Consider the following 493237-nt stretch of genomic DNA (forward strand, 5'->3'; position numbering starts at 1 on the left):
AAAATTATACTATTATAATCCAAATAAAATGTGAGAGGGTGAACAATGATGTGACTATAGTAAAAACACCACATCATTTAGCTTTATAGATAATTTTTCTTTATAATTTCTTAAAGTTATTCACCGTTTTATGAGGTGTTTAAGATTGTGATGCATGATACTTTTCAAAATAGTATTTCGCTTGAAAATGCTTTAAAATGATTTTATTTTATTTTTAACATCAGCACATCATAACTTTCAGGTAACACAAAAAAATCATCAATTTAATACATTTTCAAGTTAAAAGCAGTTTGAAAAGCATCTAAAAGCAAAAGGTGTGTCAAACACCCCTTTAGGCGCCATTTGGAATGTAGTTCCAAACGACATTTCATGAAAGTTCAAATTTTTTTACTTGAAATTATTTTTTTAATGTTTTTGGATCGTTTAGATGTGTTAATGTTAAAAATATTTTTTTTAAATAAAAAATTTGTTTTAATGCATTTCTAAAAAAAAAACATTTTAAAAAACAACCACTACTACACTCCTAAATTAATCTACTGTGTTTCACAACTTTCCTTCCAAACTTTCAAATGATAATATCCCATAAGAATCCTTAATAATAAATGATATGAAATAGAAATTTCCAAGAAAGTACCCACCTTTTTAGTTTTCCTAAGCAATTTAATTATAATTATCAAATCCAATTTAGGGATTAATTAAAAAAGGGTTTGAGTTATTGAGTTAGTTAACCCAAGCCAATTATTTTTATTAAATTAATGTAGTTTCACTTGTTTTCTTAAATCTTCTTGGTGTTGAAATGACTAGGTAAACTAGATTTTAATTTTTTAATTTCATAATTAAAATTTACATTGAAAATCTCAAATCTCAGGGTCACAATTTAACAAATAAAAACTATAAGAATCGAACTGAAACGTTTCTTGATATACGAGGACTGAAACGTAGTTTACCCTGAACAAGCATTCATGCAATATCCACAAATCCTCAGTGTCATTTGGTAAATTCAACCACAAACTCTAAGTATAAATACACCACACACAAATCTCACGCTATCTCAAGCTGTCATATATATATAATTATTCCACTCTTTCCATGCTGCTTCGCTCTTGCCGTGTAATCCCTCGAGAAACTCATCGCATTTTCATTTCCAGGTACTTCATTTCACTGTTATCGAGAATTAGATTCCAATTCCTCTTTTGCTTCTGTATTTGAATTCTCTTTCACGGAATCCGAAGATCGATCAGTTCGAGAAAGTTCGAAATGGCGCCTCCGATCTTGTCCTTGGCTCTTCCTTCAGAGACCGGTCGCGTTCTCAGCATTCAATCGCATACTGTTCAGGTATTCGTTTTCTATCTCTGTAGAGAATCTGAGGTTTTGATTTTCGTTTCCTGTTTGGTTCTCGAGAAAAGTGATTGCGAAAGTGAAGGGAGGCGAAGTGAGAGTTGAGACTTTCATGGTCAAAGTGTTGACTTTTGTGTTAATCTAAGCTTATACAGAGTTGAGACTTTCTATGGATAGTTGTGTTTGGTTGTGATTTGTGAAAATTTTAATTATTTGAGTGATTATGATAAGAAGTTTGAAAATTTATGTGAAATGTGGTTTTATAGGAAGTCGTGATAATAATTTGTAAATGTTGGAGGTGTTATTGGTTTTGGACTCATGTGTTGTGTGTTTTGCGAATTGTTGCATTTGCTTTTTGCTGTAAATATTGGATGGTGATAAAAAGGGACGAGTTAGGTGATCGGTGAAACCAGGAAGGTGGAGTGATGATTTAATTAATGAATGATTGGTTTAGATTGGTTATAAATGGATCTAATTTTCAAATGTTCTATCTTTGTCGTGATTTTAACATTTGTGGGTTTGTCACTTTGGGTGCGTGTGGAGCGGGGTTGACTGCGGTGTGTGCTTGCCTATGATGGTGACGTGGCAGATGTTTGTGTGTCTTTTATAGCATGTTGGCGTGCTGCTAAATTTGTGAACTGAATCTTCTTAAATTATTAAGAGAATAATATAAATGTAAATGAATTTCAGTGTGTACTCAGTTCATCTTAATCATGTCAAGATTAAGTTTAATCATCGTAATCCATGGACAAAAAGGGATATATAGTGCCTTATTGTCTAGTGATGTTCTTTATGAAAGAACATATTTTGCAAACAGATGAAAAAGGCAATCTTAGTGGGAGGGTTGGACATTATACTTTTAGTTCGCATGTCTGAGTACAGTCCAAACGTTCCTGATATATGTTCAAGCTGAATCTATCATATAGAACCTAATGTATCATTCCATTGAGGTTACAATGTAGTGGTTCCTATGGCTTATGTAGGTCAGGGATATCATGTTGTTCATCCAGGTAGTTATACATGCCATGGTGTCTGTAGTTTTCAAATGCATTCTTAATGTGCACTGTTGGCATGATTTTAGATTTGGTAGATTCTATTCCCATATTAACATTTGTATTGTCTATTTCCATTTAGGGATATGTTGGAAATAAATCAGCTGTCTTTCCTCTCCAACTATTGGGCTATGATGTTGATCCAGTCAATTCAGTACAGTTCTCAAATCACACAGGCAAGCTGCTTATACTACTTCACTCAATCAGTCTCAGATATACGGTGCGATGCTTGTCAATCTGTATAATTCAGGCATGGTCCCCTAGCCAAATTACAGGTCAGTTAATGTTTAATGGATCTGAAAATTGAACAGGATATCCAACCTTTAAAGGACAAGTTTTAAATGGACAGCAACTATGGGAGCTAATGGAAGGCCTCAAAGCAAATGACTTGCTGTATTATACTCATTTATTAACAGGCATGCCAAATGAATTGCTGTGTTATTTTATTTATTTAATTAATGAGAAAATTCTTCTTCTATTTATTTGGATTAGTTTTTGCTGTTATTTTGCAGGCTATATTGGTTCTGTTTCATTCTTGAACACCGTATTGGAAGTTGTCAAGAAGCTTCGTTCTATAAATCCAAAACTTACATATGGTGAGTGGATTATTCCAGCATGTTTGCTCTTTGCTTCCTCCTACCTCCAGAATAAACCCGCGGATTTTCAACTACCTGAATTGACTTTGACTACAGTGTGTGCTTCTTACTATGTTCATTAGACAACTTACCTGTTTGTTTTAAAGAATCATCATCTTTATACCACATGTGCATGTGAGCTCAAAGGTTATGTGATATGCATATCCATGACTAGTAAAGCTGAGTGAAGATACCTTTGAATTGGCCAGAAATATTGTTGTATTTGTTAACAACTTTGTCTATATATAGATCCTTGTCTGCATGTGAGTGATCATGGTGAAACTAAAGCCAGTCATAATATCAACAGAAGAGTTGTAATGGCTATAATTTCTTTTCTATCCATGGTAAGTTTAAAAGAAACTGGTCCAATGAACTTTGTGGACTTCAAGCTGGTATTTGTAGTGCTAGTAAGGCCTCTAATAAAGTCCTGTCTTGTCTATACAGATAGATTCCCTACTCTGTGTTTTTCACTTTAGCTCTGCTGTAAAAATAGAAAGGAGGTCATTGTTACACCATACATATTTTCCATTTTTTGTCTTCTTTATTCAAATGAAATATAGAATGTCTGTCCATGATGTTATTTTTCTTTTTAGTTTGTGATCCTGTTCTGGGTGATGAAGGGAAGCTTTATGTTCCACCAGAGTTGGTTGAAGTATATCGTGAGAAGGTGAGCAGTCCAAGTGTTACACCTGTTGGCATGCCTATGTTTTATTCTATACTAGAATCTTGGGCAAAGTTTGAAATCTCTGGGTTATGTGGAAGCAATATGCAAAACTTTACCCTCAATTGAGTTGGGTGGATCATTTTGATTAAACAAGTTGAGGAGAAAATAATTCTTCATTTGATCTAGATAATGGTTTGATTTGCTTAATAAATTTTTGATGCGAAGGTAAGTGATAAAGTTGATGTAATGGTGACAAAGTGGGTGACCTTCATGTTGCAGGTTGTTCCAGTGGCTTCAATGCTGACCCCTAACCAATTTGAAGCAGAACAATTGACTGGATTCAGGTATTTGTCGATGACATACAATAGAATGGTGAAGTGAAAATTTTGATTCTATATGATTCTGTGAATTTCTTACTAGCATTCCTAGTTTTATGTTGAACAATCTGTGAAACTGAGACTAGGGAATATATAACAAATTAGTCCATGACTGGTATATGTTAAATGTGAGATAATGGAATTACAATTATCCTGTCTACATTTGGAAATTTTAGCAGTTAAACCTCACATGGTTTCTTAACTAAAACATTTCCAGAAGCTTCTAAAATTTATACACAGCCAACTCCAAAGTCCCAAGTCCTTAAATATGATGAAATCTAAAGATTTCAATCATAAAAGGGGCTTCACATCTTAATAAGGCACCAGGACTCAGATTCATTCATCCATTTTGCAGTCTTTAAAAACTCTAATTTGTGATGGGGGCGTTATTCTTATTAGTTCAAGCTACTTACATCTAGGCATTCTGTTCATGTATCCTTCAATTGAATATTGCTAAAACTTTTATGTTGCACCTCTTCGTTTTCTGGCTCCCATATATTAGTGCTTTTATTCTACTTTCTTGCAGGGTTTCACCTTTTGAGGGGTGAATTTCTCAAAAGATGTAGTAGTTCATATAAGATTGTAACATATGAGAATGACCTTGCTTGTGCTATTGACTATGGTAGGAAGCTTTAGTTGTGGACATGTGCAATCCCTACTCTTTATGGATGAGAAATTAAAAGTAGCATGCTTTGTATCTCTTGGAGGAACATGCTTCATAAGTAGTTAATATGTACAATGACTTCAACCATGCAAATTGACTTGATATCTGCATATCAACTGGTTTTACCTCACGAAGATAAGATTTTCAATATCTTCATTCTGCCTAGGTTTCATCTTTATTCAATATGAAACTTTTGATAATTGACAAGTTTTTATCTGGGTCTTGCAATAATAGGGAATGGCTAGTATGTTGTTTCTCTTTGTTATAGCTTCTTCTTTCGTTCAATCTTTTGCCTTCTGATGAGATTCTCTATACAGGATTGTATCTGAACATGATGGCCGGGAAGCTTGTAACAAGCTTCATGCTGCTGGACCTGCAAAGGTTTTGCTAAACTACTGTATCTTGATCTTATTTTGAAACCTATTCATCTTCAATGGATTGTGAAATTGGAACTCTCCTTGGATTCCTGTTTCGGTGAATTGTATGTCCAATTATTGGGTAGCTTGATAACACAAGATTTATGATTTGTATGCAATATTTCTCATTTTCATGGCATGATTGTCATCCTAAGTTAGATTTTTCATTGAGATTGCAATTTCTTGTCAATTGCCTCACTTATCTACAAACATAGGATTTTTTGTAGGAAAAAAGGGTTATCTTAGAAAAGATCTTTTGTTGCAAAAATCAACCACATGGTCTTTAACTGCCTTGTGTACGCATTTATATAAACAAAATGGTTATAAAATGCATGTAATGTTGTTTGATGTTGCTATTGCTTTAACAATATGGTGTAATGCATGAATTTTGATGATTCACAGGTTGTGATAACAAGCATCAATATAGATGGTCACCTTCTTCTTATTGGCAGTCATGAAAAGGAAAAGGTGGGCACCATGATATGTGATGTAATATGTCAAGGGTTTACATTTCGATTTTGGTTCCAGTTTCATTTCTCCAGAATCCAAGGACTTGTGATAGTGTAGAAGCATCACATTTCATGCCATCACATGCTGTTATTTAGATGCTATTTTTTGGATATATATGTCATGAATTGATGAAAACAACTGCTTTTTTTTTTTGTGTGTGTACTTCTCCGTGGTTCCCTAAAATGCTTAATTGGATGAGTCAACTTCTTCTTTTTTTTGGCATAAACACTTCAGTTTCTAGTATCACTAATATCTTATTTGACACACACAAATGAAAACCAATATCAGATATAAAGGGAAGGTTGCTATATCTTCACAGTTGGTGTAAAGTCACATCTTTGATGACATAGATTCAAAGAGGCATGGCAATTTCTCCCGATCTATCGGATATCTGGTGTTACTTAATCAGATTGGATTGGATTTTTTTTCCAGTTTGATCAAGGTCAAATGGAGTTGGATAAAATCCAACCCAGTTTGACTGGAGTTGGAGTCAGAGTTAGGTGTGGGTAAGTGCATCACTTGACCGAGGCCTCGACTTGGCCCCCCCAATTTGTTTACTATTTTTAAAAAATATGTATAGATTTTTAGTAAAACATTTTAATTTTCAATGTGAAGCATGGAATGCAATTTTTTTGTTTATAGAGTATTTTAATGATTTTACACACAGATTTGAAGTTTAAACTATATTTGATGGTTTTATGATCCATAGATTTTATCTTTGAAATTTTGATTAAAAAAAAGGTTCCGGTCACTCTAGGGTGGAAAATTTCCTCTACTCAACCCTATCTGATTGGGTTGGAGTTAAAGTCTGGTGATGGTGATGGGTGCGGATGTTCCAGATCGGAGTCGGGCGGAGCAAAATCCGACTCCAATCTGATCCGTTGCCATTCCTAGATCCAAATGATATTTATCTAAGAGCATGTTCGCACTGTGTTCCCAAAAAATTTGAATTTTTTTTTTGCTTAAAATGAATTTTTTTTTTATGTTTTCAGATCGTTTTGATGTGCTGATGTCAAAAATAATTTTTAAAAAATGAAAAAAATTTCATTTTGATGCATTTCTAAGTGAAAAGCCTTTTGAACCGCTACCGCTAACGCTATCGCTACCACAATCCCAAACAAGCCCTAATCCTTCCACTTTCCACCTCCTTGCCTTAATTTAATCCCATTCATGTAATTTTTATATTCAAGTTTTCTATGTTTTTCAAGCGATGCATGCATATTCAATTGTATCCAACAAGTTTAGGAGACATACACTGAGGCGACAATTTCCTGTCATTTTACATGCCTTTTGATTGTAACCAACACATACCATTTCATTCATGGCCAAGAAAATAACCACGTTGATCGATATGCTGAATTGTGTGTTCAGATATTTTCATGATGCTTATTGCACAAGGTGGTTGAATAAGCCAAGATGATATACAATTATATCTTTATAGAGGAAAGTTCTAATTTCTTCTTATTGGTCTCTCTTAAAACTTGGCATCAGTCAATTTTTTGATAGCTATCTTGAATTTGGCACCAATCCTTTGTGTTTTTCAGCTTTAGGTCATTTTGGTTCTTGGCTGTTTTAGAGCATTGCTTCTATCCAGTATACTCAATATTATTGTCAGCAAAACATGCATCACCAGTTGAAAATTGTGTGTATATTTGTGCAACGGAAATTTTCTAGTTCAATAGTGAAACTTTGGGGCTTGATGTATGCTTGTGTAATTCCCAATATTTCTTAAATGTTATTCTTCCCCTGGTATTTTGCAGCATTTAGAATTACAAATAAGGTTTCTGTTCACAGTTGTAATGCTTCTGCCGGTGGTTTTTTTATAGGGCCAGTCTCCTGATCAATTCAAGATTGTGATACCCAAAATTCCTGCATATTTTACAGTAAGAATTCTTTAATTGTGAGCTTATTTGATATTTTGACTTGTAATGAACCAAACACAAACACTTTTTTGGTAATGATTTATTATTTTAATTTAACACAATGTGCTTGAAGCACAACCTTTTTCATGTTAGTATTTGGCATTTTTATCCTTTTTTCAGCTTCAACTTTTAAGTAGTATTATCTAGGGTTGCTTGTGCATGGTACTAAATATTTTCTAGTGTTATATGCTTGAAGCACAACCTTTTTCATGTTAGTATTTGGCATTTTTATCCTATTTTCAGCTTCGACTTTTAAGTAGTATTATCTAGGTTTGCTTGTGCTAAATATTTTCTAGTGTTATTTTTGTGAAGGATCGCGTCAGATCATCTGTATGTTATTAGCTTGCTAGTCAACACTATTAGAACATTGTCTTGTTAGTTAAGTGAAAGTTAGCTTTCTCTTCTTACTATTTTGGTGATTGTTTTGCATTTCTCTGAGAGTTTGAGACATTATTACATTTGGTAATTTCATGATGGAATTGTAGCATCTTAATGAAATAAAAATGAAAGTACAGTAATCAATTTTGGAAATATACAGTGCATGATTAAAATTGTAAAAGAAATCAGCAAGCTTTGTCTAGCCCTCAGGGGCAAGATGGCCAAGTGAGTTGCTATCATTAGATTGCTGGAATTCATTTTTCATGCTGCTTTTTTCTTCTTTTCTTCTTTCCTGTTGCCTTAATTGCATAGATGAATATTGGAAGCGTGGTAAGATGTGCAACCACATTCAAGGTAAATGATAGACACTCTTAAACATTAAGTTTCTTTAGTGCAAACTAACTCCATAAAGTGCAAACTACCTATCTGTGAGTGCTGTGTGTTGGGATTAATGCTTGATTAGTCCTTGATATGTCTCAGTGCAAGCTTCATCCTTATATTTTAGCTGCTTTATTGCCTAACATCCCCTGCCTTGGATACTCCAAATCAGAGCTATTTCTTCCTTTGTTTTCAAATCTCAGCTGAAAGCAAATGCAAAGCTTTTAAACTCAATTTAAACAATCACTGATTAATATAATTCATGTTTTATTCGTAACCACATTGCATTTACGGTCATAATTCCCTGGGATCTCTGAAGTAGACGAAGTGCAACTGAGTTGATGCTATTGTGAATTGTCTTATTTTTTGTGGGGTTTGATATTCATATGTCAAAATTTTGTATTCTTGTAATTTCATGTAGAACATTAGGAAGATGAGATGCATTCTCTTCTTCACTAAATAAAGACTTCATAACTTTTTTAAAACAAAGGTTAAAAGAGCAATAACAGAGATCAAGATTTGGTAATATAGTTCTATCCACAAAAAATAAGAAGGCTTCTTTAGTGAAGCTAACTCTGTTGTGAAACTTAATCGATCAGGACAGATGTAAGCCATAACTAGTTTGGACTTTGGAATTCAAACATTGCATCTTAACCCATATCGTATCAAACCTTAAGCTGTGATTTAAATCCACCTTTTTTGCCCTTCTGGTTGGAATATTTTGAATTATCGAGAAAGAAGTCTTTGACTCTTTAGCATAAATGTGCTCATAAGAAATTGAATACCATTTTTTCTTTGCAAGAATGCCCTAAGATGCTCCATAATAAAATATGATTTTTGCAAATGTTAACCCTTACGTTGTTGAGTTTCTTGCAATTCTCATTCGATTTAGCGAACTATGCTGGCATTCCTTACAAGATGCTCATCAATGTATGTGTCTTCTTGTGCTTGTAGGGAACAGGGGATCTAATGACTGCGCTCCTGCTTGGATGGAGTAATGTAATATCTTTGTTCTTGTCCAATTTTGAGTCTGTCATTTTCCTTTTCCATGTAGTGTTTTATTGCGTATCATTTTTTCTCTTCATGCAATCCAGAAACACCCAGATGATCTTGCAAAGGCAGCAGAGCTCGCAGTATCAAGCTTGCAGGTATGTCTCTTGCTGATATGTGATTTATACCATGTTTGTATGTTATGTCCCTCATGCATGGAAAAAGAGTTCCCATTTGAAATACTTGCCATATCGCGGGTAAATTGTGGTTGGGTAATTCTTTTGATGTTTCGACTACTTGCAGGCAGTTCTGCAGAGGACGTTGGATGATTATAAAACAGCTGGGTATGATCCCCAGTCAAGCAGTTTGGAAATTAGATTGATCCAAAGCCAGGATGACATTCGCCACCCACAAATTAAATTTAAAGCTGAAAACTACTCCTAAAATGGGTGGAATTTCTGTGTTGGAAATGTATTTTATTCTCGTAGCAAATAATTGGACACTCGTGGTTTTGTCCCACAAGCTATTCCGTTGAAGGCAGTAAAATTTTGCATATGGCAACGGTAGGAAATATTATGTTTTTTTTATATTTAATTTAGAAATAGGAAAAAGGAAGGAAAGGAATATTTTATATGCAAATGGATGAACGATGAAGGATAAAGCCTTTTTCTTCTTCTTTTTTCTTCGTGAAAGTGCAACGTAAATAATATTCTGTCATATTGTATGCCACACTTGAATTCATATCACATAATAAGTCGATCTATCTTTTCATATTGCTTGACAAGCCAATCTGCCTACTGAAATCGAAAAGGTTCATTCATGTTCACGGAAGTTTTTCCCTCGGGTGGTGGATCCAGGGTACCAATTAGGAGAGGTTTTTACAGCACTTAAGACTCAAAACCTAGTTATTATGTCGATTATGTACAGACACGAGGTTCTGAGAGAAACCCCAATGGATCATGGCTGATAGATGAACTGGGATGTTGAAGATGAATAAACAACCCCCTTGTCCTGCCACATCCATTTTCTCCAATTGCAATGCAGCAACTACCAGAGCACAGGTTTTTCTATCCATGACTTGTAAACTCAAGCAAGCAATTAAAATGAAGGTGGATCAGATGAGAAAACTACAAGCAATTTGGCATCTTCTGGTCTCTGTTTATATTTATACTTTTCAGCGGCACCATAGCTGCCGACAGAACCAGAGAAGTCGCTGGAGGTCATCCCAAATTGTTTGGTTGGGACCGACTTGCATCCAGATCATGGAAACGCAGAATGCTAATGAAGTCGATGGTTATGCTGACGTAGATGGTTTCATTTTTCCTGATAGTCTCTGTGTTTGAATATGGACAGTTTGAATATGGACTTGCCCAGATCATGGAAATGTCATGTGGGCACCATAGTTTTGTGGAGTGTTCCCAGAACAGATATGTCTGAGAATTATGTAACAAAATTGGTTCATCCCATTAATTTAATTATTGATGAAGCTTCTTATTCAGTGTGGTGTTCTAGCGCTGCTGCGATGTTCACGTTATTATTCTAACAGAACCCAAATCCAAGGAATGAATCAAGACCAGACAGCATAACCCTAACTTGCCAAGCTCAATTCAAATGCCTCCTGTTATGAAGGTAGTTGGTTTTTTCGTTTGGTTGCCATTGCGAGAGAAGCATGCTGAGTTTGCAGTCATCCACTTTGAATTACCTCTCTGTATTGCCTCCTTTTTCTAAAGAAGATTCTCCGAGTGCCATTTTTTTTTTCGTTTGGTTGCCATAGTAACGTTTGTTTAAGGTTTTAAGATAGAAGAAACTTATTTATTTTATGTTTTTATTTATATTTTTATAACTAGACACGGTTTTGTGTTAATATTTTATTTTCGTTTCTTCTATCTCGTGAAATACAAATACTGATAAGATTTTTCTAGGGAAGGACAGGCGTGCGTGTTGATCTTATCTGAAAATGGATAGGTATTGTTGTAATGTGGCAGAATAGTAATCAGCAAGGCAATAAAACCAAGTGGTAAAATCAACAGGTATGGTACTAAATGCCAACATGGCCAAATCAATGATCCCTGTTGAGTGACAAGGCAAGTCTAAACCATCGCCATTAAACTATTGCCATTGTAACCTACTACTCGCTCTTGGAAGTGGATAGGAACCCCTGAGGTCCCCATAGCCACCATCAAAATAAATAAATTATGGTTTACTAGTGTTGGCCTTTATGGACCACAGGTTTTTCTTGTGGATGCAATTTGTGCTTCCAGGCTTTCTCTAACTCCATCTACAGTCCATTTATAACCAACTTTCACTCCAGCTTCTCCATTCTCACTTCTCACCCTCTATACATGCCATTGCCCTCTCTCTTCAGGTTAGTTCCACTCGGTTTCTCTTACTTTTCTTGCTTTCAAGACTCCAGCTTTGAGTTGCCTTTTGCTTATGTTATTTAATAGTGTTTCACACTGTTCAGCATCTGGGTTTCTTTTATTTCTTCTCTGGAATTTGCCATTTAAGTTTATACAATTGAAGATATCACTTGTCACCATGTTTCATGTTATGGGATTGGGAATGCTTTTCAAGCTCTGAACTTAAAGCCCTTGGTAAGAAATTGTAAAGCTACATTCCTAAAGAAAAAATTGCATGCCTAAATGAATTAACCAAGTAGCTTTGTTGCAAAATAAGATGAATGGCATGTGTGTAACTACGATGAGAACTGAATTGTGGCTTTCTAATCTTAGTTCTGGTGCAAAAGTTTACTGTAATATCCTAAACTTTTTAATCCAAGTTTTAGGAACAATCAGTTCTTAAAGTTGAACCAAAATAAAAGGTGGTAGTTCCTCAGAAGTTATGGATTTGAGATTATGGGATTTGTGAGATGTGTTCAATTACTCATGTTTGGAGATCCAAGGTATCAATCATTTGACACTTTGAATGTTTTAAGATTTTAATAATGCATTTGGTAATCCTGTTGGTAAAATGTGGAGAAGACATTCGCCCAGACATGTCCATTGATTTAAATTTTGTGCTGGAAATTGCATTTTTATTATCTATCAGATCATAAACACATATGATTTGTTGGATCGATGCAGACTGAATTCATTGTTTTGTATGTTCATGATTTTGACCATGTGTCTATTAAGCAATTTGAAATGACGGGGATCATAATGTTTTGATATCTCATGATTCACATCTATTTGATATGAATTTTGACAGTTATGAAGAATAATCCCTTTTTAAGATTGTTCTAATAGTGTTCTTGTTCTCACTTAAGCATTGAGCTGTTGTGAGGGAAATTCTGGCTGGTATCATTTTATTCTTGTCTTGATCTTTCCCATGGCACTTAATGCAAGCAAGGTTTCGAGCAGCCCTTTTGTGACTCAAAGGAAACTTACCTCTACATCTCATGGAATCATATGTTCCTTTTCCAAGTCATTCCAAAAAAATAAACTACACCCTACTCATCAAGGAATTGAGCTTCAACAACTGAGCAGTAAGCATCTCTTGACAGCAAAATTGGCCTTCTCTGGTGAGAGTTTGCAGGGCATACATGGAAAACCAGTTAGTCTCATCATCTCTCGCAGATCTTCCACATTATGCCAGTCAACAAGAACTCATAGAACTGAAGAAAAAGAATGTACTAGACCATACAGTGACAGTTCTGATTCATCCAGGTCTGATTACATAATTACTTGTGTTTCACCACTTGAAATCTACCAGACATGTCATAGACATCCTTACTTTTATCATTGGACTTTGTCTTTCTGCCATTATCATTTCGGTTAATGGCTTCAATTTCACTGTGGCACTAAGTAATTTAATCCTCCTTGCAACGTTGCTTACAGTGCTAATCAGTAGCTCTTACAATGCATATTTCGTATGATTTAAGGTGAATAACAACCCATGCTTCTAACATGGAATGTCGGTGTTAGAAGTACAAATCTTAGCATCTAGGCTTGCGGAATCTGATTATTTATGTCAATGTTTATGTGAAGATATTGTATTGTCAGCATGGTCTGATGTACATCGCAGGTTTGATCTTACCAGTCATCAAAAAGATAAATGCTGAAGAATACATGATTTCACTGCACTTCCTTTAAAAGGAATTTCGTATTGTAGCTCGGCCGTATCTTTTTCCTGATTCATGTTCCACATGTTCTATCACTCTGAAAGAAAATTCTCTTTGTTAAGTTAGCAAACCAGGGTCACTTGTCAGTGTTTCTTTTGTTCTTTGGATCAACTTTCCAGTTTTGTGTAATTTGAGTGTAATAGATCGCCCTATTATTTTTCTATTTGAATCTATTTAGCCTTTGGATTATTGCAACTTTGAATTTACAGTACAAATAAATTGTTGGGTATCAGGGCACAAGTTGGAGAAAAGGAAGATGAGCATCAACTCATGTCTGGGAGAACTATTCACTCATGTCATGCTTTAGCTGAAGCATGTAGATTTGTATATAATGATGCCAAGTTTGTAAATGAAAGGGCTCGCAACGACATTATTTTACTTTCACGGTAACATACTGTACCATATATATGAGCGCCATTTCATGGGAAACTTTGCTTGTAGAGTTGGAATACTTCCTGGTTTTGATGATTGACAATGAATGCATATTGTGGGAAACTTCTGGGCAAACTAAACAAAATGAGCTATAACTTAAGTTTTTCTGAGAGAAAATATGATGTGCTGAAATGTTTCAATTTAGTTATGTTTAAAGTATTGGATGGACAGTTTTAAAGCTGTTCATTCTGATGCAAATGTTTTGATTTCATGTCCTTAATTAGTTTTATAGACCTTTGCTCATTATTTTCTTATTTTCTTCAGTGGGATATCAAGGCTGGATGCTCGTGCACGTAAAGGTGTTGCGATTCTTGGGTCTGGGTTTCTTAAACTCGATGGTAAATTCTCTGATCTTTCTGGCCAACATTTCTCAAAAACTATTAACCAATCAATTTCATACCACCACTAAAAATGCCATGCTTTGTCAATGTTGAAAACTAGATCAGATCAATTAATTTCATACCATTGAACATGTAGACAAATCCATTATATTGCATTTATGTTTATCTTTGTTCATGGCAATAGCTTTACTTTTTGTATTTTCAGATGGTTCCTTTTTATCATATTTTAAGGCAATGGCTTTTTTCTTTCTTTTCATATTTTAGGTGGGGGTTGAATAAATGTGATACGAAGCAACAATGAAATCATATACTTTCTGTGTGATGACTTTAAAGTCTCTTATTTAAGATTCCCCAGATTCTACTGTTTCATGTGTTGATCTTCTACCTTGCAGCTCGAGCAAGAGAGGACACTGAGAAAATTGACCGTGATGTGAAGGAAAAAGCTGAGCGTCTTCATCACATTGCTACTGTATGTCAATCTAGAAGTTAAATTTCTGGATTTCTGAAAGACAAATGATATTTCTTTCTCTTGGGTCTAAATATTTGTTTGAATACTTTACTTTGCTGCAGATCATAAAGGACAGAGCTCAAACCAAATTGAAAACTGCTGCTGACAAGCATTGGAGTGATGGAGCCTTGGAGGTACCTGCCTCCTGTTCTACTTCAGTGACTTCATTTATTCTTTATACAATGAATGCAACACTAAAAGTATAAATGCATCTTTCCTAGTGATGCATATCTGATATGTTTCTCCTTGATGGAATCTTTGGACACTTTTCCAGGCTGATTTGCGCCTTGCTGACTTCCGCGCCAAGCAACGTGCAATGGAAGATGCTCTAATGGCGTTGGAGGTGAGCTGACTGCCAATTCTTTTTTAATACGTAGTACTGATGTTTTGCAGATAAGGTTGTGAGATAACTTGTAAGATTATCTCATCATCATAGTTTTTCATGCCCAGCACCACATTACTTGCTTTGTTTTTGTAGTTAATGTAACTATCCAAATATAACTGAGTGTAAGATTTTATTATCCTGTGCCCTTTGGAAAGAATGATGAATTTATCTGTGTGGTCACAGTTTGTCAAAAATATCCATGAATTGATGGTGAGCAAGATGTACAAATTGTGAGTTCTTTTGTTGATGGCTTGTCTCCTTTGTATATTGATTTCCATCTTTCCCATCATTATACAAAACCACTCATCCCTGAATCGCTATTTCCTGACGTGCTTTTGGCTATCAGCCCGCTGCGTAAGGAGGAAGGTTCACTAACTGCTAATGGCATACTGGGAAATATAATGCTTGAGAAAAATGGTAGGACACTGGACTTCTTCCCTGGAGAAGTATCAACAGATCGCATTACTGCTATTCAGGTCCTTTTTAATTGTCATCTTATTATTTTGATGCAACAATCCTCGTCAATTGTTTCAGTAATTGTAAATCTAATATCATTTCATCTGATAATAAACAGGAAGCTTACTGGAGTATGGCATCTGCGCTCTCTGAAGCTGATGGAATTGACTATACAGATCCTGAAGAGGTCTGAAACTGCACTGATGTTTCTTTATGATGAGGCAATAAATATGATTCTGGTTTCAATGTGTTCTTATTCACATGTTTTTTCCTGTCTGGAGCAGCTCGAGTTGTTGGTTACAACTCTTATAGATCTTGATGCAATGGATGGTAAGGGCAGTGTATCGTTATTGGCAGAATGTTCAAATTCTCCAGATGTCAACACAAGGTAAGCTTCTTGAGATGCAACAACCCAATAAATACACTTTTTTCCTACTCTCCAACTACATTTTATACGAAGAAGTTTGTGTTTTTCTCTAGAAGAGGAATTTATTACCCTCCTTTATTTTATGAATTCCCGACACTTGGATTCTTTTACTAATATAGTTCTCAACGATTTCATCTTTGCCTGTAAGCTTTGAAATGTTTGATCACTGTCAGTAGTTGCAATTGCTGTGTGATCATTTTCAGTAATGTAACCCTAGTTACTTGTCTTACTGGACTAATTTATGACCTCAGCGCATAAGAATGTTCTACTTGCATCTTCCCGTGGACACCGTTACAGTGTTCTAAACATTTATCTGTGTTCCTTAATGTCATAAGCAACAGTTATAATAGGTATTAGTTATACATATATTGAGAGCCCTGGGTTACCGATCATGCTTCACAGAATTTTGAAGGGAGTGGACACTGTTGACAGAGCATCAACATTGAAAACCTCTAAGACTTTGAGACCAATAACTTCCATAACAATTATCATTCCTGCATCTTCTTGCTTCCCTTTTCTCGTTTATAGTTCAATTAATTTTGTGGTGCAGACAAGCACTGGCCAATGCGTTGGCAGCAGCCCCATCCATGTGGACTCTTGGAAATGCAGGCATGGGAGCCTTACAGGTACTTCAATTTTCTTTAAAAAAAAAGCTAATTCTTTTCTTAATGGCATTAATTTTCACTTACCATTCTCCTCGCAGAGACTGGCAGAAGATAAAAACCCAGCCATTGCCAATGCAGCATCCAAAACTATCCATGAGCTGAAGAAACAGTGGGAAATACAGGAAGGAGATAGTTGGAGGTTTATGATGAATCAAAAACCAGTTGAAGAAGTAGATAGCCAAGAAGACAATAACGACGCAGATACAGGTTGACAAGTACTCAGACACATATACTGTAGATATCTACATGTAGGCTTAAATAGTTGCAGGCTAACCCTTGTCACCAGAAAGTGACGGGTGCTATTGCAATGTAGAAGGCTGTCTTGTTCTAACTGTGCCTTGTTTTTATCATGTCTAAGCTGTGCTTAACTTTTCATATTTCATATGAGTGATCTATGAGAATTCAAAGACAAAGTTGGTCTTAATCTGTAAAAGCAGTGCATGCTAACATGGAAAAATATGTATGGCCTCTGCCTAATATGATACGAATAATGCTAGAGATACTTGAATTGTTACTAACATAAAGTACTGAGCTACTTAAATTGTTCTTAATCAGTTGTCCAATGTTACTGCAGCAAGAAATTAGTTATCCTTTCAATCTCTTTCTATATTGAAGTTATGTCAGAGGTACACCATTGATCTCTCATGACATGAACTTGCGTGTAAGCATCCAAGGCGACGAGTCTTGGTTTCGAGACTCCCCCGAGTAATAAAAAACAAAAATGCATGTATAGGTATCAAAAAGGTCCCACGACTTTTCGTTGGTTTTGTTAGTAAGTTTCTTAATTTTGAGTTTTTTTAAATTAATTTTTTTAAGTATTTTTAGATTGTTTTAATGTTTTAATATTAAAAATAAATTTTAAAAAATAAAAAAATATTTTAATATATTTTCAATAAAAAATTATTCTGAAAAGCAACATTTACCCGAAATAAGCTTTATTAAAATTAAAAAAAGAATTTTTTTTTAAAAGTCGGCATTTTATTTTTATTGTTCAAGAGGTGTGGAAAACTCTAGTTACATCCTTGAAGTTTTAAATTTTTATATATTTGGTACTTATTATTTGAGAAATTTATGTTTAGGTTTCAAAATTTATTTTGTTTGTATTTATTTGGTCCTTGTGAAAGTCATTGAAAAAATACTTATAAATTGTGATATTAATTATAATCATATAGTGCAATATTATTATATTTCAAAATTGTTATAAAATTATAATTAATATCATGGTTCATAACAATAATATTTAAAAAAATATTATGGTTCTAATTAAAATGTGATATTATTAAAATGTTGGACTTATTATCAAACTGTGTTATTTTATTAAAAAAAATTCATTCTGTGTTACTTAGTTTTTTATTTATTTTATGTGTTAATTACACAATGTATCCCTATAAGAGGGTTTTATTTTCAATTACAAGTGGTTTGATTCCTGAATTGCTCCTCTACTTACCCTTTAAACAGACAAGATTAAGTTAATTTTTATAGAGTTTTTAAGCATTCGTGGATACCTTGTATTGAAATTTCTTTCTCACCACCTAAAATTTCATATCATGAATAATAATCAACTTCTTTACCATATATCATCTAGACGAAAGCTTGAAAAAGGACTTTGGAACCTGTTTCCTGTATGAACAATGAAGCTCATGCAACATCAAAGTGCTAGGATTCGAGCATGCAAACTTGACAATCAAATTCGTATAAACATACAAGAAGCTCTATTGTGAAAGCAGCAAAAACTATACTGCTGCAAAAACTGAACTGCTGCAGATCTGGTGCATTCAAGTTCTAAATGCCAAGCAAACTATGAACATCCCGCATGCCAGTACCTTGCAAGATCCAAATGGATTGAAGTTAGGTAGAGGATCACCATTGGACCTTAATCATCTTACGGGCCTACTTGATTAATTACATCACAAATTCACATGACAACAGCTGATCTTCATCCATATCCCATAAGGGGTAAATCAAGGCACCACTAAGCAGGGTACAAGAGGTCCATCACTGGACCTAAATTCCTTCAAGAAATGGCAAAAACACATACAGGACCCTTCCCCCTTGTTAATAATAATAATCTCTCTGCACTAATCGACTTCTGGACCTGGTGCAATAAGGTTTGTGAACACAAGAAAAAGAAAAGAAATCTTCAAGGTCAAGTGTGATTAGATTCCTTGATTAACAGTGCTTATGCTACTTAATTCCAGGAATCAACTTTTCAAAAAGTAAAGGAAAACAAAGGCACCAAAAAGCAAAAGCAAGGAAAGAGAGGGGCCAGATCCTACCATACCAAATACAGCTTTATTCACACAGAGGCTCTTTGGTCACCATCATAATGCCCTAATTTGATCCACTCCCCCTCTCTTTTTCCACTCCCTTTTTCTTTCCTCCCATGATGTCTGCCACTGTTTGACACCAATGTTTCATCATTCCGATTCCTCCTTTCACTTTTACTTAAAAATAGTATCCCAAGTTTTTCTTCTCTCTTTTTTTTCCCACTTTCTGTAGAGTGCATGAACCTGAAATGTTCATTGATTTTGAAGTTGTAACTAGAACATCCCAGTTATAGTTGACATCACAGCAGAGAATCTCATGCATGCTTATGAAAACATGGCAACCTTATCTACATGCAAAATTGTGAAGTTGTTTGATGTTGAGGTTTTTTGAGGTTAAATTTAGTTGCAATTTCAGTTTATTTTTATTTTTATTTTGGAAAAGATATAACATAGAATGAGAGATGCCTTTCTTTTTGTCAATCTTATAATTTATGTATAAGAAATGATATTTAACCCAAAAAACAATATGAATAATTTTAAAGATATTCTTAGTGAATTGTAATATTAATGTGGGATCCAAATTCCAATGATGGATTTTTTTAAAAAAAAATTTCTTAGGAAATAGCATTATTTTAATTTTTATATATAAAATAAATTTAATCTCAAATCATTTGGTTAAACACTAAAGAAAAAAAGCTATGCGGGTTGAATTCTCAGTGTTGTTTGCCCAGTTTTCCATTCACATTTAAAATACAATAAAATATTCAATTACTAAAATAATAATAATAATATCAAATGCTAGAGAGAGCGCCTGTCTAACTGCGTCGTAGCAGGTGGGCCAATCCATTTACAAAAACTCTGGCCCACCAGCTCAATTCATGAGGAGGAATGTGGGCCACACCTTCCGCATGGTGTAATCAAAATCAATTCAAGTGGGCCCCCCATGGCCAATTTACAAGTGTTTGTTTATCCTAATTTATACTTTCTGAAAATGCGATTTACATGATTATGCCAAAAATGAAGAATGTATTTGTACACGTTACCTTCCTGGTTTATATAGATATTAGGGTTAATACTGAAGTAATTATGTGAGTCTATATCATAATTGTCAAATCCAATCTGGCTTGATGGCCGACTCACTGATTTAGAGTTTTATCTTAGCAGAATTTATTTTTGAACAACATGAAAAAATAAAATTTAAATAACTCGAAAAGTTAATTAATGACTCAGGTTAGATCCGTCCAATAATTTTTTTATTTTTATTTAAAATAATATTGTTTTATTAAAAAAAAACTCAATAAATTCAAATGAATTCATCGACCTATAACTTGAAAACCCAACTCACAACCCAAGTTTTAAACTGAGTTTTGGGTTAAATCAGATCTTATAATTATGATTTATATCATACTTGTGTTGTTATCGATTTATATTTTGATATACATTTCACATGCTAATCTAAATAAGCTCGAGTTTTTTTTTTTTTTTACATTGTTAGTTTATTTATTATTGTTATATTTTTTAATTTGTATTATTTAAATTAACTAAAATTATTAAACCCAGTCAAATTATTAAATGTATATCAAATTGTTTTTGCTTTTTTATGAGCACTCGCCTTATATCTTTTTTTGCATTTGAAAAAAAACTTTAGCCGACCTTAGCATAACGTGTGAGCTTATCTAGTTAATATACAAATGTAATGCAAGAGATTCATGAGTCTGAGATTTGATGTCAAGATTTTTTAAAAACAATTGTGATAAATTAAAATGATTGTTTTGGTAGATTATAAAAAATATATGGCAAGATTTTATCCAAGAGTTGAGTGCCATAAACGTGACCTATGCTATTATTAGCTTTACAATTCATCACTGTTACTATAAGCAAAAAATAAATCATTCTGAAAAAGCATCATTGCTTCTCTTCTCTGCACAGCTCAGCCTTTGTTGCCGTGTCTGATCAACAGAAACATTCTTCATCCCCTCCCTTTTTTAACGTCTCTCTCTCTCTCTCTCGCCACTGAGTGTAACAAAAGACAAGAGCAGGAAACCATGGCAGGCAACAAGTTTGCAACCATGCTACAAAGAAACACACACAAACTCACTGTAATTCTAGTGTATGCAGTTCTTGAATGGATTTTGATCTTTCTCCTACTCCTCAACTCTTTATTCACTTATATGATAACCAGATTTGCCAAGTACTTTGGCCTTAAAAAGCCTTGCCCTTGGTGTTCCAGGATTGATCATGTGTTGGAGCCTGGAAAGAACACCAACTCTTGTAGAGATCTTGTGTGTGAGACTCATGCATCTGAGATTTCCAAACTGAGTTATTGTTCAAATCATCAAAAACTAGCTGAGACACAGAATATGTGCATGGACTGCTTGGCTTCTCGGCCAAATCACAGTGATCAGTCTGCTGGAATGACAAGGAGGATTGCTTTCTTTACTTGGGTAAGCAAGGATGCAATTGAAAATGGTGAAAATATTGTCTTGTGTTCTTGCTGCAATGAGAACATAAACAGCAATGTCTACCCTCCTTATTTGCTGTTCAAGCCTTCCTGGGATTCTTTGAATTACAGCAAGAAAGGAGATTTGATCGTAGGAGAGATGGATGATGAAAAAATTGGAATTGACTGCAAGGAAAAAAGCAAACCTGATATCTTGGCACATTATACTGACCATGAAGACAACAATGAGATTGAAAGAGATGATGGAGAAGGACAACAGGATCATGAAGAGGCTGCTGATGAACATCAAATGCTATCTGATGGTGGAAGTTTTGGCCTCAAAGATGCAGTGGAGCACTGTTCACGGTCTGAAACAAACTTGCAATGTGATGAAAAGGAAGCTTATATTATGGAGCGTGACTCGTACGGTATGAATTCTATTCATCAAGGTTTTGATGACAGTATGATTGAATATTGTTTTGGAAAAGACAATTCCATTGAAACCATCCATCTGCATTTGGAGAGAAATCTTGGCTGTGACTTTAATCGTTTAATCCCTGTTGAACTGATTGATTCATCAACCACCGCAATTTACGAATCCTGCAACTTAAAGGAAGAACTTGCCGAGGAAATTCATCAAAATGGAACAACTGATTCTGCATCGCATATCGAAATGAATAATGAAGAAAACACAAGTTACGCAGAAGTTGAAAGCGTGAATATAGCAATGGATTGCTGCGACAAATCTTTAGACTCGAATTGCACAGAGATGAAAAAAGATCCGGACAGCAAGGAACGCAAACAAGTCATGTCTCTAGAAGAAGCTCAAACATTATCCCTTAGTGGAAACAATGTGGATATGGTGGAAACCAAAGAGCCGGATGAGTTTCCAGGTATAGCATAACTATTCATTTATGGAAATCTCAGTCATTGCATTTCTTTTTTCCTTGCTTGTCTGATCTACTTTTTTCTTGAACATTATTTGCTTAACCAACATTGTGCAATTATCTAATTTAAAAGCAGCTCATGAGGAAGAAAATAATGACTGCAACTTGTTGACTGGGCAAAGCAAATCCAAGGACTTCGTAGAGCTCTCTGATTTTGCAATCAATCAACCACAAGATCAAGAATCAACAATATCGCCGTGCGTGCAAGAAGATCACTCTTCTGTAAATGGCAATGAAGCAGAAATTCTCAATGCCCCTGAAAGTAATGAATGTGGTAAGCAGAACTCGATTTCTTACCTACTCTAATAATGCTTGCTCAATTTAATTACAATGGTCGGCCAAATAAGGGGTACATCTATTGTGATTTTGCTACACTAGGTCCAAACAACAGAGAAACGACTACCATAGAAGAAAAAATGATGTCAGCAGATAATAACCAAGAGAGTATAAATCATCATTTATCTTCGCATTTGGAGTCTACTGAAGCTGAGGAGGAAAAGTTTCCCGAGACACCTACTTCTGTTGACAGCGCTCACTACTTGCATAAGAAGCTTTTGATATTTGAGAAACGAGAGTCAGGGACCGAGGAATCTTTAGATGGAAGTGTGGTAAGTGAGATGGATTCCGGTGATCCAGTTCTTACGATTGAACAGCTGAAAACAGCACTTAAATCTGAAAGAAAAGCTTTTGGAGCATTGTATACAGAACTAGAGGAAGAGAGGAGTGCCTCTGCAATAGCTGCAAACCAGACAATGGCTATGATAAACAGGCTTCAAGAAGAGAAAGCAGCAATGCAAATGGAAGCATTGCAATACCAGAGGATGATGGAAGAACAGTCTGAATATGACCAGGAAGCCTTACAACTTCTAAACGAGCTCATGGTCAAGAGAGAAAAGGAGAAGCAAGAGCTTGAGAAAGAGTTGGAAGTGTATCGCAAGAAGGTTTTGGACTATGAAGCTAAAGAAAAACTGAGAATGATGAGAAGAACAAAAAATGGAAGTATAAGAAGTAGAGCTTCTTCTGCTACATGCAGCAGTGCTGAGGATCTTGATGAGCTATCTATTGATCTCAATCGTGAAGCGAAGGATGAAGATGGTAGCAGCAGTATCGAAAACCAGGAAATTGGTAGCAATAATACTTCTAGTGATGAAGTCGTAAATTTGCAGGAAATAGCACTGGATTATGTGAAGCAGATAAGTGCTCTTGATGATCCCCTGGCTGAATTTGAGGAAGAGAGGCTGTCTATTTTAGATCAGCTCAAGGCATTGGAGGAGAAGCTACGAAATTTGGATGCTAATGAATACAATGACGATATGCCTTCGGAAGAGCAATCCTCTAAGTATACTGTCAGAGGATTCGATGAGATCTATGAAATAAGCACTCCAGAAGAAAATGGGATTTCAAATGAATTGTCAAAGAATGGAGATTATCCTGAGAAGAAAACAGTGAGTTCCATGGCAAAGAACCTCCTCCCTCTTCTGGATGCTGCTGATAATGAAACTGAAGAAGGGTTTATATTCAACGAAAATGTTGAATCTGAATTTGTCAGAATGGAAAACTCTTTGGTTCCCAAATTTGATTTAGACAGAAAAAAACTAGTAATTGAAGAGGAGGTAGATCATGTTTATGAGAGACTACAAGCTCTTGAAGCAGACAGGGAATTTCTGAAGCATTGTATGAGTTCAATACAGATGGGAGACAAGGGGACGGATCTTCTCCAAGAGATCTTGAAACATCTGCGTGATCTTAGAGCGGTGGAACTACGGGTAAGTAACATGAGTGAGGAACCTCTGGAGTGAAGTTACGCCTACCAGCCATGAAAGAGGAGATGAGGTAAATTTTCTTTTCTTTTCTTGCTAATCATTCCAAGTTCCAAATTAAAATCTCAGTTAACAAAATATCATAATACAATAGGATTTCAAATATCAACACAGCTAATTTGTTTGACAATCCAGATCCCTTTCTCATGGATGAGAAGGAAAGCTTGCTCCGCATCAAGAACAGGTCAGAAAGTTTGAGGAACTGTGTTTTCTGCAAAATACCAGGAAATCTCCTGATGGAGCAGGGGATTCCTGGTCTTTAGTTTGTTTCCGTCGGTGAATGATATCCACACGCACAAAGAAAAAAATTAAGTCTCCCCCACCTTCTAAATGTTCTCTTTTGGGTTTTACTGAAAAGGTGTAAAACCCAAAATTTTGCAGCATCTCCTCCTAGCAGCCTTTTCCCAGGCAAAGGAGAAGGACGAAAAGGATTGCACAAGTAACCTGGTTTGATGGTTTTGGCTAGGTTACTTGCAAGTAGACTAAGCTTTGTATTTACCTTTTCCATATCACACTCTTTTGTTTTAGACAGGAAAGGGGAAGGAGGATTAAGCCTTCCTTCTAGTTTTTTGCATTGGTTAAGTCATCTGGGTTGAAATACTGTGTCAAAATTGTGAGTGATGGTTGTCATTAATTTTATTTTATTTTATTTTTTTGCTTTTATACACTTCCCTTTCACGACAATATTGTAATTTGGACAGATTGCCATACTGAAAGAAGAATTGCTACCATGTTCTGTTCATTTCATCAATGGTGAAAATTATTGGTAACAAACTCCTATAATAGAATTTTCCCATGCTGAGTGAAGGAGTATCAGTCCTGGATTTAGAAGAAAAAAAAAATTAAGATGGTAACTGGGAAATGAAAAGATTTGCAGAAAACTCATCCATAATGGAATCTATTTTCTCAGGCATATTAGCCACCTATCAAACTGAGTTTTCTCAACTCAGGTTTTAGTTCTTCCAAAGAAAACTTGCATGATATAAAGATCGCATTCTATGTGAAGGCATTGTTCTGGAGAGGTCATGTGATCCTATCGGCAGACAACCTTGGGATAGGAAAGATTAGCAAAGAATAGACGCTCAACATAGATGCACAGCAAATATAAAAGCAGCGAAATAAGAATCCATGGAATTGATTGAATCCGAACATACTTGCAAGAAGAATGTTGATAAAGCTGGCAAATCCATCTGTCATGCAATGTGTTCTGCTGTACTAGATTTAGTTATCTCATAAGAATTTTCAAGGTTTTCACAACCAAATATATCATAACCATAAACCAGCTCGCCAAACAATTTGGGTGTGGCTGTGTTTTAGGAAGGGAGACAGTGAATTTATCCGCAGTCTGAGAGTCAATAAATTATGAAATTTCACTTATTTTTTTAAGAATTCTGTCATAAAAACCCAAAAAACTCAATCAATTAATACAAAAAGTACCTGGCAGCTCCTTGGTACAGGTTAATAAATTACTCCTCTGAAAACTCAAACAACATTGAGTGCTTGTACTTGTCTCCAGGTACAACAACAATAGAAGGGAAGTTTGGTTGGTTAATGGCATTTGGAAATCCTTGGGTCTCCAAGCATAATCCTGAATGCTTTTCATAAACAGCCCCACCTTTCCCAGGAACACCATTCACATAGTTAGCAGTGTAGAACTGCACACCAGGAGCATCTGTCCACAAGTTCAGCACCCTGGAGCTTGAAGGGTCCTTCACTTTGGCTACGTGTTTTAATCCTTCCTTCTTTTCCCCATAGTCAAGGACATAGTTATGGTCATACCCTAGGCCAGGGACTTCCCTAATCGAGCTTCCAACTTTCTTCTCTGAAGTGAAGTCAAAAGCAGTGCCTTTAACTGGCAAGAGTTCACCTGTTGGGATTGAATTCTTGTCCACAGGGGTAATCTGAGATCCTGATATCTGAACTAAATGCTCGAGCACATTCCCAGAGCTGTGACCTGCTAAATTCCAGTAGGTATGATGTGCTAGGTTAATTGGAGTGGTCTTATTCTTAGGCACTGCTTCCATATCCAACCTCAAGGTTTTGCTCGAAGTAAGCGTGTAAGTAGCGGTCACAATAACATCCCCTGGGTATCCTGATCACAGAAAAAATCAGTAAATTGATCTGTATATGATAGAAATGCAAGGGAAATCATTAGAACAGAAAATGAGCTGACCTTCCTCCCCATCATGACTTTCATACTTGAAGGTAATCGATGGTTGCTCACCATCTTTCTGCTCCACAACATCCCAAACCACTTTGTCAAAGCCCTTATTCCCACCTGTAAAGTATGCCAACAAGGTATTCATCATAACTTGAAACACTTAATCCATAAAATTTGTGCAACAATAAATTCCACACATTAAGAATCACAACTTCAGCAATTCAAGGACTGAAGTTCATCAAATTACAGAGGGATGGATTAGGAAGCAGCTCTTAAATTTACTAACCAAACTACTATTAATACAAAATGTTCAAGCCACTGCTTCTTCTTTTTTGGCTCAAAGCAACGATAAGCAACCTTTTCTTCAATTTATCCCTTTTCAACACCTATGAAGAACTGCAGCTAGATGTTTTGGGTCAAGTGAAATTTTAACACGAAAGTGTCATGAAGTGAACAGTAATTTGAACTGCAAAATTGAGATTCCTACGCTTGTTGCTGGATTTCAAATCTTCTCGTCTTACTTGTAGGCATTATCAAGGGGGGAAATTTTGTCACTAAGCCACAGTCAGCAGAACTAAAAATCTTAATCAAAGGAAAACACGATTGTTCCATATCACTGCATAACTGATTGGCACTGATTCATGCATGATTGAAATATTAGGAATTTAATTCTAGCATACCATGAAGACTGTTTGGCCCATTATTTTTAGGCAAAGAGTAATCCACCCCATTGAGATGGAATTTCCCCTCTTTAATCCTGTTTGCAACTCGACCCACAATGCAACCAAAATAAGACGCATTGTCTTTCTGCTGAAACACCAACCAAGAGAAGGAAAAAAATCACATCATCAGTAACCCTAATATGCTAGAACACAGCAAATTTCAACTTCATCTTTCAGAAATTAATCCTCGTAGAGGAATCAAGATCAAGCAAACCCCACCAAAAAAAGAAAGAGAATAATGGGAAATCAAAATCAGTCCTCAAGTTCACCAAACTTCTGTATTTTCCCAGGAGCCAGACAAAACTTTCCATGAAAACCGTGTCAAAACCACAACTTTTTGCAGCCGAAGCAACCGAAAAGGACAATCTCACTGTAAAACAAAAGGAGCCACTGAAACTCACCACATATGCTTCAATCGAGTCAAAACCAAGGACAACATCAGCAACTTTCCCTACAAACCAGACAAAAACACAATCATTACATCAACCACCCCTCAAACACATAACAAAGAATCCAACAAACTAACTACAAAATATACTGAAACATATGCTGAGAAAGAGAAAGGAAAAGAACCATGCTTGTCAGGGACATAGAGAGAAGTGATGGTGGCACCGTAGTTGGTGACAGTTACACGTATGGTTCCATTGTTGAGTTCAAAGTGTTCAGCTTTTGCATCAGCAGCAGTAGTACTCATGGCTGGTTGTTTAGTCTCCTCTGCAGTGTCAGAGGACAAAATCATCAAAACAGATTTGATACGGAGGAAACAGAAGAGGGCTTTTGCTGTTACGTGGCTTCTCTTCTTGTTGCAGAGAATCTGAAAGTTTGATGATTAGCAGATTTTTCGGATTTGGATAAAATATTTCTTTTTGGAGACCTGATCAGTCTGTAGATAAGGTCATTGGGTGTGATTGCTTGTGGAAATGGAATTGACTTCAACCAAGGATTCCTGTACGACGTTGTATATTCCATGGTTATATAATCTGATCCAGGTCATCCCGAAGCAAGCTTATAACTAGCAAGCCTGATTTAGAGATCAACATGGATTAATTTTTATAAAAAAAAAAAAAAAAATCAACAACTTTTGGAACCGTGTTTTGACTATATTTTTATACTAGGTTTTTTTATCATTCAAATCCTAAATAAATTAAATTTGGGTTAGTCCAAAACCCGGGTATAATCTTGGCTATTAGTTTACTAATAAGTTCTTTACCCACTCATATGAAAAGATAAGATTGTGCTATAATTTTTTTCAAAAAAGTAGTTTTTTCAATGAAATCTAATATATTGAAACCACGTACCTAGTTTTATTTTTTCAAAAAAAAATAATAATTTATTTTTACGTTTTAAAAGTACTTTTAAAAAAATTAAAAAAAAATTTATTTTTTTATTTACTTTAAATTAATATTTTTTGGTATTTTAGATCATTTTAATGCGTTAATATCAAAAATAATTTTTAAAAAACTAAAAACATATTATTTTAATATATTTCTTAATGAAAAACATTTTAAAAAACAACTGCAAACACACTTTCAAACAAACTCTTAGAAATATAATGATAGTTTGAGTTTCAGTTTGAGTTTTAAAATATAATTGAAGTTTATTGACAACAATCATCGGAACATTCATAATCTAACTAGAAAAATTGGAAGGATTGAAGTTTTTAACTTGATGGATATAAGATTGGTGCCTTTTATGCTTGAAAGATATTTATATTGAAACAAGTAAATTTCTAAAATAAATAAAGAAATAAATCTTCCCATTATTTATAAAGCATGTACTAAAAAAATCAACCCAACCCACTTCTTCGAGTGGAGGTTCATGGCCATGAGATTTGAAACTAGCTCCTTAACCCGAGCTAGGTCAGATAGTTTTTTCTAGTTATAAAAAATTAAAAATAAAATGTTAGGAAATATAAAACTTAATGCATACTAAACAACACACTTTTAAATGATTAAAATCATGCATAATGATATATTTTTATTTAAAAAAATTAAGACGGTGATATAATGAATCGATCAAGAGGATTAATTCGGAAAACCTATAACTTGAGTTATATGACCATAATAACCCTATAGAATTTAAATAAAAATAAATTAGGAAATTCAATTCTAACAAACCAAGTATTGAAGAACAAAAAAGAAAAGAAAGTATTCAATTTTACAAAAGATAAAAAAAAAAAACCAATTTGAGTAAACCTATAATAGCCCAAATCCACAACTCAATCCATGAAAATAGGATTACCCTACAGAAGAAAACAAAATACAAAGGTCAGTTCCTAACCAACTCATTACCAAAGTACAAAAATAAAATAAAAATTAATTTTAAAAAAGTAACAAAAAAAAACTCAATAAAAAACCTAGGTAATTTTCTTGAAATGATAAAACTTTTAGCATCCCAAGTAGGTGTTCTAGTTTTCGGTAATGCTCCACAAAATATTAAGTACACTTCACATGAAATTCAAAAGGAAAATTTGAATGTCTTTACTAGAAATGTTCAGTCTTTAATTCGTCGTGAGATTGGTGATGAAAAAATTTGTTTAATTGTTGATGAAGCTAGAGATGAAACTAGAAGAGAGCAAATAACCTTTGTTATTAGGTTTGTTGCTAAAATAGATTTATACGAGAATATTTTTAGGATATAGTGCATGTTAAAGATACAATTGCTTTAACTCTTAAGGAAAAGATTTCATCTATTTTATCTCATCATAATCTTAATATTCAAGGTATTATAGGTCAATGGTATGATGATGCTAGTAATATGCATGGGGAGTGGAATGGTTTGCAAGCTTTATTCATTAAAGATTGTCCTTATGTATATTATGTACATTATTTAGCCCATCAATTGCAACTAGCTCTTATTGTTGTAGCTAGAGAATTATCTGATATTCATATGTTCTTTTAGAATTTGATTTCATTGTCTACATTGTTAGTGCTTCTTTCAAGCACAATGATGAATTGTGGGTTTTTCAAGCAGTTGAAATTGAATATTTAATTGCTATTGGTGAGATTGAAATGGGTAAAGGAGCTAATCAAGTACTTCTCAATGTGGTGATGTAGCTTTTGCAGTTAAGTTTCTAATGTCATTTGATTTTGTATTTATCTTTCATATAATAAAGAATGTTATGAGAATTACTGATATATTTTATTAAGCCTTGCAACAAAAATCTTAAGACAATTTAAATGTTATGCATTTGATGTCTACCACAAAGACTTTAATTCCAAAGTTAAGAGAAGGTAGTTAAGAAACTCTTTTAGAAAAAGTGATATCATTTTGTAAATATCAAGACATTCACATTCCTAATATGGATGCTTCTTTTTCAAATGTGAGACAATCTCGCTGTAAAAAAATTTAGTATTAGTTGAGCATCATCACCATGTTGATATATTTACGGTTACCATTGATTAGCAATTGCAAGAGCTAAATGATAAATTCAGTAAGTAGGGGACCAAGCTTCTTGTGTTAAACGCAACTTTGGGTCCTAAAAATACTTATAAATCATTCAGTGTTGAAAATATATGCAAACTTGTTGATAAGTTCTATCTTAAAGATTTTTCTGACCAAGAAAAAATTCAGTTGAGATTCCAGTTACAACATTATGAGCTTGATGTACCTAATCATCCAGAGTTTAAAAATTTATCATCGATTGCAGATTTATGCCAAGGATTGGTAGAAAACTGGAAAATCAACAATTTATCATCTAATTTACAGATTGATTCAGTTTATTTTGACTCTTCTTATTTTGACGACAACTACTGAATGAGATTTTTCAGCAATGAAGATTGTTAAAACAAGATTTTACAATGGGATGGAGGATGATTTTCTTACAGATTATTTGATTGTTTATATAGAAAAAGAGATTGCTGAAAGATTCTCAATAGATATGATAATCGATAATTTTTATTCCATGAAAGAACGACGAGCACAATTAAAATAAATATGTATTAATTTTTCTTTATTATTTTTATTATCATTTTATTTTAATTCAAAAAAATTACAAACATAAATAATGCTTCGTTTTAGTTAAAATTTCTTATAAATTTTGTATGTTTATATTTGATAGGTATAAAAACCAATAAAATTAAAGTGATGGATTCTTTATAAAAATCATTATATATTTGTAGTAAGTTCTTGTCTTACTTATCTTGTTTATAATAAACTTTATATAATAAACTTTGTATCATTTTATATTTTTCTTTACATAAAACTGGATCATGTAGTAAATTTTTGTCGGTAACTCATACATGATAAATTAAAAGAAAAAAAAAGAAGCAAATATCTTGTTATATTAGGTTTCACCCCTAAAAAAAATCCTAGCCCTGCCCATGCTCTCCTTGAGCTTGAAGGGAGATCATACCTCCGATCACGAACATGGTGGTCCTTGTAGCCATTTCCAAACCAAAAGGACTGGTAACAAGGTCTTCCAAGGCTCTGCATAAACCATTTCGCAGGGTATATGGGCAATGTCTCCTGTTGTGACACCTGGTATTGTTTCTATCTGCCTCATGACTTAACATTCATGAGTATTTTATTAGAGACACATGATTTATCCCTCGGCAGATGGGTCTGGTTAACCTCCATTGACTCTCTCCCTTCTCGCAGACGTCCGGTCCTTTATTCAGGCGAGTCTTCCAATGTTCGTTCCTGTGGTAAGTATCCGGTGGGTTATCTAAGTTAACGTGTTTTCTTCTGCTTTTTCATGTTTTTTTTTATATAATTATAAATATTCGGATTAGTTTATATGTATTTTAATTAATTTTTTAAGATTTTAAAATTAATAATAAAATAAATATCCAATAGTCCTGAAATTTATAACACTTGAATTAATAATCTTTAAAAAATAAATTCAGAATCTGACTAATTAAAAATATTTAAAAAATAAACTCAAAATCTTAAAATTAACAATCACTATAATAATTTTTTTCCTCGTAGTTTATATATGTCCTCCAAAAAAATATTGTAGCAAAGGGATCCTTTCCATCCAAACTCAGATGATGGAGTTGCCAACAAATTTTGGCACACAAACATGTAACTTTACCCTTTTTTCTTTCAATTTATGGTGTTAATTTCAACAAATTCTATCTTTTTAAAGACAATTATGGTAGTAAAGTATAAGGAAATCAAGTGAATCTTTTTGATAATTTATATATTTAATAGGCCAAAAAAGAATGAAAAAGTAGTGTTTCATAAAAAATATTATAGTAAAATTCATAATCTCAAAAAATCGAATTAAAATGAAATGTAAATATTATATATAACCCTCTTCATTGTAAAACTTGTAGATCACTCCTAAGCCTTGGAGAAACTACAGGGGCTAAAATGCAAGTTTTCAAAACACACATGACTAAAGTTTAATTCATTTGAACTCTCATGAACTAAAGTTGAGATTTTTTTTTTAAAAAGGGATTAAAGTGTGGTTTGGAGAAAATCTTTAAAGATTTATTCATATTAGTTTATTAAAAAGAAAAAAACTTTGAGCAAAACATTATATAAATGATAAGATTCTCACCATTGTTTTTTGGGAAGGTAGGGGAGGGGGACCATGCCATAACCCATATTTCTTTAGTGCAAGAGGGTTATTATCCATGTCAAGGTGATGATGATGATAACAAAATAAAAATAAATCTCAAATAATGAATAATAAAAAAAAGTAAATTTAAAAAAATAAAAAAAGGAAAAATATTCACAACATGCCACGTCATCAATCCAAGTCACATCCTTATGGCACGCTCTCATTCATTAGATAATCATCCAACAAACAATCCTAGCCATCCATCGATTTTCTCTCCAAAAATAAAAAATAAAAAGTTAAAAACCCTTGTTGCATATCCTTTTTCAACAGAATAGATCAAGAAACAGTGATTCCTTGCAAGATTTTGAAACAAAGCAGTTGTTGTTGTTAGAGCTTCTTTTGTGGGACTCACTCAGTTCACTTCGGTGAAGAGTTTGGACATTAAAGTTTCAAACTTTCTCTCTCTTATTTTGTTGGAAATTTAATGGCAGCTGAGGAGATTAATAAGCCCCCATCACTCCCTCCTTACCCTGAGGTACTTAACTTGAACAACTATTTTCCTTTCCTCTGCAAGAAAAAAGAAAAAAAAAGAAGGAAAAGTTACTGTCTTTTATTGTTGTAGTTGATCTATAGTTCCTCATATTTCATTGCTTAGCTTTACATCACTGAGTTTTTTTTTTTTAGAATTTGTTGGGGTTGGTGCTTGAAATGGAAAAGATGGTCTCTGGGGAAGATGTTGCTTGAAAGGGAAAAGATGGGCTCCGGGGAAGATGTTAAAGACTCGTTTTTTTATTTGATTTAGTTTTGTTAATTGAGATTGAGTTTGAATTTTTTTAAGCTTGGTTTTTATTTTTTTTATTTTTTGGTGCTATTTCTGCTTGAATTTTCGTATTAAAGGGGAAAAAAATGGAATTTTATGGGGGATTCAATTTTCTTTAAATCATTCTTCACATTCTGTAATGCAAAAAGATTTTTTTTTCCACTGATTTGGTTTATGCTTGTTAAAAATCAAAGCTTAAATTGGGTTTTCCCCATTTTAGGCTTGTTTTGGTTTTTGTTGACTCAGTTTATGCTATTTATGCTTAATTTTGGGTTATTGAAATAGAGAGCTGGACTTATTTTGAAGAAAAGAAATCCATCAAGAAACCTATTTTCTTGAAATCCTCCGTTATAAAAAAAAAATTAAAAAAAATGACTGCATTTCGCATGTTTTTTTTTTTCATATTCAGAAACTCTGACAGTACCTTTTCCTCTTGTTAAAAAACTGTTTCAGTTTGGTGTTCCTGAGATTAGTTTTAACAGCCACTGGGGCATCCTGGTTGAATCTCCAGCAGATATGTGCTTAGCTATTTATTAAGAAAATTGGGAACTTTGGACAAATTTAAGATAAAGCCATGTTCAATCCTCATCTTGCATTTTCCTTGCCAGAGTTGAGATTTAATGCATTTGAATTTCTTAAATTCTATACCTTCATTTTCCCAAGAAAATAGAGAAGGGATGTTCCGAGTCCTTGTTTTACATTTTTCTTCATTGATTGTATTTCTCTAAAAAAACAAAAGCTTTCCAATTTCATCATATTGGTAGCATTTATACTTTTTTACCGTTGTTTTTGCAAGGAATTTCTTTTTGTAATCTTGACTGATCTTTCCTGCTGTTATCAGATGATTTTGTCAGCCATTGAAGCATTGAATGAGGCCAATGGCTGTAACAAGACGTCAATATCGAAATACATCGAATCAAAATATGGGGACTTGCCAGCTGGCCACACTGCACTCCTCTCACACCACCTCAATCGAATGAAGGATACCGGAGAGTTAGTATTTTGGAAAAACAACTACATGAAGCCAGATCCCAATGCTCCTCCTAGGCGTGGTCGTGGTAGGCCCCCTAAGCCGAAAGACCCATTGTCACCGGGCTCAGACCTGCCCCCTGCCAGACCGAGGGGTCGTCCACCAAAGGATCCCAATGCACCCCCAAAGCCAGTGAAGCCAAAGGCTGCGACTGGAAGAAGTGGAAAGCCAAGAGGGAGGCCACGCAAGATGGCACGACCTACAGGAGGAATAACCACTGGAACTGCTACCACAACCTCAGCAGTTCCAATGACGGCAGGTAGTGGAAGGCCAAGGGGTCGGCCTCCAAAGGTGAAGGCCGCAACTATGCCTGAAGTGAGTGTTCAGAATTAATAATCTCCTCCCATTAGTGGTAGTAGCAGTCGACGGACTGTTGTCTCAACATGTCTGTAGAAGTGGTCAGTTGTGTGTGTTAGTTGTTAACAGTGGTGTGTGTTATTAGTATGGCAACATCGTGTGTATTTTTGTGCATGCAACTGTGTCGTGTCTTCTTGTATAATTGGATGATTGTATTTGTTATAATTGAGCTTTCTTGCTTTCGTGTAGTTTTCGTAGAGAAAGATGTTTATAATTGCATGTTTTTTGTTGAGCGGGCGGTTGATAGTGTAGGGTGTTGGGAATGGTTAAATTTTAAAGTGTTTTTATTAGAAAATATATTAAAATAATATATATTTTTTTAAAAAAATATTTTTTAAGTAAAAAAGTTAATTTTAATAAAAAATAAAATTTAAATTTTCATGTTCCAGACGGCGCCTGATGTTACCCTTGATTGAGAAAATGAGAAAAGGCATTACTCAGTCTTCTGAAATTTGGTACCATGATGCACTTTCATTGTAGCTATATTTTCTCTGTTTTGAAATAGTCGAATGATGTACAAAATTATGTCAGCATAGACTGACTGTGACTCCGACAATGTACTGAAATTTCAAAGCCATAGACAACATGGTGTGACATCAATAACTGTTCGTGCAAGAAAGCAGCATGTTCCTATGGTATGCGATATTTCTTCTAGAGCTGTGGAAATTGGGTGTTCTTGAACTTGGTTTTACGAGACTAACACCTAGCACCCTGAAGGATTTATAGTTAAAACTCATAACATGGACAAAGCGGTTTGATCTTTCCTCCAACCGAGTATTCTGGACTAAACAGGAACTGTGGAGAATAGGCAACTCTAATGGATTCTGACAAGAGGAGATGAATGTTGTCTCCTGGAATGGCTGGGACCTCGTACGGGGTTCTAGGTGATTTCTTTCGACAAGACTTGTCAGTACAAACCAAGTGGCCTTTGTTTCATGGTTTCTAATCTCTTGGTCTGTTTGTTTGTCTTTGTTTGGTGAACATTTTGTCGCCCTCCTCCATTAACGATATCTGACTGGCGACTTCATGTGGGTCAGTGATCACACACAGTAGTGAGAGAAGGGAGGGGGGTGGGGGATAGCAATCAGTTTTGAAGTTGGGCCAAGAGAGTTGAATGTGATTTCTTGCTGACAGTGATAAATCTTGAGCTTGGAGACAGGGAGACAGCGGTTTCAATTCATGTGGAGATCTGATGTAGGCTTGTTGGGTTTTGGCACGTCCGAGGGAACTGAGAATTTCGATCCTATTTTCAAGTCTTTGATCTATGCAGGAGGCAATGGATTTTTATTTATATATTAATATCGGTATTCGAGTTAACTTGCACATATCTCGTTTAATTTCATAATTTTAAAATTAATAACTATATAAATTTTTAATAATTCTCAAATTTATAATTATCAAAAAAATAAATTTAAAATCTAATTAATTGATGAATTTCTTTTTTATTACAAGGATGAGGTTACCATGGCTAATTGACCATAGGACCAGTACTTGGTTTCCTGTGAAACGCCCCGCTTACAATACTGCAGCCAAATTTCAAAAATATTTGGAGCCAATCAGAGTTGGACCATGACCTAATTTATATCTCTTGTTGATTGGTCAAAAAATCTCTTAGAGCTTGTTGGTTTGTGAGGTATGTCGGGATATTTTTATGAGCATAAACTCTTAAATAAATATATTTTTAATTTAAGATAATTTTTTATATTATGATCTAATTATATTTTAAAAAAATTGATTTTTTTTAGATTTAAATTCTATATGGTGCCTACATGACTGGGTGAGAGGTTACATATGAAATTCTATATCCTACATCATCATCATCATGGTTTTGTGTATAGTTGGTAGATCTAATCTAAGAATTACTAATATTTTTATTAAATTACTTGCTCACCTGACTAATTTGAATCGGGTTTAACAAAATCAAAAGATTTGATCGAATTAATATCTTATTTATTCGTATTCCTTCTTTTTTATACCAATATGAAAAGTCAAATCAGTATTAACGACTATGATTTTGTGAGAGATGACAGGTATTGACTCATGAGCAAGAAAAACAAAAAACAAGATGGAGAAGAAGAAGATAATGCTATCCCTTTGTGTCTCTGTCGAAAGTATCAGGCTACTGTATGTGGGACTGAGGCAGCAAGGACGGCAACAGCCAGAAATGCTTTCAGGTGTAAGTCTGAAGTAGACATCTTATTCAGTCATGAATCTATCTTTGCCACATTAGATTGACATTCACTCTTCCACTCCCTAAACCTTCCATGGCCGCCTCCTCTCCTCGGGGAAATGACTTTTCTTTACAAGGTCAACCACTTGTACTAATTTCCACTGCCAAGAAAGTCAAACCCTTTCCAATTCATATCTGTCCAGAAAAATATATGGATCTGGCCTTATCTTGAAGCGTGATAAGATCACTCCTACCTTTTGCAAGTCAATTTTGGCTACTGCTTAAGTGGTCAGTAATAAGTCAATTTTAGCCACTGCTTTTAAGTGATCAATAATATTTCACAGAAGTTTTAGAAAAAAAAGAAAAGAAAGGAGGTTCCTTTTCAAAACACGAGCCATGACAAGAGGGGATGCTCATGTCTTTGTCGAGAAATAGTTGGGAGAGTTGGTCAGCTATAGAAAGTGATGGTGTAAGAGGGTTTTCATAATACATTGAACGAGACCCCAGCAGTAATCCCACGGCCATGATAAATGGGTTGTCCTAAAAGAAAATTGAGAGCAGTCCAAGAAAATAACATGATTCACCATGTGATAATAGCTGAAGTTTGTATAGTTTCAAATATTATAATGCTAAAAAAATTTAGAGTGCGGGACTTTGTCAAATATACTGGACTAGAATGTTCATATATCCATCTCTAAGTATTAGCTTCAACTTGAAAAAGAAAAAAAAAAAAAAGGTCATTGAGCATGAATCCGTCTTAATTACTAGGGTGTATAAAGTTTGCTTGCTTTAGAATGAGGTAAAAATTATTTTTCAAAGTGGTTTTTTGCTAGAAAATATATCTAAGTAATTTTTTATATTAAAAAATATTAATTTGAAGTTAAAAAAAATAAATTTTTTATAAGTATGATTGAAGTGCAGTATCTAACAATATTAAAAAAAAAATCTTGTTTTGGTAACGTAAAACCTAGCTTGAATTCTTCGCTGGTTGTGAAACAATGGATGCCAGATAATTCATTCAATTAGGTGGTCCAACTCATGTAGTTGTTTGGTCCACTTAACGTGATTGTTTCGATCTAAATTAGTCAGTTCGTGAGTGAAAATATTTTTGTTGTGATGATTAGCAGATGGTTAAGTTTAAGGACTTGACTCATGAGAATCAATGTTCTCACCATCCATGATGCCACTCCCTCGAAAAGAACAACTCAATCTTAAACCCTCCAAAAATCAGAAACTGAAGCATTCTTGCGTCTAAACCTGCCCCTCACAGGGATGAATTCTCGACACAAAAACCACTGACAGCATTCAGAGTTCGGAACATGACAATTATTTGACTCAAAAGGCCATATAAGAGATGAAATGATCTACTTCAGAGCAGCTATTGGAAACGTGAAAAAGGCCATATAAGAGAAAAAAAGGAGGAGAATCCAAGAAAGAAAGCATAAATTAGATTATACATCATAGCACACAGAATTCGCAAAGCCCTAGCAGATATAGCGTCAAGAAACATGGAGAATTCACTCTAAGCAACTTCATCTCCTTTTAACTAAACCCAAACTCCCTACCAAAGGCACATCAGCTGGAGTTGTTTCTTTGGCCAGCTCACCAAATCCCATGACGTTAGCCTGGATCATATCATTTATCCTTCCGTAGCCATCCAATGAAGCATCACATCTCTCTTGACCCCCTTCTCCTAGCTTCAAGATGTTGCTCATCGAGCTTGATGATTGTGATTGAACATTAAAGTCTATCAAATCCTTCAACTGATCAGCATACACCTGCGACTTCCCTACCTTATGACTACTTACATCAGAATCCATCAAGGATAACAAATCCTTGTTTAAAACCTTAGAACCTACAGTGTTGATCCTAAACATGAGTGAAAGATGAGACAGGCTCAGGCATAAGAGCTTCTCTGAAAGCACGTAAAGCCTACTACTAGCAATTGCGTTTCTGACGTCGAAGCAACTCCTCGGTATTAGACTCGCCAGATTGATTAGGCAATGCTTCCATGTCTTGCTGAAATGAAGGGGTCTGACGCCTTCCTGTCTACAAAATTGGGTTAGCAACAGTGTCCAAGGAGATTGATCTTGTGGAAGACAATATGAATATTATTAACACTTACATGGGGGATAACATAAGGGCGAATTGCAAACCCCGTGGCTAAGCCAAACAAACATGAAAGCACCAGTCCAAGGACCCAAAATTTAACTGCTCCAAGCGCTGTAAATTTAAAAACACAAGCCTCGATGATAAATTGGGCCTACCATTTCCATTTAGCTCTAACAGAACCTAAAGTAAAAGATTGTACAATGTTTCCGAGTCTCACCAGATTGAGAACCTATTATACAATCCTCTTGCTTAAGGTCAACCTGGCGAAGCAGTTGATTGCCATGATCTGAAATTAGTAAAGCGCATATTTGAGGAACAAAAAGCACCTCAAAATCAGTGGAGAATGTTGCAGTTTTCCCTGGACCATCCTGCCGACCTATCTGGGAGTAATTACCAGCAATGGTGGTGGTCATGCCTAAAAAAACAGAAAAAGAAAATAAGCACCTATAATTTACTTTTCTTCCAATGTACAAGCAAATAGAATCCAAAATTTGATGAAATATTTGCAATTAAAAGCACCTGAGCTGCTTATCTTTCTCACAGCATGGTTTAGTTGATCAGCTACATAAACATTCCCTCTAAGATCAACTGTGAAACTCTTTGGTTTATTGAACCGAGCCAAGCCTGGTTCTCCATCTATGTACCCTTTATCCCAACTTCCAGATAACCGTTTTACCATTACACCATCTGCAATTTTGATAATATAAATAATCAAGTCAATGAATCAGGTGCTATCACTAACAACCTTCTCCGAATCCACTGATTTGGTAAGAAAGCGCTCAATTCAACTATAAAGTTTAATTCTTGTATTGAGAAAGCTAAGACATTAGTCAACAAGTTCAATTCAGACTCTCATTTCCATTAAAAAACAAATCCAACCTCAAGGGGTCAGAATTTCACATGAACAAGAATAATAATTAACATTCAAACTTTAACCTTTGCAAAGATGGACACTACCATAAAAAAGGTTGCATCCACTTCCCAATTTACAACTTTTATCCATGGCATTCATCACTATAAGCCCGGAAAAAAATGATAAAAGGGAAACCACGCTTCAATATAAAGGAACAGAAGAGAAAAAAACACGAAGATGATGATGCAATAGAACACAAATGTTTTTACATGAAACAACACGAACAAAAACAATAGCAGAAGTTGTAATTACTTTCATTCAACTTTTTGACATTTTTTGTTTCTAACCGCCCATTCCAAACCAATCTATCCCCTTGCACGAGTTTGTGGCACCAATCATAACACAAAATTGTGTCCACCATTGATATGATGAGGCCCACAAACCCAGTTCAAGTCAGTTTTTTTAGCACAACCCAATTAAACACCCTTGTTCCCAAACAAGCTACAAACTTTTTTTTTAAAAAAAAATTCCACACTTAGGATTCAACATTTATGAAAAGTAATGAACTTTACTTCTAGCTCCAAATGAAATTTATTACCCTGAGAAATGGGAAATGGTAGAGTGTAAAAAACACTCTTAGAAGAATCAAGGACTACAAGATCAGATGATCTGAGTTGAACTGCGTGTGGGTTTACATTTAATTTGTGGCCATCCATCACTGTAGTTACCATGTACCCATCTTCTAACATGATCTGCTCCCCTGTCATTGAAAAATGGTACACTGTATCACACAACTTTCTTTAAAAAACAAAATAAATGCTAGAACCCATGTGGTAAAAAATGAAAATTTACCATGAATTGAAGCTAGCTTGAAGAGGAAGAAGATGAGCAGAAAGAATTGAGAAGCCATGGTGAGATTTTGATGGTTGTTTTGATGAAATCGCGGAGAGTGCTTACAAGCTAAGAATTGAAGTGGTCTTGGTTCTTTATGGTGTTGTAACCTAGTACAAAGATAAAGTGGCGTACGATGAGAATAAAATGTTCAAAATATTCGGTGAGTCCAACAGAGAGTTTGCTCGTAAGATGTCGCGAGATCATTTTTTATATTTATTTTTATTTAGTTTTATGATGATTAAAATAAAAATATATAAGAATTTTAACCATTTAAGTTTAGGAAAAAAAATATCTTTTAAGTCAAAATCTACTTTCTTATATATATATATATTCATAAAACTATATTTTTTTATTAGTAAAAAAACCTAAGATAATTAAAATAATTTTCATAAGAATTCCAATGATTTAAATTAAAAAGGAAATTTTTTTTTATTTTTTAATCATAATATTCTTTCTTTATTCATGTATTTAATTTTTTATTTTGATGAAAAACATGTTCTTTTTATTAGGAATATGATTTTTCAAACTAAAACTTATTATGATATAGAACAAGTTTCAATAAAAAATCATGTCTTGATAATTTATCCACTATTATATATATAATAATTAATTTGATAAAATTATATAAAAAATTGACCAAAAAAAATAAAATAGATATTTGATTTTTATTGAAAACTTATAAACATTTTTTTTAAAAAGACTTTGTATATCAGGTTTAGATATAATAATTCATAAAATGATTTTTAATATTAAAATAAAATACTTTAATTTAATTTAAAAATAATGGCATAACTAATGTTTTTTTAAAGATCACTACAATAATTTTACTTAAAAAAAACATTCCAAAAAAAAAAAAAAAACAATATAGTGGACCAAAAGAATCAAACTCAAACGCACATGGATGCTTAGGCTTGCAAGGCCAGCCCTACTAGGCCTAGACTACCAAGCAAGGCCTTGGCTCATGAAAAAAAGCCCTCCCCCGTGCAATTGTTTTCTTTTTTAAAAACAAATAAAACTAAAGCAGACGACATGGTCAAAATTTAAAAATTTAGTGACCACAGTGTTTTTTTCTATGCTACAGCACAATTTCAAAAAAAAAAAAACTTAAATCCTTTAGTGTTTCATTATACACCTCGACACAAATTATTATGAATTAAAATAATAAAATAATTATTTTATTTTTTCCAAACAAAATTATTTAACTAACTATTAGGGATAAAACAGTCTCTTTAACAAGATATATTTATTATTATCATATTGATCGGAGACAAATCAATCCTTTCACATTTTACTTCACATTTTAAATGCATAGTGAAATTATTTAAATACTCTAAAAAAAAACTATGATCAAGGGCTTTTCTATTTTTTAATGCTTTGGTTACACAATAAAATAACTTAGAGAATGGTGTATTTAGGATAATAGTTGGATTCAGGTGCATCTTAGTGTAATAGAAGTTAATTTCAAACTTGATTCCTAATATAAGACAAATAAATGTTAACTATTTGGATTAGATTTACGATAGTGGTGGATAATCGATTATAAGGAATCTAATCTACCTAATTGCCTGAATTAATGAAGGAAAATCCAACGCAATTTCTTTGGCCAATGGAGTCTGGGATGGATGGATTCTTATCATAAATGTTGACGTGATGAATTGTGATTTTCTAATCTGATTAATTATACAAACTAGATTAAATATTATTTTATAATTTGATTATTCTCTATTCAAATCAAATCTTATATAAACAATAACTATATCAATCTGATTAATTACAGGAGTCATATCAAATCTTGTATAAAATTACTACACTTCTTTAAAATAAGATTGTTATCTATTCAGAGCACTATTCAATGTTTTGCCTTTATATTTCCTCCTAAAAAAAAAATACTAATGAAAAATTCGGCTTGTAGACACTATTTTTTTCTATAATAAAAAGGAAAAAACTCTTAACTTTTTAGACAAACTCAATGACTTGATTTAGAAATTTAACCAAATTATAGCATGGCATTGTTAGATTGACTGTAGAATTCTTATTTTCGAAAGAATCATAGATGACATAGGGAACCGACGTATGATGTAAATATATATATAGAGAGATTCCTGACCTAAGCCGCCATTATTTGCTCTAATACTCTCCTCAGAATTCAGTGGTTTTGCCTGTTCTACTGCTTGGAGAAATTCCTGACGTGGTAACAGGCAAGATTTACTTGTTGAATAAGATGGAAGACAGCCTATACGATGCTCCCATTGACCTCATGAACAGCCAGTGTGGTAGCCTACACAATCTTGTCGTTGACCTCATGTACAGCGATTATGGTATGTATATATTCTCTTTTCTTTTCTTTTTCTGATGCATGAGATCAAATTTATTATCAACAAGATGAATGAAGCTTATGAATATTGTTACAATGTTAGTATATAGTGATGATCATGGTGGGGGGATTGTTGTGGCTACTGTTTTCGTTGTGGCAGGGCCAATCTTGTTGCTTAGAGTGATTCCCATGGTGATATATTTTCTGCTAGCAATGGTAACCTTCTCAATATGTCGTATCGCGTTCGATATTATAGTAAATGGAATATATGGTGGCTCAGAAGGAGGTAAATATTTACTTTATCCCTTTTATTTTATTTATTAAAGAGTTAATATAAAATTATTTCTTAGGTTGAAGATGCTTTCAATCTTTTTTATTCTAACTTGATATACCGAGTGATTTGTTATTTATTGTCTTAAAATATTGCTTTTTTCTTTGAATTTTTACGTTGGCATGCTCTAATACTTCTCTTCTAGACATTGCAGAAAAGCAAGAATTTAGAAAACTCCCACCATCTCATTATTTGTCTAAAATTGAGTCCTTCTCCACACTTTGAGAGAGTACAGAAATAGAACAATACGTAACAAATGCCTTTGAAGCAGGTGGCTATAAATGGTTAGTTCTACGTACCCAAACGTACCATATATCCTATACCCTCCATCATCATCTTCTTCCTGTAGATAAGGAAACTGATGTTATTGTTTTCTTTTTTTACAGGCAATTGGTTCTCTATCCCCACGGAGAAGGAGGTGATAATGACAGCATATCTCTTCGCTTGGCAATGGTAGAAAGAGATGATATGCCTCTAGGCTGTGATGTCAACGTTAAGGCTAGCTTTTTCCTGTATGATCAAATCCGAGATAGATATTTGGTCATTGAAGGTACCTTGAAATCATTCAGCCATGTTTCACCATTCTCCAAGCATGTTTTCCGCTTTCTTTTGCTTTATTAATTAGCATGACAAAAACATATTAATTTGGCCCCAGATTCTCTTGTTGAAAGGCGTTATCATAACATGATGAGCGAGTGGAGTTTCACTGACATAGTATCACATGATGACCTGAAAGAAATTTCCAATGGATACCTTGTCAATGACTGCATCATACTTGGAGTGGAGGTTTTTGTTCTCAACAATACACATAAAGGGGAGAGTCTTTCGTTCGTGAAAGAACCTGAAAACAGTCTGTTTACATGGAAGATCGACAACTTTTCATTATATAATACTGAATATGTCTCTGATGTTTTTGATGTTAAAGGAATTAAATGGTACATACGTTTATTATTATTATTATTATTATTATTTTCATAGTTATATATCCTTTGTCTTTGATTAAATTCTTGACTAGCTATTTTTTGCACAATCTTTTTTTAATTTAGGAAATTAAGACTCAGTTCCAAGGAGGGTTCAAACAAAGAAGAGAACCTATTTCTTTATTTAAGCTTAGATGATTCAAAAACAAATCCACAGTCAACTTATGTAGAGTTTACACTCAGAATAATGGATCAAATCAAAGACAACCATATTGAGAAGAAAGGTTAGTAAATCAGCTCCATCATTCATTTTAGAAGCAGAAACATTATTCTTTCTGCTGGGAAATGACTAGAAATTATCTCTTTTGTAGGTGATGGATGGTTTGAAGATGCAAGTGATTGGATGAAAAGTCCTGAATCTTTGTCACTTGAGTGGTCTCAAGAACAGATCAAATGATTATCTTGTGGACAATAAGCTAATCATTCAAGCAAAAATCAGCTGCATGTGTGTGGTTAAAACCTTTTAAAGGAACAAGTACTCTATCTTTAGATTATGTTTATTAATTCTGAAGTATTTTAATTAGCTTTTTTACATTTTAAGCCAAATTCTTTGGTTAATTTGTTATGGATGCATAAACGGCTATTAATTTACATTTTGTTATTATTATTATTATTATTTTCATTTAATTGCTTCAATGGTTTGTGTTATGGGATATGAACTTCTCCATGATTCTTGTGAAGTCGTTTGTAGTACTTTGTCCCTCCTCCCGTTGTGGAGATTAATTATTCTACTACTTTAGCAATATCTAACAAACAACTGCAGAATTTAATTTTAATTGATATACTAGTTGATTGATATCTTTTAATGTAAATTTTTTTCTAAAAATTACTAGGTGTTTTGAGTAAAAAATAAATTAAAAAAAAAATCTTATTTTTTCAGGCCACCCGTTGTTTTTTTTTTTTATTAAAGAATGGAGCGAACAATAACTCAATTGTCTTCATTAACTTAAAATAAAAGCTTATTCGCAGTATTTTCTTAATGGGTCAAGCACTTGGCCTATTTTACTAGGCCTACACATCTGATTTTATTCTTTTTATTTTTTTATTTTTTTATTAATAACTTTTTTTATGTTTTTTTTAAAATAATCTTTAAATTTATTTTTTTAATTAATACCTCATATTTTGTTTTTTTTTTTTGCTTATTTTGGATTTAATCTTTATTTTTTTATTGCTATTTATTTTGTTTATAATCATTTTTTATTGGAACTTTCTTTTTAATTTTTATCCCTCAATATCTTATTTATCATGATTATCTTAGCCTTTTGGGTTGTATATTTGAACATGGAATCGGGTTCACATGGATTTTTTTTTTAAAAAATTTATAATTGAATTTTTTATTTTATTTTTTTATAAGATTATTCTGATTTTAAATATCATATCAGAGGTTTTATGAGTTGACTCAACTTAACTAGATCAATATTATCTTTTTATTACTTAATTTTTTTTTATATTATAAAATTAATCAAAATTTAACTCAACACTCAATTTTTTTTTTTGGTTCTTTAAAAACACTTACGTGATCTTAATACTTTTTTTAACATTTGTTGACTAAAGTTTTAGGATAGTAAATGTAATTTCTCTCTTTTCATAGTAATGATAAACAATAGAATAGACTACTAGACTAAAGGACAGAAAACCAATTCAGCTCAAGGATACAAAAACATGGCCACAAAAGACATTATCTCTGCCTTTCCTTTGCTCACTCTTCCTCTCTTCTTCAAAATCTGAACTGGATAACGTTTTAGCAACACTAAGAAGAGAAGCGACTACACTTGCCAGTTTCCATCAGTTTCTAGTCTCATCTCAGTTTAGCCAACTAATGAAGCAATGATAGAACTGTTCATCCATCCTTTCTTTAGCCTTGTCAGCTGAGCCCTAACCTTTTGATGCATAAACCAACAGATGGTCTTATAGATGTTGAAAGGATCAAGGATGGCATTAAGATCATTAGTCTCAGTACAAAATGTAACCCACAATCCCCCAATATTCACTTGGTGCCTAAAACCTACCTTTCAGTCCAAGGGTCATATGCCCCACAAGGTCCTGAGGTCTAATATAAGTAGAAGAATAGGAGCAATAGCAGCAGTGGCAACAATTGTATTGGTAAAGGAAGCAATGTTTAGTCAAGATATTGCAAATGGACTAGAATTCAAGTTTGCAACTCCTGATCGAAGATCAGTTGAAGAAGCTGAGAGCGGAGTCAGAGACTACGAACAATCTTTGTTGCAACTGAAAGATCTGTTAGGGTCACAATCTTGGAAAGAAGCACAGAAAGTGCTTAGAAGGCGCTCTTCAAACTTGAAGCTGGATCTTTATGCTGTAATTGAAAGCAAACCTGGAAAGGACAGGACTCAACTGAGGACCCTATATGCCAATCTCTTCAACAATGTAACCAAAGTAAGTACTTTTAACGCCCTTTTTTTCATGTATTGAGGATCTTTTCTAGAATGAATTTTTTGGCACTGTTATTAGATTTTCATGAACTTAATGGTGACAATTGGTTTATTCAGTTGGACGCCTTGAACATTGGTTACTAGAACTTTTTTAGCTAATTTGTTACTCATGATTTAAATTCGTCTTATACCCTTTTGTTATTAGAAACAATACTGCTCCTGGAGCTGACAATGTTGAATTTATGGAAATTTTGCAGCTAGACTATGCAGTAAGAGAGAAAGATGTTTCACTTGTGTGGCAATGCTACGAAAATATTGTTGCGTCCTATGATCATATCTTGTCTAGGATATGATCTCCAAATGGTGCTTGCCCCACCTCCCTGTTGATCAAAGAAGCTGAGATCATACCTTATGACCGGAACTCGGTGTATGATGTCGTAGCCCTTTTACTTTTTACTTTGATAAGAACTTCAGCCATTTTTCAGTGCATGATTTCATTTGCTGGTTTGCAACTATCATTTAATAAAAAAATTTGATTCAGATTACCGCGATAGACACAACTGAAACATCAGGAGCATGGAAGATCTGAGAACGTTCACTCGTCTAGATTTCTGGAAGTTTATTGAATTTTTATTCGCCCCACATACAAGCGCTTTAAAAAGTAGCAATGGTATTCTAGGGTGGTTTATTTTACAAGATCTTTCCAAAACCTTTCCAAATTTTAAAGCAAAACTATGCCCTATCTGATAAAAATTCAAGAAGTGGTGATTATACAAAATTTGAACACTTCCAGAATATCACTTGCAGAAACTCTAGAAGGAAATTGCCTCTATTGGCCGTACGGAAAATCCACCAATTTGTCTTTCCCAGGAAACCATGGTTGTTCCAAGAATGATGAGATTAAGGTCTGCTGGTCATCCCAATATTTCTGATATTTTGTTGAAGACATCCATAACCTGCATGGAGAAGAAAACATCCCAAGTTCTCCAGTTCAGATATTTCAGAGAGCTATTCAATTGATACAACTTAAAACCTATAAGCCCGAGGTGTTTCTTTGAGTAACAAATGAATACGCACTGTGAAAGAATAGGAGAACACAGCTAAAGTATGTTTGGAGTTGTGGTTGACTTGGTTATAAAAAAGGGAGGAAGTTATCAATCAAAGGTGAGGAAAACCATTTTACAGGAGAATGTTGTTTGCAGTTATTTTGGAAAACTATCTGAGGTCTTCAAGTAAATTAACCTTGAAATAATTCACGCCGATGAGGTACTTGCTGGACACAAATACAATACAACACATAATAATAGACCAAAAGGCAATGTAGTCCTCCAGGTAGAAAGTTGACATTTCAAAAGACCAAAACTAGTAGATTAATAATGTAATTACAGCGACAAACAATTTTCTATAATTGATGAAGCATGTATGAGATAAGAAGAGGAAGGTTATACCTCCTTGTCATTCTGATATTTGGCAATGCTTAGTGGGTTCTGTGAACACTGCAAAATGGCCAAAATATTACAAAGATGGTTAGATTTCATAAAATTAATTGTAAGTCAGTTGCAATATACCTCCATAATGGCTTGTTGAACTCTAGGATTTTGAAATGCCAGGGCAACATCAGGATTGGCCATGATTTTTGAGATGACTTCTTCAGGTGTAAGGCCAATCTGATCTGCAAAACACAAATGACCAGAAAACCACACAATAAGAAAACGAAAGGTGATTTTCATATTATCGGTATCAAATGTAAAATTAGAATCTGAAAACAAAAGTTGAACAAGTTCCAAGTACATCCAGCATAAATCATGCAGCAGTTTAGGGCAAGCTGAGTCCTGAACATAGGTGGATTTATAAACCTTCGCATCTTAACCATTGATTAACTAACAAGAGGCACTCCCAGAAATCATAACCCAGCTATTTTACCAGTGCACAAAAACTTCATGCTATTAGAGCCAAAACTCTTGTTAATCATGAAATGTTCTTTCATCATTATTTATTTATTCCTAATCCATGCGTTTCATTATGCAATCAATTCAGTCTGGCACCTCTGTTAAATGCAAATTTGGAGATAACCTGTTGCGTCCACTGAAATGAACAATCAAGTTCAGGACAATACTGGTAATGCATGTCAAGCTCGAGTAGGGAAAGAGCAGATACAATGATGAGATGAAAAAAGAAAATGAGTAATAAAAATTCCTGGAAAAATTTATGATATCATTTATGAAATTATTGGAGAACATCAAAATTCATTAAATCACTCTTCATTGAGCAGATCAAGCTAAGAGAATGTACTGGGGCCAAATTGAGCAGATCAAGCCTAAATATGCCAGCATAGCAGCCAAAAGATTTTAACAACCAAGTTCATAAAATCCCTTATAAAAAAAAAAGAAATATAAGAATGGTAGCAAGAAGGCAAACAACAATCCAATAAATTAATGTTCTCAAATTATAATCATAAACATTTGAAAGATGAAACATATAGCAGAAACAATCAATGCCAAACTCACCAAATTGCTGCTTAACCTCAGGACTGCTGAGATCAAAATTTTTTAAAGAATCCACCATCCGGCTGTCCCATTCACTGCTTCCACTCATATTATTTCTGGAAAAAAAATACAGCAAATGAAGTTGGATCCATGAAAAACTGGCTCTTCATTGGGCTATGCTTATAATAAAACTTCAGTAGAAAAGCACCTTGCTGAACATTAAGAAAAAAAGAATAAAAAATTATAATAACAGAACATCCAATACAACTGGAAAAATAACTCCACACAAACTATTGACACATATCTGATGTGAAGGGACTGCATGCAGAAATTTCTGAAATCAAAGCGTAAAGCAAACGGGTTTAAAATATCATTCAGAAACCTGAATGTAAATGCCTTGAAATCCCCAATCCAGATAGATTTGAAATATCAGTGAGAAAAATAGAAATTAGCACAATAGCATCTCATAATGGTTAATGATATATTCATAAATTTCCTCGGCACACCACGCTTTCATATACTATGAAAGAATTAAAACATAAGGCGCAAATATCATCAAGGTCAAAACACGCTGTCAACATTAAGCATCATCAAACAAAATTAACTGTAAAAGAGCTGGAACAAGTGCTTACAGCATTTCTTCCAATTGTTGTCGGTATTGTGGATTTTGCAGCATCCCTATTACATAGTCATAGTGCACAGCACAGAAAACCAAAATGTGTCAAAAGATATTCACACTTAATCTAGAGTTGCTAAAATTAATGAATTTTGCATTTGGATAGGAAAAACAAAGCCAGGCTATTGGCTGCATCAACAAAAGTAATACAAAATAGCAGTGAACCATGAAGAAAGACAACCAACTCAAGATCCCCACCCCACCCCCCTCAGAAAAACAAAAGCTATGCAAACATCTAAATTGAAAATACATTACATGCGAAATGATTGACCTGATAATGATAGCAAATCACATCCACAAAGAAAGGACATGCAATGAACTTGAATTCCCACTACCTACACAAATTGTGCACTACATATTTAAGCATTCACTTAAACACTGATGATTTTGATACCATGTTAAACAACAAAAAACTATGGTCTATAATGCAATATATTTACAAGATTCTCAAATACTACATCCAAAGTAAGCCTTCTCAAGAGAATATACATCAATGAAGGTTTGACTTACATTTGAAGGTGGTAGGGTTCCTCATTTCCTCGGGTAAATACCTGCAAGGATATGAGAAGAATCAAACTATAAAAAGAAAACATGAAATGGACCATCTAATTTTACAGGGTAATTAACCATAAGTAATTCAGACAAACAAAAAAGTAAGGCCCACCATATGTTTATATGAAAGAAGAGCAAGAAGAGAACTAACATGGTCACTGAAGTTAATTGCAAATAAAGAAATTCCAGGAGAATGGAACAGCAGCACAATGAATTTACAACACTAAGGAAAGCACAAAATGATTTTGTTTTGAGGAAAAGAAGCTATATTACGGATAAACCATCTTTTGCACTGTTGGATCGTCCATCATTTTCTCCAAAGCTTCCACGGATAAAGATCCTGCCTTTTCTGTCCATGAATAAATATCAACTCAGAAAGCTTTTTTTTTTTTTAATATCAGAGAATACTGAATGGGAATTAAGGCCATAAATAGCAATCAAGCACACAGTGTCATGTGAGAAAAGTCAAAGGCTACAGAACATCAAATTAGAACATGCTTCCATGTTCCCGCCTGAAATCATCCTTAAACTACAACTCCATACAGCTCTGAGTGAGAAATTGCTTCATTCATATCACTTATCAAGAGCAGTGTGACATGATGAGCTAATACAGTTGGATGTAAATGGATGATTCTCTACACAACAATTATATCACTTATCAAGAGCAGCGTGACATGATGAGCTAATACAGTTGGACATAAATGGATGATTCTCTACACAACAATTATATCACTTATCAAGAACAGGACATGATGAGCTAATACAGTTGGTGTAAATGGATGATTCTCTACACAACTATTGGATCTGAATGGACGATTCCCTATACACATGCATATAGCAATACCATGGAAATGCAAGCAATTACATTATATGCAACTGAAAATCATTAGCGCACTAAAACAAACAATGAAATTCCTAAGAGGTTAATCTTGAATAGTCACACTACATGTTCAAACAGGCTTTAAAATCATACCAACACCTGCTAAGGATTTTTATTAATTGCATATTTCCTTTTAAAAATGGATATTGATCTTTGCATCATAAACGCTTTTAAGTTTTGTATCTTCTGCTAGCCTCTTATCCAACCCAGTCTCCTATTTTCTTCTAACAAACATTTCTGAAGACCCTCAAGTGAAAGCCCTTTGGGCTTGAAACTTGCACATGCCCACACTACCTTGTGTTTAATTTTTTTTATCAAATAAATGAGGATGGTGAGATTCGAACTCGTAATCGCTTGGTTATCAAAGCTCTGATACCATGTCATAGAACCAATTTAACCCAAAATCTTAAGCTATTAGGTGAGGTCTCAAGATATGATTTATTATTCTCTAATAGAACCAGAATACCAAAACACTAATAGATATTACAAGTTGACTTCATAAGTCCATGAATTCCTGGTTTCATGATTAGAAAAAAATAGTAAGAATACATAAAAGTAACATATGTGAACTGCAAAGAAGAAATGGCAAGATAAGTTGTGTATCTCAATGCACGGGACAATGAGTAGTTTTAGTTGTCTTTTTTACTTACGACTAGATTGAGAACCCTCGGAAGGCTCGGAAGCACTTGGGCCCTGCTTAAAAGCAGCTCCATTTTGAGAGGCCTGCATACAGTATTGAAATAATTACATCTGAAAAAGTTTAATATAGAATAGAGACATTAAGTTTCAACAATAAAGACTTACTTCCTTCGCAAACTGAACATCCTTGGATGAGCTTGTATCGATGACATCTTCAACACTTGAAAAAGGAGTGTTCAGCGAGGTTTCTTCAGGAGAAACATCCACAAAAGCTGCAAGTAGGAGCTGCATTACACTTTCTTATGGAGAACATTTCTAAAAATCTTATAAGCAAGTGCCCAGTACTAAATTGAGCAATAGAAGTTTAGCATTTCTTAAGGTATGTTCAGTTTTGAAGTTATAGTTGTGCATGAGTGGAGCAAACAGAGAAGGGAATAGAGGAACATGAACAGGGAAAAAGGAAGGAAAGGAAATAGAAATAGTAGGGAAATTCAATATTTCTCAGTAGCCAATTATCAGTCGTCAATCAGCCAAATAGCAACCCCTAAACAGCATAAGGACTCACAACCAAAGATTCTGTCATACCGAATTTCCTTGGCTCCTCCTTTATCTCTCTTTCCTCTAGAGTATCAGTTTCCTTTTCCTTCCTAGCATCAGTTTCTGGAGCTGCTTCTACTTTTGTGGCAGGAATATCTACTGTGACTGCAGGTTGAGAAGCAGTTTGAAAAGGTGAGGTTGCAGGCTGTGATGCTGGTGGTGGAGAAAATGGAAAAGGTGACCTTGCAGAAAATGCGGGATTGAATTGGTTATTTTGTGCATTCATCTGCTCTGTCAAAGATTTGAAAGCTTGTTGCATGGCATAATTCTGAAAGAAAAGATGAGCATAAAGAAATAACTTAAGTTAAATATGGAATGTTTATAGCTATCTCTAAACAAAGAGGTGAAACTTGGACTGATAAAGATGCATGCAAAATAGATTAGAATGACTAGTTAAATTATTTGCAAAGTTAATTGATTGAGTTGCAAAGATGATACTGTTTGCCTGGAAATGATATATGCTAAGCCAAAATGTTGTGTATACAGGGAAGGAGCAGTTGTCTTGAAATAAGCCAAAGAAGTTTAGAAAGGAACAAGTGAAGGTAGAATGTAAAGCATGCCACTAGTAGAATTGAGGTCGAAGGTAGAATGTGAAGGTCCTCTAACTGAGGTCAAAGTGTACCACCAGTTTCAATGGAAATGCCCGCATTGAGGTCAAAGGTCCTCTAGTTTTTGAAAAGGAGATCCCGTAAGATGCAGTTATTTTTATAACATCTCTCCTCTAGGAACTGAGACACATGATTTCTATAGCGGGCAGTAGGTACTAGAAAAAAACTAACTCACCAGAAGCTTCACTTATCCATGAAAATTGAATCAAGTCAAATTTAATTACTCAAAAATTTGAAACTACAAATTAGAGCAAATCATTGACAAAGACAAGTTAGAAGAAAACACTGGGTTGAGAAACTAGAACAAATCTGAAGTACTAATTATCCACCTACAAAAGAAAGCACCAACCCCCATCATTCCATTGCATAGTTGCTCAGCAAGAAGACCAGAAAATTCAGCAAAACACACAGACATTTGTACCTTGCAGGAGATAAGAACTCACCTTTAACCGTGTAGCCACCTGTACATTTAATAAAACACAATGTTAATACAACAAAGAACAAAAAATAAATAACAAACGGATAAAAGTACATATAAAACAGTGATTCTCACCCATGAAAAAATTGCTGACAACGCAACACCAACTCCAACCCAAAACAGTGGCGATCCTCTACAAACACACAATCAAGAAACAAAATAAACATCCATCCACACATAAAAACAAAGAACACCCATATAACTAGGGTAAGCCAATGCAAAGCTAGCTAAAAATCTGAGATGCTAAATGCTAGAAAGAGAATTCATTACATTTGTGAAGGCGGTGGCGACACTGACTGTGGATTAACTCCAACAGAAGCCGTCTGTTGTCCACTTGATGACGAAATGCTAGCAAAATATTCACTCCCTAATTTCCGTATCACATTACAGCACAAACTTAGCAAAACCCAACAGCCAAAATCATTAAAAGAAACAAACTTTAACACAAGATAAAAATAACCCTACAGGTAAAATCACAAAAGGAAGAGACTTTGATGTTAATTAGTAATTGAGGGGCTGAAAGTTACCATTTTTTGAGGTTCTACGGGGACCATGAGATTGGGAAAGGGCAGAAATGGAAATTCTTGAAGTATGAGTGACAGTTTTGGAAGTTCTGTGAGGGAACGGAAGTGAGGGTCTGGTTGTGGATATGGAGAATTTAGGGGTGGTAGGGTTTTTGAGTGAAGTTGGGTATCCCATAACTAATTTAGGTGAAGAAGAAGAGAGTAGAGACAATCTAGGGTTTTCCATGTTTCGGGGTTTGGATTTTGATTTCTAAAACCCTAAACCAGAGAATTAGAGCATGAAGAAGTGGCAGAAGTGATTTCACTCTGGTCTGTGTGGTTTCAACGACGAGAGGAAGAGACAAGAGTGGAAGGGAAAATGAAGCTAATTTTGTCAAACCCGGCACGGTTTGGGTTGAGCCCAGGCCAGTTAAATTGGTTTGATCCAAAACCGAGACCTACAAACCTGTTTAAAAGTGCGTCAGCTTCCATTTTTTAATGATTTTTATAATGTTAATGAGTGGATATCATAAATAATAATAATAAAATAATTAATTTTCAAGTAAAATATATTTTTAAAAAATATTATGTATTAAACACATTATAAATACAAATTGTGGAATTATCTCGACTGTGTATGATTAATGTCATGGCTCTTGGGATAAGAGAAGATATAGCAGAAATTGAGATGAATATGTTTTTGGTTGAAAAGATTTAAAAAAAAAGATATAAGATAGATTTATTTCTATAATAGGAAGGATAAATGGACCTAAGATTGTATTTGATTAATATTAATACAAAAAAAATAAAAAAAATATATTTATACAATAACTTGAATTTTTATTATTTTAAATAAAAAACAAAAAACACATAACTTTTTGTTTTCATTGCAGTTTGTTTTTGGGTGTGTTTTGTTAAATTGATATTTTTTAATAATTTTAATATAATGATATTAAAAAATATTTTTATATATTTTTAAATAAAAACATTTTTTTAAAAAAATTATTCGTATACTAGTAACAAACGCTACCTAGCATTGCTAGGACTTCAAAAAAAAGATTCAAGCCTATTCCTCGTCCATTGTACCAGGCACAGATTCTAGGCCCATGGCCCATATAAAACAATATAAACAAGGGACTAAGGCAACAAACCATGAAACAAAGCAAAGCCCCCCCATCGCCTTAAACGCGTAAACTTGCTCTCCAATCTCTTCCCCTCTCTCTCCTCTATAAATACCCCCGCCTTCCTCGATACACATCCCTCAATCCCTCAAAAATAAATCCCTAGAAAAAAGCCCTGGATCTCACCCTCGATAAAAATCCCCCGTCTAAACCCTGAATCCCCAGTTTATCTCCCTCCCTCTCTCCAGATCTCACCCCGATCTTTGATTCTCTACAGGTACTCACCCTCTCCTCCTCTCTCGGTGTTGTGTTTTTAGGGTTTCGAATATTCCAGGGATCTTGACTTGTGTTTGTTGGCTGAGTTATTGACTTCTGTAGCTTTTTGCTTTAAGGGACTTAGAAGTTTTCTTTTATTTTCTGCTTTTTTGGGGGTTTTTTGTTATTTTTCATTTCAGAGGCTCTGTTTGTTTGTTTAGGGATTTGAAGCTGTGGGATTTTGTGAATTTTTTTTGAAAATCTTAGATCCGTAATAGCACCAATTGAGGTTTATTTTGTTGCTTCACGCATGATTCGGATCTAATATTTCTCGACGAGGAATCTTTGTATAGTGACGAGAAATTGGAGTGAACAACAAAAAACCATAATTTAAGGGTTTCTTGTTTGTTCTTGAATGGTCAATGTTTTAGTCCGAGTGTTTGAACTTCTGAAATTCATTTTAAAACTATTTAAAGTTGTTTTTCTTGTTTTTTTGTTGTTGTAAAGTTATTTTTTCTGTCTCTTTTCCTATTAGAAATTGGAGTTTCAGCATGCTAGTTAGATTTGTTTGTTTTATGTTGTTGACTGAGCATTTTGGTAAATTGTTGGGTTTTTTGTGACTTTTTTCAGAGATCGAGACTGAATTCTATTACTCTGAGTGTTAAAGTTACAATACTTAGTATCTGGCACACCATTGCTTGCCTATATATAGTTTCTGTTGAAAATCTTATTGGTGTGGTGGAGACATTAACAATATCTATTGTTAATATGTGCTCTCTAAGGGTTGTGTTGTAAGGGACTGTTGGTGAATGTTGACTAAGCATGTATTATTTCTTATGCCAATGTTTTGATACTGATCATTGCATTGTTTTTTCCTTTGTATCTTCACATAGCAGGTTTACCTACTGCTCATTTTCTCAAAAACGTTTGTGCTGCTTCTGCAATTTCAATGGCTGCAACTGTGGATATGTCTCTTGATGACATTATAAAGAAAAACAGGGAGAGAGGTAGAGGACGAGGTAGGGCCAGCCGTGGACGTGGCCGTGGACGTGGACCTGTTAGGTCCTTTAATAATGGAAGGATGTCAGGGGCTGTTCGTAGAGGCCCTCTCTCAGTGAATACTTGGCCATCAAAATACTCCATTGCTAAGGCAAGCTCAAAACTGTGGATGGTATATGCATATGATTCAGAACCTTCTAGGATTATGAAATCCAAATGGAAGGGATCTCTATTATGCTAAAAGTCAAAATACAGTGGATCTTAATATTAATTTGTTCATGGCGAAGCTCACTTGACCTCATCCACTAAAGCATTACTGTTCGTTGCATTTATATCATTATCTTGGGATTTAGCTGTACTTTTGGGTTATTGGGTGTATATACTGGGGATTTTCCACAGATCTGATTTGACGTGGGTCTGTGCAGAAGTTTTTCTGGTCCTCATCCAGTTATCATGCTACTTCCTAGCATTTTATCCTGGGCTTCATAGGTGAATATTTGGGAATGGAGTTCGCACCAGTAGCATAATGTCAGTTAACAATTAGTCCTCTATATAATCCATATTATACAGTTCTAGCTTTTGACTTGTTTAGACGGAAAGATTATGATGGATCCTCCTGTTATGTGCGGAATTTCTTCGGTGCAAGAACTCATCTCTCCTAGTTCATGGTGTTTTTGCAAAGGAGTTCCTTCGCTTAACTTCAGAACTGGAGCTCCCACCTATATCATAGCACTGGTTTTCACATGCAGTGGGTCGAATCCTTTACTCCTATCTGCCATCTATTAATTCAACCTCCTGAAGTTTGGAGACATGGTTACTTGATCTTTTTACTAAACTGCAGTTGCTTTTTATCTTTTGGGAAATTCCTCAACTGAGATTGATATTGGAGATGGTGAACTTGTTATGGAAATAAGCTGACATGTTCTATTTGATGTCATCAGCCTTCTCGCAGAGTCAGGAGTTTGCCTTGGCAGCATGATCTGCTTGAGGATAGCATTAGAGCTGCAGGAATAACAGGAGTAGAAGTTGGAACCAAGTTATATGTTTCAAACTTGGATTATGGGGTGACCAACGAAGACATAAGGGTACAACTTAAGCTGTATGTTTTCATCATAGATCCTCTGTGTGCTGTTTTGCCTTTCTAAAATAAGTTTTCTGGGAAACTCAGGAGCTCTTCGCAGAGGTTGGAGATCTGAAACGATATGCTGTTCACTATGACAAAGATGGTCGCTCTAGTGTAAGCTCAATTTCTTAATAACTGAACTTATTTATGTTAGTACTGCTACCAGGTGGTTGGATCTTGAATATCATTTGATTCTCTCTCTGGAAGTTTGGTTTTATATCATTTAATAATTATGAGTTGCATGTTAAAGGCTGGGAGGTTTCATTAATCATGTGCTAACCACAAGGAAGAGTAATTGCCTGCATTTGCCTGCATTTACAAGGACATGTGATATATCTAGTGAAATCATGAAATCTCAAATCTGGATGTGTTTGCTATGAGATGAAAAATAGGGGTGAATCATTTTATTGTCAATGGCAAGAAGGAGAAAAGAATATCTATAAGGAAAAACGAGAAAAAATTATTAACTAGAGAAAAAGTAGTAATGTCCTGGGCAGGTCTGTTAGTTGGACTTGCAAACTGTCAGATCTGCAGAATTAAAGTTTTAGTTCTTAAACACAGACTTGGCAAAGAGAAGGAAAAAAATTCCTATCTGCTTATCGTTATTAAGTTTTTGGTTAGATGCTAACTATAAATTATCTCCTTTGATGTATATGCCTTTCACCTCAGCCCATTGGTTCCTCACTCACACTTTTGCATGCACCTATGACACTGGTCCAGTGAAGAGCCTGCTTTTCATGGTCCTTTTTGTTTCCTTTGTTGTGCTATTAGTGCCTCTCATGAGTTATTTGCATAGATATTTTGTTGGAATGGTTTTTGAACATGTACTAAAAATTAGATGAATACCCAACATGCTACAGGAAAACATCCGCTGTTTTCATAAATAAATAGATATTTACAGCTCTCTTGTGGTTCATGTGTCTTAAGCTTGTTAGTCGTAGCTTTTTCCTCAGTACATTGATTGGCTTTGTTTAAACTTGCCATTTACTGTTTTGGTTTCTAAGTGTTCTCCCCGGATAGGAAACTTCTAATGTTTATAGCTTGGTAACAGGGCTCAGCTGAAGTTATGTATACAAGAAGAAGCGATGCATTTGCTGCTCTTAAGAAGTATAACAATGTTCTGTTAGATGGAAAGCCCATGAAGATTGAGATTGTGGGTCCCAATCCAGTGGTGCCTATTTCAGCTCGAATGAATGTTACTGGAGCAAATGGAAAGAAGAAGAGAACTGTTGTTACGACGTATGTGGTTTTTTTGCTTGTCTTTGTTCTCATGATTTGATTTGATGTTGCATTCTTCATCTGAATCTGTCAATCTATTAGGACCTTTTCTGGTGAACTATCAAATGTTCTGCATTTGCTATAGAACTTTTTAACTTTTTCATGGGGAGCTCGCTTCCCTTGTGTGCTTGAAGCTGGAATCCAAGCTTGCAAGAGTTTGTAGACTGTATGAGGTCACAGTGCTTGTTGTCTGGGCTGTAGTTTGATTTCCTTTGACAATTTAGTTGTGGCTGATTTTGTTGTTCAATAAGAAGGGATCAATAGCTTCGGTCTTATAATGAGAAAATTAGCTTTTTATTCATGCATGTTACTGGTTGTTTGGCTGGAGTCCTGGGTAACATGAAGATTGCATCTTTCACATTATGTCACTCTCTTGAACACCGTTATCTGTTTGAGGGTGTGATGTAAAGCATTACTTAGAAGCTTTTTCCTGAAGATGATATTTGTATTTTCAGAACACTTCCATTGATAGTTTGAAAATTATGCAGACCTGGACTAGGTGGTGGAAGAGGTGCTGGCGCAAATAATCGTGGTTCTGGGTAAGCTTTTTCTCCTTCATATGTGGCTGTTTTGCTTGTTGGTTTAATTCCTTGAACAGTCTTGTTTCTGCCTGTTCTTTGTTTAGTAGTATTAATGTTAGGTTGAACAAAATTCCTTTGTTTCCCTTATTCTTCTCATGTCAAAGAGGTTTTATTTTTTATTTTACGTCTTTTTTTAAAAAAAAAATCTGTGCTGTCTGTGTGCACAGTCAGAGTCGTCGTGGAGGTGGGGATCTAAGGAATGGTACGAGGAATGGCCGTGGTCAAGCTCCTGGCCGTGGTCAAGCTCCTGGACGTGGTCAGGCTCCTGGCCGAGGACGTGGCCGTGGGAAGAAGCAACCTGTTGAAAAGTCAGTAGATGAGCTGGACAAGGAATTGGAAAGTTACCATGCTGAAGCCATGCAAACTTAATTTCGAAAGTTGTTCCCAACTAGACATAGCATTAGTTTGTGTTCATCTTAGCCCCACAAACTTGTTACTTGCAGTGATGTCTGTTGTTCCTTTTTTTGCTAACTTTTAACACTAGCCTGGAAGCTTTTTGTAACAGAGAATGTTGGTTGTCTTTCCAACTCATAATCGCCTTCATATTTTCTTGATTCTCTATATATTTTAGTTGTATATATTGTTATGAAGAGGCTAATATGACCGTGCTCCACGCATCCTTGTTTAACATGGTATCATTATATATCCAATACTTTTAGAATGATTGTAAATCGAAACAAGGAAATGACTTTTCATTCCTAGTTTGATCTCTTTGGAATTGGTGTGCTCGGTATTAAACATGATATAATATTCAATCAAGAATCATCATCCAAAAACTTGCTTATTTTTAAGAATTTGGTATTTCTGTTTGTTTTGTATTTCAAAAAATTGAAAGCAAAATATGAAATTCTGGTCTTCGTTTTCAGTAGACAAAATGATAACGTGTTCCCAAAAGCTCTCGTAACTGTTTTTGCACTCTAGGCAAGATTTTGCATCTGAGAATGACAAATAGCATGAACAAATCCAATAAAAAACCCCTTCCGAGCGAGAGAAGCACCCAAAGAACAAAAGTGATTATAAAGACGAAGGGCGGGGGTGCATTTCTGCGCCGGTTCCCCATCTTCTCCCATTGCTGCAAACCAGGGGTTGTATGGCATCTTAGCAGGAGTTGTACACAAGATATACACACACTTTCAGCTTACTAAAAGGTCGGATGAAAGAATAAATTGTATTCATGAAGGTTGGCCAACAGAAATGTTGTGAGTTGGAGCAGATACTTCTTTGTTTAAAACAAGGTGTCCTGACTCGCCCTTCTTGAAAAGATTTTTAACCACTTCATCCCAGTTAGTCTTTCTGCCAGTGGACGTCGATTTGAATTGTGAGGCTTGGACGCCTTCGGACAGGGAAGGCTCTGTCCTGTTATCCTTCAAGAGTTCTACATCTGGGGTGGTCACAGCATGAGGAATATTTAAACTGACAGCTCTTTCCAATGCATCCCTGTGTTCTTGCTCCACTGTCTGCATCCTTTCCAATTTCTGTACTTTTGGAGGAGTTGTAATGGTTCCAGAATCAATTTCCTTCATTATCTGTGGAAAATCAATACCATTAACCGTCAGTAAACTGTTCAACAAATAAAGAAGTTGAGCCCTGGAATTTAAAGGGCAAGAAAAAAAATCTCTCCCTCTGGTGTTACTTGTTTTGATACAATTACCCTTATCAATCTTAAGGGAAGCAATTTTATGTAAAGAACTACTATAGAATAGCAGTATTTAAATTGGACTGATGAAACAGGGATTAGAAATGTCAATGCCCTGTGGGGTAAGAAGCATATATGCCTGACTTGTGTACATGAGGAGAATGGGGGGGGACGCCTGTCCCCAAGGAGAAAAACGTATCAAAATATCAGATTTGAATAAATCAAGCAGAAACACATTATATGCAGTTAATACAAAGTTGCACGCATAATCCGTGGGCTGGCATGTGTATCTGTAGGGAGGAAGGAAGAAAGACAAAACACATCACCAAATCCAAATGCTTCAAATGCTTGATCCAAATGACCTTCTTTGAATGGGAAAAATGAGGGCATGTACTCAGATAAATGGCTAATTCCAGGTAGAAAAACTTTTGCAGTATGATACTAAAAGGCAAAACTATTTATTTTCTATTGTTCTATAAAACGCTAGTGAAGAGACCAAGCTTTTACTGCTCTAACTTGCTAGATGATTATAAATGAAATGGAACATAAACATACTATCAAAAGGAAAAGACTTACCTGCAAGGCTTTCTCTGATTCCCTTTCTATCCAAATAATTCCATGATCAGATGTGGCATTACATGATAAGACAATGTGTTCAAACCTTCCATCTACAGGAATGGCAGTTCTGACCTCTGGAGGAAACCTCCCACATCTGTGGCAACAAGAATAAGGAAAAATTTTCAGGACATGCACGAGTGTTTTCAGTGAGAATTATACCATCAATGTTCTCAAGGGAGAGAGGAAATTACTATGAATCAAACACCAAATTAAGGAGAATATAGTTATTTTCAAACCCAATTTTAACACAAGGATGGTAAAAGTTTCTCTTTATTAAAAAAAAGGTGCTAGTTAGCTGAATGATTAAACTGCATTCTTATCCTTTTACAATCAATAATTGGGCAACTGAATGGATTATAAGTTAATGAAAGAGCATCTTGATGCAGACCGTCTAATGGTTGGTTTGTGTGATTGTTATTGAGAGAGACAGAATAAGGAGGGTTGAGCAATAATAGAAGATCATAGATTATAAAGGTAAGACCTATTTTAGCAACAAGAGGATGTCAAAAGCAAACTATGGTCTATAAATTTGATCAAAATTGCAAATTATGCATGTGAATGCTTTGCAATAAAAAATTTGCTAGTTTTGTATACTGCTTAGGGCCATGGTAGGCTAATGCATTTTGTTAACAGAGCCGATAAATTGAACATGTTACCTGCAAAATCTTCTCTCTACAATATGATACATTCGTCCAGGGGCATAAAATCTTCTTGAATCTCTAAGCTTTCTACCTTCTGGAATGAAGGTATCTCTCAAACAAACCAAAAGCAACAAGCAGGGCAAGCTGTACAAAGGATCAACACCTCGTTTAAGAGATAATAATAGGAACTCACTCCACTAAGTTTACGAGGATGAGGATTTGTATCCAAAATGAAAGGCACAGATAGCCTCTACAATGACATGGACATAAGAATACCAACCAGAAGATTGACTTAAAGATGTCTTCCAATGGAGTAGCTGTTCTTGGTAAGAAATCATCCTGGATAAGAGCAATATGTTTACATCAAGGTAGTGCCTTTAACACTGAAATAGAGTGATCTAAGTAAATTACAACATTATTACAACGCAGATTCAAAGAATAACATCAAACATCTAGTACTGGCATCCTAATTACTTTCACAAAAATATGGTTGATTATGGCACACACTCAAAGAATGCTGATTTGTTTCATTTTATTTAGCTGGGAGGCAAGGTACTAACTGCACCATTCATCAACTTATTACGTCCTAAATTCTGCCCATCATACAACACGAAACACAGATCAATTAGATTCTGCAGCAACCAGGCATTTAAACTATGAAAGCACCAGTTAAAGTGAAATATCCAACACCTTTTTAAATGACAGTTAACTGCAAAGTCCTACAATTGCCTTAAAAAAAAATTCAAACCCGAAAGATCTTATCAGAAAATTCAACATAAATCAAACTCTTGACCAATCAGCATAGAGAAAAATACACAAGACAGTTAAAACTAGTAGAGCCTTCATTGGCATCACAGATCAAACAAAATCACAGAACCAAATAAATCAATAAATACCAAACAACACAATCCATCGACAAAACTAACCTGCAAGATAACAGAGTGAATAACATCAGCATACTTAACAGCCAAATTAAGAGACATGCACCTTGCCGGAGCCATAGCATAACACCTAATCTTCTCTCTCGGAATCCCACCTAACTTATCTCTATGATTAACCGCTATAACAGTTAACAAAGCCACTACACCAGACCCTAAAGAATGCCCAGCGAAAACCATATCATACTCTTTCCCACTCTCCTCCCACAACCTCTTCAATGTCTCCCCTTCTTCATTCAATAACCAAACAGCAGACTTCATCAACCCATGATGCACAAAACCTCCATCAAACATCTGCATTCCTAATCTATTATCTAACAACGTTTTATAATCACTTTCTTTGTATAAATTCAATCCCCTAACCGCCAAAACAATCTCTTTATTTTCATGGTCTGTGTAAATTACGTAAGGAGGGGCCCGCCCTTGTGTTTGTTCATAAGTTACACGTTTGATAACCCAATCAGGGTTTATTCGGAAACCATGTTGAGGAATGAATTGAGGGTTGTGAAGGTCTGGTTCGTAGACAGCAAGGACTAAACGGCACATACGAGGGATTGGTTCAAACTCTTCTGGTGATGCTAATGTCCAGTTTGCACTGTCATTACCACTAATGTATGTGCAACGTTTCCAAACCCAGCGCGCAAAGCCTAATATAACTACACATTCTACTCCACAACAGAGAGACATCTTTTCCGAATGGTTTTAGGTTTGGAGAGGGATTTGTGAAGTGGGATTTCTACAGATTTGGAAAAGACTGGAGCTTTCAAGAGAAAGGTGTGATCTTGGAACAGGAAAAAAAAAAAAAAAACAGAGATAGAGGTTTTGAAGAGAAAGGAAAGAGCTTTTTGAAGGTAAATAGCTGCAACTTACAGAGACACTCACAGAGAGAGAGAGAGGGAGGGAGGGAGGGAGGGATATTTTGGGGGAAAAGAATATAAACTTGAGAGAGGTAAATAATTGGGTGTGTGCAGAGAGGGAGGGAGGGAGGGAGGGAGAGGGGCTGGTAATTGCTTGGAATTTATGAGAAGATTTTGGAGAGAGAGGGAGGAGGAATGGGGAGGAAAGTGGTGTTTGAGAGGGGAAAGTTTCAAGAAGAAGAGAGAGTGAGAAGGTGGGAAAGGCTTAGAATCATTGGAAAGAATGTTTATCATATAAGCTCGCATGAAAAGGAAGCTCAGTGTTAGCCATTGACGACAGTGAAAACAGTAGGATACCAATTTATAGAGAGAGAAGAGAGTGGAGGAAGGAAGGGATGCTAGAAGGAAGAGGATGGTGGAGTGGGAAGCTCAAGTGGGTGGAGGAGGATGGGTGTGAATTGTGTATTGTCTTTTGTGTTATCTTTTGAAAATTTCATATATTATTTGCTTAAATGCGAAGGATGATGAAATACTGTGAACTGTGAAGATGCTAGGTGCTTGTCTTGAGGCTTTGGCACAACAACAGGAAGGATGTAGAGATTAATTTATTAGATTTTCTATAAAGCTTCATTGCATGTTAGGATAGGTGTAAAAATGGGGAATATAATGCCTTTTGGATACACTTTTGTCATTAAATTGGTGTTTTTTATAGTGTTTTTTAATGGTTGTAATGTGTTATTATTAAAAAAATAAAAATATTATAATATATTTTTAAATAAAAATATTTTAAAAAGCATATCACCATAATTAAGGAAATTTAAGAAAAAGACAGTATATAATGTTTGACCATCTTCTTTGATTAGGTGAGCACATATTCTCTTGATTGTCTCATCGTGTTGATTACTTGATTTTCTCTTCTTTTTTTTTTAATATTAATCTTGATTAAAGTGAGTGATCTGAGATTGTTATTTTGTTCTTGTTGGTATGGGAAGTAAGAGAGATTTTCAAGATGAATTTAATTTTGTAAAATAGTATTAATATTGCTTTCGACTTAGAAGACAAAATTCAAGATTTTAGACCTTATTCTTCTTAATTTGAATGGATTCATGATGTTGATCAAACACAAGAGCCAGTATATATGCTGAGTTGACTTGATGAAATAATATATAGTTTAAACATAAATTCGAGTGATTAATTATCTTCATGAACTAGAAATTAATTCAATAACCAGTAATTAATTCTTCATTGTGTGGACATATATATACTTGACAGGGTTTAAATCCCACAAGAAATCAACAGTAATTAAATGATGGGAAATTCTGTAATCAATTAAATTCTTATATATTTGGTATAAATTAAAACAATATATGTGACAAGCTGACCATGAGAGTTTAATCAAAATCAAGAGCAATGGCCTCGTTTCCTTGTTGGTGAGAACAATGATCTCTTCATTGGATTGACCTATGAGGCTACGAGGAGAGTCTTAAATTATGATTTTTCCTCTTCCCCTCCAAAATTAAATATTAGCCTACCAAAGCCATTCAGCATGCAGATTGTCGATCACAACATTTCTTCGCCCTTGAAGAAGGAATATGCTCCAATTCCAGAAAATTTGGAAAATTCATGCAACTTCCCTTCTAGGGTTTGCCCATGCACATGTTTTTCTTCCAAACCTTATTGACATGCCACACATTCTATCTATGTAGAGCACAATTATTAAATTCGGTTTAGTCTCTACTTAAGACCTAGTTGAACCGCAATTAGTTTAAGTTGGGTAAAAAAAAGAATTGATTTGATTAAATTTAGATAACATGATTAGTCAACTCACAATTCAATCAAAATCTAATTTGATTTTTTAAAAATAAAAATATATTATTTTAATCCGGATTAATACACTCAATCTATAATCTAAGTCTTGAATGGGGTTTAATTACTTTGGTGTAAGGAACAAGAATCTGTCATCATATTGTCCCAAAGTAAAATAACATAGATAGATGCAAAGATATGGAAAAGACAAAAGGCTCAAGATGCCATCCCTTGAAGATTTGCAATTGTCCAGCTGTAACTCTCTCACCGTCTACTGATTTTTTAACCAATATTTTACATGACACATGTGAAATTTAGAACTTGTTTATTTATTTTTATTGTGGTATGTATTTAAAAAATAAATAATTTTTTTATATTTTTAAATTTTTTTGAAATGGGTGTTAAAAATAAATTTAAAAAATATTATTTTAATATATTTCCTAAAAAAAAAACATTTTAGCTACTATAACAATAGTTTATTAGCCCAAAAACAAACAAGCAAATAAAAACAGGAAATGAATGAACAAACAAGAGAAGGTAGAAGAAGGGGGGACAGTTCAACAACTACCGTATCCAAACCGTTAAAAGACACCTATGAATTCATTCCCATTAAAGTTGGGTTTCTTACAATTGAGTTTCTAGAACCCATTGTTGTTTTACAAAAATAACATGTCGACTTGTTAACTATGTGTGTAGTGTAGCCTTGTAGGGCATGTGTGGGTTTGTAAATACATGTAATTCTTTTCGTTTTATATTCATACCTAGTAGATCTGTGTTTTTTCATCAGCTGCCATTTAATTTGTAAGTGGAGAAATCCATTCGAGAATTTAAAACATAAGTTATGATGATGATTATGATGATTCAAGCTTCATAGATTGAAAATTGTTATTCTAGTATATGCATAATTTAAAATTGTTATTGATATATAGTAAAAGTGAATTTCATACTACATATTAAAAAATCATCTCAGCCTAATAGTTTAAGTTATAGGTAAAAGTTCGGGATATGATTTATATTATTTTCTAACATACCCTCTCAAGTGAAAGTTCTTTGATCTTGAAATTTACACAGGTTCACATTACCATGTGCTTAATTTTTATCAAATAAATGTGGATAGTAAAATTCGAATTCGTAATCGCTCGATCATCAAGACTCTGATACTATGTCAAATAATCTATTCAACCCAATAACTTAAATTGTTAGGTGAGGTCTCAAGATATAATTTATATTATTCGTTAACACTACTTTTAACTTAAAAATTTCCCATTATAAATTTGGAATAATACATGGTTTTGTATTTTTTTTTCCTACTAGGGAGTCTCGATCACATCTCTCTTTGGAATTCTATATTTACAACAACGCAAGGCTAAAAAGTTCAGAAAATAATAATTTATGTAGCTAACTTGATGTACAAGAATGAGAACATAAATGGAAAGTAGCAAAGTTTAAGAATAATATTATGTTTAAGTTATTAAATCTAAAAACTAATGATTAAAAACCATATATGAATGTGAGAACGTGCTTGTTTAACACATCATTGGAGATTTAAATAATTTTAAAATATTCCATTCTTTATACTAACAACGAATGTCCCAAGAAACCATAGAGCTTAGCTTTCACATCCAAGGCCAAGGAAGCAGTTGTCAAGGCCAATCTAGCAGGAAAAAAGAGCAACTTTTTCAATAACTATTTTCAACTACTTAAAACAATGGGGCTATTCTAGTTTTGCCCATTTAAGCTGAACATCACCTTGGGTAGACAGTACTCTGAGAATTATTTGACAACTTTTAACCCACAGACACTATTTTGTGAAGATTTGGTCAGCTACTGCTAAGACCAACTCACTCTACTTGACATCCCATTTCAATGTTCTGGTCATAATTTCATTCAAGAGGGCAAAAACGTATTCCCAAGTTTTCTATAAAGTCCACTGTATTTTGCATGAAAAGGGGAGGGAATCATGCCTGTGATGTTTCTGTAAGTGTTTAGTCGAGTAAATCATTGAACAACGCCATTAATGTTACCTAGAGCAAACACCTAACCAAACTAATATTGCTGACAGTAAGACGAGTTGGCCAACTGCTAGAAGAGGCCGCCAACCTCCCAAAACTTGAAAAGTTGCACTCACTAAAATGAGACCCTCTATGCACAGAGTATCACCTATGATTTTGAAATTAATCACCTAATACCTGAAAACTTGAGGAGCTAGGCATGACTAAACATGCAGTGGATATGGCACTGAACTTAGTATAAATCCATGCCAATGATTCTCCACTCCTGAAGCAAGCACAAGCGAGTGAAGATTGGCAGACAATGGCAATACTAGGACTGGCTTTGGCTGCTTTCATTCTTGCAGCAAAGGCAACAACATTGGCATCAGCTGCTTCACTTGTCACATTTATTTTTGGTGACTCATTGACAGAAGTTGGAAACAACAAGTATCTTCAATATTCTCTTGCAAGGTCTGATTATCCGTGGTATGGGATCGATTTTCCTGGTGGAAGGGCAACAGGAAGGTTCACAAATGGGAGGACTATTGGTGATATAATTTGTAATGCTGCTACTAATTATCTTACAAATCAAATGTAAAACTTAGAGTTCCAAGAATTAGTGCTTGTTGGACTAACTTTTTTTTCTTGCTGTTTTTTTGTGGAATTTGAAGCTGCAAAACTTGGAATTCCCTCACCACCACCTTTCCTTTCTTTGTCAAAGAATGATGATGCATTACTTACGGGGGTTAATTATGCATCTGGTGGAGCAGGAATTCTTAATGACACAGGATTATATTTTGTATGTTTGTTTTCTCTGCAGAAGAATCTATTTTGCTTAGAAGTTCTTGACAGCTTGCTCTAAGTGCAACATAACCACACTTGTATAGTATTTAACCCCCTTTTTTTTTGTTTTGTTAATTTTCTGTATTGCAGATTCAGAAATTATCCTTTTACGATCAGATAGAGTGCTTTAAGAAGACTAAGGAATCAATCAGGGCTAAAATAGGAGAAGATGCTGCCAACAAACTTTGCAATGAGGCCATGTACTTCATTGGACTTGGTAGGCATGCTTTGACAATTGAATGTACTGGTGATTCAGCTCCTTTTGCTAGGACAAAAGAGCAGGAATGACGATTTATCTTTGGGGTATCTTTGCAGGCAGTAATGACTATGTCAACAATTATTTGCAGCCCTTTTTAGCAGATGGTCAGCAGTACACACCTGATGAGTTTGTGGAACTCCTGATATCTACACTGGACAAACAGCTTTCTGTAAAGAATACCTTCTCTAACTCTCTTTTCTTAAAATGTCTGCTGTGTTTATGGTAGGTTTTGAAAACAATTCTCTAAGCAATAAGCCATACATCATGAAACTTGATTATGCCAGATGCTATACCAACTGGGTGCCAGAAAGGTTGTCTTTCATGGGCTTGGCCCTCTTGGCTGCATTCCTTCTCAGAGGGTGAAATCAAAGACAGGTCGATGCTTAAAGAGAGTAAATGAGTATGTGTTAGAATTCAACTCCAGAGTTAAGAAGCTGATCGCCACTCTAAACCGACGATTCCCAAATGCAAAACTAACATTTGCAGATGCGTACGGAGATGTTTTGGACTTGATTGATAATCCCACTGCTTATGGCAAGTTCAACCATCTTTTAATCATTTTATCCTACAGATACTTGAACTAGCCCTTTTCCCTGAGCAATTTTTGTTTTATTTTTCAGGCCTCAAGATCTCCAACACTTCATGCTGCAACGTGGATACCACCATAGGTGGTTTATGCTTGCCTAACTCAAAACTATGCAGCAACCGGAAGGACTACGTGTTCTGGGATGCATTCCATCCTTCTGATGCAGCAAATGCAATACTAGCAGAAAAGTTATTTTCCACCCTGTTCTCAGGCCCGCCATCTGTGGCACCAACACCTTCTCATTGATTAATACCTCTGAGAACACCAAAGTTGAATCCATGGAGCTGCGGCAATCCCTGTAAAGCGAACAAGGGCTCACACATCTATCAATATTACGTTTTTTTATGAAGAGACAAACATTATATTCCATACAAATGCTTGTACGAATGATTTCCATTGTGAGAAAATGTACTTCTGAGAACTAATTCCAATTAAAAATTTGTTTGAATATTAATATAATGTATGATATTTTTTATAAAAATATTTTTAAATTAAAAATATATCAATTTTTTTTTATTTTTTATATTAGCATAACAAAATTATATACTGTCTATTTATAAATAAAACCTCAACATACCCAAGAAATAATTTGATGCTTGGAGATGGTTACTTAGTTTTGCAAAATAAAATTTAATATTATTAGTTTATAATAATTAAAGTTGTGAGATCAAATTCAAGACATTGAAAATTGGATTGTGCGGCCAAGACAAAAATATTTGTCCTTTTTTTTTCCAGTATTTATCTTCTCTTCTTCTTCTTGTTTTTTTTTTTTAATTTAGCCCTCCCAGTTTCTTTAATAATAGACTTAATAATTTATTTTGAGTGGCAAAATATAAGAATCTCGCGCAATGTGAGGGAAAAACTCTGGTATTCAGTTGACACTAGTTCGTGAAAAATATGTTCGAATTATGTTAATTTAGAGCATTTAGAAATTTAAGGACCAAATTAGATTCCAAATCAAATATGAGGGGATATAGCTAACAAGTAGTGTAAGTTTGGCTGGCAAATGCAGCGGCATAGTTTTTATATTAAAATTAAATCCATGCACATGAAAATAAATTCCAAAAAAATAAATTCCAAAACTCACATTTCAACATTTACAGTAGTTTATTTTTTAAAGCATTTATTCGTTTAAAAAATATATAAAAAAGTATTTTTTTTATTTTTTAAAATTTATTTTTAATATCTACTACACATCAAATTAATCTCAAAACATAAAATAAAAAAATAATTTTAAAAACTAAAAAATAATATTCAAAAATTCGTTGGTTGAGGAACAAAAAAAACATCACAAGAATCGATTGCTCTCAGTTAAAGGCCAAAGGTGTCCACATGAGAGAACTCAAGAGAAAGGGCAATCCTATCTTTGTTTAAACCAAAGAGAAACTTGTTTGTAATCCTTGACAGAAGCCTTCTTCTTTCCTCTATGGAAGAGAGATCGCAAGACAACCTCCATTCTCATAGAAAAGAGAATCACTAAGCACCCATCAAAGAGAACAAGCAGTATACTTCTTTGGGTTAAACAAAAGGAAATTATTTAGAATCCCCAAATCTCTCAAGTCTCTTTCTTTCAGTGTGGTTAAAGCAAAATCAATCATCATTGAGCAATCTTCAAATATCATACCACAAAAATGATAAAATCAATCAAATTAAACAAAAGGGTATTTGATATAAAAAAAAAAAAAGATCTTCAATGCCCAAGTCTCCATCTTTCCCTCATTAGACAGCAAAAAGCATAAAAACAACGAAAGTAAATAAAAGGGTACTGGGAAATGTGGTGAAAAACAGAACCATTAAACCCAAAAACCTCTAACTTCTCAATCTTTCACATATTGTGTAAGAAAAATGGTAAAAAATCATATTAAGAAAAAGGGTAGGCAGGGGATTCAAAAATAAAAAGCGGGACTCGCGAGAAAAAGCCAGGATTCATACGAGGATTTTGAGATCTGCTTGTCCAATAAGTACCATTTGGCATTCTATGAGATATAATGTGAGTTAAATCACATAGAATCATAGTTAAGATGCTTTAGTAAATTGAAAATGAACAAAGAGCTTAGAGAGATTAGACAAAGGATAGAGGAAAAAAGATTATATTTACGCTTGCAGGGAAAGATGAGGAATTAGGATTTCGGTGGCTGCGGAGAGATTACAGTGTATTTATAGTGAAAGCAATTAGGGATTAGTCTTCTACCGAACGCACCGTTTTTCTTTTTTATTCATTAAGGGTGTTTTTGACAGTGTATTCATGCTTTTTAAAGTAATTTTTATTTATAAATATATTAAAATCATATTTATTTTTATTTTTAAAAAATTATTTTTAATATTTGAAAAAAATCATATTTGTTCTTTTTCCAGTGAAGTTAAATTATCTCAAGCACACAATTAATCATAAAAGGGTAAATTACTCATTCATAATTTTACTGATAATGAAGTTTTCATTATATGCTAATTTTTTAACGGTATTTTCTAAACTAATATTAAATACTTGATAAAGGAGAATATTTGTAATTAAATTTTCACCTTTCCTTTGGTTTGATTTTTTTTTTAAAATTCAAATTTTCTTTTTTTTCTTTGTTTTTCAAACAATGATTTTATCAATCAATGGTGGTCGACATGTATAAAGGCACTAAGAATGAATATTTTGATTTTAATTTTTATTTGAAATATATCAAAATTAATTTTTTAAATTAAAAATAAAAATTAAATTGAAACCAATTAATTTTAGTTCGGTTTGGTTAATTAAAATAAAAAACTTGAAAAAACCAAATCAGCGCAGGCCATCATTTTTGTCTCCAACAAACCAAAGAAACACAAACCCATCATCTTCCAAAAGACCAGCCAAGGATTTCGAACAGCTGTTGACGGTCAGGGGTTTGGAACCTTCTCTTGTCTCAGGTTGATAAATCTTCTCAATTGAAAGATCCCGGATAATATACACATTTTAATTGAACATAACATCTAGTGCCAAAGTCACTAAATCCATTTTATTTTGGGAACATCAGATCTAGTGCCAAAGTCACTAGATGGGAAGTCTTTAGTGTCTGATTCAAGACTGCCTTGGGAAGCCGATCAGTGAATGCCGAGTCCATGGCGAATGGTGTTTATGCGAATGGTGTTTATACCCGCAAAGTGAAAGTGAAAGAATTGGAGACATTTGTGGCTAGGTGGCATAGAAGATCAGTTTGATATTGGGATTCATTGATTCTCTGATTCACAAATCCTTGCCAAATTGTCCATGCATCTAATTTCCCACAAGTCGAAGCTTAAGTTGGGAGATCCAATCTCGAATGGAGGTTTTCGGGTCTGGGACTTTCCCTTCTGACAAGAAAAGTTTGGAGTTGCAGATCAATTAACTACATTCTGCCATATCAACTAGAATTTCCACCGAAAACAGGTTTGCTAACAAGAGCTGGTGGTTAATTATACTCGGAAGGATATCACATCTTTGCATTATAAAGGATAATAATCCAGTTGATGCCAAACTAAATTCTGTTCTCTTCTCCGGTTTCTTTTGTACAAAAATTCAATGCCCCAATTCCCCTACGCCTAAACCTCCTCCAAGAGAAAGGAAAACACTTCCACCTAGTAGAACAAACACTTCCACCTAGTAGAATAAACTGTCACAAAATTTTTAGGGTTGCAAAAGATTTCAGCACATACCAGTTTACAAGAAAACTATGCTACAGATGAGAACTCTGAGAAGCAAGAAGCTCATAGAACCGAGGTTATACAGATTTTGGGCAGGAGGAGCTGAGCTCGTGGAATTCATTGATGGGGCTGTAATGTTTCCAAAACCGTTTATCTTGCCGGTGCTGCAAGCAAGGATTAATTAAACATATTAGAAATAAGGGCTTTTCATCATAGAAACTGACTTACAAGCATCGCTAATTGATTATCTCATGCTTGTAAACGAAGAAAAAGGGTATTCAAATGTTAGTGACTGAAACAAAGGCAGGACTGGTTATTTAGCATACCTTCCTGGGAATAAACAGGTACCATGACCTGCCATTGAATCAAATAGTGCATTAGAACTTCAGAAATGGTTTTTTCGTGCCGTGTGACACAGCCAATAAATAAAATAGAAACAGAAACAAACACACATAAAAGAACAAATGTTGAATATTAAAGGAAGCAGAATCTTACTCGGGTTTGTAGTGGTGATAGCAGCCACGCCATTGAAGTCACATGTCCCAGGAGCCTTCCCCATCCGACTATAGTAACTGTTAAATGCGTAAGTTGCATGTGCAATCACATTGTCTGGTTCGTAACATGGCTCACCCTGCAATATAGCACTGCAATTAACCTTGCCAGGTCCACAAGCCCAATCCAAAGCAGCTTGCAGCATCTTTGGATCAGCGCCTTCCTTTGCAGTGCAGTAAGTTTGGTTCGTAGTGTCATTAGCTAGCACTAAGCCAGCCCCAGTCAGATGCAATATGTAAATAGGCTCCCCATTTGCGTTAAACAATCCCCAGTTCTTCTCTGAGACTGGCCCGGGTTTCAAATCTTCATTATACAGCTCATAAATGTATGTACTAACAGCAATTCCAGGGTGATTGGGGGTTCCAGTTTTGTTCAGCACATGCCTAATCAAATTACTGTTGTAAGTGTTGGCATTATCTAGAGTTGCATCCGGCTCATTAGTATCACCTTTAGATGGCCAGCCAGATTCAGTTACCATGACAGGGATGTTAGTGAAGTTCAGAAAATTCATGGCGAAGTATGCAGCATCAACCATGGCATCAAAGACATTAGAATAGTGAACAAGTGTGTTAGCATCAACAGCTTCCTTGGTTGGAGCAAGAGGCTTCATGAGTGCATAATCTAATGGAATCACACCATTTGATTGCATATAGTCATAGTAAGGGTATATATTGAGCATCAAGTGTGACCCTGTAGACTGCAAGAAATTGAGCATGGGAATCAAAACAGGATTCCATGAGCGGTTAAAGAAGGCTTGGGATGGTGGGAAGGAATCGAGGATAATAGATGAAGAAAGGGGTGTTGAAACTTTGATTTGGCGATCTAGATTGGATGCAACAAGGGCTGATTGAATGTACTTCATGGCATTGACAAGGACTGGCGCTGCATTGGGTATGGTGGTGAAAACCTCAGAACCTACACAAATGGCTGTGATGTTTGTAGCTGGGTAATGAGCTACAATATTATGCGAAACCCAATTAGCAGCAGTTGAATTCGACTGACCAATTCCTAGAAGCTGGTCATTGGGAACAGAGACCATGACCTGAATGCCTGTATTTGCAAGTGCAACTAGCATGCCACGGTCAGCATCATAGAGCCGGACATGCCAGATTTGCTGAGCCTTGAGGAGGGCTACTACTTGAGTTGGGTGAGGCATGTCAGAAAGGTCTGTTCCTATGTTAACACCAATGAATGCTTCTGCAATAAACACAAAGCAAACATTGTAATATTGCATCTGTGTCAGAAATGTATCACCAACATGTGGAAAAATGCCATTATGCAAATGCAAGTGCCACTTGAGGGAATAACCGTGCAATAAAAGTTCACAAACCACTAGTTCAGATGATTCAGTAAAGAAAACACAAGCTATCGAGAAGGGGACAGATAAAATACAATTCAATTAACTACCCCGTGCTTAGCTTTTTTCCAAGGAAAGAGGATCATGATCACCTAAGACACGCGAGAACAACGAGTCCATTGTCGCCTATAAGGGCAGCAGCTTCCTCTAACCAGGAAGGAAAGGCATCTCGTGAAGAGCATTCTTTTGATTTGGAGGGTCTGAAGTTGGATCAACTCATAATAGGAGATATTTCCTAACCATGCCAAGTCAGCTAACTCTTCAATCTCAGTATGGGTGAACAAATATACAACTACTTGATTTAAGGTATGCCACAAATTTCATTAGAATAAGAGAAAAATAAAAGAAAAACTTCTAAAGATGGGCCCAGAACAAAGTTAGATTGACAACATATAAATTAAAATGCACCTTGTGATTTGGCCATTTTGAACTTTTAGTGATAGTTGTTCGTTACTTCATGCTCAAGTGAATTTTTTTTTTCTCAATAAGTAATGTCCTTTAATTCTGTTCGCAACATGAACATGGCAAAACCTTTTCCCTTGTGGTGTTAGAAAGACGTTGAAAATTGCATCGCACCAACTGTTGTTCGTTTCTTGATGCTCAAGTGGATTGTGTTTTTCTCAATCAGTAATGTCCTTTAACTCTGTTTTCAACATGAACATGGCAATCCCTTTTTCCTTGTGTTGGTAGAAAGACATTGAAAATTGTATCCTTATCACTAAGAGGAAACAGTATAAAGACAATAGTTGGCGCTTTTTAGGATCACCAATTTTTCCTCGACCTTATAGAAATATATGTAGTGCCCAGACATAATCATACCCTATCAGACGACCCTATTAGACAATGTTCAAGGAGCAAAACACAAGTCACTCAAGTATAATACTAAACTTCTATAACTGAAATGAAGTGATCAAATACTGGGGTATCATCAGTTTCCTCGTATTTTTCCTCTATGACAAGCATGATGCTATGAACCTCTAAACTACACATAATATAAAGTCTGAAAAAAAGGCTAGGGTGACTTTGTTGAAAAGCTCGTAGTGCTAAGGAAGAACACATCAAAACCAAGACAGATTCACCAAAACTGTGTCTTTTTATAATTATGTGGTCTGATCCTACACGAGGACCTTGCAACTTCAAGTAACCTCAGTAGCAATCTTAAATGGTTTTTTATAATGAAGTAAGGTCCTACTTTATTAGAGTAATGGAATGGTGTCCTGCCTATGTTTATTTAAAATGTCCATGCAAGTGAATGGCTTCCCTCCTAATTTGTGAGATGAGACTTTAGCAGTGAACCATGAAGCGGCTCAAGGGAGAAAACTTAGTTTTCCTTCCATAAATCGGGCTGAAAATCAGATGGTCTTTCAAGCTTAAGACTTTGTAAAATTTCATGTTTTTACTTGAATTACCTCCATTAGCTGCCACCTCTTCACTAGTCTCACTTTTTTTTTTGTCGAGCATAAGTTGTCTCTCTTTATTCTTGTGTTATGCAAACAAAGTAAGAACTGGCTTCTCAAAAGACTAGTTCCTTGATCAGCCATGTCCTAATAAATTATTGGTTGGATGGTCCTATGGACAATTTAGATGGCTCAACTCATAAGTTTGTGACAAATTAACTTTCACGGACCAGCTATGAATAGCACACCCTAACCAAGTGTTTTGCTTCAGTAATTTTATGGTGCTAAGCTATAACTAGTGACCAGTTACAGCATGGGCCCACCTACCACCTAGTTTTGCTGGCAAGAGTTCAGCTCTTGCTAACAAAAGTAATGTTGACAAGAATGGTGGGTGAACTCACACTTTAACTAGTGGAATATACACCAATCAAAACTTAAGTACGATAGTAGGCAATACTCTCTCCAACTCGAATGTGAGAAACTCAACACCACGAGAGACTATTGTATAGGACTGCCTCAAGAACATCATGATTTACCCAATTTACTCTGTTGAATCAGACTAAATTGTGGAAACATGATGCCCGACAAAGATAATTTGTTGAATCAAATTAATTGAACTAACCATGTGGTCCTTAAAATCATAGTAGGCAATACTATCTCCAAACGAAACCATCATAAAACCGGTGCATAATAACTTATTTGAAATGATTAAGGTGACAAAAATCTACAACTTGTTAACATTGACACTCAAAGGCTCCGAGGCATCCTCATTTCTAGCATGGTTTGTTAAATTAGCCCATTGTCCATAATTTTCTCTTAGACCCTCAAGAGAAGAAGAGAGAAAATGAGAACGAAAGCAATGTGCTAGGATAATGCATCTATTTTTAAGCTAACTCCGCTATCTTCTTATTCTCAATGGGATTTGAAGCCATACCATTTGCAAAAACACTTATAGATATTTAAAAACCACAGTAAACCTTAATTGTCTTGGTAATTACTTAAATACAGGAAGAAACTACACAGTAGACAACACCCCAAGAAAGAATCATTTGTAGGTATTTGAACTTTTGTTTTGCTTGCATTGCTTCATTCAAAAGGTTTGATATCTAATTTTGCACAAAACCTTCTAATTATTTGACCCTGCTAGTTTGATCCATTGCTACCTAGTTTTTGATCTCATGGTCTAATACTTACCTTCATTACTAGCGTGTTTAGTAAAAAAAAGCGGATAATTTTCAGGCAATAAAAAACGTCCAACATATAATGATCTCTTGAAGGCCCATATGTCGTTGTAGTGGAGATGCTTCCCACCACACGGACAAACAGGTATACAGCATAGGAATGGGATTGGTTCTTTTCTTTTTGAGTTCTTTTATACTTGCTGTGACAAGAAAGAGAACTGGAGTGCTATATATAAATTGATACACACACGCGCACACATATCATGTTGATGCTATCAATGTAATGGTTTAATAGGCCAAAAAGAAAAGAAAAACAAACATAAATTTATTTACAAATGCATGCACAAATCCTTGGTAGAGTGATGGGGATGGACTATTGCAATTTAAAAGGCTAGAATGAAGCATAGGTGACAGAGTAAGGATACTTGCAAATGGATAAAGGGATAAAACAAACAAAATAAAAAAGAAAGTAGCATTGATGGTTCCCAACCATGCCGGGCCCAGGTTTCGAGTCCTAGAAGAGGGGCTTTAATTCTCTAAACTTTGACCGTTTGCACTACCCAAGGCAGAACCATATCCCTTTACGAAGGAACAAGAGGGTAAAAAAATGAAATAAACTATGAGCTGTAGGACAATATAGTAGCCTGTTAGAAACTAGGAGGTTACAAAATTCCCTTTCCTATTTATTCAATCGTGAAGAAGGAAGTGGGCATTTAAGGGATTTGCATAAAGTGAGGGCCAAGTTTTCAACAAGGTCATGTTCAGATACAGTAGCCAGGAGGACCCAGAGGAAAACAAAATCTAGAACCAGCTGGCCTTCACGATAGACAAACATTTCTCACAGAATGTTAAAAGAACAGAAATGAAACCTTTTCTTCCCTTCACGCTTCAGTTACAGAACATTCAGCATAGATTGAGGGACATTAAATTAAAGCCCCCAGGTCCCAACTTCCCCTCTGTCATTCCTTTATGTCCTAATTTAATATCTAACCAGCTAAACCTCACACACAAGCAAGCACAGATGCACAAAAACAGACACTGCCTACAATCTTGACAGCTTTTTTTCACAAAACCACTAAACGTTCTGCTTTACCTTCAGCTGCTACACAAAATTTTACTTCAAGATCAAATCATTTCAAAGCTTTTAATGCAGGGAAGAACAGGTAGACAATCTGATACCATTAGAGAATCCATAATATAGAAGCCGTTGAAAAAAAAGGGGAGAGAGTGAAAGCAAAACAAGAAGTGGAAGACATAAAAAAAGAATGCAGGAAATCCTTACCATCATCAGCAGCAACAAAAGAAACTTCCGCTACTAAGACCAGAAGTGTAAGAACAAACAGAGACTCCATCTTCCAGAACATTATCTATAGAAACTAAAATTTGAGACCCCAGGAAAGTGTAGAGAGAAAGAGAGTGAGTGTGAAAATGGTGCTAACAAGGAAGACTAATGAAAGGAAGTGGGTCGAAAAACAAGAAAATAAGGAAAGTAGAGAGAGAAGGTCAGAGAATGAACGGTGAAGATATCATCTGCAACTGTTTACACTTTACACAGTGGACAAACAAAGCAGTGTTAAGTGTAACGCAAAAGACGTTGTTGTGTAATAAGAACCCCAAAGCCTGGGCAAACTTTAGTTGTTTGGTCTTGTTCTGTTTCGCTGTTGGTAAAATTGCTAGAAACCATTTTATCTGATCCCTCTGTTGTTATATAATTGATGAAATGACCCTTTTACTTTAAATTTGATCAAATCAACTTTCTTTGTTTTTGTAATCCTACACAATTACACATAACATTTATCTGCCTATTTTATAGGTGAAATTAGAAAGATTTTACACTTATTTTGGCTTTACAACTCAATGCAAAGACCAACTAATTAAAGAAATCTACAATCATTTCAATTGAATTATTATTTGTATTTTTTAACCTCACAAATAAAATCAAGCTTTCGTAAAAATAAACGATGTTGTTTTAAAAATTATTTTAAAACAAAAAAACAAATTAGGTGTTGTTTAGGTTTTGAATAGCTCGAAGTTGCGGAATAAATTGAATATGATATATTTAACTTCCATGTAATTTAATATAAAATTTGACTCAAATCATGTTATAAATCGAAGATTTACTAGATCGATAGATTTAATAACACCAGATTGGGAAGCTTTTAAATACATCTATGATGAGTTAACAAGTCAGGACTAGTGTAGGGAAACTCGTAAAATTTTTGGATAAAGGGGTTAAGGTCATCTTCTTTACTTGATTGTAAGAGGCGTAAAAGTGAGAATCGAGGATGTTGAGCCCCGTAAATTTTGTTACCGTTAGGAGTTTCTTCCTATAAATCAGAGGTCTTTTTTTTTTATTTTAAATTTAACCTGTGTGTCCGAGCTAGTTTACGCGCACCTTGACTAATCTCACGGGCTCTGAAGTTAACGACCATGTAAGCCTCTACCAGTAGCCATCATATAAGCAACTACAAGGTTCGAACCTGAAACTATAGAGAAAATAAATTTCTTGATCCAAAGTTTTTATGACTGTTTACCACCTCTAGATGGTTAAATCAGATGTCGTTTTACACTTTGGTTGGATGTGATGGTATTTGGGACCAAGTGTCTTGAATGCTGTGAAATTTGATGCTGTCATTTCTGTGTTGGTGACTAGGATAGGCAACGTGGGACCTAATTTTTTACAAGCAAACAAACAAGATTTCTTTGGAGGGATACCCAACGGTCCATTTTGTTGTCTTTTCTAATTATTAAAATGTTCCCTTTTTTTTTATTTGGATTCCTTGCTTTTTCTGTTAATAATTGGGAATATCATTCCGAGTTGTCAAGCTTTTTGTTAAAGAAAAGGAGATAGAATTAGCATTTCAAGAATTCTTTAAACTCAAGCATTTTAAGAACAATGATACTGATCTAACTAATAGATTCTTTCCCAAATTGGTTTGTAAAGGTTTTGAATCATTAGATTGATAATTTCTGTTAAACTAACCCATGCAAAAAATAAAAAAATAAAAGATTATCACATCACAAAAAATATTTAGCGAAATAACAGAACACCACAACACATAAGATAAAACTATATTATTGAGATATGAATATCCAAATATATTTATGAAGGTTGCGATGAGCCCATAACCTTCACAATTTTTTTATATGTTTTTAATAAGTTATGTTATTGGAAAATAAATAGAAAAATACATGTTTTGCGCAGCTTTAATGCAGATTCAATATTTCTTAGACCATTTCAAACACTTGTTAAAATTAATATCGCAAGAGAGAATTGTCTTCCAGGTGCTATTAGAGATACTACTTTAAGAGCGCTAGAACATATAAAGTCAATATCTTTGCTAAAGAATACAAATTAGCATGGCTAACATGAAAAAAAAAAACTGCAAAATAAACTTCATCTTGAATATTAGAGGAAACGTTAAGCTCTTTTAGAGAATGCATGAATTTTTTAGAAAAGGGTGCGAGATTCGTCAATAAAGCCTGATGAATAAGTAATCTTGTTAGAATTATCTGACTTATCACTCCAATTCGTAAAGGAAGACATCATGTATCATATGTAATCACGAAACTAGAAATCCACCAATCTTAAAGAGTAATCACATGATCGCTATTAACAGTCTCACATCCCTCATGGAAGATAATAAATAGATACTTGCAGCTCTAAAAAAAAACCCTTCATTCTTATCAACTTCATTAAGTTCGTTAGTAGAAGAAACAACTTCATCATAAAAGGAGTCAAGAATAGAAGGGTCACTAGAAGCTTTTAATTTCCATAATGAGATAGTAAAGGATTCAATGGTTATTGGAAGATTATATAACATTCATCTTCAGTGATGTATAAAAAGAACTGTGAAAACAACACTTCAAATATGTATCTTCTCTAGGGTCGATTCATAATGCTTTAAAATATTCTCTGTCTATTTCCGATATTTTAGAGTGTACTCAGGTGTATAAAATATTAGAAAATAATTCTTGCAAGTAGCATTATCAACACATTTGCAGTTAGTCTAATGGCAACAAATCAACAAAAATAAAAAAGAATCAGAGTTATAAAACTTGTTGATGTGAACTATTATAGTTATAAAGTTCACAAAATATCTCCATTGATCAAGAGGTCAAATGTGTGATGCCTTTGAAAAATCACTACTTAATAAATGAATTAATTGTGGGTTAATGCAAACCCGTATAATGATACTCGTTTTCAATTGCAAAACCTGATTGAAAACATCATTTTATTTTTATCAGTATTTACTGAATCTTAGATATTCAAATTTATGTTTACATAGAGACATATAAACTAACATGAAAAATATTAATGCATCTGAAAAACATAAGATTAGGTGCAAGATAAAAAAAAAAAAAACAATCTTTAGTTTCTCTAAATGAAACAATTGAAGTTTTCTTTTTCCCCTAACACACTGCTTTGGAAGTTTATCCTGTTTACAACTTGAATTTCGTATGTTCTAATTTTATATCAACACTTTTTTTTTTAATTTTGTAGTTTTGATCTCCAAACTAAAATACCAAGTTAAATTCAGTTTTTTTTCAAAATTATTAATTCGTGTGATTGGCTGTTGGGCATTATGAGTTACTCCCGGTTAAAATTATTTTTTTCAAAATACTTTTGATGTAAAAAATCATTAAACCAGTGTTATTTTAGATTCTTTTGGATGATTTTGACATTTATAAAATGTTTATTTAATTCTTAAAAATGAAATTTCAAATAAATTTAGGAAGCAGTCCAATCATAATCCGAAACCGTCCCGACATCTCTTGCATAAGAGATTAACCACATAAAATGAATTTGTCTAATTGTCTTGGACTCGCTCGAATCAGGGCCCCCAGTGAGTTGATCTCTTGTCATCTTTCTTCCATCCATGGCACTCTGCCATTGCCAGGTCCCAGAGGGCTCTAGTGGACTGTAAAACTACAGGCAGACACCAGATAGGATTGAAGCAGTTTTGGGTTGACAACTGGAAATTGATGATTGGTTCGCTTTGATCATCTTATGGGAGATTCAGAACAGAGTATGATTTTTAGGCTCTACATGATTATATCCTCTCGGCCAAACCAGTTCTAGGAGTTAAATGATGAACAATTGCTAGTGCTTTGATGGACCTCGGGTTGGGTAGCTTGAACATCATCATCATCATCATGAATGATGAACAATTGCTATTTAGATTTTTTTTTTAAAAAAAATAACATAAAAGTTTTGATAAAATAATATAGTTTTAAAAAATAATACAATTTAAACATAATCATATTTTTTAATATTGGTTTGGTACATGACCACTATTGAAAATAATTATTGTTTTAAAATTCATATCCTATACAAACTAATTAACATACATAAAAATCAATCAAATTATTTATGAAAATTCAAGAGAAAGAAATAATAAGTTACAAGGAACATACTGGAACTTGATTTTTAACCCACTCAATATTATTAAAAAAATCTCGATAAGACAATTCTAATAATAAATTAAAATATCACTAAACAACATCGTAATTAACATTATTCATAACATCATTACTACTTCAAGTATAATAGAAATATTTAAAAATGGAATTTTTTTGTTCAACTATAAGTGATATCCTCCAGCCAGCTTATACGTCAACTTAATAAATTTTCATGGATACTTACCTCAAGTTCTGAACAAAAAGATTAAGAAAACAAGTATACACCTAGTGGGCTGGGGAGATGGTGACATTAGAGACTTTGCACAGATCATTAGCATTTCACAAGGCCCAGCCGTTGTCTTTGAGCCTCAGTTGGCTAGTGGGCTTGTTGCATTTAGCCTTACTTCTAATGGCTGCCTAGTCGAGCCTTCATCGGATAATTATAGTGGCTGTCCCGGACTTCACCGGCCCAATTACAGGCCGGTGGAAGATGGAAAAGTTGTGATGACGGCAGGAGCACAGCACAAATTCTTCCATTGCAAAAATTGATGTAAATGCTTCCAGCACTTTGAAAATACCATATTGTGAAATTGATGCTAACACCCACCGAGCACTCTTGCTTGGGAGGAAGAATCGCATTTCTCACTACTTAATTGCTACGCTCATTAATTGGTTTAATCTTTCCTTCCATGGTGTTTTTAATTAGCTCAATGATTGTTGATAAGGGATAACTAATTAAGCTTTTTGTTTGTTTAATCACGATCACTAATTCTTCGGCAAGAGGCCCACAACCTCCATTAGTGGAAGCATATATAGATATATAATTGCTAAGTTAACGTTTAGTTGCCGTTTCGGAATAGAGAAGATAAAACAGCTGGAATAAAAAGAACATGTTTTGTTTATACGTCTTGTATTACAGGATGATAATTCACTAAAAAGCTGTCTTATAAATAAATTTATGTATTTTTTGTATTTTGTTTTTACCACGAAACATTATTCAAGAACACAACAAAAAAAATTCCCTTTTATTACAAAGAATTTCTATCATAATTATTAGCCTCCATCACCTGTGTTTTGCTTTATTGTTCCCAAGACCCCCCCAGCCAGCAGCCATGGCTCCTAAGCTTGAAATATAAAGTAGAATCACAATCATCTCTCGCCATGCACACGTTAGAATGACATCAATTCTAGAAAAATAAGAATAATGCTAGTATTTAATTAAGATTCAAAATCCAGGGCAAGTCATATCCTCGACCCACGGTGCCATTCTTCTGTCTCTAGAAGTAGCAATATTTGCCAAAATTGTTGATAAGTAGACTTGGAAAGTGGATGGTATTAGCTGTTTGAGTTGAGAAAACAAGCGAAGACTGAGAGACTTTGTTTAACAACAGTTTAAAGTTATGAATGTGCCAAAAAACTCTACTGTCCTTCGCTGTCGAAGTCCAAACAAAGTTGCAAAAATAGAGTCTTGAGAGTTGAGAGAGACATAGTGAGTAACCCCACCACGCCATGCGACCTACAATAAAGATGCAGATGCATGCAGCGGCCTAGGGGTTGAAAGACGCGGTTTTCGGATGTGAAAGGAAAAAGATTCCTGCATGATAGACAAATCCACTGAGAGCATGCAATTACAGTCCAGATTTTTGTAGATTAACGTGTCGTTTGAATTGAATCTGTATATATTTAAATTGAATTTATACGAATTACCCAAATCATAGATCTTGTTAGGTCAATGAAATCTGACTGAATTAATACCTTTCCTAGTTCAAATTAAGATTTATATAGAATAATAGCTATTTTTAATGCACATAATTTAAAAAAATGAGAGCTTTTACGTAGATTTGATGAGCAAAAACTTGGACATGGATAAAACTAAAACAATAAAAATAAATGGGCTCATGATCTCTCTTGGAGGGAGATCTGAGCTACTGTTACCGGCCTACGATCCACAAGGTATAATGGCTAGGAGCATATTATCCATGGTATAATAAAAAACTAGCCACCTCACTATTTTTTTTTCAATTTGCCCATAATTAATTATTCAACTAGACTAACTTAGACAGCTATAATTTATAAAGATATAGTAAACAATATTTAACCCTAATTAATCAACTTGTTTCAGAAAAAGGATAGGGAAGGATACAAAAAACCAAAAAGAAAAAAAAAAGCCAGAAAGAATGACCAGAGAGGGAGAGAAAACAATGGATAAAAGACAAACGATGGAGCTCAGTGCGCATCTTAGACTGAAAATAAAAATTAATAATTAATGTCCCTAATATTTGAAAATATAAATATTGCATGGTCAGGCCAACAATTCAACAATTCGACATTTTGTTTGTAATTCTTGACTGAACATATATGGAGCTGACTTTGAATGCAATCTTATCGTAGTTGACCTGTTTTATCATGAAAATGATTTGAAATATATATATGTGGAGTTTTAACTCCCCAAATTATATATATATTGTTTAATTAGGATGGTGTAAGAGAAGGGTGATTATCGACTCAAACAGTTAATTTGGTGTAAATAAAATATATCCAATATATCAAATTAATTCCTTTTCAATATCATAAACCATACTAAAATAAAAATAAAAATAAAAATGACGGGTTCATTTTGTTTCGGATTGGTTTTACTTTTATTAAAACCAAATAAGTCCGAATGAGATAAAAAATAAAATAAAAATAATTAGGCTGTATTTTTTATATAAATTGGGTTGCGTTGCTTCAAAAGAAACAAAAGGTAATAATTAATCAAGTAAATTGTGGACTTGTACCGATGATAATCACTATATATAATCTATATTTAATTTGTGCATCAATCAACATCCATCCATGCATGTCTAATCATGTTTATGACATATGTAATGAATAATCAACTTAGTTAATTTTCGTGTAAAAAATTAAGAATATTCAACTTGGTTTGACAATGTGATTTATAAACAAATATTTAAAGCGTGGAACATTTTAATTCAGCTTGACTATTAATAAAGAGTTGTAGTTTTATTTCGTTTTTCCCAAGAAGGGCTGTACAAGTTGGACTGCATACAAGATTTGGTGAGAGCAAAGAGTAGTGGAGGGCCATTTATCCAGATGTGGCTGTATTTTGTTTGATTTTTCTTTAATTTACTAGCAATTAAGAGGTATATCTTCTCCTGAAAGAGGATGTACCTCCTTTCAGGATGTACCTCCCCATCTCTTTGTACGAGAGTCTACAGAATATATATATATATATTATAGAACTAAAAAGGTTATATCTTTATAAATTGATATTCTTGGAATTATGAAAGCTTATTAATTTATTAATTATTATTTAATTGATAAACTAGCAAGTTTAAAACACATGTAAAATATCTTAGTAACCATGATAAACTTATCAATAACCTAAAAAAATAAAAATCATCCCAAAAACCAAAATTAACCCAAAACCAAAAATCTATCCAAGCTCGAATATGTTTTTTTCACAAACTTTAAAGGTAAAAAACCTAATATGAACTACCCTCACTAAATAAAATCATTTAATATAAATATTGATTGTTTTGATAGTCTAAATCAATGTCAACGATATTTTTTTTACTCTACCACTAAAATCTAGAGACATCTCTCTCTCTCTCCTCTCTAAATAAGGAACTAAAAAATGATGAAAATGAACTTTTGTTTCAAAATTAAATTGGAAAAATATTGAGGTATCGAAATTGTATAATATATGTTATATTTAAAATTATAGGATCAAAGTGTATCTTTCTCAAAACTTCTGGCCATGTTTGTAGCCTTTTTAATTCCAATCCATATTCTTCTAATTCCACTCTTGAATAAGAAATTTAAACTAATTAACCTTCAATTAGAATCAAATCGTATAAAATAAAACTTTGAGGATTAAAATAAATTATAAAAAAAATACACCATGCCATCCACGGTACTCAGTGCACCCGATTTAGATTTTTTATTTAATTTTTTAAAAAATATCTTTAATCTTTCATTGAAATAATAAATAATAGCAATACTAATAATTATATGTCTCTGTGTGTGTGTGTATTCCGATTCATTAAATATTAATTATTTATTATTTATTATTTACTTTAACTGGTGTCAAAAGTGCATGGATATATATACCCCGACCATGTTTTATTAAAAGGTCAGGTGAGAGGTTAGCGTAACCTTGTATATTTAATATTATTTTTATCTTTTGTTAATATACATAATTCTAGAAAGTAATTTTATCTAATTTATAATAATGAATTTATAAAGGTTTGGTAACTTTGGTTCGGTAGAACAAGTCTTCCATCCAGCCTAACTCAACTAGATCAAAAGAATGAACAAGTAAAGTTATGATTAATTTAGGTTAGAAAGAAGTACACATTTATCCTAATCCAATCCATTGCCGCCCTATATTTACCAAGGTATTACTGTTAATTTGATTTTTTTTTTCAACCTTTACTCTTGGCTTGGAGGTGGGAAAACAAATCAGGATAAAGCTTAGGTTACCGAGTTAAAAAATCAAGCCGGGTTGATTCATATTTTTTATAAAAAAATAATTAAAATAATATTATTTTAATAAAAAAATTATAAAAATATTAAAACAGAGAATTTTAACACGATCAATCTCAAATTAACCAGATAATCTAGTCAACTTGGTTGTTATTTAACCAGGACTACAAGTTATACACCTTTGTGTGAAAGTGGGGTGAAGTAGGTAGTTTTTGTTTTACTCATGCTTCAAACACAAGGTAAGAAAGGTTTGATGAGGCAGAGCTATCTAACTATGACAATCGCACGTGTGCTACGCGTTGTCTTGAGCATTAACACGTGTACACCATCCTGCCAATGAAAAATGAAGCCCAGGATATTAAATTAAATTAAAAAACTAACTTCTAAAAAAAATCCATGTTGCCAAGGTCTATTTGGGGGTTGAGTTGTTCTATAAATAAGTAGGTAGTTCCCATAATAATTTTGCCTTGTTATTTGGGTATCTTTCGAAGAGGAAGAGTCTCTCGTTGCAAGCTTACTTTCTTTGTCTTCGATCAGTTGTTTGTTAATTTATACATCTTGGTGTTCGTGAAAGATGGGAAGGCAACCATGTTGTGACAAAGTTGGGTTGAAGAAAGGGCCATGGACTTCTGATGAGGATAAGAAACTCATTACCTTCATCCTCGCTAATGGTCAATGTTGCTGGAGAGCTGTTCCTAAGCTTGCAGGTCTCTCCCCGTCATTCATATGCCTAAATATTTTCAGTTTTACCTGCTCTCTCTTCTTTTCTTTGGAGAGTGGCTGCTATGGTTTCTTGAGTTTAGAAAGAGAGATATCTTGATGGTTTTTTAATCCTTGAAGAAATGAAAATGAACCTTTATAAATATTCTTCTTTAACTTACCACTGCTATGGTTGATGTCATTGCAGGATTGTTAAGGTGTGGGAAGAGTTGCAGGCTGAGATGGACAAACTATCTCAGGCCAGATTTGAAGAGAGGTCTTTTATCAGAATACGAAGAGAAGATGGTGATTGATCTCCACGCTCAACTTGGCAACAGGTTGTCTATCTTTTTCAGTCTTCTCTAACTCTTCAGATACAATCTCCTGCTCCAGCTAACTTCGATCATTCTTACGCATCAGGCTTTCTTGAATACCCTTTTTGGTAGAGTCTTGTTCAGTACTATCCATGAAAGCTTTGAGCCAACTCCGAGTTAAAAAGACCTCCCCATCATTTACCTCAAGAATAATTAGTAGCATCCCATGAGCCAGGATTAATATTCAACTTCTGCTGTTATTTTGGACTGCAAAACTGTCAAAATGTTGGACTAGCTAGGTTCCATTTGCATTATTTAATGAATTCTCAGACTCTGCAGGCTGTTAATGGAGATTGTCAACCACAAGTACCGCTCGAATCTTTTTATATATAAGAACTGGAAAACATTTCAAGAAGCATGATGTTCTTATGTAATTATTGTGCAAGCTATGTGCTTGCTGCTCGGACCATTCATTTGTAGTTGGTGTTTGGTGGTCATAAGGAGTCACCATGCTTTGAAGTGGTCCCTAATACAACCTCATCATAAAACTTAATGCCACCACACTTCCCCTTTCTTTACCTTTTCTTTTTAAATTAATCTTTTGATCATTTGATATATTCTGAAACTTATCTTATTGCTGCTTAACAGATGGTCTAAGATTGCATCACATCTACCCGGCAGAACTGATAATGAAATCAAGAACCATTGGAATACTCACATCAAGAAAAAGTTAAGGAAAATGGGAATTGATCCTCTCACTCACAAGCCACTCTCTACCATTGAAACACCGCCGTCACCACCACCACAGCAAGAAGTTCAAGTGCAGGAGAAAATACAAGAAATAGAGCAGCAAGCTGTACAACAGTCTTGTTCCCCTAATATCGTATCTGAACTGGACCAAAATAAGGAACCTGAGACATCATTACGATCAACAGTAACTCAAGAGGAAGAGATCAATAACATGGCCGCAAGCACATATGGCACAATGGAGCAAACGGATGGTTTTTGCATAGATGAAGTTCCGCTAATTGAACCCCATGAAATCTTAGTCCCTTGTGGACTTTCTCCTTCATCAACCCCAGCCCCAACCTCTTCATCATCGTCATCGACATCATCTTCTTCTTCTTCATATGGTTCAAACAATATCCTTGAAGACTTGCTACTGCCAGATTTTGAATGGCCTATTAATAATGTCGACATTGGCTTGTGGGGTGATTACCTGAACAGTTGGGATGTGCTAATCAGTGATGCTGTCGGTGATTGGAAGCAAACAACAATGTTTGATCCTCCTCTCAATCAGTGCTCAAGAATGATATTGGATCAAGATTCTTGGACAAATGGGCTCTTGTGATCATTTGGAAAAGAAAAAAAAATAATTCATGTGGGGCTTGTTCGTAGTTTGGTCATTAGTTGCGACAGAGAAAATAAATAAGTCAAGAATCCAGGGAAACCCCATCTTTGATTTAGGCTTATTTATTTTATTTAATCTTTTAGTACAAAAATATTAATAATTACAAAATCAATATTGAACTTTTGTATGCGAATGATATATTTTGGGTTGTCATTCCTTTTCCCCTTGTGTACTATATATATATATATATGTGGGCTTCATCGTGCCTTTATTAATATTAAAAAACTTCAAGAAATTATCTATTGCTGAGATGCTGTTTGCAATGCTAATTAATTAATTGAGTGGAAGAATTTCAGTGAGCATTTGGTGGATTTAGTAACTATAATATATTTTATTTTAAAAATACAAAAATTTATTTCAAAATCATCCCGGTTTATTTTATGTTTTGATTCATAATTATTTAACAAAATACGTGTATATTTTTATATTATGAAACATTAACTAAATGCAACTAAATGAAATGCAATTAGATGAGCACTCGAACATACCAGCTGGTCCATTTTTTATACTTAATCCTATTAATTTGTCATTAAGTTCTTTGTAATCATCCGTTCCCTCTTACTTCTCACCATCCATTACTTGACCACAAATTATTCTCGCCAATTTTATGCAAATGTGTCACCAAATGACTCTCTCAAATGGTGTTAGACTAGGTTTTGTTTTACTATTTCCTTCTCGTCGGACAAAGTGACACACACCATTTAAGTACGGACTGCATATCACATGCCTGCATTAAAATATCATGCTTTCATGGGGAAGGAGTGGTGGATTTCGTCAAGGAATTAAGCAGGCGGTGGTGGCAAGATTTTACATTTGAATGAGCCTGTGGAGGCCTTGTCCACTTGGAGATTCTCACTTTAATTTAATCTCATGACAACCATTGAAATTCTAAGAAAATCATTCATGACAGTGTTTTTATCATTAATTATTGAGTTTATAAACAACGTAATTATGTCATGTCCGGAAGGATATGTACTTGATAGAAGAAGAAATCACGTCTCACTTTCCTCGCAAATTTTAAAATCAATCTCTAACACAAGAATCTGTCAAACTATTAGGGTTTTATCTTCAGTTTTCCTTGGCTAATGTTGCTTAATTAAGGCCAAGCAAATCTGCCACCATTACGTTCATCAGTTTGCCTCCCCAATCAATCAATTATATATTTTCTATAATTTTTTTATGAATGTCAACTCTCGTACCAATTCTGAGGAAAGGTTCGTACATGCTGTGCCATACCATTGACTGTTTAAACTGTAATTTAATTGTCTTAATAAGTGATTATATATGTTACTCTCAGAATTACTTGCCTTTACTTAATAAAAAAACAACAATAATTAGCCTTTACTTGGCAAGGATTCTAAAGATTGCTTCGTCGTGTAAGCTAAAATCGTATGGTACGAGCAACAATGACAATGGTCCAACCGTATGTGATTTGATAAAATAATTTAACTGCTGGATAGGCACAAGACCATATGAATTAAACCATATCTTCCCTGCATAGATAGAAAGAAAGAAAGAAAGAAGAGATCGGAGGACTTGTGTTGAAGTATTCGACAATAAGTATTATATATAAATCAAATTATACGCACGTATCTTCGAAACTCCATGAAATATATACAGAAAATGAAATAAAATGTCAACTAATATTTTGAAGGTATTGAATCAATCAATGAGTGTTTTTATTTCTCACCATTATCATCATATATTCGAATCTAGAAATATATGGTAGAATAAAAATTTATTCCCAATACATGCTGTTAGGTGAGATTCTAAGATATGATTTATATTATTCTCTACCACACCACCTTAAGTGAAAGCCTTTTGAACTTGAAACTTATACAGACTCACATTACCTTGTGATTAATTTTTATCAAATAAATGAGGTGGTGAGATTCAAACTCGTGACCGCTTGATTATCAAAACTCTAATACCATGTTAAATAATCAATTTAACCCAATAGCTTAAACTGTTAGGTGAAATTCTAAGATATGATTTATATTATTTTTTAACAAGGATTTATTAGATTAAAAAAAAAACTATAACAACATGGTTCTGAATAAAAATTAAAAAAAAATCTAATTAAATTTCACTTGAATTTTAATTAAATTATCTAGATCACGGTAATTTGGATATGAATGATATCCATCTTTGAATAAATCAACTCGTGTAATTCAAAATCAAGCTAGGTAGAGCCAAGTCTTAATCTGCTGACCAGCCGGTTTGATAAATAACTTTAATAAGGTTAGTATATAGAAAAAAAGGAATTAAACCTGTAATATGCATATTCAGCAGAATTATCCACTCTGTTATGGCAAAACAACCTAGTTATGTCCGTATATCAGGTTGTTATGACCGTAGAGTTGTTTTATTGCAGAGGGTCATCCCTAGAGTACAGCAGCTGTGTCAGACAGATAGAAGATTCAATGATTTTTTTTTTCTTTTTTGCATTTGACCGACAAAATATGCAACTTGATTTTAAGATAACAATAATTTGATTGAAAATTTGGTTCATCGTCTTGGGAGATGTGCAGTAAATAATCTTGTTTTTTAATCAATTGATGTGCAAAGTTACCGCATTTTGGTAATTTTCTTGGCTGGAAAGGGATAAGATTTTGCTCCCCACCCTTCATTTGGAATAAGTTTTTTTTTTAATGAATCTAATGAAAGAAGATTACATTAGGGAATTTAAATTGAATCAAAATCCTATTTCCAATGAATTTTAATTAGTGAGACCGAGGTTCTGATCCATTATTTCTTGGTTTAGCCAAGCATCAAGCTCATGTGTTTTTAAATTTAGCGAGCTATCATATGTATCATTTATAGATTTAGCCAAATATCAAGTTCAAGTGAATATGAATCTAGTAATTTACCTAACCCACCAGTGCTAAGCCCGTGTTTTTTTCGAACTCCAAAAAAATCTTGGACTCTCTAATAAAACTATGAGTCAAAAATATTTTATCTAGATAAAACATATATTTTATTCTAATAGGTTAAATATATTTTATTATGATAAAACAATGATATTTTATCCTGATAAATCAAATATATTTCATTCTAATAATATAAAGATATTTTGCTGATACTTGTTCCCCTCTAAAATAGAGAGACCTCAAGAGCTATAAAAAGAACTCATGTAACCTTCATTGAAAGGGTTCAATTTTTCTCCAAAATATATATATATATATAAACTAAGACTACTTTTTCTCTCAAATAATACTGCTTTAATATTAAAGAGTTTTTATACTCAAATGAATGAATTTTTTACAGTATCGAATATGATTCACCAATCACTTTTATTAGATTGTCAGAATCAGGTAATTAACTATATATCTCAGATATTGGCTTGACCCACAAGTTCATGAGATAAAATTAGACCTATCAATTAATAATATTGATCCTCTACTCATTTTACTTGCATAATTTCTTCCTATCAAATTTTTTTATATTGTCCTCTTACTTAATGAAATGAGAGTGAATAAACGTTCACAATATTAAGCAATTATGGATGTAATTGATCTAAATTAAAATACATGTTGCATATTGACTTCTTTATACCACATGGATGAATTTTTTTCTTATTTTTTTTTCATTAAACTGAAATAAACAAGCCTTTTACATCTATATTTGAAATCAGTTAAGATATAACAGCGTTCTCTTTATAGAGAATGAAAAAGGCTTCCATGAAAAATACTAAAAAAAAACACGTTGAAAAATTCATGGAGAAACAAAGTTGATGGACAGTCAACACACTCGGTTTTTCTCTGTATAAATCCAAATAAGAATTTCACTACAATACACCTTTATAAAAGTATAATAGCACCTTTCAATTAAAAAAATACTAAATAAATTGAACAAACATATATATATAAAAACATTAAATCTAATGGAAAGAGTTCTAGATCTTGAATTATTGTGCAAGGAGGAAAAGAGGTGAGAAGAAAAAACGTATGATTTATTGGCTAAAAAAAACAATAAAAATGTTTTTTTTTTCCATTTCTTTTTCGGGAAGACAATATATAATTTGCAACATTCTCCAAAATGATATTTTGATAATATATTAAATTATTTCTGTATCTGGTCCATTCACCTAAAACTTACCTTTAAAAATTAACCTATCTTTCGGACTCATTAATTAGTGCAATAAATTAAAATATTTCAATTAGATTTCCTTGAGATGATTAAGATCATATCCTCGATCGATTGTCATATCCATTTTTATTTCATTAAACTCAAATTAAAAAAGTTTTCTATGTATTTATTCTGATTTTCTTACACATTGATTTTCTTTTGATTTTCATAGACATGAATTAATCAAGATAAATTATTTGTTAGTCAAATAGCCACACATCACAGTCATTGGATGACTTGATCATCACAGACAAAAAAAAGAAAAAAAGAAAAAAAAAAAGCAACTTTCCACGTGAAATTGACAATGAAAACGCGGTTAGACCAATCTTCATCTGCAAATATTATCCAATTAAATCCTCAAAATATATTTTAAATAAAGTTGCTCAGATATAGCTCAAACCATTCAAATAAAAGTCAGTGGAAATGGAATCACAACTTTGACTTCAAATCCCTTACATGATGTGAAACCGTGTTAGAAGGACGTATCTTTTATGAGACCAACAGTTTTCCTAGTGAACCTTTCTGCTTGATGAAAGTATATATTCACACGCACACACTGTATAATATCTCTGTTTGATGTTTCATGTTCCTGCCTGGACACAACTTCCATGCCCGCTATAAAGAGTTAACTTTTTGAGATTTGTATCTTGATTAGATTTTAAAAATTGATTTTTAGAAGTTATTAGTTTGAGTTCCATAAACTTTATAGTTACTAGAGGCTTACATGGTTGTTAACTTCATGGTCCGTGAAATTAATCGAGATGCACACAAGCTGGTCCGAACACCCACGTCAATCTAAAAAAAAAATTATGATGTATTATGTCTCAAATTCTCATGAGTGTTGATGATTTTGAATAAAATATAAAAAATAGTTTGTAGAATTATGTTTAATAAATAATTATCTTTATGGTAAGAACTATATTGCTCAATTTCCTTCTCCAAGCTTGAGAATTGACAAAAATAAAAATATATCCAATAAGATACTACAATTGTATAAATATCATGCATAAGGGAGCTTCTTAAAACTATGCTTTATTTTTTTTACTTGTTTTATCAATATCATGCATAGGGAAAATTGAGTTGTTTTATTGTGTTTAATTAATTTTTTTTGTATTTATTTCAATTATTTATAAAAGGAAGATACATATAATACACTTTATTTCGACATTTATTCTAACTATTAATTTTCAATAATTGTAATTCTGAGAGGTAATTTAATTGGTCAGACATTGAGTTTGTTTTCTAATAATCACGAGTTCAAATCCCCTCAGGGTCATTGAAGACTTACATAGTCGTTAACTTCAGGACCCGTGAGATTAGTCGAGGTGCGCACAATCTGACCCGGACACCCACGTTAATAATAATAAAAAAAATTACAGATGCAAATATTGAATTTTAATTAAAAAAATTTATTGGTTAGAGTTGATCATATATAATTATCTATCCTAAGTCACTGTTTTCATCTTCGACTTTTGTATATGCATATTGAATGTTGCTTCACATCCTCGTTTGTCAAACCTGAATGCAGTTTTAAATCTCTTCAAGAATTAATTGCATTTGCAAATAAGTCTGATCTCTTTTTTCCCAAAACCATCTAATATCTATTTTGAACTAGTCCAAAACTAGGGAAATGCAGCAAATTGATCATTAATGTTCGTGATCAATTGCATGCAAAGTCTTCTGCACACTTGCGTTCTCACATATATATGGTTGCATGATTCAAAGGCAGAGCTGCCTAGATCGGAAAAACATGGAAGTAAAGATCAGAAACCTGGTGATCTTTTGTAGTCAAGTTAATAATTATAAAGAAGAAAAAGAAAACGAAGAAGAAGAAGAAGAAGAAAAAGAAGAACTCAAAAGCATTTTCGACCCTTTTTATCAAGCTTTTTCAACCCAAGAGATAATTATAACTTGTACTGCATGCTTCACAGATAAAAAAACGAGGCATGAGTACTTCTTTCGATTTCAAATCAAATCAACTCAATATAAAGTTTGAAGGAATCATGTGTGTTGCATGTACTAGTTGATTTCCTGTACTCATTCGATTTAGTCCTTAGCCTGGAAAAAATGGGGATTTGGTTGAGTTTCAAATCCAATCCCTGAAACTTTAATTACTTAAAATTAATAAAAGTGAATTTTATTTTGTAAAAATAATCATTAACTAACTAAATTTTAAATGAATTTAATATAAAATGATTAATTTTTCTTAAAGGAGTTTAATAAAAAAAATCAAGCAAAAAAAATCACTATACAGAACTATTACAACCGCCATATTAGATTGTGTTGCTGTGCACGGTGAAATCAAGGGAAATTGAGTTTTTATTTAATTTAATGAATCAATGTGCTCTTTTCTTTTTTTTTCTTCTCTTTTTTTTTTTTTATAAAAAAAAAGAAGAAGATTCTCGTACAATAAAAGTGTAAATGTAGATTAAAATGGTTACATTTAATTGTTGACTATCGGTTTCAAAAGCCAATCATTTTAAGGATGGTGGCGTATGTGGCACTGTTAATTGGCAAATCAAAAGGGTTGCATTTCATTTAGATTATATTTGGTAGTGTAATTGCGGTTGTTTTTTAAATAATTATATCAGCATATCAAAACGATATAAAATATATAAATTATATTAAATTTTAGAAAAAAAAAATTTTAATTTTTAAAAAATATAAATTGAACCGCGTTTCTTAACACAATCTTTGATTGGATTAGTACGTTTGAATAGAGACAAATGTAGCCCTATGCATGCTCATCGTTCTCCATGTCTGAAATCTACAACCTTAAAGACACAGAAATCTCAGAAGTCGCCACATTTCCACTAATGAAAGAGACAATGACAAGTCAAATCAGTCACTTCGTGCGCCATTTCGTTTTTAATGGGCAATTTTCGTTTGCGTATGAGTGTGTGTTTGATTTCCTCGAGAGTATATGATTCTTTACCAACTATATTATTTTTTCAAAACTTTTTTCAAAGTTGTATTTTTTTCTATTAACTCTTTTGAAATTAACTTAGTTTTCTTAAAAAAATTATGTATTTTGCCAATATGGACGGTGCTCCTTGTACTGTCCATTAATTTAATTAACTTCTTTTTTTTTAATTTATAACCCAAATATCTACGCTGTCGGGCCATACTTTAACAAAAATAAATAATGAGTTTTCTTAAATTAATTTTTTAATATTTTGGATCATTTTGATCTATTTATATAAAAATTATTTTTTTAAAAAAATATATTATTTTAATACATTTCCAAACAAAAATAAAATTTTTTTTTATTTTATTAGGTTTTGGTCACTTTTAGCAACAAAAGATCACAATGATCTAAAAAGTTTCATTATTTAAGGTGACTTTTTAGAAAGTATTTTTCAAATTAGTTTTTATTTGCAAATGTATTAAATTAATTTTGTATATAAAATAAAATTTAAAAAAATATTATTTTCATATAATTTTAATTAAAAAATATTTTTAAAAAACAATTTGCATCACAATATCAAACACACACTTAGAATTTGTTCATGCTAATTATCATAAAGTTTGGATGTTTTAATACTTAAATATTTCAAGATATCAAACCTAAAAAACCTCAATTCCGGTGGTTCAATAGGACCGAACACCTTCGATTGGTTGATAAAATAGGAGTTGGTAATGTTTTGAGCAAGAATTTCCAATCTAATTGTAGTGTCGCAATTCAATTTCTCTTTCGTTTTCCAGATTGATTTTTATCTATTGATATCATATAGTGGTAGCATTTTTGTTATTACATAAAATTAAGAACATGCTAGCTTTTTTTTTCTTTCTCTCTCTCTTTTTTTTTTTTTTTTTTGGTGATGGGAGGTCAAGTGTTGGAGGGGATTTGAGGTGATTGTTTTCTAGTAGGCACGCTTCATCTTTTTTTTTACTAAATGATTTGTCTTTTGAAAAATAATTACAAAGAAAATTAATCATGCATGAACAAGAAGTCTTCTTCCAGGAGGATTGATAAATTTTTTAGAATTTTTTTTATTGAAAATTTGGCATCTTTCTTTTAAGCTACATCATAAGCTACATCATTTAGTCTAGAAAGATATTATATTAATTTTTTTTCTTCTGGAAATCACTAAATTTGATTTTCTATTAAGATAAACTAATGCCTTAATTTTTATGCTTCTTCTGGTATTTTTCCTAGCAAACTTTAGTAGGGAAAGACTGCAGAGGTTTGCATTTCTTACTAAATATATATTCATCCAATCATATTTTTGTTCTTGTTATAAGCAATTACTAAACATCAATCTAAACTTCTTGGCATTGCAATCATGTTAGTCATATATTTTCTCACTATATTTTAAATATTTATATAAAAAAAGAACTTCATTATATTTCTACTTAACATCAATCCAAACTTATTGGCATCAATGAAGTTATTAAATAATTAATTTTCATTATAAATAAATAAAAAAGGTAGATTATATTAACTAAATCTGGAGCAAGTTAAGTATTTGTCTCTTATATTTCATCATATATCGAGTCCAACTTATGAATATTTATAATATTTATAAAAAAATCAGTCTAATCCAACACATTCAAACCTCTTGAATAAAAAAAAAAAACTAAATAGATTGAGTTTAAAATTTATAAAATATCAAAAATTACATTAAATATAATTATAAAATTAAACCCAATCTTATTATACACATGAACACCACTAGTCAAGACCCGAACGGATTGAATTTTGTTGGATATCCAACGAGTCGGGTGATTTTGCCATCCTCGTAACCATAGTTTTGAAAGCCAGCCCAGCTCGGCTGGTCGATCCTGGGCTGGAACCAGGCCGGGTTTAAGAAAAAATAGGAAAATTTAAAACCCGGGGTAACCCGATTGAACCGACAAGACCCGGTAAAAAACCCGTTGACTTTTATTTTTTTTACTAAAACGATGTTGTTTTGATTTTTTTAAAAAAATAAAATTCACCCAGGCGGCCCAATGATCCAATCAAAACTCAAAACACGAGCTTTGAATCAGTCCGACTACTAGACCGGGTTTAAAAACTATGCTAGTACTCATGACAAAAGAAAAAAGAAAAAAAGGAAGAAAAAAGAATTGATTGGTTGACTGTAACAAATGAAGTGTAGAAGTGGGTCCCAACGAGATGAGTCCCTTTTTCATATTTCCCAATAGTCAACACACGCGTAGGAGAACGCGGAGAGAATGATAGGAGTGCAATGCAGCGTACAAAATCCATTTTGACGAAGTCAATTGAGTCCCATTATCCATTACCACTCTCCATTTCAGTCCTTTGGAGTCAAAGAAACTTGTTATTTACTCAACTAGGCCGCAATGATTGATTTCTTGCTACCCATCTTGTCACCATCACAAAATTGGAATATATACCTCACGGCTCACGCCCACATTTCTATAAACAAGCTAGTTCTTAAAAACTGTAATTAAATTCATTTCTTTAGTTTAATCAAAGCATATCGGTCCATTTCACCCTTAGAAAATTCTTATTTTTTTTTTTAATTTAGTTTGAGAATTGAGTATTGGCAGCCAAAAGAAAAGCACAGCCTCTTCTTACATAAACACAGTGAATTTTCACGTGCAAGATTTGGTTCACTTATTCCAATTGATGCTAATACTTTTCTCGCGGCACAATTTTAGGTCAAATTTGTACTACTAAATAAGAAAAATGTGTTTTTTATTATATTTTCATGCATTGACTCAATAAATATCTTTCCCCTTTTGGTTCTTCTAGATGAGCATTGGGATTTCCCGATTGGAGTTAGTTTTTGATAATTAAATCTTAATTTTCAAGTAATTATCAAAACACACTGAAAGTTTAATTATTAATTTGTTTAAATTATTAACGTGTATAAAAACAACATTAAAAAACAGTAGGGGTGAGCAAAAAAACCGAAAAACTGAAAAACCGAGAAAACCGGAAAAAAAATAATTGAAAAAACCGAACCGTGAAAAAAAACCGATTAAAATTTTGAAAAAACCGAACTGAACCCAAACCAAAAAAAACCGAGCCAAAATAAAAAAAAAAAAAGCCAAACCGGTTTGAACTGGTTTCGGTTTTTTTAAAAAAATAAATTCGGTTTGGTTACTTTTTTTGATAAAAACCGAACCGAACCGAAAATGATCACCCCTAAAAAACAGAATTGTATTGGAAAATATTATTAAACAAAAACCTTATTTTTTTATAAAAAAAAAAACCTGACTTCATTCTATTTTCATATACTTAATTAAGATTTCTCTTATTCTTTTTGTTTGGACTTAGTTTTTTTATATATATAATCTGATCTTTACTTTTCTTTTTTCTTTTTTCATAATGATGATTTAATATGAACTGTTCTTAAAATCTTGGTTTTCAAGTAAGTATCTTAATGGGCTAAATTAACTTTGAATTATCTTCTTAAATTACATCTCCCACTAGCTCCTGCTTAAACAATATCACATGATGTGGGGGTTCATCTGGGCTTCTGTAGAGCTCCATCGCACCACAAATAGAGTTTACACGTAAATTATCAATGCGTGTGTCGGCATTATTACCAGCAGTGATTAAGTGGGAGATGTACATAATTTAATTTGATTTAGACAAATAACCTGTTTAGTAATGCGGTTTCTTTAAATTTTAATTTTTAAAATACTAAAAAAAATTTATGTATATTTTTAAATTGTATTGATATGCTAATATAAAAATAAAATTTTAAAAATAAAAAAAATTAATTTTATATATTTTTAAATAAAAAAATATTTTTAATCATCATCACTATTATAATATCAAATATATTAGTGAAAAAGACATGCACTCAATTAACGAGCCCAGGTAAAGCATCCTGCGCGAGACACGTACCTTCAGTTTGTAAGCTCCTTTTTACATAAAAAAATTAAAAAAAAAAAAACCTAATATATGGTGCTCAATTAGATCCCACCAAGCTTTAGATTTCTCCGGGAAAAAAAGAGAGCTTAGGACACAAATATTTTCTACTATATGGATTATTAAAGAATTTACTCTTTAATGTATCTGTAATTTAGTTTTTATTTAAATATATATATATATATATATATATATATATATATATATATATTTGGTTGGAATGATAGAAATAAATATGTTTTCGATATAATTTAAAAAACAAATTCTATCTTTTCAAAACAAAAAAATATAAAGGAATATGTATACTTTATCTTCGTTACTTCAAAACAAAAAAGTATAATTTTTTTATCTTAAATATAAATTTTTATTTAATTATATCACAATAAATTACATAATAATTTTTCTGTATCAAATATTTATTTTGAAAGTAAATAAACCATGATAGACACATGGTGCAGAGATAGTAAAAGTACATCATTGATAATAAAGAATAAACTTCTATTTTAAAAAAACATTAAGGGGCAAAAACAACAAATAATAGTCTAGATGGTGCGAATTAACTCGTTAAAGCTGTAACCCAGTTCATCAACTCAATTGGGTTCAATGAATTTTTTTTAATCTATTTTTAACCAAAAAAACCCTAAAAGAAGCCCGGCCTACACGCCTGAGCCCGTCTTTATATTTTTTTTTTAATTTCTTAAAGAGACGGACGATGCTAGAGGTCACTGAGAATGGGCCTTTAGTTTTTTTGTTTGTTTAAAAACTCATCTTCAACTCAATTTTTTTTTTTTTACCCAAAACACCTTAATAAACCTATCATTGGCCTAAAAAACCAAAAGCAACCCCAAACCAAAAATATTCTCATGGTCAGATCTATCTTCTCAGGCAAGGAGAAGGAAATAAAACACCTAGGTAAAACTATTCTTATTAAATGGAACTCATTGATATCGATTTCAATTTTTTTGGTGTCTGAAATCATTATCTATGATTATTTTCTCTTTCTATGCTAAAATCTGACATCCTCTCTCTCTCTCCTCTAACAAAAATAAATGACTAAAAAATGAGAGAAATGAGCTTTGGTTCCAAAATTAAAATTTTGATAACTAAAGAGGCCGATCACCTATAATTAAACTGAAAAAGATGGTGGATGAAAATAATTTTTTTGGTATTAAGTTTGAAGCCACCACCAATTTTACCTGCTATTTTCACCTTGATCCTCTTACTTTCAATCGAATCCTTCATTCCAATAAATAAAAAAAATACGGAATTGGGTGCTAATTTGGATTCTAAAAGGCTCAATTGTGGGAAACAATTTGACAACCAAATTGATAAATTTTAAAAATTTAAATATTATAATCCACAATAATTTGTGAGATGATGAACAATGTGTGTTGCTCTAGTGTTTTTGCCACAAGACTTAGTTTTTATTAATAATAAAAAATGTTTGGAAAGTGGAGGGTTTGGAAACAAAAAAATATTATATAAAATAATTAGAAGATAAGGCCTCTTTTGGTTTGGTAGGATTGTTCATCAACTATAAACTAAAAGAGGATACTGTTTTAGTGTACCTCTCCTTACAAACTACTATTTATTGGAAGAAAGTGCTTTGCTTTGCTCTTTTTTTTTTCAATAATTTTTTTTTTAATTTCATCCTTTAATATTATATTTTTTTTTATTTAGTTATCACACTCTCATGACATGGACCCAAAGTTTAACGGGTTAAGTTGGTTTGACAGGTTAACCCGGTTGACTCAGATTTTTTTTTCTTAATTATTTTTCTTTCAATTTCATCCTTTAAATATTGATTTGATTGAGAATTAAACTTCATGATTTATTTTATTTGTTTTCTATTATGTTATCTTGGTCTCATGACCCGAGAATAATGCTTAATAGATTAACCCGAGTTCACTTCAGTTGTTTTTTGTGTCTTTTATTTCATTGATTTTTTCAATTTTATCATTTAACATTGGGTCAGCTGGGACTTAAGCTTCATAATCTATTTTCATTTGCTTTTTATGAGAGTATATTGGTCTCACGATCAAGGTCATGAGTGTTGGCATTTTAACCCTAGTTAAATTAGGTTGCTTTTTTTAAATTTTCTTTCTAAAAGCTTATATCAGTCTCATGACCTTGGACACGATCCTTCAACATTGGACTTGCTTTTTATTGGTTGTTCATATCTCATGACCCAAGTCGCGAGTTTGACGGGTTAACCCAATTGACTTATTTTTTCTCTCTTTTTTTATTTGACTTTTTTTTTCAAGTTTCATCAATTAATATTGTGTTTGATTGAGAATTAGACTTCATGATTTGTTTCGGTTGTTTTTTATTAGATTATCCTGGTCTCATGACCCGAGAATAATGCTTAATGGTTAAGTCAGGTTAACTTGACTTATGTTTTTATGTCATTTTCTTAATTAAGATTTTTACAAATTTCATCGTTTAACATTAGGTTCGACAAGGGCAATTGAAAATCGAGATTTATTATTTATTTTAACTTTTTCTATATGGGATTAGTTTAGTCTCAAAATCAAAGTTACGGATTTGACAGGTTAACCCAGGTTAAATCAAGTCATTTGTTTATAAGGTTATCTTTGTCTGATGACCCTGGTCATGGGTTTGGTGGATTGATGCCAGTTGTTTTTTATGTTTTTTTAATTAATTTCTTTTTTAATCTCATCATTCAATATTGGATTGATTTGGGATTGAAATTCATAATTTGTTTTGATTTACTTTTCATGAGGTTATCTCGGTCCTATGACCCGAGTTGCAAGTTTGACATGTTAACTCGAATTATTTTTTAGGTCTTTTTTTTAATTGATTTTTTTCAGTTTCATTCTTCAATATTGGGTTGATTGAGAATTAGACTTCATAATTTATTTTGATTTGCTTTCTATAAAGTTATTATAGTCTTATAACTCAGGCCATGAATTTGACACGTTAACCCGAGTTGTCTCAAATCAATCCAATATGTTGTTATTTTAATATTAAAAAAAATCATCTTGAAATTTTGTTTAGTCAAATATTGTTATACGAGTTGCATTTAATTTTTTTTCTGCCAAGAAAAAAAAACATTAGCAATATTTAAATATATTTTTCATATTAAAAAAAAATTTAACTTGACCCGCAGCACCGCGCGGGTCAAACATCTCATCATAACTATGAGACATTGCATGCTGGTAGATAAAGGAGTTGGAAAATAAGCTATTTGGGTATGGTAAGGCATGCATGATTTGTCAGCCACTTTTTTTTCCTCCTGAGATAAGGAATGTGGCAGTTAATAAGGACACCACGTCCCATACATGAAATGAAGCATTCTATATATAATATGTGACAAAGGTAAGGTGATACTGGGGCGGTTGCCGGATCATAGGCCGGTGTCTCCCCATGCTCACCTCCTCTTTTGGGGCATTTTAGTGGACTTCGGGACCCTCTTGAGTATTGAGTATGTTGAGGTATATAGCAATGTTTTTGTTTTTCATGATGAACCATGCGAATCAATGCTCCAATGAGTGCCTTTTCTTCATCCTTGTTCAAAGTCTGAAAGATTTAACATGATATCCTTTCATAGATTCTGTTATGTCTGTATTACTCTGATCCAATTTAACGAATGTTAACTCCACACCTCATTGTATTCGCAATGCTTTTGTCATCAGTTCATCTTACATGGTGCTGAAAAGTTCTAAAGCTAGAGCGAGTTTATATAATATTTTAAATCTAGGATCAATTACTTACAATTTTATTAATAATCCTACATTAAATTCAAGTACATTTCCTTTTCTCAATAAATATTGACTTCGAACATCTCTTTGGTAAAAAAAAAAAAACTTACTAACACCGATCTTAAATAAAAATTGAAACAATTAATCGAAATTTTAATAAAAATCAAATAACTTAACCAGTGTAAAACATATAATCAATAAATGATCAAGTTGATGTAACAATTACTCCTACTTCTATTGCTATGTACTTGTGGAGGGCATGTTTGCTATTACATTAGATTGCGACAACAAAAATAAGTACGGAGTTATGAAAGATAATGTTGTGAAAGCTAATTCCTTGTAATTTCATTATACTGATCTCTCAATAGAATGACCTAAGCAACTCATAGTGATGACGTGATTGAATTTTTCTAACAGTAGCTCTTTATTAGGAGATTTGGCGATGAAGGTGCACTAATGTTGATTGCATCTTTTTTTTTTTAATATTCAGATCAGTTTATACTTATCTCGACTAATCATATAAATTTTAAAATTAATAATCTGAGTAAGTTTCTGGTAACTTTTGAAGAGACTGTTAGAAAATAATATAAATCATATTCTGTGACCTCACCTAACCGTTTAAGTTTTTAGATTGAAATGATTCTTTGACATGATATCAAAATTTTAATGATTAAAACTTCACCTAACAACTTAAGATTTTAGATCGAGATGCTTCCTAGAAACTCCTACTAATTTCAATTAAAAAACAAATTCAAGAACTGAAAAACTCAGCTGTACGTACCTACGGGTCGCAACTTCTTGACAAAGAAAAAGTTCAAATGGTTTGCTTCTATGCATATTTTGAGATAAAAGTGCTTTAAAATATTCAGGCCGAGCTCGAAGTCTCTATACTCGCAAAGGCATACACGAGTATCTCCTTGAGTGGAGCAAGGAGTTGTCCAATGCTCATGGGTCCAAAAGGTGGGGGATAATAACTGGAGTTCATATTATTGGCCATGTTCTGTGCCAACTTCGAAGCTCTGCTTGCCACCATAGCAAAAGAAAAGGGAAGGATAGGAATTAGGTTTACCGTCTTTTCAACAAAACCCAACTAGGGCACCAGATACAGTAGCCATTTTGAAATACCATCTCTCCTGTTTTTTATATGCATCACTTTCTCTCATGATGATGAAAGGTATCTGATGATTAATTTTGAAAAAAGGTTTCATATTCTATTTTCTTTCCCATAGAAATGGCATGTCTGTTGTTTTTTTAGAAACCTTATCTTCTGCAACAAATATGCTCTCGACATTGTTCTTGGAGTGTGTAAAAAGGTAGTGTGTGCCAGTGACTCCGGGGCCATGGAAGGGAGACAATATGTTATGGAGGGTACATAGATCGATCATTTGCTCCATTTAACAAAATATTTACTAATTGAATGAATAGCGAAAATACATTTATAATATAATAAACTAGTCCAAAAAAAAAATGTATTTGGTTGGAAAGTTAGAAATAAGAAGTTAAATAATTTTCTGTTTTCTCAAAATAAAAATAAACATAAAGATATTTTCTTTTTGTTTCAATTATTTTCAATCTTTTTTTTTCCAAAACATTATTATTATTATTATTACTATTATTATTTATTATTTATTTTTGGAGGTGGTTAGCAGTGAAGCACTTAGGTGCATGTGTACCACACTCTTACAAAAATTTCAAAAGTCAATAATTTGAAAATAAAAGATGGTCACTTAATAATTGGTGGATGTGGTTGGAAGCCTTTGATAGATTATTTAATTATTGTGATGCTACCCTTCACACACGTAATTATGAGTACATATGTTGTCATCACAAATAATTAATCTCTTGTTCACTTAATTTTTGTAAGTGATTTTGTGATTAATTATTTAAATACATCATTTTTCATTTATTTATTCTCTTATCATTCCTTTCTCATTAATTTAGTTACTAAGTTTTAAAGAATGATTAAAGCATTAGTAGGGAAAAATAAGCCCTCAAATCTATGGCTACGAGGGTTAAACTTAAAGCGTAAATTCAAATTACCATTCCCTAATAATAATAAAAAGAAAACCCTATGTATTTCTTGTGTTTAAATTAGAAAAATGCGAATCTCCAAGTATTAATTAACATTTAGCAAGCAATTTACGAATCCATATGATATCCTTATAAACAACATTAGCAAAATTAATTTCACAAATCTAAGATTAAATTGTGAAAAATACATGCAATTCTCATGAATCCACCATCTAATATATATAGATATTACACATTGGATCGTAAAAGATAAATGAAACTAATTATTATACAGAAGTTATATCAAGAATATCTTTAACTACATAATCAAATAATATTCTGATAATAATTTCACAAACCATGCATGAGCTTTTAAAACATTATTGGAGTCATATTTACCTTAGTCGACGTCATCCATATATATATAACGTTTTCAAGACACGTATAATTTGTTATTATTGGGTTTCAATCTTTTTTGGGACCATGTTGTCGACAAATTATTGGATTAATGGGGTGCTCTTTTAAGGGAGAAAGTGGAGGCTTCGATTTAGTTACATGTCAAAGAAAACATCCTTGTAGTGAATGAAACATCAGATTCGAGAAACTTCGAGGTTCAAATCAATCAAATAAAAAGTGGGGAAAAAGAAGAAGAAGGAACACCATTGATGTCTGTAAACTACTGGAAGGCAATAACATGTAAAGATTCCTTGAACGAAAACAAAAAACAAATAATGGTAACAGATGTGCAAATTAGTGGAAAGGGAGAGATGCGAGGGTGCATGCGGTGCTCTTTCTAAAATCATATTCCAATTTGTCACTATCTAATCTTTCTTAAGATCAATTTGAATGTTCTTAATTCTTTTTTTCTCATTTTGTGTTTGATTTCCAGTTAATTTCATAATTTGATGTAATAGTTGTTAGATTTAATTCGTTAGATTGTTAGGTTAATTTATATATAGATCGCTAGGTGAATTGTTTTTATTAAAATAACACTATCTTTCACGTCAATAAAATTACAGGTCAAGTTAAATAAATTTAGTCAGAATAATATCTTATTTAGTTTAATTAAAAACTCAATCTAGATAAAATTTTATATTTTATATTTTTTAAATTAATTTATCAATTAAATTGAATTTAATAACTATGATGGATGTGGCTAGCTATAAAATAATTAACGAAATAAACTCCATGTACGTTATCTATATTTAATTGACGACTATAAATTAATTTTGAGATTTGAAAATTAAATCATCTAGCTAAACATAATAATTGTAATTGAAAAATGATTAATTAGTCTTTATTTCATTATTTCAATTTTATTTATTCTTATCATCTCAGTTTCAACTCAATACTTTGCATGAAAAAGAATTTCAAACCTAAAAATCATGATATCGAGTAACTTCTTAAAATTATTTGTTTTAAGAAGATCCATATATGAGAATGTGGCCTTTTTTAGGAAGAATCTGGCCATTGACAAACAAGAATACCTCTCAAGATAAAAGAAAATATTACACATTAATTAAAAATATTGAAGTAAAGGTTTTGAATTTAGGAATACATCAATCAATTATAGTTTTTGAAGTATTTAAGAATTAATACCCATATTTGAGAAGACGACCTTTTTTTAGGAAGAATCTAACCATATAATACCCTTAAGATAAAAGAAATCATCACTCATTTTTTTTACTCCCGTTTTTCAATATATTTTCAAAAAAAAAATTCAAAAAATACAAAAATTCTCAAAATGCATTTTTAATGCAATTCAGCTAATTTCTTGTCCTTTTATGGTTTTTTACCCTTTTCTCTTATTTTTTTATATATTTTCAATTTAAAAAAAATCTAAAAAAATCAGGAAAAAAAAAGAAAAAGAAAACAAATTATTAGTGAGTATAGTGTAATTAAGAAAGGGATGGGGACTAATTTGAACATTGAAAACCCCATCCCCAAACAACTCAAAAAATAGAAAATAACTAGTATATTGACCCGTTTTGGACTAATTATAGTTTATGAATTTAGGAATAAATCAACATATTGAATCTAGTAATATATCAATTATTTTCTACATCCTTATGTATCCTATCTTCTATCGCACCGCGTTTGGAATATATATCAATTTCTGATATAAATCCCTCACAATCGGGCTTTCTAGTTGGAAACACTGTAAAGTTTGGCCCAGGGGACTAAAATAGAATTTTGGGCTGGTAGCAGTCTGCTTTTTCTTTTTCGTTGGACTAAAAGCTATTATTTACACACCATTGAAGCGCCTTGAAGATGGATATGTGTTTTGACCCTTCGAAGATTGATGTGTGCTTAAGCCTCTGTTTCCAAGATGGCATCTTGGGCCTAAATCATTTGTTCAACCTTTTACTTTCTACGACTTTTGAGACGGTCCTGTGTTTCACTTCACGTTTATATGTTCAATAAACTTCGGATATGTGTTTCCTTTTAGGTTAATAAGTTAAATATGAATGTCAGTTATAATATGTTGTTTAGTATTATGTTTGAGGATGGACAAGGCAGTTCTCATTCAAGTTATGCGGAGATAAATCACAATTTGCTGCATTTTCGCAAGGTAACACCGAGATAGGAAAGAAAGAAAAGCAAACTTCGGTTATGAGTAACAACACTACATCACAACAATCAGTATTCTAGGGTTCTTTGATTTGTATGTAGTTAGCTGCACAAAAGCCTGTCGACAGGTTTCATCTATCTAAATATTTATACGTTTAGGATACGGCAAGAGACTGAAGGGAGTAATTGGGACTTTGGAAGCAAGGGAACACCACAGTCTTGGTGCATTTCTGTGTAAATTGCAGTGCAGACCCGCATAAGGCACAACATAGGATGACACGACTAAAGCTCCATCTTAATTTGTGGGCTCTCAGCACTGGTATGCTGTATAAGCTCTGTCTCGATATTGTTTGAAACAATACTTCCACCATTATAACCATTCATCAACAATTTCCCTATTTTTGATCTCCACTCTGAGCTATCCTTCTCATTCTTCCTGTCATGAAAAACTCTGTCACAGTAGTTTAGCATGGTTCCTAAACCACTATTAGGTGTCCACCCATACTGCATCAACACCTGAGCCTCGCCTTCAGTTATGTCTTCACCAACCTTAATCAAAGATTTGAACGCATTAGACATAGACGATTCAATTTGATGGAAGCCTTCAAAACAAATAAATTATCAAATTCAGCACACTAGTCTCCTGAAGGGGGTGGGGTAATCTGCCTAACCACTACCCTTAGAAATAAGTGCAAAAATGACTTACATCAGGTCAGATGGTAATTTTACCCCCACAAACAAACCTAGCTCGACCTAGAGCATTGCTGTTCCAGGTCATGCACTGCCCAATTTACATGGACTAATACAAAAACTCTCCTGCCAACTCTGTGAGCCAATCAGCAGACTAACATGTGGTGATTTCAAGCCCATTTAGCAACTGATCAAATGATGTCAATACAAGTACCAGTAGTCAGCCAAGGAAAACAGATTTAAGTTCTTACCGATAATGGTCTGTTCTCAACCACACTAACCCTGCCACAGTTGGTAAGTTTCATGGCAGTCACCAGACGCTTAATCTGCCAATCAATGGATATGGAATCTACCAGCTCAAAGAAATATGTTGCATAGCCATATTCAGGGCGTTCCAGCACTATTCTGTATTCAAGTGAAACTGAACACCATCACTTTCCAGTACAATATGTAGAGAATACTAACTTGAAGAATAATTTCTCTTGCAGAAATACCTGTTATGCTTTTTAAAGACAAATACAAATGACTGAAGATCTCGGCACCAACCCCATTCAGCAGGCCAATTACGAAACCGAAGATGCCGTGTCTAAAGAAGACAAGTCATAAATATTATTTTTAAAGTGTTTGATAAAAGAAGGTACAACTCTATCAACAACCACAAGTCCCCTGTTCCCCATAATTTTTACAGTAAACTTGTTACCTGCTCTACAAGGGAGAAGAGACATTCCAAACAATAACTAGGTCTTGAGGCCTTCGCACATTGTATGGGAGCGAGCTTTAGTAAGGAGCTACGCTGGAAAAGTAGCTGTACCACAGACAAAGAAAGAGGCTAGCATCAGAACAGATGAATTTGCAAAGCACAACATGACTTAATTAGGAAACATATAAAGTACATTTCTAATTCTACTTTTTCCTAGTTAATTAGAAGGCCAGAAGACGATGATGACTTGTTAAAAAATGGAACCAAAGGCCAATAGGAAGAAAAATTGAATCCCTAAATTTTGTATTAGTCACAAATATCTAGAAATTATAGATATCACAATCTCAGAAAATCACGGTCGACCTTTGACATAACAGCTTCAAGCTCTCCAAATCCATCTTCAATAAATGATTCGTCTATGGCCTCATCATTATCTGCCTCTCCATAAAGCTTGATTTCTTCAAGAGATACCCCTTGTTCAACTAACACCTGCCAATTGACATTTTCAGCGAAAACTAAATCTGAATTTCATGGAAAAGGGACGAGAAAGTTGCATGCATTACCTGCAGAAGTCCAGGAGCATCTTCCTCCAGTGCTGTTTCAGCAGAATCCCTGCAATTCAACAATCAATAGATCCAAAAATTGAGGGTTTACAGAATAGGGGGTGAATCACAGACACAAGTCCAGCTTTAGGGAGGGCAAGACATACGTGGCGGTTTTCTTCCTTTTCCGTGGTTGGATGAACCTTATTGGGTCTGGAACAGTCGAGCCATACTCAACATCAGAAGGGATGGCTTTACGCAAACATTCAGAATTCCCTGAAATCTTTGATTTAGAACTCTTCCATTTGGTCGGCATTTTGATGCGATCTTGCAATTGCATATGATCCAACTTGTCTTTGTACAGTTTATTGGGGATTTCAAGTTCAGTCTTCACTGGCACCTTGTTAATGGAGAAATTAGAGACACTGATTCTGTCCGAGTTGTGCAATTCATTGTTATCCAATGGTTCAGCCTTGACATTGATCATGGTTGATAAACTTGAGCTAGCCATACTATCAGCTGTTGCAGGCATGAAATGCAGTTTCTGGCATGAATTTGACTCCATGTTCAATCCCTGAAGTTAGCATATTCAGTCACTTTCTTTCAGAAGAAAGGCAACAAGATGTCATGTCTCTGACAAAGAATAAATTTCATATTGACCTCATAGTATAAAATACATAAAATCCCTTATTTTTCCTTTCAATGTTGCCATAGAGCATATGCTCTATATTCTCCACATACACGCAGAAAGAGTCGAGAACAATTTATCCACCAGCCAAAAATAATCATGTGGAATGTTAACTTACATTTCATAATCCAATCTGAACTCAGTTAACCATGCACAGGAAATATATTGTTCGTGCCACATGTATCATTGAGCACAAAAAGAGAAAACAAGGAGAATTAAATACAAAGTAATCACTCTAAACTAGGCTTCACATACACACACAAAATAAAAAGCATAAACAAGTGTTGACAGAGTTACAAAAATGTCAACACATAGATTGCTGGGAGGGGAAAAAATCCATAGCATTGCTTTATCAATTATCTATCAAAAGTCATACCATTTTATGACTTGAGTTTTAAACACCACAGAAAGCCATGAAAGCATATAGAGCAAAAGGTTTCTCAGGGAGCCACTCAGGCCAATGTACATGTCATACACCAAAATGCTCAATCAAAAAATAATAATATAATAATAAAATAAACTATAGTCAAGTCTAAAAATCTAAGGAAGAGCAGTAAATGAACAGTAGATAAATGCTCCAAGAAATTCAACTACAAGAAGAGAAGAGTAAAAGGTCATTGCAAAACAAAATTTGCACAAGGGAAGTATAACAAGGTTAATGATTTTTCAATGTGAACGGCTGCATGATGTAAATGCCTACACCTCAAATATCCTAGCAGTCTTCAACAATTGACACGATATTACACATCAGCAATCAGATTAAAAGGACAACAAATTACCTCCAAATTTGTCTTTTCCAACCTCAACATTTTCCTGGAAAGTAACATGAAAAAAGAAGAGTTGATTGTTGTAGGAAAAAAGGGGCACAGAGGCACAAGGGCAGTGCTACAACTTGTGGTGAGGGGGGCCATGGCCCCTCAAAAAATTTTATAAGGTTAAGTTTAACCCTGACTTTTGAGGGTTCATTCATTTAGACCCTGCCAAAAGTTTGCATATTTTATTTATGAACAAGTTATTTTAGATTAATTTTATGTCCATCCTTATATTTTTTTCCCCATATTGGCTCCCATTTACTTTACTCTAGCTCTACCACTGCAGAGAAATGAGTGCAAGGACACCAAAACTTTAAACAGTTAACTCCACCAAAAGACATAAAAACCACACCTTGATAGCAGCATCCCTTGCCGCACTCTCAATACAACATGATCAAGGTCATCTGCACAGTCAACAGAACTATTACTCTTGACCTTAATTGTTTGCAAATCAGCACCCGCAGAACCAGTCATGCTATCTCCTAATGTGCTCTGAACATTATTATACGAACACTCGAACTTCGCTTCAGCAGGTTGACTCTGCACCATTGAATTCTGGGTTAAAGTGCAAACAACTGTCTCAACTCTCAACTTTCTCAATTCCAAAACCATTACCAGCAACTTCTGAACACATTACCTGATCCAAACAAACATATGCATTTACTTTAGTCCCCTGAATACTGCAATCTCCCGACTTAACCAAGTCTTGCCCACCAATGCCATTCTGCAAACACTGATTTACTGCAACTTTGCAACCTTCTCTCACATTAGCAGAAGAGGCACTCACAGAAACTTCCTGTAGACCCCACATAAATGCGAGAAGAAAGAATATTGTATCATATCATATGTATAGGCATTCGCATGAATTTAATTCAAGAAAAGTAATAATTCAAGCAACAATTTACCCAAAATAACACTAAATAAAAAGACCCACAACACCATATTTCACACAATTGCCAAAAAAAAAATTAAAGAAATTAAATTACACCGGGCGCCTGGTTACCTGGGAATCCTCGTACTCCTTTCTAACAACAACATCAACATTGGACCTATACAAGAAATCAATCATAAAAAAAATAAAAACCCACGAATACAATCACACAAGGAATTTCCCCTTAAAAGAAAGGAAAAAAAAACGAAACTTAAAATTAAAAAAAGAAAAAACATAAACATAATCACATAAAAAATGAAAACTTCATGAAAAAAATTGACTCACTCACGTTGTATTTGGTTTCCCTGACAGTAATAATTTACGACGTTGTAGTAAAGGAAGATGGTCAAGCTCGTTGGACCAATCACCAATGTCATTGAATTCTTGCTCGGATTTTATGGGAATTACTTTTGAACCATTCAATTGCGCCATTTTTTCTTCTTTTTCGAGCTTCTCATTCACTCACATAATCCACTTCCATGAAGCCAAGACTGCCTCTTTATCTACGAAATTTAAATAAAATGGATAACAAGAGAAATGATTTCATTTCTTAATTAGCGTTTTGTGTTTCGATTTCGATTTGGGAAATTAGGGGTTTTGTATTCTAGGGTTTTTGAAATATTGAAATGGGGGGGGTGTTTGGGGGAGCTAAATGGCGCGAGGGAAGAAAAAAGACTAGGGGGAAAAATGGAAAAAATGTGGGACTGGAATTGAATTGAATTCCACGATTTGACACGCTTCTAAACAATTCTTTTCTTTTATTTTCTAGGTTTAAAAGAAGGAGAGGATAAGAGGTAAAAAGGTTAAATTATTTTTTATCCCTCTAACATTTTGATTTTGTTAATTCCATCTCTTAACAATTTAATTTGTTAATATGACCCTTGTATTTCATGATTGTTGTTAATATGAACTTTTCATCTCCGTGTTATATATATATATATATATATATATATATATATATATTCTGGTATGCCCAAATCATCCTTTGAATTTGGAAATTTAATGTTAGGGTTAGGATTTAGAAAATAAAGGAGAAAAGGTCGATCGTGGTGGCTAGGTTTTTTGTTTTTTAATGGTAAAATTGTAATATTTTTAATATAAGGGCTCTTTTAATCATTAAATAAAAAATAATGATATTTTTGTAAATAATTAGATTTTGTATTGACTTTTTTTTAAAGATAATGTTAAGTGATAGAGTATATATAAAATTCAAAATATAAATTGTTATTATTTTTAATTACAGTGGTTTATTACAATTTGGTTTTTTTTTAATATATCTTTTGATTTTTCTTTACATGGGGTAAAACATTGGCTCCATGACTCATATTTGTTTCGGTTCGGGTGTGTTGGGAAATGTGATATAAATTATATTTTTTAAATTTTTTTGTTTAAAATATTTTTTATATTTTTAAATCGTTTAGATGTGATGAAGTTAAAAATAAATTTTTAAAAATAAAATTATTTTTATTTTAATATATTTTTAAATAAAAAATATTTTTAATCAATATCATTATTACAATCTCAAACATAATTTACGATGAACGAAGCTATTAGATATACAATCGAACTATGGCTGCTTGTTTAACCCCAATTAATTGCTACAGGCGACAATTTAACTTTACTTTAAAGTTGATTCCAAGATATTTTAGGGTATGATTGGAATAATTTCTCATAATATAAAAGAAAGAGAAACGAGACAGAAGTAATATGTCTATATATAAAAAATATCCCAAAAATATATTTATTTAATATCATCATCTTTATCTTTTTAAACAAATACATTCCTATTTTTTTTTGTATCTAGTAATTCTATTTTAAAACACAAACCTCACTCGACCTAAGAGATTCCATCTAATTTTATTGATTTCTTAATGAAAATTCTATCTTTTTTTGTTAAAAAAACAAATTCAGATATAAGAGAAGAAAAAAATGTTTGACTAGATTTTTTTTATTTAATTTCCTTTAAATTCTATTTACTTAGATGGAAATAACAACAAAAACATTTTTTTTTTTGGGTTTTTGCAAAATAAAATAAAACAAAATAAAAATAATCCAATAAAAAAAACACATAAATTATCTTCCCCTGCAACAACAAAATCAACGAAGTAGTTCTTTACTCCAGCAAGCTGACAGATACGAGATACAGTCGGCGAAGGTTCCTTTATCCTCTCTCTCACTTTACTTCCCTTCGTTCTCCCATTTCCTTCCCTTCCCCTCCCCCTCAAGAGACAAAGGATTTATAGTCTAAAAATCTCTCCTTTCAAGATAAAATCTCTACTTTTCTCCAAATGGGTCTCTTTGATTCCCTTCTAAACTGGCTCAGGAGGTAAATTTCCCTCACTTTTTTTTTTTAATTTTTTGGTATTTCTTTTTTATTTTGTTGGTTGTGTTTGCTCTTTTAGTTTTGATTGGATGATGAGAATGTTTTGGAAAAGATGTGATGTTATTTATCATATATGCTGATTAATTGAACTAGATTTAATTTGTTAAGTTGCTGCTCGGGTGTTGCTAAATTAGTATGTTCGATATCAATTTGTTTTTCTAATGATTTTGAGGTGATAAAGTTTAAATATTGATAGTCGAAAAGTATACTAGGTTAAGAAATAATGTAAGCAACATAAAATTATTCAAAGGGAAAAGAAAATTGTGGACATAATTTGTATGTTTGTGATGGGATGATATGTGGATTGTAAACTTGACTATATTCGTTTTAGCTCTCCCAAGATTAATATTCGAGAGACATGAATTAGTCATGAGGAGTATTTCGTTGCATATTTTCTTTTACGCGTTTCGTTTAGTTCTTGTATGCAAGATTTTCATGATAAAAGAGGAGCTTTTGGAAATGGGTTATCCTTAAGCAGTGCCTAGATGTTGATAGAGAATACACATGAATAAAACGAGAAAAGTAATGTTGTTGTGGAAAAGTGGATTAATATAAACGAATAAAGGATTTGAGCTTTGTGCTTAAGCATATAAAAGGGAATTATATATATATAAACCAGATGCCATATAATGGGAATAATTTCGCATAAATTGCTGAATATGAAGGAAAGAGACGTACCCTTTCACATTGTATTACTTCATGAATTAGGAGTAGAAAGTCATCGCATCATAGAGTTTCGGCTGTTGTTCAAACGGTAGGTGTTGTTGCTCTGTGGTTAATGATCTTGGACTTATCAAGACAATAAAGAGTAGCTGCTCTGAAGATTAAACATATGCATAAAAATACTGCACGGCTGTGGTGGAGTTAAAATCTGTATAATTTTCTGTGAGAATGTCATTGCTTGTCTTGCACATGATTAGATTACCGTCTCATGAACCTGACCAAAACTGGAAGCCATTGTATGAAGAGGATGGTGGGGGGTTCATTTCTGTTCGTTTCTGGTTCTATGATACTTATTCTGTAGGCAATAGTAGTAGAAATGATCTTTTTGATTGATGTCATAGAACATTTTTGGTTTAGAAAGAGCCGAACAGCTTCCCTAGTATGAGAAAGCAACTGTGGTCAAATGGTTATTTGATGAACTTCTGGAAAGGTGGTTCACATTCTCTTGGAATGTTGTTGACTTATCCAAGCGTGCACAACTTTTTTTTATTCTTAATGTTATTTTAATCTGTTTGTCTAATAACTGTAATAACCAATGCACATTACTTCTTTCCATTGATTTTGCCTTCTGCTTCTGACATTTTATCAGCTTATTCTTTAAACAAGAAATGGAGCTATCCCTTGTAGGCCTTCAGAATGCTGGAAAGACATCTCTTGTTAATTCCATTGCTGTAAGTTGACACATACCAGGCACATATTTACGGGTTTTAGTGAGTGGCTCCCTTTTAACATTTTTCCATTTATGTTTACCAGACAGGTGGCTACAGTGAGGACATGATTCCAACTGTAGGTATCTTTTCCTTGAACAAATTCCAAATAAAGCATTTGGTGATGTTTAAAAGATATAGACTTTTCATACTATGAAAACCAGGTTGGATTCAACATGCGAAAAGTTACAAAAGGCAATGTGACGATAAAGCTTTGGGATCTTGGAGGGCAGCGGAGGTTTCGTACAATGTGGGAGCGTTATTGTCGTGGAGTCTCTGCGATTCTGTAATGCCACCCATTCTCTTATTCATCTTTGTTATGCCATTATCACTTCTCTTTATTTTTATTTTATTAGAATGCACTACCTATTAGGAACAAGCAAGAAACACTATCTTTTAGTTCCAGGATGATAAGTCAGAGTCATACCAGACCTTGTAATCCGCATCTATCATCGAATTTTTCCATGAAAACCCTGATTAACTCTTCTCTTGATCTTTGAACTGGTTTTTTTTAAGGCTACTGAATCTTTTGCCCCAATAGAGCTTTGGCTTTTGTTAGCTCAATCGATGACGTTGTTTGAAATAGGTATGGGTGCAGGCTACATTTGGCTTTTCTCAATGTCTATAGTAACGTACCCATAAAGCCAAAACTTTTATTTTTCTTTGTTGACTGTGCAGCGCCCACACACATCCACATATTTAACTGCATGTGAAGGAGGTCTTTTACACTTCTCTTTTCCCACAGGAAAAAAAAAGTACTGATAATAGAACACATACCTTGTCACATCCGAAATGCCCTCTCCTGCTGCATAGGAAAGCATCAATCGCCAAAAGAGAGAAGAAATGCTAACATACTGAATGAATACCTAGTCATACAGTTTATTGTTATGCAAGAAATTTCATTTTCTCAAATTAAATAATGCATTAAGAAGCCATGTTACTTTTGGTAATGGAAAATATAGGAAGATGACAATAAATTTTTTAACTTGGAATAGTTGTCCCAATCCTTATTCTTGCAGATTCCATGTTTTCTTTTTATATTGCCTTCACTCTAGTTAGCTAGAGCATTAGTGGATGATATCCGCGGTTGTTTTCTCCTTGGTATCTGTTTAATGAACTAACTCTTTTGTTTTCCATCTTGATTGATGCAAAGACAGATATGTAGTTGATGCAGCTGACAGGGACAGCGTTCCCCTATCTAGAAGTGAGTTACATGACCTCCTAACCAAACCTTCCTTAAGCGGAATCCCTTTGCTTGTCGTTGGCAACAAAATTGACAAGCCAGAAGCTTTTTCCAAGCAAGCTTTGGTGGATCAGCTGTGAGTTTAGTCCTACTATATGATGTAGATTTTGTTTCAAATTTTTCCCTCAAGAATTAAAGGTAGACATTTTTTTCTTATTTGTATTTTGTTGGACGGTTTCAGAGGTCTTGAATCAATCACAGATAGAGAGGTTTGCTGCTACATGATCTCATGCAAGGACTCCACAAACATAGACATTGTCATTGATTGGCTTATCAAGCACTCAAAAACAGCAACAGGATCTGTAGCTTGACTTTCTCCTAGTTGATGGTTTCTTTTACAATAAAAAAGGTGAAGAACTAAGCCTAGAAGCACAGAGTAGGCAATACAAATTCTTCCTGGTGGAATTTGTTTGTTGGTTTTTAGATCCCGGTTTCATTCCAAATGTTTTGTTTTTTACACTGTACAGTACCATAATGCTTTGCAGCGAGTTGTTTGTGCATTTTCTATTAACCTATTTCCTCGTGTATTTTTATCTTAGGAATTTGAGCCTGTCTGCTTATTTTGCAAGTTTTCTTGTATTTGTAATGTTTACTACTGTGCTTATATTGATAAAAGTTGCGATGATCAATTTCCAAATGAAACTAAAGCAGCATTTTTACTGGGAGGACAAAGGGATTGTGTCATTTAAGCTTCTGTATTTCATGTTTTATTGGAGGTTTGCAGAAAGGTGCAATTATAATAATTTCCAACACTCTTTTTGGAGGTAGGGGCGTGGAATTCCTTTTCCTTTCTGCTTTTCTTCTAGCCTCAAGGAAATGCCTAGCTGATAACTGTCGTGATCTCCAACTCCCCGGACAGCTAAGAACACCCTCAATAATTGCAACTCAATGTCTTAATTTATGTCTGTAAACCTAGATGCTGAATGGTGACCTGGATTGCAGAAAGCAGAAAGATCTTTCCAGGGATAAACAGGCAATGGTGTCAGCTAATGTGCAGACAGCAGAAAACTTAGCTGGATTGAAAAAGTCTAGTAGCTAGAGGGCATTGTTCTAGAGTCAGTAATGGGGCTGTCATTGACCAAATAGGGTTTCTTTTTTTCTTATATTGGTTAATAGTTTATTAATAATTGCAAATAATGCAGCCCAGAGGACAGTCGGATGTGCCAACGACATCCTACTACCCTCTATCAAATTGCCGACTAGATTAGCACTCTAATAATCGAACTGCCACCACATTAGGACATGTACAAATCATGGCTGCCACTCTGCATTGAAGACCTTGGTGCCTGCGGATGGTAGACAAGAGCAGTGGGAGTTACGTTAATGGTAAGCATCAAAGATTTTCTCTTCTTCGAGATTTGTCAACGAATAATTACAACAATATTGAAAGATCCCATGCCATTTCACCATGCAATACTAGCTCCTTGTGGCTATTCCAATTTCCACTCGATTCCCATTAAAACAAAGGGAGAAGATACTAAACTAACATTGAAAGTTAATATTGCTGTGTCGTATAGATTGTTTCCACGTTAATTCTAGTTCATATAGGACATGTAAGGTAGGATCACTTTCTTGAGTGATCTCTAAGGTTGAATGATTGGTTTCGGTGGTGTGTATCTCAGACAAGACAATTTTAGAGAGAATCAACAAAGATCTCGAGTTAGCATCAACAAAAATATGTTAGTCCTAGGTCAAGTCTTTTCCCTTACATGCCTATACGGATTTGGTTCATCCTTTCTTTTGTTGGGTCATTTTCTGCTTTATAGCACTGGATTTCATTTTCTAAAGAACTTTCTTGACAGAAATACTGGATTTCATTTTCAAATCAACAACCTTAACTATTGTTACTTTAGATAGACAACAAGGCAATGATTAATTTTCATGGACAACACTTAGATTCAAAGAATGATGCCAAGGATAATTGTGTTTACGGCAACCGCTCTGCAAATTTATGAATCTCTGCAATGCATGTGAACATATATGACTGAAATGTGAAAAACTCATATTTATAGCTATTAAACCCACATGAGTCAACTTGGCACAAGTCCGAAGTGATGGGTTTAACTCAAGTTAATATATATATATATATATATATATTTTAAAATCAAAATAATATTATTTTAATTTTTTTTAATCAATTAAGTTTTCATTAGGTTGATAGAAGGATATAATAGGACAAATTAAAAATGAGAGTTTTGAATAGTCAAGGGATTTACAACTAGACGAGGATATGTCATAAATAGACTATATATATATAGATGACCTAATAGATATTTTTGTGAACTAGAGAAAAGGAGCTAGGTCTAAGATAGGGCTGAGCATTTTCGGTCCCGTCCGGTTTTGGACCAAAATAAACAACCAAATCGATTTTTTTTTTGTTTTGGAACCGAACCGAAATTTTTCAGTTTGGTTCGGTTCGGTTTTTTCCCTTTCCAAACCGGTTCAAACCGAAATTACTCCGGTTGAGTTTTTTCTAGGCTTTTTATCGACCACATTTTTCAGCACTTTTGTTTTTTTACTTGCTTCCATTTTTCAGAAAATTAACTCCAATTTTTGTTTTGATAGATCCTTACCCAAAAGTTAAACCTAGCAAAAAAAATACACAAAACAAAACAAAAAAGATATCCCCAGCTGTGACTGCTTTCTTTGCAGTTAGGTTAGCTAGTCCGCTCTTTCCTGTTCTTCAAGCCCAATGAGCTTAGGGTGCCGTTGCACCCCTTCAATTAGAATATATCTTGATTTAGTGTCCTTTCTTCCCAGGGTTTTGGAATTTTCTGAAAAGTGTGAAATAAGAGTGGTTAGAACTAGGAATCGTTAGAACTAGATGAAAGCCAATGCCAGTTCCCGAATATCTAACGAAGCGATTTCAAATACTACTTACAAAATTTTGTAATAGGATAGCCTCAAGACTAGAATTCTTAAACCTTTATTTGCATATTCCCGCCATCTGAGATGAGAGATGAGAGACAGAGAGCATGGAGAAGAAAAAGACATATTTGAGAGATGAGAGATGAGATGCAGAGAGCATGGAGAAGAAGACAGATTTGAGAGATGAGAGACAGAGAGCAGGGAGAGGAGGCGACTGAGAAAATGAGAATAGTGATTTAAGTTTAGGGTTAGAAAATATGTTATTTATACTTGTTTTTTTTTTCAAGAGCTAGCTTAGTTGAACTGGGCTGGTTTGGTTCGGTTTAATCGGTTTCAAACTTTGAAAACTGAAACCGAACCGAACTGAAAATATTTTATGATTTTCTAATTGGTTTAATCGGGTTTTTTCACGGTTTAGTTTTTTCGATTATTTTTTTTTTGGTTTTCTTGGTTTAATTGGTTTTTCGGTTTTTTTTTTCACCTCTAGTCTAAGAGGAGGTCTGGTCATGTCAAATCAACATAATAACTAAAATAGACTATAACTTTTGATATGATCGTTGAATCAAGTTTAAAAGATTTTCAAGGTCTAATTCTATAAAAGATTGTTTTTTCGGTCCATCTATTATATGGAACTCCTTAAATTAGGTTACGAAGATCATGTTTGATTTTGTTTTGTTATTTTTCCTGATTTTTTTTATTTTATGATTTTTAGTTGCAAAGGTTTAACTCATGGTGCTTATCTTTTCTTATACTAGAATCTAAAATTTAACAAAAATCATTTTCAAACATTGTAAAAGCTATTAGTTTCTTAGTATCAAAGCAACGACATCTGACCTAACATACTAACTCAACCATGGATATCATATTGTCTTAACTTAGCATTTAATGGTACCAGAAAGAGAAGGGTGATATGGATCTGAGCTAAATCACAAACCCCACATGGTCCCACTCTTGAACAAAATTAGATCTGAGCTCATACAACTCAGTTTGAACAAATTAGATTTGTGCCCGAAGCAATAGTGCAGTTTCAAAGGGGACTTTATTAGGTTAAGCAACGTCATACAACTCAGTTTCAACAAATTATACCTGATCCACTAGAAGCAAAGAAACTGGATTATTTAAATTTGTTTGAAGACAATATATAGCTGTAGCGCTGTCCGTTTGCTGGAAAAGAATAGGAAATGCTTGAGTCTCCCGATGTATGTTTCTCAAAAAGGTAAAAAAGAAGCAGCCAATTCTCTGTGAAAGTACTCGAGAAAGAGTAAAGAAAAGGAGCATGCATCTTTGAATTTTGAAAGAAAGTTGAAGAACTCCAGGAGTAAGTGGCCTCTTTTAGTCAAATCATTGGTTCAATGTTATAAAACCTTTTCCAACTAATAATGGATTGGGAGATGCAAAAGCATGGAGAACAGAAGAAGATAAAATCATATCCCATGAGGAAGCATGCCATATTGTTGATTGCCAAGAAATAATTATAGAAAGTGACCGTTATCCTAAGCATGAACCGAGTAAGTGTCATACTGAATTATGAAGAGATTTTGTTGGAACTAGTCACCGTAGAGAGAGAGAGAGAGAGAGAGAGAGAGAGAGAGGCAAAAGCCACATCTTCCGAATGTAGTCAAGGGCTGTTTCGCATTTACATCAGTGGCAAGAAATCTCTGTAACCTCAAGTAGGATGTTTCTGTCTTGATCGATATGTCACAATGAGAAAGGCAAGACCAAGTCTTTGTCCAAATCAAACCATGAATGGACATGACCCTTAATTGATGATCAGATTGACATAGCACCTGCCTCTCAAATCATGATTGTTTATTGCATAATAATACCTTGATTATTCATCTCCTCTGAAAAGTGCCTATAAAAAACAAATAAGGCCGACATTCATGCTTGTAAATCTAACAGAATCTCACGTACCAAAAGCTTAACATTCATGACCAAAAGCTTACAAAGGAAAAGCACCAAAGTAAAAGATGCTAAAAGAATTACAGGATCATGTACTCAACTGAAATAACTTGCTAGTTATTCACACTTACACACAGCCAAGTACAAATATTAATAATGTTGGAGTTCTCCTATGAAATACGACATGAAAGGTAAAACAAAATGCAGAAGTAAACTGCAGCTACGAAAACAGGCAAGGGAAAATGGACAGAAGGAATGGAAAAGGAAGAGTTCATAAATGAAATGAACCCGAGAATAAACAAACAAATGAAGTGCTACATTAAACAATGTATGGAACACCAGGAAACATTGACAGATTGCTGATGTTTCTTTGTCCTTTGAGAAGATGGTGGTGCATCCGAATCAACTCAACAAGTATGTTAAGAGGGCTTGTCATCTACAATGTCATGTTCTTGAGAGCTAGAGCGGCAAAGGTCCTCAATCTGGCTTCTCACCTTGGACATTGAAGGGCGGTTATCAGGATATTGGGCAGTGCAATCGATTGCGAGCTGTAAGAGCTGAACCATATCTTCCTCTACAGTCTGATATCGAAGAAGCTCTAGATCAAACACCTCAGCAGTCCATTCTTCTTTGACAACAGATTGGACCCATCTTGGAAGGTCTACACCCTCATCATTCAATTGTGAATGTGTTGGAGCCTTTCCAGTGAGCAATTCCAACAGCAATATACCGAAGCTGTAGACATCAGCTTTTTGGGATACTTTACGAGCATCTGTCACTTCTGGTGCACGATAGCCATCGATACGGTTGGGAGTGGGTGTAAGACCTGCAAGGTGTGCAAGGCCGAAGTCGGAGACGCGGGCTTCAAGTGAAGTAGTAAGGAGGATATTTGACGACTTGATGTTTCCATGAGAGCTTGCAGGGCCTTGAGAGTGGATGTATGCAATTCCTCTGGCAGCTCCAAGGGCAATGCCAGACCTTGTCTCCCAATTCAATGGAGTCCTGCCAGACCCTTTATTTCCTGCAGTTGAAACCAAGTGTAATAAGAAACAAAACCAACGTTCCAAAAGTTATCTTAATCTTCTGTGCTCAATGAATCTCAACATAATCCAATGATTCATCCAAATCATGCCAACGCTAATATTTAGACACAAAACCATGATTGAATACTTTCAAAAGACCAGTATGCAACTGCAAACTGCAGTTGTCTAGATATAAGTATTCCCTCAAGGCAGTTTGAGAGGACTTTAATTGTTAGCTATCCAATGAGACATGATTTCTACCAAATAAAGGCAGCTTAATAGTGAAAAATATGATCTATTTCAGGTGAGGCAAAAACGGAAGTTCAAAACCATGTGTTCAGGATTTTAAATTACATGTGGTAAATCTCTGCAAAAGTTTTGAGGTTTCCAGTAGTATGCCGAATTATCAACAAAATTATTACATTACATGAAACAAGCATGTCAGAAAACCCAAATCAAGTAATTAATTTAGAAAGATAACAGAATCATCTACTAGACATAAGAAAAATCCAACAATAAAGGTGATTAGGAAAGAAAGAACAACAATTATAACAAAAGAACCAAAAGGAATAAATCATGATGCAAAAGAAGGAAATGCTCACCATGCAAAAGCGCAGATAAACTTCCCATGGGCATGTAATCATGAACAAGAAGCTTTTCATCCTGGCTGTAATAATAAGCCCTCAATGGAACCAAATTCTCATGATTCATCTTTCCAGCCCCTTCAATCTTCTCTCTAAATTCCTTCTCCGGTACCGTTACTTCCTTCAGCCTCTTCACAGCCACCACCAATCCCACATCCAGAGTGGCCTTATAGGCAGTGCCAAAAGTCCCCTTTCCCAGAACCTCTGCAGAAGCTTTCAACAAGTCCTCCAAACCAAATGCCCTCGCCGTGTTCCCAAAGAACACCAAATTCTTAGTCCCACTACTCTTAGCTTCACTTTTCACCACCGCCACAGCATGCCCTGCGCTTACATTACCACCTTCCCCAGCCGCCTTCCCACTGGGGATCTCAACTGCTATCTCCTTTGGCAGCTCAACATCTTTAGACCCTACTGTTTTGTCTCTCTTTCTTCGACACAAGAAGATCAAGATCATTAAAAGTAACAAAAATCCAATCACACATCCAACAGCAATACCAGCAATTGCTCCACCAGACAACTTATCATCATTACCATTCCCATTTGAAGCACCATTGCAAGAAACCAAAGGCTTCCCACAAAGCAAGGTCCCTTGAAAAGAACTCAAGGGCTTGTTAGACAACTTCTGAGGAACAGGACCAGTCAAATTGTTAAAAGAAACATTGAACTGATCAAGTGGCAAATTCAAGTCAGGAATAGAACCAGTAAACTGATTCTCCTCCAAATACAAAGTATCCAGCCTAGTCAAATTATTAAAACTTGGAGAGATCACACCTGAGAAGTTATTATTAGCCAAGTTTAACCTTACCAAGTTCTGCAACCTGAACAAGAATTCAGGAATCTCCCCAGAAAAGAAGTTCCCTTGCAAATAAAGATTACGTAGAGAAACAATATTGCCTATATCAGCAGGAATTGGCCCTGAAAGTGCATTGAACCTTACAGACAGCGATTGCAAACTTGTTAAATTTCCAAGTGCAACCGGCAACCGCCCTGAAAGTCCCATGCCAGGTAACCTTAACTCAACAACTGTGCTTCCCTTTTGATCACAAAACACTCCCACCCATTGACATGGATTATCTGAAAGATTCCACAAGAGTGATCTGCCTCCAACTGCATCACGCAGAGTAACCAGAGCTGCCCTCTCTGAAGCTAGATCTGACTCCACAGTAGAAAAAGAATTCAGTGAAAGAAACACAAAGAAGGTTATCAAAAGCAAAAGGCTTGGTTTCGGCTTCATTTTTCGTGGCAAAACCAAAAATGCACCAAAAATGAAAACCAACCCAGTAGAGTTAACTAGCTGTTATTAAGGTTGTCTTTGGTTTCTTCAAGTTTAGGACAGAATCAAGAAAGTTTATATTGGGACTTGAGGGTCCTCAAAAATGGAAATGGGGTGGTATGGATTCTTGAATTTTGTTGTTGTAGCAGATGTGAATGTGTTTATGACTTCTTTTAACTATCAGATGGTTGTGACCCCAGTGGGGGCGAGAGAGAGAGCCGCAGAGACAGAGACAGACAGAACTTGTTGTTGCTGTTTACTGTTAAAAGCCAGGCCAGTGGAGGGTAGAACTCACTTCCTTTGCTGAGTTGGCTATTGTTCTAGTTTAATAAAGAGTTTCCAACAATGATACAGTGATTCTGGAATAGAGATGACGATTTGGGAGAGGAAAGTTGCCATACATGTTTCACCTCAGAGCCATAGTTGTTAAACTAAGTTTAACTCGTCAGGTTGGAAAATTTACGATCTGGAGCTTAATTCAATTTAGAAAAAGACTAGTATGCTGCCCACGATGCCGCGGGACAAACAAAAATTGTTTTTTAGTGTATAAAAAATAATAGGTTAAAAAAATTCAAGCTCAAGGTATGGCAATTTAAATATTTATATATATAAAAAATAATAGTAAATAAATAGTTAAAAGAAACTACATCTGAGCCTATTCAGATTATTAAAAACAACCCAATGCTAACTTAACTAAAAAAAAACCGGGAAATAAAAATCAAACTTAAAAAAAAAAAACATTAGCTTAAAATAAACAGAAAAAAAACAAACAAACTTAGATAAATCTCATAAATATAGTTCAATCAAAAAAATTACAACTTGTTAAATTAATGATCCGAGTTCAATCGAGAACTTAAATGTCATTCAATTTAATTTTGAATGATGAAATTGTTAAAAAAAACTATTAATAAAAAAAACTTACAAAAGAAAACGAATAGCAAACAGACAATGGGGCTAAAATCTGACATAAAAAAAACCTAATAAGAATGAAATTAAAAAAAAATATCACAAACAAAAAAAAAATACAATTAAAAGAATTATGACCAAACTTGAAAGATTAAAAATTGATAAGGGGTGAATTTGAAAATTATTTCTAATATGATAGATTATTTATAAATTAAAAAAAGATGAAGGTGAAGTAAAAAAAATTGTGGAGGGTTAACCCAATAGAATCAAACCAGAAAAAAAAGTTTAAAAAAATAATTAAACAAAAAAACTAAAAAAACAAAAGTAAAAAAAAGATAAAAAAAAATAAGACATCATCAATTCAGAAAAAGAGAAACAAACAGGGCAAACCTCTTCAATCTGGTTTAATCTCTAAAAGTCACATTCCGTAAATTTTTTTACCTAGATTCAATCAAAAAGCATAATTCTCAACCAATTTAATTTTGAAAGATGAGATTGGTAGAAAAGTATTGATAAAAAACCTACAAAAGCAACAAAATAATAAAAATAAAATTTGATATGAAAATCTCAATGAGGATGCAATTTAATGAAAAAATAAAAAACAATCTCAAATAAAATAAATATCAATTAAAAGAAATATGACCAAGTTTTAAAGATTAAAAAAAAATATAGGGGTGATATTGAAAATATCTGTAAAAACCAATTAAACCCAGACAAACATCCTAAATATGGCTAAATCTTAAAAAGCCCGCAACCTATGAAACCCTGGATCTGAGTCCTATCAAGAAGTCTATTATAAGCCAATTTAAAAAACTTGTAAAAGCAAAAAAGATAACAAAAAAAAGTCCTGAGTGAACTTGATAGACAACTCGGGTTAACATATCAAACACATGACATACAACATGAAATTGGAATGTCCTTATAGATAGAAAAGCAAAAAAAAAAAAAAAACTAGCAAAAAAATTAAAAAAAAATGAAAGTCAATTTGGGCTAATCCTTCAAATCTATTACCTGGGTTATGAGACTGGAGTGACCCTATTAAAGACAAACCCAAAAAACAAAGAAGCAAGATTCTTAATCAAACAAACATTAAGAGATGAAATTGAAAAAAAAATCAATTAAAAAAAGTAGGACTGAACTCGACATAAAAATTAAATGAAATTAAATGTCTAGGAAAAAAAATCGAATAAAATTAAATGTTCATGGATGGAATTGTACAAAACAAATCCATTAAGAAAATTATTTAAAAAATAGCAAATAAAAGAATTACGACTAGATTTGACATAAAAATTAAATGAAAATAAATGCTTAGGGGTGGAATTGAAACAGAAACAAATCAATTAAGAAAATGATTCAAAACAAAACAAATAAAAAATAAAAGAATAAGGACCAAATTTTAAAACAAATTAAAAAAAATGAAATGATCAAGGATGAAATCGAAAATAAAATCTAATTAGAAACAATCAATGTAAAGAAAACAATTGCAAATAGGATAAGAGGGACTAAATCAAAATAAAAAATAAATTGAAGGGATGGTATAAATTTTTGCATGGCCGGCACAAAAATCAAGGAAGAAAGAGAATGAAAAGAATGAAAGAAAAGCAATTCCGGGCCAAACCACGTCGACCCACCATACACGTGCCACTCATAGAGAAAGAGGACGCCAAGATGAATCAAATAATGCAGCAGAATCACGGTTACAACTACTTAAGCTAGCTGCACAGGCCACCAGGAGGCGATGTAGCGAGTGATGTGTGCGAGACACGTGTTGACAACTTTTTTGTTTTATTTTGTGCAAAAATAAAAATATCATTAAGACTAAACAATATTAACATACAAACTATTATGAAATGATAACCAAATCCCAAAAAATCAAGGTTAAAAAATTTGAATTGTAAAAATAATGTAGTAATTCAATTGTTTTATAAAATTTAAAAATATAAAAACATCCTTGAACAGAAAACATTAAATTATTTTATTAAAGGGTTACATTAGTGATTTTATATTAAAGGGTTAACTAGGTTTTGTTTTTTTTAAAAAATAAAAACTATGTTAAATAATTGTAGATGATAAGTTGGTAAGAAAATTTTGAGATGGGTCCCACTAGCTAGTAACTAATGAAAGTAGTTAAGCTAATTTGGGAGCTTGCTTAGTTGGTACGTGGGATTTGGATGTGACTAATATGTAGATATATTTAATTAAGGGAAGGTTTAAAAATAGTTTAGGGAAATTCTTCCCTCATTTTAAGTAAATCCTAATAAAATTATATATTGTGAAGCAAGGATTAATAATTTGTTGTTAAGAAAGAAGTTGTACTTCACATTTGTATCTCTACAGTTACTACACCGACAAATCAAATACAAGGAAATGACCTATTCCTTATTTATACAATGAATAAGTTTTTAATCTATTTTTAATTGTTTTAATTTAATCTTTTAATAAAATATTCCTCCCAATATATAATTTTATCTATTTTTTTCAGCCAAGTTAATAACATGATTTATACATGATTTTATTTCTTTTTAATTATATCCGAATTATTTCTTTCATCATCAAATTAAATGAGTATGAGATGTCTTTAATGATTCCTTAAATATATAATGTTAAATTTATGCATATTGACTATATCTTAAATTTAAATATGAAAATCAAAAGATTCTCCTCTAATTAACAACTCAAAAAATGCAAGGCAAATGCATAAATTATTTGTTTTTTGTATGTTTAATTAATACATGACAAAAAATATATTTAAAACTAATATTAAAATCTTAATTAATATATGTTTGTCTCTTGTTTTTAAGATATCCCATGTGTTTTTTTTTTTTAAATAGCTGAGATTAATATGATATATTATTCAGATTAACTAAATTTTTTCAAGAGAATTTCATACGACTATTAAGTGTAGTTTTCATATGAACTACCCTCCCTTTGATATCTTACATAAAATCAAGGATATAATTGATAAAATTATACATATGAAAACACAATGAAGAAAGCAAAACAAATAATAATAATAATAATAATAATAATAATAAATCTCTCTAAAGATTTCAATTCTATAATTGCAAAGATTGATTATTCTCAATCAAGCATCTTTTGATTCAATTATTATTAAAAAAATGAATAGAAAATCTCGACCAAGCTGTCTTCTTTTAGTTTAATAAGTTCAGAAACCAGCTCGTATTTAATAATTTATTGGGCAGTTCATGAAATTAAAGCAGCAAGAAGTACTCCTTGTATGGTTGTCTATCATCAAATTGTCGCAGCAATATTATTGTTTTTTCTTTTTTTCTTTGAGCACCGATCGATTCCAAGTGGGCTTCTGACCTTTTCATATCAAGATCCCTTAACAAACTCCAATAAATTACTTGGGAGTTTTATAATAAGTTAATGAATACACGTTAGCATGCAATTAATTATGTTTGCGTTGAACATTATTAATTAATCTAGCTCATTCTTGGAGATATTAAACAAATTGGAGATGATTCTCTTACTTTCACACCATTAATTTAAGAGCAGATGGTATTGATTCTCGAGGAAAAAAAAAAAAGGATTGATGATTATAAAGTTCGGTGCTTAAACTGATTCAAAATTATTTCAGTTCAGGGATATATTTTGCTCACAGTTTCACTCTGATGACTTATTTTCATGAATTGTAAAATTACTGATCATAAGATTATGGATTGTTCTTGGCAGTTCATCGTGCTGCTGGTGTGTTGATTCTGCTCGGGAGTGGCAGTTTCCCTCCCTAATCTCCATGTTTCAGAATGTTAATGAACCTTTACTCCTCGATGGTGATTTCGATACTCTTAATTTTGAGTCAACATGAAAAAATGGGAGGCAATCTTTGTGACTCTACATGAGCAATGTTTATATATTTTTGTGTTTGAAATTATATTTAAATTTATTTAAAATATATATTTGATTTGAAAAGGTATTAAATTGATATTTTGAAATGTTTTTTTTTTTATGATTTTGACATGGTAACATAAAAAAAATCTAAAAAAATAACATTTCAATACATTTTTGAACAAAAATTATTTTAAAAAAATATTATACATTATAATACCAAACACAAACTAATATCACATGCTTTCATGATTCCATCGACCTTATAAATATGGGCTATGATAATTATGCTTTCACTTATAATAATATAGGAGTGTTTAGAAGTATGGTATCAGTTGTTTTTTAAAGTGTTTTTTACTTGAAAATTTATTAAATAATATATTTTTATTTTTAAACAACTTAAGAATTGTCCAAGAACATCTTGATTCATTTTCACTCTCTCATACACGCTTTCAAATAAAAATTATTTAAATTTAAAACATGTATAATTCTGTCGATTTGACCATTAAAGTCTTAACATTATTTCTACAAATTATACCAAATTAAAAGCTTAAAACTATTGAATGAGGGAATGATGAACATGGACTTATTTTACTAGGTACTTATTCATTTTCACAGTATTTTTTTTATGTTGTTCAATAATTTTGATATATTAATATTAATAATAAAAAAATTAAAAAAAATATTTCAATACATTTTCTAGCAAAAATTACTTTAAAAAATATTAAAAATCACAATACCACACACTAATATCACATTCTTTTATGATTCTATCAGCCTTATGAATATGTACTATGATAATTATGCTTTCACTTAGAATAATACAGGATCAGGCATGGTTTGGTTTGGTAGAACGGGCGTTTACTAGCAATTTGATTCTCTCTCTAAACTCCAGCAATTTTCTTTGAAATAAGTAATAATGAATGAAGAATTGGAGGGAGATTATTCCTTGACAACTGTTAATGATCGTATACCCAGAACAGATTCGCCAGCACTTCTTCGTTGTTAAGAATTCACAGTCAAAAAGCTACCATTGGTCGGTCACAATACAAAAACACTACTTTAGGGACCCTATAATACATTGCTTTTTATTTATTTATTTTTTACTTTTTTGTGTCATGACAGGTTGGCGATTTGACGTGGCAACAGCTGGCTTGACAAATGTCACGGTACTGTAGTGATTATGATTTTGATTGGGCCGTCGATAGCGGTTCAAACTTCAAAACTAGTATATCAGAGTCAAATTATTTATTTTTACTTAAAAATATATTAAAATAATATATTTTTAAAAAAATTATTTTTTATATTAGAACATCAAAATAATTTAAAAATTCCAAAAATAATTAATTTAAATAAAAATATATATATTTTTTAAAAAAATATTTTTAAAATACAAAAACAAATAAAAATACCTTCGAGATCACTTGGTCCACAGGAGAGTCATGCAATGATCAGAGTGTAGCTTTCTTCCAGAGATCACTTGGTCCACAGGATAGTCATGCAATGATGGGAGTGTAGCTTTAAGGGTGCGTTTGTATATTCTTAATTTTTATGTTTGTGGTGTAAAAAACAAAGTTAAATATTTAATAATATATCAAATTACGAGTTTATCAAAATATTGAGTTTGCAACGTAATTTTTATGAAGTAGTTTTTACATGTTTTTTTAACTGAGTTTCGTAAATTTTTGTTTGTTTTTGCGTTTCAAAAGTATTTTTTTTAAAATTTAAAATTTTTTTATTTTTTTCTTTACTTCAAATTATTTTTTTATATATTTTCAGATTATTTTGATGTGGTGATATCAAAAATAATTTTTAAAAAATAAAAAAATTATTTTAATATATTTTCAAGTAAAAATCACTTTTGAAAAGCAACCACAACTAAATATTTTATACATGTTTTTTGTTGGATATAAACTTCAACCATAATTTTTACCAAACATGTATTTAAATCCAACTAATCACACCTAATTATATTTTTTAAAAATTTATTTTTTAAAAACTATAACCACAAAAATTACCTTAAAAACAAACACACTCCGCATTGGTGCACCCTCACCCTATTATTCGTGCTCTCCTTCACCTTTCTTATTTTATTTTTTAATTGTGAGTGATGGTGCCCTTTGTGAAATCAACGGTTTATTTTTGAATCTTTGGCAAACGAAGTCTTTTTTCAATAATTATTCTGCTCACTCGCGCTACGTCGTGTTGTAGAAAAAAAATCTGAATATTGAAAAAAATTTCAACAAACTATAAGTGTATTTTTGTAAAAACAATAAAAATCATGATTGACTCGACCTAATTGAGTTGAATTAGCTTCTCATATATAACGATATTAGATGCATCAAACTAAGAAAAAATAAGTGATTATATAAAAAAAAATATTAAAAAAATCAATAAAAATACATTTCAATCTAATCGGAATCGTCACAAAGAAATTCAAAAAAAAAAAAAAAAAAGACCCAAGAAACCTAAGTACGCTTGCCAACACGCAACCCATGCACGAGACCATGATAATTTTTTAAGAAACCATGAAAAATATAAAATGTGAAGTGTTGGAGTTTAAAATCAAAAACTAAAATCAATTAAAAAAAAAGTTAATATCACCTAAGTTAACCTTTCAAACCCGTTACCTCGGTCATGAGTCCGATGTAATCCAACAAAAAAAAACCACAACTCTTAATTCTCAACCAATCCAATATTAGAGGACAAAATTGAGAAAAATAAAACTAAATTTAACAAAAGGCCAAAAGAAAAAATGTAAAAGAATGGGGACCAAATGTCAAACAAAAAAAAAGGGGAGGCAAATAACATTATTTGATTTAAGGGTGAAATTAAAAAAAAAACAAAGAAAAAAAGAATTTCAATAAAGGTGAAATAAAAAACAAATTTAAAGTTTAACCAATATGAAAATCATACAAAAACAAAAAAGAGGACTAAATCAGATATTCCAAAACAATAAGAGGACAACAATTTTTTTTTTTGCTTGGGCAATGCCTTTTTCAAGGCAAAGAGATTGAAAAGAAGAAGAAAAAAAGAAAGCCAAACTGTCGCATGAAACACAACACGCGCCATTGAATATGAACGAGGATGTCATGAGCTTTCAAACGCCATCGCGATCACAGAATGTCCACCTCCTAACACCACTACACGCGCTGCTGTAATCGTGCGAAGGGGTTCCAAGCATTGGCTTGTGCTATACAGTGCTAACAAGTTTTTTTTTGTTAAAAAAATCAGTTATTTATTTTTAAATATACAATTTACCCTGTCATAATCTCAGAATTACAAATAAAACACAATGAAAAGACAAATAAGCCATTTTCAAGTTTTAAAATTTATGATTTTAGGGGTAACCAAGTAAATTCACATGTAATTATCCCTGAAATATTAATCTCTCTTTTTTAAAATATAAAAGTGCTCTTGTATTTATACCATAAATATAAAATGACCACATTGAAAAGGCGAACAAGCCTTTAGATCAAAGTTTAAAAATTTATGATTCAAATGGTAATAAGTAAATTGATTATGTATTTTTAAACAAAAAGATGAATTCACCCCTTAAGAAAAGGTAGATTTATTTTGATTTGAAAGGTAACATGGACAGTAAACTGTCCAATTTAAAAATAAAAAGTTTTTTTTTACCTCAATAAATATCATAATAATTAATGGGTCCTTAGTGACGGTGTTATTTCTACACATTACAATAAAACAGTTATATATACATACAATTTTTAGAGACGGTGTTATTTCTACTCTATAATTTATTATTCTCATTAATTTCATGATTATTACCAAAATATCTCTAATTACATCTTTTCTATAAATAATGACATTAAATATTGGCTTTATATTTACATCTATAAAATAGTAAAAATAAAAACTCTTCCTCGAGATAATCAAAATTTACCCTTTTTCTATCATCACTTGTCAAAAAGATTAATTTCTCAAAAACATATTTTTAATTATACAATATTGGTTTCCTTCCAAATATTATCCACCAATAAAAATATTTATCTCAAATGATATAATAGAGTACTTAAAATTAAGAACTTCAATTTAATGTACTTGGATCCATTAAAGGAAGTGAAAAAATATTTCCGAGCTAGTTCCTTAATTAAAGGATTTCTCCTTTCCTTTTATAGAAAGGTAATTAATAGAAGATCTTATATTAGAGCCGGCTATATTTATAGTCCACCTAAAATTATTTTATTTTGTTAACTCATAATGTTGGGAGTCGACACGTGTTAATTAGGAAGATATTTTTTTTTCTAAGATTCTAATTATTATTTTTTTACTTAATTTAAGGATTTCCTCCTTTCCTTTTATATAAAGATTAATTAATAGGAAATCTTATATTAGGGCCGTACATATTTAAGATTTAGCTAAAGTTATATTATTTTCTTTATTCTTCGAAATCACGTTTTAAACTTTCTCATATTTGCTTATTACTATAAAAATTGATCAATCAAATCTGGAGCTTGAATCCAAACTCTTCTTTGTGTTATATTACTCGGATTGATATTGTTATTTGTTTTTGAATTATAGCTCTTAGCATAGCTTGGGGATTGGCTTGAAAAAAACCTAGATTATTGAGTTATTAAATAAATTTACGGGTTATCATGTCAACTTGAGTCAATTATTTTTATTAAAATAATATTATTTTATTTTTTTTTAAATCTTGATATTGACCCAACCGGGTTTGATCGGGTCGGAGATCAACTCGGTTAGACCAACTTGTTCTTACTTGGTTAATTTTTTTTTTTATTTCAACATGAAATCCTTCGTACGTTGCTAATTTTCTAGTCATATTTATGATGTGTTTGAGATTGCAATAAAATTTATTTTTTAAAGTGTTATTTGTTTGGAAATATATTGAAAAAATATTTTTATTTTTAAAAATTATTTTTAATATTAACAATTTAAAATAATAAAAAAATCAAAACTAAAAAAAAAATTCAAAATATAATCCAATTACAATCCCAAACACCATCTTAGCCTGCCCGACTCAGTTTAACTACTATTTCTTCTTGGAGTTATTTTCTTTAATAAAAGAACCTCAAATAATTTGGATTGGCTTATGTACAGTTTTTTCAATCCATTATACGCAAAATATTCCCTTCTTCCACTCAAACACCTCATGTTCTCTTTGCTAAATCCACTGGACACCTCATGTCCTCGAGAGCCACTCAAGAAAGAAGAAAACCCTCTCAGCTTCTCAACCTGACAAACCGAATGAAGCATATATGTCCGAGTTGGAGTTTTCTTTCTTCGGACATCGAAATAATGTTAATGTTGATTGTTGAAAGCCAAAAGGATGCGGTTCAAGAGAAATTTATTCGGGTTTGGGAAGGAGCAGAGTAGCTCTCAACCTCTTACATCTTCAGAATTCCTAATCCTTTATGCAGAAACGGGAGATATTCCTTATCAAGGTTCTATAGTTGTTTGATGGTGCTGAGCTGATGCAAGGTAGTATTCCATGAGTTCGTTTGTGGACTCTTCTTCAGGATCTATTTGTTTCACTATGTATGCCATCAAGATAAGTGCTGTTAAGCAGATAGTTTTTGTGCATCAGATGCATTGCAAAGACAGCACCGCTGCAATATCATATGGATTCAGCCACTGTCATTTTATATGTTTGTGCTGCTTCAATTTGTGTTGATTTTATAATGGAGTTCCATGCATGTTCAGCTGCAATAGGAGGCAGGAAATGGACTCAAACTAGTAGCAGTAAATGAAGACAATGCCTTAATACAGAAAAAAGAGAGTATGATTAGCACATCACAAAGCACAACAGAGGAAAGTCCAGCAAGCTTCCGATTATTTATTCATACAGAACGTTGGGCCAATTCCAGAACAGATTAAACTCTAGATTTATTCATTTCAAAGCTTGCTAGTGATATTGATGTTCCTAACTTTAGATTGCTTTGGATTGGTATCCTTTGGAGCAACAATGGTGAGAACACCATTTTCAACTTGAGCTTTGATTTGATCCAGCTTCACGTCTTCTGGTAGCTCAATTTCTCTAGAAAAGCCCCTCTTTCTTGTCCCTCTCTCAGCTACATGCCAAACTGTGTCTTTCTCATGGGTTTCCTCTTTGCCACCCTCACCTTTTATGTGCAAAATATTCCCATCTCCCACTTGAACCTTTATGTCCTCTTTGTTAAACCCTACTCACAAACAAGAATCAGTCACAAATCAAGAAAGGGAAAAATCCATCACAGTTCAAATCTCAAAAAGTCAAAATCTTTGAACTGACATAAATTACTTAATTAACTAAAATTAATCAATTAATTTCAACTCAAGAAAACTCCAGAGAAGTTTAAATGTAATAGCAAAAAGATTCAATCTTTCAATACAATTACCCTTGAACTAAAACAACCCATCAAATTTTACCTCTTAAAGATTCAAACTTCAAAAAGAAAAGACTAATTCAAGAAAATTTCAAGCATCAAATATCATGATTGCCTAATTCAAGAAAGTTTATTTACCTGGTACATTGACTTTAAAAATATGGGCAGTTGGGGATTCAAGCCAGTCCATGAGAGCAGTTGATCCAGACCATTCATGGTATGCTGGAGGGCTCAAGAACAAGCGCCTAAAAGGGTACCCAAAGAAGCCATCAGCCATTGTTGACGACTCATGAAAGAAGAAAGTGAGCTTTGTTATGGATTTTTCTGGTGGGTTGTGGTGTAAGATAAAGGAAGGGGTTTGGCTTGGCTTTATACGTCAGTTTGTTGTGTAAGAAAGTCTAGAAGGCTCTGTAGTGTTCTTTAGCTATGTATCCATATGCAGTTATGCTCTAACTACTAGTCTAGGACCTTGGAGACGATGAGATATGGCATTTATTGCTCACAAAATGTTATCTTATGATCTCCATTTGAGAGAGAATTTTTTTGTGAAAAAGCTTGGAAGGAAAAAAAAAAAAAAAGTAGTGGCATATAAGACATAGCATTCGAAAAATAAAATGAGAGCATCCAAAATTCAGTTTATATATTTGTTTTATGTAATTTCTAAATTATTTACTAGTTTCTCGGGATCATCAGTTTTATGGGGGGGGGGGGGGGGGGGAATTAGCCATGCAATTTGTTGTTATGAAGAGAATTTCATGATTAAATTGCTCCTTATTATTTAGTTATATGATGGTCATTGATCCGTACATTGAAAGGCATATATTAAGAATTTAATTTTTTTATAAGAAGACTTCGAGCAAGTAATATATATATATATATATTGAGAATTATTGGATTTTTTTATATATATTTTTAGATAAGGCTACGAGAGAAGTTTTTATTGGGTTTTGGTTGGAAGACTATAGTATAGTTACAAGCACATCGTATGAATAATTTACTATTTTTTATTTGATGATAAAAAAATGTTTTTAAATTAGTTTATATATTAATCGAGATTAAAATTTTATTTTTAAGGGTTATTTTATATAAAATAATTCAATAAATTTTTATTGTAATTCTATAAAATAAAAAAAAGAATATTTTTTTTAATTTTTTGGTTAATTTTTAATAAAATTCACAGTTACTCTACTAATTTTTTAAAACCAAAAAATTCTAAAAATAAAAAATATCATCCATGTCCGATTGAAGATGAATGTTTATTATTACTCTACTAATTCAAAATTCAAATTTGTTTTTACTTCTGAGCTTAATCAGATACTGTTTCGAAGAAAAAGTAAAAACAGAAAATCCTTAATCGTGTGGAAGATTCTGGTCTATCCAACAAGAGTCCATAAGCTTCCATAGTTGCCAGCAGGGCCTCTCTTAGAACACGACTGGCTCTTCAAGGCCTGGCCTTAGCCCGACAATGCGAACCCTCTTCCTTCCAAAGGTTTTGGATGTCGGATTTTGATGATAGATGGGCTTCATTCTAGACTTTTGTGGAACACGTGTCCATATGTTACATGCCAAGCCTGGAAAACCATGCAACTTTTTTGCTGGACTAGTTTGAGAGTGTGGTTTAATATTATTTTAATTGTTTTTTGATTTTTTTTTGTTTTAAATTTTTTCAATGTTTTTGGATTGTTTTGATATGCTGGTATCATGAATAAGTTTTAAAAAATAATATTTTAATGTATTTTCAAGTAAAAAGTACTTTGATAAGTAATATTTATTATTATTCTAAATACCCCTAAAATACAAAATTAAATTACCATAAAAATAAAGATAATGTTAAAAACCTAGAATCAAAACTTCCTAAAAAGGATTCAAACATTTTATCCGTATGATTGGTGCATGAGATATATCAATTGATTTTTAGGATCCTAATGAACAAAACTCCATCATATCAATATCTTGAGAACCTAAAAAAAAATGCTTTGGTAGTTAGAGAGATTTGTTTTTTTTATTTCTTGAGTTCAAATATCATGGATGAATATTAAAAAAAACAAATATTCCTATATGAGACTAAAATGAGAGGTATCCTTATAAATTTGTTTGGAGAAGAAATTTAATTTCAATTAACACATAAATTCAAAGACATCCTTAATTAAAGAATTAAAAAAAATAACAATAATGAGTAGATAGATGGATTGGAGATTCATTAAACATCCAATCAAAATAATTATGAACATCTAAATGAGATCAAGTAGGCTGGCAATGCTAAAATTAACCATTAAATAGAACTGATTTTTAGTATCCCTTTTCACCTTGTGAACTATCAAGTTTGGAATGACACCAAAAGATAAAAAAGAAGTAGAATGATTGAGCATGACTCCAATTTCTAACAATCATGGATAAGAGATTCTTGAGAAACAAAATGATGTTGATGTACAACATTTAATATGAAATGATGACCAAGAAATAAAAGTTGATTCATATTATATTGGTGATTATCCATTAACCAGTTCCCTATGTGGTTTCTTTTCGGTCCTAATGCTTGAGAGATCATCATGTTTAGCTTTTTCTAGTTGAAAATGAAAGAAAAAAACAATTAAAAAAAACAATTAAAATAAAAAATTCGATTCAACTCAGGTTAACTCATTGACCTTGTGACCATGAGCATATTATTAGGATAACATATAGAAAGAAAAGTTGAAAAAAAAAACACGAAGAACAATTCCCAATAAATCAAAAGTTGAAAGATGAGATAGGAAAAAAATAAATTTAATAAAGAACCTGGAAAAAACTCAAAGTCAACCCATGTTAATATTCAAAACTTATGACCTTGATCATAAACCTGGAACTAACCCTATAAAAGGCAAACCCTAAAAAATAACAAAGTAACATTCTCAATCACAAAATAATAAGGGTTGATGAAATTGAAAAAAAAGACAATAAAAAAGGATAAAAAATAAAAAAAATAGAAATAAAAAGAAAGGGGACCAAATATGACATAAAAATAAATCAAATCTTGAGGGATGAAATTGAAAATAAAATTCAATTAAAAAAGGATAAAAAAGAAATAAATAGCAATTAAAAAAATAATGACCAAATTTGATATAAAAATTAAATGAAATCAAATGGTGAGAAATGAAATTGAAGAAAAATTAATAATCTACAAAAGATAAGTAGAAATTAAAAGAATGAGAACTCAATTGTATAAAAAATAAATGAAAGGAAACTTTTGTATTTTAGAAAAGAGAAAAGAGTGAAGAGGGGGGAGAATAAAAAAGTCCATCATAGCCACACCATCGATACGTCGTTGACATACGCCCCACCATTGCAAAAAGATGGTGTTTGACCACTAGAAAGACGCAAGCTCTTTCCACTTGTCAGCACTTGTGTTGCATGTGATAACCTGGTTGACTGGTAAAAAAAGTATGAAAAAGAAATTGACAAAAAAAACGAACAAAATTGATATAAAAAAAACTCTTGACAACTTATTGCTTAGTCCAAGTTTCAAATTAAACCATATAAGAGTTGTCACAAACATGATCCTGATTAGTCTCAAGGTATCTCAGCTGATTAGTAAAAAACATTTAAGGATAAAATTGAGAAAAAAATAATAGGAAAAAAAATTTTTGACCCCATTTTTTGTTTAATTCGGGTTTAAAATTAAACTATATAAGAGTTTTATTGATATAATCCATTCGATTTAGTTGGTTAAAAAACAATTCAAATAATCATTAAAAAAAAGTTTGAGAATGTAATCAAGAGGAAAAAAAAATATAGAAATCGAATAGAGAGAGAGAGAGAGATGTTGATAAAAGAGGGTGTTAAAGTGAAAAGAAAAGGAAAAAGAAAGCTTCACTGTTCATTGCACAAAGCAGGCAAGTTTTTACGGTAGAGAAAGGTAATACAAAACTAGTCGTACTTGTGAATACAAAACTTCCAACCATTCATTCCCTTCTTTCTTTCTTTATATATATATTCTTTCTTTATATATATATATATATATATATATATATATATATATATATATATATATATATATATATATTTGGGCTAACTTCACTTCTGTTTCTTCACCTGTAAGTTCCCATCACCTTATGGGTCCAATGTTAGATTCAAAACAATTGCATAATTGCCCATTTGGATCATAAAGCTATGACTATGAAACCCATTATCGCATAAAGAATATAAAGTTTGTCTGAAGGTTTTCCTACCTTACAGTATCTCAATCCTTACTTTTTACTATAACACTAATTTAAGTCCCATCTAAATGAAAGCTACCTCTTAGAATTATTTCATGTTTATTAGGGTAATAAAGATTGTTTTTTGAAATATTTTTTATTTAAAAATATATTAAAATAATATTTTTTTTGTTTTTATAAATTATTCTTAATATCAGCAGCACCGATAAACGATTAAAAAATACAAAAAAATAATTTAAAACTAAAAACATTACTTAAAATTTCTCAAAAATATGATGATTGCAGTACCAAACACTATTTTAGAACCTTTTTGTTTTTGCATTTAAAGCCTGGCTAAAAGCACTGGATGATGGATCTCAGTATATACTGCATGGTTCTTGCTTTTGTCGGTCTCCAAGTTATGCCAACATGTAATCCACGACAATGCAAGCTAGCTCGCTACCATACATTACAAAGCTAAAGAAGAAAAGTTTGTGATTGAAGTTCTCCCTACGATATGGCATCAATTAATCCCTCAGTACTATAGTTTATATTAAAATAATATAAAACTATTTTTAAAGCTTCATCAAACAATACAATTTTTTGAAGTTTAGATGGTTATTAATATGGTACAAGGTATGTTGAAAGCTTTTCTTACGAGTACAAAAGAATGATTTAAGATATTCTTTTTCGCCTTTTCTTATGAGTTCTTTAAAGTTGCTTGAGTTTAAAGAAAGAGGTGACAGCTTTAAGCTCCAGATCCAATTTCCCCAAGATCCCACAGCAAAATTCTCCTTTCCATGGCATGATCACTAGTGTAAATCACTTGAAAAGTAAAGAGACAATGATTTGAAAAGAAGAGCCAGGTCTACAGAAGTACAAAAGAATGATGCACACACCATGACTTGCCACAAGTTATGGCAAGTCATGGTGTGTGCATCATTCATTTGTCTATGGCATCCAACAAGCACTTCTGCAACATGTACAGCACGGAGAAAAAAAACGCAGGGAACAAATTGCTTAGGAGCTGGGACAGAGAGAAAACAAGAATGATTTCTGGGTACATGTCAGTAGCTCTGATAGATTCATATGAAATACATCTGGGTTTTATTCTGTTAGATTGCCCTCAAACTTCAAGCCGCGCCTACTGGATATATAATTCGAATTAGACAGCATTGCCCCTTCGTGAGAGTACCGTTGGTGTGTTGATGCATTTTGGGTCTGTTTGGATTAAAAGCTGATATAAAAATGATTTTTAAAAAATTTAAAAATATTTTTGATGTATTTCAAAGCGAAAAACACTTTAAAAAGCAATCGCTACCACGCTTCCAAATATATTCTATGTCCATGGAAGGGTGACGTTGTTTAATCTCTAATGAGTTTGGGATGAGATTGAGAATTGATCATTATAGGATGAAAATGAGAAGATGATAATGGGGTTTTGCCTATTTTCTTAGAATAGTTCTGGTTTAGGAATGAACAGAATCAACAGGTTTGGGTTCTCAAGCACCTCAGTTTGTTAATATTCAAAGCTGCTGTTAACTCCAATCTCGAGAAGGATCATACGACTTTTTTGTTTTTTTGATGATTAAGTTAAGAAGCATCTTAACTGCAGCACGACATTGCTTTGAACTTAATCTAATCGTTACTTCAGTCTTTAAAACAGGGCTAAAACTTTCTATCCCACTACATGAACATAGTTTTCTTTCTCATGCATGAAATCCCAAGTAGAGCAAATGAAGGGGACTTGCCCTTCATTGATAGAAAGTCGCAGAGAAATCAAGAAAAAGACTTGGTCAAAGTACTAAAGAAGACTGTCACCTCAGAAAAGAAACATACTTTGCAGCTTACTAAAAGAATATGCCAATTTTTTCAAATTTGGACAATACAACTTTATCAAGTGGGAGAGGACTGAGGAGAGTGGAATCTTAGCTTCCCTTTTACTCTGTTTCCTAACTTTGTTTTATGAGATCCATGCCCCCACCCACCCACCACCACCACCACCACCACCACCACCTTCTTTCTTTCCATTTCTTGATTAATCCTTCCTTTTGAGAGTAAAACTAGAGAAAATCTTAAAGCGGGAACAGAAAGAGAAACAGAGGAAAGTTGGCATCATGAAGAAAGGAAAAGGGAAGCAAAAGAACCACCAAAAGCAAATCACTTTAGCAGGCTGAGATTTGAGTTGGAATGGTTTATTTTCCTGCATGCATGAGAAACAATATTGGCAGTCAGAGATCATGATAACCAGATATGAAAGAAGATTAATCAAGGCAAGAAAACTTGGGATTTTACCATTTCCTCCAAACACCTTTCCCAGGAAAGCAAGAAAAATGATGACCAATGCCACTCCAGCCAATATTCCAACAATAATTGCAAATGTCTTCTCACCATCATTGGTATATTTATCTGCTTTTGGAGAGAGAGAGTTAGCAAGAACAACTTATCATGAAATGGCAACCCAATTATTTCTCTTGTTTCAAAACATTCTAATATTAAAACTTTTTACTATTTTAAGATAAGTTTTTGTACCCTTTCCTCCAAATCCTATGTACATCATTGGCAAAAAAAAAAAAAAAAAAAAATTAAAAAATCAATATTTTATAATAAATTGGTGAAGATAAATTATGTTTGGTGAGTGTTTTATGCAGAAAAATTAATAAAAAAGAATTAACATGTTTGATTAAAAATATATTAACTCTAAAATAAATTTGAAATAATTTTTTATAATTTTAAAATAAAAAAGATATATAATCTCTACTCCGATTATCTTTTCCTCTTCTATTCCAAAATAATAACCATACGTGATCATTATTTAGTTCTTGATCTAATGATATTTACTTGAGAGGGGAGGATTTAATGTAAATTTCCATCACACCAGCATTTGAGGCATAGAAAAAATGATTAACACTTTTTGGGAGAATTCTTGTACTAATTTACATGAAAATAATTATCAACAAAAATTAAGTACTATAAACAAATCCATCACTCTAATTAGGAAAAAAAAAAAAAACTAACAAATTCATCACAATTTGAAAGCATGGATTACCACTATGAGCCTTGGAATAAGCATGAGGCCCACCGGTGGTGTACCTAGCATAGCACTTAGCCAAGAACATATCACCGTAATCCGCAGTGCCGCAGTCTGATTTCAGCCGTCCGATCGCCTCCGACAAACAATCCTGGCATTCTTCGACGCTCAGGTCACCGACACATTGAGCCACCCCCTGGACATTACCCGACCCACCAACCCGGTAAAGCCCACTTGTCCCAGCCAAGCTCCCTAACACTGCATCCCTAAGGTTCATAGCATCCGTATCGTACCCAACCGAAGGTCCACATTTCTTCAACACCACGGTCTTATCTTCCACACCCAAAAACGTCGTGTTATCATACTTCACATAACATCCTTGTAGCTGCAGTGCTCCACCACAGGTCTGAGCACATAGGACACCGAGTTGACTCACTGCTCGAGCGACACACGTGGCACAATCCGGCATTGACAGGTCACCGCGGCACTGGTAAAGACCATAAACAACATCTTGTGTGCTTGAGCCCATGATGGTATAGTTGTTGTAAGAAGAGTAAGTGGCTGAGTTGACAAGAGAAGTAAGGAGAGAATTAAGGTTGGACTCATAAGGTGAGTCTTGTACATATTTTTCTTGAGTACAGCCTCCAATGACAAATGCGTCTGTTGAATCTGAAAGTGAAGGGCTAGGGAGAGATGACAAAGAGAAGAGGAACGTCAAGGTTAAGAGAAGTGTTGAACTTGTTGTTCTTCCCATGTCTAGACAAGTTTCAGAGAGAGAGAGAGAGAGAGAGAGAGAGAGAGAGAGAGGATATAGAGGCAAATCCAAGCCGTTGGTTATGAAATTAACGCGAGCTTAATACAAGACTCTTGTTTCTCTCATCTCCACCAGTCTTTTTGTGTGGCTCCTTCTTTCCATGTACGTGGGAGAACAGGCCTTTATATATTAATCAACACAAAAAAAAACAAAAAAAATTAGTGGGATCATTCGTTATATATGAAGTAACATGATTAAAAAACAATTATTTGGATAATTTTTTTTATTGATGTTGTAATTAACGAAGAGTTATTAAATAGACCAAAACGGTTAAGAGTTAAATTCCTACATTCGCTTGGGATTTATATGAACTCATGTAAGAGTTAATTAATTTTCAAATTAATCCAATATTTTTCTGTTGCGATAGCCATATTAATTATTTGTCATAATTAATGGGTATTAAGTTTGGTTTCTTTTCTTAATTAACTTCTAGCATATAATTAGTTTATTTATTTGGAGCAATGATGGGTAATTTCATGGCATTTGGAGAACTATATATCACTCTTGACAAGTATATTTATGATTAGAATAAAAATTGCCGATAAAATCATAATTCAGTTTTCCTTTCGACATTAAAAAAGTATAGTAAAAGTAATAGTAACATTAAAGAAGGTTCTGGCAATTAATATATAGTGTAGACCCGAGAGGAAGAAAATATTTCTTTCCCTTGTAAAGGCATGAATGTACATGAACGAAAAGCTACTGGTTTGACATTCAAGAATCTTACAATGATGTCAGAATATACACTACATATAAAATGGAACTTTGCTATGAACCAAAAAAATCCTGCTTAGGAGAGGCGATAACTCGTTGCTAGTGACAGGGTTTAAACTTGGCTTGGTATAACGAATTGATTTGATGATCTGCTAACTTAAGAGTCTAGTTTCACTTGGATTAGTTTTCTTTTCTTTTCTTTTCGAGCTGTTTTGAATTTTAATAGTATTTTTTAAAATTTTATAAAAACTATGTTATTTAAGATTTTTTAAATATATTTTTTTCAAATTATTTTTCACTTGAAAACAATATTTAAAAAATATTTTTTATGTACTTTTAAAACATCATTTTAATATATTTTTAAGTGAAAAATATCTTGTATCACATTACCAAACATGCAACTTGTACAAAATATTGTGACGAATATATATATAAGATACAAATACAATTTATTTAATATGTAATACAACTGTAAAATATAGTTTATCTTTGTCTTCGAAACAAAGATTATAAAATTTATGTTTTTTTTTCAAGGGAATATAAAAACATTATTATAAAACTCATATCAGCTCTGTAGGTAAATTTGAGATCTGGCCGATTAGGGGTCTGACTGGTCTAAATTGAAAAAAAATAAAAGAAAAATAAAATTGTTTGACTTGGTCGACTCAGACTTGATCCAGTCAAAACTCGACCGTTAACCTGTTATTTTTTTTTTCATAAAAATCATATATTTTAATTTTAAAAAAATTAAGATTAACCCTCCCAACCCATAACTGGAGCTTCAACCCAAGTTAACTCCAGGTTAGGCCTTACACGTAGTTAATATGAGACTTAGCTAATTCGGAGCCTGAATTATTAAATGGATAAAATCTAACTTATTAGGTTGATCCAACCCTAACTTGATCAAAATCTAATCCTCGATATATTCAATGATTTTTTGTTGTCAAAATAATATTCTTTAGATTTTTCTTTAAAAACATTCAAGGGAGAACTCTTCCAACTAATAACCCAAACCTTATCTCTAGATCATCCAAATCAAGTTTTAAAGCTTTGTACTATAGAGATTTTCTGATTCTTTTTTTCACAATTATTCTTTGAACATTTTAGAATTTCAAAATCGCCCAATCTTTATCTCTTCAATATTGTTCCATCTCATCCTAGCGTCCTAGTTCAGCTCCTGTGAATCTACTACTGAATTAACGTGGGTATTAATTAATTAGATAGGTTGTTCATAATAAATAATGGAGAATCATCTTCATCTTCATCTTCATATATCTTTCTTTCTTAATCTTAGAGACTCTTATCTATATTGTGCCCTATATATTGCCTCTCAATTAAGAAAAATAATTTAGTAGTTAGTTAGTTTATATATATATACTGGGTGTCTTTTCATGCAGAGCTGTAGCTAAACAATTTGCACTGGCATTTGCGACTAGAACAACTCAACAAAAGGGTGTTTTTGCTCCTTTTTCATCTTTTTATCCCATAATGCATGCACATAGCTTTTTCAAGTGAAGACACACAAACCTCTGTACTAGCTAGTTGCACTGCATCACCCACACTCTACTTTAAGGCACTTTGGCAGGAGGGAAAGCAACCTATATATATATATATATAATTTCCTTAACGAAAAGGGAACTTAGTAAACAAGGAAAAGAAAATGAAATGGAAAAGATGAAGAACCTATCTCCTGTAATCAATCGGTTTTTTTTATCGAAGAGATTTCCATTTATCAAAACAACAAGATACGAAAAGAAAAACCCCTTTGAAATATTACGTACTAAACTTTTGAGGGCTAACTCGAATGATCATAAGAATTTTTGTACTTGTTTGCCATACAAAACAGAGAAATGTTCAGACTGCTTGCTCACTGTAGATTTAACTCAGTATAAAGGCAACTATGGTGTATTAATTTGTTCCAAGATTTCTTAGCTGACATTGCGCCCACAGATGCGTGTGGGGCATTTAAGAATTAATGTTCCAGCTGAGTTTTTGTTCTCACTTCCAAACAGAACACTTCAACGGTATGGTCTCTCTCTCTCTCCCAGACACACATGTACAATCACATGCAGCTTTTGATGGTTGCATCGAAATTTAGCCACCATGAACTAGGTTTTGGCTGTTTCTCTCGAGGATAAAGAAGGTAGGTAGATGGAAGATGTCATATTCAATAATGTCGTGTAAGATTTATGGTAGTTTGTCTTGGTATCTCAATTTGCCAACACTACTGAGTTGTGGTGTCACACTTTACCACTGATGTCTGGTCATTACAATAGAAGGGTATGAGAGTGTAATAATATTTGTTTTTTAAAGTATTTTTTATTTAGAAATATATTAAAATAATTTTTTTAAAAAAAAATTATTTTTAATATCAGCACATCAAAAACAATTTAAAAATATCAAAAAAAATTAATTTAAAGTAAAGAAAAAAATAAAAAATTTAATATATATCTATTTTAAATCCTTGTTCATATATAAAGTTAATTGCTATATTTTCCAATTTTTATTAATGTAATGATTACAATATAAAATTTAATACCTATCTGTTTTAATTTTTTTTATCAACTTAATGATTACAATAGGAATTTTAATATATATGTTCCTATTTTAAATAAAAAGATTTAATTTTTAAAGTTAACTAAGTATATTCTCTTACTATTATTAGATTACTAGAGTTTAATTAAATTAATATCCAAATTGGTTTGAAAAACAAATTCTAGATCAAGCTCCAAATAAATTAATCACCAGGTGAGTTTACGAGTTACTAAGTGTTTTAAAGTGTTGTAACATCTGTTTTTTAAAATATTTTTTTATTAAGAATATATTAAAATAATATTTTTTAAATGTTTTTAAAATATATAGTAGAGGACAAGTATTCTCGTCTCTGATATTTAAATGGATCTGCACCTCTCTTGGGCTCAGGTTCCATATATCTCAACTTATAACTTAGGTTTTATACAGCGAGTTGGGCTTTCTATTTCTATTAAGTCTCGAGATTCCGCAGGCATCAAATAGCAAACCAACAACTTACAAGGCAAGAGGAGTGCGAGAAAGGAAAAGCAAAAAGAAAAGGCTGGGCCTCCGCTGTTGGGTTAGATTCCGGCGCCTATGAGCGAAGCAAGCTGGTCTTCTTTTCTTTCAGGTTAATGCTCTTACTTTTTCTCATCTTCCATACACTTAAAGAATATTTAAATTTCAGTAACTCGAAACTTATATATTCATTAATTTTAGGATACGTAAAATTAGTTGATTTATATGCAAGCTGATATTTATATTAATAATAATAAAAAAAGTATTTAAGCTTCATTTAATGTTGATATTATTACCCTAAGATTGCTTTTTCCTCTGTTTTTGTGATCTGGGAAAGACTGTATTGGTAAAAGGAATTGTTAGGCTGGGAGATGGATGCATGACATTTGCATTTCACCAAACATTTAGTAGGCAACTCAAGTACTTCCATGACTGCTTAATTCTGGGATTTTACTTTCACAGTTTGCACCATGAGTATTGTACAAGCTATGCTCCTGCATGGATCACATTTCACTGCCTTTTCCAACAAAAGCCGACTTCCTAGTTCTTCTTTCTGAGGGCAACTTCTTCTTACTCTATACCTGGCTTCATTCTATTGATTACATGATGAGTGCAGTGTAAGATATGCTATCACATTTCATCATTCTTCTAGTCCTCGTTTTCTCAAGGCTATCATTTTCTTCCAAGTCCAACATTCTTTCCTATCCTTTACCGAGCCTCGTCCTTCTTTCCATTGGTTTGCTCTCTTCTTTATAAAGAAAACCCTTTTTATTCTTGAACCAAGGAAGATAATGGCAGAAGCTGTTATCTCCAATATTGTTGGTACAATCACCAAAGAGTTGGCACCCCTGATTCAGCAACAAATTGAACTAGCATGTGGAGTTGAAGAACAGCTTGAAAAGCTTAAAAACACATTATCTACAATTAACTCTGTACTTCATGCTGCAGAGGAGGAACATGACAAAAACGAGGAGGTTAGGGATTGGTTGGGAAAGCTTAAAGAAGCAGTCTACGATGCGGATGACGTGATTGATGAATACCAGACTGACAATGTGCAAAGGCAGGTCCTGGTGTATAGGAGCTTGATAAAGAAGGTGTGCAACTTTTGTTCGCTTTCAAACCCTATCTTGTTTCGTTTTCAATTGGGTCAAAAGTTAAAGAAAATTAGAGAGAACATGGATGAAATTGCAGAAGATAGGTCTAAGTTCCACTTTACGGTACAAAGTGGGAGAGATGGCAAAGCTGTGCCATTAAAAAGGGAACAAACTGGCTCAGTTGTTTCATCAGAGGTTATAGGAAGGGAAGTTGATAAGGAGGCGATAATCAAATTGTTGCTGTCTTCTAATGAGAAAGAAAATGTTACCATAATTCCTATCGTTGGAATGGGTGGTTTAGGAAAGACTACACTTGCTCAGTTGGTCTTCAATGACGATAGAGTTGCATCCCATTTTGGATATCGTAAAATATGGATGTGTGTCTCTGATGACTTTCATGTGCGACAGATTTCACAAAGAATTGCTGAAAAATTGGATCATAGAAAATATGGCCACTTGGATTTTGATTTGTTGCAAATCATACTTAAGCAACAAATGAGCACTAGCAAGTATTTACTAGTCCTAGATGATGTTTGGAATGAGGATAGAGTAAAATGGTTTCGCTTAAAAGATTTGTTAATGAATGGTGCCAGGGGGAGTAAAGTTTTAGTAACCACACGTGGTAGGATGATTGCATCAATGATGGCCACTGACACACGCTATGTATATAATTTGAGTGGTCTTCCATATGATAAGTGTTTGGATTTGTTTCTGTCATGGACATTTGATAGAATTCAAGATCGACCTCAAAACCTAGTAGCAATTGGAAAGGATATAGTTAGGAAATGTGGAGGGCTTCCTCTAGCTGCAAGAACGTTGGGTTGCTTCTTATACCGGAAGGGTGAAGATGAATGGTTGTTAGTGAAGAATAGTGAGATATGGGAACTAGCTCAGAAGGAAGATGATGTTCTTCCTGTTTTAAGATTGACGTATGATCAAATGCCACAATACTTGAAGCCATGCTTTGCGTTTTGCTCTTTGTTTCCCAAAGATCATTCAATCGATAAGGAAACACTAATCCACATGTGGATGGCTCAAGGTTTCCTTCAATCATCTGATGGAAGTCCAATTGAGAAGATTGGCCACAGGTATTTATTGTTAAAGAATCTCGAGCTAAAGAAAATTATATGATTGATTATCTTAGTCAGTGGGATTTGTTTTGATTGTTTGAAAGAATGAATAAACGATTTTTTCAATTATATCAACTAATATACCATATGTATATTAATCTCCCATAAAAAAATATGCATTTAGTGGGGTTAATTAATATAAACACTCATCAAGTGAATGAGAAAATGTTGCTATTTGAACATTAACAAATAATTATCCTACTCATCCTCAAACCATGCAATCATATCCAATCTTTTTATATGTTCATCTTTTACTGTTTTGGTGTTTCATTTTTATTTTTTTGACAGGTATGTTAATGAACTCTTGTCAATGTCTCTCCTGGAAGATGAACATAAATATCCTGATGATGAAGCAAGACACTGCAAAATGCATGATCTTATTCATGATCTTGCACGGCTGGTTGCTGGAACAGAGTGCTCAATCATCACTGCTCATCCTAAAATCCCTAGCAAAAAAGTTAGACATGTTTCTGTTTTTGGATCTGGTTTGCCTGAAAACTCTTCATCGAAAGTCAAGGATTCAATTTCAGAATTTTTATGCAATGCAAAAAAGTTGCGAACTCTTTACTATCATCTACTAGTGGAGCAAAACAAGACAGTAATTAATCTCCTTGCAAATCTCAAGTACCTGCGCATCCTTATTCTAACTGAATCAGAATTTGATGGTTTGCCAAGTTCCATCGGTACCTTGCTGCATTTAAGATATCTTGATCTCTCTAAGAACTATCACATTAGAAGACTTCCACATTCTATATGCAAATTGCAAAATTTGCAGAAGTTGAAACTATATTCTTGCAAGCAGCTTGAGGAGTTGCCAAAAGGTACTTGGAAGATTGCTACCCTACGACATTTGGAAATAACTTCGAAGCAAGAGTTCTTGCCAAACAAAGGGATAGAGTGCTTGACTTCGCTTCGTTCATTGTCCATCCACAATTGTTATCGTCTTTCAACTCTGGTTCGAGGAATGCAGCACTTGACTGCTCTTCAAAAATTATGTTTGATTGATTGCCCCAATCTCACTTCTTTAGAGTTCAGTTTGAATTCCCTCATTTCCCTTGAAAGTCTGGAGATTCGTAACTGCAGTGGTCTTGATTTGAGTGGACAACTGAAGAAGAAAGAGGAAGATAGCTTGGAAGGGCGCTGGCGCCTTCCATCATTGCTCAATATTGTAGGTCTTAATTACAAAAAAGAGCAAATTGAGGATGAGGAGAAAAAAGAAGAGGGCCACCAAGGCCTTCAAAAGCTTCGGTCTCTGACTTTTGTTCAGCTTCCCAAGTTGATAGAACTCCCAAACGAGCTTAAATATGCTGCTAGCAGCCTGCAATATCTTTCTATTTCCTATTGCGACAGGCTTTCTTCTCTGCCAGATTGGTTGCCACGGTGCATGGCACTGAAGAGGTTAGAGATTGAGAGGTGCCCAATTCTCCCATCTCCACCAGGAAGCCAGAATGGTAGTTATACCATCATCTCACCTTCTCAAGGTCCATTTTTTCCATGCATTATATTTGCATCCTTTTATATTGGTTCATCATTAATATTTATTTATTTGTTCTTAAAATTTTAGCTTCTCTCTTTTATTGCTTCTCAATGCCTTCATTATCATGTTATATTTTTGTAATCAATCGAAAGTTTAGCAGATGAATTGAAGGAGCTAATACCAAAACCAAGAAACAAAGAGTAAACCTTTGAAGAAGCAAATACTATTGAGTTGTACGAGCTTACCGAAGAACGTTCGAACCTGGATGAGTTCTAGAAGAACAATTCAAAGCTGCTGCAAATATGACCAAGTTTCACCAAAAGAGATCCCTCGTGAACATTGTGTATAGTTTAACTTTATTGTTTTTAAGGCATGAAAATTTAGTTGTGATGGCATTTTTCTTTATTTTTTTATCACTCTATTCATGAATCTGGGCAAGAAACGTACCCCTTATTTGATTAATTATCTATTCTTCATCCTCATTTTATCTTGTTATATGACATCCTACTCATCTTGTCCTTCGGGCAAGAAAACTTATTTTTGCTACTTCTGATACGCACTTTTCCCTCTGGTTCCTAGCTCTCTTTAAGAACTTCAAGTTTAAGAAAACATGGTGAGACTGGACAACAGCCTGATGTGAAGCTTTCCAAGGGAAAATATGAAGACAAGCATGGATTCAGATTTTTTACCCCCGTCAAAAGTTGGAAGAAGAAGAAGAAGAGCATAAATAGATAGAGATGAGATGTGCTATTACTTCAATGTGACTGGGCAATAGGCAGAGAGGAGACGGGGAAGCAAAAGGGTTTCCCCTGCATCTATCTCGCTCAGGTCTCCTCGAATGATCAATTATTATGAAGCAAAGAGGAAGTAGAGATCGTGTAAAATATGAAACGTAAGAATCCAACTAATCCCCAGTAATCTCAATTAACCTAACATAATTACAACTTACTATCATCTCCAAAACCTTAAATAAAAAGGGAAAACATTTGAGAAGAAGCAAAAACCCACGATCTTAAACTAAAAACACAAAAACCCTTCAAAGATCAAACTCAAAAAATCACTTTAACTTGAAAGATTTGTAACTTAGAATCAGAAAGACAGCAATGAGAACTAAACTAAACAAGACTTTATTGTTTCATCCTCTCAACAGCTTTTCTAAGAGGTGACTTGCTGCGACCTTAACCTACCCTCTCTGCTATCTAATAGAAACGATGCCGAGCTAACCATAGAGCCACCGTTGCTACCTGTCCATAATCACAGAAGCTACCTACAAAGATAAAGAAAGAACACAATAAATTAGAAACAGTTTGTAAGAACAACAAAATGGGTGGAGGATGAGGAAGATGGATATTTTAAGAGTAAATGATTTGAGTAAATATTTTTGTGCACCTTTTTCAATATTCTGTGCACATTTAATGTTTAGTTTCCTCCGATATTTTAACATATTTCAAATCTAAAAATGATAGATTTATATGAACTGCAGAGGGTATGTTATTAATGTTTTGTAATATTAGTATAAAAACTCCTTATAAAAGCTGTATATATAATTAAAAAAAATGCCATGCACGTCCCGCGCGTGTTGCAATAACATGTGAATGAATTGGACATCATGCGAAAATTATGCCTTCTAATAACTTAAATAAGTCATCGTTACCAGAATGGAATTGTTTTAATTTTTACTTAATTATATAAAAAACAAATTTGGATAATGTGAGATGGAAATCATAGCTTCATGGATCACAAGCTTTGAACTTTACCCACAAGATCATTTTTTATGAATCCTTTCGTTGGAGTTATAAAGGAGGTGTTTGGTTGGACGGTATAAATGTTAAGAAATATATATTTTATTTTATTTTAGTAGAATATTATTTTCACTTTAGTTTGTATATAATTATTTTGTATTTAGATTAAAACATGCTAAATTAAAGAAAATTATAGCCTCTTTTTTATTCATGTTTGTATTTATTTTATATTAATTGAATTATTTTAACAATAATTACCGTTTCGCCAAATAAACCGCATAGTTTTTATATCTTTGAATTATTTTAATTTGTTGTTAACAAAATTAATTTTTTTAAAAAATAATTATTACTGTATGTTCAAACACCCGCGGAGCATATAATATTTTCTTACTTTTCAATCTATAATACCCAATGCTTCAAAGTCATTTCAAGATTCAAGAAGGATAATAATTAACGAAAATCAAAGTCAAAACCTAGAGCCGACATCGCTTATATGAAGAAACTAGAGCTTGATGGAGGAGGAAAGTCCACCCCATTTTGCAGGTTAAATTAGAAACAAAAGAAGAACAAAATAAGAAACTTTCCCAATTTTCTTCTTTGACAACTACAGATTACTACTTTCAAAGCCCTTAAATTAATTGCAAATAATCAAAATTTCCAGAAGTAAAAAAAGCTGTCATTATCTGCAATCCTGATGAAGTCCAATGACAGTTAGCCGACTATGGAAATAAAGACAACTGACAATTTTGTTTCCTTCCCAAAACATAATTTTTTATTAATTCCTCTCCAGTTAGAAACCATCTTGCGTCTTCCTCGTAAAACTCTCTGATGTTCCCACTAACATATTCCTAACAAGAAAGTGATCAGAATTGAAAATTCAAGAAAGGGACAACAAAATAAACACAAAATCGCCTAATTATTGCTTCCTGCCACTCCTTTTCTTGCTTGTTCAATTCCTGTTAATTATGGCCCTCGCTGTATTTCTCCACAATTTGTCTATTTACAAGTTGGATTTGGCCTGGTAGCTTAAAGAACAAGATCCCATTTCTTCTTCACCAAGTTGTTGCCGACCTGCGAGACGGTCAACTAATACATCCAAGGCTTCCTTCATCCACCAACGCTGACAGCATTCTCTTGCTTCTTCCACACTCATCTATACATAGCACAAAGGTAACTTAATATCAGCAATTGCACCGACAGTTCCAATAATACAGATAAAAATGTTAGAAAGGTAGCATGTGCATACCCATTTTCTCTGGCGATTGTTTTTCTCTGGCCAGAAATCTAATACCTCCTTAACATGTAAAGGGAACAAGTATCCATCATAATCAGTGCCATGAGTTCTGCTCTGGAAGGTCCAGTGACCTAATTGGTGCTGCAAAAAAAGGTCAAACATCAATAAACTGCGTGATTAAATTTGGGAAAAATGAACTTAAATTGAACTGCAATCACACCATTAAAGAAGATAAGACAACTACCTCAACATTGCCTTTCACCCCGGCTTCCTCGTATGTCTCTCGAGAAGCGGCTTGTTTTATGGTTTCATCCAATTCCCAGCCTCCCTGGTAATCAATGAAGCATATTGGTTAGGTTATGTGACAGAGCAATGGTCTATACTCTACGCTCTACATTGAGTTAATCAAGTGCTAATTTCATTTTGAAATTAGTTACCTTAGGAAACAACATCCCCTTTCCTTTCTGTGAACTGATGACAAGTACTTCTAACTCATCTTCAACCTCCGAAGTATTTGAGCTCCCGTTCTTGTATCTGTATGGTATGCATCTGCAATATGTGAAACAAGAATACAGAAAATTTAGCAACCAAGAAACTTAAAAGTAATCAAATCGGGCACAAACTGGACTACTTGGAATCAAATCATCAATTGAATTATTGCTTCCATGTTTTCAGTTCCAACAAAGATGGCCAATCAATCAGAGAGCAGGACAGAAACTGTATTTTCCCTGCTCCACAAGAAGATTTAGGAAAAGATATGGACAATTATCCATGCACGTGGGCCAATCCTGTCCACCCATCATGGATAAGCCCACCATGATGGACTAGCAAGTGGCCTCAAGCGCCCGTAAGCAACCATTCATCACATTCATTAAAGATTTTGTACTAGACCAACCTCGCAAACCAGAATCAAGTTCTGCTTTTCTAACATGTCAAGAAATCATTTATGACGAATCCTGTTTTATTAAAAGACAAAGCAAAACTTAACAAAACCTCAATCAACTAATGATTATTTAGTCCATCAAATCTGCAGGCCTAATAAGAAAAACAATCATGCCCCACTAGGCAAAATCAAGAAAACGCAGCTAGTTAACTAATGAGAAAAAAAAATCAGTAGAGAGAAGGATAAGGGAAAACCAACCCACCCTACAACTTGACGACGACCTTTATCATAACGCTGCAAATGCCTCCCTGTACGAGACACCAAAGAAGCTACAACATTTTCTTGAGATACCAAAGCAGTAGCCATTTCTTTTCTTTCTTAGCAAAAACAATTTTCTCAAGAAAACTTTAATGGGGTTTCTTGAAACAAGAAACTGGTTCTTTCTATTACAAGAAACTAACTAACAAGCTAGCTAGATAGCTAGAGAAGGCAGGAAATATTAGGTAGATGGTGCAAAATCTGTGATGATATGGGAACTGACAGATCCTCTAAGGTATCTATTTCTATTAGTAGTTATGACGAGTAGAGACGGGCTATCTTCTCGTATAAATAATGGCAGGAAAGAGAGAGGAGGAGAGGGAGAGGGAGGGGGAAGGCTTTGATGGCAGGGCCCCCGTTTATTGGACTTTGGCCATTTTGCCTGCTTCCAGACGACGTGTTGGTGACGCGTCAATGATTTTTTCTTTTTCTTCATGAGTGGAATCACCGATTATTTTTTAAAATATCTTTTCTTTAAAAATATATTTAAAAATATTAATTTATAATTTTTTTATTTTTTTCAAAAATATTTTGAAACATAAAAATAAACAGTCATTTTATCTTCTTTTTTTTTTGTTTTTTTCTCAGAAAATTTTTTAATTATTATTGTAGACTCCAACCATTGCATTCCACGCCGCTAAATGGAGGGAAATTTGTGTGTTTTTTTTCTTTCTAAATAAGAAAAATTCATTAAAATTTAGAAATCTACATGTTTGTATGCTTCTTTCAAACATGTGCCCCCACGACAACTTTAATACAAGTTTTGAAGTTTTAAAATCTTAAATATTTTTTTTATAAAAATAAAACTATAAATTGTAATACTATTAATCCTTTTCCATTGTAATACTAATTATAATAAATAAAGTGACGGTGACTATAATTTGTTGCGAGTGAACAACCGTTTATAATACAAAATTTGGATTAATAAATTCTTATCCCCTTGTAACGAGTTTGTAAACCTTATACAATGATTCAACTCGGTTCAAGATTCGTACTATAGGTTTTGACTAAGTAATCAAATCATCTAGAACTGATTTTAATTTTTTTTATATGTAAATCAAAATGTTTGTATTAAAAAAAGTAATCAGTGAATTGCAACCAGGTTTTTCCAAGTCAACCTGAATTTTTACTTTTTATTATTTTTTATTGAACCCGATCTGATTTCGGTCTCGGGTCGACCTGTCAAGCCTAACTAGATCTTTCTAGGTCAATCCGGGTTTTTGCCCTCTATTATTTTTTTTAATCCTGACACGATTCCAGTTTTAAGTCGGTTTGTTAGGCTGACCGGGTTTTAAAACTATGCTTATAACAGTTGATAGTGATAAAAAATGCGGAAAGAAAAGAGTATTATAAAATTATTTCCTAAAAAAAATCATATATTAAAAATGGTATAGCCAATTATTGTGTGTGTTTATATAATTTTTGTCGTTATAATTAATTTGCTGCTAACAACGAGTTGATTCGGTCGTTAAGATACCTAAGGATTATATATACTTGGATTCAAATTGTGTCACCATCATAGCTCAATGAAAACGGCATGCCTTGTGAGAACATGTGACTTACTCATGATTTTATTAAAATTAGTTTTGAATTTAATAATTTATGTTAGATGGAGGAAATAAAATAAAATAATAAATTAATTCATTTTTATTTTATAATCACGTTTGTTGAATTTGAATCTAATGATTATAGCAGAATATAACATAAAAAAACTTGAGAATATCTCAATTCAAATGCATTGCCTCCCATTAGTACATCAAAATACAATATATAAATAATTAATAGCTAATTAGTGTGAGGTTCTCTACAATTTTTTAATTTCCATAGATAATAATTCACTGATATTTAAAACCTTTTTTTGATGAAGACAGAGAGAGATGACTTCGTGTTGTTAAATAATGGAACATTTACTTCCATGGAATCTTTCAATGTTCTTTTTTTTTTTTAGTTTTTTTTTTAATGTTCTTTCAATCTTTCAATGTTCTTGACTTTATAAGAGATGGAATGATGGGCCCTTCCCATTAATATTTTTTTTGTGGAAAAAATCAAAATAATGAGATTTCGGGTACAATATCCCCTCTTTGTTAATTCATGCTCTCAATTAACAACTTTAGGTTTAGTTTGATAATATTGTTGACTTTTACTATTATGGTAACTGTTGCTTGGTTGTGGTTATGGATGCAATTGTTGTTTTTAATTAACATGTAGTTGGTAAAAGTCATGATAAAAAAACATCCCACAATAAAAATTAGTTGTGATTATTGGCTATAATAAAAAAACTCATCAAATTAATTAATTTTAGGGTTGATATATAATATGTAATCAACTATTCATTTACTAAACAATTCTTGGTATCGGCACCGTTTGCGTTCCATAAAAATTTTAATTTTTTTTTGTTAAAAATTAATTTTTTATATTTTGAATCATTTTGATGCGCTGATCTTAAAAATAATTTTTAAAAAATAAAAAAATATCATTTTGATGTATTTCAGCATAAAAAACACTTTGAATAGCAACCACAACCACAATTAACGTAATAAATTAACATGAAAACTGAATAAAAAAAACCTACAATATTTATATAATTTCTTTTCCTCTTTCTTTTTCATTCTTGCGAATCATCGTTTCAATCGATAATCACAATGAATTAAATGCAGGTAGGATATCAATTCAAGAATTAACAATACCCAACTCAATAAATGACATGCTGCGTTATCTTAATTTCCACTAATTAATTAAAAAAGAAAGCCGCAGGTAGGCTCACATAAATTGCCGTGGAGACCATCCCGACCCACTCTGTCGTCGTCTTTACACTGTTTTAGGTTGTGTGGACAACTCCATTAAAGTAAATGCATTTCTTCGTGGGATCTTACGTTAGCCATGGGATCATGTCTGCACAATATATCGGGCTTTTGATTTTCCTTTTTATCAAACATGGAAAGTTAAGTTGTCGTTAATATTGCTTTAAATTTTGCTCGTACTTCTTTCACATTTATGTTAAAATCAAATGCTAAAGTATTTATTAAGAGATTATTACATGAACATATCTCATTATTTAAGGTTATGGATCAAGCCGATAAATTCTCATTAATATGAATATGCTCTGAGTGCTATTAACTGAATTAACTATTTGTATGGATCTAATAATGTTTCAACTAATAATTTCTCATGTTTATGAGGATAGATATATATGATAATTTAAAAGCATGTAAGAACTAAGTCTTAAGATGATTATTCCCATCCCAATTGATACATTTATTTTTATTTTATTTTTTTTACAATTTCTCTTAGGGTTCAAATCCTAAAACAGAAACAAAAATTACTTGGAGCCTGGTTGAATCTCCAACAAATCAAGCAATTGTTAGTATGCATAATACACCTATTTCTGGAGATTCTTTACTTAGCGAAGGGTGAAATATCAGACTCAACTAGCTGTAATTAACCTCTCATTCTTCGTTAAGAAGCATACTTGAATTGCACGTACCTTGGGTCATTTTTTCCTTTCTGTCAACGAAAAAACCCCTTCAAGTGGGGTGCAAAAAGAAAAATGCTATACGTATCACGTTTATCTTGTCTTCCCGTATATATACTGTTACTCTTAATACTTGTTTGGAAAAAAAAGAAGAAGAAGTTTGAATTGGAATATCAACACGGTGCATTAAGAAAAACTCTTATTTGGCCTGAAGGATTTTCCATGTGAGTTGTGTTAGATTCGTATATTCATGCATGTAATTCTGTGTAAGTTCTTTGTGATTGATCATTGCCTTGCTAGAATCTACACTGCTTTGAATTATCAGCACAATGATTTTCAGGCTTCTCATATGACCTTCGCAGCTGATCCATGTGTTGTCGGATAGATTTCTTGTTGATCTAATATCCCTCATATAGGAGGTATAGTTGTTAAATTAGGTTGGATTTGATTAGTTATTTTAAAAAAAATCAGGATTTAAAACTAGATTTTAAACGAATTTTAAGTTGAATTAAAAAATATTAACATGATAAAATTCAATTTATCCAATTAAATAGTTGACTCAATTAAATCCGATATAGATTAAAACGGGCAAATATTAAAGATTTTTTTTTTAAAAAAAATTGTTATAATATAGATTGTCTTGATAATTAGCAACTAAAAAAACTTCTTGGGATAAGTTTTCGAGCTGATTATAATGACTGCAAAACTGAATGAAGAAGTAACAAGTTGGAAATGGCCCATTTGTTGATGATATAGTTTATTTTAGGGTTTATTTTAACTTACCCTTTGAAGTTTATGGATCATTCTCTGTTGATTGAAGTGGTGGAAAGGGTTTCATGACTTCTTTTTTTGTCTCAATTAAGCCCTAAAGGATCATTATGGATCATTCTCTTTTTTCTCATAAAAATTAAAGGGATGTTTTGAATCATTGAACAATATTTTGGAGGAAAAATGAGAGAACCTATAAATAATCTAAAAATTAGCCCTTCACCGTCGTAATAAGATCTATATTGGTCACTTTCAAGGGTTATTTTTTACTTCTTAGCCGATAGTAGATAGTTAAAGGGTCTGAAATACAATAAAAATTATTTTTAAAATATTTTTTTCCTGAAAACAACGACATGTAAATCATTATTCTCCACCGTATTATTTTTTTAAAAACATTTGGTTCCTCCTATGCATATAACAGTTGAGGAAAGTGCAAGGAACGGATGTCTCGTTCACATCCCAATCTTTGAAATTAGACTTTGCTATGATGAGCTTGTAAGACTCCTTCGGCTATATATGACTGCCCATTGCTCAAATAAAGCTTGCAACCATTTGACCTCACTTGTGCTCGCTAGCTAGCTATCATGGGTCATCAATTTGAGCTCCTACTAGTCTTGATCGCCTAACAAGTTCAAAGCTTTCATTATCAAATTGGAAATGAGGTGTACATGAGATTTACAAAGTAACATGCACATTTGGATAAAATCAATCCAACTTTTAGAAAGGTTTGATTCACTCCATATATATATATAGCGGCTACTGCATTTAAATACATTACTTTTTACTAAAACTCGATCTACCAATCATTGAGACAAAAAGTATATGAATAAATTGAAGGCACACCTCTTGAATTTGTGCCCTCCAAATATTAATTATACAGACTCGTAAATATTTTATTTTCTATTTAAATTGACTTAGATATTAGAGTGTCCCCAATCCTTCCAAAATAATAATAATATATAGTAAAAGAGTGGTGTTATTATGCCAATTTATCTAAAAAGATTGTAAGTGATTGTCGTGATTTTTTTTCTCGAGCTGAGTATCAATTCAAATGGTTTAGTTTTTACCAAAGACTTCAAGTGAATCAATTTTTTTAAAAAACAATTTAAACATAATTAAATCAAATAAAAAAACTAAACTGATATATTTGATTTGCTTTAGTTTTACATGTGGTAAAATCAAATAAATCTAATTTTAATTAATAGTTCTTTAGTTAGTCTATTGATTTTCGAAATGCTTTGATTAATGAATCTTTTGTTGGGCTATTTTTACTGGTTTTAATAACTTATATAATCAGTTCAATTAAATTTGATTTATTTTTCTCGGTTTTAAAAATATAAAACCAAATCAAATTGTTTTTTTTTTTTAATTTTCTAACCAAGATTATCCAATAAATTTTGAAAAACATTAGGTTTGGTTAATTTCATATCTATTTTTTTACGAATATTCTGAATAATTAAATTAATTTGTCAACCCTTATTTTTCACTTTTTTAGTATGCGCGCATGGATATTTTATTTTTGGACAAGAAAATACACATGAACATTAGAAGAAATTCCCCCTTCCTTGTACGTTTATTTCTCCAAAATCGATTATGAATAAAACCCACTTAAATTATTCATAAATATGCTAATATTATCCACTGATTTTAATTAAAATGAGTGATTTCATTTTTCTTACTTAAAAAAAATAATAAGATGAGTAATCAAATACGAATCAACTCCTAAATTCCTGCCCACAACTCAAAATCATCCAACTTAACTCTCAATAACCCAACCCGTAAATAGTACTCCCAACTCCCATTTATTATAATTCTTTTGATACATAATTAAATGCAAAATTGAAAAAAATGAAGAAGGGCTGAATTTAATCCATGAAGTCCCAACCACATATCTATTTATTTCAATCTATTCAAGTACATAATGATTTAACTTAATTTTTCTTTTTACTTTAGGGTTTCAAACCAAAATTTATGCATATTAAGACGACTAATTAATGGATTACTTTTATGATTTAGTGAATTAGATATATAATCAATTCACTTTAAGATTTTTTTTTAAAAAAAAAAAACTAGTACGAGGCAATTGCTTCCTCGTAACCTTAATTACTTCATAGATAAAATATGAATCTAAATCATGCACCTAATTAATGATCACACGACATGTGCTTTACTAACTCCCAAAAATCTTTTTTTCTCTTCATATTTTAGGTTGTACCAAACGTTTTATCTTCTTATTATTCCTTTTTTTTGGTGCATACCAAACATTTTCTTAATCGGTTCCTAAAATCGATTTTCCTTTATCACACAGCGACACGGCATGTTCTCACCTAATTCAAGACGTCGATCGTTAGGAGCATAAAAAAAAAAAAAACCCATTCTGGTCGACAACGAAGTGTATGAACACATGCATGTTCGTGAGAACCGAACCTTCCGAAATCTAAAAAAATGATTCCAATTATTATTTTGTCTTTTCAATAGATAAGATGGTCTAACAAAGTTAATGCCTTCGGTGGAAAATTAAGCAAAACCCTAAATATATATTGCATGTCCAGCCGTAGACTATAGTTTTTATATAAGTTTTAGTCCAAAGTCTCCGGCTCCTTCATGGCTTTGCATAGCCTATATATATTCAACTCTGATCAGTATATACTAAAGATAATACATTATATGTGGCAGTAGAGGAGGAGTCTCACATCGTTAACTTTGCCCTCTTTTCCAGAAGTTGACAATTTTTTGTCCGAATAAGAAATAATTAAGCTCGTGCTTCACAAATGGTCGGTCACCTGTCGGTTATGAGTTATTTTGAAATTTGTAGCTACACTTGCATGGTTGCTATCAATTTAATCTAGAAAAGTGGAAAAACTTTCCATACCTACATGTATTTGAATATAAATTTGTTTATTTATCTTGAAAAGATATTAAAATAATATTTTTTTATTTTTTTAATAATTTTATATAATTTTTAAATCAAAAAAATATTCTTAAGAAATACACCATAACATGTACTAAACCTTCAACTTAGATATTCGAGCATTGATCTTCTACTTGTTCATGGCTTCAGGAGTAGCCTTTGATGAGTAATGGTAAGCTAGGATCTCCCCAAAACATTTTGAAATCGTTTATGTTTTGGTCAATGAACTTACATGATGCCCTAATATAATTCATTTTTTTTCTTAAAAAAATATATATCATCTCATACATTAAATTATAGGTATATTTTATTAATGAAGCTCATTAAACCAATAATTGATATTTCTTTTTATAAATGAATTTTATAAAACTATTATGTAAGATTAACAAAACTTTTTAATTTATATAATTCGTATGTAGGCCAGTCGAATAGAACCCTCTTAAAATCAATGAATAATGAAATTCTACAGTGGAAATAACAAATTAAGCTATCATTATATTCTCAATATTTGAAAAATAAAGTCTTATATTACTGTAGATGAATGATTTCATAAGCAATTTGTACTATTTTCATTCGTTAATTATATGTTTTCTCAACAATGCACCAGCTGTTGAGCATCCACTGCTGCTAATTAAGAGAGTGGAAACCGGTGATGATTCAACGAGTTGGCATGTGAAAACATGTGAACATGTTTCTGAATCATAAACTGGCTGATGTTGATTCCAATCTGTGGTATGAAACCCACAAAGCTCTTATCTTGTTTCATGTGGTTTCTGACATCAAAATAATTTCATGTTGAAAAAAGAATAGGAAGATTTTCACACACAGAGATATATAAAAGAATAGGGTTTGCTGGGTCAGATGTGGTGGTTTTTTTTAATGAATTACAGTCATGTCATATATGTCATCTATGACACCAACACTTGAAGATCTGATTTCATTTCAATGTCTAGCCTTAGCTTGTGCACAGTGCATGCTGATCACCAAGCGAGGTAATTACATGGCCAAAACCATTGGCAACTTAACCATCAAAGCTTTGATTCCGAGCTGGATACCATGATAAGATGATGCTCAGATACGATGATGGATAGTATCTCTGCCTAGCTAGTTGAGCACTACCATGAAAGACCCAACTGTCTTTAGGAATAGAAAGAAACTAGCCTTAGGCTTCCACGTTTCGCTGTGAGGAAAATAATAATAAGAAATCAAAAGAAAAAAATTAAACTAAATCATTATTGTTATCATTTAAAAAATTAAAATCATTAATTTGATTTGAAAGATAAAATTGAAAGTTGTAAAATATTTATCAAAAGGATAAAGGGGCAAAAATATAAAATTAAAAATAGAAGTACCGAATCCAAAATTATTATATATACAAATTAGAAACTAATGATTAAATTGAAAATACATAAAACTTTAACAAAATAAAAAATAACAAAAATATAAAAATAAAACTAAAAGGACTAAATCTGAAATCCAATAATACTAAAGACCATAATATATTTATCTTATGATTAAAAAAAAATCCTCACATTAAGTGAATGCTTGAATTTACAAAATAGAATTTAGTTTTATTGGTTTTTTAAAAAAACAATAAATGCAGGGACCAAATTTGAATTTACAAAATATACGACACTATCCCCATGCAAACCAACAATTAACAAAAAAAATCCAAACTAAAAGACTCTACTATCCCTGACCCTAATGCATTAAATTTCTTGGATATAAGGGTGTATTTATAATTCAATTGTATATAGAAACCAAAAATACATATATATCCCTACCTGAAATAATTGTTTTTTAAAATTTTTCTTGGAGGTATTTTTGTTATTTTACTTTTCATAAGAATATTATATAGATAAAAATATTCTTACACAAATTAATACCGACGAATAGCTCGTTTGAAAATATCAAAATACCCCTTAATAAAAAAATACACAATATTTTTTGCCAAGATCATGGACTTAACTCAATTATTATAGTGAATATTGAAGTAAGTTTATGACAACAATGATTCTCCAATGCATTTTAGTATATTTATTATAACTTTTATTTTGCCCCTTGTGTTTGTAATGAAATGTCAGAGGAATCCTCCCATGTAAGGCAGTTTCCCAACTCTTAGAGTACAAGGGTTAAATCATGGATGTTCCGAAGTGTAATTTCAATTACTTTTTAAAATATTTTTTATTTAAAAAAATATTAAAAAAATATTTTTTTTATTTTTTAAAAATTATTTTTAATATCAGTATATCAATATAATCTAAAAATATTAAAAATATATTAATTTAAAATAAAATAAAATAAAATTTTTAAAATATATTTTTAAAATATAAAAATAAACGGTCGACATAAAAAATAAAGATAAAGTTGTCATAATTTTGGCTTTCTTTTTTTTTTTTAATGGTAGACTGCTTTAAGGCTAGTGATGACCATGGTGCTGTCGACATCAAATGCATGTGTTTGAGACTGCCCTTGAGCACGCTCCAATGACAGCTTGCACCAATTTCAGTATAAGGAAGGAATAGATTTGCATTATTATTATTATTATTATTAAAAAAACTATTCATCCTCACCCGTGAATTACAATGTTTTTTATTTTCTATAAACTTAGTGTGATTTACAAATTTATTAGGGTAACCTAAGTGTTTATAGGTTTAGTGGAGTTTTTTTTTTTATATACTAAACTTAATTTTTTTATAGTCTATTTCTTTTATTTAGTTAAAAAAAAACTAGTTAAGAGAAAAATCATCTTATTAAACTTTATAAGATAAAAAAAAATAAAGGGTATGGAGAAACCATTATTCACCAACACTCATTGCTTGGTGGATTATAATGTTTTGCTCCGAGAAAGTGTTATTTTTTATTATTATTCTTGAAGCATTTTTTGATCTAGTTATCAAACTTTTTTTTTTAATTTTGTCTTGATATATTTGGTTGACTAAGAATTGATGATTTGTATTGATTTATTTTCCATGAAACTCTTATGATTAAAAAACAAATTCCTCACATTAAGTGAATGCTTGAATTTATAAAATAGAATTTAGTTTTATTGTTAAAAAAAACAATAAATACAGGGATCAAATTTGATCCTGGAGAAAAAAAATGTAGGTTTTTTTTCTTTTTTCCTGTACTTTTTTTTATTGAATTCGTGTTATAATTTTTTTTTATTTTTTTATTTTATCTTTTAATATTGGGTGGTTTAGAATTTGACCTTGTAATTTATTTCCTTTTACTTTGCCTTCTATAAGGTTAGTGTGATTTACAGTTTTGTCAGAGTAATCTTGGTTGCCCCGGTTTAGTTGCCCCGGTTTATGAGTTTGGCGGGTGTCTTATTTTTTAATTGAACTTAAATTTTTTATCGTCTATTTTTCCCCATATAGTTAAAAAATAATTTTAAAGATAAATCATGTTAATAAATTTTATAAATCCATGGACATGTTCACAGGTTTAGATGATTGATGTGGTTCATTGGTCTTTTATATATATATATATATATATATATATATATATATATATATATATATATATATATATATATATATCCTTTTTTTACTTCATCCTTAAATATTGGGTTATATATGAAACCAATTATAAAATTAAGTTTTCAATTAACCCAATATTTAAGGATGAAGTAAAATTAACCCACGGGTTTAGATGGTTGATATGGTTGATGCGGTGCAAACCGTGTTCTATGAAAATTTAAATTTTTTTTAATTAAAAATTAAATTTTTGTATATGTTTTGGATCGTTTTAATGCGCTGATCTCAAAAATAATTTTTAAAAATAAAAAAAATATTATTTTAATATATTTTAACATAAAAAATATTTTAAAAAATAACCCCAAATAAACAAACATAATAATACTATCAAAAAATTATTCACGCTGTTAACATTTGTTTTTAAATTAAAACAATATGACCTATCAGCAAGCCCGTACCGATATACTGTTGTCGGCTAATTTTCAAGACCATTCGATCCACAAAGGCTCTGACGTACGAGCCGAAAGGTCATTGTTCAAATTTGAAAGACTAGACAGATGACCACTGAACATGCTTGGCATGGAGTGCAAGCCCCACAAGTCTTAACAACTGGGGATCACACACAAGAAGGCAGCTCTGAAGGTCAAGAGAATGCCTTAATTAGATGAATGGGCAGAAAACATGAGAAGACAAGAGAAGATTGTGGGGTTGGGTTGCATTTCTGTACACATCATGAAGCCTACGACAGCCAAGAGCGTGCTTGTCGTCCTTTCAGTGGGTCTCCACAAAGAAATTTTGGAACCAAGAGTCGACATGCCCTTCCTTCACTTTCATATTCATTGATGGCGAAGGATATGATCAAAATTGGGATGCAGTTTTTTACGACTCCTTCGTTCTTTCAGACCTTCACATACTTGAAAGGTTGGATTTTCTTCTTTGTTTTCTCCCATGGATGGATGGTCCCAATTGGCATTTTGTTTTCAATAAATTGTGAGGGAGGAGGGTTCTTAAGAGAGTTGTTGCCAGCACAAAAAGGCTTGTTTTCATTGCTTTATAGGAACTTTGCGGCTTTTCTGCTAAATCTATCTACCTTTAACTTGTTCTTATGGGTGTGAGCCGTGACTTCTGCTTGCTGCATATGATTGTGAGTTCAGATTTCTCTTTGTTCTCTCTGTTGGACCATCGAAGGAAAAATTCAAAGTGATGATAATGCAACATCCAAAAGTCTGGCCACGATCCCCTGCGCTAATCTGACCCTTAATTTGTACTGAGAAATATAACGAGCTTATGATTAAATTGAAATTAAATTCAGAAATGAGAAGCTTTGGCAAAAGTATAACCCTGGAAAACTCAGGAGAATTTAAGTCAATCTCATAGATGAATTAGGATTCATACAAGTTTAGAGCTGATTCTACTTGCAGGATGTCCAACGCCCTTAGAGTAAAATGCACGATACAAAAAAGAACTGACGAACCTATATAATATCTATACAAAACCCCAGGATTTCCAAAGACAAGAAGCATACAACAGATTTGCTGAGAAAGCACAATATTTTCGGGGACAATCTGAGGAAGAAGACTGAAAATAATTGGTTATTATGCTCCAGGAAATTTTAATGGGAACACAGTATTGGTTAAGGAAATGAGAAATGCTGAATGACTTTAAAAGGGAGCAGGAAATTTCAATGGAAACACAAGATTCATTATTGAAAGAGAAATGCAGAAGGACCGAACAATTTCTCATTCCTTGGAATAAAGAATATTATGGACTTGAAGTGAAGAACATTAAAAAGAAGAAAAGAACACAACATGACTTCGAACAGAGAACGCGAGAATTTGTTCCTGGCTCATTCTCTTTAAAATTCTAGCTGTACAGCATTTGGATAAATCAGAGCCTTGTAATATTGTTCTTGGGTTCTTACCTTTTTATTTAAAACAAATTGTGAAATAGTTGGACCATAAGGCAAGTTCGAGCACCGATTCCCTCTCCTTTTTTTCCCACAGAATAACTAAAGGAGGATGAAGTTTAAAACGGCAAGGCAAAGTGTTCCATAGTGGGCTTCTCTTTAGCCATTGATCACTCCTTTCTTGCCCCTGGATTCCATCAACTTCAATCCTTTCAGTGATCAGTTGGTTACTTAAGACTTGAAGCATTGATTATTATGGAATCAAGCATGCAATTTCTTCATTTTTGTCTGGTGTTTAACCATGATTCAATTATACTAGCCCACAATACCATTGCCATTAACCTGCAGCTACTGTCTCCGTCCTCATGAGAATTTGGGTCTTCCTAACAAAAAAAAATAAAAATGAAGGAAGCACATGCAAGATTAGTATTATTAGATTATGAATTTAATAAAAATATACTTATGCTGATTTCTTAAACATAGTGTCTTCTAGCTAGGGGTGTATATGTCGATGGATGGCCTATGTTCAAATTATGGAAGAAGCTGAAAATACTCAAGATGCCATCAAAGCAGCTCGATAGAAGTTTCTATGGTGGTGAAGGTTAAACAGACAAGTGAGGCTTTGGAAAAACTACAACCTTCTATGTTTTGAATGATCAGAAAGTAGATGAGGAAAGAGGCTGCTATCTCTTCTTTCTGCATATATGACTGCTGAAGAATCTTTTTTTTCGGCGAAAGTCTAGGGCGGCATGCATGGGTACAAGAAGGAGATCGGAACACAGGCAAGAATACCATGGACTTGAAGCGAAGAGCCCTAAACGAAGAAAAGAACATAACATGAGTTTGAACAGAAGGCGAGAATTTGTTCCTGCCCCATTCTCTTTAAAATTTCTAGCTGTACAGCATTTGGAGTTTCACAAGGCAAAAGATTCTTATTAAAGCAAATCACAAGGCAAGTTCAAGCATTGCTTCCCTCCATAGACAAGAATCTTGCTCCATTCTCTTTATTATATGCTTTCCCTGTTGCGAGCATTCGAACGTGGTGCTGCAAAACATCTGATACAGTTCAGGCGTCGTATTATACAAGAAACAAGGAAGTCACCCCCTTCCCACATGAGAAAAGATCTAAAAACATTTCCCCTTCAATAAAGAGCTGAAAGGGTATGGTAGAAATTATTAAAGAAACTAGTAATGCCAAACAATCTAAACTGACAGAAGAAAAACAGAAGGTAACCTCGGAAAATTAAAAAATTAAAAAATAAACGGAAAGGCGGGAATGAAGATCAGCGGGAAAGGTAGTTATAGTTGGGCTGGGCCAGGAAGTTCAAAGTAAAGCGTGAGGTCCGGTAAAGAAGGCGAGGCCCGCCCGAGCACCAAATTGATTGGGAATTTAATTTTGTTTTATTTTAGGGCAACCTTAACATAAGGCCCTCAACTATGATTTTAAGTATAATATGGTACTCAAACTAAACTTTATTTCACATGGATCTCCAAATTATCACGAAACTTTCAATTACATCTCACGGATAAAGCTAAACTCTTCTCATTTCTTCTTTGGGGAGAACATAAGAAACTAAAGATATTCAAATATTGAGAAAATCTATAGAATTATATAATATTTGTAATATAAGATTTATGAAATTAAAGGTTTTGGAGAGAGAATGTTTTATCAAATTGAGTTATATAATTATATATTAACTAATTTTTTAGGCAATAATGCTAAAAAAAAAACCAGCAATAATCTTCTTCTCAACAATAATCTTGTTTCTTATATAATATCAAATCATGTACATTGTCCAATTTACCCCTCAATCATTAATACCTGTAATTACTCATTAAAGGGTATTGTTGTCATTTCAACTCCTTGTTATAGGGGGTATTGCAGTTATCCTCAAGCATAAAGAATTATTGGTGCACAATTTTTTGGCTTCCTGCTAGCGATACTAAGATTTTGGAGCATTTGTTAGATTTAATTTTAACTTATTTAAATTTTGAATGGATAAAAAATTCAACACATTTTTTGATAGGCCCGTGGTACTGCTTGGTGTGTTTTTTTTATATGGTCCAATTATGGTTTTTTTTTTAATTATATTTTTTTAAAATATTTATATGCATACATGCGATGCCAAAAAATCAAATTGCCGTAATCTACCACAATTTATAGGCTCACTCTTCCACTGCTTTTCCTCTGCATCTTGCAGCACAGCTTGGATAGTTCTTAACATGTTGTTAAGATTTTCAAGCTCAGTCTTTAAGCCCCCAGCAAGTCCAAGCTCTTGAAGAATCGGGGAATTCAAATTCCCCATGATTTTACTTGCTAGAGCAGAAAGAATTGCATCTCCCATAGCTTGTTTTAGAATGGAAATGAATTTGATGTTGACAAGAAGAAGTAGAAAAGCTCCAAGGATAACTAAAACCAGGGGATGCGAGCAAGAAATGGTATATATTGAGAAGAAAGTGCAGTATGGGATATGAAATGGAAAAGGTGAGAGTGTTTGATGACGGGCTTTTGCCTTTTCTGTTCTCTGACAATGTTGATTAGGCTCCACAAGTTGTAAACTTGACTATCTATGCCTATAATAAAGCAACTGAAGTTTCAGAGAAGGAACATGGCTGTGATTTGAAGACAAAATTTCTCAACTCAAAACGCAAGATTGGTTATGGAAGTGAGAAAGGACTACTCACTTTTTTAAAGCGAGCAGGAAATTTTAATGGAAACACAAGATTGGTTATGGAAAACAGAAATGCAGAAGGTCCAAACAATTTCTCATTCTTTGGAATAAAGAATATTATGGACTTGAAGTGAAGAACATTAAACAAAGAAAAGAACATGATATGAGTTTGAACAGAGAAGGCAAGAATTTGTTCCTGGTCCATTCTCTGTAAAATTCAAGCAGTACAGCATTGGAAGTCTCACCAGGCAAAAGATTCTTATCTTGTGATGTTTTCCTTTAAACGATGACTTCTCAATGCAAAAAGAAGTATGAACACAAGGCAAGTTCAAGCATCATCTCTCTCTCTCTACACTGTCATCAGAATCTCCTTTTCGTGGTGACTTTTACCTCTATCAGAATTGCTTTATCTCCACTTCCCTCCATAGACAAGAATCGTGACCCATTCTCCTTATTACACGCTTTCCCTATTGCGAGCATTTGATCGTGGCGCTGCAAACATCCAATATAGTTCACGCGTCATATTATACAAGAAACAAGGAAGTCATCAATGGGAAAGATCTGAATATATTTCTCTTTAATAATGAGCTGAAAGGGAATGATAGAAATTGCCTCAACCTCAATGCTTCCTTTTGGAAGATAGCGCATAACCTAATGTACTGGGTTTAGTTTCGAACTACCAATAAAATGGGTTTTATGCAGAATTTTCATAAATACAGACTTCTTTTTTACAGGGACTTCCATTGACAACATCAACATAAATGAACTTTTAAACATAGTTTAAGGAACAGAATCTGACCTGGGAAAATTGAATAGAATGCGATCCATAATTTCACAAACGAATCCAGTAACTTAGCTGAGCCTTGAAAAAATTATTAAAGAAACTAGTGTTAAAAGGAGGAATTTCTACGAATAGATAAACTACATTACCAACCAAGCAATTCCATCAACAAGATCCTGATTACTTGTTGGTTATCTTTCACATTTAACGAATCTCAAATACTCATTTAGGGTAACACTAAAGCAGGCAACAAAAAAAAAGCCCCAGAAGGTAACCTCGGAAAGTTAAAAAAATGGAAAGGCGGGAACTGAACATCGGCGGGAAAGTTAGTTATATAATGTTCGTTATAGGTGGGTTGGGCCAACAAGTTCAAAGTAAAGCGTGAGGTCCTGTAGGGAAAGGAGAGGCCAACCCTATTTTCAAAGCGTGAGGTCCTGTCTTATATTTTAAAAAAATATTAAATTGAAATTATTTATTTTTTTTAATTTTTAACAAACCATTTATCTAGCTAGAATCACAGATAAAGCTAGAATCTTCTCGTTTCATTTTCTAAGGGAGGACATAAAAATCTAACAATTTGAATATTCATTTGAGAAGATTTATTGATCGAGTACCTGATTTGAGATTGGTGGATAGTTATGGGGCTAATTTGAGGTTTTCTTTATTTTATTTTTAGATGGGTGGAAAATTTGATCTCAGATTATTCCATGTAGAATCTTTAGATGTATCTGTAATCTTTTTCTCAAAGCTGGATCCTTGTGGGCTGCCTGGATTCTACCTCATAGACTGAAGGGTAATAGTCTTTGGAGCCTGAAATGTATTAGTGATTGTGTATGGTATTGGAAAAGGCTCCCAAGGTTGAGAGAGAGAGAGAGAGAGAGAATCTGGGATCAAATCCACTATATTCACTTAAGGTGAGATCATCGCTAGCACTTTGCTGGTGTTCTTGTAAAGACTTACAGATCTAGACTGCTCTACAAATCTGGCATTCCTTCCACTGCAAAATTGGAAACTGTTACAAGGAATGGAGAGTGGGTTAGTCCTGGAGCTAGATCAGATGATTTGGTGGCTATTCAAGGTGCTACTTGCAGTACAATTCAGCTAGGGAGGACAGTGCAGCATGGCTTGATAGTTCTAATGGAATCTATTCAACTAAAAGTGCTTGGAAGTTATCGAGGAGCAAATAAGTGAGAGTAGACTGGTATGAACTGATCTGGGCTCCCTCACAGATTCTCAGGCACAGTTTTGATTTCATTGCATGCTGTATTAAACAGATTGTGCCTTTTAGTGGATGAAATTGAATAAAAAATTGAATAAAAAATATAAAAGATGGAATTAAAAAAGACAGAAAGAAAAAAAGCAGCCTTGGCCAAATGACGCCCATTTATATATTTATTAGTAAGTTTTCATTGATTAATTAATGAATTGAAACTTGTCAGCTCAAAAAAGAGAAGATCTAACTAATTGATAGTAATCTCAAATGAGTTTCAGACAACTAAGTAAATTGCAACTGAGACACCAAGAAATTATTTTTAATTTGGTCCTCAAAAAGCTGTTAATCAAAAAATTAAGAAATGAAACTACATCTAATTAATCAACTATATTAATCATATGTTATTAAGTCTTAATTTTTTTAAAAAAAACAAGAAATGAAACTAAAGATTTGGCATGTTGTGTTCACTGCAAAATGGAGAACAATTAAAAGGCATAACTTGAGGGTCCATGGCCTATAAAATCAAGAGAAGAGAAGCATAACCTAACCATTCACATTTCAGGCTATTATGGAAGGGCATTGATCTAGGAGAAATCTAAAGCTTTATAAATCAATAAGTAGTTTATTTTAGACCAAGATAAAATCTTGTTCTACATTACATCAAAGCAAAATCTTTTCAACCCATTTCCAGGCACTGGAAATCTGGGCATCCATGAAAGTGATTGAAACCAAGCATTACATTATTCAACAGAAAATGCAGAATCATAAGCAATAACATCGCTTGCTACCTGAAATACAAAGGGAAACAAATTGAAAGACATCCATCCTACTGACTCAAATCCTTCCGTGATTCCTTGAAAGGACTACTACGAACAACAGTATTTCGTATGAGAGATTGGTTAAGGTTTTCATGGCTTCCACAGGATGGTGGTTTCTGCAATCATGGAAGTCACGACATATGGATCCATGTTTGAAGCAGGCCTTCGGTCCTCAAAATACCCCTTTCCTTCTTTCTCCGTGTCGCGGCCAACACGAATGGAAGCCCCACGATTAGCAACACCCTGTCAATCGAACAAGATGTAAAGAAACTAATGTAAGACATCTTGTAATAAGAGAACTCGAGCAGCAAGGAAATTGTTTCCTTTCCCTCTTACCCATTTGAAAGTGTTAATGTCAGCTGTTTCGTGCCTTCCGGTGAGTCTCCGCTCATTCCCTTCTCCATAGGCTGCAATGTGTTCTTTATGCCTCAGACCAAGCTTTTCAATTGCTTTCTTGATGACTTCATAGCCTCCTTCATTTCTCATGGACTTAGTACTGCAAATGTGAAGAATTTTCAATTACGAGACAGGAAAAAAATATTAAGAGTGCGGAATAAAGAAGCAAATAAATTAAGCTTCAATCAATGATGCAACTTATACCTGTAATTTGTGTGCGCCCCTGCTCCATTCCAATCTCCCTGGCAAAACAGAAGTCCAAATTCTTGAGAGCTTAAACGATAAAGGTGCTGAAAACATGCACACTTGCAGCATCCAAATTGAATAGTAAAAAGGGTACAATGAAATGAGAATTGACCTGAATGGGCTTAGGATCAAATGAAAGCACAACTCCTGCAACCTCAGTGATCCTCTGTTAACATAAATACAGACATTTGAGAAAACAATAGATATTGGAATGGTTGTACCATCTTCTATAATCAAGTACATTAAAACTACCTCCAAAATGTACCGAGCTGCCCATAATTCATCTCCGGAAGAGATACCGACTGAAGGTCCAACTTGAAATTCCCACTACATGAAAATGAAAACGGTTTAATGTTGGGAAACAAAACAAGATCAGAATGGTTCTAAACTAAAACTGTAAGATCAAACTGGGAGAAGAGAAATGCTAGTTCTTTTATTTTACCTGGCCTGGCATCACTTCTCCGTTGATACCACTAATGTTGATGCCTGCATACAGGCAGGCCTTGTAATGTGCATCAACAATGTCGCGGCCAAATGCTTTGTCAACACCAGCACCACAGTAGTAAGGTCCCTGGGGGCCAGGGTAACCACCGATAGGCCAGCCAAGTGGCCATTTAACATCTTTCTGCAACAACGTGTATTCTTGCTCAAGGCCATACCTGGGTATTTTTTTTTATATCAGATTTCTCGTTAATCAAAATTGCAAAATCACTTTGAAAATAGAGTGAAGCTGGGGAAAAACAAATACCAGGGAACCTCAGCAACAACATCAGGATGGCTGAATATCTTAGCAGCCTTGCATCTCTTGTTTGTTGGAATAGGCTCGCCAGCAGGAGTGTAAGTATCGCAAATGACCTATCCAATCAACATCAATGTTAAAGAGAATGACTTGGCTACATCAAGTGGCGAGATACAGGGGGGAAAAAATGAACTCACAAGGATATTATTGCCCCTCCTGAATGGATCCTTGAAAATAGCTTGTGGACTGTTTCATTGCACAAAGGAGAGTGAGTTCAGAAATATTTGAAAATTAAAAAAAAAATTAACATTGCAAAGAACATGGTGGTCCAACAATATTAGAACCACGCAAGAAAGAAAACAAAACGGAAGCTTACTATAGAATCACTTCACTGTCTTCTCCAGGAGCCTGGCCTGTGCTGGAACCATCATAGTTCCACTTGGGAAGTTTTGAAGGATCACTAACCGGACCGGGAAGAGTCTTTACATAAAATTTAAGAAGAAAAAGGACATTTTTTTACATTAGAATTACTAAATAGAAAGCTTAGACAAGAACAACGACGACGACAAAACCTTAAAAGCATAAAATTATATACCCTTCCTTTGCTCCTTATATCCATTCCAGACCCTCCAACCCTGTTCAGAATTAAACAAAAGCATAGATTACTTGCTTGCTTGGTTATAAAACAAGGCAAACCAAACCATATCCATTAGCAAAAAGCAACAAGAACAGAGCTGTGCCATGTTTAACTACAATAAAAACAAGAACAGAGCTATGCCATGTTTAACTGCAATAAAAACTTGACACGACCCCAGCCTCCAAGGAAAAATCAAGAACACAGGATCATTTCAGGAACTACATTAGTCCCTTTTGTTTTTAATCGACAAATCAAAGATAAATTTACTGACTAGAAACAAACAGAGTTCAATTAAATATCAAGCTTGGCTTTCATTGTTAATGACCAGAAAAAACTGAAACTATTTAAAGCAATTTGCCTCGAACTATGAAAGTTCCTCCATTAGAAAATATTTGCTTAAGCTAACCGTAAGATTGAAGATCTTATTGTGTCGGTCATCCATCACGACATGAAAAACTGGAGCAGGGCATAGTCTTGTGCTCTGTTTTTTTTTTAAATGATCTAGTGAGCTACGTGTGGATGACACACAAGTGTTGGTTCATGTCAGATGGCTGAATTAGTGACCTTACTTGTAAGGGTAATAGTTCAATATTACAATCAAAAAACACAAGAATAAAGCAAAACCATCCAAGACTATAAAACTATGGGCAGCAGCAGAAGCAGGGGAATGGCAGTAAGTGCAGAAGGAAAAGTGAATTAAGCTTCTCAGGAGGGTTCTTCTAAACTTGAGAACCAAAAAAATGACTCTTTAAGTAACAAAATAATATCTTTGATCATTCATGGTAAAAAAGTTACAAGAACAAGAAAACAGAGAAATCCTGTAGCCCCAGAAGGGATAGATTTCAAGACAGCATCAAAGAAGTAAACCATAAAAAAGCAAACCCTCTAACAAAAACGTGTAACTACACATATATGCATACAAATATCTATACATTCATGTTCAGATGAAGAAGAAGTGTGTAAGAAAGTAAAGAAGGCAGTACCATATGTACTCAGCAATAATTTTCTCAGTAGAGTCGGAAAGGTTAAGGTTGATAAGGTCTGAAAGCAACGACATGCTAAAAAAATATCAATGAAGCTTCTCTTCTCTGTTTTCTGAAAGTTTAATGTCTGTAGATGTGAGCATGGAGGAGCTTCGCTTGTGCTGCTTTTAAAGGGCGGATTATTGTTGAAGATATAAAAGAATTCTTAAAAAAATATGGACTTTTTTTACTGGATATGAATTTAAAAATATCTGATAATTAAGAACTAATTTATTTGATTAAATATTGAAAAAATATCTTTTCTCTAAAATAAAATAAATGGATTGGCCGTGTCAGCAGCAAGTTGGATTAGGGGGGGTTACAGCGAAGTTAATGTTTGAAGGGAATCTTCAGACTGGTCCATGTTTTACTTCGCTGGCTAACTGCTCTGCCGGTTGCAATTTTCTTTAGTTTTTTCAAAAGTTTTTCTTTCTTTTTTTTATTGATGAAATTTGTCAAAAGATTGAAAATTATAATGACGCGCGTTTACACCCATATTGTTATAATATTGATAAAATTCTTATTAGATTTTTTTATATAATTTGATTAATAAAGAGATCTGTATTAAGTTAAAACCATGTAAATTCAAATTTTATTTAGATAAAAAGTTAAAACTAGTTTTGGAAAAATAAAGAGTAAAGAGTTAAACGGAATTTGAATTAAGTCGCATGGATTTTACAAGGTTAATTTTTATCTAATTTTTTTAGAACTACACTTGAACCGAATCTCAAATTAACACATTAGATTAAATCGAGTTTAATAAAACTTCTAACTATTCGTTTATGAAAAACTTATGTGATTAAAAATCTCATGTTTTTATAATATAATAAAGAGATTGTCATCTGGAATAATAAACATTAACGTTTAAATAAAGATGATTTGATGTTATAATTAGTGTTACGAGGTATTTAAGAGTATAGTAATAATTGTTTTTTAAAATATTTTTTTGCTCAAAAATATATTAAAATAATTTTTTAATTTTTAAAAAATTATTTTTAATAATATATTAAAACAATTTAAAAATATAAAAAAATTATTTTAAAATTAAAAAATTTAATTTTAACCAATTTCTGTTTGAGACGCAACCCCAAATGGTGCTGCGTCAAGCTAAAGAACATCGATTTGAAAATATATTGATTTGGCAAAAGACACAGATGGACAAAGGCAAAGGTAATGTAATATCGATGGCCACATCCACCAAATGAACAAAAAGCAGAAATAAATGGAAGTGGTGGAGATGATAAATTTGGATAAAAAGTAGTGTCGTATTGGTTTGTAATTGTTGAAAGTTGGTCGTCGTTTAATATGAATGATGGTGGAATATCATATTTTGCAGAAGGGAAAGGGAGGCTGAGCTCACACCGCACGAGGGGAAGCGATAGCGGTGCTAATGCATGCATGTACTAGCTTTGATGGCTACGGTAGCCCGAATTCCAAAGATATCTTGTGCCGATTGAAGAAAAATAAATTTAGTTTTATGGATGCTTTTAAATTAATTGAAAATGAATAAAAAAAATACAATTTTAAATTTACATAGGACAATAAGTAAAAAAATATATATAAATAGTTTATTATTAACATAAAAAATCCCAAAATCCCTGTTTTTTATTTTTACTATTATTATCCTTGCAATTCTTTTTTTTTTCTAGCTATCAAAAAGGGGAGAGAGCTCGCGTGGTGCTTTATTTGAGAAAAAGTCGCTACCTTTGTTTTTTTTGCAAAAGTGCTTCTGGAAAAAAGTTGATTTTTTTAAATTATTTTTTTATATATTTTTAGGTTATTTTGATACTTTAATATTAAAAATAAATTTTAAAAAATTAAAAATATTATTTTAATATATTTTTAAATAAAAAATATTTTTAAAAAAACGGCTCCTAGAATATCAAACCAGCTCACAGCTGTTAGACGGTGAAACCAGGAACGTGGATGAAATTCACCGCCACGTGTATGAAAGTCAACGAGTCTTCTATTGGTTTGAGGCCGCATGCTCTCAAACTTCCTAGGCACCTCCCATTTTCATCTCGTAACTTGAACTGGATTTTAAAAAATAAAAATAAATATAAATAACTCGGGCTTGTTTTGTTTTTTTAAATAAAACAATATTATTTTAAATCCACTCGAAATTAATCTAGATTAATTACTACAAAGACGAGGCAAAGTTGAATATATATATGCGCAAAAATATTAATTATTCTTGGAATTATTTTTGACAAAACCCTTTGAGGGGATGAAACGTACTACCCCCAACTATTTGACATTTGAAATGCCAGTCGTCTGCAAATCGAAAGAAAATATCAACCGCTCGAAATTATTCAATTGCTTGAAGTCCAATCTTTGGTGACAGAAGTTCCGCTGCTGATCTCTGCAAATGGATAACATTATTGACTTTCTGTCAAAACCAGAGGCTGAAAACCCAGAATTACCCAACAAGTAATTAAGGCAGTTGTTTGTCACCACAAAGTCTAAGTTCTTAAAAAATAAACACCAAATTATTTAAATGCATGAACTCATTGTCTTGGTATGTTCACATGCACCAGATTCCATGAAGGATGTTTCTGTCCATCACTTTTTATTTTTTTTAGATTCAAAATATTTTTTTAGTATTTTTTATTTTTTTTATACGATGATATTAAAAAAATAAAAATAAATTATTTTGATCTTAATTTAGTAGGCGATATAATTCCTAGTACTATTATTAACAATTTTACAAAAAGTACGCATATTTAAATTATTGACATGTTTTATCCCTTAATTATTATAGTCGTGACAAAATAAGAAATGAAATGCCAAATTTGATCTATTACATCCTCAAACTGTTGTTTTTTAGCAAATTAAAGAAGGTCTATTGCAAAATTCACCGTTAAATCTAACTACCAAACTTTGATTTTTAATTTATATGCTATTAACGACTTTGTTTCAAGCAATTCAAAATTTTTTAATAGATGAAAATACTTGATTTCAGATTATATATTAATTCATATATCTTGAAAAAACCAAGTACTAAACAACACCTCGTTTTTAAATACTGTTTGAAATTATAATAATATTTATTTTTAAAATAATTTTTTTTAAATACATCAAAATATTATTATTATTTAGAGCGTTTAAACTAATACTTTTGTTGACATATCTTGATTTATTCAAATAATAATAATTTGATGATACAATAGATCAAATTTGTACTTCAATCCTTATTTTGCCACAACCCCTAAGGATAAAACATATGTCATCTAGGTGATGACCCAGTGGTAAAAGCTTGGGATCAAGAGGTTTGCTCCCTCTGTGGTCTCATGTTCGAGCCCTGTGGCTGCTCATATGATGGCCACTGGAGGCTTACATGATCGTTAACTTCAGGGCCCGTGAGATTAGTCGAGGTGCGCGCAAGCTGGCCCGGACACCCACGTTAAACTAATATATATATATATATATATATATATATATATATATATATATATATATATATATATATATATATATCATTTTATCCACGGGATAAAATATATCATGTAATTTCAGTTTCGAGTCTTGTAGTTACTAATATAATAATCACTAGAAGCTTATATAATTATTACTTGGCCGGACACCCGAGAGAGATATTATTAAACCTAAATCATTCCAAAACAACTCAATGTATATTCCAATTATCAAAGCCGGTACGTCAACGGTCCTCTAAGACATAGAATCAGGAACGTTTTTGATCCGCTCCCAACTTAAGTAGAATAATTAATTTGTATAATATTCTCAATTCAATCAAAATACATATCGAGGTTCTTGATTGCCTGAGGAACAGCTTGAATAATTAAAGTCAACCATCTTCATTGGACATGAGAGGGCACGGATGCAATTGACTTTACTCCTTGATTATAACCCTTCAGCCTTTTTTTAATCCTAAGTTGTATCCTCAGCCCTCCCTTTGACTCCTTAGGGGGCACGATATATGTAAAGATTCAGTTTACTAATCATATGTTTATGTGATTAAGATATTATATTAGGGATTTTCATTTTAATAATGCTAATCGGTCTGTCATGTCCTTCGTAGGTGATAATTTTTGTTGGCCTGAAGAAGTCAGGATAATTAGATTATCATGAAGGGACAAATCTGAAATTGCGTTAGTAACATAGTTTTTAAACTCAGTGTGTTTGAAATTGTGATAATAATTATGGTTTAAAATATTTGTTATTTAGAAATATATTAAAATAATATTTTTTTTAATATTTTAAAAATTATTTTTGATATCAACACATCAAAAAAAATTAATTTTTAATAAAAAATTAAAAATTTAAAGGAATATAGTTTGCACCGCATTTCCAAACAGATCTTTAATGGCTCAATCATGGATTTCGATTGAATTATTAGGAGATTGACTCTAATTGTTTTTAGATATGAATCAAAACGATGTCTTTTTTGTTATAAGAAAATAGTTAATGAATTGCAATTGAATCACCAAGTTAACCCGAGTTTTTACCTTTCCTTGTATTTTTCTTAAATTCAACTCGTTTTTGGTTTCGGTTGATTTTAAAACTATGATTCATGCATGCTGTGTATTTTCTGATAAATTTGATTGTTCGTCACAAATATTGCAAGCTTACAATATTTTTTAAGCAGCCATGTTGTAATTGGCTCAATTACCAGTAGTTTAATGAAGGACAATTTACCATGAATTAATAGTCTTCAAGTAGTATTATGAATTAAATATGTCATTTTATTTCATAATCTCAACTCAAATCCAAGCTTCTTAACTAATAGACGCTCAATTTTCCATGCCTAATCTTGACTCTGTGTGCTATGTTGGAAACTTGGAAGTTTTTCTCAGGTTTCGTTTGCCGAAGCTGACAACGACGATAACAGCAACCAACAATAACAATTATATATTAATTATTACATTATATTTAGATATATTTGCAGTCTTAAAATATTGATTTGATATTTAAAAATGCATGTTTCGTTTATTAATTTTTAAAATTTAAATCTTGGGATTAAAAAATTCATTAAAATTCATTAGAAATAGGTAATGATGGAGGTTGAAAAACCCATCCTCCTCGAAGAAAAAAAAACAAAATTCTTTTTTGATGCTTTATAAAAGTTATTATTTTTTGATGGCATAGAAAGTAATATCATCCCCCGTCCGTCTGAGTAGGCAGATTCCATAGATCCGAATTATTGTTTTATTTAATCATAAAAAAAATACACTAAAGAGTCGTCTCTCAGCCATTTATTTATCACAGTATATTGTGCTAAATATCATATGTGGTCCTTCAACTTTAAACTGAGCCAATATTAACCTCTCTATTTCCTCCTTTTAATTGTTCTTTCATTGATTGTGCAACCTGGCCAAACATAATTGGATGAAGAATCTCAAAAGGGGAATCAAATCATCTTCTCTGCTTCTAACTAGAGATGATCCGAGTCTCTTAATCCAACTTCAGTTCTATCTAATTAGCCCGATAAAACCACAATGCATGGTGTAATTGGAAGAGATCAGGGGTTGGTTTGATCAAATTCAAAGTATAAGGTTTAATTGAGTAAAATTAGAAAAGTAGAGGGATCACATATGATTTTGTTTTTGTTTTTTGAATGTACAATGTCTAATCTTGGCATCACATCTCTGAATTCTTGATTAAAGCTAGAAACTGCGTACAATGTCTAATCAAATAATGTTGGCATCAGGTGCCAAAACGGCAAGGCTTTATGATTCTGTAAACCTTATCTCCAATGTTGGATTGATGATGGTGACAAGAAACCCATTGGATGGTCATTGATCGGAATATTAGAGAGAACATATTCTACGCACGAATTTTGAAAGTACCTTTATCCAAATCCAATGCTATAAGATGGGAAGTTTTTTATAAAAAATAAATCACATTTTTTTTTAAATAGCAAACTAACACAACAGAATTTTTTTTTAAGAAAAATAACCTAATTTGATATAAGTAGCACTTTCCACTTGTGATTTTTTAAAATTCTCATAGTATATATATATATATATATATATATATATATATATATATAATACACTTAAAATAGTAGCTTTTAAATCATATTTTGTTTTTTTTTTATGCACAAGGATAGGGGGTGAGCATAAACGTAAGATCTTTGAATATGATCGATTAGATTTTGCTGTAATGTATAATATGCTTTATGCTTCGGTTTTAACCTTCATAATTGAGATCTTGAATGATCTTTTCTAGTGCTCAGCTTGTCAGTTTCTTTGTTGTAATTCAAATCTATCACGCTAAAGCTTTCATGGAAGATTTTATTCTCCACCTACAAAACCATGCATGGATGCTCATCTAGAACAAAGCAAAGCGACTCTTTTTTTATACATCCTTAATAAAGAATTTCCTAAATAGGCAAAAGAAAGAAAATTCTCAGAAACTTTACATTCTTTTTAGCACATATTTTAATAATAAATAAAAAAGTGATGAAATTCAAAAGGGATTGCAATGATAGAGTTTGAAGATTTATGCAGATGTTGTCCCAAAGATCCATGATTTCTCTTCCGTAAATATGCTTCTAGTGAAAACATAGCAAAGAGAACAGAATGGTTAAGGCTTCAATGAAATTGAAGTTGGGACGAGAGTTCATTGTTTCCTGCTGTATGTGACACTTGAATGCGTTTTTGGGCCTCTGCCGGGGGGTTTTGGGATCTGATGCAACTCTGAGAATATTCGTCATGACTGTGCTAATACCTCATCGACGTTTTAGATACACGATTGTTAACCATCAAACTTATCTGGCTTGGAATGAAGCATTTTTATATGCAAATGATCTCATCTGAGATTTTCAATATGTTATCATGACGAGCATCAAACTTGTCTGGTCTGGATGATTTCAGGACTGAACTCTGCCGGTTCAGTGGGGCGAAGATATTTCCTGGCAAGGGCATCAGATTCGTTCGCTCAGATTCCCAGGTAATTTGCAGTTCGGTGTCGAAGGCATATTGTGTTTTGTTTTTATTTATTATCTTCTGCAATACAATCTATGAAACTAATAAGTGGTGCTTTTTCAATCAATTCATTCTAAATGCTTTTTTTTTTTTAATTTTTTTCCTAAAATTATAATCAATATGAATTTGGCATATCTCCCAATATTTTTTAAAAATGAAAATTAGTGAAATATTGAGTTGACCATGAATGAAGTATGAATAGCAAGCAGACAATGTAAATGGTAACTTCAAGGGGCTGGTCTAGTGAAACTTAATTATGGGCTTGGAGGTTTACTCACTTCAGATCTTCAGTTTGAATTTTTCTAGCATCAAATCTTTTAGGGCCGCCAGCTGTGGGGCTTAACACTGTGTAAAGATCGGTTCCAGGCTGTAAAGACTTGGTTTAGTACGTGAAAGCTGGGACAAGATATTCTGTGATTCAGAAAAAAAAAAAAAAAAACAATGTTAATGGTTTGAGTTGAATGTTAATTTTGTTATAAAAAAAAATACTAAGTGTTGAATGTTACTAAAAGTTTCTCTTTCTCTCTGTTTCTTTTCTTCTGTTGTTCTTCTTGTTATTCAAGAACCCTTCTTTCTTCTTTAATTACCAGATTAATTGGATGGCAACACATTGATTTGAATTAAATCCGGGAAAAAAAAGTTCACTGTGCACTGTTCTTCGATCTTGGAGTCCCTAAAAATAGAACATCAGGTTCCTAAGCATTCTGTTAAATTTTCAATTGCAACTGTCAATTATTAATAAGGTGAAACTATTAATAGCATTTACATTGTTTTCCAGATTATGAAGGGCTGTTCACTAGTGCATTGTAAATTAAAGTTTGCGGTCTAGATTTTCCATTTGAGTTCAAAGCATTGAAAAAAAACCAGGTATGACCATGACCACCTTGCTGCATACAGAAAGATGTTAAATAGCTTCATGGATGCCGTATTCTCTGGGGTAATCTAGTTTTTTTGTTCCAAGGACTGTTGTGCCTTCGAAGTATACTAATTCCTTACACTTCTAATTTTAGAACCCTTTTGATCTTGTCCATTTTGCGGCATTAAATCATTCTTCATCTTATCTCCTTGTCATATAATAAAAGAAGAGGAACCTTAGTCGGAAAATATTTATCTTACCCGTGTCAGTTCCCATTTTCACTTCAGAATGTTAGAGAAAAACTAGATGCCACTGCCAAGGAGAGACACAATTTCCATCTAAGTGAAGGGGCTTTGGAGATAGAAGCAGGTAGTTTTGATTGGCGTCAGACTTGGTCATGGGTGAATGAATCAGAAATTTATGGAAGGGGCAAGGAGAAACAAGATCTGGTCAACATGCCGCTCACCAGTTCAGATGATTTCTCTATTTATGCTATTTGTGGAATATTGGGGGGCTGGGTAAGACAACACTTGCTCAGTTAGTCTACAACGACGGAAGAATAGAAGGGCATTTTGATTTGCGGATTTGGGTGTGCGTATCTGTTGATTTCAACATAAAAAGATTGATAACAGCCATCATCGAGTCCATTCAACGCACTTCTCCAAATATTCAACAGTTGGATGCTCTTCTACGATGCCTCCAAGAAAAGTTAGGTTGTAAGAAGTTTTTGCTCCTATTGGATGATGTGTGGGAAGATGACCATGATAACTGGAGCAAATTGAAAGATGCATTGAGTTGTGGAGCTAAAGGAAGTGCAGTTATTGTCACTACTCGTTTGGGAACTATGGCTGAAAAAATGGCCACAAATCCTGTTCAACACATGGAAACATTGTCGGAGGAGAAGAAGTTTGTATTGATGGTCAAAGATGAGAGGAGAAGAAGTTGTCGTGACTGTCGTGGGTTAGAGGAGCTACCACCGTGGGAGCTGCTGGTTGTGGGTGTCACGTCTGTCGGAGAAGTTTGTTAGCCTGTTACTAGTGCTTCGGGTGGTGGCCGACAGTGATGTTCTTCTTCCTCCATGGTTCTCAGGTTCTCTTAGGTCTGAACAGTGAGTTGAGATGGGGTTTTTTTTAGTGAAGGTGCAAGGGAGAGAGGAGCTATTGGTTTTGAGAGTGAGAAGGTCTGATAGAGGATTAGTTGCTGGAACTGTCGTTGCATGTTGTTGGTCGAGAGGATGAAGAGGAGTTGTGGTGTTGAAAAAAAATTCAATCGGTCTCCTGCTCTGATCTTGGGAAAGGTTGAAGATGATGAGGGTGATGCTCTTTGAGTCAGAGAGATCGTGAGTTGTGTTTTAGATCTTACAGTGAACAGGGAAGAGATTCTTGGCTAGATAGTTGTTTGTCCAGGTGTGGTGATTTTTTTGTGTGTATTAATGCTGAGTGTAAGATTGGGATAGGGGAAATGAGTACTTCATTTTTTATTTTATTTTTTGGTGAGGGTGCTTAGGATTTTTTTTGTGTTGCGTGGATCTTTGTTATATTAACATTTATTACCTCTACAAAATAATTTTTTTTTTGTTGATTTATATCATTCATTTACTAAAAATCAAAAGTAATAAGTACTAATATAAAGAAAATCTTGGATACTTTAAAATAAAGATAAGAAAGATATTTGTTTAATTAAAACCTTTTCATCTCAATTAATAGTGTGGGTCAACTTAAAATTCCTCCACCCGACTTTTTATTTGGTATGAGTTTTGATTAGGTTAATCAAATCATGGTTGAATCATCTAAAAATTATAGACGTTATTATTTTATTTAAAAGAAAAATAAAATAACATTGATTTAATGTTTTCTTTGTAAAAAAAATACTGAAATAATAAAATTTTAAATAAATTCAAGTTAAACCGAGTTAACTCATTCAACATATGATCTAGGTCATAGCCCATATCAAGTTTAATAACCTTATCTTTACTTATTTATTTTTTATTTAATTGAATGATTAACGATCTAAAAAGTAAAAATGAGTATCTTAATCAAAATTTAAATAAAAATAATTAACACAAACTAAAAAAGAAAAAAAGAAAGAGGGTTTTAATAAAAATGGAAAGAAAAAAAAAAAAAGGCTAACCTGTAGCTTGCCAAACCCAAGCATTTAGAAGAAAAAAAAAACCCAAGCTCGGTGTGCTTGTGTGTTTTTTTTTACTATGTAGGGTTGGTTGACATGTTATCTCATACTTTTTATTTAAAAACAAATAAATAACATGTTATCTGCTACAGTAAGTGACATATCATTCAAGAACTCAGATTCTGACCATCACAATAGTGGATGGAAAATTAGGGTTTAACTTTTTAGACCTTAAAAACCTGTTTTTTCAATCATTTTCTCACCTAAAAAAACTTTAAAGCCCTTTGACACCCATTTGTGGTACAAAAGTTGGAAAACAGGGTTCTAAAATGACAAATCAGGTCAATTTTAAAATTATTTTAAGACCCGGTCTACTTTTTAGGCAAGATGAAGGCCAAAGAATGCATCAATAGAACTCTTCTAGTCAAAAGAAACCCGTTGACTTCAAGAATGATCTTTTCCATAACCAAAATCATTATCATTTGATAACTTTATTTTTTTTCTTGTTGCTTTTTAATGACTTTCTCTCTTCTTTCTAAAACCAAAGCCAAAATGAAAAGAAAATAAAATTTTAAAAGAAAACATTTGATCCCCAGACTAAAAGACACCGTTTGGGAAAGCAGTGCAAACCGCGTTCCTAAAAAAATCATTTTTGTTTTGCTAAAATTTAATATGTTTTATATGTTTTGGATCGTTTTAATGTGTTGATGTCAAAAATAATTTTTAAAAAATAAAAAAACATTATTGACATGTATTTCGGTACTAAAAGTTATTTGAAAAGCAACCGCAACCACACTACCAAATAAGAGACAAGAAAGGAACTTTGCCAAAACTCATAGGCAAAATTGAGCAAAAAAGCGTAGTGACTAATTTGTTTTTAGAATAGGGCTGTCTTTTTCATTGACATTCAAATTTAATCCTTTAATTTTTAATATCATGTAAATAATAAAAATAAATAGATTCTTGTAAAATTAAAAACCAATCTAACAATGGGATGTTTAGTTAAGATTATAGTAGTTTTATGGAAATCAAAAAATAACAATTACAAAAATTAATTTCAAATTAACACAATGTAAAATGACTAAATAAAAAAATTGAAGGACCAAAAATAAATCACAGCACTAATTCATAAACAGTAATTTCTGAGGGAATCCATGAATTTAGCAAAACTTCTAGTGTTTTTTTTTTAATGTAATGTAATTGTTATTATTTCGTAATGTAATGGGTGCCCAAGACTCCTTGATGTTACATGGAGTTTCATGGCAATACATGGGCCTCAAATTCATCGTAAGAAAATGTTGATGGCCATGACAAGGTTCAAGTATAATAAACACTTGATCATACGTAGACAAGTGAGAATGGTACACGTTCACGACATGACAGCAAACTAGTCCTCCGAGGGCCCCCAAGTTCCACCTAATTCAAGGCTTCTAGTAGGGATAATGCCTTCTTCTAGTAGGGAAATACCAACTTTTTATCTATCTATAGATATTTCCACATATTCTTCCAATACAAATCCTCTATGCCTTTTATAACTCCCTTCAAGGTTTTCATGGAGAAAAAGAAACCTAAAGGTGGTGACAGCACTGGTGATTTAACCCTAGTAAAGGCGGCTGCATGGGCATGGTACCAACATGGATCAGGGTCAGAAGGAAAGCCTATGTGTGAATCTTATGTTACAAGTACTCGTCAAGCTCCAAGACCGTCAAGATACAAGCTAGAAGATATGAGGTTGAGAGTGAAGGAAGATACCATGGATGGCTCAGGAGCACCTAGTCCAATCGGTGCAGATAATTCTCTACTTGATAACTATGAGGTAGAGAGCATTTCAAAGCACCTTGACTATCTTATGGAGTCAAGCAGCAAGAGATCTTATGGCGTCGAGATCTTTGATAGAGATGATCATCTTCATCGCGGAAAAAGTATTTCATTATTGCATGGTGATCAAACTTGTGGAATGAAGCAGAAGAAGAACAAGTCGAAATTTTTCTTACAAGGTTGGTGGCTAAGACATTCGGTTGTTTGTGGCACAAGGGAAGATGTGGTGAACATACAAGAGCTTTAGAGCGCTGCGGCAGCAGCCGGAAAGGCATATTCCGGTAGTTGGGTTGTTGCCAGTCGAGCCACAAGAACTGCCAATGGTGGGTGAATGTACAGCAGCTTCTTAAATTGTTACCTACACTAACTTTTATCTCTTCTATGACTTTTTTCCCTTCTTTTCTTTTTTTCAATGGAAACACTTAAATATTACACTACGAAACATAGATAACTTTCCCTTTCTATCATCTCAAAGTAGGAAAGATTTGATCTCGTATAAGCATATAAAAATTACACATGTTTAATATTTTGATTTTTAATTAGTTATTTTTTTCTTTTTTTAACTCAATTAAAATAGGTGAGTTTAATAATTAAATTCATTTACACTAATTTACTATCATATATATATATATATATATATATATATATATATATATATATATATATATATATATATGTTACAAGTTTGTGTTATAAGATCTTATGAAGGTGCCTCGAAGGAAAGGACAAAAACAGTAGTTGGAGAGATCAATTATAAGATTTGATTTCGACTAGGTACTTGATGATGAACTTGTACAAACATCAATCAGCATCACTGTTCTTCTTCTGATGCCACAATTAGACAAAACAAAACCACTAGCACCGACTGGTCCTGTGTTGAAATTGCTCTTTGATGCTGCTTGTTTAGGACGAAGTATGGTTCAAGCTAAGCTGCATTATTGGGTGAGGAAATTAAGATAAGATAGGATAAAACAAGGTGAAATCGTAGTTATTAATCAATAATATATTTTAAAAAAAATTAATCCCCAAATGGACATGATAACTATGGTAAAAACCACGGTAGACTGAAAAACTTTCTTCTGAATTAACCTAATGGTCAAGGAGTTGATTCGAAGAAATTCCTCCTCTCAATTCTAAAAATGAAGAATGGTTGGACAACAATTTGAGAGGCTTCTCATGCTTGATGACATCCGGTCCACACCTACCAAAAGTGACCCCATGTCGGTCACATGTGATTCTATATGTGCGTGTGAGTTCTATTTTCACTACGTAGGTAAATTTGGTCATAAAATTATTGTTTTTTAAGAATGAAATGGAAAAGTGCAAGACTGCTCTGAAATTACAAAGAAAAAGAAAATAATGACAGTGTCGTTCCCTGTGAGAAAGGCATTGTGCAATTGGGGCATTTTGCTCCAGAAACGAGAGCAGGAAAAAAAGGGGTAATGTCCATCAAATTTCACTTCAACTCGTATCTTAACTTTTAATCTATCAAAAAAGAAAAAGAAAATTAATTATCTCTAATTTAACTCAAGATTTCAATAGCTTCTGACTATTACAACATCTAATGGAGGATCTCCTTGTGAATTTATTTTAATTAAGAACTTCTTTTTGAAATCTTATTACCATATGAATTTTGTAAAGAAAATAAGGGAGGAGAAGAGGATGGAGTGAAACAAAAGAATGGAAAGGCGCCCCTTTTGTTTGTGTTTTTAATTTGATCCTTATTGGATTTTTTCGGTTTAGCTTTCAACTCGTCTATGATTATCAAATGAATGCAGCAACAAACCAAGAAACAAATGAAATGGCTACTTTCAAACTCCCTAAAACCCACCTCTCTCCTCCAAAAACCCTCTGCGCCTTCTCCACTTGGTACTCACCACCCCCACAACCCCCACCAAGACAGTCGCCGCCGCCTTCACGCCATGAATCTCCAATTCTCACAACGATCTCTGAAGCAATAAAAAACATTGAAACAAAACCACTTCACATTTCTCTCAAAAACATCCTACCTTCATTCAAAGCCCATCACTTTATTAGCCTCGTTAACCAAAATCCTTACTTTCTACCTCCAAAATCCCTCCTTTCTTTCTTTGACTTTCTATCTTCATACCCTACGTTTAGCCACACAGTTCAGTCTTATTGCAGTATGGTTCATTTCCTCATTGCACATCGAATGAACCAACAAGCTGAGTCTTTGCTTCATTTTGTTGTTTCACGTAAAGGGAAAGGATCAGCTTCTTCAGTTTTTGCTTCAATTCTTGAAACTAAAGGTACCCTTTCGTCAAGTTTTGTTTTTGATGCTTTAATGAGTGTGTATACTGAATTTGGTTACGTGTCTGATGCTATTCAGTGTTTTAGATTGACAAAGAAGCATAATTTGAAAATCCCGTTTAATGGTTGCAAGTGTTTGCTTGAAAGAATGATTAAAATGAGCTCTCCTATGGTAGCTTTGGAGTTTTATCTGGAGATCTTGGATTCTGGGTATCCACCAAATGTGTATACTTTTAATGTTTTAATGAATAGATTGTGTAAAGAAGGTAAAGTTAAGGATGCTCAATTGATTTTTGATGAAATTCGGAAGACAGGTCTGCAGCCCACTGCTGTTAGTTTTAATACTTTGATTAATGGTTATTGTAAATCAGGAAATTTAGAGGAGGGTTTTAGGTTGAAGATGGTAATGGAGGAGTTTAGGGTTTTCCCTGATGTTTTTACTTATAGTGCTTTGATTGATGGGTTGTGTAAGGAGTGTCAGTTGGATGATGCGAATCATTTGTTTAAGGAAATGTGTGATAGAGGGCTGGTTCCTAATGATGTTACTTTTACCACATTGATTAATGGGCAGTGCAAGAATGGGAGAGTTGATTTGGCCTTGGAAATTTATCAGCAAATGTTTACTAAAGGTTTGAAAGCTGATTTGGTCTTGTACAATACACTCATCGATGGCCTTTGTAAGGGTGGATATTTTAGGGAAGCAAGGAAGTTTGTTGGCGAGATGACTAAGAGAGGTTTGATACCTGATAAATTTACGTACACTACACTTCTAGATGGTAGTTGCAAGGAAGGAGATTTAGAATTGGCTTTGGAGATGAGGAAGGAAATGGTAAAAGAAGGTATTCAGCTGGATAATGTAGCCTTCACAGCCATTATTTCTGGATTGTGTAGAGATGGAAAGATTGTAGATGCAGAGAGAACATTGAGGGAGATGTTGAGAGCGGGTTTGAAACCAGATGATGGTACATATACCATGGTCATGGATGGGTTCTGTAAGAAGGGTGATGTGAAGATGGGATTTAAGTTGCTCAAAGAGATGCAGAGCGATGGACATATACCAGGAGTGATCACTTACAATGTGCTTATGAATGGACTCTGCAAGCAAGGCCAGGTGAAAAATGCTGATATGCTTTTGAATGCAATGCTCAATGTGGGTGTAGTTCCAGATGACATTACTTACAACATTTTATTACAAGGGCATTGCAAACATGGGAAACTAGGAGACTTCCAAAATGTCAAGACTGAAATGGGGCTTGTTTCTGACTATGCATCTTATAGATCACTACTGAATGAGTTGAGCAAAGCTTCTAAAGATCGTCAAAAGAGATGATTTCTGACGGTTGCATATTTCATGTACAGACCTTTGATAGTTGACAAACTTAGATTTGATCTCTCAGTTGATCAGAGCGAAGGTAAGATCTTTTAGCAAACTGGCTAATTGATTTACTTGACTTTAGATTTCTGGACGCAAAACACAGAGTTTATAGCACTTGTAACCTACTGTCATATGTCAAGGATTGAACTGTATAAATACATACCTTGTAACAAGTAGAACGATTCTTTTATCCAAAAATAAAATAAATAATTAGAAAAACAAGATCTTTAAAGTTTTCTTGTCAGCAAGAGTAGCATAGCTTTTAATGGGGGTATCTGCCATGTACTGTTTGTTCACTTCTTTCTGTCCTCCCTTGCTCTGTCTTTAATTTCAATTTATGACCATTTTTTAATGAAGGGAATGCAATGTCTAGTGGATTATGCTATATACTGCATCAATTCTTCACCATACCATAACCATCTTTTGAGACCGTAGTTCTTGTTGCAGTTACTGCATGCTATAAACTTTTAATAAGCTTATCCTTGACTCTACTAACCCAACTCATCTGGTTTAAGTCCATAAATAGTAGAGTCAGCTGATCATCTTAGTTGCTACAATTAATAAAAAAACTTACTGCTGGTCTATGAGCTGATCGTTTAAGTTTTGTTGATTCATTTATTTATTGTGTCATGCCTCTCACAAAGTACTGCTCTTTGTAGCCATCATAGTTTCATCTACTCTTACTTGAAACATCTCTTAAACATTGTTTTTGCAAATGCAACAATTACTTGCTACTATAAGAATGCCATTTGTTTTCAGGAAACATTATCTTTGACGCCATATCTTTACTGTTATCCTATTGCCATATTTGTGTAATGCGCAGACATTTCAAAGCATTATTGAAGAGCTCATTCTGTGAGCATAGGTGTAAACTTGATCTTGGGCTTAAGTTGGTTTTATGAATGAAATCACTTATATGTCCTTGATCCTTGTGAAGTGTTTGAAATCCTTAGCTTCAAGATACTTTTTAAACTTTTTGCTAAATGTTCTGTATTTTGCCGGTTGGATTCACTTAGATTGTCGCCTGAAGGCATATAATATGATTGAACTTCAAATCTCTACTACACGAACAAAATTTAGTTTCGAAATTTTAGTAATGATTTATTGGTGAATTGTTCTTTATTTTTTGGTATAATAGGATAAGAAGCTAGACTGGCTCCTCAAGAAACCAACACCACAGAATCACCATGTAATGCTTGCAGAACTCGCAAATAAGAGAAGACTTTAGGGAGAGAGACTACTAGCTCATTAATATCAGAATCAGAGGACCTAAATTTGAAGTTCAGACCATTCAACAAAGGAATCAGAACCAGAGGCACCCAACTTTGCCATGATGTCACCACAGCTTTTACCCTCTCCAAGAACGAGTAATTTTGCAGGACCAGGTGCTGTTAAGCAGCTCATTAATATCAGCAACTAGAGCATTGTATGGATGAAATAAAGAATTGCCCTCCCTGACCATAAGAAAGGCTTCCTGAGAGTCAACTTTAAGAATCATATTTCTAAATCCCAAGCTCCCAAGCATGATGTAAAATTGTAAACCTTGCCGCATAGCTTGAAGTTCAGTTCAGTTCAGCCACCAAAACCTGAATAAATTATTCATACAAGAATATTTTGTATCAGAGAATTATATTATTTTTTTAATAATTAGCCCATAAGTAGAAAATTTCCAAAAAAAATTGAAAGGTGACAGTAGATATATACATGTTGTTTTTCAACTATATTCATATCATATTTCATAAGTTTTTAACAATAAATTTAAATATTTATATTATATTTATCGGATATCTATTATTTAAAAATTATTTATTATTCTATATATATAATTTCATCATATGTTTTTTTATCCTATTTATATGTGCACAACATTAATATTATATATAATTTTTATAATTTAATCATGGACTGATTTGGATTGGATTGTAGGTCGGATAATATTTATATCGTAGTAATGATATTTATCGGATTTGAAAGGAACAGCGTCGTTTCTTGTTATAGAGCATGGGTAGGTAGTTTTTGAACAGTGAAAAGCAACCACGAATCAGTTTCAGTCGACCAAGACAAGGCAAGAAGCCAAAAACGAGAAGAACCAAAGAGACAAGGGAGAAGAGAATGCAAGAAATGGGGAAGCAGCAAGCTCTAATTTTGATCCAGAAAATGGTGAAAATCCCTCCTCTTCAAGCCTTATCACTCTTCAACTCCTCGATTCAACAAGGCTTCCAACACACTCACCACTCCATTTCTTTCCTTCTTCAACACCTTCTTGACCATCACAAACTACCCCATGCACAATCTCTCATCCTCCAAATACTTTCCAACAAAATCTCCTCTCCCTTTTTCACTGTCCCATCTCTTCTCCACCATTTAACACAAAACCAAAACCCATCAATGACTACTGCTCTTCTCTATGAATCAATCATCAATGCCCATCTTAAATCTCAATTACTAGATAAGGCTCTCATCTTTTTCAATGAAATGGTTGATAAAGGCCTTGTCTTTCGACCTAACATTTTTAATAGTCTCTTGGGTTCTCTTGTGAGATCAAATTGTTTTGAGAAAGCTTGGTTGTTTTTTAATGAATTGAAAGAGAGGGTTAAGTTTGATGTCTATAGTTTTGGAATAATGATCAAGGGTTGTTGTGAAAATGGTAATTTGGATAAAAGTTTTCAACTTTTGGGTCTATTACAGGACATGGGTCTTTCTCCTAATGTTGTCATATACACTACTTTGATTGATGGTTGTTGTAAGAATGGTGATATTGAAAGAGCTAGGTTGTTTTTTGATAAGATGGGAGAGATGGGTTTGGTTGCTAATCAGTATACTTTTACGGTATTGATTAATGGGTTGTTTAAGAAAGGACTTAAGAAAGATGGTTTTGATTTGTTTGAGAAGATGAAGATTAATGGGCTGTTTCCCAATTTGTATACGTATAATTGTTTGATGAATGAGTATTGCGGTGAAGGAAAAATATGCAGAGCTTTTGACTTGTTTGATGAAATGCGTGAGAGAGGTGTAGAAGCAAATGTTGTCACGTATAATACTTTGATCGGTGGCATGTGTAGAGAGGAGAGGGTTTGGGAGGCTGAGAAGTTGGTGGATCAAATGAAGAAAGCTGCTGTTAGTCCTAATTTAATCACATATAACACATTAATAGGTGGATTTTGTGATGTTGGGAATTTGGATAAGGCTTCAAGTTTACTAGATCAATTAAAGTCAAATGGTCTGTCTCCATCTTTGGTGACCTACAATATTCTCATTGAAGGATATTCCAAGGCTGGAAATTGGAAAGGAGTTGCTGATTTAGCAAGGGAGATGGAGGGGAGAGGCATTTCTCCTTCTAAAGTGACATGTACAGTTTTAATTGATGCTTATGTTCGATTGCAAGAAATGGAGAAAGCATTTCAAATTTATTCCTCTATGGAGAAGTTTGGTTTGGTTCCTGATGTCTACGTCTATGGTGTGCTAATACATGGTTTGTGCATGAAAGGTAACATGAAAGAATCATCAAAACTGTTTAGATCAATGGGTGAAATGCACGTGGAACCAAGTGACGTGATATACAATACAATGATCCATGGTTACTGCAAAGAGGATAACTCCTATAGGGCTTTGAGGTTGCTTAGAGAAATGGAAGCTAAGGGGTTGGTTCCAAATGTGGCTAGCTACAGTTCTATCATCGGAGTTCTATGCAAGGATGGGAAGTGGGAAGAAGCTGAGGTTTTATTAGACAAGATGATAGAATTGCAACTAAAACCGTCAGCTTCCATCTTAAACATGATCTCCAAAGCCAAAAATTTTACAGAATTGAAGATTTAAAGGACTCTTGGCATGAAGTGGCAAAGCAGAATTCCATGAAAGATGGAGCCTTTGAGATAATGGTAATATTGGTAAAAGAATCCGCAAAGATTTGAAACACACACCCACATTTTGGGACAGACTAACAGAGACTGCAAGACACTCAGTGTGGGAGAGGGCACTGAAAACGATCCAATCCTGTTGTATAGAAACTAATATCAGCAGTTCCGTATGAATGAACCAAGATTTTTAGCATGGTAAGGCATCTAATATTTTACTTATTTGATCATTTCAATTTCACACAGAAATTTGTTAAAAAAAAATCACACACATGTTTTGAGTATCCTTGTTCTTCATTGCAACACATTACTTTTTATGGAAATATATAGTTATGTCCAAAGCATGTACCTTAACAACTAGTTTCAGTATAATGTTAGGACAAACAATAAAAAGAAGAAGAATAAATAAACATACAGTTGTTGCAAGTTCTTGATCCGATCCAACTTTGGGGCAAGGAATCCCCTTAAAAAAATACCTGGATACGTTTCTGCAAAAATATAACTCCAACAAAAAAATGGTTATAACTTGATTCACTGATAAATGCACCTCATATGTACCATGTGCTAGGATCTAATTAGAGAAAGACTAGCATATATAATACGGAGTTTTGATAGAAAATTTTGATGTATCATATCTTACATCTTTAATACATGGTCTCGAGCAAAGGAGCTGGAAATGCCAGACCAACTGCAAGGATCTTCATCTGAGGCATCCCAACAAAACGATACCTGGGCCGTCGTACAAAGCTTTCTTTGAATTTTGTAAGCACCCTAACTTTTCAGAAGTCTATAAATTCCATTTTGTGAAAAGTACAAGACTGCCAAAAGTTTCCAGGTCACTAAATTTCATTGAGTACATTACTTTTAACACTGGAATTCAGATCACATAACTTCCAATCCTACTCGTGCTATTTGGTCACCATGTAACTGTAGGAAGGATAGCAGATTGAACCTACTTGGAATCTTGAATTTTTTAAATTGAGTACACAATAAATAACACCACTCAATGTAGCCTAATGACACTAGTTAGCTCAGCTTAGAACTATAATAACAAAGTGATAAAGCAAATACCTTCATCTTTAGCTAAGGATCAGTCACAGGTCGCAAAAAGAATTAGAGAAACAACACAAACAAGTTGCAGTGCTGCATATGGTTTTTATTTCCTCTGATTTTCTTCTCTATTGTCTCTACCAGCTGCTATCTGCAACCAGATTCTGCAATATGGGTGCAAAAATGAGCCTGCTAGCATCACAGGTATGATCATGAACTCAATCCACTATTTTCTCTTTTGCACAGGATTCTATATACATCATGCTTACTTCTTTGTTTTCATATCTATTTGTTACATAATCAGGGGTTCACCCTGTCCCTTGTCGTGTTTATGCAATTCATTTAATGTAATTACATGTGCAGATTTTGCTTGCAGCTCTTATTAAACGGAAATTTGGAACATCTGGAGACGTGACTTAAATGTCACATTGGTATGCAGGTATAGTTGTGGCATGTATCTGCTTCTTTGTTCCTGCTTTCTCAATGCCAAGTGAAATCCGGTCAGCCGAGCAAAGCATTGCACTCTCGGTTAACATGTTTTTCGCCTTCTCTATTGCTCAATTGTTTCTTCCTGTGCTTTCCCCCATGAAATGTGGCTTGTTCATCTTCTTTGCGAGTTTTGTGGCAATTATGACTTCTTTATTTATTCCTTTCTTGCCTGAAAGAAAGCACGTACCAATTGAAGAGATGTATAAAGTGTGGAAAGAACATTTGTTTTGGAGGAAATTCATGCCTGTAGATGATCACCGAGCAAATGTCACCTCCAATGGAGAACCTTATTTCAGGCATCCAACCGGGAGGCATTTTGTGCTAAAGCTTCAGAGTATCGTTTCTCCAACTCGAAACATGTAAACTGCCGTGGAGAGTAATTTTTTTTAAAAAAAATGTCTTATTAATTTGTTCATGTCATTTTTGTAATATAATTGACGTGTTGTTAAATTTTCATGTCATATTAAAAGTGAAAAGATTCATATTATGATTATAATTCATTAAATTGATTATTTGGAAGAAAAAAAATTAATAATTTATAATAAATTCATTGATTGGTCCATGATTTTTAATATAATTTATTAAATTGATGATTTATATAAATTTAATAATAATAAATTCATAGGTTTTGCTGTTAAAAGTTATTGAAAAATACTTAAAAAGTCATTGATTTGGTTTATTTAGACAAAACAAAATTGAAAATACTTTATATTTTTGACATCCTCTGTCACCGGCTCTGGTTCCCATCTTGAGCACCGCACCCAGCCACCCACCACCAGCAATGGTATTGCATCGGATTCAGTTATAACTTCCAGTAGAGCCAAAGTTACAGCAAAACGCACGGCCTCCCATTGCCCTCCTTGAGTAGGAGAGCTTCATATACCTGCCACCCACAACCAAACCTGCCCAATTCCTACAGTGCCGGAAAAAGCTCTCCCCCTCCTCAAGGGAGCTTCCAGGAAAGGACCGCTGCTCCTCTGTATACAAGGTTAATATAATTCCCAACAAATAGAGATACAGCCGCCTTCCTATCTACTGCTCTTTATATGGTATGCACAAAATAAATACGAAGCCTACAAATAAACCAATATTTTAATTTTGACTATATCATAGAGAGACATTATTCTAAATTACTAGATTTGCACATAAATGCATGTTCGAAGACCCGACTCGGCCTCAGACATAGCCCAATCAACCCACAAGTTGGCTAGTTGAACATGAAACTCTACCTGACTCGGGTAAAGTTTCGAATCGATAAATTGCTGGTTCGTTTTATGGTAGAACACAAATGGTCTACCATTCTCTAAAAAAATAAATCCAATGACGTACCATAGCCAGCCAGGAAATGATCTACCGTTCACTTTCTACAATTTTATGTCGCCATTTCCGAAGAAACGGATTGATTTTGAAACACATGATATTCCTTTCTAGTTTTAGCATTAACAGACCATAGCGTATAGGATGAAAGTCAGTATCTGTAACCAAATTTATTATTGTTCAATTTCCCTTTTACGAATATCCTGTTAATATCCTATTTGAGGTTGCGGATCAATTTATTTTTCAATAAAATTTGAGATTTTTTTTGTTTTAATTTTATTATTAATATTTTTGAATTTGCTGATATTTACATTTTAAAAAATTTATTTTAATATATTTTTAAATAAAAATAATGTGAAAATCAATTATTTAGCTAGAAAATGAAGTATAGAAAGAATGAGACAGGGATAAAAGAAAAGCTGGAATGGGCTGCATTGCATCCCTGTAACAAGGAAAAGTTAGGGGAGGAAGGGGGACCATGCTGAGCAGTTGTAAGAGTTTAGCATACAAAATGGGTAGCAGCCTGCCATGGCCAGCCAGGAAAGCAGATCTCTTTCCTCTGGTTGCTTTCTTTTCATTTATTGATTCAAGGAAAACTACATAATGGCAATTTGCCATCATAGCTAGCTTGGCCTAGGGTTTGGTCATCCTCTGCAGAAAGTGAGTGAGATTCTACGGGCGTGCGTGCACTGGATGCTAGTAATTTTTTTGTGGTTAGTTTCTCAAGAAATGGCTGGTTCACACCCTTTAAGCCAGCTGTTCTCTCGTCTCTTCCCTTCCAAAGTCGTCTTCTTTCATCACCCTTTTCTGCTACCTTCCAAGACGTAGATAACGATGTTTTCTTCGTCTTAATTAAGACGAACCACTTTTCAGATCTCCTCAAATGGCTGCCATTAGTTTGGACTTTAAACCATGTCTTAGTTTTCGAATTCTTGGTGAGAAATGATTAAAAGCATGGGTGGCCACTACGTAAGTCTGTGATTTCGTGGATTAGGGTGTCCATTGCGATGAGACAAGACAGGTTCAGTCCCACGGGCTTAGCATTGTTTAAGAGTTGGTGCTCATATTAATGGTGGTTTAAGTTAAAAACAATGGGATTTATGGTTAATGTGATTTGTCTCTATGTCATTGATTTTTTTGCTCGAATCTTGGAATCAATATATACAAATAATTCAATCCTCTAGGTACATGATGGCAACAATTGAAAGATGTGTTTTTAAAACATCTAAAGATAAATTCAAGATATATTAGATTTTATTGTATTTATAAAATATTAAAGATAGATTTAAGATATAAATTCTTTACTAAACACGTTTACTTATAAGAGATTGGAAAAAAATGCTTAAATTATAAGCATAACATGTTTAAAAACAGTCTTAATCTCTGCAAAACAATTTGAAAATACTTATAATCATAAAAAAAAATATTATATAAAATAGTGTTCAAATCTTCAAATATGTGCACCTATTAGGCAAAATCTGTATTTATCCTCAAGAGGCCTGCGTAGAAAATAAATCCTTAAAATATTCGAGGAAAACTCAAATTAATTTCCATCTGGATTCTAGTTAATTACTCTCTTGATGGCTTAAATTTGAGGGTCCCTTCAATCCAATTGATGACTCCTATCAGTTTCTATCAATCAAATAGGTCATGTGTTCGCTTAGACATCTGTTACGCAATTAATTTAATTGGTGGAAACTGAAGCATTATCAAATTGAATTGAATTCTTCTATATTTTAAATGCAGTAGACTAGAATGAATGCATGAAAGTCTAGTTGATATTGGAAATATACTCACGAAGGATAAAAAAAAAATGTTTTTATTCTCTTTAAAATGTTTTTTTTTTATCTCATAAAGTACAGAAAAAACCTAGAAATTGTTCGCATCTTTTGCTATGAAATCTTATATTGCTCAAAAAACTGTAAGCTCTAGACACTTGCCATAAAAAACAAAATTAAAAAGAAGAAGAAGAGAGAAATAGAAGAGAAAATCTTATAAAAAGGAAATTCTTATGATTTTTTTACGGGATCGGATCTCTTTACTATGTTGTAAATATCAAGTAAGTTACCGTTTGAGTTTTTTCCCATGATTGTGCTACAAAATAGTGTAAAAAATTCAATTTCCATTTAATGAGTTGCTTTTAAAATGGCTTAGATGTGAAGCTAGTTGTCTATTAATCTAGTGGTTAAGATATTGTTATATTCGTGTAAATATAAGAATACAAGTTTTGATTCTTAAAAAGCGTATTTATTGAGAGTGACAGTCACGAATCCTGAACGAGACTAATCTTATCCTTTAAAAATTTACAAGAATACCCAAGTAAAAACTAAAGAACAAATATAGAGCTAGTTGACTTGACAAATAATTTTTATTAGTTTTATGCCAATGAAATTAATTATGTGGGGTTTTGTTATAACATCATTTAATTAAGATTTAAATTACTTGAATTGCTTCATGTTAACTCGATTTGAATGCATTTCATCCTCTCTTTTTTATCTTTTAATTAAAGAATGCAATTAACACAAAATAAAAATAAAGAAGCATGAATTGATTTTCGAAAACAAACACAAGATTGAAAAGAAAGCAGTGTCACAGGCAGTTGTCACGCTCCCGTGCATGGATATTCTACGAGCTCATCATGATTAACAACATCTTGCAAGAGTGATTGACTGAATCTATTTATTTATTCATTCATGACATGTAAGAATATTTTGGTAACTTTTTCCTGAAAAGAAAAGAAACTGCAATCCAGGTAGTGGAGCAGAGAGCAGGAAGGAAAATCCATGGTTGAAAGAGTGAAAAATTAGAACCGACAAATCATGATTTACCAATGATGTATGGTGTAAGTGGGGCTGTGGATAGGTTTAAAAGTGAGAGAGATTTTTATATTTCAACTTTTTTAATTAAAATAAATAAATAAAACATTGCATATTTTAGTCATGTGAATGTCGGGAATACAAGGATACAATCTTGGTTCGAAGTCGGCAAAAGAGTTTGAATAAGCTGTCTTCCACCCGGCATGCACCCAACTAGTATGGAGCCCTCCATTACCTTGCACTAACAATCCTTGAATAGTTTCAAAATATCATAGTAGTTTGCTGAGTCAATCCGGTAATTCATAGTTATAAATCTAGTTTGGATAAGATTTTATTTCAAATCTATTTGTAATTTTACCCGATTTAACTAACTTGCTTGATTTTAATCATACTCGTTCTAGTTAATTTCAATAATTATTTTTTAAATTTTTGTCTGAAATAGAGTATTTTTATTAAAATATATATGACATTTTAAGTTGATGTAGTAAATCTATAATTCAAATCTTAAACTAGATTAAATTATATACCAAGTTAAGTAACTAGCTAGGAGCATAACCTCTATGACTTTTTATGCTCTCAATTTAAATTTAAGATTGTTTCGAGAAAAAGTTTAATTTTAAAATTAACACGAGTTGATTTTAAAATATTTTTATTGTTAAAATAAACCATTACCAGATTATAAATTCACATAAAAGATAAAAAAAAAAAACAACTTACATCACTAAAATGATTATAAAAAAAATTAGTTAAAACCTAAAATACCACTTTCTTTTTGTTTTCTTTTTTATCCTAGCAAATATATTCATATTCACTTACAAATACAATTTTTTTCCTATACAAAAATTAATTATTGGGACTTGAGACTCAATTATGCTAACTTTATAAATTAATACATTCTTCTTTTAAGAGATTAAAAATTCACTTTAAATTTTACTAGAGACATTTATTTTACGTTCATTCATTCTATTTTTTTTATTAATATGGGTGTCCGACTCAGATTGCGCGCACCCCAACTAATCCCACGGCCCCTGAAGTTAACGGCCATATAAATCTCTGGTGATTATCATATTAGCAACCATAGAGTTCGAACTTGAGACTATAAGAAGAGCAAACTCTTTAATCCCAAATTCGTACCACTGGCCATCTACTAGATGGTTAATTCATTCTATTTTATTACATTAACTAAACATAACAATAAAGTTTGTCCAGTTAAAACTTGAAGAACACGAATTCAAATTTTTCATCGTGATAAAATAATAGGTGAAATTAACCGATCACGTAAATTTGGATAGCAGTGTTCTAGATTTTAATTTCCTACCCAACAAACATGAAAATCACAAAGGGATGGTGCTGCACATAGAAATGGAAACAGGGACCATGCATGTGCAAATGTTTCAGGTGTTATGCACCGTTCGAATCTTCGCAAGGGAACGGTCTCTAATGGCAAGTGTGATCACTTACTGTTTGTGAGTGCGGTTATTTTTAGTATTTTTTAAAAAATATATATATTTTATCTTGAAAAAAATATCAATTTTTTTAATGATTTTAATGCTATAATATAAAAATAAAAAATATTTTACTATATTTTTTTATATAAAAAAAATACAATTTACAGTATATCCTACCATGCAGAAATGTCTCAGTTTAATAATAACAGAGTAATATCAATTTGAAAACGACCGAGTAAGATTGTCAAGGTGGAAGAGCAGTCAATCGATGACTGATTGCCCATTTTTATTTACGATTGATGGAACCATTTTTAGCATATTTGACTTCGTAAAAGTCCCTAAATAATTGAATCCTCAATTCTATATCATCAAATCAACTAGGATTAATATATATTTTTTATTTTTTAAAATTTTATTAATTTTGAAAGGGAAAACAAGTTTATTTTTACATTTTAAAAAAAATTAAATTTTTATTATTTTTTTATATTTTTAGATAATTTTGATGTTCTGATGTCAAACAAAAAACATTTTAAAAATCAACTACTGCTACACTTCCGAATACTTTTTTTAATGTTAAATCATTTTAAATTAAAACCCATCATGCATCAGGTTTGAAATTGTAATTTGTCACTGAGCCAGGTTTTATTAACTATGATGCTATTATTACAAAAAATAATTAGATTATTTATCTTAATATAGTTCAGTTACATGAAATAAATTAAATGCGAGAAAAATCACGATAGTTGGGAGTCATGGAGGGGAAAAAACCTACTACGGACAGCATGATAATAATGACCATACACCTCTTTGAAAAGGACAGCAATATCTTTGTATCGTGAGGTCTTCGATCCAACAACACAAGTAAATGAACACTCTCTGTCTTCCTCTCTCCGGTCAATTTGTATCATTTTAACTCCCTATTTTTCTCTTCCCCCATGTATTTTTGTCCTTGATAGTTGCTTGATTTAAGTTGATTTTTAATTTAAATTGATTTTAATATAAACCTGGTTAAACCAGATAAATTAATCAACAATTTAATTAATTTAATCAAATTTAGTCAAACATGTTCAAGTTAAAACCAAAATATTAAAAAAAAAAAAATTTAATTTGAAGAAAAAATAAAAAATAAAATCAACAACCCACTTATCCAAACAAATAAAAAAATCGTTTTAAATTGATTCGACAACTATGCTACCCATACCATTATTTTAAATTTAATTTAGTTGGTAAAACTACTACTAAGAAAATCTCAATAAAAGAATTTTAAATAGCAAAAAAGAAGATAATGGTACAAAGTTTTTATATTCAAAATATATCAAAATAATATTTTTTAATATCTATTTTAATATCATCACATTAAAATTATTAAAAAATTTATGGATTTAATTTTTTCAATTGAAAAATATTTTATAAATGAGGCTGAACAAAAAAAAAACAAACATTAAATATTTCATATATATCCTCTATACATATTACATAGTCTCAAGCATTCAAACATTTACGTTGCCACATGCAAACTAGTACAAACATTCAAAAACATTGATACATGGCCTAAATGTTAGTTTGACGTGGGCCATTGGATTAGATCAACACGAAAAGACCGTACTGATATTTTCTTTTGTACAGTGTTACGTTTACTACCTGATTAACTCTCCTGGCCCCATATAACCCATAATATCTTCCAAGTACCGGTACCACTTATGTTTTACACAGATCTGCTACAATCAGCCTTACCGAAGCCCACTCTACGATTGGCTAGATCAAACTCCACCCATATATTTTGTTGGTGAAAATTTCCTATTATATTGCTAGCAGCACCCAACATTTCCGACCGCCCGATCCCAACACAATGGACCCCTCCACCCACATCAGCTAAAACCCTCTCTTTCTCTACAACTATCTCCACACCCTTGTCAAATTCAAACACCATATTGCCTATCAACCGCCCGATCTCTATTGCATTGCCATTGAAACACATGTCAGATACACCACCATACACGTATCCCTTCTTTAACCTTGCCCCCACCAGTCTTACCACCTCCTCCCTCACCTTATTGTAAGCCTCATCCACCAAGTAAGTGAATTCGGACCCGGAGTCAATCATGGTTTGACCCGCACCACTAGGATCGGGCCGAAAGGCCGAAATCGGAATGTTCAATTTTTGGTTGCCAATCCTAATCCCTTGCATGGCAACAGTGTAGGCCAAGGGGTCCAAATTGGGCATCCGTTGACTTTGAGAAAAAGTCAAAAGATTAATATACCGAAACCCACCTGAATTCGGGTTCTCACCCAAGTAAAACGACCCTGTTGGGGTAAAACCCGGTCGAACTTGCCGGGTGGGTACACAGTATGAGAACTTGGTTAATTTAGCCTGGGAAGCAAAGGACAGCCTCCCAAGGTTCATTCCCAGAATGCCCTTGGCATCACTTGATTCCTCGGCGCAGCCTAAGATCAAAGGAGGGGTACTTTGGGACCTAGAAAATGTAATCTTTTCCCTTACAAGATTACCTTCAGCTAATGTTCCATCGGCGTAGAAGTAAGAATAATGACACAAACGGTTCTGGTCGCATGACGTTGGTAGGGTAAAATCAGGAATTCTGGGCTTGCAAAGAGGATGATTACATGGCAAAACAGAGAATGAAGAGGATAAAGAAGGATCAAACACAGAGCTAGGTGGGGGTTTCCTAGGAACCTTTTTGTGACACTGAATCCATGACAACTGGCTGCCCGTGTCCAAAATCATTTGCTGAGTTTGAGGTGGTGTCCCTATAGGGAGAGAGACTAGCAATATCATCGAGTACTTGAATCCTGACCTGTAGTTATATGGCGATGAGGAAAAGGAAGAACTTTTGAGTGTTGAGGCTTTCTTGGTTTGTGAGATGAAGGAAGGGTAGAAATTTGGAGAGGCTTGTGGGGAGCGAGGGAGGGAAGTGAGTGGGAAAGAAAAGGAAAGGGAGTCATTCTTGTGCTGGGTTTCTTGTGCTGAGAGGGAGCAGGAGGTGAGTAGGAGGAAGAGGTAAAAAAGAAGCATGGTTTCTTTGAGAAGAGAAGGAGAGGAAGCAATAGAAGAGAGGAAGCAAGAGGGCAGTGTTGGAGTGGTTTTGAGTACAGTTTGTGGTGTATGGTTGTATTTATATGCCAGAGAAAGGTAGTGATAGGCTGGGTAAAGCCAAAATAGGAGAATTCGAAAAGAAAAAAAATGAAAAAAGAATACGCGTTTTCTTAATTGAGTGGTTAGATCTTATAATGACAGTAGAATTGATGCTTGCTTAATTGAGTTGCAGAAGATATGAGCTGCCCTAGTAGAATCCTGAATATAGCTAAACAAATTCCTTTCTTGAAATTAACTCATTAGAAATGTTTTTGAGATTGTGCTGTTTATGTTTTTAATGAAAAAAAAAACTAAAAAATATTAATTTTAATTTTTTTTAAAAAACAAATATTTAAATCTTTTTTAAAAAAATCTTGTACAACAACACTTATGCCTACAATTAATTGAAGCTCAAAAGGCATCCTAAAAAGTACTCCAAGTTCTCGTGAAGCTAAGTAATGGTGTTTACACTTTACATGGAGTGATCCTGATATTATGGAGTTCAATGTTGATCCGTTTTGTATGTTATGTCAAGAGGATGCCATCGCTATTTTACTCAATAAAATCTTCTTAATAAGCTTAATGAAAATGGACATTGGTATGTGCATCGATAATCTCAAGAAGTTTGGAAAATAATCTTTTTCAAAAATAAATATAATCAATTATTCCACATACTCTATTTTCAAAAATTATTTTTAGAATATCATTGATGTAAAATTAAAAAAAAATTACAATAAATTGATTCAATTTCAATTTCAATTTCAATTTCAATTTCATATACAAATCAACATTGCTTTATCTACAAAACCAACAAGATATGTCGTGTCTCTCTGTGGCTTGTTGCTTGTCTCTTCGAGATTCTTCGAGTCTAGCGGTGCGAGCATGATCTCGTTCGGGTGTTTTTACTCGTTTTCATGGCCATAATTCGCTTGTTAAGATTGTTGTTACGCGTATATGGTGGCGCATGAACTTCATGTATAGTGAGAAGACTTTATTGAAGAAAAAAAATATTAATATTTGATTTTTGTATTCAATACTCTTGTGATGATTATTTTGGACTTGGGAGAAATATTTTGCTATGATATTCTAATGTAATAATTATATTGACAAACTTAGGTCATCGGTATTTTGATGAGGTTCAAGAAATACTTGGGTCGTCGGGCTCTTCCCTCGGTATGTGCCACTAACACAGACGCTACAGCCCACGCTATGAATACGCTGCCCCACCTAGTTCTTGACCTGATATATGTCACAAAGCCGTGCATTGCATGGCTTTTGTTTTGCTGCCGTGGAAATTACTTTCTGACTTTTAGTTTCCTTCCATTTCTTTTTCTTTTTCCTTTCAGTTCAACTAAAAAGCACGTTGTGTTTCATTTGTTTTTAATATTGTGGTGCTGATTTTTTTTAAAAAATGTATTTTATTTTAAAATATATTATAATATACTTTTTTTTATTTTTCACACATAAAAATCATAAAAAATCAATTTAATATTTTTTTAAAATAAAATTTACTTTTAAAATACATCAAAAAAACAAAAATTATTGTTCTCCAAACACTAATTTAAACACGATTACAATAATCAAGCAATTTAAATAAAATACATCTATAAATTTTTTATTATAATTTCAAGTACATATATCACATAAGTCAGGTGGATCAATAACTAGATAAATTGACATCTAATCTTTATTATCACAAGATCCATGCTTTTGAGTGTCGTAGAAGAAAAAATATGTTCATTTCAGGGTTTTTTTTTTTTAAAAAAACACATAACTAAATTTATCAAGGGATTAGATTATATATCAATTCAGATTGAATTTTTTATTGAATTTTTTTCTCTAAACATTATTAATTAAACACCCACACATTGACTTATGCAATAAAAATATTAAATTATTTTAGATATTAGATCCAAAATGAAGAGGGATGCAAAGTTTAACAACTTCAGTAATTATATATAAATTGTATTTATAATATAGGATTAATTGATGGACATCAACATTCTGATAAAAAAAAAAAAAAAGTGCTATGAATTGGTTTCATAACATGACTAGCGTTCAAGGGCGTCCACAAATTTTCTCAAATCTGTGAGTAACATTTAAATATCTATAGGATAGTAGGCTACAGACAGGCAAATTGAAAATAATAATAATAATAATAATAATAATAATAAAATACTACTGGGAATATTTACTTTTGACGTTTTTTATTTTCTTTTCTATCATGGCGTCTAGTGGCACATCAATTAGAAACTTCTAATACAATAACATTAGTAGATTTCTTTAATCATTGGCCTATTAAGATAAAAGCACAAAAAGTCTGGCCAATTTCAAAGAGAACACTAAACAATCAATAGGGACCCAGCAAGTCAAATTAGTCGTATAAATTTGATTTTTTTTAAACTAAAATATGCAAAAGATTGTATGAACATTATATAACGAATTTCCTAGAAATGAATTCTTAATTTCCCCATGTAAATAGTATATATAAAAGAGTCGGGGAAAAAAAACAGTGTGCAGCGAAAAGAAAAAAAAATCATGATTTTTCAAATTTTAAAATTGCTACTGAACTACAGGGAAAAGCTTGATTTCATAAATTTTCAATGTCAATAAATTGTAATCTAATAAAATATGATAAACAATTCTATATATTAGCCTCGTATTTAAATTTATCTAATTTTTTATTAAAAGATTACTAACTAAAAATTGCATGGCAAATAGAAAAGAAAAGTAAAAAAATTCAAATAGTAATTTCTTTACTTAAATTCGAGCATAATCTCATATGAGATTAGTGCTAGCTTACTCATCTCATATATAACTGACCAGGTAGAATATATTCATAAAATTTTAATTAAATTTAATAATTAAATTAAAAATTATATTTGTTTTTGTTAAAAAAATCGTATAATATATATACTATTTTAATATCAGAGAACTATCTCAATTCAATAACTTAAACTCTCCAACACACTTTCTTAAATGAAAATCTTTTAAATTTGAAACTTGTACAGACTTACACCATTTTATACTTATTTTTTTATCAAATAAATAAGGATGGTGAGATTCGAACTCGTGATTACTTAGTTATAAAAGCTTTGATAACATGTTAAAAAATTATCTCAACTTAATAATTTAATTTTTTAAATAAAATCAATGATATAATTTATATTATTTTTAAATATTTAATTTCTCATTTATACTTTAATCTTTTTTTATCTATCATTATTTTTTTTTCCTTGTGATGTCATTGGACATTGCTACTTGCCAGGTAATGTATTGGTTCTTTAAACTTGGAGTACTGTCAAAGACTGTCTGAAATCTGAATGACTGCAAAGTGGGTGGCGAGCCAGGGCTCGAATTTAACCAGCTGGCCACCATGACAAAGTACTCAAAGAACCATCTCATAGGTAGTTGAAAATGGTTGAATAGGCTCAAAATTCCATGGAAATTTCAAAAATCTACGCACACCAGAATCTAATTCTAACCACACCACGATGTCTTCAATTGGTTTTTTTACCCTATTTATTTCATCATTGTATTTGAAAGTTGCTAAGCAACAATTTTCTTAAGATGATTAATTTTGTACAGAAGAATGTTTTAGAAAGTTTGTTTTTTTCTTTATGAGAAAATAAATCTTTGAAAGCAAATTAACTATAGCCACCTACTTAATTTACTCCATAAATTATTTGTTGTTGTTTCAAGAAATATAAAATAAATACCCTAATATCTTATAGTTTGATATAAATTATACTTATATAATGATTTTATATAAATTATAGTTTATATCACTTGTAAGTATAAAATAAAATAAATTATAAAATAATTTATTATGTAAACTGATACGCGTATAATCAAGTTCATGTGCAATTTTAACTAAAGTATTATAGGATGATAAGAATAATTTTTTCTTAAAAAAATCCATATTCGAAGTTTGTTCCCTCTATTAGTGAATTTTTAATAAAAAATAAAAACTTATTTCAATTATGTTCATTACTGGATTTTTTTTCTTGAGAATAATTATTGGGAGCTGAACGAATTGCAAAACAATATGTCAAATGCAATGGAGAAGGGGGCCAAATTTAATTGACTCAATAAACATTATACTCTAATATTTATTACGAAATACATATTATAATTCATTGATTCCTTGTTTCTAGTGAATTTAAAGTGAGAAAAAATATTAAAAAAAATCACGCCATATTATTATTTTAATTAAAAAATAAGAAAAGGGTCAAAGTTTTCCCCTATAAAGGATTCTAATAAAATAAAATAAAATGATAAAATATTTCAATTCAAATACTGCATGAGAAAAATATATTGTTATTGAAACTCTCTTGTTTACTCTTCCAAACTCGTATGTAATAACAATGGGCAAAGAGTATAATATTTTGAAATCATATTTGAAAGATATATGCAAGTATAGGGACTAAAATGGACTTTAAAGGGTAAAGGACTCATGGCCCTCTCCCGCTCCTGCTTTTAATATAGTCCTTGGATCATTCTAAAAAGAAACTAACAATATAGTCCTAGAAGTTATTATTTTTAATTTTTTTTTCTCATTCTAATATTTAAGCCTTTGATTTGAAAATCAACAATTAGAATACACTAACATAACGTATCATGTAACTCTAAAAAAAAAAAAGATTTAAGCCTTTTATTTTTTTTATCAATTCGATCCTTATTAGACAAATGTTCAAACTATATATAATTAGATCACGGATTATTGTCATAAGAAAAGCATCCAAGGCATAAAACATTTTTGAGATATTTTTTGTCCTCTCAACCCTCCTCTCTCGCCCACGACAACACTAGCCATGTTGCCTGAGCCGCACCGCAGGAACTTTTGGCCGGTAGCTAGTGCTTTCCTTCTTGATTTTCTTGTCTTCGTGCTCGGAACATGGTCGGTTTGATCAAAGTATTTGGTCATGGGACTCATGGGGAGGACTGAACGATCGTGCCATAAGATGACAAGCAATACTTAGCCATTTTAAAGAAAAAAAAAGGGAATATTCGTCACCTCGTTAATTCTTCATTCCTCCTTTTGTTTTGTGGTTGCTCCACACTTCCTTTTGATTAATCTATTTTTAGTGGAGCATCTTAAATATCCTTAATATATGACAAGATCTTTAATTGTATTGGCATTTGGAATCTTAAAAAAATACATCCACCTCTCAATACAATTAAATGTATACACAAATAAATGGATTTGGATTTTTTGCAAAGTTAATCTTGCTAGCTACATTAATTTATTAACACATGTTACTTATGGTAACAAAATTCAAGAATTGTTTTTTTTAAAAGTCCCTAAGATTAGGCCAAACCCAAGTGCGCGAGGCACGTTCAAGTGCCCAACGCTCGGGCCATCAGTGTTGAGATGAGTGTGTGTTTGGATGACAGATAGCTTGTGTTTTTTTTGGTAAAAAACGTGTTTTTTTTTTTAGATTTTGAAGGTGTGGTTTGTGATTAAAAGGTGTTGCATCTTTGAAAAAAAGCCACCGCAACTCCAAGCCAAACACACTCAAGCCTCAATGCTTAGGTAGGCCCGAGCAACCCCGCGCAAGAAACCTTTGCCCTTGACCATTCTAAAACCAAATCCCACGTGTTAGTTGACACACTCAAAAACTCTTTTCACCAATTTTTTTACTCACATTTCATGTTTTTTATATTTATTTATTTAAGTATTGGAAGGTTTTCTATTTTGACAAGGAATTCATTTTTTAAGTGAATACTCGATAGACCAAGGTTAAAACTACTCGAAAATATAGAAACACAGCCCTAAAAAGCCTACAATTTCTCAATTACTTGTAAGCAATTTTTAATTAAATTTTGTGAAATTAATTGAAGGATTTTTAAAAAAATCTGTAAATATACAATCATCGATCGATCTTTTGATCAAGATTTGAAGTCTAACTATATCAGCAGCTACTACAAATTAAAATGGAAGATTCTAGTTAATCATTGACATATATAGAAGTTTTTTACCATTATTGATCTGGGTTTCTGTAAATATATTAAATGAAGTTATATTTACCACTCCATCAACCAATGTACAGATATGTTTGTTGTTCGAGGTGTGGCAACACAACTTAATAAACCAAGCATGAAAAACAAAGGCATCGATTGACCCCATGTACATCTATATTAAACTCTCGTCTAGTTCCATGTATCAAGCAGAGTACTGTCTTGTTGGTGCTTCATTATCAAGAACAACAAAACAATCAAATATTATAGATTAATATTCCATAGATATCATATGCAAACATGCATAAATTACGAGCCCGTGTATATAGGTTAGACAGAACACAAAACATTAATTCTAAACCCATGAGTGAGCATGTCTTGTCATCACTAGGCTATGATAATATAAAATTTAAGGTTCGATCTGCCCATCCTAGATGATTAATCAAGCAGTTCGTACTTACAGCTCCTATCCGGTAATGTCATATCAATGTTAGCTTTAACCTGCCATGATTAGGAAGGACTTCATGTCCCATGCCAGTTTTCGGTAACAAAGAAGCTCAAGGAAATAAATCTCTCAACGATCAATATAGTTGCTATAAATATCCAGGTAATAATCTGATCATGAATTAGTGCTTCAACCCCTACTTGTTATTAAACTAATTTGACAGGTTAATTTTGATAATTCATAATTCAAAACTTGATCTAAATCATGTTCTAAATTAAATAAGAAAACAATAATAACATGGTGAAATTCCATTCACACAATTGAATTTTTAATAATTTAGTTAACTCTATTAAATTCAGTGCATACTTGATCAGATTAATATTAAGAAACTTTAAATGATAAAAATAAAATGATTATTGACCTATATATATATATTGTTATACAGTGATTTTTGAAGAAGTTCCATAAACAGGGAGTTCCCAAGACTTGTTTGAAGGAAAAAAAATAGCAGCTAGTTCCCGAGGCTTGTTTGAAGGAAGGGAGGATCATGCAACTCGAGATAAAAATTTTGGTGTTGATATGAAAGTCTATTTTTTTCTTATTTTTTTAATCAAATCCTGCTGGTTTTCAAGAATTAGAGCAAGGTTACGAGGAGATCGATCCAGTTTCTCTTGAGTAATCCTCTAACCAACAAAATGAATTATCTGTATTTAACTAGAGATCATGTAAGCCATGGGAACACTACATATGTTTGCCTGTAAGAACAATAACAATTAAAAATAATATTAATAATCATAGAGCACCAAACCTCAAGAGATAATGGTAGCTAGCTAGGTAGGACAAAACAATTGATCGTGGGAAAGCTATATATGGTCAACAAGTTATATGAATGGATGATGGAGAGTTTCCCAGGCTGGACCCATAACATAGATGCTGCCTTCACTGAAAAGAAGTACATGCATGGGAGGCAAATGAATGCTTGTTACATCAATGCCATCCATGCATTAAAGAGTTTGGATCCTGTATCCATCCATGCTTATCGGTCTGCAGCAATTCTCAAAGCCATCATAAAATAATCACGAACTAGTTAATAAATGAATAAAAGAAAGTACTATATATATAACTTTTTTTTTTATTATTATTATTATTAACGTAGGTATCTAAATCAATTTGGATGCATTTTAATTAATCCCACGGGTCCTGAAATTAATGACTATTTAAGCCTCCAGTAATCTTGAGAGGACTCGAACTCGTGATCATTAAGAAGTAAATCTAAAACCTAACGTTGAGTTATCGTTACTAACTTGGACGTACCTCAACTAATCTTATAAGTTCTAAAATTAATGACCATTTAAACCTCCAGTAATCCTGAAATGACTCGAACTCGTGGTCATTTAATAACCATTTTTATCTACTCTTTCCCTCTCAATTAACTATATGTAAGACGGATTTTATCCATTATTCATCCTTGTACTCTTCGGGATCTCTTTATTAATCGAAATCTTTCATTCTTTAATAATTAAGTTCTTAGAACTACGGATTGATACGATAACTTAGCCATTCGAGATCTTTTATAAGTTAGATTTATGATCAAATTTAACAATTATAATGGCCAATAACAATTTCAGAACTGGTTTGGCATCTTTAGTTTATCTCGATTCAAAAAAGGATAATTAAAACTAAGAAAATATATAAATGTGAAGAGATGAAAGTAGATAAACATGGTTGTAAAGTAAGAATTCCTCACGGGTTATATATATATATATATATATATATATTACCATGTAAATCATGATCACGGGCTGTGAAGTTTTTTCACAGTAAAAACACAGCACTTCACATACTTTCTATGATCCGTTAATTATTTTAGATATCAAACACATGAGATGTGGGGAAGAAAAAGGTGATCGACTTTTAGGTCGCTATTCTTTCACGGTTCTCCTATCCTAGCCATGCATGGAATACATCTTAATCCTAGCCCTGTATTTTTGGCTTGCTACTCTCTCGGCTTGAGTAGAAGAACCGACAGCAACATTCCTTGTCATGAGATGACACGTGCACACTATGCACCCATCCATATTGCAGCTAACTGTCGATAACAATACGTGTTCTTGTACTCATAATTGTCTGTCGATGACAATTATGAAATAAAAAGAGAATTCAATTTCATAACTTTGTATGGAAGTTTAGACTCCGTTTAAAACATTTGGTTTGATTAGAATTTATATCTTTGAACAGTACTTGAATTAAGATTTTATGGTCTCGACTTCTTTAAATAATTCATGATAAGGTTTTAATTGATCAACTTATCTTCCTTATTAAAATATATAATTAATATTTTGGATATTATTTTTTTAATTTAACGCTAGCTTTGGTTTAAAAGTACTGAATCCCTCTAAACTATCAATAAAAAAAAATCATTTGTCCCTAAATGGTATCAATAAAATTAGGATTATATATATAATCAAATTATTGATGTACAAAACCATAGATTCCTTTTATTGTACACAGGAACTCCATTAAATAATTTGTTATATTACAGGATGAATATGATTTTTGTGTCATTTTTTCAATTATTTTTGTGACTAGGTTTGTAAATTTCTATATATAGAAGAAAAAGGTATTTCTTTTCGAGAATTTTTTTTTAAAAAGCATTCTAATTAAATTACCCTATTTTGAAGGGGGAAAAAAGGCCTCAATATTCCCAGCTAGGGTATAGTTTTAGTGGATAGCAATTCGAATAAATTGATTGACACCTCAACTCCCAAAAGCACCATCTTAAGTTTTTAATTACTAAAACCATATTATTTCTCAGTCGTCACCAAGCTCACCTTGGCTTCATCATAGACTCCTACAACAAGATGACAGGATTTGACCCTTCTTTTCTGGGGAATATGCACCATCTTTCTATTTCTTTTTAAGTATGTTATCTTCTTCATGCTACCAACAGGCACTTATATGACCAGTGCATATCAAGTGGAGAATCTTCACTTAATTAGGTGAAAATCATGAATTATTGATCTTGACGAGTGTGCTTGAGAGTGATGTTGCTTTAGCTTTTTGATATATTTTTGATGATTTTCAAGGAATTTTTTTTTAAATCAGTATAGCACTATTTGTTACATTAAATTATACGTAATAACAACTTGAATATTGATGGGGTAGCAAGGATAAGCATGGAAGGTATACCATAAATCAATTAGCACCTTTAACTATGAATTCGAAATTATTGTGTTGGCCTTTCACTATCCAATTGGGAAAGCGTGCTCAAATATTCAATCAGCTTGAATAACTTTTGGCCTAAAATTAAATTAATGAACTAACCTATTGATACGATTTCATCACCATGGATTCGGGTAGGTTCGAAAGAGAAGCAAAGAAAACAAGGTCAAGAGTGCCGTCACATATTGTATTATAATATGTTATTAATTGCCTGGTAAATTATAAAAAAACACATCTCTATTCATAGTTAAATGACAGGAAGATTAATCTAAACCTCTAAATCCACCCCATTTGTCCCATTGCAAGGGGTCAACTGAAGCATACATGGAGTAATCACTTCTTGGGAATGGACAGTCGACTTGTTATCAACGTTTTGGACCCCAAGCGACCAAGAAATCACACACACTATGGAATTGACTCCTGAGAAATGCATAAAATGCATGGATATAGCCCTCTCTAGCTCCATGATCTCTTCATCTTTCTAGCCGTGACAATAATTGAGTTCATACTACGCAAGAAAATGCCAAATGACTTGTCTAATTTTAAACGAAAACATTGAAAGAACCTCCTATATGAACAATCAATCACATCGTTAGCGTAGCAATAGACAATCAATCAGATTATTTTATTAATTCTAGTTAACATGATTGCTACGCAGTCACTTGAAATTAATTCATGTTATTAATTTCTCCTTTTTTATAAAATATTCATGAATTTACTAGGATTTCTCTTGCTTGAATCCCATGCAATTCAATTAAGGGATTTTCACATAATTGTCTATGATTTTGTTGTCCAAGACTACTAAAATATTTAATTATTAGAAATCTATTTACACATCGAGAATTTCATTGAAATGAAAACATATATCCATCTATCAACTAGTATAAACGTGGGAAATTTCCCTACTCTCAAGTCGGACTCGTAAAATAGTAGTAGCTGTCTCCAGCAACAGGAACGGATAAGAAACAAGATGATGTTGTCGACATCAAATTGGTCATAAACTAGTTGTAAACACAGCATCTTCCCGTCTTTATGAATTTTCGAGTCACTCAAAATAATGCCTCGCCATGCATGCTCCTTGGACCACATTGGAAAACCATGGCACAACCTTTCTTTATCTAGGACCTCTTTATCAATGCTTATCAACGATAAGGTTGTTCAATCGAAACCAAGAGAAAAGGAAATGAATTCCAACTCAAGTTTTAATCATTCTTCCTTCTTAGGAGACCCAATCGAAGCTAGCTACACGCCTAGGTCCATTTTTTCCCCTCTCAATTGTCCTAATTTAAGACCAAGTGAGGTGGAGTGGGCAAGTAGAGGTAGCTTTCTCTAACATTTCAATTTTTTCATTAAAAGAAAGGAAAACATTGTAGTAATAAATAATATCTTCCTCGTAGTATAATCCCGCTTAATTATCTATTTATGGATAGTTTTATTTTTTCACATGGATATATTAATCATTAACAAATTGTTTAAGAACAAATTTGACTTTCACCGGATTTAACTCAATGACATAAATATTAGCTTTACAAGAAAAAAAAGTTGACTTGGGTACAAGGGCTTTTAAGATCTTTTATTTCTATAAACGTACTTAAATTACTTAATTATAGCAAAAAAACTAAAATTTCTTTTGGCAACATTTTTTTTGAATTTTTTTTTGTATAATCGAGATGTCTTTAGAGCAATTTGGTATTTAAATGAATATAAAATGTTAATAAAAAGAAAAATTATGAGTGTTTATTTATTTATTTATTTTATTTTATTTGATCATTATTCTTATGATTGTTATTCATTTTTTTATCTTATTTTTATTCAATTTTATCTTTCATCATTAGGTTTCATTTGATTTTTACATAAAATTTAGTCCTCATTCTTTTAATATTTTTTAATCCTTTAACTAATTGAAATTTGTTTCACTTTCACCTCTTAGCATTTCATTTTGATTTTTTATGTTGAATTTGGCCCTCATTCTTTTTATTTTTTATTGTATTTTTTTTGCAATTTCATCCCTCAATATTTTTCTTATTGAGTCCTGGGTTTCAAAGACTAACACGCGTTGAATTTGGTGTTTTTTAGGTTGTTTTAAAAACTTGATTTTTTTAAATTTTATCCTTAAATATTTGAGTTTTTTGAAGCCTTCATGCTTTTTTTTTTCCTCTCTTTTCTTTTGATAGGGTTATCTCAATCCTATATCTATAATCACGTGATTGATGGGTTAACGTGGATTGATTTGAATATTTTTTATTTTTAAAAAGTTCTTTTTATTTGGGTTTCATAACTCATTAACTTTTTATTGAGGATTTTGAATTATTGTTTGTTGGATTTGCCTTCTATGTAGTCGGTCTTAGTCTTATAACCACGATCATGATCTTCAAAGGCAGACACATGTTGATTTTAGTTTTTCTTAATGTTTTTTTAATTACCATTTAATTTCATTATTTTATATTAAATATTTTAAAAATTGATCTTCGTGCTTTTTTTTTCCACTTTCAAGGGTATCCTAATTTTATACTTAATGCAAAAGCTTATATATTTATTTTCTTACTTACAAAAATCAACTGATCCTTTACAAAGTGCAAGTACAAAACTAGTTTGTTGTTATATTTTGTTAATGATAATACTCCTGATATTTTTTTTAATGGAAGAATCTCAACCCTAGGTTTTATTATATTACAAGTGATTTATTTTAATGTGAAATTAGAATCACTCACATCATTTTGCAAAATCTTTACTAGGGCTGTGATCATAGTTATTAAATCTAATATGAGTGTCGAATTCGATGCAAGTTATTGGTTGTCTAGGGTTACTCTAAACCGATTATTATTATTCCTTAAAAATAACATTGTTTTGAAAATTACCAGATTTTGAACAGGTTATGACTTGGCCTGTTTAATTGAACAAGTCAAATCATTTTGACTTTAAATTGACTTTTTTTTGAGAGTGGCTCGAGTTAGGGACTAGTCGATTCGATTTCGGATACATCTGATAGGATGGGCCAGATTTAATAATTTGCTGTTGATACCTTGACATTTTATGGAAGAGCCTAGGTACAGGCTATGGGTTGTAAAACTCTTCACCACATTTTTACAAGTTTTTTAGGCCCATTGTTGGTCCTTCGGCTAAGAAACACAAATGAATCCTAAGAATTTGATCCAAAAAGAGCCCACAACACACACACACACACACACACACACACACACATTCTCAGACAGCTAGAAGAAGCGTTTGTTGCCAGTACCTGGGGGCTTGAGCAACAGTCCTATAGCCAGCAAAGTTGACCTTTTTTCAGGTAATTCCCTTGCTTTCTCTTCTTTGCCATGTTATTGATAATCTTGTGTTATATCATATGCTGTTTCTCCGTCTGCTAAATTCAGTTACATGTATTGTGGTTTGGAATTTATAGATACTAAAGATGTTAGTTTATCCTGGCAACCGTGTTGGAGTTTAGATTAACAAAGTACTGAGAAAGTATCCGTGGGTTGGATTCAAACTAGAAGACTTAGAAGGACCAAATTGATGATATAGGAAAACTGGTACTACTTTTAGTCAATGGAAAGAAATGCATGATCTATTGAAATATATTTGTAATCAGAAGAATAAGATTGTGTTTGATTGATGCATGCATGACCACCTTGAGTGTTGGAGATTAGGTATTAGTTCATAACAGGGGGAATTGTTGTAGCTTCGGTTTCGGGAGCTCCAGTGGGATTTTGAGCTGGAGTTTGATGGGGTATTTGAAGACGGGGGATCTTTTTTCTAGCTTTTTTAGGTCAGTACAGTAGATTGGTGAATATTTCTTAGACCGAGGTAGGTCGAAGGGTGTGTCAATAGGTGCAAGGGAGGATGGAGCTGGCTCTTGGAAAAGCACTAGTAGTGATTGGAAAGTCTCTCATCTGAGGTAGGTGATGGGTGAAGGAACTTGTTGCGACAAGTGTTTGATGTGGTGAAGAAGAAAAAGGTATTGATATTTAGTTATATTGAGGGTGAAGGGCGGATGGCATGATGGGATTTGACATTCATATGGTTTCAAATAGGTGTTCAATGAAATTTTCTAAAAACTTGAACTTTTGTTTAGGCCTGTCGTCTGGACTGGTTTCTTTCTTGTTTCCATCAACCAATTTCCACCTGATCTGGCTTAAGCAGTTGTTTCTGATGAATTCTCAATGTTTAGCAGAAATTATGCTTGCTTGGTGGATATTATACATAAACACTCAAACTTTGGGCCGCCATCATTATCTGTAAGCTTATAAACAATTTCATATAATTTGAATCAGCCTCCTTCCCCTTAGCTACTGAATTGTAATGTAATTTCAAGTGAAAGCAAATTTCATGTTCTCACAATATGGCTCACACCTGCATTTCTCAGGAGAGAGTATTTCAGCCGAGACAGTTTTCAGTCTGTGGACTCTATTTCTGAATACTTGCTATCCGATCGCTTACTGCTATGTAATGTTTGCATATTTGTTAGTTGATTGCAGCCACCAGATTCATCCAGGAGAAGCTACCATTTCCTGTTACACTGAAAAACTAGTGCTTTCGTGAATGGAATCAGACATGGTTATCCATAATGGAGGATGTCATTGCAGGAGAGTAAGGTGGCGAGTCCAAGCACCAAGTAGTGTTGTCGCTTGGAACTGCAACTGTTCTGATTGTTCCATGAGGGGAAACACTCACTTCATTGTCCCTTCTGAAAAGTTTGAGCTTCTTGGAGATTCCAAAGAATTTCTTACAACCTACACTTTTGGCACGCATACAGCAAAGCACACATTCTGTAAGTTTTGTGGCATAACTTCGTTTTACATTCCACGATCAAATCCAGATGGGGTTGCGGTTACTTTCAGATGTGTGGACCCAGGGACTCTCACTCATGTTGAGATTAAGCACTATGATGGGAGGAATTGGGAAAGCTCATACAATCAGACAGGCATTGCTTCATGCTCCCAAGGTACAGACTGAATTGTCACTCATTCTTCCACCACTCTCCTCTGTTTCCCTCCCTAGAGGAGAAGTACAACATTTGGGAAAAACCTTTGTGATGTCGCTTTTTGGAAATCCTCAAAGTTGGAAAATAAAATTAGCAATGCCTAAGTGTTGCCCTCGGCCAAAACTTTGCACCGTTTCCTTGTGTTATTTGAACAAAAAAACAAGTTACCCTAACTGCTAATTAAGAGAGAGACTTTACGCATTTCATGATTCCCACACTGATCATCATTTCCCTTGAACATGAGGATCAAATGGACAGCAAAAAACAGAGGTTGGAAACTAACGATTTGCATGTTTAAATGACCTCAAGAAACACAAAGTAGTCCTGTAGGTTTGGTTCACCTTTCACAACACATCAATTTTCATCCCAGCACGAGCTTGATAGCATTTGCCAGTGTCGTTTGTGTCAGTAGCCATGGCTAGAGAAACCAATACAGCATATGCTAAACTTGGCACAACAACAAATCATGTGCTGACTTTTGTGCCCGCTATATCTCTGCATATCTCTGCATGTCAAAGAACCTTCAACTCGTTAATTTGATCAAAGTCTTTGGTCATGGGATTCATGGGAAGGACTGAACTATCATACCATAAGATGACAAGTAATACTTAACAAAAAAAATATTGAGAATATTCATCACCTCGTTAATTCTTTGATTTTTCCTTTTGTTTTATGGTTACTCGACACTTCCTTTCGATTAATCTGTTTTGAGTGGAGCATCTTAATTAACCTTAATATGACAAGATCTTTAATCACATTGGCATCTGGAATCTTAAAAAAAATACTTCCTGCTTGACACCCTCGCCTCGATCTGTCTAATCCCACCCCATAACATGTCTCTATGCCTCTTGTTTTTTCAGTTCTCATGACTCTGCATGTATGCAGGCGCGCACAAATTTTTTATATGCAGAGTATGCATCATTTTTCAATCAAACACCACTTTTCAATGTCCAATGGCACTTGCCTATCCAGCCAAGACCACTATCATCTTCACAAATGAAATGATGTGAATGACAGAACAAATTTTTTTGGGAAATATTTTCACTAACATCTTTATCATAAGGATTGGGTTTGTAAATACATAGTCATTAGGTAAGAAAATGAAGCTATGTTTTGGCCATACAAGTTCTCGGTTTTAAGTCCTAGACTCCATACAGCGGCTCCATACAAAAGCTATCTTCACACATTTTCTTTACATATATTTTACTCTTCTCATATTTACTAATTTAGACATCAAATAATCTTCTATTTTGATAAATAACTGGGTTTTTAAGTGAACACCTGTTGAACCAAGGTCAAAACCAGTTAATAGTCCAGAGAAACAGTTTTGGAAAGCCTAATTCCCGTTCGATGATTTCACGATTCCATCAATTACTTATCAACAATTTTTAATTAAATTTAACAAAATTAATTAAGGGGATTTTTGAGAAAATCTTTGTCGATATACAATCATCGATCTTTTGATCAAATTTTGAAGTCTACCTATGATCATCAGCAGCTACGACAAAGTGGAAGATTCGACTTCACCATTGACATACATAAAGATTTTTTATTACTAGAAACCTGAGTTTCTGTAGATATATTAAATGAAGTTATATTTACCACTCCATATATATATATATACAAAACATTAATTCTAAACTCATGAATGAGCATGTCTTGTCATCACTAGGCTATGATAATATAAAATTTAAGGTTCGATCTGCCCATCCTAGATGAATAATCAAGCAGCTAGTACTTACAGCTCCTATCTGGTAATGTCATTGATCGAGCCAATTTTCTGTACCAGAGAAGTTCAAGGCAATAAATCTCTCAACTACCGATATAATTGCCATAAATATTTAGGGAATCATTTCATGAGTTAATGCTTCAACCCATATTTGTTAAACTCAATTGACGGGTTAATTTAGAAAATTTATAATTCAAAACTTGACATGGATTGTGTTTTAAATTAATAAAAAAGACGATAACTTGTGAAACTCAGTTCACATATCGAGTATTGGATCAACTTGACAATTACCTTTTATGGAAGAGCCTAGGCATATATGGCCATGGGTTGTAAGACTCTCCACCACATTTTTACAAGTGTTTGAGGCCCATTACTGGTCATTCGGCTAAGAAACACACATGAAATCCTATAGAATGTACCCAAAAAAGAGCCTCCAATATACACACACACACATTCTCAGACAGCTGAAAGCAGCATTTGTTGCCAGCACGAGGCTTGAGCAACAGTCCTACAGCCAGCAAAATTGACTTTTTTTTTCTTCAGGTAAATTCCTTTGCTTCTCTTCTTATCGATGTTAATGATAATCTTGTGTTATATCATATGTTGTTTCTCTGTCTGCTAAATTCAGTTACATCTATTGTGGTTTGGAATTTGTAGATACTAAAGATGTTAGTTTATCCTGGCAACTATATATGTTGGGGTTTAGATCAACAAAGTAATGATGAAAGTGTTTGTGGGTTCGATTCAATAAAGAAGATTTAGAAGGACCAAGTTGGTGATGTAGGAGGACTGTTACTGCTTTAGGCAATGGAAAGAAATGCATGATCTATTGAAGTGTGTTTCTAATAAGAAGAAAATTATTAGTGTTTGATTGATGCATGCATGATCAGATGGAGGGTTGGAGATCAGGTATTAGTTCATAACAGGGGGACTTGTTGTAGCTTCGTTTTCAAAGCTGCTACTAGGGAGCTCCAGTGGGATTTTGAGCTGGGGTTTGATGGGGTATTTGAAGACGGGGATCTTTTTTCTAGCTGTTTTAGGTCAGTACAGTAGATTGGTGAATATTTCTTAGAGCGAGATTGGTTGAAGGGCGTGTCAATAGGTGCATGGGAGGGATGGAGCTGGCTCTTGGAAAAGCACCGGTAGTTATTGGAAAGTCTTTCATCTGAGGTCGGTGATGGGTGAAGCAACTTGTTGCGACAAGTGTTTGATGTGGTGAAGAAGAAAAGGGAATTCATATTTAGTTATATTGAGGGCGAAGGGTGGATGACATCATGGGATTTGACATTCAAAGGATTTCTTTCAGCCAATATGAAGTGTGTTGATAATAAGTAGTGAAAAGTTCTAGGTGGATTTCGGCGTATCTAAGACCCAAGCATTTCTCACTTCTGCATATTTAAGGATGCTGAAAACAATGGCCATTAGACCTCATTTCTCTTTCCATCTTCCCATTTTCTTAGTTTTTCTCTTATTGTAATCGGTGTTCAATGAAGTTTTCTAAAAACTTGGTTTCCTTCTTGTTTCCATTAACCAATTTCCACCTGATCTGGCTTAAGCAGTAGTTTCTAATGAATTCTCAATGTTTAGCAGAAATTATGCTTGCTTGTTGGATATTATACATAAACACTCATACTTTGTCCCGCCATCATTATTTGTAAGCTTATAAACAATTTCATATAATTTGAATCAGCCTCCTTCCCCTTAGCTACTCAATCATAATGTAATTTCAAGTGAAAGCAAATTCCATGTTCTCACAATATGGCTCATACCTGCATTTCTCAGGAGAGAGTATTTCAGCTGACACATTTTTCAGTCTGGGGACTCTATTTCTGAATACTTGCTATCCCATCGCTAACTGCTATGCATTGTTTGCATATTTGTTAATTGATTGCAGCCACCAGATTCATCCAGGAGAAGCCACCATTTCCAACCAGTGCTTTCGTGAATGGAATCAGATATGGTAATGCATTATGGAGGATGTCATTGCAGGAGAGTAAGGTGGCGAGTCCAAGCACCAAGTAGTGTTGTAGCTTTGAACTGCAACTGTTCTATTTGTTCCATGAGGGCTAGCATTCAGTTCATTGTCCCTTCTGAAAAGTTTGAGCTTCTAGGAGATTCCAAAGAATTTCTTACAACCTACACTTTTGGCACGCATACAGCGAAGCACACATTCTGTAAGTTCTGTGGCATAACTTCATTTTACGTTCCACGAGCAAATCCAGATGGGTTTTCAATTACTTTAAGATGTGTTGACCCTGGGACTCTCACTCATGTTGAGATTAAGAACTTTGATGGGCAGAATTGGGAAAGGTCATACAATCAGGCATTTGCTTCATCCTCTCAAGGTGCTGGCTGCTGAAGTGTCGTTCTTTCTACCACCACTCTCCTCGCCTTCCCTCCCTAAAGTAGTACAATATTATGGAAAAACCTTTGTGATATCGCTCTTTGGAACATTCTCAAAGTTGGAAAATAAAATTAGCAATGTTAGCTAATTGATTGGTTATACGTGTAGCTAATTGATTGGTTACTTGTGCTATTGACTTTGTTCATGTTTTAATAAAGACTTTCTTCATCCTTAATGAGGTACAAGCCTGAGCGCTTACAAATTTCAGATTTGAAGGAAGTTCCCCGAGTGATTGAAGCCTCTTGCAATCATCCAAATATAGATATTCAAGATTGGAAAGTTCATGGATAGTTGCAGGTAGGCTAGTAAAGTTGTTGCCACTCACGTTTAATACACTTAATGAAGTTAAGCAGCTGAAATCACCGGGAATTGATTCTTCCTGTAGATTGCAGTTACTTAAATCCAACGCTATAAAAGAGCATAATCCTGAGAATGAATTCAATGACAAACTCAAGGAATTTGTCCTTTTTTCCCGAAACGAGGATAAAAACATCATCCGTGTCTTAAGCAGCTGTCCTTTACATCCACGAAGAGATAGCTTTTTAAGCTTTCTGACGAGAGAGAAGGAAGATGGTGGCTGTCTTCTAATAGCAGTTCCACTTATATCAAGCTCCTCCAAACTTTCTGCATGACCCAATTCCTCCAGCCTATAAAGTTTTCAACATCCAGATAAGTCGAAAGTTTCAAGGGCTTTTAAACCATATGCACTCTTAGGAAGACTTGCAAGCTTTTTGCTGTCATTCAGGTTTAATAAAACGAGGCTTTCGAGAACTCCAACTGATTGGTCAATCTCATGCAATTTTGTGTAACCTTAAAGAATCAGCTTCTCAAGATTTCGGACCTCTCTAAAATCCGGTGTCTTACAAGATCGAGGGAGTAACTGAGATTGATGAGTTTCATCTTGTTAAAATTCTGTTAAGAAGCCGAAGGAAACACTGAAAACCAGTTTCCATGAACTTTTCCCTTTTTTTTGGTTTAACAAATGAAACATACGTAAATGGTAATCATGCCTGCTCTCCCTTCCATAGTTGTTCGACTTGGCTATAACTCAAATCAAGATCGATAAGTTCCTCTGGATGAAAACTCAATGGCAACGTTTTGAAAGGATATTCATCCCATTTGAGAATCCGTAACTCATTAGAAAGATATTGGAGGCTATGTGTAACAGTGTCAAATGTGCATGGGATGCACACTTCGGCAGGCTGTCCAAAACAGGGCCTAAGGGTGCTGGCAGCCATGCCAACAGTGGGAAAAATCGGCAGCGCAGATTTATGCGGCTGTAGGTTCGTCAAAGGAAAATCGGCAGCGCAGATTGCATGAGCTTGACGATGGAATGTCCAAGTCAGGCAGGAAAACTCGTCAGGGGCATAGGCTGACGAGAACAGGGGCTGTCGAGGGATTCGGCAGCGAAGACATTGGCAGCCTGCACGCAGATGCGAATTCGGCAGCGCGCAACAGCTTGTGCAAGTCAGGGGCTCGACTTGGCACGATCAAAAAGTTGGACGAAGGACTGTCCAAGGCATACGAATGACTCAACGGCTGACGCAGCAAGAGCTGGCAGATGGGGCTGCCAGGTGGGCATGCAGAACGTGGGTTAGTGGCTGTTATGGGCATCCAAGATCATGGGATCATGGGACATGTGCTGGAGAACGTGGGGGCATGGCTGGAAGTGCTCTCAACCCACTAAGATCATGGGAGATCATGGGGAGAAAACTACCCACTACTTGGTAGATAATGGGGCCACTATGTTCATGGGTGAACATGGGTGAGATAGTGTCCCACTACTTCCTAAAATGTAGGAATGAAAGTTGTGCCTTGTAAATGCTTGTCTATAAATAGTGGCTGCAGCTCTTGGTTATGTATGCATGTAGAGCACAAGATTAGAGAGAGTAGCTTGGTGTAGCATGCAATCTTTGTGCATAGCACACATACAGATTTGTGTAAAGTTTTCTTTGTTTACGAGATCAATAAAGGTTGGGAAAGAGTTCCTATAAAGCTTGTTGTGCACTTTGTTTATCCTATTCTTCTTGTGTATTCCGCTTGTCTTCTAACTTGGGTGAGGGAAACACTTAGTTACTAGGCAAACACGAGTGGGATTGGCGAGGGAAGGCTGAGTCTAGCGAGGGACTAGGCTGCCGCACGGGTATATTCGCGGAGCAAAAAATTACCCCGTGACACTATGGGAGAAGCGCGCATTACGAATATGAGCAACAATCTTAGTTTTGTCATCTTCGAGAATGATAGAGCACTTAATTGTGCCCCTGCTGGTCTTGGTAAGTATAGGGATATGCCTTCAACATCCTCTGTTCCCTGACAAAGAGGCAAATTAGCACAAGGAAAATTGAAGAATCTAAAGAAAACCAAACACAGCTATCCAGTTTGAAGAAAGAGTTTTTTCACAGGGTATCATACTGTATTTTTTGTCAAGACATGATCAATATCCTTATAAGGCCATAGCCTCCTGCGTTTTCCTGGTTCCTCTGGAGATTCTTGCCGAACAAGCTTCCAGCCCATTTGTTGAAGCAAATCGTGCATCCATAGAGTGTTGTTATTTGAAACAGTTATGAGAGATTTATCGATGAGAACTCTTATTCCAATATCCGGGTAGACACCACAGCTGTCCCCCATTTTTGCTATGTGATCTCTGTCGTTTCCCTTAAAAAAACATGCTATATCCAGGAATATTTTCTTTTCTGTTTCCTCGAGTCCATCAAAACTTTTTTGAAGTGTATCCAGAATTTCTTTGTCAGGATTTTCTTTCATTCTATCTAATGCACTTTTCCATTCTTTTAAAGTCTTGTCAAACAAAAGGAACCCAATATTTCAAGAGCTAATGGATGGCCATTCGCATGATCTATAACCAAAGTTGACGGTGTCATATACTCTTCTGGAGGATGGTTAGTTTTGAAGGCTTTCAAACTAAAAAGCTGGAGTTTTTCATCATCATTTAATCCCCCAGACTTGTATATTTTATCCACCCGATGCCTGACAAGCACATTTATATCCCTAGTTGTTATGATGATTCTACTCCCTAAACCAAACCAATCACGCTTTCCAGCCAATTTTTCTAATTGGTTCAAATGGTCCGCATCATCCATCAACAACTATCAAAACACGTTGACGTCGCATCCTAGTATTCATCATCTCGGTTCCATGATACACATTCCATATTTTCACATTTTCTGCCTTAAGGATTTCGCAAAGAACTTGTTCTTGTAAAGTTAGCATGCCACCTTTTGATGAAACTTCCCTAACATTAGCTAGAAAGGTGCTACCCTCAAATCGGGGTGACGTTCGATTGTAGTAAGCTCGTGCAAGAGTTGTCTTTCCTATTCCTCCCATCCCACAAATTCCTATGATGCGAACATCATTAGACCCTAGATCCATATAAGAGCCCAGCTTAACCAAACGTCTATTCATTATAGTAGATGATAATACAGGGCTCAGTATACTCAGTATGCTTTGCACAATATCTTGTATAAAGTTTGATTCATGCCTATAAAGTGGAAGGATGAATAAGAAAGTTTCGAGTCGTAATAAACTATGAAGGAAAAAAAATAAATCAGTGTTCGCTGCATATTACAATTAAAAAAAATGGCATATGACATCATGTGTCATACTTAGAAGAAGGGGAGGTCATGTTAATGCAGAAAATATAAGCGTGCATCTCTTAGTGCAAAGATTTATACAGACATGTACTATTTAAAGGATAGACAGAAGGGCTTAAACTTATAAAATTCTGGAAATTTTTGCAGTAACTGATATCTGCCAAAGTTTGAGTCTTTCCCAGCTGAAATTGTAGTTCTGATATTTGTGATTGTTTGAAAATGATTTGGCTTTTAAGCAAACTCAGTGAATTTTGTTACAGTTTCTTTTTTAGACAGATGGCTAAATATAGATAGATAAACTGAAAGAGAAAGAGTTGCATTCAACATCTGCTTGTTTTTCAAAGTCAATGACTGCTGGGCTGCTGGCCATGTTGAAAATGTTATATATACTTTTGAAAAATCAAATGAAAATTGTTGTTTAAAGTATTTTTTATTTTAAAATATATTAAAGTAATTTGTTTTATTTTTAAAATTTTAATTTTGATATCAGTATAATAAAAATAAATAATTTATAATAAAAAAATTAAAATTTTATAAAAAAATGTTATAATCGCAAAAACAAACAATCATATAGATTATATTTTTTTTAAAAGACTTTAAAAATAAATGCAACCAGAAAAAAATTAAGCATGTATATCTTTGCCTTAATTTTCCTTTTCTAAATATCGTTTAGTGACAAAATTTACCATGTAAAATGCCCTCCAACTTTTATTCTTTCTTTGTGCCCATGCTTATTTCATTTTAAGTGATTTTTAGAATGTTTTTTTGATAGAAAAACATCTCAAAATAAAATTTAATTGATATCTTTTCAACTCAAACATGTATTTGTTATCAGTGAAAATGGTGAGAAATTCAAGGAAAGTGTAATGCTTCTTTACCATCAAAACTCAAAGCCATGCTATGAGTTCAGAACTTCATCAGATGTACTGATTTAAAATATTGGCTTTCATTGTTACATGACTGAAGATGAAAGTCTTTAGAAGTTCACATTACTTGCAGGTCTAACTAGGTTGGTGCCTCTCAGACCTTTTAAATAGAGAAAAAATAAAGAGGGGATAAAAACAAAAATGACGATCATACCTTTATCCCCTCCAAAGTCGTTCAACTTTGCTACAGCACGTATCAAGTTTAATAAGTTCCTCTGAATGGACAATGGCAAGTTCTTGAAAGGATATTCATGCCATTTGAGAATCTGTGACTCATTACAAAGCTATTAAAGTCTACACACATTAGGGAATACTGATGATCTTAATGTGCATGTCCTGTTGCTGGTAATTCTGGGTTTATCTCTTCAATATCTTCTGTTCCCTAACAATTAAACATACAATTCCAACAAGCTAAGAATGCAAGGAATGGTTTTATGTGATGTCTCTCAGTGTATTTCATGTCTAGGCAAGGCAGATATCCTTACAGAGCCATAGCCTCGGAAATCTCTTACGATTTTCCTGGCTCCTTGGAAATTCTTGTCGAGCAAGTTCTTAAAACAAATCTTGCATCGATAATCAGCTGTTTTCCTTAAAGTTGGTCGAGACATTTACCAATGAGAACTTGTCCCAATAACTGGCAAGAAACCTCAGGTGACACACATTTCTGTTGTATTCAGCTTTGTGCTTTCCCTTAAAAAACATGCAATATCTGTGAAAATTTTCTTTCCATACCCTCTAATCCATTAAAACTTGTTGACTTTTATCCAAGAGTTCTTTTCCTGGATTTTCTTTCATTCTTGCTAGAGCGGGACTTAAACATCCATGAGTCAATGATATAAGGATTGATTTGCAAGGAATTTTAATATAGAGGTTAAAATGATTAACATTTAGAACTTGGAGGATCACAAAAGTAATTTGCTTTAAAAAAGGTTGATTGCATGGAGCTGTCCTTTCTTTTCATTGCATTCCAAGATTGTCAATTATGTTTGTTTTATTTAGAATGACTGATATATCTCATTTCAATTTAAAAAATAAAATAAATTAGAATAAATTTTATTTTGTTCAAAATCTTGTCCTGTTCTAGAAATTTCGTTTAAATTCCAGTTGAAGTGTTCTGGTTCTATTCTGCATGTTATTTTCCTGTCAAATAATATTTTTTTTGGTTTTTTATTTTTTTAAAAATGTTACAGTTTTATGATGTCAATCATATTTACAACCCGGTAATCATCAAATGATGAATGGAGTGAACTTTGCATCTGCAGGAACTGGTGCCCTTGTGGAAACTCATCAAGGAAAAGTACATGATCTTATTGATTAAGCCCTTCTTTTTGTGTGTGTTTTAGCTTAGGCTTCTTGTTCATCACAGCTAAATAGTCCGTAGAATTTGCTTATTGGTGCAAATCCAGCATTATTAACTTGGTCTGCATCTTAATATTGTTCTCATTTGTTCCCATTCATTGAAAAGGTGATAGACCTTAAAACACAATTACGTTATTTTAAGGAAGTGGAGAAGCTACCAAGGCAGAAATTAAGCGATGAAGTAGCTAAGACATTGGTGTCCTCTGCTCTTTACTTGTTCAGCATTGGAAGCAATGACTACTTTGTACCTTTCATTACAAACCCCACTGCGCTTCAATCCTACAACAGAAACGAGTACATCAGGATGGTTATCGGCAACCTGACATCTGGTATCCAAGTGATATGTTAATAACCTAAACATTCTTTCTGTTTTTCAAATCGATCATAGTCTATATATGGTTTCGCTTTACTGTTCCAGGAAATATATAAGGAGGGATGAAATTTCAATCTTGGCTGCATCGTGCCGTTTTCCTTCCTGAGAGCACTTAAACGAACTAGAACAAGAAGTTCAGGCTGCATGGATGAAGTTGCAGTTCTGACAAAGCTACACAATAGAGAACTCTCTAAGGTCCTTAAAAAGCTTGAGAGACAGTTTAATGGATTTAAGTATTCAAATTTTGATTTCTATACTTCACATAGTGAAAGAATAAATCATCCCACCAAATATGGTATGTTTTTATCTACATGTCAATTCAGAATTTCCTGCTTGTGTTTCTCAAGTAACAAGTCTATCCTAACTGTCAAGTTCAGGGTATGACTTGTTTCTAATCCTTCTATACCTATTTTAGGTTTTGATTGTTGCAACTTGAATGTGAAGATTTTGAGATAAAAGTGGCATGTTGTGGCGCTAGTCCGTAGTGAGGTTCCAAGTGTGGTCTGAACAAGTTCGAATTATGCGATAATGCGAGTGAATATCTCTTCTTTGATGGAATTCATCCAGCAGATGAGGTTCATAATCAATTTGCAAAGTTGTTGTGGAGTGGAAATCCTGATGTTGGAGGGCCTTACAGTGTCAAAACACTGTTTGAGGAATAGCATAAATGATAAAACAAGATGTACTTTTTTCCAGATGCTGTATTAGTTAACCCAGAAGCCAAAGAATACTTGCTTCTCTTTATTCTATCTTGACTTGGAAGAAATGACATTAGAGGTGAAAGCAGAGTTCTGTTCTTGAGTGGAACACTCACAGGAATTAGAAAGATCATATCTTGGTTTAGTAATGCACTAATTTACGATGTATCTGATCAGCTCCTCAAAATTCAAGAACCCTCTAAAATCTAAATCTGGTCCTTCTGAAAAGATTCCGGGAGTGGCACAGACTTGATAATTTTCAACTTTAAATTCCTGCTCAGAATGATAAGGAAATACTTGACATCTTAAAGCTTTCTGAAAGAAGAGATGCTTAAAATTCTGTTGGATGTGTGGAAACAATTGCTGGACCAGAATGCCATCAACACGGGTATTTCTTCACGTACAAAATTGCACTTATCGATTATGACCTCTTTGAGAGCTCACAAGACCAACACCCTACCGGCAAGAAACTAAACAATTGTAGTCCTTTAAGGTTTGGTTCAACTTCACAAGTTTGAAATTAATGAATAAGTTCTTTACAACCTCACGCAGAGAAGCCATCGGCAATAGACTCTCTACGAGTAACAAAGGACCAAAGCCAACGACACCTAGATTTATCAGCAAATATGAGCAATAAAGTATGATCTACCTGTGTCTCATTCCACTGCAGAAAGTACTGCAGTCAGCTACAGACTGATTAAAGACATCAAAGGTAGCTGTAGAAGCTCTCTTGTAATGAAGCAGCAAATTGTTAAACCTTAATTCTGAAGCAGCTTTACAAAAGTTAAATCAAACAATATGTTCAAGAACTAGTGATATAGAAGTCTTAGTTCAAGGACTACTAGCATTTTGACCCATAGTTCAAGAGTGTTATGTACCTTTTAGCCTTTAATTTATCAGCCTCGTTACATTGTTGGTGTGGCCTTTCGTTTGTATTTTTCTCATGTTCTGTTGGTATGCTCGACTGGAAATGAAGCTGAACTTCTTCATATTCTTAGGCTTTGGAAATCAGCCTCAACCTGTCCTCTTTTGAGTTTTGTTTTGGCTTTAGATTTTGTCAGGCATTGGTCTACTAAGCAATGTTGTTGTCATAAAATGGTGATTTGAAGTATTTTGTAGGCTAGTCTTGATATGGCTACCTCTTGTAGTCTCAGGCCACTTAGAAGATCTATTGTAATTTTCTCTGTAGTGTCAATATTATCAATGATCCAATAAAAAAGGGACATGTCAATATTATCATTGATCCAAAAACAAAAGGGACATGTCAATATTATCAATTTATCAAGGTTGGACATTGGCAGCTTGGACTAATCATTGATATCCATGTTAAGTAAAAGCACAGACGACCAAAGGAATGGGAAGCGATAGAAATATATTGAAAACTTGAATAAACAGAAAACAAAAACACCAATGCTGAGTAGCCATGGTGGGATTTATATGCATACATATATTGATGGAAAGTAGTGAACATATGTTGATATATAACATGCATATAGGGTTAAGGTCCCTGCAGCTTCACTGAGAATCCATTCATTTCCAGGATGAATGAAGCAAATTTCATTAATCAAAGAACCGAGTAGAAGAAAACTGATCCCAATAGCAGCAATTTATCAAGACTTTTTAGAATTTTGGAGTAAATTTGTATTTTTTCAGCAATTTATCTTAGATACGAGGCAGCTGTTAAATTCCAATTCTATTGCCTTTCAATCAATTATATACAAACTGATGCTTTAAGTCAATGATTTCATACACAGTAGCAGATTAAAAACACACACTGTACGTTCATGTCCATCTTCAAAATCCTACTATAAGAATAGGTTACCGAGCCTCAACAAATTTTGGGTGCTTCAGAACATCAAAGCATCACAGTGTTGGTATGTCTGACTAAATTCAATCACAAATAATGATACCCTAAACTCTCTATCTCTTAACTTGAGAAACTCGGGAATTAATGTCCACATATGCAGCACTATACAGTTCAATGGCTAAACATAATTTAAATTCATCTTCTTTACCAATCATTCTTGGTTAACTCGCAAAGGAGGTTTGCCGCATGCATGCATCCACCTCTCCAGATCCATTAGGTAATGCAGAAGAAAGACATTTAAGGACATTAGTGCTTACCTAAGCATGTCTCCAGACTGTAATTTTGGTCCACTCAATACTGGTGAGATGCTGAAATTATTGCCATCAGCTTGGAACGAAGGGTGCCCAAGAGGCACTGGTCGATCTGGAATCTGTGGAACTTCAATATCTCCTTCTAACATTTTCAGCGCATCCAGAATGGTTGGCCTTAGAGCCACCATTATATGAGCACACAAAATCCCAACCAGCACAAACCTTTCCATTGTCCCCTTCGGATTTGAGTTTGAAGAATCACCACCTCTCAACAAAGAAGCATCCAAAGCCTGTTCCACTTTTCCAGCTTTCACCAATGACCAGGCCCAGTCTGTGATCAACAACGCACGAGGTGACCCTGAAGAAGACAAATCAAGAGCTTTTCTCCCACACATTATCTCCAAAACAACCACCCCAAAGCTATAAACATCGCTCTTCTCAGTCAGTTGACCATAAAGAGCATATTCGGGTGCTAAGTACCAATGAGTTCCAGCCACTCTTGTAGTAAGATGAGACTGCCCTTCCCTACTTTGCTTTGCCAACCCAAAATCGGCAACTCTTGCTCTCATATCAGCATCTAACAATATATTTGTCCCCTTGATATCTCTATGATATATTCCAGGCTTGACTCCATAGTGCAAATAAGCTAATCCCCTTGCCACATCCAAAATTATGCTCTTTCTTTGAGGCCAACTTAACAATTGCTTTTGAATTTGATTAACCGATGATGGAAATAAATGGTCATCAAGATTCCCATTTGACATGTAATCACAAACAAGATACCTCTGATTGCCTCTCTCATCAGAATTTACATCATCGTCAATCACACAGCACCCTCTGAGTGGCACCAAATTCCTGTGCTTCAAGTTGCTAATAATCTCAACCTCATTGCAAAACTCTGCATCACCTTTAAAATCAGATTCTATAACCCTTTTAACAGCCACCACAGTCCCATCAGATAAAACCCCCTTGTAAACAAAACCAAACCCGCCTCTCCCAATAAAATTCTTCTGCGAGAAATTGTCTGTTGCCTTCTCAAGATCCTGAATTTTAAACCAAATTGACCCTGTATTCGGCCTCAGTTTAGGCCTAGACCCTTGTTGTTCATCTAGTCAAAACCAAAGCCTAGATTCTTTTTCCTTCTCCATTTCTTATCATACCAAAGATACAATCCTAACAAACTAGAGATTACGAAAATAGCAACACCAGCACAAGTCAAGCCAAAAACAAGAGCAGAATGAGAATTGCTAGCTGAACCAACACTTGAATTCAATTCCAAACCAAATATACATGAAACAACACCATCACTTTCAGGACCAAACTCGTTAACAATACCAGCAGCATAAAGAACAGCAAAGTAAAAACAATCTTGAGCATGAGTTTGATTACCATCAGCATACACCAACAACGACTGTACTGTAAAACCAGCTCTAAGACAAGAAGCACAAGCTGTTTTTACTTTGCTCATAGATGGAGTATCCTTCTAACACCGCTCCTGTATTACCGGTCATGAACCCGGGATTCGGGTCGTGATAGTTGGTGTGGCCTTTCGTTTTTATTTTTCTCATGTTCTGTTCGTATGCTCGACTGGAAATGAAGGTGAACTTCTTCCTATTCTTAGGCTTTGGAAATCAGCCTCAACCTGTCCTCTTTTGTGTTCTGCTTTGGCTTTAGATTTTTTCAGGCATTGGTCTACTAAGCAATGTTGTTTTCATAAAATGGTGATTTGAAGTATTTTGTAGGCTAGTCTTGATATGGCTACCTCTTGTAGTCTCAGGCCACTTAGAAGATCTATTGTCATTTTCTCTGTAGTGTCAATATTATCATTGATCCAAAAACAAAAGGGACATGTCAATATTATCAATTTATCAAGGTTGGACATTGGCAGCTTGGACTAATCATTGATATCCATGTTAAGTAAAAGCACAGACGACCAAAGGAATGGGAAGTGATAGAAATATATTGAAAACTTGAATAAACAGAAAACAAAAACACCAATGCTGAGTAGCCATGGTGGGATTTATATGCATAAATTTAATATTGATGGAAAGTAGGGAACATATGTTGATATATAACATGTATATAGGGTTAAGGTCCCTGCAGCTTGACTGAGAATTCATTCATTTCCTGGAAGAATGAACCAAATTTCATTAATCAAAGAACCGAGTAGAAGAAACCTGATCCCAATAGCAGCAATTTATCTAGACTTTTTGGAATTTTGGGGTAAATTTGTATTTTTTCAGCAATTTATCTTAGATACGAGGCAGAGGTTAAATTCCAATTCACAGTAGCAGATTAAAAACACACACTGTACGTTCATGTCCATCTTCAAAATTCTACTAAGAATAGGTTACCAAGCCTCGACAAATTTTGGGAGCTTCAGAACATCAAAGCATCACAGTGTTGGTAAGTCTGACGAACTTCTATCACAACTAATGATACCCTAAACTCTCTACCTCTTAACTTGAGAAACTCAGGAATTAATCTCCACATACTGAGCACTATACAGTTCAATGGTTCAACATACTTTAAATTCATCTTCTTTACCAATCATTCTTGGATATGCAGGTTAACTCGCGAAAGAGGTCTGCCGCATGCATGCACCCACCTCTCTAGATCCATTAGGTAATGCAGAAGAAAGACATTTAAGGACATTAGTGCTTACCTAAGCATGTCACCAGGCTGTAATTTTGGTCCACTCAATACTGGTGGACTATTTTGATAAATAACTGGGTTTTTAAGTGAACACCTGTTGAACCACGGTCAAAACCAGTCAATAGTCCAGAGAAACAGTTTTGGAAAGCCTAATTCCCGTTCGATGATTTCACGATTCCATCAATCACTTATCAACAATTTTTAATTAAATTTAACAAAATTAATTAAGGGGATTTTTGAGAAAATCTTTGTCGATATACAATCATCGATCTTTTGATCAAATTTTGAAGTCTACCTATGATCATCAGCAGCTACGACAAAGTGGAAGATTCGACTTCACCATTGACATATATAAAGATTTTTTATTACTAGAAACCTGGGTTTCTGTAGAGATATTAAATGAAGTTATATTTACCACTTGACAATTACCTTTTATGGAAGAGCCTAGGCATATATGGCCATGGGTTGTAAGACTCTCCACCACATTTTTACAAGTGTTTTAGGCCCATTATTGGTCATTCGGCTAAGAAACACACATGAAATCCTATAAAATGTACCCAAAAAAGAGCCTCAAATATACACACACACATTCTCAGACAGCTGAAAGCAGCATTTGTTGCCAGCACGAGGCTTGAGCAACAGTCCTACAGCCAGCAAAATTGACTTTTTTTTTCTTCAGGTAAATCTCTTTGCTTCTCTTCTTATCGATGTTAATGATAATCTTCTGTTATATTATATGTTGTTTCTCTGTCTGCTAAATTCAGTTACATCTATTGTGGTTTGGAATTTATAGATACTAAAGATGTTAGTTTATCCTGGCAACTATATATGTTGGAGTTTAGATCAACAAAGTACTGAGAAAGTGTTTGTGGGTTCGATTCAATAAAGAAGATTTAGAAGGACCAAGTTGGTGATATAGGAGGACTGTTACTGCTTTAGGCAATGGAAAGAAATGCATGATCTATTGACATGTGTTTCTAATAAGAAGAAAAGGATTAGTGTTTGATTGATGCATGTATGATCTATTGACATGTGTTCATAACAGGGGGACTTTTTGTAGCTTCGGTTTCAAAGCTGCTACTAGGGATCTCCGGTGGAATTTTGAGCTGGGGTTTGATGGGGTATTTGAAGACGGGGATCTTTTTTCTTGCTGTTTTAGGTCAGTACAGTAGATTGGTGATTATTTCTTAGAGCGAGATTGGTTGAAGGGCGTGTCAATAGGTGCATGGGAGGGATGGAGCTGGCTCTTGGAAAAGCACCATTAGTGATTGGAAAGTCTTTCATCTGAGGTCGGAGATGGGTGAAGGAACTTGTTGCGACAAGTGTTTGATGTGGTGAAGAAGAAAAGGGTATTGATATTTAGTTATATTGTGAACGAAATAGACTGAAATCTAATGAAGCTAATTGATTTCTTTCGGCCAATATGAAGTGTGTTGATAATAGGTATTGAAAAGTTCTAGGTGGTTTTCCGCGCATCCAAGACCCAAGCATTTCTCACTTCTGCATATTTAAGGATGCTGAAAACAATGCCCATTAGACCTCATTTTCTCTTTCCATCTTCCCATTTTCTTAGTTTTTCTCTTATTGTAATCGGTGTTCAATGAAGTTTTCTAAAAACTTGGTTTCCTTCTTGTTTCCATTTACCAATTTCCACCTGATCTGGCTTAAGCAGTTGTTTCTAATGAATTCTCAATGTGTAGCAGAAATTACGCTTGCTTGTTGGATATTATACATAAACACTTAAACTTTGTCCCGCCATCATTATTTGTAAGCTTATAAACAATTTCATATCATTTGAATCGGCGTCCTTCCCCTTAGCTACTGAATCGTAATGTAATTTCAAGTGAAAACAAATTCCACACCTGCATTTCTCAGGAGAGAGTATTTCAGCTGACACATTTTTCAGTCTGGGACTCTATTTCTGAATACTTGCTATCCCATCGCTGACTGCTATGTATTGTTTGCATATTTGTTTATTGATTGCAGCCACCAGATTCATCCAGGAGAAGCCACCATTTCCAACCAGTGCTTTCGTGAATGGAATCAGACATGGTTATCCATAATGGAGGATGTCATTGCAGGAGAGTAAGGTGGCGAGTCCAAGCACCAAGTAGTGTTGTCGCTTGGAACTGCAACTGTTCTGATTGTTCCATGAGGGGAAACATTCAGTTCATTGTCCCTTCTGAAAAGTTTGAGCTTCTTGGAGATTCCAAAGAATTTCTTACAACCTACACTTTTGGCACACATACAGCAAAGCACACATTCTGTAAGTTCTGTGGCATAACTTCGTTTTACGTTCCACGATCACATCCAGATGGGGTTTCAATTACTTGCAGATGTGTTGACCCTGGGACTCTCACTCATGTTGAGATTAAGCACTTTGATGGGCAGAATTGGGAAAGGTCATACAATCAGACATTTGCTTCATGCTCTCAAGGTGCTGGCTGCTGAAGTGTCATTCTTTCTACCACCACTCTGCTCTCCTTCCCTCCCTAAAGTAGTACAATATTATGGAAAAACCTTTGTGATATCGCTCTTTGGAACATTCTCAAGTTGGAAAATAAAATTATCTATGTTAGTTAGCTAATTGATTGGTATAAGGGATATTACTTTTTTTCATGGAAATATATTTAATTTTACTAATGATTTTATTTGTCTAAAGTAAAGATAAAATTTTTAAAATAAAAATATTTTATAAAAAAATTATAAAGTTATTATAATTATGAGATTTCTATTAATAAATATTTATGATTAATGTTGTATTAAAATTAAACATTAATTAAAATTTTTGAGAATAATATATATTATATTTTTTTATTTTATTCTTTTATTTTATAAAAAAATAATTGTTTTTATAAACTGAATAAATATCTAAAACTAATATACATGTTTTTTTTTTTAATTTTGTTATCAATGCATTCATCAACATCTTCTACTTACTTCGTAAAATGTACTTCCATTTGGAATCGATCAAATGCATAATTGAACTGAGTATGTTTAAGGTTAGGTTTTCAAGGAAATAACAATTTTAATGATTTTAGAAACCTCAACGTTGCTAATCAATAGAGCTTGATAGACTACATAAAGTTCCATCAAGTCCAAATGAAGTTGGAACAAAAGCTAACTCCTCGAACAACGTTGCTCTGCCTTTTCCACTGATTCTGCTTCATCATTGTCAGAGCCATCATAGGTAAGATACCATCCAGTGCTGATTTTCTCAAATTCTTCACGTAGAAAATTGAAATTCATATTTGAGCTGAAAAATCGGTCAAATATTGGGAAGAACTCTAGTGCATCGTCCTTGTAAACGAAGCGAACGCCACACTTCTTCACATGGAACTGTCCACTCAAGTCTATGAGCTTAACTTCAATGTAATGCATGTTCTTGGTTGTATCCTGCCAATCCATATCAAATAATGCACAACGAGGCAAATAGAAGAGCCATGTGTGATCAACCTGGTTTTCTACATAACCATTTTCAAGTACATAGGTGTGTGAGCAAAAGCCCTCTATTTTTTTCTCGTTATGGCTCCTGATCACACTAGCACAATGAAACTGAATATTGCAGAAGTTAGAAAATGAATGGTCACGGTTTACATACACAGCATAAAAAGCAAATCCCACCCAATTCCTATCACGCCAAACTGGTGGCAGCTGTATAGTTATTGAGTAGCCCAAACTCTGATAGTCGAACCACTTTGGAATTTCACTTCCATAAACAACAATGTCAGATCTAGGTGCTCCATTAACCAGCTCTCGAAATCTAAGAAAACCCTTTGGGAGTAAGTGACAAGAGTAAGCAAACGTGAGACAGTTACCGAAATCAACCAGGCATTTCAACGACATGAGAAACTGAACGTGGCTAAGGCCTTGATTCTCAACTAAAGAAAAGCTATCGGCACGATTTAACTCCGGAGTTTGCAAGCTGCACTGGTTCAATGTCTCTGGTAACGTTTCCAATGAGGTACAAGCCTGAGCACTTACAAAGTTCAGATTTGAAGGAAGTGACTCGAGTGATTGAAGCCTCTTGCAATCATCCAAATATAGATATTTAAGATTGGAAAGTTCATGGATACTTGCAGGTGGGCTAGTAAAGTTGTTGCCACTCATGTTTAATACACTTAATGAAGTTAAGCAGCAGAAATCACTGGGAATTGATTCTTCCTGTAGATTGCAGTTACTTAAATCCAACGCTATTAAAGAGCACAATCCTGAGAATGAATTCAATGACAAACTCAAGGAATTGTCCTTTTTTCTCGAAACGAGGATAAAAACATCATCCGAATCTTACGCGGCTGTCCTTTGCATCCACGAAGAGATAGCTTTTTAAGCTTTCTGAAGCGAGAGAAGGAAAATGGTGGTTGTCTAATAGCAGTTCCACTTATATCATGCTCCTCCAAACTTTCTGCATGACCCAATTCCTCCAGCAGTCCAGCCTATCCTCAAGTTTTGAACATCCAGATAAGTTGAAAGTTTTGAGGGCTTTTAAACCATATATACTCTTAGGAAGACTTGCAAGCTTTTTGCAGTCTTTCAGGTTTAATAAAACGAGGCTTTCGAGAACTCCAACTGATTGGTCAGTCTCACGCAATTTTGTGCAACCTTCAAGAATCAGCTTCTCAAGATTTCGGACCTCTCTAAAACTGGTGTCTTGCAAGATCGAGGGAGTGACTGAGATTGATGCCTTTCATCTTGTTAAAATTCTGTTAAGAAGCAGAAGGAAACACTGAAAACCAGTTTCCATGAACTTTTCCCTTTTTTTTGGTTTAACAAATGAAACATACATAAGTGGTAATCATACCTGCTTTCCCTTCCATAGTTGTTCAACTTGAATATAACTAAAATCAAGTTCGATAAGTTCCTCTGGATGAAAACTCAATGGCAACGTTTTGAAAGGATATTCATCCCATTTGAGAATCCGTAACTCATTAGAAAGATATTCAAGGCTATGGAAGAAGTGAACATTACGAAATATGAGCAACAATCTTAGTTTTGTCATCTTGGAGAATGATAGAGCACTTAATTGTGCCCCTGCTGGTCTTGGTAAGTAAAGGGACATGCCTTCAACATCCTCTGTTGCCTGACAAAGAGGCAAATTAGCAAAAGGAAAACTGAAGAATATAAAGAAAACCAAACACAGTTATACAGTTCCAAGAAAGAGTTTTTTCACAGGGTGTCATGCTGTATTTTTTGTCCAGACATGATCAATATGCTTATAAAGCCATAGCCCGGTGCGTTTTCCTGGTTCCTCTGGAGATTCTTGCCGAACAAGCTTCCAACCCATTTGTTGAAGCAAATCGTGCATCCATAGAGTGTTGTTATTTGAAACAGTTCTGGTGCAATGGATTTTCCCTAATTTTTAAAAATCTAACTAAAATCCTTGATCCCTCGATTGCTTTCAAGAGTTCTGGTGCAATGGATTTTCCTCTCTTGAGGTTAAGGTCATCCCTGAAGATGATAATGCCTCTTTGATGCAATGCAGCATACAAATGGTCTGTGAAGTTCTTGCGAGTGTCCTCACCTCTGAAACTTAAGAAGACATCATAATGCCATCGAGCATTTGAAAAAAGGATGAGAAGGAAATGATGAAGAGGAATCTTTGGCACTCATGGAAGCCATGTTCCTTAAAAGAACCAGGTTAAAGCCTTTGCTCATGAATATAAATTTCAAATCAGAAGAAAGAGAGAGTACCATAAAATGATAGTTACATGCCATTATTGTTCTTCTCCACATTACTTTGAGTGTGAGTTCTGTTGCATGTATAATGCAATAGGAAAGCAAAGAGTAGCGAATGCATTGTCAAAGGTCCTTTCTTTACATTTTGATACCTTGGAGATATCTTTATCATTAGCTAATGGTTTCTGCTTTCTGGGTTTACAACATCATCATGAAGGTAATTTCATTCTCTATCAAGCACAAGAATCAAAAGATCTAAATGGTTCAACTTACCACATGACAAACTAATATTTGAAAGTTACCAGTGCACGATTCCCTGGCAAGAAAATGGGCCATTAACAAACTTCAACCAAATTGAACACACCATAACTCTCAAAATGTTTATCTAATTCATAGAAATTTTATGTTGAAGTTGGTTGCTCATTAAAATTTCCAAAAAATCAACGCAAATTTAGCAGCTAGTAATGTACCACAAAATGAGACGAGACATACAGGTCTTATAATAAAGGTCTGTATTTGCCTGTCTTCATTGTAAATTACAAGCAGATACCATAATGCACTCAACAGCTTCAGGCTCTATAACAGCAAAGATGGACTCACAGTATGAAGAGGAAAACGCACGCGCACACACACATGTCAGTGTATATTATGGCAAGAATATCAACAATATATGGCAACCAAATTGTGACAGAATATCTTGTATTTATTGTATTTATTATAGACTATAAATCAGGGATTAGAGACAGAAAATTAGGAATTATGACATGTATTTAGAGGACTGAATTCTTCCTTGAGAAATCAATCAAACAGAGAACAATTTTACATTGAAATCTGATATTTGTGACATGGTATCTGAGCCAATTATTCTGATCTAGACCTTTGTTCTTTTCTTCAGTTTACAGACTGAATTCGTCAGTATTTGGTGATTTTTTTTGGGGTTTCCTAGGATGTCTGGAGAGGCTTTTCTTACTCGATTCAATGGCAAAAACTATGCCAGTTGGGAGTTTCAGTTTCGTATGTTTGTTAAAGGGAAGGAATTATGGGGGCATCTCGATGGATCTTCACCAGCGCCAACCGATCCACAGAAGCTGAGTATATGGACTACCAAGGATGCGAAAATTGTTTCTTGGATACTCGGGTCTGTTGAGCCCCATATGATCAACAATCTTCGATCGTTTGGCACAGGGAAGGAGATTTGGGACTACTTCAGACGCATCTATTCCCAGAACAATTCGGCTCACAAATTTCAAGTCGAAATGGATATTGCCAATTACAAACAAGGTAATCTCTCAATTGAACAATTCTATGCTGGATTTCTAAACCTATGGAGTGAATATACTGGCATAATTTACTCTAAAATACCGAAGGAGAGTTTAGAAGCAATATACCTTGTTCATACCGAGAGCCAGAGGGACCAGTTCTTGATGAAGCTCCGGCTAGAATTTGAGGCCGTGAGAGCTAGCTTGATCAATCGAAGTCCAGTACCCACTTTGGATGAATGTTTGGGGGAATTGTTACGGGAAGAACAACGACTCGCCACTCAACACGAGTTGACTCAGGACACTGTCACAGAGATGAATGTGGCTTACATGGCTCAAGGAAGGGGACGACAGAGGGGTGTAAGTGTGCAGTGTTTTAATTGCAAAGAATTAGGGCATATTGCCAGAAATTGCAGCAAGAAATTCTGCAATTATTGTAAGAAAGAGGGGCATGTAATCAAGGAATGTCGTCTGCGACCACAGAATCGACAAGGGTTTACTGTGCAGTCGAAATTGGGGGCTACTTCTATGGCTGCTGCTGTCGTGTCCTCATTGTTGGCACTAGAATCTTCATTGTCGGTGAGCTCTTCGTCGAGCACTCTCACTCCCGAGATGGTGCAGCAGATGATAATATCTGCCTTCTCTGCACTCGGGATTTCTGGTAAGAAAAATAAACTTAACTTTCCCTTGGATTCGGCACATAATAAATAATGGTTAATGGATTCGGCAGCGTCGAATCACATGACCAGCAGTGAAAATGGGTTGTATAATTTGCGAAAATACATGGGTAATCAGCATATACAGGTAGCAAATGGTGATAATCTACCGATTTTATCGATTGGTAATTTGGGGTCTTATTTCAATAATATTTTTGTGTCACCAAAATTATCCACAAGTTTATTCTCTGTTGGTCAAATGGTAGAAAATAACTGTGAAATTCACTTTGATCGTCATAGTTGTTGTGTGCAGGATCAAGTGTCGGGGAAGGTGATCGCGAAGGGGCCTAAAGTGGGACGTTTATTTCCAATACAATTTTCTATTCCTGGTATTAATTCTTGTGCTTATTCTATTGTCATTAATAATCCTCATTTTTGGCATAAGAAATTGGGGCATCCTAATTCTAATGTATTGACTCATCTTATGAAACATGGATATTTGGGGAATAAAAATTCTTTTTCAACAGAATTTTTGGATTGTAGTTCTTGCAAATTGGGTAAAAGCAAAGCATTGTCATTTCCTTCACATGGTAGTCGTGCTTCTAAATGTTTTGAAATTATTCATACTGATGGATGGGGCATAAGCCCTGTTATCTCTCATGCTCAGTATAAATATTTTGTCACGTTTATTGATGATTTCAGTCGTTTCACTTGGATATATTTTCTCCGATCTAAGGCTGATGTATTCTCAATATTTCAGGCTTTCGTTGTATTTGTTGAAAATCAATTTTCTACTCATATTAAAATACTTCGTTCTGATTCCGAGGGGGAATATATGTCTAAAGAATTTCAGGAATATCTCAAAAACAAAGGGATTCTCTCTCAAAGATCTTGTCCTTACACTCCTCAACAAAATGGAGTTGCTGAGCGTAAGAATCGTCATCTTTTAGATGTCGTTCGCACCTTATTAATTGATTCTTCGGTACCTACTCGATTTTGGGTAGAAGCTCTGTCAACAGCAGTTCATCTAATTAATCGTTTCCCTTCTCAAGTTCTAAACTTTGCATCTCCATACTCTATTTTATTTGGTGTTATTCCTTAGTATGATTCTCTCCATGTTTTTGGGTGTGTTTGTTTTGTTCACTTACCATTTACTGAACGTAATAAACTTTCAGCCCAAGCTGCTCGTTGTGCTTTTCTAGGATACAGTAATTCTCATAAAGGGTTTGTGTGTTATGATGCAAATGCTCATAAAATTCGTATCTCTCGAAATGTGATTTTCTTTGAAAATCAGAATTTTTTCCCTTCTTGTCCCTCTACAGAATCCACTCCTATCCAGCTTCCCACAATTGATGATGACAGTCCATCTTATATCTTTGAACGTTTTAAGCCAGGAATTGTATATCAAAGACGTCATCCACCATCCATTTTGCCCCTTCCGGACACGGAACCGACATCTGATCATTCCCCTCAACTAAGACGATCAACTCGAGTTTCACGTGCCCCAAACAGGTATGGATAGTCAGCAACTACTATTGATAGTACTTTTGTGCCTAAGACTTATGCACAGGCTTCTACCCAAGACTGTTGGCAACAGGCCATGAAAAAGGAACTTCAGGCTCTTCAGGATAATCACACATGGGATATTGTTTCTTGTCCTACCAGAATTAAACCTATTGGCTGCAAATGGGTATACACTATTAAATTCCAACCTGATGGATCTGTGGAACGATATAAATCACGGTTGGTGGCTCTTGGAAATTGTCAGGCATATGGTATTAATTATGAGGAGACATTTGCACCTGTGGCTAAAATGACTACCATACGAACCATTATGGCAATTGCTGCTTCCAAAAGATGGCCACTTCGTCAAATGGATGTAAAAAATGCATTTTTACATGGAGACCTGAAAGAGAATATTTATATGACTCCTCCTCCTGGTATGTTTACTCACCCATCTGATAAAGTCTGCTGGTTGAAACGGTCCCTGTATGGTCTAAAACAGGCATCACAGGCATGGTTTGAAAAATTTCGCACTACTCTTCTGAAACTTAAATTTATTCAGAGCCAATATGATTCCTCTCTGTTTCTTCAGCAAACTACTACTGGTATTGTTGCTCTTCTGGTATATGTGGATGATATTATCATTACAGGATCTGACATTCCACTCATTGAGGATTTACAACGTTCTCTTAACAGTGAATTTCATATGAAGGATCTGGGACACCTTCACTATTTTCTTGGTCTACAGGTGCACTCTATGTCCAATGGGATTTCTCTAAATCAGCACCAATACACCCAAGAGATTCTTCTCTTGGGCGGTCTTGAATCAGGGAATAGTGTTCTTACACCTCTCGAGATTAACTTAAAACTTTGTCAGAATGATGGTGACCTGTTACCTGATCCCTCCATATACAGGCAATTGATGGGCAGTTTGAATTATCTAACCATTACTCGGCCAGATATTTCTTTTGCAGTACAACAAGTCAGTCAGTTTTTACAGGCTCCTCGTCAACCTCATTTAGCTGCTGTCCGAAGAATTCTTCGCTATCTTAAAGGCACATCTGGGCGAGGATTATTTTTTCCTGCTAATAATTCATTATAATTAACAGGTTATAGTGATGCAAATTGGGCAGGGTGCATGGATACACGTCGATCTGTTACTAGGTGGTGTATGTTTCTTGGAAATGCGTTAATTTCATGGAAAAGCAAAAAGCAAGATCGAATCTCGAAATCTTCCACAGAATCTGAGTATCGAGCTATGTCCTCTGCATGTTCTGAAATTGTCTGGCTCCAGGTTCTGCTACGTGAACTTGGTTTTCCTCAGCACACTCCTACACCTCTTCATGCTGATAACACAAGTGCTATTCAGATTGCTACTAATCCTGTGTTTCATGAATGCACCAAACATATTGAAGTTGATTGTCACTACATTCGTGAAGCTCTTGATCATAATATTCTTACACTACCTCATATTTCCACCGAGCATCAGACAACTGATGTCTTTACAAAGGCCTTATCTCGGCCTCGACATCAACTCATGATTGACAAATTGATGCTTCTTGATCGGCCAACATCAATTTGAGGGGGGATGTCAGTGTATATTATGGCAAGAATATCAACAATATATGGCAACCAAATTGTGACAGAATATCTTGTATTTATTGTATTTATTATAGACTACAAATCAGGGATTAGAGATAGAAAATTAGGAATTATGACATGTATTTAGAGGACTGAATTCTTTCTTGAGAAATCAATCAAACATAGAACAATTTTACATTGAAATCTGATATTTGTGACAACACACACACAAGGCCATATCTGACAATAGTCCCCGAACGGCAAGTACAAAAAAAAACCTTTCTCTATTTCTAATAAAATAGAACAAGAAAGAAGATTCAACACTGTTTAAGAATGAACAAATAGTCTACACAAATAAGAATATAAGCGTGGCATTTATGGGGTAATACTTTAATGTTGTTAGTTTAACTCTCTCTTTGGTGGGTTTATCTCCATTAGTAAAATAAATCTACCCATGAAACATCAGTGCTAATATTCGAACAATAAACCACAAAAAATGGTTTCTTTTAGAAATCCAAAGACATAAAGCAGATGACTTTTTGCCCTCTATGCTGATTTATCTCTACACTTCAATAATCTATTCTACTAAAAAAAAAAACCATTTAAAGGATAGACAGAAGGGCTTAAACTTCACAAAATTCTGGAAATTTTTGCAGTAACTGATATCTGCCAAAGTTTGAGTCTTTCCCAACTGAAATTGTAGTTCTGATAATTGTGATTGTTTGGAAATGATTTGGCTTTTAAGCAAACTCAGTGAATTTTGTTACAGTTTCTTTTTTAGACAGATGGCTAAAGATAGATAGATAAACTGAAAGAGAAAGAGTTGCATTCAACATCTGCTTGTTTTTCAAAGTCAATGACTGCTGGGCTGCTGGCCATGTTGAAAATGTTATGCTTTTGAAAAATAAAATGAAATTTGTTCTTTAAAGTATTTTTATTTTAAAATATATTAAAATAATTTTTTATTTTTAAAATTTTAATTTTGATATCAGTACAATAAAAATAAATAATTTATAATAAAAATAAAATTTAAAATTTTATAAAAAAACATTATATCGCAAAAACAAACAATCATATAGATTATATTTTTTAAAAAGATTTTAAAAATAAATGCAACCAGAAAAAAATTAAGCATGTATATCTTTGCCTTAATTTTCCTTTTCTAAGTATCGTTTAGTGACAAAATTTACCATGTAAAAAGCCCTCCAACTTTTATTCTTTCTTTGTGCCAATGTTTATTTCATTTTAAGTGATTTTTAGAATGTTTTTTTGATAGAAAAACATCTCAAAATAAAATTTAATTGATATCTTTTCAACTCAAACATGTATTTGTTATCAGTGAAAATGGTGAGAAATTCAAGGAAAGTGTAATGCTTCTTTACCATCAAAACTCAAAGCCATGCTATGAGTTCAGAACTTCATCAGATGTACTGATTTAAAATATTGGCTTTCATTGTTACATGACTGAAGATGAAAGTCTTTAGAAGTTCACATTACTTGCAGGTCTAACTAGGTTGGTGCCTCTCAGACCTTTTAAATAGAGAAAAAATAAAGAGGGGATAAAAACAAAAATGACGATCATACCTTTATCCCCTCCAAAGTCGTTCAACTTTGCTACAGCACGTATCAAGTTTAATAAGTTCCTCTGAATGGACAATGGCAAGTTCTTGAAAGGATATTCATGCCATTTGAGAATCTGTGACTCATTACAAAGCTATTAAAGTCTACACACATTAGGGAATACTGATGATCTTAATGTGCATGTCCTGTTGCTGGTAATTCTGGGTTTATCTCTTCAATATCTTCTGTTCCCTAACAATTAAACATACAATTCCAACAAGCTAAGAATGCAAGGAATGGTTTTATGTGATGTTGTCACGACCCGAATCCCGGGTCCATGACCGGCAACGCAGGAGCGGTGCCGGAAGGACACCCCGCCCGCGCTAAGCCTCAAAAAAATTGGACCAATCTGGAAAATACATAACTATACTGAATTTTCACCCATAAACCATCCTTAATTCTGTCTAGAACGAACCAGGGACCGAACTGTAATTTTCATAAAGTTCAGGGACTAAAATGTAAATTCCCAAAATTGAGGGACCAAACTGAAAATATTCCCAATCAATTATCAAACTGAGATTCATCATCCTTAACCTCATAATAACACTGTCCAGAATCTCAAAATACAATTAGGGGTCAAATTATAATTTTTCCCAAAGTTTAGGGACTAAACTGTAATTTCACAAATTGAGGGACCAAATTGAATTTTCGTCATCTTCAACCTCAAACCCAGAATTTCACAGATTACCTACTGTCATCACCTGATTTCTAACACAATTTCACCATTCAAATAAAATCATAACTCAAAATCATCATCTTTACCTCCAATCTCTCACAATCAACTAATTAACCAATTACCCACAACAATCAACCCATAACCTTCCAATTAATTCATCAATCAAACTCAAAACACAATATTCAAAACCCTAACATTTATCAAAACAGAACTTAAAGCTTAAAGAACACACATTTATACATAATCAAAATTACGTTTTGGTCCCTGTTTTGGAAAATTATCGTTTTAGTCCATAAAATTAGGAGACTAAACCTGGTTTTATTTTATGCATTGGGATCTCTTGTTTGAGTTGCTTTTGAGTATATTTTCATATTGTTGTAGGTTCTCCTAACGATCCTCAATAGGATTTTCGGGTCTTTCGTCTGACATTCCTTTTAATTCTATATTTTCCGGGTGAGTGGAATAATCTTTAATATGCATATATGATAAGTAAATATGTATGTTGATTATACAATGAGTACAACTCGTTAATTCTTTGAATAATTATATATGTTGCTTATTTTCCGAGTACTCATTTATTCTTGAATTTGCACTCGCAATCTGTCGAACTATATTCTATTTGATATGATATACGTTTCTTTGATGATTATGTGAATATCTATTATGCCTTGATATGTTGAGTGTTCCTGCTTCTTCAGTTTTGAGTCGGTATGCCTTGCTTATCTTTCAAGGCTGTTTGATTCGATGTCTTAGGCGCTCCACTATTACTTTGTTTTGATTAAGTTTGGATTTTTGACAATGTAATGAGTATTATGGATTATTGTTTTTGTTTTAATTACTGATGAGGAGTTTTAAACTATCTTCTGGTTTCATCAGTAACTCCATGCTAACGGAGAGTAGTTAGCCTGTGTGCACATAGTATTCTGTATGTATACCTAGCTGGTGAGAGAGGCATCAGCCTGTGGCGACTGATCATCCCACAGTGGTCACCTTCGGGTGTCATCTGGTCTGGTCACCTTCGGGTGTCATCTGGTCACCTTCGGGTGTCATCTGATCTCTGACATATAGTCCACTACGTTATGATGATACGTTTAGTATGTATATGATATGTATATGTATATGTACATCAAGATAAATGATCTTGCGAACTATTAATATCAAGAATATCTAAAATGTATATTAATTATTATTCCCTCACTGAGTTGGTTGAACTCACCCCTCATTCTTAATATTATTTCAGGTTCTTAGTTTCTGATAGCAGGTGAACTTTGTTGAGTGTTCCTGCTTCTTCAGTTTTGGGTCAGTATGCCTTGCTTATCTTTCAAGGCTGTTTGATTCGATGTCTTAGGCGCTCCACTATTACCTTGTTTTAATTAAGTTTGGATTTTGACAATGTAATGAGTATTATGGATTATTATTTTTGTTTTAATTACTGATGAGGAGTTTTAAACTATCTTTTGGTTTCATCAGTTTTGAATAATATAAGATTTCTGAAGATTATGAAATGCTGCGTATTTTTGAATAAATTATTCTTTTGATATGTCCGTTTTGAGGCTTAGCGCGGGCGGGGTGTCCTTCCGGCACCGCTCCTGCGTTGCCGGTCATGGACCCGGGATTCGGGTCATGACAGATGTCTCTCAGTGTATTTCATGTCTAGGCAAGGCAGATATCCTTACAGAGCCATAGCCTCGGAAATCTCTTACGATTTTCCTGGCTCCTTGGAAATTCTTGTCGAGCAAGTTCTTAAAACAAATCTTGCATCGATAATCAGCTGTTTTCCTTAAAGTTGGTCGAGACATTTACCAATGAGAACTTGTCCCAATAACTGGCAAGAAACCTCAGGTGACACACATTTCTGTTGTATTCAGCTTTGTGCTTTCCCTTAAAAAACATGCAATATCTGTGAAAATTTTCTTTCCATACCCTCTAATCCATTAAAACTTGTTGACTTTTATCCAAGAGTTCTTTTCCTGGATTTTCTTTCATTCTTGCTAGAGAGGGACTTAAACATCCATCAGTCAATGATATAAGGATTGATTTGCAAGGAATTTTAATATAGAGGTTAAAATGATTAACATTTAGAACTTAGAGGATCATATAAGTAATTTGCTTGAAAAAAGGTTGACTGCATGGAGCCGTCTTTTCTTTTCATTGCATCCCAAGATTATCAATTATGTTTCGTTTCATCCAGAAATACCGGTATATCTCATTTCAATTCAAAATACAGAACAAACTGGAATAGATTTTATTTCTGTCACGACCCGAATCCCGGGTCCGTGACCTGCAACGCAGGAGCGGTGTCGAAAGGACACCCCATCTATGCTAAGCCTCAAAATAGACATATCAAAAGAACAATTTATTCAAAAATACGCAGCATTTCATAATCTTCAGAAATATTATATTATTCAAAACTGATAAAACCAAAAGATTGTTTAAAACTCATCATCAATAATTAAAACAAAAACAATAATCCATAATACTCATTACATTGTCAAAATCCAAACTTAATTAAATAGGTAATAGTGGAGCGTCTAAGACATTGAATCAAAATTAAAAGGAAAGCCTCACAAAACAAGTAAGGCATACCGACTCAAACTGAAGAAGCAGGAACACTCAACAAAATCCACCTGCTATCAGAAACTAAGAACCTGAAATGATATTAAGAATGAGGGGTGAGTTCAACCAACTCAGTGAGGGAATAATATTTAATATACGTTATAGATATTGATGATATTAATAGTTTGCAAGTCGATTTATATATTATACATATACATACTAAACATATTATCATAAGATAGCAGAATACATGTCAGAGATCAGATGACACCCGAAGATGACCAGATGACACCCGAAGGTGACCACTATGGGATGATCAGTCGCCACAGGCTGATGTCTCTCTCACCAGCTAGGTATACAGAATACTATGTGCACATAGGCTAACTACTCTCCGTTAGCATGGAGTTACTGACAAGTCCCATATCAAGGCATAATAGATATTTACAGAATCATCAAAGAAACGTATATCATATCAAATAGAATTTAGTTCAACAGATTGCGAGTGCAAATTCAAGAATAAATGAGTACTCGAAAAATAGAGCAATATATATAAATATTCAAGAAATTTACTGGTTGTACTCATTGTATAATCAACATACATATTTATTTATATTATATGCATATTAAAGATTATCCCACTCACCCGGAAAATATAAAACTAAAAGGAATGTCAGATGAAAGACTCGAAAATCCTATTGAAGATCGTTAGGAGAACCTACAACAATATATGAAATATACTCAAAACAACTCAAACAAAAGATCCCAATGCATAAAATAAAACCAGGTTTAGTCTCCTAAGTTTATGGACTAAAACGACAATTTTCCAAAACAGGGACCAAAATGTAATTTTACCAAAATTGGAGGACCAATTTGGAAATACATAACCATACTGAATTTGCACCCATAAACCATCCTAAATTCTGTCTAGAACGTACCAGGGACCGAATTGTAATTTTCATAAAGTTCAGGGACTAAAATGTAAATTCCCAAAATTGAGGGACCAAACTGAAAATATTCCAAATCAATTATCAAACTGAGATTCATCATCCTTAATCTCATAATAACAATGTCCAGAATCTCAAAATACATTTAGGGGTCAAATTATAATTTTCCCAAAGTTTAGGAACTAAACTGTAATTCTCATAAATCAATAACCAAAATAAAATTTGGTTATCTTCAACCTCAAGACAATTCTGTCCAGATTTTACAGCAAGGTAAAATTGAATTTCTTAACCCATAAAAATTAATTTAAACAAATCAACTCATAAATCCTTATTTTCAACAACATACTAATTAATCACCTAACATTAAACTCTTAATAATCATAAATCAATCTTAACAATATAAACTTTCAATCCTTTTAAACCCTAATCTCTTCTTTAATCATTTCATAAACAAACTATAATAGAAAGTAATATGAAAGAGAACCACTTACTTGCTACTTCCACCTTTCTTGAACCAAAAACTCAAGATCAAAAACTAAACTCTTTGGTTTGAGGAGGGGAGGGTCACGACGGCTACAGGAATTAGAAGAGAGGAAATAAATTATCTTGCAACTCTTCCTTAAATACCTAGGTTAACTTAGGTTGGGTTTGGGCTGACTTGGACATAGGTTTGGGCCAAAAGTCTGGGTCTTACAATTTCATTCAAAATCTTTTCCTGTTCCAGAAATACCGTCTAAATTCCAGTTAGAATGTTCTGGTTTCATTCCGCATGTTATGATCCTGGCAAATAATTTATTTTTTTGGTTTTTTATTTTTTTAAAAATATTGCAGTTTTATGATGTCAATCATATTTACAACCCGGTAATCATCAATTGATGAATGGAGTGAACTTTGCTTCTGCAGGAACTGGTGCCCTTGTGGAAACTCATCAAGGAAAAGTACGTGATCTTATTGATTAAGCCCTTTCTTTTTGTGTGTGTTTTAGCTTAGGCTTCTTGTTCATCACAGCTAAATAGTCCGTAGAATTTGCTTATTGGTGCAAATCCAGCATTATTAACTTGGTCTGCATCTTAATATTGTTCTCATTTGCTCCCATTCATTGAAAAGGTGATAGACCTTAAAACACAATTAAGTTATTTTAAGGAAGTGGAGAAGCTACCAAGGCAGAAATTAAGCGATGAAGTAGCTAAGACATTGTTGTCCTCTGCTCTTTACTTGTTCAGCATTGGAAGCAATGACTACTTTGTACCTTTCATTACAAACCCCACTGTGCTTCAATCCTACAACAGAAATGAGTACATCAGGATGGTTTTCGGCAACCTGACATCTGGTATCCAAGTGATATGGTAATAACCTAAACATTCTTTCTGTTTTTCAAATCGATCATGGTCTATATATGGTTTCGCTTTACTGTTCCAGGAAATATATAAGGAGGGATGAAATTTGGAATTTCAAACTTGGCTGCATTGGGCTGTTTTCCTTTCCTAAGAGCACTTAAACGAACTAGAACAAGAAGTTCAGGCTGCATGGATGAAGTTACGGTTCTGACAAGCTACACAATAGAGAACTCTCTAAGGTCCTTAAAAAGCTTGAGAGACAGCTTAATGGATTTAAGTATTCAAATTTTGATTTCCAGACTTTACATAGTGAAAGAATAAACCATCCCTCCGAATATGGTATGTTTATATCTACATGTCAATTCAAAATTTCCTGCTTGTGTTTCTCAAATAACAAGTCTATCCTAACTGTGAGGTTCAGGGTATGACTTGTTACTAATTCTTCTATACCTATTTTAATTTTGATTGTTGCAACTTGAATGTGAAGATTTTAAGGAGATAAAAGTGGCATGTTATGGCGCTGGTCCGTATAGAGGTTCCAAGTGTGGTCTGAACAAGTTCGAATTATGCGATAATGCGAGTGAATATCTCTTCTTTGATGGAATTCATCCAGCGGATGAGGTTCATAATCAATTTGCAAAGTTGCTGTGGAGTGGAAATCCTGATGTTGGAGGGCCTTACAATCTCAAAACACTGTTTGAGGAATAGCATAAATGATAAAACAAGGTGTACTTTTTTCCAGATGCTGCATTAGTTAACCAAAGAAAACTTGCTTCTCTTTATTCTATTTTGACTTGGAAGAAATGACATTAGAGGTGAGAGCAGAGTTCTGTTCTTGAGTAGAACACTCACAGGAATCAGAAAGATCATATCTTGGTTTAGTAATGCACTAGTTTACGATGTATCTGATCAGCTCCTCAAAATTCAAGAACCCTCTAAAATCTGGTCCTTTTGAAAAGATTCTGGGAGTAGCACAGACTTATAATTTTCAACTTTAAATTCCTGCTCAGAATGATAAGGAAATACTTGACATCTTAGAGCTTTCTGAAAGAAGAGATGCTTAAAATTCTGTTGAATGTGAGGAAACAATTGCTGGACCATAGTGCTTCTACACGGGTATTTCTTCACGTACAAAATTGCACTTATCGATTATGACCTCTTTGAGAGATCACAAGACCACCACCCTACCGGCAAGAAACTAAATAACTGGAGTCCTTTAAGGTTTGGTTCAACTTCACAAGTTAGAAATTAATGAATAAGTTCTTTACAACCACGCAGACAAGCCATCGGCACTAGACTCTCTACGACCACATTATAGTAACAAAGGACCAAACCCAACGACACCTAGATTTATCAGCAAATATGAACAACAAAGTATGGTCTACCTGTGTGTCTCATTCCACTGCAGAAAGTGCTGCAGTCAGCTACAGGCTGATTAAAGACATCAAAGGTAGCTGTAGAAGCTCTCTTGTAATGAAGCAGCAAATTGTTAAGCCTTAATTCTGAAGCAGCATTACAAATTAAATCAGACAATATGTTCAAGAACTAGTAATATAGAAATCCTAGTTCAAGGACTACTAGCATTTTGACCCATATTTCAAGACAGTTATGTACCTTTTAGCCTTTAATTTATCAGCCTCATTACAGTGTTGGTGTGGCCTTTCGTTTGTATTTTTCTCATGTTCTGTTGGTATGCTCGACTGGAAATGAAGCTGAACTTCTTCATATTCTTAGGCTTTGGAAATCAGCCTCAACCTGTCCTCTTTTGAGTTTTGTTTTGGCTTTAGATTTTGTCAGGCATTGGTCTACTAAGCAATGTTGTTGTCATAAAATGGTGATTTGAAGTATTTTGTAGGCTAGTCTTGATACGGCTACCTCTTGTAGTCTCAGGCCACTTAGAAGATCTATTGTAATTTTCTCTGTAGTGTCAATATTATCATTGATCCAAAAATAAAAGGGACATGTCAATATTATCAATTTATCAAGGTTGGACATTGGCACCTTGGACTAATCATTGATATCCATGTTAAGTAAAAGCACAGACGACCAAAGGAATGGGAAGCGATAGAAATATATTGAAAACTTGAATAAACAGAAAACAAAAACACCAATGCTGAGTAGCCATGGTGGGATTTATATGCATACATATATTGATGGAAAGTAGGGAACATATGTTGATATATAACATGGATATAGGGTTAAGGTCCCTGCAGCTTCACTGAGAATCCATTCATTTCCAGGATGAATGAAGCAAATTTCATTAATCAAAGAACCGAGTAGAAGAAAACTGATCCCAATAGCAGCAATTTATCAAGACTTTTTAGAATTTTGGAGTAAATTTGTATTTTTTCAGCAATTTATCTTTAGATACGAGGCAGCTGTTAAATTCCAATTCTATTGCCTTTCAATCAATTATATACAAACTGATGCTTTAAGTCAATGATTTCATACACAGTAGCAGATTAAAAACACACACTGTACGTTCATGTCCATCTTCAAAATCCTACTAAGAATAGGTTACCGAGCCTCAACAAATTTTGGGTGCTTCAGAACATCAAAGCATCACGGTGTTGGAAATTCTGACTAAATTCTACCACAACTAATGATACCCTAAACTCTCTACCTCTTAACTTGAGATGCTCAGGAATTAATCTCCACATATGGAGCACTATACAGTTCGATGGCTCAACATACTTTTAAATTCATCTTCTTTACCAATCATTCTTGAATATGCAGGTTAGCTCGCGAAAGAGGTCTGCCGCATGCATGCACCCACCTCTCTAGATCCATTAGGTAATGCAGAAGAAAGACATTTAAGGACATTAGTGCTTACCTAAGCGTGTCTCCAGGCGGTAATTTTGGTCCCCTCAATACTGGTGAGATGCTGAAATTATTGCCATCAGCTTGGAACGAAGGGTGCCCAAGAGGCACTGGTCGATCTGGAATCTGTGGAACTTCAATATCTCCTTCTAACATTTTCAGCGCATCCAGAATGGTTGGCCTTAGAGCCACCATTATATGAGCACACAAAATCCCAACCAGCACAAACCTTTCCATTATCCCCTTCGGATTTGAATTTGAAGAATCACCACCTCTCAACAAAGAAGCATCCAATGCCTGTTCCACTTTTCCAGCTTTCACCAATGACCAGGCCCAGTCTGTGATCAATAAAGCACGAGGTGACCCTGAAGAAGACAAATCAAGAGCTTTTCTCCCACTCATTATCTCCAAAACAACCACCCCAAAGCTATAAACATCGCTCTTCTCAGTCAGTTGACCATAAAGAGCATATTCGGGTGCTAAGTACCCATGAGTTCCAGCCACTCTTGTCGTAAGATGAGACTGCCCTTCCCTACTTTGCTTTGCCAACCCAAAATCGGCAACTCTTGCTCTCATTTCAGCATCTAACAATATATTTTTCCCCTTGATATCTCTATGATATATTCCAGGCTTGACTCCATGGTGCAAATAAGCTAATCCCTTCGCCACATCCAAAATTATGCTCTTTCTTTGAGGCCAACTTAACAATTGCTTTTGAATTTGATTATCCGATGATGGAAATAAATGGTCATCAAGATTCCCATTTGACATGTAATCATAAACAAGATACCTCTGATTGCCTCTCTCATCAGAATTTACATCATCGTCAATCACACAGCACCCTCTGAGCGGCACCAAATTCCTGTGCTTCAAGTTGCTAATAATCTCAACCTCGTTGCAAAACTCTGCATCACCTTGAAAATCAGATTCTATAACCCTTTTAATAGCCACCACTGTCCCATCAGATAAAACCCCCTTGTAAACAAAACCAAACCCGCCTCTCCCAATAAAATTCTTCTGCGAGAAATTGTCTGTTGCCTTCTCAAGATCCCGAATTTTAAACCAAATTGACCCTGTATTCGGCCTCAGTTTAGGCCTAGACCCTTGTTGTTCATCTAAATCAAAACCAAACCCTAGATTCTTTTTCCTTCTCCATTTCTTATCATACCAAAGATACAATCCTAACAAACTAGAGATTACCAAAATAGCAACACCAGCACCAGTCAAGCCAAAAACAAGAGCAGAATGAGAATTGCTAGCTGAACCAACGCTTGAATTTAATTCCAAACTAAATATACATGAAACAACACCATCACTTTCAGGACCAAACTCGTTAACAATACCAGCAGCATAAAGAACAGCAAAGTAAAAACAATCTTGAGCATGAGTTTGATTACCATCAGCAGACAGCAACAACGACTGTACTTTATAACCAGCTCTAAGACAAGAAGCACAAGCTGTAAGATCAGTAAGATCAGACCGGCAATCTGAATCAAGAGAAGTCGATTTACCAAGTTGATCAACCCAGTCTTGAGATGTCTCTATACGGGCACAGATGTTAGGTGCTGTAACAAACTGTAAAGGGTTAAAGCAGTGAGAGACAAGATCGTCGGAAAGAGAAAAGGAGCTGAGCTTTGACTGGTAATCTTGAAGGCAAGAACTAGAGGTAGCTAAGTTTGGAAGTTGAAAAAAAGAGGTTTCTTTGAGATGTTGAGATAGGGCAACGCCAAAGAGGGAGAGTATGGTTTGGCAACATGGGGGCTTGCTTGTGCTGTTGGTATTGTCATTTTGAGCAAGAGGGTTGAAGTTTCGACAAAGAGTTTGGTTCCACGGGATTCTTAAGACATAGTTAAGGTCCATAGGGCATATGTTTGAAGTGGAGGTTTCTGCTGCTGCAGAGGTGAGAGGGAGACAGAATGATATCAAGACAAGAAACCTTAAGAAATCAAGATTACTGCTGCCCCCCATGCCAAGCATTAGATTTTGCTAAGAATAGGGTTGCTTAGGATTTATTGTTATCTTGGCTTATGAGCTCTGGCTTGAAGTGCAGAGGAGAGGAAGAAGAAGACGAAGAAATCATATGGAAGAAGAGAGGGAAAGTTCTGGTCAAACACTCACTTCAAGGGTTGTGCAGCAGGGAGTTCAGTCGGTAAGCACCATTCAAATAAACAAAAAATAATTATCCCAATTAATTTTGATAACAAAAAGTTTGAAAATCTTTTAAGAATAAAAAATTCCGGTAATTCTTCGGAATAAATTTCAAAATATTCAGGTAAGGGGGAAAAAATTTCACGGTATCCTAAATTACATGAACTACCCCAACGCTCACCTTACGTTACTCTGAGTGCTAAACTCAGCTCGCCAAATTTACTCTAATAATAGTTAGTTTTTCAAGTTAAATAAAAAAAAAGTTGTTTTAGTGAAATCTAATCAGACAAGCGTTTTCCAAGTTGTTAAGTAACATGATTTGTTTAGTAATATAATAGTGATTATTTTTTAAAATATTTTTTATTTTAAAATAATAATTTTTATATTAACATATAAAAATGATGTGAAATTATAAAAAATTAATTTCTTAAAAAAATATGTTTAGACAGTAAAAACAAACCGTAATTTGCATGTTGAATGCTTGGAAGTGGACTAAACGCGCTCCAAAAGGTGGGGTTTGCTTTGACCGTGGAATAAAAGATGGGATGGCGTCACATGGACGGAAGCTGGAATGCTTTTACAAAAAGAAGACTGATTGACGGAGTTAAGGAAGTGTCAGCACAATGATAAGTTCACTGACATGGCATTTTTGCAACCACTGGATGAAATCTTGTGGCTCATCTTATCCATATCGATCGACAATCTCATCCCTATTTATTTATTTATTTATTTATTTCACTAATTTTCAGATTTTCCACCACTTTCTTCCCACTTTTATTTGCCCTTCTCGATGCTGTTTATGTCCATGTTATTGGAAAAGTCTTCACATGAATTTTTAGGATTGTGGAAATTTTAATTTTTTTAAAAAATATATTTTACTTAAAAAATATTAAATTGATAATTTTTTAGTGGTTTATATTGATTTTGATATGTTAATATTTTAAAAAAAATCTAAAATAAAATATTATATAAATAAATTTTTAAATAAAAAATATTTTTTAAAAAAACCTAAACCACAGTATCAAATACACAACAATTAAATATCTATATAGCATCTCTATGGCGGGAAGCTTTGCTATCTTTTTCCTATTAGAATTTTTTTTATTTTTGATGCATTAATTCAATACAATAAATGTATTTTTAAAATTATTGGAGAAAAAGAGTTTAATCAATCAAGATGAAAACAAAATTTTAAAAAATATATTTATTAAATTGATATAAAATTTTAACCGGAAGATAATACAAGTTATTGATTTGTTAAGTAAATTATGAATTACCAAATTAATTTAGATTAGTTTTTCTTATGAAAAAATTCATTTAATTCTTTTGATATTAACCCTGCAAAGTCATCTAAATTAGATTTTAAATCATAAAATTACGAAATTGAACCGAACTTAGCCGCTATATTGGAAAGTACTGACCTCAATGACAGTGACAAAAGAACCTCCCTTAATGACCTCAATGACAGTGACAATCATGGACCATTCCTCGTCTTTGGGCTGCACTTGACATAAGTTGGTCTGCGTTATTAACTTGGTCTGCATCTTAATATTGTTCTCATTTGTTCCCATTCATTGAAGAGGTGATAGACCTTAAAACACCATTAAGTTATTTTAAGGAAGTGGAGAAGCTACCAAGGCAGAAATTAAGCGATGAAGTAGCTAAGACATTGTTGTCCTCTGCTCTTTACTTGTTCAGCATTGGAAGCAATGACTACTTTGTACCTTTCATTACAAACCCCAGTGCGCTTCAATCCTACAACAGAAACGAGTACATCAGGATGGTTATCGGCAACCTGACATCTGGTATCCAAGTGATATGTTAATAACCTAAACATTCTTTCTGTTTTTCAAATCGATCATAGTCTATATATGGTTTCGCTTTACTGTTCCAGGAAATATATAAGGAGGGATGAAATTTCAATCTTGGCTGCATTGGGCCGTTTTCCTTCCTGAGAGCACTTAAACGAACTAGAACAAGAAGTTCAGGCTGCATGGATGAAGTTGCAGTTCTGACAAAGCTACACAATAGAGAACTCTAAGGTCCTTAAAAAGCTTGAGAGACAGCTTAATGGATTTAAGTATTCAAATTTTGATTTCTATACTTCACATAGTGAAAGAATAAATCATCCCACCGAATATGGTATGTTTTTATCTACATGTCAATTCAGAATTTCCTGCTTGTGTTTGTCAAATAACAAGTCTATCCTAACTGTCAAGTTCAGGGTATGACTTGTTTCTAATCCTTCTATACCTATTTTAGGTTTTAATTGTTGCAACTTGAATGTGAAGATTTTAAGGAGATAAAAGTGGCATGTTGTGGCGCTGGTCCGTATTGAGGTTCCAAGTGTGGCCTGAACAAGTTCGAATTACGCGATAATGCGAGTGAATATCTCTTCTTTGATGGAATTCATCCAGCAGATGAGGTTCATAATCAATTTGCAAAGTTGTTGTGGAGTGGAAATCCTGATGTTGGAGGGCCTTACAATCTCAAAACACTGTTTGAGGAATAGCATAAATGATAAAACAAGGTGTACTTTTTTCCAGATGCTGTATTAGTTAACCCAGAAGCCAAAGAATACTTGCTTCTCTTTATTCTATCTTGACTTGGAAGAAATGACATTAGATGTAAGACCCAGACTTTTGGCTCAAACCCAAGCCCAAGTCAGCCCAAACCCAACCTAAGTTAACCTAGGTATATAAGAAAAAGTTGCAAGAGAATTATTGTTCTCTCTTCTAAGTCTTGTGGCCACCGTGACCCTCTCCTCATCAAACCAAGGATTTCAGTTTTTGATCTTGAGTTTTGGGTTTAAGAAAAGTGAAAGTAGCAAGTAAGTGATTCTCTCTCATGTTACTTTTAATTATGATTTGTTTATGGAAGGATTAAAAAAAAAGAGAAAGAGAGATTGCGGTTTATAAGGATTGGAAGTTTATATTGTTAAGATTGATTTATGATTATTAAAGGTTTAATGTTAGATGATTAATTAGTATGTTGTTGAAAATAAGGATTTATGAGTTGATTTGTTTAAATTAATTTTTATGGGTTAAGAAATTCATTTTTCCCTTGCTGTAAAATCTGGACAGAATGGTCTAAAGGTTGAAGATGACCAAATTTTATTTTGGTCCTTGATTTGTGAAAGTTTCAGTTTAGTCCCTGAACTTTGAAAAAATTACAATTTGACCCCTAAATGTATTTTGAGATTTTGGACAGTGTTATTATGAGGTCAAGGATGATGAATCTCAGTTTGATAATTGATTTGGAATATTTTTAGTTTGGTCCCTCAATTTTAGGAATTTACATTTTAGTCCCTGAACTTTTAAAAAAATTACAGTTTGGTCCCTGTGTCGTTCTGGACAGAATTGAGGATGTTTTATGGGTGAAATTTCAGTATGGTTATGTATTTATAGTTTGGTCCAGTTTTGGTAAAATTACGTTTTGGTCCCTGTTTTGGATAATTGTTGTTTTAGTCCCTAAACCTAGGAGACTAAACCTAGTTTTCTTTTATGCATTGAAATCTTTTATTTGTGTTGTTTTGAGTTGCTTTTGAGTATATTTCATATATTTATTGTAGGTTCCCCTAACTATCCTTAATAGGTTTTTCGGGTCTTTCATCTGATATTCATTTTAATCTATATTTTTCCGGTTGAGTGGGATAATCTTTAATATGCATATATTATAAATAAATATGTATGTTGATTATACAATGAGTTCCGAGTACTCATTTATTCTTGAATTTGCACTCGCAATCTGTCAAACTAAATTCTATTTGATATGATATACGTTTCTTTGATGATTCTGTGAATATCTATTATGCCTTGATATAGGACTTGTCAGTAACTCCATGCTAACAGAGAGTAGTTAGCCTATGTGCACATAGTATTCTGTATACCTAGCTGATGAGAGAGGCATCAGCCTGTGGCGACTGATCATCCCACAGTGGTCACCTTCGGGTGTCATCTGGTCACCTTCGGGTGTCATCTAATCTCTGACATGTATTCCACTACGTTATGATAATATGTTTAGTATGTATATGTATATGTATATCAAGATAAATTATCTTGCAAACTATTAATATTATAAATATCTAAAATGTATTTTAAATATTATTCCCTCACTGAGTTGGTTGAACTCACCCCTCATTCTTAATATTATTTCAGGTTCTTAGTTTCTGATAACAGTTGGACTTTGTTGAGTGTTCCTGCTTCTTCAGTTTTGGTCGGTATGCCTTGCTTGTTTTGCGAGGCTTTCCTTTTAGTTTTGATTCGATGTTTTAGACGCTCCACTATTACCTTGTTTTAATTAAGTTTGGATTTTGACAATGTAATGAGTATTATGAATTATTGTTTTTGTTTTAATTACTAATGAGGAGTTTTAAACTATCTTTTGGTTTCATCAGTTTTGAATAATATAATATTTCTGAAGATTATGAAATGCTGCGTATTTTTGAATAAATTATTCTTTTGATATGTCTGTTTTGAGGCTTAGCGTAGGTGGGGTGTCCTTTCAACACCGCTCCTGCGTTGCTGGTCATGGACCCGGGATTCGGGTGGTGACATTAGAGGTGAGAGCAGAGTTCTGTTCTTGAGTAGAACACTCACAGTAATCAGAAAGATCATATCTTGGTTTAGTAATGCACTAGTTTACGATGTATCTGATCAGCTCCTCAAAATTCTAGAACCCTCTAAAATCTAAATCTGCTCCTTCTGAAAAGATTCTGGGAGTGGCACAAACTTGATAATTTTCAACTTTAAATTCCTGCTCAGAATGATAAGGAAATACTTGACATCTTAAAGCTTTCTGAAAGAAGAGATGCTTAAAATTCTGTTGGATGTGTGGAAACAATTGCTGGACCATAATGCCATCAACACGGGTATTTCTTCACGTACAAAATTGCACTTATCGATTATGACCTCTTTGAGAGCTCACAAGACCAATACCCTACCGGCAAGAAACTAAACAATTGTAGTCCTTTAAGGTTTGGTTCAACTTCACAAGTTAGAAATTAATGAATAGGTTCTTTACAACCTCACGCAGAGAAGCCACCGGCACTAGACTCTCTACGGCCACATTATAGTAACAAAGGACGAAAGCCAACGACACCTAGATTTATCAGCAAATATGAGCAACAAAGTATGATCTACCTGTGTGTCTCATTCCACTGCAGAAAGTGCTGCAGTCAGCTACAGACTGATTAAAGACATCAAAGGTAGCTGTAGAAGCTCTCTTGTAATGAAGCAGCAGATTGTTAAGCCTTAATTCTGAAGCAGCATTACAAAAGTTAAATCAAACAATATGTTCAAGAACTAGTGATATAGAAGTCTTAGTTCAAGGACTACTAGCATTTTGACCCATAGTTCAAGACAGTTATGTACCTTTTAGCCTTTAATTTATCAGCCTCGTTACATTGTTGGTGTGGCCTTTCGTTTGTATTTTTCTCATGTTCTGTTGGTATGCTCGACTGGAAATGAAGCTGAACTTCTTCATATTCTTAGGCTTTGGAAATCAGCCTCAACCTGTCCTCTTTTGAGTTTTGTTTTGGCTTTAGATTTTGTCAGGCATTGGTCTACTAAGCAATGTTGTTGTCATAAAATGGTGATTTGAAGTTTTTTGTAGGCTAGTCTTGATACGGCTACCTCTTGTAGTCTCAGGCCACTTAGAAGATCTATTGTAATTTTCTCTTTAGTGTCAATATTATCAGTGATCCAAGAAAAAAGGGACATGTCAATATTATCAATTTATCAAGGTTGGACATTGGCAGCTTGGACTAATCATTGATATCCATGTTAAGGAAAAGCACAGACGACCAAAGCAATGGGAAGTGATAGAAATATATTGAAAACTTGAATAAACAGAAAACAAAAACACCAATGCTGAGTAGCCATGGTGGGATTTATATGCATACATATATTAATGGAAAGTAGTGAACACATGTTGATATATAACATGCATATAGGGTTAAGGTCCCTGCAGCTTCACTGAGAATCCATTCATTTCCAGGATGAATGAAGCAAATTTCATTAATCAAAGAACCGAGTAGAAGAAAACTGATCCCAATAGCAGCAATTTATCAAGACTTTTTAGAATTTTGGAGTAAATTTGTATTTTTTCAGCAATTTATCTTAGATACGAGGCAGCTGTTAAATTCCAATTCTATTGCCTTTCAATCAATTATATACAAACTGATGCTTTAAGTCAATGATTTCATACACAGTAGCAGATTAAAAACACACACTGTACGTTCATGTCCATCTTCAAAATCCTACTAAGAATAGGTTACCGAGCCTCAACAACTTTTGGGTGCTTCAGAACATCAAAGCATCACAGTTTTGGTAATTCCGACTAAATTCTACCACAACTAATGATACCCTAAACTCTCTACCTCTTAACTTGAGATGCTCAGGAATTAATCTCCACATATGGAGCACTATACAGTTCAATGGCTCAACATACTTTAAATTCATCTTCTTTACCAATCATTCTTGAATATGCAGGTTACCTCGTGAAAGAGGTCTGCCGCATCCATGCATCCACCTCTCTAGATCCATTAGGTAATGCAGAAGAAAGACATTTAAGGACATTAGTGCTTACCTAAGCATGTCTCCAGGCTGTAATTTTGGTCCACTCAATACTGGTGAGATGCTGAAACTATTGCCATCAGCATGGAACGAAGGGTGCCCAAGAGGCACTGGTCGATCTGGAATCTGTGGAACTTCAATATCTCCTTCTAACATTTTCAGCGCATCCAGAATGGTTGGCCTTAGAGCCACCATTATATGAGCACACAAAATCCCAACCAGCACAAACCTTTCCATTATCCCCTTCGGATTTGAATTTGAAGAATCACCACCTCTCAACAAAGAAGCATCCAAAGCCTGTTCCACTTTTCCAGCTTTCACCAATGACCAGGCCCAGTCCGTGATCAATAAAGCCCGAGGTGACCCTGAAGAAGACAAATCAAGAGCTTTTCTCCCACTCATTATCTCCAAAACAACCACCCCAAAGCTATAAACATCGCTCTTCTCAGTCAGTTGACCATAAAGAGCATATTCGGGTGCTAAGTACCCATGAGTTCCAGCCACTCTTGTCGTAAGATGAGACTGCCCTTCCCTACTTTGCTTTGCCAACCCAAAATCGGCAACTCTTGCTCTCATTTCAGCATCTAACAATATATTTGTCCCCTTGATATCTCTATGATATATTCCAGGCTTGACTCCATGGTGCAAATAAGCTAATCCCTTTGCCACATCCAAAATTATGCTCTTCCTTTGAGGCCAACTTAACAATTGCTTTTGAATTTGATTATCCGATGATGGAAATAAATGGTCATCAAGATTCCCATTTGACATGTAATCATAAACAAGATACCTCTGATTGCCTCTCTCATCAGAATTTACATCATCGTCAATCACACAGCACCCTCTGAGCGGCACCAAATTCCTGTGCTTCAAGTTGCTAATAATCTCAACCTCGTTGCAAAACTCTGCATCACCTTGAAAATCAGATTCTATAACCTTTTTAATAGCCACCACTGTCCCATCAGATAAAACCCCCTTGTAAACAAAACCAAACCCGCCTCTCCCAATAAAATTCTTCTGCGAGAAATTGTCTGTTGCCTTCTCAAGATCCCGAATTTTAAACCAAATTGACCCTGTATTCGGCCTCAGTTTAGGCCTAGACCCTTGTTGTTCATCTAAATCAAAACCAAACCCTAAATTCTTTTTCCTTCTCCATTTCTTATCATACCACAGATACAATCCTAACAAACTAGACATTACCAAAATAGCAACACCAGCACCAGTCAAGCCAAAAACAAGAGCAGAATGAGAATTGCTAGCTGAACCAACTCTTGAATTTAATTCCAAACCAAATATACATGAAACAACACCATCACTTTCAGGACCAAACTCGTTAACAACACCAGCAGCATAGAGAACAGCAAAGTAAAAACAATCTTGAGCATGAGTTTGATTACCATCAGCAGACAACAACAACGACTGTACTTTATTACCAGCTCTAAGACAAGAATCACAAGCTGTAAGATCAGTAAGATCAGACCGGCAATCTGAATCAAGAGAAGTCGACTTACCAAGTTGATCAACCCAGTCTTGAGATGTCTCTATACGGGCACAGATGTTAGGTGCTGTAACAAACTGTAAAGGGTTAAAGCAATGAGAGACAAGATTGTCGGAAAGAGAAAAAGAGATGAGCTTTGACTGGTAATCTTGAAGGCAAGAACTAGAGGTAGCTAAGTTTGGAAGTTGAAAAAAAGAGGTTTCTTTGAGATGTTGAGATAGGGCAACCCCAAAGAGGGAGAGTATGGTTTGGCAACATGGGGGCTTGCTTGTGCTGTTGGTATTGTCATTTTGAGCAAGAGGGTTGAAGTTTCGACAAAGAGTTTGGTTCCACGGGATTCTTAAGACATAGTTAAGGTCCATAGGGCATATGTTTGAAGTGGAGGTTTCTGCTGCTGCATAGGTGAGAGGGAGACAGAATGATATTAAGACAAGAAACCTTAAGAAATCAAGATTACTGCTGCCCCCCATGCCAAGCTTTAGATTTTGCTAAGAATAGGGTTGCTGAGGATTTATTGTTATCTTGGCTTATGAGCTCTGGCTTGAACTGCAGAGGAGAGGAAGAAGAAGACGAAGAAATCATATGGAAGAAGAAAGGGAAAGTTCTGGTCAAACACTCACTTCAAGGGTTGGTGCAGCAGGAAGTTCAGTCGGTCAGCACCATTCAAATAAACAAAAAATAATCATCCCAATTAATTTGGATAAAAAAAGTTTGAAAATCTTTTAAGAATAAAAAATTCCGGTAATTCTTCGGAATAAATTTCAAAATATTCAGGTAAAGGGAAAACAATTTCAGGTTTCCTAAATTACATGAAATTAATTATTTAATTCATTAATATATAAGCAAATGTTAATTGCTTCTAAAATATTTTTATTTGAAAATATATTAAAATAATTTTTATTTATGATATTAATACATTAAAATCATTATAAAACACTAAAATATATTATTTAAATTTTTTTAATACAAATACATTTTTAAAACATACTTTTCAGCATCATCCATTAATATATCAGATAATTTATTTGGTATTATAATAATTATTATTTTTTAAAATATTTTTTATAAATATATTAAATTATATTTTTTATTATTTTAAAAAAATTGAAAAAAATTATTTTATTTTTAAATATTTTTACACAACCGGTACCTTGATTCACAGTTTCAATGCTTGGGAGTGGAGTAGACGCGCTCCAAAAGGTGGGGTTTGCTTTGACATTGGAGTAGACGGCATGACATGGACAGAAGCTGGAATGCTTTTAAAAAAGGAAGACTTATTGGCTGAGTTAAGGAAGTGTCAACACAAAGATAAGTTCGCTGACATGGCATTTTTGCAACCATTAGATGAAATCTTGTGGCTCATCTTATCCATGTCGACAAGGTGAAATTCTATTCTGTCCACTGAAAAGAATATCAAACTACAATATTTATTTATTTATTTATTTCACTAATTTCCAGATTTTCCACCACTTTCTTCCCACTTTTATTTGTAATAACTTTTTTTATATATATTTTTTAAAAATATATTTTATTTAAAATATATAAAATTAATCATTTTTTTGTAGTGGTTTCTATTAATTTTGATATAATAATATTAAAAAATATAAAATAAAATATTATTTTAATATATTTTTAAATAATAAATATTTTTTTATAAAAAAACTTACACCACATTCTCAAACACATAACAAGCAAATATATATGTAGCATGTCCATGGCCGGTAAACTTTGCTATCTTCTTCCTATTAGAAATTTATATTTTTTATAATTATTAACTCAATACAATAAATGTATCTTTAGAATTATTGGAGAAAAATAGTTAATCCATCAAGATGAAAACAAAATTTCGAAAAATATAGTTATCAAATTGATATAATTGGAGTTATTGGATTGTTAAGTCAATTGTGTATCATCAAATTAATTTAAATTAATTTTTTTTATCAAAAAAATCATTTTATTCTTTTTTTTAAAAAAATCTTGATGTTAACCCTACAAAGTCATCTAAATTAAATTTTAAATCATAAAATTTTCAAATTAATCCACGAAATTGAACCGAATTTAGCCGCTATATTGGAAAGTACCGATTGAAGCCAAGATTACTAACAACTTGTGACCTCAATGATAGTGACAAAAGAACCTCCCTTGATGACCTCAATGACAGTGACAACTCATGGACTATTCCTCGTCTTCGGGCTGCAATTGACAATTGGCAAGCACCAGTTGCACGCAAGCAGATTTACAGGTCCATGATTCTTTCTTCGGATTCCTCCTCCTGAGCTTGCTTGTCGCTTGTGGAAGACACCTACTAATGGCTATGGACGTCAGACTGGTGTCCTGTTCCAACTTAGATGTGCATGCTTATCGCTTGGTTTCAACTGTCGGATAAAAAACTATATCCCTTCTGTTTTAGTCAGAGACCTCAAGTCTCTTGCGATTGTCCATATAGAGACGTTCAAGCTTGGAAACTCCACGGAAACTTGCATGTAGTGTAGGAAAGTTGTTGCCACTCGGATTTAATAGTCTTAATGAAGATAGGCAACCGAGATCACTGGAAATTGATTCTTCCTCTATATTGCAGTTCCTTGAATCTAATTCGTCACAGAGCATAAACCTGAGAAAGAGTTAGATGGAAAACTCATGCGAACAGACCCTTGTCCTAGAAATGAAGGTAATAGGGTCATCTTCGAAGATGCTTCCTGTCTTATTGCAGTTCAACTTGCATCAGGCTCATCCAAACATTCTGCAGGCCCCCATTCCTCGAGACTGAGCTCGAGTGTAAATAAAAATGGACCCTGCGTTCAATGGAAAAATGAAATTGTCCATTCAAATATGAGGATCAATTCTCACTGGTCTTTCAGATCAAGTCCTTAGACACTGGCGGTTTCAAACAATACAGCCCTCCATTTATGCACCTTTTCTCTGTTGTTCCTGGAAGCATCTTCATGTTTATCAAATGCTTCTTGAGATTTCCTTGTCTGTTTCCTAACCTCAGATGGATCCACATGCACTCGAGAATCTTTACAACTTCATCTAAGCACCAAATTGAAGAAGAAAATCCTTTAGAGAAAATGATAATTGAAAGCCTTGATTCTTCTATTTCTTTCTAGAGTTCCAGCGAAATGGCTTTTCCTCCATCAAGGTCTAGGTCATCCCTAAGGACAGCAAAGCCTCTTTGATGCAAAGCAGCATATAAATGGTCTTGCGTGTGTCTTCGCCTCTGAAACTCAAGACATCATAAATCCATCGAGTTTTCTTCATACAAGGATGAGAAGGAGACGACAAAGAGACTTGGGTGATCTTGGGAACCATGTTCCTGAAAACACAAGTTACCCCCAGTTAGCACTGTAAATCTCGTGCAATTTAGCACATGCTTCACTGTAAGTTTAGTTGACAAGGCAATATGATCCCTTCAAAGAAAGGAAAAGGATTGAAGCCAGAAAACTACCTCTTAAAGACAGATGTAAGATGTGGAGAGGGTTTCTGTCAGTTTAAGAGTTTCTTCATTCTTTAATTTCCTGTTAATTGAGCTCAAAACAATGGTCTCACCCAGCGCCTTAATGACTACACAAACTAGAGGGGAAGATCTGTCAATAAGCAGTAGTTTCATTGGACTGGATGAGTGGGTGCTAAAGATGTTTCCATTTGATTTTGCTCTGCCCAACAAACGGATTGCCATCCATGATTAAGTCTAAGTAAACAAACACTCTTTACAAAAGAAAAGGCATACAAACAGAGATTTTTCTCTGTAGTGAAGTCATAAAATAACATAACAACACATCGATTGAATTTCAAATGTTCACAATAGAGCATAAAAATCAATACTTTTGGTCTAACTAATCTCCTGCTTGCTTGAAACTAGGTGAAACTCGGAACAAAGCTCATGGAATTGAATTCAGTAGGCATGCCTAATCCACACAACTCGATCCTTAAAACACTAAGTGAACCTCATAAATCATCTTAAACTTTGCATTGTTTAGTGTTCTACAATAGATATAAAAGGGACAAACGTATTTAATTGAAAAGACAGAGATAGAAACATAAAATAATACGAGGGACATGTTCTCTCTGTCTCCATCGTCTTCGTTTCTTCTCTCTCAAGATAGTTATCAACCATTTTCGAAGCAGGAGGTACGTTTCCACAAGTCTATGACATACAATATCAGCTCAAACAAACTATAGGAAATGCTTTCTTTAAAAAAAAAATGCAAAATGGATGCATATGGACATGCTGATTGATCTCCATACTTCCAGGCCATATTTTGAAGTTTTTCAGTTTAGAATTCAAGTAATTCAGAAGATCGAACAAGAAGTGTAACATAACATCACAGGTAAAGCTAACAAGGGACATGCTAAACCTTGCATGATTAGGATTTATGGATTGCAGTAAGCTGTTATCTGTCAGATTACCTTCCAGCTACTTAAATTGTAACTCTGGTGTTTGTGATTGATTGTAAAGAATAGGGTTTTATCTTTCAAAGCAAATTCAAGAGGGTTTTTAGACAGCGAGAGAGGAAGATAGAGAGACTGATGCAGAAACAAGAGTTGCTGACAAATATTACACACTTAAGAGAGTCCAAAGACAAAAAAAAATGTTGCCCAGAAAGTGCCACACCTCTCTTTCCATTTCTCTAATCAATCAGTGCTAGAACACTTTATCAGGTGCCTTCCATGTCATTAAACTTTGAGAAAGTTTGCCGTATGTTGAGTAACATAAAGATTATTTTTTATCATCATTCGCAGTTGGTCTGATTTAAAATTTTTTAAAAAAATGTTTATTTGTAAAGAAATTTTGATTAAAAAAATGTGTTAAAATTATAGGAATTTTTTTATAGAAAAAGAACTATAATCTATTATAGCAATTTTTTAACGCTTTTATGTTGATATAAATATTCTTGTATAAAAGAAGAATATTATATTATTTATCATTTTAGTTATTTTAAAAAAATTAAAAAAAATACTGAGAATCATATAAAAAATATAAAAAATGAAAAAAAAACAAATGTTTTTTTTCCAACTCATATAAATTTAGATTGAGAAATGTTATATTTGAACAAAAAATTATGTTCGTCTTCTTCTTTCTTCAAATTTTCAGAAAATCAAAATATTGTTTAAAAATAGTTAAAAATTTATTGAAAAAATGGTGAAAAACAAAACAATGTTTTTTTCACATCAATATTATGAATGGCAATTTAATCTAAATAGGATGAATATTAACTCAAACAAATATTTTTTTTATAAATAGTTACCTTACCTAATGGATTGTGTATGGATATTATCAAATCCAATCCAAATTTAATCTGAAAAAAAAACATATATATATAATAGTAATTTACAGAAATGGTCTTTCGACTTTCTTCAGATGGAAATTTCCAAGTCAAGTTGATGTCTCCTTTATGCGTGTCCTAGCGGCCAACATTTCCATGTTAAAATCATAATTGTGATTGATATTCCAATTCTTATTTGCCATTACAAAGCTGTATGTTTGCTAAACCAGGCAGTAACAAAACAGACAATGAAGATAAATAAACTACGCCTTCAACTGAATCTTTTACTAGTATACAGTCACAGGGGTCATGAATCCATGCTAGTAGTCATCGCCCCTCGATATGACCTCTTTGCAGGTTGGCCGTAGCAAGATGGTATGCTCGAATTGAGATACATAACTGCCCTTAACATCACACAGAGGAGGTAAAGGCTGCCAAAGTGAGAAAGGAGGAAGAGTTACTACAGTGGGTATAACAAGTTCATGACACAGCGATAAAACTATACAACGTTATTTCTGTTCTGTGGTCATGATAATAGAATTGCCACCGCTACCTCCATCAGAATAACTGCAGTGTGTACTATATATTACACTTTCAGGCAATCATGAATTTCTAGTTATGGCAAAATTCATCTGAATATGTTCTTCCTATTATTAAACACAAGCCCCCTTATCTGTAGTCTAGAGACCAGCAAACAGACTATTGTGACCTAGGAGGATTGGGGATCCTGGGTGAGTTGGAAGATGATTACTTGGCCATAAACATATTACTTCAACCATATCAGCTGGCATAAAATATGCTTTTTTCTTTTCTTTCTTTTTGTTTTTTTTTTTTTTTTTTTTTTGGGGGGGGGGGGGAGGAGGCTAAAAATTGAGAAATACCTGAACAATGCCAGAATCACACAGATTCTTGAGTGCCATTAAATATTTAGTCTCGCCCAAGCGATCTAAATACCTTCTACAAAAGGCTAATGTGGAGAAGTTCTTATTGATTGTTGCTAGCAGTTGCTTTGCTCTTGGCAACCTCAATGGGATATGGCCAACATCAAAATCTTTCGTGTAATGGCTGCACTCTAGATCTTCTCTTACATATCCTTTCCCTACAGGCACAGCAGAAAAGGACTTGTTACACCCTAGATCACAATGTTCTCCAAGTGTCATCCCTTTTAAAAAAAAAATACATCGATTCCCTGCCATATGAAACAACTATTACCTGTAGATGCAAATGTTTCAATTGCAAAAAATTCACCCTCTTCCATTTTTGTCTGTTCCCCTCCTTTAACAATGGGAACAGATTTTCCAGCATGAATCTGGTAGGGGCCAATGCTGTGCCCATTCAAGTTACGGATGCTCTTAACTGCCGGTGACATTTGAAGTCAGTGCACACGCAAATATGTATTCACAGGTGATTTTATAATAAATCCATGGACATGCATGATATCGAGTGCGAATTCATTATCCATTAAGAAAAATACATTGAATCACCAAAAGTATAATCATTTTCACTGATTCAGAATATGCAAGATCACCAGTTGTTCCTTATCTTTCAACCCTATACAAAGTTATTATTGAAACACAACATTTGCATTGAATCAAGCTTGAACAATCAAATAATGATAAATGAATTATGAGTAAAATGGACCAGCACGATTTAGAACTGGAGCAGCTGAGGACCCCCTCGTACACCCAGGAGCTCTAGATGGGAAAATAAGAACAAAACTTTCACAAGACTAGCTTCCAAGCTACTCATTCATTCCCAACAGAGTCACAATCTTTAAAGATTAAATGGAATTGTTCATAAAACTGTCAATCAGCAAATTCATTGTTAACAGTTCTATCAAACTCTTGAATAATGCAGCAACTTTTGAAACTTTACTTGCCCAAGGCTGTCTGGAATTGTTCATAAAACTGTCAATCAGCAAATTCATTGTTAACAGTTCTATCAAACTCTTGAATAATGCAGCAACTTTTGAAACTTTACTTGCCCAAGGCTGTCTGGGATTGAGTTTTCAAAATCATGGTTAGCATCTAAGACCATGGTATTGAAAAAGCATCAAATTTCGGCTTTATCAAAACCAAGGTTTTAAGTTTATTGAGTTTCCAAAACCATGGTTTTGAAAGGGTTACCAAACATCTACATACCTACTTCTTACTCAACCTGCTTTTCACAAACTCAATTACTCAACCACAATACCAAACAGGTACTAACAAAATTATCTTTGGTTGTACTTTTGCATTATGTGGAGTGATGATACAAAAGATAATCAAATACACTCACAATTACAGTGTACCAAATAACAACTGAAACAACAGCATCAAATAAACATCATACCTTGAAACACCTTTCCATTAATTTCAACCTCGTATGATTCCATGACCTCTTGGATGGCAGCACCAACATCACATAGACGCACATCAATCCCTGATTCCTAAAAAATTAAATAAAAATCAATTCTTAAGCACAAGTTACAAAGTCTTCTAGAGTGGTTAAGGTTTTGAAAACAATTAAAAGAAACTAAATGAAGTCCTTAATCCTCTCAAGGAGAAAAGGCTTGCTTAGAGCCCCTTCTCCAATGATGCACCCCTATCCTGACTTAACTCAGTAAAATCTTCCCCTTCCTGAAAGAAATCCCTTTCAAGATTCTATACTCTTCTAGCAATGGAAATACAGGTGGTGAAAAGAACAAAGTCAGGCAAGCTACAAACACCACACTTTTGAAGGGAGTAAGCAGGTGAATAGGGAAAGCAAGAAAGATACTTTGGTGTGAATTTTTAATGGGGAAGCAATAGAGCACAAAACTTGCCTTTTTTTTAACGTAAGACTTGAATCACACTGAAGAAAAACTAAATGGTCTACATTAAGAATGAGATGAACATAACTTGGGCGCATTACACGGTAATGACAAGATCAAAATTAATTTTCAGGGATCAAAGGTCAGCACCTTGATACCCGTGTTGGTTGCCTCGCGTGAAGCTTCAAGTAGTGGATCAAACATAGGGTTGAATGCCACTGTAAATGCACAGTCCACAATACGTCCTACAAATTTAATAATCACACATTAATTATAAAGGCTCTAGGTGGGAAAGACACTGATAGCACATTGAACCATCAACTTAGTTCTGAGAAAACATATGAATTAAACCATAAAAAAGGTTGTGCAATAAAGTTTTTACCATCTATATGGGTCCCAAAATCCAATTTCATCACATCATCATACTGAAGCACAGTCTTATCCCCTGTATTTGGGGTCCAATGAGCAGCAACACTAACAATGGAAAAGAAATCAAATAAAAATATAACCATGTAAGGAAAAAAAGGACTCGGAATTACAAAATCCAGGGTATAAAGTTGGCATTTACCAGTTCAGAGAGCATCCAGTAGGAAATGCAATGCCAGCTTGCAGACCATTCTCTGATATTAGCTTACGAACAGTGTTCTCCAAGGTTTCACAGAGATCAGTCATTAACATTCCAGGCTTCAAAATGCTTTTCATATACTTCCGAACCTAAAAACAAGTAGACTGAATTACAAGAAGATGACACCAAACACAGCAGGAATAAAGCTACACATAAGATCTATTAGCAACCTGGCGATGAACTTCCGCTGCCTGGCGAACTGAATTGTACATTGGGTGTTCAAGACGTTCCAATGCTCTTTTCTCTTCAGATGTAGTCCTCCACAAATTACTAAAAGATCAAGTTCCCACGGACAGGAAAAAAGATAAGAAAAAATCATAACAGGTCAAGTTAGAAAAACAAAAAAAACAAGATGCTTGTGGGATAGACAAACACATTTGATAAACAATTTAACTTTTCATGTCTCAAAATTATAAATCAGAAACATAAAAAAACATATATCACTCTGCATTTAACAAATCAAAGTATCAAGTATGCATTGTCTTTTGGTCTATGACTGCTACAGATTTTGGCTAAACTTCAGGTGTATTTGAGCCTATAAGGTTGCACTACTAGTCAAGCTCAGAAAAAAAAAGCAGCAATATAATCTTGGCAGGCAGTGAATCCAATAGTCCACAGATACTCACAAGTGTAATCATTGAAATCAAGAGATTGGAAAAAGAATAAGAATAATAATAACATATACTCACTCGTCTTTGTATTGCTGGATTTCACCTTCAGGAAACTCCCCAGAAGGGAAAAGATCCACGACAGGAATAGTGGGTGGATCAGTCTGCTTTGCCAATTCCTTTTTCCTCCTGCATATTACAAGGGAAAAAAATAAGATCATGGGCTACTGAAAGCAAATGTTCAAAGGGACAGGGAATCAAAGATGTCTATATGTCCTCACTTGCTTTTGTTTTTCTTCTTCTTTTTCTTTGTAGCTTCTGCAAGAAAACAGTTACCAAATGCACACAATATCATATGTCAGCGCCATTACCAAATGAAATCATCAAATCATCTCAATTGAGAAAAAAAAAACATCTAGTGTTTACTTATATCTCAGAAAACGCCGGTATAGAACAATGAATTGATTCTCATATGACAGGATTCCCCAACATTGATAATGTGATCAGTGTCTGTCTTCTCAAAGCTAAATTAACAAGCATATAGAAGAATGACAAACTCTATATATGCCTAGCTCTGCTGATAAATTGTATTTTCAAGATTTCAAGAAAAAGATCGTGTCTTCACTCTTTCAGTTCTTTCGAAACTTACGCCTAGAGATAAAACCCTTTCCCTACCCTACAAAACAGTTCAAAAACGATAGATTAAGAAACTTTAAGCATAATCCAACAACAATAAACAATCACCTTTGGTCTCTCCTTCCTCTTCTTCTCCTTCTTCTTCTTGTATTACTGAAAAAACATCAGAAGATTCACCGTTTTCCTTGCTGACCGAAGCCTCTAAATTCCCATTTTTCTCTTCTTCTTTAGTCCCATTTTCTTCAACCGGGACTTGGGATTTCAAGTCCTCACTTGCCATTGTTAAAGACCCCTTTAACTCAAAAAAAAAACAAACGATTCACATATTTTTTGACCCTCAAAATCATTCAATTTAAACCCAAAAAAGTTGAATAATTTAGGAAACAAAAAAATAACCAAAAACCTGATTTTTTTGTTTACCTGAAAGGTGAATGTGAGATCGAGCTATGTCTTAATATTTTTGAGATAAAATAAGTGATCGATGATTATATGCAGAGAGGCAGAGCTGAGAAGACAAGAAGAGCTTGAGCTTGAGTAGCTTAAACTGGAAGCTATTTTGGATTGTAGTTGACAACGAGCGCGGTTTTATTAAAAGAACTCTAAAAACAATTTTCTTTGCTGGTTAACGTGCGGGGAAAGCAATTTCCCATCGAACAATTTTCTTTGTTAGTTATTATTATATTATTAAAAGAACTGTAACTATCTATAGTTAGGAAAATATTTGACTTTCAAAAGCGACATCATAATATTTATAATATTTATGTATTAAATGATTTGAAAATTTACATGTTTTTTTTTTGTTTTTTTTTTTGCAGTTGATCTTTTCTTCTTATCTGCTTGCATAGACGAGATCATGATGATATATTAAATGCATAATTTACCATTGTTTTTTTTTCTTGTACTCTTCGTTGCCTTTAGCTCTAGTTTTGTTTTTCCAGCAACTTTTATAATTAGTGTGTGTTTGTTCTTTCTCTTTTAATTATTGTGGTTTTTGTGGCTTCTTAATTTTATTTTATTTTAACTCACCAGATGTTTGGCCTCTTTCCAATTGCTTTGAAGGGTTTGCTTTTTTCATTGCACTCAAGAGAACACTCGGTTTCCAGCAGCTTTTTGTTTGACTCTTGGTGATCAGAATTCCCAGGTTATTTCATTGCTCTTTGTCTTTCTTTTCATCTGCTCTTTTTAATGTTGTTTTTTTTTTATGCGCATGGGTTGTTCATTTAGTTACTGGTGATCGAAATTGCCTGCTTATTTCATTGCTCTTTGGTTTTCTTTTCATCCGGTGTTTTTAAAGTTAGTTTTTTTCTTCTTCTTCCTGGTTTTAATGGACTCTTCATATGTTTTGCAAGGCTGTGTTTTTTTCATTGCACCTTAGACAACATTGGATTTTGCTTGAGCCATTTTGGTTTAGTCTGCAAATAATCTACACTGCCATGTTTGTTTTTCACTTCTATCGAGTTCTTTTACTTTACAGACAAAATAAAATGCAAAGTTTCAGAATTAGTATGTAAGCATCCAACTACGCCTATATGCTGCTGGATTTTGCAGAATTGACCTGTGAACTTAAAGTCTCAGGAATCATAGAAAATATGTAGATAATTAACCATGGTTACGAGACTCAGTCTGGCCTGGCCTGTATGTTAACATGGTGATTATTGACTCATGACCACGTCCGGCAGATGAAAAACCTTTTTTTTTACCAAAACGAAGTTGTTTTAAGTTTTTTTCAGGGAAAAAGAAAAGAGACAAAGGTTAGGTTAATCCGAAGTGTTTTTTATATATATAGCGCGGACATGCTGCAAGATATTTTTGTTTTGTTCCTATTTCATGCCTCTCCATATAAACTTATTTTTCAATGTTGTATTTTACCAGTTTTAATCCTGCATTCCTGCACTTTTCCTTATAAACTCTTAACATTTCTTATAACATCTTAACATGCCAGCTCTGTTGTTTATATTTGATGTGAGATGATGTCGGTTCTACACCAGCAATTCCAAAGAAGCAACGCCTCTCCATTTCATCTCCTAAAAAGGTTTGCATCTACAATATCATTTAGTTCTCTGTATTGCTCCACCATCTCTTTATTTAACAAAAATTAATTCAATCACAATCAGCTATATCATTCTCACTTTCTAATTGCCTTTTTTTTTTATGAACTCATATACTCATCAACAATTACATCTTTATTTCTCATTTCTTATTTATCTTCAAAAATATTTGATGTTTATTGCGTTAGGAAATATTTATAGCTTACAGTTACACTTATCTTTTGTTGTAAGAAAAAAAAACTAGCATTCAGATAATCAATGCTTTCTTATCCAACATCGCAAGCTGATTGGACGTTAAAAAACATAAAATATTTAGATGTAAGCACTTTTGTTTTACTTGAATTTAACTCTCTTTACTTAACTTTTATAATTTACCAATAACTTTATGAATATCATGTTTTTGCTGTATAATATTTCTGATTATCTTATCACTGTTTATTATAATAATTAGAACCACATTTTACTTAAAACGCCTGCAGTATCGCGCGGGTATCAAAGCTAGTAGCTTTCTAAAGGTTTGTTTGGAGTGTATTAAATTTTGTTTTTTTAATGTTATTTTTTTAAAATATTTAAGGATAATATTTTTTTAAAAATTATTTTTTATATCAAAATAATTTAATAATAATAATAAATAATTTAAAGCTAATTTAAAAAAAAACATTATTGAACAGAAATGTCAAACAAAACTGAAATGATTTTTTTTAGGATTTAACTTGTTATTTTATTTTGTTGAGAGTTATATTTTCATCCTTAAACTTCTATTAAAATCAATTATGTATTTCTTAAATGTAAATCTTTTCTAACTATGAGCTAAATTATGAATTAAAATTATATAAAGACAATTCAAGGTAAAAATAGATGAAGATTCACCATGAAGTTTGGAGGTTGATGATAGATATTTTTATCTTTTCCATCATGTGAAGGTTATAGTTTTTCTATATAATTTGTCTGTAATCATATCCTTGATTTGTGTTTGAATTACTAATTTTTTTTGGTTAATTATTTTTTTGTAATAGTTATCAATTCATCATGGTAAAATCATTTTTTTAAAATATTGTTCAAACAAAATCAATCAATATCTTTTAACTCTTAAATCTGTTTTCTTTTGAAATTAATAATTAATAGAATTCCATCAAGTAATCTTCTTTGATTATTAATAATATAACATCTTTGGTAGTATATCTACATCAAAATATGTTTTTTCTGTTATTTGTTATTTCTCATGAAACTAATGAAACTAATAGAATATACAAAGTTATTCCATTTAATGCTAAACTTAAGTTAGGTTAACCCGAATATTTTTATATTAAAAAAAAGTTAAAATAATATTATTTTCTAAAAAAAAATATTAACTAATTTTCATTAGATCAATTAAGTTATGAATTAACTCATCAAATTAATCGAGTCATATTGATTCAACTCTAAACTAACTTTGTTTAGAGCTAGCCTTCGTTAAAAATTGAATTCATCGAGTCTCAAATTAACCAGTTACGGGTGTTGTAGCATTTACCAAATTAAAAGAAAAGTTAAATGGCATGTGAATTTCATTGTAGCTCTAGATACAGATTATTGTAGATTACGATAGTAAAATTATCATTTTACCCTTTAGTGACCTAAATTTTTGCCTTCAGAGGGGTATTTGAGTCTTTTCGTTTGGCTCAGTGGTCATTTGAAGATTACCATTTTACCCTTTAGTGACTTAAATGTAAGCCTTCAGTTTAAGGGTATTTCAATCTTTTCATTTGACTCAGTGGTTATTTGAAGATTGTTTGGGGTGTTTGCGTCTTTTTTAATTTTTTAACACGGTAAAAATATTCTTTTATCCCTAAAGTCAATAAAATATAGAACTATTGATCAAAGATTTTCTTGTTTTTTCACAATATTAGTAACAATAAAAATATTTCATTGACCCTAAGATCAAAGAAGGATGAGCTATTGGACAAGGGTATTTCAAGTTTTTGTAATTTTCATGTATAGTAAAATAACGCTTTTAGACCCATAAAAGACAAAAAAAAAAAAAACTTTGTCTTTAGGAGTATTTTTACATGGGCATTTTGTGTAATTAAGAGGACCATGAGAGCGTTTTAGTATTTTTTTTCACATTTCTTTTTTATTTTTTAATTTAAAAGTTGTTGGCGCGTGTTGCACACGCCTTAGCAAGTGAGTGACACCCGTTCTATTAAGGAGGTGCGTTTGACGCTTTCCGGTGGAAAAATCTGGCTATCCACCGTCTAATTAGATGCGCAACCATGCATTCTTTAACATGGTGTGACGCGTGTAGACAAATAATGGTTGGATTGTTATTGGTGATTGATTGCTTATGTTTTTTTCTTTCTTTTCTCTCTCTTGACAACTAAAATGCACAATTATTCTCTTTGTTTGTTGTTTGTCAATTTCAATCCTCATTATTTTTCAATTTTGTCCTTCAATTACAATTTCTTAGCAGGGTCCATTTACTTAGGCCAACCAAGTTCCAAGTAAACGTGGGTTAGTCATGTTTACAATACCCGAGTAAATTGTGTCTGGCATGTTTGTCAGATCCAAGAAACATGGATTTGACATGGGTTAGATATGTTTGCCAGATCAAAGTACCTTGTGTTTGGCGTGGTTGTCAGACCCAAAGGACTTACGCCTGACAAAAATGTCTAACCCATGTCAGAACCACGACGCTTGGATCTGGTAACTATATCAGACCCACATTACTCGGGTCTGACAACCACGCCAGATTCAAGGTACTTGGTATGCAAGGCCCATGGTGCTTAAGTCTGACAACCATTAAATTGAATAATTTATTTTGGATCAGCTCCCACGCGATTTAATTTGAAACTCGAGCAGGCAAAAAATCAAGTTGATAGATTTCAAGATCGAACTATTTAATTAGATTTAATGATATTGTCAAAAAAAAATCTCTATACTTAAAAAAAAAAATTCTTTATATTTAATTTTTTTTATATAAATTTAAAAATAATAGCCTGACTCCAGAGCACGGACAAATATTCTGGTATACTTGTATATAGGGTTAGCAGATGGGTAAATTGGGTGGGGAAAAAAAAGTATTGCAGGACATTTTATTGTTTGTCTTAACCTTAAAATTTGTAAATCTCTACCCCGACTTGCTTTTGACCCGTAGAATATTCGAGTAAACTGAGCTAGTCAAGCACAATTCTAACCCTCTCTTCCAACATCAATTTTATACATAAACAAATCCCCAATCAACTGCAATAAATTTTAATCAAATTCAATGAAGATGAAATGAGAAGTTTCACCGTCCAATTAAGAAGAATTTATAACTTTCCCTTCTGAATTACTATGGACTAAAGAAAAAGAGGGGAAGCACTAAAAGAGTACTAATGTGTGTTTAGAATATTGATAGTTTTTATGGTTACGGTTTATCATCTCTGCAGAGGCTAAGAACTTGAGACTGGCTCTGAAGGCAGCAGAACTGTAGAAGCATTTTGCAATTGAAATTCGTCAAGTGCATTGAAGGTGATTCTTACAACTAAGACGAACATCTCTTTTTATTTTATTTTATTTTATTTTTATCAGAATTGTAGTTTGCTTTTAACGTCTTCTGAAATACCGTTTTGTATCATTCACCAATCCTTGGTGAGAGAACTGCAAAATGGACGAGGAACTAAAATGCAACAAAAGGAAGCTATATTTAAGATATATATAGCTTGTGGAACTGCTGCGGCAGCTGGTGAAATTACAGAACTCTTGATGCGCATTACTGACCAGCAGCAAATGCCTCTACTGGGAATGTTTTGGTGATGCCAGCAAGGCTCTTGAAGTGAATTTTGCCGGTGGGTGGATCATCAACGGTTATCTCATTTACTGGAGGCCATAGCATGAGTTCTTTAGCCTTCAGTACTCCCTTGAGTTTCTTTATCTGTTTTTTGCTGACATTGAAGAGAATGATATATTCTTGTTGTATTACAGAGAAAGCAAAGGTTACAATTTATACTAATGGCTTAATACAAAGAGCCTACATTATAGCCTACGATCAGACCTAATTATCTATGAATAAGGAAACAAATAAGTAAAGATTCAATATACAGTATTTGCCTAAACTTGATTTCCTATTATGTGGTTGATTTCCTATGTTGTGCTTGGTTTCCTTTAACACTCCCCCTCAAGTTGGAGTGTATGTTAATTACACCCAACTTGCTAAGTAAAGTCTCAAACTGTGTGGAGCTTAATGGCTTAGTAAACAAGTCAGTCGGTTGATGTGTAGTTCGAATGTAGGTTGTCTGAATCATTCCTGCTTGAATTTTCTCACGTATCAAATGACAGTCTATTTCTATGTGCTTGGTTCGCTCATGAAAGACGGGATTCGATGCTATGTGCATTGCTGCTTGATTATCGCAGAATAAGGTTACCGGCTGTGTGTGATTTATCTGCAAGTCCTTCAAAATGTTTTTCAGCCATGTAATTTCGCAGCATGTAGTAGCCATGGAGCGATATTCTGCCTCGGCACTTGAACGTGATATTGTTGTTTGTTTCTTGGTCCTCCATGAAACTGGTGCTTCTCCAAGTAAAATGCAGTAACCAGTAACTGATCTTCTCGTGTCCTTACAACGAGCCCAATCAGCATCACAAAATGCTCGTAACTGAAGTGTACCTGTGGACGGCAACAGGATGTCTTGCCCAGGTGTTTGTTTGATATATTTGAGCACTTTATAAGCTGCATCCAGATGTGGTTGACGGGGCTTGTCCATGAACTGACTTAGGATGTGCACAGCATAAGTCAAGTCTGGTCTAGTTATTGTAAGGTAGAGTAACCTGCCAACTAACCTCCTGTATGTTGATCCATCTTCCAAAAGCTTTCCATCGGATTGTGTTAGGGACACATTTTGCTCCAAGGGAAACCGAGATGGCTTGACACCCAAAAACCCTGCATCATCCAAAATGTCGAGTGCATATTTTCTCTGTGACAAACTAATGCCATGTCGTGATCTGGCAACCTCGATGCCAAGGAAGTATTTCAGTTGCCCCAAGTCCTTAAGTTTGAATTGTTTGGACAAGAAGAGTTTGGTGTTCTCTATGTCCTGCAAATTATTCCCAGCTAATATCACATCATCAACATATATCAGTAATGCTAGAAAGTTACCATGATGGCTTCGGACGAACAAGGAATAATCAGATAGGGACTAATGGAATCCTGCAGCCTTGAGTGCACCGGACACCTTGATAAACCACTGTCTAGAGGCTTGTTTTAAGCCATACAGGGATTTATGAAGTTTGCAAACGCGTGTCTCCCCCTTTCGCCCGAAGCCAGGAGGCAAAGTCATGTATACGTCCTCATCCAAGTCACCATGCAAGAATGCATTGTTGACATCAAGTTGATGTAAATGCCAACCACGCAAAGCTGCCACACTAAGTAAGAGGCGGACAGTGACCATCTTGGCTACGGGAGCAAAGGTTTCCTGATAATCAACACCTTCAACTTGGCTGTAGCCCTTAGCCACCAGTCATGCCTTATAGCGTTCCACTGTCCCATCGGCCTTCAACTTGATTTTGTATACCCATTTGCAGCCGATCGGCCGTTTGTGGGATGGTAAAGGTACCAAACTCCAAGTCCCAGTGGCCTGTAAAGCAGTTATCTCATGGTGCATGGCCTCACGCCACTGAGGATGTTGAACAGCCTGTGAAAAACTAGTGGGTTCTTTGAGGAGAGTGAGTTGAGCAATATAAGCTTTGTGATGGGGAGAAAGGTGAGTATAAGATAAATAAGCAGAGAGGGGATAAGCAGTACTTGAAGTGTGAACCATGTTCGTGGATGATGTCGGGTCAGGCCTTGAAGGGAGAGTCATGGCAAGATGAAAATCCTGCAAGTAAGAAGGAGTGGTGATAGTACGACTGCCACGACGAAGGGTAGGAATGGGCACAGGTGAGGAGGTGTTCTGTATAGGAGATAAATCGGGTAGTGGATTTTCAGTAGGACTGGCTGGAGATGGGGACTCTGTGAGGGGAGCTAGAGGAGTAGATGAGGTGGGGGAAGGAGGGGTCTGGGAATTGGGTGAGCTAGGAAGTGGAGGACAGGGAAGCAGAGGAGGGGGTTCAAATTGTATGTCGAAAGGTAAGGATGGAGTGGTAGTGGGGGTGGGAGGCGAAAATGATGGGGGATTAGTAGGTGATGCAGATGTAAGAAAGGGAAATATGGATTCAAAGAAAACGACATCCCTGGAGACTATTATTCGTTGTGTAGCTAGATCAAAAACTCTATACCCCTTTTTCCCATAAGGATAGCCAAGAAAAATACACCGAGATGCTCGAGGATCAAATTTGGAACGACTTTGGGCATGGGTGGAAACAAAACATAAGCAACCAAATACTCGTAAGTGCGAGTAATTGGGAACTATGTTGAAGAGTTTTTCATATGGTGTTTTTCCATGGAGAGTGGGGGTTGGTGTTCGATTTATGAGATAAGCGGAAGCAAGAATAGCATCACCCCAAAATTGGTGAGGAAGACCGGCTTGAAGAAGTAAAGCACGTGCCATATTTAACAAATGCCTATGTTTGTGTTCGGCAACGCCATTTTGTTGTGGAGTATTAATGCAACTGGTTTGATGAATAATACCTTTGTGAGCGTAAAAGCTTTCAAGTTTGAATTCAAGACCGTTATCACTACGAATCATTTTGATTTTGGAATCAAATTGGTTTTCAGCCATGTTGATGAAATTGACTAGAAGATCCCTAGTGTTGGATTTGTGTTTCATAAGATAAATCCATGTGCACCTAGTATGATCATCAACGATAGTAAGAAAATATTTGGCACCTGAAATAGAAGGAATTTTATAACCACCCCAAATGTCAACATGGATTAAATCAAATGAAGATGTAGTAGTAATGGAACTTGAAGAAAATGAAAGTCTGGTTTGTTTTGCTAACGGACAAATCAAACACTTGTCGTTAGAGCAAGAATTAACTTTAGGAAATAATGGAGAGACTTTGGTTGAGGGATGCCCAAGACGTTGATGCCAAAGGTTCGGGTTAGAAGTTTTGGCATGGTTGCAGGTTCCTTTCTTGGCTTGGTCGAGAAAGTAGAGACCCTCCAGTTCAATTCCCGTCCCAATCATCTTCCCCGAACGTAGGTCCTGAATCACACAAAATTGGCTTAGAAAAATGGTTATGCAAGAAGAATCAAAGGCTAGTTTGCTAATGGAAATTAAATTCAATCGGAAATATGGGACACATAAAACATTATCAAGGATCAAATCAGGAGATAGATGAACTCTGCCTATGTGAGTTACTTGTGCTATTGATCCATTCGGTAATTCAACAGTGCGGCCATTAACCGGTCTTGAGTATGTGAGCAGATTTTGGTCATAAATCATATGATCTGTGCACCCACTATCCAAAATCCATGTGCTCCTGTTGCCATTAGAGAAGAGTGAAAAAGCTTTACCTGAGAGCTCATCATGAGTTGGACAGTTACTAACATGGTTGGCAGAGGATGTTTTAGTTTTTAACATGCTGAGTATTTGTTTGCACTCGTCAGGTGTGAAAGGAAAGTTCATCTCCTTCCTTTTATTCTCATGGGATGCAACTTGATTTCCCTTGGAAATTGCCATATTAAACTCAGCTTCAGTTACTGCTTTCTTCTTGCGACAATATTCAGCCGTATGTCCCTTCCAGCGGCAGAAAGTGCATCTGAGATGTGCGCGACAATCCTTGGTGTTGTGATTTGTTCTGTTGCATCTGGAGCATCTCTGTTCAGTTTCAGTCTCATGGCTTGAATTCTTTACGGCAAAGGCAGCAGCCTCTGGTTGAGCAAGACTTTTCCCAGTTGTCACTTCTGATTGTTTTTCATGACGAAGAACCAGTGAATATGCCTTGTTTATTGTTGGTAATGGATCCTGCAACAGAGTGTTGCTACGAACACCCACATACGAATCACTAAGACCCATGAGAAATTTCATGGTTTTCTGTATGTCCAGGTATGCAGCCACTTTCTTGGCTGATCCACAAGTGCATGTTGGAAAGGTGCAGAGTGCATCACGCTCATCCCATAAACCTTTCAGTTTTGTAAAGTAGGATCCCACAGACATGTTGCCTTGCACACAGTTGTGAATTTCATTCTCAATATTAAATAACTGAACCACATTCACATGTGAGAATCTTTCTTGTAAATCAAGCCACATTTGTCTGGCATCCTTGCAGTTGATGACGCTGGCTGCAATATCTTTGGACATAGATCCCAACAGCCAAGTTTTAACCAAACTATTACACCGATTCCATTGTTGATGCTCATCTGGTTTCTTCTCATCAGGCTCCTTCATTGAGCCATCTATAAATCCAATCTTGTTTTTAACTGTCAGAGCCATAGTCATGGATTGGCTCCATGTGCTGTAGTTGTCTTCAACCAAAGGTTGTGGCACAAGAACAGCGCCAGGTTGATCTGAATGGTGAAGGTAAAGCTGGTGATTGGGATGATCCCATCTTGCTCCTGAAGACATGCTTCCTTGGTTTTCGTCTCCCATGGAAGTTGGCTAAAGGGTTTGTGTTTTATTTTGATACCTAGATTAATTGCTCTGATACCATGAAGAGAATGATATATTCTTGTTGTATTACAGAGAAAGCAAAGGTTACAATTTATACTAATGGCTTAATACAAAGAGCCTACATTATAGCCTACGATCAGACCTAATTATCTATGAATAAGGAAACAAATAAGTAAAGATTCAATATACAGTATTTGCCTAAACTTGATTTCCTATTCTGTGGTTGATTTCCTATGCTGTGATTGGTTTCCTTTAACAGACATAGCCAGTTATATCAGTGCCATAGCTCACAAGCTTGCTGGGTATCTTGAAGTTGTGCTCCACCTTCTTCTTTTGGACGATCCACATGTATCCAGTACTACTAACAAAACCAACTTCGATCACATCTGCAAGAGGAAGAAGTCCCAGGGGAAGTCCAAACTCCTCAAGAAGAGAGATTGCCATTTTAAGCCCTTCCGATCATGACCCTTTGCGACAACTCCCCCTTCCTTCTCAGCCATGGGTGATGGATTCTTAGCTTCTTTGCTTAGAATTCACTTTTTAAACTAATTTGTTTGATTGGAGTTGCTTTGAAGTGGTGCCTTAATTATACAGTTTATACCCAGTGCTCCCTTGCATAAGACAAACTTAACGGAGAAACCAAAGTGACTTGCATTGCATTAACCACCGCCATAATCGGTTTTTTCTTCAAATATATATTGGCTGTTATCTTTGTTATTTATATGCTTTAAGTGTAATTATTTTGTAATATTGACTATCTGTAACTTGTCCTCCTTGAACAGGAAAAATATTCTCCTATGCAATCTCATTAGTGCCGTCTTTCCACCCTGAACAAAGGATTGTCACTAACAATTTACAGTACTTGCTCCCGCAAAAGCATGATGTTAAAGATGGCTGAATTGCTTACATTTTATATTGCCGCAGCCATTTCATGTCGCGCATAAGGGATTTCACTCGAGTAACGATTCTGAAAATTAATTTTGCTGGGCCTAGAAAACTCAAGTGTAAGTCACTGTTCAGTCATCAGTGCAAGTATGGTGGATGACAAATTGCAAGGCAGTTTATATAGCCTTTGATTTTCCTGAGCTGTGTTTTGTATTGCTGCTGAGGCTCTGGTTTTGGTTCTTTGTTAAAAATGAAGTTGTCCTGCACGGAAGTTGGCTTCTTTGTGAGCAATAATACTTCATTCACTCACCAATTGTAAAAGAAAAACCTGTGGCAGGCTGGCAGGCCAAGGCCATTATGGCTTGATGCCATGCAGATCCTATATTGAACTTCTTCTGGGGATATTACCGTTGGATTGTTCGATTGTAAGAATCATATACTACGAAGAAATTTGTCGCCTCTTTTGCACATTATCTCCTTTCTGTTTTAAAATTTGTATGGATTTTTTTTCCTTCTTCAAAATTAATTTTTTGTTTAAGAAAAAAACTAAAACAATGTAGCTCTCCACCTTGGATTTGGATTACAATAGTAATTTACAATGTTTTTTTAAACAATTTATTAGATGTAAAAAAGTTTAATTTGGTCTTTCAATTTGTTATTTTTATATATGTTTGATCCTTGTAGTTTTAGGTATTGATATTTCAGTACTTAAACTTTATTTTCTCATGTTTTAATTACTAAATATTAAAAAATAAAAGAGAAAGTCATTAAAAAGAAAAAAAAAAGAAATTTCCATATGTTATCTTATAACTACAAAAAAAATTAATATTGGTATTAGTGAGCTCGTGTAGAAAGGAAGTTCATTGTCTAGAAAGGAAGTTTAATGCAGATGGTTTGGACTTTGGAGTTTTAATAATGCTATAAAAACTAGATCAAAGCCTGTAAGGTTTATTTATATTTGGTTTGATTTTGAATTTTAAAATCAAGTGAAGAGTGATTTGCAATGAAAAAATGATTACAGAAGTGTAGGATGTTCTTAGAAATATTTTTAAGTGAAAATAGATAAAAATTTATGATTTAGGGTTTAAATTACTTGAACTTGATTTTTCATCTATAAAAGATGGCTAAAATTTATTATGGTAGATTATACATTGTTTGTCCAAGTAAATGACAGGTGGTGCATCATGTCATGTACTTACTGTAAACAAGAAAGGGAATATGAGCTTTTTAATGGGGTTTATTTTTACAGTTGAAACTATATTTTATGATTTTTTTTATTTGAAATTAATTTTTTTTATATAATTTAAATGTGTTGGTATAAAAAAATAATTTAAAAAAATAAAAAAATTATTTTATGCATTTTCAAGTAAAAAATAATTTGAATAACAATTGTTGTCACAGTCTCAAACACTATTTAAGTGTGTATTTAGCATTGTAACAACTTTTATGGTTGCGGTTTGAAAAAAATAAATTTTAAAAAAACATTTTTAGTTGCTACTAGTAAGATTAAAATATATGTTTGGCTAAAATTATAGTTAAAATCATTGTTAAATAAAAACAGTTAAAAATATTTAACTAATATTGTTGTTAAAAATATCGTTGATAATAAAATGACTAAAAAAATTATGTATTTCATAATATTAAATTAGTGATTATTAATACATAAAAAAATATAGCAAAACAATACTAAGATCCTTGTTTAACCAAAAAAATAAAAAATAAAGCATGGAATAAATGTACCAATTGCAAAGATGGTTCAACTAAGAATATAAGCATTATTATTATTTATACATATCCTAAAATATAAACTAGTTTTATTATCTCATTAAATCAATTGCAATCTCATCATAAATATCATCCATTGGAGATGGTTTATGATTTACATGATTTTATAGATATTTTTTGCAATCTCATTATCTTTTTTACTAATAAATGAAATTTAATTTTCTAAGTACTAGAGATGTGTAGCAAGCAGCCAAGCAGTTTTGCACTAGACATGTCTGATATCCAGTAAACTTGTTATTTATCAAAAATAAAAGAATTTACTCAAACCAATAGTCTCAAATAACATCAGCTGCGCTGAAATGTAAGAGAGACTGTTTCAGGGAGAAGGTAAAAACTAAAAAGGCAAAATTTCTCGATCAAATCTTTGCTGTAACCGTTGCTTATTGATGCAAGAAGGTGGAGTTATTTTTTCTCGAGAGCCATGACTTACCTTCCAAATCTTTTTAAAATGGCTAGCGCATTAGCCTTTCAAGCCCATACACACAGTCTGACCTACCTCACGAAGTACTTTGGGCTTGGGTCTAAAACTCCTAGACCCTCACCGAGTCCACAAAGCCATAGGTTTTTCAAGTACAACGCTTTCAGGGTTTATGATCTGAGCTCCTTCTCCACACTGCTTCTCTCTAGCCCCGCAAAATGCCACCTTTAACCTCCTTCCACCTCCGTCATCTCCTCCGCCACTACCACCTCTCCTCTCCACCACCAATAACTTTCTCTTTGCATTCTACCCCTACCCATCTCCCCAAAACCCCAGCTTTTCCCTTCTGTCTCTCCCAAAGACCCTTCTCCTCCTCCCAAACCTTAAACCCTAACGCCATTGAAAGTCCAGATCCCGCAATAGTTCAGTCTCTATCTACTGAGATTTCAAGAGACCCAAACACCGACCCTTTATCAATCTCAGAAAGGCTCCACCTTTCCTTCTCGCACTTAACGAAGAACAACGCCTTAACACCTTCTCTAGTCCTGCAAACCCTCAAGCTTTCTCCTGATGCAGGCCGTACAGTTATTGGGTTTCACAATTGGCTTATTAAAGATGCAAACTTTGAGCAAAATGACGAGTCTTTGGCCCTTTTTGTTGACTATTTTGGTAGAAGAAAGGATTTTAAAGCAGCCCATGATTTGCTTGTTGAAGGTAAAAGTGTTGCTGGGGTTAAGTGTTTTGAGTCTATGATTGATAGGCTTGTGAGAGCAGGGAGGACAACACAAGTCATTGGGTTTTTTGAGAGAATGGAGAGGGATTATGGGTTTAAGAGAGACAAGGAAAGTCTTACATTTGTAGTTCAGAAGTTGTGTGAAAATGGATATGCAAGTTATGCTGAGAAAATGGTGAAGAATTTGGCTAATGAGATATTTCCCGATGATGGTATTTGTGATTTGTTAATTAAAGGTTGGTGTGTTGATGGGAAATTAGAGGAGGCTAAAAGATTAGCAGGGGAGATGTATAGAGGTGGTTTTGAGATTGGTACAATGGCGTTTAATGCTATGCTTGACTGTGTTTGCAAGCTTTGTCGGGAAAAGGATCCTTTTAGGTTGGAGTCGGAGGTGGAGAAAGTGTTGATGGAAATGGATATTCGTGGAGTTCCACGAAATGTCGAGACTTTTAATGTATTGATTAGTAATCTGTGTAAGGTAAGGAGAACTGAGGATGCAATGAAGTTGTTTTCTAGGATTGGGGAATGGGGTTGTTGTCCAGATGAGACTACATTTCTTGTTTTGATTAGGAGCTTGTATCAGGCAGCTAGAGTTGGTGAGGGGGATGAGATGATTGATAGAATGAAGAGTGCAGGGTATGGTGATAAGCTGGATAAGAAGGCGTATTATGGATTTTTGAAGATTTTGTGTGGGATCGAGAGGCTTGAGCATGCTATGAGCGTGTTTGAGATGATGAAGGCAGATGGGTGCAAGCCTGGGATCAAGACTTATGATTTGTTGATGGGGAAGTGGTGTACACATAATCGTCTTGATAAAGCAAATGTTCTTTATAACGAAGCATTGAGCAATGGGGTGACAGTGACACCCAAAGAGTACAGGGTGGATCCGAAGTTTATGAAAAAACCGAAGGCTGTTAAGAAAGAGAAGAAGAGGGAGACATTGCCAGAGAAAATGGCAAGGAAGAGGAGGCGGCTTAAGCAGATCAGATTGAGTTTTGTGAAGAAGCCCAAGAAGGGGATGCGCCGTGCCCTTTGATCACTATCCAATTCATATTTCATCAAGTAAGGATGTATGGCAATGTTGGTTGCTGTTTGTTTTGAGATTCAATCTTGTTTGAAGGTTGTTATTGCCTGCTAGGAATAAAATGTTTCTTCTGGTTCACAGGTGCTTGAAACAGTATAAGCATTATATTTTCGGTCAGAACTAAATTCATTGAACTTGCAAATTTTTGAGGTCTGAGAGCATGATCATTTGCGCTTTGCCTGTTTCCTTCATCTGCAGTGTTTTGTCTACCGCGCACTATACTGATAATGTTTACGATACAAACGGAGCATGTGCTTATGAATTTCTTCATTTTAACTGTTTTAATTCAGACGAGCCTGTTTTCTATTAAATAGATATCAGTCGATACGACCTCACCCTTTCTCTTAGCTTGTATCCTGTGTCTTGTAGGTTGAGAGAGGCACCGATAAAGTGGGACAAGGGTATTAGGATGAAATTAAAGGTCGAATTCTCTCTTGATAATTTGTCTTAGCATTTGAACATGGTTTACATTTTAGTTTCAGATTGATGTAATCAATGGACTGCCTGATATTATTGTCAATTTATAAGAACTTATTCTTATAAGAGCTTATTCTCCATTAATGATTTCATGGTTACCCCTGTTCAATTTATGTTGAGTTTGTATTGCGAGTCATCTGTCAATACAATACTTTGTTTTATGTATGACTCTCCTACGAAAGTTTTCCTGCTGGATAGCAAGGAAATGCTCTAAAAAATTATAACCATTATGAACTGATGCTGGTTCTTGTGAGTCTGTGGACGGACATGGAATTTGACATTTTCAACCGAGCGTCGAAGCGGGCATGAACTGGGGTGGTGGTAAATTGCGCCATGTGATATCTGAGGTTTTACTGATAAAAATAGAAGTTCTTCAGGTTGCCTTTAATTATATGTCTGCAAATAATGCATATACAAGTTTTCATGATGCTAGGATGAGAACCGTTTCTCAAGTTACAACTTGCTATTAGTTTGGATCTTTAGTTAACTGGTTATCAGGTGGATATGGCTAGTCTTCTCTTGTCCTAACAAAAAGCAAACTTTCTTTATAAAATCAAACCATGGCTCTTCATGCCTTTTTTTCCTTCTTTTTTTTTTGGGCGTCCATCTACAGCTACAAAGCTACTGGTTCTGCAGTCATAATGTGTGAACTGCATGTCTGGTTATTTGTGATTTCTAGTTAACTTTACAGGGTGCTCGATAGAACTGTTTTTCACTAATAAAAACATTAAAATAATTCTTATTTTTTTTTATATATATACTAACACATTAAATCATCAAAAAATAAAATAAGAAATATAAATTTAATAATTTTTAAAACAAAAAGTTTTTAAACGGATCCAAATATAGTTAAAAATGTAATATCAGAGACACTAAAAGCTGAGATGAATCTTCCTAAAAATTGATGTTATCCTTGGGGCTTGAAAGATGTAGTCTTGACTTATTAGTGTTAAATGCTTGATGTTAATTGGGGTAAGAGAGAAAATCCCCTGAATTATTGATTGCTTTTAAATTTTTAATTGATACTATGACCAATGAGGAGTTTGGATTGATACCCAGTTAATTCTAATAAAAATAATTAATATATATATTAAAGTAATATTTTGTTTATTTCTAAAAATTTACTTTTAATATCGACACACTAAAAAATAAATACAAAAACAAATTTTAAATCCAACTCAATCATCATATGATGATGGAGAAAACTCAAACTACACATCCCAAAAACTAGAAAGCTTTATTATTAAACTTGACAGATACAAGATATTGATCACGATACATAAATTTTGGGAAAACTAATATTACATTTTGGTTAAGAATAATTTTATCTATAATGCAACAATCAAAAGGATTCTTCTTGAACTTAACTTATTCTCTTCACGCATGGGAAGTATCTCACCAGGACACAGTAAATTGAGATACAGAAGTGAGAATCTGCATTCTGTAATGCAACATGATCTCAACCATCAAAACTGAAAAGGAATTCAAGAGGCTAAAATAAAATAGAAAAGGATTCCCAATGAACAGAATCAAATGTCATCATTAAATCATCAACCTTAGTACCTTAAACGAGTTATAAACCAAGAGCTCATGATCGAAGGAGAAGTGTAGAGAATTAGCGGAGGTTGTGTTCTTTTAAATTCAACAAAAGTAGCCCCAAAAATAAACCCTTGGATTACTCAAACATGTAAATTTATCAGGAACAACCAGCAAGAACAATAATCACTTATCACTTTTTACCATATATACAGTAGAACCTACAGCATGACCTAGAGCCAAGACACATCACCATATGAAGAGGAAATGGTAGATTCTACCGTTCTTAAGGTGGACAAATTGGGTAACAATAACTTACATGAGTTATTGCAGCCTAACTATTTTGAAGGAAGACCTCCACAGCATTGCTGAGCTGAAAATGATACTTCAATTGAAATTCCCATTTCGAGAATCTCCTCATAGAAACACATTATAATTTTGCCATCGGATACCAGATCCATTAGCATGCTTACCATGGATGAATGCACAAAGATCTTCTATCAAACTTGTCGTTGAGATCTTGTACAATGTGTGATGTGCAGTTTTTGAGAAGAAATCCCTTGATAACAACATTATACCATCTTAATCAATGGGCACTGTAAGAGTGAAATACCAGGAGTCAATGTTTTATCACACATTTTAGCAAAGAGAGTTATTGCTTCATGGATCCTTCTACTCTTACAATGGCCATTGATCAAGATGTTATAACTATGAAAGCCAGAAGAGTAACCTTTGCTGCCCATTATATTTTAACTAAATTTTAAAACCATCCACTTGTCTCTGCAAACAATGTCCACCCACCTGTCTTTGCAAACAATATCATGTGAATATCAAACATTTATTATGGCATCGGCAATTAGATTTCATATATGATTCCTAACAATTCCATTTGTTTTTTTTTTTAAGCTAAATACTGTTTCTTCCACACAGTCCACCCTAATAACCAGCCAAATTTCACCATAGATGAGCTTAGGGTTCATGCCGACCATCTGACTGGATGATATAAAATCATCAACACTGTTGTGATCGACATTGCCACCAAATACACCATTTTTTATAGAAAAAAAAGCACTTAAATCTAATACTATAAGCAGGAGCAGTGGAAGTTAGGGTATGAGAATTTGGAACTAGAATATTGAGCAGTAAAAATAAAAACAGGAAAGTTAGCAATACCTATTTATTGTTGTAAGTGAAAAGCAGCGGCAGAAACCCTAAAAACGCTTGTCGCCGCCCTGTCATCTCATCTGCAAAGGTTTCTCTCCAGATTACTGCAATCTGCTCCATCTTGAGTGTCTCATCTTTAAAGAGGAAAAGGTCCAAAAGGATGCCCTCCCCATGGGCCCATAACGAAACAATACCTTAAAAGGCCCATAAAGCCCTCAAATATATAAAACAAAAAACAAAAACATCATTTTAATATTTATAAAAAACACATTACAAAAAAAAATAAAAAAAACTTTATATTATTTTTCATTGTTCAAATTATTATTATTTATATTTAAAATTCAATTAAAAATCAATTTTAATACATGTATGAAAGTTCTTCTAAGAATATCCTGATTGCAAAATTAAACTTAAGAAATGCATAATAAGGAATGATAATACATGCACAAGAAAATGGGTTAGACATTCGCATAAATGTTTTTTAAATTATTTTAAAAAAATATTAAAATAATAATTTTTTATTTTTTAAAATTTATTTTTGATATTAACGTATCAAAATTATATTAAAATATAAAAAAAATATTTTACAAAAATAAAAATAATAGTTTTTAAAAAAAAAATTAAAATCATTTTTAAAACGTATTCTCGGATTAGAAGTTACAGACAAAAAATGGGCTGCTTCTTGAGGCTCAAGCTTTGAATGCAAATGGAAAGTCATTCAGCTAAGCAAAGACATCCTGTATTGTCCCAATTGACAAACTGCAATAATTTATAATCAGATCTTGTCAGTTTTAAGAACAAGCATCACTATTCAAGTCGTTTTAGTATCCTGATTCTATCACAATCGTTTTTCGTAGTAAAGAACAGTTCTTTCTCCTATAAAATTTCTTCTTTTATGGCATTTTTTATAGTCACAGAGTTTTCTCGATTATTTCATGATTTACCAACATCTTTTCTCCAAAAAATACTCGTAAACTAAAGTATATCACTGCAACACTAACTTCATGAAAGAAAGAATTTTTTTTCATGGGCAGAGCTACAAAAGTTGAACAAGAGTTAATGAGAGGAATAAGGGATGATGAGCTGCAGGTTGCAAGGTTCTGAGACTGAGACTTAGACCGAGACCCAGATCAATAATACCATCACCTTCCTAGGCTGATAGTAAGAGGATTGAAGAGCTGGAGGGTTTAGAAGGAAGCCTGATGCATCTTAATACAGTGTGCATCTCCTCCTTCTACCTTTTCTGATGCTGATAAGATAATTTCATATTTGTGAGTTGCTCCCAGTGGCGGAAGCAGGGGGCTGGCAGGGCCCCGGCTCTTGCAAGTAATTTTTTTTCTAGCCTTCTCCTCTAACAAATTAGATTTTTAGTTTTAATAATAAAAATTTTGAATTTTGACCCTCTTAGAATGTTTTTCCTAATTTGCCACCCAAACTAGAAGTCCTACAGTTCAACCCTGATCATTCACTGACAGGTTGCTCACCGTCGGATTTCCAACCTGAAAAGCAGAACCACTGTAGAAGGAGGAGATGCACACAGTATTAAGAGTACAGTCCATTCGAAAAATTACTTAAAAGTTCGTTGTCATAATTGATGAGAGAGAGACACACAGTCCACTTACGAGAGATGAGCATAAAATATAGCTAGTCAAGTCTGCACCGCGTGGAGCCCAAGCGGCTTGGCCAGTGCGGGACGAAGATTCTTAGAATTTATTTAAATAAATGAAAAACACGTCACAGCAAATATATCCGTGTGGAGCCCAGGCGGCTTGGCCAGTGCGGGACGAAGAATTTTAGAATTTATTTTAATAAACGAAAAACACGTCATAGCAAATATATCTCGTTTACTTTATTGATATTAAAAACTATTATAATATATTTTTAAATAAAAAATATCTTAAAAAATAATACCTTTCGTTATCTAAAACACACCCAATACTATAAACCAAATTCACAAAAAAAAACAAATCAAAATAATTACAAGAACACGGCAATTGTGATCATACATTCCCATGCCATGAGACATACTCGAGAACACCATCCCGTCAAATTTGGAATGTGCTCTTTTTTTTTCTATATTTATTTTAAATTCTTTTTATATTTGTTTTGATTTTATTCTTTATTATTTATTTTTATATTAAATTTAATCTTTTTTTCAATTTGCAATTTATTTTATTATTCTCTTTTTTTAATTGATTTTCTTTTTTATTAACATATCTAATTTTTTTTAAAATATCCAAATTCTTTTCATTATAATTTCTTTCGGTTTCATTTATCTTCTTAATTATTATTCTTAGAGTTACCCCTCATTGTGTTAATTTTCTTTGATTTTCATGTCAGCTTTTATCCTTATTTTTTTATCATTATTTTTAAACCTGGCCCAAGAGTCCATCCTGAGCAAGTCCTGGGTCACGAATCCAGTGAGTTGGCTAAGGATACCTAAATAAATTTACCCTGTTTGTTTTTGCGTTTTAAAAACTCTTTTAAAAAAAATTAATTTTTTTTCTTTGCTTCAAATTAAATTTTTTTTGTGTTTTTAAATCATTTTGATATGCTAATATCAAAAATAATTTTAAAAAACATTATTTTGATACATTTTTGAAGTAAAAACATCTTGTAAAGCAACCGCAACCACATTCCCAAACACGCTCACCTAAAAATTTATCCAATGGGTTTTAAAAAAAATTCACAAAGAGGTTATGTCCTCATTTTTTTTAATCATAAATTTTAAAATTGACCTCGAGGTTGATCCCTTGACAAGCCTTGAGTCACAAGTCGGGTGGGTTGGCCAGAGTTACTTGGGCAACTATTTTTTTATTTTACAAATATATAAAAATGACATTATTTTGGTTGAAAGTTTTTTTAAAAAATCAATAGGTTTTAATAAAATTTAACAAAATAAATTCAACAGACTTAAGAAAAAATTACAAAGAATTAAATGAAAAAATTGGTCCTCTTTTTTTTTATCATGATTTTTAAACCTAGTTTACATATTGATCTCAAGTAGCTATTGGGTCATAAGTCAAGTAAATTGATTAATCTAATTTTTTTTGTTTTATAAAAATATTAAAATTACATAATTTTAATAAAAATTTAACAAATAAAATCAACAAGTTTTAAAAAAATTTAACAAAAAAATTATTTCACATTTCTTCAGTGGTGATTTTTAATTAATTAATTAATTATATATATATATAAAAAAAAATTCTGCTTTGTAAATTTGCTGCTCCAGGAAGCTTAGAAATCCTTGGAAAAGATGGCCCGCATGCACCAGGACGACGGGCAAAAATGGATACTTGAAAGATCATAGGATAAGAATTGATGAACTCGGGCACTACGAGATAATAAGCCGTCACCTAAACACATCATTTTGTCTTCGAGTAATAATTGCAAGTTGTTTCCTCAGCATTATTGGACTTATTGTTGCTTTGCTGTAACTTCTCTGAGGGGACACAACAAGAAAAAGGTCTCCTTAGTGGGCTGAGGGTCAAAGGACACTTTGGCATCAATGGCTGTAGCTGTCGACATTATAGGCACTCGAGTGCATGCATTGGAGCTGTGATAGTGTAAGAAATTGGTGGGTAAAGTGGCCATATATCTAAAAACAATCTCTCTGTCAACCAATAATTGATGTGAGAGAAATACACAGTTTGCTTACGAGAGATGAGCATAGCTTGTCATGTCTGCACCGTGTGGAGCCCAAGCCACTTGGCCCGCGCGGGACGAAGACTTTTACTAACCAATAAGCAAAACACAGCCACGTTCCTTCTCTGAAACTGCAGCGAAGAGATCACTAATAATAAAATGGATCCATCACATTATCAATCACTAAAAAGAGATCGATAGTAGAAGAAAAGCTCATCACCATACACTTTCACCTTTGCCATTTCTCATCTCACACTGCCCTTTCTTCTCAATATTTACTTTACCGTTTCTTGCTCCCATCCCCTGCTTTTAGTTTTCCTCGCACCTTCTCTGCTTCTTCTTCTCAACATCCATTTCTTTTCCATTCCAAGACAAGCTATGGCTGATGCAATTGTTTCTGCTCTCGCGAGTACAATCATGGGGAACTTGAATTCCTCAATTCTTCAAGAGCTTGGACTTGCTGGGAGCCTAGAGACTGATCTTGAACATCTCGAGCGCACGTTCATAACTACTCAAGCTGTGCTCCAGGATGCAGAGGTGAAGCAGTGGAAGGACCAGGCTATAAAGGTGTGGCTCAGACACCTCAAGGATGCAGCTTATGATGTTGATGATTTGCTAGATGAGTTTGCCATTGAAGCTCAGTGGCATCAGCAGCGAAGAGATCTCAAAAATCGACTAAGATCCTTCTTTTCTATCAATCATAATCCACTTGTTTTTCGACCAAGAATGGCGCATAAATTGAAAAATGTGAGAGAAAAACTGGATGCTATTGCCAATGAGAAAAACAAGTTCAATTTAACACCACGAGTTGGGGACATAGCAGCTGATACCTACGATGGACGGCTTACCAGCTCACTCGTGAATGAATCAGAAATTTGCGGAAGAGACAAGGAGAAAGAAGAACTAGTCAACATCCTGCTCTCTAATGCAGACAATCTCCCTATTTATGCTATATGGGGAATGGGGGGACTAGGGAAAACAACACTTTCTCAAATGGTCTACAATGAAGAAAGGGTTAAACTGCAATTTAGTTTGAGGATCTGGGTGTGTGTATCTACTGATTTCGATGTAAGAAGATTAACAAGAGCCATCATAGAGTCCATTGATGGTGCCCCTTGTGGTCTTCAAGAATTGGATCCCTTGCAACAACGCCTCCAAGAGAAGCTAAATGGAAAGAAGTTTTTGCTTGTATTGGATGATGTGTGGGATGATTATGGTGATAGGTGGAATAAATTGAAGGAGGTGTTAAGGTACGGAGCTAAAGGTAGTGCTGTGTTAGTAACTACGCGTATTGAGATGGTTGCTCGTAGAATGGCGACAGCTTTTATCCTGCACGTGAGGAGATTGTCTGAAGAAGATTCTTGGCATTTGTTTCAACGGCTTGCATTTAGGATGAAAAGGAGAGAGGAGTGGGCACACCTGGAAGACATTGGAGTATCAATAGTGAATAAGTGTGGTGGTGTTCCTTTAGCTATAAAGGCACTCGGGAACCTAATGTGGCCAAAAGAAAGGGAAGATCAGTGGATAGCTGTCAAAGAAAGTGAGATTTGGGATCTAAGAGAAGAAGCAAACGAGATCTTACCTGCTTTGAGGTTGAGTTACACTAATCTATCACCACATTTGAAGCAATGCTTTGCGTATTGCGCTATATTTCCAAAAGATCACGTGATGGAGAGGGAGGAGCTGATTGCTTTGTGGATGGCAAATGGCTTTATTTCTTGCAGTGGAGAAATGGATTTGCACTTCATGGGTATTGAGATCTTCAATGAACTAGTGGGAAGGTCATTTCTGCAAGAGGTCGAGGATGATGGATTTGGCAACATAACATGTAAAATGCATGATCTTATGCATGATCTTGCACAATCCATTGCAGTACAAGAATGCTATATGAGTACAGAAGGCGATGGGAGGTTGGAAATTCCTAAAACTGTCCGTCATGTAGCTTTTTATAACAAAGTAGCAGCTTCGTCTTCTGAAGTTCTCAAGGTCCTATCACTTCGCTCACTTCTTCTGAGAAAAGGTGCTCTTTGGAATGGATGGGGAAAGTTTCCTGGTCGAAAACATCGAGCCTTGAGATTAAGAAATGTCCGGGTGGAGAAATTGCCGAAGTCAATTTGTGATCTGAAACATCTAAGGTATCTAGATGTATCAGGCTCCGAGTTCAAAACACTGCCTGAAAGTATAACCTCACTCCAAAATCTCCAGACACTAGATTTGAGATATTGCAGAGAACTCATCCAATTACCAAAAGGTATGAAGCACATGAAAAGTCTTGTCTATCTTGACATAACGGGTTGTCGTTCACTTCGATTTATGCCTGCTGGAATGGGGCAATTGGAAGGCCTGCGAAAACTTACCCTGTTCATTGTGGGTGGGGAGAATGGTCGTCGCATAAGTGAGCTGGAAATGCTGCATAATCTTGCTGGTGAATTGTATATCACAGATCTTGTGAATGTTAAGAATTTAAAAGATGCCACAAGTGCCAATTTGAAGTTGAAGACAGCTCTTTTATTACTGACTTTATCTTGGCATGGTAATGGAGATTACCTTTTTAACCGTGGGTCACTTTTGCCACCGCAACAAAGAAAGAGCGTTATTCAGGTAAATAACGAGGAGGTCCTTGAAGGGCTTCAACCTCATTCAAATCTGAAGAAGTGGAGGATATGTGGATATGGAGGTTCAAGATTTCCTAATTGGATGATGAACTTGGACATGACGCTACCAAATCTGGTAGAGATGGAGCTATCAGCATTTCCCAACTGTGAACAACTTCCACCATTGGGGAAACTGCAGTTCCTCAAGAGTCTTGTATTGCGTGGAATGGATGGTGTGAAGAGTATTGACAGCAATGTGTATGGAGATGGGCAGAATCCATTCCCATCTTTGGAGACGCTGACTTTCAATTCAATGGAAAGATTAGAGCAATGGACAGCGTGTACTTTTCCTCGCCTTCGAAAATTGGATATAGTCGATTGCCCTGTGTTGAACGAAATACCAATTATACCCTCCGTCAAATCAGTAAACATCCGGAGAGGTAAGGATTCATTACTGAGGTCAGTTAGGAATCTCACTTCCATCACTTCTCTTTGTATTAGAGAGATTCCAAATGTGAGGGAGCTTCCCGATGGGTTTTTGCAAAATCATACCCTCCTTGAAAGCTTAGAAATTGATTTGATGCAAGATCTGGAGTCTTTGTCAAATAGGGTATTAGATAACCTTTCTTCTCTTAAAAGGTTGAGTATTTGGGAGTGCGGGAAACTTGAAAGCTTGCCAGAGGAAGGTCTTCGTAACCTCAACTCCTTGGAGTTTTTAATGATATTTGATTGTGGAAGATTAAATTGTCTGCCAATGAATGGGCTGTGTGGCTTATCTTCTCTTCGTAGGTTAAATATTCAATATTGTGATAAATTCACATCTCTATCAGAGGGAGTGCGGCATCTGACGGCACTTGAGGATTTGTGGCTTAGTGAATGTCCAGAGCTGAATTCATTGCCAGAGAGCATCCAACATCTCACTTCTCTCCGATCTCTAACCATTTGGGATTGTCCAAATTTGAAGAAAAGGTGTGAGAAAGATTTAGGAGAGGACTGGCCTAAGATAGCTCACATCCCTGACATTAGAATCAATTATAATTGATATGCAAAATTTGTAATGAGAATAAAATATATTTTTTCGTAGTTTTAATTTAAATAATTTTCTCAAATTGATTGTTGTTGTATTCTTCATATAAATGTGTAAAAATGATTGGTTCATTATTTGTTTTAATTGAGACTTGTTTTACTTAGTACTGTAATAAGTTTTTTTTCCTTAACACTACTGTAATACTTGTCATAAAAAAGAGAGCATAAAATTAAGAAAATTAGAGAGACGTAATTTTCAAAACTTCTCATAAAACAGCCAATTAAGTATTTTTTGTTACTTCAAAACAAAACTTGTATAAGAAAATCAACTGTTGAGGTTTCTCAACTAAAATATCAATCTCATAAACATCCTTTTAGCCTTTATGAAGACGTAATTTTACTTAATTAATTGAAACTAATAATATTTTGCGTGTTTTGTCATTCAAGATCGCCTTTTATCCGTTTTATTTTATTTCGATAAAAACCATCTTCTTTTAAAAATAATTCAAAATCATGTTTGTTCCCTTTAATAATATCTATATATTAATTAAAGAAAATTTTAAAAATAATTAACTTAATCAAGTATTTATTTGATTTTTTAAGATCTAAAAATATAATTCTTATATTAATTATATTTTAGTTGTTAATTTTTAAAATATATTTTAATCAAGTCATACTTAATTAAATCATCCCAGTTTAATTTCTACCTAAAGATTTTTAATGTATATGACCTATTAAGTTTCTAATATGTTGGTCCAAATATAAATTATAATTAAATAAAAATTAATTAATTAAATAATTTAATTTATTATCAATTCAATAATTGATTAATTTATATTTGAAAACAAGGTGTACCATCTATTAATGTGTCTTGATTTTCTAAATATTAGAAAAATCATTAGTGGTTTGACTTAACTTTCTAGTGACTAGTTTCTTAGTGTTATTAATATCATTTCATCAATAATGTTTTCATTTAACATTAAAGCATGGAGTATGTTTGTCATGTTAAATCATGTTTATTCTCTACATGATAGTCATTGACCGTTTAAATAAGATTTGGAACTCTTCTCAAATCTCATTCCACCTTAATTAAGAATTTCTCAGTCAGTACTATTTGAGAACAGATAAATATATATTTTTTAATTCATTTAGAGTGATGAATCCTCTCTTTACAACTTAAGTATCTTTTTATTTTAATTTTAAGAATAGTGAAGTGACAGAATTATCTTTAAAATAAAAAAATATATAAATATGGTTCCAAAGGGGGGGGGGTTTGTTATTTTTCTTTTTTTATATATATATTTTTAGGTTGACCTAGGGGCTGTTTGGTAATTTTAAAAAATAAATACTATAAAAAACTGTTGACGTTTGCAACTCACATGTTAGCACATGCAAGGTCGTCCGGTGACCAAAATCAGTCATCTACGATGATGTTTGGAGTGGCGCATTGTCCGCTTCGTATTGGCGAGATGTGTGTTAACGGTAGAGGTGCGATTGGGCTCTGATGAGCTTCTTTTTCTTTTCCTCTCTCTTTTTTTTCTCTTAACTTAAAAATTCATGTAAGCCCTTTCAAAAATTGATTGGGTCCTTTAGTTTCTATTTCTATTAATTTTAGTTCTCATTCTTTTGATTACTATTTGTTTTGCTTGTAATACTTTTTGAAGTTTTTTTTTTTAATTTCATACCTAAAAATTTTGTTTCATATAGTTTTTGTATTCAATTTAGTCATCATTCTTTTGATTTCTGTTTTCTTATTATTTTCTTGGTTTTTTTATTTTTAACCCTCAACATTTTATTTTATTTAATTTCTTTATCAAATAATGGTTCTCAATTTTTTATTGCTATTTTTTATTTTTTTTAATTTATTTTATTTTTCAATTTAATCCATAATTATTCTTTTTATTCGGATGTTATACCATATTTGTTCGTCAACCTGCTTTTTTAATTAACACACTAGCCCACCATGGATAAGAATTAACTAATAAAAAGATAACTTCACTCCACGAGGATGTTTCTTTATTAAATAGAATTGGTGAACAAAAGCAGATGCTGCCGCAGACTGGAGCATCTTATAAGATTGAGCCAAAAAAAAACCTGGGAAGTCCAAAAGGTTACAGGGAAATGCTATTACATTGGACATGTTACTGTGAAATAAACAGAATCCAAAAGTAACCTTATTGGATGTACTTCCAAAGTTCCACAAGCTTGCCCCTTTGCCAAACAAGGCCTTGCACGGCTTGAATGATTATACAAATAAAAGTGAATTTGCAAGTTTTTTGGAAAGATAAAACAAATCAAGAACTCACTTCTTTAGCAGCAGTGAACTGCATTGAGCCATTATTTAGAGAATTAAGGAATGCTAAAAGAGTATTTCTATCAGTATTTAGAGAGAATTTTGTTATTGTTAGAAATTATTGATGGAATTGCTTATGGAATATCATCTTTTGAAAGTTGCTCATTAATGGCTTTTTTTTATTCTGTTGATGATTTCTAATACCAATAAAAATATCTATGGAATTACTAATGAAATATTATCTTTAAAAAGTTGCTCATTAAATTTTTTTATCCCGTTAATGATTTCTAATACCTATAAAAATAGCAATGGAATATTTTGCTAGTATTAAAAATTGCTGTTGGAATAAAAATAATCTAAAAAATTAGAATTGCTAACGGAATATTCTTTTCATAGCAGATTCCATTGATGATCTTTAATTTATAATAATAAAAAACCTAATAGTAAGAACACCGGCCTTCTTTATTGTGAAAAAAAAACATATGATAGATTTAACACCGCTGGCATTGTGTGTAAACAAGAGAAGGGTCACAAGAGTTAGGGATGGATTAACTGTTTAGATTTTGTATTTGTTTTTTTAATGATTATAAGTTTATTACCAGAGATTTATGTAATTTTTAATTTTAAAATTCATGAAATTAGTTAAGATACACATAAACTAATTCAAACACCCGGTTAATAAAAAAATTCAGGGTGACAGGTCCCCATACATTGGCTTCACTGCAGAGAAGAACTTTGTCTGTCCATGTCTGCAGAGAAAAATATATTACTTCTCTTTTGTTGGTTGGATGAAGTATATAGCATCCATGGAGAGAAATTGATGCCTTCATCTATAGATGTCTTCTACCACTACAAAGGAAAAAATGAGAATCAATCAACTTGGTGAATGCAGCGATTGAAATGCTCTTCACAGTAATTTTGTAACCATGCGGACAGCCAGTGGAGGGTTAAAGAGAAGCATGACTTCATATTTCATTATACATCATTGAAAACCAAATTATTCCCGGTTAACCGGATACTCCAGGCAATACCCATATAGGAGGAGGTGCCATGTCTTTCTCTGAAACCTAACCATTGGCATCAACTCATCAAGTATAACTTATTTGTTATCTAGTTTAGATATGATTGTGTATTTATTATTAGCATTTAATCTTAGCAATAATCATGGGAGAAAATATAAGCAAGATTGTCTTTTCTTGTTGCAAGTTTTTCCCACTCTATATATAAACATGTACCGCATAAGAAAGAGGTATGAATGAATAACTCTATTTTGCTACTGCACTGTCTCACGTCTCTTCATTACTCTGCTTCAAATTTCTACAGGAACATGTTGGGACATTCAAGCAATCAAACACACATCAATTTACGTAGTTCGGCAACTTGCCTACTCCACGGAGCTACTGGTTTGTATTAATCAAGCTTAGAAACAATACAAACAACAAAACAAGGAGGAGGAGAAAATTTTTCTCTACTCAACTCAACTCAACTCTCGTTAGCTCTCTCTCTGTGTGTGTTTCTCTCTGTTTCGTCTCTCTCTCAACATCCTCTATTTATAGCTGATGTGGGAGACAATCTTCTCCATTTAGTCAATGATAGCAGCCACCATTTTCAATGGTTAGGCAACCACTTTTGACTATTACCATGCAGTCATGCTTGACAGTAGCCATGCTTGACATGGCTGCCAACAACCATATTGTGTCCATACATAACAATCTCCCACTTGGACACAAATGGCGCTAGATCTATCTTTTAATCTATGAGACCAACTGAAGCTTTACATAGCTTTAGTTTATCAAGAGTAACTCCTTTGGTTAATATGTCAGCTGGATTCTTGCTTCCACAGACCTTTTCTAGCATCAATTGCTCCTCGTCTAGCAATTGTCGGATGAAGTGATATTTGATCTGAATATGCTTCGTCCTGGAGTGAAATGCTTGATTCTTGGCAAGGAAGATTGCACTCTGACTGTCGCTATACAAAGTACCCTTTTCATTCATCTTACCCAATTCTTTCAGGAAACTCTGTAGCCATACTATCTCTTTTGCAGATTCTGAAACTGCAACATATTCAGCTTCAGTTGTTGAAAGAGCGATGATCTTTTGCAAGGTAGAACTCCAGGAAACAGTAGTACCTCCTAGAGTATATACATATCATGTAGTGCTCTTTCTGCTATCAACATCTCCTCATAGATCAGCGTCTACAAAACCTTCAAGTTTCAAACTACCAGCCGATGAACCTTTTAAGTACCTCATGATCCATTTCACCGCCTCTCAATGTTGCTTTCCAGGATTGCTCATATATCGGCTTACAACTCCCACTGCATAGGCAATGTCTGGTCTGGTACAGACCATAGCATACATCAAAGAACCTATAGCTGAGGCGTATGGAATCTTATCCATGTATCCACATTCTAGCTCAGTTTTTGGTGACTGGTCTTTGCTGAGCTTGAAATGATTCCTCAGAGGTGTACTTACTGGTTTAACATTATCCATATTAAACCTGCTGAGAACCTTCTTGACATACTCTGTTTGTGAATGCTTTAGTATGCCTTTGTCTTTATCTCTGATGATTCTCATGCCAAGTATTTGTTTAGCAGCTCCCAGATCCTTCATTTCAAACTGTTTTGACAATTGTTGTTTCAGCTTGTCAATCTCCTCAATGCTGGATCTTGCAATCAACATATCATCCACATATAATAGTAGAATGATGTAGGAGTTGTCAAAATGTTTGCCATAGCAACAATGATCAGCCTGGCATCTTGTGTATCCCGAACTACACATGAAGTTGTCAAACTTCTTGTACCACTGTCTTGGAGCTTGCTTCAAACCGTATAGGCTTTTCTTTAGCTTGCAGACTTGGTTCTCCTTTCCTTGTATTTCAAACCCCTCTAGTTGTTGCATGTAAATGTCTTCCTCCAATTCACCATGAAGAAAGGCTGTTTTTACATCTAATTGTTCAAGATGTAAATTTTCTGCTGCTACTATCCCCAGAACAACTCTGATTGTTGTGAGCTTCACAACTAGAGAAAATATCTCAGAGTAGTCAATCCATTTCTTTTGTTGAAACCCTTTTACAACAAGTCTTGCCTTAAACCGTTTGCTTCCGTCATGCTCAATCTTTACTCTGTAAACCCACTTGTTTTGCAAAGCCTTCTTTCCTTCAAGTAGTGTAGTTAGCTCCCAGGTCTTGTTCTTCAGCAACGAACTCATCTCATCCTTCATGGCTAACTCCCACTTGCTTGAGTTTCCATCTTGTAAGGATTCTTCATAACTTAGCGGCTCACCACCATCTGTCAACAAAATATAATTTAGTAGAAGTGTGAACCGTTGTGGGGGCTTTACAGTCCTTGAAGACCTGCGAACATAAACAATTGGTTCACTTGGCTCTGCATCTTCTTGTGTAGTAGTGGGTACAAATATGCTTGAATCTTCTTGTAAAGACTCTTGAGTTTTGTTCTGCTTGGTAACATTAGGAAGCCCTTCTAATCTTATGAATTCAAATTTTTGTGGACTTGAATCTGAATCAGCCAAATCTGTTTCTACACTTGATCTGTCTTTGTACAAAACTTTCTCATTGAAGATCACGTTCCTGCTTCTGATAATCTTTCTGTTCTGATCATCCTAGAACCAAAATCCAAATTCTTCATCTCCATAGCCAATGAAGAAACATTTCTTGGATTTGGCATCTAGCTTGTTGCGAGCATCAGAATCTATATGCATATAGGAAACACACCCAAAGACCTTTAATATATGTATGAAAGTTCTTCTAAGAGTATCCTGATTGCAAAATTAAACTTAAGAAATGCATAATAAGGAATGATAATACATGCACAGGAAACTGGGTTAGACATTCGCATAAATTTTTTTTAAATTATTTTTAAAAAAATATTAAAATAATAATTTTTTATTTTTTAAAATTTATTTTTGATATTAACGTATCAAAATTATATTAAAATATAAAAAAAATATTTTACAAAAATAAAAATAACAGTTTTTAAAAAAAAAATTAAAATCATTTTTAAAACGTATTCTCGGATTAGAAGTTACAGACAAAAAATGGGCTGCTTCTTGAGGCTCAAGCTTTGAATGCAAATGGAAAGTCATTCAGCTAAGCAAAGACATCCTGTATTGTCCCAATTGACAAACTGCAATAATTTATAATCAGATCTTGTCAGTTTTAAGAACAAGCATCACTATTCAAGTCGTTTTAGTATCCTGATTCTATCACAATCGTTTTTCGTAGTAAAGAACAGTTCTTTCTCCTATAAAATTTCTTCTTTTATGGCATTTTTTATAGTCACAGAGTTTTCTCGATTATTTCATGATTTACCAACATCTTTTCTCCAAAAAATACTCGTAAACTAAAGTATATCACTGCAACACTAACTTCATGAAAGAAAGAATTTTTTTTCATGGGCAGAGCTACAAAAGTTGAACAAGAGTTAATGAGAGGAATAAGGGATGATGAGCTGCAGGTTGCAAGGTTCTGAGACTGAGACTTAGACCGAGACCCAGATCAATAATACCATCACCTTCCTAGGCTGATAGTAAGAGGATTGAAGAGCTGGAGGGTTTAGAAGGAAGCCTGATGCATCTTAATACATTGTGCATCTCCTCCTTCTACCTTTTCTGATGCTGATAAGATAATTTCATATTTGTGAGTTGCTCCCAGTGGCGGAAGCAGGGGGCTGGCAGGGCCACGACTCTTGCAAGTAATTTTTTTTCTAGCCTTCTCCTCTAACAAATTAGATTTTTAGTTTTAATAATAAAAATTTTGAATTTTGAACCTCTTAGAATGTTTTTCCTAATTTGCCACCCAAGCTAGAAGTCCTACAGTTCAACCCTGATCATTCACTGACAGGTTGCTCACCGTCGGATTTCCAACCTGAAAAGCAGAACCACTGTAGGAGGAGATGCACACAGTGTTACGGGTCCGTTTGACTAAGTGTTTACACTTGCGTTTGTTATCTAACAGATAAAATATAGTGTTTGGTTATGAAATCAACTATGATTTTTGTACGTGAACCCCACCATTAACTGCATTCAAAACATTGTTTTGTTGAAGCAGAAATTATCTGCTTCTCTCGTCGCGTTCCTGCTTTTCTACTGTATGCGCACATCCTGCTAATTAATTAGCAGCATGCTGCACTGTTCACGTGCTGCACTATTTTTGCCGAACCGGTTCCGGTCTAAAATTTAAAATGTATTTAAACAGGTTTGATCTAGTAAAATAAAAAATAAAAATTATTTTTTATTTTTTTAATTGTATTTTATTCAAAAAACTAGTGTTTAATATTATTCAATGAAACTACATAAATTAAAAAAAGATCGCTTGATGACGTAGCATTTGCAGAATTTGATTGCAATTCCAATTTTGTTCCTGATTATATTTTACTTGATGTTGTTGCGTGCTTAAGAAACCAAAAAAACTGTAGTCTTTGTCGGATGTATTTCATACGTGATGGAATTGTAGATATTATAATGGAACAATAAAAAATATTTTATATAAGGTATTATTTATTTTATGATGTAATAGCAATAGTTAAATTTATAACATTTAAATTAAAAACCGTCAATATTAATATATAATTTTTTAAATTATTTTATAACCTCAATTTCAAAAGCATTCTTAACCAAACACATTAAACTATTTTTTTGTTCAACCTCAATTTCAACCACAGTTTTAACTAAACACCTATTTTTTCAAACTAACCTCAACTAAAAGTACTTTTTATAAAATAATTTTTTTCAAATTACAACCACAACAGCTATCGTAATACCAAATTCATACTAAGAGTACAGTCCATTCGAAAAATTACTTAAAAGTCCGTTGTCATAATTGATGAGAGAGAAACACACAGTCCACTTACGAGAGATGAGCATAAAATATGTCATCATATGCATAGCTAGTCAAGTCTGCACCGTGTGGAGCCCAAGCGGCTTGGCCAGTGCGGGACGAAGATTCTTAGAATTTATTTAAATAAACGAAAAACACGTCATAGCAAATATATCCGTGTGGAGCCCAGGCGGCTTGGCCAGTGCGGGACGAAGATTCTTAGAATTTATTTTAATAAACGAAAAACACGTCATAGCAAATATATCCGTGTGGAGCCCAGGCGGCTTGGCCAGTGCGGGACGAAGATTCTTAGAATTTATTTTAATAAACGAAAAACACGTCATAGCAAGTATATATCGTTTACTTTATTGATATTAAAAATTATTATAATATATTTTTAAATAAAAAATACTTTTACAATACATTTCATAGTCTAAAACACACCCAATACTAGTAACCAAACAAATCAAAATAATTACAAAACACGGCAATCATGATCATACATTCCATGCCATGAGACATACTTGAGAACACCATCCCGTCAAATTTGGAACGTGCTCTTTTTTCTTCTATATTTATTTTAAATTCTTTTTATATTTTTTTTCATTTTATTCTTTATTATTTATTTTTATATCAAATTTAGTATTTTTTTTTCAAATTGCTATTTATTTTATTTTTCTCTTTTCTTTTAATTAATTTTTTTCAATTTACATATTTAATTTTTGTTTTTTAAAGAAATATCCAAATTCTTTTCATTATAATTTCTTTCAATTTCATTTATCTTCTTAATTATTATTTTTTTAGAATCACCCCTCATTGTTTAATTTTATTTGATTTTCATGCCAACTTTTATTCTTATTTTTTCATCATTGTTTTGAAATATAGCCCAAGGGTCAATCCCGAGCACATCCTGGGTCACGAATCAAGTGAATTGGCCAAGGATACCCAAATAAACTTAAGCTCTGTTTGTGTTTTGCATTTTAAAAGTGCTTTTAAAAAATTTTAAATTTTTCTTTCTTTCCTTCAAATTAATATTTTTTGATGTTTTTAAATCATTTTGATGCGCCGATATCAAAAATGATTTAAAAAAATATTATTTTGAGACATTTCAAAAAAAAACACTTTAAAAAGCAACCGCAACCACACTCCCAAACACGCTCTAGCCTAAAAAATTATCCAATAGGTTTTAAAAAAAAATTCACAAAAAGCTTGTGTCCTCATTTTTTTAATCATAAATTTTAAGACTGACCAGGAGGTCGATCCCCGGACAAGTCTTGAGTCACAAGTCGGGCGGGTTGGCCAGGATTACTCCAGCAACTATTTTTTTATTTTATAAATATATAAAAATAACATTATTTTAGTTCAATTTTTTTTAAAAAAATTCAATAGGTTTTAATAAAATTTAACAAAATAAATTCAACGGGCTTAAGAAAAAATTATAAAGAATTTAATGAAAAAATTGGATTTTTTTTTTTATGATGATTTTTAAACCTAGTGTAGGGATTGATCCCAAGTAACTATTGGGTTACAAGTCAAGTAAATTGATCAATCTAATTTTTTATTTTACAAAAATATCAAAATTACATAATTTTAATAAAAATTTAACAAATAAAATCAACAAGTTTTTAAAAAATTTAACAAAAAAATTATTTCACATTTCTTTGGTTGTGATTTTTATTTATTTATTTATTTATAATTTTGCTTCGTAAATTTGCTGCTCCAGGAAGCTTAGAAATCCTTGGAAGAGATGGCCCGTTGTCGTTGTCATAATTGATGTGAGAGAAATACACAGTTTGCTTACGAGAGATGAGCATAGCTTGTCATGTCTGCACCGTGTGGAGCCCAAGCGACCTGGCCAGCGCGGGACGAAGACTTTTACTAACCAATAAGCAAAACACAGCCACGTTCCTTCTCTGAAACTGCAATTGCTGTAGTCCCTTTTCGGTAGAGCTGTGTCTTGTTCTTTTTAAAATTGCTTTTTACCTTTAAAAAATATTATTAGATAATCTTAGGACTTGTTTAGTAGCTGTGATTGGTTTTAAAATATTTTTAAAATATTTATTGTTATTGGTTTTTAAAATATTTTAGTCAACTTATTTCCTCATTCTAGGTGCAAACAAAGTAAAATATATAAAGTAAATATTTCATGCCTATATTTAGTTAATTAATTTTGTTTAATTAAAAAAATACCTTTTTAAAAGCCAACTTTAATAAAGAACAACAATAAAAAAACTCTAAAATAACCCAGGTTATTTTCTAAATTAATGATAAATCTTGTAGAAAACAAATAAAAACATAATGGAGTTTAATATTTAATTAAATAAATATTAAAGGATAAAATTAAAAAAAACACGAGTTCAAAAAAAAAAAGAGTAAGCAAACTCAGAAAAATCTTCTAAACCTAAATTAATTTTTCAAACTCAGAAGTCATAAAATTCCAAACCCGAACTCAATATAGAAGCTCAATCCCCAATTAATTTAATATTAAACGATGTAATAAAAAAAATTTAAAAATTATCTTAAGCAAAAATAGCAACACAAAAGAATAAGAATCAAATTTGATAGAAAACAATTATTGAGGATTAAATTATAATAAAAAATAAAATTTAAAAATTATTTCAAATAAAGCAAATAACAATAAAAGGATTATGGATCAAATATGGCATATGAAAATATTATAGGATGATTAAATTAAAAAGTAAGTTTTAATTTTATAAATAATTTTAAATAAAATAAATAATAATTAAAAAAATTAAAACTATATCTAAAAATACAAATTGAAAAACTATCATAAAAAATTAGAGAACCAGACATGAAAATTGAGAAGATAAAAAGAAAATAAAATAAAAAAAGGTTTATTGTCACTATACTGGAGGTTTGGTATCCACACACATTCTCGTAGATAAAAGGATTGCCAAAATGATAATGTTGCTTTGGAAGCCACCGTTTAACAATCATACTACCCTAAACCCTAAAATGGTGCTGAGCAGCCTCACATGTCATCAACTTTTGAATAATATTTTATATTTATTAAATTATCAATTAACCTCTCAATTCATTAATTATAACAAAAAATCAGGATAAAAATACAAACAAAACCGTACATGCAAGTTAAAAAATTCTTGAAATTAAAGGCACTTGAGTAATTTTATTGTGAAAAGTCTAAACAATACATTGATGCTACTTCAGCGTTTTTTGCTTTCTATGACAAGATAATCATTATACTATGCAAAGAAATATAAAAGTCCCAATAATCAGGCAAATTATTTTTGTTAAAAAAAATAAAATAATAATTTTATTCTTGAAATTCACTATAAATATGATTCTAGAGCTACAGTAATTGGGACTGTACAAACCTCCTTTTCATTATATATATATTCAAACGTCAAAATTTCAAGTTTTTCCAACATTGGCAAACATTAATCAAATCTCTGTTAGAAAAAATCGAGCAAATTAGTTAACTGACATCACGAGTTTAAAAAGTTAGTTTTAATGAATTTTTGTTTTTTTAGTATATTTTTTTAAATTTATTATTTAATATTTGATTGGTTATGAATTAATTTTTATTATTTTTTCTATTATTCTAATTTTATATCTCAGATCATAGATTTGATGAGTTAACTTAGGTTAATTTGAATATTTTTTTTTATATCCTAAATGTTAATTTTTTATTAATTCAGTTTATGTACTACCATTACTTTTTATTTAAAATCATTAAATTAATTTAAATTACCCAATTTTTTTATTTTTTTTAAATCCTAAGTTTAGTATGAAGTTTTTTTTTTTATATTCAGAAAAAAAAATAACTATAATCACAGTGTAGCATACCATCTATTTAAAGTAATTACTAGAAACTTTTAAACATGTTGGAATTCTACTGTATATATGCACTGTTAAGTGTTTACAAGAAATAATGAATGTGGACTCGCACAGCTGATTCTCACGACTTTTGAAAGCATTTTGCTTTTCGTGTAGGTTTAAAAAGGGTATGGATTTTCTGAAGGCACTTGGAAATAGTCGAAGAAAAAGGCCGAGATGCAATGAGCTTTCACAGCTGATTTTCACCTTGGGAGCTTAGAAATCCTTGGAAAAGATGGCCCGTTGTCGTTGTCGTTGTCATCGTGATGGTGCTTTAGATGCTTTGACAACTTGCCTTTGTATTTGCTAGTAAATACAAACTAAAAAACAATCTCTCTCTCAACCATACTTTCGAAGATTCCCGTTGTCATAATTGATGTGAGAGAAATACACAGTTCACTTAAGAGAGATGCATACCTAGTCAAGTCTGACCAAATTCAAGTAGACAAATTCTGTCTTCAAAACACAGCCATGTTGCTTCTCTGAAACTTCAACAGCAGAAGAAAAGCGCATCACCATACACTTTCACCTTTGCCATTTCTCATCCCACACTGCTCTTTCTACTCAATATTTACTTTACCGTTCCTTGCTCACATCCCCTGCTTTTAGTTTTCCTCGCACCTTCTCTACTTCTTCTTCTCAACATCCATTTCTTTTCCATTCCAAGACAAGCTATGGCTGATGCAATTGTTTCTGCTCTCGCGAGTACAATCATGGGGAACTTGAATTCCTCAATTCTTCAAGAGCTTGGACTTGCTGGGAGCCTAGAGACTGATCTTGAACATCTCGAGCGCACGTTCATAACTACTCAAGCTGTGCTCCAGGATGCAGAGGTGAAGCAGTGGAAGGACAAGGCTATAAAGGTGTGGCTCAGACACCTCAAGGATGCAGCTTATGATGTTGACGATTTGCTAGATGAGTTTGCCTTTGAAGCTCAGTGGCATCAGCAGCGAAGAGATCTCAAAAATTGGCTAAGATCCTTCTTTTCTATCAATCATAATCCTTTTGTTTTTCGACAAAGGATGGCTCATAAATTGAAGAATGTTAGAGAAAAACTGGATGCCATCGCCAATGAGAAAAACAAGTTCAATTTAACACCACAAGTTGGGGACATAGCAGCTGATACCTACGATGGGCGGCTTACCAGCTCACTCGTGAATGAATCAGAAATTTACGGAAGAGGCAAGGAGAAAGAAGAACTAGTCAACATCCTGCTCGCTAATGCAGACGATCTCCCTATTTATGCTATATGGGGAATGGGGGGCCTCGGCAAAACAACACTTGCTCAATTAGTCTTCAACGAAGAAAGGGTTACACAACAATTCAGTTTGAGGATCTGGGTGTGTGTATCTACTGATTTCGACGTAAAAAGATTAACAAGAGCCATCATAGAGTCCATTGATGGTGCCTCTTGTAATCTTCAGGAATTGGATCCCTTGCAACGATGCCTCCAACAGAAGTTAAATGGAAAGAAGTTTTTGCTTGTATTGGATGATGTGTGGGATGATTATGGTGATAGGTGGAGTAAATTGAAGGAGGTATTAAGGAGTGGAGCTAAAGGTAGTGCTGTCATAGTAACTACGCGTATTGAGATGGTTGCTCTTAGAATGGAACCAGCTTTTGTCCAGCACATGGAGAGATTGTCTGAAGAAGATTCATGGCATTTGTTTCAACGGCTAGCAATTGGGATGAGAAGGAAAGAGGAGCGGGCACGCCTGGAAAACATTGGAGTATCAATAGTGAAGAAGTGTGGTGGTGTTCCTTTAGCTATAAAGGCACTAGGGAACCTAATGCGGTTAAAAGAAAGTGAAGACCAGTGGATAGCTGTCAAAGAAAGTGAGATTTGGGATCTAAGAGAAGAAGCAAACGAGATCTTACCTGCTTTGAGGTTGAGTTACACTAATCTATCACCACATTTGAAGCAATGCTTTGCGTATTGCGCTATATTTCCGAAAGATCACGTGATGAGGAGGGAGGAGCTGGTTGCTTTGTGGATGGCAAATGGTTTTATTTCTGGCAGAAGAGAAATGAATTTGCACGTTATGGGCATTGAGATATTCAATGAACTAGTGGGAAGGTCATTTCTGCAAGAGGTCGGGGATGATGGATTTGGCAACATAACATGTAAAATGCATGATCTTGTGCATGATCTTGCACAATCCATTGCAGCACAAGAATGCTATACGACAGAAGGCGATGGGGAGTTGGAAATTCCTAAAACTGCCCGTCATGTGGCTTTTTATAACAAATCAGTAGCTTCGTCTTATAAAGTTCTCAAGGTCCTATCACTTCGCTCACTTCTTTTGAGGAATGATGATCTTCTGAATGGATGGGGAAAGATTCCTGATCGAAAACATCGAGCCTTGAGTTTAAGAAATATCCCGGTGGAGAATTTTCCGAAGTCAATTTGTGATTTGAAACATCTAAGGTATCTAGATGTGTCACGCTCCAAGATCAAAACACTGCCTAAAAGTATAACCTCACTCCAAAACCTCCAGACACTAGATTTGAGATATTGCTCAGAACTCATCCAATTACCAAAAGGTATGAAGCACATGAGAAATCTTGTCTATCTTGACATAACGGGTTGTTATTCACTTCGATTTATGCCTGCTGGAATGAGACAATTGATATGCCTGCGAAAACTTACCCTTTTCATTGTGGGTGGGGAGAATGGTCGTGGCATGAGTGAGCTGGAAAGGTTGAATAATCTTGCTGGTGAATTGAGCATCGCAGATCTTGTGAAGGTTAAGAATTTAAAAGATGCCACAAGTGCCAATTTGAAGTTGAAGACAGCTCTTTTATCACTGACTTTATCTTGGCATGGGAATGGATCTTACCTTTTTAACCCTTGGTCATTTGTGCCACCACTACAAAGAAAGAGTGTTATTCAAGAAAATAACGAGGAGGTCCTTGAAGGGCTTCAACCTCATTCAAATCTGAAGAAGTTGAAGATATGGGGATATGGAGGTTCAAGATTTCCTAATTGGATGATGAACTTGAACATGACGCTACCAAATCTGGTAGAGATGGAGCTATCAGCATTTCCCAACTGTGAACAACTTCCACCATTGGGGAAACTACAGTTCCTCAAGAGTCTTGTATTGCGTGGAATGGATGGTGTGAAGAGTATTGACAGCATTGTGTATGGAGATGGGCAAAATCCATTCCCATCTTTGGAGACGCTGGCTTTTCAGCACATGAAGGGATTAGAGCAATGGGCTGCGTGTACTTTTCCTAGCCTTCGAGAGTTGAAGATAGAGTTTTGCCGTGTGTTGAACGAAATACCAATTATACCCTCCGTCAAATCAGTACACATCCGGGGAGTTAAGGATTCATTACTGAGGTCAGTTAGGAATCTCACTTCCATCACTTCTCTTCGTATTCATAGGATTGACGATGTGAGGGAGCTTCCTGATGGGTTTTTGCAAAATCATACCCTCCTTGAAAGCTTAGAAATTTGGGTGATGCCAGATCTGGAGTCTTTGTCAAATAGGGTATTAGATAACCTTTCTGCTCTTAAAAGGTTGACTATTATATTTTGCGGGAAACTTGAAAGCTTGCCAGAGGAAGGTCTTCGTAACCTCAATTCCTTGGAGGTTTTAGAGATAGACGGTTGTGGAAGATTAAATTGTCTGCCAAGGGATGGGCTGCGTGGCTTATCTTCTCTTCGCGATTTAGTTGTTGGAAGTTGTGATAAATTCATATCTCTATCAGAGGGAGTACGGCATCTGACGGCACTTGAGAATTTGTCTCTTTATAATTGTCCAGAGCTGAATTCATTGCCAGAGAGTATCCAACATCTCACTTCTCTCCAATCTCTATCCATTGTGGGTTGTCCAAATTTGAAGAAAAGGTGTGAGAAAGATTTAGGAGAGGACTGGCCTAAGATAGCTCACATTCGTAAGATTAGAATCAATTAAAATTGATATGCAAAATTTGTAATGAGAATAAAATATATATTTTTCGTAGTTTTAATTTGTTGTAATTGTTTAAATAATTGTCTCAAATTGATTGTTGTTTTATTCTTCATATAAATGTGTAAAAATGATTGGTTCATTATTTGTTTTAATTGAGACTTGTTTTACTACAGTACTGTAATAAGTTTTATTTGTTACATCAAAACAAAAACATGTATAAGAAAATCAACTGTTGAGGTTTCTCAACTAAAATATCAATCTCATAAACATCCTTTTAGCCTCTAATTTTACTTAATTAATTGAAACTAATAATATTTAAACAAGAGGTGCTGATTGATTGAGTCTTGGATCGAGAAGTAATGTTACTTAATTCTGAATCAATTGGTAATATATATGTACTTAATTTGTTTGTTTGTATGACTAATTACTACTGCATCTCAAGGAAAGTGGAATTAACAAAGATTAATTTCTTTGTATCCTGAATTGAAAATGTTTGGATTTGCGAGCTTTGTCATTCAAGATCGATGTGCGCTTCACACGTGGAAAAATACTCGCTCGATTGCCTGTAGTTGAACCAGCCTTTTATCCATTATGTTTTATTTCGATCAAACCGACCTCTCACGTGAAACTTTCTAATCTTAAAAGACACGTCGCTCGCACCATAAAGCATATAGAGAGAGCATCAATACAAACAAACTGCAAATCGAAATCTAATCCATCCAAACAATAAACTTCTTATTACAAAACAATGGAGACTTCCACTAGATATAATTAATGAAATTTAGAGCCGACCAGTATATTTATTTTATTTTTTATTTTTTTAATTGATTTTCTTTTTAATTTTCATACCTTTTTTTTTATATAGAAAATTATCCCAATTCTTTTCATTATAATTTCTTTGGGTTTCATTTATCTTCTTAATTGTTTTTTTTAATTCACCTCTCATTGTTTGGTTTCATTTGATTTCTATGCCAAATTTGATATTTATTTTTTGGATCATTGTTTTTCAACCCGATCTAGGAATCAATCCCGAGCAAGTTCTAAGTCATGGATCGAGTGAGATGACCAAGAATACCCAAGTAAACTTAGACTAAAAAAAATATCCAACAGATTTTAAGAAAAAAATTCACAAAAAGGTTGTGTTCTTTTTTTTTTTAATCATGATTTTTAAACCTGGCCTGGAAGTCGACTTCTAGGCAAGTCTTGGGTTACAGGTTGAGTGGATTCGTAACCCGGAAAACTATTTTTTTTATTTTACAAATATATAAAAATAGCATTATTTTGGTCAAAAGTTTACAAAAAAAAATTCAATAGATCTTAATAAAATTTAACAAAATAAATTCAATAGTTAAAAAAAATACAAAGAATTTAAGGAAAAAATTAAATTTTCATTCTTTTAATCATTATTTTTAAACTTAGTCCAGGAGTTGACCCCAAGTAGCTCCTGGGGTCACAAATCAAGTATCTAGGGATATCCGAATCAACTGATTTTTTATTTTGCAAGAATATAAAAATTACATTGTTTTGATAAAGATTTAATAAATAAAATCAACAAGTTTTAAAAAAATTATTCCTCAATCCTTGGATTTTCGTTTTTAATTATTTTTTTATTTCATCCCTTAACCTTTAGTTTATTAGGAATTTTGCTTCGTGATTTTTTCAGGTTTTCCTTTTATAATGTGACACCCACTTTATAACCAAGTTCGTAAGTTTAAAATGTTAGTTTTAGTGGATTTATATATTTTTTTAACATTTTTTAAATTTTATTTTTTAACATTTGTTATTTTTTTTGGATTATCCTGATCTCATATTTTAAGTTATGAATTTGATGGGTTCACCTGGTTTTATATATATATATATATATATTATGTTAATTTTTTATTAATTTGGTTTATCTACTATTATTACTTTTTATTTAAGTATTATTAGATTAGCTTTAATTATTAAACCCGGTTGACTTAATAAACTAATTCTTTGAATTTTTTTTAATCTGAATTTCACATGAAAATTTTTTTATATTAGGAAAAAAAAAATAACTCGATTGTATATTATTACCAAAACTTTAAAACATGTTGGAATTCTACTGTATATATAGTATTGACCAAAAAACAATAAGCTGTGTACTCGCACAATTAATTCTCACGGCTTTTGAAAGCCACTTTGCTTTTGGTGTAGGCTTAGAGAGGCTTGGAAAAACAGGCCATCAGCTTGGAAATAGTTGAAGAAACAGGCTGAGAGACAATGAGCTTGCACAGCTGATTTTCGCGTCTTGGGAGCTGTGTTCAGCAGCGGCTTAGGTATGGGGATAAAATATATGCATAGCGAGTCAGTCTGCATCGTGTGGAGCCCAAGCGACCTGGGCAGCGCGGGACGAAGACTTTTACTAACCAATAAGCAAATTCAAGAAGACAAATTTTGTCTTCAAAACACAGCCATGTTGCTTCTCTGAAACTTCAATTGCTGCAGTCCCTTTTCGGTATTGCTGTATCTTCTTCTTTTTAAAATATTTTTAAAATTGCTTTTTACTTTTTAAAAATATTATTAGATAATCTTAATGTATTAATATAAAATAAATAAAATGGATGCAGTTTTAATCTTTTAATAAAATGGATCCACCACATTACCAATCACTAATAAAAAGAGATCGATAGCAGAAGAAAAGCTCATCACTATGCTCCCTCTCCTTGTCCACTATCATGGTGGTGGCTTTTGCATAGGCTCTACATTTACTTCTGCCTTGAAGAATTTTCTTTCAACCCTAGCCACCCAAGCCAATGTCATCGCTATATCTATTGACTACAGGTTAGCAACTGAACACCAATTACTGATTGCATACGATGATTCATGGGCAGGGCTTCTGTGGATCGCGAAGCACTCTAATGGTAATGGACCCGAACCATGGATTAATGAATATGTGAATCTCGGGCGGGTTATTTTAGCCGGTGAGAGTGCTGGAGGCACCATAGCCCATTATGTGGCAGTCCAAGCTGGGGCTGCGGGATTGGCTGTCGTGGCTATAGAAAGGTTAATAATAGCGCACCCATATTTTTAGGCTAAGGAGCCACACAAGTTCTACCAATATATATGTCCAACAAGTTCTGGGGCAGATGATCCAAAATTAAACCCGGCAGTGGATCCGAATTTGTCGAAATTTAAGTGTAATAAAGTGTTAGTTTGCGTGGCAGAAAAGGATAAGCATGGAGTTATGAAGCTTTGAGCGAGTGTGGATGGGGTGGTACTGTGAATTTTTATGAAACTAAAGGGGAGGACCATGGCAGAAAATGAACCGTTACTAATAATAATAATAAAAGAATTACATGGTGTGCAATCTAGGATACCATATTGTGCATGGCATACTTATTACAATGTAAATAATAACTATTTCTTTCTAATATCTATGTTCCCATCTAAGTCTTCTTGAGAAAATGAAACGAATAGCCTCATTAATTATTTCCATGTTCATAATTTTGAAGCAGAAGCTTTTCCAAGAAATGATGACCTAACTTCACGAAGTTGCTTCTCCCTTGAGAGTAATTTAGCCAACCTACACAAATTAAACAAAAACAACAGTAAATTAAGCAAGCAAATTATCAATCTATGTGCAAAATATGATTTATATTATGTTTTAACATAAATAAATACTAAAAAAACGAATTAAGAGGTATATATACTTTGTGAGAGCCTCTTCATTAGTCATCTTATTAATAGGTTCATAGACTCCAGTAGCCAAATTCACTCTTGAAACTGGTTTCTCCAGTAATTTCTCACCCACTTTTACAAGATTTTCCAAATTCTCTTTTGTAGCAACATCCACGGATGAAAGTGTTCCAGTCAATGTGTCATCCTGCATTCATTTTTAACAGGTATCATAAGGTCAGATTTCCTCGTTTTACTATATTTTCCTTTTGCTTCATGAATAAATATATTAGATGACCACAAGAGAATGATATAAAAGCACCTGAATTCGAAGATAATTTTCTTCAGAGTTAAGGGCTTGAAAAACAGTGGAAATATGAAAATCAACCATGTCACCACTAGCTTGTGTAAAAACATCCACTAATGGAGTAGAATGATCACTAGTCAACCATCCAAAGATACCCCACTTGGCTGCTTCATCGGCATCATACTTTCCTTCCGATTTTGCTGTACCAGTGCCCAACGACAGGACTAGAAATCGACCATATTCCATTGGGTTCATGCGGAAGGAGCCAGGACTCTCCCTATTGATGGCTTTTGAAACTTCACTTATGGCAACTAATTAACGTCTGATCAAATTACAAAAGAAATGAATGATACAAGATTCTTCAGTTATACAAGCTGGAAGATTGATAAATCATAAACATACTGGATTGTTTGCTGCCACACCACCATCAATAAGATTGAATTCTCTAACTTTGCCGGATGGATCTTTGGTTTCAAAATAATGGGCCGGAAGATAAGTCGGGGCAGCTGAAGTTCCAATGCAGATATCGGACAAAAGGGCATCCGTTGATGGGTTATTCTTCACCTGATAGTTAGAAAAGATAGTTGGCTGGAGGCGCTTGATGTCAAAAGTTGGGATCACAATATTTGTCAAAGTCTGGCGCAACCATGTATCCCCCAACTTTTCCTTGACAATGCTATGCAAGAATTTGCCATCATACTTTGGTCCAGTCAATGTCTTGACAAGATTTGCAGCTGAAGCAAATGGAGATCTATATAATGCCGAAGAGTACTTAATTAGTACCTTGACAGTTTGAAGGACATAATTTTTTTTTTCATGCAATAATTCATCACTGTGACATTCATCATCAAAGATCCAAGACTATTACCCGTCTTGGGGAAAGATTTTAGGGCAATTCTCTAAGTAGAAGTTGTTAATGTCTTTAGCAGCAAACAAAGGGCGGTTTCGCTCATTAGGGGCAGTTAGCATAGCAGTCACGAGGCCACCAGTGCTGGTCCCTGAAATCACATCAAAGTAGTCTGCAAGTCTTGCCTCTGCACCATCCAGCTTCTACAAAATTGAATAGCAGAACAAGCAGTCATTACTAGCTACTCGTTAATATAGTTTGTGAAAAATAAATAAACACCACAATTATATACGAATGGACCATTTAAAACTATTACTAAAATTCATGCATTCAAACGCTGTTTTATTGTATGTATCATCATGAGCTCAAAAACTCGAACATGCATTGGTATACATGCTTAAAGAGACCGGTTTCTTTTCTATATACCTGAAGCTCAGACTCTAAAAAGGCAAGGATAGTTCCTGGTATAATGCCTCTTATTCCCCCTCCATCAATGCTAAGAACGGTGATTTGGTTTCTATGCGTTGGAGGTTGAGGGAGGGGATGTTGGAATTTGCATGTTAGCCATATTGAGAAACAAATGCTAAAATGTAAAGATGAAATCAAAGAGTCGTAGAAGCGGAGGATAGAGTTGAGAGGTTTAGTTTAAACTTTCGGAGAGCTTGAGAGATAGCTATCACTCAAATGTATTCAAGTGTTAAAACCTTGCAATCGCCCAAAGGAGATGTGGAGGTATTTATAGACTTCTGTCCTTCATGAATTTTTTTTTATAGGAAATTTCAACAAATTCAATTTTTTTTTATAGGAAATTTCAACAAATTCCTTTCTATTCTCTGCGTTTTCTTCATTTCTGTTCCTTTCCTGTATAAATTCTATTGTCTTTCATCTACTAATAGGACAATACTAGGTTTCTAGACCTGCTTGCGGGCTATAACATTTTTTTTTAATTAAAAAAAGCCCAGATAACACAAGCATGTTTTAAAGAAGTAAAAAAATAAGCGGCTCAAGACCTGATTTTGCCAAAAAAGCTGGTATAATTTAATCATAAAATAAAAAAATAGATAACGAAAGAAAAAATGAGCTAATTTAAACAAAAAAGAACTATGAAAACCTAAAAAAAAACGGTTATTGAAACGAAAAAGGTTACAAGCTAAGATTCAAGCTAATCAAATTAAAAAAAAGGGAGAAAATAAAAAAGAAGAAGAAAAAGAAGAAGGAAGAAGAAGAGAAAAACGATCTCAGCCAACCAAGGTAAGTATGATAAACATGCAAGCCAAGTTATGAGACTGGGACGAGTCAATAGAAAAAAAAATTAAAGTCGAGTTTCAAATAAATCCAACGTAGAAAGATATAATTGAAAAAATAAAATAAAAAAACCCAACTAGCAAACTAGGCAAGCTAATCAAACTATGCAATCCGGATCATGCGAATGAGATAATGAAATAAAAGACAAGCCATAAAAGATTTTGAAACTCAATTCTAAATTAACTTGATGATGAAGAATTAAACATAACAAATATTATTTACAATGATAAAATTTAAAAAAGGATGTTGAGGGTATTTTTTCAAAACCATTTTAAGCAAGTATAATCTAGCATTTATGTCTTTTAAGCGAAGAATATTTGATTGTGTTAATAACTACAATTTGTTTAAATGTTATTATAATTTAATGAGAGAGAATTATCCCATTACTTTAAAATAAGATCCTCTTGTTCTAAAGCTTTTTTCTTAAAATGCTCACAAATATAGTCCTATCACTAAATCATGTGTCGGACTTAATGTATTGTAGAGAAAAAAGGACACCAAAAAAAAGCATGGGAAAAAGAGAGAAAATATATATATACTAGGAAAAAGAGAGAATTTCAAGATAATTATTTAATTTTTTTTAATATTATAGCATATTTGCCTTTTCAAAATTTTTAGATATGAGATTGGTATTTGACAATCGCACCTATTAAATCAATTTAAAGAATTATGAAATGAATTGAAATTGAAATTTATGGACAAACAAAAGACAATACAACAATCTGAAATATCTTAGTAATTAGAGGAAAAAGAAAGAAAAGGCAATTAGCTAGCGGCTAGCAATGTGTCTCACATGGACTTCTTTAAAATCCATGTGAGAAGAAACTTGATTTCAATATACAAAAGTTGATATGAAAACTCGCTATTGTTTTTTTGAAAAACTAGGTAATTAATTATTAAATAGTATGAACATAATAAAAATAAAATAAAAATCAGCTTTATGTGGAAAGATAAAATATTTTTATTATAAGATAAGTATTTCTATGGAATGCTACAATATGAAAATGTTCTTTGTTTTTTTGTTCTTTTTCCTAAATAAACGCACTAGAAAGAGAAAAAAAATAACAATGACGGGATATGAAAAAATTGATATATTTTTTTTGAAAGACTTGTCCGTGATGCACATAAAACATTTATTTGCATAAATCTTATGTTATTTTTATAATTTTATTTCTATTTTTTCTATTGTTTTTTCTTATTTTTCTTGAACATTTGTATACTCAACCCAAACCCATTAAGCCCATGGATACAACCCAAATAATGTAGCCCAGACGCATAAAGCCATAGCCCAAAACCCAATAATATTTATCAAAGAAAATCCAAGCCTACAGTGCATCACACACAACCCGCGGCCCCTGTCGAATAAGCCTAAAGAAAAATAAGTCCAGGCCATTTTCTAGAAACCATACAAGCCTTATCCCAGGAAACGAAATGGGCCTAGCCCAAATCATCCCATAACCCCATACACATAAGAAAACGCACGGGCTTGCCAAAGCCTAGCACAAGACTTATGTCTTTGGCCCATGAACAATTTGCAAGAAATGATCTTTGAGACTGTAAAGATTAAACCAAATTCTTTAGCTGGAAACACAAAGACAAAGGAAAGGGGAAAGGGAGCTGATCTTGACGATAATTAATCTTGAGCCAAGTCTTCAATTGTATTAATATGATTAATTAATTAATTTTTAGAAGAATAGGATTACATGATTTGAATATATATATATATATATATATATAGAGAGAGAGAGAGAGAGAGAGAGAGAGAGAGAGAGAGAGAGAGAGTTAGCTTGAAGAGAATTAATATAAAAACTATGATCTTAGGACATTAGGTTTTTGGATGTGACGATATTGATTTATTGACAAAAAATAAAATGAAAAACTATCAAGTAATGTATTTGAATCAACAGGAGAGAGTTTATATTATTATTAAAATATTATTTTCTTTTAATTTCAAGGAGAATGGAAATATATAATGAAATATCGATTGAATAGCAATTAGTTCTTAATTAATAAGTTCTTCCCGATTATGAAATTAACTTGCGAAAATATTATGATACAGTCAAACAATAAAAAATGCTAATTTAGGTTATTGTTTGAACGAGCCTACTGATTCTGAATATTATTTTATTAATAAACCATTATTTTTTTAATATATCTTTTCAGTTACATGAGTCGACGCTGCCTTTTACGAATTGAAATTCGCACATTTTAAAATAACATCTCATTAAATATTATTTTAATCAAAGCATATTATATTTTAATGTGCGTGAATTTACAAAAGAAATATTCTCAATCCAATGGGATGAAATTGGACCTCTACTGATCAATTCAACGCCTAATCATTCTAAACTGCAAGTCTCAACTGCAAGTCGCTTGTCGTTCTCTAATTTCAACTACGTACGAATAATTTCAACTTTTCCAAACTAACTTAACCAAATTAAAATTCGGCATTTTGAAATATATATAATTTTAAATAATCATGTCATTCTAAAATCTTAATTTATTAAATGAGATTTTAAAAATAAATTTGTATTATCTTTGAAACTTATATGTATCATTACTTTTACATGCCAAAATTTTAATTACATACGGATCAGTACCAACGATTTAAATCCGTTGATATTTTTCTAAGAATTCTAAAATTGTTCACTTCTCAATTATGTTGTTAATTATACTATTCTTTAAGAAAGAATATTTGACAGACTGAAAAATTATCGATGATATTTGAAGGGTTTTTGAAATTTTTTTATTAAATTAAAATTTTAAATTAAATATTATAGGAGAAATTACAGATGAAACAATTACATTGCATGTGTTTCAAAAAAATAAACTTACATAATATTACAAATCTAGGATGCTTTGTGCATAGCATCTTTATTCGAAGAGTATCTTACAAAGTAAAAAATTATTTCTTCTAAATTTTATTTGCATATAATAATTTTATTTTCAATAATAAAACAACAAATGAATAGTCAAATTATTTATGAATCATGCATGTCCATTTTGGAGTAGTAGCTTTAATTTCCAACAGCTGACTTAGCCTCACGAAGATGCTTCTCCCTCGAGAGTAATTTAGCCAACCTACACCAACAAAACAAAAACTTAATAAATAAATAAAAGAATAATCAAGATGAAACAAAGAGTATTATTCATTCATTTATACTTTCTGAGAGCCTCTTCATTGGTCATCTTATTGATAGGTTCAAAGACTCCGGTAGCCAAATTCACCCTTGAAACTGGCTTCTTCAACAATTCCTCGCCCACTTTCACAAGATTCTCCAAATTCTCTTTCGTGGCAACATCCACAGATGAAAGTGTTCCGGTCAATGTGTCATCCTGCATTGATTTTTCACACGTGTTATAAGGTTAGATTTCCCCACTTTGCTTCATGAATAAATAATTAAGCACCTGAATTAGCATGATAAATAAGCACCTGAATTCGAAGATAATTTTCCTCGGAGTTAAGGGCTTGAAAAACAGTGGAAATATGAAAATCAACCATGTCAGCACTAGCTTGTGTGAAAACATCCACTAATGGAGTAGAATGATCACTAGTCAACCATCCCAAGAGACCCCATTTAGCTGCTTCTGCTGCATCATACTTTTCTTCTGATTTTGCTGTACCAGTGCCCAGGGACAGGACTAGAAATCGGCCATATTCCATTGGGTTCATGCGGTAGGAGTCAGGTCCCTCCAGATTGATTGCTTTTGAAACTTCACTGATGGCAACTAAAGTCTGATCAAATTACAAAAGAAATGAATGATATCAGATTCTTTATTAATAGAAGCTCAAGAAGTGTTTGAAGATTGATAAGTCAGAAACATACTGGATTGTTTGCTGCCACACCACCATCAATAAGATTGAAATCTCTAACTTTGCCCGATGGATCCTTGGTTTCAAAATAATGGGCAGGAAGATAAGTCGGGGCAGCTGAAGTTCCAATGCAGATATCAGACAAAAGGGCATCCGTTGATGGGTTATTCTTCACATTACAGCTAGAAAAGATAGTTGGCTGGAGGCGCTTGATGTCAAAAGTAGGGATCACAATATTTGTCAATGTCTGGTGCAACCATGTATCTCCCAACTTTTCCTTGACAATACTATGCAAGAATTTGCCATCATACTTTGGTCCTCTCAGAGTCTTTACCAGATTTGCAGCCGAGGCAAATTTAGAGCTATTGGCAGACAGTACTTAAATTAGTATCTTCATGGATAAAAATCAGCTGTAATGCAATAATTCATCATCAGCATTAATTATTACCTGTCTTGAGGAAATATTTTAGGGCAGTTCTCAAGGTAGAAGTCATTGATGTCTTTAGCAGCAAACAAAGGGCGGTTTTGCTTATTCGGTGCAGCTAGCATAGCCGTCACGAGGCCGCCAGTGCTAGTCCCTGAAATCACATCAAAGTAATCCGCAAGCCTTGCATCTGCACCATCCAGCTTCTGTAAATTTGAATAGAAAAGCTAATCAGTGATACAAACAAGAGATAAAACTGCGTGTGTGAAAAATAAACGACCATTACAATTCTATATATATACACATTGATGCATGTCAAACTATATATTTAGTGTCAAACTTACGGGATGCATTCAACTTAATTTTTTTTTTATTATATATGATCATGAACCCGAAAACACAAAAGCACGCAAGATCTTGCATGTCTATTTGACATGCATTAATTAGTATACGTGCTAAATTAAAGAGCCCGTTTTCTTTTCTACCTGAAGCTCAGACTCTAAAAAGGCAAGGATAGTTCCTGGTATAATGCCTCTTATTCCACCTCCATCGATGCTAAGAACAGTGATCTGGTTTCCTTGAGTTGGAAGTTGAAGGGGAGATCTTGGAGTTTGCATGTTAGCCATATTAAAAAACAAATGCTGAAAATGTAATGAGGGAATCAAGAGACCTAGTAAGTGGAAGAGTTGAAGAGTTTTAGCGTAAACTTTCTGGGAGCTTGATGAGAGATCGCTAGTATACTCAAATATAGTTAAGTGTTGTAACCTTGCAATCTGCCAAAGGGGGATGCTGAGGTATTTATAGACTTCTAACCCTTCATGGTGTTTGGAATTTTCAACAAATTCCCAAGACTTTACTCCCCCAAATTTGACCATTGTGTAGTTTCCTGGATGGGCCGGGAACAATTTTGAATGGATCCAACTTATCTGTACTTATCACAAGCAGTTCTTAGCTGACACGGTTCAAGTTGGACCACTTACAAATTGGGACCAAGGGTACAATTGAACATTCCAAATTCTCAAATCAAAGAAAGCAGACACTAAAATTAGAATGGTAGGTATTTTGCTAGCACAAAGTTAAATAAGTTAGTTGATGAAGATCATTAGTGCACCTATTTTCGAAGAAACAACTCCTGTTAGCATCAAAATGGGATTTTGCAAAAGTTATAACCAAAGGCACCGACGAATTCATGTAAGAAAAAGCAGTTAGGCAAACTTTATGATTTTCCGAAGGAACTTCTTTTTGTTGAATTTACTTTGTCGAGGTTTACTATATCATTGAAATCACCTTTAAGGGTAGGACCTCAGATTTTTAATAGCTTTGTGGGTGAATGAACCTGAAGAACAAAGGACCAAGCTTCATGATACGTGTCTTAGCCGATGACCGATCAGGCAAAACCATGAATATAATAATGCATTTAAGGAAATGTAATTAATTTGATTATCACACTTAGAATGTGCGTGTGATTATCAATTTGCTCATTTCGACTTTTCATTACATCGTCACTTTCCAAGCTTCATTTTGTTTGCGTCTATTCAACATTTTCTGAACTTCCATACACACCGTGCCTAAAAGGTGATTTCAATGGATTCAAAACAATAAGTAATCTTAAGCGCAGTCTTCAATTGTCTTGATAGGATCATAACTGCATGTTTATAAAAAATTAATTTAACTGAATATTTTTTGAATTTAAAATTTACACAAACACATATTATATTGTTATTAATATTTTTTATTAATTAAAATCAGGATAGTAATATTTAAATTTATAATTGCTTGGTTAATACCATAATAGAAAATTAATTTAACCCAATAATTTATATTTTTATACAAGGTCTCAAAAATAATTTTATATTACACTCTATCTAGTCTATCTAGTAACAACCAACCGTGATTAATAAAGCTTTCTTAATATGTGTAGTTTGTTCGTGCAAGAAATTCACGTAGATTAGTGTTTCTAAGAATAGGATAAAACGGTTAGGAACATTAATCTAAACACAATGGAGTAAGAAAATATATACATTGTTAGCTTGAAGAAAATTAATATAAGAACTATGATATGAGGATGGATGTGAAGATGATTCTTTGACAAAAATAAAATGAAAAACTATCAATTGTATTTGAATCAACAGTAGAGAGTCCATATTAGTATAAGAAATTAATCTTCTTTTTATTTTTAATTTTAAAGTAGAACTGAAATTCATATGGAATTGATTGAATAATAATTAGTTCTTAAGTTCTTCATGATTCTCACAACACATTTTGGTTTATGAAATTTATTATCATACAATTTAAAAACACCATTCAAAAAAGTTAATTTAGGTTATTGCTTGAACTAGCAAACTAATTTTGAATATATTTTTTGGTAAGACATATATAGTCGCTTCAATTAATTTTTTAATATTAGTTTTTTTATTGTATGAGACCGTCGTCTTTTACGAATTGAAATTCATATATTTTGAAGTCGGACATTTGATTCATTATTTAGGGCTTGAATCAAAGCATATGATTTCAATGTGCTTTTGATTAACAAGAAAGTGCATTAATCTAATAAAGAAATATTTTCAATCCAATGGGATTTCTATCAATCATGCCACTAAGTTGCATCACCTAATCATTCTAAACTACAATTCACGTGCAGTCTCAACTGCAAGTCTCGCAACACATATATTATTCTTTCTAGTTAACTAGCAATTGTTTTTCTAATTGCATGGATAAGGAAAATGCCATTGAAACTAAAGGATGAAATTATTGATGGAATGAAACAAATTTTTTTTATAGATAATTTTTATTTATGAATCTATCGGTAAAATAATCACTGACAGACTAGTAGTACTGTAAACATCCATAGAATTTATTGTTGATAAAATTGTTAAATTTTGTAGTGAATTTTACATTTCCACATGCTGATTTACCCAATGAAAAGTGGTAAAATAATCACTGACAGACTAGTAGTACTGTAAACACCCATAAAATTTATTGTTGATAAAATTGTTAAATTTTATAGTGATTTTTACATTTCCACATGCTGATTTACCCAATGAAAAGTAATAATATAGAGATCTGATTGCAAATGTTATTTATCATAAAAACTAAATTGTAATTTTTATAAAAATACAAGGAACAAAAAGAATTCCTAAATAACCAAGTTTTTAAACAAAAATAAGATTCTTGAACATTAAAAGTACTGAAATGAAACTTTGTGACATACCCAATTTTTTTTTTGTCGTAGATATGTATATGTCACCTAAGAGTTTTTCATAATTTGTATATTTTGATAAAAAAAAAATACTTCCAATTAAAATTATTGAATATTTTGATATATACATGTCACCTAAATCCTTGTGTTTTTCATGTTAGTATATCCTTATAGTTTTTTTTATGACATTGATTATCATTTGAATTTCCAGTTCAATTCCTTGTCAAGGAATAATTATACCTGAATATTCAGTACCTGGCTGTTTGTTTCAGCACCACATATCACACAAGCATGAAGTTTCCATGCATGAAAATTGTATGTTAAATTTTTCAAGACAAAAGGACACGCGATGGTCAAAATATTGTTCCCAGCAGCCTCACAGAAGGATAGGGTTTGAGGTCTCAAAGAAGAAGACGCTAACTTACGGTATCAAAGACCGTAGAGAATCAAATCGAAGACTGCTTTGTTGGAAATTAAATCTAAATTGCTTTTCTAGGATAGATACAAAAATACTTTCGAAATCTTTAAGTGGTATATTAATTGCAATATTCCTTGGTGTTTTCTTTTGCCCTTCAGCACATTTTTGGCTAATTTCTTAGCATCATGATACAATTTGTGCTATGAGGTTTCGTGTTGCCCAGTACTTCTTTTGTTTCTTCTAATTAAGTTAATGGCTGTTCTAAGTTAGACCAGCTGTGCTTGAAGATAATGTTAACTGATCGTCGAATAGAGACCAATTAACAGAAGATTGCTCAAGTTGAAGCAGAGAGTTATGCAAGGAATAGTATTTGCTAAGAACATTCAAAACTTTTGGATTTGGAAATCAAACAGCAAAGTCTTTAATTTTCCTTTACGTGATCACGTCATGCTAATACTAATAAAATTTCATGCATATCATGAACTTCCTTGACACCGCATCCCGAGGAGAAATTTGCACAATATCATGCACAATTGTTTTTACTTTTTTACTATTTATTGTTTTTTAATGTAAAAATGATTCCATATATGAATTAATGCAGCGATCTGATTGCATAAATTTATTCATTTGAAGAACAATATTGTAATTATATTTGTAATTTAATGAATTATTACATGATTATGAAGTAATAATGTAGAGGACTATAAGGACCGAAAAGACTTACGAACGAAAATTGTACACAAAGATAAGACTTTTGAACATTACTGGTACTAAACTCAAACTTTGTGAAATGCCACATTATACTAAAACTAAAAGACATGAGGTGCACGGTTCATTGCATATGAATATTCAACTATGCACCTCTCTCTCTCTCTCTCTCTCTATATATATATATATATATATATATATATATATATATATATGTATGTATGTATGTTTGTGTGTGTGTGTGTGTGTTAATTTTCTAACTTTTGTTTTCCCTCTTCAATCATGCCTTTCAATAGCTTACGCTTTTATATATACAAATGTAATTTTTCTTGTAGCCAAATTTTTTTAGCACTAATTTTTATATAAAATCTTGATTATTATATATATAAAAAGAAGATATTAGACTTGAAATTATGGTAAAAATACAAAATTTAGAGATTGATGGCTAAAATATAAAACGTGAAGAGAATTTATGGCTAACCTCATATTAGCGACACTTTTTATTTTGGTTAAAAAGTTCTTTTTTTATCCTCTGAGTTAGAGAAAGGAAAGAAAAGGTAGTCAATTAAAATCAATTTCATTCATAAAAAATATCAATTTTGATGTCGATGGTTTACATTTGATGAGAGAATTTTGATGGTAGTGACTTTTTTTAAGGCCATAGGCTGGGCCACTAGGGCTAGTGTGCCTATCCAAACCTTTTTTATATTAAAAAAACTTTTAGCATTGGATTTTTGAAGATTTTTATTTTTATTTTTTTAATTTTATCCTTTAATATTATATTGATTTTGAATTTATTTTTATTTTTTTTATCATATAATTAAAATAAATTTTTTTTGAAGAAAACAAATGCGAGCTTCAATTTTTTTTAAAAAAATAATTCTAACCTCATTTTTACAATCATCTAGGTTACAATTAAACCCGAGCATCTAGTCTTTGTTTTTTTATGTCAATTGATTAAATTTGAAAACAACGACTTTTTTTTGTAAATGACGTTGAAGTCCAGAGGTTCAATTGCAATTGATCCATGGGCGAAATTAAAAGAAAGAAAAGATTTCATGAATAAGGGCCCAATCGCTAAATGTCAGAACTTCAGGGGGGAAAATAAAGATTCCCAATTCAGCCGAAGAAATGACGTCATTCCAGAGACAAAGACAGACAAAAGGGGGGACGAAAAGAAAAAAAACAGAGACAAAGGAAGAAGGAGAGGAGAAACTGGGGAGAAAAAGGACGGAGAGAACTCAAAGGATGACATAGGGAGAGAGAGGGACCAGAAACGAAAAAAAAAAAAAAAACAGAGAAAAGGCCATATAGAGAGAGCCAACAAACACAAAAAAACAAAGAAACCATAGAGAAGGACAACTAAAGAGAAATAGACAAAGACGAAGGGGAGGAAAGTAGCGTTGTCCAAACCAGCATCACCTCAGTTTACGTATGTTTGTTTTTATGTTTTAAAAATATTTTAAAAAAAGTTTTAAATTTTTTTTGTTTAAAATTAATAATTTTTTAATATTTTCAAATCATTTTGATATACTGATGTAAAAAATAATTTAAAAAAAAATATTATTTTGATATATTTTCTAGCAAAAAACACTTTAAAAAGCAACGCTACCACACTCTCAAACACGCTCGTCTCCAACGACAATTGAAATAGGTAAGCTTTCTTTCCCCCATGTTGGCATTTTAATTACCCTGTTCCTGTAGCAAGCATGCACGAAAAATTCACGCATGCCTGCTGATAATGGCCGGTTTGGTCACTGGGTTGGGCCAATGAGAAAGCCATGCCTGCTAGATCAAGCCCAACCCATACGGCTGGGTTGGATCCGGCCTAAAAAAAAAGAGGAATCGCAAAAAACAGGCTGGGCCTGGGCTTTAAGCCCAGGCATCCTATTTTTTTTGGGCTAAGGGTGTGTTTGACTCAAACACACTCTTATATCCTTTTCCTTTAATTTCACTCTTCTTTATTTTAATATCTAGCCAAACAAACCTTTTAGATATCAGAAAATTCTAAAAAATTTGAGGACTCTTTATTTGTGGACCCATCACACCTTTTTTTTTTTAGACTTTATTGAGTATTTTGGGTTGTAGACGTATACTATGAAATGCGAATCTAGTATCTAGTATGCAGTATATATCTGTCTTTTTTTTTTCTTTCTCTAAAATACATATAATAGAAATATGTTTTTTTGCTTTCAATCCAAATTTTATTCATTAGCGCCAGAGTCGGGAATACCATAATTTTTTTTGTTACGTAATATTTACCAATGTCAGAGTTGGAAGTATTTGTAGTCGAATAATCACTAGCACCAGAGTCAGAAATATTATAAACAGACCATAAAAAACAGAATAAAACAAACCCTTATCAATTTAAGACAAAACCAGCAATGCAGTCTTAGGTAAGGACGTTTAAGAGATGATTTTTTTTTTGCGTAACCAGTCTCGTACCATAGAATCTCTGTTGACTAGTTATGATTTTTAGTGACCGTAATACTAGGTGATGACTCCTTAAACTAGACATTTTCCCTCTAATAATAAGATGTCATATATATATATATATATATATATATATATATATATATATATATTCTTTTACCATGAAATTTTTTAAGATTACTATGATGTCAGTTGCGACAGTTTAAAAGAAAATCCAGGTAATTATACTAAATACCATTAACATAATCAATCCAAGAAATGAATAAAAGCTTTTGCTGGGAAACGAAAATATTTAAAGTCCGGTTGAATTCTATGATTCAATATATTCAAGGTAGAAAAAAAATAAAAAAAATTACAAATCTTGGATACTATGTTATAGCATCTTATTCGAAGACTATCTTACAAAGTGAAAAATTACTTCTTCCACATTTATTTGCATCTAATAATTTAATTTTCAACAATAAAACAACAAATGAATAGCCAAATTATTTATGAATCATGTCCATTTTGGAGTAGTAGCTTTAATTTCCAACAGCTGACTTAGCCTCACGAAGATGCTTCTCCCTCGAGAGTAATTTAGCCAACCTACACCAACAAAACAAAAACTTAATAAATAAATAAATAAATAAAAGAATAAAAGAATAATCAAGATGAAACAAAGAGTATTATTCATTTATTTATACTTTCTGAGAGCCTCTTCATTAGTCATCTTATTGATAGGTTCAAAGACTCCGGTAGCCAAATTCACCCTTGAAACTGGCTTCTTCAACAATTCCTCGCCCACTTTCACAAGATTCTCCAAATTCTCTTTCGTGGCAACATCCACAGATGAAAGTGTTCCGGTCAATGTGTCATCCTGCATTGATTTTTCACACGTATTATAAGGTTAGATTTCCCCACTTTGCTTCATGAATAAATAATTAAGCACCTGAATTAGCATGATAAATAAGCACCTGAATTCGAAGATAATTTTCCTCGGAGTTGAGGGCTTGAAAAACAGTGGAAATATGAAAATCAACCATGTCAGCACTAGCTTGTGTGAAAACATCCACTAATGGAGTAGAATGATCACTAGTCAACCATCCCAAGAGACCCCATTTAGCCGCTTCTTCTGCATCATACTTTTCTTCTGATTTTGCTGTTCCAGTGCCCAGGGACAGGACTAGAAATCGGCCATATTCCATCGGGTTCATGCGGTAGGAGTCAGGTCCCTCCCAATTGATTGCTTTTGAAACTTCACTGATGGCAACTAGAGTCTGATCAAATTCCAAAAAGAAATGAATGATATAAGATTCTTTATTAATAGAAGGTCAATAAGTGTTTGAAGATTGATAAATCAGAAACATACTGGATTGTTTGCTGCCACACCACCATCAATAAGATTGAAATCTCTAACTTTGCCCGATGGATCCTTGGTTTCAAAATAATGGGCAGGAAGATAAGTCGGGGCAGCTGAAGTTCCAATGCAGATATCAGACAAAAGGGCATCCGTTGATGGGTTATTCTTCACATTATAGCTAGAAAAGATAGTTGGCTGGAGGCGCTTGATGTCAAAAGTAGGGATCACAATATTTGTCAATGTCTGGTGCAACCATGTATCTCCCAACTTTTCCTTGACAATACTATGCAAGAATTTGCCATCATACTTTGGTCCTCCCAGAGTCTTTACCAGATTTGCAGCCGAGGCAAATTTAGAGCTATTGGCAGACAGCACTTAAATTAGTATCTTCATGGATGAAAATCAGTTGTAATGCAATAATTCATCATCAGCATTAATTATTACCTGTCTTGAGGAAATATTTTAGGGCAGTTCTCAAGGTAGAAGTCATTGATGTCTTTAGCAGCAAACAAAGGGCGGTTTTGCTTATTCGGTGCAGCTAGCATAGCCGTCACGAGGCCGCCAGTGCTAGTCCCTGAAATCACATCAAAGTAATCCGCAAGCCTTGCATCTGCACCATCCAGCTTCTGTAAATTTGAATAGAAAAGCTAATCAGTGATACAAAAAAGAGATAAAACTGTGTGTGTGAAAAATAAACGACCATTACAATTCAATATATATACACATTGATGCATGTAAAACTATTTAGTGTTAAACTTACGCCATGCATTCAACTTAATTTTTTTTTATTATATATGATCATGAACCCGAAAACACAAAAGCACGCAAGATCTTGCATGTCTATTTGACATGCATTAGTATACGTGCTAAAAGAGCCCGTTTTCTTTTCTACCTGAAGCTCAGACTCTAAAAAGGCGAGGATAGTTCCTGGTATAATGCCTCTTATTCCACCTCCATCGATGCTAAGAACAGTGATCTGGTTTCCTTGAGTTGGAAGTTGAAGGGGAGATCTTGGAGTTTGCATGTTAGCCATATTAAAAAACAAATGCTGAAAATGTAATGAGGGAATCAAGAGACCTAGTAAGTGGAAGAGTTGAAGAGTTTTAGCGTAAACTTTCTGGGAGCTTGATGAGAGATCGCTAGTATACTCAAATGTAGTGAAGTGTTGTAACCTTGCAATCTGCCAAAGGGGGATGCTGAGGTATTTATAGACCTCTAACCCTTCATGGTGTTCGGAATTTTCAACAAATTCCCAACACTTAGTCACCCAAATTTGACCATCCTGTAGTTTCCTGGATGGGCCGGGAACAATTTTGAATGGATCCAACTTATCTGTACTTATCACTAACAGTTCTTAGCTGACACGGTTCAAGGTGGACCACTTACAAATTGGGTCCAAGGGTACAATTGGACATTCAAATTCTCAAATCAAAGAAAGCAGACACTAAAATTGGAATGGTAGGTATTTTGCTAGCACATAGTTAAATAAGTTAGTTGATGAAGATCATTAGTGCAACTGGTTGGATTTGAACATGTTATTTTCCCCAATTTGATTCCTAATGGCCATTAAGGTTTAGTTTAATGCTTTCTTTTGGTTCACGAGTTCATGCAACTATTTTCGAAGAAACAACTCCTGTTAGCATCAAAATGGGATTTTGCAAAAGTTATAACCTTTAAGGAAAAGCAGTTAGGCAAACTTTATGATTTTCCAAAGGAATTTCTTTTTGATGAATTTACTTTGTCGAGGTTTACTTATCATTGAAATCACCTTTAAAGATAGGAACTCAGATTTTTAATAGCTTTGTGGGTGAAAGAACCTAAAGAACAAACGACCAAGCTTCATGATACGTGTCTTAGCCGATGACCGATCAAACAAAACCATTAATATAATATTGCATTGAAGGAAAATTAATTTGATTATCACACTTAGAATGTGCGTGTGATTATCAATTTGCTCATTTCGACTTTTCATTACATCGTCACCTTCCAAGCTTCATTTTGTTTGCGTCTCTTGAATATTTTCTGAACTTCCATACACACCGTGCCTAACAGGGGATTTCAATCGATCGAAAACAATAATTAATCTTAAGCAAAGTCTTCAATTGTCTTGATAGGATCATAACTGCCTGTTAATAATAAAGAATTTAATCAATTTAATAGCTTTTTGAATTTAAAATTTAAACAAACACACAATACATTATAGTTAATTTTTATTAATTAGAATTGGGATAGTAATATTTAAATTTATGATCTCTTGGTCAACTAGTTGTAATATCATGACAAAAAATATTGCAAGATATAGTGGCTTCAATTAATTTTTTAATATTAGTTTTTCTATTGTATGAGACCGTCGCCTTTTACGAATTGAAATTCATATATTTTGAAGTCGGACATTTGATTCATTATTTAGGGCTTGAATCAAAGCATATGATTTCAATGTGCTTGATTAACAAGAAAGCGCATCAATCTAATAAAGAAATATTTTCAATCCAATGTGATTTCTATCAATCATGCCACTATGTTGCATCAAACCTAATCATTCTAAACTACAATTCACGTGGAGTCTCAACTGCAAGTCTCGCAACATATATTATTCTTTCTAGTTAACTAGCATTTGTTTTTCTAATTGCATGGATAAGGAAAATGCCACTGAAACTAAAGGATGAAATTATTGATGGAATGAAACAAATTTTTTTTATAGATAATTTTTATTTATGAATCTGTTGGTCAAATAATCACTGACAGACTAGTAGTACTGTAAACACCCATAGAATTTAATGTTGATAAAATTGTTAAATTTTGTAGTGATTTCTACATTTTCACATGATGATTTACCCAAATGAAAAGTAATAATATAGATATCTGATTGAAAATGTTATCTATCATAAAAACTAAATAGTAATTTTTATAAAAATACAAGGACCAAAAAGACTTCCTAAATAACCAAGTTTTTAAACAAAAATAAGATTCTTGAACATTAAAAGTACTGAAATGAAACTTTGTGACATACCCAATTTTTTTTTTGTCGCAGATATATACGTGTCACCTAAGAGCTTTTTATAATTTGTATATTTTGATAAAAAAAAATACTTCCAATTAAAATTATTGAATATTTTAATATATACATGTCACCTACATCCTTGTGTTGTTCATGTTAGTATATCCTTATAGGTTTTTTTATGACAATTATCATTTGAATTTCCAGTTCAATTCCTTGTCAAGGAATAATTATATTTGAGCAAGATATGCTTTTTTATTATTTTTGTATCTTTTAGAGACTTAACCATATGCAACACGTAAAAATATATTTTTTTATATTAATATTATCATTTTTTTATATATTTTTTAAATTTTTTAATAAGGACATGTTTAGCAAAAACCTGTTTTTTTTTTTAAATAAAATTTTCAAAACAAGTCTATGGGGTGTTTGCCAAACAAACTCTTAAAAAAAAAACCTTAATAAAAAACAAACAAGTCTTTGTGTTTTTCATGTTAGTATATCCTTAGTTTTTTTTTATGACATTGATTATCATTTGAATTTCCAGTTCAATTCCTTGTCAAGGAATAATTATAACTGAATATTCAGTACCTGGCTGTTTGTTTCATCACCACATATCACACAAGTATGAAGTTAATTTCCATGCATGAAAATTGTTTGTTAATTTTTTCAAGACAAAAGGACACGCGATTGTCAAAATATTGTTCCCAGCAGCCTCACAGAAGGATAGGGTTTGAGGTCTCAAAGAAGAAGACGCTAACTTACAGTATCAAAGACCGTAGAGAATCAAATCGAAGACTGCTTTGCTGGAAATTAAATCTAAATTGCTTTTCTAGGATAGATACAAAAATACTTTCGAAATCTTTAAGTAGTATATTAATTGCATTGTTTGGTGTTTTATTTTGTCCTTCTGGACATTTTTGGCTAATTTCTTAGCATCATGATACAATTTGTGCTATGAGGTTTCGTGTTGCCCAGTACTTCTTTTGTTTCTTCTAATTAAGTTAATGGCTGTTCTAAGTTAGACCGGCTGTGCTTGAAGATCATGTTAACTGACCGTCGAATAGAGACCAATTAACAAAAGATTGCTCAAGTTGAAGCAGAGAGTTATGCAAGGAATAGTATTTGCTAAGAACATTCAAAACTTTTGGATTTGGAAATCAAACAGCATAGTCTTTAATTTTCCTTTACATGACCACGTCACGTTAATACTCATAAAATTTCATGCGTTTCGTGAACTTCCTTGACACCGCATCCCGAGGAGAAACTTGCACAATTAATATAGAAGCCAAAATTAATACTTGAGAAAACTTGACTGGTGATCTCGAGGATTATATAAATTTGACATGCATGTACGTTGTTAAAGATTTTAATATAAAATTATTATTACAATCACATTTAATAAGTTTAATTTTTTAAATAAAAAAATTGAAATAAATTTTTAATATGATACCTGAATTTTAATAAAAAACAATCATGTATATATTTCATGCCCTTACCATCCTCCTTTCATCGATATATTTGCGTAATAATGTTCTCCTCATGAAAAATTTATGAGGGTTTTTTTTTTCTGTATTATGATAAGGCCAAAGAAAAATACTACACATGTCTTCAACCCTTTTACTTTCAAACAAATAAAAAAGTTCAAATCTAGGAAAGTGGTGAGTAATTAATGAAAAAAATCCATCAAACTTAGCCACGTAACTCTAAATTTTTTAATGGTAGCTGAAATGGTGGCTCTACTTTTCTAATGGCATTGCCCCAAGATCATGGCTGTCGAGAACAAGAGCATACAAGGAAATTTCCTTCCTTGACGCATATAATATAATACGTATGTTTTTATTTGTTGTTAATTAGGCATGCTAATATACATGTGTGTGTGTCTTTGGAATTCTTTTTGTTTTTCGTTTTTTGGAAAACACGCGTTCATGTCAGTGCAGTTACATTTCTTTAGACAAATCTTGGTATTAAGAAAACTCAATTGTCAAAGTCTGTGTTTGTTTGACTTATACTTACTGATTTGTCCCCCAAGTAGTACCTATTACTCAATTGGCTACGCAAACAAAAACAACTTCCAATTGGGCCCATCATCTGGGCATCACTGAATTAATTCTAGCTATAAGATGTTGCCTTTAAAATAATAATAATAATAATAAAACACAACCTATTTGTTTTTTCATAAATCTAATTTAAGACATGAATTAATTCGGTAATGTTTGATAAATGGTGATCCAATTGGGAAATATTTTTGGTTACTGACCTAGTTGAGAATCACATAATAGTTAGGGGGTAAATATGTCCTTTATCCAATTATTTTTCTATTTTTAGGTCAAATTAATTTATAAATATATTTATTCACAATAAAATAAATTGTAAATGTTATTGAGTAGAAATAAACTAATTTTGAAATAAGTAAAGGAATTACTCTTGCATTTAAAAAGAAACTTTCTTTAAGAAAAAAAAACTATTAAACTTTTATATTATACTTATTGGCACCAAATTTATCAGTAATTAAAAAGAAGAAAGTAACTCATTGTATTTTTACTGGACACAAAGAGAAAAGTAGTTTTTAGGGGAATCAAAATTAACTTTTCATGCTAATTTTAAAAACACCATCGAAGTTTATTGTGTTTTTCACTCTAGTCTCCTGTTTTTGAAATTTATCCTCCTTTAATAAATCAGAACAATTTTATAATAAAAGGATTAAATAAAAAAAAGCCTTAATGATAAAAAATAAAAAATCAATCACACTGCTACAATTTATAGTGACGCTAGAGGGAAAATGCCACGTGGTTTAGTTTTTCAGTAATTTATGACTCTAAGTGAGAATTAATTAACATTCCCAATAAGCCATAGGAAATGCGATCCAAGTCCAGAGAATACACTCCACCAGATGATGGGCTTGAACTGTGTAGATCCCTTGGCAACTTATACATTCCTTATTGGGCCAAGCACCAAAACACATTTAATTACAGGCAAGATAATCTGAATATATATATATATATATATATATATATATATATATATATATATATATAATTACACCCTTGGATCATCACGTCAACCTCTCTTTGTAGATAGTCCCTCAAAATCTTGGGGGTAAGAGAAGTTTTAGTTTTTTGATAAAATGGGGTAGAAAAATATTGATAAAATGGAGAAGGTTTTTGTGCTTCATGATGAAAATGGAGAAATGAGAGGAATGTGGGCTTGTAGGCACATTGACTACAAATAATTTCCGTGTTTGCGTTGATTGTCAAGAGTAAAGGGGAGGGTGATTGTTTTGAGCAATTCTAATATTGCCATTTAGAACCAATCTGCAGATACAGAAATCCAGATTTCTTGTCGTCATCATCAGATCAGATCAGAAAATGAAATAAAGAATTAATCCATATGGTGTTAACATGTTAATTACTTGGATCACTGTTGTTATGCTGCCAATAACCATCTTGACATACTCTTTTTTTGGAGTAGGATATTGAAGCACAGTGGAACTTTGTTGCTTCCAATGCTGAACATGTCACCAGCTGTGGATAACAATGTCTTAACTTCTGAAGCTCCTAGTTTTTACCTTAGCTAGCTGCTTCTCCATATTCTTGAAATTACTTAATTGTGTTTAAGGTCTATCACCTTCGAAGGAACAAACAGGAAAGAAAAAAATTAGTACAAGTAATCATGCCAATTAAGAGATAGATAACTTCAGATGAATTCAGTTTTATGCACACAGAATTATCTAAGCAAAATGAAGTCACTCCAACAAGTAGCAGTATTATTATATATAACCAAAATCCACTCCAACAAGTAACAGTATTTTAGTTTGAACACAATTATTTTTGTAATGTCTTGGAAGACATATTAAAATATTATTTTAAACTGTCACATCCTCACATAAAAAAATACAACAAAGTAAACAACTAGCCATGGAAAATAATAATATACTGTGTAACCGTGTTCTGTTCTCCCGCCGTTCTTATTTTTTTATATATAAAAAGATATTAAGTTATTATAAAAATGTTTTTTTTAAATGATTTGAGTTATCGACGGGTTAAGAAAATTGATTTTATTTCAATTAAATTATAACAAAAAAACAACAATAATAAATGGATAAAATAAAAAAATAATCATGATAACATAAAAAAAAACATTTTCTCATAAAAAAAATATAATATATCTTAATTCGCAGCGAATTAAATATATTTGAAAGGATAAAATAAAATTTTGAAGAACATAATAAAAAAATATTATAATCTTTTTTTTAAAGCGATCTCATAGAAAGGGTCGAGTCAATTCAATTTAACTTATCAAACCTGGAGTTTAAATCATGAGATTATAACCCGATAGAAAAGAAAAAAAATAAAATTACAAAACTCATTTAAAAAAAAATATTGAATAATAAAATTAAAAAAAAATCTAATAAAAATAATATCAACCAGCGTTAGTTTTTCAAGCCCTGTGATCTAGGTTATTAAACTATGAAAAAAAAAACTTTCTAATTTAACTAATTTCTTAAATAATAATAAATTTGAATTGGATAATCACATAGCATGCAATACGGTTTAATTATGAGTTATTAATTATACGGATGAGTTAAATGTAAACGAGAGGGTTTCAATTTAGTATAAGCTGGAGGAGAAACTTGGATGAAAAATTGATGAATTTTTTTATTTTTGCATTGCAAATCCAATGTTGCGAGAGTGGAGGAGAGCATGAGCTTCTTGCTGGATTGCAGTTCATGATGGCCACTAATTCTACCTTTGAAGCTTTTTTTGGTAATGTGGTACTTATAGTATGATTGAGATCTTATTGTTTAGTTTTTATTATTTAAATTTAATTTTTATTTTAAATCTTTTTTTAAATCATAAATATAAAAACTAGTTGAAAAAAAATTGTTTAGCCCTCAGCGCAAGATATAAATCTAGTCTTATCACTAAATTTTGTATCGGAAAAGAAAAAAACATGAAAAAGATAGTGAGAAAAGAGAGAGAGAAATGTAAAAAAAAAGAAGAATTTCAAGATAATTGTTTAATTTATTATGAAATGAATTTAAATTGAAATTTATGGACAAACAAAAGACAATACAACAATCTGAAATATCTTTGTCATTAGAGGAAAAGGAAAGAAAAGGCAATTAGCGGCGAGCAATGTGTCTCCAACCAAAAATTTGACACAATATTGGATTGTTCCCTGCTTATCATTTAGAGGATTCGAATTCTAAAGATCATATATACATATATCAAGAAACTTGATTTCGATATACAAAAGTTTTCTAAAGATCTATTGTTTTCTAAGAAAAACTAGGTAATTATTAAATAGTATGAACAAAATAAAAATAAAATAAAAATCAGCTTTACCTGCAAAAAATAAAATATTTATAGTCTGATTGAATTACATAATATTAATTACAAATCTAGGATGCCATGTGCATAGCATCTTTATTCGAAGACTATCTTATACAAAGTAGTAAATTATTTCTTCCAGATTTTATTTGCATCTAATAATTTAATTTTCAATAATAAAACAACAAATGAATAGTCAAATTATCTATGAATCATGCCCATTTTGGAGTAGTAGCTTTAATTTCCAACAGCTGACTTAGCCTGACGAAGATGCTTCTCCCTCGAGAGTAATTTAGCCAACCTACACCAACAAAACAAAAACTTAATAAATAAATAAAAGAATAAAAGAATAATCAAGATGAAACAAAGACTATTATTAATTCATTTATACTTTCTGAGAGCCTCTTCATTAGTCATCTTATTAATAGGTTCAAAGACTCCGGTAGCCAGATTCACCCTTGAAACTGGCTTCTTCAACAATTCCTCGCCCACTTTCACAAGATTCTCCAAATTCTCTTTCGTGGCAACATCCACAGATGAAAGTGTTCCGGTCAATGTGTCATCCTGCATTGATTTTTCACACGTGTTATAAGGTTAGATTTCCCCACTTTGCTTCATGAGTAAATAATTAAGCACCTGAATTAGCATGATAAATAAGCACCTGAATTCGAAGATAATTTTCCTCGGAGTTGAGGGCTTGAAAAACAGTGGAAATATGAAAATCAACCATGTCAGCACTAGCTTGTGTGAAAACATCCACTAATGGAGTAGAATGATCACTAGTCAACCATCCCAAGAGACCCCATTTAGCTGCTTCTTCTGCATCATACTTTTCTTCTGATTTTGCTGTACCTGTGCCCAGGGACAGGACTAGAAATCGGCCATATTCCATGGGGTTCATGCGGTAGGAGTCAGGTCCCTCCCGATTGATTGCTTTTGAAACTTCACTGATGGCAACTAAAGTCTGAACAAAAGAAATGAATGATATAAGATTCTTTATTAATAGAAGGTCAATAAGTGTTTGAAGATTGATAAATCATAAACATACTGGATTGTTTGCTGCCACACCACCATCAATAAGATTGAAATCTCTAACTTTGCCCGATGGATCCTTGGTTTCAAAATAATGGGCAGGAAGATAAGTCGGGGCAGCTGAAGTTCCAATGCAGATATCAGACAAAAGGGCATCCGTTGATGGGTTATTCTTCACATTATAGCTAGAAAAGATAGTTGGCTGGAGGCGCTTGATGTCAAAAGTAGGGATCACAATATTTGTCAATGTCTGGTGCAACCATGTATCTCCCAACTTTTCCTTGACAATACTATGCAAGAATTTGCCATCATACTTTGGTCCTCCCAGAGTCTTTACCAGATTTGCAGCCGAGGCAAATTTAGAGCTATTGGCAGACAGCACTTAAATTAGTATCTTCATGGATGAAAATCAGTTGTAATGCAATAATTCATCATCAGCATTAATTATTACCTGTCTTGAGGAAATATTTTAGGGCAGTTCTCAAGGTAGAAGTCATTGATGTCTTTAGCAGCAAACAAAGGGCGGTTTTGCTTATTCGGTGCAGCTAGCATAGCCGTCACGAGGCCGCCAGTGCTAGTCCCTGAAATCACATCAAAGTAATCCGCAAGCCTTGCATCTGCACCATCCAGCTTCTGTAAATTTGAATAGAAAAGCTAATCAGTGATACAAACAAGAGATAAAACTGTGTGTGTGAAAAATAAACGACCATTACAATCCTATATATATACACATTGATGCATGTAAAACTATTTAGTGTTAAACTTACGCCATGCATTCAACTTAATTTTTTTTTTAATTTATGATCATGAACCCGAAAACACAAAAGCACGCAAGATCTTGCATGTCTATTTGACATGCATTAATTAGTATACGTGCTAAAAGAGCCCGTTTTCTTTTCTACCTGAAGCTCAGACTCTAAAAAGGCAAGGATAGTTCCTGGTATAATGCCTCTTATTCCACCTCCATCGATGCTAAGAACAGTGATCTGGTTTCCACGAGTTGGAAGTTGAAGGGGAGATCTTGGAGTTTGCATGTTAGCCATATTAAAAAACAAATGCTGAAAATGTAATGAGGGAATCAAGAGACCTAGTAAGTGAAAGGGGTTTAGCGTAAACTTTCTGGGAGCTTGATGAGAGATCGCTAGTATACTCAAATGTAGTTAAGTGTTGTAACCTTGCAATCTGCCATAGGGGGATGCTGAGGTATTTATAGACTTCTAAGTTCTTACCCTTCATGGTGTTTGGAATTTTCAACAAATTCCCAAGACTTTACTCACCCAAATTTGACCATTCTGTAGTTTCCTCGATGGGCCGGGAACAATTTTGAATGGATCCTACTTATCTGTATTTATCACAAACAGTTCTTAGCTGACACGGTTCCGGTTGGACCACTTACAGATTGGGTCCAAGGGTAGAATTGAACATTCAAAATTCTCAAATCAAAGAAAGCAGACACTAAAATTAGAATGGTAGGTATTTTGCTGGCACAAAGTTAAATAAGTTAGTTGATGAAGATCATTAGTGCAACTGGTTGGATTTGAACATGTTATTTCCCCCAATAAGTTCGAAAGCAACTATTTTCGAAGAAACAACTCTTGTTAGCATCAAAATGGGATTTTGCAAAAGTTATAACCAAAAGCACCGACGAATTCATGTAAGAAAAAGCAGTTAGGCAAACTTTATGATTTTCTGAAGGAACTTCTTTTTGATGAATTTACTTTGTCGAGGTTTACTATATCATTGAAATCACCTTTAAGGATAGGACCTCAGATTTTTAATAGCTTTGTGGGTGAATGAACCTAAAGAACAAAGGTCCAAGCTTCATGACACGTGTCTTAGCCGACGACCGATCAAACAAAACCATGAATATTATAATATTGCATTTCAGGAAAATTGATTTGATTATCACACTTAGAATGTGCGTGTGATTATCAATTTGCTCATTTCGACTTTTCATCACGTCGTCACCTTCCGAGCTTCATTTTGTTTGCGTCTATTGAACATTTTCTGAATTTCCATACACACCGTGCCTAAAAGGTGATTTCAATGGATCAAAAACAATAATTAATCTTAAACGAAGTCTTCAATTGTCTTGATAGGATGTTAACTACTGTTAATTTACTCAACTCAATAGCTTTTTAAATTTAAAATTTATAAAAACACATATCACATTATAATTAATTTTTATTAATTAAAATCGGGATAGTAATATTTAAACTTATGATTCCTTGATCAACAAGATTTTTGGATAGTGTATTTTTCAGAGACTTAACCATATACAACACACGTAAATGTTTTTTTATATTAATATTATCATTTGTTTGTATATATATATATATTTTAATTTTTAATAAGGGCATATTTAGCAAAAACTTGTTTTTTTTTTAAATAGAATTGTTCAAAAGAAGTCTAAGGGGTGTTTGCTAAACAAACTCTTTTAAAAAAAAAAAACCTTAATAAAAAACAAACTAGTCCTTGTGTTTTTCATGTTAGTATATCCTTATAGCTTTTTTTATGACATTGATTATCATTTGAATTTCCAGTTCAATTCCTTGTCAAGGAATAATTATAACTGATTATCCATGAAAATTGTTTGTTAATTTTTTAAAGACAAAAGGACACGCGATGGTCAAAATATTGTTCCCAGCAGCCTCACAGAAGGATAGGGTTTGAGGCCGTAGAGAATCAAATCGAAGACTGCTTTGCTGGAAATTAAATCTAAATTGCTTTTCTAGGATAGATACAAAAATACTTTCGAAATCTTTAAGTAGTATATTAATTGCATTGTTTGGTGTTTTATTTTGTCCTTCTGGACATTTTTGGCTAATTTCTTAGCATCATGATACAATTTGTGCTATGAGGTTTCGTGTTGCCCAGTACTTCTTTTGTTTCTTCTAATTAAGTTAATGGCTGTTCTAAGTTAGACCGGCTGTGCTTGAAGATCATGTTAACTGACCGTCGAATAGAGACCAATTAACAAAAGATTGCTCAAGTTGAAGCAGAGAGTTATGCAAGGAATAGTATTTGCTAAGAACATTCAAAACTTTTGGATTTGGAAATCAAACAGCATAGTCTTTAATTTTCCTTTACATGACCACGTCACGTTAATACTCATAAAATTTCATGCGTTTCGTGAACTTCCTTGACACCGCATCCCGAGGAGAAACTTGCACAATTAATATAGAAGCCAAAATTAATACTTGAGAAAACTTGACTGGTGATCTCGAGGATTATATAAATTTGACATGCATGTACGTTGTTAAAGATTTTAATATAAAATTATTATTACAATCACATTTAATAAGTTTAATTTTTTAAATAAAAAAATTGAAATAAATTTTTAATATGATACCTGAATTTTAATAAAAACAATCATGTATATATTTCATGCCCTTACCATCCTCCTTTCATCGATATATTTGCGTAATAATGTTCTCCTCATGAAAAATTTATGAGGGTTTTTTTTTTCTGTATTATGATAAGGCCAAAGAAAAATACTACACATGTCTTCAACCCTTTTACTTTCAAACAAATAAAAAAGTTCAAATCTAGGAAAGTGGTGAGTAATTAATGAAAAAAATCCATCAAACTTAGCCACGTAACTCTAAATTTTTTAATGGTAGCTGAAATGGTGGCTCTACTTTTCTAATGGCATTGCCCCAAGATCATGGCTGTCGAGAACAAGAGCATACAAGGAAATTTCCTTCCTTGACGCATATAATATAATACGTATGTTTTTATTTGTTGTTAATTAGGCATGCTAATATACATGTGTGTGTGTCTTTGGAATTCTTTTTGTTTTTCGTTTTTTGAAAAACACGCGTTCATGTCAGTGCAGTTACATTTCTTTAGACAAATCTTGGTATTAAGAAAACTCAATTGTCAAAGTCTGTGTTTGTTTGACTTATACTTACTGATTTGTCCCCCAAGTAGTACCTATTACTCAATTGGCTACGCAAACAAAAACAACTTCCAATTGGGCCCATCATCTGGGCATCACTGAATTAATTCTAGCTATAAGATGTTGCCTTTAAAATAATAATAATAATAATAAAACACAACCTATTTGTTTTTTCATAAATCTAATTTAAGACATGAATTAATTCGGTAATGTTTGATAAATGGTGATCCAATTGGGAAATATTTTTGGTTACTGACCTAGTTGAGAATCACATAATAGTTAGGGGGTAAATATGTCCTTTATCCAATTATTTTTCTATTTTTAGGTCAAATTAATTTATAAATATATTTATTCACAATAAAATAAATTGTAAATGTTATTGAGTAGAAATAAACTAATTTTGAAATAAGTAAAGGAATTACTCTTGCATTTAAAAAGAAACTTTCTTTAAGAAAAAAAAACTATTAAACTTTTATATTATACTTATTGGCACCAAATTTATCAGTAATTAAAAAGAAGAAAGTAACTCATTGTATTTTTACTGGACACAAAGAGAAAAGTAGTTTTTAGGGGAATCAAAATTAACTTTTCATGCTAATTTTAAAAACACCATCGAAGTTTATTGTGTTTTTCACTCTAGTCTCCTGTTTTTGAAATTTATCCTCCTTTAATAAATCAGAACAATTTTATAATAAAAGGATTAAATAAAAAAAAGCCTTAATGATAAAAAATAAAAAATCAATCACACTGCTACAATTTATAGTGACGCTAGAGGGAAAATGCCACGTGGTTTAGTTTTTCAGTAATTTATGACTCTAAGTGAGAATTAATTAACATTCCCAATAAGCCATAGGAAATGCGATCCAAGTCCAGAGAATACACTCCACCAGATGATGGGCTTGAACTGTGTAGATCCCTTGGCAACTTATACATTCCTTATTGGGCCAAGCACCAAAACACATTTAATTACAGGCAAGATAATCTGAATATATATATATATATATATATATATATATATATATATATATATATATATATAATTACACCCTTGGATCATCACGTCAACCTCTCTTTGTAGATAGTCCCTCAAAATCTTGGGGGTAAGAGAAGTTTTAGTTTTTTGATAAAATGGGGTAGAAAAATATTGATAAAATGGAGAAGGTTTTTGTGCTTCATGATGAAAATGGAGAAATGAGAGGAATGTGGGCTTGTAGGCACATTGACTACAAATAATTTCCGTGTTTGCGTTGATTGTCAAGAGTAAAGGGGAGGGTGATTGTTTTGAGCAATTCTAATATTGCCATTTAGAACCAATCTGCAGATACAGAAATCCAGATTTCTTGTCGTCATCATCAGATCAGATCAGAAAATGAAATAAAGAATTAATCCATATGGTGTTAACATGTTAATTACTTGGATCACTGTTGTTATGCTGCCAATAACCATCTTGACATACTCTTTTTTTGGAGTAGGATATTGAAGCACAGTGGAACTTTGTTGCTTCCAATGCTGAACATGTCACCAGCTGTGGATAACAATGTCTTAACTTCTGAAGCTCCTAGTTTTTACCTTAGCTAGCTGCTTCTCCATATTCTTGAAATTACTTAATTGTGTTTAAGGTCTATCACCTTCGAAGGAACAAACAGGAAAGAAAAAAATTAGTACAAGTAATCATGCCAATTAAGAGATAGATAACTTCAGATGAATTCAGTTTTATGCACACAGAATTATCTAAGCAAAATGAAGTCACTCCAACAAGTAGCAGTATTATTATATATAACCAAAATCCACTCCAACAAGTAACAGTATTTTAGTTTGAACACAATTATTTTTGTAATGTCTTGGAAGACATATTAAAATATTATTTTAAACTGTCACATCCTCACATAAAAAAATACAACAAAGTAAACAACTAGCCATGGAAAATAATAATATACTGTGTAACCGTGTTCTGTTCTCCCGCCGTTCTTATTTTTTTATATATAAAAAGATATTAAGTTATTATAAAAATGTTTTTTTTAAATGATTTGAGTTATCGACGGGTTAAGAAAATTGATTTTATTTCAATTAAATTATAACAAAAAAACAACAATAATAAATGGATAAAATAAAAAAATAATCATGATAACATAAAAAAAAACATTTTCTCATAAAAAAAATATAATATATCTTAATTCGCAGCGAATTAAATATATTTGAAAGGATAAAATAAAATTTTGAAGAACATAATAAAAAAATATTATAATCTTTTTTTTAAAGCGATCTCATAGAAAGGGTCGAGTCAATTCAATTTAACTTATCAAACCTGGAGTTTAAATCATGAGATTATAACCCGATAGAAAAGAAAAAAAATAAAATTACAAAACTCATTTAAAAAAAAATATTGAATAATAAAATTAAAAAAAAATCTAATAAAAATAATATCAACCAGCGTTAGTTTTTCAAGCCCTGTGATCTAGGTTATTAAACTATGAAAAAAAAAACTTTCTAATTTAACTAATTTCTTAAATAATAATAAATTTGAATTGGATAATCACATAGCATGCAATACGGTTTAATTATGAGTTATTAATTATACGGATGAGTTAAATGTAAACGAGAGGGTTTCAATTTAGTATAAGCTGGAGGAGAAACTTGGATGAAAAATTGATGAATTTTTTTATTTTTGCATTGCAAATCCAATGTTGCGAGAGTGGAGGAGAGCATGAGCTTCTTGCTGGATTGCAGTTCATGATGGCCACTAATTCTACCTTTGAAGCTTTTTTTGGTAATGTGGTACTTATAGTATGATTGAGATCTTATTGTTTAGTTTTTATTATTTAAATTTAATTTTTATTTTAAATCTTTTTTTAAATCATAAATATAAAAACTAGTTGAAAAAAAATTGTTTAGCCCTCAGCGCAAGATATAAATCTAGTCTTATCACTAAATTTTGTATCGGAAAAGAAAAAAACATGAAAAAGATAGTGAGAAAAGAGAGAGAGAAATGTAAAAAAAAAGAAGAATTTCAAGATAATTGTTTAATTTATTATGAAATGAATTTAAATTGAAATTTATGGACAAACAAAAGACAATACAACAATCTGAAATATCTTTGTCATTAGAGGAAAAGGAAAGAAAAGGCAATTAGCGGCGAGCAATGTGTCTCCAACCAAAAATTTGACACAATATTGGATTGTTCCCTGCTTATCATTTAGAGGATTCGAATTCTAAAGATCATATATACATATATCAAGAAACTTGATTTCGATATACAAAAGTTTTCTAAAGATCTATTGTTTTCTAAGAAAAACTAGGTAATTATTAAATAGTATGAACAAAATAAAAATAAAATAAAAATCAGCTTTACCTGCAAAAAATAAAATATTTATAGTCTGATTGAATTACATAATATTAATTACAAATCTAGGATGCCATGTGCATAGCATCTTTATTCGAAGACTATCTTATACAAAGTAGTAAATTATTTCTTCCAGATTTTATTTGCATCTAATAATTTAATTTTCAATAATAAAACAACAAATGAATAGTCAAATTATCTATGAATCATGCCCATTTTGGAGTAGTAGCTTTAATTTCCAACAGCTGACTTAGCCTGACGAAGATGCTTCTCCCTCGAGAGTAATTTAGCCAACCTACACCAACAAAACAAAAACTTAATAAATAAATAAAAGAATAAAAGAATAATCAAGATGAAACAAAGACTATTATTAATTCATTTATACTTTCTGAGAGCCTCTTCATTAGTCATCTTATTAATAGGTTCAAAGACTCCGGTAGCCAGATTCACCCTTGAAACTGGCTTCTTCAACAATTCCTCGCCCACTTTCACAAGATTCTCCAAATTCTCTTTCGTGGCAACATCCACAGATGAAAGTGTTCCGGTCAATGTGTCATCCTGCATTGATTTTTCACACGTGTTATAAGGTTAGATTTCCCCACTTTGCTTCATGAGTAAATAATTAAGCACCTGAATTAGCATGATAAATAAGCACCTGAATTCGAAGATAATTTTCCTCGGAGTTGAGGGCTTGAAAAACAGTGGAAATATGAAAATCAACCATGTCAGCACTAGCTTGTGTGAAAACATCCACTAATGGAGTAGAATGATCACTAGTCAACCATCCCAAGAGACCCCATTTAGCTGCTTCTTCTGCATCATACTTTTCTTCTGATTTTGCTGTACCTGTGCCCAGGGACAGGACTAGAAATCGGCCATATTCCATGGGGTTCATGCGGTAGGAGTCAGGTCCCTCCCGATTGATTGCTTTTGAAACTTCACTGATGGCAACTAAAGTCTGAACAAAAGAAATGAATGATATAAGATTCTTTATTAATAGAAGGTCAATAAGTGTTTGAAGATTGATAAATCATAAACATACTGGATTGTTTGCTGCCACACCACCATCAATAAGATTGAAATCTCTAACTTTGCCCGATGGATCCTTGGTTTCAAAATAATGGGCAGGAAGATAAGTCGGGGCAGCTGAAGTTCCAATGCAGATATCAGACAAAAGGGCATCCGTTGATGGGTTATTCTTCACATTATAGCTAGAAAAGATAGTTGGCTGGAGGCGCTTGATGTCAAAAGTAGGGATCACAATATTTGTCAATGTCTGGTGCAACCATGTATCTCCCAACTTTTCCTTGACAATACTATGCAAGAATTTGCCATCATACTTTGGTCCTCCCAGAGTCTTTACCAGATTTGCAGCCGAGGCAAATTTAGAGCTATTGGCAGACAGTACTTAAATTAGTATCTTCATGGATGAAAATCAGTTGTAATGCAATAATTCATCATCAGCATTAATTATTACCTGTCTTGAGGAAATATTTTAGGGCAGTTCTCAAGGTAGAAGTCATTGATGTCTTTAGCAGCAAACAAAGGGCGGTTTTGCTTATTCGGTGCAGCTAGCATAGCCGTCACGAGGCCGCCAGTGCTAGTCCCTGAAATCACATCAAAGTAATCCGCAAGCCTTGCATCTGCACCATCCAGCTTCTGTAAATTTGAATAGAAAAGCTAATCAGTGATACAAACAAGAGATAAAACTGTGTGTGTGAAAAATAAACGACCATTACAATCCTATATATATACACATTGATGCATGTAAAACTATTTAGTGTTAAACTTACGCCATGCATTCAACTTAATTTTTTTTTTAATTTATGATCATGAACCCGAAAACACAAAAGCACGCAAGATCTTGCATGTCTATTTGACATGCATTAATTAGTATACGTGCTAAAAGAGCCCGTTTTCTTTTCTACCTGAAGCTCAGACTCTAAAAAGGCAAGGATAGTTCCTGGTATAATGCCTCTTATTCCACCTCCATCGATGCTAAGAACAGTGATCTGGTTTCCACGAGTTGGAAGTTGAAGGGGAGATCTTGGAGTTTGCATGTTAGCCATATTAAAAAACAAATGCTGAAAATGTAATGAGGGAATCAAGAGACCTAGTAAGTGAAAGGGGTTTAGCGTAAACTTTCTGGGAGCTTGATGAGAGATCGCTAGTATACTCAAATGTAGTTAAGTGTTGTAACCTTGCAATCTGCCATAGGGGGATGCTGAGGTATTTATAGACTTCTAAGTTCTTACCCTTCATGGTGTTTGGAATTTTCAACAAATTCCCAAGACTTTACTCACCCAAATTTGACCATTCTGTAGTTTCCTCGATGGGCCGGGAACAATTTTGAATGGATCCTACTTATCTGTATTTATCACAAACAGTTCTTAGCTGACACGGTTCCGGTTGGACCACTTACAGATTGGGTCCAAGGGTAGAATTGAACATTCAAAATTCTCAAATCAAAGAAAGCAGACACTAAAATTAGAATGGTAGGTATTTTGCTGGCACAAAGTTAAATAAGTTAGTTGATGAAGATCATTAGTGCAACTGGTTGGATTTGAACATGTTATTTCCCCCAATAAGTTCGAAAGCAACTATTTTCGAAGAAACAACTCTTGTTAGCATCAAAATGGGATTTTGCAAAAGTTATAACCAAAAGCACCGACGAATTCATGTAAGAAAAAGCAGTTAGGCAAACTTTATGATTTTCCGAAGGAACTTCTTTTTGATGAATTTACTTTGTCGAGGTTTACTATATCATTGAAATCACCTTTAAGGATAGGACCTCAGATTTTTAATAGCTTTGTGGGTGAATGAACCTAAAGAACAAAGGTCCAAGCTTCATGACACGTGTCTTAGCCGACGACCGATCAAACAAAACCATGAATATTATAATATTGCATTTCAGGAAAATTGATTTGATTATCACACTTAGAATGTGCGTGTGATTATCAATTTGCTCATTTCGACTTTTCATCACGTCGTCACCTTCCGAGCTTCATTTTGTTTGCGTCTATTGAACATTTTCTGAATTTCCATACACACCGTGCCTAAAAGGTGATTTCAATGGATCAAAAACAATAATTAATCTTAAACGAAGTCTTCAATTGTCTTGATAGGATGTTAACTACTGTTAATTTACTCAACTCAATAGCTTTTTAAATTTAAAATTTATAAAAACACATATCACATTATAATTAATTTTTATTAATTAAAATCGGGATAGTAATATTTAAACTTATGATTCCTTGATCAACAAGATTTTTGGATAGTGTATTTTTCAGAGACTTAACCATATGCAACACACGTAAATGTTTTTTTATATTAATATTATCATTTGTTTGTATATATATATATATTTTAATTTTTAATAAGGGCATATTTAGCAAAAACTTGTTTTTTTTTTTAAATAGAATTGTTCAAAAGAAGTCTAAGGGGTGTTTGCTAAACAAACTCTTTTAAAAAAAAAAAACCTTAATAAAAAACAAACTAGTCCTTGTGTTTTTCATGTTAGTATATCCTTATAGCTTTTTTTATGACATTGATTATCATTTGAATTTCCAGTTCAATTCCTTGTCAAGGAATAATTATAACTGATTATCCATGAAAATTGTTTGTTAATTTTTTAAAGACAAAAGGACACGCGATGGTCAAAATATTGTTCCCAGCAGCCTCACAGAAGGATAGGGTTTGAGGCCGTAGAGAATCAAATCGAAGACTGCTTTGCTGGAAATTAAATCTAAATTGCTTTTCTAGGATAGATACAAAAATACTTTCGAAATCTTTAAGTAGTATATTAATTGCATTGTTTGGTGTTTTATTTTGTCCTTCTGGACATTTTTGGCTAATTTCTTAGCATCATGATACAATTTGTGCTATGAGGTTTCGTGTTGCCCAGTACTTCTTTTGTTTCTTCTAATTAAGTTAATGGCTGTTCTAAGTTAGACCGGCTGTGCTTGAAGATCATGTTAACTGACCGTCGAATAGAGACCAATTAACAAAAGATTGCTCAAGTTGAAGCAGAGAGTTATGCAAGGAATAGTATTTGCTAAGAACATTCAAAACTTTTGGATTTGGAAATCAAACAGCATAGTCTTTAATTTTCCTTTACATGACCACGTCACGTTAATACTCATAAAATTTCATGCGTTTCGTGAACTTCCTTGACACCGCATCCCGAGGAGAAACTTGCACAATTAATATAGAAGCCAAAATTAATACTTGAGAAAACTTGACTGGTGATCTCGAGGATTATATAAATTTGACATGCATGTACGTTGTTAAAGATTTTAATATAAAATTATTATTACAATCACATTTAATAAGTTTAATTTTTTAAATAAAAAAATTGAAATAAATTTTTAATATGATACCTGAATTTTAATAAAAAACAATCATGTATATATTTCATGCCCTTACCATCCTCCTTTCATCGATATATTTGCGTAATAATGTTCTCCTCATGAAAAATTTATGAGGGTTTTTTTTTTCTGTATTATGATAAGGCCAAAGAAAAATACTACACATGTCTTCAACCCTTTTACTTTCAAACAAATAAAAAAGTTCAAATCTAGGAAAGTGGTGAGTAATTAATGAAAAAAATCCATCAAACTTAGCCACGTAACTCTAAATTTTTTAATGGTAGCTGAAATGGTGGCTCTACTTTTCTAATGGCATTGCCCCAAGATCATGGCTGTCGAGAACAAGAGCATACAAGGAAATTTCCTTCCTTGACGCATATAATATAATACGTATGTTTTTATTTGTTGTTAATTAGGCATGCTAATATACATGTGTGTGTGTCTTTGGAATTCTTTTTGTTTTTCGTTTTTTGGAAAACACGCGTTCATGTCAGTGCAGTTACATTTCTTTAGACAAATCTTGGTATTAAGAAAACTCAATTGTCAAAGTCTGTGTTTGTTTGACTTATACTTACTGATTTGTCCCCCAAGTAGTACCTATTACTCAATTGGCTACGCAAACAAAAACAACTTCCAATTGGGCCCATCATCTGGGCATCACTGAATTAATTCTAGCTATAAGATGTTGCCTTTAAAATAATAATAATAATAATAAAACACAACCTATTTGTTTTTTCATAAATCTAATTTAAGACATGAATTAATTCGGTAATGTTTGATAAATGGTGATCCAATTGGGAAATATTTTTGGTTACTGACCTAGTTGAGAATCACATAATAGTTAGGGGGTAAATATGTCCTTTATCCAATTATTTTTCTATTTTTAGGTCAAATTAATTTATAAATATATTTATTCACAATAAAATAAATTGTAAATGTTATTGAGTAGAAATAAACTAATTTTGAAATAAGTAAAGGAATTACTCTTGCATTTAAAAAGAAACTTTCTTTAAGAAAAAAAAACTATTAAACTTTTATATTATACTTATTGGCACCAAATTTATCAGTAATTAAAAAGAAGAAAGTAACTCATTGTATTTTTACTGGACACAAAGAGAAAAGTAGTTTTTAGGGGAATCAAAATTAACTTTTCATGCTAATTTTAAAAACACCATCGAAGTTTATTGTGTTTTTCACTCTAGTCTCCTGTTTTTGAAATTTATCCTCCTTTAATAAATCAGAACAATTTTATAATAAAAGGATTAAATAAAAAAAAGCCTTAATGATAAAAAATAAAAAATCAATCACACTGCTACAATTTATAGTGACGCTAGAGGGAAAATGCCACGTGGTTTAGTTTTTCAGTAATTTATGACTCTAAGTGAGAATTAATTAACATTCCCAATAAGCCATAGGAAATGCGATCCAAGTCCAGAGAATACACTCCACCAGATGATGGGCTTGAACTGTGTAGATCCCTTGGCAACTTATACATTCCTTATTGGGCCAAGCACCAAAACACATTTAATTACAGGCAAGATAATCTGAATATATATATATATATATATATATATATATATATATATATAATTACACCCTTGGATCATCACGTCAACCTCTCTTTGTAGATAGTCCCTCAAAATCTTGGGGGTAAGAGAAGTTTTAGTTTTTTGATAAAATGGGGTAGAAAAATATTGATAAAATGGAGAAGGTTTTTGTGCTTCATGATGAAAATGGAGAAATGAGAGGAATGTGGGCTTGTAGGCACATTGACTACAAATAATTTCCGTGTTTGCGTTGATTGTCAAGAGTAAAGGGGAGGGTGATTGTTTTGAGCAATTCTAATATTGCCATTTAGAACCAATCTGCAGATACAGAAATCCAGATTTCTTGTCGTCATCATCAGATCAGATCAGAAAATGAAATAAAGAATTAATCCATATGGTGTTAACATGTTAATTACTTGGATCACTGTTGTTATGCTGCCAATAACCATCTTGACATACTCTTTTTTTGGAGTAGGATATTGAAGCACAGTGGAACTTTGTTGCTTCCAATGCTGAACATGTCACCAGCTGTGGATAACAATGTCTTAACTTCTGAAGCTCCTAGTTTTTACCTTAGCTAGCTGCTTCTCCATATTCTTGAAATTACTTAATTGTGTTTAAGGTCTATCACCTTCGAAGGAACAAACAGGAAAGAAAAAAATTAGTACAAGTAATCATGCCAATTAAGAGATAGATAACTTCAGATGAATTCAGTTTTATGCACACAGAATTATCTAAGCAAAATGAAGTCACTCCAACAAGTAGCAGTATTATTATATATAACCAAAATCCACTCCAACAAGTAACAGTATTTTAGTTTGAACACAATTATTTTTGTAATGTCTTGGAAGACATATTAAAATATTATTTTAAACTGTCACATCCTCACATAAAAAAATACAACAAAGTAAACAACTAGCCATGGAAAATAATAATATACTGTGTAACCGTGTTCTGTTCTCCCGCCGTTCTTATTTTTTTATATATAAAAAGATATTAAGTTATTATAAAAATGTTTTTTTTAAATGATTTGAGTTATCGACGGGTTAAGAAAATTGATTTTATTTCAATTAAATTATAACAAAAAAACAACAATAATAAATGGATAAAATAAAAAAATAATCATGATAACATAAAAAAAAACATTTTCTCATAAAAAAAATATAATATATCTTAATTCGCAGCGAATTAAATATATTTGAAAGGATAAAATAAAATTTTGAAGAACATAATAAAAAAATATTATAATCTTTTTTTTAAAGCGATCTCATAGAAAGGGTCGAGTCAATTCAATTTAACTTATCAAACCTGGAGTTTAAATCATGAGATTATAACCCGATAGAAAAGAAAAAAAATAAAATTACAAAACTCATTTAAAAAAAAATATTGAATAATAAAATTAAAAAAAAATCTAATAAAAATAATATCAACCAGCGTTAGTTTTTCAAGCCCTGTGATCTAGGTTATTAAACTATGAAAAAAAAAAACTTTCTAATTTAACTAATTTCTTAAATAATAATAAATTTGAATTGGATAATCACATAGCATGCAATACGGTTTAATTATGAGTTATTAATTATACGGATGAGTTAAATGTAAACGAGAGGGTTTCAATTTAGTATAAGCTGGAGGAGAAACTTGGATGAAAAATTGATGAATTTTTTTATTTTTGCATTGCAAATCCAATGTTGCGAGAGTGGAGGAGAGCATGAGCTTCTTGCTGGATTGCAGTTCATGATGGCCACTAATTCTACCTTTGAAGCTTTTTTTGGTAATGTGGTACTTATAGTATGATTGAGATCTTATTGTTTAGTTTTTATTATTTAAATTTAATTTTTATTTTAAATCTTTTTTTAAATCATAAATATAAAAACTAGTTGAAAAAAAATTGTTTAGCCCTCAGCGCAAGATATAAATCTAGTCTTATCACTAAATTTTGTATCGGAAAAGAAAAAAACATGAAAAAGATAGTGAGAAAAGAGAGAGAGAAATGTAAAAAAAAAGAAGAATTTCAAGATAATTGTTTAATTTATTATGAAATGAATTTAAATTGAAATTTATGGACAAACAAAAGACAATACAACAATCTGAAATATCTTTGTCATTAGAGGAAAAGGAAAGAAAAGGCAATTAGCGGCGAGCAATGTGTCTCCAACCAAAAATTTGACACAATATTGGATTGTTCCCTGCTTATCATTTAGAGGATTCGAATTCTAAAGATCATATATACATATATCAAGAAACTTGATTTCGATATACAAAAGTTTTCTAAAGATCTATTGTTTTCTAAGAAAAACTAGGTAATTATTAAATAGTATGAACAAAATAAAAATAAAATAAAAATCAGCTTTACCTGCAAAAAATAAAATATTTATAGTCTGATTGAATTACATAATATTAATTACAAATCTAGGATGCCATGTGCATAGCATCTTTATTCGAAGACTATCTTATACAAAGTAGTAAATTATTTCTTCCAGATTTTATTTGCATCTAATAATTTAATTTTCAATAATAAAACAACAAATGAATAGTCAAATTATCTATGAATCATGCCCATTTTGGAGTAGTAGCTTTAATTTCCAACAGCTGACTTAGCCTGACGAAGATGCTTCTCCCTCGAGAGTAATTTAGCCAACCTACACCAACAAAACAAAAACTTAATAAATAAATAAAAGAATAAAAGAATAATCAAGATGAAACAAAGACTATTATTAATTCATTTATACTTTCTGAGAGCCTCTTCATTAGTCATCTTATTAATAGGTTCAAAGACTCCGGTAGCCAGATTCACCCTTGAAACTGGCTTCTTCAACAATTCCTCGCCCACTTTCACAAGATTCTCCAAATTCTCTTTCGTGGCAACATCCACAGATGAAAGTGTTCCGGTCAATGTGTCATCCTGCATTGATTTTTCACACGTGTTATAAGGTTAGATTTCCCCACTTTGCTTCATGAGTAAATAATTAAGCACCTGAATTAGCATGATAAATAAGCACCTGAATTCGAAGATAATTTTCCTCGGAGTTGAGGGCTTGAAAAACAGTGGAAATATGAAAATCAACCATGTCAGCACTAGCTTGTGTGAAAACATCCACTAATGGAGTAGAATGATCACTAGTCAACCATCCCAAGAGACCCCATTTAGCTGCTTCTTCTGCATCATACTTTTCTTCTGATTTTGCTGTACCTGTGCCCAGGGACAGGACTAGAAATCGGCCATATTCCATGGGGTTCATGCGGTAGGAGTCAGGTCCCTCCCGATTGATTGCTTTTGAAACTTCACTGATGGCAACTAAAGTCTGAACAAAAGAAATGAATGATATAAGATTCTTTATTAATAGAAGGTCAATAAGTGTTTGAAGATTGATAAATCATAAACATACTGGATTGTTTGCTGCCACACCACCATCAATAAGATTGAAATCTCTAACTTTGCCCGATGGATCCTTGGTTTCAAAATAATGGGCAGGAAGATAAGTCGGGGCAGCTGAAGTTCCAATGCAGATATCAGACAAAAGGGCATCCGTTGATGGGTTATTCTTCACATTATAGCTAGAAAAGATAGTTGGCTGGAGGCGCTTGATGTCAAAAGTAGGGATCACAATATTTGTCAATGTCTGGTGCAACCATGTATCTCCCAACTTTTCCTTGACAATACTATGCAAGAATTTGCCATCATACTTTGGTCCTCCCAGAGTCTTTACCAGATTTGCAGCCGAGGCAAATTTAGAGCTATTGGCAGACAGTACTTAAATTAGTATCTTCATGGATGAAAATCAGTTGTAATGCAATAATTCATCATCAGCATTAATTATTACCTGTCTTGAGGAAATATTTTAGGGCAGTTCTCAAGGTAGAAGTCATTGATGTCTTTAGCAGCAAACAAAGGGCGGTTTTGCTTATTCGGTGCAGCTAGCATAGCCGTCACGAGGCCGCCAGTGCTAGTCCCTGAAATCACATCAAAGTAATCCGCAAGCCTTGCATCTGCACCATCCAGCTTCTGTAAATTTGAATAGAAAAGCTAATCAGTGATACAAACAAGAGATAAAACTGTGTGTGTGAAAAATAAACGACCATTACAATCCTATATATATACACATTGATGCATGTAAAACTATTTAGTGTTAAACTTACGCCATGCATTCAACTTAATTTTTTTTTTAATTTATGATCATGAACCCGAAAACACAAAAGCACGCAAGATCTTGCATGTCTATTTGACATGCATTAATTAGTATACGTGCTAAAAGAGCCCGTTTTCTTTTCTACCTGAAGCTCAGACTCTAAAAAGGCAAGGATAGTTCCTGGTATAATGCCTCTTATTCCACCTCCATCGATGCTAAGAACAGTGATCTGGTTTCCACGAGTTGGAAGTTGAAGGGGAGATCTTGGAGTTTGCATGTTAGCCATATTAAAAAACAAATGCTGAAAATGTAATGAGGGAATCAAGAGACCTAGTAAGTGAAAGGGGTTTAGCGTAAACTTTCTGGGAGCTTGATGAGAGATCGCTAGTATACTCAAATGTAGTTAAGTGTTGTAACCTTGCAATCTGCCATAGGGGGATGCTGAGGTATTTATAGACTTCTAAGTTCTTACCCTTCATGGTGTTTGGAATTTTCAACAAATTCCCAAGACTTTACTCACCCAAATTTGACCATTCTGTAGTTTCCTCGATGGGCCGGGAACAATTTTGAATGGATCCTACTTATCTGTATTTATCACAAACAGTTCTTAGCTGACACGGTTCCGGTTGGACCACTTACAGATTGGGTCCAAGGGTAGAATTGAACATTCAAAATTCTCAAATCAAAGAAAGCAGACACTAAAATTAGAATGGTAGGTATTTTGCTGGCACAAAGTTAAATAAGTTAGTTGATGAAGATCATTAGTGCAACTGGTTGGATTTGAACATGTTATTTCCCCCAATAAGTTCGAAAGCAACTATTTTCGAAGAAACAACTCTTGTTAGCATCAAAATGGGATTTTGCAAAAGTTATAACCAAAAGCACCGACGAATTCATGTAAGAAAAAGCAGTTAGGCAAACTTTATGATTTTCCGAAGGAACTTCTTTTTGATGAATTTACTTTGTCGAGGTTTACTATATCATTGAAATCACCTTTAAGGATAGGACCTCAGATTTTTAATAGCTTTGTGGGTGAATGAACCTAAAGAACAAAGGTCCAAGCTTCATGACACGTGTCTTAGCCGACGACCGATCAAACAAAACCATGAATATTATAATATTGCATTTCAGGAAAATTGATTTGATTATCACACTTAGAATGTGCGTGTGATTATCAATTTGCTCATTTCGACTTTTCATCACGTCGTCACCTTCCGAGCTTCATTTTGTTTGCGTCTATTGAACATTTTCTGAATTTCCATACACACCGTGCCTAAAAGGTGATTTCAATGGATCAAAAACAATAATTAATCTTAAACGAAGTCTTCAATTGTCTTGATAGGATGTTAACTACTGTTAATTTACTCAACTCAATAGCTTTTTAAATTTAAAATTTATAAAAACACATATCACATTATAATTAATTTTTATTAATTAAAATCGGGATAGTAATATTTAAACTTATGATTCCTTGATCAACAAGATTTTTGGATAGTGTATTTTTCAGAGACTTAACCATATGCAACACACGTAAATGTTTTTTTATATTAATATTATCATTTGTTTGTATATATATATATATTTTAATTTTTAATAAGGGCATATTTAGCAAAAACTTGTTTTTTTTTTAAATAGAATTGTTCAAAAGAAGTCTAAGGGGTGTTTGCTAAACAAACTCTTTTAAAAAAAAAAAAACCTTAATAAAAAACAAACTAGTCCTTGTGTTTTTCATGTTAGTATATCCTTATAGCTTTTTTTATGACATTGATTATCATTTGAATTTCCAGTTCAATTCCTTGTCAAGGAATAATTATAACTGATTATCCATGAAAATTGTTTGTTAATTTTTTAAAGACAAAAGGACACGCGATGGTCAAAATATTGTTCCCAGCAGCCTCACAGAAGGATAGGGTTTGAGGCCGTAGAGAATCAAATCGAAGACTGCTTTGCTGGAAATTAAATCTAAATTGCTTTTCTAGGATAGATACAAAAATACTTTCGAAATCTTTAAGTAGTATATTAATTGCATTGTTTGGTGTTTTATTTTGTCCTTCTGGACATTTTTGGCTAATTTCTTAGCATCATGATACAATTTGTGCTATGAGGTTTCGTGTTGCCCAGTACTTCTTTTGTTTCTTCTAATTAAGTTAATGGCTGTTCTAAGTTAGACCGGCTGTGCTTGAAGATCATGTTAACTGACCGTCGAATAGAGACCAATTAACAAAAGATTGCTCAAGTTGAAGCAGAGAGTTATGCAAGGAATAGTATTTGCTAAGAACATTCAAAACTTTTGGATTTGGAAATCAAACAGCATAGTCTTTAATTTTCCTTTACATGACCACGTCACGTTAATACTCATAAAATTTCATGCGTTTCGTGAACTTCCTTGACACCGCATCCCGAGGAGAAACTTGCACAATTAATATAGAAGCCAAAATTAATACTTGAGAAAACTTGACTGGTGATCTCGAGGATTATATAAATTTGACATGCATGTACGTTGTTAAAGATTTTAATATAAAATTATTATTACAATCACATTTAATAAGTTTAATTTTTTAAATAAAAAAATTGAAATAAATTTTTAATATGATACCTGAATTTTAATAAAAACAATCATGTATATATTTCATGCCCTTACCATCCTCCTTTCATCGATATATTTGCGTAATAATGTTCTCCTCATGAAAAATTTATGAGGGTTTTTTTTTTCTGTATTATGATAAGGCCAAAGAAAAATACTACACATGTCTTCAACCCTTTTACTTTCAAACAAATAAAAAAGTTCAAATCTAGGAAAGTGGTGAGTAATTAATGAAAAAAATCCATCAAACTTAGCCACGTAACTCTAAATTTTTTAATGGTAGCTGAAATGGTGGCTCTACTTTTCTAATGGCATTGCCCCAAGATCATGGCTGTCGAGAACAAGAGCATACAAGGAAATTTCCTTCCTTGACGCATATAATATAATACGTATGTTTTTATTTGTTGTTAATTAGGCATGCTAATATACATGTGTGTGTGTCTTTGGAATTCTTTTTGTTTTTCGTTTTTTGGAAAACACGCGTTCATGTCAGTGCAGTTACATTTCTTTAGACAAATCTTGGTATTAAGAAAACTCAATTGTCAAAGTCTGTGTTTGTTTGACTTATACTTACTGATTTGTCCCCCAAGTAGTACCTATTACTCAATTGGCTACGCAAACAAAAACAACTTCCAATTGGGCCCATCATCTGGGCATCACTGAATTAATTCTAGCTATAAGATGTTGCCTTTAAAATAATAATAATAATAATAAAACACAACCTATTTGTTTTTTCATAAATCTAATTTAAGACATGAATTAATTCGGTAATGCTTGATAAATGGTGATCCAATTGGGAAATATTTTTGGTTATTGACCTCGTTGAGAATCATATAATAGTTGGGGGGTAAATATATCCTTTATCCAATTATTTTTCTATTTTTAGGTCAAATCAATTTATAAATATATTTATTCGCAATAAAATAAATTGTAAATGTTATTGAGTAGAAATTAATAAACTAAGTTTGAAATAAGTAAAGGAATTACTCTTGCATTTAAAATGAAACTTTCTTCAAGAAAAAAAAAAACTATTAAACTTTTATATTATACTTATTGGCACCAAATTTATCAGTAATTAAAAAGATATGAAGAAAGTAACTCATAGTATTTTTACTGGACACAAAGAGAAAAGTAGTGTTTAGGAGAATCAAAATTAACTTTTCATGCTAATTTTAAAAACACCATCGAAGTTTGTTGTGTTTTTCACTCTGGTCTGTTGTTTTTGAAATTTATCCTCCTTTAATAAATCAGAACAATTTTATAATAAAAGGATTAAATAAAAAAAGCTTTAATGATAAAAAAAATAAAAATTAATTACACTACTACAATTCATTGTGTGTGTGTGTGTTAATTTTCTAACTTTTGATTTCCCTCTTCAATCATGCCCTTCTATAGCTTACGCTTTTATATATACAAATGTAATTTTTCTTGCTCTTAGCCAAATTGTTTTAGCACTAATTTTTATATAAAATCTTGATTATTATATATATAAAAAGAAGATATTAGGCTTGAAATTAATTATGGTAAAAATACAAAATTTAGAGATTGGTGACTAAATTATAAAACATGAGGAGAATTTATGGCCAACCTCATATTAGCGACACCTTTTATTTTGGTCAAAAAGTTCTTTTTTATTCTCCGAGTCAAAGAAAGGAAAGAAAAGGTGATCGGTTGAAATCAATTCCAGTCATAAAAAATATCGATTTTGATGTTAATGGTTTACATTTAATGACAGAATTTTGGTGGTAGTGACTTTTTTTAAGGCCATACTGTGGGCCACTAGGGCCTGTTTGCCTATCCAAACCTTTATTATATTAAAAAAACTTTTAGCATTGGATTTTTGAACAAATTTATTTTTATGTTTTTTTAATTTTATCCTTTAATATTATATTGATTTTGAATTTATTTTTATTTTTTTATTATATAATTAAAATAATTTTTTTTGAAGAAAACAAATGTGAGCTTCAATTTTTTTTAAAAAAAAAATAATAATTCTAACCTCATTTTTACAATCATTTAGGTTACAATTAAACCCGAGCATCTAGTCTTTGTTTTTTTATGTCAATTGATTAAATTTGAAACCAATGATTTTTTTGTAAATAACGTTAAAATTCAAGGGTCCAATTGCAATTGATCCATTGATGAAATTAAAAGAAAGAAAAGATTTTCATGAATAAGGGTTCAATTGCTAAATGTCAGAACTTCAGGGGGCAAAATGAAGATGCCCAATTCAGCCGAAGAAACGACGTCATTCCAAGAAGGACTGTTCATCCTCTTCCTCTTTGAAACAGAGGAACCCGCCAGCAAAAGAAGAAAAAAAGAACGAAAAATGAAATGGCATCTATTAAGACCCATCAACACAGCCAAATCTATCCCATTCTGTTACAGTCTGCCTTCGCCGCCACAACACGCCATTAACGCTAAGGAAACCATCACCAACAGTCCAGCAATAGCGGGACTGTTGGTGTCCTAATCCTACCAAACATGGAGTCAATTCTTTCTTTACACGAAGATCACGATCCTGGGAAGATAAGGATCAAATTTCCCTCAAGAAGCCCTATAAAAGCAGAAGTAGAGGGCATGCAAAAGGGGGGACGAAAAGAAAAGAAGAACAGAGATAAAGGAAGGAGGAGAGGAGAAACTGGGGAGTAAAAGGACGGAGAAAACTCAGAGGACGACATACGGAGAGAGAGGGACTAGAAACGAAAAAAAACAGAGGAAAGACCATACAGAGAGAGCCAACAAACACAATAAAACAGAGAAACCAGAGAGAAGGACGACTGAAGAGAAACAGACAAAGACGAAGGTAAGCTTTCTTTCCCCATTGTTGGCATTTTATTACCTTGTTCTCGTAGCAAGCGTGCGTGAAATTTTTTTCGCATGCCTGCTGATAATGACCGGTTTGGTCACTGGGTCAGGCCAATGACAAAGCCAGGCATGCTAGATCAAGCCCAACCCATACGACTGGGCTAGATCCGGCCTAAAAAAAAGAGGAATTACATAAAACAGGCTGGGCTTGGGCCTTAAGCCCAGGCATTCTATTTTTTTGGGCTAAGGATGTGTTTGACAAAACACACTCTTATATCCTTTCCCTTTAATTTCATTTTTTTTTAGTTTGATATCTAGCCAAACAAACCTTTTTAGATATTAAAAAATTCTAAAAACTTTGAGGACCCTTTATTTGTGGACCCATCACACCTTTTTTTTTTTAAGACTTTACTGAGTATTTGGGGTTGTCGACTTACTCTATGAAATGCGAATCTAGTATGCAGTATATATCTGTCTTTTTTTTCTTTCTCTAAAAAACATATAATAGAAATATGTTTTTTGCTTTCAATCCAAATTTCACTGATTTATTCACTAGCGTTAGAGTTGATAATACCATACTTTTTTTTGTTACGTAATATTTACCAATGCCAGAGTTGGAAGTATTTGTAGTCAAATATTCATTAACACCAGAGTCAGGAATATTATAAGCAGACCATCAAAAACAGAATAAAACAAACCCTTAGCAATTTAAGACAAAACCAGCAAAACAACCTATCTCAGGTAAGGACGCTTAAGAGGTGATAGTAATTTTTTTTTTGCGTAACCAGTTTCGTACCATAGAATTTCTGTTAGTTAGTTATAATTTCTAGTGACCGTAATACTAGGTGATGACTCCTTAAAGTAGACCTTTTCCGTCTAATAATAAGATGTCAGATATATATTCTTTTACCGTGAAATTTTTTAAGATTACCAGGAAGTCAGTTGCCACAATTAAAAGAAAAACTAGGTAATTACTAAATAATATTAACATAATCAATCCAAGAAATGAATGTAAGCTTTTGCTGGGAAAAGAAAATATTTAAAGTCTGGTTGAATTCTATGATTCAATATATTCAAGGTATGAAACAATTACATTGAATGTGTAGAAAAAAAAAATAAAAAAAAATTACAAATCTTGGATACTATGTGCATAGCATCTTTATTTGAAGACTATCTTACAAAGTGAAAAATTAGTTCTTCCAAATTTTATTTGCCTCTAATAATTTAATTTTCAACAATAAAACAACAAATGAATAGCCAAATTATTATGAATCATGTCCATTTTGGAGTGGTAGCTTTAATTTCCAACAGCTGACTTAGCCTCACGAAGATGCTTCTCCCTCGAGAGTAATTTAGCCAACCTACACCAACAAAACAAAACTTAAGAAATAAATAAAAGAATAAAAGAATAATCAAGATGAAACAAAGAGTATTATTCATTCATTTATACTTTCTGAGAGCCTCTTCATTGGTCATCTTATTGATAGGTTCAAAGACTCCGGTAGCCAAATTCACCCTTGAAACTGGCTTCTTCAACAATTCCTCGCCCACTTTCACAAGATTCTCCAAATTCTCTTTTGTGGCAACATCCACAGATGAAAGTGTGCCGGTCAATGTGTCATCCTGCATTAATTTTTCACACGTATTATAAGGTTAGATTTCCCCACTTTGCTTCATGAATAAATAATTAAGCACCTGAATTAGCATGATAAATAAGCACCTGAATTCGAAGATAATTTTCCTCAGAGTTGAGGGCTTGAAAAACAGTGGAAATATGAAAATCAACCATGTCAGCACTAGCTTGTGTGAAAACATCCACTAATGGAGTAGAATGATCACTAGTCAACCATCCCAAGAGACCCCATTTAGCTGCTTCTTCTGCATCATACTTTTCTTCTGATTTTGCTGTACCAGTGCCCAGGGACAGGACTAGAAATCGGCCATATTCCATGGGGTTCATGCGGTAGGAGTCAGGTCCCTCCCGATTGATTGCTTTTGAAACTTCACTGTGTTGTGCATACTGGACCGAAAGCAAACACAAATAAAACACAAACAAACAGATTTACGTGGTTCCCCAAAACCGGGTACGTCCACGGAGGCAACAGATTGTATATTATTGGAGGAATGATACAAACACTCAACTCAACCCAGTACAATCCCACAAAACCCAGTGTTTTACTCTTACACTCGGTGTTTCTCTCAAATCTGCACTCTTTCACTCTCACAGTTGCACTCTCTCTTCTTCCTCTGCACACACACTGCACTCTTCCTCTACTGCACTCTCTCCCGTCTCTCTCTTTATAGGTGAATGGAGAAGCATTGACAGCAACCCATGTGCAGAACCAACTACTACAATGACAAAAGTCATGGTGGTTGGAGAAAGGTTGACAAAAATGTTGACAATTGCTACAAATCTCCACCTTGGCAAGATTTTTCCATTCAATCCTCGTGATCAATCAATGCTGCCTCTGATGCGCCATATGGCGCTGCACCCTGAAGGTGCTCAACACCGAGAGATGTTGACCAAGTCCAAACAATGTTGGAACTTGATCCCTGAGATACATTTTGTGAGCATGTCAGCTGGATTATCTGCGGTACCAATCTTCTGTAGCAGAATATCCCCTTCATCCACAATTTCTCGAACAAAATGAAATCGAACATCGATGTGCTTGGTGCGGGAATGATGGACCTGATTCTTTGCAAGACAAATAGCACTTTGACTATCACAATGGACATCCACGTGCTCTTGAACAATTCCCAAATCTTCAATCAACCCATGTAACCAAATAGCTTCCTTGAAAGCTTCCGTTACTGCCATGTACTCTGCCTCAGTTGTTGACAAAGCTACTGTTGATTGTAACGTTGACCTCCAACTTACAGGCCCTTTAGCAAGTGTAAACACATAGCCTGTTGTGGAACGACGCTTGTCTAAGTCACCAGCATAGTCCGAGTCCACATAACCAACTAAATTTTGCCCGAGTCTATCATCCCTCTCAAACTTCAAACCAATATCAGTTGTGCCATGAATGTACCGTAGAATCCACTTAACTGCCTGCCAGTGACCCTTTCCCGGATCATGCATATACCTGCTCACCATACTGACAGCATGTGAAATATCTGGTCTTGTACAAACCATTGCATACATTAATGCACCAACTGCATTTGCATAAGGAATTTGAGCCATATGCTTGCGCTCTTCCTCTGTGCGTGGAGACATTGAAGCACTTAGCTTAAAATGAGAAGCTAAAGGTGTGCTTACAGGCTTGGTCTTACCATCTACCCCAAATCTCTGTAGAATTTTCTTCAAGTATTGGGTCTGTGTCAAACAGACTGTGCCTTTTCTTCTGTCTCTCTGAATCTCCATGCCAAGAATCTTCTTAGCTTCTCCAAGGTCCTTCATTTCAAACTCAGTTCTCAGTTGAGCTTTCAGTCTATCAATCTCCACCTTGCTCTTCGATGCGATCAACATATCATCCACATATAAGAGCAAATAGATGAAAGAACCATCAAGAAGTTTGCGAAAATATACACAGTGATCAAACTGACTCCGTGTGTATCCATGTTCTGCCATGAACTTATCAAATCGCTTATACCACTGGCGAGGAGATTGTTTCAATCCATACAATGACTTCTTCAGTTTACAAGCCCAATTCTCTTTTCCAGTGACTTTGAAACCATCTGGCTGAGACATGTAAATTTCCTCTTCCAAATCTCCATGTAGGAAGGCAGTTTTCACATCAAGTTGGGCTAACTCCAAATCAAACTGTGCAACTAAGGCTAGTAGAATACGGATTGATGAATGCTTAACAACTGGAGAGAATACCTCATTATAATCTATCCCCTCCTTCTGAGCATAGCCTTTTGCTACCAATCTCGCTTTGAATCGGATGTTGTCTTTTCCAGGATTACCTTCCTTCTTAGCATATACCCACTTGCAACCAATTGTCTTCTTTCCTTTAGGGAGTTGTACCAAATCCCAAGTCTGATTCTTGTGGAGAGATTTCATCTCTTCATCCATTGCCTCTTTCCATTTTGCACTTTCTACACTCTGTACTGCTTCTTTGTAGGTGTAGGGGATTCCATCATCAATCACCGGAAGTGCATAAGCCACCATGTTACAATACCGAGCAGGTTTCTTGATAACTCTTTTCGGTTTACTCGTTGCAATGGATTCTTGTTGTGTGGTTGCTGGAGTTGTTGCATCCTCTTCATCTGAACTTTCATCTGAATCTCCTTCAGTAGGGATTGTCTGAACAGTCTTTATAGGAATGACTGAAGTCTCCAACTCCACCTGTTGTGCATCACCAGACTGTTTTTCCTTCTCCTGTGATTTCTCTTGCTGTAACATGCCAGACTCATCAAAAGTGACATCTCTACTCAAGATCACTTTCTTTGATTCAGAACACCAGAGTCTGTAGCCTTTTACTCCTCCACTAAAGCCCAAAAATATAGCTTTCTTGGCTCTAGGATCTAGCTTGGACTCAGTAACATGATAATATGCTGAGCAACCAAATATACGCATAGAGTCATAATCATTTGCAGGAGAGCCTGACCATACCTCTAAGGGGGTTCTTCCATTTAATGCTGCTGAAGGTAACCGATTAACAATATGACGAGCATAACTTAATGCCTCACCCCAAAACACTTTGCTTAGTCCCGAATGTGATAGCATACATCGGACTTTCTCCACCAATGTGCGGTTCATGCGTTCCGCTACTCCATTCTGTTGTGGTGTTTTGCGAACAGTAAAATGTCGCTTGATCCCTTCATCCTGACAAACTTCAAAGAAAGGATCTGAAGTGTACTCACCACCATTATCTGACCGAAGAGTCTTAACCCTCCTTCCAGTTTGAGTCTCCACCATTTTCTTCCATTTCAGAAAGATATCAAGGACCTCATCCTTGTGTTTCATCATGTACACCCATACTCGTCTTGAGAAATCATCAATAAAAGTAACAAACCAACGATTACCTCCAAGAGATTCATTCTTTGAAGGTCCCCATACGTCTGTGTGAACATAATCTAGGATCCCTTTTGTGTTGTGTACTGCAGTGCCAAACTTGACCCTTGTCTGTTTTCCAAGAACACAATGCTCACAGAACCCATGCTTCCCAGTCTTGGCGCCTTTTAATAGACCTTGCTTGACTAATCCTTGCAAAGCCTTTTCACCAGCATGCCCTAAGCGCATGTGCCAAAGTCTGGAATTATCTGCTTCATCATCTTCTATACTTTTGGAAACAGCTGTTGTACCAGTAACTGTAGATCCATCCAGGAAATATAAGTTTCTTATCCTCGTGCCTCTTAAGACAACTAATGCACCACGGATTGCTTTCAGGACTCCACCATGCATGATAATCTTATAACCACTGGATTCTAGGACTCCAAGTGAGAAGAGATTTTTCTTCAAGTCAGGTACATACCGTACATCTGTTAGTGTCTTGACTACCCCATTATGCATCTTCAGATGGATAGTCCCAATCCCTTTGATCTCACTCACATCATCATTACCCATCAACACACCTCCTCCATCGAACTCCTCGAGTCTCGAGAATAAGTGCTTGTTAGGGCACATGTGATAGGAACATGCAGAATCAAGAACCCATTCACCAGAATGGTTTTCTGGTGATGAGACCATGAATGCAGAGTCTTGTTCATCCTCATCTCGTGCAACGTTCACAGTTGGTTCATCTTTTTCCTTGTTGCCCTTGATTGGACAATCTTTCTTCCAGTGCCCTTTTTTGTGACAAAAGGCACACTCATCTTTTGCAAGATATCGTCTGTTTGATGATTCTCCTCTGGATTTTGAGCGAGATCTCCCTCGCCCTCGAAATCTTCTGGGGTTTGTTCTGCCTCTAACTGTCAATGCTTCTGACGTTGACTCCTTGTGAACAATCTGGTCCTTCTTCCGGTACTCATTGTTCACCAAAGCATTGGACACATCAATGAATTTAATCTTTTCTTTACCATATAGTAAAGTGGTGACGAGATGTTCATATGTGTCAGGCAGTGAATTCAATAACAACAAAGCTTTATCTTCATCATCAATTTCCACATCTAAATTCTTCAAATCAGCTATCATTTTATTGAAATCATTCAGATGCTCATTCATAGAAGTACCTTTCTTGTGCTGAAACCGGAAGATCCTTTTCTTCAAGTAGAGACGATTCTCTATACTCTTCTTCATAAACTTGTCCTCCAGTGCTTGCCATAATTCCTTTGCAAAGTTTTGTTCTGAAAAGGCGTACTTCTGATCCTTTACAAGACAAAGTCGGATAGAACTGCAAGCCAACCGATTTATCCTTTCCCAGCTTTTATCATCCAGATCCTCTGGTTTATCTTCTAGAGTGAAATCTAAATTCATTTGGACAAGCATATCCATGACTTCACATTTCCACATGCCAAAATTACCTTTCCCATCAAACTTCTCCACCTCAAATTTGGTATTCGATACCGGGATGTATTGTGGAGGTATACTAGCATTCCCCGCTGATTTTTCTTCTGGAATATCAGCCATTAGGACGTCTTTGGATTACAAATGGAATCCCGAACTTGTTAAAACACGCACTTTTGTGCTCAAAAGAGCCAAAACAGTAACTTCAGTGTGCTGTTTCACAAAACGGATACCACGGTTGCGTCCGGAATGGTTGAAAATGCTAGGAACAAGCTTGACTCGGCCAAAAACGGGTCAAAAAATCACTGAGTTGGCCAAAAAACCAATCTGACCGAGTTGACTCAGGGAAGGAATATTCTGTCTTTGATAAAGAATATTCTGTCACGGGAATATTCTCTTACTGGTAACGGAATATTCTTATTCTGTCAAGAGAATATTCTCTTACTGTTAGATGACATGGCTGATGACGTGTCTGATGACAGGGCGATGTGGACCCTCTGTGATGACGTGGATGATGACTCAGCGCCTTCGTGTCGGATGACGTGGCTGTCTTCTCAGGCGAGAATTCCGGCAATGACTGGTTTTTCCGGCAGATTTCCGGCGAAACTTCGGCGAGCTCTACAGGGCTCGTTTCAACTCCGATTTCGACGATCTTTATATCGCCGGACTCGTATGGACGAGAGGAATCTCCGCAGCTGGTCAAAAGCAAGATCTGAGAACTTTGAAAATTCTGCAACTTTGAACAGAGAGCTGAAAAACGTGTTTTTTCAGTGTTCTAGCTTCCCTAATGCTCTGATACCAATTTGTTGTGCATACTGGACCGAAAGCAAACACAAATAAAACACAAACAAACAGATTTACGTGGTTCCCCAAAACCGGGTACGTCCACGGAGGCAACAGATTGTATATTATTGGAGGAATGATACAAACACTCAACTCAACCCAGTACAATCCCACAAAACCCAGTGTTTTACTCTTACACTCGGTGTTTCTCTCAAATCTGCACTCTTTCACTCTCACAGTTGCACTCTCTCTTCTTCCTCTGCACACACACTGCACTCTTCCTCTACTGCACTCTCTCCCGTCTCTCTCTTTATAGGTGAATGGAGAAGCATTGACAGCAACCCATGTGCAGAACCAACTACTACAATGACAAAAGTCATGGTGGTTGGAGAAAGGTTGACAAAAATGTTGACAATTGCTACACACTGATGGCAACTAAAGTCTGAACAAAAGAAATGAATGATATAAGATTCTTTATTAATAGAAGGTCAATAAGTGTTTGAAGATTGATAAATCATAAACATACTGGATTGTTTGCTGCCACACCACCATCAATAAGATTGAAATCTCTAACTTTGCCCGATGGATCCTTGGTTTCAAAATAATGGGCAGGAAGATAAGTCGGGGCAGCTGAAGTTCCAATGCAGATATCAGACAAAAGGGCATCCGTTGATGGGTTATTCTTCACATTATAGCTAGAAAAGATAGTTGGCTGGAGGCGCTTGATGTCAAAAGTAGGGATCACAATATTTGTCAATGTCTGGTGCAACCATGTATCTCCCAACTTTTCCTTGACAATACTATGCAAGAATTTGCCATCATACTTTGGTCCTCTCAGAGTCTTTACCAGATTTGCAGCCGAGGCAAATTTAGAGCTATTGGCAGAAAATACTTAAATTAGTATCTTCATGGATGAAAATCAGTTGTAATGCTATAATTCATCATCAGCATTAATTATTACCTGTCTTGAGGAAATATTTTAGGGCAGTTCTCAAGGTAGAAGTCATTGATGTCTTTAGCAGCAAACAAAGGGCGGTTTTGCTTATTCGGTGCAGCTAGCATAGCCGTCACGAGGCCGCCAGTGCTAGTCCCTGAAATCACATCAAAGTAATCCGCAAGCCTTGCATCTGCACCATCCAGCTTCTGTAAATTTGAATAGAAAAGCTAATCAGTGATACAAACAAGAGATAAAACTGCGTGTGTGAAAAATAAACGACCATGCATTACAATCCTATATATATACACATTATGCATGTAAAACTATATATTTAGTGTTAAACTTACGGCATGCATTCAACTTAATTTTTTATTATTATATATGATCATGAACCCGAAAACACAAAAGCACGCAAGATCTTGCATGTCTATTTGACATGCATTAGTATACGTGCTAAAAGAGCCCGTTTTCTTTTCTACCTGAAGCTCAGACTCTAAAAAGGCAAGGATAGTTCCTGGTATAATGCCTCTTATTCCACCTCCATCGATGCTAAGAACAGTGATCTGGTTTCCACGAGTTGGAAGTTGAAGGGGAGATCTTGGAGTTTGCATGTTAGCCATATTAAAAAACAAGTGCTGAAAATGTAATGAGGGAATCAAGAGACCTAGTAAGTGGAAGAGTTGAAGAGTTTTAGCGTAAACTTTCTGGGAGCTTGATGAGAGATCGCTAGTATACTCAAATGTAGTTAAGTGTTGTAACCTTGCAATCTGCCAAAGGGGGATGCTGAGGTATTTATAGACCTCTAACCTTTCATGGTGTTTTGAATTTTCAACAAATTCCCAAGACTTATTCACCCAAATTTGACCATCCTGTAGTTTCCTGGATGCGCCAGGAACAATTTTGAATGGATCCAACTTATCTGTACTTATCACGAACAGTTCTTAGCTGACACGGTTCAAGGGGGACCACTTACAAATTGGGTCCAAGGGTACAATTGAACATTCCAAATCCTCAAATCAAAGAAAGCAGACACTAAAATTAGAATGGTAGGTATTTTGCAAGCACAAAGTTAAATAAGTTAGTTGATGAAGATCATTAGTGCAACTGGTTGGATTTGAACATTTTTTTCCCCCAATTTGATTCCTAATGGCCATTAAGGTTTAGTTTAATGCTTTCTTTTGGTTCACGAGTTCAAGCAACTATTTTCGAAGAAACAACTCCTGTTACCATCAAAATGGGATTTTGCAAAAGTTATAACCAAAGGCACCGACGAATTCATGTAAGAAAAAGCAGTTAGGCAAACTTTATGATTTTCCAAAGGAACTTTTTTTTGATGAATTTACTTTGTCGAGGTTTACTATATCATTGAAATCACCTTTAAGGATATAGGACCTCAGATTTTTAATAGCTTTGTGGGTGAATGAACCTAAAGAACAAAGGACCAAGCTTCATGATACGTGTCTTAGCCGATGACCGATCAAACAAAACCATTAATATAATATTGCATTCAAGGAGAATTAATTGGATGATCACACTTAGAATGTGCGTGTGATTATCAATTTGCCCATTTCGACTTTTCATTACATCGTCACCTTCCAAGCTTCATTTTGTTTGCGTCTATTCAACATTTTCTGAACTTCCATACACACCGTGCCTAAAAGGTGATTTCAATGGATTCAAAACAATAAGTAATCTTAAGCGCAGTCTTCAATTGTCTTGATAGGATCATAACTGCCTGTTAATAATAAAGAATTTAATCAACTTAATAGCTTTTTGGATTTAAAATTTATACAAACACACATTACATTATAGTTAATTTTTATTAATTAGAATTGAGATAGTGATATTTAAATTTATGATCTCTTGGTCAACTAGGTTGTAATATCATGATAAAAAATATTGCAAGATATAGTGGCTTCAATTAATTTTTTAATATTAGTTTTTCTATTGTATGAGACCGTCGCCTTTTACGAATTGAAATTCATATATTTTGAAGTCGGACATTTGATTCATTATTTAGGGCTTGAATGAAAGCATATGATTTCAATGTGCTTGGTTAACAAGAAATCGCATCAATCTAATAAAGAAATATTTTCAATCCAATGGGATTTCTATCAATCATGCCACTATGTTGCATCAAACCTAATCATTCTAAACTACAATTCACGTGTAGTCTCAAGTCTCAACTGCAAGTCTCGCAACATATATTATTCTTTCTAGTTAACTAGCATTTGTTTTTCTAATTGCATGGATAAGGAAAATGCCACTGAAACTAAAGAATGAAATTATTGATGGAATGAAACAAAAAAATTTTATAGATAATTTTTATTTATGAATCTGTCAATAAAATAATTAATGATAGATAGTAGTAATACAAACACCCATAGAATTTATTGTTGATAAAATTGTTAAATTTTGTAGTGATTTCTACATTTCTACATGCTGATTTACCCAAATGAAAAGTAATAATATAGAGATCTGATTGCAAATGTTATTTATCATAAAAACTAAATTGTAATTTTTATAAAAATAAAAGGACCAAAAAGACTTCCTAAATAACCAAGTTTTTAAACAAAAATAAGATTCTTGAACATTAAAAGTAATTTTTTTTTTGTCGCAGATATATACATGTCACCTAAGAGCTTTTCATAATTTGTATATTTTAATAAAAAATACTTTCAATTAAAATTATTGAATATTTTGATATATACATGTCATCTAAATCCTTGTGTTTTTCATGTTAGTATATCCTTATTGTTTTTTTTATGACATTGATTATCATTTGAATTTCCAGTTCAATTCCTTTTCAAGGAATAATTATACCTGAATATTCAGTACCTGGCTGTTTGTTTCATCACCACATATCACACAAGCATGAAGTTAATTTCCATGCATGAAAATTGTTTGTTAATTTTTTCAAGACAAGAGGACACGCGATGGGCAAAATATTGTTCCCAGCAGCCTCACAGAAGGATAGGGTTTGAGGTCTCAAAGAAGAAGACGCTAACTTACGGTATCAAAGACCGTAGAGAATCAAATCGAAAACTGCTTTGTTGGAAATTAAATCTAAATTGCTTTTCTAGGATAGATACAAAAATACTTTCGAAATCTTTAAGTAGTATAATTAATTGCAATATTGTTTGGTGTTTTCTTTTGTCCTTCAGCACATTTTTGGCTAATTTCTTAGCATCATGATACAATTTGTTCTATGAGGTTTTCGTGTTGCCCAGTACTTCTTTTGTTTCTTCTAATTAAGTTAATGGCTGTTCTAAGTTAGACCGGCTGTGCTTGAAGATAATGTTAACTGACCGTCGAATAGAGACCAATTAACAAAAGATTAATGCTCAAGTTGAAGCAGAGAGTTATGCAAGGAATATTATTTGCTAAGAACATTCAAAACTTTTGGATTTGGAAATCAAACAGCATAGTCTTTAATTTTCCTTTACATGACCACGTCACGTTAATACTCATAAAATTTCATGCATATCGTGAACTTAATTCCTTGACACCACATCCCGAGGAGAAACTTGCACAATTAATGTCGAAGCCAAAATACTTGAGAAAACTTGACTAGGGATCTCGAGGATTATATAAATTTGACATGCATGTACGTTGTTAAAGATTTTAATATAAAATTATTATTAAAATCACATTTAATAAGTTAAATCACATTATGATAAGCCAAAGAAAAATACTACACATGTCTTCAACCCTTTTACTTTCAAACAAATAAAAAAGTTCAAATCTAGGAAAGTGGTGAGTAATTAATGAAAAAAATCCATCAAACTTAGCCGCGTAACTCTAAATTTTTTAATGGTAGCTGAAATGGTGGCTCTACTTTTCTAATGGTATTGCCCCAAGTTCATGGCTGTCGAGAACAAGAGCATGCAAGGAAATTTCCTTCCTATATAATATAATACGTATGTTCTTATTTGTTGTTGATTTAGGCATGCTAATATATGTGTGTGTGTCTTTGGAATTCTTTTTGGTTTTCGTTTTTTGAAAAACTCGCGTTCATGTCAGTGCAGTTACATTTCTTTAGACAAATCTTGGTATTAAGAAAAATCAATTGTCAAAGTCTGTGTTTGTTTGACTTATACTTACTGATTTGTCCCCCAAGTAGTACCTATTACTGAATTGGCTACGCGAACAACAACAACTTCCAATTGGGCCCATCATCTGGGCATCACTCAATTAATTCTAGCTATAAGACATGAATTAATTCGGTAATGTTTGATAAATGGTGATCCAATTGGGAATTATTTTTGCTTAATGACCCAGTTGAGAATCACATGATAGTTGAGGGGTAAATATGTCCCTTATCCAATTATATTTCCATTTTTAGGTCAAATCAATTTATAAATATATTTATTCGCAATAAAATAAATTGTAAATGTTATTGAGTAGAAATAAACTAGGTTTGAAATAAGTAAAGGAATTACTCTTGCATTTAAAAAGAAATTTTCTTTAAGAAAAAAAAAACTATTAAACTTTTATATTATACTTATTGGCACCAAATTTATCAGTAATTAAAAAGAAGAAAGTAACTCATTGTATTTTCACTGGACACAAAGAGAAAAGTAGTTTTTAGGGGAATTAAAATTAACTTTTCATGCTAATTTTAAAAACACCATCAAAGTTTATTGTGTTTTTCACTCTAGTCTCCTGTTTTTAAAATTTATCCTCCTTTAATAAATCAGATCAATTTTATAATAAAAGAATTAAATAAAAAAAATTTAATGATAAAAAAAAAATTAATCACACTGCTACAATTCATAGTGACGCTAGAGGGAAAATGCCACGTGGTTTAGTTTTTCAGTAATTTATGACTCTAAGTGAGAATTAATTAACATTCCCAATAAGCCATAGGAAAGAAATGCACTCCAAGTCCAGAGAATACACTCCACCAGATGATGGGCTTAAACTGTGTAGATCCCTTGGCAACTTATACATTCCTTATTGGGCCAAGCACCAAAACACATTTAATTACAGGCAAGACAATCTGAAAAAAATAATAATATATAATTACACCCTTGGATCATCACGTCAACCTCTCTTTGTAGATAGTCCCTCAAAATCTTGGGGGTAAGAGAAGTTTTAGTTTTTTGATAAAATGGGGTAGAAAAAGATTGATAAAATGGAGAAGGTTTTTGTGCTTCATGATGAAAATGGAGAAATGAGAGGAATGCGGGCTTGTAGGCACATTGACTACAAATAATTTCCGTGTTTGCGTTGATTTTCAAGAGTAAAGGGGAGGGTGATTGTTTCGAGCAATTCTAATATTGCCATTTAGAACCAATCTGCAGATACAGACATCCAGATTTCTCGTCGTCATCATCAGATCAGATCAGAAAATGAAATAAAGAATTAATCCATATGGTGTTAACATGTTAATTACTTGGATCACTGTTGTTATGTTGCCAATAACCATCTTGACATACTCTTTTTTGGAGTAGGATTGAAGCACAGTGGAACTTTGTGGTGAAAGGTACAGAGTTAGTCGTTGCTTCCAATACCGAACATGTCACCAGCTGTGGATAACAATATTGTCTCAACTTCTGAAGCTCCTAGTTTTTGCCTTAGCTGCTTCTCCATATTCTTTTTTTTTTTTTATTTACGTGGGGTGTCCGGGCCAGTTTACGCGCACCACGACTATTCCCCACGGCCCACTGGACATCCTGCAAGCCTAGGAGCATGTAAGGCACCGCAGGGGTGACAAGTGTGCGCATAGAGGGTCGAACCCGGGACGGGGGCGGAACAAGTCACACGATTAACCGTAGAAGCTAGACCTTCAAGTGCGCTTCTCTGTATTCTTGAAATTACTTGATTGTGTTTAAGGTCTATCACCTTCGAAGGAACAAACAGGAAAGAAAAAAATGAGTACAAGTAATCATGCCAATTAAGAGATAGGTAACTTTATATGAATTCAGTTTTACGCACACAGACTTATCTAAGTAAAATGAAGTCACTCCAACAAGTAGCAGTATTGTATTATACATAACCAAAATCCACTCCAACAAGTAGCAGTATTTTAGTTTGAATACAATTATTTTTGTAATGTCTTGGATGACATATTATAACATTATTTTAAACTGTCACATCCTCACATAAAAAAATACAACAAAGTAAACAATTAGCCATGGAAAATAATAGTATATTATGTAACAGTGTTCTGTTCTCCACCATTCTTAATTTAGATTTGATGAGTTAATTGGTTTGATTCGAATTTTTTTATGAGATTATTTTTTAAAAAAAAATTATAATATTTTTTTATTCTATTCTTTAAAATTTTATTTAATTTTTTCATATTTTATTTGCTAAGAATTAAGATATATTATGTTTCTTCTTGTTAAAAAATGTTTTGCTAAGAATTAAGATATATTTGCTAAGAATTATATTTTTTTTTTTGCGTAACCAGTTTCGTACCATAGAATCTCTGTTAACTAGTTAGGATTTTTAGTGACCGTAATATTAGGTGATGACTCCTTAAAGTAGATTTTTTCCGTCTAATAATAAGATGTCAGATATATGTTTTTTTACCGTGAAATTTTTTAAGATTACCATGAAATCAGTTGTGAAAATTAAAAGAAAAACTAGGTAATTACTAAATAATATTAACATAATCAATCCAAGAAATGAATATAAGCTTTTGCTGGGAAAAGAAAATATTTAAAGTCTGGTTGAATTCTATGATTCAATATATTCAAGGTATGAAACAATTGCATTGCATGTGTAGGAAAAAAAAAATTACAAATCTTGGATACTATGTGCATAGCATCTTTATTTGAAGACTATCTTACAAAGTGAAAAATTAGTTCTTCCAAATTTTATTTGCCTCTAATAATTTAATTTTCAATAATAAAACAACAAATGAATAGTCAAATTATTTATGAATCATGTCCATTTTGGAGTAGTAGCTTTAATTTCCAACAGCTGACTTAGCCTCACGAAGATGCTTCTCCCTCGAGAGTAATTTAGCCAACCTACACCAACAAAACAAAAACTTAATAAATAAATAAAAGAATAAAAGAATAATCAAGATGAAACAAAGAGTATTATTCATTCATTTATACTTTCTGAGAGCCTCTTCATTGGTCATCTTATTGATAGGTTCAAAGACTCCAGTAGCCAAATTCACCCTTGAAACTGGCTTCTTCAACAATTCCTCGCCCACTTTCACAAGATTCTCCAAATTCTCTTTCGTGGCAACATCCACAGATGAAAGTGTTCCGGTCAGTGTGTCATCCTGCATTGATTTTTCACACGTGTTATAAGGTTAGATTTCCCCACTTTGCTTCATGAATAAATAATGAAGCACCTGAATTAGCATGATAAATAAGCACCTGAATTCGAAGATAATTTTCCTCGGAGTTAAGGGCTTGAAAAACAGTAGAAATATGAAAATCAACCATGTCAGCACTAGCTTGTGTGAAAACATCCACTAATGGAGTAGAATGATCACTAGTCAACCATCCCAAGAGACCCCATTTAGCTGCTTCTTCTGCATCATACTTTTCTTCTGATTTTGCTGTACCAGTGCCCAGGGACAGGACTAGAAATCGGCCATATTCCATCGGGTTCATGCGGAAGGAGTCAGGTCCCTCCTGATTGATTGCTTTTGAAACTTCACTGATGGCAACTAAAGTCTGATCAAATTACAAAAGAAATGAATGATATAAGATTCTTTAGTTATACAAGCTCAAGATGCGTTCGAAGATTGATAAATCATAAACATACTGGATTGTTTGCTGCCACACCACCATCAATAAGATTGAATTCTCTAACTTTGCCTGATGGATCTTTGGTTTCAAAATAATAGGCAGGGAGATAAGTCGGAGCAGCTGAAGTTCCAATGCAGATATCAGACAAAAGGGCATCCGTTGATGGGTTATTCTTCAACTGATAGGTAGAAAAGATAGTTGGCTGGAGGCGCTTGATGTCAAAAGTTGGGATCACAATATTTGTCAAAGTCTGGTGCAACTGTGTATTTCCCAACTTTTCCTTGACAATGCTATGCAAGAATTTCCCATCATATTTTGGCCCTCTCAATGTCTTGACAAGATTTGCAGCCGAGGCAAACGGAGAGCTATTAGCACACACTAGTTAAATTAGTATCTTCATGGATAAAAATCAGTTGTAATGCAATAATTCATCATCAGAATTAATTATCACCTGTCTTGAGGAAATATTTTAGGGCAGTTCTCAAGGTAGAAGTCATTGATGTCTTTAGCAGCAAACAAAGGGCGGTTTTGCTTATTCGGTGCAGCTAGCATAGCCGTCACGAGGCCACCAGTGCTAGTCCCTGAAATCACATCGAAGTAGTCTGCAAGCCTTGCATCTGCACCATCCAGCTTCTGTAAATTTGAACAAAAAGAAATTACTCAATGATACATACAGGAGATAAAACTTTCAGTGTGTGAAAAATAAACTAACATTACATTTCTACATATATACACAGATGCATGTAAAACTATTAAGTGTTAACCTTACTTCAGGCATTCAACTTAATTTCTTTTTCTGTTTTAGTATATATGATGATGAAAAAGAATGCAATATCTTGCATGCCTATTTGACATGCATTAGCATACGTGCTGAAAGAGCCCGGTTTTCTTGTCTACCTGAAGCTCAGACTCTAGAAAGGCAAGGATAGTTCCTGGTATAATTCCTCTTATTCCACCTCCATCGATGCTAAGAATGGTGATTTGGTTTACATGTGTTGGAGGTTGAGGAGGTGATGATGGAGTTTGCATGTTCGCCATATTGATAAACAAATGCTAAAAATGTAAAGAGTCCAAGAAGTAGAAGATAGAGTTGAGAGGGTTTAGCTTAAACTTTCGGAGAGCTTGAGAGATAGCTTGTACTCAAATGTATTCAAGTGTTAAAACCTTGCAATCTCCCAAAGGAGATGTGGAGGTATTTATAGACTTCTGTCCGTCATGATTTTTTTTGGAGTTCTTAAAAAATTCCTAAGAATTTACATACCAAATTTGACCATCTTGAAGTTTCTTGGATGGGGAACAATTTTGAATGGATCCGAATTTTTCTGTACTTATCGCTACACAGTTCTTAGCTGACACGATTCAAGTTAGACAACTTACAAATTGGGTCAAAGGGTAAAAGTAAATTGTTGGTTGATTAGGAAGTGAGGAGTTATGACATAAGAAGTAATCAATTACATCAACTGGGGTTTTGCAGAAGTTAGCAACAAGAGAAGAGACAATTTCATGGATGGAAAAAGTCATTGAGGCAAAGTTATCGATTTATAATTTTCGAAAGGAAACGTTTCAGTTCAATAATCCACGATAATATTGAAGGATAATTCCGAGATATATTAGCTTTTAATATATACCTTCCCGCAATCTAAAACATGACACAAACGGCCTTAAAAGAGGTTCATATATATATACGTGTAAAAGGGATAGATAAAAAGGTCTAGGGAAGCAGAAAAGCGGACAAAGCTGAATTGCTCGTTTCCAAGCTATATACCATTGAAATCACCTTCTAGGATAGGAGCTCGGATTTTTAATAGCTTTGTGTGTGTGACACTGAGCCTAGAGAACAAAGGACCAGTTTGGCAATGGTGGTGCCAATGTTCCACAGTAATTGGGACCAGTTTGGCTTCCCCTTCGTCATCAATATATGCAATGGCTGCTTCATGACACGTGTCTTAGCCATGAATATATTAATAATGCATTTAAGGAAAATTAATTTGATTATCACACTTAGAATGTGCGTGTGATTATCAATTTGATCATTGCGACTTTTTCATTATACACCGTCACCTTCCATTCATTTTGTTGGCCTATAGAACATCTTCCCAAATTCCGTACATACCATGCCTAAGTTTCAATGGATCGAATACAATAATTAATCTTAAGCAAAGTCTTCAATTGTCTTGATATGATCATAACTGCCGTGCTTAAGCTTCCTTAATTTGTGAAGTTTGATCAATCTTGCACAAGAAATTGACGTAGATTGATGTTTCGAAGATCAACGAAATAACATAAATTATTTGGAATTCAATCCCATATATATACACACACACACAATCAATTGTATTTGAATCAAGAGGAGAGAGTCTATATTATTATCAAGATATTATTTTCTATTATTATATTTTAATCTTAAGAAGAATGGGAATATATAATGAATTGATTGAATATTTCTTAAGATCTCCACCATTCTCACAACGACTTTTTGTTTATAAAATTAACTTGTAAATTTATGATTCAATCTAACAATACCATTCAAAAAGATTAATTTAGGTTTTTGTTTGAACTAGCATATTAATTTTGACTATTATTCTAGTAATACATCATCAATTTTTTTATATATATATTTTTTATTAGGTGACACGTCGCAGCCTTTTATGAATTGAATTTCACGTATTTTAAAATAATATTTTATTTTATTTTAATTAAAGCATATTAACTCAACTTAAGTGCTTGATTGACAAGAAAGAGCAGCAATTTACTAAAGAAATATTTTCAATCCATTGGAGATGAATGAAGTTGGACCTATATTGATTGTTAACCCTAAAATCAATTCGATATGTTGCAATATCACCTAATCATTCTAAACTACAAGTCAGTCTCAACTGCAAGTCTTTCCATATATATTATTCTTTTCGGTTAACTCGCTTCTGGTTTTCTAATTGCTTGGGTAAGGAAAAAGCAACACCTACGTATGATTCAAATGTCTAATTTCAACTTTTCCATGCTAACTTACCCAAATGAAAAAAGAAAAAAGAAAAAATCCCACACGTTTGCTGCAAAAGATTTGAAGGATGCCTCAATCACTTCCCTAGGACCTTCCCACAACCCGGCTACAATAAAATTCGGCATTTTGGAATATACATAATATTAAATAGCTATCATAAAATAAGTTTATACTAGTTGTATATATGCCCATGCTATGCTAGGAGGGACCTAAAGTTTTTTCAGATCTCAGGAAATTCTATGGTATATTGTCACTAAATCTAAAAATATAGTTGTTTTAAAAAAAAAATTAAATAAATCTTTCTATCAACGTATCTCTTATTTATTTTAACCAACGTAATGATGTTCATTGGAAGAATTCTTTCTGCTTAAAAAAAATTATAATTTTTAAAGTAATTTAAAAAATACCAAAATAGTCTGTATATATTTTTTGTGATTGAAAGATAAAATAAAAATTATAAATGTTATAAAATTATGTTACAAATCTATTTAGACATTTTAATAATCAACAACTGAATTTTCATATCAAATATATAAAATAAAAATAAAAAAGTTCGACAGTGTATTTTCGACTGATAAAAGTTTTATTTGTTGTAACCTATTTTTGGGTCCCCGCACAAAATACAAAAATAATAATAATAAAAATAAAAATAATAGCAGTGAAAAGAGGATGCCAGAGCGCCCTGAAAATGGTCAAAAATTGGTTAAGGAGGTTAAAAAATACAAATATTGAAATTTGACAGTATATCATTGACCGGTGAGAGCCCTATTGATAAAGAAAATTTTATTTGAGGAAGAAATGTACAAATCAGATGTTTATGGACTCAATTAAATTTTATTGAAGGTTTAATTGAATTTATGGAGGGTTTGATCGCAAGAAAAATTGATTTTTAAGTCAATTTGGGTTTTAATTGGAATAAATTAAAGTTCTGGGGTCAAATTATCATTTTTGAGAGTTGATTTAGTCAAATCAGGGGCTTAATTGCATATATATTGAAGTCTGGTGGCCAATTAGGGATTTAATTGAAGAAATCCGAGACCAAGGACCAAAATGAAAAACACGCGCAAATTGAAGGCCCAGTTTTAAATTTGACACGCTTTGGCGCCATTTCCTTTTAAATGAAACGGCGCGTTTGGGGTAAAACGGCGCCGTTTCATGCACTGTTTAAAAAAAAAAAAGAGGAATAAGCAAACGGTGCCGTTTTGAACGGCACCATAACCCTTCTTTTTCCCCTGGACACGCAGAGAACAGGGGAAGAAGGAGCTGTTTTCCCCTGCGTTTTGCTTCTCCCTCTCTCCACCCCACTTGCCCAAGAAACCCGGCAACGACCCATGCCAACACAGGCCCTGCCACCACGCCACAATGATCAAAAAAGTCAGGGGAGCCATGCCCTGCGAGCAACTCCCCAGCTCACCTTACCCTGCGCCATGACAGGGGTAAGGTGGCCCTCTCCTCCTCTGCCTATAAATACCCGAGGAGGGGGTGCCGAAAGAGGGAGGATGAGAACCGAATAGAGAAGGGAGCAGGGATTGTTTGAGAGAGGAACAGAGATTGTTTTGAAAACAGCGTAGACGAACAGAGAGGGGAAGACTTGAGCTGACGAAAGAATAGAAGGAAAGAACAGAAAAACAAAAGAATAGGGGAGAAGAACATTAACTCATCTCTCTCTCTCTCTCTCTCCCTCCACCATTGGAAGCTGCGCCACCGTCATTTTGCCTTGTCACCAGCAGCTGCCAACAGCAGCAACAGAGGGGAAACCGAAACAAAACAGGGGGCAAGGGAGGAGAAACCGAAAGAGAAACAACAGTTTTTGGGGGGAGAAAGCAGGGAACGACCGGAGAGAAGTATTACAAAAGGGGGGGACGTTTTTTTTAGGGAGAAAAAGGAGAGCTGGAAGGATTTTGTTTTGAAAAAGAAAGAGGAGGGAAATCGAGAGAGAGAGAGAGTCCGACAGTTTTTTTGAGAGAGAAAGGAGAGACCGAAAGGAGGGAAGCAGCAGTTTTTCTGAGAGAAACAAAAAGAGGGAAGAGAAGGGACCGAAACCGTAGAAACTAAAAAACCGGGGAGATATTGACAGGGAGACCGAGAGAGAGAGGGACAGAAACAAAAAAAAAACAGGGGAGAACAGAGGAGGAAGAAGAAAGAAAAAAGAAAGGAAAAAGAGAGGGAAAGAGGAGACAAGATCATCAACAGAGGAGAAACCCAAAACAAAACAGAAAAATAGAAGAAGAACAACACCCGCAGCCACCGTGCCTGCTCTCCACCTCCACAGCACACCTGACCGCCGCTGACTGCCATGAAGCAATAGAGGAGAGGGCTGATAAGAGAACAGAGGGAGGGAAGGAAGGAGAAAAGGAAGGAGCAGAAAGTTGACGGGGAAAATAGAGACCAGAAGAGGAGATAGGCGTAGGGAAGGGAAAATAGGAAGAGCAAACCGACGAGAGGAAAAGAAGACACAGACGCTGGTGCCGCTGCGCCGCGGAGAAGAAGCACAGCCGCTGTCACCGCCACCTTCCACCACCGCTGACGACCAAAACCGTGCTTTTCCACTCCAGGTAACCTGCTCACTCCCGCTACCTTTTGTTTACTTGATCTTTTCCTGTTTTCATTTTTTTTGCATGCAGAACGTGATTCACGTTCTGCAGCAAAAAAAAAGAAATAATTAGGTAGTTACTGTGCTGAGCACAGTAACTACCTAATTATATTTAGCTGGTTACTGTGCTCAGCACAGTAACCAGCCGTTGTCTGGTGGGCTGGAACATCAGCCCAGCCCACGCGGCTGGGTTGAGGCCAGCCTTGTAGTTGGGCCAATGCAGGCCCAGCTCCTTTTTTTTTAAAATAAAATGAAAAACTTTCCAAAAATATTGTTTGGGGTTTTTTACAATTTCCTCGCGTATTTGTTATGTTGTTTTTTATCAATATCAGACTATATTTTTATGTCGTTAAAAATACCAAATCTAGTATTAAAATACCCGATTTTCGTCAAAACTTCCAAAATATAAAAAAATTGAAAACAAAAAAAGAAAAAAATGTTTTTGTGCATACGGCCAAGTGTCTCAAAGGCTAAAAAATCATGGGGTTTAGTTTCTTAAAAAAAAAACAATGTTTTAGCATGCATTTTGGCTTTAATAACCAGTTTATTAAAGTCAAAAGAACATTAGCCAAAATTTCAAAAACAACAAAAATTTTATTTTGTTTGTCTTTTAGTATTTGGGGTAGGAATTTACACGTAAAACATATTCCCGATATTAAAACAATAGTTCTTTTATAGACATTAGAACGGTTAGGTTTTACCCCATAAGATAAGAACCTTCTTATTGAGGAGGGCTTTTCTTGAACCATGGATAGACCAACATGTTTGAGACCTTAGATTTTTATCAGACAATAAAACAATGCAGCTTACCTTAGGTAGGGCGTATTTGGGGTGCTAATACCTTCCCTTTACGCAATCAGTCTCCGTACCTGATCTCTGAGACCAGTTAAGGTTCCTAGTAACCACAAACTAGGTGGCGACTCCCATTCCCTTTTTTTTTTACTGATATAAAGACAAGAATTCCTTGTCTTCCCATATGCTCCAGACACACACATGAGTGTGGGTGGGCGATCGCCGCGACGCCGCACATGTGCGACACTATTAACAAAGAAAAATCAATTTAAGGAGAAAAAATTAAAATTGAATGCTTAAGGACTCAATTAGAATTCTTCAAGGTTTATTAAAATTTATTGAGGGCTTAATTGAAAGACAAATTGATTTTAAAAAGTTAATTTAAGGTCTAAGTAGAAGAAATTAAAGTCTGAGGGTTGAATTATAATTTTTAGAAGTTAATTTGATCAAATAAGAGGGTTAATTGCATAAATATTTAAGTTTTATGAGAAATTAGAGATTTCATTAAAGAAATTCAAAATCAAAGATCAAACTGGAAAAAGGTAAGTGAATATTGGGGCTAGATTTGATAACCAAATCAAGAGTCAAATAATAATAATAAAAAATTTATTGATCAATTAAGAATCAAAATGCACAAATTCAGAACCATATAGCTTGGATCTTCCAATAAGGATTTAATCTTAGATTTTATTTTTAATTTCATCCCAAAGTGAATTAATTAAAATATTTAATTTCTCTGCTTTTTTACAATTTACAAGTTCTTGTTTTCTAAAATTATGCAATTTTAACTAATTTAACTTCAAATTTCAACTTTATTTTTTATTTAAGAGCTAATTGACTTTTTAAATTGATTAGAATTATTTAAAAGACACTTTGTTTTGGGATTTTTTTTATTTTTTTGAAATATATATAAAAACTAAGGATAAAAAATTGGGTTATGATAGTTTATTTCAATTTGATCCTCAAAATTTCTTTTTGTATTGACCTAGAAATTTATTTTTTTTCAATTTTAGTTACCCTTTTACAATATTTACAATGATCAAATTTTAATAGTTATTTTTTCAAAACCACTTCAAGTACGTATAATATAGCAATTAGGTTATTTTGATAAAATAGATTTGAGTATTGATGATAATAAAATGAATTTGATGAACGGATTATTCCCAGTTTAAAGGATTCAAATCCTAGAGAACATAAATAAGATTTTTTTTTTTAATGAATATACAAATCCATATACGAGTGATTTGTTTAAAAATTGACTGAGGAGAAACTTTATCAATTGGTTCTTGTTTTTTTCCCTAAGAAACACTGGGTAATTACTGAATACTATTAAAAATCAGCTTTTGATGGAAAAAAAATCAAATTCTGGTTGCAAAAAAGAAAAATCATGAATCGGGATTCCACGTGCATGGCATCTTTATTGGAATACTATTTTACAAAGTAAACCATTAAGTACAACTATATCTGCCAATGTTATTTCCAACAGCTGACTTAGCCGCACGAAGATGCTTCTCCTTTGAGAGTAATTTAGCCATCCTACACCAACAAAACAAAAACCTTAAGAAATAAATAAATAAAAGAATAATCAAGATGAAACAAGGAGTATTATTCATTCATTTATACTTTCTGAGAGCCTCTTCATTAGTCATCTTATTGATAGGTTCAAAGACTCCAGTAGCCAAATTCACCCTTGAAACTTGCTTCTTCAACAATTCCTCACCCACTTTCACAAGATTCTCCAAATTCTCTTTTGTAGCAACATCCACAGATGAAAGTGTTCCAGTCAATGTATCATCCTGCATTAATTTTTCATGCATATCATAAGGTCAGATTTCTTCAGTTTGTTATATTTTCCTTTTGCTTCATGAATAGATATATTAGATAGTCACCACATGATATATATAAGCACCTGAATTCGAAGATAATTTTCTTCAGAGTTAAGGGCTTGAAAAACAGTGGAAATATGAAAATCAACCATGTCACCACTAGCTTGTGTAAACACATCCACTAGTGGAGTAGAATGATCACTAGTCAACCATCCTAAGATACCCCACTTGGCTGCTTCATCTGCGTCATACTTTCCTTCTGATTTTGCCGTACCAGTGCCCAACGACAGGACTAGAAATCGGCCATATTCCATTGCGTTTATACGGAAAAAGTCAGGACTCTCCCGATTGATTGCTTTTGAAACTTCACTTATGGCAACTAAAGTCTGATCAAATTCCAAAAAGAAATGAATGATATAAGATTCTTTAGGTAAGCAATATTAAGTTACGAAATTTCAAGATGCTGAGGAAATCATAAACATACTGGATTGTTTGCTGCGACACCACCATCAATAAGATTAAATTCTCTAACTTTGCCTGATGGATCTTTGGTTTCAAAATAATGGGCAGGGAGATAAGTCGGGGCAGCTGATGTTCCAATGCATATATCGGACAGAAGGGCATCCGTTAATGGGTTATTCTTCACCTTATAGCTAGAAAAGATAGTTGGCTGGAGGCGCTTGATGTCAAAAGTTGGGATCACAATATTTGTCAATGTCTGGTGCAACCGTGTATCTCCCAACTTTTCTTTGACAATACTATGCAAGAAGTTGCCATCATACTTTGGCCCTCTCAAAGTGTTTACCAGATTTGCAACTGAAGAAAATGGAGAGCTATTGGCAGACAGTACTTAAATCAGTATCTTGATAAATAAAAATTAGTTATAATGAAATAATTTATCATCAGCATTACTTATTACCTGTCTTGAGGAAATATTTTAGGGCAGTTCTCAAGGTAGAATTCATTAATGTCTTTAGCAGCAAACAAAGGGCGGTTTTGCTTATTCGGTGCAGCTAGCATAGCAGTCACGAGTCCACCAGTGCTAGTCCCTGAAATCACATCAAAGTAGTCTGCAAGCCTTGCATCTGCACCATCCAGCTTCTGTAAATTTGAGAAGAAAAACTACTCAGTGATACATGCTGGGGATAAAACTTAAGCAAATACATTAGAGCCCGAAGGAGGCAAAAATAACAACCCCATAGGGTCAGAGAAAAACAGATACAAAATAAACGAACATTACAATTCTATATATACACACCGATGCACGTGAAACTATTAAGTGCTAAACTTAGGTCATGCTTTCAACTTAATTTCTTTTTCTGAGCCCAGAAACACAAGCATGCCAGATCTTGCATTTCTATTTGACATGCATTAGTATACGTGTTAAAAGAGCCCTGTTTCTTTTCTACCTGAAGCTCAGACTCTAAAAAGGCAAGGATAGTTCCTGGTATAATGCCTCTTATTCCACCTCCATCGATGCTAAGGACAGTGATTTGGTTTCCATGAGCTGGACGTTGAAGAGGAGATCTTGGAGTTTGCATATTAACCATATTGATAAACAAATGCTAAAAATGTAAAGAGGGAATCAAGAGACCTATAAGTGGAAGAGTTAGAGAGATTTAGCCTGAACTTTCTGAGAGCTTGAGAGATAGCTAGTATACTCAAATGTAGTTCAGTGTTGAAGCCTTGCAATCTCCCAAGGGGGTTGTGGAGTTATTTATAGACTTCTAGCCCTTCATGGTGTTTGGCATTTTCAACAGATTTATAACATTTTAATCACCCAAATTTGACCATTTTGAAGTTTATTGGTAAGGGAGCAATTTTGAATCGATCCAATTTTTCTTTACTTGTAACTAAACAGTTCTGAGCTGACACGGTTCAAGCTGGACCACTTACAAATTGGATCCAAAAAGGTACCATTGAAAATCCCAAATTCACAAATAAAAGAAAAATGACACTGAAATTGGAATGGTAGGTATTTTGGTGGCGGAAAGTAAACGAAATTAGTTGATGAATACCATTAATGCAATTGGTTGGATTTGAACAAGTTATTTTCCCCAATTTTAGGGTCTTCCTAATGACCAATAAGGTTTAGGTTTATGCATTCTTTTGGTTCAAGTAACATGAAATCGAGTACATATGAGATGACTAGCAATCAATGATTTAGAAATATTGGGATTTTACAGAAGTTATAACCAAAGGCACCGACGAGTTAATGTTTGAAAAGGACACTAGTTGGTAATATGTACGATTTTCCGTAGGAAATATTGGAGTCCACGACGATGGAGGAGAATCCAGGGATGATTAGCATTTAACACAACATAACATGTATAAAAATTGAAGAAACACGTGTTGGAAAATGTTGCAACATGGAAGTTTTTCGCCTTGACTATGGAGGCTTAAGATAAAACCAGAATGAATAATCTTCAAAGAATAGAAAGAAAGACATAGATTCTAGTAACCAGATGTTGTTATTAAGATTGATATAATAACGTTCTACAGCTATATAATCTTGAAAGATTGGTTATTAAATTATTATATGACGTTTCTTGAATAATTTTAAATTATTTTCTAATATTCCATCTGCTTTGAGGGATCACATGTATATGGTTTGGGAAAGTTTTATATCTGATTCATTTTATCCTTGAGTTTTAAATTTTTCATGATAGTTATGCATCTTGTCCTTGTGTTTTTCATGTTAGTATATCCTTATAGTTTAATTATCATTTGAATTTCCAGTTCAAATCCTTGTCAAGGAATAATGATGAAGTTTCCGTGCATGAAAATTGTTTGTTATTTCTTACAAAACAAAAGGACACGCGATGGTCAAAATCTTGTTCCCGGCAGCCTCACAGAAGGATAGGGTTCGAGGTCTCAAAGACAGAAGCTAGCTTACGATATCAAAAGCCGTCAATGGATCAAATCGAAGACTGATTTGTTGGAAATTAATATATCCAAACCAGATAACAAGATTGGTCCATCGTCATCCCTGTACAATACGCATGCAGTTGCATTAAAAATTCAGCAAATAAAAGAGTTCAGAACCAGGAAAGTGGTAATTAATTAATGAAGAAATCCCATCTAACTCACCCACGAAACTCTACATTTTATAATGGTAGTTGAATTAGTGGCCGCTCTACTTTTCTAATGGTATTGCCCTAAGATCATGACTGTCCTGATCAAGAGCAAGCAAAGATTAATTTTGTCCCAAATTTCCTCTCTTGTGGAGGTGGAGCATTCAATGGCTAGAGAAGTTTCTGCAGTTTCTTCTTCTGTTTTTAGCCTTCCTTCCTCTTCACTCTGTATTTTTCATAGATAAAAAGAGAGAGTAGCTTGTAGGAAACATAAACTATTATTTATAACTCCAAGGGAGAATTAATTAGCATTCCACGAAGCCATAGTCAGAGAATACACTACACCAGATGATGGGCTTAAACTGTGAAGATCCTTTGGCAACTTATACATTTTTTATTGGGCCAAGCACCAAAACACATTTAATTACAGGCAAGAGAATCTAAAAAAAATATATATATATAATTACACCCTTGGATTATCATGTTAACCTCTCTTTGTAGATGGTCCCTAACAATCTTGGTGGTCAGAGGATTTTTTTTTTTTTTTTGTATACATAGATAACACCAGCTCACTCAAAAGTATCTATGTAAGAAAACTAATTCAAAGATACCTGATCATAAAAATAAAAAAATAAAAAATTCAGTATCATTTCAACATAACAAATTTAAAATATTTTTTGGGAAGCAGATGAGATTATTCATCATCATATGCATCTTTTTTATTAATAAGAAATAAGGGGAAAACAACTTAAAGAAGAAAAAAAACCAATGGCCCATTGGGCTATCAAACCTGTTATTTTTTTTTAATTTTATATTTTAATATTTATTTTTATTGAAATTTTGCATTAATTTTTTTTTATTTCATCTTTCAACCTTTAGTTTTGTGAGTTTTTATTTTTATTATCATGTAATTAAATAAAAACTAATATTTAAAAATATATTAAACCCAATAAAATTTATAATTTAGATGGGGATGAATGAAAAAAAATAAAAATGAGAGGAATGAGGGTATGTGACAGCTAGCAATTATGTACACCAGGACTACAGATAATTTTCGTGTTTTCATAGATGGTCAAGAATGACGGGAAGGGAGATTGTTTTGAGAGATGCAAACTGCTTGCACCATTTTAAAGAAGGTCTGGTATTTCCAATTCTGAATATTTCGAGTCTTTTGCTTTATTTATTTCTGATCATTCCCCTTCAACTATGTAAAGTGAAGAGACATGATGCATTAATTTAATTTGGAAAATTAATGATTGTTCAATTAATTACTCTTCGGTTTCATTTCTAAGAGGTTTCCACTTTCCCTCTTTCGTTGTTTTGGCTCGAACACACACAAACATATGGAAGAAGAAGACATCGTTGATGGGATATATATTTTTTTCTCACCCTTTTTCTGGTTCGACGAGCAATGTCAAATGGATCATAGCGGGTAAAGAAATATAAAGGCTCGAAAATAGTGTTGGGCAACCCGAAAGGCTCGAAATAAAGCGTTCGGACTTGGTTTCCATATTAACCCAATTTCTTAAGTTCTCGTTTATGATTTCCACTTAGTTATACACTCCTTTTGGGCCTAACATTTGATGTGAATTTAATAGCACATTAGATTCGACCATCTAAAATTATTTCAGTTTAAGACAAATCAGTAACATAGTCAGATAGGTTGTCTGATCCTGAATTTGTTGGTGTGCATGGTGAAATTCTGCTTAAATGTAAAGGTGAATCAGATAATTAAAACTGTTTTAAGGTTGCACAACAAAATTCAAGCACGCTTCAGTACTAGAGTTCAGTGGTAGAGTCTAAAGCCTGAATCTACTTAGCTTCGAAGCATGAAATTCAGTCATATTCCAGGTGCAGAACGGGTAATCAAAGTCATCTCCTGTCCGGGAATAAGTTTTGAGCTATTTCTTGAACAGTGTTTTCAGGTTGTAAGGCTTGACGATTTTAGGACTCCCATCCCACATTAGCTTTGCAAACTGATAGTTGGCCTTTTCGGTTGGATGAAGTTCATCAAAGAAGAAATATTGGCTAACGTTATCGCACAGTTGGTATACTTTCAGGCCGCAAGCAAGCAAGGAGCCTCTCAATGGACCGCTGCCACAGCATGCCATTTTCACCTCTTCGAAACCTTCACACAAAAATGTAGAATTGGAATCAGATAGTCCTAACATCATATTAGCAGATAAAGGAAACAATGTCAGCTAGAGGCTTCACCATATTTTGAAGGGTTATTGAAAATTGCAGTTGCTGCAGTGTATGCATCAAAAATTGAATAAGTATATCCTTTTAGTTGGCTCTTCTTAAGCTCTTTAAGAGCTTCAAGGAGTGCTCTATTGTGTAGTTTGCCAGCAGCGTAAATTGTTCCATGCAGCCAGAGCCACCTGTGCTGGATAGTTTTTGTGCTCGAGAGAATGGAAAACAACCCAAAGGAATCAACTTTGATAGGCCAAATTTCCTTCCCCCTATCTTATAAATTTCCTGAGACACCAAAATTAATGCAATCTTAGTTTGATGAACTTGGGGAAGAAAATGAAATAAAGAATTAATTCATGTGATCGGAACATGTTAATTACTTGGATCACGGTTGTTATGTTGCCAATAACCATCTTGACATACTCTTTTTTGGAGTAGGATTGAAGCAGAGTGGAGTTTGTGATGAAAGGTACCAAGTAGTCGTTGCTTCCAATGCTGAACATGTAAACAGCTGTGGATAACAATGTCTTAATTTCTGAAGCTCCTAGTTTTTTCCTTAGCTGCTTCTCCATATTCTTGAAATTACGTAATTGAGTTTTAAGGCCCATAATCTATGAAGGAACAAGCGGGAAAAATGAAAAACAAATATAGTATAAGTAATCATGCAACTTAAGAGATGGATAACTTTATATGAATTCAGGTTTATGCACACAGATTAATTCAAGCTAAATCCAGTCCAACAGGCAGGAAAAATTTAGCAATGGAGCACATACCGGTCCTTGATTATTTTCAACGAGAGCACCAGCTCCCCCTGATGCAAAGTTGACTCCATTTGTGAATTGATGGTTGCCGGGTTGTAAATATGGTGGAATTAATGGTAGCTTTGCAAATTCAGCTGCAACAAAGTTACAAGAATCATTTTGCCAAAAACATATTGTGTCAGTAATAATAAGCTGTAAAGAACAATCGAAAACAAACTAGATTTTAAGGATGCGGTTGAAATTGTGCGTGGCATGTAGACTTGCTTTGAAGGAACCTTGGCCCCCCAGATTTTTCATAAAGCTGAATTTGAGTCTTAGACTTGGGAGTCTTTAAATTAAAAATACAAACAGGGCCCCCAAAACTTCAGTTAATTTACTTTGACCTAATTTTATTATATCATAGTTAATCATAACAACAACCTAACAGATTAATTTGATGACCCGCTAATCCGTGATATGGAAATTCAATATATATATATCCAACAATCTATTTCAAAACAGAAAGAAAAGAGCAGAAATTAAAAAAAGGGAGAAGAAAAATTGCCAAGTATTGTACTTAACAATAAAATCTGGAATTAATCGACCATCACTGACCCTTCCTGTGGGATGCTTAAAATATGTCTCTCCATATGGAAAGATATTTAGTTTGGCAAGGCTAGTGTTGCTAGTGTTGAGATAAATATTATTCCCAGCATCATAAAAGGAATCTCCAAAGATAAATAAAGCACCATGAGAGTAACTGTGGCAGCTTGTTGGGACTAGAAAACTTGCACAGAGCATCAAGAAACATAAAATGCTGGACCTTGAACTCCCCATGTTTTTAGTGCTTCACTCTCTATTAAATCTGATCCTCAATCTCCTCTTTAATACATAGACAAAAGAGAAGTGAGCAGTGGTAGGGTGGGTCCGTAATAGTTTCTGTTGGCTGCTTCTGGTCAGTGGGGAAGAGGAGTTGCTGCTGGTTTTGGGTTGATGGTTGTTTGTGGGTAAATTCGGGCGGAGATGATTTTTCTCGTCGGGGATTAAAGTTCTAGAGGCTGGGTGGTGCTTTGTGGATGAGTTGGTGTTGAGTGGGGTTATTGATTTGGCGGGAGCTGTGAGAGGAAGGAGGTTCTGAAGTTTCAATGGCATTCATGGATTCTGGTCAAAGAAAAACGAAAGGTGGAGGCTTTTGTTCTGGTTTTTAGTAGATTTTTTTTTAATGATATTTATTAGAGAATAATATAAATCATATCTTAACATCTCATAAAATAGTTTAAATTATTGAGCTGAGATGGTTTTTTGACATGGTATCAGAGCTTTGATGACCAAGTGATCATGAGTTAGAATTTTACCATCCTTATTTATTTGATAAGGACAGCCTTGATGATCAAGTGATCACGAGTTAAAATCTCATCATTTTTATTTATTTGATAAAAATTAAGTACAAGATGGTGTGAGCCTATATAAGTTTTAAGCTCAAAAAACTTTTAAATAAAGGGTATATTAGAGAATAATAGTAAAGGAGGAGAAAATTCCAAGAAAAAAAAAAACAATAGAAAACTGTTTGAAATGGGGCCCCTCAATTGTAATAAAAATGTTATCTTTCATTTTCAAACCTTTTCAATTTTCAATTTTTTATCTTTAAATCAAAATTTTAAATATATATATAATTTCTGATTTTCAAATCAAATTTTTAAGTTTTATTTTATTTTTTGTTTGAAAAAACATCTAGAAATAAATTACAACAATTATCCTCTTTTTACAATACTCATTATATAAAGACATTTTAAAAATCATATTCATTTAACTTTGTGTAGAAAAATTGTAAAAAAAACCACAGGAAAAGAGGGATTTTCTTTAATGAAGGCTAAACATGGTGTCAAATAACGCCACGACTGAGCAAAAGAAAGTAATCAATTTGGGATCTAGACAAATAAAAATGATAAAATCAACTTGTAATTTGTTGGATGAAAAACGAAATGATCAACTTCATATCCATGTAAATGAAATGATTAACTTGGGATGATTTATTAAATGAAAAATAAAAATATCAACTTGAAAATCATATAAATTAATAAAGAGATCAACTTAGAATTTACACAAACAAAAATTACATGATCAACTTAGGATCCTTCTAATAAAAAATAAAAGAATCAACTTTGGATTCATGTTAATGAAAGGTTCAACTTGAGATCCACATAAACAAAAATGACAAGATCAACTTCGAATCTATCAGATGAAAAATAAAATGATTAATTTAGGATCCATGTAAATAAAGTGATCAACTTGGAATCCACGTAAATAAAAATAACAGGATCAACTTGGGATATGTCACATGAAAAATGAAAAGATTAACTTCGAATCCATGTAAATGAAAGGATTAACCTTGGATCTACATAAACAAAAATGATTTTTTTTTTATAATCATTGAGAGTACATTGAAAAGGCCATAAAACTAATAGCCAAAGTGAAATACACGAACATGAAAAAAGAAAAAAGAAAAAAAAACAGACTTAGGAAAAAAAGGAAAAAAATTGATCTACTACAGCAAACAACAAAAAGACTACCTAAGATTTCTTATTACACCACAATTTGATGCCATCAGAAGATTTTAAGAGGTCATTTCCTGTATAAGTGAAATTTGAATTCAGAGTATGCAACCAAGTAGCAACCCGATGAAGGATGGTGGAGAAACAATCAAACAAGCTTATAGTTCCCTTCTCAAAAACAATTTTGTTCCTCAACAACAACCAAATACCCCAAGTAGTACTACTAGAAATTAGTGTACAAGCTAATCTTTGGAATTTGTCTTGCACCATTTCGGGCCACTACAGAAGCAGCGAGTCAAGAGCGCTCGGTAAACAACATTGGATACCCCACCAATCCAAAACTTTCATCCAAACACTCCTAGAAAAGTTAAAATGTATAAAAAGGTGCTCTGAGGTTTCCAAATCTGAGCTGCAAAAGACACATGAAGTTTGTGTGGCAGGCAAAACATTCCGGTGATGGAGAAAAGCTCTTGTACTAACTTTATCCTGGATTGCCAACCAGAGAAACACCTGAACTTTCAGAGGGGCCCCTTTAATCCAAACATTGGCTTCAAAAACTCTATCATTCGCAGAGGAGGTATTATCAATTAGGGTGCAACAGGACTTAATTAAGAAGCTTCCATCAGAATTATATGGCCATATGAGTTTATCTTTTCCTTGCCGAATTATCATTGGCTCCAGCATTGAGAGCAAATGATGATATTGTTTCTCTTCATAAGATAAGAGGTTTCTACGCCAAACCAAATTCCATCACCAATGATCATTCATCCATTGACCCATCTCATTAACCAAACCATTCTGAATAGTAGAAATTTGGTAAAGCCTAGGGAAAATGCTATGCAAAACATTTGATTTTATCCACACGTCAGACCAAAAGAGAATGGAGGATCCATCTCCAATCATGAATTTGATGTTTTCACGCAATACTAAGCCGATAACACTGTTTGGATCCAGATTGACAAAACATCTTTCCAAAATGGGGAAATATGACCATGCAATTTTGGGATTCCATTCTCGAAAATTGGGGAGTAAAAATGGGTTGTTACCTGTTTCCATAAGGCATGGCCTGACAAGCTTAGCCTCCATATCCATTTGAAAGCTTGGATATATTTTTAGACATTAAAGAACCCAACCCAAGGCCTTCTTCTTTTCTTGCTTTTACCACAATACGCCACTGCACCTTGCAAATTTTCTTCTACTTCGCCACTCCAGACCATAAGAATCTTCGTTGAATAGAGGTTAGTATATTACAGAAACCCTTCAGTATAAGAAAAGAAGACATATAATAGACTGGCAATGAACTCAAGACACTTTTGATTAGGCAAATATGCCCTGCCATACTAAGTATACCACCTCTCCACATGCTCAACTTTCTTCTGAAATTCTTAATAATAGGCTTCCATGTAGACAACCTTCTAGGATTGGATCCTAAAGGCATGCCCAGATAAGAGCAACGCAAGGAATCAAATCTGTAAAAGACTGAAGATGCCATACTAACACAAGTATCTTCCCCAACATTTATGCCAATTAAAGAGCTTTTGTGGAAGTTAATGTGCAAACCTGAAAAAATAGCGAACCACAACAGAATCATTTTAACTGTTTTGACCATGTGAAGATTAGCAGGCATGAAGATCAAAGTGTCGTCTGCATATTGCAGATGACTGAGGCAAAAGATGTCTCCAAAAGGGATACCTTTGAAAAGATCATTTGTAGTTGCTCTTTGAAACAAAACAGATAATCCCTCTACTACAATTAGAAAAAGAAACAGAGAAAGGGGGTCACCTTGGCGAATCCCACGGCCCATCAAGAATTCCTTAGAAGGAGATCCATTAATCAGCACTGATAATTTTGCAGTGGAGATGCAAATGTTGATCAAATTTATCCATTTTTCACCAAAACTCATATGCCTCATAACCTGCTCTAAATAATCCCATTGTACAGTGTCGAAAGCTTTATGAAAATCCACCTTAAAGATAAGGCTCGGCACCCTGCATCTTTTCAAGGAATGAACCGCTTCGTTAGCAACCAAAAACCCATCAATTATTTGCCTCCTTGCCAAGAAAGCTGTTTGATTCTCACTGATAAGGTCATGCATAACCGCTTTCAGACGGCTAGAAAGAACCTTATCCATTATCTTGTAAATGTCGTGAATCAAACTAATAGGCCTGAAATCTTTGAAGCCAGCCGGGGAAGCTGTCTTCGGAATTAGATGGACATAAGCATGATTGACTTCTTTTGGAAGCCTACCTGTTTTGAAAAAATTATTGGCCAGATCTAACAAATCATCTGCAATGAAATTCCAAGCAAGCCTGTAGAATTTGAAATTGAAACCATCTGGACCAGGACTCTTGCTCCCATCACAATCCCAAACACTCTGCTTTAATTCTTCCAAAGTGATATCTCGCTCCAAACTAGCTGAAGAAGAAGCCGAGAGTGTTTTAAAACCAACGGGCCCTAAACCAATTCGGAATCTATCAGGGCTTCTGAATAAGTTGGAGAAGAAGCTAACTGCCGCATCTTTTATGATCGGTAAGCCTTCAACAACATAACCATTATGAACCACTTTCAGGATATGGTTTTTAGCCCTCCTGAAGTTAGCAACTAGATGGAAGAAACGCGTGTTGCGATCACCCAGGCGACACCAAACTTGGCGAGACTTTTGCTGCCTCATGCTTTCTATATTCAAGTTACATTGCCACTACTTCCTGATTAATGAATCAAGCAAGTTCTGCTCTACAGTAGATAATTGCCCATACTCTGATTTTTGTTCTATAACTGAAATATTGCTTTGAATCGATGCCAAAGCAGTCTCCTGATTCCCAATCCCAATCCTGTTCCACTGTCTCAGTCGAATTGCTATAAAGTTGAGCTTTTTAATGAGCTTGAACTGACCTAAAAATTCATTGCAAGCTTCATCCCATATACCTTTTATGATATCTTTAAAATTCGGATGATAAAGTCAACAGTCCATGAATTTGAAAGGAATCCAACTTTTTTCTACGGGTAAAGCTTCTAGGATTAAAGGGCAATGATCAAAGAACCCTTTTGGATCAACTTGGGACATGGTGGATTTGTAATCCATTTAAATGAAGGGATTAACTTGGAATCCATGTAAGTATAATTGGATCAACTTGGGATATATCAACTTGAAATTCATGTTAATGAAGTTACCAACTTGGGATCCACACAAATAAAAATGAAACTATCAACTTGGGATCCAAATCTATTACATGCTATCGGAAAGAAAATTGACATCTGAATTATTGACTTAACTTGAAAAATTGCCAATTGAAACAAAATTGCCATCGAACTGATGGCGATTTACTCGATGGAAAATTTAAAAGCATGTAATAATCGCCAGAAAATATCTAGCTCCAGAAGTATAAGTAAATAGGAGCTGATTTTTTTCATTGGGGATTAAAGTTCTAGAGGTTGGGTGGTGCTTTGTGGACGAGTTGGTGTTGAGTGGGGTTGTTGATTTGAGAGGAAGGAGGTTCTGAAGTTTCAATGGCATTCATGGATTCTTGTCAAAGAAACACCAAAGGGGGCGGCTTTTTAGTAGATAAGATTTTTTTTCTTGTTTTTAGTAGATAAGATTTTTTTTAATGGTTTTCTATAGTTTCCTTTTCCTTTTCTTTTTCTTTTTTCTTTGTCTATATTTTCTCTTGAGGCTCTCATCAATCTCTTCTCTCTTCTTTTCCTCGTATTCTTTCTCAAAATTTTCTTCTGATTTTCCCCTTGGACTTTTCTCTCTCCCTTTACTCCGAAACTAAGCCCCTCTATTTGTACTAAAAATGTTATCTTTTATTTTCAAAATTTATAATCTTTAAATAAAAAATAAAAAACTATAATTTCCAATTTTCAAATCAAATTTTCAATTTCTTTTATTATTCATTTTATATTTGAAAAAATAAGCTTTAAAAATAAGATAAGTACGTTATGACAATTTTCCTCTTTTTACAATACTAACTATATAAAGAATTTTAAAAAATCATTTTCATTTAACTTTATGTAGAAAAATTATAAAGAAAAAAAATATATAACTTGAAAAGAGGGGTTTTCTTTCTTGAAAGCTATATATGGTGTCAAATAATGCCACAATGGAGCAAAAGAAAATGATCAAATCCAAATAAACAAATATAACAAGATTAACTTAGGATTTGTTGGATGAGAAATGGAAAGATCAACTTCGGATCCATGTAAATGAAAGGATCAACTTGAGATGATCCATCGGACAAGAAACAAAAAGATCAACTTGGAATTGACACCAACAAAAACAACAGGATCAACTTGGGATCCGTTAGATAAGAAATGAAATGATCAACTTAAGATCCATGTAAATGAAGGGCTCAAATTGGGATGCACATAAATAAAAATGACAGGATTAACTTGGGATTCGTAAGATGAAAAATGAAATGATCAAATTGGATCCATATAAATAAAGTGATCATCTTAGGATCCACGTAAATGAAAATGACAAGATCAACTTGAAATATGTTAGATAAAAAATGAAAAGATCAACTTGGATTCCATGTAAATGAAGGGATTAACTTGGAATTCACATAAACAAAAATGACAAGATCAATTTGAGATATGTTGGATAAAAGGATCAGCTTGTAATTCATGTAAGTGAAGGGATTAATAACTTGGAATCCACTTAAACAAAAATAATGGGATCAACTTGGGAAATGTTGGATAAAAGAATCAAGTTGGAATCCATGTAATTGAAGGGATCAACTTGAGATCCACAAAAAAAGGGGGGGTCAACTTGGAATCCAAATCTATTAAATGCTATTGAAAAGAAAATTGTCATCAGAATCATAGACTTCACTTGAAAAAATGCCAATTGAAAAAAAAATTCCATCAAAGTGATGGAATTTACTCGATGGAAAATTTGAAAGAAAATTGTTCTTGCCATCGTATTGATGAGCTTTGTTTGAAATAAAATGTCTTTTGAGAGAAAATTTTCATTAAACTGATGGACTTTACTTGAAATGAAAATGTCTTTTAAAAAAAACTATCACTGAATTGATAAAGTCAACAACAGAGCACTCCCTAAAGCTCTCAAAGAGCTTAAGAGCCAACTAAAAGGATGTACTTATTCAATTTTTGATGCCTCCGCTGTAGGAACTGCAATTTTCAATAACCCTTCAAAATATGGTGAAGCCTCTAGCTTACAGAGTTTCCTTTATCTTCTGATATGATGTGAAGACTATCTGATTCCAATTTCACATTTTTGTGTGAAGGTTTCGAAGAGGTGAAAATGGCATGTTGTGGCAGTGGTCCATTGAGAGCTTCCATTACTTGCAGCCACAAAGTATACCAACTACGCGATAACGTTAGCAAATATTTCTTCTTTGATAGAATTCATCCAACCGAAAAGGCCAACTATCAATTTGCAAAGCTAATGTGGGATGGGAGTTGTCACGGGGTAATTTTTCGCTCTCGAATAAACCTGTGCGGCAGCCTAGTTCCTCACTAGACTCAGCCTTCCCTCGCCAATCCCACTCGTGTTTGCCTAGTAACTAAGCAAGCGGAAGACACAAGTAGAATAAGATAATCAAAGTGCACAACAAGCTTTACATGAACTCTTTCCCAACCTTTATTGATCTCGTACACAAAGGAAACTATACACAAATCCATATGTGTGCTATGCACAAAGATTGCATGCTACACCAAGCTATCTCTACCTAGTGCTCTCTACATGTTCTTGCATGCCCCTACATGCCGAACATACCCCAAGCATGCAGCTACATGCCCATACATGCCGCCCCCTCAACCAAGAGCTACAACAAGTATTTATAGACAAGCATTTACAAGGCACACCCCTCATTCCTACTTTTAAGGAAGTAGTGGGACACTATCTCACCCATGTTCACCCATGAACATAGTGGCCCCATTATCTACCAAGTAGTGGGTAGTTTTCCCCCATGATCTTAGTGGGTTGAGAGCAACCCCTAGTCAGCCCCCACGTTTTCAGCCCCCATGATCCCATGATCTTGGATATCCATAACTGCCACTAACCCATGTTCTGCATGTTCACCTGGCAGCCCCATCTGTCAGCTCTTGCTGCGTCATCTGTTGAGTCACTCACATGCCTTGGACAGTCCTTCGTCCAAGTTTCAGATCATGCCAAGTCGAGCCCCTGACTTGCACAAGCTGTTGCGCGCTGCCGTATTCGCATCTGCGTGCAGGCTGCCAATGTCTTCGCTGCCGAATTCCTCGACAGCCCCTGTTCTCGTCAGCCTAAGCCCCTGACGAGTTTTCCTGCCTGGCTTGGACATTCTATCGTCAAGCCCATGTTCGTCAACAATCTGCGCTGCCGATTTTTTCCACTGTTGGCATGGCTGCCAGCACCCTTAGGCCCTGTTTTGGACAGCCTGCCGAAGCGTGCACCTCGTGCACATTTGACACTGTTACAGGAGTCCTAAAATCGTCAAGCCGTACAACCTGAAGACACTGTTCGAGAAATAGCTCAAAACTTATTTCCAGACGGGAGATGACTTTGATTACCCGTTCTGCACCTCGAATATGACTGAATTTCATGCCTCGAAGCTAAGTTGATTCAGGCTTTAGACTCTACCACTGAACTCTAGATTTGGGCTTGCACTCATAAGATTTTGCATACAATAATGGACATTACCTCTATCCAAAAACCTAGACAAATGATGGGTTATGGATCTATCTTATATATAAACATCTTAGCATTTTCATTCCTTCTCAACATGAGATATTTACCACTCATGTGTACAGTTTCCTTCTCTTTATACTAATTATTCAATGCCAGCAGAGGCGGCCTGATTTGGGAAATAAAATTGTCAGTGGAAAGACTAATTTATAACTTACTATTCTTTAAAAAATGGTGAGTGGGTATTGTTCCTGTCGGGAAATTGTCTTGTAAATGTTCATAAAGAGGCCGTAGTCTAAGGATAGCATATATACTGAATGCATTGTAATGGAGCCAAAGAATTACTTGTTCATTTTTTAACTTCCTTCTCTGTTTCAGAGAAATCATAAACACTGATTCAGTACTTGAACTAAGACATAATCATGATAAAGTAATATACCAGCAGAGACAAGAGTGTTTTTCAAGCTTTACTCTATCATATCTTTCAAACGAAAGTTTACCAATGAAAATAGACAGAAAACCCTCCAAGCACCATACTGATTTGCAAGATCGTTGAATTATGAACATAAACTATTGAAAAAACTAATTAACAATCAAAATAGTTACAATCACGAGTAAGAGCTGGTGTCCTACCACATGACAAATAAACACCGAAATTTATGTGATCTAAAGGGGATTTCATCATACTATAAGATCTAGCAGAAAACATTAATATCTAGAAACTTGCAGTTGCTTGAGCTACGACTGATCTCCTTCTCCATATAGTAATTATTCAGAATCGAGAGAGAAGGCCTGAATTGGGAAGTTCAAGAGTCTCTTAGGTCGAAGAAATCCTGCAGGTAGGACGCTGGTCTTGTCTCCTTGGTATTGTTCTTCTTAGTCTGTTTTCCAATTACCAAAATTTCTGTTTTAAGCGCCCGTCCAAACTCCTCCGAAAACCCCCGTTTCCATAAATCGTTGTTCGAACACAAACTCTGCATCCTCGAGCTAACGCATGCCATTCTAGCCACATCAGTGCAGGAAGTAACTCCAAAATCTTGAGCTTTAAATCAGGTGGTAGACGCATAAAGCAAGGCGGAAGAGTCACAACAGTCTTCTCAGAAAGTTGTATGGTCAACGGCAAAAGAAGGTGATCCTTCACAGTTTTCCATAAATCATAAACTTCACTCGTCCTATCCTCCTCAAGACAATTTCTCCGCAGCAAATCCAAAACCGGGCCAAATCTCTGCTGATCCAATGTCAGATAAAGCTTCGATCTACTCTTCGCTAAAGATCCTGAAACTACAACACAATCATTGATTGCCGTCCTCCGCATACTCAAAACAATTGATTCAGAAACATCCTTTTTGGATCAATTTAAAAAAAAAATTGCCGGTCAAGGGAATTTAAGGCTTTTTATTTTTTAAAATATAGTAAAAAATTCCAATGTCAAGGGAATTCAGAAACATCCAATGTCAGATATCTTTACCCTTAGAATCTAAAAAAATAAAACATCAATTTAAGGGTCTCTGTTATTTTTAGTTTGGTTACTTTTTTTTTTTTTGTTAATTTCATAACCATTAGGGATAATTTTATCTTTTTATTTAATTAATATATTTTAAAATTCAAAAAGACTTTGGTGCTTAGAGTGTAGAGTGTGGGAGGTGTGCGACATCTCATGATAACAAAACTTGAAAAAAAAAAAAAAAACTTGTCCTTTCAACTTATGTTGAAAGCGATACCGACTTCTTTTCCTCTTGATGAGGTGGATTGATAGAGTAAATTCTATCAATTCGATGACAGTATGCTTTTAGATAACATATTTATTTCAAGTAAAGCCTATTAGTCAAATGACAAATTACGTTCTCGATTGATTCAAGTAAAGTCCATCAATTCGATGATAGTTTTTTCTTAAATGATATTTTTATTTCAAGTAAAGTTTATTAGTCTAGTGACAATTTTCCCTCAAAAAAACATTTTATTTCAAACAAAACCCATCAGTCTAATAGCAAAAATATTTTTCTTTTAAATTTTCCATTGAGTAAATCGCCATTAGTTTGATGGCAATTTTTTTTTCAATTGGCAATTTTTCAAGTGAAATCTATATTTCAGATGTCAATTTTCTTTCCAATAGCATTTAATAGATTTGGATCCCAAGTTGATAGTTTCATTTTTATTTGTGTGGATCCCAAGTCAATCCCTTCATTTACATAGATTCCATGATTCTTTTATCTAACACATCCTAAGTTGATCCAATCATTTTTGCTTACATGGATTCCAAGTTAATCTCTTCATTTACATGGATTATTAGTTGATCTTTTTATCCAACATATCCCAAGTTTATCCAATCATTTTTGTTTATGTAGATCCAAGGTTAATCCTTTCATTTACATAGATTCAAAGTTGATCTTTTAATTTTTTATCTAACATATCCCAAGTTGATCTTGTCATTTTCATTTATGTGGATTCCAAGTTGATCACTTTATTTACATGGATCCTAAATTAATCATTTTATTTTTCATCTGACAAATTCGAAGTTGATCCCGTCATTTTTGTTTATGTGAATCTCAAGTTGAATCTTTCATTAACATGAATTCAAAGTTGATTCTTTCATTTTTTATAAAAAAGGATCCCAAGTTGATCCTATAATTTTTATTTGTGTAGATTCTAACTTGATCTCTTTATTTATATGATTTTCAAGTTGATATTTTTATTTTTCATTTAATAAATCATCCCAAGTTAATCATTTCATTTACATGGATATGAAGTTGTTCATTTCGTTTTTCATCCAACAAATTACAAGTTGATTTTATCATTTTTATTTGTCTAGATCCCAAATTGATTACTTTCTTTTGCTCAGTTGTGGTGTTATTTTGATAGAGCACACGGGGGAGGGAGAGAGAGAGGGACAAGAAGAAATAAAGAAGAAAAAATAAAAACTTTATCTTCCCCTGTTACACGTCCTAGGAAGAAGAAGAAGGAACAATGTCGCTTAAAACGATACTGTTTTGTTTTTTGTTTTTTTTAACATGAAACGACGTCGTTTTAGACAAAACACGCCGGTTCATTTAAATAAAAAATGGTGCCAAAACATATCAACTTCCAAATCAGTCCTCAATTCGTCCTTTGTTCATTTAAGTCCTCAAGTGCAATTTTGATTTTAAGAATCAATTCAATTGCATCCCTATCAACTTCAATCGTCAGCCCTAAAGTTGGCTGCCCTTTTCACTTTAGTCCTTGGTTTTGAATTTGTGTATTTTGACCCTCAATTGATCAATAAACTTCAAATTTTTTTAATTTGGTCCCTGATTCGGTTAATTTCAGTTTCTCTATTTACGTGTACTTAGAATCCATATAAATGAAGGGATTAACTTGGAATCCACGTAAACAAAAATGACAATATCAATTTGAGATATGTCGGATAAAAGGATCAGCTTGTAATTCATGTAAATGAAGGGATTAATAACTTGGAATCCACTTAAACAAAAATGATGGGATCAACTTGGAAAATGTTGAATAAAAGAATCAACTTGGAATCCATGTAATTAAAGGGATCAACTTGAGATCCATAAAAACAAATAAAGGGATCAACTTGGAATATAAATCTATTAAATGCTATTGAAAAGAAAATTGTCATCGGAATTATAGACTTCACTTGAAAAATTGCCAATTGAAAAAAAAATTCCATCAAAGTGATGGAATTTACTCGATGGAAAATTTGAAAGAAAATTGTTATTGCCATATATTGATGAGCTTTGTTTGAAATAAAATGTCTTTTAAGAGAAAATTCTCATCAGACTAATGGACTTTACTTGAAATAAAAAAATATCTTGTTAAGAGAAAACTATCACTGAATTGATGACGAAAATATAATTTAAAAAAAAAATCGCATGAAGGAAATTTGTCGTTAAACTAATAGGCTTTACTTGAAATAAAAATATTATATAAAAAGCAAATTGTCATCAAATTAATGGAATTTACTTTAAAATAAAATACTATTAGAAAGAAAATTGCAATTGAAATGATGAGCTTTACTTGAAACAAGATTTGAAGGAAAATTGTTGTTGACATTTGATTGATAGGCTATGCTTGAAAAGTTTCCATTTAAAGAAAATTTTCCATCGGGTTTTACTTGAAACCAAAAATATTATTTGAAAGAAATTTTCATCAAACTAATATATATTTTAGAGTTAAATAAAAATGATTTTGTCACCAAATTGATGGCTTCAAATGCAAATATCATTCTTTGTTAGGCGTGAGACAAACAAGTCAAAATGAGACACAAACAATATTAAAAATAAAAGGATTGTCCAATTAATTGCTCGAACTTCCCCATGCCATCTTTAACCTCTAGTTCTAAATCATGCAACTGATTAAAATATTAGGGTCATTTATTTGCTTGCATTTAGCTTCAAAGCAGGCAATCTGGTTTTTGAGCCCCTTTATACCTTTCTGCCTTGACTTTGACACGTGTTAATAATTTTTTGTGTAGAAGTTTGATTTGCTTGTAGGATTGTCCCAAGTGATATTGTTCATATTCTTTGCTTACTTTTCATCCATATCATGATAAGATTGTTTCCTCAACAACTCATAACTCATGATGAAGTTTTTCAAATTATCATTTAGTTATTGTAATTTTCATTGATTCAAACAAGCATAATTGTCCCAACTCATCTAAATGTGTTTATTTTTTATAGAAGTCATGCCATATTGAGACACATGCATCACCATAATTGTTTTGGCCAAGAAATATGCAAACTCAGTCAAATTATAAAGATTTTATTTTGAAACATTTTATTTATGAAATCTACCTTTTTCTTATTTTAGAACTGTCGCACGTGTGCGGCATCGCAGCGATCGAAATCCACTCTCAAATCCTAAATGTTGGTATTCTGGAAAAAATCGGGAAAAATAGGGAGGCAAGGAATTCTTATCTCTTATCTGTGGAAAGCATGAATGGGAGTCAGCACCTATTATTTTGGTCACTAGGAACCTTAACTAGTCTCAGAGATCGGGTACAGAGACTAGTTGCGTAAAGGGAAGATATTATCACCCCACCCTACCTAAGGTAGGCTGCATTGTTTAATTGTCTGATATATATTAAGGTGTTGTTGTGGTTTCTAATTGTTGGTCTGTCTACAGTTTAAGAAAAGTTCTCCTCAGTAAAGAGAATCTTATATTATCGGGTAAAACCTAACTGTTCTATGTCACCTAAAGAAAGCTATCTTTTTAATATCAAGAATAAATCTAACGTATAAGCTCGTAATCCTTAATATTAAAAGAAAACAAAATTAGTTTTTTAGAATTTTTGAAATATTGTCCTAGTTCTCGTGACTTTAATAAACTAATAATTAAAGCCAAAATACATGCTAATATCTATTTTTGAATTTTTATTGTATGAAAATATGATATGATTTTTTTTTGAGATACTTAGCCGTATGTTTGAAAACAAAAATATATTATTTTTTTTCAATGTTTTGACGAAAACTGGGTATTTTAATACTGGATTTGTATCTTTACGGTATAAAAATACAAACCAATACTAAGCAAAATTTAGTATAAAAATACGAGGGAAAATCACATATATATTTTTTAAAACAATAATTTTGAAGAAAATTTTTTTTTTTTTCGGACTGGACCCAGCTCGGCCCATGTGACTGGGCTGGACCCATCAAGCCCAGCCGTGCCACTGGCCCAAGCAAGTGACCCGGCTGGCTGAGGGACCAGGCACGCATGAATTTGTTTCACGCGTGCATGAACAGTGCGAAGGTAATTAAATTACCTTCGCAGTGTACATGCTCATTTGCAGATAAAAGAATGACGAAAACGAACGCACCTGGTTTCTAGAAAACTGAAGATGATGACAATTCTGGTCTTAGTTTCTTGCGTTCTTTTTGTTCTTCTGGACTTTCTCTCTGTGTTTCTTCCTTTGCTTCGGTTTCTTTTTCTTTTCTTTTTCCTTGCCTCTGGTTCTGCAGGTCAAGGGACAGCAGCGATGGATGCTGGTTGCTGTTGGGTTTCTCTTGCTTCTGTTCCTTTGTTCCTCTGTTACCGTCTCCCTATGTTGCCCAGTTCTCCTTCGTGTCTCCCTCTGTTTCTTTTTTATTCTCCCTGTACTCACTCTTTTTCTCTCCCATTCCTCTGTTTTTCCTCTTCTTTCCCTTTGTTCTCCTCTATTACTCCCTCTCTGTTTTCTTTTTTTACTGCTCCCCACTTTCTCTCCTGTCCTGCTCACTCTGCCTCCCCGTTTTTCTTTCTGCCTTTTTCCTCCCCTCCCTTCTCTGTGTTTTCCTTTTCTTTTTCCCTCTCTGTTCTCTCTTTCTCCCTCCCCCACTGTTCTCTTTGGTTCGGTCCCTCCTCTGCTTTTATAGCTAAAGGATGCAGGCGTTTTCGGTAACGGTCGGCGTCTCTTTCGTGGACGTTTAGCAGGCGTTTCTTTCTCTGGCTTTATAGCCGAATAAATGCCATACGTTTCAGTATTAGAAGCTGGGGCTAGTTGTTTCCTCTGCTGAAACGGTTCCCTGGTGCAACGAAGAAGATGATGAATAATGTCATTAAAACGGCGCCGTTTTGGGATGTGAAATGGCCACTTCCAGTTTGGTCACTCAAGTTCTATACTTTTGTAGTCAAGTCCTTAGGTAAATTATAATTTGACCCCTGAACTTTAATTTCTTCCAAATAAAGACCAGATTGACTTCAAAACAATTATTTCTTGCTATCAAACCCTCCATAAATTCAATTAAACCTTCAATAAAATTTAATTGAGTTCATAAATATATGATTTTGAACTTTTCTTTCTCAAATTGAATCTTTCTTGTCAACAGGCTCTCATCAGTCAAAAATATACTGTCAAATTTTAATTCTTATATTTTTGAACTTCATCAAACAATTTCTAGTTATTTTAAAGGCATTCCAGCATACTTTTCTTGTTCCTATTATTTTTTAGATTTCTTCTAAATATTTTTTTGATATATTTTTTTATATTTTCTCATTTTTTATGTGGGAATTCAAAAATAAATAACAACAAGTATCAAATCACAAATCTTAACCATCTTGTTGAAGTAGGTCCAATCAATAAAATAAAATTGTGGAGATGTAAATTTGAAACAAAGTGCAAAATTCATTTCTCGGTGAAAGACAAAAACCATGTTATTCAAGGACAAAGATACAATTTTTGAAGTTTTGCTGGCATGGGCGTTGGTTGTTTGTCCCAAAATTTTGACTGCTTTTGAAAATGCATGGCTCACATGGATTCTAAAGAGATGAAAAGCTAAGAGGTTTTATTCCGAATGAGAGTTTTGGCTTTAAAAAGAAGATCATCGTATTCTTGCTTCACGTATGTTGATCTTGCTCATTTATTAGTAAGAAACTTACAAATCTCAATGTCATAAGAAATTTTATTGTCCGATACAAATACAATTCTAGAGTTCAGTGCTAGAGTCTAAAGCCTGAATCAACTTAGCTTCGAAGCAAGAAAATGAAATTCAGTCATATTCCAGGTGCAGAACGGGTAAACAAAGTCATTTCCTGTCTGGGAATAAGTTGAGCTATTTCTCGAACAGTGTCTTCAGGTTGTAAGGCTTGACGATTTCAGGACTCCCATCCCACATTAGCTTTGCAAATTGATAGTTGGCCTTTTCGGTTGGATGAATTCCATCAAAGAAGAAATATTCGCTAACGTTATCGCACAGTTGGTATACTTTCTGGCCGCAGGTAATGGAGCCTCTCAATGGACCCCTGCCACAGCATGCCATTTTCACCTCTTCGAAACCTTCAAACAAAAATGTGAAATTGGAATCAGATAGTCCTCACATCATATCAGCAGATAAAGGAAACTCTGTAAGCTAGAGGCTTCACCATATTTTGAAGGGTTATTGAAAATTGCAGTTCCTGCAGTGTAGGCATCAAAAATTGAATAGGTATATCCTTTTAGTTGGCTCTTAAGCTCTTTGAGAGCTTTAGGGAGTGCTCTGTTGTGTAGTTTTGAAAGCACTGTAACTTCTTCCATGCAGCCAGAGCCACCTGTTCTGACTATTTCTAGTGCTCGAGAGATTGGTGGACAACCTAAAGGAAGCAACTTTGATAGCCCAAATTTCCTTCCCCCTATCTTATAAATTTCCTGAGACACCAAAATTAATGCAATCTTAGTTTGATGAACTTGGGGAAGAAAATGAAAAAAAGAATTAATTCATATGGTCCGAACATGTTAATTACTTGGATCACGGTTGTTATGTTGCCAATAACCATCTTGACATACTCTTTTTTGGAGTAGGATTGAAGCACAGTGGAGTTTGTGATGAAAGGTACCAAGTAGTCGTTGCTTCCAATGCTGAACATGTAAACAGCTGTGGATAACAATGTCTTAACTTCTGAAGCTCCTAGTTTTTGCCTTAGCTGCTTCTCCATATTCTTGAAATTACTTAATTGAGTTTTAAGGTCCATAATCTATGAAGGAATAAGCGGGAAAAATGAAAAAAAAAATAGTATAAATAATCATGCAACTTAAGAGATGGATAACTTTATATGAATTCAGGTTTATGCACACAGATTTATTCAAGCTATATCCAGTCCAACAGGCAGGAATAATTTAGCAAAAGGAGCACATACCAGTCCTTGATTAGTTTCAACGAGAGCACCAGCTCCGCCTGATGCAAAGTTGACTCCATTTGTGAATTGATTGTTTCCGGGTAGTAAATATAGTGGAATTAATGGTAGCTTTGCAAATTCAGCTGCAACAAAGTTACAAGAATCATTTTGTCAAAAACATATTGTGTCAGTAATATTAAGTTTGAAAACGAACTAGATTTTAAGGATGCGGTAGGAATTGGGCGTGGCATGTAGACTTGCTTTGAAGGAACCTTGGCCCTCCAAATTTTTCATAAAGCTGAATTTGAGTCTTAGACTTGGGAGTCTTTAAATTAAAAATACAAAAAGGGCACCCAAAACTTCAGTTAAAAATACAAATGGGCTTCATATGGAAATTCAATTATATATATATATTTCAAAACAGAAAGAAAAGAGCAGAAATTAAAAAGGGAGAAGAAAAATTGCTAAGTATTGTACTTACAAATAAAATCTGGAATTAATCGACCATCACTAGCCCTTCCTGTGGGATGCTTAAAATATGTCTCTCCATATGGAAAGATATTTAGTTTGGGAATGTTAGTGTTGAGATAGATATTATTCCCAGCATCATAAAAGGAATCTCCGAAGATAAATAAAGCACCATGAGAGTAACTGTGGCGGCTTGTTGGGACTAGAAAACTTGCACAGAGCATCAAGAAACATAAAATGTTGGACCTTGAACTCCCCATGTTTTGTAGTACTTCACTCTCTATTAACTCTGATCCTCAATCTCCCCTTTAATACATAGACAAAAACTAAGTGGCAAATGGTACGGTGGGTCTGTAATAGTTTCTGTTGGCTGCTTCTGGTCAGTGGAGAAGAAGAGTTGCTGCTGGTTTTGGGTTGATGGTTGTTTGTGGGTAAATTCGGGCGGAGATGATTCGGGCGGAGATGATTTTTCTCGTCGGGGATTAAGGCTCTAGAGGCTGGGTGGTGTTTTGTGGATGAGTTGGTGTTGAGTGGGGCATTCATGGATTCTGGACCCTGGTCAAAGAAAAACGAAAGGGGGCGGCTTTTTTTCTTGTTTTTAGTACATAAGATTTTTTTTTTAATGGTTTTCTATTGTTTCGTTTTCTTTTTCTTTGTCTGTGTTTTCTCTCGAGGCTCTCATCAATCTCTTCTCTCTTTTTTTTCCTCATATTCTTTCTCAAAATTTTCTTCTGATTTTCCCCTTGGAATTTTCTCTCCCCTTTTACTCCGAAACTAAGCCCCTCTATTTTGTACTAAAAATGTTATCTTTTATTTTCAAACCTTTTCGAATTTCAATTTTTAGTATTTAAATAAAAAATAAAAAATTATAATTTCCAATTTTTCAAATCAAATTTTTAATTTCTTTTATTATTTATTTTATATTTGAAAAAATAAGATTCAAAAATCAGATAAATTATGACAATTGTCCTCTCTTTACAATGCTCATTATATAAAGACTTTTAGAAAATTATTTTCATTTAATTTTATGTAGAAAAATTGCAAAGAAAAAAAATATATCACATGAAAAGAGGATTTTCTTTCTTGAAAGCTATACATGGTGTCAAATAATGCCACAATAAACATGATCAATTTGAGATACATACAAACAAAAATAACAAGATTTAACTAAGGATTTGTTGGATGAGAAATGAAAAGATTAACTTGGGATCTATGTAAATGAAAGGATCAACTTGAGATGAATCATCAGATGAGAAACAAAAGAATCAACTTGAAATCCATATAAATGATATAAATGAAGGGATTAACTTAGAATTTACACAAACAAAAACAACAAGATCAACTTGGGATCCATCAAATAAGAAATGAAAGAATTAACTTAGGATCCATGTAAATGAAAGGCTCAACTTGAGATGTATATAAACTAAAACGACAGGATTAACTTGAGATCTATCGGATGAAAAACAAAATGATCAAATTAGGATTCATATAAATAAAGTGATTAACTTGGGATCCACTAAATGAAAATAGAAAAATCAACTTGGAATATATCAGATGAAAAATGAAAAGATCAACTTAGAATTCATATAAATGAAGGGATTAACTTGGAATCCACGTAAACAAAAATGATGGGATCAACTTGGAAAATGTTGGATAAAAGAATCAATTTGGAATCCATGTAATTGAAGGGATCAACTTGAGATCCACAAAAAGAAAAATAAAGGGATCAACTTGGAATCTAAATCTATTAAATGCTATTGAAAAGAAAATTGTCATCGGAATTATAGATTCACTTGAAAAATTGCCAATTGAAAAAACAAATTCCATCAAAGTGATGGAATTTACTCGATGGAAAATTTGAAAGAAAATTGTTGTTGCCATGTATTGATGAGCTTTGTTTGAAATAAAATGTCTTTTAAGAAAAAAAAATTATTAGATTGATAGACTTTACTTGAAATAAAAAAAATATCTTTTAAGAGAAAACTATCACTAAATTAATGAGCTATACTTGAATCGAAAATGTTAATTTGAGAAAAAAATATCACATGAAGGAAATTTATCGTTGAACTAATAGGCTTTACTTGAAATAAAAATATTACATAAAAAGCAAATTTTTATTGAATTAATAGACTTTACTTTAAAATAAAATACTATTAGAAAGAAAATTGCAATTGAAATGATGAGCTTTACATGAAACAAGATTTGAAGGAAAATTGTTGTTGACATTTGATTGATAGGCTATGTTTGAAAAGTTTCCATTTAAAGAAAATTTTCCATCAAACTAATGGATTTTACTTGAAACTAAAAATATTATTTGAAAGAAATTGTCAGGGAATAAGTTTTGAGCTATTTCTCGAACAGTGTCTTCAGGTTGTAAGGCTTGACGATTTTAGGACTCCCATCCCACATTAGCTTTGCAAATTGATAGTTGGCCTTTTCGGTTGGATGAATTCCATCAAAGAAGAAATATTCGCTAACGTTATCGCACAGTTGGTATACTTTCTGGCCGCAAGTAATGGAAGCTCTCAATGGACCACTGCCACAGCATGCCATTTTCACCTCTTCGAAACCTTCACACAAAAATGTTAAAATGGAATCAGATAGTCCTCACATCATATCAGCAGATAAAGGAAACTCTGTAAGCTAGAGGCTTCACCATATTTTGAAGGGTTATTGAAAATAGCAGTTCCTGCAGTGTAGGCATCAAAAATTGAATAGGTATATCCTTTTAGTTGGCTCTTAAGCTCTTTGAGAGCTTTAGGGAGTGCTCTGTTGTGTAGTTTTGCAAGCACTGTAACTTCTTCCATGCAGCCAGAGCCACCTGTTCTGACTATTTCTAGTGCTCTAGAGATTGGTGGACAACCTAAAGGAAGCAACTTTGATAGTCCAAATTTCCTTCCCCCTATCTTATAAATTTCCTGAGACACCAAATTAAATTAATGCAATCTTAGTTTGATGAACTTGGGGAAGAAAATGAAATAAAGAATTAATTCATATGGTCTGAACATGTTAATTACTTGGATCACGGTTGTTATGTTGCCAATTACCATCTTGACATACTCCTTTTTGGAGTAGGATTGAAGCACGGTGGAGTTTGACGTGAAAGGTACCAAGTAGTCGTTAGTTCCAATGCTGAACATGTAAACAGCTGTGGATAACAAAGTCTTTACTTCTGAAGCTCCTAGTTTTTGCCTTAGCTGCTTCTCCATATTCTTGAAATTACTTAATTGAGTTTTAAGGTCCATAATCTATGAAGGAACAATCGGGAAAAATGAAAAAAAATATATAGTATAAGTAATCATGCAACTTAAGAGATGGATAACTTTATATGAATTCAGGTTTATGCACACAGATTAATTCAAGCTAAATCCAGTCCAACAGGCAGGAATGATTTAGCAGTAGGAGCACATACCAGTCCTTGATTAGTTTCAACGAGCGCACCAGCTCCCCCTGATGCAAAGTTGACTCCATCTGTGAAATGATGGTTGCCGGGTTCTAAATATAGTGGAATTAATGGTAGCTTTGCAAATTCAGCTGGAACAAAGTTACAAGAATCATTTTGCCAAAAACATATTGTGTCAGTAATAATAGGTTGTCAAGAACAAACGAAAACAAACTGATTTTAAGGATGCGGTAGGAATTGGGCGTGGCATGTAGACTTGCTTTGAAGGAACCTTGGCCCTCCAAATTTTTGATAAAGCTGAATTTGAGTCTTAGACTTGGGAGTCTTTAAATTAAAAATACAAACAGGGCACCCAAAACTCCAGTTATTTTACCTTGACCTAATGTATAAATCCTTGTAATTTTCTCACGGGCCCCCATTTATTTTGTTCTACCTCTGTCTAAAACACTATGATGCCAAGTTTCAGTATGATAAGAGAGACAGTACGAATCCTCAAAATGTTCCTTGATCAAATCTTTCCCTCCATATCTACTTATTCTCCATAATACATTCAGCTTCATTTTTTTTCCTACAATTTTTAGAGTATTTTTTGACAAGTCAAACCAGTCATTAATTGGCTTATGAGAAAAGAATCTATTAATTAACTAGTGATCAATATAGAAATTCAAAACAGAAAGAAAAGAGCAGAAATTAAAAGGGAGAAGAAAAATTGCAAAGTACTGTACTTACAAATAAAATCTGGAATTAATCGACCATCACTAGCCCTTCCTGTGGGATGCTTAAAATATGTCTCTCCATATGGAAAGATATTTAGTTTGGGAATGTTAGTGTTGAGATAGATATTATTCCCAGCATCATAAAAGGAATCTCCGAAGATAAATAAAGCACCATGAGAGTAACTGTGGCAGCTTCTTGGGACTAGAAAACTTGCACAGAGCACCAAGAAACATAAAATGTCGGACCTTGAACTCCCCATGTTTCTAGTGCTTCACTCTCTATTAACTCCGACCGTCAATCTTCCCATGTTCCTAGTACCATCTCTTATAGTATTCACCACGTAGCTCACAACTGTATGTGGTAGAAGTCATTTAGTGATCAATTAGTAATATTGTTTTTTAATTCCTTAATCTTGCATGCCAAGAAACTAGTCTTGCATACCAAGAAACTAGTCTTGCATACCAAGAAGCTACTTTTCTACATTAATTAATGCTTGCTTTAACAGACCTGCTAAGGAAACACATAAGATTAATATTTTATTTTTAAAAAAATACCACATCACAATTTCAAACATGTACTTACTCTGCCTATGATCCATAATGACTTACGTTTACAAAATGGATTTTCTCATGCCACTGGTCTTGTTCAAATATGGCAGCTGTAATCTGCAAAAGAGCTGCTTATAATTTTATTTTATTTTTGTGGTAATGAGGTGTTTGTGAGGTCAAATTAATTTGTTCAGAGTTAATTAGTTTTGTAATGTCTTGGATTACATATTATAACATTATTTTTTAGACTGAAACTCAAGGGGATAGTTTAGTGGTAAAGATCTTGGGCTTATGCTCCCTTTTAATTTCAGGATCGAATTTCACTCGTTACAATTGCTTAGAGCCATGCTCCCTGGTGTAAAAATCTATGACTTACTCTGTTTTTGTATGAGAAACTTCTGTGGGCATGGGCGCGAGAGTACGGATAGCCACCTTTTAGTCCAACAAAATAACAATAAGCCATGGAAATAGAAATACACGTACGCAAGGTTAAAAAAATTGAGGGGTGAGGGTATAGGTATTAAACCTAGACTGACCCGGCAGGTTGATCTGGTAACTGAACCGGTCTGGGTAAGGTAAAAGATCAGGTTAAGCAAAAACCCGGCAAAACCCGATTGACTTGTGACTCGGGAGACCCGGCAAAACCCGGATGAGACTCGGTTTTTTTTTTCAAATATGGTTTTTCTCCTAGCCAAAGAACTCTCTTTTTTATATTTTCTAGTTAGTTATTAGCTCTTTTCAAAGTTTACTATGAGCGTGTTTGGCAGTGTGGTTGCGGGTGCTTTTCAAATAGCTTTTCGTGCCGAAATGCATGCCAATGATGTTTTTTTATTTTTTAAAAATCATTTTTGACATCAGCATATCAAAACGATCCAAAAAGTACAAACCGCACTCAATTTTAGCAAAAAAAAAATTAAATTTTTTTGGGAACGCAGCCGCAGCCGCGTTCCCAAACGCTGCCTATATAAATACTAGAAGAATGTTTTATTTTTTCAATGTAGAATTTGAAATCCTTTAATATATATACTTTATATTCACAAGAAAAAAAATATTTTTTTAAAGTGGGACTTGAAATCCTTTAGTATATATATTCTATATTCACAAGAAAAAAGTTATGTATTTTCAATGTGGGATAAAAAAAATGTTTAGTTTAAATACTTCAACTTAAAAAGATAACATACTAATATAGTATATTTTCATTGTGGGATACAAAACTTTTTGAAATAATATTTTAAACTTTATTATTTATAACATGTTTAGCCTATATTCACATGGATTTTTTCTTAATTTTTTCATATGAAATATTAAAACTTCTAATATTTTTTTAAAATTTTTCTGGGTTAATTCGGGTTAATCTATGTAATTCAGAACCTAACTTCTTAGCCTGGTCAATTTCTAAATTGGTTCTGATAACTATGGGTGATGGTTGTCGTAATTGGATGATGGAGTTCTTTTAAATTTTTTTATTATCATTGTAATCTTTATATATATATATTAAGATGCTCAAAGAAAAAAAAAACCTTCAAACACTAGGTTTGGTTTGACCCAAAAGTTAAGATAATTTGACACGCTTGTTTTACCTTGACTATAAACATGACTTGATGAGCAAGATTATTGGGTCATCGATTTTTCAAGAATATGACTAAATACTATTTAATATAATAGATAATAAGACTCAATTGGATAATCACATTTAGCATTTAATATGGTTTTATTATGAATTATTATACGAATGAGTTGAATTTAAAGGATCCATTATAGTACGTATAGGCTGGAAGAGAAAAACTTGATTTAAATATTAAAAGATAAAAAATTTTAAAATAATAATTATACAAAAGAATCTAAGATAAAATAAAATAAAATTTTAAAGAATGAGGATGATAATTAAAATAAAAAATAAATTAAAGGGAAACCAAAAACTCTTAATTGAAGGGTTAAATTAAAAATAAAAATAACTTCAACAAAAAAAAAAGAAAATAAAAAAAATGAGACTTCAATTTAAAAAAATAATACTAATAGACCATAAATATTGATTGAATGATAAAATTAAAAACCAATAAAACTTTAACAAAATAGTCAAAAAAATATTAGAAATCAAAAGAATAAAGATTAAATTAAAAAAATAATATATGACAAATTAGAATTGAATGATTAAATAAAAAACAAATAAAACTTTCTATAAAAGACAATAAAGCAAAAAATAAAATTCAAAAGAATAAAGACTAAAACTAAAATACAAAAAATAAAGATAACTAAGTTGTACTTTTTAAAGAAAGAGAGAGAAAAGAAATAAAAGAAAAGACTCATCAATGACAAACAATTCCACTAACACCAACGAACACCTCACCGAGAGAAAAAGAAGTCGGCATCGCTTTCAACGACTTGTAGAAAGGGCAAGTTTTGTCATCAGGAGGTGTCGTACACCTTCCACGTGCCAATATTTTTTTGTATTTTTAAATTTATTAATTAAATAAAAATAACTAAATTACCGCTAATAGTTATATAATTAACAAAAAAAAACTAAAGTAAAAAAATAAAAAGGCCTCTAAATTGATGTTTTATTTTTTTGGATTATAATGGTAAAGATGTCCTTTTACTATATTTTTTTTTTAAAAAAAAAAAGCCTTAAATTCCTTTGACCAGCAGTTTGTTAAAAAAATAAAATTATCCCAATAGTATTTTATTTTTGTTATTTTAATATTCATAAAAAATTAAAAAAATCAAATATTCCTCAGACAAATAATTAATGGGTCATTCAAAAACATCAAACTACCCAACTCATACTCTTATTTTTTCATGGAAGGGCACAACAATCTTATGAGTGCAAGCCCAATGCTAATGTGGAGGCCAGACATCTCTCTAAAAAAACTATTATTAGATCTTTTGGTTCAACTTGGGACGAGTGGTAATTGTGTTTGGGCTCTCATGGCTTTGTTTGCTTCTCCATAATTGAGCAAAAAAAGCTAAGCTTCAAGCTCTAAATATCCCACTAAAATTGTTAAATACTTTTGCGGGAAGGAAAGTTTGTGGAGGGATATTTGTTGGAAGTGATTTCATTTTATGCAAGTCCTTGTGTGAGCAGGCCTCATGCGAACGTAAGAACCCATGCATCTCCTCGAACATGAGCATCTCCCAACAGAATAGCTCAAACAAATGGGAATTTCTTGAGATTACATCGATCTTGATGTTTGTTGGGCATATGGTTGGTCTCCATCTCTACGTTGTGATTTGTTGTTATCTTTGTTCAATAGTTTATGTTCATAAATTCGAATATCATGCAAATTAAAATGATGCTTGCAGGTTTTTCCGTCTATTTTCGTTTCTTTACTTCTGCTGCAGATTTTTCTCAGCAATAATGCTTTCTGCTGTCGTGCTAATTTATGGACAGTTACAAGACAGTTCCCTAACATGAACTATGCACTCCCCATTCGTCGCAAGAAATGTAATTTGTCACAGGCACCACGGGCGGTAGTGAAAATTACGTGAGTAGTTTCTGCAAGTGTTCCATAAGCATCTGTTGAAAGTTGAATCCTAAATGATCCACTGGGATTGGAAATGAGAGACAGAATACATAATCAAACTACAATCGGTATTAATTAGCAATTACAGAAAATTGCGAAGATCAATCACATAGATATAACAAACACAAAATCTCCAAAATAATCCTCGAGAAGCTCTTATACACTGACATACAAGCTCAGCCATGGTCCATTGCACAGCTTGTTATACAAGAGATGATATCGGAACAGGAAAACTGCAACCGAAGTCCTGAAAGTCTTAAAGTTTTAGAGTGAGATCTGGGGCAGAATCGTCCGAGTTCACCGATGGAGTTGCCCCCAAAAAATTCATGTTTGAGCTTCGTGCAAGTACAAAACTTTGATGAGCGTCATCTGCCACAGCTACCTGTCGAAAACTACCTGGCCATACCAACTCTGCCTCTTCATCCTCCATAAATATTGGCAGACCCACGTATCCATGATCAAATCTTGCACTGCTACTTATGTCTTGTGGCCTTACTGGTTGTGCAAAACTTTGGTGAACTGAAGAATGTGCCTTGATTCCCAGAGATCGAAATGAGGATCCATGCAGAGGCAAAGATGCTAGGCTGGCATACCTTTCCGAGAAAATACCCATTCTTATTGCACGCTTTGCTAATGTCCTTTCTCTCTTGTGAGCATTTTGGTGTCCACCAAGTGCCTGAGAGCTGAAGAATTTGCGCTGACAGTAATTGCAAGAAAAAACTCGTGGTATTGCTTCAGCTGTAGTGCGCGATGCAGGATCGTTGCTACTTTCGCTTGTGCTTGACAATGAGAGTCCCATCGAGTCCCTTCCCCCTAACTCATCATCATTGAAGCAAAGTTTTAAGTCAAGAGAAACCGTTTCTGAACCGGATTGAGTTGCTATGGCATTTTTGAGATAAGAAGAGTTAGTGAGGCTTTCATTGGAGGGACCTGCAGAAGTTTCTTGGTTTGATAAGTTGGAAGCCACTTGGCTGCTAACATCAGAAACATTTTCTGATGATGCCTCAACTTCAAGATCAATAATAGGTTTCATCTTTGAAGATATTACTTCTAGCAAACACTTCACATGTATAGTTTCCAAGCGGTAGTTAGATTCAGACTCTGGAAACTAGATGTTTTCAACCTGCAGAATTCGGTGTAGTGAGTGAATGGTGTTTCACAGTTAAACTTTTACCAACGGATAGTGAAAGAAAAAATAGATAGCAAAACAAGGAAGACAAGAAGAACAATCTGAAGTTTGAGGCTGGGAAATCATCGATGATCATTTCCTCAGCATATATATCGCTTGGACAAGGAGATTCTTATAACAAGCATAGCAACACCCTACTATCCAAGTGATTCATAAACTTTACCAAGTTGACATTCTGTTCACTGATCGAAGGTGAATTCATTAATATTGTTTGGAGTAAAACCTACGATTCTAAAAAGCATCATCGAACTTGTACCATCATAATCGAACCTGAGTGAGTTGATGCATTCAAACACAGAAAGATTAGGCCTTTTTTGTCCTGACTCCACTTCAGTGGTCCCACTGTGAGCTTATTATGAGGCCATGTTTCCTCCACGATTATACATAGTGGACAATGATAAGGACAATGGAAGGGACAGGACACTCTCCTTAACTGGTATTCATTTATCTAAACAAAAATGTGGTGACCATAAAATTAACTGAAAGGATATAAAGAGATCAAGCTTCATAATCCAGACAAAATATATAGAAACAACGGAAATAAGCTACTCTTCAAATCTCATTGATTCCAAACTCTCTTACAAAAACAGAACAGGAAGCAGAAATTTTCATGTTACTAAAGCAATATCATGTCCCAAGTCAAAAATTAAGGACCAAAATTAAGTTGAAGGAAAGGAAAGCACAGAACCCTGTCTGATGAAACACAAAAAGGTCAACCTAAAACTCTGTTAAGATTGGAGACTTATTTGGTTCTTTTATGAATATAAGCAGGCATTCAAATTTGGTGGGAATAAGTCCAATTAGCTACGAAGAGACCCTAGTTTAGTATATATGAGCTAGCAGAAGCAGCAGTCTTACTTGAAGGAAGGGAAGGTTGTGTATGCTTTTATGCAAATCATGAATATTGATCAACATAGAATTCATCACAATTAATTCAGTTCCTTGGTGGTATTTATGAACTCAATCAAGCAAGTAGCCTGCATTCAGCCCCAAAAAGGTCCTAAAATTAAGCATTCTGCCATTTTCCTATTGAAAAGAACAACAAAGCTTATGTTTGCAGAACCAGAATCATGTACTGTTACCAAGAAAAACTGATGAATAAATAATCTAAACTCTCTTTTAAATGTAGGCTGCCTTTTAATGAGCTGAATTAGGTAGAGCAACCATCAAAACCGCAAGAAGAGAGCCACATAAAAGACCAAGATAGAGGTAAGGAAAGAACAGGAACATCAAGGGATATCAATCATCAAGAGCCACACACCTTCTTGGCAATAAAAAAACAGCAAAGCTAAACCAAAGCTAGTACAAAGAGAATGAATAAGATAGCATGTAGAGCTTTACCATCCTGAATAGCAAGTAGAACCAACTGCTGCTACCAAGCTAGCTTCGGGAAATCACGAGTGAGGATACTGCTTAGAAATTAGAAACATCTGGCTACCTTGCTATCTAACTAGTGCTTTGCCCTGAATGATTGGTTGATGATCATCACAAGACAAAGCAGGCTCGTGGGTTTCCTTGTTTTTGCAACACAAGTAGAGAAATGATAATGGAAAATGAAATGGAGAGAGAGAGAGAGAGAGAGAGAGAGAGAGAGAGATGGAGAGATGGTGGGTACTGATGTTTAATTATGGGAAAGCAAAGGTGAGAAGAGAGAGTGGGGGGGGACAGTGGCGAGGGATAAGTCAGAGAAAAGGTTTTGTTGTGTTTGGACTAATTTAACCAAAATTACAAAAGCAAGAAAAAGCATGTGTGGCATATGACTCCATAGTCTCCCAACTAAACTGTCACAAAGTCTTGGCCAATGTACTTGGTGATGTTTTTGTTGATTTTTGAGCAACTTCCTATGGCAATCAACTCAACTGCCTGCAAAACACAAGTACTACTCGCTACTACAACTGGGATAAGAGCATGTCTACAGCTAGAACAAAGCAAAAGAGAATTAGTCGTTAGTCCCACAAAAGATTCTTTCTTTCCGCTATAAGAGTTTATGCAGATAAATCCAGGATGCATGGGGTCACTCAAGTACTCTTCGTTCATCAGATTCACCGTCTACTTTCCTGTGCAAGCAAGTCTAGCTTAACTATAATGAATGTGTGTTTTGCATTTAACTTGTTTGAAAAAACAAAATTATAAATTATAACTTTTTTATAACAGGGGTTTTAAAAAAGAATTTTTACTGTTCGTTTGAGATTGCAAATCAAATAGAGGTTAGACAAATTTAAATATAAATGCCATGGCAACAAGCACTCTCTCTTTTTTTTTAATTTCTTTAACTTCCCTAAGATCCTAAACTACCATAAATCTAAAAGCAAATGTTCCTTGCAACTGTACCCGTTATTCTATTCTGCATTATTGTTCCTTCTTTACAATTTTTTAGTCTTCAAAGCGGCTCCTTGGATAGATTTTGTTGATTCCAGAGAGGAGGAAATGATCAATTGCTATTATATTCATGGCAGGAATCCATTATATGTTGTTCTATGTTCTCAGGTACCTTTTGTTAGCTATAAAATTCGTCACTTACAGGCTATTTTATCTTGGCTGTGCACACTAACCTTCCCATTTGATTTTAATGGAGTTCATGTTATGTTAGAGTATCTGGGCTGTGCACACTGACCTTACAGGCTATTTTTGTTTATCAAACATTAGTTAGAGAGTAAGATAATTCCCTTCAACAGCCAGTTCAGGGTCAGTTTGGGAAAGTTGCGACTAAATGTAGTTCAAAAGCTATAAATTATTATAGCCTCTGGTAAAAGGAGATGTGATATTAGCTTTTAAGTATATGCTACTGAATGAAAAGCCATGGAAGCTCAGAAAAAAAACAGAAGCAAAAGTTCGTGCACTTAGTTTCATTACAAGATGACTTGAGAACTTGGAAAGTAGATTAAATGTTTTAGTGGTAAAAAAATATTTTCAGATCAATTTATACATTAACTAAATCTATATATAGCAATCTAATATATTTAGAAGGATAAAGTTTTTAATTTACAACAGCCTAATATATTTAAAATAATACATTCTTTTAATTAATGATTTTAAAAATCTCAATTAAAAAATAGAATAATTTTTTTCGACTCTCGAATTTATATCCACGTACTCAAACCTAAGATTAATTATGGAATAAAGAGTTCAAATAAAAGCCTCCGAGCATCGGAACCACAAAGCACGAACCTCGGATACCCCTTGTGACTTAATTTATCAAGCATATGTTGACAATTACACAGCCTCCAACTTGGAAGAAAGCTCCCAGAAGATAGAGAGCAGAGAGATCAGTTTGTATTAACAATAATATTGGTCTTGCTTTAGTGCCAGTTATGCCTTCTGATGTGTTTTATTTTTTTATGTCTTTTTAAATTTTTAATGTGTTCATATAAAAAATTATTTTGATGCTTTTTCAATCCAGAAAAACTTTACAGAAAAAAAAAATATTACACTATATTACCAAACACATGTGTAAGAAGGGTCTGTTTGGAAGTGTGATAGAAATTATTTTTCAAAGTATTTTTTGCTTAGAAATGCATCAAAATAATTTTTTTTATTTTTAAAAATTTATTTTTGATATATGAACATCAAAACAATCTAAAAATATTTAAAAAATAATTAAAAACTAAAAATATTTAAAATTTAAAAACATGATTACATCACAAGACCAAACAAAACCTAAGTTAGTGCATCCAACCATACCTAAATTATTGCACACCAAGTTTAAGTGCATGTGAAGAGGTTAATAAACAAAGAAAATAGTACATGGTACTAGTCGAGAAAATCAAACATGGTAAATCAACAAGATAAGCATAGAGCTTTCTTTTTACGACCCATGCGAAGAAGCTAAGAGATAGGCTCATGTTATGCCTATAATCTAGGCAATTAGAAACCTAAACACATGCTCATAAAATATTAATATTGTCACTTCCAGTACTAATTAAAGTAGGTAATAAAGTATTGATGGTGATTAAAAGTGATAGTCGACCCTCATGTCAAACCAATGCAGTGTCGACAAATCATCCCAAAAGTGATGAAATTGTCAAAAAGATGCTAGGAACAAGAACAATTTTCGGTGCCATGATTACTGAGAAATTGGGGATATCTCAAATTAAATTCTTAGGTATTGTCCGATTCTCAACTTTATCCAAAAAGAAAAGAAAAAATATTGATTATCGAATATTTAACCCAATCAAAGTTCACCTACAATTATTTTTAAAATAAAAATTAAGAAAATCAAAATCAAAATTTACATTCCAAAAAATGAAAGCTCATTTGATATTTTTAAAATATCAATCATGAAAATCAAGGAAAAAAAATTAAAATAAAAAAAAATCATTAAAGTTACTTATGTCATTATATATTATGGTTGAGAAAATACTTCATCGAGATGATTCCAACAACATTAATAACGGCTATCATCATAACTCAGAGAAACCACACACACTACATAATGCAATAGACTTCCTCGTACATTGGCGTACATATTAAATGTTCTAGGTACTTTTTTTCTTTCTTATTTAATTTAGTCTTGGACTATCTAATATCTCTTCAACTTATAATTTATAATCTGATTTTTTAATAACTCTTATGTTTTTTCTCTCTTGGTTCAATTTGTCTATGATTTTGTAATAATTTTTCAATTTGATATTGATTTTTTTCCAATCTGATCCAATAAAAACCTAATTAAAAAAAAATAACAACATAAAAAAACAAAATAACTCAACCAGCCTCAAGTGCAGCTTGGAAGAACACAATAGGAGAGCGAAAATATACTCACACCTCAAAAGGAATATTGTTGTTCTAATGTTTAACTATTTGATTTTTGTGTTTTGAAATACTAACACGTCATCAATTATAGAGAGAAAAAAAAGTTTCAGGTTTTGCCTACTTTAGTCGAGTTTAGTGAGTTCCATGTGACTTTGACATTTTTTCACTAAAAAAAGTTGCATGACCCGCGGCGTAATGTGAGAAGCAATGTATTGAAGAAACTAAAAGAGAAAGGAGTTCTTTAATGGTAAAGTCATGGTAGAAATATGCCAAGTTCTGTAAATTCTTCAATTTCTTTGGCTACTTTCATATGCCATTTTTGGCATTTTCTCATTTGCTTTTTTTTTAATTAAAATTTTTCAATTTCATCTTTTTATATCACATTTTCATCTTTTCTGTTTAAATTTTTTTTTCATTTTGCATTTCCTAGCATATTCATAGTTTTAGGACACCGTTCCATTATTTATAGTAGAACGATTTTGTAAAATTAAACTATAATTATTGTTAAAAATAACAATTAAAAAATTAAAAATCAAGGTTACATTCTAACAAATTGAAGCCCTCCTTTATATTTTTAATAGAATTGGCATGAAAAAAAAAGCATACAAGGAGAAGAAATTAGAAAAGGTAAAAAAAAAAGAGAAAAAAAAGGTTGTTGAAGCCACTCCTTCCACCATGCATCATCGTTGAGAAAAGACCTTATCAAGATAATTTTAACGGCACAAAGAATGGTTGCCATAAAAGCTCAAAGGAAGTTGCATGTGTCACCATAGTGTTGTGGTCTTCTTTACATGTCGGCGCATGTGTTTTGTCTATGATTGTTTTTCCTTTTATTTAATTTAATTCATGATTCTTTAATATCTTTTTAATTTAAAACTTAATTTTCTAATAACTCCTATATTTTTTTTCTCTCTTAGTTCAATTTTGTTCATTATTTTTTTAATAACTTTTCAATTTAATCCTAACTTAGTCCAATAAAAGCCTAACTAGGAAGAAACAACGATACAAGAAAAGAAAAAAAATAAAATGACCCTACTAGCCTCAAATGCAGCCTAGTCAAACACAACACGAGAGTAAAAATGTACTTGCACTTGGAAAAAATATTGTCATGCTCATGTTATCATTTGTCATCAATTGTAGAAAAGAAAAACAAGCTCCTGTACACTTTAAAACAAAGGGCTAGGCAATGAGTTGGTTGGAAGGTTTTAGTTTGGCCCGTTTAGTTGAGTTTAATGATAATATCAAAAAAATTCTTATAACTTTGACTTTCTCCCCTAAAAAATTTAGTATGACCCGCAATGTAACTTGAGAAATAATTTAATTAACAAGAACTAGTTGAGAAGGGGGAATCATTGTTTTCGTATTTACAAAATACTATTTATTGGAACAATATTTTTTGAAATTTTTAATTTTATTTTTTAATATTAGATTTATTAAGGGTTGACATTCATAATTTAGTTTTATTTATTTTTTATGAGGTTTTTTCAATCTCATGTTTGCGAGTTTTGCATGTCAACGTAGTTGACTAGGTTTTTTTAGGTTCTATTTTGTAATTGATTTTGTTTTAATTTTATCTTTCAATATTTTAGTTGATTGGAAATTAAGTTTTATAATTTATTTTAGTTTATTTTATATAAGGTTATCTCAGTCTTGTTATCTAAGTAAGAGGTTTGGCAAGTTAACTTGAATCTTTTTTTTATTCTTTTTTAATTGTTATTTTTTTTTTCAATTACATCATTTAACATTGGATTGCTTAGGAATTTAGCTATATATATATATATATATATATATATATATATATATATATATATATATATATTTTCTATTGGATTATTCTGGTCTCATAATTTAGATTTGGCAGGTTAACTCAAGTTGTTTTTTGTCATTTTTAATTGATTTTGTTAATTTCGCTCTTCAATATTTGGTTGTTTAATAATACCTAAATATTATCAAGCATTATCTTTTAAAAACATGTTAACAACATCTAAATATTTTTTTTTTAAAATAAGATTTGGAATTTGCAGATGATTGCAGTGAAATTTTAGCAATGGATGAAGATTAATCTCATAAGTTTGAGACTACATGTTAATTTGAAGACTATAATGGAAATGAACAGTGGCTTTCTTGATTACACACTAATAACTTCTTAGTAGTCTTTGCCACCTTCCAAGAAGTTGCAATTTAATTATTAATAAATATTATAAATCTAATTTATTTATATTTTATATAAAATATAATCAAAGTTAACATCTCAGTTTTTCCTACGATGTTCATGTCGATGACCTACCAAAACAAGCATTAATTCAATATGTTATCAAACATTAACAATAATTAATTATATTTGGTTAGTGTTTTATAACACAATATGTTTAGTTAAGTAAAAGAGACAAAATATAAAATAAATTTATTTTTGAAATTGTTCTGTTCTGTCTTTTTAAAACAGAATATATATATATATATTGTTGAAATGTTTTTAATTAACATGATTTAAATAAATTATGAGTGAATAAAAAAATTATCTAAAAAAATATTTGGTTTTTTAACTTAAGAAACTCTTGGTTTTTCTAGATTTAATTCTTAATTTATGGTAGTTAATTAAAAATTGATAATGGTTTAAATTAATTATTCAATCTTTTAACTTTTAAAATTTATTATAAAAAGGGAGGGGTGAAAAAAGAGTTTCTAACATGATTTTTTTAGATTTTTCCTTGTCTCATATTTTATTTTTTTCTTTTCAATTTAAATTTTGATTTTTTTTAATCAAATCTAGAGTTTAAATTCATCTTGATGAGAGATATTTGAATTTTATATTTTTTTTATTTTAAATACCTTATTTAAAAGTACATCTAAATTAAAGTAGTGTTGTTGAAATCTTGAAAGGTATATTGCAAACATTCTAGTTGCACAAGTGAGGCAATAAAACTTTAATTACAAATAATTAATCATTGACAATAACAAAAATTTTATTATTTTAAAGTGTTTTAATAAGTAAGTACACTTATTTATTTTTATTTAAACATAAATATTTTTTTATTACTGATATGCATACTAGAACTTTAAATTAATATCAATTACAAGTTTGATTATATGTTTAATATATTTTCTATAATTCTTTTTATTTTATTTATGTTAAAATTAATTTTTTTTTTGCTAGTTATGTTTTTGCATGGTTATAATTTTAAACATTTATAAACTCAAATTTGTGTTAGACATGTTCTGTTTAGCATGCATTTAAATATCATTGTTCACTAATATAATATTATACAATATATTTTGAATATATATATAATTTCTATGTTTGGTAAAGTGATGTATAATGTTTTTTTAAAATATTTTTAATTACATCAAAATAATTTTTTTTATTTTTTAATATTAGCAAATTAAAATTATTAAAAAACATTTACAAAAATATTATTTTAAATAAAAATTATTTAAAAAACAAATACCAATGCAACAACAAAGAGACACTTATGCTCGAGATCAAGTATTGTCCCCACCAACATCTGACTTTGTAAGTTTGTTTTACTCATGGCAGTTTCCGACAGTCTCAAGTTGGCGCCGCTTGGTGTGCTTCCCGAGAAGCCGCTCTTGCCCTTTGCCACAGCCGCCTAGACATTACCCTTTCGTGGCCCCCCACCACCAAGCACCCATCCCGCCAAGCATATCCAAGTCCCATTTCTTTGACTAAACTATCATCTAGTCCCTATGTTTTAGCAAAATAACAAATTCATCCTTTGTTTTTAAATGCTGAATATTGAGTCCCTGTAAATGATACGTCCAGTATCTATTAGTTTTCCATGACAATTTATGTGTTCTTTTTTTTCTTCTAACATATCATTCATTTCTGGTCAAATTTTTAAATTTCACCAACTACAAACAAAATAAAAAAATCCATTTAGAAAGGGAAATTTGGATATTTATAAAAGAATTAGCAGTCAAATCTAGTTAAAGGACTAACTTATGATTTTCAAAACTAAAAAGAGTATCTTGAAAGATCATAAGAGAATAAGGACTAACTAATATATTAAATGGACAAATTCATATACTAGCAAATACATATATATTTACATGCTATTTACCTAAAGCATTTGTGTTATAATTAGTACACAAGGATACATTGATTAACTTAATATAAAATATAGGTACATTTAAATAAAATAAAAAAATTGAATGTCTCAACATTTTAATTTCTCCTAATCTTGAAAGGGATTTATACTCCTAACTCTTCAAACCATATAATATCTCACGACATGTGAAATTCTCAAAAAATTAAGATTTTTTTGTCTTGCCAAACATATAATGTTGGAAAAAAAATTAAATTTTTTTTCTAGAAAAAAAATATAGAATATTTCAATACCAAACGCTTCCAAATATATAAATTTTCTTATTTATTAATTATCGTGGTCTAAAAAAAAATATGAATAAACAAACTTGAAAAAGGATATGAAAGACTCATTTGGATTCTAATAAAAATATATATTTCATCATCAAAATTTGGTATTAGAATAGTTTGACTATTAAAAAAAACATCAATAGTACTAGTTCTAGTGATGCAGAGATATATTTAATAATACTAAATAGTCAACACCATAGTCTATGATTAAATATTTAATTTAAATTATAATATGTACTTATTGATTTTTTTAAGTAGCGTTTGATTATTGTCTTAAAATATAAAAAATAAAAACAATGAAGATAGAAATATATTTGGTTGAAGAGATAAAGATAAAAATATTAAATTAAATATATTTTTAAGATAATTTTGAAATGAATTTTTGTACTTTCAAAACATGTGATATAAAGTGAACATGTTTTCAAATACAATATTTTTTATTTTTTATTCTTGAAATATCCTTATAAAAACGCTCAATTCTAATATTGTTTAATTAAAACATGTAAAAATTAAAATTATTATTATAATAATTTTAAAACACAACTTGAAAATCTATCCGAGATAAAAATAGTTTTGTAGTTTCATGTATGTGTGTTGTGTTGGGGTGATACACACATATGAAAGGAGTGAATATTTAAAGATTTATGTTATCATAGACTTTAATGGAGCAACTTAGCTATGCCAAAATCATTGAAACTTGCTAAAAATATCCATTTAATGTTTTTTCAGTAAACATACTTTATTTTTATTTTAGTATGTGAATGAATATGAGAGTAAAATACCCTAATCCTTAAAAAGCAAAAACAAATTTGTTGTTGTTTACGTCAACGTCAACTGTAGATTAATCCAAGAGATTCAGTCAATTAAATACAAGAACAAGTTGATGAGTTCATTTGAATCATGGGCTCGAGTGAGTTGGTGTTTCAAGAACCTGTTCCTTGAGAAAAAAGGAGAATTGGGAAAGGGATGGATTTTTAAAGAGATTCCTCCAACCCAACTTGCTACGCTTTTTAAAGGCTAGACCCAAAGAAAAGAAACATCGAAAAGGGACCAAATTCACCCAGAGAAACACAAGATAGACACAGAAAGAAATCCCTTGGTACTGTCAACTTATGCAACAAATTCCAATATATGTTATTCCAAGGAATTATTCATTTACATTTAGAGTTGTATTTCTAAGTGGAATTCATGAATGATTTTTATAATGAATTCTAGGATTATAATTTATATGAAAGAGTACTATAACTCCAAATATACTTGGTGATTTCTTATCATTTCCTCGAGGTCGCGTTGTTCTGTGAATATAGTCAACTAAATAACTTCTCTTTTACGAGGTTTTTTTTTTATGAGTTTCACAACATTTATGTGTGTATGATTTGAATTTCAGCTCTTCAATCAAATTTCTGTGGCCCTCGAAAGAGTTTCCGATCGAAGTCTTGTTTGTTTCACAACCCAGCCTAATGAGCACCTACAAAAAATGAAGGCAGATCTGACCCTAGCAGTTCTAAAAAGACTTTTCATTTCATGTTACCATCTTAATGTAAGTTATTAAATCTAATTTATTCCATGATATTATTTAAGGTTTAAGTTGCGAGGTTAATTTAGATTGATGCGAGATAATTTATTTATTTTTTTTAAATAAAAGTTAAAATGATATAGTTTTGATTACCTTGAAATTCAATCCAAATCAGAGGCGAGTTCGTTCAACCCAGCAAGCTAGGCTGAATTTTATAATCTTAATGGGCGGTCATAGATAATAGATTTAACACCCTTGAAAATGACAACAAATCCTAACATGCTGGCCCCAAATATTGGGCTTGTATTGGGTCTCGTAGCTGACTAGAGATGCTGGCATAAGGCCCATAATAAATGAAAGTTCCAACATCAGACATGATGGCCCATTTTAGAAAATAGAATTGTTGGAAGGAAAGAAGTAATATTTTCTACTGAGTAGGTCAAGAACGTATTCTCAATCAAATCAATGCAAGAACAAAACATTGATATAACATGTGTACTCACTACTCAGTAATAGGTTCAGACAAACCCCTCCCTTCTTATGTGGGGATATGTCAACTTGTGAGGGCAATGTGAATAGGAAGTTCGAAAAGATTTTCTCTTGAGATGAAAATCTTGTGCACAACGACACCTTACCTGTTCATGGCTTGCTTGCTAGCTAAAGATAAGGTTAATGGCCTTACAACGCAGAGGCCAATAAAAAGAGGAAAAGAACATAAAATGAAAGACAAGACAATATTTGAGAGGTTACTATTGCAAATCGGCAGTATCCATATCTGAGAGATGACAAAGCTCGCACCTTCCTGCACTCAAAAGCAGCCAAATATTAACACTTTCAGCTCTCTCATGGTCCTTTTGGCCATGTATTTGGTGGAATCATATGATCAATGCACATGCAGCTGCTAAGCCATGGAGAAAAGCATGGAACTTTCTTCTTTCCAGGGCGGCTCTGTAGAGGGATCTCTCCATTACAATTTAATAACACCAACCCTAGCTATCAAGGTCCTCTCTATATTAAAATCTTCTGTTGAAATTCATCAGTACTGATCTTGTCGATCAAGGTTAGCAAAAGGGTAAAATAAAAGATTAATTAAGAGATGGGAATTATTTTCAGCATCTGGTAGAACTATATAGAACATGCATGATCAAGAAAGTGATAATATGGACAAAGTTCTAATCAATTAGTGTCCTTGTGTGTGGCTGAAAGGCCATAGCTCTCTCATTGCACATCAAATCAAATGATGTTCCCTTGCCAAAGCTCTTTCATCAGGACACGGATGAAAGGTGTCAAGTCTCAATCACAAAAATAAAAAATATATATAAATTATTTTTTCTTATCAAATCAATTTCAAAAAAGATAAATCCTTCTTATCCGAATGAGATGTATAAGATTATCATACATATAGGATAAGACAACTCAAGTGTGAGGTTACAATCTATCTCAATCTATAAGCAAATCGAGTAAAATCTAACGTTAACTAAATGTGTTAAAAATAGAACAAATTAATTATCAACAATCATTGTTTTATTCTATGTTTATTATTTAATTTGGCATCTAGGTTTTAGATAACAGATAATTATTGTATCGGGGTAAAAAAAAACATAGAACAAAGAAAATATTTTTTTAAATAGTTTTTATTTTGAAAATATAAAAATTCATTCTTAAACAATAAATTTATTTTATATTTTTATTTTTTCAATCAAATAAATTTATAATTCTTTTGTATTTATCACTTCTATCGTATGATACTAACCAAATTCAACCTTAATGGAAAAAAAAAAAAACAAACCTCAAAATATCCTCTAACTATACACAAATTCTCAAATGTGTTTTCTAACTAAATATTTCCTCAAACAGTTCTCCACGGAGTCAGATATTCATCAATCAAATTGCTCCATTGAGCCATCTTCCCTCCCCTTAAGCTATATTTTTCTTAGAACCTTCCCTATATATTTCTATGAATTTTTCATTGCTTTCCGTCAAAGTTATTTTTATCTAAATTACTGAAACAATGCCATTTTGAGAAGTTGATATATATATATATATATATATATATATGTGGGGAGGTTTTCAGATGAAGGATCCAATTGATGCATGCATGATAATTTGAAGACCTAATTATGAAGCATTTACTTTGAAGAATCTAAATAAATTCACGTTTGGGACTAATTCGAGGCTTGCTCTAAATAATTTGAGGAAGGCAAGAAGATATGAAGAATCTATAATTATACTCCATGGATAAAAAATTAGTTGGCAAAAAAAGGCTAATAAAAAAAAAAAACTCTTCTGCAAGCCAAGTTGGCTTAGTACTTTTTAAAACAAAACCTTTTAAGATTGTGACAACGGTTATAATTTAAAGTGTTTTTTATTTAAAAATATATTAAAATAATATTTTTTTTATTTTTTAAAAATTATTTTTAAAATTAACACATCAAAACAATATAAAATCATAAATAAAATAATTTTTAATAAAAATAAAATTTTAATTTTAAAAAATATAATTTCAATCTCATTTCAAAACGAGGCGGAACAAAACATGCATGGGAGCTGTAACCTTAACAATATTAGCTTGAATCCTAGACCTTTAAATATTTAGGGTAAAATAGAATCCATGTGCCCTGATTATGGCTAGCTTGCATGAGCCCTATGACCATATGCCACCTCAACTTTCAAAATTCTGCTCAAACAGGCAAAGTACCTCTTCTGTCAAGACAGCATACAAGGAATGCAATATTTAGATAAAAGACAATTGACATTGCCAGCTTATGCAAATCATGCACTAGCCTTGTGTACCTAGAACAGGCATCCAAAACTGAAACTACAAGCCACTCTCTTACAACTTCTAGCCTTTTTTAAACTCTGTTGTTGACAGCCTTAAGATTCTCAGATATGTGGACCCCCTCTTGCATGTGCTTTGCCTTTCAATTACAGGCTACACCTCCCTCTCTCCCTTCTAACTCACTCCACTCCCATGTCCCAACAATGCCAACTCCTCTCCCTCCCCCCTACTCTCCTAGGTTCCCCAAATTGGACCTTTTCTTCTTGTTCAGTCTTTGTTCTTTTCCCTCTCTTGTGTGTAACTATAAGCACATGCATTTTCCTTGAAAAGTTTACTCATTTTGCAGCCAAAAATACAACCCAAAAAAGAGAAAGAAGAAGAAGAAGAAGAAGAAGAAACTCTTCCCCCTTCTTTGGTTATTGAATTCATTAGCTCTTCTTTTCTTTTCTATCAAGAACTATAAGCCAATGCATTTCACTTAGAAAGTTTACTTCTTTTGCTTCAAAAACAGCACCTTCTTTTGCTTCATCTTCTCTTCTCTGTAAAGATGAAGAGAAGAAGCCATCGGAGAACGAAACTTTTACTAGTTTTCCTTGTTGGGTTTTCTTCAATCTTTCATTTTGCAAACTCTCAAACAAGCCCAGATGCTGAAGTTATGTTCTCTCTCAAAAAAAGCCTCAACGTGCCAGATTCACTTGGATGGTCCGATCCAGATCCATGCAACTGGAACCATGTAGTATGTTCGGACGAAAAGCGGGTCACCAGGATCCAAATTGGACGCCAAAACCTTCAAGGTACACTCCCTTCAAATCTCCGAAACCTTGCTCAACTTGAACGTTTAGAGCTTCAGTATAACAACATTTCCGGTCCTTTGCCAAGTTTAAACGGGTTAAGTTCATTACAAGTGATCCTTCTAAGTGACAATAAGTTCATTTCAGTCCCTAGTGACTTTTTCACTGGTTTATCTTCACTTCAATCTGTGGAGATCGATAACAACCCGTTTTCCAATTGGGTCATACCAGAAAGTATAAAAAATGCTTCTGCTTTGCAGAATTTCTCTGCAAACTCAGCTAATATATCCGGGTCAATACCGGGTTTTTTTGGCCCGGATTCTTTTCCGGGTCTAACCATCTTGAGGTTAGCTTTCAATGATCTTGAAGGTGAGTTGCCTGCAAGTTTTTCGGGGTCACAAGTTCAGTCTTTGTGGCTTAACGGGCAGAAACTTAGTGGTGGCATTGATGTTATTCAGAACATGACTTTGTTAAGAGAAGTTTGGTTGCATTCTAATGGGTTTTCGGGTCCCTTACCTGACTTCTCGGGTTTGAAAGATTTAGAGAGCTTAAGTTTAAGAGATAATTCATTTACTGGCCTTGTTCCTGAGTCTTTGGTTAACCTTGAGTCGTTAAAGTTTGTGAATTTGTCGAATAATTTGCTTCAAGGACCAATGCCTGTGTTTAAGAGCTCAGTTTCTGTGGATATGGTTAAGGATTCGAACAGATTCTGTCTGCCAACTCCTGATTTGTGTGATTCGCGAGTTAACACATTGCTTTCGATTGTGAAATCAATGGATTATCCGCAAAGGTTGGCGGATAGTTGGAAGGGGAATGATCCATGTGCTGATTGGATTGGAATTACTTGCAATAACGGGAACATCACAGTTGTCAACTTTGAGAAGATGGGGCTAACAGGCTCGATTTCTCCAGATTTTGCTTCGGTTAAGTCATTGGAAAGATTGGTTCTTGCAAATAATAACCTCACAGGTTCGATTCCACAAGAAATTACTACCTTACCCGGACTTAAAGTGCTTGATGTGTCAAACAATCACCTGTATGGGAGAGTTCCAGCCTTTACCAGTAATGTGATTGTTAACACTAATGGTAATCCAAATATAGGGAAGGATGTGAATATTTCTACATCTTCGGAATCACCATCTGCAAGTCCATCGGCGAATACTGGCTCCGGAAGTGGTGGTAGTTCAAGAAAAAGTGGCAAGAAATCTTCTACTTTGATTGTAGTAATTATATTTTCGGTAATTGGGGGTGTTTTCCTGTTGTCCTTGATCGGCTTGTTGGTTTTCTGTCTATACAAGAAGAAACAAAAGCGGTTTAGCAGGGTACAGAGTCCGAATGAAATGGTGATTCATCCTCGCCATTCTGGGTCTGATAATGAGAGTGTGAAGATTACAGTTGCTGGCTCAAGTATCAGTGTTGGTGCTATTAGCGAAACACATACTATTCCTGCAAGTGAACAAGGTGACATTCAAATGGTTGAGGCTGGGAACATGGTCATTTCTATTCAAGTGTTACGGAATGTTACAAACAATTTCAGTGAAGAAAATATATTGGGATGGGGAGGTTTTGGAGTGGTCTACAAAGGTGAGTTGCATGATGGTACAAAGATTGCTGTGAAGAGGATGGAGTCGGGTGTCATAAGTGGTAAGGGACTAACTGAGTTCAAGTCTGAGATTGCTGTTTTGACCAAGGTTAGGCACCGACATCTCGTTGCTCTTCTTGGGTACTGCTTGGATGGTAATGAGAAGCTTCTTGTGTATGAATATATGCCACAAGGGACACTCAGTAGACATATCTTCAACTGGGCAGAAGAAGGATTGAAACCACTAGAGTGGACAAGGAGGTTGACTATAGCCTTGGATGTGGCAAGAGGTGTTGAGTACCTTCATGGTTTGGCTCATCAAAGCTTTATACACAGGGACTTGAAGCCTTCAAACATTCTTCTTGGGGATGATATGAGGGCTAAGGTTGCAGACTTTGGTCTTGTGCGTCTTGCACCAGAGGGTAAAGGCTCTATTGAAACTAGAATTGCTGGAACTTTCGGATACTTGGCACCGGAATATGCAGGTACCATTTCCTCTAGTTGCTTTACCCTTCAATTAATGTTTAAATTCTTTCAAGGCTACCGTATGTTTGGACTTTTGTATATGTTCGAGTTCTAGTTTTTCGATAGAGATTAGGGGAAACATATAGTTAGGTCACGTATTCTTATATTTTGACTGCTATTACTCTGAGATTGTTCTCATCACAAACTTCACACAAATGCACAACAATTAATACCGTGTTAACTACCAAAAAAGGTTCATCAATCTCCTGTTCAAATTGTGTATTTTTGTTTTGTTGTTGATTTGTTATTTGTGTTCATCAATCTCCTGATTTCTCTCTTAATTCACATTTTCACTTCAACTCTTGTTTTTGGGCGATATGTTTGCAGTTACTGGTCGAGTGACAACTAAAGTTGATGTCTTCAGTTTCGGAGTGATATTGATGGAGCTTATAACGGGTAGAAAAGCTCTTGATGAGAGGCAACCTGAAGAGAGCTTGCATCTTGTAACATGGTTCCGCAGAATGCACCTGAACAAGGACACATTCCGGAAGGCCATCGATCCCACAATTGACCTCAATGAGGAGACACTTGCTAGCATCAGCACCGTTGCAGAGTTGGCAGGTCATTGCTGCGCAAGGGAACCGTATCAAAGGCCAGACATGGGTCATACTGTGAATGTTCTCTCTTCTCTGGTGGAGCTCTGGAAACCAACCGACCAAAGTTCTGAAGACATATATGGTATTGACCTTGAAATGTCCTTGCCGCAGGCACTTAAGAAGTGGCAAGCTTATGAAGGTAGAAGCAACATGGATTCTTCTTCTTCACTCCTTCCCAGCTTAGACAATACTCAGACCAGCATACCTGCACGCCCATATGGGTTTGCTGAGTCATTTACATCAGCTGATGGAAGATGAGTGTGGTGTTTGTAAATGGTGGTGATGGTGGTTTTCAATATTCATTCTATTTGCAGCTTCTTTGCTGTTTTCTTTATAAACTTGTCTGACTCCTAATTCTTTCATGTTTTAGTCTCATCCCATTGTCTCTTTTTTTTTTCTTATTGGAAATGTAGTTTGGATGTTCTTCACTTGAATTAGAGGTTTTGAAAATGAAATGAGATAGGTTTTTAGAAAGGAAAAAAAAAGTCTTCAGTTCTTCAATTCTCAGTTATCTCTGCAAAACTTCTTGCTTGTCGACGGACAGCAAAGCCACATGTCCATTTTGCATTCCTTCCAATTTTGGTGTGTAAACAACCCTTCCATTAGATCAGATTCACTAAAAAATAAAAATGCTGTCATCATTTACCATCCAGACATTGAGCACATGCAATGTCTTGGTGTTTTCAGATTAGCTGGAGTGGTATTGTTTTTGCTTTTGTCATCTCCATCCTATCCACAGTTTTGGCTCCTTTCTCTGTCCATTTTTAATTTCAAGGACAGCATCACCTCCTTTCTCATAAAGTTCCAGACCCCATTTCCAATCAATTACAGTTTGTGATGATGATGATGGCTTTAATTCTTTGGAAAAGACAATCACAAAGAACTGAGACGGCAATGAGAAAGCTTTCATTGTAAAAACAAGGCAAGAAAAAGAAAGTAAAGCTCCATGGCAGGGCAAAGATGATGCCTTTTCCAAGAAAAATGTTGTGTAAAGGTTTGTTCCTTGGAAACAGCAACTATCAACTTTTAATTTTCTTTTTTCCTACATGCAATCATACGACAGCTTGCAAACTGAACCTAAAATGTTTGGGATCTGTTCTTGAAAAGTGCTCCAGTTATCGCATCGAAAGGTTAAATTCATGAGCAGCTAAGAGCCATCGTGGCCAAAATATTATCCATCAAAATTTTATTTATTTTGTTTAAAATTTTATTTATTTTGGAACGAGTTTAACAGCTATCTTTTCACTGGAAAAGAAACAGAGTTCGTGTATGTTTCAGTGCATTAGATTCAAAATAAATGCAATATAATTTGTTTTGTTCGGAAAAGAAAAGGACAAGAAATATATTGGATAAGCGAAACAAGTAACATGCAGAGAAATCAGAAAAAAGGTTTCCCCATCCATGAAAACAGAGGAGGAGGGCACCGAGTTAGGACTTTGTCTTTCTTTACAGGGGAAGCATATGCAAGTGCTGTGCTGTAGTTGTCTGCCCTAACGTGGGGTTCACGTTCCACCTCTTAGTTTCCCAAGGCATCTGTCACTTGTCTATTGGGTTATTTTCATTCTTTATGCCCTAAATCTCTCATGTGTGGACCTATACATCAGGACATGCTAATGTCTTTGTCGATGCAAAAATAAAATAAAAATAAAATCTATGTATTTTAGTTGGGTAATACAACAAAATTGAAGCCTCTTTGCAAGATTTTCTTCGGAAAATATCACTCACACGTAATGCAAATAAAAAAAAAAACGTTTCTTCACTCTCCTCCACAATTTTGCTTACAAGATGCTACTAAACATATCATGAGAGGCTTCACTTAAGAAAAATAAAAATTTAGAGAATTAATTTCTATATTCTATCAACATATCATAAGATCTCAGGAGGTTTAGCTTATAGGTAAGGAAAATCAAAATATTAGAGAATTTACTTACAAAAGAAAATGTGAGAAGTTGTTAATTATAAGCCGTGTATTACCTCATATCAATCTCCGTATCATGTTTTAAAACTATTATAATAATTATTTTTATTTGTCTTACTTCAATAATTTTGAAATTAAAAAGTTTTTATATAAATATTTTATGGATAAAAATAATAAATATTATATCTAAAGACATATTCATATCTCTTTTTTTTTAAATAGTATATAAATTCACTTTAAAAATTTTTAGAGAAAAATTTATTTTTTTTGTTTTTATCTTTAATTTTTTAACCACATATATTTTTATTTTTTCTATTCCAAAGCAGTATTTAAATACTATTTAAGAACATTAATTATAACCAAATAGACCGTGTTAAAAAAGAAAAAAAAAAGCAACAAAAAGCACTTTTCATTTTTAAGAACACGCGTTGTACCCCGTTCCGATGCATTTTCCGCTTCCCATTTCTTAGAAATTCGAGCTTTACCGTGTTCCCAGACCAACACTTATATATATATATATATATATATATATATATATATATATATATATATAGAGAGAGAGAGAGAGAGAGAGAGAGAGAGAGAGAGAGAGAGAGAGAAGGAAGGAAGGTCCTCTTTTCTATGTTAAGATCCAATAGTAGTCAACGTCTTTGGATCCTAACGATCCAAACTATTAAGCAAAGGTAGAACTCTTCTTTTATTTGGGCTCAAAGACTGGTAACTTATATCACTTTCCAAACTACAATTGAGCAGGCCCATGGGCCATAAACCATTCCTTTAATTATGAATTAATTATAATTTAGTCCTTTCTCAAAATTAATCAATTTTTTCTTCCAAATAAGTCATGTCTTATCTTATTTTTCCATAAGATCCTAAAAATATATTTGATTTTTTTTATTATAAAAGCCTTACAATAAATTTCATTGTGTAACTTTTACTTATTGTGTTTTTTTGCTTAAAATATATATTTTTTGAACACTTTAAGATTTATTATCATACAATTTTATTCTTATTAAATTCTGTAATAATTTAAAAAAAATAGAGAAATATTTTCTTTTTATTTTTTTTAAATATTACACATAAAAGAAAGGATTAAGTTGTAAATGAATTAGATAACAAATACACAGGGATTAAACATATGTTATCCAAAACAACAAGGACTAATCAATCAATTCTATTCAACTACAATGACTAGATAATAATATGAGCTCCACCTCCACCTGTACAAACCATGAGTTAGGAAAGGGTTGCCCATTGTACTCTTGTAAACTTGCCCTGAACTGTAAGGTTAACCCAGGATCCAAACACAGTGTCGATACACGACGTCGGGCGACGGCTCCCGTTTTTTTTGTTGTTTATTTAACAAAAAAGGTTTTTTTCTCAATTGGGGGAAACAAAGATTTTATTGGAGTCGCCATCTAGTAATTTGAGGGAACTAGAAATCCCAAATTAGACACTGGTCCCAGAGATTCGGGTACGGGGTTAGTTATGATTAAGGGAAGGTAGACACCACCCTTAAAACATCCTTTCAATAGAAAGGTTACCCTTACTTGTGTGTTTTTTGTTTGATTCAAATGCGATTATATTTTGGGCTTATTTGTAATTCTTTTTTAAATGATTAACGTCGGTCCCTAAAAATAGGAGACACGTTAAAAATGACATCAGTCCCTAAAAATTAGGAGACTCGTCTAAAATATTGACGTTTGTCCCTAAAAAGGAGAGTTACGTCTGGGTTACCAAAAGAAATAATGGATATAATCCATTATATTTTGGGTTTATTGGTAATTTGTTTTTTTCAAATGGTTAACGTCGGTCCCTAAAAATAGGAGACACGTTAAAAATGACATCAGTCCCTAAAAATTAGGAGACTCGTCTAAAATATTGACGTTTGTCCTAAAAAGGAGAGTTACGTTTGGGTTACCAAAAGAAATAATGGACATAATCCATATTTGGTATTTACATTTTTGACATCGGTCCTTTTAAAAAAAGAGACGTGTCGACTTTGGGTTTTGTATTTTTTTACAACATGCAAGAAAATTTACAAGCATTTATATATGAAAAAAAATATCAAAAATACCAGTAGAAACCCAAAAAATTACTTGAGTGTCACTGTATAGGTAAAATACTGAAATACCCTCGAAATTCTCTGAAAATTACGAAAATGCCACTGGCGGCGCGTGTGGCACACGCGCGGCTACTGTTGGCGGCGGGGAGATTTCCCGGCGAGATTTCTGGCCAACCGATGGTCGATCCTGGTAGATCTGATGTCGAGGATTGTTATGGTGGTGGTATTGACGGCCGTTGATGGCTGATGAGCGAGAATCGACGACTTGAAGCTTCGGTGGCCGACGAAAATCGCGGCCCTTTTCCGGCCAGATGAGGCGGAGAAAACGATGAGAACCACCAGGTTTTTTCTTTAAAGCAGGGTAGAAACCTTTCTGTGGTGGTGCGGAGGCTGGAGACGTCCGGAAAGTGGAGATCGGATGAGAGAGAGAGAGCGTCGCCGGCGAGAGGAGAGAGGGAGTCTGAGAAGTGCTACGGTGTGAACGCGCACATGGTGCAACGGTGCAGTCGGAGGCTGTGAACCGTTGGATCGCAGTTGAACTGATCCTACGGCTGTGATTGGCTGGATCTGCAGGTGATCGGACGGTCCGGATGATCAGAGTGTTTATCTGGTGTGACGCGGCGCACTGAAATCTCGGTACACCGGATGACGTGGCGCAACGGGATCAAAACTTAGATTATTTCAAGGGCTGAGATGTGTCTGGGTTTTAATCTGGTGTGATAAGCCCTATTGTATTTTATTAAATCAACGGTTCAGATCTAAACACTATTAGATCTAACAATTAGGATATATTTGGTATTTTTCATATTGTTTTTAATAAAAATCAATATCCTACTCTCGTGAAGAAATAGTAAAAAAAAAACCTGAATAGTATGTATCTCTCTTCTCTTTTTTCTTTTTTTTCTTTCTCTTTTTTTCTTTTTTCTCTTTTTTCTCTCCTCTCCCTCTGGCGCACTATCACTGGCTATTTATAGCCAATGACACGGACATCCAAATCACCACCGATTTGCTTTGAAGAAAAAATGGATCATCTGCTTTCGGTGCACCTGCTCCTTTGACAAATTTTTATTTTTATTTTTTTATTATATATAATAATATATATTTATATAGGTAAAATTAAAAACTCATTTCAGTATTAGAAAAACCCCGTTTCAACCACTAAAAATTCATTTTAATGACCGAAAATTATGTCGAAACACTGGAAAAAACTTTTGATGGGTATCAACCCGGTGAACTGGGTTTTGACCAAAAATAACAGTTTTGACCAAAAATAACAGTTTTGACCCAAAATGGCCTGAAACTTATTTTTTACCCCGGTCGACATGGTCGGACCCGTATTGACTTGATGGACTCGGTTTTGACCGAAAATGACGGTTTTGACCCGAAACGGCTTAAAACTCATTTTTTACCCTGGTCGACATGGTTTGACCCGTATTGACTCGGTGGACTCGGTTTTGACCGAAAACTCATTTTTTACCCTGGTCGACATGGTTTGACCCGTATTGACTCGGTGGACTCAGTTTTGACCGAAAATGACGGTTTTGACCGAAAACTCATTTTTTACCCTGGTCGACATGTTTTGACCCGTATTGACTCGGTGGAATCGGTTCTTATGGAAAGATGCGGTTGACTCGAGAAAAATATATTTTTGAATTTTCCTTTTTCTTAATTTTTTTGGATTTTTATAAATAATAATAGAAATAAAATAACATTTGAGAAAATCTTGGTGGATCCAAAATTAGGTTACAACACACAGGTTGGTTGGGTTAGAGTAGATTTTACGAGAATTAATTTGGTGTGATTTAGTAAAAAATTCAGATTAACTTGTGAATCTAGTTATTTCAAGAAAACTATTTATATTTTTTAAATGATTTTTTTTATAAAATAAAAAAATTATATTGAACTAGTTCATCGGGTCAACTCATCTCATCCTTGAACTTGCCGAGATCAACTGCTTAAGGTCTCGTTTGGAATGTGGTGCAAACCGTGTTTCTTTAAATTTTGATTTTTTTTATTTAAAATAAAATATTTTTTATGATTTTAGATCTTTTTAATGTGCTGATGTTAAAAATAATTTTAAAAAAATTAAAACAAATTTATTTTAATATATTTATAAATAAAAAATATTTTAAACCACCACCACTCAAATCTTACACGTAACTAAGTCGGATTTAATAACATCGTACATATTTTCATGTTTTCATGGAACTTATGCCTTAAGAAACCAAGCCGGTCCACCTGCTGCTTAATTTGACTGAGACCCTCAGCTATCAACCCTTTCTCCGGATATTCTTAACGCTCTTTACACACTGCATTATTCCCTCGTTCAACAGTCAACATTCCACGTTTCCAATTCAGCAAACCGTCCACGCTTTCTTCATTTTTTGAAGTCTTCTGTCCAGCTCTTACCTAGCTTTGACCACCAAGAAAAATGACCACCATATAAAGACATCACCACTTCACAAGAATTCTATCATCGAATTCTCTAGCCCACAAGCAAAACCCAAAACATACCTTACAGACCTTGACATAACTAGATAAATTCAAGCATATACAATGATACTTTCCTGGAGATCAAGAAGAAATTCGAAGAAAAACAAGATTCCAAGCCAAGAAATCAATTCAGACATGGAAATCTCGAATCCTAGGCACTTCTGCTGCCCGATTTCTCTTGACTTGATGAAAGATCCTGTCACATTGTCCACGGGAATCACATATGACAGAGAAAGCATTGAAAAATGGATTGAAGAGGGCAACCTAACGTGTCCGGTTACAAACCAGGTGTTAGCAAGCTATGATCAGATACCAAATCATTCCATAAGAAAGATGATTCAAGATTGGTGCGTGGAGAACCGTTCTTATGGTGTCGATAGGATTCCTACGCCTCGCGTTCCAGTGACACCCTATGACGTTTCGGAGACTTGTAAGAGGGTTAATGATGCAACTCGACGTGGGGAGCAAAAGAAGTGTCGGGAATTGGTTAGGAAGATCAAGAACTGGGGTAAAGAGAGTGAGCGCAACAAGAAGTGTATTGTGGAGAATGGGGCTGGTTGTGTCTTATCGGCTTGTTTCGAGTCCTTCGCAAGTGTTTCAGTGGGGAAAGATGAGGATTTGTTGGGAGAGATTTTATCGGTTTTGGTATGGATGTTTCCACTTGGTGAAGAAGGCCAAAGTAAGCTTGGGTCGGTTAGGTCTTTGAATTGTTTGGTATGGTTCTTGAAGAGTGGAGATCTTTCAGCAAGGCAAAATGCAGCTTTGGTGCTTAAAAATCTTCTTGCTTTGGATCAAAAACATGTGAGTGCCTTGGTGGGGATTGAAGGCGTGTTTGCAGCACTGGTTAAGTTGATCAAGGAGCCTATTTGCCCTACTGCTACCAAGGCTTCATTGATGGCAATTTTCTACATGACTTCACCATCAAGCCTCAATGAGAAGATGATACCAATGTTTGTGGAAATGGGTTTGGTGTCAGTGATCGTAGAGATTCTTGTTGATGGAGATAAAAGCATATGTGAGAAGGCATTAGGTGTTCTGGACCATATTTGTGATTGCAAAGAAGGGAGAGAAAAGGCCTATGAGAATGCTCTAATTGTTGCTGTTTTGATCAAGAAAATCTTGAAAGTATCAGGTTTGGCATCAGAATTGTCAGTCTCCATTCTCTGGAAGCTCTTCAAGAATTCTCAATACAGACCAGAGGATGATGATGCTGAAGGAGGTGTGGTAGTTGAGGCACTTCAAGTGGGTGCTTTTCAGAAATTATTGGTCTTACTGCAAGTGGGTTGTGGCGAGAGCACAAAAGAGAAGCTTAAAGAGTTGCTAAAACTGCTGAATCTTTGTAGAGTTAGGTTAGATTGTTTTGATTCTACAGCAGATTTCAAGTATCTCAAAAGATCATACTGATTTCGTGTTTCTCAAACAGTTTAGGCAAGAAAATACAAACAGATACATAGAAGATTTTGAATTCATTCAATTGTGTACAAATTACTCAAAAATCAATAATTAGAATATTGAGATTTATTGATGTATATATGCTCTATCCATGCTTGAATTTATTATTACCATCTGAACCTAAACTTAATTAACCCTATTTCATATTAATTTTTTTGTATATAAACACTCTAGCTGTCTGGCATGAATTTTATTTGCTCTACCTGTCAAGTCATACTTGGCAGGCTGGTTGGAGTTGAGCTGACGGCACCGAATTATTGAACTCGCACGGGCACCAGGACTTATTTCATTTGTTTTTGTGGGAGTAGAGACTGTTGTTGCTGTCAAAGCTTTTGTCGCATAGCAAGGTGGGCACTTGCGTAGGGTTTTTTCTTCTTTTTCTTAATATGGGATAGTTGACGGATCTATCTACCTTTACCAAAAGAAAGATGGATCTCTCGCTCTGCTCTGTCTTGTACTGTTTTTTTGTAGTTTTATGGGAAGAAGGTAGAGTGGTAGGTGCGTTCTTGGGTCTCTGAAGAAGGCTAAAACCAGGTATCTGGGCTTGCAATCTTCAAAGCTATTTAGCCCTCAATATGTGTTGGTTGCAGGCTTGTTTAAGAAGTCCTGGGCTAGATTGGATCGAGCAGGCAATTGGATCCATGGTCAAAGTCTAGTTCTTCTTAATTCTTATTTCTAATTAAAATCATCTTTTTTACTAGCTAGATTTGTTGACTTTGAATGTATCTTGGTAGAGGATTCTCCTAGCTCTATTGCTTTAATCGTGTAAAATAATGTAACTGTTCAGTTTCTAAATAAAATAATCTTTTTTTAATAAGAAAAAGGGACTTCAAGAAAACTATATTCCATACTTCATTTAGACATATTCCAAACAAATATTTATCCAAAAAATGAAGTTATTAATGTTTATTTTCTTGTTTTAAAGTAAAAAAATATTTTTGTATCAATTTTTGCATATCATCTTTTAAATTTTGATTAAAAAAATAAGAGGATTTTGGTGATGGGTTCTTTTAAAAAAAATTATATAATAAAAACATTATTCCAAAAAAAATTAAATTCGTCAATTGAACCTTTTTTTTTTTTAAAAAAAATCTTTCCCCACTTCAAGGTAAACTTCAACAAATCCCTCAGTTACGCCCTATCCAACTAGCTAAACGAAAAAGATGAAAAAATAAATCTTTTGTTAATGTAAATCTTGGGTTTTTCAAATATCTTTATCTAAACATTAAATTCATGGAAGAGCTCAAAGACCAAGTAGTAAAGTATGTACAAATACACTTGTCAAGTTGCTAATTAATCCATGAAGCTACCGATCTTGCAACTTGTGCTAAAATATTTGGTTTGCGATGCGGAAACAAGGGCATTGATTACAGTGAATGAATGAGTGAATAGTAAGCAAAGAATTTTAGAAAGATTTATGATTTTCTACTCTAAATCTCTTGAGTTGTAATAGATTAGATGCACAAGTTTCGGGCATGCATGTGAATCTTGCCATTGTGTGTGCGCATTCCAACGAAATCAGCTGATTCCCAGTAAAAAGGATTTCAATATTAGGGTAGCTAGTGTTGATCATTGAATTCCTTGGTACCTTTCTAGCCTTACAGGCCTCAAATTTGCCCACTCCATGTTCATATGGAGCCACAATCATTCCACCTTTACATCTCTCCAAGGTCTCAAATCACAGTTTATAAGAACCAGGCTGCAGCAGAAGCACTATTTTATGAAGTTTGACTTCATAGAGCATCTCTCATTGTTGACATTTCACCTGCTACACTGGTATATCATTATGTTGCTCCAGGAAATATATTCAAGTAGGTGACATCAATGAGCTTCCCCAAGATTAAACCATCCATGTTATTTGATTATTGATCCATGTCATTGGAAACCTTATAGTTTATTTATCAGGTCTATCTACTCCTTTTTTCTTCTTTTTTTGTTCTAAATGCCCTAGGAACATCTAGATAGATTGAAACGCCATGCCCATCTCCTACTCTAAACCTCACTAAGTCACTGCTATTAGCTTCAACACAAAGTGATTGTGATCTTCATCCCAAAATGGATTCTCCTAATCAACCCAAGTCTCTCTCCACCAATCCCTTCTACCTCTTCCTTCTCTTGTCAACAAATCTCCTAACTCTATTCATCTCCTCTACCTTCTACTCCTCCTCTTCCTGCTCTCTCAACCCCATCTCAAGTACCACCACATTCACTAAAAGAAGAAGTCCCAGCACTACTGACTCAGATGGCACAGGAAATCCTGATACCCCACAAGCAACAATAGACCTCCCATCAGAATTTCTTGCCTTCTCTTCAGGCCAAGTTCTCCCACTTGGTTTCAACACGAATTTTGATTCTGATACCTTCTATCCTCCTGTAGGCCAAGCCTGCACTCGGTTTCCTGATGAACTTAGTCGTTTTATGTCCTACAAAGTTAATGGATCCTGTCCTGATGATGAACTATTTGCACAAAAACTCCTCCTCAAAGGCTGTGAACCTCTCCCTCGCCGCCGTTGCCGCCCTGCTGCTCAGCCTGACTATGTTGAGCCCTACCCGCTTCCAACTAGTCTTTGGACTACCCCACCCAATTCTTCAGTTGTGTGGACAGCTTATACTTGCAAGGACTACACTTGTCTAATCAACAGAGGGAAAACTCAAAAGGGTTTTGATGATTGTAAAGACTGCTTTGATTTACACGGTAGAGAACAGAATAGGTGGGCTTCAAGACAAACCATTGAAGGGTCACTTGATTTCACAATCGATGAAGTTCTTGCAACAAAGAAGCCTGGAACAATCCGAATTGGGCTTGACATTGGTGGTGGTGTGGCTACATTTGCTGTAAGGATGAGGGAAAGGAACATCACCATTATAACAACTTCAATGAACTTGAATGGTCCCTTCAACAACTTCATTGCTTCAAGAGGTGTTATGCCTTTGTACATAAGCATATCACAAAGGCTACCATTCTTTGACAACACTTTGGACATTGTTCACTCTATGCATGTTTTGAGTAACTGGATTCCTTCAACTTTGCTTCATTTCTTGATGTTTGATATCTATAGAGTGCTTAGGCCTGGCGGGCTGTTTTGGCTTGATCATTTCTTCTGCGTGGAAGATCAATTTTTGGATGTTTACAAGCCACTCATTGAGAGCATTGGATTCATCAAGTTGAAATGGGTGGTGGGCAAAAAGCTTGATCGCGGAGCAGAGCTTAGAGAAATGTACCTCTCAGCTTTGTTAGAGAAGCCATTGAAGAATTCTTGGTGATTTAAATTTGCTAGTAATTTAATTTCTTTATTAGTCTTTGTTATTTAAACTTTTCTTTTGTTTATTTTATTTTGGAGAAATTTAATGAGGGATCTTATCAGAGCATGAATAATGTGAATGGTACATTTTCTTTTCTTTTCTTGCTTTTAATTTTAGGTAATATGTACTGTGGTTCCGTTTCTTTTTGTCACAATAGCTATATGTTTGGTTATGCTAACATATTATTCAGGTTGTTTCTTAATCGTAAAGGTTTTCATAGCATCAAATGCTTAAATCCCCAAATTTTTTAAACATGGGGAAGTGTCAATAGAATGGCCTCACGGCATCCTTAGTGCATGCAGGAACTAGAATAGCAGCAATGACAATGTGATAATACCACAGCAATGATGCAGTAGCAACAGGCAACTAAGATAATATATATTCATGGTTCATGATGTAGTCCATAGGTGGTATTGTACAAGTTGCTAGCAATTGACAGAACTACTATTTCAGAAACAATAAAATGTAATAAGTTACAGGTGAAGGATTTGCGAAAACACAGTCAACATCTCATAATTAACAGAATTAGGTGATTTAGTAGCAGGGGTGGCATTTTACAGGCTCTTCAAAGCTAACCATAAGAAGAAGAAGAAGTATCAGATAGATTATGACTGCTCTCCATCTTAACACAGTGAAGGCATTTACAGAAAGGAAAAAATATTGACCAAAGAGAATGTTCTTTGCAGCCTGCACAAATTCCTGGTGTGCACAGTACATATATCATGGGGAATAACTACTGCAGTGATTATTAAACTACAGATTTATGCAAGAAAGAAACCGTTAGGGCTTCGAGAATGAATTATGCATATTGATTAATAGCATTCTCTCAGCAATAAATTCGTACAATTGACAGAAAATGTGTAGCAAACAGAAGCGGGAGATAGGGCTGTTTATGCTAGGGATTGTATCTATTTCAAAAGAAGCTTGTAACTGCAAAAGCTTGAAAACAAAGTGTTCAAATATGTAGCGAACAAAAACAATAGGAATTAAGTTGGCCAGCACTATATTTGCAGTACTAAATCGGGGAATGCACGAAACTTTTATGATTGAAATAGCAACATATTGAGTTTAAGGTGCTCAAACCAAGCTCAAAGTTAGATAGGGCTTGTTAGCTTGTTGGATGAACATGTGAGTGGTAAATATATTCTGCACCTGAATATGCATATGACAAGAAATGCGAATTATACCAGACAATCTGTCTAGTTCCCTGCATCATCGAAAAGTTGCAACCATTCTTATGGTTCGAAATAATCTGTATGCTAATCTGTACGTGAGTCAGAGATTTGAAAAGAAGGCCATCACTTGTCATCCACAAAAGAACACGTAGCCAATCTCATTCTGTATCCTTTGCATTTTATTTTGTATCATCCACTTACAAATTGTACAAAACCTCTTTCATGTTGTTTGTGTACAAGAATCATGCTGTGTGATTCTCAGGTTAAGGTATAAAAAAAAGACCATATAAAAGCATGTTAGTCCTTACCTAACACTCATTGATCAGTGGAATTCCTTGATGTCCTAAATCGCCTGGGTTGCTGATTGAACCAATTTCTGATTCTGGGTTGTCGAAAAGTTCATCATCATTTATAAAAAACCACATCAGCATAGATATCAGCTCCAGGCACTAGAGGCTGGCTGGAATATACCTTCCAACACTGTTCATTGATATTTCAGCTCATATCAACCAAAGCGTCATTGTCAAAGCGCATTCAAGCTGCAAACATGACAAATATTAACCTTGATTCAATCAATAGTTAATTATAAGTTGAGAAATCTTCAGCAGTTATTTCTTTTTTTTTTTTGAAAAATATTGGAACTCTAATCAAGCACCCAAACAAAGGCACCAGGCCAGTTCGTTATTAAACCACCAAAAACTGACAATCTGGATTCTTCCCACTTTCTAATTTGCCCCATAGTTGTGCACTAGGAAGAAAAAAAGTAATCCAAACTACTCTGTATACCAGCAAACTATTGCAGACTCAGAGAACCATAGAAAGAGAGATTTGTACCTTGGTAAAAAGGCTCTGCAGCCTCTGCTCCATATCCAATTGCTGCAGGAATCATCAACAAATCATCAGAAGAAAAAAAGTAATCCAAACTACTCTGTATACCAGCAAAATTTTGCAGACTCAGAGAACCATAGAAAGAGAGATTTGTACCTTCGTAAAAAGGCTCTGCAGCCTCTGCTCCATATCCAATTGCTGCAGGAATCATCAACAAATCATCAGAACTCTCAAATCTCTGGTGAGTTTCAGTTTTCCCTGGCAGTAGAGAATCACAGCATCCAGAACAAATGAACAATTGTGGTACTGTATCAGCATCATCAATTCCATTGCAGCGTGTGTGTTGCCACACCTCACAAATGTCACATTCTACCATTCTCTCCCCATCATCGTCACAAGCCCCACATTCACATCTTACTTTCCAGTTATCTGACCCACCTTCATACCTCAACTGAGAATTTATGTCCATGCCATACCCTTTCACAAAAATCTCTGCACCGGATTCGACAAATTTACACAGCAAGTCCTTATCATCTAGGTTTTCCATGTGTTCTATCTCTATAACAACAAACCTCTCCAGCATGCAGTATGTGTCTCGCAATGCACTTTCTGCTTCTTGCTTTAGTTCCAGCACAGAAGCATGCAATGGAAGCACGATAATCTCGCCAGGAGGAGCTTTCCTGTGAAATTTAGCTTCAAGATCATTCCAAGTTGGCATCACTTGGCATATGAAACTCAACAGCTGGTCATTCTCAACCCTAAAAGGCCACTCCTTCACAAAATGCTTGCTGTCTAGAATTGCCTGAGTTGCTACTTCAACCAATTCTGATTCTGGGTAGTTAAACAGCACATTCTCGTATACAAAGACCACATCAGCATTAACATCAGCTCCAGGCAAAAGAGGTTGTGCCGGAACTGTTTCAGATTCTGGTTCAGACTTGACAGGGATAATCCCGTCGCCAAACTCGTCAATTGAGTATTCAAGAATCCTTGTTTTTGGGTTAACTGCCCGCTGGACAACATACTTTCCAACAACCACATTGTTCATTGATTTCAGAACATAATCAAGCAAGCCTGTATCACCAATGTGCATTCGAGCTGCATCTCTCACGTCTTGTCTAGTCATTCCTTCTTGACTGTGTTTGTCCTCCTTCTTTGCTTTCAATGCATCCACAATCACTTCAGCTGCATATTGCAGTCTTCTTGTAGGCCATCTGCTGTCCATTGTACCAACCAACGAGCTAAAATTTCTGTACTTCATACATTTCTCCTTTATGAGTGGCTTTCTCCGGAGAACAATATTGATAGGAGGCTTTGAAGTGGTGGTGGCAGTCATGCTTTGTTTCTTCCATACACAGGGACAGGATCTGATGGCAAGCATGAAACGAAGAAGATCTTTGAATGTGATCAGCTGGGTTGGACTCAGGTCTTTGTAGTAGTGAATTATCTGCTTTATGCTTTTGCTTAGGCTCGTGTCACTGAAATCTTGAATGATCTTCTCAAGTTCCATAGAGCTCAGAATTTCAATTGCTTTGAAGTATATGGGCTCTGTCACACCAAAGCTTCCATGGCAAAACTTGTATCCCCATCTACCAAACCATGGATGTCCATATGCAATCCCATAAAGAAGGCGAAGATCCATGGACCGCTTCTTTGATACATCCTCAACAGTGATTTTCCTAAAAAAGAAAGGAAATTTCTAAAATTCAGATTCCATTAAGCCACTGCTTAACTACAAAAAAACCTGAATTTCAGTACAAATTGTGATTACCTAGTTCGAAGACTTGCACAAATACGATCCCAAAGATCCATGATTTCCCGGCCACAAAGATACTTGGAACCCCCTTCTCTCCCATTTATGCATAGTAAATGACCAAAACCATTACAGTGAATCAACCCATGCAAGAGATGTGTCTGTAGATCACAAACGCCATCCTCCAATTTCTGACTCCACTCGCTATCAACTGGTATTATCATATGATACTTTCTTTTGGAAACAGAATTGTGACTCCAACCTAAACCACATATTGACAATGAATTAAAATCAAACACAGAAGTATTTTAACCAGGAAACTACAATAGCCATAACTGAAGAACCCCAGATAAGAATAGCAAAAAATCCAATGTAAGGTACCAGAAATTAATCATACAGAAAACCCCAGGTCAGGATTAGCCATTTCAAGCTCCATAGAATCAAATTCAGCAGAATATGAATAGGAATAAAACATCAATCCCAAGATTAAGATCCAAATCTCAAATTAACCTACCAATTAATCAAAAGATACCGACTTTCTCAAGCCACGAATCCAAAAACATAGAAAACCCATCATAGAACACAAACTAAATTTCCAAAATCTAACACAGAAACCACTACATTTCTCAAATCCAAAATCCCGAACCCAAAAGCAACAAAATCCCATTACAAAACTCAATCAAAGAAACTCAATTTCACGAACAAAAACCAAAACCCAATTCAGAAATCACATAAACAATAAAAAAAGCAAAAGATTCAGGCTTTACCGTTGCATCTGCACAGATCACAAAAGGGTCTAACTGACTCCTTAACATCTTCTTCAATGGTGTAAAGTGGAACAACAAAGTTTTTACTTTCAATAACAAGCAAAGTACACCAAATGGACATGCCCTCTACTTTATAATCTTCAGGTTCTGCACATTGTTGAAGAAAAAGCCGCATGTTATCGCGGAAAGGACCCCTAGGATTAATGGGGCAATCCGGTTCACAAAATGTGTTGAAATCGTAGAGTTTTGGCCATCTTTTCCTTTTCTTGCAATTTTCAAGATTTGGTATTGACATTTTCAATGAAAACCCACTTTGGTCCTCTCTCCCTCTTTCAGCAATGTTTCTGGTTCTTTAAGTTTTCTCTTGCTAAAAGAGCAATCGAGAGAGATACAAGAGGGACTCTCTCAACAGTATGGAGAGTTTGTTAGTTAGTTCCCGCTGGAAATTTTGAAAAAATGTATATTTGGACGATAATGTTCTTGTTGAGGAGAGATCTTACTGTTTGTTTGGGTTCTCTGAGTGTTTGATCAGGGGTATTATGGACACTTTATAGGTTTTGGTTTGTTAGTGATCCGACGGCTGTGATACGGGTAATGAGTTAAGATTTAATCTGGACTGTTGGATTCCGATATGACGGTTAAGGTAGTTAGAGATGCGGCGGCTGGATGGTGAGAATCTGATGTCGAACATGGTGTCTTGCTTGGTACTCGTATTGTTTTGGAGATGGGGCACAACATGATGGGCCCAAACTTGATATATCAAGAGATTAATTATTTCCTTAAAGAGTTAAATACAATAATTAATTATTGATTAATATGTTTACAAAAAAATTATTTATTTATTTTTGGATTACGACCTCTATTTACTAACATAGAGGAATTTTTAAGAGAAAAAAAAAAGAAAAGGGGATTTTTGAAATGATAACCATTGTAATTCATGTTATGATAATAACTTCATTTTAGAAATAATCATATAATAAAAGGGATTTTTATTTGTACAAATAGTATTGAAAACTTGGAACAAGTTTGAGGAAATTAATGATATTTATCTTTTGAGTTGTTTTGTCATCAATTGCTTTAAGATCTTTGAATGATTTCATGAAAAAAAAAAATCACCAGCTTGTTTTGAATGGTTTTGATATAGTACAAGAAAACACTGTCCAACATCAGAAACAAATATTATCGTAATGTGATGGATGATGTTTTTTTAAAAATATTTTTTAATTAAAAATATATTACAATATTTTTTTTATTTTTGATATTAGTATATCAAAAATATCAAAATATATTTACGAATATAACAAATTAATGACACGTTAAAGGCAACACAATACGTATGATTATCTAACTTCATGGATAATGATTACATAATCAGCATTTTATTGTGGGAGGCAAGCCAAAATTTATTCTAAAATTACAAATACCATTAAGTAATACTCTAAAAGGCGTGGGGAAAGCACTGTAGCTTTCCCCATGCCTATACTTATAGTTATATATTATAATTATAATTATAATAATATAACTTATATATTATAATTATACTTATAATAATATAATAATAATATATACTAAAATATAGCTGTCTTTTTTTTTTCTTTTTCGTTTTTTATTTTCATTTTGTTTTTTTGATGTTTTTATTTAAATTTTTTTTGCCTTTTTATTTGTGTTGTTTTCTTTTAATAATTTTTTTTAATTTAGTTTGTTAATGTTATTTTTTTATTTAATTATCAGATTTTCATGACATGGATCTCGAGTTTAATGGGTTAACCCAGAATTTGTTTTTTGACTTTTTTTCTTTTTAATTAATTTTTTTCATTTAGTTTAGTTTGTTAATGTTAAATTTCTTTCTATTTAATTATCAGACTTTCATAACACGTATCCCGGGCTTGACGAGTTAACCTGGTTTGACGGTTTAACTCAGTTAACCCGTCAAATTTTTTTTCTATTTAGTTATCAAACTTTCATGACGCGAATCCCAGGTTTGACGGGTTAACCTGGGTTGAAGGGTTAACCTAACCTAGTTAATTCAGATTTTTTTTTTCTTCATTACTTTTTTTCTTCATGTTGACTTTTTTTCTTTGTTTTTTCTTTTTCATTAATCTATTTAATTATCACACTTTTATGACACGACCTTGCAGCCAGACCCACATCCAAGGCTATTAGGTTTGGTGTTGCAGCAAAACTCACTTAAACTTAGGTCATGCAAGTTTAATGTTATTATTAATATTATAAATATTATTTTTGAGTCAGGCGTTGCAATCAAACCCAAGACTCTTGGATATAGCTTTACAGAAAAACCTAACATTTTTAGATTTTATTTTTTTATATATATTTTTTATACAAAAAAATAGACCCGCGGCATCGCGCGGGTCATGTAAGTAAGTAGTAAATTTTATATGTGGTGATCATGTAAACACCAAGCTTGGATCGAGACACAGCTTTAAAAAATATAAAGCTATGCAAAGATCATGTGGAAAAGCCAAAAGTGCAAATCATATTATAGGAAATCTCATTCACTTCATAGTAAAATAATCAAAGCAATTAAACAAAGGATAAAGTTTATGACCATACGAAATTGCCAAGAAATTTATGAAGCTAGATTTGAATGTTTGGTATCTGTCTTTTGCCCACGTCAAAAAGGCATTCAAGCTCCTCTCAAGAATGATTTCTTACTCATTTCCTTCTTTAATTAAGCGTTAATTATTTTTTTCACCTGCCAGTCTAAGTAGTCATGAGATGAAGCAGTCAGCATGCAATGATAAAAAGGTAACAAATGGGAGAGCTTGCCACATTTACATCCAATGGAAAATTTGGAAATTCCTATGTTGTGGAGGTCAAGTCGTGTGTTTCTTCACTTGGGTTTCCACCTAGTCAGTTTTTGTAGGCTTGACATTTTTGCAAGAATATATATTGCGTCTCTTTGTGACTTGATATCCACGCATTGTAGGGTGTGTGTGTGTGTATATATACACATAGGAGATGTTTCAATACCTTCACTCTAAAACCCTACATCCTAGCTTCTCCCAAAGTCTTTCTGAGCATTTCGATCAAAAAGTCTTTCTTGCTATTTTGGGCACCAAATTTTGATCAGCAAACAAGAGCTATGGTTATGGATGTCAGGCAAGCCATAGAAACATGTTCTTCTATTCCCCTTTTGGGATGCGTAGTAGGAACTCTTTTTCACCTTTTCAGATCTTATGACTCAACATCAGCAAGTGCAGCAGAGACTCGTGATACTGCCTTGTTGAGAGATGAGGTCAATGATCATCAAGCAGCAGCTAGTAACAGAGCAGCCCAGAAGCATTTCCAGCAAATTCAACACGTCCGTGGAGCATAGCAGATTTTTGTATCTCTACTGAACCTTGTTGAAGATAGCTTAATAGTATCTACTATTGTGGCATGCCATACTGGTCAATTGGCCATGTAACCTTGTGATATCCAACTTTATATTTCAACCACTTGTGTGCCGGTTTTTTAATGTTTTCTTATAGCTTAGAGCTAGAAATAACTTGAGGGTAGCAAAGTCAATGCACGATCGAGTTTAATACTAATTAGTCAAGTTGAAAGCTTCATTTCAACTGAATCCGTGTAATAAATTTCTTTGATGTGCTGAGAGTGAAATGTAAAATATGCAGATTGGTTGAACAAGTCGTCGTCTTGTTATTTTAACACCTAGTACTCCACACGAACTTAAACTTGCAGAAGAGCTTTACTGCTTATTTCCTCTATGATTAAGATAATATTTCTGGGTAGATGGGATAAGAGTATTCTTCACTTTGGGCTTTAGCAGCTTTGCACTACAGTAAGAGGTTCTTATTTTATTTTTCTCATGAGTGACCTGTGTTTTACTTGTTAATAGTGTTCTTAACTCTGTCAGCACTGGTAATTGTAATTATGGCACAGAACAACACATTTAGTGATGTTCTTGAAGAGTTTTGGTGCCGACTGCTGTTGAAAGAAGTTTCCAAGGGCTTAAATGTTGCTATTGCCATGTTATATAGTGTAAACCTCAGCGCATAGAATGGAGTCTTTGAAGCATATCTTTGCAGAATCTGAAATTCTAATGAATATGAGAAGCATTTATTTAACTTCTATGAATGTAGGCACGCAGCAGGAACAAAAACTCAGATACAGAGATGATACAAAACTAGGCTACGATACTGCACAACATTCAAGATAAGTAATGTGTTTGATCACTAGTTAGATACAACTTCTGGCCACCATCAATCATGTTTACATCAAGAATTTTACCTGCATCTTCTGACAATATACAAGAACCATCAGGAAACTGTAGCTGCTCTGATGCTGCTTTTACAAGCTCTTCCATGGTGTTTGGGACCCATAACACCACTCCAGGTCTTCTCTGTTCTTCTGCCCATGGATGGAAAGGGAAAATTGTACATTTCTTTGGGAGTACTTTTTCTGCAATTGGCAACAGTAGTTGTCATTAACTTTACTAAGACAAAATATATATCCTGTTCTTAGGCATCTAAATTCAAGCATTAACAATAAGAGATGCCCATCTCTTCTCTGTGATAGGCATCTCAAATGTTTGAGTTGCTAGATCAATCACCAACAATTGCTTCATTCAGCTACATTCGACCAATGTGTCGGACCCGTAAAGAAGACAAGGTTCAAGCAGAACAACCATGTTCTATATCATACATTTTAGACTACCCAATCAAGATATGATCGGAGAAATCATCCCAGTTCAAAATTCAAGTCTGGTCCAGTGCATCTACATAAAATAAGCATGACATCCTTGAGCAGACCGAACCATCATACACAGCCCTCTCCCTTAAATTTGACCACTGTTCTTAAAATTTTCAACTAAATCTTTTCCCCACAGACAGTTCTTTACATTAGCATTATATTAATTATTCTTTTTTATAATTATTTAATAAATCTTTTCTCAACAATCTGTTTGGAATCCATTTTGCCAGCTTTTTGGTCATGTGAATCAAGAAAATTTCAGTTTCTATGAGCATAATAGAAGCTGTCCACAGAGTATTAGAAATACCTGTGGTCTCATGGGTGCCATAATGGAATTCCAATTTCTGAGAAGATTTTGCTTCTTCTAGCAGCTTGATCAATTTCTTGCTCCCACACATCCGGCCCTCGTCAAGTGGAGTGTTGCCCCATCTATGGAGTTGAAATAGGCAAAGAAGAGGTCGGTGATCAGAACAATGTACTCATTCTCTAAAACTGATTATAACACACAAAGTGTCTCTCCATGTGATTGTAACATGTAAGTTAAATACTGCCCTGTTTGCCACTATTTGAGCCCTAGAAAGATAAGGAGAGGAAACAAAAATCTGAGGAAAAGCTTCAATAAAAGAATCCTTTGTTTTGGTCATTGAGAGGAATCAGAAAAGAAAAGAAAAACGGGTCAACATCTTAATGTTGAGAGATTGTCTCGGGGAAAAAAGGAACTGAGAGCATTGAAAGTGACGGAGAATTTGCCCCAAGAGGCGAAGACACTCTAAGCCAATCGAACAAAGTTTGAAGAGATCTCCGAGTAGGGTCAGACCTTTGCTTTATTCATCTACTAATAAGCCTATATTAACCCTCAAAGTAGATCAATGCTATAAAAGCAGGTCTAGTTATGAAATGACTGATCAGCAAAATGAATATCAGGTCTACCTGTCCTTTGAGAAAACACTAGCTCCAGCTTCTATCAGCAGCTTTGCCATCAAATATAATCCTTCTGAAGCAGCTACATGAAGTGGAGTTCGATGATCGTAGTCTTTAGAGTTTGGATCAATTCCATTGGACAAAATTCTTTTAAGAAAATCTGAATCCCCTCTTGCAACAGCTCTACACAGAACACTACCAGCATCATCTATGTTCAAGATAGCCCCTTGTTTAAAAAGTAAAGACTCAACTCGATCATGTCCATTCTTTATAGCTTCCAACAAGGGGGTGTTTCCAAATTTATCTGTAAAAGAATTATATAATAGCATCAATTTAAATTCTTCAGTAAGACATCAAACCACTAATATAAGCAAATTACCTTTGATGTTAATGTCAACTCCTTCTTGAATAAGGAAAAGTGTGATATCTTCATAACCTCTAGATGCTGCAAGATGCTGTTGGAAACAATGCTAGCTAGTTTCAGATAAAGCATTTCTTTCACTCTCTTAATCTACCTTTACAAAATATAAATTTGCTCAAGTACTGGAGAAAGTAGCTTAGAAGCAAAAAAATTATTAAAAAGGAAAAAAGACAAGCACACTTTTGCAGTTGTATGGCACAAAATATGATATGAAAGCTCACCCACCTCTGGTAATAAGCCACATGAAATGTGCCAGCATTAGAGGTGTTTTTTTTTTATATTTTATGATTTAGACAATACAAAAAATGATAAGAAATGAAGTAAAATGAGAGCAGTCATATACTTGATCAGCGTTTCCCATACCAAGGGTGATCTTCCATCATAATCTGTTCTATTGGGATCAGCTCCTGCTCGGATGAAGCCCTTCAGCTGATAAAGGTCTCCATGATAAGCTGCACTATTAACCCTCAAAGCAAGTTCAGCTTCTTGCTTTCCAATATGAAATGTAATATCTGATTCCAATTGCTTATCTCGAAGATTAGATTCTTTCCCCTGTCAAATTTCCTTGATTTAGACTCTTAATGAACATGCAAATAATCCCTTTACGTCAAATATAGACCTATATCAATAATCTGATACTGGTTTCACAATGATATGGAAGGAAAATAAAAACATGAATATGAGTTAGAAGAAGGTGCATATTAACAGAGTTGAATTACCTCTAAAAGGTTGTCCAAAATTTTGCGTCCATCGTAAAAGTAAATTTCAAGTATGTTCGAGAAAGATTGTTTATCGATCCGTAGAAGCCGACATAATTCACAAACTCTAACAGTATAAGGCTGGGGGATGTTGCAAAGGATAGAAATTTCTCCAAATGAGCTGTTAGGTGGCAAGAGTTTGACAGTTTCTTCTGATCCATCCTGCCCTATCCCAACCTCTTCCTGCACCCAGGAGAAAGAAGGAAGTGATCATGCTTATGTGCTGAAAACATGAAGGTATGTATCCTATGCAAACCACTCAAAAACACAAAAGTTGATCCAATAGCCGAATCATAGAAATAACAGCATGTCTACAACATTATTCCCAGTTAATGAGAGGCTATATATGAAAGCATCACCATAGTTTTAACGAATCGTATCATATAATGAAACTTAGTGACAGTTGGATACAGAATCGTACCAGCACACCATGACAGACAAAGTAAAGTTGATCTACCACATTTCCCTGCTCCATAATTACTTCTCCAGGGAGAAAAAACTCCTCGTGAAGCCTGATGACCTGCAAGAACAAAAGAAATGGAAATATGAGAACAGAAGAGGTGTGGCTCCTATAATGGATGAGTAGTATTGCAACACAAAACATACAACATGGAGAATAATGCATGAGAATTTTTTAGTGGCACAGAGTAAGAGAAATAACAAGTGTTTGCATATGAGCAAGGTAGACTAAGCAATGCACTGGTGAGGAAGATTGACCTGTCCGAAGCAAAAGAAACAAGAGGAAGATTTCAAAAGCATGTCAAGTCAAGTCCACCTCTCATGTTCATCACCATGCAACATGGTACAAAAAGATAGATTATTCCTGAAAGTACATCAAAGTCCGAGCCTAGTACAGTTTGTGACCATCAATGATGTCAAGATTTAATTTAACCTTTAACTTGCAACAGTGATTTGGCAATGAAATCCATGATTTCACAGAAACAAGAAGTAGCATTTTAAGCTTTACTATTTTATTGTTGCTCCACTATTTGGAACTTTCTGAATCTTCAATCTCAATTATCATCAATGGAATATAATGCGAGAGAAAAAGCACTTACAATTTGATTAATAAATTCTGCAGAGCAACCCTTAAGTAAGGGAACCTTTTCGATATATTCTGTGTACAAAGTTTGGGAAACCTGCAAAGAATAATCAACAAATTATTATAAGCTTAAAATTTCTGGACAAACTCTAAACAAGCAGAAGAGGAACCACAGACATAGTGATTCAACAATCCACATGCATGACTTAATGTCAAAACTAACCCTTATTTTCGAAACACAAAACAAATTTGAATATTTCATCCAGCACCAAACCAGTATCCTAATCTTTAGAAAATGAATGTTATATTCACAAAGTCGTGCTTCTATTAAGAAGCGAGACAAATCTTCTGTAAAACGGTAGTGTTAGAAAAGGAGACATTGTTATCTGTACTCCTCTTTTTAACTAAAGCTCAAAGTTCGTATCCGCGAAATCCAATACTATAAAGAAAAACTGAAAAGAAAAGGAAGAAATATCTCGATGTGTTCTTTACCTTTGCACGAATAGAGATGGGGAGATCCTGCAGAGCAGAAGCCTCAGTGTAGCTACTCTCATACTGTAAGCGAACATGGCCTTTGATCTGATTTCGGATGTCCTTTCCAAGTCTATTTCTATTCATATATTTGATGAGATCTGTCATTTTATCCCTGAACTTTTCTGTCTTCGAACCTTTTACTATTAATGCTGTCATATTTCCGATCAAATAAGCACCGAGAATCATGTCGAAGGACACATAGATCATTACAAATATCATTTCCCTCAAGTTAACAGCATGTATATCTCCATAACCTGTGGCAGAAAGAGCAGACTTATTAGACCGTATAGTTTTAGACCCCAACAAAACTCGGGTATACAGCAGGAGAGACTCTTCAAACATGGTAGATGTAAAAACACAACCAACTTAACTGAAACCTTATGCATTACAGATGATCATAAATAAAAGTATTAAACAAAATGAATCAGTCTAAACTCAACTAAGAAGATTCGCACAGATGACACATCAATGATTATGGCATTCATGCTGTTGGACCCCTGATGATACCAATATCCCACATCAGCTAGAAATAAGGGATTACGAGGCTTATAAGTTCTTAGTACCACCTCTCTCCTCAAGGCAAAACACACCACGAGGCTAAGAACGTTAATGTGAGACAACACTTTTTGAGGGGTCAGCTATGCTGCAGATTTGAGCCAACATCATCAATTCAATAGGTCAATACTTCACCTTTTCTCATTAAATATTAATCGCCTTTTTGTTATGGAAGTGAACGTTGTAATTCATATCAATTTGATAATTCATATAGTGATATAAACAAAATGAGAAAACCATAAAATTCAGGTTGTCTTTAAAGTAAGAAGTAACTCACCAACAGTTGCCATAGTGATGACGGCAAAATATAGAGATGTTGTGTACCGCTTCCAGATATCAATCTCCCTGAAGCTTGTATAGCTATAATCACCCATTTTCAAACTTCCAATCCAAGTATACCCTTCTTGAGAAGATGGAAGAGTAGTAGCCAAATGATAAAAAATGCAGGCCGCCGTGTGCGTGCAATAGAGTTCTACTACTATAAGCTTTACAATCCTTGTAAAAAGGTAATTTATTCGTATATCCTTCTCCATCTTTTGGAAAAAATCAGTTACTTTCCGCACCCTACTTAGCCTAATCCATAAGAGATACCTCACTTCTTCTCTATGTCCACAAGCCTGTATTAAACGAAAAATCCCATGATGATTATGAGACCTAGACTCGATCACTATTGCAACATTCAAGCCTTCAGATATCCATGATATACTGCAAATTATTTTTCAACTAGTTTCATTATCAACAAAATGTTCTATCATGCTTCTAATGAAACTAATACCTTGTAGATGATGTCCCAAGGCAAGCAAGCAAGCAAATCAATGATAAAATGAGATTTCAAATACCTGGAAAAAAAAAGGAGAATAAGTGACGCACATTAGCAAAATATTCTAGAGAAGCAGACCCAAATCAAGCCAAAAAAAAAGTACTAGGCTTGTATCTACTTAGGCAGTGAACATCGATGAATCTCACTGAACAGCTTTCAACCTAAAGGCAAGCAAAGAAACGTTGTGTATGACAGTAAATATGCATGGAAGATGAGAGAACTGACCGAAGAGCAATAGGAGTGCGCTTATAGACCGTACGATAAGTCTGACTATCTCTGTAGGCAATGAAGAATTGTAAGATGATATCAAGAAGGAAAGCAACCTGTCCAACAATGTCCAATATGAAGAGGTTCTCAGGTAATCCTCTGAAGAAACCAAACTCCATTGGTGTAAAGAAGGAAGAGTAGACTGCCCATAATAGAATGAATTTTGTCCATGCTCGATACCACCTGCATTGTTTTAACCACAGTGTTCCATTTAAGGGTGCCTTTGATTTTGCACTTCATATACAATTATCAATGTGCTCATCACTGTGACCAACAACTGATCACTGGAAATATATCTTAACATAGTTGGATGAAATGCAGTAAAACAACAAAGACAGCAGAACTGAATACATCAACTATGCTGTCTATACATAAGAACAAAGGCATGACAACACATCAAACCCAGGCAGGAGCTAGGGGCACCACACTTGTCGCGACTGCATGCTCCATCTCAATGGTCCATGACCTTCATGCACTAGAGAAGCCTACCAGGGCGTATAGGGCATGAACAATCCAACTGAGGCCATCGTGAGAGGTGGACTACATGTGCTTCTCATTCCAATGTTCACAAATGGACCCTCCTCAGTCCTGATGGGCCACATATGCCCACCAGCTTCTAAATACAAACCAGCAAGTATTGATTTGGCTCGTGGAGTTGTCTTGGTATTCAAACTCAACCCAAGCTAAGTTTTGATTGAAATTATTTTTTATATTCACCCGTATGATTTAAAATTTAATGTGTTAAGCTCCAATTTAGTTGATCCAATTTATACTTTATCAAGTTTAAACAAAAAAAAATGAATTGTTTTGAATAAAATAATAGATTCATATTTTGAAAAAAATGAGATCCAAATCGTGAATCAACATTCGTTAAAGAAAAATAACCTTGACATAAAACTCAATGCTAAGGCTAGCCGCTTTCGTCGCAATATAATTATGTGAGCTTATATTAATTATTGACCTTATGATTATGTATAATTATTAAATTTCTTAAACTATAATAGATTGTTTTAAGATTAGAGAATAGAAGATAATGGAATAAGAAAACATATATTCGTAAAGTATAAAAACTCAAAATAGATTTATTTTATATATTTATATTTTATTTTTCAATTAAATATATTTTTATTTCCTATTTACTTGTGACTTCTATCAAGAGGCTAACCCAAAGCAAATAACAGCCTATACATTTCCTCTTTATTCACAGCATTAATTATGAATCTCGTCCACTAATTTTAGCTAATTAGTGTTTAATAAATTTATTTTTTTAATAACAAAAATCATAGTGATAAAGGAAACATTTCTAATTATAGAATACTAGATTAATTAAGGATAGAAAATGACTCACCTATTATCAGGATGGATAACGAAACCTGAGGAGACATAACGAATACCATTAATGACCGATTCACGACTCAGTTTTCTCCTCCAACTTGTCATCGACGACGACCCATTATTATTAACGAGTCCAAACTCCTTCTCTATCAAATTAAATCGACTCCCTCTTGAAGATTTTATCCTGTCTTTCAAATCTTCCACTTCATATTCCTCTTCTCCATCATCGTCCGAATCCTCTTTCTTGTTTCTCTCTCTGTGATTGCCATGACCATCCATGTTATGAATCACAGCAACCCTTTCGGGCTTCAACAGGAAAAAAGACAAGCGCTCCTTATACAGAGGAGAGCTCGAGAGAGAGGGTTGGAGAAAAGGGTGCGCGCGGTGCAAGTTGAGAAGGAAAGGACTGTACAATGCGAACTACTTTTTCAAAGGGATCACGAGGGAAATATGGTGAGTGATACGACGTTGGAAAATGGAGGTTTTGGAGATTTTGAAACTAAGTTTTTGGAGTGGATTGTTGTTGATGATGATTGGGTTGCTTGATAAAGATTGAGTGTTTTATGGAAGATGGTGATGAAGATTTTCTTTTGCTTTGTTTTGGGAGTCATGGATTTTTGTATTGGAGATTACGCTATTTATAGGCTAAAAGATGGCATACATCTAAATATTTGTTCTTTTGCTAATGTTTAATTAATGGCGTGGCTTTTGAGATAATATATATATATAGGGTGTGTCTACATATATATATATATATATATATATATATATTAAATCTCTCTTATTAAATTTGAATCTAAAATCGGGATAGGAGAGTGTTTTATTTTTTTGTTTATGTTTTTCTTAATAATTAGAAAGAAAGAAGTTTCGGAAGAACATTTATTTATTTATTTAATGTTATTAACACGTACTGAAAGGGTTTTGTAATAAATAGAAAAGAATTGGTTTGATGAATCGAATCATAATTACCAAATGAGATAAGATCCAGAAAAAATGAGTTTATTACAGCACTAACATTGTCTCTAATTCGTGTGGTTTAATTTGTGACAAATCATTCATTAAATCTAGTATTAAACTGTGATAATTAATGCAATTCTTTTAGGCATGCATGATGCTTTGTGTTAATTAACGACATCATCCTCATCTTCAATGATAATGGCAATGGTGTGTCCTGTCGACATCAAAACCTACCCTCGTCCCATTTCTTGCTGGATCGGATAAAAATCACGTTAATTTCTCCGGGCCGATTGTGGAATGTTTCGCCGGATTGCTTCATCTTTGCTGTGTGTTTCATTTTCAATGTATAGATTGACTTTGATTTTCAATAATTATATATGTGGTCGAGCAACGTTTATGTGTAATTAAAAATAATAAAACATAGAAGAGACGGAAATAGTACGAAAGCTTATGGAAAAACATGGTAAGTACGGAAAATGTTTAATGAAGTAAATAAAAATAAAGATATAAAATGATTTTATCTTTGAGATTGTTTTAAAAATGAATTTATATATTTTTAAAATAAAAAATATAAACAAATATGTCTCCAGCATTTTATTTTATTTTTTATCCCAAAACAATGACAAAACGTTAACCAGAATATCAAATTTGTTACATAAAAATTGAAACTTTTGACTTTTTTTTAAAAAAGAAAAATTATGTCAATTATATCACAATCACTACTGGACATGATGACTAGAGAATTGATTAGAAACTTTGAATTGTTAGCTTCGGTGGTGGTAGTGGCGGCGGCAGCTAAGCAAGATGGCGGCCTGGTGAAACAGGGTTTAAGCAACTGGAATTGAGGTTTGGGTTGACTTCAACTCAATATTGATGATGATAACTACGTGGGATTTATCCTGGTTATAATGACCTAAAACAAGTGTAACGTGTATAAATTTTTCAATTCGACTAATTCCTTGTTAGAATTACAAGAACATGGCTCAAATCTTCAATTAAGAGGAGAAAATGTGTAAAATGTTCTTGATTCGAGGCATTTGGAAGGGAATTTTGGTGGAAAATTCCGAATTCATGCATACTTTGTTTTTTAAATTCAACTACGAACTTGAGTCAAATTTAGGCACTGTTTTTCCTCCTTTTTTTTTTTTTTTTTTTCTGGATAGAATTTTATTTTCAATTAAAAAATAGGTCTACAGAATACTAAATACTGGGGGGATTAAAAACAAAGGGCTCGCACAAGGATCTTTTCTCCATCATCCATAATAAAGCCAATAAAGGAGAAAGAAACAAGAAGATCAAGCTGAAACCCTAATTTTGTCAACAAATAACTTCCATTCAAATATTAGTACGTTAACTGAGATACTAGCTTGAGTCCACATGAAAATAATAAATTAAGTAAATAAGTTAATTAAGAGAAAATTTGAAAAAAAATAATTTGCTCATATTCATGCGTATCCCATATAGATAGTTTTTTTTTTAATCTTTTCCAAGTGGCCTATAAATCTCAATACAATTTGATTTCTAATTAGCTTGCTATGGATGGATTTTAGCAAATGAATTTTTTTTAAAATTAATAATTCAACTCTTTACAGTGGAAAGAGTTAATTAATTAATGGAAAGTTGTCCTATTGATAACCTAATCTTTGAACTAGAATATTGAATCGAAAACCTTTTACAAACACTTATAGACTTAATGATATGAACATTATATTACAAAAAATAATAGTAAAACCAGAGGTTCACATGCTTTCCTTTGTTTTTTTTTCAAATACATTTGGCATATTCGATTTTTTATGCATCCCACTGGAGCTAGCTTCCATCAAACATTTTGTCGAGATATAGATAGTTCCATTTCCACAAGTGCACTTCCTTTCCAAGTTTGCTTACCTCCCCTCCTCCTAGTCATACATCACAGTGAGGTTTCGCTTGAGTTTAGTGCCACCCCACTGAGATAATTTGTCACAGTTGGAGATTAACGTCGAATTAAAGCCCAACTTTGTTTTGGTTGCATATTATCATAATCAGAGAAGTTCAAAATGTTTAGGTAATAAGTCATTGTGCTTATGCGTCTGGATTATGAGATTAAAATAGTATTTAGTAGCTAACATCAATCTCGAAAGGGGGATTTCTTTCATGTAGGGATCGGCTTTGAAGCCGGTTGCCATGACAGTGTCCACCAGCTTTCTGAAAATTAACAGTTATTTTGCTATCATCATACGTGCAATTGTTGGATTAATTTACTACAGCACTGACATTATAGTGAGATGAATAAATTAAGAACCACAAGCTTAGTCTGAGTTGGGAATCGATCTGCAGTGTCACAGGGCACAAAGCACAACCAAGTTGCCAGCCCACTTGATTTGCTAATGCTGGCAACAAACTCTTGTTAATTAAGACTTTTTTCTTCATGGTAGCCCATAGATTGAATAAATTAAGTTGCCAATTCAACTACCTAATCGATCTCTTAAGAATTTCTGGTTAGGCCTTCTCTCTTCCTTTTTTTTTTTCTTTTTTCTGTTCTTTTTTGAGTTTGTTATGATGAGTTATGAAGAGGCTTGTGTTTGTTTTATCAAAGTAGGTATAAATGGTTTGATTCGTGATTTTTTAAAAATTCATTTAAAAAAATCTTTCAGCAAAAAAAATTAAATCTTTTAGGTCGAGGAACAATCAAAATAACTTATAGAATTTATAAGAGATTACCTGTTCAAACATTAATTTATTTATTATATTAAAATAAATAATGATAAGTTGGTTGTTAAATAGTAATTAAAACTTTCATTTAAAAGAAATAGAAAGGTTATTTATACATAAACACATCATTAGTATATTCATAAAAAAAATCCTTGCATTTTAAGTACTTAATTTCAAGTCAAATTCATATCCGAGATGATAATGCAAAAAAATATATAATTAATTATCATTTAAGTTAAAAAAAAAAAAAAGAATTCTCATTAGACTTTCCATCTGTACAACTTGGAGAGCTTGAACCTACTCTTCGACCCTTACATAAAAGAAGAATTGAAGAAGATAGAACCTCGAACTTTTCTTCTCTAATTCGAAAAGACTGCACGAATTAAGCCAAAACCTAATAAAAGCAACATGTAAACACACGAGCCATGAGGAAAAAAAAAAAAAAAGTAATCAAAATTCAAAAGTAAGAGATAGCACTCGTCACCAACATACCTTTTTAGAACACTTGTGAAGCTAATCTTTTTAAGCCCGACACACTACTGATTCGATAATACTAGAGTGGGGAGTGTTGTATGCAGCTATATCTTTTTATCTTAATCCCTAATTTTTAAAAACCTTTAAATTATATCCCCTTAATTCTTGTTGATTGTTGTCTTTAGAAATAATAATAATAAAAAAAAAAACAATTAGTTTTCACTTTTTCTCTAACACTCTCACTCAAAGTTATTAAACCCGGCCCAAAACTCGAGTAACAAGTTAAACATGTTAACTTGGATTAACTCAAAAAATATCATTTTGAGTTTTTTAAGTTAAAACCACGTTGTTTTGAATTATTTTTATATTAAATTAAATTTTGACCGGATCATGCATTGACTCACCAAGTAAATCAAGTTTAACCAAGTTGATTTTCACTCAATTTAATTTGAAATCCAATATGAGCAAGGTCTGAGTTGACAGGTTATCAAGTTATCAGATTAGGTTGGATTTAATAATACTACTCTGGTTCATAAAAATTTAAATTATGTTCTGCCATGATAAACATCAACAAGAGTCAATGGACTAACTTATAGATTTTTCAAACATGAAGGGCTAAGAAATAACTTCATGTAGCCAAGCCCTTGAGAATAATTTCCTCAGGCGACCACTAACCTATAGAATAAGCCATAAGGCTCCAGCACAAGTGCAGAGGTTTAGACATTTGTCTTGATAGGAGGGGAGGGTAAGGGTGATCTCCACATTTCTAACAATATAATTTTGCCTCTGGAGCAGCTTATGCTAGCCCTGGCCTGACATGTCCACGTCAAACTGATTCAGCATCGACTATCTCAGCATTGAAGAGAAGTGAATTGAACAGGTGTTTCTTCGAAAACATATTTGTCTGTCATTTTGTATCAGTGCGTTGGCTTGGGATGGTTAGGTCATTGAGTAGAAATAGCACTAACTAGTTAAATGCCCGCGTGATGCTACGGGTCAATTATTTTTTGCATTTCAAAAAGAGTCAAGATCTAAAAGTGTTAGGTTTTTTTACAAAGTTATACCCAAGAGTCTTAAGTTTGGTTGAAACGCTTGACCCAAAAGTAATATTTATAATATTAATAATAACATTAAACTTGGGTTAACCCTTAGCATAAAAGTGTCTGGACTGCAATACCAGACCCAATAGCATTGGACGTGGGTCTGACTGCAAGGTCGTGTCATAAAAGTGTGATAATTAAATAGATTAGTTAAAAATAAAAAAAACAAAGAAAAAAACCAACATGAAAAAAAAAACTAATGAAGAAAAAGAAAAAAAATATGAATTAACTGGGTTAACCTTTCAAATCAGGTTAACCCGTCATACCTTGAATTTGCATCGTGAAAGTTTGATAATTAAAAAGAAAAAAAAAATTAATGGGTTAACCGAGAATTAACTGGGCTAACTTGTCAAACCAGGTTATCCTGTCAAATCCGGAATCCGTGTCATGAAAGTTTGATAACTAAATAGAAAAAAATTTAACATTAACAATTTAAATTAAACAAAAAAAATTAATTAAAAAGAAAAAAACAAAAGGCATCATCCTTTTCAATGTGGACTGCACTGTGCAGTCCACAGTCAAAGGCATAAAAATAACAAAAAAAGAAAAAGAAAAACTAAAGGCATCAGTCGAGAACTACTTAGAAAAAAATTTAATATTAATAAACTAAATTAATTAAATAAAATTAATTAAAAAGAAAAAATAAAAGAAAAAAAACCTCTAAGAAGAAAAAAAACTAAATAGAAAGAAATTTAACATTAACAAACTAAACTAAACGAAAAAAAATTAAAAAGAAAAAAAAAGCAAAAACAAATTACAGGTCAACTCGTCAAATTAGGTTAACTCGTTAAACCCGAGATTCGTGTCATGAATGTCTGGTAACTAAATAAAAAAAGTGAAAATTAACAAACTGAACCAATAAAAAAAAATTAATTAAAAAGGAAAAAAATCCGGGTTAACTCGTCAAACCATGTTACCCCGTTAAACTCAGGATTTGTGTCATGAAAGTCTGATAACTAAATAAAAAAAATTAACATTAACAAACTAAATTAAACAAAAACAATTTATGAAAATAAAAAAACAAAAAAAATTGACGGTCAACCCATAATTAACTGGGTTCACCTGTGAAACCAGGTTAACCTGTTAAATCCGGAAAACGTGTCATGAAAGTCTGATAACTAAATAAAAAAAATTTAATATTAATAAACTAAATTAAATTAAACAAAAAATTTTGTTAAAAGAAAAAAAACAAAGAAAGAAGCAAAAAAAATCCCGAAAGGCATAAAAAAAAGCTAAAAAAAATGAGACAACTTAAAAAAAAAACCTAAAGCATCAGTGTTTTACTGTGGACTGCACTGTGCAGTCCATAATAAAACACTAATCCCTTTTAGTATATGTTACAATTAATTAAAAAGAAAAAAAATTTCAGGTTAACTCGTCAAACCCGGGATCAGTGTCATGAAAATCTGATAACTAAATAAAAAAATTAACATTAACAAAAAAAATTAAACAAAAAAAATTCATTAAAAGAAAAAAACACAAAGAAAAAAGCAAAAAAAAAAAACCCATAAAGGCTAGAAAACGAAAAAAAAAAAACAAAGAAAAAACAAAAAAACAAAAAAAAAGAAGAAGAAGACAGCTCAACGTTTCACTGTGAACTTGCAAAGTGAAATACTGATCAGTTTTAGTTTATTGTCAATTAACAAACTAAACTAAACGAAAAAAATTAATTAAAAAGAAAAAAAATTTCGGGTTAACTCGTCAAACTAGGTTAACCCGTTAAACCCGGGATCCGTGTCATGAAAGTTTGATAACTAAATAAAAAAATTAACATTAACAAACTAAATTAAATAAAAAAAATTATTAAAAGAAAAAAACAAAAAAAAATTGACGGCCCGTGAAACCAGGTTAACCCGTGAAACCTGAAATATGTGTCATGAAAGTCTAATAACTAAATAGAAAGAAATTTAATATTAACAAACTAAAGTAAACGAAAAAAATTAATTAAAAATAAAAAAAACAAAAAAAATATTTCTGGGTTAACTCGTCAAACCATGTTAACCTGTTAAACCCGGGATCCGTGTCATGAAAGTCTGATAACTGAATAAAAAAAATTTAACATTAACAAAATAAAAAAATTATTAAAAGAAAAAAACAAAAAAAAAAGCAAAAAAAAAAACCCCTAAAAGTGTAAAAAAAATGAAAAACAAAACAGCTCATCTTTTTCTAAATAGAAAGAAATTTAACATTAACAAACTAAAGTAAAAGAAAAAAATTAATTAAAAAGAAAAAAAATTCTAGGTTAACTCGTCAAACCATATTAACCTATTAAACCCGGGATCCGTGTCATGAAAGTCTGATAACTGAATAAAAAAAATTTAACATTAACAAAAAAAATTATTAAAAGAAAAAAAACCCCTAAAAGTGTAAAAAAAAAAACAAAAAAACCGTCATGAAAGTCTAATAACTAAATAGAAAAAAATTTAACATTAACAAACTAAAGTAAATGAAAAAAATTAATTAAAAAGAAAAAAAAAGCAAAAAAAAAATTTCTGGATTAACTCGTCAAACCATGTTAACCTGTTAAACCCGGGATCCGTGTCATGAAAGTCTGATAATTGAATAAAAAAAATTTAACATTAACAAAATAAAAAAATTATTAAAAAAAAAAAGCAAAAAAAAAAAACCCTAAAAGTGTAAAACAAAATGAAAAAAAATCAGCTTATCTTTTTCTAAATAGAAAGAAATTTAACATTAACAAACTAAAGTAAACGAAAAAAATTAATTAAAAAGAAAAAAAAACAAAAAAAAAATTCTAGGTTAACTCGTCAAACCATGTTAACATATTAAACCCGGGATCCGTGTCATGAAAATCTTATAACTGAATAAAAAAAATTTAATATTAACAAAAAAAAAGAAAAAAACAAAAAAAAACTCTAAAAGTGTAAAAAAAAAATGAAAAAAAAAACAGCTCATCTTTTACTGTGGACTGCACTGTGCAGTCCACAGTAAAAGACTGAGCCCTTTTAAAATATTTTAAAAAAATTAATTTTTTTATTTTTTTTATACATTTTAAATTATTATGATATACTCATGATCAAAAATAAATTTAAAAAATAAAAAAAATATTATTTCAATATACTTTTAAGTTAAAAATAATCGGTACCACGATAATAAATAAAATCTAAATTTATTGATAATATTTTTATTAAAATAATATTATTTCATATAATTTTATTAAATTTAAACCGATTTAACTGAATCTAGTTAAATCATGAACTAATTCATTTAATTATCTAAGATTAATTGGTTAATATTATTAAAACTAGTTTAAATTAAAATCTAATTAAAATCAAGCTTTGGGTTGTGAGTTTTTCAAATCAAGCCAAATTAATAAATATGTTTTCTTCATCATTTACTAAGCAGGAGTTAAAAAAAATCAAACTTCAGCCCGGTTTCTTCAGGTTCATGATCATGGTCGTCCGGTCAAAACCACTTTGCTAACGAAATCTTAGATAACTTGATCATCTAAGATTTCTGAACTCCGAAGCAACTGGATGTACAGCTAAATTGAAGAAAATACATGCCACCATTCACTAAAATATTTAATTGTTTGAGCACATAGCAAGTTTCCTTTGTCACAAGTTAGGAACTTCGGAAGTTGAAGCGTGACAAGGCAACGACTCATCTTACTCGGCGGCCAGCTTGTAATCCATGATCATGCATGGTCTGCGGCAATTTTATATATAGTAAATGGGAAAGTAGGAAAAAATAAACGTGATTATTTTCAATTGCAATTGATGAGAGAGTTAGGGTTCAAAGTTTACAGATTCATCTCTGATAATTGAAATGATGATTCATCTAAGACTAACAAAGCTTCATGCCTTCTCTTCCGTTTTAGTTTATGACAAGCATTCATATTTGAAATAGTTTGTTTAAAAACCTAATTTACAATACAGTAAATATGGAAAATTTTGCTCCCTGTTAGAGCTGTTAAATTTTTGGACTCTTTATCTGGAAAGACTAAGTAGGCTATACTAATATCCATACAATGACCATACAAAGATGAGCATGTAGCAGTCCCCTCCAGCAGAAAATTTTGTCATGTCTCCACGTCGTTTCATAAATGCTGAGCTCTCCAATCAACTGCAAAATTTACATCACTGTCATCGTCGCTGGATGAATCTTCATGGCTAGACTCTTTGCTAGCAACCTCAGAACCTTTGCTGCGTTCGGACGCCCTGGCAGCCATTAACTCCATTTTCTTTTTTTTCAACAATTCAACTCTTTCTCTGTATGCCCTGGTAAAATAGAGATAAAAAAAAAAAATGAATGCAGAAGCAGGAATAATTAGCAACCAAACTTAACAACGATGTAATTGAGGACAGAATAAAATGAATTTTGGCCAAAATGAGCTTACTTCTGCTCCAATGTTTCAGCTTCTTCGATAGTTTCAGCTGCATCAACCTGAAGTTACAATGTAACATATTAAGGACTTGAGCTTCTTGTGTTGGCAAGTGTCTAAAAGGAAAATAGAACTAATTCTAAAATGATTGGTATTAAGATAGATAAGCCCAGACCTCCTCTTCTTCCAAGCGGTCATCCACCTCTCGCAGGTCTCCTTGGATCAGCTTTTCAAATTCCTTGTACTCATCACTAACCAGAATTTAACATAAATACAAGGGTACGTTGCATCCCAAAATAATATAAAAATATAATGGAAAGAATATCAATAACACATTGAAGAGCTATAAGAGGAAACATAGCATGCAGCAAGTTCAGAAGGAAGATGCAAGATACTGGAAACTGTAAGGCATCTCAAAATATATATCTACACAAAAACTTCTAATGTACTACAGAATTCCATGAGAGGTACTATTGCAAAGAAAAAAAAGGAAGAAAAGGCACCCTCCAAGAAACACACATACAGTCATCTGGTTTGCATACTCCTCTTAGAAGACCAGAAGGTCAAGACTGAGAATGAGTGGGGTAACAGAGAGTTCATCATGTAGGATATAAAAACTGATCACTGTTTGAGAATGTCAAAAATTTATGTACACTCATGATATCGAGACTCAGCAGTTCGGTTTAACTAGCAGTTAAAGATTTCAAATCTGCACTGCATAAACAGACACCAAGAAAACTACGTTTTGAAAACAATAGTTTCATTAGTTCCCATTGGTTCTTAACATCCATTCTCATTCTTCTTCATATTTTGCATGTGACTAGTTTCTTTGTGTTCACTATAAAATGGAAAATTTTGTGCTTTTTCTCTCTCTCACCATCAACTGAATATGCCTATAGTAAACTTGATATTCAGGAATCAGAAGAAATAGATCGCAATGAAGAAGGGACCCATTTAACATCAGTCTAAAGAAACTAGGATTGCCACAAATAAGATACAATATTAGACAACTTACTTGACATCTGGCTTAACAGGCTTAATACCACGAGCACGTAAATCAGCTTCCTTGTTATCAAAGAAGCCTTCAGGAAGAGCTCCTTGTCCTTGCTTGGCTTGTGAGTCAGAAATTTCAGTGGGTGTGGGTGTGGGTGTGTTTGTAATCCCCCGAGCATCCTCAGTATTTTTTGTCTGCAGATGATTACCACTGGGCAATCCACCAGTCTCATCTTCCAAGAGAGACCGTGTCGCCTTAGTTTGAATAGAACCGGCTGGCTTTAAAGATGAATCTAGCTCAGATGGCTTGACAGCATCTGCACCTAAATGCAATATTTTAGTCATAAAGTTCATTCTCATCCAACAGCTAGTGCCAAATACTTTTAAGGACAACACATTGAACATGTTGCTGAGAATGACAGAAGCACAGGTTCTATGCAAACATGGAAACAACAATAACATGATGAAAACTAGCATAGACAAAGAAGGGAAACGGGGAACAAAAGTTTCTATTTTAGGTTAATGACTTCATCAGCTAAAGCAATTAGAGGGTGCTAATGCAACTAAAATTACTGTATATGAAGAGCCCAAAAAATGAAATTTGCATGGATAGCATTATGCGAGTGATTTATCATGTGGTAGGTTGAAGGTTATCTTCATGTGTAAAATCTTTATCAATTTTTAGACTGAAGTTTAATGATCAACTACTGCATGCAAGGGGAAAAAAAAGGTTGAAGAGGGGATTGTTAAAACAGGCAAAGGGAGCAGGTGTAGTCAGGAGGGAAAACATCATGTCTTTGGGGGAGTTATGTGGTGGAAGAGAGGAATGAGGGCATGGTTACAATCTATAATGCATAAGATAAAATTTAAGTGCCTAAAAGGTGGCAGGAAATTAAGGAAAGGGGTAGTAATGGAAACAGATTTGTAGATATCAACACATGATGCAGGAGGAAAATGTTAAAAGAGCCTATGTAATTTCGCCTGGAATTCCTAGGAAATGACAGCTAGGAAACAAATATCAGACCTTCACAAAGACCTCAGTTGCATCTGAAATGTAAATATGGCTCTCATTCATTTAAAGTTGCAGGGCCATTTAACAATGACGCTGTTTGAAGTAAGATGCGATACTTTACAAAACTATGTCAATATTGCTTCTCAATAAAATTCAAAAAGATATTTTCTATCGTACCACTATTCTCATCATTAAACTAAAGCATCATTTTTCTTTATTTCTATTTTCAAAAATAAATTAAAGCATATCCATGACATAATGGCCACTTGATTTATTTATTTATTTATTTTGCCTAAGGAATTTAAATGAACCAAAAAAAGAAAAAAATGTACTATTGTACCAGTTTTTTGTCTCTTTGCCTCTTTATTATCAAAAAAATCTGGAGGAAGTGCCGACTGAGGTCTGGGCAATTGTGTCAATGACTCGGATTTTGCAACTTGTAGCTGAGCATTATCTGCATGTTTGGATCCAGTTGACACTGCAGAGGGTTCAGATTTTGCATTGTTAACATTCTTTAATCGAGCTGCATTCGCTTTAATGTTATTTATTGCCTGTCCAAAATAACCCAACAGTTAGTGTATGGTCAGTCTGGAAACACAGAAAAATGAAACACATGTGATTCGAAATGCATCCTCAAGCAGGAATGGTAGCTATATACCTTGGAGCAGAATGCAATACATATATAGAAGTATTTGCTGAAGTATTTCTATCACTATTACCTTGAAATTTCTATTGGCAAATTTCCCAATTAGAATGAAATAACGCTCTAGTGCCAGAGTTACTTATTTCACATTGCTATTGAGATGGCTTAAGTTGAAGTTCAACTACAACCAAGACACATTTTCAGGAGTTTTCAAGCTTCTAACTAAAGAGCACAGGATCATGTTCAATTGTCGAAGATCTTTTACCTAGCAGAAGATTCTCACTATAAAGCAGGAGGTATCCCAAATTTATTATGTCTATAATTATGGCTAATTTCCCAACAGTGTTATCCAAAAATCATTTGTAACAGAAAAGGGGATTGAGATATCTCTATATTACCTCAATATGTTTACGAGAAGCTTGGTGAGCATCCCACTGGAATTCAGATTTCAAAACAACATCGCAAACCCTACAAACTGGTTGATCCAATTCATTGTACCTGTATATTGTACAAGAAAGAAATATAGGTAAAAACTTCATTCTGTTAAGTAAACAAAAGAGAGTATAAATAAAAAGATTTTTTTTTTAAAAAAAATAAACAATGTGCATCTGAAAGTCTCAATTCTCAGAGACAAATAACCAAAACATCATAACACAAAAAGCATAATGCTGAAATTATAAATCACAAGTGAATCTCCACTGTTTCTCCATCATATCCACCGAAAAGCCAACTACCATTTCTCCATAATACACCAAAGCGCAATGTCAATCACAACTAAAACCGACATCACCACACTCGTACAAAAAAAGTTCATCTTTTTTATATACTCACATAACCCACGATTTCGTTACATCAGCATAAACATCAAATAACACCATTTTGTTTTTCATTTGATCAAAACCCTCACTTGAAAATGACTCAAAAAAGTAAAACAAGGTAACCCATGTATTCCGTCAACCTCATTTTGCAGTCTTTTTGACTTCAACAACTACTTCAGCAACACCAACCCATCAAACCCACCATCCAAAAATATAAACAGAAACCAGAGAAAGAATCATAATATCAAAACGGGTTTCTTAGAAACTGCTGAAATTCTAGCTTAAAACACTAACCCCCCATGCTTAGATACTATTATTTGCTACATTCAAACTCTACATGGAATCAATTAAAGAAATTTCAAAATAGGGTGTACCTAACAAGAGGAGAATCGATTTTCTTCTCTTTCCTTTGGGCGTTAAGTTTGGATCGAAACAGTGCCTTTTTCTTCGCTGCGTCCATTGGAAAATCGGGCTGGCGTCTTCTTCTTCTTCTTCTTCTTCTTGTTCCTCTCGTCCTCTCTTCTTTGCTCGGACAAAGATTCTCTCCTTTTGTTCTTCTTAATTTTTATTTTGTGGATTAAGATATCGGAATTTTTTGAGAATTTTAAATTTTTTATAAACATGGCAATTTGTTTTTGAATGGGTAATGGGCCCAAATAACTTCAGCGGGGGGAGGTGGTTAAAATCCAGAAAATTGGGATGATAATGTGGCCGAATTTGAATAAACCAGGCCCATTTAGAAACCATCTAAATAACTGCCATGGTTTAAAAAAAAAATACGCCAGTTTTGATTTTTTTTATATATTAAAAAAGTCAGATGAAATTATATAAAGTAAATTCTCAGAAGATTTAGGTCACTAAGAGCTTGTTTTTTTTTTAAAAAAAAAAGTGTTTTTAAAGAATTTTTTTTTTTTTAAAAAAAAATTAACTCAATGAGCCAGATTTAATAACATTGCTATCAGTACTCAAGTAATGCTTCTTATTATACAAATCTGTAATGAGTGATGACAGGGATAGGAAGCGAAGCAGGTAATGAGACAGCACAGGGCAGAGGAACAAGATGCTGCTATCCTTGGGTTTGAATCCCAATCATTTCATTTTCGGTTGCAATTTTTAGCACTGGTTTGTGAGATTTTTATGCGTATAGCTAGGAAGAATAAGTTTACTTTGCATTTATACCCTCGTCACGATGTGATTTAGCAAATATTTTTCGAGGGAAGAAGAAAAATCAATACAAGAAGAACGATTTATATATTGGGGCTAAAATGCATTGGAGACACCGAGTATATCAAGAGACTAGAATGCTCGTTCCGGCCAATTCAACATTTATTCAACCAGAAACAGTTCTACAACTTTGCAAAAGTAAGTACAGACTGACAAGAGATGGATCAATCACAGAATAACGACTCAGAAACCACCACGAAGGCGGAGGACAAGGTGCAATGTGGACTCCTTTTGGATATTGTAGTCTGCCAGGGTACGTCCATCTTCCAACTGCTTACCAGCAAAGATCAACCTCTGCTGGTCTGGTGGGATCCCCTCCTTGTCTTGGATCTTTGTCTTCACGTTATCAATGGTATCGGAGCTTTCCACCTCGAGAGTAATGGTCTTTCCTGTCAATGTCTTGACAAAAATCTGCATCCCACCACGCAGACGGAGCACCAAATGCAGAGTCGATTCTTTCTGAATATTGTAGTCTGCAAGGGTGCGACCATCCTCCAGCTGTTTTCCAGCAAAAATCAACCTTTGCTGGTCCGGTGGGATCCCTTCCTTATCTTGGATCTTTGTCTTGACGTTATCAATAGTATCCGAGCTCTCCACCTCCAAGGTGATAGTTTTTCCAGTGAGGGTTTTCACAAAAATCTGCATCCCACCACGCAGACGGAGTACCAAGTGCAGAGTTGATTCCTTCTGGATATTATAGTCTGCAAGGGTGCGACCATCTTCAAGTTGTTTCCCAGCAAAGATGAGCCTCTGCTGATCTGGTGGAATTCCCTCCTTATCTTGGATCTTTGTCTTGACATTATCAATGGTATCTGAGCTTTCCACCTCCAAAGTAATTGTCTTTCCTGTCAAGGTCTTGACAAAAATCTGCATCCCACCGCGCAGACGGAGCACCAAATGCAGAGTAGATTCCTTCTGAATATTATAGTCAGCAAGGGTCCTTCCATCTTCAAGCTGTTTTCCAGCAAAAATCAACCTTTGCTGGTCCGGTGGGATCCCTTCCTTGTCCTGGATCTTTGTCTTCACATTGTCAATTGTGTCAGAACTCTCAACCTCCAAAGTGATAGTCTTGCCAGTAAGAGTCTTCACAAAGATCTGCATCTGTTACACCCAAAGAAAAAAATCATGAGTACCTCTGTAATTCAAGATCAAAAGATTTAAGAAAAAAATTAAACTATAACAAAAACGCTGAAAAGATTAAGCAAAAGAAATCTAAATAGACCCTCATCAAGCAAGAACTTCGAAAACCCTAAAATGATAAACTTAAAGAAATCAAAACAGACCCTAAACAAGCAACAATTTAAAAAAAACCCTAAAAAGATTAAGAAAAAGAAATCAAAACAGATTCTAATCAAGCAAGAACTTAAAAAACTCTAACAAGATTAAGCAAAAGAAATCATCCTAATCCCCAAATTCAAGTGAACAAAATCTTTTAAATGTTCTTTTTTTCAAGATATAAAACAAAGACAGATCAAACTTCTATCATTAATACACACTAATCTTAGGACTGTCTTCGACTAATCCAAATTAACTTGTAAAGAAAATTATTAGCACCTCCATAGATTGCACAATCCAGCATCAAAACAGAGCAATTATAAAGAACAAATCCTCTTCAAATAAAAACAAAAACAGAAGAAATAAAGAATTTCTTGATGCTTAAACCCAATCAAGCAACAACTTGTAAAAACCCTAAGCAGTTCAATTCAATTAATCAATCAACCAAAAGGCAAGCATAGATGAATTCTCTGATAATACAGACTTTGACAGATAAAAAAAAAACCACAGAGGTTAATTAAAGAGAATAGAGAGAATAATTAAAGGAAACGAAAGGTGTTCAAGAAGAAATTACCTTAGCAAAATAAGAAAAATGAAACAAAGCTCGAGGAGAGAGAGAGGTTATCCAAAATCACAAGAGAGAGGAGTTGGATGGGAGTTGGGTATTTATAGGACGTGGTGAAGGTTTCTCAAAGCGGTGCGGTGGGCTTTAATTAATTTTTTACTTGCTCGCAACGATGGGTCCAGATTCTTCTCGTGTTTTACGAGGTATTTATAGAATGTGGTGAAGGTATCTGAAAGCTGTGCTGTGCGGAATTAAAATTTGACTTGCACGCCACGATGGGTCTAGATTCTTCTCATGTTCTACGGGATTTGATTAAACGTGTTTCACCGTGGTTTTAAGTGACTTTCAAATTATTTTTTATTTCAAAACATATAAAATTGTTTTTTAATTGTTTTTTTGTTTTACCATATTAATATTAAAAATAAAAAAAATATTATTTTAATATATTTTTTAATAAAAACAATTAAAAAAACATTTTGTATACGTATTAGAAGAATTAACTTATGAGTTGAAGGATTATGTTCTCCATGAATACTCTATTATAAATATTATTTATTGAAATAGTATTTTTATCATTTTGTATTTCCTATTTAAAAATATTAAACTTGCTATTAGGGGTAAGAAGATCTTTTTACATGAATCTATTAGTCAATATTCTTTTGTTCAAGGGCAAATTGATTTTTGTAATTTAAAAGTGAACAATTAAATGGAAGAACTACTCTTAAAATAAAAGAAAAAATAACTTATATGGAAGAATATTTTGTTATTTTTTTAATTGCTCTTTGTTTATTTTATTTTTTTTATTTTATTTTCTTTTCAATTGAAAAATTAAAAGATGTTCTCTCATTTTCTATTAATTTTTATTATAGTCCTCATTATTTTAATTACTCTTTTTTATTTTAAATTATTTTACTTATTTATTTATTAATTTCATTTTTTAATATTTTATTTAATTGAATTTTTATATTTGTTCACTATTCAAAGTGATTCAGCCAAATTCTTTTAGCATAGTAGTTAATTATATTTGTAGATCCTATTTACTATATTTAAAAATATAATATTAAATTAGAATATAGATTTGTTGATTGTTTCTGTAACTTTCACAAATCGTGTAAAATTATTATTGTTTAAAAAATTAGGACATGTAAGAAATTGATTTGTTTGCTTCGAAAAAATTAATAATATGTATTGACCTTTCTAAATCTCTATCAGAACAAAATGATAGAAGTTAATACAAGTCAATTCGGTGAATCGTTAATCGAGAATTTACACCAGTTGGATTTTATATTTAGAAGTTTATCAAATCAATTTTTTTTTAAAAAAAAAAACTTAAAATAACATTATTTTAAATTGTTATGACCAACTAGATTAACTCACTTAACTTGTATAGTTTTAAAATCCGATCTCATCTAACAAGTTGAGTTGAAATTTGACTAATCTAAAACCCGAGTCTTGAATTAAACCGAGTTTAAAAACTATGTTTAATGGAGTCATGAGCAGTCCTGGTTTTATTTCTATGCCTTAGCTGTTAGAGGTGGAACATGGTGAGCTTGATAGACTTAAACCCTGTTGCCTGCATCCGTTGTCTTATCAAAAACCCCAACTGTTACTTTGTTCTGCTTGGCAAACCCTGAGGCTGAGAAGCAGAAGAATAGAGAAAATTAAGAGAAAGCAATGGAGGAGAGACTGAAGTATTTGACAGTACTAGTGGGAGCTGGAGCTCTCTTGGGTTCTGTTTCTATTCTATTCATTCGCAAGCTTCTTCCAAGGCAAGTCATTCACACACTTCACCAATCAAAAGTTGGAAAAATTAAGAAAAGGATTTTCTTAAAGTTTGAATCTTTTGTTTGAATTGATTCATTTTGTTTGTGTTGTTACAGAAGGGTAGCAAAGGAATGTTGTGAAAGGGTTAGTGAATCGGATGCTGGTAAGTTGCTATCTGATTTGCATTCTTAGTATTCATTTTTTGTTTGTTCTTGATAGTTTCTGCTATTTATTGGATGCCCCTTTTCAAATACTAAAAAACAGAATCATAAGTAGGAAATGGGGTTTTAATTTTATTTTTTATTATTAATATGAATGGTTAATGTATACATCTCAATTTATAAAAATTTTAATTGAAGTCAAGGGTTGTGTGGAAAATAATGTGTAAAAATTATATTTTTTTTGTGAGTAGTCAAATTGGAGGTGTACTGGTCTCTTCCCTCCTCTTCCAACCTCCTAAATTTACTTGTATGATACAGTTTTGACAGTGACTTGAATAACTCGAAACATGCCATTGGACTAGATTAGTTTTACACCTGCTAGTGGAAATCTGGAATCTTAACGACACCGTCCTCCGGGTCTCTTTTCCTCCTCCTCGGACTCTAAAATTTACATCCATGGCAGGTCCTAAAAATAAGTTGGATAGCTCAATACATATTGGACCAAGTCAGCTCTAGACCTCCAAGCCCGAATCTTAAGAGCTGAGATTCCGACAATGAGTCTCTTGTCGTCTTTGATTTCCATGTTTCAACATTTCTTTCGTTCTTGAATTATGGCAACTTAGCTGCTCTATTTTAATAGATGCATCTCCCTCTCACTATTCCCCATCCGCGCGCTTCTGACATCAAAAAAAATTACACAGGGAAAAATATCAGTATCCACTTTTGCAATCATCGAAGTCGTGAGTTCCAATGCTGTAAAGTCCATTCCTGAAGATGGGTCCTTCGGCGATGGAGTTAGGGAAGTGAAGGCATTTGATGCATTAAAAACTTGTGTCAAGGGACTAGTGGACTCTAGTGTGACCAAGATTCCCTGTTTATTTTTCCACCAGAGAATGTCCAGAAATCATCATGCGAGACTTGCAGTCTTCAGGTTCAAATCATAGACTTTGAAGGGTTGGAGAATTGTTGGAGACCTGAGGTGGTCAATGAGACCCGCAAAGCATCAGAAGAATAGGGTTTCTTTCAAGTTGTTAATCATGGAGTTCCAGTTAGTGTTCTGGATGAGATGTTAGCAGCTACGAAACGATTCCACGAGCAACCCCAGGAAGTGAAGATGGAGTGGCACTCATGTGACCCTAACCAACAGGTGAAGTTCTTCAGTGGGGAGGATTCCATCGGCAAAATGAATCAGATGCGTGTGGGGATTCAGTAGCAATTGATTTTCAGGATGGTAAACTAACTGATCCTGAATTTTTTTCCTGATGTATTCAGATAAATGGGCATCAAGTTCCAAATTCCTCTCTATACATTCAATTATCTAGGAGATTGTTATTAGATTTATGTTAAACATGTTTTTCAGAGAAGAGACAAATGAGTACATCAGACACATGATCAAAATCAGAAAGGTACTGACAGAACTCTTATCAGAAGCACTCAGAAGTCGTACGTAGTGACTACCTTTCAAGCATAGAATGCATGGGATGTGAATCATTGTCACAACTATCCCGCTTGTCCTGAACCAGACTTGACGCTCGGCACTGCAAATCATACAGACTCATCTTTCTTTACTTTACTTCTGCAAAACAACATGGGTGATCTCCAAGTTCGTCATCAGAATCAATGGGACTTAATGCAGGTAAATTGATTTAGATTCTCCTTTCGTGAATAAGGATTAACTTGGTGACGAAAGCATTTCCTCGACACTGTAAGATCACCATACACGAGCATGAAAAACAGATCACCAAGAATAACTCAAATCAATGCAAAGGCCCATGCACCTAGGCCTGATTATTTATTTATCTATCTTCTTATCATCCTCCCTAGACTTATTTTGAAGAAAAAAACAGGTGGCACATCACCTGCTGTGCCAAAATTTCACGACTAGAGGGTCGCTAGAAAGTCGGGATTTTTAACTAGTTTTTGATTAAAAAAAAAACGAAAATAAACTTATTTATGTCTTTAAAAAACTTGAAAATAGTAAAATATATATATATATATATTAAAGTTAGATCTATCATCGCAAGCAATTTAAAGGTAAAAAAAAAACTCTAGTGGAACTTTTCTAATTGAATAAAACTCATTGATGCTAAAATTAATTATTTTAATAATTATAATTAGTATCAATTAATGATTTTTTTATTATTATTGAAAT

At 33.6% G+C, this 493237-nt stretch overlaps 55 protein-coding genes, 7 long non-coding RNA genes and 3 pseudogenes across 115 annotated transcripts; 30 read left to right on the plus strand and 35 right to left on the minus strand.

The window, feature by feature from the left end:
- The first annotated feature begins 993 nt into the window (after positions 1-993).
- On the plus strand, positions 994-10010 carry LOC18106645 (pyridoxal kinase). 7 transcript variants are annotated; one of them, XM_024589451.2, is made up of 14 exons: positions 994-1148; positions 1233-1335; positions 2473-2566; positions 2702-2806; positions 2903-2986; positions 3619-3692; positions 3969-4033; positions 5048-5111; positions 5549-5614; positions 7483-7539; positions 8269-8310; positions 9289-9333; positions 9429-9482; positions 9628-10010. In XM_024589451.2, exons 1-14 carry the CDS (start codon positions 1090-1092, stop codon positions 9766-9768), a joined length of 1053 nt encoding a protein of 350 aa, XP_024445219.1. In that variant the 5' UTR covers positions 994-1089; the 3' UTR covers positions 9769-10010. The 7 variants fall into 7 exon arrangements, with proteins under 7 accessions (XP_024445219.1, XP_024445220.1, XP_006372584.1 ...); XM_024589452.2 differs by lacking the exon at positions 2702-2806 and having other exon boundaries at positions 2473-2665; XM_006372522.3 differs by lacking the exon at positions 8269-8310.
- A 1510-nt stretch (positions 10011-11520) lies between these two features.
- LOC18106644 (senescence-associated protein AAF, chlorolplastic) lies at positions 11521-17209 on the plus strand. Of its 4 annotated transcripts, XM_024589447.2 has the most exons (13): positions 11521-11689; positions 12590-12989; positions 13678-13830; positions 14141-14214; positions 14610-14686; positions 14788-14859; positions 15000-15068; positions 15294-15340; positions 15457-15586; positions 15685-15753; positions 15851-15954; positions 16544-16619; positions 16697-17209. In XM_024589447.2, the coding sequence occupies exons 2-13, from the start codon at positions 12652-12654 to the stop codon at positions 16868-16870; spliced, it is 1383 nt and encodes a 460-aa protein (XP_024445215.1). In that variant the 5' UTR covers positions 11521-11689; positions 12590-12651; the 3' UTR covers positions 16871-17209. The 4 variants fall into 4 exon arrangements, with proteins under 4 accessions (XP_024445215.1, XP_052304154.1, XP_024445217.1 ...); XM_052448194.1 differs by lacking the exon at positions 13678-13830; XM_024589449.2 differs by lacking the exon at positions 12590-12989 and having other exon boundaries at positions 11528-11689.
- A 3545-nt stretch (positions 17210-20754) lies between these two features.
- On the plus strand, positions 20755-24874 carry LOC18106643 (myosin-binding protein 3). Of its 2 annotated transcripts, none has more exons than XM_024588942.2 (4): positions 20755-22258; positions 22386-22586; positions 22691-24145; positions 24268-24874. In XM_024588942.2, exons 1-3 carry the CDS (start codon positions 20971-20973, stop codon positions 24109-24111), a joined length of 2910 nt encoding a protein of 969 aa, XP_024444710.1. In that variant the 5' UTR covers positions 20755-20970; the 3' UTR covers positions 24112-24145; positions 24268-24874. The 2 variants fall into 2 exon arrangements, with proteins under 2 accessions (XP_024444710.1, XP_006372580.2); XM_006372518.3 differs by having other exon boundaries at positions 20758-22258; positions 22389-22586.
- Positions 23971-28012, minus strand: LOC18106642 (uncharacterized). Of its 5 annotated transcripts, none has more exons than XM_024588943.2 (6): positions 27589-28011; positions 27417-27466; positions 26974-27103; positions 26306-26410; positions 25570-26224; positions 23971-24119 (listed from the first exon to the last, which is right to left on the minus strand). In XM_024588943.2, the coding sequence occupies exons 1-5, from the start codon at positions 27752-27754 to the stop codon at positions 25599-25601; spliced, it is 1077 nt and encodes a 358-aa protein (XP_024444711.1). In that variant the 5' UTR covers positions 27755-28011; the 3' UTR covers positions 23971-24119; positions 25570-25598. The 5 variants fall into 5 exon arrangements, with proteins under 5 accessions (XP_024444711.1, XP_024444712.1, XP_024444713.1 ...); XM_024588944.2 differs by lacking the exon at positions 23971-24119 and adding an exon at positions 24767-24951; XM_024588945.2 differs by lacking the exon at positions 23971-24119 and having other exon boundaries at positions 25479-26224; positions 27589-27729; positions 27803-28012.
- A 4815-nt stretch (positions 28013-32827) lies between these two features.
- On the plus strand, positions 32828-34919 carry LOC18106641 (HMG-Y-related protein A). The gene is made up of 2 exons (XM_006372515.3): positions 32828-33059; positions 34186-34919. The coding sequence occupies exons 1-2, from the start codon at positions 33009-33011 to the stop codon at positions 34705-34707; spliced, it is 573 nt and encodes a 190-aa protein (XP_006372577.1). The 5' UTR covers positions 32828-33008; the 3' UTR covers positions 34708-34919.
- A 3410-nt stretch (positions 34920-38329) lies between these two features.
- On the minus strand, positions 38330-40903 carry LOC18106640 (uncharacterized). 2 transcript variants are annotated; one of them, XM_024588643.2, is made up of 6 exons: positions 40719-40903; positions 40465-40626; positions 39533-39700; positions 39231-39428; positions 39027-39124; positions 38330-38946 (listed from the first exon to the last, which is right to left on the minus strand). In XM_024588643.2, exons 1-6 carry the CDS (start codon positions 40774-40776, stop codon positions 38434-38436), a joined length of 1197 nt encoding a protein of 398 aa, XP_024444411.2. In that variant the 5' UTR covers positions 40777-40903; the 3' UTR covers positions 38330-38433. The 2 variants fall into 2 exon arrangements, with proteins under 2 accessions (XP_024444411.2, XP_024444412.2); XM_024588644.2 differs by having other exon boundaries at positions 38330-38950; positions 40719-40902.
- A 2078-nt stretch (positions 40904-42981) lies between these two features.
- LOC18106639 (uncharacterized) lies at positions 42982-44782 on the plus strand (annotated as a pseudogene).
- Positions 44783-46033: 1251 nt separating this feature from the next.
- Positions 46034-47323, plus strand: LOC18106638 (psbQ-like protein 3, chloroplastic). Its single transcript, XM_006372512.3, has 2 exons — positions 46034-46782; positions 47036-47323. Exons 1-2 carry the CDS (start codon positions 46300-46302, stop codon positions 47129-47131), a joined length of 579 nt encoding a protein of 192 aa, XP_006372574.2. The 5' UTR covers positions 46034-46299; the 3' UTR covers positions 47132-47323.
- A 39-nt stretch (positions 47324-47362) lies between these two features.
- LOC18106637 (protein TIC 40, chloroplastic) lies at positions 47363-54617 on the minus strand. The gene is made up of 14 exons (XM_006372510.3): positions 54222-54617; positions 53965-54061; positions 53770-53827; positions 53660-53677; positions 52597-52876; positions 52177-52283; positions 52023-52095; positions 50766-50841; positions 50451-50491; positions 49897-49942; positions 49286-49380; positions 48347-48450; positions 48227-48274; positions 47363-47734 (listed from the first exon to the last, which is right to left on the minus strand). The coding sequence occupies exons 1-14, from the start codon at positions 54442-54444 to the stop codon at positions 47693-47695; spliced, it is 1308 nt and encodes a 435-aa protein (XP_006372572.3). The 5' UTR covers positions 54445-54617; the 3' UTR covers positions 47363-47692.
- Positions 54618-55355: 738 nt separating this feature from the next.
- LOC18106636 (THO complex subunit 4D) lies at positions 55356-60132 on the plus strand. 3 transcript variants are annotated; one of them, XM_052448260.1, is made up of 8 exons: positions 55356-55595; positions 56470-56723; positions 57514-57657; positions 57741-57809; positions 58747-58934; positions 59462-59512; positions 59722-59792; positions 59829-60132. In XM_052448260.1, exons 2-8 carry the CDS (start codon positions 56523-56525, stop codon positions 59921-59923), a joined length of 819 nt encoding a protein of 272 aa, XP_052304220.1. In that variant the 5' UTR covers positions 55356-55595; positions 56470-56522; the 3' UTR covers positions 59924-60132. The 3 variants fall into 3 exon arrangements, with proteins under 3 accessions (XP_052304220.1, XP_006372571.1, XP_006372570.1); XM_006372509.3 differs by having other exon boundaries at positions 56467-56723; positions 59722-60132; XM_006372508.3 differs by having other exon boundaries at positions 59722-60132.
- Positions 60133-60396: 264 nt separating this feature from the next.
- LOC18106635 (uncharacterized) lies at positions 60397-64936 on the minus strand. Its single transcript, XM_006372506.3, has 5 exons — positions 63376-64936; positions 62730-62788; positions 62465-62593; positions 61767-61902; positions 60397-61080 (listed from the first exon to the last, which is right to left on the minus strand). Exons 1-5 carry the CDS (start codon positions 64072-64074, stop codon positions 60727-60729), a joined length of 1377 nt encoding a protein of 458 aa, XP_006372568.1. The 5' UTR covers positions 64075-64936; the 3' UTR covers positions 60397-60726.
- Positions 64937-67965: 3029 nt separating this feature from the next.
- Positions 67966-70227, plus strand: LOC18106634 (GDSL esterase/lipase At5g37690). The gene is made up of 6 exons (XM_006372505.3): positions 67966-68601; positions 68713-68840; positions 68975-69101; positions 69200-69312; positions 69428-69677; positions 69764-70227. Exons 1-6 carry the CDS (start codon positions 68364-68366, stop codon positions 69973-69975), a joined length of 1068 nt encoding a protein of 355 aa, XP_006372567.1. The 5' UTR covers positions 67966-68363; the 3' UTR covers positions 69976-70227.
- Positions 70228-73149: 2922 nt separating this feature from the next.
- On the minus strand, positions 73150-79434 carry LOC18106633 (glucan endo-1,3-beta-glucosidase 2). The gene is made up of 4 exons (XM_024589467.2): positions 79147-79434; positions 73873-75126; positions 73704-73731; positions 73150-73541 (listed from the first exon to the last, which is right to left on the minus strand). The coding sequence occupies exons 1-4, from the start codon at positions 79226-79228 to the stop codon at positions 73394-73396; spliced, it is 1512 nt and encodes a 503-aa protein (XP_024445235.1). The 5' UTR covers positions 79229-79434; the 3' UTR covers positions 73150-73393.
- An 8784-nt stretch (positions 79435-88218) lies between these two features.
- On the plus strand, positions 88219-90332 carry LOC18106632 (transcription factor MYB20). Its single transcript, XM_006372503.3, has 3 exons — positions 88219-88462; positions 88663-88792; positions 89417-90332. Exons 1-3 carry the CDS (start codon positions 88330-88332, stop codon positions 90117-90119), a joined length of 966 nt encoding a protein of 321 aa, XP_006372565.2. The 5' UTR covers positions 88219-88329; the 3' UTR covers positions 90120-90332.
- A 19143-nt stretch (positions 90333-109475) lies between these two features.
- LOC18106631 (uncharacterized) lies at positions 109476-114537 on the minus strand. 2 transcript variants are annotated; one of them, XM_006372502.3, is made up of 12 exons: positions 114113-114537; positions 113896-113941; positions 113530-113688; positions 113245-113447; positions 112860-112893; positions 111560-111966; positions 111414-111462; positions 111214-111339; positions 110851-110955; positions 110645-110736; positions 110402-110555; positions 109476-110009 (listed from the first exon to the last, which is right to left on the minus strand). In XM_006372502.3, exons 1-12 carry the CDS (start codon positions 114253-114255, stop codon positions 109743-109745), a joined length of 1785 nt encoding a protein of 594 aa, XP_006372564.3. In that variant the 5' UTR covers positions 114256-114537; the 3' UTR covers positions 109476-109742. The 2 variants fall into 2 exon arrangements, with proteins under 2 accessions (XP_006372564.3, XP_006372563.3); XM_006372501.3 differs by having other exon boundaries at positions 113245-113432; positions 114113-114536.
- A 1368-nt stretch (positions 114538-115905) lies between these two features.
- LOC18106630 (ADP-ribosylation factor-like protein 8c) lies at positions 115906-119551 on the plus strand. 2 transcript variants are annotated; one of them, XM_052448215.1, is made up of 6 exons: positions 115906-116149; positions 117536-117600; positions 117683-117715; positions 117801-117922; positions 118794-118955; positions 119061-119551. In XM_052448215.1, exons 2-6 carry the CDS (start codon positions 117538-117540, stop codon positions 119188-119190), a joined length of 510 nt encoding a protein of 169 aa, XP_052304175.1. In that variant the 5' UTR covers positions 115906-116149; positions 117536-117537; the 3' UTR covers positions 119191-119551. The 2 variants fall into 2 exon arrangements, with proteins under 2 accessions (XP_052304175.1, XP_006372562.1); XM_006372500.3 differs by having other exon boundaries at positions 115907-116149; positions 117519-117600.
- A 4092-nt stretch (positions 119552-123643) lies between these two features.
- Positions 123644-127037, minus strand: LOC18106629 (probable inactive receptor kinase RLK902). The gene is made up of 2 exons (XM_006372499.3): positions 125274-127037; positions 123644-124670 (listed from the first exon to the last, which is right to left on the minus strand). The coding sequence occupies exons 1-2, from the start codon at positions 126547-126549 to the stop codon at positions 124069-124071; spliced, it is 1878 nt and encodes a 625-aa protein (XP_006372561.2). The 5' UTR covers positions 126550-127037; the 3' UTR covers positions 123644-124068.
- A 10025-nt stretch (positions 127038-137062) lies between these two features.
- Positions 137063-138172, minus strand: LOC18106628 (15.7 kDa heat shock protein, peroxisomal). Its single transcript, XM_006372498.3, has 2 exons — positions 137829-138172; positions 137063-137507 (listed from the first exon to the last, which is right to left on the minus strand). The coding sequence occupies exons 1-2, from the start codon at positions 137965-137967 to the stop codon at positions 137221-137223; spliced, it is 426 nt and encodes a 141-aa protein (XP_006372560.3). The 5' UTR covers positions 137968-138172; the 3' UTR covers positions 137063-137220.
- A 5469-nt stretch (positions 138173-143641) lies between these two features.
- On the minus strand, positions 143642-145813 carry LOC18106627 (plasmodesmata-located protein 7). Its single transcript, XM_006372497.3, has 3 exons — positions 144912-145813; positions 144158-144271; positions 143642-144065 (listed from the first exon to the last, which is right to left on the minus strand). The coding sequence occupies exons 1-3, from the start codon at positions 145645-145647 to the stop codon at positions 144058-144060; spliced, it is 858 nt and encodes a 285-aa protein (XP_006372559.1). The 5' UTR covers positions 145648-145813; the 3' UTR covers positions 143642-144057.
- Positions 145814-149865: 4052 nt separating this feature from the next.
- LOC18106626 (putative disease resistance protein RGA1) lies at positions 149866-153634 on the plus strand. Its single transcript, XM_006372496.3, has 3 exons — positions 149866-151633; positions 151964-153156; positions 153313-153634. Exons 1-3 carry the CDS (start codon positions 150243-150245, stop codon positions 153354-153356), a joined length of 2628 nt encoding a protein of 875 aa, XP_006372558.2. The 5' UTR covers positions 149866-150242; the 3' UTR covers positions 153357-153634.
- A 399-nt stretch (positions 153635-154033) lies between these two features.
- On the minus strand, positions 154034-154710 carry LOC112324722 (uncharacterized). The gene is made up of 2 exons (XR_002978733.2): positions 154542-154710; positions 154034-154419 (listed from the first exon to the last, which is right to left on the minus strand). It is a non-coding gene; the product is annotated as an uncharacterized LOC112324722 (long non-coding RNA).
- A 756-nt stretch (positions 154711-155466) lies between these two features.
- Positions 155467-157621, minus strand: LOC18106625 (nudix hydrolase 18, mitochondrial). Its single transcript, XM_006372495.3, has 5 exons — positions 157274-157621; positions 156566-156677; positions 156373-156456; positions 156141-156269; positions 155467-156047 (listed from the first exon to the last, which is right to left on the minus strand). Exons 1-5 carry the CDS (start codon positions 157375-157377, stop codon positions 155895-155897), a joined length of 582 nt encoding a protein of 193 aa, XP_006372557.2. The 5' UTR covers positions 157378-157621; the 3' UTR covers positions 155467-155894.
- A 10723-nt stretch (positions 157622-168344) lies between these two features.
- LOC112324714 (uncharacterized) lies at positions 168345-170855 on the minus strand. Its single transcript, XR_002978719.2, has 2 exons — positions 170504-170855; positions 168345-170248 (listed from the first exon to the last, which is right to left on the minus strand). It is a non-coding gene; the product is annotated as an uncharacterized LOC112324714 (long non-coding RNA).
- Positions 170856-175116: 4261 nt separating this feature from the next.
- On the minus strand, positions 175117-178519 carry LOC18106624 (glutamine synthetase cytosolic isozyme 1). The gene is made up of 11 exons (XM_006372494.3): positions 178351-178519; positions 177326-177365; positions 177107-177210; positions 176928-176976; positions 176740-176846; positions 176434-176650; positions 176244-176318; positions 176104-176157; positions 175950-175987; positions 175686-175845; positions 175117-175592 (listed from the first exon to the last, which is right to left on the minus strand). The coding sequence occupies exons 1-11, from the start codon at positions 178422-178424 to the stop codon at positions 175440-175442; spliced, it is 1071 nt and encodes a 356-aa protein (XP_006372556.1). The 5' UTR covers positions 178425-178519; the 3' UTR covers positions 175117-175439.
- An 11237-nt stretch (positions 178520-189756) lies between these two features.
- LOC18106622 (uncharacterized) lies at positions 189757-190663 on the plus strand. Its single transcript, XM_006372492.3, has one exon. It carries the CDS (start codon positions 189842-189844, stop codon positions 190382-190384), a length of 543 nt encoding a protein of 180 aa, XP_006372554.2. The 5' UTR covers positions 189757-189841; the 3' UTR covers positions 190385-190663.
- A 938-nt stretch (positions 190664-191601) lies between these two features.
- On the plus strand, positions 191602-195554 carry LOC18106620 (putative pentatricopeptide repeat-containing protein At1g09680). Its single transcript, XM_052448253.1, has 2 exons — positions 191602-193820; positions 194922-195554. Exon 1 carries the CDS (start codon positions 191906-191908, stop codon positions 193736-193738), a length of 1833 nt encoding a protein of 610 aa, XP_052304213.1. The 5' UTR covers positions 191602-191905; the 3' UTR covers positions 193739-193820; positions 194922-195554.
- A 341-nt stretch (positions 195555-195895) lies between these two features.
- Positions 195896-197833, plus strand: LOC127904463 (pentatricopeptide repeat-containing protein At4g11690). Its single transcript, XM_052448268.1, has one exon. The coding sequence runs from the start codon at positions 195896-195898 to the stop codon at positions 197597-197599; it is 1704 nt and encodes a 567-aa protein (XP_052304228.1). The 3' UTR covers positions 197600-197833.
- On the plus strand, positions 197689-199661 carry LOC127904464 (sugar transport protein 4-like). The gene is made up of 4 exons (XM_052448269.1): positions 197689-197835; positions 198305-198399; positions 198832-198891; positions 199127-199661. Exons 1-4 carry the CDS (start codon positions 197810-197812, stop codon positions 199537-199539), a joined length of 594 nt encoding a protein of 197 aa, XP_052304229.1. The 5' UTR covers positions 197689-197809; the 3' UTR covers positions 199540-199661.
- Positions 199662-206183: 6522 nt separating this feature from the next.
- Positions 206184-207872, minus strand: LOC18106618 (aspartic proteinase PCS1). Its single transcript, XM_006372488.3, has one exon. The coding sequence runs from the start codon at positions 207786-207788 to the stop codon at positions 206463-206465; it is 1326 nt and encodes a 441-aa protein (XP_006372550.1). The 5' UTR covers positions 207789-207872; the 3' UTR covers positions 206184-206462.
- Positions 207873-220616: 12744 nt separating this feature from the next.
- On the plus strand, positions 220617-222583 carry LOC18106616 (uncharacterized). Its single transcript, XM_052448484.1, has 2 exons — positions 220617-220765; positions 221955-222583. The coding sequence occupies exon 2, from the start codon at positions 222019-222021 to the stop codon at positions 222430-222432; it is 414 nt and encodes a 137-aa protein (XP_052304444.1). The 5' UTR covers positions 220617-220765; positions 221955-222018; the 3' UTR covers positions 222433-222583.
- On the plus strand, positions 220617-226768 carry LOC18106617 (uncharacterized). Of its 2 annotated transcripts, none has more exons than XM_024588676.2 (2): positions 220617-220765; positions 226084-226768. In XM_024588676.2, exon 2 carries the CDS (start codon positions 226135-226137, stop codon positions 226546-226548), a length of 414 nt encoding a protein of 137 aa, XP_024444444.1. In that variant the 5' UTR covers positions 220617-220765; positions 226084-226134; the 3' UTR covers positions 226549-226768. The 2 variants fall into 2 exon arrangements, with proteins under 2 accessions (XP_024444444.1, XP_006372547.2); XM_006372485.3 differs by lacking the exon at positions 220617-220765 and adding an exon at positions 224589-224732.
- On the plus strand, positions 220618-240917 carry LOC18109898 (uncharacterized). Of its 6 annotated transcripts, none has more exons than XM_052448481.1 (3): positions 224619-224732; positions 239376-239679; positions 240317-240917. In XM_052448481.1, the coding sequence occupies exon 3, from the start codon at positions 240368-240370 to the stop codon at positions 240779-240781; it is 414 nt and encodes a 137-aa protein (XP_052304441.1). In that variant the 5' UTR covers positions 224619-224732; positions 239376-239679; positions 240317-240367; the 3' UTR covers positions 240782-240917. The 6 variants fall into 6 exon arrangements, with proteins under 6 accessions (XP_052304443.1, XP_052304439.1, XP_052304441.1 ...); XM_052448482.1 differs by lacking the exon at positions 224619-224732 and adding an exon at positions 224751-225291 and having other exon boundaries at positions 239552-239679; XM_052448480.1 differs by lacking the exon at positions 224619-224732 and adding an exon at positions 238882-239009.
- Positions 226081-230013, minus strand: LOC127904481 (disease resistance protein RPV1-like; annotated as a pseudogene).
- LOC18109897 (GDSL esterase/lipase 1) lies at positions 232362-233521 on the plus strand. The gene is made up of 3 exons (XM_052448341.1): positions 232362-232424; positions 232593-232815; positions 233427-233521. The coding sequence occupies exons 1-3, from the start codon at positions 232362-232364 to the stop codon at positions 233519-233521; spliced, it is 381 nt and encodes a 126-aa protein (XP_052304301.1).
- LOC18106611 (probable receptor-like protein kinase At1g11050) lies at positions 234290-269834 on the minus strand. Of its 6 annotated transcripts, XM_052448476.1 has the most exons (3): positions 267638-269834; positions 237438-238283; positions 234290-234696 (listed from the first exon to the last, which is right to left on the minus strand). In XM_052448476.1, exon 1 carries the CDS (start codon positions 269647-269649, stop codon positions 267691-267693), a length of 1959 nt encoding a protein of 652 aa, XP_052304436.1. In that variant the 5' UTR covers positions 269650-269834; the 3' UTR covers positions 234290-234696; positions 237438-238283; positions 267638-267690. The 6 variants fall into 6 exon arrangements, with proteins under 6 accessions (XP_052304436.1, XP_052304437.1, XP_052304433.1 ...); XM_052448477.1 differs by lacking the exons at positions 234290-234696; positions 237438-238283 and adding an exon at positions 235236-235624; XM_052448473.1 differs by lacking the exons at positions 234290-234696; positions 237438-238283 and adding an exon at positions 258518-258914.
- LOC18109896 (probable receptor-like protein kinase At1g11050) lies at positions 235641-237454 on the minus strand. Its single transcript, XM_052448485.1, has 2 exons — positions 236820-237454; positions 235641-236781 (listed from the first exon to the last, which is right to left on the minus strand). Exons 1-2 carry the CDS (start codon positions 237141-237143, stop codon positions 235678-235680), a joined length of 1428 nt encoding a protein of 475 aa, XP_052304445.1. The 5' UTR covers positions 237144-237454; the 3' UTR covers positions 235641-235677.
- Positions 241451-243092, minus strand: LOC127904482 (disease resistance-like protein DSC1). The gene has a single exon (XM_052448342.1). The coding sequence runs from the start codon at positions 242438-242440 to the stop codon at positions 241451-241453; it is 990 nt and encodes a 329-aa protein (XP_052304302.1). The 5' UTR covers positions 242441-243092.
- LOC127904501 (uncharacterized) lies at positions 251570-252806 on the plus strand. The gene is made up of 2 exons (XR_008057743.1): positions 251570-251754; positions 252542-252806. It is a non-coding gene; the product is annotated as an uncharacterized LOC127904501 (long non-coding RNA).
- LOC18106614 (GDSL esterase/lipase 1-like) lies at positions 255677-256846 on the plus strand. Its single transcript, XM_052448343.1, has 3 exons — positions 255677-255739; positions 255909-256131; positions 256626-256846. Exons 1-3 carry the CDS (start codon positions 255677-255679, stop codon positions 256844-256846), a joined length of 507 nt encoding a protein of 168 aa, XP_052304303.1.
- On the minus strand, positions 258518-261117 carry LOC18106613 (probable receptor-like protein kinase At1g11050). Its single transcript, XM_024589033.2, has one exon. It carries the CDS (start codon positions 260933-260935, stop codon positions 258968-258970), a length of 1968 nt encoding a protein of 655 aa, XP_024444801.1. The 5' UTR covers positions 260936-261117; the 3' UTR covers positions 258518-258967.
- On the plus strand, positions 263846-265537 carry LOC112324741 (uncharacterized). The gene is made up of 2 exons (XR_002978752.2): positions 263846-263936; positions 265264-265537. It is a non-coding gene; the product is annotated as an uncharacterized LOC112324741 (long non-coding RNA).
- Positions 269835-271236: 1402 nt separating the features above from the next.
- On the minus strand, positions 271237-279706 carry LOC18106609 (methionine aminopeptidase 2B). Of its 4 annotated transcripts, none has more exons than XM_024588405.2 (12): positions 279524-279706; positions 279212-279395; positions 278749-278785; positions 278549-278656; positions 278030-278129; positions 277803-277948; positions 277617-277708; positions 277385-277479; positions 276775-276871; positions 275656-275799; positions 275325-275542; positions 271237-272492 (listed from the first exon to the last, which is right to left on the minus strand). In XM_024588405.2, the coding sequence occupies exons 2-12, from the start codon at positions 279381-279383 to the stop codon at positions 272412-272414; spliced, it is 1290 nt and encodes a 429-aa protein (XP_024444173.2). In that variant the 5' UTR covers positions 279384-279395; positions 279524-279706; the 3' UTR covers positions 271237-272411. The 4 variants fall into 4 exon arrangements, with proteins under 4 accessions (XP_024444173.2, XP_024444171.2, XP_024444172.2 ...); XM_024588403.2 differs by lacking the exon at positions 271237-272492 and adding an exon at positions 274595-274874 and having other exon boundaries at positions 279524-279705; XM_024588404.2 differs by lacking the exon at positions 271237-272492 and adding an exon at positions 274595-274874 and having other exon boundaries at positions 279212-279401; positions 279524-279705.
- Positions 279707-292872: 13166 nt separating this feature from the next.
- Positions 292873-295124, plus strand: LOC18106607 (pentatricopeptide repeat-containing protein PNM1, mitochondrial). Of its 3 annotated transcripts, none has more exons than XM_024588954.2 (2): positions 292873-294538; positions 294909-295124. In XM_024588954.2, the coding sequence occupies exon 1, from the start codon at positions 292962-292964 to the stop codon at positions 294510-294512; it is 1551 nt and encodes a 516-aa protein (XP_024444722.1). In that variant the 5' UTR covers positions 292873-292961; the 3' UTR covers positions 294513-294538; positions 294909-295124. The 3 variants fall into 3 exon arrangements, with proteins under 3 accessions (XP_024444722.1, XP_024444721.1, XP_006372539.2); XM_024588953.2 differs by lacking the exon at positions 294909-295124 and adding an exon at positions 294642-294713; XM_006372477.3 differs by having other exon boundaries at positions 292874-294538; positions 294930-295124.
- A 1426-nt stretch (positions 295125-296550) lies between these two features.
- Positions 296551-298176, minus strand: LOC18106606 (uncharacterized). 3 transcript variants are annotated; one of them, XR_002978740.2, is made up of 2 exons: positions 297747-298176; positions 296551-297169 (listed from the first exon to the last, which is right to left on the minus strand). It is a non-coding gene; the product is annotated as an uncharacterized LOC18106606 (long non-coding RNA). The 3 variants fall into 3 exon arrangements; XR_002978738.2 differs by having other exon boundaries at positions 296551-297374; XR_002978739.2 differs by having other exon boundaries at positions 296551-297378.
- A 3524-nt stretch (positions 298177-301700) lies between these two features.
- Positions 301701-321058, plus strand: LOC18106605 (putative disease resistance protein RGA1). 2 transcript variants are annotated; one of them, XM_052448628.1, is made up of 2 exons: positions 301701-302212; positions 318113-321058. In XM_052448628.1, the coding sequence occupies exons 1-2, from the start codon at positions 301761-301763 to the stop codon at positions 320907-320909; spliced, it is 3249 nt and encodes a 1082-aa protein (XP_052304588.1). In that variant the 5' UTR covers positions 301701-301760; the 3' UTR covers positions 320910-321058. The 2 variants fall into 2 exon arrangements, with proteins under 2 accessions (XP_052304588.1, XP_052304587.1); XM_052448627.1 differs by having other exon boundaries at positions 301701-301949; positions 317850-321058.
- A 2504-nt stretch (positions 321059-323562) lies between these two features.
- LOC7461297 (probable carboxylesterase 12) lies at positions 323563-324191 on the plus strand (annotated as a pseudogene).
- A 128-nt stretch (positions 324192-324319) lies between these two features.
- Positions 324320-326338, minus strand: LOC7484584 (patatin-like protein 2; the record flags this gene model as incomplete). Its single annotated transcript, XM_024592813.2, has 6 exons — positions 324320-324450; positions 324578-324750; positions 324865-325165; positions 325250-325600; positions 325718-325899; positions 326123-326338. Coding segments are annotated over 6 exons (1308 nt in total), but the record flags the coding sequence as incomplete, so codon positions are not given.
- A 3463-nt stretch (positions 326339-329801) lies between these two features.
- LOC18106604 (patatin-like protein 2) lies at positions 329802-380247 on the minus strand. The gene is made up of 8 exons (XM_006372474.3): positions 380149-380247; positions 358010-358053; positions 331725-331869; positions 331264-331445; positions 330829-331177; positions 330435-330737; positions 330165-330337; positions 329802-330082 (listed from the first exon to the last, which is right to left on the minus strand). The coding sequence occupies exons 3-8, from the start codon at positions 331863-331865 to the stop codon at positions 330019-330021; spliced, it is 1212 nt and encodes a 403-aa protein (XP_006372536.2). The 5' UTR covers positions 331866-331869; positions 358010-358053; positions 380149-380247; the 3' UTR covers positions 329802-330018.
- On the minus strand, positions 338287-380256 carry LOC112324710 (patatin-like protein 2). 3 transcript variants are annotated; one of them, XM_052448636.1, is made up of 8 exons: positions 380149-380256; positions 349743-349786; positions 340229-340373; positions 339781-339962; positions 339346-339694; positions 338951-339253; positions 338681-338853; positions 338287-338582 (listed from the first exon to the last, which is right to left on the minus strand). In XM_052448636.1, the coding sequence occupies exons 3-8, from the start codon at positions 340367-340369 to the stop codon at positions 338519-338521; spliced, it is 1212 nt and encodes a 403-aa protein (XP_052304596.1). In that variant the 5' UTR covers positions 340370-340373; positions 349743-349786; positions 380149-380256; the 3' UTR covers positions 338287-338518. The 3 variants fall into 3 exon arrangements, with proteins under 3 accessions (XP_052304596.1, XP_052304595.1, XP_052304594.1); XM_052448635.1 differs by lacking the exon at positions 349743-349786 and adding an exon at positions 358010-358053 and having other exon boundaries at positions 380149-380247; XM_052448634.1 differs by lacking the exon at positions 349743-349786 and adding an exon at positions 366268-366311 and having other exon boundaries at positions 380149-380247.
- LOC127904516 (uncharacterized) lies at positions 338740-387228 on the plus strand. 2 transcript variants are annotated; one of them, XR_008057788.1, is made up of 3 exons: positions 338740-338882; positions 373026-373347; positions 387082-387228. It is a non-coding gene; the product is annotated as an uncharacterized LOC127904516 (long non-coding RNA). The 2 variants fall into 2 exon arrangements; XR_008057789.1 differs by lacking the exon at positions 338740-338882 and adding an exon at positions 364771-364785.
- LOC18108921 (patatin-like protein 2) lies at positions 347684-349749 on the minus strand. The gene is made up of 6 exons (XM_006387126.3): positions 349602-349749; positions 349151-349332; positions 348716-349064; positions 348329-348631; positions 348059-348231; positions 347684-347968 (listed from the first exon to the last, which is right to left on the minus strand). The coding sequence occupies exons 1-6, from the start codon at positions 349740-349742 to the stop codon at positions 347905-347907; spliced, it is 1212 nt and encodes a 403-aa protein (XP_006387188.1). The 5' UTR covers positions 349743-349749; the 3' UTR covers positions 347684-347904.
- LOC127904514 (patatin-like protein 2) lies at positions 355951-358016 on the minus strand. Its single transcript, XM_052448631.1, has 6 exons — positions 357869-358016; positions 357418-357599; positions 356983-357331; positions 356596-356898; positions 356326-356498; positions 355951-356235 (listed from the first exon to the last, which is right to left on the minus strand). The coding sequence occupies exons 1-6, from the start codon at positions 358007-358009 to the stop codon at positions 356172-356174; spliced, it is 1212 nt and encodes a 403-aa protein (XP_052304591.1). The 5' UTR covers positions 358010-358016; the 3' UTR covers positions 355951-356171.
- LOC127904515 (patatin-like protein 2) lies at positions 364209-366274 on the minus strand. Its single transcript, XM_052448633.1, has 6 exons — positions 366127-366274; positions 365676-365857; positions 365241-365589; positions 364854-365156; positions 364584-364756; positions 364209-364493 (listed from the first exon to the last, which is right to left on the minus strand). Exons 1-6 carry the CDS (start codon positions 366265-366267, stop codon positions 364430-364432), a joined length of 1212 nt encoding a protein of 403 aa, XP_052304593.1. The 5' UTR covers positions 366268-366274; the 3' UTR covers positions 364209-364429.
- On the minus strand, positions 372391-397115 carry LOC18106603 (patatin-like protein 2). Of its 5 annotated transcripts, none has more exons than XM_052448630.1 (6): positions 396824-397115; positions 396334-396515; positions 395899-396247; positions 395498-395800; positions 395212-395384; positions 372391-372734 (listed from the first exon to the last, which is right to left on the minus strand). In XM_052448630.1, exons 1-6 carry the CDS (start codon positions 396962-396964, stop codon positions 372671-372673), a joined length of 1212 nt encoding a protein of 403 aa, XP_052304590.1. In that variant the 5' UTR covers positions 396965-397115; the 3' UTR covers positions 372391-372670. The 5 variants fall into 5 exon arrangements, 4 of the variants coding, with proteins under 4 accessions (XP_052304590.1, XP_052304589.1, XP_024448583.1 ...); XM_052448629.1 differs by lacking the exons at positions 395212-395384; positions 395498-395800; positions 395899-396247; positions 396334-396515; positions 396824-397115 and adding exons at positions 386558-386730; positions 386828-387130; positions 387222-387570; positions 387657-387838; positions 388103-388371; XR_008057787.1 differs by lacking the exon at positions 372391-372734 and adding an exon at positions 386132-386487 and having other exon boundaries at positions 395146-395384.
- LOC18108740 (patatin-like protein 2) lies at positions 378621-380142 on the minus strand. Its single transcript, XM_052448637.1, has 4 exons — positions 379964-380142; positions 379509-379690; positions 379074-379422; positions 378621-378989 (listed from the first exon to the last, which is right to left on the minus strand). Exons 1-4 carry the CDS (start codon positions 380102-380104, stop codon positions 378966-378968), a joined length of 696 nt encoding a protein of 231 aa, XP_052304597.1. The 5' UTR covers positions 380105-380142; the 3' UTR covers positions 378621-378965.
- A 3197-nt stretch (positions 397116-400312) lies between the features above and the next one.
- Positions 400313-422323, plus strand: LOC127904517 (uncharacterized). The gene is made up of 2 exons (XR_008057790.1): positions 400313-400413; positions 422005-422323. It is a non-coding gene; the product is annotated as an uncharacterized LOC127904517 (long non-coding RNA).
- On the minus strand, positions 417951-424142 carry LOC18106597 (GDSL esterase/lipase 1). 6 transcript variants are annotated; one of them, XM_052448640.1, is made up of 6 exons: positions 424000-424142; positions 419648-419880; positions 419188-419309; positions 418795-419025; positions 418438-418699; positions 417951-418351 (listed from the first exon to the last, which is right to left on the minus strand). In XM_052448640.1, the coding sequence occupies exons 1-6, from the start codon at positions 424011-424013 to the stop codon at positions 418128-418130; spliced, it is 1086 nt and encodes a 361-aa protein (XP_052304600.1). In that variant the 5' UTR covers positions 424014-424142; the 3' UTR covers positions 417951-418127. The 6 variants fall into 6 exon arrangements, with proteins under 6 accessions (XP_052304600.1, XP_052304601.1, XP_052304599.1 ...); XM_052448641.1 differs by lacking the exon at positions 419648-419880 and having other exon boundaries at positions 423767-424078; XM_052448639.1 differs by lacking the exons at positions 419188-419309; positions 419648-419880 and adding an exon at positions 423047-423168 and having other exon boundaries at positions 423767-424071.
- A 3732-nt stretch (positions 424143-427874) lies between these two features.
- LOC18106596 (zinc finger protein 4) lies at positions 427875-430937 on the minus strand. Its single transcript, XM_006372466.3, has 2 exons — positions 430354-430937; positions 427875-428946 (listed from the first exon to the last, which is right to left on the minus strand). Exon 2 carries the CDS (start codon positions 428854-428856, stop codon positions 428080-428082), a length of 777 nt encoding a protein of 258 aa, XP_006372528.1. The 5' UTR covers positions 428857-428946; positions 430354-430937; the 3' UTR covers positions 427875-428079.
- An 11684-nt stretch (positions 430938-442621) lies between these two features.
- Positions 442622-446439, plus strand: LOC18106595 (receptor protein kinase TMK1). The gene is made up of 2 exons (XM_006372464.3): positions 442622-445307; positions 445675-446439. Exons 1-2 carry the CDS (start codon positions 442997-442999, stop codon positions 446199-446201), a joined length of 2838 nt encoding a protein of 945 aa, XP_006372526.1. The 5' UTR covers positions 442622-442996; the 3' UTR covers positions 446202-446439.
- A 5947-nt stretch (positions 446440-452386) lies between these two features.
- LOC18106594 (U-box domain-containing protein 21) lies at positions 452387-453948 on the plus strand. Its single transcript, XM_006372463.3, has one exon. The coding sequence runs from the start codon at positions 452483-452485 to the stop codon at positions 453821-453823; it is 1341 nt and encodes a 446-aa protein (XP_006372525.2). The 5' UTR covers positions 452387-452482; the 3' UTR covers positions 453824-453948.
- Positions 453949-455273: 1325 nt separating this feature from the next.
- On the plus strand, positions 455274-457271 carry LOC18106593 (probable methyltransferase At1g29790). The gene has a single exon (XM_006372462.3). The coding sequence runs from the start codon at positions 455927-455929 to the stop codon at positions 457133-457135; it is 1209 nt and encodes a 402-aa protein (XP_006372524.3). The 5' UTR covers positions 455274-455926; the 3' UTR covers positions 457136-457271.
- A 1180-nt stretch (positions 457272-458451) lies between these two features.
- Positions 458452-462354, minus strand: LOC18106592 (PHD finger protein MALE MEIOCYTE DEATH 1). 2 transcript variants are annotated; one of them, XM_006372461.3, is made up of 5 exons: positions 461698-462351; positions 460949-461192; positions 459334-460856; positions 459184-459225; positions 458452-458888 (listed from the first exon to the last, which is right to left on the minus strand). In XM_006372461.3, the coding sequence occupies exons 1-5, from the start codon at positions 461990-461992 to the stop codon at positions 458884-458886; spliced, it is 2109 nt and encodes a 702-aa protein (XP_006372523.2). In that variant the 5' UTR covers positions 461993-462351; the 3' UTR covers positions 458452-458883. The 2 variants fall into 2 exon arrangements, with proteins under 2 accessions (XP_006372523.2, XP_052304610.1); XM_052448650.1 differs by lacking the exon at positions 459184-459225 and having other exon boundaries at positions 461698-462354.
- A 3385-nt stretch (positions 462355-465739) lies between these two features.
- LOC18106590 (potassium channel SKOR) lies at positions 465740-473716 on the minus strand. Of its 2 annotated transcripts, XM_006372459.3 has the most exons (13): positions 473077-473701; positions 471687-471911; positions 471417-471480; positions 470919-471258; positions 470045-470340; positions 469569-469649; positions 468932-469030; positions 468472-468693; positions 468116-468304; positions 467711-467786; positions 467341-467635; positions 466718-466839; positions 465740-466119 (listed from the first exon to the last, which is right to left on the minus strand). In XM_006372459.3, the coding sequence occupies exons 1-13, from the start codon at positions 473340-473342 to the stop codon at positions 465869-465871; spliced, it is 2526 nt and encodes an 841-aa protein (XP_006372521.2). In that variant the 5' UTR covers positions 473343-473701; the 3' UTR covers positions 465740-465868. The 2 variants fall into 2 exon arrangements, with proteins under 2 accessions (XP_006372521.2, XP_024444120.1); XM_024588352.2 differs by lacking the exons at positions 465740-466119; positions 466718-466839 and having other exon boundaries at positions 467450-467635; positions 468096-468304; positions 473077-473716.
- An 8276-nt stretch (positions 473717-481992) lies between these two features.
- On the minus strand, positions 481993-486824 carry LOC18106589 (protein ABA AND ROS SENSITIVE 1). Of its 2 annotated transcripts, none has more exons than XM_006372458.3 (7): positions 486471-486824; positions 485677-485776; positions 484976-485186; positions 483646-483940; positions 482806-482881; positions 482646-482692; positions 481993-482526 (listed from the first exon to the last, which is right to left on the minus strand). In XM_006372458.3, the coding sequence occupies exons 1-7, from the start codon at positions 486554-486556 to the stop codon at positions 482346-482348; spliced, it is 996 nt and encodes a 331-aa protein (XP_006372520.1). In that variant the 5' UTR covers positions 486557-486824; the 3' UTR covers positions 481993-482345. The 2 variants fall into 2 exon arrangements, with proteins under 2 accessions (XP_006372520.1, XP_024444787.1); XM_024589019.2 differs by having other exon boundaries at positions 483646-483946; positions 486471-486822.
- Positions 486825-487404: 580 nt separating this feature from the next.
- On the minus strand, positions 487405-489335 carry LOC18106588 (polyubiquitin). The gene is made up of 2 exons (XM_006372457.3): positions 489170-489335; positions 487405-488421 (listed from the first exon to the last, which is right to left on the minus strand). The coding sequence occupies exon 2, from the start codon at positions 488419-488421 to the stop codon at positions 487504-487506; it is 918 nt and encodes a 305-aa protein (XP_006372519.1). The 5' UTR covers positions 489170-489335; the 3' UTR covers positions 487405-487503.
- Between the last annotated feature and the right edge of the window lie 3902 nt (positions 489336-493237).

Source organism: Populus trichocarpa, chromosome 17 (genome assembly GCF_000002775.5).
Source record: "Populus trichocarpa isolate Nisqually-1 chromosome 17, P.trichocarpa_v4.1, whole genome shotgun sequence".
NCBI classification, from domain to species: Eukaryota; Viridiplantae; Streptophyta; class Magnoliopsida; order Malpighiales; family Salicaceae; genus Populus; species Populus trichocarpa.

Coding starts and splice junctions, on each gene's coding strand:
- LOC18106618 (XM_006372488.3), bottom strand. CDS start 207,788: ATGCTTCTTTTTTACCTCTTCCTCCTACTCACCTCCTGCTCCCTCTCA.
- LOC18106642 (XM_024588943.2), bottom strand. CDS start 27,754: ATGATTTTGTCCTCTGACACTGCAGAGGAGACTAAACAACCAGCCATG. Junction 27,467..27,588: donor CTATGTCCCTGACAAGCATG/GTTCTTTTCCTT, acceptor TCTGGTTTGTAG/GGAAAGTTGCTGATGTTGTC. Junction 26,411..26,973: donor TGGGCCAAACAGTCTTCATG/GTATGCTAGAAT, acceptor CATACTTTACAG/GTGGGAATAAGGGCTTTGAC.
- LOC18106625 (XM_006372495.3), bottom strand. CDS start 157,377: ATGGCTACTGCTTTGGTATCTCAAGAAAATGTTGTAGCTTCTTTGGTG. Junction 156,678..157,273: donor GGTCGTCGTCAAGTTGTAGG/GTGGGTTGGTTT, acceptor CACATATTGCAG/ATGCATACCATACAGATACA. Junction 156,457..156,565: donor AGGGGATGTTGTTTCCTAAG/GTAACTAATTTC, acceptor ATTGATTACCAG/GGAGGCTGGGAATTGGATGA.
- LOC18106643 (XM_024588942.2), top strand. CDS start 20,971: ATGGCAGGCAACAAGTTTGCAACCATGCTACAAAGAAACACACACAAA. Junction 22,259..22,385: donor AGAGCCGGATGAGTTTCCAG/GTATAGCATAAC, acceptor CTAATTTAAAAG/CAGCTCATGAGGAAGAAAAT. Junction 22,587..22,690: donor CCCTGAAAGTAATGAATGTG/GTAAGCAGAACT, acceptor TTGCTACACTAG/GTCCAAACAACAGAGAAACG.
- LOC18106589 (XM_024589019.2), bottom strand. CDS start 486,556: ATGGACGCAGCGAAGAAAAAGGCACTGTTTCGATCCAAACTTAACGCC. Junction 482,693..482,805: donor ACCGCTTGGAAGAAGAGGAG/GTCTGGGCTTAT, acceptor TTGTAACTTCAG/GTTGATGCAGCTGAAACTAT. Junction 482,527..482,645: donor GCTGAAACATTGGAGCAGAA/GTAAGCTCATTT, acceptor CTATTTTACCAG/GGCATACAGAGAAAGAGTTG.
- LOC18106622 (XM_006372492.3), top strand. CDS start 189,842: ATGCCTTTTATAACTCCCTTCAAGGTTTTCATGGAGAAAAAGAAACCT.
- LOC18106594 (XM_006372463.3), top strand. CDS start 452,483: ATGATACTTTCCTGGAGATCAAGAAGAAATTCGAAGAAAAACAAGATT.
- LOC18109896 (XM_052448485.1), bottom strand. CDS start 237,143: ATGAGCAAAGTAAAAACAGCTTGTGCTTCTTGTCTTAGAGCTGGTTTT. Junction 236,782..236,819: donor TTTGGTATGATAAGAAATGG/AGAAGGAAAAAG, acceptor TTTTGACTAGAT/GAACAACAAGGGTCTAGGCC.
- LOC18106645 (XM_052448195.1), top strand. CDS start 1,090: ATGCTGCTTCGCTCTTGCCGTGTAATCCCTCGAGAAACTCATCGCATT. Junction 1,336..2,472: donor TTCAATCGCATACTGTTCAG/GTATTCGTTTTC, acceptor ATTTCCATTTAG/GGATATGTTGGAAATAAATC. Junction 9,483..9,627: donor TCGCAGTATCAAGCTTGCAG/GTATGTCTCTTG, acceptor GACTACTTGCAG/GCAGTTCTGCAGAGGACGTT.
- LOC18106614 (XM_052448343.1), top strand. CDS start 255,677: ATGAATGGAGTGAACTTTGCTTCTGCAGGAACTGGTGCCCTTGTGGAA. Junction 255,740..255,908: donor TGGAAACTCATCAAGGAAAA/GTACGTGATCTT, acceptor TTCATTGAAAAG/GTGATAGACCTTAAAACACA. Junction 256,132..256,625: donor TTTCGGCAACCTGACATCTG/GTATCCAAGTGA, acceptor TTGAATGTGAAG/ATTTTAAGGAGATAAAAGTG.
- LOC18106627 (XM_006372497.3), bottom strand. CDS start 145,647: ATGGGAAGAACAACAAGTTCAACACTTCTCTTAACCTTGACGTTCCTC. Junction 144,272..144,911: donor TTATTCCAAGGCTCATAGTG/GTAATCCATGCT, acceptor CTCCAAAAGCAG/ATAAATATACCAATGATGGT.
- LOC18106604 (XM_006372474.3), bottom strand. CDS start 331,865: ATGGCTAACATGCAAACTCCAAGATCTCCCCTTCAACTTCCAACTCAA. Junction 330,338..330,434: donor AAAATTATCTTCGAATTCAG/GTGCTTATTTAT, acceptor AAATCAATGCAG/GATGACACATTGACCGGAAC. Junction 330,083..330,164: donor AATGAAGAGGCTCTCAGAAA/GTATAAATGAAT, acceptor TTGTTGGTGTAG/GTTGGCTAAATTACTCTCGA.
- LOC18106607 (XM_024588954.2), top strand. CDS start 292,962: ATGCCACCTTTAACCTCCTTCCACCTCCGTCATCTCCTCCGCCACTAC.
- LOC18106629 (XM_006372499.3), bottom strand. CDS start 126,549: ATGAAGCCGAAACCAAGCCTTTTGCTTTTGATAACCTTCTTTGTGTTT. Junction 124,671..125,273: donor TTTATCTGCGCTTTTGCATG/GTGAGCATTTCC, acceptor TTTCAACTGCAG/GAAATAAAGGGTCTGGCAGG.
- LOC18106638 (XM_006372512.3), top strand. CDS start 46,300: ATGTTGAAAGGATCAAGGATGGCATTAAGATCATTAGTCTCAGTACAA. Junction 46,783..47,035: donor TCTTCAACAATGTAACCAAA/GTAAGTACTTTT, acceptor GAAATTTTGCAG/CTAGACTATGCAGTAAGAGA.
- LOC18106588 (XM_006372457.3), bottom strand. CDS start 488,421: ATGCAGATCTTTGTGAAGACTCTTACTGGCAAGACTATCACTTTGGAG.
- LOC18106626 (XM_006372496.3), top strand. CDS start 150,243: ATGGCAGAAGCTGTTATCTCCAATATTGTTGGTACAATCACCAAAGAG. Junction 151,634..151,963: donor ATTGAGAAGATTGGCCACAG/GTATTTATTGTT, acceptor TTTTTTTGACAG/GTATGTTAATGAACTCTTGT. Junction 153,157..153,312: donor CATCATCTCACCTTCTCAAG/GTCCATTTTTTC, acceptor AAAGTTTAGCAG/ATGAATTGAAGGAGCTAATA.
- LOC18106632 (XM_006372503.3), top strand. CDS start 88,330: ATGGGAAGGCAACCATGTTGTGACAAAGTTGGGTTGAAGAAAGGGCCA. Junction 88,463..88,662: donor AGCTGTTCCTAAGCTTGCAG/GTCTCTCCCCGT, acceptor ATGTCATTGCAG/GATTGTTAAGGTGTGGGAAG. Junction 88,793..89,416: donor CACGCTCAACTTGGCAACAG/GTTGTCTATCTT, acceptor GCTGCTTAACAG/ATGGTCTAAGATTGCATCAC.
- LOC127904464 (XM_052448269.1), top strand. CDS start 197,810: ATGAATGAACCAAGATTTTTAGCATG. Junction 197,836..198,304: donor GAACCAAGATTTTTAGCATG/GTAAGGCATCTA, acceptor TCTCGAGCAAAG/GAGCTGGAAATGCCAGACCA. Junction 198,892..199,126: donor TGAGCCTGCTAGCATCACAG/GTATGATCATGA, acceptor ATTGGTATGCAG/GTATAGTTGTGGCATGTATC.
- LOC18109898 (XM_052448483.1), top strand. CDS start 240,368: ATGGAATCAGACATGGTTATCCATAATGGAGGATGTCATTGCAGGAGA.
- LOC18106613 (XM_024589033.2), bottom strand. CDS start 260,935: ATGCTTGGCATGGGGGGCAGCAGTAATCTTGATTTCTTAAGGTTTCTT.
- LOC18106592 (XM_006372461.3), bottom strand. CDS start 461,992: ATGTCAATACCAAATCTTGAAAATTGCAAGAAAAGGAAAAGATGGCCA. Junction 461,193..461,697: donor TGATCTGTGCAGATGCAACG/GTAAAGCCTGAA, acceptor TATGTGGTTTAG/GTTGGAGTCACAATTCTGTT. Junction 460,857..460,948: donor TGTGCAAGTCTTCGAACTAG/GTAATCACAATT, acceptor TTTCTTTTTTAG/GAAAATCACTGTTGAGGATG.
- LOC18106617 (XM_024588676.2), top strand. CDS start 226,135: ATGGAATCAGATATGGTAATGCATTATGGAGGATGTCATTGCAGGAGA.
- LOC18106640 (XM_024588643.2), bottom strand. CDS start 40,776: ATGGCTTCTCAATTCTTTCTGCTCATCTTCTTCCTCTTCAAGCTAGCT. Junction 40,627..40,718: donor CAAGCTAGCTTCAATTCATG/GTAAATTTTCAT, acceptor TTTCAATGACAG/GGGAGCAGATCATGTTAGAA. Junction 39,701..40,464: donor ACCATTTCCCATTTCTCAGG/GTAATAAATTTC, acceptor TCAAAATTGCAG/ATGGTGTAATGGTAAAACGG.
- LOC127904515 (XM_052448633.1), bottom strand. CDS start 366,267: ATGGCTAACATGCAAACTCCAAGATCTCCCCTTCAACTTCCAACTCGT. Junction 365,590..365,675: donor AAAATATTTCCTCAAGACAG/GTAATAATTAAT, acceptor GTCTGCCAATAG/CTCTAAATTTGCCTCGGCTG. Junction 365,157..365,240: donor GTGTGGCAGCAAACAATCCA/GTATGTTTATGA, acceptor TCTTTTGTTCAG/ACTTTAGTTGCCATCAGTGA.
- LOC18106597 (XM_052448640.1), bottom strand. Junction 419,310..419,647: donor ATTAATTCCAGATTTTATTT/GTAAGTACAATA, acceptor ACTTTGTTGCAG/CTGAATTTGCAAAGCTACCA. Junction 419,026..419,187: donor TTGAAACTAATCAAGGACTG/GTATGTGCTCCT, acceptor ATTCCTTCATAG/ATTATGGACCTTAAAACTCA.
- LOC18106611 (XM_052448476.1), bottom strand. CDS start 269,649: ATGGGGGGCAGCAGTAATCTTGATTTCTTAAGGTTTCTTGTCTTAATA.
- LOC18106616 (XM_052448484.1), top strand. CDS start 222,019: ATGGAATCAGACATGGTTATCCATAATGGAGGATGTCATTGCAGGAGA.
- LOC18106634 (XM_006372505.3), top strand. CDS start 68,364: ATGGCAATACTAGGACTGGCTTTGGCTGCTTTCATTCTTGCAGCAAAG. Junction 68,602..68,712: donor GACTATTGGTGATATAATTT/GTAATGCTGCTA, acceptor TGGAATTTGAAG/CTGCAAAACTTGGAATTCCC. Junction 69,313..69,427: donor CACTGGACAAACAGCTTTCT/GTAAAGAATACC, acceptor TGATTATGCCAG/ATGCTATACCAACTGGGTGC.
- LOC18106609 (XM_024588403.2), bottom strand. CDS start 279,383: ATGGCAAGTGAGGACTTGAAATCCCAAGTCCCGGTTGAAGAAAATGGG. Junction 278,786..279,211: donor AGAGGAAGGAGAGACCAAAG/GTGATTGTTTAT, acceptor GTTTTCTTGCAG/AAGCTACAAAGAAAAAGAAG. Junction 275,800..276,774: donor TAATGGAAAGGTGTTTCAAG/GTATGATGTTTA, acceptor TGTCACCGGCAG/TTAAGAGCATCCGTAACTTG.
- LOC18106631 (XM_006372502.3), bottom strand. CDS start 114,255: ATGGCGCAATTGAATGGTTCAAAAGTAATTCCCATAAAATCCGAGCAA. Junction 113,448..113,529: donor CATATGTTTGTTTGGATCAG/GTAATGTGTTCA, acceptor ACTTTAACCCAG/AATTCAATGGTGCAGAGTCA. Junction 110,010..110,401: donor TTGAGAACAGACCATTATCG/GTAAGAACTTAA, acceptor TCTTTGATTAAG/GTTGGTGAAGACATAACTGA.
- LOC18108921 (XM_006387126.3), bottom strand. CDS start 349,742: ATGGCTAACATGCAAACTCCAAGATCTCCCCTTCAACTTCCAACTCGT. Junction 349,333..349,601: donor TTTTAGAGTCTGAGCTTCAG/GTAGAAAAGAAA, acceptor TCAAATTTACAG/AAGCTGGATGGTGCAGATGC. Junction 349,065..349,150: donor AAAATATTTCCTCAAGACAG/GTAATAATTAAT, acceptor GTCTGCCAATAG/CTCTAAATTTGCCTCGGCTG.
- LOC18106593 (XM_006372462.3), top strand. CDS start 455,927: ATGGATTCTCCTAATCAACCCAAGTCTCTCTCCACCAATCCCTTCTAC.
- LOC18106624 (XM_006372494.3), bottom strand. CDS start 178,424: ATGTCGTTGCTTTCAGACCTTATCAACCTTAACCTTTCCGACTCTACT. Junction 177,211..177,325: donor ATATAAGGAGCAAAGGAAGG/GTATATAATTTT, acceptor TTTTATGTAAAG/ACTCTTCCCGGTCCGGTTAG. Junction 175,846..175,949: donor GGGGCGCACACAAATTACAG/GTATAAGTTGCA, acceptor TCACATTTGCAG/TACTAAGTCCATGAGAAATG.
- LOC18106637 (XM_006372510.3), bottom strand. CDS start 54,444: ATGGAAAACCCTAGATTGTCTCTACTCTCTTCTTCTTCACCTAAATTA. Junction 48,451..49,285: donor TGAGGTTAAGCAGCAATTTG/GTGAGTTTGGCA, acceptor TGTGTTTTGCAG/ATCAGATTGGCCTTACACCT. Junction 47,735..48,226: donor AATATCAGAATGACAAGGAG/GTATAACCTTCC, acceptor TTCTCCATGCAG/GTTATGGATGTCTTCAACAA.
- LOC18106644 (XM_024589447.2), top strand. CDS start 12,652: ATGGCACTTAATGCAAGCAAGGTTTCGAGCAGCCCTTTTGTGACTCAA. Junction 12,990..13,677: donor GACAGTTCTGATTCATCCAG/GTCTGATTACAT, acceptor GTTGGGTATCAG/GGCACAAGTTGGAGAAAAGG. Junction 15,754..15,850: donor ACTATACAGATCCTGAAGAG/GTCTGAAACTGC, acceptor TGTCTGGAGCAG/CTCGAGTTGTTGGTTACAAC.
- LOC18106620 (XM_052448253.1), top strand. CDS start 191,906: ATGAATGCAGCAACAAACCAAGAAACAAATGAAATGGCTACTTTCAAA.
- LOC18106635 (XM_006372506.3), bottom strand. CDS start 64,074: ATGTCTCTCTGTTGTGGAGTAGAATGTGTAGTTATATTAGGCTTTGCG. Junction 62,594..62,729: donor ATCTTTAAGTCAATCTTCTG/GTTGGTATTCTT, acceptor TCCTTTGTACAG/CTTGCCCTGCTTGTTGCTTT. Junction 61,081..61,766: donor AATCAGAGAAAGCCTTGCAG/GTAAGTCTTTTC, acceptor GATTTTCCACAG/ATAATGAAGGAAATTGATTC.
- LOC18106628 (XM_006372498.3), bottom strand. CDS start 137,967: ATGGCTGATGGCTTCTTTGGGTACCCTTTTAGGCGCTTGTTCTTGAGC. Junction 137,508..137,828: donor TTTTAAAGTCAATGTACCAG/GTAAATAAACTT, acceptor GTTTGTGAGTAG/GGTTTAACAAAGAGGACATA.
- LOC18106603 (XM_024588611.2), bottom strand. CDS start 396,964: ATGGTTAATATGCAAACTCCAAGATCTCCTCTTCAACGTCCAGCTCAT. Junction 395,801..395,898: donor GTGTCGCAGCAAACAATCCA/GTATGTTTATGA, acceptor GAATTTGATCAG/ACTTTAGTTGCCATAAGTGA. Junction 395,385..395,497: donor AAAATTATCTTCGAATTCAG/GTGCTTATATAT, acceptor AAATTAATGCAG/GATGATACATTGACTGGAAC.
- LOC18106596 (XM_006372466.3), bottom strand. CDS start 428,856: ATGAAACCTATTATTGATCTTGAAGTTGAGGCATCATCAGAAAATGTT.
- LOC18106636 (XM_006372509.3), top strand. CDS start 56,523: ATGGCTGCAACTGTGGATATGTCTCTTGATGACATTATAAAGAAAAAC. Junction 56,724..57,513: donor CAAAATACTCCATTGCTAAG/GCAAGCTCAAAA, acceptor TGATGTCATCAG/CCTTCTCGCAGAGTCAGGAG. Junction 58,935..59,461: donor AAGAGAACTGTTGTTACGAC/GTATGTGGTTTT, acceptor AAAATTATGCAG/ACCTGGACTAGGTGGTGGAA.
- LOC18106590 (XM_006372459.3), bottom strand. CDS start 473,342: ATGGATGGTCATGGCAATCACAGAGAGAGAAACAAGAAAGAGGATTCG. Junction 469,650..470,044: donor CCATCTCTATTCGTGCAAAG/GTAAAGAACACA, acceptor TATTCTTTGCAG/GTTTCCCAAACTTTGTACAC. Junction 467,636..467,710: donor AGTTGACATTAACATCAAAG/GTAATTTGCTTA, acceptor ATTCTTTTACAG/ATAAATTTGGAAACACCCCC.
- LOC18108740 (XM_052448637.1), bottom strand. CDS start 380,104: ATGGCTAACATGCAAACTCCAAGATCTCCCCTTCAACTTCCAACTCGT. Junction 379,691..379,963: donor TTTTAGAGTCTGAGCTTCAG/GTAGAAAAGAAA, acceptor TCAAATTTACAG/AAGCTGGATGGTGCAGATGC. Junction 378,990..379,073: donor GTGTGGCAGCAAACAATCCA/GTATGTTTATGA, acceptor TCTTTTGTTCAG/ACTTTAGTTGCCATCAGTGT.
- LOC18106605 (XM_052448628.1), top strand. CDS start 301,761: ATGGCTGATGCAATTGTTTCTGCTCTCGCGAGTACAATCATGGGGAAC. Junction 302,213..318,112: donor GGGGACATAGCAGCTGATAC/CTACGATGGACG, acceptor AGCAGCTGATAC/CTACGATGGGCGGCTTACCA.
- LOC127904463 (XM_052448268.1), top strand. CDS start 195,896: ATGCAAGAAATGGGGAAGCAGCAAGCTCTAATTTTGATCCAGAAAATG.
- LOC18106641 (XM_006372515.3), top strand. CDS start 33,009: ATGGCAGCTGAGGAGATTAATAAGCCCCCATCACTCCCTCCTTACCCT. Junction 33,060..34,185: donor CACTCCCTCCTTACCCTGAG/GTACTTAACTTG, acceptor TGCTGTTATCAG/ATGATTTTGTCAGCCATTGA.
- LOC18106633 (XM_024589467.2), bottom strand. CDS start 79,228: ATGTTCTGGAAGATGGAGTCTCTGTTTGTTCTTACACTTCTGGTCTTA. Junction 75,127..79,146: donor TTTTGTTGCTGCTGATGATG/GTAAGGATTTCC, acceptor TGTTTATTGCAG/AAGCATTCATTGGTGTTAAC. Junction 73,732..73,872: donor TATCACCACTACAAACCCGA/GTAAGATTCTGC, acceptor ATTCAATGGCAG/GTCATGGTACCTGTTTATTC.
- LOC127904482 (XM_052448342.1), bottom strand. CDS start 242,440: ATGAGTGGCAACAACTTTACTAGCCCACCTGCAAGTATCCATGAACTT.
- LOC127904514 (XM_052448631.1), bottom strand. CDS start 358,009: ATGGCTAACATGCAAACTCCAAGATCTCCCCTTCAACTTCCAACTCGT. Junction 357,332..357,417: donor AAAATATTTCCTCAAGACAG/GTAATAATTAAT, acceptor GTCTGCCAATAG/CTCTAAATTTGCCTCGGCTG. Junction 356,236..356,325: donor AATGAAGAGGCTCTCAGAAA/GTATAAATGAAT, acceptor TTGTTGGTGTAG/GTTGGCTAAATTACTCTCGA.
- LOC18106595 (XM_006372464.3), top strand. CDS start 442,997: ATGAAGAGAAGAAGCCATCGGAGAACGAAACTTTTACTAGTTTTCCTT. Junction 445,308..445,674: donor CTTGGCACCGGAATATGCAG/GTACCATTTCCT, acceptor ATATGTTTGCAG/TTACTGGTCGAGTGACAACT.
- LOC112324710 (XM_052448636.1), bottom strand. CDS start 340,369: ATGGCTAACATGCAAACTCCAAGATCTCCCCTTCAACTTCCAACTCAA. Junction 339,963..340,228: donor TTTTAGAGTCTGAGCTTCAG/GTAGAAAAGAAA, acceptor TCAAATTTACAG/AAGCTGGATGGTGCAGATGC. Junction 339,695..339,780: donor AAAATATTTCCTCAAGACAG/GTAATAATTAAT, acceptor GTCTGCCAATAG/CTCTAAATTTGCCTCGGCTG.
- LOC18109897 (XM_052448341.1), top strand. CDS start 232,362: ATGAATGGAGTGAACTTTGCATCTGCAGGAACTGGTGCCCTTGTGGAA. Junction 232,425..232,592: donor TGGAAACTCATCAAGGAAAA/GTACATGATCTT, acceptor TTCATTGAAAAG/GTGATAGACCTTAAAACACA. Junction 232,816..233,426: donor TATCGGCAACCTGACATCTG/GTATCCAAGTGA, acceptor GAATTCATCCAG/CAGATGAGGTTCATAATCAA.
- LOC18106630 (XM_006372500.3), top strand. CDS start 116,112: ATGGGTCTCTTTGATTCCCTTCTAAACTGGCTCAGGAG. Junction 117,716..117,800: donor GTGAGGACATGATTCCAACT/GTAGGTATCTTT, acceptor TATGAAAACCAG/GTTGGATTCAACATGCGAAA. Junction 118,956..119,060: donor CAAGCTTTGGTGGATCAGCT/GTGAGTTTAGTC, acceptor GGACGGTTTCAG/AGGTCTTGAATCAATCACAG.